Below are 576,716 nucleotides of genomic sequence, written 5' to 3' on the forward strand. Positions count from 1 at the left end.
GAAGAAGAGGACAGCGATTTGTGTGCTGGACAAATTGAGAAAGTAGAAGCCTCTAAAAATGAAGAAATATATGAACATTATAGTGTTCATCCTTTGCATTCCAAGGAAGTCATGGGGAATGCTATTGAGTTGTTTCAAATGAAACAAGCCAAAGGGAGTCCCATTAGTGTTTGGGAGGAAAGTTTGGAAGCTTGGTGTTTCCCACAGCTATTTCCAACAGGTCAAGGAGGAAGATATGATGAGCGACCTGATCAAATTCCTGCTTCTGAATACCGGACTTTACAATTGTATGCAGAAGATCCTAGGTTTCGTCAATGCATTCCCTATTTGTTTCATCTACTGTTTGAAAGCGATCTGTCTGGACTGTCATATGCAGTGAACCACATCTTGAAAAGTGGTGTACAGATGCAAAATATCTCGGCAAGGGACTTTATGGATAAAGTCAATGTGCAAGACAGTATTTTGGATTCTCACCTGATTAATCTCATGGCATGTCAGCGTGGTACTAATGAGTACTGGTACCGTCGTCATGGTGATTTAAAATGTATGCTGAGGAACTTAGGAACTCCCACATGGTTCCTCACTCTCAGCTGTGCCGAGTATGGCTGGGAAGACTTACTTGAATTTCTACGAGAGGCAAATGGAAACATTGAAAATATCGAATTCAAGACACCCGGAGAACTGTGCTCTTTGGATCCAGTGAATGTATGCAGGTACTTCAATCATAGATTTGAAGCTATGATGTCTTTCATCATGAACAAGAAAAATCCACCTCTTGGAGAGGTGTTGGATTTCTTCTGGATAAAGGAGTATCAAGCAAGAGGGGCTCCTCATATACATATGCTGCTATGGATCAAAGATGCACCCAAATTTGGAACAGATCCGGATGACTTAGTGATGAGTTTCATAGAACAGTATTCTACATGTGCTGTTCCAAAGACAAAGGAAGACAAAAGCCTAAGAGAACAAGTTTTACGCTTTCAAAGCCATCGTTGTGGAAAGTACTGTCGTCGTAAATTAAGAAACAAGGACAAGTTCTACACAAAATGTCGTTTCGGCTTTCCACGACCGGTGATTTCTAAAGGAAGAGTGAACAGTTTGATGTCTTCGCTGCGACATAATGTGATGAGGAAATCACCCAAAAATACATACAATTTGAAAAGAAACGAAGAGTCCAAGTACATCAACGACTACAACCCAGTGATTTTGTCCATGTGGAATGCTAACATGGATATACAGTTTGTGGCTGATAACTGTATGGCTGTGGCTCGGTATATGACATCTTACATCACAAAAAAAGAAAAGACAGAATTGAAGGACATGTGGGAGGACATTTCCCATGAAAAGAGCCTCAGTAAGAAGTTGTACAGTTTCAGTCTGAAGATGTTGTTGCATCGAGAAATCGGAGCTTACGAATGTTCTGACCGGTTATCTTCAGCAAGTCTCTATGCCAAATCTAGGAGTATCATTTGGGCGAGTCTTGGTCTTGCTGCAACGCGTAATCGAGTTCTGAAACCTGTACGGGAAATTGAGTATTTGGCGGAAAAGGAGCCAAACAGTACAGATATTTTGAAGACAAACATGTTGGATACATATTATCCAAATAAAAGCAGTCACCTTGAGAATGTTTGTCTGTATGAGGTTCTACAAAATTACATATTCAAGAGGAACATCAAAGAAGATATTGATAAAGGAGTGTATGCTGTAATTGTAAGTGAGGGATGTCTGGTCAAGCAAAGAAAATGCCAATTGGTAAATCATCGAAAATTGAGTGGCGAATCTCCTGAAAGAAAAGAGTTTTTCTATTTAGCTCTTTTGCAACTTTTCAAGCCTTGGCGTGCAGAAGAGGAACTGCTTGGAGATTTCCTCTGTTACAAAGACTCTTTCAATGCAGCCAAGGAGACCATAGAATGTCCTGTTTTTCCAAAATATCTACAAATGTTGAATGCGGAAATCAAGCAGGAAGCAACAATTGCAGCCGAGATTGCTAGAGACAGTTCTCAGGACAGTCAGAGTTCTGTTTCATTGAGTCAGGATCCACTAGGAGGACCAGTTATCGAAAATGAAGCTGCCACTGCCATGATTGAAGTGGAAAGGGCCATGGCACATGCTCAGGAGGATGCGGTTAACTTAGAAGATTTGGAAAGACAACTCAACGTTGAGCAGAGGAAAATATATGACGAAGTTACCAACCAAATTGATCATGGATTAAGTCATGAGAAGAAAGAGTGCTCATGTACGTCGTTGAAGCCTGTCCGACTGTACGTGAGCGGAGAAGCAGGAACTGGAAAAAGTTTCCTCATTAAAGCAACTTCATGTTATTTGCAGAAAAGGACTGAGTCATCGCTGTCTTGTGTTATCACCGCTCCAACTGGACTGGCAGCACATAACATTAAAGGTATTACTTTGCATCGTCTACTGATGCTGCCAGTGGAGCATGATAACAAATTACAATACCACAAGTTATCTGGAGATGCTTGTTGTGAAGTTTCAAGAGTCTTGAGGAAAATGAAACTTCTTATCATTGACGAAGTAAGCATGGTTTCCAATGTCATGCTTGCCTTTGTGCATTTGAGAATGCAAGAAGTTCTTAAAACAGAGTATGATGTGTTATTTGGTGGCAAACACATCATTGTTTTCAGTGATCTTCTGCAGCTGACACCAGTGAAAGGACAACCAGTGTTTAAACTACTTACACATGAAGATACCAGGAAGTGCCTAGGGAGCATTGGCAACGTTAATATATGGTTAAACTTCAATTATGCTGAACTGCGTGAAAATATGCGTCAAGCGAAGGATGAAGATTATAAGAATATTCTACAAGATGTTAGAATCGGAAAAGTGACCGAGCATGGGAAAGAAGCTTTACATGAACGATTACTGTCAAATTTGTATCCAGAAGAAGACGTTCTGCCAGAGAATATTTTTCGGAAAATTACTGAGAAGAAATCTGGAATATGTTTGATGCCAACTCTTGCAGAATGTGCCATCTTCAACAACAAAATGTTGAATTTAGAAAACCAAGAGATTGTGAAACTGGAAGCTATTGACAGGATAGAGCATATGGGAGCAACAATTATTTTGTCTGAGAATTTGAAATCTAAATTGGATTCATTAGAGAAGACTATATCTAAAACTACTGGTTTTGAAAAGACTCTGAATGTGTGCTTAAATTTCCGTATCATTTTGAGAAGGAATTTACATGTTGAAAGAGGTCTGGTAAATGGATCAATGGGTAATGTTGTTGATTTTGAGAAATACAGAAATAGAGATGGAATTGAATTTTTAAAAATTTGATTTGATGGCATTGAGGAAGTACAGCTAATTGGTCGTTGCTCTGCTAGGTTTTTGCTTGTAAAAGACTTATAAGTTCGCCGTAAGCAGTTTCCTGTTTGCTTGGCATATGCGGTGACAATCCATAAATCGCACGGTTTAAGTGTAGACAGTGCATTGGTGAATATTGGCAGTTCTGTGTTCAAGGAGGGTATGGCATATGTGGCATTGTCACGAGTCAGAACTTTATCAGGATTGTACTTGATTGAGTGTGATGTCACAAACATTTGTGCGGATCTAGATTGTGTTAAGGAATACAATAGGTTAAGAAGAGAGTATGCGCCACATTTGCCTCAATATCCTTTGTTTGAGAAACGTGTGGTAGGCCGGAAACAAAGAAATGTGACCAATAGTAGGGAGGTTGTAGCAAAAAGACGAACCCGAAATTATAAGCAGAAAGAACATGGATTCTGTTGAAGATGTTGTTGGTTTTCAATTTGAAAATAGTTCTGGTGTCAACTGCTATGCTAATGTAGTGGTTAATGTTGTCTTTTCTCTAGAAACTTTAAAAGAACAGATTGTGATCAATTCGAATCAAAGTTTTTGCTGTTTACTGAACTCTGTCTTAGAGAAATGTAGCACTGATAGAACAAAAATAGAAAGTGTGTCTGAAATTCGAAATCTGTTAGACAAATGTTCAGGTCAAACGCAATTCTCTCAAAATATTCAGCAAGATTGTCAGGAGTTTTTAATGTATATGCTTGATGTATTGCAAGATGAAGGTGTAGATGTAGATCATCTGTTTGGCCTTTCTTATCAATGGCAGCATGACTGCGAGAACTGTAGGGTATCAAGTACTACTAGTGTAGACTCAGAAAGATTTATATATTTAACTTTGCCAGACAGTAAATCAGTGTCCTTTAATAAGCTAGTAAAAGCAGCCGATCAAAACATGGAGTGTAGCCAATGTAAGTCTGCAATGCTGTCCACATTATTTATACGAACATATGGCCAGTATGTCATTTTAATGTTCCAACGATGTAGGCCTGATGGAACAAAATTGACAACTTTAATTAAAAATGTTGTGGCTTCGCAGTTGTCAATATCAGGAAGGACTTTTGTAACTGCAGCAAATATATATCATGATGGTCCTTCAACAACATCAGGACATTACACAGCTTATTTGAAGTCTGGAAACAGCTGGTCATTCTGCAATGATTCTGTTTTAACTTTCAAAAAAAGATTGCCTTTTGACCTTAAAAATTCTTACCTGGTGTTTTTACAACCAAAATGTTAGGGAAGGAATCACGGGATTTGCTCTGAAGAATTTCAAGAGGTTCTTTTTTTTTTTTTTTTAAAGATTTTTATTGATGTTAACAGGATGACGGAAAAAACAAAAAGAAAAGAGATCGACAGAGATTCATAAATAATTACAGAAAGAAAACCAGCTGAATTAAATATATTATAAACAAATTAGTTATGATATGTAATCACAGTGGTTAGAGTTACTGTTACAGTTTTAATGCATGAGGGTTTAACATTTAAACAATAAAAATAAAGTTCTAATTTTGGTCTATGAAACTACCCCAAATTCTATCGAATTTAATCAATGAACGTGTTCCCCTAAGGTTAGCTAAAGCTAGCTCCATAGCATGTACCTCTGTTACCAATGTCCACCACTTCCAAACCGTCGGGGGATCTGAATCAATCCAAGCCCTAGCTAAAGTTAATTTAGCACATGAGAAAAGTATAGTCATTAGGGGAGATAGTGGAGATGTGGATAGATTAAGATCTATCAAGACCGAGGCGGCCGTGATGGTGGGAAGCGGGATATTTTATATTCTAAGAACCCTCAGTATGTCATCCCAAAAGCTCTTGAGTTTGGGGCAAGAGTACAAGATATGAACTAAATTAGCTGCTACAGTCGAACATTTAGGACATTTGGTACGACTGCTAAAGGTAGGGTTCGGAGACCATCTAGCAATTCTTTCGGGTGTATAATAGAGCATTCATGTCGTTCTATATTGTTGTAGCCTGAGACTAGATGAGCGTACCAGTTTGTTGATATTAATAAAAGAGTTCTCTATCTGCTTAGGCGTAACATTTAGATTTAGTTGGGTGCTCCATTTCATAGCCAATTTATCATTGTCATTTATTTTGAATGTGCTAAATATTCGGTAGGATTCGCTAATGATTGATTTATTCTTGTTTGTATAAAAACATGTCCATATATCACATTCAGAAACATTTTGTATCTTTTTTTTATTAATCAAATAATCATGAATTTGCATATGTTTAAATCTTGAAATTTCTGGTAAATCATATATTTGTTTGAGCGTGTTAAATTCTAAAAACCCCTGCACGCCATATAAATCCGCTAAAGTATTAATCCCAGAAGAAGCCCAGCTATAAATGATGGAATCTGTGAATATAGCCGGGAGACCTGGATTGCCCCACAGTGGTAATTTTGGGTGGAAAAAGGTTGTTTTACAGAATTTTAATATATTTTCCCATATTTTAACAATATCTCTAGCAGTCTTGAATCTTACCCTTTTATAGTAATTCGGGTCGTTGATTCTGAACAGAAAAAATAGTGAGTCTTGTTTTAACATAAAATAGTGGAAAAAAAGAGTTCTACCTCCATGCAGTAAAGAACGTATGTGTGTAATAAACGAGGACCAAAAATATAATTTAAAGTCTGGAGCGTTCAGCCCTCCCTTATTTGTATTGTTTTTCAGCATTTTTAACGACCTTCTGGCTTTTTTATAGCCCCAAATGAAGCTACTAAGGATCCCATCTAAGTGTTGGAAGAATTTATTGTTTAATGCCAATGGGATAGATCGGAATAGGTATACAAATTTTGGAAGAACTTTCATTTTAATAAGGTTTATCCTGCTAACCATATTCAGAGGCAATTTGTTCCATTTTTTCAAAATAAAAATAGTCTTTTTAATCAGATCGTTATAATTTATATTATTGATATCTTGTATTCTAGCTGTTAATTTAACCCCTAAATAAGTGGCCTCTTTACATATCTCGGGAATAGGTACGGTAGGAGAGTGATTGGCTATAACTTGCGTCTTCTGCTGGTTAAGCTTATAGCCTGACACCTTCCCAAATTTCCCAGCCTCAATATATATTCCTTTCAGCGCTTTGGCGACATCTGTGGTGTATACTGCAATGTCGTCAGCATAAGCTGTCATTTTCAGTTCCTGTGAACTGGAGCTAAAAGGAGCAATCAAAATTTGGGAGTGAAGGGCAAGTAAAAAAGGTTCCAGTGAGAGAGCGAATAGAAGGGGAGAAAGAGGGCATCCCTGCCGGGTCCCCCGCTTAATTGGAAATTCTAATGAAGTCAAGCCCCCATAACTAATACAAGCGGTAGGTTTGTCATAAAGCGCTTTTATACCCTTCAAGAAGCTACCCCCAAATCCCATTTTAGACAGCACGCACCAGAGATAGGTCCACCCCACTCGGTCGAAAGCCTTTTCAGCATCTAATAGTATCATGCCGAGTGGGGTGGATTCAATCTCCGCGATATCAAATGCCGTTATCGCCATATTTACATGTATTGTTGTATCTCTCCCTGAAATAAAGCTGTGTTGTTGCGGATTTACAATTCTAGGCATGTATGGGGCAAGTCTAAGTGCAATGAAATGGCGAATATTTTCGCATCAGTGTTTATTAGAGAGATGGGTCGATATGACCCTCTCTCCTCCTTAGGCTTACCTTTTTTTTTAAAAAAGATTATTTTTGTCCTATTCCAGGATTTAGGGGCTGTTCCACTTATTCAGATTGATTGTATTACTTCTAAAAAAAGCTGTTCTAATTCTGATCTACAGATTTTATACAATTCCAAAGGTATCGTATCTTCCCCTGCCGCCTTTCCCGTTGGTAAGGAGTTAATAGCCTGATGTAGTTCAATCAATTGTATGTCGTTAGACAATGCACCCAAGCCTAATATATTCCCTGTGTTTACTGGGTGGTCATTCACATATTCCTTAATTTGGTCTATATTTACAGGGCTGTCCGGGGTATATACGTTTTCGTAATATTCCGCAAATTGATCTAATATGTCTTGTGGTTGGCTATATAGTTTGTTCCCCTGTCCTCGAATGTTAGAAATTAAAGTGTCGGCTCTTTTTTCTGCCACCTTATAGGCTAAAATTCTACCGATCTTATCTCCACCCTCATATTGAGCAAATTTTAATTTGTGAATCCTTGCACTATTTTTCCGAATAAGATTAGATTTTATGTCATTTTTCAATGCGCTAAATTTTATATTAATTTCCATTGCCGATGGGGAATTAAGCTGTAAGGCTTTAGCTAGTAAGTCTTCTTGTTTGGTTATGTTATCTAATAGTGTAATCTTATGTTGCTTCTGTTCTGCATTTTGCCTAAAAACATACGCTTGAGTAAAGCCCCTGATGCTTGCCTTACAAGAGTCCCATACCATGCAGCACCCGGTTGAATTCCTATTGATGTTTATAAATTTGTTTAAGTGAGTTTTAAGTTGCGTCACGTAAATAGTGTCTGAGATTAAGTATCTAGGAAAGGAAAATGGCCTAGGTGGTGTCCTAGTGTTTTGTATATCAAATATCATTATTAGTGCGTTATGGTCGGATGTTATCCGGGGGCAGAGGATCATAGAGCCGGTATGTAATAAATTATCGCTTACTAGAGCCATGTCTAATCTAGTACACATCTTATGGGGAGCAGAATAATACGTATATCCTGGTGAGGTAGGATATAAATGCCTCCAAGCGTCTTTGATGTTATGTATCCGACATAAATCTAATATTGATGATCTGGTCCTATGCATCCTTTGATGGACATGCGGTTTGGTTGTGTCGATTTTATAGTCTAGAATGCAGTTAAAATCCCCCATTACAATTATTTCCCCCGCCCAGTCCAAGAGTTTCACGTTTAATTGATCAAAATACTTGGGTTCGTCTATATTTGAGCCATAGACAACACATAGGACAAATTTAATATTTACATAGCTAATTTGCGCTATAGCCCATCTGCCGTCCTTATCATGAGCGGTTTGGAGTACTTCTGCCCTAAAACGCTTATCCTTAAGGATAGCAACTCCTCTTGTAGGGTTCACAAAAGTAGAACAGACCAAAACATCATACCCCAATTGATTTAGGATTTTCCTGTCTTTCCAAATAATATGGGTTTCTGATAATAAACAAAAATGGGGGTTATGTAATTTCAACTCTTCTGCTACTAAGGATCTTTTGTTTTTGCTATTCAGCCCTGCCACGTTCCAGGCTAAGCATTTTATAAAATGCATTTAAATGTCAATAAAGATGCTATGCCCCTCTTCAGATAGTCAGATAAAAAAGCTAGTTCTCTAAAGCCTCTATAACACAAAATAATACCATCGAAAAACAATAAAGAATTACAAACTTTATCAAATTGCTTCCCCCTGTCATCCTGCAAACAATTTTTACTATACCCCCCCATTTCCTCCCCTTTCCCCCAGCCTGCGGAGAAGGGGTCCCACCCCCCTCCCACCCCCCTAGCTCTCTCCCCAGCCGGGGAAGAACCACCCTCCAGTGACTGCTGCCGTTGGTGAGGCAGCACGTGTGGTAACACCCCCTGAGTCGCTCCCGCCCCCTCCACCTTCCATAAACAAGCTTCATAGTACATACTGTAAAAATGGCATGTGTCTTTTCTTTCCTTTTATCTTCCCCCCTCACCCTCACCCTTTATTTTTTTTTTATGAGTTTATACCCCTCGACCTCCCCCTGGAGTACCTAGTTCATCAGTATTATCTATGCTAATGCAAATTACGTTTAGCTCTGGCTAGAGCTAATACTGGAGAGATAGTTCTCTGCCTCTTTAACATCATTAAAGAAGTACGTATGTCCGTTTCTTATAACCTTGAGGCGAGCGGGCTCTTGAAGAAATACCTGCCCTCCACGAGCCTTAATTGGATCCATCAGTTTCCAGAGCTGCCACCTCCTGTCCATAGTATCCCTACTAAGATCTGAACGTGCAAAGAACGAAAACTCTCCTACAGCAATTGGGGAGTTAGGGCGGGCTCTCTGCCAAACCGCTTGGCGTAGAAGAAAGTTACCAAAATATATAAGGAAAGGGCGAGGGAATTGATTTCCTTTATTCCTCTGAATCAGGGGCAAACGGTGGGCTCTCTGGATTTGCGAATCCCAATCCCAATCTGCTAAGTCCGGGAAGGCCTTCTGAAGTACCCCTACTATATAAGCTCTGGGGTCCGAGCCCTCTGATCTCTCCGGAATACCAAATAGTCGTAGGTTGGATCGCCTTTGTCTGTTCTCCAAGTCTTCGACCTTTAGCTGCAGTACCTTCAACTGGTCATCATGTTTTTCCACTGCTCCTTCGAGTTTGGTATTTGTCTCCTCCACCTGTACCACCCGTTCCTGTAGTTCTATAGTTTCTTGGGAGACCCCCCCAGTTTTGATAGTAAGGTCCTGTAGGGAAGATTGCATCTTGTTGTTATCTTCCCTAAGTTGGAGATAATACTCCTGTGCCTCTGCCCGTTGATTGCTCAGTTGTTTACTCAGAGTGATAAGTATTTCATCCAGAGAGGAGGTACCAGCTCCAGCTCTTTCTCTAGTTGAATCAGTTGTTTGAGAGATTGAAGAAGGGCCCACAAGTATCTCAGTTATAGAGGAAGAGCCGGCTGTTGCATGGTCGTACAATTGAGTAGCTGAGTGAGTAGCTGGATGCGGAGCAATGGCGTCGGTGTTAGAGTTGACTTCATCCGATGAACTTAGCTCCAAGCTATTGTGAGACCCCTTCGCTTGTTCTTGCTCTTGCTCTTGCTCTTGAGGTTGCTGCCCTTCTATCTGATCCGCCAAAGGTAAGTTATCGGGATCAATTGGAAAACTTTTCTCCGGGGAGATCGTTGCTGGCAGAGAATCTGTAGGGCTTCCACCTGACAGCCTCAATGTCATAGTTTTAACCAGACCCTTTGTTACAATCCAACTTCTAAGCGGGCTTTTCTCCAATGTGTGTTTTTTCAGGGGTAAATTGCTACTAGACTTCAATTTTTGCCGTTTAGAGATAGCGCCAGCCCTGTTGCCTTTCTTAGATTTTTGTCTGCCCTTGCCCTTATTCTTTGGGGTCTTGTCCTCTTCGGTTTCAGATTCAGCCTCATAATCCTCATAGGAGTCGTGCTCATTGTCTATAGAAAGCAGAGTGTGTACTGTGTTTTCATCAGATACCTCAAGTTCGCCCCCCTGGGCTTCTGGTATCCCCTCCAAATTATTTGGGAAAGTGCCGCTAGGGGCTATCTTTGGTACTAGCTTAATTGGCGGCTTGGAACAGGTCTTATTTATTTTGCTAGTATTAAACTCCAAAGCCATATCCTGTACACTTAGGAGATCAGTAGAGTCCACTCCCCTGCTTGTCTCAGAGTTTGGATTAGACTCAGCGTCTTGGCAGCTTAGAGACGTTGTTACTTCTCTCCCCTGTTGGATTGTATCAGAAATTGTAGAGGTTTTCTTTAAGGGTTGTTGGGTTGTCTCTCCCACCGCCCCCCCCGTATTTGCTAATGATTTGGGTCCCGTTCTGTCCGCCTTAGTCTGTAGCCCAGCTGGAAAAATAGACGGTCTCAGTACCTGTTCAGCTGCACCAGTAGTTTTCCTTTCCCCCGTTGAAACAGGAGCGGAGGCGGATACAGCAGCCTCATTATTCTCCAGCGGAACATCAATGGTGGGTGCCTCCAAGGTCTGTGAAGAGGTAGCCACTGCCGTCGCTGCCGTCGATGCTGTGGCTTGAGATGCAATAACAGTGGCAGCAGGGGCGGTAGCAGAGGAAGAAGTCACCGGGGGGGGGGGCCGACACCGCCACCGCTGTCATTGCGGCTGCTGCTGTAACCACCGCCTGTTTACTATTTCGGGTTTGTCGTGGCGGCAATGGAGTTGGGTTTTTCGGAGACATCCTCCGCATTGGATGCGGAGGAGAATTTCAAGAGGTTCTAATGGCTCCTACACTATTTGGCCTTGAGGATAAGTGTAGTACAGAGTGAAAAGTTATTTTTGAGTTTTAAGTAGTTCCTGGAAAAAAAGAAGGTTTTCTTACAGAAAGTGGTGGGCACGGATTAGTTAAAGGACAACAGAGTATTTCCCAAAGCAAACGGTGTTCTTACCATAACACTTGACGTCATGGAAAAATAACTGCACTTTGAATGAGTTCAGAAAAACTGTTTCTTTTAATAAGCTAATTCAAGCAGCCAATCAAAATATGGAGTAGAGGTAATGTAAGTCTGCAATGCTGTCCACATTATTTGTACAAACTTTTGGTTATAATGTCATTTTAAAATTCCAACTATATAAACCTGATGAAAGTAATTTTTCAACTTTAATTACAAATGTTGTGGCTACACAGTCGTTGATTTTAGGAAGAACATTTGTAACTGCAGCTATTATATGACATAATGGTCCTTTGACAACATCCGCTTATTACACAGCTTATTTAAAATGTAAAAAAAAGCTGGTGTTTCGGAAATGATTCCCATTTGACTATGAAACAATGTTGCCTTTTGACTTAAAATATTCTTACTTTGTGTTTTCAGAAGAGAGAATTTAGGGTAGGTAACTGGCCTATAATGATTCTAGGAGTTGATATAATTTTATGTACTGTTTTAAATTTCTTTGTGATTAACAGTGATCAAGAGAATTAAATAATTGTAGTAGTCATAGAGGTAGTGTAAATGTGCCTCATAGTAAGCAGTATCAGTGTCATAGGAAATGTGGAACATGAGTGAGCAAGAAGGGTGAGATATTACTAGTACAGGATTGTGAAAGTGATCTTGAACGTTTTCTTTCTGAAAGTTGCGGAAAAAGAAAATGACGGGATTTGCTTAGAAGAATTCCAAGACTTATAAATGGCTCTTACACTATTTGGCCCTGAGGAGAAGTGCGGTAGAGAGCAAGAAGTCATTTATTGTATGTAACATATTTGTCAAAACGATGGAGCTTTTCTTTCAGAAAGTGGCGGGCAGAAAATAATAGCAGCACAACAGAGTATAAGCTGTTCATAGGACATCCTTCGACGTCATGGAAAGTAAGTTACTTTTGAGGAGTTCTGATTTCTGATTGGTTATGTTATATGGGTTTTTCAAACACAATCATTTTGATTGTGTTTTTTTTTCCCCGCTGTTATATGATGAATACCTTCAACTCACTGTTTTTAGTGAAATTTGATACATTCTGAGAACAGCAAAAATAAACCATTTAACATGTATAATTAATTCTGTACTTTGTATAGTGAATTTTAATTTGTACTCGTCTTGTCTCATGCTCACTCATCTTTTACTACCTTCTATCAATCCTCTTTACATACTCACATTGCCTTTTGTTTTATTCTCTTTCACCCTTGCTCTCTAACTCCACTTATCTTTCAACCTTTGTTTCCCTATTCCAACTCTGCTTTTTTCTTTTCTCCCTTGCACCATTTTCCAGCTTTTAGACCTTCTGCTTCGCTTGTCTTTTCCATCTTTCCTCCCTTTGTTTTCTAAATTAAATATTTTTGGGTTCTCCTTTTTTGGTGCAATCAGTTAGTATAACTCACCCTCACTCATTTATCTTTCTTTGTTGCCTCACTCAGTCTGTATCTGACACTCTTTCCTTCACTTCCTCTGTCTCCTCTCTCCCTCACTCTCTTTTCCTTATTCACCCTTTCCTTATATTGTTTACCTTACTCACTTTCTTTTAGTAGCTTACACAACTTCAATTTAGTTTTCTCTTCTATCCTTCTTTTCTGTCACTGAAAGTATCTTCCTTTTTTTTCTTTTAGTAATTTACTCTATTACAATTTCTTTTTGTCTCTGACTGTCTATCACCGTTTCTTTCTCTTTTTTTTGTGCATGTTTATCTCTAACTTTATTTCTTTGTAAAATTGGATGATTTTCAATCTTTTCCCTTGTCTTTTCTAATTTTTAAATACATGTTTTAATATTTTTCAAATTTTTGTTCTTTCTTTCACAGATTGAAAGTATAAACATAACAAGTGACTAAGTTAACGACAATTATAAGGTAAGTGTTTTGTACTCTTTTCGTTACATTTCTATCACATTTAACTTCTATTAGTTCCACTGCTTCATTTCTTTAACCCTCAGTTTCCTGCCTTTGCTACTTCCCTCATTGCTTTTTCTATTACTTACTTACTCTACTCCTTCCATTCCTTTTCTCAGTCTCTCTGTTCTCATAGTTCCTCACTCCTGTTCACTCACTCCGTCTCTATTACTCTCACTGTCTTTGACTCATCACTCTTTCACTACTTGTTCATTATGCTTTCTCCCTGTAGTTCAAGCACACTATGTTATTTACATTTCTTTGCTGTTTCAATCATTCCTTTTCTGTCACTTCTTCTTTTCTGCTTTCTGTTTTTTCTCTCTGTTATTCCACATGTTTTAACCTTTGTCACTGTCATACATCTTGTTTTATTCCTATTTACTTTTGCTCACTGTTTTCTTTACACTGTCCCTCAGGGTTGTTCTTTTAGTCCGGTTCTATCCCTACCTCTCATTCCACATCCTTTACTGTTTTTCTTCTTAATTTGAACATTCACTCACATTCTCTAAGAAACTCTTGTTTATTATTCTTCTACTCTCCTTTTTTTCTTTCACTTCCTTATCTATTTTGTTTTTCTCAATTATACCCTCTTACATCTTTTCTTCGGTAAATAGATCTATTAAACAGTATCTCTGTGTTACTCCCTCTAGCTGTCTTTCTTTTAACATTACTCTCTGTTTCCTTCCCTTACACTCACTCTTCCTTTTTTTTCCAATTTTTTTTTTTGTTTGGCATCCGGTTCGCGTACCGGAGCGCGAACCGGGAAGCGAATCAAAAGAAATAGAGGTTGCCAGAGTGCTAAACATTCTAGCAATTTTTTATAAAGGGGAGGTAGTTCTGAAAAGTACTTTTTTTTATTGTTTTTGTTGTTTTATATTTTTTTATTATTTTTCTGATTTTTTTTTTACTTTTTTTGTATTTTTTGGACGGTTTTATATGTTTTTTTGTTTTTTTTTGGGGGGGGAACGAAAATCACTCATTGTAAAGGGCTCAACAGGAGCAACAAAAAAAAGTTCATTTATTTTCTGGGGCGTTTTGGACATTTGTGATTTTCAATAGCTGTGTTGATCAAATTTATGCTACTCTCCCTATAGCAAATTAATTTGCCGCAAAAAATGCACACTTGCTTCACGTCCCCGAACTTCAACTGGATTTTTGGGACCGTCTCCCTCGCCTCTGGTCCCGTCACTGCCTGTTCAGATGATGTACTGGCCACAGGAGGGGGGTTATCCTGCAGGTCACGTACCTGCGCAGCACTATAATTTATAGGGTGCCACCTGTCCATGTGCCGATGCATGGTGTAATTGCCATAGCTGTACTTCTTATCAGTCCCTCTGGAGAGATCTTTTTTACAGATGAGACAGGTAACGTAGCGGGCATTTACTTTTTTTTGGCCCCGGGGAAATGTGAAAAATTGCCAGATGTAATTTTCTTTCACATGGGACCTCCTTGGCTCTTCAGGCAAAAACTGCCTCCTCTCTTCCTCCTCTTCCTCTTCTTCCTCCTCTTGATGAAGGATAACCTGAGGAGGTGGTCCTCTCTTCCTAGGAGGTGGTGGTGGTGGTGGGGCTGCACCAGCTGCAGCTACTAATGAAGCCATTTCTTATTAATCAAAATAGGTCTTCCTCTCACAAAGTTGAAAGTCAGAGTGAGAAAAAAGGTGGGGGCTTTCATCATTTGGGAAAAAAAATAGTTCTAAACCAATGAAAAGTGTTATTTTTAGGTCACATGACCTAGCCTTACATCATTAGGAAACCAAAAGTGAAATGAACCAATGAAAAGTTTTATTACCAAGTCACATGACCTGTTACGCTTACGTTACTCGCTCCGCGCCGCGCCCCGGATCGCTTCCGGGGAGCTGCGCTTCGCGCCTTGGTTCGCGCTCCGGAGCACTTCCGGGTGCGCTAACGCGGCGCGTCATAAGACGCATTACGCGACAACGCGATACGTCGCGCTTACGCGACGTGTCACGATGTTGTTTTCTAACGCGGCAGTTGCGCAAACGGAACGTTTACCGGTTCGCGGACCGAGTCGCGGCACCAAATTCAGCTAATGGGAAGCTACCCGGTTCGCGGACCGTTAGCGCAACAAAAAAAAATAATAACAAAAAAATACATAAAAAAATTATATTAAAAACATATAAAATATATTTTTCGATTTAATGAAGAATACATTTTAAACCTTTTGATATTTGCTATTAAAAAACCATTGAAATTCACTGAAAAAACCATAGGTTATAGACCTGAAAATTCACTGAAAAAACCATAGGTTAGAGACCATATATAGTTAGCTGGACATTTTATTGACATAAAACCAATGAAATTCCATATATAGTTAGTTGCACTAACTATATATCGCGCACCCGCAATCCACTACTGATCATGTCACATATTACATCATTCATGACATGGTCAGTGACATCACTGATGACATCACTGATGACATCTCAAATGACATCACTGATGACATCACTGATGACATCTCAAATGACATCACTGATGACATCACTGATGACTACATCCAGTGACTGTATGTTTCTGTAAAGTTAAAATATGTCTTACATATTGAAGAATGAGTGGATGTATAAGTGTCTGGATGAAGGAATTAGTAGGTGCATGACTGACTGTATGAGTGAGTGATTAAATGTGTCTCACTGAGTGCATGGGTTAGTGACTAAACTGTTTTAATTTGTGCATCATTATGTCTGTTGTTCTGTAAACTGCTGCATGTGTTGATCATTAGCTATATGATTAACTATATGGGTTATTGATTGGTTGCCCAAGTATTTGTATGGGAGACTGAGTGTGTGTGTGGGTGACTGGGAGGTATATGACTTTGTGCATAGATGTGTGAGCAGTTGATTCACTAGATGTATGGGTTCAAAAGTGCATGTGCAAACAGCTGTATGGGCGGTTGACTGTGTGCATGAGTGTATTGGTGAGTGAATGGATATCTCAGTACTACATGTCAAAGTAAGTACATATGTAAAACACAGTACATGTGAGAGTTGACATATATAAATAAATGTGCATAACAGCCAGTGAATGTGTGAGTGGCTGTATGGATCATTGTGAACTTGTATCCAGGATTGTATAAGAGAGTAAATATGTGTTAGTATATGTTTGAATAAGTAAGGTGTGTATAACTGTATAGTTGAGAAAATGGAGGTGTGATTGATTCTTTGCATGACTGACTAGGTGTGTGTGTAACTTCATGGATGAGTGACAGTCTGTGAGTGTCTGTTTACACTGAGTGTATCTAAGATTATATTAGAGTCTGAAGAGGTTCATCGTATTATCACATGAATGATGTCATCAGTGATGTGATCAGTAATGTCAAATGAGATGTCATCAGTGATGTCATCAGTGATGTCATTTGAGATGTCATCAGTGATGTCATCAGTGATGTCATTTGAGATGTCATCAGTGATGTCATCAGTGATGTCACTGACCATGTCATGAATGATGTAATATGTGACATGATCAGCAGTGGATTGCGGGTGCGCGATATATAGTTAGTGCAACTAACTATATATGGAATTTCAATGGTTTTGTGTGAGTAAAATAAGGTTTTGTAAATGCTAATTCCTAACTATATATGGTCTATAACCCATGGTTTTTTCAGTGAATTTTCAAGGTTTTGTAAATGCTAATTCCTCACTATATATGGTCTATAACCTATGGTTTTTGCAGTGAATTTCAATGGTTTTTTATTAGCAAATATCAAAAGCTTTAAAATGTCAAGTACGTGGTAGGTAAAAACATTTTCGTGTTTATGCACGCTGATGTGCTTTGAACGCTGCCCCCCCCTCTTTTCTTTTAGGAGTATTCTCTCTTTGCAGATAGTGAAGGGTAGGTAACGCAGGCCTTTGCCCCCGTTGTAATCCGTCGTGCCTGCTTCCCTCACCATTTGATTGATTGTTATCCAAGCATTTACTGTTTTGGAATTGCTTCTCTTTGGTTCATTCTCTATTTACAAACAAGCACAGAGTCGCAATACTCTGTTTAGTCTTTGCAGATAGTGAAAAATCGTTAGAAAAAACAAAAGGAATCAAGCAAAATCAGTAGGCCACTAATGGGATCTCTTTTTGACCTCGCTAAAATAGAAACATTAGGAACAACCCCTCATGAGAAATATGAAACTAGTGAGAGGAACCGAGCTCGACGCCATGATGGCTGCAAGACAGCTCGGCTCCGCAGCCCATCCCGCCCAAAATAACGACAAACCCTATGCAAATATTATAAATATATACAACACACCAGCAAAGTAACAGGGTAAAACGTTTTATTAAATAACTAATTACATGGCAGCCTGCTGCAACATCGATCCAAATACATGCCGCCGTTCCCGGGATTGCTCCCCGACTACTCTGCGGCCTACGAGATGGAGAGGCCGGGGCGTTGACTAGACGGGGCCTCCGGCCGCAACCACAGCGCCAACGATCGCTGCTGACGGAGGGGAGCCTTGCCGGTGAGACCACTGATCTGAAGAACCTCTGCCTGCGGTGCCTCCCTGAGCCGCTTGACGGAGGCCCCCGAGGGGCGGTGTGGTGGCGCGGACTCGGAGGGGGCGCTTGGCGCCTGCCCCCTCCCCAAGTCTTGTTGCCCTGGTGTGGCCTGAGATCGCCCCCGAAATAGGCGGCCGGCTCCCGGGGTACGGCAGAACTTTTTGCCTTTTGGTGACTCTTCATTCTGGACCTTGTCCCACAATCCGTTTGACCGGAAGACACATCTTGCGGTGCCCTCGCAATGCGGCCTGGTCCCTGAATGTGTGCAGGGGGACGGTATTGATTGGATCAAGATGGCGGCTTCACACAAAGCTGACTCAAGTGTTGCTGCTGATGCTATGCAGACAAAAACTGGTTTTCAGTTTGTACATTCTTCAGGATTTTTCCATCCAAGGCTGGTTGAGAGTTTGTAGAACGATGGCTTCAGATTTTCAACATACTACTCTTCAACATTCTTCATAAATGTAACAATGTGAGACTCACTAGGAGAACGGCCGTTTATCTTTCCTTTCAAAATGCTGCCAACAATATTTTCTGAATGGAAGACACCATATTGTAGCATAAAGGGCTGCATCAAGGGTGGTATTGCCCAGAATGTCTTGTTTTCTAGTGCTCGTAATGACGAAGCCAGAACTGCCGAAAGGGATTCTGGTCCTGCCGCTACTTATGGGAGACATTGAACTATACTCTGGACCTGCCTGGCCTCGACCAAAATGGCGCCAGTATGGGAGCGACTTGCAACTCCTTATGATGTTCTAGTTACTTAGCCTTGACGTTATGGGGGATGTATGCTGTCTTTGTGCACATGGCGGGCGGGGAAGGGTACTGACTAGGAATACGGACAACCCTATTGATGTCGATTTTTCATTATTGATTATTGTATTAATAAAGCTTTGAAATAATGTTACCCATGATACTCGCCCATGGTGTGCGATTTTCCTGTCTTTCCAAATAATATGGGTTTCTGATAATAAACAAAAATGGGGGTTATGTAATTTCAACTCTTCTGCTACTAAGGATCTTTTGTTTTTGCTATTCAGCCCTGCCACGTTCCAGGCTAAGCATTTTATAAAATGCATTTAAATGTCAATAAAGATGCTATGCCCCTCTTCAGATAGTCAGATAAAAAAGCTAGTTCTCTAAAGCCTCTATAACACAAAATAATACCATCGAAAAACAATAAAGAATTACAAACTTTATCAAATTGCTTCCCCCTGTCATCCTGCAAACAATTTTTACTATACCCCCCCATTTCCTCCCCTTTCCCCCAGCCTGCGGAGAAGGGGTCCAACCCCCCTCCCACCCCCCTAGCTCTCTCCCCAGCCGGGGAAGAACCACCCTCCAGTGACTGCTGCCGTTGGTGAGGCAGCACGTGTGGTAACACCCCCTGAGTCGCTCCCGCCCCCTCCACCTTCCATAAACAAGCTTCATAGTACATACTGTAAAAATGGCATGTGTCTTTTCTTTCCTTTTATCTTCCCCCCTCACCCTCACCCTTTATTTTTTTTTTATGAGTTTATACCCCTCGACCTCCCCCTGGAGTACCTAGTTCATCAGTATTATCTATGCTAATGCAAATTACGTTTAGCTCTGGCTAGAGCTAATACTGGAGAGATAGTTCTCTGCCTCTTTAACATCATTAAAGAAGTACGTATGTCCGTTTCTTATAACCTTGAGGCGAGCGGGCTCTTGAAGAAATACCTGCCCTCCACGAGCCTTAATTGGATCCATCAGTTTCCAGAGCTGCCACCTCCTGTCCATAGTATCCCTACTAAGATCTGAACGTGCAAAGAACGAAAACTCTCCTACAGCAATTGGGGAGTTAGGGCGGGCTCTCTGCCAAACCGCTTGGCGTAGAAGAAAGTTACCAAAATATATATAAGGAAAGGGCGAGGGAATTGATTTCCTTTATTCCTCTGAATCAGGGGCAAACAGTGGGCTCTCTGGATTTGCGAATCCCAATCCCAATCTGCTAAGTCCGGGAAGGCCTTCTGAAGTACCCCTACTATATAAGCTCTGGGGTCCGAGCCCTCTGATCTCTCCGGAATACCAAATAGTCGTAGGTTGGATCGCCTTTGTCTGTTCTCCAAGTCTTCGACCTTTAGCTGCAGTACCTTCAACTGGTCATCATGTTTTTCCACTGCTCCTTCGAGTTTGGTATTTGTCTCCTCCACCTGTACCACCCGTTCCTGTAGTTCTATAGTTTCTTGGGAGACCCCCCCAGTTTTGATAGTAAGGTCCTGTAGGGAAGATTGCATCTTGTTGTTATCTTCCCTAAGTTGGAGATAATACTCCTGTGCCTCTGCCCGTTGATTGCTCAGTTGTTTACTCAGAGTGATAAGTATTTCATCCAGAGAGGAGGTACCAGCTCCAGCTCTTTCTCTAGTTGAATCAGTTGTTTGAGAGATTGAAGAAGGGCCCACAAGTATCTCAGTTATAGAGGAAGAGCCGGCTGTTGCATGGTCGTACAATTGAGTAGCTGAGTGAGTAGCTGGATGCGGAGCAATGGCGTCGGTGTTAGAGTTGACTTCATCCGATGAACTTAGCTCCAAGCTATTGTGAGACCCCTTCGCTTGTTCTTGCTCTTGCTCTTGCTCTTGAGGTTGCTGCCCTTCTATCTGATCCGCCAAAGGTAAATTGGAAAACTTTTCTCCGGGGAGATCGTTGCTGGCAGAGAATCTGTAGGGCTTCCACCTGACAGCCTCAATGTCATAGTTTTAACCAGACCCTTTGTTACAATCCAACTTCTAAGCGGGCTTTTCTCCAATGTGTGTTTTTTCAGGGGTAAATTGCTACTAGACTTCAATTTTTGCCGTTTAGAGATAGCGCCAGCCCTGTTGCCTTTCTTAGATTTTTGTCTGCCCTTGCCCTTATTCTTTGGGGTCTTGTCCTCTTCGGTTTCAGATTCAGCCTCATAATCCTCATAGGAGTCGTGCTCATTGTCTATAGAAAGCAGAGTTTGTACTGTGTTTTCATCAGATACCTCAAGTTCGCCCCCCTGGGCTTCTGGTATCCCCTCCAAATTATTTGGGAAAGTGCCGCTAGGGGCTATCTTTGGTACTAGCTTAATTGGCGGCTTGGAACAGGTCTTATTTATTTTGCTAGTATTAAACTCCAAAGCCATATCCTGTACACTTAGGAGATCAGTAGAGTCCACTCCCCTGCTTGTCTCAGAGTTTGGATTAGACTCAGCGTCTTGGCAGCTTAGAGACGTTGTTACTTCTCTCCCCTGTTGGATTGTATCAGAAATTGTAGAGGTTTTCTTTAAGGGTTGTAGGGTTGTCTCTCCCACCGCCCCCCCGTATTTGCTAATGATTTGGGTCCCGTTCTGTCCGCCTTAGTCTGTAGCCCAGCTGGAAAAATAGACGGTCTCAGTACCTGTTCAGCTGCACCGGTAGTTTTCCTTTCCCCCGTTGAAACAGGAGCGGAGGCGGATACAGCAGCCTCATTATTCTCCAGCGGAACATCAATGGTGGGTGCCTCCAAGGTCTGTGAAGAGGTAGCCACTGCCGTCGCTGCCGTCGATGCTGTGGCTTGAGATGCAATAACAGTGGCAGCAGGGGCGGTAGCAGAGGAAGAAGTCACCGGGGGGGGGGGGCGACACCGCCACCGCTGTCATTGCGGCTGCTGCTGTAACCACCGCCTGTTTACTATTTCGGGTTTGTCGTGGCGGCAATGGAGTTGGGTTTTTCGGAGACATCCTCCGCATTGGATGCGGAGGAGAATTTCAAGAGGTTCTAATGGCTCCTACACTATTTGGCCTTGAGGATAAGTGTAGTACAGAGTGAAAAGTTATTTTTGAGTTTTAAGTAGTTCCTGGAAAAAAAGAAGGTTTTCTTACAGAAAGTGGTGGGCACGGATTAGTTAAAGGACAACAGAGTATTTCCCAAAGCAAACGGTGTTCTTACCATAACACTTGACGTCATGGAAAAATAACTGCACTTTGAATGAGTTCAGAAAAACTGTTTCTTTTAATAAGCTAATTCAAGCAGCCAATCAAAATATGGAGTAGAGGTAATGTAAGTCTGCAATGCTGTCCACATTATTTGTACAAACTTTTGGTTATAATGTCATTTTAAAATTCCAACTATATAAACCTGATGAAAGTAATTTTTCAACTTTAATTACAAATGTTGTGGCTACACAGTCGTTGATTTTAGGAAGAACATTTGTAACTGCAGCTATTATATGACATAATGGTCCTTTGACAACATCCGCTTATTACACAGCTTATTTAAAATGTAAAAAAAAGCTGGTGTTTCGGAAATGATTCCCATTTGACTATGAAACAATGTTGCCTTTTGACTTAAAATATTCTTACTTTGTGTTTTCAGAAGAGAGAATTTAGGGTAGGTAACTGGCCTATAATGATTCTAGGAGTTGATATAATTTTATGTACTGTTTTAAATTTCTTTGTGATTAACAGTGATCAAGAGAATTAAATAATTGTAGTAGTCATAGAGGTAGTGTAAATGTGCCTCATAGTAAGCAGTATCAGTGTCATAGGAAATGTGGAACATGAGTGAGCAAGAAGGGTGAGATATTACTAGTACAGGATTGTGAAAGTGATCTTGAACGTTTTCTTTCTGAAAGTTGCGGAAAAAGAAAATGACGGGATTTGCTTAGAAGAATTCCAAGACTTATAAATGGCTCTTACACTATTTGGCCCTGAGGAGAAGTGCGGTAGAGAGCAAGAAGTCATTTATTGTATGTAACATATTTGTCAAAACGATGGAGCTTTTCTTTCAGAAAGTGGCGGGCAGAAAATAATAGCAGCACAACAGAGTATAAGCTGTTCATAGGACATCCTTCGACGTCATGGAAAGTAAGTTACTTTTGAGGAGTTCTGATTTCTGATTGGTTATGTTATATGGGTTTTTTAAACACAATCATTTTGATTGTGTTTTTTTTTCCCCGCTGTTATATGATGAATACCTTCAACTCACTGTTTTTAGTGAAATTTGATACATTCTGAGAACAGCAAAAAAAAAACATTTAACATGTATAATTAATTCTGTACTTTGTATAGTGAATTTTAATTTGTACTCGTCTTGTCTCATGCTCACTCATCTTTTACTACCTTCTATCAATCCTCTTTACATACTCACATTGCCTTTTGTTTTATTCTCTTTCACCCTTGCTCTCTAACTCCACTTATCTTTCAACCTTTGTTTCCCTATTCCAACTCTGCTTTTTTCTTTTCTCCCTTGCACCATTTTCCAGCTTTTAGACCTTCTGCTTCGCTTGTCTTTTCCATCTTTCCTCCCTTTGTTTTCTAAATTAAATATTTTTGGGTTCTCCTTTTTTGGTGCAATCAGTTAGTATAACTCACCCTCACTCATTTATCTTTCTTTGTTGCCTCACTCAGTCTGTATCTGACACTCTTTCCTTCACTTCCTCTGTCTCCTCTCTCCCTCACTCTCTTTTCCTTATTCACCCTTTCCTTATATTGTTTACCTTACTCACTTTCTTTTAGTAGCTTACACAACTTCAATTTAGTTTTCTCTTCTATCCTTCTTTTCTGTCACTGAAAGTATCTTCCTTTTTTTTCTTTTAGTAATTTACTCTATTACAATTTCTTTTTGTCTCTGACTGTCTATCACCGTTTCTTTCTCTTTTTTTTGTGCATGTTTATCTCTAACTTTATTTCTTTGTAAAATTGGATGATTTTCAATCTTTTCCCTTGTCTTTTCTAATTTTTAAATACATGTTTTAATATTTTTCAAATTTTTGTTCTTTCTTTCACAGATTGAAAGTATAAACATAACAAGTGACTAAGTTAACGACAATTATAAGGTAAGTGTTTTGTACTCTTTTCGTTACATTTCTATCACATTTAACTTCTATTAGTTCCACTGCTTCATTTCTTTAACCCTCAGTTTCCTGCCTTTGCTACTTCCCTCATTGCTTTTTCTATTACTTACTTACTCTACTCCTTCCATTCCTTTTCTCAGTCTCTCTGTTCTCATAGTTCCTCACTCCTGTTCACTCACTCCGTCTCTATTACTCTCACTGTCTTTGACTCATCACTCTTTCACTACTTGTTCATTATGCTTTCTCCCTGTAGTTCAAGCACACTATGTTATTTACATTTCTTTGCTGTTTCAATCATTCCTTTTCTGTCACTTCTTCTTTTCTGCTTTCTGTTTTTTCTCTCTGTTATTCCACATGTTTTAACCTTTGTCACTGTCATACATCTTGTTTTATTCCTATTTACTTTTGCTCACTGTTTTCTTTACACTTTCCCTCAGGGTTGTTCTTTTAGTCCGGTTCTATCCCTACCTCTCATTCCACATCCTTTACTGTTTTTCTTCTTAATTTGAACATTCACTCACATTCTCTAAGAAACTCTTGTTTATTATTCTTCTACTCTCCTTTTTTTCTTTCACTTCCTTATCTATTTTGTTTTTCTCAATTATACCCTCTTACATCTTTTCTTCGGTAAATAGATCTATTAAACAGTATCTCTGTGTTACTCCCTCTAGCTGTCTTTCTTTTAACATTACTCTCTGTTTCCTTCCCTTATACTCACTCTTCCTTTTTTTTCAAATTTTTTTTTTGTTTGGCATCCGGTTCGCGTACCGGAGCGCGAACCGGGAAGCGAATCAAAAGAAATAGAGGTTGCCAGAGTGCTAAACATTCTAGCAATTTTTTATAAAGGGGAGGTACTTCTGAAAAGTACTTTTTTTTATTGTTTTTGTTGTTTTATATTTTTTTATTATTTTTCTGATTTTTTTTTTACTTTTTTTGTATTTTTTGGACGGTTTTATATGTTTTTTTGTTTTTTTTGGGGGGGGGAACGAAAATCACTCATTGTAAAGGGCTCAACAGGAGCAACAAAAAAAAAGTTCATTTATTTTCTGGGGCGTTTTGGACATTTGTGATTTTCAATAGCTGTGTTGATCAAATTTATGCTACTCTCCCTATAGCAAATTAATTTGCCGCAAAAAATGCACACTTGCTTCACGTCCCCGAACTTCAACTGGATTTTTGGGACCGTCTCCCTCGCCTCTGGTCCCGTCACTGCCTGTTCAGATGATGTACTGGCCACAGGAGGGGGGTTATCCTGCAGGTCACGTACCTGCGCAGCACTATAATTTATAGGGTGCCACCTGTCCATGTGCCGATGCATTGTGTAATTGCCATAGCTGTACTTCTTATCAGTCCCTCTGGAGAGATCTTTTTTACAGATGAGACAGGTAACGTAGCGGGCATTTACTTTTTTTTGGCCCCGGGGAAATGTGAAAAATTGCCAGATGTAATTTTCTTTCACATGGGACCTCCTTGGCTCTTCAGGCAAAAACTGCCTCCTCTCTTCCTCCTCTTCCTCTTCTTCCTCCTCTTGATGAAGGATAACCTGAGGAGGTGGTCCTCTCTTCCTAGGAGGTGGTGGTGGTGGTGGGGCTGCACCAGCTGCAGCTACTAATGAAGCCATTTCTTATTAATCAAACTAGGTCTTCCTCTCACAAAGTTGAAAGTCAGAGTGAGAAAAAAGGTGGGGGCTTTCATCATTTGGGAAAAAAAATAGTTCTAAACCAATGAAAAGTGTTATTTTTAGGTCACATGACCTAGCCTTACATCATTAGGAAACCAAAAGTGAAATGAACCAATGAAAAGTTTTATTACCAAGTCACATGACCTGTTACGCTTACGTTACTCGCTCCGCGCCGCGCCCCGGATCGCTTCCGGGGAGCTGCGCTTCGCGCCTTGGTTCGCGCTCCGGAGCACTTCCGGGTGCGCTAACGCGGCGCGTCATAAGACGCATTACGCGACAACGCGATACGTCGCGCTTACGCGACGTGTCACGATGTTGTTTTCTAACGCGGCAGTTGCGCAAACGGAACGTTTACCGGTTCGCGGACCGAGTCGCGGCACCAAATTCAGCTAATGGGAAGCTACCCGGTTCGCGGACCGTTAGCGCAACAAAAAAAAATAATAACAAAAAAATACATTAAAAAATTATATTAAAAACATATAAAATATATTTTTCGATTTAATGAAGAATACATTTTAAACCTTTTGATATTTGCTATTAAAAAACCATTGAAATTCACTGAAAAAACCATAGGTTATAGACCTGAAAATTCACTGAAAAAACCATAGGTTAGAGACCATATATAGTTAGCTGGACATTTTATTGACATAAAACCAATGAAATTCCATATATAGTTAGTTGCACTAACTATATATCGCGCACCCGCAATCCACTACTGATCATGTCACATATTACATCATTCATGACATGGTCAGTGACATCACTGATGACATCACTGATGACATCTCAAATGACATCACTGATGACATCACTGATGACATCTCAAATGACATCACTGATGACATCACTGATGACTACATCCAGTGACTGTATGTTTCTGTAAAGTTAAAATATGTCTTACATATTGAAGAATGAGTGGATGTATAAGTGTCTGGATGAAGGAATTAGTAGGTGCATGACTGACTGTATGAGTGAGTGATTAAATGTGTCTCACTGAGTGCATGGGTTAGTGACTAAACTGTTTTAATTTGTGCATCATTATGTCTGTTGTTCTGTAAACTGCTGCATGTGTTGATCATTAGCTATATGATTAACTATATGGGTTATTGATTGGTTGCCCAAGTATTTGTATGGGAGACTGAGTGTGTGTGTGGGTGACTGGGAGGTATATGACTTTGTGCATAGATGTGTGAGCAGTTGATTCACTAGATGTATGGGTTCAAAAGTGCATGTGCAAACCGCTGTATGGGCGGTTGACTGTGTGCATGAGTGTATTGGTGAGTGAATGGATATCTCAGTACTACATGTCAAAGTAAGTACATATGTAAAACACAGTACATGTGAGAGTTGACATATATAAATAACTGTGCATAACAGCCAGTGAATGTGTGAGTGGCTGTATGGATCATTGTGAACTTGTATCCAGGATTGTATAAGAGAGTAAATATGTGTTAGTATATGTTTGAATAAGTAAGGTGTGTATAACTGTATAGTTGAGAAAATGGAGGTGTGATTGATTCTTTGCATGACTGACTAGGTGTGTGTGTAACTTCATGGATGAGTGACAGTCTGTGAGTGTCTGTTTACACTGAGTGTATCTAAGATTATATTAGAGTCTGAAGAGGTTCATCGTATTATCACATGAATGATGTCATCAGTGATGTGATCAGTAATGTCAAATGAGATGTCATCAGTGATGTCATCAGTGATGTCATTTGAGATGTCATCAGTGATGTCATCAGTGATGTCATTTGAGATGTCATCAGTGATGTCATCAGTGATGTCACTGACCATGTCATGAATGATGTAATATGTGACATGATCAGCAGTGGATTGCGGGTGCGCGATATATAGTTAGTGCAACTAACTATATATGGAATTTCAATGGTTTTGTGTGAGTAAAATAAGGTTTTGTAAATGCTAATTCCTAACTATATATGGTCTATAACCCATGGTTTTTTCAGTGAATTTTCAAGGTTTTGTAAATGCTAATTCCTCACTATATATGGTCTATAACCTATGGTTTTTGCAGTGAATTTCAATGGTTTTTTATTAGCAAATATCAAAAGCTTTAAAATGTCAAGTACGTGGTAGGTAAAAACATTTTCGTGTTTATGCACGCTGATGTGCTTTGAACGCTGCCCCCCCCTCTTTTCTTTTAGGAGTATTCTCTCTTTGCAGATAGTGAAGGGTAGGTAACGCAGGCCTTTGCCCCCGTTGTAATCCGTCGTGCCTGCTTCCCTCACCATTTGATTGATTGTTATTCAAGCATTTACTGTTTTGGAATTGCTTCTCTTTGGTTCATTCTCTATTTACAAACAAGCACAGAGTCGCAATACTCTGTTTAGTCTTTGCAGATAGTGAAAAATCGTTGGAAAAAACAAAAGGAATCAAGCAAAATCAGTAGGCCACTAATGGGATCTCTTTTTGACCTCGCTAAAATAGAAACATTAGGAACAACCCCTCATGAGAAATATGAAACTAGTGAGAGGAACCGAGCTCGACGCCATGATGGCTGCAAGACAGCTCGGCTCCGCAGCCCATCCCGCCCAAAATAACGACAAACCCTATGCAAATATTATAAATATATACAACACACCAGCAAAGTAACAGGGTAAAACGTTTTATTAAATAACTAATTACATGGCAGCCTGCTGCAACATCGATCCAAATACATGCCGCCGTTCCCGGGATTGCTCCCCGACTACTCTGCGGCCTACGAGATGGAGAGGCCGGGGCGTTGACTAGACGGGGCCTCCGGCCGCAACCACAGCGCCAACGATCGCTGCTGACGGAGGGGAGCCTTGCCGGTGAGACCACTGATCTGAAGAACCTCTGCCTGCGGTGCCTCCCTGAGCCGCTTGACGGAGGCCCCCGAGGGGCGGTGTGGTGGCGCGGACTCGGAGGGGGCGCTTGGCGCCTGCCCCCTCCCCAAGTCTTGTTGCCCTGGTGTGGCCTGAGATCGCCCCCGAAATAGGCGGCCGGCTCCCGGGGTACGGCAGAACTTTTTGCCTTTTGGTGACTCTTCATTCTGGACCTTGTCCCACAATCCGTTTGACCAGAAGACACATCTTGCGGTGCCCTCGCAATGCGGCCTGGTCCCTGAATGTGTGCAGGGGGACGGTATTGATTGGATCAAGATGGCGGCTTCACACAAAGCTGACTCAAGTGTTGCTGCTGATGCTATGCAGACAAAAACTGGTTTTCAGTTTGTACATTCTTCAGGATTTTTCCATCCAAGGCTGATTGAGAGTTTGTAGAACGATGGCTTCAGATTTTCAACATACTACTCTTCAACATTCTTCATAAATGTAACAATGTGAGACTCACTAGGAGAACTGCCGTTTATCTTTCCTTTCAAAATGCTGCCAACAATATTTTCTGAATGGAAGACACCATATTGTAGCATAAAGGGCTGCATCAAGGGTGGTATTGCCCAGAATGTCTTGTTTTCTAGTGCTCGTAATGACGAAGCCAGAACTGCCGAAAGGGATTCTGGTCCTGCCGCTACTTATGGGAGACATTGAACTATACTCTGGACCTGCCTGGCCTCGACCAAAATGGCGCCAGTATGGGAGCGACTTGCAACTCCTTATGACGTTCTAGTTACTTAGCCTTGACGTTATGGGGGATGTATGCTGTCTTTGTGCACATGGCGGGCGGGGAAGGGTACTGACTAGGAATACGGACAACCCTATTGATGTCGATTTTTCATTATTGATTATTGTATTAATAAAGCTTTGAAATAATGTTACCCATGATACTCGCCCATGGTGTGCGTATGGACGATTTTATTGTAACTGATCCTATTATACTTTCAATTATAAAATCAACCTTCACTGATCCTGCAACCGTTTGTCACGTTTAGTTTTTTCAATTAAATGGCTCGCTTGTTACATACTCCTATACCCCTGGCTTTTGAGAGACACCATCTTGTAGAATAAAGGGCTGCGTCAAGGGTGGTATTGCCCAGAATGTCTTGTTTTCTAGTGCTCGTAATGACGAAGCCAGAACTGCCGAAAGGGATTCTGGTCCTGCTGCTACTTATTGGAGACATTGAACTATACTCTGGACCTGCCTGGCCTCGACCAAAATGGCGCCAGTATGGGAGCGAATTGCAACTCCTTATGACGTTCTAGTTACTTAGCCTTGATGTTATGGGGGATGTATGCGGTCTTTGTGCACATGGCGGGCGGGGAAGGGTACTGACTGGGAATACGGACAACCCTATTGATGTCGATTTTTAATTATTGATTATTGTATTAATAAAGCTTCGAAGTAATGTTACCCATGATACTCGCCATGGTGTGCGTATGGACGATTTTATTGTAACTGATCCTGTTATACTTTCAATTAAAAAATCAACCTTCACTGATTCTGCAACCGTTTGTCACGTTTAGTTTTTTCAATTAAATGGCTCGCTTGTTACATACTCCTATACCCCTGGCTTTTGAAAGACACCATCTTGTAGAATAAAGGGCTGCGTCAAGGGTGGTATTGCCCAGAATGTCTTGTTTTCTAGTGCTCGTAATGACGAAACCAGAACTGCCGAAAGGGATTCTGCTCCTGCCGCTAGTTATGGGAGACATTGAACTATACTCTGGACCTGCCTGGCCTCGACCAAAATGGCGCCAGTATGGGAGCGACTTGCAACTCCTTATGACGTTCTAGTTACTTAGCCTTGAGGTTATGGGGGATGTATGCGGTCGTTGTGCACAAGGCGGGCGGGGAAGGGTACTGACTACGAATACGGACAACCCTATTGATGTCGATTTTTCATTATTGATTATTGTATTAATAAAGCTTCGAAATAATGTTACCCATGATACTCGCCCATGGTGTGCGTATGGACGATTTTATTGTAACTGATCCTATTATACTTTCAATTATAAAATCAACCTTCACTGATCCTGCAACCGTTTGTCACGTTTAGTTTTTTCAATTAAATGGCTCGCTTGTTACATACTCCTATACCCCTGGCTTTTGAAAGACACCATCTTGTAGAATAAAGGGCTGCGTCAAGGGTGGTATTGCCCAGAATGTCTTGTTTTCTAGTGCTCGTAATGACGAAGCCAGAACTGCCGAAAGGGATTCTGGTCCTGCTGCTACTTATTGGAGACATTGAACTATACTCTGGACCTGCCTGGCCTCGACCAAAATGGCGCCAGTATGGGAGCGAATTGCAACTCCTTATGACGTTCTAGTTACTTAGCCTTGATGTTATGGGGGATGTATGCGGTCTTTGTGCACATGGCGGGCGGGGAAGGGTACTGACTGGGAATACGGACAACCCTATTGATGTCGATTTTTCATTATTGATTATTGTATTAATAAAGCTTCGAAGTAATGTTACCCATGATACTCGCCCATGGTGTGCGTATGGACGATTTTATTGTAACTGATCCTGTTATACTTTCAATTAAAAAATCAACCTTCAGTGATTCTGCAACCGTTTGTCACGTTTAGTTTTTTCAATTAAATGGCTCGCTTGTTACATACTCCTATACCCCTGGCTTTTGAAAGACACCATCTGTAGAATAAAGGGCTGCGTCAAGGGTGGTATTGCCCAGAATGTCTTGTTTTCTAGTGCTCGTAATGACGAAGCCAGAACTGCCGAAAGGGATTCTGCTCCTGCCGCTACTTATGGGAGACATTGAACTATACTCTGGACCTGCCTGGCCTCGACCAAAATGGCGCCAGTATGGGAGCGACTTGCAACTCCTTATGACGTTCTAGTTACTTAGCCTTGAGGTTATGGGGGATGTATGCGGTCTTTGTGCACAAGGCGGGCGGGGAAGGGTACTGACTACGAATACGGACAACCCTATTGATGTCGATTTTTCATTATTGATTATTGTATTAATAAAGCTTTGAAATAATGTTACCCATGATACTCGACCATGGTGTGTGTATGGACGATTTTATTGTAACTGATCCTGTTATACTTTCAATTATAAAATCAACCTTCACTGATCCTGCAACCGTTTGTCACGTTTAGTTTTTTCAATTAAATGGCTCGCTTGTTACATACTCCTATACCCCTCGCTTTTGACCCTTTCCTACGCGCGGTCTGTACCACCGCCCTCGGGCGATCTATGTAATGAACAGACTACCATTGCCGAAACACAAGGGAATGCATCTCAGAGAGATAAGTCAAGTACGTGGTAGATAAAAACATTTTCGTGTTTATGCACGCTGATGTGCTTTGAACGCTGCCCCCCCCCCCCCTCATCATTTAGATTACCACCGCCCATTGCACAAAAGTGTACCGGGCGCTCCCCACGCAAAAAAAAAAGATTCTTTATTTATTTTTTTTATTTTTTTTTGCTCCGCGGGGCCCTTTTAAAGCCTCCACATCAAACCTAGGGGGTCAGGGAGGATCTACTATGCCCCCTTATGGTCATTTCCCCCTTTGTTTTGGCCTCCTCTTGTCTCTCGATCCTACCGAGAGACAAGATGGCGGCCGCTCCGGACTGTTTAGAATGTTGACAGACATCGGAGAGCCAATCAGCTTCCCTTCGCAAAGTTCCGTTACACGTCAAGTACGCAAACCGGAGCGCTACCCGGAGCGCTGTTACAGATATATATATTTTTTTGAACGTTAATTTATCAAAATCCACTGGAGCACATATATTGAGACCTAGCAAAGGCACATCGGGCTACCAGTCCCTACAATTTTGCCAAGTTTCGTGCAAATCCATTCAGCCCTTCGAGCTAAAAGTGAGGCCAACCGCCATATGGAAATTAACATGGGAAACACGCGTTTTGGGACCCCCCTTTTTTCTCGGCCCCCCCTTGACGAAACCCCCCCAAATTTTCGGGGGCTGCTCAGAAACAAAATGTTCCATTTTCCTGAAAATTTCAGCCAATTCCGTCCATAAACGCCAAAGTTATTAGACATAGAATTTTCAAAAATCCCATAGAGAAAAAATCCTAACTATATATACCTACTGGCGTCCGCCAGTAGGTAATATATATATTCACTGAAAAAAACATAGGTTTTAGGGACGTTATAGTTAGTTTGACATTCTTCTTGTACAAAACCATAGAACTTCCCCATTATAGTTAGTTCAGCTAGCTATAACTCGTGCACCCGCAATGCACTGCTGATGACGTCACATATTACATCATGACATGGTCAGTGACATCACTGATGACATCACTAATGACATCACTGATGACATCATCCAGTGACTGTGTTTTTCTTTAAAGTGTAAATATGTATTATATATATATATATATATGCCAAGCTGTATTAAAGAATGAGCGGGTGTATACGTGTCTGGATGGAGGATTTAGTAGGAGTGTGACTGACTGTTTAAGTGAGTGATTACATGTGTCTTACTGATTGCATGGGTTAGTGACTAAACTGTGTGAATGTCTGTATCAGTCTGTCTGTTGTTGTATAAGCTGCTGCATGGGTTGGTCAGTAGCTACATAAGTGTCTATATGGGTTATCAATTGGTTGCCTGAGTGTGTGTGTGGGTGGGTGAGAGGTGTGTGACTCTGTGCATAGATGTTTGAGTGGTTGATTCACTTTGTGTATGGGTTCAAGAGTGCATGTGGAAACAGCTGTATGGGTGGGTGAGTGTGTGTATGGGTGTGGTGGTGAGTGAATGGATGTCTCAATGGTACATATCCAACATGTAAAGATCAGTGTATGTGAGAACTGAAGTATATACATGACTATATGTGAGAATCAGTGATTATGAGAGTGGCTGTATGGATGAGTGAGTACTTGTATCAGTGATTGCATAAAAGAATAAGTATGCGTTTGTTTCTGTTTTAATAACTGATGTGGTGTGTGTATAACTGTATAGGTCAGTAAATGGAAGTGTGATTGATTCTTTGCATGACGGACTACGTGTGTGAGTAACTCTGAATGAGTGGTGGTGTGGTGAGTGCATGTATAGGTGTATGAGTGTTTATAATAGGGTTGTATTGATGAGTGACTGCATGTATGTGTGATTGTATGGGTGAATCAGAGGATGTGTGAGAAGACCTAGGAATCAGTGAGTACGTATGTAGTAACTCGTATTGATGTGTCAATAGTTTTGAAAATGGTAGTCTGTATTTTACATTGGGTGTATCAAAGGTTATATTAGAGTGTGAGGAGGTGCATCAGATTTTCACGTGGATGTCATCAGTGATATAATTTGAGATGTCATCAGTGATGTCATCAGTGATGTCACTAACCAAGTAATGAATTATGTAATATGTAACATAATCAGCAGTGCATTGCGGGTGCGCGAGTTATAGTTAGCTGAACTAACTATAACAGGGGAATTTCTAAGGTTTTGAACGACAAGAATGTCAAACTAACTATACCGTCCCTTAAACCTATGTTTTTTTCAGTGAATTTCTAAGGTTTTGTAAATGCTAATTTGTAACTATAACATGCCTGAAATGTATGGTTTTTCAGTGAATTTCAAAGGTTTTTTTAAATGCAAATTTCTAATTATAATGTTCAATAAACCTATGTTTTTTTCTGTGATTTTAAATTATCATCCTATTCTCAACCTGGTGAAAACTGTCCGCTGTCCCCGGCCTACACTGCTGTCTGCAGGGCTCACAATTTAAGATTAGTACTGATGCAAATTGTGTAAGAGACTGCAATCGGTTAAGAAGACCAAATGCTCCCAGTCTGTGCAGCTCAAGTCAACGCCACATGGCTGTGGACCTTTGTGACCACTGCCTCCCGCCTACACTGTGGTCAGCAGGACTCACAATTCAAATTCATTCTTGATTCATTAATTTCAGAGTACAGTAGGCAACCAACTATAACGTCCCTGAAACCTACATATTTCAACAATGTAGTCCATACATACTTCATCTTTTGTTCCATACGCCTACGCAGCGGTCAGCAGAGCTCACAATTTGAATTTAGTCTTGATTCATTATTTGCAGACAGAATTGTACTCCATGTCCTCTAATTTTTTCAAGAGGAAGTGACAAAAAGCATTCCTTGGTGTCTGTGCTGACTACTGCCTTCGGTCTACATTGCCGACATCAGGGCTCACAATTGAGATCGAGTTGTGATTGCAGAAAACGCAGTCCAGTAGTCAACAGACATTGCTCCCAGTGCAGCCTGCCCGGACCACGCATCATCGCAGGCTGCACACACGCTGATTGCTTCAGGTGCCACTAACTCAGTGCATCACAAGTCAGCGCCACGTAGCCTTATTAAGACAGAATTCATTAGACAATAGACATTACTACCAGTGCGGCCCGCCGGGACCACGCATCATCGCAGGTTGCGCACACGCTGAGTGCTTCAGATGCCGCTAACTCAATACACCACAAGTCATAGCCACGTAGCCTTATTAAGACAGAATTCATTAGACAAAAGATAATGCTACCACTGCGGCCCGCCCAGACTACACATCATCGCAAAAAATACAAGTCCCACAGTGCATTGTGAATTCCCTCGAGTAAAAGATCTGGCAGTCCTCGCTAATATCGCCATAAGTGAAAGTTCTTGTTTGGCAATAGCACTGTTCAAATGTGGAATCTTTATGAGAGAAAACAGTCAGGTGAGTTTTGATTCTCTCGCGTAGTGCTGCTATTCTACAGATGGCTCAGAACAAACCTCATTCACCAGCACGATCAAAGAGGGAAATAATCCATCTTGAATCCTTTCCAGCACGTGCTCATTTTTTTCCACAGTGAATTCCTTAGAAGGCTAGGCGCGTGAGTGGGTCATGCTCCTCAGTTAAAATCCAAACAACAATTTTCCGATTCCGGTGCCCCGAACCTTCAGGGTTCACAATTCAGAGGTGCGATTGCAGATGACGCAGTCCAGTAGGCAACATACATTGCTACCATTGCGGCCCTCCGGGACCATGCTTCATCACTGGCTGTGCACACGCGGAATGCTTCTAATGCCCCTATCTCAGTTCACCACAAGTCATGGACCCTTTAAAATAGAATCATTTCTGTATTATTTCACATCTGGTGCCCCTACCTTAGTGCAGCACAAGTCATTGACCCTTTATGATTGAATCTCTGTGTGTAATCCGATTATTACAGTTGTTCTTGTTGTCAGCACCAACCATTCCCCTGAGGGCTGGCTTACACTCACCCCACACACACCCAGCACAGACGTCACTGGACATGTGACCCTGCTAATAAAAAGGGACTGAGCGCACGTGCCGGTACCCGGTTCCACTATGTATCTAACTGTGTCTGTGTGTTCATTATATATGAATGATGCTGGGGAAAACTTCAGTTATGTAACTTTCTCTCGGTCATTGTATAATTACATAGGTAGAGACTGGCTCATTAGAGTACTGCAAGGAGAGTGTATAGTGAATTTATACGTGCTTGGGGATTGGCGGAGTGATTGGATAAGTACATATACATATGTTGACAGAACCTAACCCCGAGCACAAGCTTGGCTCTAAATGGCTGCCCTCCATGGGCCAAAAATGGCAATTTGGGCTATGCATGGCCCTGTACTGCTACAGCTGCAACACTCCACTGAATGTCCAATAAACATTCATATCCACACTGCTATGTCATGTGCACAATTTTTCTTGTGTGAAAGTATGGATGAATGTAGGGTCAGTGATTCCCCCTACCTTCCATGTTGGCCATGTTGTGGGACTTGGGTCACAGGGTGACACATTGGCGATTGCAGCCGGCGTGGCACCAACACTACAACAGAGACACCCGCATCAGTTGACTCCTCATACAGCCCAGGACGGAACCACGCCCAGAGCTCTGGAGTCTTTGTTCACAGCCTCAGTGGAAGTGGATGGGGTGCAGGAGCCTAGGTGCGCAGGGGCGGGACAGTGATTTAGGCATGTGCAGTTGTATGTACTCTGCCATTACTGATTCTATACTATGTTTCAGATGAGTAAGCTTGAGGGCTACACTATGTCCCGGCATGTGGTTGGAGACACACTAGTGGCATAAAGGTGAGCTGTGAGGGTTTTGTCCACGGTGTCAGCACTCACTCTCCCTCTCCATCTCTTCCTTTCTCTCCCTCACACTTTTTCTCTCTCTCTTCCTCTCTCTCCCACTCTGTATCTCTTCCTCTCTCTCTCGTTTTAACTCTTTCTCTCTTTCTCTCTTCCTCTCTCTCACTGTTTCTCTCTTTTTTTCTCTCTCTCTCACTCTTTCTCTCAGTCTTCCTCTCTTCCTCTTTCTTTCTTTTCTTTCTCTCTCTTCCTCTTCTTCTCTCTCTCTCTCTCTCTCTCTCTCTCTCTCTCTCTCTCCTTTGATGGACGCATGACACACAATCTTATCTTGCTTTTTGTCTAGCAGGCTGTGATTCACAGATTGATGACACCACCCCGACACATACCTCTCGCCACGTGGCGATAACTTCAGTTCCACTGAGTTAGTGCCATTAGAGCTGAGTGGGTGTGCAGCTTGCGATGATGCGTGGCCTTGATACACCATCCTGCCAATCAAGACCCAATTTGAATTGTGAGCTCGGCTCGACTGCGTGTACACAATGGCTGAGGAGGTTGCTTTGGCACAGTGTGGGCCCTCTTAGACACACGCCGGTGGCAGGAGTTGAGCAGAGAGGCATGTTTGGGCAGCGGCGAGCAGTCACCTCTTGGATGTGGTAGTGGATGGTGTGCAGCAGCCTGGGTGCACAGGAGTGGGCAGACACCTCTGGGCAGTGGGAGTGAATAGGGTGCAGCAACCTGGGTGTGCAGGCAGACACCTCTGGACAGTGGGAGTGAATGGGGTGAAGCAGCCTGGGTACGCAGGGACGGGCAGACACCTGTGGGCTGTGGGAGTGGATGGGGCGCAGCAGCCTGGGTGCGCAGGAGTGGGCAGACACTTCTGGGCAGTGGGAGTGGATGAGGTGCAGCAGCCTGGGTGCGCAGGGGCAGGCAGACACCTCTGGGCGGTGGGAGTCGACTGGGTGCAGCAGCCTGGGTGTGCAGGGGTAGGCAGACACCTCTGGGCGGCGGGAGTGGATGGGTTACAGCAGCCTGGGAGCGCAGGGGCTGGACAGTGATTTAGGCGTGTGCAGTTGTATGTACTCTGCCAATACTGATTCTATACTATGTTTCAGATGAGTAAGCTTGAGGGCTGCACTATATCCTGGCACGTGGTTGGAGACACACCGGTGGTGGAAAGGTGAGCTGTGAGGGTTTTGTCCGCAGTGTCAGCACTCACTCTCCCGCTCCATCTCTTCCTTTCTCTCATTCACACTCTTTCTCTCTCTCTTCCCTACTCTCTCTCACTCTCTATCTCTTCCTTTCTCTCTCTCACACTGTTTCTCTCTTTCTCTCTCTCTTCCTTTCTCTCTCATTCTTTCTCTCACTCTTCCACTCTCTCTCACTCTTTTTCTCGTTCTTCCTCTCTCTCACACTCTTTCTCTCTTTCTTTCTCCTCTGTCTCTCACTCTTTCTCTCTTTCTTCCTCTTTCTCTCACTCTTTCTCTCTTACTCTGTCTTCCTCTCTCTCTTTCTTTCTTTCTCTCTCCCTTCCTCTCCCTCACTCTTTCTCTCTCTCTCTCTCTCCTTTGATGGGCGCATGACGCACAATCTTATCTTTCGTTTTGTTTTGCAGGCTGTAATTCACAAATTGTCGAGGGATGACACACCATGGCTGTACTTACTTTTATTTTGTTGTTTTGTTTAAATATATTTTTTTACATGTAAATCCATACATGACTGAGATTCTCATTTGTCCAACCTCACATGCATCTTTTTTATTATAATTGTGCGACATCAGCCGATTTGTTACGTTCCAGATTTTGTAAGGTTGATGTCACATTTATTTGTCAGGGTGGTTCAGGGGGGATGGCGGACAAGGGTCTGGTGGCGGGGGGTGTTTGGGCACTTTTGGGTGTCCGAGCTGCATGGTCGTTGGCTCCGTTGTATCTGTTGTCGTTCATGTGTGGCTGTGCTCCCTTTCATGTTGCAGGTTGTAGTCCTACTTTACACCAGGTCAGAGCAGGTGTAAACTTCCTGGTGCTAACATACATTATCACCTGTTTTGTATTCTCTTTGCAGATCTTGCGGGTGGTTGAGAAAGTTGCGAAGTGGTGTGTTCGCTACATTTTGCATGGGAATGCCTACTCTGCATCTCATTAGCGATATTTGTCGAGGTCGTCCGTGATGATGCTTTTTGAGGCTGCTATCGCTGGTAAACTGGTGATAACGACTGTTTGTTCCAGCTTGTGAATGGTGCTTTAAATTTATCACCAGTTTGGCTGTGATTAACTCAGCGATGTGTCCTTGGGAATATGCCCCTCAGTGTTTTAAAGACCTGAGAAGTACTTGAGTGGGGTGCTGGGAGACGAGCACCCTTCGCATTCACTCTAGGGTCGCAACTCCATACTTTAAAAAAAAAAGCGTTCACTTTAATTTACATTTGCCTCGGGACCCCATCCTCTCAGACATGCCGACATCTACATATTTTATTTTTTTTCAATGGGGAGGGGAGTCGTGTGGCCCCACTCCTAGCCCACTTCTGGCCACGTGGACCACATCCCCTGGGGCATGGCCTCTATGTTGGGAACTAAGGGGGGACGCCCAATGCCCCCAAAGTCCCTCCGACTCCCCGCCTCCTGCGTGAAGTCATTTGAGATGTCATCAGTGATGTCAATAAGTGATGTCACTGACCATGTCATGAATGATGTAATATGTGACATCATCAGCAGTGTATTGCGGCGGAGCAAGATATAGTTAGCTCAATTAACTATAAAGGCCGAATTTCTCTGGTTTTGTACGAGTGAAATGTCCAACTAACTATAACGTCCCTGAAACCTGTGGGTTTTTTCAGTGAATTTCTAGGGTTTTTTAAATGCTAATTTCTAACTATAACATCCCTGAAACCTATGTTTTTTTCAGTGTATTTCAATGGTTTCTTAAATGACACTTTCTAACTATAACATCCATGAAACCTATGGTTTTTTCAGTAAATGGCAAAGGTTTTTTAAATGCTAATTTCTAAATATTCCTACAGAGGTCGGACATGTGCAGAAAGAGGAAGAAACAAGCAGAAAGAAGCAAGAGAAATGCATAAAGATGCAATGGAAGTCCAGAAAGACGAAAAAAGGTGCAGAAAGAAACAAGAGATATGCATAAAGAACCAACAGAGGTGCAGAAAGAGGCCTTGTTGCAAAGTCATCCTGTGCCCACAACATTTTGCTGACTGGTACTAGTGGTAACTGACTCTGACTAATCAGGACCGGAGCAAGTGCTATCCTGAAAGACACTTATGAGACACTTATAATACAGTGAAAACACCTACATACACTAGGGTACACTATGGGTTGGGGTACCCCTGTAAGTGGCATGACCTCCCCTGTAAGGCCGTAGTACATAACAGGGCAGAGAGATTAAAAGAAAGACGCAACAGAGGTGCCGAAAGAGGAAAGAGAGGAAAGACAGGCAAGAAAAGTGCAGAAAGAGTGAAGAGCATTGCTGAAAGAAGCAGCAGAGGTGTAGAAAGAAGCAAGAGAAGTGCAGAAAGAGGCAAGTGAGATGCAAAAACAGGCAAGAAAGGTACAAAAAGAGGCAACATGGGGGCAGAAAAAATCAAGTCAGGTGTAGAAAGAAGCATGAGAAGTACAGAATGAAGTAACAGGGTGCAGAAAGAGGCAATAGAAGTGTGGAAAGAAGGAACAGAGGTGTAAAAGGAGGCAAGAGAACTGCAGAAAGAGGCTAGAGAGTTGCAGAAACAGATACAAGAGGTACAGAAAGATGAAACAAAGGTGCAGACAGAATCAAGAGAGGTGCAACACATGTAAAAGGGGTGCAGAAAGAGGCAAGAGGAGTGTGGAAATGTGCCAGAGAGGTACAGAAAGAAGCAAGAGCAGTACAAAAGAACTAACAGAGATGCAAAAAGAGGCAAGTGATGTGCAGAAGGAGGCAAGAGAATAGCAGAAAGATGCAAGAGAGTTGCAGAAACAGGCTAACGGGGTGCAGAAAGAGGAAACAGGTGGGCAGACTGAGGTGTAGAAAGGGAAGAGGGGTAGGAAAAGGCAAGAGGAATGCAGAAATGTGGAACAGATGAGAAGGAAGAAGCCAGAGCAGTGCAGAAAGAACCCACAGAAATGCAGAAAGTGGCAAGAGGGGTACAGAAAGAGGCATGTGATGTGCAGAAGAATAAGAGGTACAAAAAGAACCAACAGAGTTGGAAAAAGAGGCAAGAGGGTGCAGAAAGGGGTAGGAGAGGTGCTCAAAGAGGATAGAGGGAGTCATAGAGAGGTAGGAGGGTTACAGAGAGGAAGACAATAGCAGAAAGAAGCAACAGAGGTGCTGAAAGAGGCATGAAAGATGCAGAAAGAGACAAGACAGGTGAAGGAAGAAGGAACAGAGGTACTGAAAGAGGCAAGAGTGGTGCAGAAAGAGGGAAGAGAGGTGTAGCAACAGGCAACAGAGTTGCAGGAAGAGACAAGAGAGTTACAGAAAGAGGCAAGTGAAGTGCAGAAAGAGGCAAGTGATGTGCAGAAAAAAGCACGATTAGTGCAGAAAGAAGCAACAGAAGTGCAGAAAGAGGAGAGCGGCGTAGAGAGAGACGCAAGAGGGGTACAGAAAAAAGCAAATTTAGGTACAGAAAGAAAAAAAAAAGAAGTGCAGAAAGAAGGAACAGAGGTGCAGAAAGAGACAAAAAGGTCTAGAAAGACATAAGAGGAGTAGACAAAAAGGCAGTAGAGGTACAGAAACAGGGCAGAAGGGTGCAGAAAGAGGCAAGAGGGTACAGGTGACAAACAGGTCTTGAAAGAGGGAAGAGGGGACAGGAAAAGTCAAGAGGGATGCAGAAATGTGGAACAGATGTGCAGGGAGAAGCCAGAGCAATGCAGAAAGAACCAATAAATATGCAGAAAGTGGAAAAAGGAGTACAGAAAGAGTCAAGACAGGTGAAGGAAGAAGGAACAGAGGTACAGAAAGAGGCAAGAGTGGCGCAGAAAAAGGGAAGAGAGGTATAGAAAGAGGCAAGAGAGTTGCAGAAAGAGGCATGAGAGTTACAGAAAGAGGCAAGTTAAGTGCAGAAGAAGGCAAGACAACTGCAGAAAGAAGCAATAGAGGTGCAAAAAGAGGCAAGTGAGGTGCAGAAAAAAGCAAGATAAGTGCAGAAATAGGCAACCGAAGTGCAGAGAGAGGTGAGAGGGCTAGAGAGAGAGGCAAGAGGGGTACAGACAAAAGCAAGTCAGGTACAGAAAGAAACAAAAGAAGTGTAGAAAGAAGGAACATAGGTGCAGAAAGAGGCAAAAAGGTCCAGAAAGGCATAAGAGGGGTACACAAAATGTCAATAGAGGTGGACAAAGAGGGAAGAAGGGTGCAGAAAGAGGCAAGAGGGTACAGAAACAAACACATGAGGTGCAGAAGGAGGCAACAGACATGCAGAAAGAGGCAAGAGAGATGCAGAACATAGAAGAGATTTGCAGAAAGAGACCGGAGAAGAGCAGAGAAAGAAAGAAATGTGCAGAAAGAAGCAACAGAAATGCAGAAAGAGGCAAGAGACGTGCAGAGAGAGGCACAGAAGGAAGCAAGAGTGGCTTGCATACCATTAGTACCAATTAAACACCCACATTTAGCAATAAGTAACAGGTGACCATTCTAGGTTTGCAAAGGACCTTCCAACACACTGTAACACTTGCCGCTGCATTTTTGGTAACGCTTGAGCCGTTTGAGCAAGAAACAAGGCTTTTTTTTGTTCAAATCTACAGATTAGGGTGCAGATGATGAACTATGTGGCTAATGCGGAAAATGTATATTCGTGCGTAAGCCGGTGGAGCCAAACAGTTAAATAATTCCAGTGGCCCTGTTCATACCTCTGACTAGGTCCAGAAGTGCTCCTCAGTGATTCCTTCTTTTTTTTGTCTCATTGAGTAAATAGTTGAGCTTCTATGGAAATCAAGAAGACTAAACCTAACATTACCAATCCAGAACACAGACTACCATACCACATAATTACTCTCCATCACACATAATCCTACTCTATATAATTCCTATAAAATAAATACCACATATTTTCTATCCACATAATTTCACTGCACAACTTACCACATATTTCCACTACACAAAACTTACATCCACTTCACTTTGAAAAACAATAAAAAAAATTACATTTACATTGCCAATAGCTCTACCTCTCGCAAATGCGAAACCTATAACATTGCAAACACTTCTTTATCTAGTAGTCGCATTTACAGAGTGGTGGGGAAAGGGTGCTGGGCCTCTGACCAGCGCTCAGGAACTCCCCCACAGTACCTCAGGAGTAAATTGGACTTCTTCCCCATCCCGGTTTCTGCTAGGAGGCTCGTTTGCAGACTGGTGGAGAAAGGGGGACATGGCCTCCAAAGATATTTTAGAAATCCCACTGTGTGGGACTTACTGGAGGTAACAAGAAGTAGATTGGCCCCCAAGGACATCCTTGGGGCCAACTACTTCTCCTATTACCTCCAGTAAGTCCCACACAGCAGTATCACTAAGATATCATAGTGGGCCATGCCTCCTTTCCCCACCACTCTGCAAACTCACTTCCTGACGTGCACTTGGATGGGGATGGATGTCCCCTTTGCTGCTGGGGGTCCTTTGGGGCCAACTTGCCTACCTGATACCTCCAGTATGTCCCAGATAGTGAGACTGCTGAAAGCTGGACACAGGCCATGCCCCCTTTCTCCACCACTCTCCAAACACCCCTCCTGGCAGGTTCTAAGTTGGGGGATTAAGTACCCTTGAATACTGAGGGTCCCTAGGGGCCAACTAGCCCACCTGTTACCTCCAGTACGCCCCATAAGCTTGATTGCTGAGTGTGCTCAAAGGCTACACCCCTTATTTACACAACTTTGCATACACGACTTGTGGTACACTGCTGCTCGGGGGATGATCTCCACTTGTGTCCTGAGGTCCTGAGGCCACAAGTGGACCTCATCGCTCCACCATGCGTTTGCAGAGTGTAGTACAAAGGGGCTTGGCCTCGGACCACCTCTCAGCAATCCAGATCGGTTGCCCTTACTGAAGGTACATGGTGGGCTAGTTGGCCCTAGGGACCCTCAGTATTCAAGGGAAATGAATTCCCTAACTTGCAACGTGCTTGGGGCGTGCGTTTGCACAGTGGTGCAGGGAGGGGGTGGGGCCTCCGGCGAGATGCCGGCATTTGTTTTTCTATTTGTTTTAGAAGGAGGGCTGAGTGGCCCTCATCCTCCTGGACCTGTCAGCCACCTTCGACACGGTCTGCCAACACACACTACAAACACGCCTCCACAAAGCCACCTCCTACCTCTCTGGCAGAACACAGAGCATCCGCCTCCCCCCCCCTTCCACTCTGAAGCCACCAAAATCATCTGCGGTGTACCCCAGGGCTCATCCCGCAGCCCAACTCTGTTTAACATCTGCATGTCATGGCTCGCCCACGTTGCCCGTCGGCACGACCTGAACATCATCTCCTACGCCGATGACACCTAGCTGATCCTCTCCCTCACCAAGGACCCTTACACCGCCAGACCCAACCTTCACAAAGGAATGAAGGCCATCACTAAATGGATGAGGAACAGCCGACTAAAGCTGAACTTAGAAAAGACAGATGTCCTCATCCTCTAATCCACCCCTTCGGCTTGGGACGGTTCCTGGTTGGCTGCCTGCACTGGGAACTGCTCCAACACCCACCGACCACGCACGCAACCTAGATGTCATCCTCGACTCCACCCTCTCCATGACTAAACAGGTCAACGCCGTCTACTCCTCCTGCTTCAACACCCTCTGCATGCTCCGCAGAATCTACAATTGGATCCCCACTGAAACAAGAAGAACGATCACCCAGGTCCTCGCCATCAGCGGGTTGGACTACGGAAATGCCCTCTACGCAGGAGCCTCGACCAAAACTCCTGAGATGGCTCCACTTTTTTTCTCAACCCCCTCTTGACAAATCACCCCGCAACCTTTAAGACAGGAGCTGACCGGAGCGCCCCATTAGTTTTTTTAATTTCGCAAAGAGTCTTCAAACTGTGCCAAAGACATTGGCAAATCAAAAAAGGCTTTTCCTATGGAAACTAGGTTGTAACTAACTATAACTATCTACTTGCAACCGCCAGTAGGTAATATATATATTTAGTTTGGGACGGTCTTATTGCCCCGAAAGCAATTTTAATTATGCGAAAACCAGAATGGACATTTATCAGTGCATTAGAAAGTTGAAACTTAGGAAATACCACATGCTTCAGAATAAGGAATCAACTCCATCAGATGCAATACAATAGGGAAGGCAAGAACATTATGCTCCCAATACCACATCAGACAACAATTTGCCACTATTATTGGATCTACAAGAACTACGGTCAAAGGGCCATATACCTGACGCACAAGAAAATATGTCTGAACAATCCACAGTGGGGATCCTAGATATTACCACATTCAGAGAATCAACGATACCAACACCATTTAAATCAAAATCTACATTTAATCCAATAAATGTACGAGACTCTATCGACATCTTTAATGATAAGATTATTACTCAGATCAAACAGTTGAATCACAAAGTCCTAAAAACCAAGAGAAAATACAAACAACATAACATTGCATACCATATGCTAATGAACAGACTTGCAAGTGACACATCTATTGTCATTAGAAATGCTGACAAAGGTGGCAATATTGTAATTTGGGCTAAAGAAGACTACACTAAAGATGCATTGTAAAAACTGAATTACCAATCTTGTTACATCAAAAGTAATGGGTCAGATCTGAAACAAATGTATAAAACATACTATACCAAACTTACAACTTGGAAAACAAAAGAACTGATAACCAGTGATGAGTATACATTTCTGAGAAACGATCATCCAGTAACTCCTTCCATCTACCTTAGCCCAAAAATCCATAAGGACTCCTGTAAACCACGAGGAAAGCCAATTATATCAGCACGTGATGGACTTTTAGAACACACGTCACAATATGTAGACTATTTTTTACAAGGATACATCCAATTTTTACCTTCATATGTTCATAATACCAGTGATTTTTTAAACAAGTTGAAAGACTGTATATGGCAAAGGGACTATTTATTTTTTGTGCTTGATGTTACATCACTATATACAAGTATTAAGCACAGTGATGGCATAAATGCACTAAAACACTATTTGGCTAGAAGATCAGAGCATTTAACACAGCATAGTCAAATGCTTATTTAAATGGTTGCATACTGCCTAGACAACAATGTCTTCATGTTCAATAACATGCTGTTCAAACAAACTAGAGGTGTAGCCATGTGTGCTGGCTTCTCCTCCAGCTATGCTATACATGGGCTGGTTGGAGGAGCTGGTACTCAAAGTATAAGACACAGACTACATGCAAAAAAATATCAAAGTATGGCTTTGGTATATCGACATCCTCTTTGTAGTATGGAAAGGCACACATCAAGAAGTGACAGAGTTCCTAAACTCAATCAGTGAACACACATTGAATCTACACTTCACTGCTACAATCAGCACAGACACAGTTGATTTCCTAGACATGCAGGTGTACATTCAAAACAACAAAATAGAAACCAAGCTTTACCGAAAAAAGACAGCGGGCAATGCAACCCTACATGCCAGCAGCGCTCACCTGGGACACCTGATATATTGCATCCTCTATGGGGAAATGCTAAGACTCAGAAGAGTTAATAGTGATCAAATAACTCTCAAACAGGAACGAGAAGAAAGCTAAATTAGGTTCCGAGAGAGGGGTTACTCCCTTAGGACCATTAATGGGGCCATAGCAACATCCATAATTCACATTAGACTAGAGTTGATTGAAGATAAATATAACAAAGTAACAAATAAGCAAGAACAATGTGATACCTTCAAATTATCCAAACAACAAGAGTTTAGGATAATCATGGTATTTAGCAGACAAGAGAAGGAAGTACACAATATCATAACACGTAATTGGCCCCTGGTGTTAGATGACCCAATAATCCGAACCAATTTTGCCAAGAATGTCTTGATTACCCATAATAGGGCACCTACTATGCCCGACAAACTTGTCAAAACAAGCCCAGAGGTAATTGAAAGCTGCAGCAGGCTAAAAACACATATGAGTTTTTTTTAAATGAAAAATATCTAAAGCCTTCCAACAGGGGATCAACAGAACAACTTACACAACCTCTTTCAGGCCCAAAAATTATAAGATCAACAGACTTCTAACTTGCAAAACCAAATATGTGATTTATGTCCTAGTCTGTCCATGTGGCTTACAATACGTTGGGATTACTAAACTCCAAGCCCACACGCGAGTATTGCAACATATCAGAGCTATCAACAACCAGGACAACACATACCCTGGGGCCAGACATTTTAAGGAACATCACAACTCAAGGAGTCAGGAACTAAAATACTTCCTCATAGACTCTGTGCCTTCAAGCAGAAGAGGTGGCAATAGGGAAGCAAAATTACGCAAGTTAGAAGCTAGATATATCCTGGAAATGGATTCAAAACATCCAGGGGAGCTTAACATTACTGAGAATTTATATACCTGCCTCTAGGAAGATACATGTAACAACTAGCACCAGCAATCACGAATGCAACAGGGTTTTAAGTTTTATATTGGATGTTTTATGATGTTTCTATATTTATCACCAATTGCGCTGACAACCTCGCTCCACTGAAGAACCCCCCATGCGAGTCCCGCAACAGGAAATTCTCATGGTTCACCGACGCCCTCAGAATCTCAAAGAAATCCTGCCGAACCCTTGAAAAAACCTGGCGCCACGATCAGACTACCGAAAACATGACTGCCCTCAAGAATGCCACTCGCGAACACCACCAGCAGATCCGCAACACCAAAAGGGCTTCGTTCAAAGAGCGGCTAGACAGCAACACCCACAACAGCAAGGAACTCTTCAGCATCGTCAAAGAGCTCTCCAACCCCAGCGCCAGCAACAACGACATCACACCATCACAAGACCTCTGCAACTCCCTGGCCACGTTCTTCCACCGCAAAATCACAGACAAACACAACAGTTTCGGACCCCAGGCTCCGCCTCCAGCCACCGTACCACTGACCCCCACCACCATCCTCAGCACCTGGACCCCCATTAGCATTGAAGATCCAACACACGTCATGAACACCATCCACTCTGGCTCCCCCTCTGACCCTTGCCCCATCACATCTTCAACAAAGCCGACATCATCATCGCACCCCACCTCCGGAACATCATAAACAACTACTTCATGTCAGCAACCTTCCCTGAGAGCTGGAAGCACGCAGAAGTCAACGCCCTTCTGAAGAAACCCACAGCGGACCCCAAAGACCTCAAGAACTTCCGCCCCATCTCTCTTCTTCCCTTCCCAGCTAAAGTCATCGAGAAGACCGTCAATAAACAGCTGACTACTTTCCTCGAGGCAAACAACTCACTCGACCTGTCCCAGTCCGGATTTTGAGCCAACCACAGCACCGAGACCGCCCTCATCGCAGCCACTGACGACATCAGGAACCTAATGGATAATGGAGAAACTAACGCTCTCATCCTCCTAGACCTCTCGGCTGCCTTCGACACCGTATGCCACCGCACCCTGATAACCCGCCTCTTCAACACAGGGATCCAAGGAAAGGCCCTGGACTGGATCACCTCGTTCCTCTCCAACAGAACCCAGAGAGTCCGCCTACCCCCTTTCCTCTCAGGGGCCACCGAGATCATCTGCGGCGTACCCCAAGGCTCCTCGCTCAGTCCAACCCTCTTCAATATCTACATGAGCCCCCTCGCCGCCATCGCACGCAAACACAACATCAACATCATCTCTTACGCTGACGACACCCAACTGATACTCTCCCTCACCAAAGACCCAGCCACCGCCAAAACCAATCTCCAGGAAGGAATGAAAGACGTCGCAGAATGAATGAAACTCAGTCGCCTGAAGCTGCACCAAGATCCCACAGACCACGCACGCAACCTGGGATTCATCCTTGGCTCCTCCCTCACTGTGACCAAGCAAGTTAACGCCGTCTCGTCATCTTCCTTCAACACACTGCGCACGCTCCGTAAAATCTTTCGGTGGATCCCCTCCAAAACCAGAAAAACCGTCACCCAGGCCCTCGTCACCAGCTGACTGGACTACGGAAATGCCCTATACGCAGGAACCACAGCCAAACTTCAGAAGCGACTCCAGCGTATACAGAAAGCCTCCGCACGACTCATCCTCGACATCCCCCACCACAGCACATATCCGCCCACCTGAGAAACCTGCACTGGCTCCCCGTCAGCAAGAGGATCACATTCAGGCTCCTCACCCACGCACACAAAGCACTTCACGACAATGGCCCAGAATACCTCAACAACCACCTCTCATTCTACACCCCCACTCGCCAGCTACACTCTGCCAGCCTTGCCCTCACCACCGTCCCATGGATCCACAGAACCACCACCGGAGGAAGATCGTTCTCCTACCTGGCAACCAAAACATGGAACTCCCTCCCCACACACCTACGACTGACCGAGGAACACCTCACCTTCAAGAAACACCTCAAGACCTGGCTTTTCGAGCAGTAGCGACCCCCCCCCCCCAGACATCAACATTATATTTCACTTCTTGTTAACATTACTCAGAATTAAGAGGTTCCATCAAGGCAAATTATGATATCTAAACAATGAGAAATATAGAAAGAGGGATCCTGTGGTATTTAAACCAAAATTTAAGGCAGCTAGAATGGGTAGTTAACCCAGAATGTATTATGATATAAGTCAACAACATATAATGACTTGACAATATGAGCAGCCACAAAAAATATGAATATTGTATTACAAGAGAGATAATATTTCTTCTTTTAGCACTTAGCACTCATATTCACTTGCACTAATAGCACTTTATTTCAAGTAATAAAATAGGGTAGGTAGATTTAATCAATCATTAAAACCACGGTACACAATTATTTTGTACATTGCCTAGTTTTGCACATCAGTAATTCAATGAATGTGTTAAAAAGATTATCATGTTGGGGCCAATAACTAGAAAATGATAAATATATATATATATATATGTTATATGGTAACATGATTTTAACTCAACATCTTTTAGTGATGTTACGGAAAATAGATTATCTATTAATTTATGTATTTCTTTATTTATTTACATATTTATCTGTATTCACTTATTGCAATTGTTGATGTTTATTGACAATAGGCAATGAGTACAAGGTTGACCGATTTTAGCCAAGTAACTATGGGTGTACCATGTAAACTATGAATTAAGTTTTTCTTCCCTTCCTATACCGGATTTCCTTTCTGTTCTGCACACGTAAGCATTATGTCATTTAAAAAAAACGAAACAAAATCACTGTAACAATGTCATGTGATCAAGGCTCCCTGTGAGTTGAAATGCATTATGGCGTCATCCGAATAAATCTTTAAGGAACTTACCCTGTGGTCTGTGTCCGTGGTTTGGAGGAGAATCCGAGCGCCGACGGAGAGCATGATATATATATTTATATAGTTTCCCAAGTGTTAAAGTTATAAGTTGTAAAATACCTGCAGGTACATGCATCATTGTAGTCATTTGCGATTTCTTAATTGCAATTTTTAAAGAATCGCAATTAAGAATTCACAAATGCCTATGCATGTAGAAATCGCAGAAAAATGTGTGATTTCTAAACATTCCTTAATTGCGACTCTCAAATTGCGAGTCGCAATTAAGGAATCCCTCCCCATTCATTCCTATGGGCCTAAAGGCCCATAAGAATGAATGGGAAGACATTTTCATTCTGCGAATCGCAATTAGCGATTCGCAAACGGAGAATGCGAATTCAAGGGTGCAGGGGTGTCCAAAGGACACCCTGTTGCACCCCTGAAATTGATATGTGCACCCATTTTACGCACACACATGTTCCAAAGGCATGTGTGTGCTTAACATTAACCATGGGCGGATTTTGCGAATCTGGCGTTCGTGAATGTGCGTATTTACGGATTCGCAATCCACAGAATCCGCGAACTCTCGCGAATTTGCGGATTTTTCTTTTTTTTTGTGTTCGCAAGGGTTTCCTGCCATTTCGCGAGGTTTGTGTACCAGTTCGCAATTGCGTACTTACTTGCTGGCTCGCAACGGCCGTGACTATGTTGTTTCTACGTCTGGTTCATCATCACAGGTTTGCGAAGTTACCCTAGCGGTCGTACATGGGCGCGGCCATCTTGTTTGCGTGACGTAATTCCGTTTCCGGGCGCTATGTGTAATCTCGCAAAGTGTGCGGCTCGCTAGTACAATTTCGCGTGTGATCGCGAGGAAAATCTCGCGCGAACTTACCCACGCGGTCGTGAACGGGCGCGGCCATCTTGTTTCTCATTCATTGCTATGGTTCTGGGCATGCTTTCTGTATCCTCTCTGAATCTCTGCCATCCTTTGCTTGTTTGAAGTTTTTTTTTAATCTATTTTACTTATTATCTATCCCTCTATTTTTCTAGCTCTATATTTCTGTGTTTTCTGCTACTTTTTGTTAATTTTAAACTACTTTTTTAAACTCTTTTCTTTTCTTCTTCCCTATTCTATTTCTTCTTTATTATTTAGCTTCCTTTCTGCCCAGACCATGGTAAAGGGAGCCGGGAAGTATCCTGAGAAGGGCAAGGGTCCCGCACCCCGTGCCCGGCTCCCGTGCGGGCGTTTGAAGGGGGAGAATGTCGCGCCCCGGGAGATCTTCAGCGCGGAGGAAGTGGCCGCACTAGTTTTTTATGTTCAGCGCCGCCTCCCCAGGACCATCATGGCAGGCGGCAAGATTGCTAGCGGGTACGGGATCCGGGAGCGCCGGAAGCGGTGGGAGAAGTTGTGCCGGGCCATGTACCAACAATCTCAGGTCCGGCGCACCTGCAACCAAGTCACCCACCGTTGGACGGATATCCTGGACCGGGAACGCGATCTGCTGGACCTGCTCGGCCTTGAGATCCCCAGGCTTGGTGAGTAGTAGTAGCTATTTCTTTACTACTCTGTTTTCTCCTGCTCTGTGTGTTATTATCTTGCAAATTTTTGTTTTTTACCAAGAGCAATAATGCTGCTGATTACATTGTAGGTAAATTATATTTCAAAATTTTCTGTGCATTTCAGGTGCACTGCTCTCCTTCTCAGTAGCGCTGCTACTATGCTTATTTGTTTTCGATTTTGTGTTCATTTCATTGGCCTGTGAAATTATGCATGAGTGTAGTTTAAAGAACTGTGTAATGCTAGACACTAAGGGTCAGATATTTAATTACCGGCGCATCCCTGCAAAGAAGCAGGGATGCGCCAGTAATTGTGCGCCACGCCACCACCACCCATGGTGCGCCGTATTTACAATGCGGGGCACCATGTGCCCAAAATGTCACCAAAGCGTTACGCTTCTGTGCCGTAAAGGCGGCGCATTGCTGGAGTTGCGTCGCAACGATGGTGCAGCTCCAGCAATGCTCTGGGGTGCTCTATCTCCCCAATGCTGCGTCAAGCCGTACGTCTGCTTCAAGCAGGCGCAGGGTTTGAGTTACGCATCATTGTCCTCAAAGTGACCGATTAAAATTTTGTAGATGTCCCTCAGCCACTTTTAGGATGTGTTCCTGCGCAGGAACGCCCTCCCTTGCGCCGGAACGCCCCCTGATGGCGCAGGGCTTTACAACGTGATGCATCTCCCATATGCGTCACGTTGTTAATATACGCCGCACCATGGCACCTCTTTTGTTCTGCCGCTGCGTCACAAAAGTCACGCAACAATGGAGCACAAGAGCCGCAAGGGGCTTCTCAATCAGCCCCTACAGACTCAAGTCCAGTCCTTCCTTTGTACACCTGGCGATAAGAAGAAATAGTGGTGGTGGATTGATAGTTTGAGTATTTTAATGACTGGTTAATGTAGTAGGAAACTTTTTAGTGTTGTCGCTGATCTGCAATCACGATGGACTTTGTCTGTCACTTTGCGTGCTGCGGACTGCTGCCTGCCAGTCCTAGGCGAACCTTTTGAGTAGTTTGTTTAGTGAGTTACATAAGAACTTTCCAAGTCGACGGTCCGCAAATCAAGCAATACTAATAACGTAGTAGACCACATGAGATCGGTCAATATATCCCGTGGAATAGTTGTCTATTTGCTATTTCGCCAACATATTTTGTTATTGTTCTTTTGAAATGTTTGATTTGGTTGACAACAATCATCCATGTTTTCGGGTCTTTCTTTCTTTCATGTTGTACATCAGCTCCCACCAGGGGCAAGAGGACAGAGGAGGAGGTGGTTGCTGCTGCTGCTGTAGAAGGCCAGGATCGGCCAGGCGAGGGCTCCTTTGCTGGCCCCAGTAAGTTTTCATTTTAATATAGAGTACCTATTTTTTCCTAGCGTTCCTCATTCGATTTTTTCTAAATCCTCTTTGATCTTCTTGTAGACTGTATCTAAATTCTTATCCTGCCTCGACTATGACTCCCTGTGGTATTACTAGATTATTCTTATTAGTCTGTCTATTTAGCTAACTAAGATTGCACATTTGGCAATTCCATTGGACTCCCATTCTAGTCAGCAATAGCTCTATGCACTGAGCCTTCCCTGGAAAAAGGGATATTTGTACTTTAGATTAGACAGTCACAAATTATTACATTGTTTTCTGTTTTTTTTCACATTTCTTTATTCCTAGACCAAATATTATATAGTAGTGAGTGGTGTATTCTAACATTCTTAAATGTACTTTGTAGGTGGAACATCTGGTGGCGGGGCCAGCGCGGAGGTGGTGGTGTTGGATCAGGAGAACACCTCTCGGGGTAGGAGGCGGTGCAAGTGCCGGACGACACCAATGTGCCTCTGAGGGTTCACACGGTGGTGGCGGGCAGAGGTAAGCTATATATTCCTTACTTATTGAGATTGGAGACTGTAGAGTGTGCTTTCTGCACGGGTGTATTTTAAATCAACCAGGTAGTAGCCTCCTCTAAATGTACTTCGACTTAGCTGTGAAGTTTTTGGCGAGAAGAATCCCAATCAGATCTGAGATGAACTTGATGGATGGGATGAACGAAAAGCAAAAGAAGGGTGTAAGTAAGTGTGGAAGGACGAGAAATGTAATGATGACTGGCAAAGAAGAATGATATGTGTTTGCTTGGTCCCTGAGGTGGCTGGGAAGGAAAGAATATGGTATGGTGCATGGCTGGGTGAATGATGAAGTAAGGATGGGTGGAAGGAGAACAGCCTGGGTGGGTGAAACAGAAACTGTATGTGTGCATATACTTTGAATGAATGGATGCCTGGATCATGGTACTATCTGACTCTTAGATAGCATATGTGTAGCTAGAGAGAGTAGACAGTCACTGGATGAACTAAGAGTTACTTTGATGAGCATGTAACACTGCACCCGCACGTCCGTTCCAGTGTAGGAAAGGCAAGGAAAAGAAGTTGTAATTTTGTCCAAATACTACCATGAATAGTAGCAGTAGTTTGTATTGCAACTGCAAGCACAGCATATATCCGGTTATTACGGTGGACACACCCTACCTCTCTTAATAAGTTTAGTTTAGTAGTAGTACGTCATTCATGTGTGGGTGTATCACTGTTCACTCAATAAAAAGCAAAGCACCTAATGTCATCCCATATGTAATCAAATACATCCCATGTGAAGTGATAGATAATCAGATTATTTAGCTTCTTCATTTTCCTTTTCTAGTACTCATTTGCACTGTAGGGTGAAAGTTAAATTAATTAAGCAGTAGCCCTTTTAACAGAGTATTCTCAGTGCCACCCGTAATAGAAAAGTAAGAGCTTCACCACCTGCATGTACTGGACCGGTACAGTAACGCAGGTCTGTCTCACTCATCATGGTGTGCGTCTGTTTTTCTCGGGTGCAAGTTCACTGCACTGGCATTATGCCGGCTTGCAGAAGATAACGTACCAATTTTCCTAAACAAGAGAGAAGAAGAAGAATAAGACTGGTGTACTGTCATAGTCGACTGTAATGGAAGTCCATAGTGCTCGTATAATTTGTTCCTTAAACTCCCACTAATGTTAGAGCAAGGATGAAGAAGTGGGAGGTTAGATAGATACTGGCCTCAATAGTTATGTACTGTGCTTTCAAGTTGCTAGTTGTACTGTGACACAACTTTCTGCTCAATCATTTTGTGTTAATCTTAAGGAGCATTGGTTACAGACTATGTCTTTCTTTCTTCATATAGTTGCTCCTTCAAAATAAAAAAAAACATCAAGGAAGGAGCAGGCTCGAATGGCCCGGCAACGGAGGCTGGATGCCACTGTCGCAAAATATCGGCGGCTGCTGGCCCTGGAGGAGGAGGACACGCAGTCTACTGGTACATGCACTGCGACAGCTGCATCCTCCTCCGGGCCCACACGGGCTGCCAGCCAGCGCAGTGCTCCAGCGGTACGGAGCCGGGCTTCCAAAGCCAACCGCCACCGCCGAGCAGCAAAGACAGCAGCTGCCCCCCACAGGAGTTGCAAGGCACGCCAGCGCCGCTTATGCCTCAGAGTGTCCTACCTGGAGCAGGAGGTCTTAACATACAAGAACTTGGTGGAGGGCCTCCGCTCCGACCATGCCACCCTCCGCAAGGAGTTGATGCCCTGGCCGCTAAAGTAAACAGCATCCTGCCGTAGTGTCCCTTGGCCCTTTTTTAGAGACTTTTGGGGGGGTGGGAATTGGGAGTTGGGTTTTTTTGGGGACTTTTGAAGGACAATCGTTGGGGTTAGGGAGGGTCTTGCTGGAGATTATTTTGTTAGGGCTACACAAATATACTTTTTGAAACTTTATCTGAGCATACCTGTTTTTTACTGCTTTTGACTCTGGTGGGTGGGGGTTTAACAGTAAGTTTGTTTTCCAGAAACTTAAGTCTGTGTCATTTTCTTCCTTTAAGTGTAAATGGCTAAATGTTTTCAACACTAAGTGCCTCTCACAGAGTAAGTGATCCCCCCTTTCCCACCATGGATTTTCCTCAAATCACTTGCAACCAAAATTACACATTCCCACGAGTGCTCTAAGACCCCAGAACTCAGTTGCAAAAATCAAGAACACCCCGAAACACATGCAATCCTGCTGCTAGGGCTAACCCTAACGAACCCTAAGTTACAAAAAGTGCCAAAAGGCTTTTCTGCATGGATTTTGTCCAAACTAGTTTTATCCGGTATTAGTCCTTCCCAGCAATGGCCCCAGAGCCGTCAACCCAGGCGAAAACAAGTAGAAGACCCCCAAACAGCCAAAAAGCAAAAGTACAAAAATTGGGACTTTGTCACTTTTCTGAAAATTTCCAAAATCACTCAGCGCGCGCTCTGCAGCTAGGCTCTAACTCCCCTCTGCCTCCATGGATTTCCTTCTAACCTCTTGCTATCAAAACTATCCATACCCAGCAGTGCTCCCAGACCCCGAAACTCACCCACAAACACCCGGAAGCCCCCCAAACAGGCCCCCGAAAACGCTACATTGAGTGAAATGTCAGAAAATGCAAAAACTTTTCCCTCATGGATTATGTCCAAACCAGTTTTATCCGGTATTAGACCTTCCCAGCAATGGCCCCAGAGCCGTCAACCCAGGCGAAAACAAGTAGAAGACCCCCAAACAGCCAAAAAGCAAAAGTACAAAAATTGAGACTTTGTCACTTTCCTGAAAATTTCCAAAATCACTCAGCGCGCGCTCTGCAGCTAGACCCTAACTCCCCTCTGCCTCCATGGATTTCCTTCTAACCTCTTGCTATCAAAACTATCCATACCCAGCAGTGATCCCAGACCCCGAAACCCACCCACAAACACCAGGAAGCCCCCCAAACAGGCCCCCGAAAACGCTACATTGAGTGAAATGTCAGAAAATGCAAAAACTTTTCCCTCATGGATTATGTGCAAACCAGTTTTATCCGGTATTACACCTTCCCAGCAATGGCCCCAGAGCCTTCAACCCAGGCGAAAACAAGTAGAAGACCCCCAAACAGCCAAAAAGCAAAAGTACAGGTGATTAAAGTTTTAATTATATTAACTGTGCAAAACAAAGAAAGACAGACACACAGGAATAAAAGTGAATAAGGACGAAAAAGTAAGCCATTTTCAGGGCTCGGTGTCAGGGAAGAATAGTTCGTCCTCATACTCTGCGAATTCAGGCAGGAGTAGGTCAGTGGCACCTAACACAGAAGAAATTCCCTCATCTAAGTTGCTGTCCTCCTCGTCTTCTTCCGTCGTGTAATCTGGTACTTTGTAATCTGGTAGTATGAGGTGCTGATTCATCTTGATCATTGTTAACCTCTCCACATTTTTGGGCGAGAGGCGGGTCCGTTTGCAAGTTACAATGCCACCAGCAGCACTGAAAACACGTTCAGAAGACACACTTGCGAGTGGGCAAGACAAGTAATTTATAGCCAGGTTGGTGATCTCTGGCCACAATTCTTTTTTCCCATGCCAATACGCCAATGGGTCAACATTAACATAGACCTCTGTTCAGTCATTCAGATAGTCCTGCACCATCGACTCAAGGTTCTCCACGTTTCCTCCACTTTGCTTACTTTTTGCTCGGACCTTTGGAGAACCAAACCCAAGCTCAGCTAGCCAATCCTCTTCATCACTCGATATTTCTGTTGTGTCTGGTGCAGATGATCCGGTTGCTGGTGTCTTTAACGGCTGAGAGGTCACTTCTGCCACAGCCACAGTTGCAGAAGTGGAGTCTTTTGACTGGGGATGGCCTGCTGATGCTGATGTACTGCCTTTTCCTTGAATTTGCTGCCGTTCTCTTTCAAACCTCATGGCTGACAAGGCTAGCCAATGTTTGTACTTTGTAACATCTTCATCACCAAAAGGAAATAATGCAATGCCTGCCAGTGCCTTTTTGTAGCGTGGATGCAGAATAGTAGCACAAATGTAATGCTGTTCTGAGTGGATCTTTTGAAGACGTTCATCGCCAAGTAGGCGCTCTAATAATTTCTCCGCCAAAACAAAAGCTTCTTGCTTTTCTTCATCTTTTTGAAACTTAGAACACACCGCCTTAAGTTTGTGCTCCAGCATGCGCAACAATGGGATAGCTTTTCCCAAATTACAGTCCTCCCTGCTGACTGCACGCGTGAAGACCTCAAAAGGACGAAGCATGTCTGTCAGGCTTTTAACTAGCTCCCATTCCGCCGCATCTAGCCTCAGGTCCTTCTGAGCTGTACCCAGTGTTAAGAAATACTGATCGAGTACCGTAAACTGCTCATACAGACGCTCAAGCATGTAGAAGGTTGAGTTCCAACGTGTTGGCACCTCCTGGATGAGTGCTTTCACTGGCATTCGACGTTCATGTAGCAGGCTCCTCAGATGCTTCCGGGCCTTAAAAGAATGGCTGAAATGGTTGCACATTTTTCGGCAGGTGGCCACTAACTCACACGCTGGACTGTCTTTATCCAAGAATTTTTTAACAACCAGGTTTATACAGTGCGCCAAACACGGCACTCTGAAATAGTTACCCAGATCCATGGCCTTAACTACATTGGCGCCATTATCCGTGGAAACATAACCAATCTCGCGTTTTTTTGGGGACAGCCAGTGAAAGACCTTTGTGTTAAACTCATTCAAAATGTTTTCTGCTGTATGACGTTTCTCCAAGCCAAACATGGCTAGTGTTGCATGTTTCCGAGCAGCTTTAAAAACTTGGTCCAGGTCAACACCTGCGTTTAGCTTTGCTTTAACCCCTGAAAAAGAGACCCAGTGTGCAGTGATGCACATGTAATCAGTGCCTGCGCCACCGGTCCACATGTCTGTTGTCAGATGTATAGTGTGAACAGCACTCTTCAGCAAAGCTGCCCCAATCACCTCCAGCACATCTTCATGTAGTGCTGGAACCGCAAGTCGGGCAAAATAGAACCGGCTAGGAACCTGCCATTTAGGGCAGAGCGCTGCCACTAATTCTAAAAAACCAACCCATTCTACAAAAGAAAAAGGGAGAAGATCCAGCGCTAGCATTTTAGCCAGCTTAGTGTTATACAGACGCGCCATTGGGTGGTTGCGTTCATATGGTGCTTCTGAAAACAACATGGTTCTAATGTTGCCCTGGACCATTTTACGTGATGATGATGACTTCTTCGACCCAGTTACGCTCGCTGATGAATTTTTTCGCATTGGTGTCTCACTCTGTCCCACACTCTTAGTGTGGCTCAGAGGGGGTGTGCTGACAGGGGTACTGGGTGTAAGTGAAGTGTGTGACGCTCCTTCCTCCTCGTCATCATCAGATGGAACATCAATGTTTTCTTGACTTGCAATTCGTGCTTCCTTGATCTCCTTTAGGTGCGCAAACCATTTGACAGTGTGCTGTCTCTCAACATGACCTCTCTGGCCTCCAGTCCCATAGTTGGTACCAAGCTTACCACGAGTAACTGCAAGCTTACAAATGCTACAAATGGCTCGGTTTTCCTTTTTTGGGCAAATACTAAAGAAGTCCCAAACTGCCGACTTGAAATGTCTGGGGGGGCCGGAGGAGGCGATACTGGTGGTGGTCATGCTGCTGCTAATGCCAGATGAAGTGGAGGATGCGTATTGCTGAACTTTACTACGTTGTGCACTTTGCCCACCACTAATTGAGGTCGAGGTGGATGGAGGTCCCTTCTGGCGAGTAAGAAATATGGAAGCGGTAGGTGGTGGTGTACTAGTTAACTTCAATGATTGTGGTGTTCCCATTGCCTCCTCGTCGACTTCATCATCAAGCTCAGCAGCTTGTCGGGCTAGGGTCAAAATGTCTGTTTGCTGCAAGCCCGCTGGGGCTTCAGTGACGTTAGTGATGACTGCGTCGTCGTCGTGAGAGTCTTCAGCAGCAGGAGTATACGCCACTTCTTGTTGAGTGTCATCACACTCCATAACTATGAGAGTTTCGACGACCTTCCTTTTACGCTTAGCTACCTTTGTCAGATCATGGTGTGCCTCAGCCTCACTCTCAGACGGCAGTGGTGCTGGTTCCCAAGTAAGATCCATATCATCAGAAGGAGGTGGGCTTGAAGAAGATGTAGACACCACCACCCTTGATCTTTTCCTTGCTCGGGATGTGGAAGACAATGAATGATCATCAGGAGGAGTGGCTTCCTCGAATGATACCTCGGCTTGATTGTCGATTTCCAGATGTGCCCCTACTTCTGGAGGAACAACAATTGTGGGCACTTGTTGTGCCCCTCCATGCACCCCTGCTTGTGCATCTCCTTGCGCTGCCTCTCCTTCAACATGTACTTGGGCTTGTACTTGCACATGTGGTTGTTGTTGCGGCTGTGGTTGTTCAACACTCGTCAGACAACCTGTGTTGATTGAGGGACATTGCTGCTGCTTTCTTGCGATGAGCCAACATTACTGGACGATGGTGATGGAACAAGTAGACTGGCTGCCTCTGCAGCACTCAAGGGCTTGGACTTAAGTTGGCGTGGGGGTGGTGGCACTGAGTCCAATGGAGCGGGGGTGCTGCTCCCAGCTTGCTCCCCAGCAGATCCCGCTGCTGCTGCAGGCGTATTTTTTTTTTATTCCCCAAAAATGTGGCGGGCGGCACACCAGTTTGCTTGGTAACTTGCTTCCTCTGCTCCTTTCTGGCAATTTTCTTGCTAGAGGAGCTACGGGGAACTTTTTTGGGGGCCATCTTCTTCAGTTGTCACTCAGAACAGCAGGCCGCAGTTGCACAAGTTGCAGAGTTGTCTGTGGCCACACGTGACGTTGTACTGCACACCCCGCAGCAGGACTTCTTCCTGGCACTGGTGGTTCTCTTGTGCACCTAAAAGTAATGGAAGACAGAGGAACATCAGTTATACACCCCAAAAAGTCGAAAAAACAACAAAATTCAGCACAATCCCAGGCCACCCATGCCCTCAATGATGTTTAAATTCAAGAAGACACCCCACAGAAATACTAGGCCCATGCATCACTCACTACCCCTGGGCATAATGGATGAAAGCTATGCAAAATGGGTGCACCCCAAGCACATGTTGCCTGTACCAGCACTCAAGATGGCCACCACCACCCACATGGCCAGTCCACATCACCAGTACACCCCAAAAAAACCGAAAAACACAGAAAAATCACCACAATCCAATGCCATCCAGGATGTTTACATTAAAGTGAGAGAGAGCCCACAGGGAGACTCAGTCCATGCACCACTCACTAGTACTACCCCTGGGCAAAAGGCCCCACCAGCAGCCCCAGAAAATCGACAAAAACCACACAATTCTGCACAATCCCAGTCCATCCATGCCCTCAATGATGTTTAAATTCAAGAAGACACCTCACAGAAAGACTAGGCCCATGCACCACTCACTATCCCTGGGCATAATGGATGAAAGCTAGGCAAAATGGGTGCAGGCCTCAGACACTGCCTGTCTTCAAAATGGCCCCTAGCACCCCAAGCACATGTGGAGGGCCTGCCTGTACAAGCACTCAAGATGGCCACCACCACCCACATGGCCAGTCCACATCAACAGTACACCCCAAAAAAACGAAAAACACACAAAAATCACCACAATCCAATGCCATTCAGGATGTTTACATTAAAGAGACCCCACAGGCAGTCTCAGTCCATGCAACACTCACTACCCCTGGGCAAACGGCCACAACAGCAGCCCCAAAAAATCGACAAAAAACACAAAATTCAGCACAATCCCAGCCCATCCATGGCCTCAATAATGTTTAAATTCAACAAAACAGTTGTATCATGCACCCATAACTAACCCTGGTCCTACTGGATACTGTGGCTACCCACAATATATTATATTTAATGTTCTGAAAAAGTTCCAAAATTGAAGTTGCAGCAACTGTAATGCCCCAAACAAACTTACTTGTGAAAGTTGATTTCTAATCTAAAAGTGATCCAAAGAAAGTCAAAAAGGCCTCAAATTCAAATATCCAGCAGCATCCACAAAGAGTAATCCTTCCAGGTCAAGGTCCAAATGAAAGTGACCAGCACATGAAGAAAGCACTGGGAGGAGCCTGCTGGACAGGAACAGGAAGTTGGAGACTGTGGGGCACTTCCTTCCCCCCACCCCCCCAAAATGGACTCCTTGCTAAAATAAAAAAAAGTGCAGGTAAATGTCAACCTGAGGAGTGATTCTGATAAAAATCATCATTTTTAGAAGGTTTATACTGTTTGCTGGTGGATTTCTTGTGCAGATTTGTAAAATCTGTATTTCGCGAGTGCGAGATTGTTGCTGCCCGCCGCACCTACGTATTCGCAATTGCGAACTCTCGCGATGCGTGCTGTGCAAGGTGGCAAGCCGCGATGACGTAACCGCGGTCACCAAACTCCCGCGGGATCCCGCAGCAAGATCCAAATTTCCGCAGCACACGCAAAATATGGAGAAAAACAACTCTGCAAACGCTGAATGGCGGTAAGTGAACGCCGCTCGCCGCAAAATTGTATCACCAAGCAAAAAAAATCCGCTGCGTGCGAATTTACGGATTTTCGGCAAATTCGCGCGAGTTCGCGGATTGCGAATATGCCGAAAATCCGCAAATTCCGCAAGCGGAACGGATTTTGCGCCCATGCTTACTTAACATGGGACTTTAAAAAATGCACTTTGATGCTTTTTTTTAAAAAATTGCAATTTACCATCACCTTACATGTGATGGTAAATTGCGATTCTTAATTGCGAAATCGCAAATCTTTTTACTTTCTTGCATTGCATTTAAGGAATCGTAAATTGCAATTCCTTAAATGCAATCGCAATTTAGGAAATCGCAAATTTTGCGATTTCTTAAATTGCGAGGGGCTACTTGTTTCATGCATTCCAAATGCAATTTTTGCGATCGCAAACGTCCGATTTTTGCGATTCGCACCGGTTGCGATCGCAAAATGCTGTGATGCATGTGCCTGTTAGTCATACATTATGCCACATATACCACAGTAACTTTGCAGTATACCCTGTTACATGAGAACGACAAGGCAGTATATGTTTGGCAATGACTGGTTTTTCAAAGCGTGAAAGGAAGCCATTTAGTTTTCAGCACACTGTGACTGCGTTCTGGGTTAGGGTACATATAGGTAACTAGTAAGGTTTATTGTTGTTCCCTACCTGTTCCTACTTTATTAAAGTGGTAATAAGTGGTGAGATTTATTTATATTATTGTATATATTTAAAGAATAAGCTTACCAAGAACTGCGCTAGTACCTACAAAGTACTGTGGTAGTTGTAGAAAAAAACATTATATATATATATATATATATATATTTTCTTCAAGGTTGCCCAGATTCGAGGTCGCACTCCGCAGATGGTAAGTATCACACTTTATTTTAAAAAGCATCCAACTTGTCATCCCCATACAGCGTCCCAGGCCTGACGCATTTCGAATCCTTTGTGATTCTCTTCAGAGGCCCGTGTCAGCAGCTCGAGTCAAACACCTGCATTCTCCCTCTTGAGTTTTTATTTGATTGGTTGGGCTTTTTTGTTGCCCCTCCTTACTTGGAAAACGTCATTATTGCATTAAGTACTCTGGGAGATGTAGTTCCTTTATGTTTATTTTGATAACCCTCCGTTGGGTGTGTCTGCTGTCACGCACTATGGGACATATTTAAAGCCCTCCATTAGGCTTTGGATGGCACTTTGAATGCCTGCGTTCCGTCTCAATTCTGCGCCCGTTTTTAGGTGAAAGTTTTCACTCCTCGGGTATGTTGGTTTGCAATGGTGCGGTATCTCACGCGGCATGGAACCGCCGCGGTAATATTTTCTTCAAGGTTGCCCAGATTCGAGGTTGCACTCCGCAGATGGTAAGTATCACACTTTATTTTAAAAAGCATCCATCTTGTCATCCCCATACAGCGTCCCTGGCCTGACGCATTTCGAATCCTTTGTGATTCTCTTCAGAGCCCCGTGTCAGCAGCTCGAGTCAAACACCTGAATTCTCCCTCTTGAGTTTTTATTTGATTTGTTGGGCTTTTTTGTTGCCCCTCCTTACTTGTAAAATGTCAATATTTCATTAAGTACTCTGGGAGATGTAGTTCCTTTATGTTTATTTTGATAACCTTCCGTTGGGTGTGTCTGCTGTCACGCACTATTGACTCGAGCTGCTGACACGGGCCTCTGAAGAGAATCACAAAGGATTCGAAACGCGTCAGGCCAGGGACGCTGTATGGGGATGACAAGTTGGATGCTTTTTAAAATAAAGTGTGATACTTACCATCTGCGGAGTGCGACCTCGAATCTGGGCAACCTTGAAGAAAATATTACCGCGGCGGTTCCAGGCCGCGTGAGATACTGCACCATTGCAAACTGTGGTACTGAAAATTTTACACCTGTGTCATAAACATCGTCGTATCATGACGATTTTGATATCAGCAGACCGAGAATGGCTAGTACACTATGCACAAGCATTTTCGTCATATTCAAATGACAGAATCACCCTGAAATCAGAGTTTTCGTCCTGAACCCTCGGGTTCCATTTTGTGTGCCGCAGCCGTTTTGTGGTTGCCCTCACATAGGCCAAAGTCGATTCTGAAGGACACGTACACCTTTGCTGACTTCTCTGTGACCTGGGCAAGCTGACTCCACTGCCTGAAGCCAAACCTGTTCGGCCAGTTCCTTTCCCAGTGGCCGATCGAGATAGTATCAAGGCACAACATGCCATAAACCTTTTCATCGCACACACACCCATGTCTTATCTTACTCACACCTGTCTCTGCTCCCTTCTTTATGGCCTGTTTACGATGGGGATGTGCCGGGTTTTTATTATGGGTTTCTGCAGCTTGTGTAAGAAGGAATGTTGGGTTTTTGCATGTTTGCAAAAGCTAGAACTGCCCCTTTTCTTTTTGTACTGAGTCATGTAACGCTAAAAACATATAAAAGGCCTCTGTCCTCTGTGTTCCTCAGACTACCTCATCCACTTGCTACGGCTTCTGGGTGACGTGGCCTCACTATGTTAAGTTTAATAAAGATGTCTTTTCATATTTTCAGAGTCTGTGCCAAGTCCTTTTTATATTAGTAATTATTCCCTGAGAGCAAAATTTACCAAGTTCTTCAGTTGGCACCCTAACGCGGGATCATCAGAGAAGTGACTTTCTGTGGGAGTGATCATGCCAGGAGACTTAAATAAACTGAGGAGGACAGAGCAAGATTCTACTAAGAAGGTACTCTGTCCACGGGGATTCTAGAGATTCTTTGATTCTGCGGCCCAGTATATTTCCGATCTTCCTGATTTTTGATCCTCCACATGATGTCACTCCTGACTGATAACCTTTTTGCGTGAGTATTCTTAAAAAGACCATTAGGTCATGTAGAACTTGACAGTTAGAATCTGGATAACATTTTGATTAGTAAAAGTAAGAGTTAAGTATAAGTGGGTCGCTCCCAGTCCTTTGTTTTTTGGTTCTTTGATTTTGATTGGTTCTTAGTTTGTTTGGTCCTTAGTTTTATTTGAATATTGCAATTTTCAAAAACCGAGGGTCTTGTATATTTACGAGTATATCGATAGAGATAGCCCCTTGAAGTTTGAAGCTAGATTAGTGAGCTATAAGATGCCTGATCTTAGCGAATTTGGAGATTTGTGTTGGCCAACTTTGTATACGTTGGATTAGCCGGCTTCCCCTAAAGGGGATATCTAAATAGGTTTAGATTTAAAAAAACATATTTCTTCCTTGGTGATTTTGTATCCCCAGGGAATTAAAATATGACATAATACAAAACAAGGATCCTTTGTTCTACGCAGTTTTATGAATGGAGAAATGCATAACAATTTTTGTTGTTCTGCCAGCCAAAGCTAGTGAATTAAGTGTATTGTGGCTTCGTGCACATACATCAGTCTGTTGGGCTGTTTTTTTCAGTCTTTTGGAACCCTATTGAGACGTGTTTCTTGTAAATATGACTTACAGCTAGTATTTACAAATGGCTTTGTTTTCGTCCTGAGTGTCGATTTGTGGGTTCAATGTGTGTTTCAATGTCTATGTGGTTTTTCTCATTAGTGTAACTTCAGTAATAGCTTACAGCGCTGTATTGTGTGTCCTTGAGTGTTTGAATACTTTCTCTTTATGTCTGCAATGAGCTCTCAATATGTGTTTGTAGGTTTCTTGATGTTTTCAGTCTGTTAAGTAAAATGTCAGATTAATTAATATTAAGTAGAAATTAAATAACACTCCAGCAATTTACTATGTCACATGCTAAAATCGCTATTTGTTGCTATTTAATTTACAGACTAAGTAAAAATGCATATGTGCAAACTGTTAAATGCTTAAAATAGATAAGTTAAAATTCACATTCACTAGGAATACAAAGGGCCTCAAAAATAATTGTGTGTTTTGTAGCAAAACAAATTTATAGCATTTTTTTACTTACATGCATTGTAGTACATGAAAACGACAAACACTTCAGCTAAAGTGGATTCTTGCTAGATTTAAATGCATCTTTTTGCACGCGCATTTTTAAAAAAACTTGAAATGTCTGTTTTCAGTAAAACTGAAAGCGTGCTCAGGTTTCAGCACTCTTTCAGGTTTCAGCCTTTCCTGCCTCAAGGCAGCAGATGTTGTTTTTCGAAGGCCATAAATAGCATTGGAATGTTTATTTAGCCCAGGACTTAGCACAGTTGGATATTTTTCATTTCAGAATAGTGTTTTAGAGGGTTACAAAAATAAGGTTCATCACTTTGTATCACTGGAAGACATTCCAAATGGGGTTTTCTTCTCTTTAAGCATTTTTTTTCAAAGTATATTATTTGGTTCTGTCGCTAAATACTGATTGTCCTTTAAAAATGGCGCGAAAAATGTCATGTTTTAAGTTAGGCTTTTTGTGCGTAGGCGCATAAATCAATGCATCTAAAAATGATAGGCAATGGATGCAGCTTACCTTTATATGTGGAGTTGTCATAAAAACAGATAATTGGTTTCATTGAACGAAAAATTATTAATTATGAAAAAATTATTTGAGAAAATAAGAAGTGTTTTTTAAAATCGTTTTTTGATATTTATAAAGCTTAATACTCATAATATGACCTCCTAACATTAAAATTTGATTTAAGTTATGTGTTACTGTATAATCAGGTAATTTGCATGTTGGTTTTCACTTGGCGCAGGCGTAAAAACTCATTTTTCAAGGGAATTAGATGTGATATGCTTAATGTCCAATCTTTGCAGTCTGTAAAGCACATTCTGAGGATGATTATTGAGTAATATAATTGTAGGATTTTTATTTTTAAGTGCCCCAAAGATAAAAGTCGAAATTGAGTTAAATGGATTTTTAGCACAGCATTCTTGTCATTTACCATAGCTTGAAAGTTTCTCTGGCTTCAGTAAATGCATACATTTGTGTATAATACAAATTTGCGGGTTGTCCCCATTTGGGTTTACTTTTAAATGGCCCAGTGAGATCCAATTAAATTTGCTGAAATGAGTACCATTGCAACAAACATTTGTTGTAAAAACTGGTCTGTCTTTGTCAGCCTAAAAAAAATGAGCAGAAACTGTGGGCTAGGAGAACAGGTTGCTCCGGTTGCGCTATGATGCTATCTTTAGTTTTCTGTAAACAATGGATGAGGCTGTTATGTTGACATTTGTGACCTTTTGAATTCCAGCCTTGTCTCTGTGAAATGCAGAATGACTTTGCTAAACAGTGCTCTGAAAGGTGGAATTTCTGGTTTCTCCATAAGAACATCAATAAAATCACAGAACTTAATTCCAAAGGGAAATATAACAAAGGTTTCTTTAAAAGTCCCAACATCATGACATTTGTATTTTTGCTCTAAAAAATAATGTCTGCTAGTCGTTTTTATTTGACAGAAAACGAAGTGTTGCATTACATCTTAGACAAAAAATAGGATGCAGCCTTTTACTAAAATTTTGAAGCCTACATGAATAAGTAAGAACGATTTGCCAATTAAGAGGTTTTTTTTATCATGGAGATTGTGGCACAAGGCTAATTTTAGGTGTCAGGGAAAGGATTTTACCTCTAAAAGTTAAAAAAGGCTTCATGTTGCAAGGTGACTGACCAGATGGTAACAGTTAAGTAATGGAAATTTATTTTTGTATTTGTTAATGTGTATCATGTTTTGTCTTCCGCTTAAAAGTTACAATTGATGTCTGTTTATTATCAAAAATGTCTATCTTTTGTGTGCTATGTATTTTTTTTTTCCTTTTCGCTTCTGCTCACAGATCATTGATGGATTGCTCCGGGGGATTTTAAGACTAACAAGACACGTGAGTTTGGTTGGTTGAAATGAGATGGTTTTTTTTTGCGCAACTGCTTTGAAAAGAAATGTCCATGCGTTTTTCATGTTTGTGTATTTTGTTCTATCATGAATTTTTCCTGGTGGTTCTGTGTGTCCGAAAGTTGTATTTGACAGCAGATACCCACTATTGGTGATCTACTGTCAAACAGGAGGGTATCCTTACACGGTATTATGCGTCACCGCTCATTTATATATGCTATCGTTTTACAGCGAGTATATCTGCTGGCTTGACGTCCGTTTTGTGCGTTTTTGCATGTTTTCTGTTTTCTGTTGCTGCTTAAGAAATTATTACAAATTCACCCGTGTTGTTGTGAGGGGACATGTATGACGATACGTGTCGCTGTCAATAGTTGGGTAACATTTTCGCTGATACTAAAATTCACAGATATGATTTTTCCTTTTTCATATTGTGAACCAGACAGACAATACTTCACCAGTGTATGTCCAATTTGGCTTAAGTATTGAAGAAAAATAAACAGCAGATTGTGTCATTTGTAGTCACGATACTGCCCTTTCCTGTAAGGAACAGGCAGCCCTAAAATTATATATCCTGATTGGACGTAAGGATAAATTATAAATTTGTGACTCTTGTACATGGTGACCTAATTTCTATATCACATTAGTCGGTTTTATTCTGCTTCCTAAGTGGCCTTCCTATGGCTCTGGACCGTAAAAGAAACCAGGTTTAATTTTTTTTCCCCTGAAGAAGGAACTGGAACATTAGCTGAGATTACCGTATATGGTGTAGTGGCCAACGGTAGAGTTAAATTTGTAGACTATTGTGATTTTTTTTTGTGTATCACCCATACTCTTGGGATTGTGTCACATGCCTGACTATCACACAAGCGCATCGCGTCTAGTTATTGGGGATTTTAGCTGTGCCCTAGTCCCATTCCTCTTTTCCGTATTCCTTTCACCAGTCAGCTTTTATTATTATTAGTGTATTGTGCAGGTTCACGCTTTCAGATTGCAGTAATGTACCATGGACCCCCATCTTATGTATAATCCCCTTTTGCATAACTAGACTGGTTCTAAGAATTTTCTTTAGGCCTATTCTGATGTTTTTCCAGTCTGTCTGATAAGGTAGTCATGGACTGATTAACTGACTCAATACTATGATACAATAAGCTTTCCATCTCAATAGGAGACACTTTTACGTTTTTTTAATACGACAAATTCAATGTCCATTCTAAATTGGTTTTTAGTCCCTTTTTTCTGCTGCTTTAATTTTAATGGACCAGATGTATTTTAAATAATGGAAATACCAGGACTCTCTAGTTCTTGTCTTTTGTTCCCACATATTGATCATTAGCTTTTGCATTGCATAGTCCCACCTGATGTACAATTATTATGATAACATGTATGTGATCCCGCTTTTGAGATGTTCTAGATGAGGAATTTAGGAACACCTATGTGTATCATTGAGATAAAATGTGTTTACCCAATTAGACGATGCCACTATGTGTGAGGACATCCATTCAGATAGAATTCCCATGTCGCTATGATGATGAAAGATATGCTCTCACACGGCAACCCAATTGAAGAGCCTAGAGGCACTGTTTTACCTATTGCCTTTGTTTTTGTATTGCCTTTGAGAATGACAGTGTATTTCAACGCAGAATTGTCCCATGGCGTGTGGCCACTCCTTTGAAAATCGCATGCCACCTGTTTGCAGTCCCCTTGTTATACAATGAACTGTTTAAAGCATCGCACTTGCTTCATCAGAAGGCATTCAACATCAGAAAAGAAGAAGTAGCTGGTTTTGCCACACAGTCCCTTGAGATTTCAGTGCAAAAGAGCGCCTGTCATGTGCTGGTTTTATTTATTTATTTATTTATTTAGAGAGTTTCGTATAGCGCGAACGTGACCCTTGGGTATCAGAGCGCTTCACAGAATATATGAACAGGAGGTAGATTAGAAATACAGAATACATATACATATACATGAGGTAGATTAGATAAACCATTCACATAGCGTTGCCCTAAAGGGAATGAGGTAGGAAGTTATAGGTCCATACAATTAGGTGTAACCTACTGCTACAATACAAATAGCATTGCCCTACTGGACTATGGTAGGTTAGATATACTTTGCGTAAATAGGTGTATCATACTGATATGAGGTAGATTCGGTTAGTGCTAACACCAGAATAACATAATGCTGACATTTTCAACCTGCGTCTGTCCCCAGGTTGACATAAAAGTTTATAACTTTTCTCCCATATCCTGTTTAATTCATTGCTAGGTTCCTGAATAGACCATACTGTCTTGGCTTTGATTATGCAACTTCTTCTAGATCTCTCAGTGCTCTAGCCTCCAGGTCGTTACTGCTTACTGGACATTGTTTCTAGTTTCCATTCGGTGCTCCGTGTGTGCCCTTTCCAATGCAGTGACGTTGAGGTCCGTACTTGACTATGTAAGGAACTTGTTAATTAGGAAGCTCTTAGCTTCCTTTTTGAATGTAATAATGTTAGTAATTTTCCTGATCTTCGGAGGGAGTGAGTTCCACACTCTGGGGGCTGCCCCAGAGAACGCTCTGTCATAGGTTTTCTTTTTCCTGAATATGGGTGGCCTCAACAGCAAATCCTTGGCACTTCTGGCCGGTCTGCAACCTCCGGATATCTCAATCTTCTGGGCCAGGTAACTCGGAGTTTTGTAGTGGAGTGCTTTGTGGGTGATACATGCCATTTTAAATTGGATTCTCGCTTCGTATGGAAGCCACTTTAACGCTTTTAGGTGAGGTGAAATATGGTCGAACTTCCTTGATCCGGTGATGAGCCTTGCCGCTGCATTGAGGCATGCTTTTAGAGGTGCCGTGGACATTTTTGGTAGACCTGCTAAGGTTGTACATCCGTATTCAATCCTTGAGATAACTAAGGATTGAATTGCTAGTTTGAGGTCTGCCGATGAGATGAACGGTTTCACTTTCCTTAAGTAGTTCAAGTGAAAGCGCGCACCTTTTGCCATTATTTTGATGTGTGCTTTCATGTCTAGATTCTTATCCAAGGTGACTCCTGACGATTTGGCTGAGTCCACCAGCGTAGGGGTGCAGTTTAGTCCTGTGATCATTTTGGTCCACTCTATCGTCTCTGAATTGATCTTTGGTGGTGAAATTAATAGGAATTCAGTTTTTTGAGCATTCAGCTTCAGGTGATTACTGGTTAACCAATACATTGTCTTTCTTAACGCTTCATTGATTAACTTGATGTCCTCTAGAGATGCTACTTTGATGTAGATCTGCGTGTCGTTCGCGTACATGTGATAGGATATGTTTGCGTCTTGGAGGATTTCTGTCAGAGGTTCAACGTATAGGTTAAAGAGTGAAGGAGATAAGGTAGATCCTTGAGGGACCCCGATCGAGTTTGGACAAGAGGGGGATAAAGATTGGTTGACCAAGAATCTTTGCGATCTGTTCTGAAGGAAGGATTCAAACCATTTCAGTACCAGTCCTGACATTCCCATCCTCTTGTGTAGCCTGTCTAGTAGTTTGTCATGATTTACCGTGTCAAACGCTGATGATAGGTCTAGAAGGACCAGTAGACATGTTCTATTAAGATCTAGGGCCTGAAAGGCGTCATCCGCGATATGTAGGATCGCTGTTTCCGTGCTGTGTCCTGTTCTGAATCCTGATTGGCAGTTGTCCAATAGTCTGAAGTTTGTGATGTGTTGGCTTAGTTGATTTTGTACGCATTTCTCGATTAGCTTGGCCAGTAATGGAATATTGGTGACTGGGCGAAAGTTATTCGGATCTACTGGGTCCGCTGTTGGTTTCTTGATGATCGGTGTAACTTGGCCTGCTTTCAGGCATTCTGGAAGGACCCCTTGCGATAGCGATGCATTTATTATTTTTGTCCATATTGGGATGATGACGTGGTTGATATTTTGTAAACATTTGGTGGGGAGTGGATCATTGAAGTGGTTATTTGGTTTGATGTCCACTAGTGTTTTGGCGATGGTATTCTGATCATACGTTCTGAAGGTGTCCCATTGCGCTTTGTTTTTAGTTTCCTCAAGGTCGTTTGTCTGAATGTTGTTGTGCAGACTGTGTGGTTGGATGAGTAAATTGTCCGCTTCAGCTTTGAGTTCTGTGTCCAATGTGATGGCCTTGTCGGTGACAAAATTAGCGAATACTTCACAGCTCAGAAGGGTTTTAGTGGATTCTTGGGCTGATTTTGCCGATTTGTTGGATTGTTGCTTTAGGACCTCGAATAGTTTCCTTGGTCTGTTTTTGGCGTTATCCAATTCTGATCTAATATATTCCTTTTTAGACTTCAGGATCTTTTTGTTGTATTCATTCCTTATTTTTCTTAATGATTTCAACTCTGGAGTTGCCGGGTTTTGTCTCCATTTCCTTTCGGCCATTCTTAGTTTCCGTCTATCCTCGGTTAACCTCTGACAGTGTGCAGTCCCTTGAGATTTCAGTGCAAAAGAGTGCCTGTCATGTGCTGGTTAACCTCTGACAGTGTGCAGTCCCTTGAGCCCCTTGGCCTGAGTTTTGGCCACGCACCCCCCTTTTTCCTTTGCTTCAACGGAAAGTGCAGTGCACCGGAGGATCCAAGAGTGGCAAAAGGCACTCCATTCTTGTGCCCATGAAAGAGCGGCCTGAGCGTCCTCTGACACTGAATGATGAGTGTTGGAGTCTGAGAAGAAGAGCACAATATCTGTAGTGTCTGCCGCAGAGGAGAGATACGGTGCACTGCCTTGAGACATTGAAACTTTTTGAATGAGCTATGAGTGTTTGCCAGGAGGACACTCCAACAGATACTGAGCATCAGAGCATGGGAGGCCTGAATCCAAAGGCCCATGCAACAACGGGAGCAGACTTGATTGGACAATAGAAGCCTGCCAGAGAGGCTTTTTGAACAGACTCTGGGCATAGTTGGTTTCACAAGAGGTTTCCGTGTGATTGTATAGACTTAAGTGTTAGGAGAATGATTTTATTGTTCTGCTGGCATTATTTTAAAGTAGTATTCTGTTTAGTAAAAGCAGAATAAAGTCAATTTTCTGTGAAAGAGTATCCCCTTTTCACCTCAGAGCATTAATGAGGGTCACCACTGTTTCACTTGAACATATAATGAATTACAGAAATGCATAGGAAGACCTACAATGTTACTAGATAATTTTAGGATTTACCTTTTGCTTAGGGTTGTGAAAAATTATGATTTCATTTGTAATAGCGGTCACTACTTTGTCTATATGTTCTTAATGACGTGTCTTTTATGGGTGGGATTGTTTTTGCTGCCCAATTCACATCTGTACCCACCTCCCAACCTATGTCTCTTCCTACTTCTACTTCTTTGCATTCTTTCCAGATTTTACCTGAACATGGACTAGTTAGGAGGTCAGAGTTTACTGATAGCTCTTTTTGTACAGTTTCTGCATCGACACCAGTTAGGAGTGAACATCACTAATTGTTGGGTGTGTGGTCTTATACCACATACTACAGATAGAGGCATTCCCTATTTGGTCCTGCCATACATGGCCTTAGTGCTACTGCGTGTGTAAGGAGACCTGTCCCGAGAGAGTCGCTAAGTAATAGGATTATGCTTCAGCAACATCTTGATGATTTGATAAATATAGACCTGGACTCAGACTAGAGTGAGTATAGGTTATTGCCTATGTAAGGGCAAAAGGAGCATCTGTGGTACTGAAAATTTTGGACCTGTGTCATAAACATCGTCGTATCATGACGATTTTGATATCAGCAGACCGAGAATGGCTAGTACACTATGCACAAGCATTTTCGTCATATTCAAATGACAGAATCACCCTGAAATCAGAGTTTTCGTCCTGAACCTCGGGTTCCATTTTGTGTGCAGCAGCCATTTTGTGGTTGCCCTCACATAGGCCAAAGTCGATTCTGAAGGACACGTACACCTTTGCTGACTTCTCTGTGACCTGGGCAAGCTGACTCCACTGCCTGAAGCCAAACCTGTTCGGCCAGTTCCTTTCCCAGTGGCCGATCGAGATAGTATCAAGGCACAACATGCCATAAACCTTTTCATCGCACACACACCCATGTCTTATCTTACTCACACCTGTCTCTGCTCCCTTCTTTATGGCCTGTTTACGATGGGGATGTGCCGGGTTTTTATTATGGGTTTCTGCAGCTTGTGTAAGAAGGAATGTTGGGTTTTTGCATGTTTGCAAAAGCTAGAACTGCCCCTTTTCTTTTTGCACTGAGTCATGTAACGCTAAAAACATATAAAAGGCCTCTGTCCTCTGTGTTCCTCAGACTACCTCATCCACTTGCTACGGCTTCTGGGTGACGTGGCCTCACTATGTTAAGTTTAATAAAGATGTCTTTTCATATTTTCAGAGTCTGTGCCAAGTTCTTGGTATATTAGTAAGTATTCCCTGAGAGCGAAATTTACCAAGTTCTTCAAAACCAACATACCTGAGGAGTGAAAACTTTCTCCTAAACACGGGCGCAGAATGGACACGGAATGCAGGCATTCAAAGTGCCATCCAAAGCCTAATGGAGGGCTTTAAATATGTCCCATAGTGCGTGACAGCAGACACACCCAACGGAGGGTTATCAAAATAAACATAAAGGAACTACATCTCCCAGAGTACTTAATGAAATAATGACGTTTTCCAAGTAAGGAGGGGCAACAAAAAAGCCCATCCAATCAAATAAAAACTCAAGAGGGAGAATGCAGTCGTTTGACTCGAGCTGCTGACACGGGCCTCTGAAGAGAATCACAAAGGATTCCAAACGCGTCAGGCCAGGGACGCTGTATGGGGATGACAAGTTGGATGCTTTTTAAAATAAAGTGTGATACTTACCATCTGCGGAGTGCGACCTCGAATCTGGGCAACCTTGAAGAAAATATTAACCGGCGGTTCCAGGCCGCGTGAGATACCGAACCATTGCAAACCAACATACCCGAGGAGTGAAAACTTTCACCTAAACACGGGCGCAGAATGGACACGGAACGCAGGCATTCAAAGTGCCATCCAAAGCCTAATGGAGGGCTTTAAATATGTCCCATAGTGCGTGACAGAAAACACACCCAACGGAGGGTTATCAAAATAAACATAAAGGAACTACATCTCCCAGAGTACTTAATGAAATAATGACGTTTTCCAAGTAAGGAGGGGCAACAAAAAAGCCCATCCAATCAAATAAAAACTCAAGAGGGTGAATGCAGGTGTTTGACTCGAGCTGCTGACACGGGCCTCTGAAGAGAATCACAAAGGATTCGAAACGCGTCAGGCCAGGGACGCTGTATGGGGATGACAAGTTGGATGCTTTTTAAAATAAAGTGTGATACTTACCATCTGCGGAGTGCGACCTCGAATCTGGCAACCTTGAAGAAAAAAAACAATATATATATATATATATATATATATATATATATATATTGCTCAACAAATTGCCCAGCTTTGAAAGGTCACACGACGGTGGTCCGCCGTGGAAAGAAGTACCATTTCACGAGATGAAAGGCTGTGGAGAAAAACATGTTTTCTTTGCGAAGCACAACGCTCCATCTGCAAAAGGATGCCTGCCTTCACCTTGCCTCCCTACTATAGGGTGTAAACAATGCTTATAATTTTGAAAATCGAACATTCAACCTACTAAGGTTCTAATTAATAATATGCACTTCCATGGACAACAATCCCCATAATGCCTTGCAATTAAAGCGTAATCAAGCTAAGCCTAATGATGGCGGCTTTACCAATAAAAACGTACTTTGAGAGGAAGTGCAATTTGAATGTCTCTTTTCTAAAGCCCATGAAGGAGAGGCATTTAGCCTGGAAACGCATCGGCATTTGTGGAGAAGTGTGGCTCAAATGGTTAGAGCGGCAGACCTTGATGCAGAGGTCTGGCCCGAGACCAGGGTTCAATACCCGCCTCGGCCGGTCTTGGGCTCAATTTCTTTGGACCTGCTAATTCTCGCCTCGGTGCCTATTCTAATCATGGGTCCCACTCTGCGACTCTGGGCAATAGCTTGCTTAATCTCCACAACGGCCCCAAAAGCGCTGGGATTCCTGGTTTCACCCTGGGGGTGCTCAGGAGTGGACACTCACAGGGAAAACCAGGAAGGGTTCCTAAGTGGTATACGAACAGCGCCGAGACACTACCTCAGGGAAGTAGCTGTGCGCTCTATAAATACCGGTACATTTACATTTACATTTGAATGAAGACACACTAAGGCGGAGGTGGATTGCGGGCAGCAATGAGGTTGAAAAATGCCGGAGGGCAAGGGGTGCTGTCGTGTGAACTTTCAAAGCTGGGCAATTTGTTCAGCAATATATATATAGATATATATATATATGCACAAACCTCCTTCCCGAAAAAAAGAGACAGATTCCCAGGAGGAACAGGTAGGAGACGCTTATTTATTGGCTTAATTGCGAATGCATTTCGGCAGCTTAACTGCCTTCCTCAGCGCCCAAAGCGTCTTGTGAGTGAAATGACACGCTGCCTGTAGGTCCCTCATTAGTACGCTTGCTGGTGCAAGCTGGCTCCGCCCTTCTGATGAAGTCCTCGCACCTGTGAGCAGTCCCGAGTGTGGCGCAGGACTGCGGATCCCAGAATGCAACTCAGTGGATGTCTGGAACCTCGGTGCAGGGAAATGACTGGATTGAAACAATGTCATTGCGGGCTGGTAGAGGAACAGCGTGAAACCTTTGGGATACTGTGATGTCAGCCCCGCTTTGGTGTGCCAACTGACAAGTGCCTCCTCCGGTCCCCCATTACCATCACAGCCACGTCGACCTAAGAGTCCATGAAGCAGGGGATGGACCACAGTGAGCCCTACCCAGCATGGGATTGATAATCCCAAAACTGCCAGCTTTCCTCCTTGGTTTCGATGGCGGGCTCCCAGCCTATCCAACTACCGCTGGCAACACAGAAGAACTGCAAGAGTCCAAAGTCCCAGTGAGGCTGGTACTCCCAAAGCGCGATGGGGGTCTCTGTAAAGCGTCCCTGGGTGGCGCTGAATTGATGCACAAACCTCCTTCCCGAAAAAAAGAGACAGATTCCCAGGAGGAACAGGTAGGAGACGCTTGTTTATTGGCTTAATTGCGAATGCATTTCGGCAGCTTAACTGCCTTCCTCAGCGCCCAAAGCGTCCCGTGAGTGAAATGACACGCTGCCTGTAGGTCCCTCATTAGTACGCTTGCTGGTGCAAGCTGGCTCCGCCCTTCTGATGAAGTCCTCGCACCTGTGAGCAGTCCTGAGTGTGGCGCAGGACTGCGGATCCTAGAATGCAACTCAGTGGATGTCTGGAACCTCGGTGCAGGGAAATGACTGGATTGAAACAATGTCATTGCGGGCTGGTCGAGGAACAGCGTGAAACCTTTGGAATACTGTGATGTCAGCCCCGCTTTGGTGTGCCAACTGACAAGTGCCTCCTCCGGTCCCCCATTACCATCACAGCCACGTCGACCTAAGAGTCCATGAAGCAGGGGATGGGCCACAGTGAGCCCTACCCAGCATGGGATTGATAATCCCAAAACTGCCAGCTTTCCTCCTTGGTTTCGATGGTGGGCTCCCAGCCTATCCAACTACCGCTGGCAACACAGAAGAACTGCAAGAGTCCAAAGTCCCAGTGAGGCTGGTACTCCCAAAGCGCGATGGGGGTCTCTGTAAAGCGTCCCTGGGTGGCGCTGAATTGATGCACAAACCTCCTTCCCGAAAAAAAGAGACAGATTCCCAGGAGGAACAGGTAGGAGACGCTTGTTTATTGGCTTAATTGCGAATGCATTTCGGCAGCTTAACTGCCTTCCTCAGCGCCCAAAGCGTCCCGTGAGTGAAATGACACGCTGCCTGTAGGTCCCTCATTAGTACGCTTGCTGGTGCAAGCTGGCTCCGCCCTTCTGATGAAGTCCTCGCACCTGTGAGCAGTCCCGAGTGTGGCGCAGGACTGCGGATCCCAGAATGCAACTCAGTGGATGTCTGGAACCTCAGTGCAGGGAAATGACTGGATTGAAACAATGTCATTGCGGGCTGGTCGAGGAACAGCGTGAAACCTTTGGGATACTGTGATGTCAGCCCCGCTTTGGTGTGCCAACTGACAAGTGCCTCCTCCGGTCCCCCATTACCATCACAGCCAGGTCGACCTAAGAGTCCATGAAGCAAGGGATGGGCCACAGTGAGCCCTACCCAGCATGGGATTGATAATCCCAAAACTGCCAGCTTTCCTCCTTGGTTTCGATGGCGGGCTCCCAGCCTATCCAACTACCGCTGGCAACACAGAAGAACTGCAAGAGTCCAAAGTCCCAGTGAGGCTGGTACTCCCAAAGCGCAATGGGGGTCTCTGTAAAGCGTCCCTGGGTGGCGCTGAATTGATGCACAAACCTCCTTCCCGAAAAAAAGAGACAGATTCCCAGGAGGAACAGGTAGGAGACGCTTGTTTATTGGCTTAATTGCGAATGCATTTCGGCAGCTTAACTGCCTTCCTCAGCGCCCAAAGCGTCCCGTGAGTGAAATGACACGCTGCCTGTAGGTCCCTCATTAGTACGCTTGCTGGTGCAAGCTGGCTCCGCCCTTCTGATGAAGTCCTCGCACCTGTGAGCAGTCCCGAGTGTGGCGCAGGACTGCGGATCCCAGAATGCAACTCAGTGGATGTCTGGAACCTCAGTGCAGGGAAATGACTGGATTGAAACAATGTCATTGCGGGCTGGTTGAGGAACAGCGTGAAACCTCTGGGATACTGTGATGTCAGCCCCGCTTTGGTGTGCCAACTGACAAGTGCCTCCTCTGGTCCCCCATTACCATCACAGCCACGACGACCTAAGAGTCCATGAAGCAGGGGATGGGCCACAGTGAGCCCTACCCAGCATGGGATTGATAATCCCAAAACTGCCAGCTTTCCTCCTTGGTTTCGATGGCGGGCTCTCAGCCTATCCAACTACCGCTGGCAACACAGAAGAACTGCAAGAGTCCAAAGTCCCAGTGAGGCTGGTACTCCCAAAGCGCGATGGGGGTCTCTGTAAAGCGTCCCTGGGTGGCGCTGAATTGATGCACAAACCTCCTTATATATATATATCAATGCTCGAAGGTGTCCACCTTTGAGTAGCACGCGAACAGCAGCTTGGTTTATGTATAGGTGAGGACGGGGATCCACTCGTAGACGCCGCTCCGTACGGGATCTGCCCGACGCGTTTCCAAGCTCCATATGCTTCTCTTCAGGGGCTTTAACGGAAGTGGTGTGCGCAACCGCCGACCCACTTCCCCATTTTATATATAACACACCCACCGATGGGAGGCTCAAATGAGACTGTGCATTCTGGGAAGTGTGGTCCAGGAAGCACACAATCCAGTCCTGTATGGACTCCACAAGTGGGCCCGTCCTCGATACCAAGTACGACTGCTGCTTCACTTTAGTGACCCCCTGGGTAGCGGGGTGGTGCATACTCCGCGGCTGGACGGCCGCGTATAAATCAATGCTCGAAGGTGTCCACCTTTGAGTAGCACGCGAACAGCAGCTTGGTTTATGTGTAGGTGAGGACGGGGATCCACTCGTAGACTCTGCTCCGTACGGGATCTGCCCGACGCGTTTCGAAGCTCCATATGCTTCTCTTCAGGGGCTTTAACGGAAGTGGTGTGCGCAACCGCCGACCCGCTTCCCCATTTTATATATAACACACCCACCGATGGGAGGCTCAAATGAGACTGTGCATTCTGGGAAGTGTGGTCCAGGAAGCACACAATCAAGTCCTGTATGGACTCCACAAGTGGGCCCGTCCTCAATTCCAAGTACGACTGCTGCTTCACTTTAGTGACCCCCAGGGTACCGGCGTGGTGCATACTCCGCGGCTGTATGGCCGCGTATAAATCAATGCTCGAAGGTGTCCACCTTTGAGTAGCACGCGAACAGCAGCTTGGTTTATGTATAGGTGAGGACGGGGATCCACTCGTAGACGCCGCTCCGTACGGGATCTGCCCGACGCGTTTCGAAGCTCCATATGCTTCTCTTCAGGGGCTTTAACGGAAGCGGTGTGCGCAACCGCCGACCCACTTCCCCATTTTATATATAACACACCCACCGATGGGAGGCTCAAATGAGACTGTGCATTCTGGGAAGTGTGGTCCGGGAAGCACACAATCAAGTCCTGTATGGACTCCGCAAGTGGGCCCGTCCTCGATTCCAAGTACGACTGCTGCTTCACTTTAGTGACCCCCAGGGTACCGGGGTGGTGCATACTCCGCGGCTGGACGGCCGCGTATAAATCAATGCCCGGAGGTGTCCACCTTTGAGTAGCACGTGAACAGCAGCTTGGTTTATGTATAGGTGAGGACGGGGATCCACTCGTAGACGCTGCTCCGTACGGGATCTGCCCGATGCGTTTCGAAGCTCCATATGCTTCTCTTCAGGGGCTTTAACGGAAGCTCCACTCTATGCCACTCCACTCTAAACTACTTCACTGTTTTCTATTCCAGCCTATGCCACTCCCTTATATGCCACTCCACTCTATACCACACCAAACTACGCTATTCCACTGATCGCCACTACAATGTAGATCACTCCACTCATGCCACTCCACTTTATGCTACTCGACACTACGCCACTTTACTGTATGCTATTTCATTCTACACAGCTCGTTCTATGCCACTCCATTGTACACTAGTTCACTGTGTGCCACTCCATTGTATCACACTCATCGCTATGCCATTCCACTCTGCACAACTCCAATGTATGATATTCCAGTGTACTGTGATCCAGCCTATGCCACTGCTCTCTATGCCACTCCGCTCTATGCTATTTCACTGTATGCAACTCCACTCTACCCCACTCCTCTCTACACTATTTCACTCTATGCCACTCCACTCTATGCCACTCTGCTGCACACTATTCCACTGTGTGCCACTCCACTCTACACAACTCCACTCTTCGTCACTCCTCTACGCAACTCAACACTATACCACTCTAGTCTATGCTATTATACTCTCCGTCAGTACATTCTATGCCACTCCAATCTATACCACTTTATTTTGTGCCACTCCACTCTACGCTATTCCACTATATGCCATTCCACTATACGCAACTCCATGCTATCACAATCCACCATATGTTATTCTAAGCTATGCCATTCCACGGAACTCCACTGTACACCACTACCCTCTTCGTTACCCCACTCTATGCCACTGCACTCTATGCTATTCCACTGTACGCCACTCCACTCTACTCCACTCCAATCTACACCACTCGACTCTAGAACACTTCACTGTATGCTATTCTACTCCGAAATTCGACTCTACGAATACCCCACATCAATCTTCACCACATTTGTCTACTCCTTTGCACTGTAGGCTACTCTAATCCCCACCACCAACTCTATGCTTTTCCACTTTATGTCATTCCACTTTACGCGACTCCACTCTACACCACTCCTCTCCACTCTATGCTATTTCACGGTATTCCATTCCACTATACACCACTCCACTCTTCGCCACTACACTCTACACCACTCCGCTCTATGCCATTCCACTCTACACCACTTCACTGTATGCTACTCCTCTCTTTGCATTACACTGTACGTTACTCCATTCTTTGCCATCCAACTTTTCACGACTCCACTCTACGTCACTCCACTCTATGCTATTCTACTCCACGTCAATCCTCTCTATGCCACTCTACTGTATGCTATTCCATGGAATGTCACTCCACTCTGACACTCCACTATATGCCATGCTACTCTATGATATTCCTCTTCATGCCACTACACTAAACCTCACTCCACTTAACTCAACTCCACTCCACATGATTCCACTTGCCACTCTACTTTACGCTAATCCACTGTATGCCACTCCACTGTATGCCACTGCACTGTATACTATTCCAAACCTCTCTACCACACTCAACCCTACACAAATCCACTCTTCACCACTCCAATATATGTGATTCCACTGAGCACAAGTCTACTGTACTACACTACACACTACGCTACTCCACTTTACACCACTCCACTGTACACTATTCCACTGTACACCATTCCATTGTAAGCCACTCCACTCTTCCTCACTCCAAATTATGCAAGTCCTTGGTACATTATTCCACTCTAACCCACTCCACTCTACCCCACGCCACTGTACACCTCTCCACCCTGTGCTATTGCACTGTAATCCATGCTCCTCTAAACGTAAGTGTTTTTTGTAACACTTCTGGGTCGAGGAGAATGACATTTAGACATTGTACGTGGGACAGAGGGGGCTAATCATGGCTCTTCCTGGCGTTACTAAGCATTAACAATATACGTCAACAAGACGTATATTTATATTCCCACGACTATACTTTTTGATATAGGGATCGGTAAACACTTGGTCCTCTGCACTTGGAAATGTTGGATACCTTTGAAGACACTTATATGGTCGACTTACATTGGCTGCAATGGGATAATATTTTTCACTGACAAAGTTCTTTGAGTATTGACCAGTTGGATAGTTGGTTCTCTGTGGTTTGGAACAGTTGGATATCTTTGACGACATTTGGATGTTATACCTGACTCAGGCTCTGATGTTATAGATACGTTTTCGACTACGCTTTTTGCTCTACAGGATCCTGACTACATTACTGATGTATTAGCCTTGAAGAAGTCACTTGTATGACGAAACACGTGTCGGTTGTGTTTTTCTGAATTCTAATACAAGCTTCATTGAAACATTTTGGACTCCTGATCTCTTATTGTATTCATTGTACAAAATTTTTTAAGGTGGCAACACCATTTATTTATTATATGATCAGTGCTTGGGTACATCAATTTCACAGTGAAAATAGCACTTAGGACTTTTTCTCTCTAAGCCCACATCTAACATTACACTTTTACATGTCCTACTTTTAAATACTTTTCCCCCTTCCTTATGGGCAACAAGGCTTTCTTCGGGTTGACTTACAAATATTTAAAAGGAAGGTTCAGGCCTGTCAAAATGGGTTATTTTCACAGCTCAAATTTGCATTTTAAAGCTGCACAGGCAGTCTAGAGGGGGGCCTGCAATTATATGTACACTCTATCTGTAGTGGATGGCACAATGGGTGCTGCAGTCCAATAGTAAAATTTAATTTACAGTCCGTGTTACACTTTGACCCATGTAGTAGAAACCTAAGGGTGAGGTAAATATGCCAATTAGGAAATTCCTAATTGTATTATGTTGAAAGGAGCAAACAAGCACTTTGACGCTCATTAAAAGGAGTAACGTGCATAGAGTTGTACAGCTAGTAAAAATATAGGGTGCAACAAAGCTGAGCAATATGCGGTGACAATGCAGAAAATGTGGATTTCCTACATTTATTGTCTTTGGTGGTGAAAAGGTAGAGTGCAACTGTTTAACAATCTGTAATAACTAAATGGATAAATTAATGCATAAACAATCAAATATGTAAATACATAAACACATACACACATACATACATACATACATGCTTACGTACATACCTACCCATGCGCATGCATGTAACATATATCAACACAAAATTAAAGATGCATAGTTAATGTCCCCTCCAGAAGCTCTATTATTTATGATGTACTAAGTAAGAAAGTGTATACTTGTGGGATACAACATTTGACATATAGGGCTTAACTGCACTTCAATAGTAGATCATCTGGTTCCAGAGACCTAATTGCAAATGACAGTTTTCACAAAAAAGATCAATGAGATTAGAATGGTACATTGTGTTTTTTGAGTCAGAGCTGATTTTAATAGACTTTTGAAAACTGTGAAGGCGAGGGCATAAGTATATTCCTGGTGCTGTAATTTTCCCAAAAGAGCATAATTAGCATTCTACAGTCATGTGATTCCTCACTTTAGATTTTCTTACACCCTGCTTCTATTGGCCATGTAATTACACTATTTTATTCTCTGTTCTCACATCACCATGTGATAACTTATAACAATATGAAGTTTCTTGTACTTACTCAAGTATTATTGCCAAATGACCCAGAAATTCGTGTCGAAAGTTAACTTTACAATTAAACTAACGTGGAATGCCTTAAGGTACATGTTTTAATCACTATTTCTGTTTGTATGTCCATTTCACAGGATTGTGTAAAGAATAATTAGGAGAGAAAAAGAAAATACAACAGCCCTTTCCAGTTTCAAGTCATTTGCGATATAATGACCGGCTAGATACAAGGTGTGTATCAGTTGCATAGATCTGGCTAGATATCTGTGCAGACTGAAATATGCTAACGATTTAGTCCAGGAAACCATGGTGTGACTTGGAGTGTCACCCCTCTTATTGAAGAATAACTAATAACATAATTTGCTAGATGTCGGACTGCAAAATGAATACTTATTATTCTATTAGAGTGAACTTACTATTGACAGGATATATTTTATTGTTGGGGTTGTCTAATGTTAATCTCCCATTAACTACAAATGCACTTTTATCAAATGGAATTTGACACCAATGCTTCGAAATTAAGGTTTATTGATCATTTTGTACAACGCAGTGCCGAACCCACATAATTATGTCTATTTGTAGCAAGGCTACCTTTACCAATGAAGGGCCTGATTAGGAGCAGGTCCTTTAATTCCAACCCGAGCGTAAACCCCTGTTTAACCACGGGTCGGAATTACGAGTTTTGTTTCATTTGATATATCTGATAACTATAGGATGCCTTAAATAACTCAAAGCTCGTTAAATTTCAACAGGTTAAACCTGACGAAATTTAACAGGTGAAAAGTATACAGGGCCCGATTAACACATTAAAACTTCGCCCTGAAGTCTAAGCTTACCTTTGTAAATTGGACCCTTAGACTTGATGTATAAGTTTGACTTTGTGAATTGGGCTCTTAGACTTCAATTCTAGGTGTAAGTTTACCTTTGTTAATGTGGCCCTTAGTATTCATGTTTCATTTGGAATTTGGGGAGTTAAATACCAAAATCTGCATGGTATTTCCCATCACTTCGTTACAGGTGCTAGTTATAGCACCTGATAGACGCTTTATCCCATGTATCATTATCAATCAGGTGAGCAAACTAGCGCCTACGCTCATAACCACTGTTCCATCTATGTCACCCCGAGCGCGAGTGTAATGTGTGAAGCACACACAGGCAGCACCTTTGATAGGACAGCTTGTGCCAACACTTTTAAAACAAGTGTGGCGTGAAAAACTCTCACTTCCTTTTGCAGTAGGTGGAGGTAGAGACCACCGATGAAGGGTACACAAGCAGAAGGCAAGTTTGTCAGCAGGTGGCTCCTGCTGAAATCTTTTGTTTAAAAGGATGCAGCTGCAGGGCAGATTGTGCGCCTTATTGAAAGTAACCATGTTAATCACAGTGCCGGTCATGCGCTGCAATTAACATGAATACATTTCCAAAGGCACACAATCTGTCCAGCAGCCGCACCCTATTAACAAATGGAAGGCAGCAAGTCTACAAACACAATGTGTGCTTTCAGGTGATTCTGAAAGCACATGTCGTGCTTGTAGACTTTCTGCATTTTATTTGTTATTAGAGCGGGGCAGATTGTGCACTTGGATACGCCCAGGAAAATAGGTTGCAGAATTTTCAGTCCAGTCCTTTCACTGTCCAATTCATTAGCAGCACCTGCAGGCCAAAACAGCACAGGCCACAGCAAAGTGGTAGTTTCTCCTCACAGCTTTTCCAGCTAATATTCCTGACAGGTTCCTTAGTTAATATGAGTTCTAAAATTCTAGGGTCAGGGCTCCAATATTTATATCACTTTTCCCTTTGATGTTTTAGGCAGAAAGTCTCTGACTTCAAAAGAAGCCAGTTCTGTCCTCTCTAGTTCAGTTTCACTATGTGGAGTTGCGGCAACGTTGTGCAGAGCAGACACAGCCTATTCAGGGGTTAGTAAAAAACTCCTCCAACCACTCTAAAAATGCAGAAAAGGTCTATTTAGCCTGGCTATGAGTTACCAAGAAGCCAGTCAGATGACCGCATGTGAGACAGACCGCGTATTTCGGCAGATATACGTTTCTTGGATGTTGTGAAAACACTATTTGAACCTATAATGCTGTTGGAGTACATAGGAGAATTTGGAAACTGACTGGCTTTTTCAATGTGCACAGATTCCTGAATTAGGACTACCACAAAGAAAATAAAGCCTTGAAGAAGTCCAGTAACGGACGAAACACATTGGCTATTCCTTTTTATAAAAGAACTTTGAATAAAGAACAAATTTTAAACTTGAAGTGCCTGATAGACTACTCTTGGGAAAACAAACTAAACATCCTGTTTTTTATTTACAATGAGACCTTGTCTAAAGCTTTGCACAAAAAAGTGTACCTTAAGATGAATACTTGTGCTGATACTATTTGAAGGGTGCGGGGCTACACTGTGTATGGAAACATTACTTTGCAACCTGCGTTATGGCCAGCAAGGCTTACTTAGTGGTGACTTATAAATATTTAAAATGAAGGTTAGGTCTGTTAAAAGGAGTTATTTTCAAAGGCCAGATGAGAAGCTTAAAACTGCACGGGTAAGCTACAGCAGAGTAAGCCTGCAGTCATGTTTACACTCACACTGTAGTGTATGGCACAATGAGTGCTAAACATCAATTGTGGCATTTGGCTTGCAGCCCTTGGTACACTTTGACTCATATAGCAGGGACATATAGGTAAGTTAAATATGCCAATTAGGAGAATCCTAATTTTACTATGTTAAAAAGAGGAGCATAAGCACTTTATCACACATTAGCAGGAGTAAAGTGCATAGTGTTTTACAGCCTGAAAAAATATAGGGTCTAGCAAATATGAGCAATCTGTGATAACCATGCAGAAAATACACATTTTCTACACTTGCACTCTTAGGAGGTGCATAGGTAAAATGCAACTGTTTAACATTCTGTAATAACATAACATAAATATATGTAAAAGAAATCAAATAAATAAATTCATGGGCGCATACATACATACATACATACAAATATACATGCATACATACACACTAGCCCAACATAAAGTCCACAACCTCTAATATTTATGATGTGCTAAGTAAGAAATGGTATGTATGTCTGTGGCATTCAAAATCAGAGGTATTGGGATACAGCTTAACTCTACTTTACTAGTAGATCATCTCGTTCCAGAAACCTAATTACAAATGTGTGTTAACAAACAATCAATAAGATTAAAATGGTACACTGTGTTATCAGAGTCAGAGCTGATTGTACTAGACTTTAGAAAACAGTGAAGGCGAGGGCATAAACACATTTCTGTGCTTCATGTGTCACAGAAGAGCATAATAAGCATTTTAAAGTCATATGATTCCTCATTTTAGATTTTCTGACCCCCTGCTTCTTTTGGTCATATAATTACACTCTTTCATTCTCTCCTTTCACATCACCATGTGATAACTTATAACTGTATGAAATTCCTTGTCCTTACTCAATTGTCTAATGACCTAGAAATTCGTGTTGAAAGTTAACTTTACATTAAAGCTATAGTGGAGAGTCTTAAGGCCAATTTTTTAATTACTATTTCTCATTATAGGTCCATTTCACAGGATTGTGTAAAGAATAATTAGGAGATAAAAAGAAAATATATTCCAAGCAACAGCCTATTCCAATTTCAAGTCATCCATCTATCATTTACTGAATGAGGACCGCCCAGACACATTTTGTGTACCAGTTGCATAGATTTGGCTAGATATTTGCGCAGATTGGAATATGCTAATAAAATGTTGCTCCTCTGGTTGAAGAATGACTAATACATCATTTACCAGATGTCTGACTGAAAAATGAATACGTACTGTGCCTATTAGAGTGAATTTACTTTTGAGAGGATGTTTTATTGTTGGGGTTTTCTAACGTTAATCAACATTTACTACGAAGAGTCTTTTATTGAATGTTATGTGACAACAATGCTTCAAGGTTTATTAATCATGTTGTAAGAAGCAGTGCTGGACACACATATTTAGCAACGTTGGCCAATGCCCTATGTAGTTATTGAGGAGTTTGGCTCTGGTTCACCCCTCGGCCGTCACCTACCCAGCCGGACATCAGACATTGTTTTCCTCTTCAGCAATGCCATTAGACCCGTTTACAGGGAGTGCCTTTCTCTACCAGCTTGACTCCTTTAAATGGTCCCCATAACTATGCCATTGTCCAAAGCACTCCTACTCTCCTTGTTGGGGATGGATCCAGCATCTTTGCTCTGGAGTCTCAGAGACCCCTTTGAGAGAGTCCACGGTGACAAGGGCGACACACATAGTGGAGGACTGGGATTGATCCCCTTACCACTGGGAGCCATCTCCTACCCTGCCGGAAGTCGGACACTGTTTTCCTGCTGGGTTTCCTACCCATTCCCCCACCTCTTTCTTCCTTTATTCTTCAGAGTGTGCCCGTGACCATTGCACTCCTCTCCTCTTGTTGGGGAGAGATCCAGCATCTATGCCCTGGAGTCTCAGCGACCCCGCTGAGAGAGTCCACAGTGACAATAGGAATCACACATAACTGAGGACTGAGAATGATCCCTGTCCCACGGGGAGCTGTCTCCCACCCAGCAGGACGCCAGACACAGTTACTTCCCCGTCTCCACGCTGTGTCCCCTACCCTCCCAACCTCGGCTTCTCTCCTTCATTATTTGGCTGCCTCCCTTTTTCCTTTCCTCTCCCCCCTGAATTCCTCTCCACTTGCCTGCTTTGTCTATCCTTATACCTATAATCCGCTTAATCTTCCCCCGCACCCTCTTACCCCTCTGCACTCCCAAGAACCAACGGATGTAACTGTAACTGTTGTACCTTCTGTAACAATGTGTAATTTGTAACCTATGTAACTCTCCTCATGTAAAGCACTCTGATACCTCCGGGTCTAGCCAGCGCTATATAAAACTCAAGTAAATGACAAAAAATATGCCCATATGTAGCAGTGCTGCCTTTGCCAATTAAGGGCCTGATTACGAGTGGTCACTTAATTTCAACCTCCACATAAACTCTTATTTGCCCATGGAGCAGAATTGCAAGTTTTGCTTCATTTAGTGTATCTAATAACTATTGGATGCCTTAATTACTTCAAGGCTCATTACATTTCGATAGGTCAAATCTGCCAAAATTCAACAGGGTTTCAAAAAGCATACGGGGCCCAAGTCACAAAGGTAAACGTAGACCTGAAGTCTGAGTTTGCCTTTGTAAGTTGGGCTCCTAGACTAGAGATCGACCTCAGGTCTAGGTTTACCTTTGTTAATCGGGCCCTCAGTATTTAACACATCATGTGGTTTTTGGTGCATTAAACACCAATATCTGCACATTGTCCCCTATAAACTCGTAATCGGTGCAATTTATGGCACCTGATGAATAATGTATCCCATGGTATCATCATTAATCAGGTTAGCTAAATGCCACCTACACTCATACTCAGGGCCTAAATGTCTAAGTTCCTCATTACGAGTACAGGGATAAATCCCGATCCCTGTGCAAACGTGTTTACACAGGGATTGCACTTACAAGTTGTATGGTAAATATCACACCCTCGTAGTTTTTTCCTGATAAATTCTGTCTGGTCACACCTGCTGAACTTTATCGGAGGAAAAGGCCTCACGAATGCAAAACATTTAGAATTCAGTGTGTTAAAAAACAATACCACATGTTATGCCTTGTTTTCCTGCATGGAATCCGGAATGGGGTATTTACCACACATGTTAAATACCTCACCCTGGGGTAATGGTATACACCATGGGGCATATTTACGAGCCCCTCTACATCGCTTCTGCACCATCCAATGTGTGGCAAGTGCGACGCAACTTAAAAATGAGATTTATAAAGCTACACAAGGCCACTTTGCGTGGCCCTGGGTGGCTTTATATATCTTGAGTAATGCAACGCAATGCAAATTACTGTGCTGCATTGCTCTGCGCCAGGCGATGTTTTAATGGGTGATGCTTGGGTGTTCTCACACAAAATTCAACATTTGTGACTCATTTCCAGATTTGCCAGAAGTTGTAAACCTGGGAATGTACTAAAAACCTTCGCCTCACCAAGTGAGTCAAACCTCCGAGAAATATCTTTATTTCTCTCCGTGTTTTCCTTTTTATATCTGTGATGCATTCTGCAGCACACATAGAAAGAGGAAAACGCCTCATGGGTTTAATTTTGCGGATGATGGTGCCCCTTCCTGCACATGAACAAGCCTCCTTACAAAGGCACCCTTGCACCATGATGCATGGGTGCCTATGGGGACACAAGGCAATCAAAAGGGAGCCATCACAGAGGAAAAGGCATTAAAGCACTGTATCAACATAAATATTGCAGATTCCTACCCTTTCCCTGTCACACAGTGCAGTGCAGTAAAGTGAGTTGCTGCACTGTAATCATGACTTGGCCATAAATATGGCCACATGTGCGGAAAATACCTCCTTCTATTCCAACAAACCTGTAGGTCATTTTTTTGACATTCACAAACTGAGAGTTTAGTTTTACTAATAGTAATTTGCCAACTGGAGAGACCATGCATACAAAAAGAAAGGCCTGTCCTATCTTTTTATGAGCGAGCCTCTGCAGTCACAAATTACTATTAGTAAAAATAAATGTGCAGTTTATTAATACCATAAAGATAGTAAACGCACACAAAATTGTTAGTTTAACTTTGTGAATAATGCTCGTAATGAGGGCCTAAGCATCACCCTTGTCCTTCAAATTTCCCTTTTGGACCTATTCTGATTTTCTCACCTGCACAGCCCATCTGATTTTGGCCCACCAATGCTGCAAGAGCATAGCACACCCACAGACATATAACAATTAATTATGACTCGAAGGCCAGATTTAGCAGGTGCCTTACTTGTAACCCCGGAAGCTTGTTTCCTTTCCAGTGTAAGAATTGGCTTTTGTAGTTTGGTTTGCCCTGTTCCCATCATGCACTGGGACAGGAACAGACTAATTTGCATACAGCCAGGTTCTGAAACTGGGATGGTGCAATGAGCTAAAAAACGGTGTAGCCCTGTTCTTTTGACTGGGTGAGAGTATTCTGCTTAATTCAGAGACTCTGTCCCTCACCACCCCTTGTTGTAAATATTTTTGTCCACCCTAAGCGTGGAAGGGTATACTCAGACATGAGTCCCTTGCTCATTGCACCATCAGGATTCAAGCAAGCCGGGCCGAAGACGGCTGTAATGCCAGAAACCGGTCCCCGGAAGCTTGTTTCCTTCCCTGTGTAAGAATTGGCTTTTGTAGTTTGGTTTGCCCTGTTCCCATCATGCACTGGGACAGGAACAGACTAATTTGCATACAGCCAGGTTCTGAAACTGGGATGGTGCAATGAGCTAAAAAACGGTGTTGGATCTAGCCCTGATCTTTTGACTGGGTGAGAGTATTCTGCTTAATTCAGAGACTCTGTCCCTCACCACCCCTTGTTGTAAATATTTTTGTCCACCCTAAGCGTGGAAGGGTATACTCAGACATGAGTCCCTTGCTCATTGCACCATCAGGATTCAAGCAAGCCGGGCCGAAGACGGCTGTAATGCCAGAAACCGGTCCCCGGAAGCTTGTTTCCTTCCCAGTGTAAGAATTCGCTTTTGTAGTTTGGTTTGCCCTGTTCCCATCATGCACTGGGACAGGAACAGACTAATTTGCATACAGCCAGGTTCTGAAACTGGGATGGTGCAATGAGCTAAAAAACGGTGTTGGATCTAGCCCTGATCTTTTGACTGGGTGAGAGTATTCTGCTTAATTCAGAGACTCTGTCCCTCACCACCCCTTGTTGTAAATACTCTCAGAAAAGACACAGGATTGCGATTAGGGCATTTCAATAAGTGTTTATTGGTCCAATGACAGTCTTATGTAAAACAAATATGCTGCGACAATCAGCAGACAGAAGCATAAAAAAATTGTTTGCTTGTGCCAATATTGTAAAGAGTAGATACATTTCCACCATAGTGCTAATACGATGAACATTAGTAGTTCAGATAAAAACAGTAGCACTTGCATATTCTTAAAATGCAAGCACTAAGTAACTTGCCTAAATGTACCTATTCTAGATCTGTATGTGTAGCATGTATATGCGTGTAGCATACGTGTATCTCTAGCCAAGAAAACCCTAGAAAGAACCAGCCTCCTCATCTGATGGTTGGGAATGAAGGACCCCGTCTTTGCTTCGAGGTTGACACCCCCAAGGGATGTCAGATCGCTGCGTGTCGAAGATTCAGCATGCAGGAACCCGGATCAGCTTGGAAAAAATTCTCCTCTATTTTGCAGAGTGGAACAAGGGTCTTATATACTACAGTGGTCACCCCAGGGTTTCTAGAATCGAAATGTTTTGAAAACAGTCAGAAATTATTTGAAAACAATCAAAAATGTTTTTCCAAACAAATGTGATCATGCACAGCTGGATGTTGGGAAGGGATGAAAAAGTGGTGACCCTCGTACAGAATAATGTACTAAGAGCCTGGTGTCGAAAAGACATGAGCAAGCTGCCAGGTAAAAGGTCACCTGTTTAGAATCGCTATTGACATGTGGACGGGACAAATGTATGTAATAGGGGTATACGTGACCGGACTAGACTAAAGGACAACACCCCTTTTTACGCTGCACTTTGCTTGATAGGAGAGTGCCATGGGTGTTGATGTGGGAATTCCCACACAACACTCATGTATTCTGCCATATTCCCAGATTTACAACATTAATAAACCTGGAAATGCATCAGAATTGGCATAAGGAAGCACAACAAGGAGAAATACTTTTATTTCTCCTTGTTTTTTCCTCTTTCTATGCACGCTGCATTCTGCAGCACACATAGAAAGAGGAAAAAACCTCACACAATTGTTTTGTGCAGGAAGGTGTTCCATCATGCACACAATCAATCTCCCCTAAAACGTAGAAACCCTTGCACCATGATGCAAGAATGCCTTCATTGGTGCATGGGAGCCAATTGCACGCCAGCGCAGGGAAAAGGGGGAACATCCATTACAACGCAGTGTTTACACCGCACTACCATTACAACGCTGGTTTTACAACGCAAGTCGTTACCACGACTTGCGCTGGAGGGCGCTCTAGGCTAAGAAATAGTGGATTTACTATTCCAACACCTTCCCTACTGTACGTAGGCTGGTGTTGGAATAGTAAACCTTACTATTCCTAAGTCCAGCACCCTACAGCGCAAGTCGTGGTAACGACTTGCGTTGTAAAACCAGCGTTGTAATGGTAGTGCGGTGTAAACACCGCGTTGTATTGACATACAACCAGGGGAAAGCACAGGGATGTGACATATTGTTGTAAATATGCCGCATCCCTGTGCTTTGAAAGTGAGGAAGAGCAGCCAAATGGCTTGCTGTGCTGCGCTGCATCATTGTGTTGTATATAAGGCCCCAAATCTGTATTTTCCATAATTTTCAAGCTGTTTACTCCCAGTTAACCCTTATACTGGTGGGTCTCAAAACCAGATCTTTTGTCAATAAATCAGCATAAAGCTTTTTTTCCACCTGTAGCTCTTTGATTTCTATGTGTCCTTGTGCAACTAAATTCAGGGCTGTGCAGTTGTGCAAACACCACATCAATACCTCAATGCAACATCAAGCTATAGCGAAAACTGTGAAGATATTTTTATGTTTTTAATGAAATTTAAAAAGCATGTAACACTAACCAAGGAAATGCTGTCCTGAATGTCTGAAGCCTGAAAATTCTAAATATGGGATGTATTTGCGCACTGTAGTCTAGACAATCAGATATGTAATATTAGAGTAGATCACAACTTTGTGGCAGAATCACTGTTTAAGGTGCACTATTTAGTTGTTGACTGGTGTAAAACTCATGAATATATGGGATGTAGGCAACTGTATATTTTCTAATGATTTGCAATCTAAAGAATTTACTGGTGCAACCTAGACATACCTTGCAATCAATCAATCAATCAGGGGATTGTAAGCGTGCTACTCACCCGTGAGGGTATCAAGGCGCTGAGGGGGGTCCGCAGATCTGTTTAGCCGAAGTGCCAGGTATTGAGGGTCTTCCTGAAGGTGTTCAAGGCGGGGGGCCGTCTGATGTCTGCCGGTAGCTTGTTCCAGTTCTTGTTTGCAATGTGAGAGAAGGATCTTCTGCTTGCTCTGGCTCTGTGGATTCTCGGGGTTACGGCCAGTGTGAGTTTGGAAGATCAGAGGATTCTTTTGGGTACGTGGAAGTTAATTCTTTCGTTGAGGTATTTGGGTCCGTTGTTATGTAGGCATTTGTAGGCATGAGTGAGGATTTTGAAAGTGACTCTTTTCCCCACGGGGAGCCAGTGGAGACTTCGTAGGTGTTGGCGGAAGTGTTCGTTTTGGGGGATGCCGAGGACTAGTCTGGCAGCAGTGTTCTGTATTGTCTGGAACTTGCGGAGTAGGGACTAGTTGATGCCGGCGTAGAGTGCATTTCCATAGTCCAGTCCGCTGGTGATGAGTGCGTGAGTGACTGTCTTCCTTGACTCAGAGGGATCCATTTGAAGGTCTTTGCGGAGGATGCGGAGGGTGTTGAAGCAGCTGGAGGTGATGGAGTTGACCTGAAGGTTCATGGTAGGTGATGAGTCGAGTATGATGCTGAGGTTCTTGGCATGGTCTGAGGGTGGTCAGCCACCAGGTGTTGTCCCATGGAGAAGGGGTGGTACCGAGGACGAGGACTTCTGTCTTCTCAGCTTTGACCTTCAGGCAGGTATGGTCAACCAGACTGCGATGTCTTGCATTCCTTTCTGGAAGTTGAGTTTGGCAGTGGTGGGGTCTATGGTGAGAGAGAGGATGGGCTGGGTGTCGTCAGCATAGGATACGATGTTGAGGCCGTGTTGTCTGACGATGGCTGCATGGGGGGGCATGCAGATGTTGAAGAGGGTGGGGCTCAGTGATGAACCCTGTGGGACTCCGCAGGTGATTTTTGTAGGGTCGGAGAAGAAGGGTGGAGTCTAATCCTTGGGCTTCTTCCAGGGAAGAATGATCGGATCCAGCCCAGGGCTGTTCCTTGTATGCCTGGTCGTGTTGTCTGGTGACTAGTGTGCTGTGGGAGAAGGTGTCGAAGGCCGCTGATAGGTCTAGTAGGATGAGGGCTGCGGAGTGGCCTTGGTCCAGGAGGGTGCTGATGTCATCTGTGATGGTGAGTAGGGCAGTCTCTGTACTGTGGTTGCTACAGAATCTGGATAGGAACATATCGAAGATGGCGTTCTCTTCAATGAATCATGTCAGTTTCCTGTTGACTGTTTTCTCTGCAACTTTGGCTGCGAAGGGGAGGCGCGAGATGGGCCCATAGTTCTTGAGGTCAGTGGGGTCAGCAGGGGTCTGTCTTCTGCGCACTTCCATTCATATGGGAAGGTGCCTGTTATGAAGGTGGTGTTGAGGGTGCTTTGTAGTTTGGGTGCAATTTCTGCATCTCTGTGGTCGATGTGAGGGGGTCAGGGGTCATGGAAGCCTCCAAGTGGATGCTTTTCATGGTTGAGGCATTGTCTTCGGCCATGATCGGTTTCCCATTGGAGATGGTGGGCTGGCTGGTGTTTCTGGGGGGCGTTGGCCATCTGTGGCGCCTGGTGGATGGTCGATGAAGGTGTCATCGAGGTTTTTGATCTTGAGGTGGAAATAGGTTCCAAGCTTGTCGCAGAGGTCTTGTGATAGGGTGATGTCTGTGGCTTCACTGCATGGGTTGGTGCATTCTTGAATGACACTGAAAAGCTCCTTGAAGTTGGTGGAGTTGGCCAGTATTTTGTTGTGGATGAAGTTCCTCTTGGTGGCCCTGATCTGGTTGTGGTAGTCCGTCATGGCGTCCTTGTAGGTGGTGTGGTTTTTGGTTGTCTTGGTGTTTCTCCAGTTCTTCTCCAGGCGTCTGCAGGTGCGTCTGGCTTCTTGGAGAGCAGTGGTGAACCAGGCCTCTTTCCTGCGGTGGTGTCTGTCGAGGTTGCGCAGTTGGAGATCCAGGTGTGGAATTCTCTGGCTGCCTCGTTTGCATTGGGCCCCCCAAGTGTGGTTGTCTGGGGTGAGGGTGGAGTTAAGTTGCTCGTCAGTAACCTTGCTCCAGTTCCTTCATGGTGGGCGTATGGTTGGTTTTGATGCCTTGTGTTTGTTGATGGCGAAGTGTATGCAGTGCTAGTCGGTCCATGGCTGCTGCGTTGTATGGTTGAATTGGACGCTGTTTCCTGCTGCGAAGATGGGGTTGAGGGTGTGTCTTGCTCTGTGGGTCGGTGTGTTGATGAGTTGTTTAAGTCCGATGCTGGTGAGGTTGTCAAGAAGGATAGTGGAGTTGGGGTCTCTGGGGTTGTCAAGGTCGAAGTTCAGGTCTCCAATGAGTATGTAGTCTGTTGTGGCGATGGCTTGGGGTGCGATGAAGTCGGTGATGGTGGTGGCGAAGGGTGTTCGGGGGCCAGGGGGTCTTTATGTCACGTTGGGGGTGGTCCGGATCTGGAAGTGCAGGTGTTCAGTGGAGGGGAAGGTTTTGCTGGAGGTGGTGAAGCAAAGGGTGCTCTTGTGGGCGATGGCGAGGCCCTCTCCTGGGTTATTGGGGCGGTCTTTCCTCTAGATCTTGCATCTGTCTGGGATGGCGGTGCTGACATTGGGTTGGGGGATGAATTGGTCCAGGTCTCTGTGAACAAGGTGGTGTCGGGCGAGAGAGTATTGAGTATGTTCCAGATTTCCATGGCTTGTTTGTGTACGGAGCGTACGTTGAGGAGGATGCATTTTAGGGTGTCGCCGGTGCTGGCGTCGGCGGTGCTGGAGGGTCTGGCGGCTGTGGAGGCAGGAGAACTGACCATGGGTCGTGTTCGGCGAGGCCTGTCGGCATTCTCTAAGTCTTCCAGGGTTGAGTGCGAGGAGGGTGGTGGTGTCATAACGATGGGTAGTGGGAGGTCCAGGGTTCCTGGTGCTGGCCGCGGTCGGGTCGCAGACGGGTGCTGGTGGGTTTGCTGCGGCGCATCCACTGTGTGACCGCTGCCTGATTTTGGCCCACCAATGCTGCAAGAGCATAGCACACCCACAGACATATAACAATTAATTATGACTCGAAGGCCAGATTTAGCAGGTGCCTTACTTGTAACCCCGGAAGCTTGTTTCCTTTCCAGTGTAAGAATTGGCTTTTGTAGTTTGGTTTGCCCTGTTCCCATCATGCACTGGGACAGGAACAGACTAATTTGCATACAGCCAGGTTCTGAAACTGGGATGGTGCAATGAGCTAAAAAACGGTGTAGCCCTGTTCTTTTGACTGGGTGAGAGTATTCTGCTAAATTCAGAGACTCTGTCCCTCACCACCCCTTGTTGTAAATATTTTTGTCCACCCTAAGCGTGGAAGGGTATACTCAGACATGAGTCCCTTGCTCATTGCACCATCAGGATTCAAGCAAGCCGGGCCGAAGACGGCTGTAATGCCAGAAACCGGTCCCCGGAAGCTTGTTTCCTTCCCAGTGTAAGAATTCGCTTTTGTAGTTTGGTTTGCCCTGTTCCCATCATGCACTGGAACAGGAACAGACTAATTTGCATACAGCCAGGTTCTGAAACTGGGATGGTGCAATGAGCTAAAAAACGGTGTTGGATCTAGCCCTGATCTTTTGACTGGGTGAGAGTATTCTGCTTAATTCAGAGACTCTGTCCCTCACCACCCCTTGTTGTAAATACTCTCAGAAAAGACACAGGATTGCGATTAGGGCATTTCAATAAGTGTTTATTGGTCCAATGACAGTCTTATGTAAAACAAATATGCTGCGACAATCAGCAGACAGAAGCATAAAAAAATTGTTTGCTTGTGCCAATATTGTAAAGAGTAGATACATTTCCACCATAGTGCTAATACGATGAACATTAGTAGTTCAGATAAAAACAGTAGCACTTGCATATTCTTAAAATGCAAGCACTAAGTAACTTGCCTAAATGTACCTATTCTAGATCTGTATGTGTAGCATGTATATGCGTGTAGCATACGTGTATCTCTAGCCAAGAAAACCCTAGAAAGAACCAGCCTCCTCATCTGATGGTTGGGAATGAAGGACCCCGTCTTTGCTTCGAGGTTGACACCCCCAAGGGATGTCAGATCGCTGCGTGTCGAAGATTCAGCATGCAGGAACCCGGATCAGCTTGGAAAAAATTCTCCTCTATTTTGCAGAGTGGAACAAGGGTCTTATATACTACAGTGGTCACCCCAGGGTTTCTAGAATCGAAATGTTTTGAAAACAGTCAGAAATTATTTGAAAACAATCAAAAATGTTTTTCCAAACAAATGTGATCATGCACAGCTGGATGTTGGGAAGGGATGAAAAAGTGGTGACCCTCGTACAGAATAATGTACTAAGAGCCTGGTGTCGAAAAGACATGAGCAAGCTGCCAGGTAAAAGGTCACCTGTTTAGAATCGCTATTGACATGTGGACGGGACAAATGTATGTAATAGGGGTATACGTGACCGGACTAGACTAAAGGACAACACCCCTTTTTACGCTGCACTTTGCTTGATAGGAGAGTGCCATGGGTGTTGATGTGGGAATTCCCACACAACACTCATGTATTCTGCCATATTCCCAGATTTACAACATTAATAAACCTGGAAATGCATCAGAATTGGCATAAGGAGGCACAACAAGGAGAAATACTTTTATTTCTCCTTGTTTTTTCCTCTTTCTATGCACGCTGCATTCTGCAGCACACATAGAAAGAGGAAAAAACCTCACACAATTGTTTTGTGCAGGAAGGTGTTCCATCATGCACACAATCAATCTCCCCTAAAACGTAGAAACCCTTGCACCATGATGCAAGAATGCCTTCATTGGTGCATGGGAGCCAATTGCACGCCAGCGCAGGGAAAAGGGGGAACATCCATTACGACGCAGTGTTTACACCACACTACCATTACAACGCTGGTTTTACAACGCAAGTCGTTACCACGACTTGCGCTGGAGGGCGCTCTAGGCTAAGAAATAGTGGATTTACTATTCCAACACCTTCCCTACTGTACGTAGGCTGGTGTTGGAATAGTAAACCTTACTATTCCTAAGTCCAGCACCCTACAGCGCAAGTCGTGGTAACGACTTGCGTTGTAAAACCAGCGTTGTAATGGTAGTGCGGTGTAAACACCGCGTTGTATTGACATACAACCAGGGGAAAGCACAGGGATGTGACATATTGTTGTAAATATGCCACATCCCTGTGCTTTGAAAGTGAGGAAGAGCAGCCAAATGGCTTGCTGTGCTGCGCTGCATCATTGTGTTGTATATAAGGCCCCAAATCTGTATTTTCCATAATTTTCAAGCTGTTTACTCCCAGTTAACCCTTATACTGGTGGGTCTCAAAACCAGATCTTTTGTCAATAAATCAGCATAAAGCTTTTTTTCCACCTGTAGCTCTTTGATTTCTATGTGTCCTTGTGCAACTAAATTCAGGGCTGTGCAGTTGTGCAAACACCACATCAATACCTCAATGCAACATCAAGCTATAGCGAAAACTGTGAAGATATTTTTATGTTTTTAATGAAATTTAAAAAGCATGTAACACTAACCAAGGACATGCTGTCCTGAATGTCTGAAGCCTGAAAATTCTAAATATGGGATGTATTTGCGCACTGTAGTCTAGACAATCAGATATGTAATATTAGAGTAGATCACAACTTTGTGGCAGAATCACTGTTTAAGGTGCACTATTTAGTTGTTGACTGGTGTAAAACTCATGAATATATGGGATGTAGGCAACTGTATATTTTCTAATGATTTGCAATCTAAAGAATTTACTGGTGCAACCTAGACATACCTTGCAATCAATCAATCAATCAGGGGATTGTAAGCGTGCTACTCACCCGTGAGGGTATCAAGGCGCTGAGGGGGGTCCGCAGATCTGTTTAGCCGAAGTGCCAGGTATTGAGGGTCTTCCTGAAGGTGTTCAAGGAGGGGGGCCGTCTGATGTCTGCCGGTAGCTTGTTCCAGTTCTTGTTTGCAATGTGAGAGAAGGATCTTCTGCTTGCTCTGGCTCTGTGGATTCTCGGGGTTACGGCCAGTGTGAGTTTGGAAGATCAGAGGATTCTTTTGGGTACGTGGAAGTTAATTCTTTCGTTGAGGTATTTGGGTCCGTAGTTATGTAGGCATTTGTAGGCATGAGTGAGGATTTTGAAAGTGACTCTTTTCCCCACGGGGAGCCAGTGGAGACTTCGTAGGTGTTGGCGGAAGTGTTCGTTTTGGGGGATGCCGAGGACTAGTCTGGCAGCAGTGTTCTGTATTGTCTGGAACTTGCGGAGTAGGGACTAGTTGATGCCGGCGTAGAGTGCATTTCCATAGTCCAGTCCGCTGGTGATGAGTGCGTGAGTGACTGTCTTCCTTGACTCAGGGGGATCCATTTGAAGGTCTTTGCGGAGGATGCGGAGGGTGTTGAAGCAGCTGGAGGTGATGGAGTTGACCTGAAGGTTCATGGTAGGTGATGAGTCGAGTATGATGCTGAGGTTCTTGGCATGGTCTGAGGGTGGTCAGCCACCAGGTGTTGTCCCATGGAGAAGGGGTGGTACCGAGGACGAGGACTTCTGTCTTCTCAGCTTTGACCTTCAGGCAGGTGTGGTCAACCAGACTGCGATGTCTTGCATTCCTTTCTGGAAGTTGAGTTTGGCAGTGGTGGGGTCTATGGTGAGAGAGAGGATGGGCTGGGTGTCGTCAGCATAGGATACGATGTTGAGGCCGTGTTGTCTGACGATGGCTGCATGGGGGGGCATGCAGATGTTGAAGAGGGTGGGGCTCAGTGATGAACCCTGTGGGACTCCGCAGGTGATTTTTGTAGGGTCGGAGAAGAAGGGTGGAGTCTAATCCTTGGGCTTCTTCCAGGGAAGAATGATCGGATCCAGCCCAGGGCTGTTCCTTGTATGCCTGGTCGTGTTGTCTGGTGACTAGTGTGCTGTGGGAGAAGGTGTTGAAGGCCGCTGATAGGTCTAGTAGGATGAGGGCTGCGGAGTGGCCTTGGTCCAGGAGGGTGCTGATGTCATCTGTGATGGTGAGTAGGGCAGTCTCTGTACTGTGGTTGCTACAGAATCTGGATAGGAACATATCGAAGACGGCGTTCTCTTCAATGAATCATGTCAGTTTCCTGTTGACTGTTTTCTCTGCAACTTTGGCTGCGAAGGGGAGGCGCGAGATGGGCCCATAGTTCTTGAGGTCAGTGGGGTCAGCAGGGGTCTGTCTTCTGCGCACTTCCATTCATATGGGAAGGTGCCTGTTATGAAGGTGGTGTTGAGGGTGCTTTGTAGTTTGGGTGCAATGGCTGCATCTCTGTGGTCGATGTGAGGGGGTCAGGGGTCATGGAAGCCTCCAAGTGGATGCTTTTCATGGTTGAGGCATTGTCTTCGGCCATGATCGGTGTCCCATTGGAGATGGTGGGCTGGCTGGTGTTTCTGGGGGGCGTTGGCCATCTGTGGCGCCTGGTGGATGGTCGATGAAGGTGTCATCGAGGTTTTTGATCTTGAGGTGGAAATAGGTTCCAAGCTTGTCGCAGAGGTCTTGTGATAGGGTGATGTCTGTGGCTTCACTGCATGGGTTGGTGCATTCTTGAATGACACTGAAAAGCTCCTTGAAGTTGGTGGAGTTGGCCAGTATTTTGTTGTGGATGAAGTTCCTCTTGGTGGCCCTGATCTGGTTGTGGTAGTCCGTCATGGCGTCCTTGTAGGTGGTGTGGTTTTTGGTTGTCTTGGTGTTTCTCCAGTTCTTCTCCAGGCGTCTGCAGGTGCGTCTGGCTTCTTGGAGAGCAGTGGTGAACCAGGCCTCTTTCCTGCGGTGGTGTCTGTCGAGGTTGCGCAGTTGGAGATCCAGGTGTGGAATTCTCTGGCTGCCTCGTTTGCATTGGGCCCCCCAAGTGTGGTTGTCTGGGGTGAGGGTGGAGTTAAGTTGCTCGTCAGTAACCTTGCTCCAGTTCCTTCATGGTGGGCGTATGGTTGGTTTTGATGCCTTGTGTTTGTTGATGGCGAAGTGTATGCAGTGCTAGTCGGTCCATGGCTGCTGCGTTGTATGGTTGAATTGGACGCTGTTTCCTGCTGCGAAGATGGGGTTGAGGGTGTGTCTTGCTCTGTGGGTCGGTGTGTTGATGAGTTGTTTAAGTCCGATGCTGGTGAGGTTGTCAAGAAGGATAGTGGAGTTGGGGTCTCTGGGGTTGTCAAGGTCGAAGTTCAGGTCTCCAATGAGTATGTAGTCTGTTGTGGCGATGGCTTGGGGTGCGATGAAGTCGGTGATGGTGGTGGCGAAGGGTGTTCGGGGGCCAGGGGGTCTTTATGTCACGTTGGGGGTGGTCCGGATCTGGAAGTGCAGGTGTTCAGTGGAGGGGAAGGTTTTGCTGGAGGTGGTGAAGCAAAGGGTGCTCTTGTGGGCGATGGCGAGGCCCTCTCCTGGGTTATTGGGGCGGTCTTTCCTCTAGATCTTGCATCTGTCTGGGATGGCGGTGCTGACATTGGGTTGGGGGATGAATTGGTCCAGGTCTCTGTGAACAAGGTGGTGTCGGGCGAGAGAGTATTGAGTATGTTCCAGATTTCCATGGCTTGTTTGTGTACGGAGCGTACGTTGAGGAGGATGCATTTTAGGGTGTCGCCGGTGCTGGCGTCGGCGGTGCTGGAGGGTCTGGCGGCTGTGGAGGCAGGAGAACTGACCATGGGTCGTGTTCGGCGAGGCCTGTCGGCATTCTCTAAGTCTTCCAGGGTTGAGTGCGAGGAGGGTGGTGGTGTCATAACGATGGGTAGTGGGAGGTCCAGGGTTCCTGGTGCTGGCCGCGGTCGGGTCGCAGACGGGTGCTGGTGGGTTTGCTGCGGCGCATCCACTGTGTGACCGCTGCCTGACCTGGGGAATTCCGGGGGGGAATTCCAGGGTGGAGGGGCCGCAGGGGCAGCAGCGGCAAAAGGAGAAAGGAACAGGCAGGCTTGAGAAAATAAAATAGTGGTGGAATTAGAGCAAGAAACAGATGGGCACAATAACAGTGGCACAACAGGGAAAAATTAAGAAAAATAACCGTCTGAGAAGGGTTACAGTGGTTGCATGCAGTCTGGTCCCAGCTGTAGTGGGCAGCAGGCGCAGGAGCGGGCAGCTGTCTCAAACCTCCCAAGGAGGAGGTCGGGTCTGGAGGCAAGAGACGGCACAGCGGAGCTGCAGGGGGAGAGTGGACCTAGACCGAGGTTCCGAGCATTGGGCGGCTTGCTGCTAGAAGATGCTGAACATTACATTTTTCATTTTTCTTAAGCAATATTTTTCAAAAAATGTAAAATCCCTCTACTCTGCCTCACCCAGGAATATTATCTTGCTGAGGCTTGAAACCCATCTGAGTTCTTCGTTTCCTGAGTATGATGGTATCAGATGTATAGGGGTTTTCTTTGGGTCTGAAATGAAGCTCAAGACTCGTCAGGCCCATCCAGTGCCAGGATGCACAACCGAGAAAATTTGCAGTCAGACATGTTCCTATTTCTTCATCATGTTTCAATCCACTTGTAATACATTAGCACTCCAAATTCATCTGAGTTGTATACATGTGGTCCAACAAAGTTTCGACTGATGGCGATCAGCCATTCCTTACAGTCCACATCAGTTCACGATTCTACATATTGAGGTCCATAAAAAGGAATTCAATGCATTTCGGGCCCTACTATCCTTCCTCAGGGCTGAATGTAATAGAAACATCCGAACATACCCTAAGATGCATCAAGCCCTGATTCTGCGAATTCTAATTTGCAAAAAATACCGAATCACAAATTAGAATTCACAGAATGGGATGCATCAATAAAAGCTAACCAAAAAAGCGATTCGCAGTCGGCCGCAATCGCCGATTGCGAATTCCGCTAAATCCTACAAAAATTGCAGAATCGCCTGTTTCCCATGTTGAAATTGTGATTTCGCAATTACCGAAATCGCAAATTGCGATCTAGCTAACTGCGAGATCGCAAAAACGGGAAGTCGCATTTCGAGCACAATGATGACATCACAACCAAGAAGTAGGCAGTTCCCTGACTCATTCTGAACACAGAGCTTGAGAGTGGAAGAAGCACATCACAGAGCTCCATCAGACACACTCTGCAGCCCCACAACAGGACACACATCCAAAACCAGAATGTCCCAGGAAGCAGCAGGAAGCAGTGTACCTGGCAGAAAAAGAAAAATAAAATTTTCTGCACAGGAGCTGGAGTTCCTCATCGAGGGTGTAAGCAGGGACCATGATAGGCTCTTTGGGAAGCAATCCTGGAAGGTCCCTGAAGCAGACAAGAGGCGCATTTGGCAGCGCATCAGGGCTAAGGTCAACTCTGTAGGAGTGACCCAGCGCTCTATTGATGAGCTGAAGAAGAGGTGGTACGACCTCAGAGGCCGTGCCAAAGAGAGCATTGCAGAGAGGCTGGGGGAGCAACATGCCACAGGAGGAGGCGACCCCACAGTTGCGCCCAACACACCACTTGAAGACCTGGTAGAGGAGACCATCATCCCTGCAGCCTGCATGGGGGTCACCCAGCTGGACACCTCCCGACTCACCCAACAATCCAAAGATAAGAGCCATGCAACTGCGACCCCGTCCCCTAACAATGCCTATGCCCCCAGAGCTAGCCATCTGATAACCCCAGTAATGCAGGCCATGCACATCAGAAACGCCATATTGCATTGTGGGACCTGTAGTGTGATAATAGTTTCCTGATAGCCACACACAGCCAGACCTGTCAAGTGAAACATGTCCCTAAAGCCAGTCAGGAAATGCAAGCCTGCATGCATGTCGCAACATCCCATGTGCAAGATTCATATCATTAATCATGCACCCATTTACATCACAGGTGCTGCTGAACCACAGAGCACAGACAGCGAGGCACTCCAAATTGAGGAGAACACAGAGGGAGAGAGCCATCCTGCCCCACGGCCTGGACCTTCAGACACACCTGCACCAGTACCACCACCTCCCCATGCAAACAGGGCCACCCCTGCAGCCACAGGAGGAGAGCAACCACCCAATGCATCACACATGGCAGTGGAACAGGCCACACCACCACCCAGGAGGCAGACACGGCGCACAGCCACTGTGCTGGTCGCAGTCAAGTGGCCGGATGAGGCAGCAGCACAACGTGGCAACACGGGCTGACCGGGCTCAACAGGATCAAGATCTAGGGCTTGGCATCGAACGCCAGATGCTAGCTGTCCACTAAAAGCAGGCATGGCACATGGCAGCCATGCAGCTGCAGCTTTACAAGACAGCGCGCAACGTGAGCCAGCTCACCGAAAGAGTGCAGGTGTTAACGGCTGCAGTGAGGGAGAACAGCCAGATCATGGTGTCACAGCAGGACATCAGCCGCCGCCGTCACCGCTAGCTGCTGACCCGTCTATCCGCATACACCAGGTCAAACCACCTGATCGGGAATGCTACTTCCCAACTATAACGACGGTCCCTGGCAATGCATTGCCAGATGGTGCAATGCTGCCAGGATGTTGCTAGGGCGTTGGAACAGGTCACAACCGCTGCCCATAACCAGCAGGTATGTGGCCATGCCCATGCAAGGGGGGGTGATGATGCCAATGAGGGCACATCCAGTCTGAGCAGCCTGTCCCTGCCGGTGGTACAAGAATGACGCCGCAGTACCAGGCCCACTTCAGCATCAAGGCCCGATACTGGCGAGGTGGATGTGGAGAGGCGACAGGGCTCGTCCGGCCGGAGGCGCTAGTGATTTACTGACTATTAGCAGCAGTGCCATGCTGAAGTACCAAGCAGGCCTGCTTCCCAATCATGGGGCTGTATGACTTATTACAGTTTTCATGTTTTGTGAACAAAAAAATGTAAGAGAAAGATCCTGTATACATAATAATGAGAATTTATTTCAAATGCAAATCCTACTCATGTCATTATTTCATTTGGCATGCATGAGTACAGTATTGTTTGAGGGGTATGGGAGCACTAAAAATAATTCAGTGTGTTATTGTTGCGGCGCCTGTGTCCTTCAGCAGGATTTTCCCCGCGTGCATGAAGCACATGTGCAGGTGGGCGGTTGTCCCCCTCCAACTCACTGCCAGAGATCTCCACAGGTATCCTCTGCTTGATAGCAATATTGTGGAGTATGGCACACACGGCCACGATGCGGCAGCAGACCTCAGGCTGGTATTTGAGGGCCCCACCAGTCTTATGTAGGACGCGGAATCGGCTCTTTAACATCCCAAATGTACGTTCAATGACATTCCTGGTGCGAATGTGCGCTGCATTGTAACGCCGTTCCTGTGGTGAGGCAGGGTTGAGGTATGGGGTGAGGAGGTACTCACGGAGTTCACAGGCGCTGTCACCTGAAGGAAAGGAGCAGAGGGTCAGTGCCTGTCATGCGCAGCTACATGGGCTTGACGTACTGTATGTGGGCATGTGTACTTACCTAGGAGGTGTCCTTCGCCAAAGTCACCCCTGGCCAAGCAGGTGTGTATGCCGCTGTGCCTGAATATGAAAGAATCATGTGTATTGGGCCACTATGTCGATGATGATTGTCTTTGCATTGCAGACCATCTGGATGTTGAGTGAGTGGTAGGACTTGCGGTTCGGGTACGTGTATTCTGTCTCAGTGGGTGGGCAGATGTGGATGTCCTCTTCAGTCTGGCCCAGGAGTGTGATCTGCAGCCGGAAGATGCGTTCCTGGATACTGCGTCGGTTCCGGGCTGCAGCCTGGAGCCTTCACCGCCTTACCACGATGTAGAGTCCTGGCATTGTGAATGTCCTCTCGCTCCTACTGTGTCTCCTTAAGTGTGTTTGTTTTGCCCCGCACCTGTATCTTGTTAGGAATTTTTTTAACATTTTTTTTTCCATTTTAACTTTATGGTTACCACCTGGTTTGAGTTTTCCTTAAATAGCGCCTCGCTAATAGCGATTTTGTTTTTTTTCGCAAATTGCGACTATTGATGAATTTGCTTTGCGAATATTTTGCGAGTTCGCAAATGATTTTGCAGAATCAGTGGAACATCGCTATTACAGAATCGCAAAGGGGGTTCCACGTTGATTCTGCAAATTTATTTGCGAACTCGCAAAATATTTTTTGCGAATTCGCAATTTGGTTGTTATTTCTATCATGAATTGCGGAACCAGAAATTGCGATCGCAATAGCTGTTTCGCAACTATTGCGATCGCAATTTTGGTTGATGAATCTATGCAAATGTGTTAAGGAACCAGCCTAAACTCTGCTGTAAAACCTTATTTACATCACATGATACTGGGAAACCAATCGCTACTGGTCAACCACCTCCCTGTGCAGCTGAATAAACATGCTTAAAATAGAATTTAAAAAATCAATAATGTGTATTGACTATTATTATGCGTTCCTTCCAAATCAGTGTATATGCTCCACTCACGAAAACTCAGATGAAACGCACTAGGCATGCAAATGCCGATGTGTCCAACCCACACCCTCGTGCCGATTAAACTTAAACAGCGAATAAATGCAGCGGAACCTTATGAACCCAATTGAACACTGACTAAAAATAAAACAACCCCGTGGTGCCTCTGGTTAAAATATGATTTACCTGCTGCAAAGACACTCCCGGGCCTTCCGAGCCTTCCGATACCAACAGAACGCTGCGAATAAATGAGGTCATGTAAAACAGGTGTTTTAAATTAGACCATGAGTGAGGACAGAGCCCTGTGACCAGAAAAACAACCTGCCTGTGAAAAAAGACTAAATACTATAATGCATGTAATTGTCAGAAACTCCGTGTTTAAAAAGACCACATTTAAACTTAATAACAATGCCCACATGAAAATAAATACGGATTTCATCCAATTTAAACGCATGGTGGATAATGAGAAATGTTTGGCAGATGCCCACACTTTTTTCTAAAACAGTGATGAATGGAGACGCATCTCGATAGTCTCAATGTATCAGGCTATGCCGAAAAGTGAGCCTTGGGTGTTATGTATTCAATTAACCTTGGGTTTGCCGTGCCCACTGCTGATAAACCGGGTGCAGTGCATCAGGAAAATTAGCAAAGTAGCGGAAAGCAAAATGGCAGTTTCCGATGCCTACCTTCTTTTCAAAGGTATGACCTGGAAACTGGTATGGGAACACATCACAATAAAACATTTTTTTTACATCTACCTATTAGAATTTTTCCAGCTACTTATTGGATGTCCAGAAGATATTGCTCAACGTGACCCTTGACATATGTTTACTATCTTTTTCTCAAAAGAAATTCTCTCCAGTTTCCCTCACACAAGGACGTGTCCCTGACAAGGCTTGATCCCAGCTTTCTTTATCTGAATCTTCTGAGCGTGACATTACCGGGCATGTATGAGTTTTCTATGGGTTTAGGGTACCCACAGGTGACAAATTGGGTGCATAGAGAAATGTGGAATGTAAATGAAACCTAAATGGCAATTTAGTGTACCTGTGATTTGATTGTAGGTTTCCCTCCTAGGCTGTATAGAAATCAGTCACAACCATATATTTTCAGCTCCTACATAGTCTAAAGTTTCTTTCTCTGGGTACCAGACCCTCCCTCGGCCTGACCCGGCTAACTGGAATAACGCATTGATCATAATTTGTCAGCTTGTCAACAATTATTTTCTGTAACCATGGTAATTCCCTTCAGTCATGCAGGCAAGCCTTGCCCCACATCTGTGTTTCCCCTGGTGGCCCTTCCAGCACCATTGCCACTGGCATCCAAATTGTTTGAATAACCTGTATTTTCAGTGAAGGGTTCAGCCTTTAGAAATAGCATAAGTGATGGGAGTCCACTATGCCAGAATGTCATTTCTCACTGTCCCGAAAGCAACTTCAACCAAGGATGCAGAAACTGCTTTGGAGAATAATGTCTTCCAAATAAGGAGAAATCTTACAATCCCGTGGGCTGGCTCTACCACATCCAAGTTATGTCAGGGGATGTACGACATTACAACGCATGCTTTTACCACGCATGCTTTTACATCGCAGTTTTTACAACGCATACCATTACAATGCATAGCGCTTTTGGGTGTTGGATAGTGAATAGTTTAATTTATTATTCCAACTCCAGTCCCCGTGGATAGTAGGGAAGGTGTTGGATAGTAAATTAAATCTATTCTCTATCCTAGAGCGCCCCCCAGCGCAATGCGTTGTAATGGTTTGCGTTGTAAAAGTTGCGATGTAAAAGCACTGCGTGGTAAAAGTTGCGTTGTAAAGGATGTTTCCAATGTCAGGTGGTGGCTCAACCGTCAATCTTCACATCACCCCACTAAGGGCCTCATTACAATGGCGGTAGGATGGCGGCTGGTAGGTGACGGTCCAACAAGGTGTCTGCGTTTCCGCCCCCTATTACGATACAACCGCTGTGCAGGCAGTTGTAAAATGCCTTCTTTTACTGCCGCTTCTGCTGGGGCCCAGAAAGGGACACAGCGCAAGACGCGGTACAAAAAGGCACTTTAGAAAAATCAATGCACTGTGTGCCTGGCACCATGTGGTGCCTCGCACATGTTTCATGGATATGTGGGCCAAAGGGGGCACTGAGCCTGCTTGGGATCCCAAAATCCCTTTGCAGCTGCCTTTCCATGGTGGTGGGGCTGCCATGAAAAAGTAGTCAGAAAGTGACACCCTAATCCCCACGCTGGTACCTGCACAGGCACCGCCTCCCTTGTAGAGATTAGGTTGTGACCGATGCCCCAACATGCTCCTGGAGCCTGTCAGAGGTGGCAGACTTCCCTCCCACCATCATTGCTCTAACCGCGGCATTTTAGTCAGGCGGCCGGACAGGTAGCTTGGATGTCGGGCAGGCCGCCACAGACGGTCTGTAGTTGGCGGTCTGCCTGACATCAAAATGAGGGCCTAAGTGTTGAGTTTGGTCTTCCTAATAGGACCCATGTAAAATTCTTCCCACCTCATGAGTGCACATAATCCGCTACGGCATGGGGGCTTGTCCTGAACAAAGGTTAAAAGTGCAGAGGATTCGTGTAAATTAAAACGTTTGACGGGGTTAAGTACGTGCAAGGGTTAGGGGTATCACATCACTAACTGACAGGTGCAGGAGATTTGTCCCAGCTCCCGGATAGGTCCCTTTATTTTTTTCAGATGTAACCCTTTTTACTTACCGATTACATATCTTCTTTATCCAAAGCTGTTAGAGAGCGCAAATTAAGAAAAAATGTAGAAGTGCATCATATTTACAAGCATGTTGCATCAGCCTAGTAGAAATTATATAAGAGTGTGAAATATATAGAGTGGCAATATATATGAGTGTTTAATTAGAATAATAATACATATACTAGTGTGAAAAGTTAATATCGAATTGTGTAGTGATGCTGGAATGATGTTGAAATCCCATGTTATGTGGCTGTTGTAAGGGAAAATGTAATTCTGCTAAACGTAGAAATGTGTAGGCCACATGGCAGTTCACAGAGAATACAAGTAGCTGGTGCATTTCCACACAATATGGATCTTAAAGTTATTGTAGTTCAAAGTATTATTGACTATAGAACTGAAGTATATGTTTTGTATATGTGTTATACTTAATCATTGTGTGTCATAAGTTAGAATATTGTTTAAACGGAAGAAATTGAAATGTTTGCAGAGTGCAGAGGCCTGTTTCATGTAATTCTAGTAGGCCTGAATAGATAAAGTCATTTCGTTTGATCTGCATGGGTTCGTTAGAGAGAGGTCAAGCAAAGCACAAGACGCAGAGCCTGCTCGATAGTTTACGACTTAAGAGATATGGTGGAGGCCGGAATTTGGGGCCCACAGAGAAAGTGTCTGTTTGCAGGTGCGAGGGGGTTTAATCAGGAAAGTGATGAATGGGCTTTGTTCAGAGAAGCCTGGCACAGGCCTGGAGGAGGCTTCAGGAATTTCCTGGGGGGTACCGTCCATCAGAAGAAGAGCCTGGGAAGCAAGGTCAACGCTAACGATGGAACCAGAGGAGTACCTGCATGGAAATTGCCGCCAGAACCGACACCACGTGAGGGGCGTCTCTAAGGGCATTTCTATTGGAAATGTGATTTTGTATTAGGGACAGCACCCCAGGGTGGAGTTAGAGCAGATGGTCTGAGGAGCCTAAGAGAGCGGATGGGTAGGCAGATAGGTTAACTGCAAGAGATTGATTTGCAACGAAGACTAAGAGAAGTGTGTGATCTTCTTTGGAAGTCACCACGGCTGACACCTTTTTAGGTAAAGATCTTGTTAAGCAGGGATGTCACTTAGTCTAGTGTAGGGACAGTCTAACCTGAACTTTTCCTTTCTGTAAATGACTTCTAAGCTACAGCTTGTATCGATCCTTGCAACTCTGATGCTATTTGAATTTGTTTTAGTGATATCATTTTGCCGACTAAGAGCATTTAGAGAATTCTTGTTTGTATTGATTCCCGTATATCTTTTGAATCTTATTCTGAGATGTTTCTGTCTCCAGATAACTTTGGTTTTATAATAAACTTTTAAAACTTATTTGTAGTAAGTGGTTATTTAGAGTGGAGTAAGTCCTTATTTGATTGACCTAGTAGTGGATTGCCTTTTACTCAATGACAGGTACCAACGATTTAGTCGACCTGAATTGGGATCTGGAATAATAACTATAGACCAGAAATCCCGCGTTAACAGTTGGTAGCAGAGTGAGGATGGTTACCTTCTTGAGGAGGGTGATCTAGACTAGGTTAGATTATCCCAAGGCCCCTAGAGATCGAGAGATGAGCATCGGAAGAATCGCGTGCCGAAGAAGGTGCTGACGGTGCGAGAGAAGCAGCAGTGTCGGAAGAGAGTGAGTATAACAAGGGTCATGCGTTAACAGATTGCGGTGTTTTGTGTTGTATTTGTATTGTGATGTCATGCGGAGTTGAATGCCTGTAGTGTGATTGAGAGAAGGTTGTGAGCGCGCGCAACCTGGTAAACTGGTAACCTGGTAAACGGGTGAACTGGTGAAAATCTTAAGTTCGAAGTAGAGCTTAAGTGGTTCGGGTGTATCGAACATCCAGAGTAGTTGTCGACCAGAGTAAGGAGGTCATGAGGTACCATTGACCGCCGCAGGACCGAGATAGGGGGAATGCAAGAGTGAGTGTGTGGGTAACGGACGCAGGTCGAAAGTTACCGTGTGTAAGTAACCTATCAGAGAAGGCGATTGTCTGGACGTACACGGAAAGACATTTCGTCGGTTAAGGTGACAATTAAAGTTAGACTGTGGACGTACAGTCGAGGAAAGTGATCGCTTGGACGGAAGTAATAATTTTTCGGAGTATGAATGGGACGCATGCATGACCGCGGAGACGAGCAGAGAAAGGAGGGGAACTGCTGCGAAAGGGGGAAAGTGACGTCTGCTAGAGCCGCGCTGTGATAGGGCGGTTGGTGTGACGTCTGCTAGAGCCATGCTGTGATAGGGCGGTTAGTGTGACGTCAGTGAGAAGCCGCGCTCTGATAGGCCAGTTAGCGAAAACCGCGCTGAGATTGGTGGATTGTCATCAGGAAGTCAGCGAACGCGGAGAAAATAGAAATATTGTAGTTTTGAAAATGAAGTGTTTTAAATGTTTGAGAGCGATCTTTAAGAGAGAACGAAGGGAATCTTATGACGGAGAAGAGGCACCGCCAGAGGGTACACCAGCTCACTATATGGCAACGAATGTTGGGTTGCATACTATACTGTGGATTGATACTTGGAGTAAGATTACAGAAGGGAATGAGGAACTGACGTTTCCAAAATACGGAACGTTTAGACTGGAAGTGTTACATCAGTTCAAAGCAGTTATGTCCTCACTGAGACCTTTGCCCAGACCAACACAGTTTGAGGCCCTTAACGCATGGATTAGGGCGGCGCACGACAGAAATCTGAACAGGCGCCAGGAAAGGGGGAGGCGGTCAGTAAGGGCAGTGCGAGATGCCCAATGGGATGCGGACGCCAAGAGATGGAGGGTACAGGCAATTGAGGTGGATAAGTTGTACACAGTGAGAGAGGTGGCAGGAGAAAAGAGGCTCATGGAAGAGGATGAGGAGAGCGAGTCGGAAGACAACGTAATAAATAGGTTGTTGATGGATAGACCACCTCCGGACAATAGGGAGACGGAAGGCACGGAGCTCCCAAGGGAAGACAGGGTTGGCATAGAAGGGTTTAGGCCACTCCCTTTAGCGGATTGGGTACCTACCAAAGTTGAAGGGTCACCCCAACATAGTACCATACAGAGTGTAGTCGGAAGGGTTGTGGTACAGAAGACGCCAGCAACAGAGAGGGTTGAGTCTTATGAATTGCCTGATGCTCTTCAAGTGCCCATTACCATAGATCCTATACGGTCGATTTATCACCCAGAGAAGGGGAAAGAGGGAGAACAGGTACAGTTAGACAGGGAAAGAGTCGAGATGGAAAGGAGGAATAACACGACAAATGCCTGGAGGCAATTGCCAGGACCGATAACGTGGAGCACCCCATTAGATTCAGCAGGGGATCCCGTAACAGAGCAGGGGGGTCAGAGAGGACCGATGGACCTGAGGGGACCACGGCCGAAATCCTATAAAGAGTTGAGGGTCGACTTGAGAGAATGGGATGGGTCCACAGAAGCACCGAACAACAGGTCAAGAGAGGAAGCAGAATGGGGAAATCGAGGAAAAGAGACATTGTCTCACTGCGGGGCTAGCGCAAGCAGTCAGGAGTGGGATGGTAAAAGTCAGGAGAGTAGAGGAGTTATACGATACAGTGATGGAGGAAATGGGCAGGAGCGAAGCGAGAGAAGTACAGGATGTGGAGAGATGTCTCGTCTCATTCAAAGTGAGGGAGACCGAAGGACACAAGAATACAGGGACAGGTTTAGGTGCACTCACCACGCACCTGATGAAAACGTGCAGCACTGGAATCATGGGAACACAGGGAACAGTGAGGGGTCTTGCCATGAGTTGAGGGATCAGAGGTCCCCACCAAATTGTGAAGGAATGGGGAATAATGAAATGTCTTACCATGCACCTAGGGGAACCAGGCAGGATGGACATTCTGGGACTATGGGAAATATAAAAGTGTTTGACCATACACCCAGAGAGGATGGAACTGCATGGGACCTAGAGAGATGGGAGCAAGGGTGGACTCCCCATAACACGCCTGAGCCCAGACGTAGGACTCAGAGCTGTGATGGGAGAGATGTAAATGGACCCTCTAGAGATGGCGTACTGAAAGCTGTGGTGAAAGCTAAAAGACTCGATGTGTCCAGCTTAAGATCTGATCTGGAAGATATAATAGATGGTACGTTGCAAATAGAAAGGATTGAGACGTACGAGCAGGATGAGCTACTGTTTATAGCAAAGGACATCACTCGAAAGGCAAGAGCAACTCATGAGAAACTGTCTGAACTAGCAGAAAAATATATGGTTGATTTGTCCAGAACCAAGGCATTACAGGGTAACCAAAGGTTACATTATTCAGATCAGGACTTAGAAGAGAGAAGGACAACTGGATTAAAAACACACATAAGGGAACTGATCACAGGAATACGAGCATGGAGAGATCTGGACAAATGGGAAGAGAGATGGTCCAAAAGGGGAACTGTTAGACGGAGCGTGAATGCGATGTCTCCAGAGGGAAGGCTAATGCAGATGGAGGCGTTCCCTTTGCGAGAAATAGCAAATGGGAGTTATGTATTTATTTATTTATTTATTTATTTTTAGCAATTTTTAAAGCGCGCAAATACCCGTACGGGTGTCTCGGCGCTAGTGTTACAGAACTCACTCATGGGATGACAAGAAGGAGAAGGAGGAGACAGAGATTAAGAAGAGAATAGCCATGTTTTAAGGCTCTTTCTGAATTTGAGAAGCGTGGGGGCTGTTTAAATGTGGAATGGTAGAGTATTCCACAATTTGGCAGTGGCGATGGTAAAGCATCTGTCTCCCCAGCTAGCTTTCCTAGTCCGAGGGACATTCAACAAGTAGGCTGAAGATGATCGTAGAGTCCTGCGTTGTTCCACTGGATGAAGAGCTTGTTTCAAGAAGTGTGGTCCTGCATTGTTCAAGGTTTTATAGGCTATACATAGGGCCTTAAATTTGATACGGCTCCTAACAGGGAGCCAATGTAGCTCTCTAATATAAGGGGAAGTAGATGTAAATTTAGAGATGTGTAGTAAAGTTCTGGCAGCAGAGTTTTGCACTGTCTGGAGTTTATTAAGGACCTTTTCCTGGGCGTTTAGGAGAAGGGAATTACAATAATCAGTTTTTGAAAACACTAAGGTGCTAATAAGTGTTTTGCCCGCAGACTGTGGTAAGTATGGGAGTAGTTTTTTTATTTTTTTTAGGGTGTAAAAAGCAGATGATACAACTGTGTTAGCATGGTGAAGAAAGGTCAACTTGTTGTCGAAAGTGACTCCCAAATTGCGGACCTTGGCCATCGGCTGGGGGGGGGACCCAGCCCGGATGTCTACCACTGTGGAGACCATGCCGGCTGCAAGCTCCCGAATGTCATCACCTCCGTTTTGTCGGAGTTTAGTTTGAGACAATTTGATGACATCCAGGAGCTAATCGCCTTCATACCCTCCTGGAAATTGGCTGCAACCGATGTTCCATTATTGTATACCGATAACACCAGTTGGGTGTCGTCGGCGTACGTTGTAAGGGCAATTCCATATGATTTTATCACCCTCGCCAAGTCTGATACATAGATATTAAAAAGCGTCGGACTTAGCGAGGAGCCCTGAGGAACACCGCATGGGAGGGAAAAAGTCTGGGAGGTGAAATTACCCATCTTGACTGTCTGGGGGCGATTAGCTAGGAATGAGGCAATCAGATCTTTAGCCTTGCCTCTAACTCCTAGAGCCGAGACACGGTCGATCAGAATGACATGATCGACCGTGTCAAATGCAGCGGAGAGGTCCAGAAGTATCAGGACCGCCGCACCTTCCCTATCCATTGTGACTCTGATTTCATCTGCAGCTTTTAGCAGTGCTGTCTCCGTCCCATGCCCCTGTCTAAAGCCGAACTGAGTATCATCCAGTAGATTGTTGTCGTTAATAAAATTCGAAAGTTGGATATTCATTGTTTTTTCGAAGATTTTGGCTGGGAATGGGAGACAGGCGATAGGTCTATAACTAGCAGGGACAAGAGGGTCCAGAGTTGGCTTTTTTAGTAGTGGCTTGATAATAGCCTCCTTCCAGACCGATGGATATATGCCAGTAGAAAACATGGCATTGCAGATGGTAGATATTGCAGGAGCAATAGCTTCTGGAATTTGATTCAGAATCGCTGGGGGGCAAGGGTCCAGAGGGGATCCAGATTTGGTACTGATTACCAGACGTTGGATATAGTCATGGTCAGTGATGTTGAAAACTGAGAAAATAGGGGAGTCGTTACTAGGAAGTGCTACAGGAGAGGAGGCCTGGGAGATCGAGAAGGTACGGAAAATGGAACTAACCTTTTCCTCGAAGAAACTAGCCAGATCGTCCGATAAGGACTGAGAGCCTTCTAGGCGCGGGGCAGGAGGGTTAGACAAAGTTGTGACTACCCGGAATAGTTCTCCAGCCGAGTTTTTCGCCTGGTTTATTTGGGAAATATAGTAGCTACTTTTTTCGGAGACTATGAGTCTTTTATAAATTGAGATGGCATTTTTGTAGGTGGTTTTATCTCCAGGACTGTAGTGGCGACGCCACTGCCTTTCAAGGTTCCTGCAGTATTGTTTCTGAATCCGAAGGGACTCAGTGAACCACGGAGCTGATTGAAGTTTCCTGTTCCGATAAGAAGTTTTAGTCGGGGCTAGTTTATTGCAGGCCATGTTTAAGTTCGTCAGATAGTTACAAGACGCTATTGTGGGGTCCTGTTCATTGGGAATATGATTTTCTTGCATGATCACCGATAAGTGAGCTAAATTAATATTTTTCCAGTCTCTGTAGGAGGATTTAAAGGGAGCAGTATGGGTGTGATTAATACTGTTAATTTCAACAGTGAAACAAATCGCTGCATGATCTGTCCAAATAAGAGGAATTATTTGCGTTACAGTTACGAAGGGACTGTTGGTAAATAGACCATCCAGCGTATGGCCTGCTTGATGCGTGGGAGATTTTACCAATTGCAGCAGGCCAACCGCCGCTAAGTCTGAGGTAAGCTGCGTGGTATCCTGATTATTGAAGGCTTCTAAATGAAAATTAAAATCACCTAATATGGTAAAGTGAGAGGAATCTGCAGATACTTCAATTATATTACCTATGTTGGCTAGGAATTTAGATCTTGACCCTGGAGGGCGATAAATTAGCATGCCCTTAAAGGATGATTTGGCCGAGAGGAGTAATGTAAAAGTGAGGGCCTCGTATTCAGGGCAAGAACATTGTTTCATCGTAAGTTTAAACTGCTCTTTGTGAATTATTGCAATGCCACCCCCTTTTTTTATTGGCCTATCTAGTCGGCATACATTATAATTAATAGGGGTGGCAGCTCTAAAGTCTGGCCCAGAGGCTTCATCACCCCATGTCTCTGTAATAAATAAGAGATCCAGTTTGTGTGTCTCTATTAAATCGGCAATTTCTAGTTTGTGCTTGGGAAGGGATCTGGCATTTATTAGCGCAGCTTGAACCAAGGGTGGGTCAGTTGTGGAGGGCTTCGAAGTTGCTTTTATGCAAGTTGGGCAATAAAGTGGGCCTAGAATGGGATTGGAATATCCTAGATTGGGAGGAGCATGCGGTAATCCAGTTGTATGGCTGAGTTGTAAAAGTTCGGCAAAGGTGTATTTAAGTCTCACCGTGTTAGGATGTGGTCGTGAAGCTGGAGCTTGGGCGACAGGGGGGGTGTCCCTTGGCCCGTCCTCGGCGCGGACGAGTGCAGACGAGCTTGCCTTATGCGCGCCTTCGGCGCGCATTCGTCGCGCCCGCTGCGCTCGTCCGCTGCGCTTCCGGTTACAGCACATGATTTATTGTGCCGAAATTGAGGATAATTAGGGGGGTGTGGTCAGCGCGTGTGGGCGTGTCCGCCGGTGGAGGAGGCGGCGTTGCCCTGGCAGCAGTATGCCTCGTCAGGCATGTGCCCTGGAGTAGAGGAGATTTGGCCGCATTTACCAACTCATTTCCAAAGTTAAGGGAGAACCCTGTAGAGTGGTACAAGCAGGTAGAGAGGTTTGTCAAGATTTCAAAGGTATTGTGGATTGATTTGAACACTTTGTTTGACATTGTGGTTCCAGGGGACTTGTGGACAACATGCAAGACCAGTGTCGAATGGCCCACTGCAGAACCAGAGATGGATGCTCTTACTAATGGACCGTCAGAAAGTGTCATGTTAAAATATGAAAGGGTGATGACATGGCTGAAAGAGAAGGTGCCACCACAAGATATAGATTGGGTAAAAATAGACCGAACAAGGCAGGAACCCAAGGAGACAGTTCATGAGTATTATGAGCAATTGTTCAAAGCATTCAAACAATACAGTGGACTAGATGTAATGGATCCCAAGGATATAGGACCGTTTGTATCAAAGTTCGTTTTGGGGTTGAGACCTGATATTTGTTTGATGATTCAGCAACATTTAATTTGTTGGCAAAACAAACCATTGGATGAGATTTTGAGGTACGCAAGGTATTGCAGTGATGAAATAGATTCTAAAGCAAAGAAATTAAAGGAAAAGCTCATGATGGTGCAGATGCAGTCAGCTGGAAAGGGTGGACAGCAGCAGGGAACAGGGACAATGGGACGGAAATCGAGTAATCAGAATAAAGACAGCGAGGAAAGCTCGAGACCTAGAATAGACATTGCTACGTTGAAGAAAACGACAAAGTGCCACCAGTGTCACCAGGTGGGGCATTGGAGACGCGAGTGTCCTTATAACCCTGAAAACGGAGAATTAGAGGTAGAAGAGGAAGTCCAGGAAGTTCCAGTCCAAAGGGTGACAGTGACAAGAAGTAATGTGGCCAAAGGGGGGACTTCGGCTCCACGAGCTCAGTTCCCGCAGCCACCAAAGATTGCGACAGGAGGAAAGGTCTATAGACAAATGCCTCTTTTTATAGACGAAGAAAAATGTTATTACATTGATCCATTGACAGGACAACATGTAAGCAGAGAAGAGGACTGTACCCTCGGGGCAGTCCTAGAGGTGGACCAAAGAGGACCATTTGTTGAGGCTGAAGTGGCAGGGTGTCCCACAACATTCTTGGTGGATACTGGAGCTACTCGATCAACGTTGAGATCGGCAGTGGTTCCAGATCTACCGATGTCGGGGGAAACAATTCAAGTGGTAGGAGTCGCAAATAGGAGAATGACTAGCCCCTTGACGGAACCAGTGTCAGTAAAAATAGGAAACTACACCAATGAACATCAGTTCGTGGTATGTGATTCTAGTCCTGTGTGTCTGTTAGGAAGAGACTTATTGTGCAAGCTGAACTGCACAATATACTGCACACCTCAGGGAGTGGAGGTACAGACTACTGACGATGATGCTACCTTTAAAGTTACAAATTCGAAAACATGCATAGAACTGTATCCTTCCCTGACTGTGGAGGACCTTCCTTGGGACTTACGTGATGCAGTATCTTCAGAGGTATGGGATTTTACTGGTGAAGAGATAGGATTGATTAAAGGAGTAAAACCAGTGAAGATCATGGTGAAACCAAATGTTGATTATCCAAGAACGCCTCAATACAAATTGTCCCAGGAGACGATTGCAGGAATAAGACCTGTGATCGACTCTATGATTCAACAAGGAATACTGAAGGAAATCGTGGGTAGTCCATGTAACTCCCCGATTATGGGTTTGCAGAAGCCTAGTGGGAAATTTAGAATAGTACAGGATCTTCGAAAAATTAATAACATAGTTGTTTCATGTTGTCCAGTGGTACCGAATCCATCAGTGATATTGTTTCAGATACCCTTCCAAGCTGAGTGGTTCACAGTGATAGATCTTTGTCAGGCTTTCTTTTCAATCCCATTAGATGAAGAGAGCCAGTACCTTTTTGCTTTTAAAATGGAAAATCGCGTTTTAACATGGTGTCGTATTCCACAAGGGTTTACAGATAGCCCATCAATCTTCAATCAGATACTGAAGAAAAATCTTTAAAGTCTAGTACTGCCACAGAACTCGGTTCTGGTCCAGTACATAGACGACCTACTTGTTGCATCAGGAACAGAAGAAGCTTGTAAGACAGATACCATTGCCTTGCTGAACCATTTAGCTGAAAATGGACACAAGGTATCTCCAAACAAATTGCAGTACTGTCTGACCGAAGTACAGTACTTGGGTCATCGGATAGAAAAGGGAAAGCACAAGGTGTCACCAGATAGGATAGAGGCGATAATGAAAAAGAACGCGCCTACAACACAGAGAGAAGTCAGGATGTTCCTAGGAATGGTTGGTTATTGCCGACAGTGGATAGCTAACTTTTCACTGAAAGCAAAACCCTTACAGAAACTGACGCACAAGGAGGTGAGTGATCCGGTACCATGGGACAGAGAGTGTTTGATGTCGTTCCTACAGCTGAGAGAGGACCTGTGTCGTGCTCCGGCTTTGGAGATGCCAGACTATGAGAAACCATTTTCACTTTACTGCTGCGAAAGAGAAGGTTGTGCTTTGTCAGTGTTAGTACAAACTCATGGAAATGCCCGTAGACCAGTTGCATATTTCTCGGCTACTTTAGATCCGGTAGCCGCAGCGTTGCCCGGATGTCTCAAATCCGTTGCTGCAACAGGTGTCAGCATTGAACGTTGTGAGAATATAGTGATGGGACACCAATTAGTGGTGTATGTACCGCATTCTGTGGAATTGTTAATGACCAGGACCAAGACACAGCACATGACCAACAGTAGGCTCACGCGTTACGAGCAAGTTATTCTTGCTGCGCAAAAACGTGACCCTAAAGAGGTCCTCTGTTTTGAATCCTGCTACACTGATGCCACTTCCTAATGATATAGAAGGCAAAGACTGTGAAGATCACGATTGCCTTGATGTGACTGAACTATGCACGAAGCCCAGACCAGATATTGTGGATGTGCCATTGATTGACCCCGATGAAATTTTCTTTGTTGATGGCTCATGTTTAAGAGACGATACTGGTCGGTTGAGAGCAGCTTATGCTGTTTGCACCATTACTGGAGTTGTGGAAGCCGCTTGCCTGGAAGGAGTACACTCCGTACAGGTAGCAGAAATCATTGCATTGACCCGTGCCTGCATAGCAGGTAGAAAAATTAGAGTCACCATTTATACTGATAGCCAATATGGTTTCGGTGTAGTTCAAGATTTCGGGCAATTGTGGTCTCAGAGGGGTTACATGACCTCCTCTGGTTCGCCCCTCAGAAATGGGGAATTTGTGCGACTGCTGTTAGAAGCATTACAAGGTCCAGATGCAATAGCAATAGTCAAGTGTATAGCCCACACCAAAAATACAGATTTTGTGTCGCAAGGTAACAGATACGCAGACGAAGTTGCCCGTTACTGCGCTGAACATGGATATTCTGTCACGGAAGTGGAAGTAGGTGGGACTCAGGAAAAGACAGAATTAAACATGATGTTAGAAACAGTGGATACTTGGGAAGATTTGAAGGTAATGCAAGACAATGCACCTGATTTTGAGAAAAAGGCATGGGAAACAGCAGGTTGTGTGAAAAGTGAAATGGACTTTTGGGTTTCAGCAGATGGAAGGGCAGTGTTACCTGAGGAATTAGTGAGTCCAATGGCAAGACAGATACATGGTCCAGTACACTTAGGAAGGGATGCCATGTTGAGGGTGTTTAGGCAAACTTGGTATTGTCCTAAGTTTAGGATTGCAGCAGAAGCAGTCTGTAGGAGATGCGTTACATGTCAGCAACTGAACGTAGGGAAAAGAACACCAGTTACGAGGAGTCACATTGGGAGGTCTGGGGGGCCTTTCAATAGAATGCAATTAGATTTTATCGAGATGCCAAAGGTCAACCGCCTTAGGTATGTTCTGGTGGTTGTATGCATATTTTCCAGATGGGTCGAAGCATACCCTACACGCAGGTGCGATACACTCACAGTGGCAAAGTTGTTACTTAGAGAGTTGATCCCGCGCTACGGGGTGCCAAACTCCCTGGAATCAGATCGAGGAACTCATTTTAACAGTGAAGTTGTGAAGATGCTCTGCTCTGCATTGAATATTGATCAGAAGTTGCACTGTAGCTATCGACCAGAGGCTTCAGGTATCGTGGACCAGATAAATGGGACTTTGAAATGCCGAATTGCCAAAGTATGTTCATCGACTTCCTTAAGTTGGCCTGATGCTTTGCCCTTGGTGCTTATGAGTATGCGTAGCACACCCGACAGGAGGACAGGTCTCTCTCCACACGAGGTGCTAATGGGAAGGGCAATGAGACTTCCGTCTGTCCCAACCACTGCTTTGTTGAACATTACAGATGACTTGATCCTGGATTATTGCAAGGGACTGTCTGACGCCATTCATTCTGTGTCCCTTCAGGTGCAGGCTGCTGAAGTCCCATCTTCCAGAGATCTATGTCACGACTTGTGTCCAGGGGACTGGGTGCTAATAAAGAAGCACGTCCGGAAGAACTGCCTAGACGTGCGCTGGAAGGGGCCATACCAGATCATATTGACGACGAACACTGCAGTGAAATGTGGAGGGCTGCCTAATTGGATCCACGTTTCCCATACTCGAAGAGTTCCAGCACCCCTGGAAGAAACAGCTCCTCTCGCAGATGAAAATCCAGCTGTGGATGACGAACCACTAGAGGGGATCAGTCAAGCTGTGGGGGTGTCAGAAGAAGTTGGGAGTGTTACAGATCCAGAAGAAGAAAGGCAGGACGGCAGTGAAACTGAAGTTGCCACAGAGGGAGAAAGTTGCTGTGAATACGGCTCGGACACAGATCAGTACCAGAGTGATCAAGAACAGAGTGTGAGGATGAGAAATAGGAGAACAAGGTGTGGAGAAGTTAGTTGGCCCGAAAGAAAACAGAGGCCGAACTTAAAGCCAACTCCAGAGAGAACCCTTGCTCCTATATCCGAAGACTCAGATCCAGACGAAAGTGCACAAGGACAGGAACAGGAAGGTCCGAGAAGGTCAAGGAGGGTGCGAGTGCCTTGCAGAAGATACGCTACTCCTGAGTGGACCTACCTCGCTGCAGATGTCCGAAGCACGCAGAACGGGGAGGGTGAGGGAAGTGACCCTGACCAGTACTGACCCCATCATAACAGTGGAAATAAAGTTGCTGATACCAGGAGTGGAGGTCGAAGGGTTGCTGACACTCAATATCGTTTATCCTCCTTACTTGAGCGGAATAAGAGACTTGGTTTTAAATAAAGTAGAATTTCCAGTTTGTTGTACAAGGAGTCCAATACTTGAGGAACTCCTTCTTCGTTTGGAAATATTAGAATGCGTGATGAGAGTTGTTGGAACACGTATAATTCCGGATTGCTAAAGACCTTGAAAAAGACTTTGTAAATAAACTGATCGAGAGATAACCTAGCGCCAAGTGGAAGAAAAAGAAGAAACTAGGGACTTCCATTTTAGCGGATGGAGAAGGGCTAGGGTTGTCTATTGCTACAGAACTCATAGACTGATTTTGCGGAGGGGATTATCAGTTTCCAGGTGTGGTTCGAAAAGGCTGAAGAAGCAAAGGAAAGAGACTTTGTGCTGTGAAAGAAAAAGCAGAGCTACACTGTTTTGAGATCATGGAGGCTGGCAACCCGAACCGCAGAACAAAATGCATAATAGGCACACTTTTAGTGGGAGTGATTTCTCTTATAGTGTTAGTGGTTACTATATCATATGTAGTGGGACATGAAAACGAAGTGAAAGCAACAAAGGAAGTAAAAAGTGTATCAACACAGAAACCTACTACTGCTGGTCAAAGGGAGGACAATACAGAGAAAGAGAAAGCTTTGCTAGCAGCTGAGACTCGTAGGTTACATGTAGATGAATCGCAGGGAAATTTTAAATCGAATGCATATGCTAAATTGCTTTATGAATATGTGGATGCTATGGAGGCTAAAGATTGCTATGTTTGCATGCAATTACCAGCCTCTGTAGACGAAGGCATTAGGTATCATCATCTTCCATTAACTTATGGAATCACATGTAGTTTGTTGTTGAGCATATTTTATGAGCGTGATGGTTTCGAGTACTACTTCTTGAACTTTGACTCCGTGTTGCCAGATGTGCCAAATTACAAGCACCTCAATAAATGGGATTATTACAAGAGTGAAGACAGGTTACAGAAGTGTTTCCTTCCATGGAAAACTTTAGATACTTCACATGCTCGAAGAAATAATTTGACTTGTACAGTGTCAGAAATTGAGGAAAAGTTTGTAGGACAGGTGGATGCTCGATATAGGAGACAGAAGATTTTAAAATCTTCAGGTCAATGGAAAACAGATTGGACCGAGGAAGAAAGGTCACACCAAAGAAAGGGTAGTAATGGTCCAATAGCTTTAGATCGAGAGAAAAGGGGGAAACTGTGTATACATAGGGGTGAAACCTATTACGAAAATGTGTTTGTGGGAGAAGTAAGTTGTGAACATGCTTTTCAGTTAGAGTATTACTCCAAGGATTTCTTGAAGGAAATGCAGGTGATCCCAAATGTATACTTTGTTTGTGGGAGGAATGCATATGTGAAACTACCAGATAATTGGTATGGATCATGCTATTTAGCGATTGTCTTCCCCAAAATATACCATGCTAAGGATTTAGAAACTAAAGAGGGAGGAACTCAAGCTAGAGGAAGAAGGGATGTAAGCACTGAGGAGATAGTTGGAGACGTATTTGGTGCTACACTTCCTCTTTTGGGGGTAATACTAAATGACATCAAGATTAGAAGATTGGCAACAGTCGTAGATAGGTTGTCCGCCAGTACTGCTAGATCACTAATGCTGGTGGAAGGAGAGATGCATTCGATAAGGGCAATGGTTCTTCAAAACCGACTTGCTCTAGATGTTCTGTTAGCCAAAGAGGGAGGAGTCTGTAAGGCTTTGAAGGTTCAGGAATGTTGCACTTACATTCCAGACAATTCAAAACCTCTAGAAAAATACATACGGAATATTACTGAGATACATCATGAGATTGAGGATTTGACAAAGGTAAATGTGTGGGAGAAAGTAGGTCAAGGAATGGGTAAAGTTGGAGGTTGGTTTGCCAACCTAGGAAAGGGTTTCATTTGGTACATACTGAAACCTATCATCATAATAGTGATTTGTGTAATCACTTTGTGGGGATTGGTGCGGCTGTACCAATGGTATAGATCAAACAGGTTGCAGAGATCCATGAGAGATCAGGAGAGGAGATTAACTGCAATGCAGGATACGCAATACAGGAGTTTGAAGGCTCTAGAGATGATGAGACGAGGGGGTACTGCAACGACTTCAGTTTGAAAATTCACATCTTAGGGATGGTGTTGTGATTGTGATGACTACTAAAAGTCATCAAAGGGGGGACTGAGAGAGCGCAAATTAAGAAAAAAAGTAGAAGTGCATCATATTTACAAGCACGTTGCATCAGCCTAGTAGAAATTATATAAGAGTGTGAAATATATAGAGTGGCAATATATATGAGTGTTTAATTAGAATAATAATACATATACTAGTGTGAAAAGTTAATATCGAATTGTGTAGTGATGCTGGAATGATGTTGAAATCCCATGTTATGTGGCTGTTGTAAGGGAAAGTGTAATTCTGCTAAACGTAGAAATGTGTAGGCCACATGGCAGTTCACAGAGAATACAAGTAGCTGGTGCATTTCCACACAATATGGATCTTAAAGTTATTGTAGTTCAAAGTATTATTGACTATAGAACTGAAGTATATGTTTTATATATGTGTTATACTTAATCATTGTGTGTCATAAGTTAGAATATTGTTTAAACGGAAGAAATTGAAATGTTTGCAGAGTGCAGAGGCCTGTTTCATGTAATTCTAGTAGGCCTGAATAGATAAAGTCATTTTGTTTGATCTGCATGGGTTCGTTAGAGAGAGGTCAAGCAAAGCACAAGACGCAGAGCCTGCTCGATAGTTTACGACTTAAGAGATATGGTGGAGGCCGGAATTTGGGGCCCACAGAGAAAGTGTCTGTTTGCAGGTGCAAGGGGGTTTAATCAGGAAAGTGATGAATGGGCTTTGTTCAGAGAAGCCTGGCACAGGCCTGGAGGAGGCTTCAGGAATTTCCTGGGGGGTACCGTCCATCAGAAGAAGAGCCTGGGAAGCAAGGTCAACGCTAACGATGGACCCAGAGAAGTACCAGCATGGAAATTGCCGCCAGAACCGACACCACGTGAGGGGCGTCTCTAAGGGCGTTTCTATTGGAAATGTGATTTTGTATTAGGGACAGCACCCCAGGGTGGAGTTAGAGCAGATGGTCTGAGGAACCTAAGAGAGCGGATGGGTAGGCAGATAGGTTAACTGCAAGAGATCGATTTGCAACGAAGACTAAGAGAAGTGTGTGATCTTCTTTGGAAGTCACCACGGCTGACACCTTTTTAGGTAAAGATCTTGTTAAGCAGGGATGTCACTTAGTCTAGTGTAGGGACAGTCTAATCTGAACTTTTCCTTTCTGTAAATGACTTCTAAGCTACAGCTTGTATCGATCCTTGCAACTCTGATGCTATTTGAATTTGTTTTAGTGATATCATTTTGCCGACTAAGAGCATTTAGAGAATTCTCGTTTGTATTGATTCCCGTATATCTTTTGAATCTTATTCTGAGATGTTTGTATCTCCAGATAACTTTGGCTTTATAATAAACTTTTAAAACTTATTTGTAGTAAGTGGTTATTTAGAGTGGAGTAAGTCCTTATTTGATTGACCTAGTAGTGGATTGCCTTTTACTCAATGACAGGTACCAACGATTTAGTCGACCTGAATTGGGATCTGGAATAATAACTATAGACCAGAAATCCCGCGTTAACACTGTTTATGCACATATTGGGGCTTCACATTAACATAAAATGGTCAAAGAGAAAAAGGTAAGCTTTCCTCGCTGTGGCTTGCAACCCCTTTTGGTACAGGTTAACCTGTCCAATCCTATAAGATTTGGCCTGAGGGCCTCCAACTAGAAAAAACTTCCCACAAAATCAAAAACACCAGAGTTCATTAATTTCTGTTCTTAAAAGAGCTTTCTCTCTCTTTCTGCCTACGTCAATTACTTGATTACTGATGAGTAACAACATTCGAAAATGTACTGTGTTTTAGCCAGCATTCTGTTCTGGTCATTTTATTTTTTTACAAAAAGATTTCTGCTACCTTGGCTAACTGTCACCTTAATGGATACTGATAGGCGGTCTGGGTCTGCATTCTAGGCATAGTTTTCTCAGGAAGGGTCAAGAGAATTACTGCATTAAGATCAATAATAGATGCCAAATTTTCAGTTTTGCATTTCGTAACTTGGCATATTCATTTAAACCGTGACTTCTTTGTCAACTGTGAAGCTGAAGAAGCTTTACAAAGTGAATGAGGCATAACAGCAGATTGTGCTGCAGCGAGAAGTGTTCCAGCACTGCACAGAGTTAGAACACGTGGCTTGCTAGCAACTTAATTATTTTTTAATGGCACCACTGCCCGTCCCTTTACTTCACTGCTGGAATGCCCAAGGCGAAATATCTTGCAAGATGACATGGACCACCCCAAATACTGCTTCCCCAGGTCGAAACTGTTAGTCATTGGAAAAGACTTAGCGCATCCCACTTCTTTGTGTAAAGTCCTAGTCTAAAATTGCTGACATTGTAAGTCACTTTCCTAAAAACTAATTGAGACTGCCCTGTTTATCCATTTGCCTCAGATAGGAAGATATGAGAGGAGTTTATTGGGGAGATGAGTTGTTTTAGGACTAGGGCGGTTAACCTCGAATCTGGGGAACGGGTTCGAGTCCCGTCAATGACACTGACCATCCTGTGATTCTGGGCAAATCACTTGTTGATCTCCCCTTGCCTAACAAAAATGTATGTGTCCTCATGTAATGCAACTGGTGCTAGGTAAAGCGCTCTGATACTCGAGTCGGGTCAAGTTCGCCTATATAAAACTCTGTAAATAAATAAAATATATAATTTGAGTGCCCGACATTAAGTTTATATATTGTCCCAATTAAGACGTATACAACTTAAATAAGATTTCACCTATCTAGGTACCTGTGATGATGGTTTAAAGAGCATATGCCTTTCAAATGCCACGGGTGTAGGTGTTGCCACCAGGAAAATATTTAAAGATTATTTAATTCATCTCAGAAAGTGATTGTAAACTGTAGTTGTCACACAAGGCACAACCACCTTCCTGTGGTGTCCTGCACAATATTTGAATATAGCATAGGGCAGGGAATAGAAGATATGGAAAGGCGTTAACGACGTGAGACTGAAGGAAAAAGGAAACAAGTGTATTTTTGACTGTGGTAAGGAAAACATTGCACTGACAGTTAAAATGTTATCTATTCTAATATAGCATTCATTGCTTGCAATAAGGATAGGTTTAGCTTTTGAACATAAAAGTAAAGAGATAGTTTTGCCCACCTGAGTCTAGGGTAAAGAGTGTATACGTGGATGGAAGCCAGGCTGTTGTTATAGGGTACAGTGCAGGTCAGAGGGGCTGACCTTCTTCCATCCTGAATCAATTGAACGTAGTAAGATAATTGGACATTTCTGAAAGGCCCTGTTTGAAATTTAACAAATCTGTTTCTAAAGGTAGGGTATGTTTTTTCCTATCAAACTATTTCTGCATAGGACCACATAAGACAGAAAAATTGTAAAGTTAAGCAATACTCAAATTGCCTTCATTCTTACTTATCTGACAAGACAAAGGCCTCTTAACTTGCTCATCTGGGGAGAGGTTAATGATTTGCATAATCAATATAATTGACAATGATCCAGAAAATATGCAAATTTCTTTGGTTCCTCAGAGAAAGTCTCAGGAGGATCTGACGGTATAGTTGTAGTCAGTGAGGAACAGGATTGTGTTTAACTCTTGCCGTATATTAAAGGAGGTGATAATGCCTATAACCATGAGCCTTTATCACCTGAAGTGAAAATACATTTAAGACTCTTCTATTCCTCTGTATTCAACAGATACGAATCTCCTCCTTAATAGTTACTAGATCTAAATGTAGTGCCTTATTTTCTGTTTATTGCTCTGATTTTATCACAAGCTTTACTAGAAAAAATCTATCAAGCTAGGCTTCACAATAACCTGTTCTACAATTTTCAGGGATTTTCTATCTCCCCCTGCGCCCTCTAGTGACCACACACACTTGAAATTCACATCCAGTGGAAGTAGGGAAAGGGGGAATGGGATAACAAAGAAAACAGAAACACAGGACTCATCATTTCTGAGGTCAAGGAAGGATGCGGATTGGAGTGGATTCCTGTAAGACAAAGAAGCACCTTAAGTAACTTGTCATTGGAAAATGTAGCATAATTGTAATTGTGAAATAAAACACCTTAGTAATAACTCTCCATGCTTTCACAGGATACTGTGAATACCGGAAAGCTAAACATAAGGGGCCTCATTTATGAGGCCGTGCGTCACTTTTACGCCACCGGTGCGTCACTTTTTGTGACGCACCAGCAGCGTAAAAAATGTGCCTTGTTGCACCATATTTACAAAGTGACGCATCTAGGTAGATGTGTCACTTTGTAAACCCCTGCGCTACATTATACCTACACCAGGTATAATGTATGCAAGGGGGCGTTCTGACGCAAGACAGGGTCATAGAAATGACGCAGTGAAATCTATAAGATTTCACTGCGCCACTTCTAGGACACAAATGCGTCAATTTCTTATGCCTGCCTCACAGCAGGCGTAAGACTGACACAGGCCCTTTCACATGGGGCTTGCCCCATGTGAAAGGACACATTGGTGGAGTTGCGTCACTTTTGTGACACACTCCAGCAATGCGTCACTTTTGCGCCATACAGATACGTCAGAAATACTGACGTATCTGTAACTCCTTGCGCCATGATGCGTCATACTGTAAATATGACGCATCATTGGTCTCGCAAGGAGGGCACAGTGAAAAGTGACGCATCGCTGTTTTCACGCAGCGATTCGTCACTTTTCATAAATGAGGCCCAAGGTAATTTAAGTTCCTTCCTTGTTATATGAACATAAACTTCTCCCTGTTGAGAAAAAGTACCTTAAACTGTGTCACTGTTTGCTCTTTTGTCCTTTGTAGAAGATGAACATATTTTCAACTTACTTCCTGTAATTTTAAAAATAAGAAATGCACCAACATAAGCCGTCAGCGTAGATGATCTCGAGGTACTGCTTCCTCACAATCAAACCCAGTATGCCTGTAAGCAGAATTTCCAGCTGTACATACTGACAGGGAGCATGAGCAGCCTTTTGCCTGAATGTCTGGCGTTGCTCTCTTAGCCTTTTATCTAGCAGATGCCACTTACAGAGAATGCTGTTTGGGCTGCCCCCTTAATTTTCTTCAAGAGAAGCCAAATCAGCTGAAGATAAGTAGACCAAGTTTGTTTACACTTTTCTAATTTTCTGTGGCTGATTGGGCTCCCCTTCACTAAAAGTAAAGGAATGCGTCAATTTAGAAGCATGGGAAATAGCAGCAGCTAGAGAAGAGGCTGAAGGATAGCCACAACTGGATGGACTTGTTGTTTGCACTCAGATATCTCATCCATGCATGCCTTATATTGCCATGCATACAGAGGGGAGTTGGCAGCTGGGCGACCATAAAAGGCCCCATTTAGTGTGGGTCTACCACTTTAAATAGACCCAGAAACTGAGGCGTTTCGACTTGATGACCAGTTTTACTCTGAGTGGTAATATTGAATTAACTCTTTATACCTCTCACTCAATTCGAATCATTTTAATTTCACAAATTATAGAGTACAGGGAAATATTAGTTTCACTAAGATATGTATACGAAGAATTGATTGAGAATGTAATGCACATGTTGACACATATTTTGTATGATCTGTATCCGAATTAGGGGGCCGATTATGATGGCGGACGGACCTGAGTCCGTCCGCCACCATAGAGTAGGAGGGACCGTCCGCAGGGGCAGCGGCAGTCCCTCCGTGCAAATTAGGATGTGACCGCCACCCTGGCGGTCACATCCTGTATTTTTATCATTGCGGCGGGTGCTGCTTGAAGCAGCACCCGCCGCAATCATAAAAATGTAAGTTGTGCATTTGCATGCACAAAGCGGCAGGCACCGCGCGGTGCCTGCCGCTTTGTGCAGGCAAATGCAGGGGGGTACCATAGGTACCCCCCATGTGCACCCCCCACTTCCCTTCACCCCCGGGGGCCCGCAACGGGGGCCCCCAAACAAAAATCCGTATGCCTTTGCACGGCGGAAATGCCGCCGTGTAAAGGCTTGTTCCTCCAGACATCCTAATATGGCTGGCGGTGTCTGATTGACACCGCCAGCCATGTTAGTGCTTTTCCGCCGCGGACGGGAGGCGACCGCGGCGGAAAAGCTGCGGACTGAAAAACGATCCCCCAGCCATCCTAATCTGGCGGGGGGGCTTTTTCAGTCCGCTTCGGTTTTCCCGCATCCTCCGGGCCGGCGGTGGCTTCCGCCGGCCCAGAGGATGCAGGAAAACCGCCATCATAATCGGGCCCTAAGTGAGGCCTACTAAGTTATCAGCGTATGAGACTGTAGGGTTAAGCATTTGCTGTTTGATCAGTTGGGCATGAATGTCCCAGATAATGAACTCAGGGGACCTTCAAAAGAGCTTACACAAACCAGATGCAGACCTGGAGGGCAATTCTTAGTTGAGGGACATTGGTAAGGTAAGGCAAGAGCCGTCAAGAAAAATGTGGATGCCTTAGCCTATTTAGATAATTAAAGAAACAGGGAAATGGCGGGTGAAGTGAGTTATGCGGAAATATGAGTGTTGTTACTGCAGATTCTAGTTAAACCTGAATTCCACAGCAGGGTTATCAATAAGTGGCGAAGAATATTCACACTTCATCTCAAACTTCATTAACTTTATTAGAGCATGGAAAGTCCTGGGGAAAGGGGAAGAAGGTAGAAAGATAGCAACCAGTGGTATGCAATGGTCAATGAAAGATACCTAAATGAGAAGATAAGGCAAACAATATTGCACCGTATATCTTTACTCAACCTATAACCTAGAATGAGACCCACCTATTGGCTACCCTACATTCTTTCTCTGCTGACCATTCCTATAATAGCCTCCAGTATATTCTTCGGGATACCCCATGATCTTAATTTTTCCCATAGGCGGGTTCTGTTCACTCTGTCAAAGGCTGCTCGCAGGTCTATAAAGCAAGCGTACAGTCTCGTCTTCCTTTTTTCAGCTTTTTCCCTTAGGAGAGCCAGGGTTATCAAGTTTGTTAGTGTACCGGTCCTTGGCCGGAAGCCAGTTTGGAACATGGGTATTATATTCCTGTCTTCCATCCAGTCTTGGAGAAGTGATAGTAAGCATGACCCATATAATTTTGCCTCAACATCCATCAGCGAAATCAGCCTATAGTTTCCTGGCTCATTATGGTCACCTTGTTTGAAAATGGGGTGAATTTTACTCCCGTTCCACGATCTTGGCAGTTTATTCTGGCTGTAAATTGAATTAAAGAATGGTGTCAAGTATTCTGCCCAGAATTCAGGGGAATGTTTGAAGATAGAGTTTGGAAGCCAGTTAGGACCCGCTGCACCCTCTTTTTTCAGGCGGTTTATTATAGCTTTCAGCTGATCTTTTGTTACTAGGGTATCAGGCACGGTGATTACTAATTTTTCTGATTTACCAACAAGTATGTTTTCAAGTTTCCCTTTGTTCCCAATTCCACAACCCAGAGTTAGCTTCTGAGTTACTTCTGGTGGATTATGTCCTGTTCCTAAGATAGTTTCCGCATGTTCGGAATTTCTAATGCAGGATTTGCACTCTGATTTACAGGGCCAGTTTTGACCATCCATCCTGTCGAAGAACATGTTTTTTACATGCTGAATCCACTTGCTTTCTCCAATGCCAGCCTCCTGTGTTAGAGTATTCCCCTTTGTCAGTTTATTAATAGTACCCCAAAATGTTCTGGCATTATTGTGTTTCCCGGCAATCAGTAATTTTGTCCACATTTCCTCTTGGTACGATGTTTTTGCGCTACTCAGCATGATCTTATATTTTTTCCGCATGGCTTTCAATTTTGACTTATCTGGTTTTATTCCACTTTTTATCAATAATACCTGCTTGCGGACTTCTCGTGCGATTTTTCTTTTTTCCTCTCTCAAGGTGATGTTATACCAAGGCTGTTTCCCAGTATTGAGTCTTCTCGAATTCTGGTTTATATTTGGGGGATTTCTTGTTACTGCTTCACATAGATGTTCCCATGTTTTTACCAGGTTTTCTTTTTCTTCCGATGTTAGTCTGAGCAGTTCATTTTTGAATTTATCCATTGTTGGTTTTATATCCTTACCTCCCCATTTCAGTTTATGTAGATTGAATTTTTTAGTGTACTCGATGACGGTGTTTTGTTTTTCCGTCTTGCTGACCAACATATTTATTTCGGTAATTAGAGGAAGATGATCGCTTTCCACACGTTGCTCCACCGAAAATGAGCTCACCATCGGTATCAAGCTGTTGCTCATTATTGTGAAGTCTATTGTTGATTTTCGATTACCGCTTACAAAAGTTATAGGTATGCCACTGTCCACACTATCTTTCTTGTTCAGGATAGAAAGGCCCAGTTTTCCGAGAGCTTGAGTTATTTTGTCATCTTTTGTTAGATTGCTATTAAAGTCCCCTGAGATAATCATGGAGTGCGACTCATGAGTACTTTGCAAAGCCCTGATCAAGGTTAGTAGTGTTATCAGTTTTTCATTTTTCTCTTTCTTTTCCGGGTGTACATAAACGTTAAGTACTAAAAGATTGCAAATACCTGAACCAGAGTCCAACTTCTCCGTAAGTTTTATTGCTTGTATCCAGTTTACCACAGTGTCCAATTCTTCCGATTGCCATCTGTATTGTTGGGCTATATACGTTGATAAGCCTCCTCTAGGATGACCAAATTTAGAATGTTTTTCGGCGAGGACGTGAAACTCGATATAACCCGGGATGGAAGCTTGGTGCAGGTTCCATGTTTCTTGTAGCAATATTAAGTTGTGTTGATCCAAGAAGTTTGCGGTTTCATGGTCGTGCCCCATACTATTAAAACCATGAACATTCCAGGAACAGAGGCTGATCATGTGGGGGTTTGCAGCAGGGAATTCCTTTTGGTTACCGACTGTTATCCGTGGATGTAGTATTGTATCTTCTTTTAAATCACTGGACATGTTAGGAACATTTATTGCTCAATACCGATGCCACCCACGACCAATCAGTAATCTGTTCCTGAGCACCTCCTTGCACCATTGCATTTTCGTGTCTCCTTATATTTTGTAATATTTTTTGCGGAGTTACTGAACGAGCTCCCTTTAGGCATGTTTTTTGGGAGTTCCCCTCTTCCATTTTCTTTTTACCCAGGCTTATGTTTTTTAGAAGTGGAAATGGATATTTTTTCCGTTCGTCCCGCCTCAGTGCTATGCCCCAGGCTTCAAAGGACGTACTCATTGCAAATATTCTGTCAACTATGTCCTTGGTTGACTAGGTGGTTAAGGATTCTTCCACCTCTAAAATATTTTTTGTGTGCTTAAATTCTACGGACAGAAGATCTTGGGATGCTATATCGTCCAGTTCTGGGATTTCTCTTAGAAGCCGCATTATATTACCTCTGTTCAAAAAGTCTTGGCGCCCTGTTGTCTGGTATTCAGGTATGAATACCAGATTATTGTTTGTTTCTGCTTGTGTTTCTGAGCTCAATTTTGCATATTTTTCTTCTTCTGGTTTTGTATTTTGTGTTGTTTCACCTTTTACGTTTATTCTTCTCCCTTGACTCAGAGTTTTTATTGTTATTTCTTCATATGAATTGTCTGGTTTTTTTTTGGGTGGGTAATGAGTTCATTAATCCTGTCCGTGTTTTTGTCAATGTTCGTATTTTGGAGTATATGGGTACACATTATTTGTTTATTTGCTCGAAGGATACTGCAGATTCGTCCATCTTCGTTTGAATTAATTTTTATTGGTGTTCTTATGTTTTCCTTTTCATCTGTTCTTTTTATGGATTGCTTTTGGTTAGTTTTGTCTATTATATTTTGTTTAGTATCCACTTTAGTTGGGTCATTTTGGGACCTTATGTCTTGATTTGCTGGTTTGACCTGGGGTATTTGTATTTCGTCTGTCTGGTGAATCATCACAATCTGATTTATACAGGCCTCTTGGTTTAAGACCCTTCCATCAATCTCATCTTGAGTCTTATCTTTATCCTGAGTTTGTGGGATTTTTTTTTGTTTCTTTTTCTGGCTAATCAATTGTATAATCCCTTGTGTGTGGTTTGGTTTTGTGGAGGTTGAGAGGATTGGTGATTCTGTAATCCGGCTATTCCCACTCGCTGCACTTGACTGGGTTGATTGATCTGGGGACATGCCTGTATGCTTTGAAACAGTTACTTCAGAAGCTGGTTTCTCTTTCTTAGTGGTGGTATGGTGAAAGATGGGGTACATATGAATGACTGTTGGAGGTTGGAATTTAAGTTGTGCCCTCCCTTTCCTAGCGCGCTTTCTTTGTCTTTTTGTTAACTTGACTTTAGTATGGATTGTTGCGCGTTGTTCGTCCTCTGTTTGACCTGCTTCATTATCAGATTTTTCTTTACTTAACTTGCTTATCTCTTCCTCTAAGTAGTTGTTTTGGGTAGTGTCTCTTACTATGTGATGGCTCCCAATTTCAACGTCATGTTTTATTGCCCCAGAATTGCTCGTAATTTCGATGTTATGTTTAGTATTCACTGATGATTGAACCGCCCTTAGAATGTCATTTAATATTACTGGTAAGTTTGACATATTATCCACTAATTTGCCACATACACAGCTTGGCTGAATTGTCTCTTTGTGGAATCCCCTATCAACCCTCCCTAAAAGCAGGGTTGCCATGTGGTCCAGCCTGGTATTTATACCTGAAATATGACCTGCAATTAGATTTATTAAGTCAATCTGAACGTCCATTTTATCTGACTGGAAGTTCAGTGCTTTACTTGCCTGGTCTAAGGTGTTTAATAATGTTTTACTCCATGGGGTCTTATCTTCTTCTCTGGACGGTGTTTCCTGCACATCTGATTCTTCATCTGCCCTACTCATAGATGATATCATAATAGGAGATTCCTGGTTTAAATTGTTTTTAGACCATCCTTTAGTTTTATTTTGGCCTTTGTCCCCTTCGTGGGGGTTGACACGTGAATGCAATGGTGTAGATTCCAGCCTTCCATTACCACCTGGTCCGTTTTTCTGGTGTTCTTGAGATCTATAATTGGCTTGCGGACCTTGGATGATCTTTTGGGATGCTTCTAACTGGGATTGGGTGTTTTTTTCCGTTCCTGTTTGTCTGTCCAAGATTATGTCGTCAGGTAAGGAGAAGGAGGTTGGCCAAGAGTCATCCTGTGCGGCATTTTGCCCGGCCGCCAAATTATTCCCCATTGTTGCTTCTTTCACCTTGTCCTTTGTCTTTATTTCCTTATCTGATTCATGAGTTTGAGAGTCATTCTTATTTATTTGGGCTATTACCACAATGGACTTGCCAGTGTTACTATTTTGCTTGGCGAAAGTCCGAGAGATTTGTTGCTGGTCTATTGGGTTGCTCGTTGGACTACTCTCACTATGAAAGTCCTGTGAATCTTTTTTCTTCCCCTTCATGCTATTTGTTTGCAACTGCACATTCTCTTTTACACTTGGCACCGGTGTAATTGGGCTAGGTTGGAGGGCTTCTTCCTTTGTTTGCCCGTAAATTGACGTCATGGGGTCCTTTAGATAGAAGAATTTTTGGATCCCAATATTACTTTGTTTTGAACTTGAAGTTGTTAGCTCAGGTGCCGACACTAGTCTCTCTCTTTGTTGTGCCATCCTCTTCCTTTTTCTGTTTGACTTTTGTGTGCCCTTGTTCCTGTCTTCTTCGTCTTTTTTTGACCTTGCACTTATGTTGTGCCGCACTTTTCCAGATCTCATTCTTTCAGGTTTATTTAATAAGGTCCGTCAGTGATCAGTCTGATTTGCGTATTCTTGCGTATTCTTAGAACTCTGGCTTCAAGATTTTTATTTTTATTTTTTTTATTTTTTTTTCTTCCTGGCTTCCTTCTGATTTGTGATTGTGGCTCGTCGTAAGTTTATATATATATATACCAGGCCTTCCCAAGCCTTCCCCAGCACTAGTCAGGCCGAGGTCCTGGTGTCTGTACCCGTTGTTCCACCTCTACCACCTCTGCTCCAATTTTCCCACTCCCCCTCCCAAGCCTGTCTGTCTCTCTGAATAGGAATAGCTGCCGTCAGGGAGGATAGCGAGGTATGGTTTGCGGAGTGTAGTATATGAGGCGGGGTGGCTACTGACTTTTTGCAATTACTCCAAGTCAAAAATAGAATGTCCTCAGAAGGAGCACTACTTCCTTTCCAGGAATATGACAGTAGCTGGCTTCATTCAGAATCCAATTAAGGGTGGGGTTTTAGCCTGTGACTGCGGAATTTTGGAAGTCAACTGTACCAGGTATATGGGAAAACCTGGTGGAGCCCTTGTGTCAGCTTTTTAACACGCAGTTAGTCTGGTGTTAATCTGCTCTTAGTCTGCCAGTAGTCTGCCGCAGCTGTTAAGTAGATCGTCAGGAGGACATTCCCATTAGTTGCATGTTTGCATGTTTGTCCGAAGGGCGATTTAATAATTCTTGATAAAAATGCTTAAAATGCGTGAAGTAAAATTTCCAAGTAAAATGCTTGTTATACGCGTTTATACGCGTTTAAAATGCTTTTTAGATGCTGTCAATAGTACAGTCAATGATACAGCTAGTGCGAAAATCTCCTGCTGCAGTTGTAGCTGTAATCAGTAGCCTGGTTTGTCAAGGCTTTCGTTTTTACTATGTTTCTCCTTCACTGTTTTTAGTTCTCTGCTGCGCTCTACTGGCCACTGGCAGCAACACTCTTCAAGTTTAGTTCAGAAGGTCGGTATTCAGAATTCAATATTGCATATTCCGTAAATACATTTAATGGAGCGGCCGGCATTCCAAATGCCAAGTGTAATATGGGGTGAGGGTTGATTCGTGCCCCAGTCAGCTTGCAGATATCTTGTAATGCACCACAGACTGTAGTAGCAGCCTGCCGTCCACTCCGACACTCCCTCGCCTCCCTTCCTCATTCACTTGCAGGCGGGGATTTTGTCTGATTACTGGCAAACACAAGAGGCAGGGGGGAGAGCGAAACGCTGACTCAATAGTAACACCTGGGCTCGAGTAAAATTGGGAGACGGTAGCAGCGTAACGGCCGAAATTAGAACACAACAAGGCTTAAAACAAGGCTGTGTACTGGCCCCAAGTTTATTCAACCTTTACATGGCAGACATCGTCGGTCACATGGAGGTCGGGGAATGCCATCCACCCTATTTGTCAGGGATTCCTATCCCCTTCCTGCAGTATGCGGATGACATAGTCGTTCTGAGTCAAACGCCAATAGGCTTGCAAAGGTCGATCAACAACTTGGTAACCTATCTGGAACACGAATGTTTGGAACTGAATAAAGACAAAACCAAAGTGGTCCGCATCGTGGATCAAAAAAAGCCAACATTCAAATGGTACGCAAATAGCACCACCATAAAGGAGGAAACATCTTACAAGTACCTAGGTCTGAAGTTGGGGCGAGGACAAACGAACAAAGAACACAAAATCGATCTAAAAGCTAAAGCACAGTCCCTGATCTACGCATATCGGCAACTACAAAAAAACTAAGTTGTCCAAATTATACACACCTGCTGAAAGTGCTAAAAGCACAAACCCTACCCACCTTCTCATACGCATTGGCCAACTGGTGTGGCAAAGAAGCAGGGCTGTTAAACAGCTTACAAACAAAGGTATACAAGGCAGTCCTAAACCTCCCAAAATCGTCAGCACCGGCGCAGGTTCGCCTAGAATTTGGTCTTCTGAATCAGAAGTTTCGCAGTATGGGAACCTTTGTGAAACTCTGTCACAAAATACGATTGTCAGAAGAAGGCTCATTGGACAACCTGTGCTGGAAAGAAATCGATACCCAGCAGAAACTGCACGTGCCGAACAGTTGGGGAGGTTTCCTGTCCCAATCCCTGAACTGTATAGGAATTGAAGAAATTTGGGACACGAGGCCAGATAGATATACTTTTGACAAAATAGTAAACAAAGCGGTCAAATGGGAATCCTATCTGGTAGACAAAACAAGTACCGCGAAACGACGACACGGGTGGACTGTGATAAACTCATATTCCGGGATAAAGCCACAGACCTATCTGGGAAGCCACTTCAATAGTTCCCTAAAACAAAGATATATAAAACATCGACTAGGCTTACAGTTTTCAAAGGATTTGTTACCATCCTGGAAAAATTGTCACACTGACCCTCATTGTCGTCTATGTGGATATCAGAATGAAACATTAACTCACTTACTATGTGTTTGCCCGGTGCTTAAGGATTTGAGGAGACGGCTTTTAAAGAACATTTTTAACAAATTGAACATTCGAACATGTAGGCAAGCTGTAATTCGATGGCTAGATGGATCATCTCCTATGTTGGCCTGCAGGGGGGTTAAATACATGATGAAAGCCCAATCCCTCTTACAGCAAGCTGAACAGGGAATCATAGTATCAAATTGAAATACATGATATTTATTTTTCATATGGCTAACAGTCCCTAATAGTTAACATTATACATGTGTTTTATGTTCTATGATGATCAAAATGTATTTTGTAATAATTTTTAATAATTTTATACAATAAAAATTTGACTTGACTTGACTCTGGCAATGTGTATATACATATTTCTAACTAGAAAACTAAAAAAATAGAAACATAATGCTGACATTGATATATTTCCTGCCACCCTTATACAAGTAAATATTGGTGTAGTTACCTGGTAATCAGAACATGTATGCTCTAGGTCCAATACATTATTTGCATGTCAAGCACTAACTGCTGTTAACTTCACAGTCTGTTACCGTTTTTCCATCCGACATAAGGGAATTAATGCTTCATTTAAATTCAATAGATTAATTCATGGAGAACTTTGAAACTTTCTCTCACTCAATGGCAATGTTGATTCTCCCTTATGACTCCACCGAATCGACTTGTGTCAGAAACTTTATGAGTTTCAGCATTATAAGCAATGCAGGATAAATACAGGATATTGGCTTCTGTTAATCTGCTGTTAATTATAAGAAAGCAAAGTCTCTTTCTTCCAGCGGATCAGCATAGAGACCATAAAACAGGATGCCAGGAATGGCTGAGATTTGCAGCAATAAAAACAGCGAACCAATAACCTATTTTCCGAGTCTCTTTAAATACGTCACCACACTGTTGCATGTGATTGCAATCTGGACTACTAGCCTATAAATCCATATATGCATACAACATTTCTGCTAAGCACGCGCAGGAGTTGAATTATGCTGAGTATGTTTTCCAAATAGATACTGTAGTGATTGGAAGAACTGAATGCTGAGAAGCTTATGCTAAGCGAACAGCCATATTGGATGCCACCCCTTCGTGCCCTCTCTGTGATTGCAAGTAAGAGTGTATTTCACACATTGATGCTTCTGAGTGTTAGTAATGAGGAACTCTTATGAACTTGTATACAGGGATACTTACAGGCTCGGAGTGTCAAATATGGTTGTAGGGTAGTCATAACGACGTTTTCCATCCTCCTGTGTACCTTATATTCTTTTCATTGCATACCAAAAACCTAGAACATTGTACTTGTCCAGTATCTTTAATTGGACGTAAGCATAATTTATTATGGATAACCTAACAAAGGTGCCTTAGAGTCCATTGAGAAATGGCCATTGAAAAAAGCCCATACAATTTTCAGTAAAGATCTAGCCAGAAACTGGACTTTAAAAAATCCATTTTGACTGTTGTGCATGAAATCGCCGTGGTCAACAACAGACAAACAAGAGTGGAATGTTAAGAATTAAAATGAACTAAATACAGATTTTGAACCTTTTACTGAATTGTATTGCATTCTGATTACCTGTACAAACGTTTTGTATTTTTAATGATTAAATGCCCTCAACCTGTGCCCCTTCCAAGATTCAATATGAACAGCCACACATAGGATATGTTTAAAAGTCCCTAATCAGCCAGTTTGTACTGGAAGCAGGTGTGGTTCTCAATTAAATGAATACATTCAAGATTCCATGTCTAAAGCTTATTATTTTTGTATCAGATAGTTTAAGCATGAATCTCTGCAAACACTATAAATGTACGCATATACCTTTCATTAAATTAGCAGAATTTCCACAGCTGGACTATCCATAATATTGCAGTTAATAGGATCTTTAACTATGACCCAGTAGTAGATGATTAAAAGAATAGATAGCATTATTGTATGAAACATATGCAATGATGTTTCTATATATCAGAATGTCTATAAACATTTCATCTGGCTTAAAGAGTGTGGCCTACATCCAGGTCACAAAATGATCACTATATTAGGTGGTGATGTTCTGTTCAGTTTAATAAATACAAAGTAATGAAGGAGTTTATCATGTATAGCTCCAGGTGCTCTGCAGACAAATTGGGGTACCATATGTTAGCTGTTAAATTGCTAACCACTTCTTCCATCAGAAGAAGATATTGCTCATCCTAAACCACAACTCCATATGGATGTGTTCTCCTTCCTCTGTCAGGGTCAACAAATATTTTCCTCCAGCTGAGTCCTGAGCCAGAGAGTATAGGGGGGCCTCTGTAATGAATGAGAGGAGAGCCAGTGAGACCCATTTGGCATCTCCAAGTCAAAAGAGGTATTGTTAAAGCTATCATTTGTTCTGCCAACCGCCCCTCTGCTCATCCCAGTTTACTAATACCTGTTAAGAGGGCAATTGTTAACAACACCGCTGCCTTCCTGAGCCCAGAGACTAGGCTATTTTCTGCTGGAAGGTAGAGATGTTAACTTCATTCACGAATGTTCTTTCAGTCCCTGAAAGTGAGATGAGTGGCAAAACTGTCTGGTAGTGCTGGATACTGATTACTACACACACTGTGTGAATGAACATGTTAAGAACACTGAAACTTACATTCGACTAGATCATGACACAGTTAAAGAACTTTTTGAAACACTGGGGAATATCTTAGAGGAAGCAGTACACGAGGGCCACAAAGATGAAAATACAAAGAAATTTCTATTGAATCAAAAACTGAAGACTCAACATCTATATATGCTTTCGAAGATGCATAAAGATAATGTTCACCCACCGTTTCGACCCATCCTGGCCGTTGTGGGTCTATCCATGAACCAATAGGATACTTTCTGGTTCATCACTGCCACCCTCTGGTTCATTACTGCCACCCTCTGGTTCGCCACTGCCACCCTCTGGATCATCACTGCCACCCTCTGGTTCATCACTGCCACCCTCTGGTTCACAACTGCCACCCTCTGGTTCATCACTGCCACCCTCTGGTTCATCACTGCCACCCTCTGGTTCATCACAGCACCCTATGGTTCACCACTGCCACCCTCCAGTTCACCACTGCCACCCTCTGGTTCATCACAGCTCCCTCTGGTTCACAACTGCACCTTCTGGTTCATCACAGCACCCTCTGGTTCACCACTGTAGATTATGGGGAGAAAGCACACCTGCCCAGCCTCAACTGGGGGCTGAGTAATGTGTTACTGAATTTGAGCTTCAAGTCCGGCACCTGCTTCCTTATCTGTAAGTGCTTCCTATTGTGGTTTAATTTTTGTGACAGCCTGGAGCAATGTGCAATACTTGTAACTATTCTCTGACCCTGCTTCGAGGGTCAGAGCAGGGTCAGAGAATAGTTGCAAGTAGGCAACAACTCTGGAGGCACCTCTCAGGAAGCACTTACAGGGTTACAGCAGGTGACCAAGTTGAAGTTAATTTCTTTGCAACCATTTTGCAAATGGTTTCAAAGAAATTAGCTTCAACTTGGGCACCTGCTGTAACCCTGTAAGTGCTTCAAGTACTTCAGTTTTTGAAAATCCATCCCGAACGCGATTTCGCGTATTTTTCTGCAATTTCGCGAGATTCGCGGACCCGAAATTGCAGAAAATCCACAAATTCCGCCAACAGAACACCCTGACACCCTCTGGTTCACCACTGCCACCCTCTGGTTCATTATTGCCACCCTCTGGATCACCACTGTCAACCTCTGGTTCATCACTGTCACCCTCTGGTTCATCACTGCCACCCTCTGGTTCATCACAGCACCCTCTGGTTCACCACTGACACCCTCTGGTGCACCACTGCCACCCTCTGGTTCATCACTGCCACCCTCTGGATCACCACTGCCATCCTCTGGTTCATCACTGTCACCCTCTGGTTCATCACTGCCACCCTCTGGTTCATCATTGCCACCCTGTGGTTCATCACAGCACCCTCTAGTTCACCACTGCCACCCTCTAGTTCACCACTGCCACCCTCTGGTTCATCACAGCTCCCTCTGGTTCACAACTGCACCTTCTGGTTCATCACAGCACCCTCTGGTTCACCACTGTAGATTATGGGGAGAAAGCACACCTGCCCAGCCTCAACCGGGGGCTGGTTAATGTGTTACTGAATTTGAGCTTCAAGTCCGGCACCTGCTTCCTTATCTGTAAGTGCTTCCTATTGTAGTTTAATTTTTGTGACAGCCTGGAGCAATGTGCAATACTTGTAACTATTCTCTGACCCTGCTTCGAGGGTCAGAGCAGGGTCAGAGAATAGTTGCAAGTAGGCAACAAGTCTGGAGGCGCCTCTCAGGAAGCACTTACAGGGTTACAGCAGATGCCCAAGTTGAAGTTAATTTCTTTGCAACCATTTTTTAAATGGTTTCAAAGAAATTAGTTTTAACTTGGGCACCTGCTGTAACCCTGTAAGTGCTTCATGTACTTCAGTTTTTGAAAATCCGTCCCGAACGCGATTTCACGTATTTTTCTGCAATTTCGCGAGATTCGCGGACCGCGAAATTGCAGAAAATCCACAAATTCCGCCATCAGAACGGATTTTACGCCCATGCTTAGTCGTAGTTTGAAAAGAAGTCACAAGGCCACTGCTTCTAACTTTAAAAAAGTAAGGTAACCCCGTAGTCAAGGATGCATTAAATATACTCTGAATTAACTCCCCAAAATGCAGGCGCACGTCTGTATTTATTAAATCATGCACTTCTGTGCTGGTGTTTGCAACATGAATGACAAATGTTTCTCTAGCAGATGTAAGAGCGACCTCTTTTTGAGACAATAGCGCTCTTATACGGCTCATTTGCTTGACTCTTCTTTCAAGGTCGGAATCGACGGCCAGATGGAAACATCCAGCTTCCCATGCAGAGGAGTAAACACACGCTCAGTTACCGTAATCATGTAAGCGATGCCTGCTAACATTGTACAACAATCTGAATTATTTCAAATTAAATAACTCACGTTTCAAGTAAACTGAATGTTGGAATGATAGCAGGTGTCCGAGTGCCTTTGAATACTCAGGCCAAATTAGGCGCATCTTGATTACAAGAACCATGCAATTGTATGTGTCTACAAATTAAGGAGTAATCTGGTGCTATTGTGCAATGCAATCCTCGCCATTCAGATAGACTTCTTTTCCCTCCCTCAGGCACCTATATGTAAATGATAATAACTAAGCTTCATGGAGATAAGTGCTGCCTAAAGATCCATATCTGCCTATAGCATAGTATTTCATGCAAACCTCAAACTTGAACAGGCTAAAAAGTAACGTTATGATACCATGGATAAGCCACACAGCTGACTCGGATCTCCAATGAGTGACCACTTCTAACCATTCTCATAGCGCGCCCTGTTCTCTGATTTGACAGTGAGAGAGTGATCGCACCATAGTTTGTACTGCTAATCATTCTCAGCATACGCTACGAATACGCTTTCACGTTACACGTCGCATCAAAGCTTCCGTGTGACCTCAGGTACGGCGCCCCGTACTCAAAGACGCAAATGTTTTTAATTGTTTAAAAACATATATTTATGTATTTAATGAACATACTAACAGAAGACATTATCTAGGATAATTATGAAAAAAAATGTTCAAGTTCCAATAATCCTACATTACTTTTAAAAGCAATTACACAAATCGCGTTGGAACGTCATGCGTACTCGCATCGTAAGAGAAACGTAATCACAGCGTAAGCGTACGCAAAGCCATGTGACTTTAAAAGAAGAGATTTGATTGGTTCATAACACTTCCTATTACAACTGTTGAAACTTCCGTCCCATTTTAATAATTCTACTTTGACTTTCTAAGAAGAAGCATCTCTTCTGAGAATCTTGTCAAATAGAACGAAGTTTACCATAATAACAGCAATGGACTCATCTTCCAGCCATTCTTCAGAGGAATATTTAATTCCTGAAGAACCTCCAAAGAAGAGGAAAGAAGCTCTAATTTGGCAGTTTTTTACTTTTTCAGAAGTCCAAAAAAAGGATAATGCTCCAAAAGTAACCTGTAAAATTTTCCAAACTCTTTCAAGGGGTGATCCATCTAAAAAATACTCCTTTGGCACAGCAAATGTGGAGCGACCTGCGAAGAACTTACACCCCAACAACTTTGCTCGAGCTGCAACACAGAGGTTGAAGGACAACCCACCTGCTGCTGCACCAAGCACATCAACTGCTGCACCAGCATTTTCAGCAAGCAGTCCACACCCACAAATTGATCCTGATTTTGCTAAAGTTAAAATTCTATGCATTTATTGCAATAAACTTATGTGTTATGGGAAACAGTCTATTGACCTGATAAAACGCAGGAAGCAGGAGCATCGCTGTCCTTGACATTAGTTTTTTTCATTCTTTTGTTCCTGTTGGACACTTCCAAGCCCCCAATATATAAAAAAATTGCCCCTGGGATTTGGCCCCCCCGGGAGCTAATTAAGAATAAAACGGACTTCTAGTTTCTTTTTTTTCCTTTTCCACCGCGTACGAGTACCATACGTGTACCCCGAGTTTTTTTTCATTTAAAAAAAAATTGCTCCTATACCTGGTGGGCTAGTTGGACTCCATGGACCCTCAGGATATAAGGGGTCTTAATCCCCCAACTTAAAATGCGCCACTGGGCGTGTTTGCACTGTGGTGAAGGGCATGGGCGGGGCCTGAGGTGACATGTGTGCTAACACACCCTGTGGCACGTTTTTAGTTGGTGAATTAATTCCTCTTCAATCCTTACGGTCCCTGGGAGCCAAGGAGCCCACCAGGTTCCTCCAGTAAGTGCTACTGCGCTGTGTTGAAGAGAGGTGGTTCAGGACACGCCCCTTTTTACACCTCTCTGCAATGCAGCTCTGTGGTGCTTACTGGAGGTACCTTGTGGGATAGTTGGACCCTAGGGACCCTCAGGATTCAAGGAGACTTAATCCCCCAACTAGCCCACCAGGTACCTCCAGTAAGCGCCACAGACCTGCATTGCAGGGATATAGTCCAGGCCACGCCCCTTTTTACAACTTCCTGCAATGCAGCTCTGTACCACTTACTGGAGGTACCTGGTGGGCTAGTTGGACCCCAGGGACCCTCAGGATTCAAGGGGACCTAATCCCCAACTTAAAATGTGCCACGGGCGTGTTTGCACAGTTGTGCAGGTAGGGGGCGGAGCCTTAGGTGACATGTGTGTAAACATGTCCTGTGGCGCATTTTAAGTTGGGGAATTAATTATTTCAATTTATTTGGCGCTGTTCGACAAATCTTTGTGAAATTTTCAAAACTAATGGTTTGCTCAGGTCAGCTCCAGTCTTAAATATTTTGGGGTGATTCGTTAAGTGGGGGCTGAGAAAAAAGGGAGTTCTCAAACCACTTTTTCCCCATGTTAATTTCCAAAGGAACTTTATATAAAGCCTGAACGGCTGAATAGAATTACACCATATTTGGCAAAAAGCTAGGTCTTGGTTCAGAAAGCGCCCTTTTTTAAATAGTGTAAGTCTGTTCACTAGTTGCTGAGAAACTAAGGGGGATATTCATAAGGACTTATCTCTGATTTATCTCCACCTTAACGCATCAAAAGTAGGGATAGATTTAACACCCCTTTCACAAGCTGGTGCAAACTGCTGGCATCGCCAGTATTCTCGCGATAACTGCCCCAAAAATTATCCCCACCGTGGACACCACCAACTAACCCTAATGAGGTGCAGAGTAGGCGTTCCCGTGCAAAAACACACGGGAAAACCACAACACCACTTTCACAACAAAATGCCAGATCCGCGAAGCGCCATAAAACAGGTGATAAGCCGCGGTAGCAGCAGGTATTTAACACCTGACTTTTGCTGGTGCTAAGCAGGACGACTACTCACAGCATAAAAGGGAGCCGAGCCGAGAGCCACACCTGAAGACCAGCAGTTACCATGGAGACAATGATCATGCAATAGCAGGATGTGAGGAGAGGCATGGGGCAGGAAGGGGTGAGAACGGCAAGTGACCAAGAAATATGAACCTACTCAATGCCAGGTGTGGCGTGGAGGTGCCTGACAGACCACAGAGTGCAAACCACATAAATGCCCAAGTGGTGAGCAACTGCTGGTGCATGGAGTCCAGTGGACACTACCATGTACCCACAGGCTGTGGAGCAGAAAGCTGAAATGTCGCACATTGCGTCTCCCCCTGCATGCCTGTGCGTAGTGGGTTGGACCTGCACATGTCAGGCCTGCGTAGGGGTGTGAAAAAAAAGCCCTTGCACTGCTCGATGGTTCTCATTCTGAATGGACAATGCGTCTGCCAGGGCAGCGCCTCTCAGTCCACCATGAGTCCAGCGCTGAGCATGTCAGGGCCTGCATTCCTGTGCGTCTACTGCACTACGGGCTGCTGGGCCCCAGACCCGCCATGCCTGCCCCAGCGCACCAACGAGGCTCCGCTCACATGCCTACAAAGGGCCCACCACATGCCGGTGCAAGCTCCAAGCACCAGGCCCACGACCTCTGCAGCTTCCGCAGATCATCACTGGCACCCCACGACGCTGGCCCACATTACTCCTTTCCCATTTACATACTCCACCGGTGTCCTCATTGGCCCAGTAGGCCCCACATTTAGAACTGTGTCCTGAGTCCTGAATGGCAGTGTGGCAGCGGCCACAGCACCATAGCCCCTTTGATCACTGAGGCATAATTCCATATGGCAAGCCGGCGACACGTGGTGCCACTAACTCTGTTCAATGCAAACCGGCGACAGGTGGTACCACTAACCCTGCTCAATGCAAGCCGGCGACATGTGGTGCCACTAACCCTGTTCAATGCAAGCCAGCGACACATGGTTGAGGGCCCAGGCCCACCCTGCAGACCAGTAGGTCACACATCCAGCACTCTTTTGCAAATCATGAATGGCAGGGTCCACACTAGTAAATGCACGGAGAGGTATAAGAGGAAGATGCAGTTCAGACCGGACGAAAGCTGGATCAGAGTCACGGAGGTGACTGAACACTATCAGCAACTGACCTGGTGCCATCAACCCTGTCCACCCCAAGTCTGCGTCCTGTGGTGCCACTAAACCTGAACTACACAGGCCCGGTGGGGCCATCCAACCTAAGCCAGTGACACTCGGTGAATGGCCCCTGCTGATCGCTGCCTCAGACCCATGTCATGAGTGATGTAATATTTCATCAGCAGTGCACTGTGGCGGTGTGAGTTATAGTTAACTCAACTAACTATAACAGCCAAATTTCTCTAGTTCGGTATGAGTGAAATGTCCAACTAACTATAACGTCCCTGAAATCTGTGGGTTTTTTCAGTGAATATATATTCAAGTTAGACAGTGCTTTAAATGGAAAAAATAAACGCAGGTACTCACCAATTTGAGATGTGGACCAGAGGGCGGGGCTTGGGGTGGAGATAGGGGCAGAGCTATGGGCAGCACAAAGGGATCCAGCCAGGGCCACCATTTAAGCATTCATGCACGCAGGCAGGGCATTCAGTATATGTATTTTAGAAACTCGTACCTTAGTTGTTGCCCTCGTTACTAAACCTTGATCCCAGGTGCTGTGCTACAGCATTACTATCGCCACCTTCCTCCTCAGTCTAGTTGCAAACAAGTCCTGCTGTTGTCTGCCATGGCAGCAGGAAGCTGCCTATTTGATATCCCGAGAGTCAAGAGATACGCTTGTTAACAGGCCCTGCTCTCACGCCTACAGTGCTACGGACTACAAGGAGCCTGAGTCGGCACTGCGTCAGGCATGACAGTGTGAGTCTGGCCCCTCCCAAACTTCCTGACAACTCTGAATGAATGCCTATGGGCCGTGGTTCAATTAGAACATTGAAAGGAGAGTTTAGCCGTCGATCAAAGTGCTTCAGGAAAACGGACCCACTCGTTGTCAGCAGTGTTGCGCTTTTTTTAAAATGGCAATTTCACTGAGCTTGGCTTTAAACAGAGAGAAGTGCCGGTACTCAAGCGCCGAAAATGTAGAAGTGCCAGTACTCAGTACTGGTGAGTACTAGCCCATTGAAAGCACTGAAGTTAGGTAAATGTGGAGTAAAGGATAGTACTAAATGTATACTTACCTACATTTGCTTATCTTCAAGATATTTTTGAAGTTGAGATTCAGGCAAATATTTTTTCGGCAACAATATTTTTCCTTCAATATTCCAGTATTCTAGCTATGATGCTTTGTAGTACCATATTTATGAACTCGATATTCCTACTAGTACCCACTCTTTCAATCCATGTAGTATGTAAAGAAGGCCTACCTCCATTTCACATATGAGGCTTCAGTGCTTGTGAAACTGAATACACTATCTGTAACGAGCAATGGGGGTAAACACTCTAAACAGTGACCCAGGTTTACAATAAATAACACTGCACAGCCAGTGAAGTTGCAGAGCTGCATTACTTGAATGGGAGAGAACAGAAAAGAGCCATATCTACAAAGATGTGGAGCTGTTCTGCTCTTTCCGTGTGCTTGTGCACACCATTTGGATACCATAGTTTTTGTGCAGGAAGGGTTTTCTTCCTTCAAAAAACGATCCATATCTACAAGTTTTTAGAGATGTGGATTTGCATCATAATCCATGGGTGGGTCCAAGTAAACACCCATGTATCACCCATGGAACTCCTCCTTGACTCAAAGTAACAAGTTAAATCTGGATTCGCGTTGAACAGTAAATACCAACCCAACAGTTTGTGTTAGGTCTGCATTAAAAAAGCACTGTGCATCAGGCGCATTTTGCGTAGCCTAGCGCTACATTTCCCTTGTACAGTAAGGGTTGTTTTCTGTTGAGCTATCTGCTGTTAGATGCTCTGTTTTTCAGTGACTATAAGATCTTTAAATAACATATGCTTAAAAGAAACAATGAAACACATATAAACTGAGGAATACATACAAACATACACATGTGCACAGCATACACGCCCCCATTATGCACGATTTCTTTTGTAAACCCATGTCTAACTTTTAATTAGACTAGTATACTGTAATCCGTTAATCATGATGGGAAGGGTAATATGTGGCTTAATTTGTTTTGTGAAAGAATCTCAAACTCAATTATCCCTATTTTTATATTGTGGTTTGTTTGTTTATTTGAATTCATGGCTATGTAATAAAGTAGGAAAGAAAACATAAATTACCCTTCACACTGCCTGCATCTTTCCAGTTTTATAGAGCTACAAGTCCTTAACTGCTATAATTTTCTTCCTTTATGGATGGTACTTCCTGTGCTCCATAAATAGTATTTTTCAAAAGACAATTGAAGGTTATATAATGTCACAGTGAGGAATAGCTTTGGAACTTCTAACTAATATACCCACCAACTTTAAGACTGAGCTACACAGTTTCATTTCTGTGCTAATGTAGCAATAATTCAAGCTAACCAGGAACCGGAGGCAAATTTTAAAACACAAACCCGCATCTAGCGAAATTGCCTTTTGTTGTTTAATGGGGAAATTCCATCATCATGTAAACTTATTTGTGATCTATTGTAATTGTTGCCTTGAAACTGTTCTCCTGCTGTGCCCGTGGCAAAAACAAAGGACTTATTTCTAGTTATGCTCGAAGGATTCATCTTGCCTCAAATTATAGAATAGGTTCTGCTCAAGTCTGGTAATTTCTTTGACATCATCAGCCTCCAGAGACCACTGGTGTAAATCATTCACCCTAATTAGCAGAAGATGGCACGTTTGAGTATTACCTTTCCTTTCATGCCTGACAACCTCACATCTTCGCGGATTTCAGGAATGACTAACTTTTGATCCTTTAACAGAATTGCCCCAGAGTTGAGGTACCTATCGAACCCCTGTAGACCCAACACAGCAAGCTGAGGTGTCTGAGTCCGGTAAATATCTCCTAGTCAGAGTTTTTACAAATATTTGGTATAACATGTAGAATTAAGTGCCTACCACACCAAGGGTGATAACATAGTGGGTCGAGCACCTGTTTTTTGCATGTGAGATGTCTAAAGTTCAAACATAAAACTCGGAGGGGCATATTACCAACAGCTAACTGAGCTTAGCGTTAGTTTTTTTAATGCCGCGCTTCGCCCAATATTATAGCTAAGATAACGTCCTATTACCAACGTTTATCTCAAAAGCGATAATATTGCCGGCGTTAGCGTGAATATCGCTGGAAAACCAGTGGTGTTCACGCATTAGCGTGCAAATGCTGTTAGCCATGTTATCCACCTCCCATTGGATAACATGGCTAAGAACTGGTATTTGCAGGTGTTAGCGTTTGGCGATATTTGCGCTTAGCGCGAATATTATCAGCGCTTCGCCTTTCTTGGTAATAGGCGATAGCGAGGTTAGCGACAGCTTTCAGTCGCTAACTGGTTGGATACGCCCACTTTGCATGTCTTTAGCGATAAATATCGCTGACATGCAAAGTGGGCCCCAAACCGCTCGCTATCCCCTACAAGCTGTCGCTAACTGTGTTAGCGACAGCTTGGTAATAGGGCGATGGAATTATCGTCGCTTAGCGGCCGAAAACGGACGCTAAAGGTGCGATAATTCAATATCGCCACCCTTGGTAATATGCCCCTGAATTTCCCCAATTTAATGCATGAGATTTAAACAGAATAAGTATGAAGGAGTATGCAGAGATTGCCTCTCTGTTTCTGCCTTCTTCTGCATAAAGTTCATGCACTAACTTTAGACTCCTCATACTGCAAAAACCAGGGTCTCTGCCCATCATGATAAAGCTCCAGATTGCACATTTCTCTGTGATTATCTGAAATTTTTACCACGGGTAACATTCAACAGGTTTGACCTGCTGACATTAAAATGGAGAACTTGCAGGAGGGGTTTAGTGCACCTAGTAATTCAGCAGTTTGTGCATGTTTAAATCTCCCCAGGGGTCAAAATTCCCATTCCTGCCCAAACAAATGTTTGAACAGGGATTAGAATTTAATCACAATGTCAGGACTGGGGATTTAGAGCCAGATGTACAAAGAACTTTTCCAGCTGCAAACCACCCGATCCACAGAATCGGGCTACTGGCAACCAGAAAAAAGCTTAAAAAAGGTACAAAATGCAAAGGGCAAATTGGTAACTTTTTTTGTAGGGGCATTTTGGGCGTCCCTTCCAAATATCGAATCAGTACGGTATCTATTACAGTTTTGTGATAGAATTCAGGTAAAAATACACTAATACTTTGCCAACATTTTAAAGGTGATGGTAATCCATTCGCCTTGGGACCCCTTTCCCTTTAAGATGAAAAAACCATTGCTTACACATAAAAAATGAAACTTCAAAGTTCATTTTTTTTCTTTTTAAACGTATTCTGTTTTCCTTTAAGGAAAACCAGCTGCATAAACAAAATAATGAAGACGGCTTTATTAAAAAGAAATCAAAAACATGGTGGTCTGCTGACCTCAGCAAGCTACTAAGCTTGTGATGGCTGTGATTCCCAATGGGTTGAAAATTGTGACTCACCTCGTTAATATTCATGAGGTGGTCCATTTGCCACCTACTAGGAATCATTATTGGGAATCCAAAAATGTATAGATTAGGAATATCGATTTCCTAATTGAGATTCTGAAATAATCACAATTAGGAAATTGGTAGCTCCAATGGTTGTACATTTGGCCTTAGAGTTTAAGATGGGGATTACACGTTGTACATCCCACATTACTAACATATGCTGAGACCTCCAAGAACTCTGTCTTACTGTAAATTGAGGTGAAAAATGCTATGGCTCCCATAGCGTGAAACTTGCAAGCACTGGAGTCTTACTAAAGTTTTGCTGAAGACTGAGTGCAGGGGCATCAGCAGCACCTCACTTTGGCAGCGTACGCGGGTATGGGGTGTTGGGTGTCACTGAACAGATCTGTATAATGTGAAACTTTAAAGATGTTTTTATAACAGTTTTGACTTTGATCAGAGACTCTGGTCTGCAAGTAGCTCATCATAAATAAATCGATTGCAGTGGAAGCAAAGAAGAAAGTGAGGGTGGATTGGATAGAAGAAGAGATCCTGAGAAAGATGGAGAGAGGATGGACGAATGCAAAGACGTACAGAGAGGAGGATGGATGGATGAATAAAGAGAAGGATGGATATTGAGAAATATGGAGAGAGAATGGATGAGAGATGGACGCAGATATGGATGGACAGAAAGGAGGATACAGGGATGGGTGGAAAGAAGGCTGGACGATAGACAGATGGAAAGTAGTATGTATTGGGTGAATGGATGGAGATAAAGGAGTGATGGTTGGAAGAAAAGAGGACAGGTAAGATGGATGGATGGCTGGATGGATGGATAGAGAGAAGAAATGAAGGACAGATGGGTGGAAGAATGGATGGATTGATGGTGAAGGGTAAAGACAATGATGGGGAGGAGATGGATGCATTGAGGCATGAAAGTGAGAGAAAGGATGCACAAAGTAGATAAAATCCTGAAAGAAGGATGGAGAAAAAGAAGTTAGGAAGTTTTAGACTTTTGGAATTCCCTCTCGGAGAAATCTCCCGAACAACTGCAGGGTTTGTTTGCCTCACTCGCTCTCTTAGGACACTTGGGACATGGGTCAAAGTATTTGGCAATAAAAAGGGCTGAAGCTCAGTTGGATTAGTGGCAGAGCACATAATGGATCAGATCACCCTCCCAAAGAGCAGAGGGTATAAACACGAACATTACACTCCAAATCACAACATCTAAGAAAGGGGTCGAAGAGCAGTCCATGAGGATCATCAATGAGTTAGCTTCTCCCCGATGGGTGAGAGGTAATTAAGGAATACCTCTGATGTCCCAGCAACCTCAGGAAACATTGGGTAGATTGAAAGTGCATTGCAAAGCAAATCATTCTTAGAAAGTGGAAAAAGATCACTTGTTAACTATTGAGAAGTAACTAAATGTAGCAACCACTAAGCTGTGCTGGAAAAATATTCTAGCAAACTTCTTGGCAGAGAATATATGTTTCTAAGGTATGGGTGGTTAATGTGTGGGTGTACCACTCTTTTAAATGTTTTTTTCCTGCGTTGCATCCATGTTGTTTCCCCATTTGACTTTAGTTTTACACCTCACCCCCTCTCCATTTCTGCTCTACTCTACCCCTAGCGGAATCTGAGTATTGTATATGCTTCAGTTCATATTTGATATCATTGAGACAGTTTATTTTACTTTAGATATTACTAGCAACTTTTCTCTTATCGCTTCTTGGTTTTGACTACTATATTATAACTTGATTTCTGCAGTATACCATTGCAAAATCCTCTATAATGTATACTAACAATAATATGAGTAGAGAGGAGGAAAGCGGCTACTCATAGCCAACTGAGGACCGTGTGTGCCTTCTTCTAAATCATTTATTTAGAGACATTCATGACCAAAGCTTACTTCTCGATTACATGTCTGAAAAGGAGGCTTGAAAAAAGCTTGCACAACATACTGTAGTGTAGTTCCTATATTCTCAATAGGCTCTGCACATTGGAATATTATATCCTATAGATGTGACATAGGACTGAGGTCAGTATGTCTCTATCGCATATACTAAACTTAATTGTGAGTGCCAGCTAGCTCAGAGGTCACTAGAAACGTTCTCAAATACACAAGAAGGGATTAGTTTCTGACGACCGCATAAACATGACAACTTTGGGGCATATTATCAAGGGGGTTTATCTCCGCTGTTTTGGCTTTAAAAGCCAAGAAAGCGGAGATACAATTATCTCCCTATCCTAGCTGTCGCTAACACCAGTTAGCGACAGCTAGCGGGAGATAGCGACCATCTTGGGCCCCACTTTGCATGTCAGTGATATTTATCACTAATGACATGCAAAGTGGGAGTGCCAAGATCTTAGCGACTGGAAACAGTCGCTAACATCGCTATCTCCTATTACCAACTTTTGGAGACATTCACGCTAAGCGCGAATATCTCCAAAAGCTAACACCTGCCCTGAGCAGTTCTTGGCCATGTTATCCAATGGGAGGTGGATAACATGGCTAAGAGCATTAGCTCGGTAATGCATAAATATCGCTGACTTTTCAGCGATATTCATGCATTGCGGCCGTTTTTTATCGCATTTGCGATAAACCTTGGTAATACCAAGGTTTATCTGCGATAAAAATCGCCGCAGCTCAGCGGTACATTTTTGTCTCTAACCAAGCAATAGCGATAATTATCGCTATTGCTTGGTAATATGCCCCTTTGTTTCCCTAGGACTGGAACAAATATCTTCAGAGTCATGGCAGCAATAGATAACTATTTCACTCAGTCAATCGTGCATGCTTAGTTTCTATAGAGTTGCATGAAAATAGTGAGACGGGCGTTTTCTTTTTTTGTTCTTTCGATTTTTATTCAAGTTTCACAGCACAATTTTATCCCCCACACCCACCTCCTCCACTCCCCCCATGAGGACAGGTTCCCCTTATTGTTACATACATAAGTAATTGGGTACATAACAGAGAATACAAATTCAAGAAGAAGAAAAAAAAACCAAAAACTAAATAAAAATCTAAAAACACATAATCAACAATTTCTACTGTAATACATCTATGATACCACATTATTATGCTCTCAAGAAAGAGATTGGACACTTAGCATTTTAACAACGGTTGCTCCCATCAGTCCACTCAATGCTCCTGAATCCAGTTGGGCGTTTTCAATAAAAGGTGTATTACTATTGAACAGTTTTCTTTCTCATGAATGAGAGGTGAACTGCTACAATCATTACACCGAATGCAAAGTATAATTCGTACAGCGAGAATAGTATTATAAAATAATACTGTAATAGCATTGTCTAGTGCTATGACATAAAAATATATACATAAATAACACAGACTAAAATACTTAAGTGGTGCTTCAAAAATACGCCTACCCCAATGTACCTAATTTAGGTCTAGTACCAGGGAAGAAGTAAGTATGGTCTTTTAGCATAGGTTTAGTTCTGCCAAGAATTGCGAAAGGTTTCTCTTGGTTCTAATCAGCTCCACACCTTAGAATGAAGGAGGTTGGTATCTCTGTCTCGGAACTCGATTTCCCAACATCCCGCAAGGGGAGTAAGAAACACTGGAGCTGGATTTCTCAGCAGAGGAGGACAGCTTCTTGTCAGTGCGTCAGCCGGAGAGTCGGCTCCCTTCGGCACTTGCTGTAGCAAGCTGCGTCGCGCAAATAGGTAGTCGAACTACACCGAACCACACTGTGCTTTGCTATAGCAAGTGAAGGTATATTCATACCTTGAAGGTGTTTAGGAATGCCAGCTTTGACGTATAGTCGGGCATATGACCATCATGGATGAACCCCTAAGGAATAGTTGTTCATGCATAATAATGAGTTTCTTGGAGAAATCAATATTAAGGCTAGGGAAAGTCCCTTCAGCTTAAGAGTCTGGTTTTCCAAGAAATCGTTGTGACGTAGAGGAATGTCTGGAAGTAGCCATGCCTATATTTGGGTAGCATGGACTATGCCTAAATAAGGGCTTGAGTTATGTGCCTATATAAGGGCAACGTGAATTGTACATATATAAGGGCATGAATCGGGAAAATTCATTCGGAATCTAAAACGCCAAGCAACACCGACTCCACTTTCTTATGTACGATATTACTAAGTTCTAAACATGTTAAACATATATAAACATGAAGTGTCAAAACCCACCCAAAACACATAAAAAAGCATTTGAACTGGGTGTACACATAAAAGATGCATTGGTACTGTACGCATTAAAGCAATGTTTCATTCAAGCATATGTGTTGACATTTGGATGCTAAATGAATGAATAATGAAAATATACATTAATGAAATGGCTCGTAAATACAGAAGAAAAAAGGCCGAAACCATTTCATGTCAGATTACATTAAACTTGTTTGTGTAAGTGGAGAAGGTCAAAAATTGTCTTCTGGAAGTTTTTCAAAGAATTCTAGTTCTCTATGAATAGTTCTCCTTTAAGCAGATTACTTTTGCCAAAAAATGAAAAATACAAATTTGGAGAAAAAAAAATAATCATAGGAAAAAGAGTCCCAAAGTTAGAACTTTGTTTTGAAAAATGAAGGTCGAATTCAAAGTCTCTCAGAACACTGTGTGCCAAATCAAAAGTCAGCGTTATTGTTTGGAGAAAACATCAAAGTCTGTAAAAAAGTTGTCTACCATTGTAGGTGAAAGTTGGATTTCCTCTTTAGAAGATTAACCGCACACCCCGGTCCACCACGGTTTGTACTGATTGTGTGGAGGGTGCAGGGGGCTCCATTGCTGCTCTGCCGGCTGACGAGGGGCGGGGACAGGGAGGTTGGCGCTCTAGTTACCCCTGCCTATTTAAACAGTATGTCCCACCTCCCGCGCAGCGAATGCGCGCAGCAGGCGTGCCAAAGTCAAACCTGTCTGCGCCCGTTCGCACCAGGACGGGGCTAGGGGCCGGAACCCCTGTTCAAACTCCCCCCGGTAATTTTTGCTACAACAGGGAGCAGATTTTGAGGATCAGAGGTGAGAGGACAAATATATGTACACATACTATGTCTTTCGAGAAGGAACATAACCACTGTCCTGTCTGTAATTTTACATTTAAGCCTTTAGAGTTCCCCCCTTTAGAAGCTGGGAAAATAAAATCTTTTTCTATGTTACTTCTAAACTGCCGTTCCCTTCCCAAGCATGAGAGTGAAATATGCCTGCATTTTGAAGAGAAGAGTCCTGATGCTTTCTTTCTTACTGAAACTTGGATACTGAAATACGGCCTCGGATGCCGATGTGGTCCGGGCCCTCCCACCGAACTACGCTATTATCAGACAAGATCGAGATAGTAGTCGCGGTGGGGGGATTGCCATTATATACAAAAATACTAGTCGATCAAGTAGGTTTTTTCTATCAGATTGTTAGAGTGTATCCTTTGCGATTGGCTTTTCTCCTACTTGTACTTTCTCAGGAATTCTTTTATATCGCCCACCAGGAGCACATGCCAATTTCTGCAATGATCTGCCTGACATTGCTATAAATTGTGCCAGTCTCACCTCCAATTTTTCTGTTCTGGGTGATTTTAATATTCACCTCGGCGAACCTGACACCTCCCCTTCGCACAATCTCATGGCAGGCCTTGAAGCTTTCCAATTGAAACAAATTGTTACTGGCCCTATTCACAAATTAGGCCATTTGCTTGACCATGTTTTCACCAACCTTGATAACATAATTTTGGCTGAGACCGTTATTGTACCTTGGTCGGACCATTTCTTGTTATCCTTTGTTTGAACCTCCCTATATCGGTCACAACCTGTCATAAGAACTAAAAAAGTGGGTCGCATATGGTCTAAGCTCTCAGCGGAAAAAAGGGCAGCTAACCTTAACAGCTCTACCCCTGCATTCTTCTCTAATCCTATTAGGGCGAATTAATTTTTTAATAGCTGGCTGGAATCCTCTTTGGACCTCACCCTCCTGAAGAAAGAATCCTGCCATCGAGTTGGCGTTAATAAAAAAGCGTGGTACTCCCTCGAATTAAGACTGCTTAAACAATCATGCAAGCAGTTTGAACGGAAATGGATGAAGGATTTTTCTGAGGCCAGTAAGTGCAATTATAGAACTGCACTTAGGCTTTATAAAAGTAAAATAAAAGTTGCACAGGCCAGCTATTATCAGGAGAAGATTGTCTCTGCCTCCAATTCTCCAAGGGAAATTTGTTAAATTTTTAAATCTCTGATCAACCCCCCTGGTCCGTTGACTCAAAAACGCTGTGATGAATTAGCAAATTTTTTCGCCACTAAGGTCGCTAACATCTATTCGCTGTTTCAGCAAACTGAGCCTGAATTACAATTTCCTCTACCCGCTCAACAGGTTGGGCTGGAGGAATTTGCCCCGCTCGACCTATCCAATCTGCAGTGACTCCTGGAGAATCTTAAGTTGGGATCCCCGGCCGACGCCGCGCACCCTCCCAGTCTTAAGCTGGTCTCGGAGACTGTCTCCCCAGTCATTCGGGATGTAATTAATTCCTCCCTAGCAACCGGGCTGGTCCCGTCGCTATGGAAACAGGCAAGAGTTAAGGCTCTACTGAAAAAACCCAACTTAGACCCTGAGGACTGGTCCAATTATCACCCAATCTCTTTACTACCAGGTATTAGGAAACTTGCAGAAAAACATGTTAATTCTATATTAGCAGCGTTTGTGGAGAATAACAAAAGCTTGCACCCCACCCAGACAGGCTTTAGAAGCAAGCAAGGCACGGAGACTGGCCTTCTTGCCGTAGTCGAAGAGGCCAGAAAAATCGTGGATACCGGAGGCTGCGCTGCTATTATTTTGCTAGATCTCAGTGCAGCCTTCGACACAGTAAATCTTTGTATCATGCTTCAAAGATTGAGTGAGGTGGGGTAGCAGGGACTGCCCTTAAGTGGCTGCAATCCTTTCTCTCTGACAGATCCTTCACGGTGTTTGAAGAAGATGTTCTCTCAAAACAGATCCCACTGCAGTATGGTGTGCCCCAGGGATCCTCACTAAGCCATACCATGTTTAACATCTACATGAGGTCCCTGGCGGACGTGGTGCTTCCCTGGGGGGTCCAGTTGGTCACCTATGCTGATAACACTCAGCTGGTGGTGTCCCTCAGCCAACATGATACTTGCAACAAGAACCTTACTTCCTGTCTGAGCAAAGTATCCGAGTGGATGGATTCATCTTTTCTTAAACTTAATGGCTCTAAGACGGAAATTATGATGCTAGGACATATGGACCCCATTAATTTAGACCCCTGGTGGCCTAGCTGCCTTGCCCCCCCCCATTCACCCAAGAAACAAATTAAGAGTCTAGGCGTATGGCTGTACCCTAATCTTAGCTTCTTAATACAATCACGTACGGTTGCTGCTACCTGTTATGCCTGATTAGGTTGATAAGGAAGAGTCTGCCTCTTCTTCCTTTTGAAGCAAGACATCTGTTGGTTCAAGCCCTTATTTTATTGCGGATAGATTATGCTAATGCGGTCTACCTGGGCGCACCGCAGGGAACCATTAAAATCCTACAGATTGTTCAGAACTGCGCCGCCCGACTTCTAATGAATGCTCCAAAGCGGAATTCTGCTAAGTCAGCACTATGTCAGTTGCACTGGCTTCCAGTGCAGCAAAGGATCTGGTTTAAGGCCATGTGCACTGTTCATAAGTCCATTACTGACAACGGACCCGCTTTGATCCAGCCTATGCTGCAATTATATCAGATCTCCCAGACTCTTAGATCTAACCACAAAAAACTTCTTACAGTCCTTAGGATGGGTGGCCGACATTTTCAAATTCATGCCGCAACATTTTGGAACCAGCTTCCCGACTCCATTCGTCTGGAACCTAACTACCTCCGTTTCAGGAAACTGCTGAAAACCTTTCTCTTTCCTTGATTGTTGAAGAATGATTAGGTGTCATCAATGCGCTGGGATGCCCTTGGGTAGCCATGCGCTATATAAATGCGTATTTATTCATTCATAGATATGAAGCATCGCCGTCAGCATTGGTCGCATTAGCAATGTTCGTAATCGATGTTACCAGTGTGCCTGTTTCCTCTTGTACCTCACCGTCAACAACTTGCGTCTGTGAGATCTGAATGAATGCCGCCATCAGAATTGGCAGCCGCTGGGGACAACACAGGGCATGGGCCGTTACTGGTTCAAGCAAAGTACCAAAATCCGTTAGCATGACTGATGGGAGTTTGAGACATAAGTCTAACACACATTCTTCTCTGCATAACATGCAGCGTAGAACAGGTAAGATGCAATCTTGCCAGATTGGTCTGAATGACAGAAACTATATGGTATTTAATTCTCGTAGACGAGGTAGTCCCAAAATTTGCATGATGCCTCACGAAACTTCATCGTCAGTAGAGTTGTCTGCATGGAGAACTGGATTTTGCTGGTGAATTGGCTTGCCATATCGCAGCAGTAGGAGCAAAAATAGTATCCCTGCAGCGAGTCCCAAAATGGCAGGCAGTCCGCCAAACACTGAGTGCATGAAGTTTGGAAATATTCCTAGGACTGCTTCAAAAGGTGCTAACAGCCCAGAAAATACGGTCTTAATACATGTACAATACCACTCGTATAAGACATGTTTAAGATATGACTTACCATTTCTGAGAAATGTACAGGGCAGTTTGTAGCTAATAGGGCATGTATCTCGACAGAAGTCCTTGCAACTTGCAGATCATAGGTTTCTTTGGCCGAGGTCAGCGGCACAGTTTTTTTGCAAAAGAATGGCTTTCATTCTGCTTAAAGTATCAATTTGTATAGAAGAGATGTACAGTGAAGACCATAACAGCGACTTCCCGTCTGACTTGGTCTTTGGAAACAATACTTGCATACAGCAAGTGACCCTTGCTGACACAGATACTAGATAGGGTAAACCTGGCTACATGCCACAGCAGCTGTGATCGTTCAACTTGAGGTAACTTCCATTGGAAAGTTGTCCAAAATTGGATCAATCACTGCAGCTGGTGAACCTTGCAGGTGGCAGGATAAGTTGGTAGAGGAACCATCGCAGGCCCCGTTTAAATTAATACCCTGACAAAGGAGAGAACCGCTTAGTGCTTTTTTACAATTTTTACACTAACACTTCTCTTCCCCACTCCAATATCTGTGTGTGTACGGTAATTCCCAGGATGTTTTGATGTATTCTTTACCCAACCTTTCATATGTGCCTGCTGGTATATGTTTTAGGCAATACTGAAAATGGAAAATTGTAACAGGCAGAGTGATTGTTCCATGTATATTTCATTCAGTGGCTGGCTTTTCAGCGACTGTAAATGGCAAGCCTTCCAGTTTTTCAATGCTCAGCACCGTATAGTCTGCTCCCCTTTGTGCCAATTTGATCTGTTTATCAGTGAGATTGAATTCTGAAATCAGTGACGTAGTATTGATTAAACACCAAGGCACATAGCCTGAACGTATGTTTTGTAATGTCCAGTCTAATAGCATGATAGAACGTAATTGCGACTGACCATGTTGCAACATGACCAAGTCCTGTTCCATGATGTCTATGGCAGAAGACACTATGCTGTCCAATGAATATATCCTGGACGACAGAGTTGTTAACCCATTGTCAACCACAGAGAAAGTTTTCTCTAAATTAATACGATACATTTTTCGTATTCTCTCTGCAGTCTCTGCTTGCGTAATCTTCCATGCTTCATTATAAGCAGCATAGATTCCGGCATATATAAAACGTTTATGACGCCGTGTTCTTAGTCCTAGCAAGAATTCCCGAAGATCAGTGCCATCTTTAAATAAAGATAAGTGTTGCTGTACATCCTTGAGTGAAGATCTATGTAACTATTCAAGGCACAGTTTACCTACACTGTAAGTTGTTACTATTCCTGGATGCTGTCTTTGAACATATCTTGGGTCTGGCCTAGTGAATGTGAAACCCTGTATTTTGTTCAGGAATCTATCTTGACAGTTGTTTGTGTCTGTGGGCCATATTAACCATTTTTTCCAATCTGGATCTGTTCTGTTGTGATGTGAGATAATATTATGTACGTCAACCTTCCCCTCTGAAGTGTTATTCCTATCAGGTGTAAGTATGGACAGATTGCTCAGGTCTTAAATCTTGGCTAACCCAAGACAAGACGTCTGTTGGACAGTGTCATTTAAAAACATAATTTGCTCAGGGATAATACAGGCTCTAAACATAGTTTCTATCCCCTGCACCTGTCAATCTTTTGTGCCCCAGACAGTTTTCGTCTCTATGTTGTCTTTCCAAAAGTCGAAACCTAGTTTAGACATTTGAGCATAAGAGGCTGCAGAATACATTTGTTTGGTATTTGTTAACATACTTTTCATGCCTTTTTTGTTTACATTTCTAAAGTAAAATGATTCAGCATTGGATATATTGAACCCTGAAAAGTACGGAAATTTTCTTACAAATGTTTTTGAGCTACCCTTTGGCGCCGTTGGACAATGTTCCCATTGGTTATACAATAACACATTTCTAGGATTTGCAGATTTGTGCAAGAAATGATGACCATAGTGATTATAACAATACATTTGTTCATAGTCTGATGAACCTCATATTATTCTTGATTAGTGAATACTGTAGAAATTTCTGAGTCTGACATCATATTATTAATAGTCTCGAAGTCCTAATCATCAGAAAAGGTACTAGATGAAACAAAGTCACTTAATGAAATCTTGAATAAATGTGGAAACTTCAACAGCTCTGACGGGCCAAAAATGTCATATTTAATTCTGTCCCAAGCTATACCTCCAGGTATAGGAATGGCTGTGGTGTTTACTGTTGACAAGTTTCTTTGTTCACGATGGGACAATTTGTGTGGCTTGAGGAGTAAGTTGATGTTCTTACTTGCTGTGTCCATTTTGACATATCTTTCATATATCAGCATTCCCAAGGTTATTACCAGAGTCAACCAAAGTAGACGAAAAAGCACACCCAACACAATCCAAAGTTCAATCCATGGTGAAACCAGATAAGTCTTTTCCAGGAGTTGAAAAAGATCTGTTGCTTGTTCTTTGAAAGTTCTTTTTGCTGGCGTCGTTTGAGGCTCGCTGGGATCCTCAGAAAACGTATCAAAGTTAATGAAATAGCCAGAGGCAGTTCTGTCAATTGTCAGGATTGCATCAGGATTCGTTGAAACCACTTGATCACTTGTTACTTCGTTGTAGGCAGGCATTTCTGGACAAACTGTTATTTGGGTTTCAAGAGGTACGAGTTCCATGGCTTTGTTGCATAGTCCTTCATTTCACACTGCAGATTCCTCAAAGGTGATGAGTCTCTCAGTTTGAACCTATTGGATAAGAGCCAGATTAGGGCATCCGCTACTTCGTCGGAGTCCACTTGGCCTACTGCTTAGTATCGGCTACATGATGTGGTTTGACCAGGTCGATTGACACAAACCTGTTCTTTTTACCAGCAAGGTGCGGCAGTAATACTGGTCTTGATCCATGGATTGCTAGGACAGGTACTGGTTGTCTGTAAGAAGGCCCAAATTACTTCTTGTCCGCAAACTTCTCTCCGACTAGATCCGCAAGCTTAGGAATCCAGACAGGCCTTGCTGCAATGGTCGGTTTCTCTTCAGTGGTGGTTGGCTTCAGGAACACGTTACTTTTGTTTAATTCTTATTTCATTTAAGTCTTGTAAAGCCCCCAAATGGTCTTTGATGTCAAATGTTTTTTTGGTCTACCACTGAAGTCTGACAATCGAGTTCCGCTACTAACATTCTGGTCTCAAAAAGGACTTCATATGGAGTGATTCCACCTAGAGGACTTCTTGGCAGATTGTTAAGACTATGTTGGACACTTATTTGTTCGACCCACCCGTCACCCGAGCCTAATACCCTAGCTGTTTTAGATTGCTTTATGTCCCGTTTTTTTCTCTCCACAATCGAATTTCCCTCAGGATGGAATAAACTAGAGTACCGCAATGCAATGCCCAATTTTGCCATGGCCTCCTTGTAAGCTCAAGAGCTAAACGCAGGACCCCAGTCAGAATGTTGCGTGCCGACTGTGTATGTGCCGATAAAGACTCGCAAATCTTTTATTACAGTTTGAGCGTCAGCCGAGCATTGAGGCCACATCCAAATGAACCTTGTACACGAATCCACTGCGACCATGATATATTTATAGTTACCATCGCTCTGTAAGGGACCGCAGTGATCCAGGTAAACGCAAGCTAATGATGTATCTGAAATTAACATGGGCGTCTGCGCAGGACTTTCATCTTTTGGCATATTTCACATTCTGAAACATAGTTTCTGGTTTGTCTCCTCATGGGCGGTCACCAATATCGCTGTTTTAATAATGATACTGTGGCGGAAACACCTGCATGTGCAGAGGCAAGCCCTTCATTCACTACTAAAAATAGTCCTAATCTATGTTCCATGTTTGGAATTACCCTATCCCCCACTCCAGGGATTCGAGCAAATGGAACATTGTTCGCATCAGTTATATACGAGTATTTGAGTGGAAATCCTTTTGGTAATGTTTTACCACTGTCTTTGCTTGATGCATTGACAGCTAGTATTATTTCACTGTCTATTTTTGTTTTTGAATGAGTGATTGCAGCTACGGAAGCCGTTTGCACAGCTGCCTTCGCGGCTTCATCAGCCAATGAATTCCCTCCAACGTGAACGCCATCACGTTGATGACTCAGTGTATGTATCACATGAGTGTTTTGTAGTACGTGTCGTAACTGAACTACTTGTTCCCAAAGCAGTTTATGCTTGATTGTGCCACCTTTTGCAACTTTGTAACTGTTTTTAATCCAGTGTTGCAAGTATTCATTGTAAGATTGAACACAATAATACGAATCGCACACTATGAGTGTGGGGAATTCGCGATCTCTAGAAAGTAGGCTACCAGGCTTTTGCCTTCACTTGATAATTCATATCCTAAGAACAGGACGTTTAAATGTGCAATTCTAGATTTTTTTTATTGAATTTGTACACTTCAGAGGCGAATCCCAATATATTTGTGTTCACCCTATGCAAGTGCCTATCCAAGTCATCATCTGTTAGATAGATGTCTTCGACATATGACAATGCTTCATCATCATAAGTTTGTAGTAACTCTGTTACCCTCACTGAGAATAACCCAGGCCTATTCTTGAATCTCTGTGGGAGACGACAGAAGTGACCCTGTGTCCCCATAGTTGAGAAAGCAGTAAAATACCTACTTTCTGGTGCAATGTTTTGGCAGAAGAAATCGTTAAATATCTAATGTGGTTTTATATTTTTTACGCACAATATTGGGCCATGTGTATGAACACATTTCCCCATAGACACAGAATGGGTAAACCCCTTTGATACATATGGCCCATTATTCATTAATGCTGCACTGTGTGTATTTTGTACTGCAAATGTTTTGCAACAAGAGTTTAAATGTCTGTAATTCAAGACTAGACAATATGTAGTGTCCGGTTTGGAGACAGGAAACAAAGGTTTGTTCGTTGACGAGGTACATGTTTCAATCCCCCCCTGGTATTCAAGTTGATCTAAGATCTCCCTGACCTGTTTTTTAACTTCTTGCTTAACTAGGCACTGCCTTTGTGCAGTTGGTTGATTTTTTAGTTGGATTTTATGGTGAGGAGAGTCCTCATCTCATCCTACATGATTTTTGCATAATGCTGGAGCCTGGGCTACTACCCATTTCCTGGCATAGGTATATTTTAAATGAATTGGAATGTGGTTGGAGAAGGCTGGCATAATGATATCTTCACCATGTTGGGGACTCTCTGACACATGTAGGTGGCCAGTCTTGTTCAGCTAAAAGAATGTCATAACCCTTAGAGAGTCGCTCCCAGAAGAGTGCTCTTATCTTATTTGGTATGTCTCCCTCCATCCGGAGTGATATTTCATATAACTTATGTGGAGAACTAACCCTGGTATCTGCAGTTTCAACTTGAATGAATTCATTCAAGTCCACTGTCTCCAGATGATCCTTCAAGTTCTTGCGAGCTAGGGTCACTTCTGCTGTGCTGTCCAACATTGTCCGAGCCCATTCTCCGTGCTTGAGTTCTGTCCTCAAGATCCTCGGCATGTCTGATTTTTAGACCTGCTACCTTCTTTTTGGTAAATTGAGTTTTCTTGTTTTTCTGAACGTGTTGATCGTCTTTGGACTTCACGCGTTCTTCCTTGTGTTCTGACTGTCCTCTTCTTTCGGATTTCTGTGAATAAGTCTGAAAGGTACGAGAGGAACATGTATCAGTGTCTAGACATCTGTCAGTCTTTCTCAAATTATCCCTATTCCTGAGGTTATACCTTCTTTTAGTGGGCTCCTTTTGAAGAGACCTGCCTCTGGAATGAGAACGCTTCTCTTTAGAAGTTTGTTTACTATTTTTCCACTTCTTTTTAGAAGAGGTAGGAGTTTTTTTTAGCAAAGACCTTTTCAGGACTTTCAGACAGTTGTGGTTTAACTGTATAATTCTACTAATCTTTGTATATTACTAAGTAAGTCATCATTCGACAGTGCTTCAATGTCAGGGTCAGGTGTAGCGCCGGCTAAGGCCGACCATGTTGCTCCTGGTCTACCTAGTGGACAGAGCCTGGTAATGTGATTTAAATGTTTTAGGGCGCCTTTAAACCAGAGCTCATGCTCCTGGTATGTGAGTGGAATTTTTATATCCTCGAAAGGAATATACTCATCCGGAGGTTCATCTTCTTTGTAGAAGTGAAACATCAATGTTACTTGATTTGCTTCGGGGAGATTATCCATCAATAGAATACCTCTGTCTGGTGATATTCATGTGCCTCTATCATAAAAACTATCCTACCACCTTTCGATGTTAGGCCATTTTTTATACGTTTTATAGTGATGGCTTTCCTTAAATTCATAGGAATGCATGTAGCATCCTCGACGGTTTCATTAAAACCTGTTGTGTTAAAAGCTGCTGGATCAGCCGCAGCTCCACCGTTCTCGGTGTTGTTGCCGTTATTCGACATTGTTTAAAGAAAATTTGCAGAGCGAGTTTCAAGGAAACAAAGATAAGGTGCACAATATTTTGGAACACTGTATCCTTCAACTTTGAACAAACCAAAAAAGCTAATACATAGGATTTGTGTCCTACTCAGCTATGGCAGATATTATCCCTTTTACCCACTCCAGACGTCTATTGGAGTATTTATGGGAAGAGGGGTCTCTGTGAAAAGCACGACTGAGTTACTTTAGTATCTAGCATTAAATTAGTGCCTTACCAAACACTGGGCGCCATGTAGTATAGTTCCTATATTCCCAATAGGCTCTTCGCATTGAAATAACATATCCTATAGATGTGACATAGGACTGAGGTCAGTATGTCTCTATTGAATATACTAAACTTAATTGTGAGTGCCAGCTAGCTCAGAGGTCACTAGAAACTTTCTCGAATACACAAGAAGGGATTCGTTTCTGACAACCGCATAAACATGACAACTTTGTTTCCCTAGAACCGGAACAAATATCTTCAGAGTCGTGGAAACAATAGATAACTAGTTCACTCAGTCAATCGTGCATGCTTCCTTTCTACAGATTTGCAGAGAAATAATGAGACAGGCGTTTTCAATAAAAGGTTTATTGAACAGTTTTCTTTCTCTTGCAAGAGAGGTGAACTGCTACAATCGTTAGACAGAATGCAAAGTATAATGCGTACAGTGAGAATAGTATTATAAAATAATACTGTAATAGCATTGTCTAGTGCTATGACGTATAAAAATACATACATAAATAGCACAGACTAAAATACTCAACTGGTGCTACTAAAATACGCCTACCCCAATATACCTAACGTAGGTCTAGTACCAGGGAAGAAGTAAGTATGGTCTTTTAGCATAGGTTTAGTTCTGCCAAGAACTGCCAGAGGTTTCTCTCTGTTCTAATCAGCTCCATACCTTAGAATAAAAGAGGTTGGTATCTCTGTCTCGGAAGGGGAGTCAGAAGCACTGGAGGTGGATTTCTCGGCAGAAGAGGACAGCTTCTTATCAGTGCGTCAGCTTGAGAGTCGGCTTCCTTCGGCACTTGATGTAGAGAGCTGCGTCGGGCAAGTAGGTAGTCGAACTGCACCGAACCACACCGTGCTTTGCTATAGCAATTGAAGGTATATTATACCTTGAAGGTGTTTAGGAATGCCAACTTTGACGTAAAGTCGGGCATATGAACATCATAGATGAACCCCTAAGGAATAGTTGTTCATGCATAATAATGATTTTCTTGGACAAATCAATATCCAGGCTAGGGAAAGTCCCTTCAGCTTAAGAGTCTGGTTTTCCAAGAAATCGTTGTGACGTAAATGAACGGATGGAAGTAGCCATGCCTGTATTTGGGTAGCATGGGCTATGCCTAAATAAGGGCTTGATTTCTATGCCTATATAAGGGCAACGTGGATTGTACCTTTATAAGGGCATGAATCGGGAAACTTAATTCGGAATCTAAAACGCATACAACAATACAATGCAGCAAAACGTATCTCTGCTTCTATGGGGCCTTGTAATTTTGAAGTGAAATTCCAGCCAGTTAGGTCTGGTGCAATGCATTTTTTCTCCCAGAGCTCTCAGACCTTCCACTACGAGAAAGCCGGATACGTGCACATTCCATATGAAACCCTCATAAAGCTGCAGCCAATGATGAGCTGGACTTTGCAGACTCTTTCACCTTGTCCTTTTATGGCGGGCAGGTAGTCTGAAAGAAAAGCAGTACTCAAGTGTGTAACATTAAGCAAAGCATGGCTGAAATTTCTCTTTGCAAATTAGAAATTTTTCTTTGCAAATTAGACCACTGCAGGCAAGCAGAGTTACAAATTGTCACAGTATAAGAAGTGCACGGATTTATGAAAGTTTCTTTTTCACAGGCATCATGATGAAATTATGAAAGATTGGGAATTACTATTCATGTGACGCTTATCTAATTTAGAACAGTGCAAACAATGTGAACTCTAACTCGAACTTGCACAAAGACGGTTTGAGGTATGGATGCAAATGTAAATTTTCTATTGCTGTCCACAAACCTTTAATTTAGAATAGTAAAGGGATTTACTCATATATTATATCACCTTAATATGGTATATTAATATGTATGATTTCCTGGATGCTCTAGCGCAAGGGGGTGCCCTGGAAAGTTGTTGGGTATTTTGTACACACTGTTTTAGCCCCATTCCCACCCAGGAAACAGATGGCTGTTTACTCATGTCCAAACTAGGAGCAAATCTGTTTCCTGGGTAGGAATATGAAGAGCAATGCCCAAACCCGATTGCGTAGTAACAGGAGACTTACTACCCCTGGGGAAAAATATTTTACCTATTTAGAGAATTTTTTTTATCTTTTTTACTTACTGCCCCGGATCAAGCAACATTGAAGTGCAGTACACTTCCTTAAGCTGAGAGACACCCTGATTTGAGTATACAACTATGCCTAAACCCAACTTTCTCAAGTCCTACTCAGCCCGTCCTATGTTTATTAAAACTATAAAACTGTATACCCCAAAGTACCCACAAAGACACAAATCTGCTCATCCGTGATGGTTGGAATGCTTACATTAATCTCTCCCACTGGTAATTACTTGGGCCATATTCCAGTCCAAAATTTGTTTGCCCAGCATGTCACCTCGGACAGGATGCAGCCATAGGCAAACCAGCCTTGCTTCTCCACCAATAGGAACAGCCCCATTCAAAATACCAGGTCAGGTCCCCTCTGAATGGGAATACAACCAACCCAGACCACTTTCAGACTATTTTGGATTCTTCAGTAGGGTGCATCTTCCATACCGTGGCATATTGAACACAGGTTGATATCACAATAATGGGAATGAGGATACTGGCAGCACAGCGCAGGAGGAGAAGGAGTCAGGTAAGTATTTTCAGTGTTAGGGTCATTAATTTTAATCAACGGGAAGAGGACATTTATACGAAGCAACTAGGTAATTCATTTTTTTCAACACCTTTTTATTACGATTTTCTTCTGATTACATACAGCAGAATGTAAGCAGATCATACAGTACAACAATTATGCAACATCATTATAGGGAGCACTGTGTATCAATTATGCATTAGACAACACCTAATCACATACATTAATGTGACCCAGTCCCTGTATCATTGCTCAAACACTGACTGAGTTGTTATGCCAAGGATGTATGTTGTCTCTATGTACAATGGCTACGACAGGATGTATATTGCGATCTTTAGTAAACAAACTACAACTAACTACCTAATCATAAAAAAGGGGGAAAAAAGGAAATATCGCCATATGCAGCCTGCGAAAAGCATGTTGTGGAACAGGTGAGAGGCTGTGTGCATGGACCAATGTGATGTAGCGACTGAAGAGACGACATGAAATACCATACTAATAATGCGGTGTGTGGAGGGGGAGCGTCTCGAAGCGGACTTACTGTTCTTGTCTCAAACCTGCCTAGCTTTAACCAAGAATATCTTGTAAAATTAGAGAGAATAGAGGAGGGGGGGAAGTAGGCTGCGTCGGGGCCTCTGTTATCTCGTTGGGGGTTACGTGTGGTATGCTGCGGTGTCCTTCTGTGTGAGAACTTAAGGCAAGCATTTACAATGCAATGGTTTCGCCTTTTGAAAAGTTTGAGCTATTGGCATTGTAAATGACAAAATTTGTATTTATGTGTTGGTTTTGAAAACAGATAAATAAATGGCATTGTCATTTACAATGCCAGTAGTTTAATCTCTGGCAAATGCCACATAAAAACACACAGACCCACACACACACACAGACCCACACACACCAACAGAGCCCCCCCACACACACACACAGAGAGCCACACACACACACAGAGCCACACACAATACACATGGGCAGCAAGCTGAAGGCACCCACCCCAGGCACAGCACCGGTTGCAGGGACCCCATACACCTCATGCCCAGCACTGCACAATACTCAGGGGCAACAAGCTGCAGGCACCCACCGTAGGCATAGCACTGCACTGTTTGTAGGGAAGGCCACTCACCTCATGCACAGCACTGCATGGTATGCAAAGACAGCAAGGTGCCTCCAACTACCCCATGCACAACACAACAATGTACGCTTTGCAGAGACAAGGTGAAAATAACCACCACATAGATGACACAAGAAGGTGTACGGTCAGCTACCCACCCAGTGCAGTGCAGGATGTGGAGGGACACCCGTGTACACCAACCCACACCATGAACAGCAAGGTTTAGCTACCCACCTCTTCCAAACTCTGCAAACTGTTGTGTGACAAGATTCAGCTGCCCACGCCATACATTACACTGCAGGGTTCCTCCACACTGTTTGGGAACAATTAGCCATAGCCTTTTGCACATACACAGCACTGCACAAGCAGCGCAGACACTATTGTGCAACCACCCAACACATGCACTAAACAGCAAAATACGTATACACAGCCCAGGGGGAACACTGTAGGGTGTGGAAGGAGAGCCAATCGCCCTGGCCCCACACTGCACACTGAGCAGGGACAGAGAAAAATATGAAGCTATGCACACCTAGGACAACAGTGCAGTTACCAACTCCTGGTCTAAGAGTAAGTAGCATATATCCACCTAATATACCACACTTCACTACCCATGTTTACCACCATGCAGATACTCACCACTTGCATAGCACTGCAGGCACCCAACCAGTGTTCAGAGCTTTAAACCGCACAGGACACCGAGCTATCCCCCCACGAATATCATTGCACACACTGTGTGGGGAAGGCAAGGGGCAGTCAGCCCCTTGGATTACAGTTCAACCACCCTCCTCACGCACATCGTACCACACCGTGCACTTATGAAGGGTGCATCCATGCATCCAGGGCAACAACTGTACACTGCCGGAGCGGGTCAAGGCGCAGCACTCCGTACACAGCACTGCAGCAGAGTATTACACAGTCAGTCAGCACCACGTTTGTGTAGGTTCAGCAAGATGCAGTTCTAGGGTACCCTCTGAAAATGTCTTTCTGCCCTTTCTGGTTCAGATACAGTGCCCATGCACGCTGGCTGGTAGAGGGCCCGGGCCTTGTCCCATCGTGTGCTAACACTGACTCATTCTTATCCCATCTTAGAGGCCCTTACTCCATCCAGTATTGGGTGTGTGTCTGAATACAGAATAACACAATCCCGGTAAACTATCCACCAAGGTGTCATCTTTAGAAACACAACTAGTCTTCGGAGTAGAAGGTGCGCCTCACTTCCTCTCAATTTTAATTCAGAATATTCGATTTCATTGTGTTTTTCACATTAGTTGTAAATGCCACTCGGCAAACAATTGGCAGTAGTGGAAAGCAGTGACCTATAACCCCAAAAGCGTTATGCACCTCGTTCAGCTTCTACCCCGCCCCGCAGTGAATGGATTGGAACGGATTTGCACCCCTGAATAGGGAACCAGGCCTTGCCCAGGAGATGCCCTTTTGGCACGGTGGAAAAATCTGCTGCACCCAGTTCTATAACCAGTATGCCAGCCAGCTGCAGGGCGCCCCAGGGAAAACGGGAGTAAAGATAACACAGAAACGGGCGGAGGTAAAGACAACACAGACAACAGGAGCAAGGGAAAGAGTAAAGACAATACTGACAATGGAAGGGAGCGGGAGTAAAGACAAACAAGCATTAAGCACGGGCACACGGACAGCGGGAGGGGGGCGGCAACGGGCAAACGGACAGCGGGAGGGGGGTGGGTTAACGGGCACACGGACAGCGGGAGGGAGGGCGGAAACGGACCCAGGCTTCGTATGGGGAGTTAAGCACAGCCATGAGACGAAGTCAACAAGAACACGTGCCAGTGCTCCCCACTCACAGGAATCGAGGACATCCCGAGCTGAGCGCGGGCGTTCATCAGAACAGGACCCCCGCCGGCTGCCATCTTCGGAGAAATGAGCACAACAAACCCAAAAAAATAAAAAAAATAACCACCGCAGCATGACGTGGGCAAAAGCCTAAAATTCTCGGGAACGCCCACGAATCTGCTCCGGCATTGACGGACAGATCTCTGTTCCAATGGCTAGCCTCCATTTATGGAGCTAGCCAATGGAACAGAGGGGCGGGACAACACACACATACTGTAGACATAAGATTTCGCCTGCGCGAAAAGCTGCGCAATGCGCAGCTTTCGACAGGCGAAACCTAAAAAATGTCCCAAGTCTGCGCAATCGGATATTTGCGCAGTTTCCTTCTTGTGCAGCGTGGCACTCTCAGCCTGTGCCCAGACTGCTAGGGACTTCTTCCAATTAGCTGATGCTGGAGGGGCAGCGTTCTTCCAGCGCTTTGTGACTAGGCGCTTGGCCGTGATCAAACCCAAATCTCTAAACCTGGATTTAGCTTTGTTGTTTACTTGTTGTTTTTTGTCCGTGGATACAGTTCCAATACACAAGTCTCCCAGTGAAACAGCAGCAGGGCCTGAGTGCATTTTACAAGTGTGTCTAGGCGATTGAAACAATAATATGAAATACATAAATAATTCCAATCGTCCAAACCTTGTACCAAGACAACATCTATGTGATAGCTAGGGAGGGTGCACTAGGCACAACTTTAAAAACAAGTGATATGCAGATAACTTGATCAGCTCCCCGACTCTGGACATGCAGTAATGGGTGGGGGTCGCGATACATGACATCTAGACCCCTCGAGTCCTACTGACATCTGTGATGTATGTGCATACTTGTACCGTAGCGCCATGGGAGCCTCTTATCTGCAGAGCAATCATCCCTTGTCTCGTATATAGGTCTTAATTGTGGCGGGACTGCAAGAGGTCACTGCGTGGGGAGATTCAGCGCGGATCTAGACGTACACATTAGCTTATGCGACTGACATACCTGTGTCATGGAAACAGTACCTGGATACTGCAGGATAACCAACATCAGCAGACATTTGCGGAGTAACAACTAGCAGTTCACACGAGCCTTGGGACCCCCGCAAATCATCCGAGAGTTCATTGTCACTGGACTGTCCATGTCTGCTGGAAGTGGAGGCAAGATCGTCTGCCAGGGGGCTGGTAATTTCCACAGCTGCTCGGAGGGCCTCACACCGTTCAATCAGTGTTTGGCTCAGATCTGGCCTGATAGCTTGTGAGGCCAAAAGTTGTTTCCGCTTCTTGTCCACGTGACGTCGGCGGTGGGGTGCAGTGCGTGCCAGTCACTTCGAGCGGGCAGTGACAGTCTCGGGGAAAAACATGAGAGTCCAAGCATTGGTCAGCGTCCATTGGGTTCTGGAAGAAGTGAGTTTTTCCATCGGAGATCACGCGTAATCGGGCTAGAAACAATAGAGCGTATTGGAGATTACCTTCTCGAAGGCGTCTTTTAACTGCCATAAAGTTGAGCCTTTGTTTCTGAACTTGCAATGTATAGTCAGGGAAAAACATGATTTTATTGTTGTCGACCTGAATATCTGGAACTTTTCGCATTTCATGTAATATAGTTTCTCTGTCTCTGTAGTTAAGCAGTCGTATTAGGATCGGTCGCAGATTAGAGCCTGTTGGCAGCGGTCGTGCAGGCACTCTGGGCACACGCTCCACTACAAAGCAAGATGAAAGGGTTCCCTCAGGTAACAGGGAGCGAAGCCAGGTCTCAGTATAAGTAGTAGGGTCTTTCCCCTCCCGTCCCTCCGGCAGGCCTTCTACGCGAACGTTGTTGCGTCGTGATTGCCCTTCAACATCTTCGACCCTGCCCTCCAAGACCTCAACTTGATTAAGTAGGTCTTGAACTTGCTGATCTGTGGCTGCTACTTGCATTGCAATGTCCGCTATATCAGTTTCCACAGCCGTGGTGCGTTCCATCAGTTTGCGGTGATCAGCACATAAATGAGTAAGGTCGATAGCCACTTTGTCTATTTTGTCTTCCAACGTAGTGCATGTCTGATTTAGAGTCTCTTCCAGTTTTTCTATGGCTGCCAGCACTGCATCAAGTTTGCTGGAGGTTGAGTCTGTCTGAGCTAGCGCCGCCATCTTGCCAAATTTGCTCTTGAAGAACAGAGGGGAAGTTAAAACACCTCCTGTGCCCACTCTGGCATGGGTGCCCTGTGACATATGTCCATATATAAAAGCGCGTGACTCCGCTCGAGTCAACCAGGGCCACTGCCAAGTCGCTCGCCCCACCAAGACGGCTGCCACAGAGTGTCACTGCGTGCTAGGAAACAGCGATTAGACCCCAGTGTACTAGGCGATCAGCTTCTCAAATAGGCTACTGGCGTCACAGAACTTTGGCAAGGACTCAATGGGAGGATGTAGCGCTAGGGATCAGAACAGGTCTGTTTTCAAGCACGTGGAGGCCGTGCCATAGTCGAAAGTCAGAGTGAGCAGTAGGTCATCGTTATCGGGGATAGAGGAGTACAGTCCACCAACTCAAATGCCAGAGGCAGCACTACACAACCGTGCAACCTGAGAGACAGCCACCATCACCCAAAGGCACCGCACCGTCCACTACGACTGCCTGGAGGAACAAGAAGAGCGCCAATGTCCCCGTCGCAGGCAGCTTCCCGTGCAGCCACAGAAATGCACAGGTACTCACAGTTCTTCGCTGCAGCAGCATTCAGGTAATCCTTGATATGTAAGACTCAGGATCCTCTACCATGGGCTGCAGCAGCTGAGTGGAGCTGCGAGTAGGAGCTGAGCTGAGACAGCTACAGAGGAGCTCAGCACTAAGTATCAGGAAGGTTCCCTCCTAGACCACTGGAGGTGTAGTGGAGGTTATGAGACAGTGGTGTCAAACAGCCAGGGAAGGGCGCAGTAGAAGTTCCAAGATGGCGGTGTCCAGCAGCCAAAGGGAGGCAGGTGGAACATCAACTCTAGCAGGTAGCTCTCCCCAGGCTCACCAGATTTCACTCCTCGCCGCCCTTCAATTCCCCTGTGTCTCAGGCCCCAAGCTCGAATCCGTGGGGGGAGTCGGCGCAGGCGAGGGGAGCGGTCCAGGCGGGGGAGGGTTGGGAGAAGTAGCGTCCCAAGGGCACACAGGCGTGCAGTGATCAGTAGCGATGTCCGCGTAACACACCGCATCAGCGTCACCTCCTCCGCCCCCGGCCCATACCTTGTAGCCAAGCCGGCCGGGGGTGTTACAGTCCAACAGTGTCGCTCCAAGGCGCGTGTCCAGCAGATAGACAGGGGACCCCAGGCCAATGGTGGAGCACTTCTGACTCCCGGTCTCGCCACCTAATTACCGGCGCACAGGGTGAGCAGCATATATGGCTCAGTGACAACCCGCACACCGGGCTCAGAAATGGAGAGAGGATTTCCAATATCCGCAGCACATCGGCAGTGCAGAACAGGGGCTCAGGTTGCTGCACCCAGCACTTATCGGGGGTGAAGTCTCTGGCAGCAACTTGCTTCAGTGACTCAGAGTGACTGCGCCAAACGATGGGGCCCAGTGGGTGGGGCCCGGCATCGGGCTCGCGTAGCCAGCGGCCTCGATAGCAGCGAGAGCCTGCTCGGCGCAGCACAGGTCCTGGCGGTGTAGTTCAGTGCAGGGCCCCCAGTCTCGGACAGAATACGCCTCGGTTCTGACCCAAGTCCCGGGTAATATCGCCTCCTGTCAGCGGCCGCTGCAGGTCAGCTGAAACGGATAATTGCGGCCATAAGTGGGGAGCCCCCGACGCAGCTCTACCCGAACCTGTCTTCCATGTTTGCTGGCCTAGCCACACCCCCAAGCAACTAGGTCATTCATGACATCCAATCACATTTGGATCTAGTATTGGATATGGATGCACACAGAAGTGAGAAATTCCAACACATTTGTAGGTTCCTGCCTTAGCCTTCTATCAACTTCAGTGGACCGCTGTGTTATACCTGGAAGGACTATTGTGCTGCCTGAAGCCTGCTTTGAACCCTCAGAGGCCTGCCTTGCTCCACTGCTTGTACCCAGGACTACCACAATGACTTCTAGCTGGCTGGCCTACTGATCAGAGTCTTAGGGACGGAAAAGGCTCCAACCATCTTGAACACACACCTGGACCCAGCCTGAGTGAGTTCTATCCCCCCCAGCCCCCAAGTGGTGTTCTTTCAGTCCTGGGCACTTGTTAGTTGTGGGTGTTTAAGGTGTACACATAGCTAAAATCCAAAAGCTGGGACTTACAAAATATTTGGTTAAAATTTTTTCTAATTTCCAAGAGGAGACGAGGACCAACCTGCTTTCCTATCTGCCCAAGGTGCATCCCCGGTTGGCCTGACTTTGCAGCAGCTTCGCTACTTTATTCTCTGCACCAGCCAATCCTGCTCAGCAGTTCTTTGCCAAAGGGGCATCCGGCCTCATGGTACTCTCATCGGCTACAGCCTCCAGCTTAATCCCGCTGGAGATTATCGACTTCTAAAAAAGAGACCAATTCAGAACGTAGACTCATCGTCCATTGACTCACCGAACATAACGCCTCCTGCTCGCACACTGCCTGTAGCCTTACTTGACCGAACTTTAGCTTCTCAGACAATGTTTTGCTGAAATTTCTTCGAAGTCCGAAGGTAAGCACAGACCATACCTTATCCAATTCATGTATCCGACTCACGCTCCATCGCAGTTGGCCATATTTTCCAACTTTTACCCAGTCATGATGTAACTACTCCTTTCTGATCATAAAGCACAGCTTTAAAGTGTTTTAAGGAATTCCCAGTGCTAGCCTATGAAAGGAGTAGGCCTCACAGCAGTGAAAAACGAATTTAGCTGTTTGTCACTACCAGGACATGTAAAACTTGAAAGTACATGTCCTACCTTTTAGTTATACTCCACCCTGCCCATACGGCTACCGAGGGCCTACCATAGGGGTGACCTGTGTGTAATAAAAGGGGAGTTTAAGGCTTGGCAAGTGGTTTTAAATGCATAGTTGAAGTGGCAGTAAACTGCACACACAGGCCTTGCAATGGCAGGCCTGAGACAGGTTTGAAAGGCTACTTGTGTGGATGGCACAACCAGTGCTACAGGCCCACTAGTAGCATTTAGATTACAGGCCCTGGGTATATGGTATACCACTTTACAGGTAACTAAATATGGCAATCATGTATATACCAATTTCACCATGTTTTAGGGTAGAAACAAATGTGGAGGTATCCAGGCAAAAGGTTGGGGTAAGAACACTCAAAGGATGACAGGTCTGACACACTTGACCAGGGTTAACAATCCATTCAACAAACAACCCAATGTTTCACACTCCTGTTAATTAAAACCACTTGGATGCTAGTGCTCGTCGAGGATTTCAATGTAATTTCCATTGAAATCAATGGAAACTCCATGATGAGTTACCCTTGTCATTAGCATCCAAGTGGTTAAAGTACAAAGAAATGGCAGTAGTACAGTATGTAGTGTTATATAAAACAGATAGTTCACTTTTATAGGATCAGGCAAAAATTATCTGTAAACTTTTTCATTAATGCCAAGGTGCAATACTTGTCATTATGAGCAAGGCAGGCATTTGGATTTCTAAAAAATCTATTATACAGCAGTGGTCCCTTCAGTTTGTCTCTGTGAAGGAATAGCCATTTTAGAAGAAATAATATGTTTAGGTGTTTAAATAGGCAATTATGGGAAGTAGAGTGTTAGTTACACATGATTTTCAAAGGGATTGTGTCTGAAAGGGTAAATGGTGTGCGCTATTTTTCGACACAGACCATGATTTTACCAGTTTTGCTGTGTAGCCTAGGTAAATGGTTCTTAAGCATTTGACTTCTGTGGAATCATTACCGGAATCTGAGGATCTCCACTAAATCATTAATCGAATCTGTGGACTCCCACTGAGTCATTATTGGAATACAGGGACCCCGGCCTAAGCAAATTTGACGATTCAGGGCCAGAGGTATGACGTAAAATTGCATGCGCAAACGGGTTTGCAACCCGTTTCCGCATGCAATTTTAGTCTGGGCCATGTACTTACACTATTTTGCATGTCGCAAATAATTTGTGACTTGCTAAATAGGGTATTGCGACTCGCTTTTAGGAAGGGGCGTTCCCTTCCTAATAGGGACCGCAGAGCCATGTACGAATGTTTTGTGACCGCAATTGCGGTCGCAAAACACTCGCAAATTACTGCCCTCTTCAAGAGGGTGGTGATGAAATCGTAAATGGAGAGAGGTCCTTAGGGGGACCCATCCCCTTTGTGAATTGCTCCAAAACTATGGGGCATATTACCAAGAATAAGCGATAATTATCGCTAAGCTTGGTTAGAGGCAATAATTTTATCGCTGTGCTTCGCCTATTTTTATCGCTTAGAAACCTTGCAATTATCAAGGTTTATCTCCTAAGCGATAAAAATCGGCCGAAATGCATGAATATAGCTGTAAAGTCAGCGATATTCATGCATTACCGAGCTAAGCCATGTTATCCACCTACCATTGGATAACATGGCTAAGAACTGCTCTGGGCAGGCGTTAGCTTTTGGAGATAATCGCGCTTAGCGCGATTATTTCCAAAAGTAGGTAATAGGAGATAGCGATGTTAGCGACTGTTTCCAGTCACTAACATCTTGGCACGCCCACTTTGCATGTCATTAGCGATAAATTTCGCTGATATGCAATGTGGGCCCCAAGATGATCGCTATCTCCTACTAGCTGTCGCTAACTGGTGTTAGCGACAGCTAGGTAATAGGGCGATAAAATTATCGCCGCTTTAGCGGGAAAAATTCCTGCTAAAGCTGTGATAAGGCCCTTGGTAATATGCCCTTATGTTTTTAAGGTAGGCAGTGGCCCCGGGGACCACTGCCTGCCCTTAAAAAATGTAACGAAAAAGTTTCATTGTTTTTTTTTTTAATGCATCCTGTTTTCCTTTAAGGAAAACGGGCTGCATAAAAAAAATTGCTGCTTCATTGAAAAGCAATCCCAGACATGGCCCAGCAGGCCACCATCCCTGAGAGGGCCTGTCATTCCCAAAGGACAAGGAAATTGCCAGAGGCTCACTAATATTCATGAGCCTCGCAATTTGCAACCCCATTGGGAATCACAAACAGAATTAAACACACTATTGTACATGCAAAACAGTGCCTTGCAAATTGCCTATCTCAAAAGGACAGCAATTTGCGAGGCGCTATATTAGTGCGTCGTAAATCTGGCCCTTAAGCTGAAAAACAATACACAAAATTACAAATACAAGAATTCACTATACAAATATACAAATGCTGAAATATGTTTTAAATAACAAATAAAAGTTTTTAAAAAATTGCAATTTTAATTTTAATAGGAAGGTTGGAGTTTTTCTAAATTCAATTGAGGCCACTCATAGTCCACACTATATTCTTTTTGATGCACCGGCACTGCTCCCTTGAATCAATCTGAGAATAGCAACTTAATATATGGCTTACAATTTCAAATTACTTCATTTATACAGAACATTTAAAAATATTCTGTTTTACATTGTGATTCTTTATTTATATACTCTAAGCAGATGTGTCACGCTGTAAAGACCTGCACCACATGAAACCTGCTTTAGATTCTATGTGGGCGTTCCGGCGCAGGGTGGGCGTTCCGGCGCAGGAACGCCTTGTAAAAGTGACGCAGTGAAATCTACAAGATTTCACTGAGTCACTTTTACGTCCAAGCTACGTCAAAACCCTGCGCCTGCGTGAAGCAGGAGTAAGGAGTGATGCAGGATGTTAGGCATAGGGCGCCCCTGAGCATTGCTGGAGCTGCGTCGCGCTTGCTACATGACTCCAGCAATGCACCACCCTTATGTCACAGGATGCGACACGCATCGCCCTATTCTTGCGCCACAGTGCGCCGCATTGTAAATGCGATGCATTCGTGGTGGAGCAGGGAGGGATTGCGTGTCGCATCTTTTCTGGCGCATCCCTACTGATTTACAGAGATGCGTCAGAACTCGTAAATCTGCCCTTTGCTTTGTACCCTCTTTGCTGGGCTACACTCTCGGGCTGTGTAACCTCACAGAGGATTACTTACCCATCCAGCTGAGATCGGAGCAGGTCTCATTGGTATGAGCAGGGGCTGGGTATAAGGTGATAAAATATATTTTAAGCAATACCTGCCTGCAGTGCCTGTCCCCAATTGTTTATCTTTACGTTTCTGTTTTAACATTTACGTAGCACATTGATACCCAGCTAGGGTATTCCAGAGCTACATAAATCTGCTTCATATAATCACTAAACAGAGGAAAACAGCACGTTTTAGCTGTTTCTTAAGGATTGTCTCACTGTGTGATGTCAAACATATCCCTGCCACGTTACCAGGGGCCAGAGGGGCTACAGAGGACACAATAAAATAATTGGCGGGCTCGTGGCCTAGATGCAGGTTTTTATAGTTCCTGGCTGCAACAAATGTCGTACAATCAGCAGTAATGGTCTCAGTTCACCGAAATGCTTATATCCCCATCAATAAATCATTTCTAGTACCAACTCCCTAGGTTCAACAGCCAACTGACCCCTTTCAAAGCAGCGTATTTCCATATAAAGAGAAGCACTAACATGTATAATCCTAGTCATTGGTTGCATCACTTTGAAATTCAGACTTCCGATACACTGAGCAGTTCTAAATGGGACTTTTCTGTAGAATTTAAATTGCACTGTTAGGAAATGTTATTATATAGTTGTTATGTTCTCGCATGGATGTTTTCAAACAAGAGAATATTTAAGTGTGTACAAAATTCGTCAGATAATGGGACCCTTTGTGAAGATGTGCTTGATTCTGTAATTCAGTATGTTCTGAGGCAGTCTTGTGTATAATATGCGGCTGCGGTGTTGTGAGGAATGGGATTGGGCACCTTGATGAATTACATCGAAACCTATAGATGTTCTGGGGCTTATTTAGGAGCACTTGCGTCACTTTTGTGCCACCAGTGCGTCACTATTCGTGACGCACCAGCAGGGTACAAAATGCCCCATGTTGCGTCATATTAGAAAGTGACGCTTCTAGGTAGATGTGTCACTTTGTAAACCCCTGCGCCATATTATACCTGCGCCAGGTATAATGTTTGCAGGGTGAGCGTTCTGATGCAAGTAAGCCTCGTAGAAGTGAGACAGTAAAATCTATGAGATTTCACTGCGTCACTTCTAGGATGCAAATGCGTCAAAATCTTGCAACTGCCTCACAGCAGGCACATTTGAAATGGGACTTACCCATGTTAAATGACCTATTGATGGAGTTGGTCACTTTCGTAACAGACTGCAGCAATGCGTCATTTTTGTGCCTACAGATACGTTAGAAATACTGACATATCTGTAACTCCTTGCGACATGATGCCTCATACTGTAAATATGATGCATCCAGCATGTCGCAAGGAGGGCGCAATAAAAAGAGACGCATCGATGTTTTCACGTAACGATACGTCACTTTTCGTAAATGAGGCCCTTCGTTTTTTTTCGAAAGTTTGGGATTAATGATTTATTTATTTGTGTTTTATTTTATATTGTAAAAATAGTATAAATCATTTCTGTACGTTTTTCCTTACGGTCCTGAAGAGGTCCTTGCATGGGCGCTAATGCGCTGGCTGGGCTTATATGTTAATGCTGAATAAGAGGTCAAGTAAATGAAACAGTAAAGTTATACACATTTTTGCAACGGTCTGGAATTTCGAATTATTGGATAAACAGCTTGTAGAATAATATGAGTATACAAAGTCAAAAACTGGTTCAAGAATTTTGAATTTGAAAGGCCTGGCTGAAGCATTCCTTTTCTCTAGGCTTCATCACACACTGAGGGAGATATGTACAAGGAAGTGGCAGAGAGCGGCGTTAGCCTCCTTGGCTTAACGCAGCTCTCCGCCACTTCTGAAACGCAAGGCTGCACCATATTTACATGAATGTGGTGAAGCCTTACATTTCCCCCTGCATTGGCGCTCAGGGGCACATATACAAGCCCCTATAGCCACCACAACGTCCCCTATAGTGACGTTTTGGTGGCGATCGGGGCTGCGCCTTATGTACAAGGCAGCATTAAACCACTTAACGTGGCTTAAGGCTGCTTTGTACATAAGGCCCCTTTTCACACTATTGTTAGCATGAAAGGGGTGCGCAGTGGGTGTTGCAGCGGGTGTTCCACCACAACACCGATTCATTTTGATGCTGCCCCCTATATGCAAGAGTGGCGTACTGGTCTTAAGAAGGAGAAACAAGGAGAAATATATTGTTTCCCCTCATTTTTGCTTTTTCCATGTGTGCTGACTTGTGCAGCACAAATGGGAAAAGCAAAATGCCATTGTTTGTTTATGTACAGGAAGGTGTCCCTTCCTGTACATGAACAAACTTTTAAAAAATGCCATTTTGTCACATGTGTGCTGCATGACGCAGCATGCATGAAAGTGACAGAATGGTATTTCTAGTATTGTTTATGTGCAGGAAGGGACACCTTCCTACACATAAACAATACTCCTCTGCACACAGCAAGAGTGCCAATGTTGCCGCTAAGTTGCTACACTTTCAGGGTTCTGGGTAGGTATGGGTTTTGGGGTGCCAGGTGTAATTAAGGCTTCAGGATAGGTTTGGGTTTTGAGGTGGCAGAGGTAATTTTGGGGTTTAGAGGTGTTTTGGTTTTTGGGGTGCCACGGGTAAGTTTAGAGTTCAGGGCAGGTTTGGGTTTTAGGGTGCCAGAAGTAATTTTGGCTTCAGGGAGGGTATGGGCTTTGGGGTGTCAGGGTTAATTTTGGGGTTCATGTTGGCTATGGGTTTTGTTGTGGCAGGGCTAATTTTGGGGTTCAGGGTGGGTATGGGTTTTGGGGCGCCAGGGGAAATTTTAGGGTTCAGAGTGGGTATGGGTTTTGGGGTGCCAGAGGTATTTTTAGGGTTCATTGTGGGTATGGGTTTTGGGGTGCCTGGGGTAATTTTAGGGTTCAGGGTGGGTTTGGTTGTTGGGGTGCCATGGGTGACTTTAGGGTTCAGTGTGGGTTTGGGTTTTGGGGTGCTAGGGGTAATTTTGGGGTTTTGGGTGGGTATGGGTGTTGGGGTGCCAGGGGTCATTTTGGGGTTCAGGATGGGGATGTATATATATATTTACTTATTGTAAGCACTTTTACAAAGTGTATGCCTTTACCACGCATGCCTTTGCGTTGTAATGCCATTCGTGGTAAAGGCATATGCGTGGTAAAAGTTTGCGATGTAATAGCAATGCATTGTAACACTTGCGTTGTAACAACCATCTTGTAATGGCAAGCAATGTATCGTCATATATTCACCCTCAATACCCATTGCTTTTTGATGTTACCCCTATTTGCAAGGGTGGCGTAAGTATGGGGCAGCACCAAAATATTACCAGCGAAATCATGGTCAATCATCACTTTATTTTGCTAGTACAAAAGAGCGGCATAAAACGTATTCTACATAAAATACACCTAAATTATATGAATCCTAAAAACTTTAAAATACAAACATATCCACAGTTTCTTCAAAATTCCAGTTAAAATGATATAACTCGGTGCAACATGCCTAAAGAGGGAAATAATTTATTTATGGAAAAATCATGTATTATTATCAAACTATTTTAAGTTACAGAAATAGTTTTCTTCTTTTTATGGCACATTATAAAAACGAGGCCAGACAGTAGCATGTGAGTGGATCAGATAACGACTGTAAAAAACATAAAGAGCTGGACAACACTGTCTGCATTTGAGGCTACAGATAGGAGGAGAAATATATATTTTCCTTTCCTCAATATACAAGCTGTAGAAGAATAAAATGCATCACATGGGCAAGGTGAAAGAGCATTTAGAGAATAAGAATTAGAAGGAAAGCCTAACATAAAGGGGGTAAACTTGCAGCAGACATAGGAAGAGCAAATCGCCATTAGTAATTGTTCATGTGCAGGAAGATGTCCTTTCCTGCACATACAAAATCTTTAGAAAATAACGATTAGCCGCTTCTATTTGTGCTTCTAACACACACAGAAGTTACAAATCGCCATTCTGGATTGTTCATGTGCAGGAAGGGACATCTTCTTGCACATGAACAATCATTCCCAGCAACGCAGGCACCCTTGCACTATAGTGCAAGTATGCCTGCATTGGTGCTAGGCAGCTAAATTTAGCGCCAGCGCTAGATGAAATGCAGGGGTGCGCCGTATTACAAATATGGCGCATCCCTGCATTTCCAGAATGTCCGACCGCTGCGTTGTTAACTGTGGTACAACAAATCACATCATATACCCTCCGATGACCCCTCTCCTGCATTCTCTCCATGTCCCAGTTTTCCAGCCTTCCTTTCTTCGCAGGTGTAGAGGACAGTATTCTTTGCTCCTGGTGGAGCTAGGTGGACAATTGATTACTGGGGTCGCCTTGATTCTTTACTGCCTTCTTTTACTAATCCCCTCATGCAGTTCCCTGCGCCTCCACCGTTGTGGGTCTGCACCACACCAGTTCACTTAGACGCTACCCACATCCCTTGCACTGCCCTTTAGAGTCAACACTGCCCATCCCTTTCTTGTGCACCCAGTGTGCTCTGGCTCTTGCCTTTCGTGCTCACCAGCATCGTCTCTCATGTACTACTTTTCCTGTACCCTTGCACTGTATGACATCTCTGCTTGTACCGCAGCCTGCCCAAGTTCCTGTGACAATCTAATACTTATCGATAATTAAACTTGTCAGGACTAAGTCCATCTGAAGTAGTATAGAAAATCGATGTCTTCCCAATTTCAAAAGGTCCTTTTTTATGAGAACCAACAGGGCCCTCTCCCATCACCTATTCGAGACTCTATGTCATATAGAAATCACACATGTATGCTTTATTTCTCCTGAGTTCTTTCTTTTTGTTTTCCTGCTCATAAGACAATAGGAGGGTCGCCAGGTCCATCCGGTCTATCCACACCGACCACATATGGCTCCCATATTTTCCCTTGCCTTTTTCAGTGCTATGTCTTTCCTGGGTCTTAGGGCCATCCATTGTTCCTGTTTCCATCCTTGTCATTACTGACAGCCTCTGTACGGTCCCAAACTTCATCCTTCCTCATCTAAAGACAGGGTTTATGGGCACTACTTCCATCGTTGTATGTTACTTTTACAGGATAGAGGACGGAGAGAAATAAGTAAAGGGAGAAAGGAGAAGATAAACGATGACGAGGTAGTGGGAGAACAGAGGGGCATATTACCAAGCAATAGCGATAATTATCGCTATGCATGGTTAGCGGCTAAAATTATATCGCCGCGCTCCGACGATTTTTACCGCTGAGATACCTTGATATTATCAAGGTTTATCTCAAAAGCGGTAAAAATCCTGCGAAATGCATGAATATCGCTGAACAATCAGCGATATTCATGCATTATTGTGACAATGCTCTTAGCCATGTTATCCACCTTCCATTGGATAACATGGCTAAGAACTGCTCTGGGCAGGCGTTATCTTTTGGAGATATTCGCGCTTAGCGCGAATATTTCCAAAAGTAAGTCATGGTTGATAATTGGAGATAGCGATATTAGCGACTGTTTCCAGTTGCTAACATCTTGGCACGCCCACTTTGCATGTTATTAGCGATCAATATCGCTGACATGCAAAGCGGGCCCCAAGATGATCGCTATCTCCCACTAGCTGTCGCTAAATGGTGTTAGTGACAGCTAGGTAATAGGGCGATAAAATTATCGCCGCTTTAGCGGGAAAAAGTCCCGCTAAGGCGGCGATAATGGCCCTTGGTAATATGCCCCGGAGAGAGTATTAGGAATAAGGAGAAGAGAGTAGGGAAGATAGGACTATAAGCAGGATGAGAAAGAGAATATTACTCTTGCCAGTACAAAAGGGAAGCAAGAGAAGCTAGAAATGGAGATAGGGAGAGAGAAAAGGAGCAAGGAAGAAGATAGACTTACAGACAAGCGTGAGGAAGAAGAGAGCAATGAAAGGAGGCTGCAGAAGATAGGGGGGAGAGAAGAAAATTTGATGTCTAGGGAAAGAAGTAGACATGGGATCAAGAGGAAGGAAGAGTCATCAGAAAAAAGAAGAGTGAGGGAAAAAGAAGATGGGGTGAAAGGCAGTATATGATGAAAAGGTGTTGTAAAATGTGCCTCTTTCCCAATGTTTTCAATGCAAAATTCTTATGGGAGAACCTTCCACACAACTCTAGCACCAGTCATAATCAGTAGATGCAGTTTTGGGGCTGATATGACAACATTTCCCAGGGTTGCTGTTAGTTCCAGGTCCGGTCCAATTGAGCATGAATGCTGAAGAGAATCTTGTATTCCCAAGTTCATTTTAGCCAACAAATCCAGACTCCCTTAAACCTCGCTACTTTCCTGAGTTCGCTCATAATGTCACAGAATACTAGTAGGTCAAATAAAAGGAACCAGGCTTCACTGGTTCATTAACATCTGTTACATATAAAATATTTCTACACAGGTTCAAATATTCTACATCAAATGTGACTAAAGATTTCTGAATCATATCAATCTAATAATAAATATCGTCACATGGAAGACATTATTTAAATCTGTTTTACATGGAGTCAATGTACTCTTTATTAGAGATTCAATTTTGAATTTTACGTCCAACTTGGCTATTTCAAGAGTTTCCAGCCATGAGCATACAAGCTTGTTAATGGCCGTCTGAGTGATTCGGTTTAACTGCTTCTTCTCCTGTCACTTTTTTTCATGAGTTTCCTGATTAAACTGGTTTCACGAGGACATGATTCATCACTCCCACAAGATGCGCAGACATTTACTAGCCCCGGGAGCCCGATCTCCAGCCAGAGCTTCGTTTTGGGATGTGAAGTCTCTCGTTTCTGGGCACCAGTAGATCGAGAGCTCAATGATTACCTCATATTCAAAACCTCGGCAATCATAACGTGTTAAATACCTTTCGAATGAAAGTTAGGACTAATAATACTCCCGTTTAATCGGCTACGCAGTCTTAGAGTGAAGCATGCTGGGTAGCAGAGACCTCACAGGGTCACATTATGTATTAATTCACTGTTAAACGACAGCGGATGTCTGCTAGTTTTTCAACATCTTCATTTACTTCCTAGAGAGGAAAAGCAATAGTTGGACGGTCCAACTATTGCTTGGACCCATAACAATTCGTCTGTTGTTTAAAAATAGTAGGAAAAAAGAACCCTGGGGTACAAGGTCTTAAGAAACATTTCTTTACATGTTTAGTCGTGAATAGCTTTCCTGCAGGCACCAGTCAGCATGTAGGAGAAAGTCACCATTTTGTTTTTCATTCAGGAATTTAGTGTAAGTTCAGACAACTGTTTAAGATCCAAACACATTTAAGAATGAGCAGCCGCCCCCCCTCCCTCCCCCCCCTCCCGCAACTTGAGGAGGGGCGCCCTCCTTAGTCGTGCTAAGGCTGAAGCTCCCTGTCGCTCAGGAATTGGGGACGGAAGGTCACCTGGTGACGCCATCAAGAGGTACAACGAAGCCTCGGGACTATTTAAGCCAGCAGGCCAAGCATAGATTCCTCTTTTTTTTTAAGTATTTTTTATTAGGATTTTATAAATTGCTGAGTCCCTTTTCATCATGCCAGTGCGGGCCAGGATCAGCCGTCGCTCGTCAACTTGCTTGAAGCATAAATGGTTTCAAGAGTGTGCAGCAACTAAGGACCAGGGATCTACGCAAAAAAGAATGAAGGATGAGAGCCTGTTACGGCTCAACTATAAACACAGAAGCAGTTCTCACGAAATAATAATAATAATAATAAGAAAAATAAGAATTGCACCTATATTGAATGCAGAATAATTAATATTATCCTTAGAAAATAGTATTAATTATAAAGATCACAGCAAATGAAAACACAGCAACAACATCAACAAAAACCAACGATAACAACAGCAATAGTATAATAATAATATTAAGTGCATTTATTGATAACATTCCAGTGCTTTCATCTTCAAAGCCATCTATAAAAGCTATTACGATCACACTAGCTCAACTGGATTTTTCTGTCCGATTTCATGTGACATTCTCTTGACTCTTTGAATTCACACCCTATCGTATTTTTTAACAAATATAATAATACAAACATTACTGGAGATCTCAATGATTTAGAAAAACAGCAACGTAGGTTGCTTTGAATGGTGCATCTTTAAGATGTATTGCAGCACCATAGGATACTTGTATGTGTGGGATTTTTATCGTAGCATCGAGTCTGCCTCAGTATCCCTTTACTGGCAAGATTGACGAACAATCAAGGCAGACATCCTTCTCTTCTTGGTGTGTTAAGGAATTTGCATCAAGAAGCCCTCTAGTTGATTAGAACTGCGTTTTAGAACTGAAGTATGCTATGCTTTAATCAGCAGAAAATTACACTTGATTTTAAAGTGCTCTGCCATTCCCAGAGTGCCTCAAAAGCTTAGCCTACCTGCTTTTAAGATGTACAGCGTGTATTTTTCAAATTGGAGAACGCAGTTCGTGTACAGAGTTCAGCAATTCCAGGTGTGCTTTTGAAAAGGTGCTTTACTTCCTTAGCACATATGGTTGTAAATCTATTGCAAGTAGGAAAGGAAGAAAGGAGATATGGCTTGCACGTGAAAATGTTGATTTTGTGATTAGTGGGTGCAGAGGTCACAGGCTGTGATTGGGGTGGAGAACTAATGCGAAGGTGAGTGGTGGTCGGCGGAGAGGTGGCCGCGGGAGTGACGTCACTTCCTCTCAACATTTAATGCTTCCACTCTAGTTCACCATGAGCGTGTGCAGCACCAGGTGTTATATAGGTCTGCACAGAATAAGCTGCACCAGTCGAAGAAAAACATTGCTTTTGTCACCAGTTTGGAGGCCTGGAGGACTCGTGGCCTGTAGCTCTGCTTCTCTTTCCTCCTTCTCACCTGCCTGTATGTGCCTTGGGTGATTGGCTGACAAGGTGCTGCAGAGCATTAGCCACATGACTGGAACTGTCAGTGCCTGCTCAGGACGCTCTCACTTTAGCTATTGGTGCTGAGGGTCTTCTGCTGTCTTGGGCTGTAGATTAGAGTTGGAGATCCAACTATGACTAGTGGAGGTTTTACATCTTATACATTGGTTGACTGCTAGATCAGGTGGGATGAAACATTTAACATTCTCATTTGGGAGTTCCAGGCATAAGGTCTCTGGGATTTTATTTGCCTTGAATTTCCTTATGCTTGTTATTAGGACTGTGGTTTTCAGCCGTCTCTGGTCACCTTTGCCTGTGGGTCACCCTATGCCATGACACTAACGTTAGACACATATTTCCTACCCTTGTTAATTTGAAAAGTAAAATGTTACAGTAACTTTAATTCCTTAACCATACAATCAATACTGATAACAATATTATTTTGTTAATTTGTTCCCATCTTCTTGATTTTCTAACTTTTCTGTACTTTTTAAATAACAAATATTTATTCTACCATTTTGTTAATTACAGTACTTTGCTTGAAAGAGCAATGGTGATTTATAAGATAAATAAATAAAAGAAACAGTGACCTTATCTGTGGTGCTACGTTAGTGTACACTTTACAAACGGCATTGGTATAGTGTCTGTTTTGCTAAGTGGTATATCTGTGACCAGGCTAGGCAGTGTATGTTTTTCTTTTCCCAAGACCTCGTTGTTTGATGTCATTAAATGGCTGATAGGTGTCTGTTAGACCTGGCACAATTGGCATGGGTATCCCTTCCATTTTTTTTGCTGTTCCCTCCTGTATTTTTGCTATATATTTTGCCGGTCTAGATGCTTTGGGCACTCTGCCACTGCTATTCAGTGCCAATGTGCAAGTGCACCTATTGTAAAATATTTTATTGGATTAGAGACTCAATGATTGGATAATTTAATTTACTTGTCAGACCCTAGTACAGTGCACCATGTGTGCCCAGGGCCTGTAAATCAAATGCTGCTGGTGGGCTCGCAGCTTGTAAAGTGTGTCTCAGGCCTGCCATTGCTGAAACCTGTGTGCAGTCCAGAACTGCCATGTTGACTCGGTAAGTGCACCCACTTGTCAGTCCCTAAACCTTCCCTTTTCTACATTTTAGCCACTCCTAAAGTAGGCCCAAGGACATGGGGCATTGTATGTAAAAGGTAGGACATGCCCTCATGTGTGTAGCATGTCCTAATTGTGAATTACAGCCAATTTAGTTTTTCACTATTGCAAGGCTACCTGTTCCCGTAGGCCAGAATGGGCAGGTTGATTATAACATCTTACAATCCTAACTGACTCATGGAACTAGGTTGAAATTCGAGCTAAGTGTGCCTGAACTCAGAATGATAAAATAATTATTTTTATTGAAGTTGGTTTTAACATTCTGTGTTTGAAAATACCACTTTTAGAAAGTAGGTATTTTCTTGCCTAACTATCCAAGCCTGTCTCTGCTAGATAGTGCATTCCTTGACCGTTTTTTGAGTGACAGAAGTGGGGGGGCTCCAGGAGACAGGGTGAGTCAGCACAGGGCTGAATAGACCTATCTGCATGTAGAGTGGTGGGAGGAGTTGCACCTGGATCCGAATAGAGCTGTGCCCGCCTTCCACATTGCTGGCTCCACCTCCTGTGGTGTGTCTGATGACCCTGGCAACACTGTCAAAGGAAAGAAGGAGTCCTGTAAAGAAAGTGCTCCTGGACTGCACAGAACTGGTTTGGACTAGGTACAGACACTCTCTGCCTTCAGAGACAAAGGATTTTGGTGTATAAAAAGGGGGACCGAGACCCCAAAACTTTAGATCACTTCTGGGAATCAAGAAAACTCTTTGCCAAGGTGAAGAACCACGGAAGCTTAAGGAGGAGACTGCCCCAGTGCTGTGCTGTTGGGGTTGGTCTACAGTGGTTACTTTATTTGCCAAGGAAAGGAAAAAAGGAACTTTGTGTGTACTTTTGCAATCTTGAAGAGGAATATCCAAGGGCTTAAACTGAGCTTGCCTCCTGTCTGAAGTCTCAGGGATACAAGACTTCACCACCAGCACCCTTGAATTCCCTTGCTGTGGAATTCTGCCTGCAGAGAGGTGCCTACTGTTGTGTAGGCCCTCTGAAGAGATTGCGAGTCGCTAGGAGCTGGAAGCGCGAGGCAACAAGGAAAAGCGTGTCACCGCCGCAGCAGTTGCCGTCGCATCACCGAAGAAGTGTGCCGCCGCTGCAGCTGTTTGCTGTCGCATCATCAAAGAAGCACGTCGCATCACCGGAGAAGCTTGTCGCCACCAAAGAGGTCGCCAGCGTATCACCTGAGAAGCGTTTTGCAGGGCCAGTCACAGCTCAGAAGTTACAGAGTTCGCCGCACGGCCGTTGGGCGTGCACGCATCGCATCCAATATTGTCGCATCACATCAAGATGCCATTTTTTCGCATCACACCGGATCGTCGCATCGCATCGAGGCGCCATATTGTCGCATCACACCCTATCACAGTAAGAAACCAACGTATAACCTCCTCTCCGGTAAGGAACCGACGCATCACCTCCCCTGCACTGCAATAAGGAACCAACGCATCACCTCCCCGAAACAAAGAACCGACTTATCACCTTCCCTGCGACCCTTTTGTTTGTATTGCATGACACATCCAAGGTACTTTGGGAGTAAAGTGTCACATTTACCATCTACATTGAGGTAAGCTATTTTCTACCATTTTAGAGACTATTTTTCGTTACAGTATTGTGGATTTTTTTGTTTGGTCTTGCGTTCAGACTAGTAATGATTACTTATTTTTCTAAACTGGTGTGGTGTCCATTTATAGTGTTTTCTCTTTATTACTGTATGTGTTCAAAATGCTTTATACACTGCCTCTGAGATAAGCCTGTCTGCTCGTGCCAAGCTACCAAGGGGATGAGCAGGGGTTATTCCAGAAGTGTACTCCCTTACCCTGATTATAAGCAAGGGTCCCTATTTGGTCAAAGGTACCTACTGCTGCCAACTAGAGACCCCCAGTTCTAACAGTGTCGTGTCACATTCAAACAAATACATTTTCACAGTTAGAGTTAATAAAGAGGAATCGACGTTAAAAGGTAAAAAGCTGGATTCGTTTTTCATATATATAATTTTGTACTTGATCTAGATGAGAAACAGTTTACCAAAACGGTGCTACTTCTGACTCAATATACTGTGGCAAGTTATCAACATAAGAGACAGGTCTAGTCTGTTGAAAGCAGAAACAGGTAAAACTGTCAAAATTATATTAGTCAATTGGTAAAACTGTGAACACTACCTTAAAAGTATGTTTACTTATCTACTCCGTCAGTTTACCTTTGTATTCTGACAAACATAATGTTGATCCTTCCACTCAGGCATCCATCCACCCAACATTCATGCATGCATGCATGCTTGAGTGCAGGGCTTTAAGTGGGATGAAAAAACTGTGTGTGGGGCTGTCTCTCAAAGGGGAATGGCCAATGACATTAGGGGCATGGCTTAAAAACACCTAAGATAAAAATATGTGCTTAGCAGAGTGTGCCACCTGACGGTATTTTGCTGTTTCTATCATTTCATCCAGATATCCAGATACTATAAGTAATATCACACATACAACAAGCCAGGACTATTGGCTTTGACAATGGTTGTTAGTTGCATAAAATAAAATTAGCATAAACTATGGCTTTGTTGTATACTGTAGTGAAAATGCTTCCATTCTGAAATGATGAGACAGTGAAAGAACTAAAACGAGTCTTTTTGAAGTTACATCAAAGGCAGTGGAGGGTGGTACTGCTGCAGAATTAATATAATTTTTTTCACCCTGAGGGTGAGGGCAAAAAAAATGAGACCGATAGGGACCCCTCTCGGCACCTACTTTCTAGAACTGCCGGTGCTGGGCACGTCAGAACCCGGCTCACTTAAAACCCTGCTTGAGTGTGTTGTGTTTGGGGCTGTGTGTTGGTATTTTATGGCTACATGTAAGTTATTTGCTTGTGTTTGTGTTCTTGAGTGCTGTTTGGATACTGGAATCAATGCACGCGTGCTTCTTATGTGTTCTTGTATGCCTGTAGGTCAGTGCGCATGTTTGTGTTTTTTGTGTGCATGACTACTTGCATGTGTGTTGCAAGTTTGCACAGGTATCTCTGTAGTCCTACCGCTCTGTCTACCGAGGTGCAGGCATATGTGTGGCCATCGCTGTCTGTGTTACATGCTTCTGTATGCATTCACTATCCAAAATCCAAACTGAAGGCGTTCGTCAATGCTTGGAAGCTGGCCTTGTTGTACCTATACATTGGGTCTGTCACAATGTAGTATTTTCGGGGCTGATGTATCAAGATACCATTTTGCGATTCTCAAATAGCCATTCATAAGGAATCGCTATTTGAGAAGTGCAAAATGGTATGTATGTAGAAAATCACTATTTTTTAGCGATTTCTTAACATTCCTTAATTGTGATTAGCAAATTGCTAATCGCAATTAAGGAATAATTTCCCATTCATTTCTATGGGCCAGGAGGCCCATAGGAATGAATGTGAAATTATTCTCAATTTGCGATTAGCAATTTGCTAATCGCAAATTGAGAATAATTTCAAGGGTGCAAGGGTGTCGTAAGGACACCCTGCTGCACCCCTGAATTTGACATGTGTGCGCATATGGCGCACATATATGCCCTGAGGGCATGTATGAGCGTCATATGGCACCTTTAGAATTTTAAAAAAGTGCATTTTGAAAAGAATTCGCCAATTACCACCAACTACAAGTTGGTGGTAATTTGCGAATTCTTAGTCAAAAATCGCAACACTGAAATGCTTAATACATTTCAAATAGGAAATCGCAATTTGCCATTTCTTAAAAGCCTCGCAATATTAAGGAATCGCAAAATTAGCGATTCCTTAATATTGCGAGGCTTTTTGCATGATACATTCCAAATCCCGTTTTTTTGTCGCAAACGCTGCTATTTTGCGAATCGCAGCATTTGCGACAAAAAAAACGGATGATACATCAGCCCCTTTATTTCTAAGATCAGCATTATTCACCTCACACTTTTAAGACTATTATACAAAGGACCAATAAGTAGGGTGACATTATTAAAGATCTGGAGACAGATGGCGACTGAAAGCTCGTCACTTTTCATGTTTGCACCGAGACAGTTTTATATGCCTTCAGCCAACAAATGTGCCATTACCACTACACAATATTATCGCATGACTAAAATCACAGCACATAGCCACGGAAACATTTAAAGGGGGAATTAAAAGGAGCTAACTACTTACAGGGCCATTAACATGAAATGTCGACAGTGTGATTAGGGCTCATTTAGTAGCTTGCAGACGGAAGTAACACACAACAGAAGCTTGGTTTAAGAGAGAAGTGACTCATTCCGTGGAAAAACACAAAATCAGTTTGCGTGACCAGGATGCAAGCATTGCCGAGGCAGCCTAAGCGCCCACAACTCCCCGGTGTGCTTGGCTTAAGCCACCATATTTGGTGCCTGGGAGAGGGTTGTTTGAATCTCATTTTTCCGGAAAGGTGAGCGTGTACTTTTCAGTGAAGCATGACTACAAAAAGCGTTTGCGGGATGAAAGGTGTGTGCTGTCATATTCGTTCAAAGCTGAAACATTGGAACTATTAGACGCCATTTTGTTAATGAAAAATCAGAAGGAAATTACTGCACACTTCTTAATTTGAATCTAAACTATATAAAAGTGTCATCAGTATTGTTATCAGGGCCTGATTTAAATTTGGAAGGTATGGTATGAAGGTCTTTATGTAGATGAACATATATAGGGCATGCCTAGCTAGGGAGCAACAAAGTGCTGTATGGAGGTCGAAACCGCAGGATATGCTTCAAGAACGCTCACAGTAGGCAAGATGATAGTAGCTTGCTTATGGTCTGCGTTGGCAATACTGATGAGAAGTTTTTTTGTTTTTTTAAATATATTTTTATTGGGTTTTTTAAACAGACACAAAAGACAATCAACATTTAAACAATTCACCCTGCCCATATAGGGTAACATTCCTTCGACTTAGATGTTGGTGGCATGAATTACAAGGATTGAACGTTCCTGATAAACTATCGTAAAACATGTAACATAGAACATATATCCGGTGGAATTTTAAGTTGGGGGTGTTGGTCGGCTGTAGTGGATTATGAGCCAGAACGGACCCCTTTCTCATTGTCTACTCTGGGGGAAAGTAAAAGAGGGGGAGGGAGAGGTAAGATTCTAGGGGGGAGGGGGTGGTGAGGGTGTCTTGCTCCAGGCGGAGGAGAGGGGTTGGGTTTTGCCACTGCTATTCACCAGCTCATTCAAGGTGGGTCATACGGGTCTAGGAACCTATCTAGAGAGGCCCACATTCATCTATTGGGATTTCTCCATGGTGTGTTATGTAGGGTTGTGTGGTCTGCTCCTCTCAAGAATGTCACCCAGTTGAGACACCCCTTGAAGGTGGCTTTGGGGGTGTCCTTCCAGTTGGTAAGGACTATTTTAGCTGCTGCCATTAATAGGAGGTCGAGGAGGATTCTGTCGTGTGGCTTGCATAGGTCAGCTGTTATGAATGCAGTGGTAACTGAGGAAAACTCATCTTTAAGTGTGCACCCTAAGGCTTTGTTAATGAAGTTAAATACTTTGGGCCAACATTTTTTGACCTTTGTGCAGTGGAAGAAGAGGTGTGCTAGGTCTCCCTGTTCTGTGCCACAGTTCCAGCAGCGGTCATGATCCCTTAGGCCCATGGCCGCAAGGCGAGTCGGGGTCCAGTAGATTTTGTGGAGCAGCCAGAATTTTGTCTGGACAAGCCCTGGGGAGACCATATTTTTCTCTGGGGCCGACCAGAGGGTGTGACTTTCTTGTTCGTTCAGGGTGGTGCTTAGCTCAGCCTCCCAGTAATTTGTTGTTTTGTTGTTAAGCTTAGAGGCGTTGGGGCGGAGTAGTTTGTAGATATGGGAGACTTGGTGGTCCACTTTGTTCAGGTGCTCCATATACTGGAAGATTGAGGGTACGTGTTTGGCTATACCTGATTTGGTTAGGGCAGTTCTGATTTTAAGGAAGTTGTAGAGTTCAATGTCTGGTAAGTTGTGCCACAATTGTAGCATGTTGAAGCTGAGGGGGGTATCCCTCTTTTCCAGCTGGGCTGGAAATGAGATCCCTGCTCTTTTCCATGCGTCTATGCTTATGGGTTTCCTTCTATATTATATTTTTGAGCTACCCCACACCGATTCCCAGTGCGAGTTTTTGATACTGTGTTTTAGTTTTTGATCTACTTTCATCAGGGCGAGTCTGGTGTTGTTGAATATGGGGCTCATGTTTTGTGACTGTTTGTTTGTAGTGAGTAATGTTAATGGGTCAAGGTTGTTGAGAATCGCCTTTTCCATCCTAAGCCAGACTGGCATGTAACTCTGGATGGGTCGGATCCAGTTGATCCCCTGTCTCGCTATAAATGCTGTCTGGAATGATCTGAAATCTGCCAGGTTTAGGCCTCCTAATTTTTATCTAGTCGTAGCTTTTTCAGGCCTATTCTTGGTTTTTTGTCTTGTTTAACAATTTGTCCGTTTTACGGAAGAAGTCATCGGTAAGTTTGAGTGGGAGCATTCCCGACAGGTAGTTGATCACGGGAGTGATCATCATCTTAATTGTGTCTATTCTACCCCACCAGGATATAAACTTGGTGGACCAGGCCTACACAAGCTTTTTTGTTTTATCTAAAATTACTTTTTCATTTTGGTCAAGTGTGGATTTGAGGTTATTGCCGAATTGGATCCCTAGGTATTTGATGAAGCTGGGCTGCCATATGAGTCCTGAGTTGTCAAGTACCTCTCTGGTGGTGTGGATATTGAGTGGCATACACTCCGATTTGTCTCTGTTAAGCTTATATCCTGAGTGGGCTGAATATCTACTGATGGATTCCATGAGGGCTGGGATGGAGGATTTGGGGTCTTCTGTGAATATGAGGATGTCGTCTGTGTAAGCGGCTAGTTTGGCTGTGGCCTCGTTGATGGTGACCCCGCCAGTTCTCTATTGGTTAGGATGGTGCACAGTCAAAATATTGACTACAAAATATCGACTGGACACAATATCGAGTTTTAAATATCGAATGGACAAAATATCGACAGGACAGAATATAGACATCAAAAATATCGTTATTAAGGTAAGTAATGTAATATCGATTGTTAAAAATATAGACATTTAAAATATCGAAGTATATAATATAGTTTAAAAAAAATATCTATTTTTTGATAATATTGAATTTTTTATAGTGATATTTATGTTATTATGTGTGTTAAAAGTGTGTATTTATGTTATAAATAATTGTAATTAATGACATTTTTATTTTCTAATTTTTGCGTAATTTAATTCTGTAGCGGATTGTGGGTTTATAGGGGAATAGGGTGGGAAGTAATTTAATTATAATTAATTAAATATGTAAATGTATTTATTGTTATGAATTTGTAATTATTTGTCAATTAATTTATATTTGGTAATTCATTAACTTTTAATTGCAATTAATTTTAATTAATTGAATAATTGCTAATTATGTTAATTTTACTAATTTATTTTCTGTAGCGGGTTGTGGGTTTATAGGGGAATAGGGTGGGAAGTAATTTAATTATAATTAATTAAATATGTAAATGTATTTATTGTTATTCATTTTTAATTATGTGTTAATTAATTTATAATTGGTAATTAATTAACTTTTAATTGGCAATTAATTTTAATTAATTTATTAATTACTAATTATGTTAATTTTACTAATTTATTTTCTGTAGCGGTTTGTGGGTTTATAGGGGAATTGGGTGGAAAGTAATTTATGTATAATTAATTAATAATTAAATATGCTAACATATTTATTGGTATTGTTTTAGAATTCATTGTTAATTAAATTTTTATGGGTAAATAATTAAATTAGAATTGCTAATTAATTTTATTTAATTGATTAATTGCTAAATATGTTAATTTAATAATTGTTTTTCTGTAGTAGGGTGTGGGTTTATAGGGGAATAGGATGGGAAGTAATTTATTTATAATTAATTAAATAAAACAACAGTTTTTAAATTGTTTTTAATTAGAATTTATTGTAAATTAAATTTTAAATGTGAAATTATTAATTGTTAATTTCTAATTAATTTGTATTAATAGTTAAATAATTGTAATAATTAATTTTAATTTTTAATTTTAATTGATTAATTAATATATTATATTTAATTCGTAAGTACTTTAAAGTAAATTTTGATAGATATTAATTTATATTTATTGAAATAATATATGAAGTATTTAATTTCCCTACTGTTGCACCTACTGGAGTGGGAATAGTAATTTTTACCCCTACGCTATCCAACGCTTTCCCTACTGTTGCACCCACTGGAGTGGGAATAGTAATTTTTACCTCTACGCTATCCAACGCTTTCCCTACTGTTGCACTCTTTGGAGTGGGAATAGTAATTGTAAACCCTATGCCATCCAACGCTTTCCCTACTGTTGCACCCACTGGAGTGGGAATAGTAATTTTTACCTCTACGCTATCCAACTCTTTCCCTACTGTTGCACTCTTTGGAGTGGGAATAGTAATTTTTACCCCTACGCTATCCAACGCTTTCCCTACTGTTGCACTCTTTGGAGTGGGAATAGTAATTTTTACCCCTATGCTATCCAATGTTTTCCCTACTGTTGCACCCACCGGAGTGGGAATAGTAATTTTTACCTCTACGCTATCCTACGCTTTCTCTACTGTTGCACTCTTTGGAGTGGGAATAGTAATTTAAACCCCTACGCTATCCAACGCTTTCCCTACTGTTGCACTCTTTGGAGTGGGAATAGTAATTTTTACCCCTACGCTATCCAACGCTTTCCCTACTGTTGCACCCACTGGAGTGGGAATAGTATTTTTTACCCCTACGCTATCCAACACTTTCCCTACTGTTGCACCCACTGGAGTGGGAATAGTAATTTTATCCCCTACGCTATCCAACGCTTTCCCTACTGTTGCACTATTTGGAGTGTGAATAGTAATTTTTACCCCTACGCTATCCAACGTTTTCCCTACTGTTGCACCCACTGGAGTGGGAATATTAATTTTTACCTCTACCCTATCCAACGCTTTCTCTACTGTTGCACTCTTTGGAGTGGGAATAGTAATTTAAACCCCTACGCTATCCAACGCTTTCCCTACTGTTGCACTCTTTGGAGTGGGAATAGTAATTTTTACTCCTACGCTATCCAACGCTTTCCCTACTGTTGTACCCATTGGAGTGGGAATAGTATTTTTTACCCCTACGCTATCCAACACTTTCCTTACTCTTGCACCCACTGGAGTGGGAATAGTAATTTTTACCCCTACGCTATCCAACACTTTCCCTACTGTTGCACTCACTGGAGTGGAAATAGTCATTTTAACCCCTATGCTATCCAACGCTTTCCCTACTGTTGCACCCACTGGAGTGAGAATAGTAATTTTTACCCCTACGCTATCCAACGCTTTCCTCACTGTTGCACCCACTGGAGTGGAAATAGTCATTTTTACCCCTACCCTATCCAACGCTTTCTCTACAGTTGCACTCTGTGGATTGGGAATAGTATTTTTACACTTATGCTATCGTACGGTAATAATATTGGATATCATTTAATTATATTAAGTTAATATATCTATATGTTTGAACAAATATGATTGTAACTTTTTTTATAACTTTCATTAATTATTTAATTATTATAAGTTAATTTAAGTATTTTTAAGTATATTTTAGTAATTAATATTGAATTTTAATTTAATTTAACACTGTTTTTAATAAAGTTGATATTTTTCAAAACTATATTTTTGTAAACGATATTTTGGACTCGATATTTTTGTACTTACCTGTTTGTAGATACAAACTCGATATTTTGTCTGTCGATATTTTTTCCTCGATATTTTTGCTACTCGATATTCTGTCAGTCGATATTATTTCAGAGATCCTGTTAGGATGTCTCTGATCAGAGGTTCTAGAGCCAGTAAGAATAGGGCGGGGGACAGGGGGAATCCCTGTCTTGTCCCGCGATGTAGGGTGAATTGTTCTGAGACACCCCTGTTGATAGCTAGTTGCGCCTTGGGGTTTACGTGAAATGCCATCACTTTCCGCCTGTAGTTATCTCCCAGGTTGTATGTCCCCATACATTGTTCTAGGAAATGCCAGGATACTCTGTCAAAGGCTTTTTCTGCGTCTAGAGTGATTGCTACCGCAGGTTTGTTCGATTTGGTTGACTGTTCGAGGACATGGCAGAGTAGTCTTGTATTGTCATGTAACATGCGTGTTTTTAGGAACCCTACTTGTGAGTTACTTAACAGTTGGGGAAGTAGCGTGTTGAATCTTGTGGCTAGGGTTTTGGTGTAGATTTTGCAGTCTAGGTTGATAAGAGATATGGGGCTGTAGTTCTGGGGGTGTTTTGAATCCTTGCCTTTGTTTATTATGGTTGCTTCCGACATAGTGTTTGACACTCTACCTACCCCCTCACAGTGGTTGAAGACCTTTTTCATGCTTGGGAGTAATTGTGTCCTAAAGCTTTTATAGAAGGAGGCTGTGTAGCCATCCGGGCCCGAAGCCTTGTTGTCTTTAAGCGAGTTAATTGCCGCCTCAATTTTGGTCACACTTATTTCCCTAACAAATGGCAGTGCCTCCTCGTTTGATATCTTAGGGAGGTTTAATCTGTTTAGGTAATCTGTGACCCCGTCCTGGTCAAGTGACTCATCTCTGCTATAGAGTTCCTGGTAGAACTCACAGAACCTGCGCAGGATGTCTTTGTGGTGAGTGTGCGTGTTGTTGTGTGAGTCAGTGATGGATGATAGGGTGTATTTCAGGTATGACGCTAAGAATTTTCCTGCCTAGTTGCCATTGCAGAGGTTGATCTATTTGTATTTGTTAATCCACAGACCTGCTCTTTCGCTTAGGATTTTGTTGTATTCTTATTTTTTTTCCGTTAGGTCCTTTAGTGCAGAGTTCTTCAATCTGTGGGGCGCGCCCCCCAGGGGGGCGCGACACCATCTCAAGGGGGGCGCGCACTCCACACAAAGATCTTCCCTTTCATTCTTTTACTGGCCCGAGGCATCACAAGTTCAAATGGGAATTCTCTGGTAACTGAGGGCTTGAGGGGGAGGGGGAGGGAGGGGAAATAGATAAGGCAGGACGTGTGCTTTTGTTATGTAAGGAGCTAACAGTTAACCTTCCCAGGAGGGTGTTAATTGGTAGAGCTTGGATGCTTCAGCTGCAGTGGGAGGCAAGGTCTCCTCTGCTAAACAAGCAATGCACTGTAGCAAGCAAGTGCTTAAATGCCTTTTGAGTGTAGTATATAAATGCTATATTAAAATACGACGTTTGAAGTGGAAGAGGCTATTGATAATGTGTACATTAAGGGAACTGACATAAAAAAGATGAAGATATGGTTTATTGCCCAAGTTGTGAACTCTGGAACCACACGACTGGGTTTAAATTTTGCCTTCCCCATCTGAACAGAAATTAACAAATCTCTTGGGTAAATAACTTTGTTTCACTGTCCGTCAGATGCCTTTTATGCTACAACCAGGAGTGCTATTAAACAAGGCGAACTCCAGAACAGTGAACAATAATGCATCTATGTTTCTTTGATCATGAGAAAGTCATCCAAAGCAAGGTCAGTGAAATAAGTATGTTTTGACATGTTTGGTGTCAGCGCGCTTTAAAAAACTTAAACCTGGTACCAATGTACCTTGTTTTATTATCTGTGTTATTCACACTCGTATCTCACTGCATTATGTTTTGGAAATCCATTGCAAAGCAGAAAAGTGACATTGAAGTGCATACTACCAGGCGCTGCAGGACATATGTTATGTTGATTTGTATAGCGGTGTGATGCCTTGCAGTGTTAAACAGTGTGCAAAATCAACTCCCGAAAATGCTCAATCGGGAGCACATCACAAGGTAAACAAAGATGAACATGAATGCGCCAGCAGCCAATTGCAAAAACCCTTACAGAGCGAAGCGGAAAATCCGAGCTTGAAAGAAAACAATCTAAAAACAGCTCCCCAAAGGGGAACACAAGTCACTCCTCAAAACTCCAGGTCAATCCATCAAACAACCACACGGCGCCATCTGGTTCAGACAAAACTGAGCTTCTGCGTTGTTAATAACGAAAACACGCAATTAAACCATGAGGCGGCAACAAAGCCAACGTTAGATAGCTCTAAGCTAGAAGACGTCAGTTTCCAAATTATTTTCACCCCGGAGTACCAGACTCAAGGCCGACACGACATTTTAAACAGAAGTAATATCTTAAAATTGATGGCAGAAATTAAGGACCTGAGTGCCATCAAATCGTCCGACTTAGTTCAGGTTCAATTCCTAAGTAGCACTAATGAAACTGGGAACGAACAAACGATGACAACCTGGAAAACTGCCGCATTAGTGCAATCAATACTTGGGAAATCAGCCACATTTCAAAAGTGGGGTATTCAACTATCGCAGCCTGTCTCCCCAAGATATCCGCTTCCTCTAAAGAAAAACACCCGGCCGCAACTCACAAGAAGTTTGGCGGACCTTGCCCCGAAAATAACAGTATATTCTATTTTACATAACGCCAAAGGCAGATGTGAGGCAGCTATTACATGCAAAGTACCTGATACAGAGAGAGCGGGGGATTTGCTAACGCCACCTGATGCCTGGAAATGGCTTCCCAGCATGTTAAATAACCTCCGGAAGAATTGACCGAACGATCCAGAAAGAAATAAAGCAGCCAATAAGAATATACATATAATTTCATGGAATATAGCCGGTGCAAAAAGATTGCTGGAGGACGGTCTCGCGCTGGACGATTGGGACAATGCCGACATAATCGCCCTACAGGAGACATGGCTGCAGGAAGACATTGAACTGGCCGGATTCATTCACTACACGGTACCTGCGAAAAAGTGTAAAACCTATGGTCGCACTATAGGAGGTCTCTCAGTTTATGTGTCTACCGCTCTGAAAATCAATACAGAACAACTCAAATCTCCAGATCCAAGAATCCAGCTAATCAAATTATCAGGACAAAACCCATCCGATAATAAAACGATAATTCTGATTAATTACTATATTCAGCCAAATCTTCAATCAAAAAAAATAAAAACCGCTCTGTTATGCAAGGAAATATTACATCTAAGAAGTACAGAACCAACATGGAACATTATAATAACTGGAGATTTCAACTCCAACCTGATATACACACCAGAGGAAGACGAGATACTAACCACAGAGAATACGCACTGGAATGTCCCTGAGCAGTCACATGGAGTGACAAGGAGTCGAAAGGACATCTTAGCCATACACTTAGTAACGGAGCTTGAGTACCTAGGTATGAGAGTATTGAACGGCAGGACAGAGGAAGACAGACCACCGAAAAAAACTTACTATGGTCCTAACAATCATTCAACATTGGACTTTACCATTGTAAGCCTACCATTGATTCCACTATTACTCACCTTCTACATTGAATATACACCAATGAGTGATCATGGCATGCAACACCTTAAACTGAATTTTCTTGCAGAAACACTGCAACCTGCGTACTCCCTAGAGGGCCAACCAGGCACAACTAACCTAAAACGAATATACTGGAACAGCTCCAATAAAGAGAAGTGGATCTCAATAATAGAGGCCACACTGCAAGAATTGGGCAGTACAACAATGGATAAGACACAAGCCTGGTCTCTTTTTTTAGAGAAACTGAAGACAAAAATGAAACCATTCAAAACAAGGGCTAATAGAAAGCATCCAACAAAGAAATTGCCGCTGGAGTTACAAGATCTAAGAAGGGTTTTACGCAGAAGTCAAAAAATCCTGCATCTAAAATCAAATGACCGGCGTTACTTGGATACCTTCCTTGTTCAAAGAAAGTTATATAAAAAAAGGATTTGGGAACATAAAAAGACGACGAATGATGAATTCTGGATCAACCTGTTGGCGAGCTCTAAGCTCCAGGACTCAAGCAAATTTTGGAAAATAATAAACCAACTAATAAAACCACGAAACGTACTAACATCGTTCATCCAAGAAAATGAATGGGCATCTTTCTTGTTGGCAAAGTTTAAAGACAATCCAAAGTAGGCTCTTGGGCAGCAATTCCCTCCAGCGGTTCCCTAAAAAAACAGCAACGAAGAACAGCATTGTAGCAACCTAACAACATTAGTCCCAAGGAATACTGCATACCTTCAAACCACAGACGGCCGCTACTCGGCTGAAGAGATAATCACCATCATTAGAAAGGGTAAAAGCAACGGAGCGCCGGGCCCGAACGGTATCCCGCAAATGGCATTCAAACACGCACCAGAATTTTGGGGCCCACCTCTCGAAAAACTTTTCGCAGATGTTCGAACCTGTAATCACATCCCCAAAAGCTGGAAAGGCTCTATTATTACGCCTATATATAAAGGAGGAGACAGAGCTAACCCTCTAAATTACCGTCTAATAACACTCCAGGACATAGAAGCTAAATATTTTGCTTCTCTCCTCCTAAAAGACCTGGTAAATTGGGCAGAAGACAAAGCACTCATTCCAATTAACCAAACTGGATTTAGACCTGGTATCGGAACAACGTCGAACATATTGTCAATAACCATGATAGCAGAGAAATGCCGGCGCGTCAAACAGGACTTGAACCTGTGCTTCATTGATCTGCAGGCGGCATTTGACAGTGTGGATCGCAAGATACTATGGGCAAAGCTGAAAGCATGGGCCATACCGGAGAACATACTTAGTGGCCTACTTTTATTCTACTCAGACACCTGGACACAAATCAAGATAGGGGACGGCTCACATCTATCAAGAAAAGTATATACATCGATCGGACTAAAACAGGGTTGCGTTTTAGCGCCATATTTATTTAACCTATTCATTTCTGATCTTTCGGGTAAATTAAATGACTGCAATGCCCATGCACCGAAACTCGGCAACCTCTTACTTACTCACATGGCTTACGCTGATGACATTGTGCTTCTGAGTTTAACTAAAGTTGGCCTATCTAGACTATTAGCAGTAATGACAGAATTTCTGGCGACAAACAATCTTGCTTTAAATCTGTCCAAGACAAAACCAATGCTAATAACCAACCGTCGTTCGGCGCATCTTAAGATCACGCTTGAAGGAAAACAGCTGGAACGAGTATCAAATTATAAATATCTAGGCTACTATATCGACGACAAACTCACCTTAAATGCGCAAAAAAACTACTTGAAGCAAAGAGCTGGAGCCTTAACATTTGCGCTAAGTACAATGGCAAAAAAACTGGAAGGCCCCTCATTTAAACCCCTATTGGCAGTGATGGCCACCAAAGTACTTCCTACTTTATCGTATGCTAGTATTGCAATGCAGGGCAAGGACGCAATTATGTTAAATAACCTCACTACAAAAATCTATAAGAAGGTTTTACAACTCCCGAGCTCATCTTCACCAGCGCAGATGCGACTAGAATTTGGTCTAACGAATGAGTTACTGGGAAGACTCTACACATGCATCAGAGTGTGGTACCGAATTAAAATGAACTCCACAAACAATACTATAAACAGATTCTTATGGCAGGAACTAGAAAGCCAACAAAACTCAGTAGCCAAAAAATATCTGACTGGCGCCCTGGAGCAAACATGTACTGCCAACCTGTGTGAAAAAAACTTGCCATTCACTTCCTTTAAACAGACACTAAATAAGGCGGCCAAATTTCACTCGCTGATTACTGACAAAGCAATTTTTTCAAGCCGTTCCCACTCCTGGTCTGTGATCAACAGTTATAAAAAACTTGCCCCGGCTGCGTATCTTGACACAACATATTCGGTTTTTATTAAAAAAAGGCTGATGGCCCTGAGACTTGGTAAATCGCCAACTTTGGCGGACGAACCGACCTGGATACGTTCAGACTCATACGCTTGTCGGTTATGTGGCTCCTCAAAAGAGAACTTAATCCACATTATATGCCACTGTAAGTTTCTGAACCAGGAGCGCACGTACTTTTTAAAGAACTTTTTTAGGATTAAAAGACTACGTACCTGCAGGTCTGCTATTATTGGTGCTCTGGACCCAACAGCCCCTATAATCAACTGCAAGCTGATAAAGTTCCTGATAGCCTTTGAAAAGCGCTTGAAAGCAATATGAACTTTTAAAATAATAAGGTTTTCTATTATTAATTGTCTTACTAACATGTAGCTTGATAAAAAGCTATATTCATTTTAAATCTTGTGTTTAAAATTGTATTCTGATGAATTTTACTGTTCTCTCTTATTGCAAAAGACAATTTTCACTAGCCCGTTTGTTATGGTTTTAATTAACTAAACAATAAAGTTTTACTACTACTTACTTACCAGTGTGCATGCTGCCTGTGTAGAAGATGAGAGAATGTTACATTATGTCACATCAAACTTTGGCTTTGTGCTGAGACGGGAAGAACGGGTCGGGCAGTGCTATTAAAAATACATCAGACACTTGTGACGTACTGTCCATTAGGAAAGGGCAGGCCAGCTGAATAATGAGAATGCACGAGTCTACTGAACCACTAGACCCAGTTTGCACATGTTCGTGTGTACGCGCACTAAAATAAAGATGGTTTTGTGATTGCACCAGCGTTCATCTTCTCTGATATAGCGCCTGGCAAGTGCAGCGAGCTAAACTTTCAAGAGCCCATGCACTCCTGGCTGTTGCGAGCCAAAGTTATTTCTGCCGTTTGCAGCTGTGTTGGTGACTTCTAAGCATGGGCGGATTTTGCGGATCCACGATTCGCGGATTCAGCGGATTCACGGATCGTGGATCCGCAAAATCCGCGGATTCGGCGGATTTGCGGATTTGGGGGCGGGGCTTCCTCGGGCGTGTGGGCGGGGCCAAACGGACGGGGCTTCCACGCGAGCGCACATGCCTCTTGTGTGTCTAAAAGGTCAGAGACCGATCAGAGCAGCAGATTAAGAGACAGAAGCCCCTGGTCACAGGAACAGCACGGGGGTTGTGCTCGTAAAAGTCAAAGATGCCCAGCCTCCCAACGCTCACGTTTTTTTTTGGGCTGCTGAATGAGTCACTGCATTTGCGCTTCAACTAGTTCCAGCGACCAAGTGTGTGTCACTATGCAATCGCGCCGAAGTGCGCAGGGGTCCCTTGAGTGAAATGTCCATCATAGTGGGTAAATGGCGGGAAGACGGTGCACACCTCGAGTGTGTGGGCGGGGCCAAACGGACGGGGCGTCCATGCGAGCATGCCTCTTGTGTGTATAAAAGGTCAGAGACCGATCAGAGCAGCAGATTAATTATTTAATTGTGCCAGGACCGTCGTGCCCGAATGAACCCTGCCCTTCATATTTATTCAAGACACCACTGTTGAAGTAATTTACGATGGCGCCGGCAAGCTGCCAGCGCCATCCTGCAAAAGTTACTTAATTAGCTTCAACAGGAAGCTCCAACTGCTAAAATAAAGCAGGCGCTCGAGCCCCTGCTGTATCTTATCTGTTAGAGCTTCCTGTTGAAGCTAATTAAGTAACTATTGCAGGATGGGCGCTGGCAGCTTGCCGGCGCCATCGTTAATTAGGCGCGCGCGCTTGAACTTTTGACCGCAAAATCCGCTCCGCTCGCGGATTGCGGATTTTCGGCAAATCCGCGAGAGTTCGCGGATCGCGGATTTGCCGAAAATCCGCAAAATCCGCGATCGGAGCGGATTTTGCGCTCATGCTTAGTGACTTCTCCCCTTACGCCCGAAACCTAAAACATGTCTTTCCCCACAAGGGGCCCAGTATAGTTACCACGGAAGTGCTAAAAAGAGGATACAGTGCTACAGAGCAACAGAGAAACAATAAGAAGCAAAGAAGGGAAAGGGTATTGTTGAGTTGGCACGTTTGGTATCAAGGGTTCAGTCTCAGCACAGAATTTGCATTCGCTTCTGACCTAGGAATTGTTAGTCTATTACGCTTCGCCTTTAGGGAGACTACCCCCAGGGAAGTCACACATTGTGAGTGATTAGCACTTCGGGTGAACATATTCACGAACGACAGCGCTTTCTTTCAGCACAGGTCAGATCTGTTTTTAGCAACATTTAGTTCCTGTAGTCTCTGTCAGCTGACTATTTTTTTCATCCGTGCTGCCCAAGTTACCAGTAAAGCGCTTTGCAACCATGTTGGGCTTGCGTTAAAAATACGGGCTTTATCAATAAAGAAACAGCAATGCAGCGCGCTTCTCTTCCTGCTTTGCACTCATAGCGATCACCATGCACGCACACCATTCACCCGCTCACCTTGCACTCACAGTGATCACCATGCACTCACACCATTCACCCGCTCACCTTGCACTCACAGTGATCACCATGCTCTCACACCATACACCCTCTCACCCTGCACTCACAGTGATCACAATGCACTCACACTGATCACCATGCTCTCACACCATTCACCCGCTCACCTTGCACTCACAGTGATCATCATGCACTCGCAATGATCACTCTGCACTCACACCGATCACCCTGCACTCACAGCGATGACAATGCACTCACACTGATCACCATGCACTAACACCATTCACCCTGCACTCATAGCGATCACAATGCACTCACACTGATCACCATGCACTCACACCATTCACCCGCTCACCTTGCACTCACAGTGATCACCATGCACTCACAATGATCACCATGCTCTCACACCATTCACCCGCTCACCCTGCACTCACAGTAATCACTCTGCACTCACAATGATCACAATCCACTCACAATGATCACGATGCACTCACACCATTCACTGCTCACCCTGCACTCACAGTAATCAGTCTGCACTTACAATGATCACAATGCACTCGTACTGATCACCAGGCACTCACACTGATCACCCGCTCACCCTGAACTCACAGTGATCACGCTGCACTCACAATGCACTTGTGCTGTTCACCCTGCAGTCACACAAGCACACTACACACCCTGCACTCATGAAACACTTCACTCACATGTCTCCCTTTCTGCTCAATGTGCATACTCACTCAAATAAGACCACCACTAACCTTACATTAATTTGTCCCACTCTGCACTTACATCCACACCCAAATTAATATGGTCACCTCACTCACCCTGCATTCACTCCTCTTACCCTTCTCTCACACTTTCGCATAACTCACCGTGCACTCACATGGGCACTCCCACCACCCAAAAAGTGCAGAGGGTTAATGTGCCTGTTATAAAGAATGTGTACCATGCAGATCAAAGAACTGAGTGTGGGTAAACTATGAGTAGCGCTATAATAAGCCTCTGTCATTTCACCACACCCATTCACAAACCTGCAGTTTACTAAACACTCTTATTGTATAAACATTATTTGCCGAATATGGCCCGTGATATGCACATGGCAGTCGATTATGTAGTGTACCAGATTCCAGAAATTTCTGTCAGTGGTGGGGGGGCCCAACATCTAAAAAAATTCAGCTGGGGGGGCTTAACCTACAAAAGTTTGAAGACCTCTGCTTTAGTGCTTTTGCATTCCTTATATCTTTCCTATGGGTCTCCTCTAGGTTTTTGATGTCGGATTTTAATTGGTCTAGGTGTATTCTAGTTTTCTTGTTCTATTTTGCCATAATGTCAATTAGTGTCCCTTTGACTGTCGCTTTTAGTGTGTCCAACACGGTGTTGGGATCCATGCCCTGCGTGTCATTGTGTTCTATGTATTCAATAATGGCCTGCTCTATTTTAGACTTGTCTTCTTGGTTTGCCAGAACTGCATTTTTAAACCTCCACCTCCGTGCGATGTGTTCGTTGTGTCGGCCCGACAATTGTAAGCTGATGCAGGAGTGGTCTGAGATAGTCCTTGCCACTATCTCTGTGTAGTTTATTACATGGATATGAGAGCCTGATATTAGGATGTAATCTATTCTACTGTAAGAGTTGTGTGGGTTGGAGTAAAAAGTGTAGTCTATGATGTCCGGGTGTTGTAGCCACCAAGGATCTTTCAGGTTGAATCTGTTGCATATGTTTAAAAGAGTGTTGTGTGAGGCTGGTGGTAGGGTGTGGGCCTGTGATTGTCTGTCCAGGGTGTAGTCAAGTGCTAAGTTGAAGTCGCCCGCCAACACTGTCATGTCGTTTTGGGGTCCTGCTTCTAGTCTACTAGAGACCTATTTTATTTATTTATTCATATCATTTGTAGAGTACACTGTAACCCTGCGGGCATCTTGGTACTGAGAGATGGGTCGAAAAGAGGCGGTCAGCTGTGAAAAACAAACAGAAGGCATACCAGAAGAAGCTATTACTATTGCGCCTGGGGTGTTATGCCCTCAGAAAAAGCCAGGTCTTGATTTTCCTGTGAAATAACAGCAGTTCATGTGTTTTCCTGATTCCAAAGGCGGTCAGCTGCTACACTGAACGCTCTTCCGCCCTGGGTCACTTTCTTTACCCTGGGTATTTTCACAAGGTTGGTGGAGGAGGAGCGGAGGGTCCGGGTGGACTCATACCACTGGAGCTTGTTCTGAAGTGGCTTGGGACCCTGACCATGCAATGCTCTGAACACAATGCATAAGGACTTAAATAGGATCCTTTGAGGTACTGGGAGCCAGTGTAGGTCTGCCAGTGCGTGTGTAGTTGAGGATCGGCGAGTTCGTGAGAGTGCTAACTTGGCTGCTGCCGCCTGGATACTTTGTAGTCTGGCAATCAAATATACCGGAGATTCCAATAACAGGGCATTGCAGTAGTCCAGGCGGCTAAGAATGGTACTCCTGGCTACTGTTGTTCTTGCCTGTACAGGTAGCAAAGGCAGCAGCCTCCGAAGGCCTCGGTTTAGGGTGAAGCAGCTTCCTATCAGCTTGTTAACATGGGTATCCAGATTTAAATTTCCATTGAAACTGACCCCCAGATTACGCACTGTGTTCACCGATGTCAGTGGGCCATCTGATGCTAACGGACAGAAATCGGCTGGCAGGCTTCGGGGTATCCCCCCACCTTGCACTGTGGGATCTCCGTTTTCCCGCTATTAAACTGGAGCGAGTTTTCTTTTAATATTTAGAAAACAGGGGACCCCTACAAATGCTTAGTTTGCTATACGTAGGGAAATAGTATCATTAGAAAAATTCAGAAATCTAGCAAACCCTCAATTATTAGCTGCCTGCTCTCTCCTCTACAGACAAATAAACCAAAATATTGCGACCATGAATCACATATATGGAATCAAAATTCTTTATATATGAAAAACATTTTTTATTGTTATTTTTTGATTCTGATATCTATCATAAACATTTAATCACTTTTATTTTTTTTCCCCTTAAAAATGATTTTGGTTTATTTGTCTGTAGAGGAGAGAGCAGGCTGCTTATAATTGAGGGTTTGCTAGATTTCTAAATTTTTCTAGTGAGTTTTCTTTTAGCCATTTTGCCATTTCGTGCATACAGGCATGAAAGCTATCTAGTGGATTTGCCTGAGCACCATCCAGGGATATCAGAAGCTCTGTATCATCAGCGTAGTTAATCACGCTGATGTTGTGGGCTTTGATGATTTCCAGCAGGGGTTGCATATAGGCATTGAACAAGATGGGACTGATAGATGATTCCTGCGGACCCCCATGTGAGACTTTGATAAATTCAGATTGGTACGGCGGGAGTGTCACCGCCTGCCATATGTCAGACAGATAGGATCACAGCCAATTAAGCGCCATACCTTTCACCCGAAGGTCTCCAGCTGTGTCAGCAGGATGTCATGGTTCACCGTGTCGAACGCGGCGGACAAGTCCAGCAAGATTAGAATTGCTGACTCGCCCCTGTCCGCTCGCATTCTGAGGCTGTCCAGTACCATCACTAGAGCTGATTCTGTCCCGTGCCCCGGTCTGAACCCAAACTGTTCCTCCTCCAGTAAATTATTTGTCTCCAGGAAGAGGTACACTGATCTACTGACCAGGCGCTCCGCGATCTTAATCGGGTAGGGCAGAAGTGAAATAGGTCGGTAGTTCTTGTAGCAACCGGGGTCAGGGGTGGGTTATTTCAGAAGTGGAGTGACAACAGCCTGCTTCCATTTAGATGGCGCAATGCCTGTGCTAAAGGATTGACCACATAGCAGTCGAAGAATGGGGAAGAGTTCTGACCCAAATTCCTTCATGATCTTGTGGGGCAGAGGATCCAATGGAGAACCAGAGGAGATTCCACAGGCCACTTGAGTGAACTCCTTCTCCGAGGGAATTGGTAAGTTGTCCAGGGATACTTCCTGAGAGGCAGACTCAGCGGTTCCTTCTTCATTTCTGCTATTTGTCCCTTTATTCTGGTGTGGCAGAGTGAGAGGAGGAGGGCCCTCCATACTTTCCACTATTTTATTTATTTTCTCTTGGAAAAATGATGCCAGCCCATCACACAAGTCCTGGGAGGGTTTAATATTACTGTTAGTGCACTCAGGGTGTGTCATTTCTCTTACTATTCTAAAAATGTCCCTTGATTTATTGGCGCTTTTCAGAATAATGGCTGCAAAGTGTTCTGCCTTAGCAGTAGCTATTTCTTTCTTATAATTTAGTATTGAGATCCTCCAATTGGTTCAATCTTTTTCCATGTATTCCCTCCTCCACTGTCTTTCGACCGTTTTGCACGAGTTCTTGAGGATCCTCCAACCCTCCATATACCGTGGTGCAGACGGGCTGCCTCGTTTTCTGATAACTTTCAGTGGGGCAATCTCTTCGAGTTTCTCAGTTAAGTGTTCACAGAGGCGCTGTAATTCTCGGTGATCTGGCTCTCTGAGTTAAAAAGGGTTTTTGTATTAAACAGAGGCTCCCCTACTTTTGCCTTTCTTGACAGTCCTTTCCAGTCTCGGCTAAGAAAGGTCCTGACTTGCCTAGCTACGGGCCTTGTATTGTTCGGGGTGTGAACACTAAAGGTGATTAAATGATGATCCGACCATCCCACCATTAAAAATTCCCCCGTAATGATAGGATCCTCCTCTGCAAAGATCAGATCTAATATGTGGCCTTCCCTGTGTGTTGGTTCGGTCACCCATTGTTTCAGTTTCAAATTCACGCAAGACTGCGTGATGTTGAAGAAGGCTGTATCTAGTCTTCCATTGGTCCACAAATAAAAATCCCCCAGACTGCAAGTCGAGTGGAGCTGGCTTTTCCGCGCAATCACAGGCGCAATACATGAAATGGTTCACGAACACGACATTGAACCAAATAAATACGAACTCTTGAAAGTTACTTGGAACCACTTTGTATCAAATGTTTCACTGTATATTTTTGCACCAGTCACCTTGCGCCGCCCACGCTGTTCACATTGTCACATGCGTTGCTACCTTGGTTTTCACTGATACACCTTGAGCACCACGTGCAATTTGGGTTGTTCTCAATTTCATCAGGTGTATATTGCAGTGCTGTAATAACTGAGAAATGCTCCTTCCTACTTGTTTTTTTCCCCTAAAATGTTTATATAAATGATGCCTTGAGCACATGCTATAATCATATAGTCTCCTTGCTTCCTTATGGATAATGTTGTATGCATATCTGTTCTAACTACCTTCAAATAATACCAGTTGGGATACCATATGTTTCTACTATACTACACCCCAATCCCAACACGGTAGATGGGTTCTTGCTCCTGTTGTTGATACAAGATCTTCCCTATGTGTCAGCCCTATCGAGTTTTCTGGCGGTAAACGATTTAACCGACAAACTGATGGCAGAGATTTACTAAAGAGAGAGGTGACATGTGGCAAAGGGGACAAGCATTTTGGGCAAGGCCTTCCGTCCATTCTGGATTGGATATTTGGTGGCAGGTTGCGTTTCCCTTCAGAGGGTCAAGGCTCATAAGGAAATCTCTGGTGTAGCTTGTCTGGGGCGAACGGACCAGGGGGGCTGGCCCTGGGCCTGGTCCGAGTGCGGACGGGCGCAGACGTGCTTGCCTTTGGCACTTCCGGCATATCATCTGGCTTTAATGTGAAAGCCCCCGGAAGTGACGCTGGTGAAAGGGAAGGAGCTATGTCCCTCCACGTAAACGGCCCACAAAGACCGCGGTGGACCGGGGACCTTCTAAGCCCTGCGATGGAATACAAGTGCCTTCTTTGCAGGTAGCAGCAGGTCCAATTTTAAAAGATAATTTTAATATTAAAAGATAATTCCACAATAGAGATGTGCCCCCAATTTAAAATACAGCAGCTTTCCTTACTCGAGTGCGAGTAGCTCTCTCGTTGCGCCCAGCGCGTAACACTGCTTATAATTAGAAGCCCCCGGAAGTGGCGCTGGTGAAATGGGAGGAGCTATGTCCCTCCATGCAAACGGCCCACAAAGACCGCGGTGGACCGGGGACCTTCTAAGCCCTGACTCCCTCCCAATATGCATTGTCATCTGTGTTTGGGGCATAGACGTTGACTACCTGGAATGTTTTGCCTCCTCTTTTCAATTGTGTTACTAGTAGCCGACCTTCATCGTCGTGCTGATGGCCGTCTATGGTGATTCTCTAGTTCTTGTTTATGATTGTGATCACCCCTCTTTTTTTTCCTGTCTCTGGTGAGCGTGCCGCCTGACCTATCCAGCGTGCCTTGACCCTTGCTGCATCTTCTAGAGACACTTTGGTTTCTTGTAATAGTATGATGTCGCCTTTGGTCTTGGCTAAGTAGTCTAGGATCTTCTTACTCTTGACGGGGTGATTAAGCCCCTTCACATTGTGGGAGACAATCTTCAGGTTGGTTAGCAGGGGGGAGCTACTGTTATGTGTCATAACTTAGGCTGTGAGCATGTCGCGATTAGCCCCCGTTCCCCACTGTCCTTTAGTTTTGTTGGTGAGTCTCGTGTAAGTGTCGGATTCCCTCCATGTATTCTTTTTACTGACTAGGAGCAGTGAAACATAACACCTTATTCCCGCGTGTCTGGTTGTGTGCGGGTATATGGAAAGCAGGAAGTAAAACGATTTGGGTACAGAAGGGGAAGTCTGAGTAGGCAAGAGACCTAGATAGTACGAGTAAGACATTCAGGACGATCTAGACGAACTGGACAGGTCAGATGAACAAGACAGATGAACACTAACCTTCCTCTCCCTGCTCCCTCCCTCCCCGATCTCTCCCTCTCCCCTCCCTCATCAACCTGATCCTTGCACACTGAAGGTGCAACAACAAGATCCTCGGGGAGTCGAGGCAGGGAAACATGGCGGCAGCAAGCTAAGCTGCTGCGGTGCTCTGTCCGATACCTCGCGTTATATCTCTAGTTTCGGATTAGCTTCGGGCTGCGTATACCGCAATGGTATACGCTGGATACCTTGAAGTCTAAGGGGGTCTTCACAGACTTTTGGGGTGGCTCACTGCCATAGCGCAATTGTACCTGTGGAGCCTGCTGGAGAGGGATGGCGTCGGCTTCCGGCCTGACGCAGCGAATTCCACTGATGCGCTGGGAGACGGGTGACCTCCCTCCCGCCCCTTCTCCACATTCCGTTCCGGCTTCCTTCTGCTGCCGGTGGACGGATTGCGGGGGTGTTGTCAAGCTCGGAGGATCAGCTGTTTGTTCTTCCGCCTCGTTGCCGGGATCGGGCTCGGTCATTGGTCTGGGGCTACAGCTTTGGTGTAGGGCCGCCCTGGAGCTAAGGAGAGGGCGGCGGCTTCGGTGCCTTTTGCTCGATTCTTGCGTTGCAAGCGGTGGCTCCAATGGTTTCCCTGTCACTGTTGGGGGGGAAGAACTACTTGAGGACACGGAGCTGAGACAAGAACCAAGCAAGTTTTTTGATGCCCTAACAGAGCCCATTTTCGAGGTTAATAGGGATTGTGGCGTTTTTGCTAAAAACGAAAATAAAACAGCAAGCTCAGTGAAAGCTGTACAGTCTGCTACAAAAAAAAGAGGTAAGCGTGGGGGCAAAAAGGAGGTTTTGGGAGTCAAGGGGGACACGGTACGATCAGGCGAGAGTGAAAGTGAGTCAGCCTCTACATCAATTGCCCCAGTGCCAGTTACAACATATTTTAAGCCTGGCAAGTCTGTTAAATCTGTGACTGCTGCACCTGTTTCTCCAAGCCTAAAGGTTTTGGGTCCAGCTAGAACTAAGAAGCCCTCCTCTTTTTTGAATACAGAAATTGAAGCAAAGCGCGCAAAAGAATCTAAGACACTAAAAGGCTCTAATATACCTATAGGTGCTGGGGCTGGGGCAACAATTACACCTTCACTGCGCTCCTACTTCAAGGCCATTCCACAAGTGCTGCATCTTAAGGAGGGCTTTAGCCCGGAACAGTTTATTTCCTCGGTTGCCAAAACGCTGGATTTAAGCGGAGCTGCAGCCAACAGTATGGATGAGTCCCCTTTTACGGCCCTTGCAGACGGTTTCTGCTCGGGTGAAGTAGCGGACGCCGACATAATTGTAAGCACAAATATTGACTATACTGCAGGGGATGCAGAAACTGTACCACCCTCCCAGGATGTCGAAAAAACCTCAATACCACGAAAAGGGGCAGGGGCGAGCTCAGAGGATATGGCAGCAGAGAAATTATTGGAATCGGTTAGTGCTCAGGTAGAGCCTCTACAGGCTGTTACTGATGCCCCCACGACTCCCACTTTGCAGTCTATGTTTCTAGCTTTGACCAGTGACATTAAAAATGGCTTCTAAAGCTAATCAACTGGAGATAAGGAATTTCTGTGAGTCCCTGGACAACAAGATAGACGGCCTGTATGCAAGAACAAAAGACCGTGGCGGGATTGTCACTACATCTAGATCAGGCCAAAAGTGACATCATTAAACTTAAGAAAGAAGATCTGTTAATTGCTGAGAGGATGGAACGTCTCAAAAACAATTCTAGACGTAGTAATTTACGTATTTTTAATGTCCCTGAGGGAAATGAAGGGTCCGACATCAAGTTGTATGTGGTCTCTCTTTTGAAAGAAGCTTTGAAATTAGTGGAGTCATCTGAAGACCTGGCCAAGGACATCCAACTGATTCATAGAGATCCCTTTAGGAAAAATCCTAATAGAGACAAACCTCGTAGAATTCTCGTAAACTTTCACACGTACACCCTTAAAGAAAATATTCTGACAGCGGCACTGAAGCACAAAATACTGACAGGGAAAGGGTTCAACTTCCAAGTTAGATCTGATCTTTCAAGGGCTACTCTCGAGAAGCAATGGGAACCTAGCAGGAGTCTGGACGCTTTCAGAAGTGCAGGCGCATCAGCTCAGCTTAAGTTCCCTGCTTCACTTAGAATAATGTATAACAATAAAATGTTTAACATTAGGTCAGTCCAAGAAGCAGATGAGCTACTGCTTAATATTGGAGGGTCTAAGGATGGTGCGAAGGGCTCTACAGGTTGAGGGTTTTTCTATCTAGTGCTCCCCTCTAGTACTCTTTAGAGGTTTCTATCCTTTTTTATGTTTAGTTCTCTCTATCTCACTTGGAAAAATAAATTAAACTTAAAGGGGAAAGGTAGGGGAAGTGAAGGAAGAAAGGAAGGAAAAAGAAAATGGAAGGAAAAGAAGGAGAAAAAAAAGGAAAATAAAGTGGGGTGAGCACATAGGTTAGATTCAGGGCTAGCATGTTTGAAATTTGGTCTAGTTTTGTAACCGCTACCCCACACAAATCGTCACTTTGGGAGTTTCCGAAGTTTACATGTATAATTGCACAATGGGAGTATTGGGTCGAGGCACTATCTTCTGGACTAGCTCCGGATAGATAGGGCAAGGGTTTCCCAGGGGGGGGGGGGGGGGGGTGGAGGGTAGTCCAGGGCACGGGGGGGGGAGAGAAGTAAAACAAAAACCTCATTTCCGATAAGTTTTTGGTTTGTTGTTGCTGGTCAAGAATTATTGGTAGTAGTCTGGCAATTTTCTGTCTTTCGACTTGTGGTGGCCGTATGTGTTTGGGGCATGAAATTGCTGCCTCCTTATGAGTAATGTCAAAGTGGTCTCCTGGAATGTGAATGGCCTCCGCACCAGACCTAGGCCAGATAAGATCATGCAGTATTTGCGGGATCTGGATGCGCAGGTCATCATTCTCCAGGAGACCCACTTGACTGAGGCGGAAGTACTCTCATTGGTAAAGAGAAATAGGTGGATTGATGTTTCTATCTCTACCTCTCAATCTTCCAGTACTAGAGGAGTGACAATCATTTTTAAAAAACCTCTTCAAGTTAGATTAATGTCTAAAATAGCAGATCCAGGTGGCAGATGGGTCATCGCTTCAGTGTTGATAGCAGGTGCATGGACCTAATATTGACGATCCATCTGTACTAAAGTCAATTTTTTCTCATTTATTATCTTTTCCCGAACCGACTATCCTGGCTGGAGATTTTAATATAGTGGTGGACCCCCGTTTAGACAAAACCCCAAGCAGGCGACCTTTGACTCTTTCAATAACAAGGGTGTTCTTACTTAGGTCCATGAAACAGTACGGGCTTGTCGATATCTGGAGATGTATGTCTGGAAATAAGCAGGGGGTCTCTTTTCGAAACTTGAAATACCACCATCAGTCTAGGATTGACTTTGTTCTAATTAATCAGCGTTTGGTCGAAAGCGTGAAAAAGATTGTATATCTTCCATCTCACCTACCAGATCATTCGGCCATCCTGATGGAACTTGGTGGGTTTCCTAAGACGTCTAGATCTTGGTCGTTTGATCGTTCGCTCTTATTAGCAGCAGATGATGATTTTTACTTACTGAAACACAGCTGTTTATAGAGACCAATGTAGGATCAGCTGCCCCGGGGATAGTTTGGGATGCTTTTAAGGCCTTTTTAAGAGGCCTTATCACAAACATGGACTCATATTGAAGGAAGTGCTACAAAGAGAAGGTAGCGTCCATAGAGGCAGAAATGATGGTAGTGCAAGAGGAAATAGATCAGGTTCCATCTGGTATCTCTACTAAAGTTCTTGACAGCAAGTTGCCATCTTTGAAAGCGCATTTGGGGTCTGTGTTGAATCTACGCTTGCAGGAGAAATGGGAGGCTAGCAAGATAGCTCACTTCCAATTTGGAGAGGGGGCTGGTAAATTGCTGGCATGGAAGGCCAGAACCCACAGGGTTCGCAATAATATCGAGTCCGTAGTTCAGGATAACACACGGTACTCATCGATTGGGGATATCAGGAGAATCTTTAGAGATTTTTTTTCAAACATCTATCACGAGGATGAAATATTGGAGAATGAAACTATTGACAACTGGTTGGATAAGATATCTCTTTCATCCCTATCCGATAAGCAACAGGCCTCTCTGAATGCTAGCATTACCGAGGGGGAGGTCAGGGTTGCCATCCTTAATAGTGGTAAGGGGAAGGCTGCTGGCCCAGATGGACTACCAGCTGAGATCTATAGGGTCCTTGAGCAATCAGTCGTCCTTTTTCTAACCAGGTTATTTAACCAAATCTTGCAGGAAGGAACATCTCCACCTGCTTCCTGGGATAGTGCTTCGATAACCATAATTTTAAAACCAGGGAAATCATCACTAACCTGCGGGTCATAGAAGCCTATATCCATCTTGAATGGGGATTACAAGATTTTTGCTTCGATTCTCGCGAAGAGGCTTGGTTTAGTAGCTCCAGATGTCTTGCACCAGGATCAGAGGGGGTTTGTGAAGGGCGCCAATTGTACGAGCTAACCTATGATTTGATAGGGGCTATAGATATAGCAACAACGCAGTCACTCCCTCTGCCAGTCTTAACACTGGATGCAACCAAGGCCTTGGACAGGGCGAACTGGGCGTACCTGTCGAGGGTCTTGGATAAGTTTAATATTGGAGAGAACTTTGGTCGCGCAGTAAGACTCTTATATTCTAAGCCTTCTTCCTGTGTGTTGGTGAATGGCGAACTGTCAGATCCCTTTCCTATTACGAGAGGAACCCGTCAGGGTTGCCCTCTTTCCCCTCTATTGTTCGATCTATATATAGAGCCCTTCGCTCAGCGGGTGAGGGAAGAGGAGACTATTAAGCCATTTGTTTTTGGAGGGTGGGAGCGGAAAGTGGCTTTATATGCCGACGACATTTTGTTATTTTCTTCAGATATTAGCTCAGCCCTTCCAGCAGCCATTAATCTTGCTCTAGAATTTGGTGAAATATCAGGCTATGAGGTTAATGCCTCCAAGACTGAGGTAATGATCTGGAATGATACTGATAGTATATTGGAAGTACAGCCTACTGCTAGTCTCCGGTATCTGGGTCTGAATATAATCAAAGACATTAATAAAATCGCAATAGTTAATTTCACCAATGTTGCAAGGGAATGTTGCAATCTCATGCAAACTTGGTCCCATCTTCCGTTAACTTTGTTAGGACGTGTTCATTTAGTTAAAATGACTATCTTGCCAAAGGTGTCATTTCTCTTCAATACTATACCTCTTTTTTTCGACCCAACTGTCATCTCCAAGTTACAGGGAGACATAACATCTTTTATTTGGGATAAACATATCCCTAGAATTGCATGGAAGAAGCTCAGGCGGCGCAGGGAGAAGGGGGGCGTGGCAGCACCAGATCTACAGGTATATGCTTGGGCTTTCCAACTAAGTCATACCCGAAAGTTGTTGAAAATGCCGGTGGATCACGGATTTGTCTTGTTGTTCTCAGCTATGCTCAAAGGGGTAGCGGTTTCACAATCAGGTTTTTTGTTTAAATTTGGAGACCCCAAATTCTTTAAGAAAATTTAGTTGAAAGTTTTGCAGGGGATGGCGAAAACATGGTATAAGGTGAGGACCTTAGTTAAACTTGGTTACTTTTCTAGCAGGGCCCCGCTTTGGGATTCTCCTGGAAGTCCTGAGTGGCTGAAAGACAGTTTGTCTGCTCCCTTGCATGTTGGTAGTCTGGAGGTATGGGGAGAAATATTTGTGGAGGGAAGCGTGTTACCATGGGAAGTTCTAAATATGAAAATAGGATTGAACCTCTCCAAATTTAAATATATCCAGATTACCAGCTGGATGCAGCATTATACCTCGCAAACATCAGCCCGAAGTCGAACTCCAATTGGTGGTGGCAACCAACTTGAGGCTCTACTTTTAGACAAACTATTGGGCAAAAAAGAGGTTTCTGTGTGGTATAACTGGATACTGGAGGAATCTGAAGGAGAATTTCAACATGCAGAGGCATTGTGGGGCTCTGCCCTTGCGTGCCCTAACCTAACTCATTTGTGGACCATATCATTTCAAGTCCTATGGGATATTGTGAAGCCTGCATGGCTGCGTAGAAACCACCTATACATGCTTCATAGAGCATATTATTCTCCACAAAGGATTTCAAAATTTGTCCAAGGTTCCTCGGTGGCCTGCGCTAGATGTGGCTTGTTGGAGGCCACCGACGCACATATGTTTTTTGAATGACCCTGTATTTCAGTTTTTTGGGATTCCATTAACAAGTTGCTTTCTGATTCATTGGGTTTCCAAATTTCTATAGATCTACCCCTTGCCATATTGGGAGTGAGTGATGGAATTCGAAGTACAGCTAAAAATATTATCTTCTACTCATTTTGCAGGCAAGAAGGGAGATCTGTATAAAGTGGAAGGATCAGCAACCTCCGTCACTACCTGATTGGCGAGCTTCAGTCCTTCAAGTATCTAAACCTGACTTGGCAAGAGCTGGGATCCGCAATAAAAGATCCTTTTGGCTCTTGCTGAAATGGAACTAGTTGTTCGGGGTTTTTTTTTTTTTTTTTCCCCGGTCCAATGATTATGCTGCTGAGGTTTACCTTCACCGCTATACTGAGTCCTGCTTTCCCAGTTTTCTTTTTTCTTTTTATGGCAGTAACATTCACAAGCACATGGTTTTCAATTGCAGGTTTAAGGTACTTTTATTATGATGAAGGGTCGCGAGATAGGAACAGTTTATAACCCTTGCCAGTCTTGTACTGAGACAGCATATGGTACACGAACAACCTGTAATATTTGAAACCTGGTGGAATATGAGGAAAGAAAAAAAAAAAGATCCTCGATCCGCCTCCCTGAGATTGTTACTTTTGGTACCCAACCTCTTGCTCGTAGGGTGCCCTTAGTTAGTCTATCTTGTAGTCCCGTATCTGTCGCTGTTGCTCTTGTGTTTCTGGTTAGCAAGGAATGCCTTACTGCTGTTCCCTCTATCCTACATACGGATTCGGTGGCCCCTTGTTAGATAGAACTGCGACAAAAGGATATACATTTACAGGGTTTGTGGACTGCCAGTCCTGAGCTAGCTTCGTTGACTTTGTTTATTGCTGAAGTAGGTGGTTGTCCTGAGGTAGCAGTATGGTAGTCTGTCTCAAAAAGACACTTTCTCGTCCTGTATTTTAGGGTATTGTTCTTGAGGGTACTGTAGCCCTATGCTGGCAAGGTTAACGAACAATCTAGGCAGACATCCTTCTCTTCTTGGCGTGTTAAGGAATTTGCATCAAGAAGCCCTCTAGCTGATTAGAACTGCGTTTTAGAACTAAAGTATGCTATGCTTTAATCAGCAGAAAATTACACTTGATTTTAAAGTGCTCTGCCATTCCCAGAGTGCCTCAAAAGCGTAGCCTACCTGCTTTTAAGATGTACAGCGTGTATTTTTCAAATTGGAGAACACAGTTCGTGTACAGAGTTCACCAATTCCAGGTGTGCTTTTAAAAAGGTGCTTTACTTCCTTAGCACATATGGTTGTAAATCTTTTGCAAGTAGGAAAGGAAGAAAGGAGATATGGCTTGCACATGAAAATGTTGATTTTGTGATTAGTGGGTGCAGAGGTCACAGGCTGTGATTGGGGTGGAGAACTAATTCGAAGGTGAGTGGTGGTCGGCAGAGAGGTGGCCGCAGGAGTGACGTCACTTCCTCCCAACATTTAATGTTTCCACTCTAGTTCACCATGAGCGTGTGCAGCACCAGGTGTTATATAGGTCTGCACAGAATAAGTTGCACCAGTCGAAGAAAAACATTGCTTTTGTCACCAGTTTGGAGGCCTGGAGGACTCGTGGCCTGTAGCTTTGCTTCTCTTTCCTCCTTCTCACCTGCCTGTATGTGTCTTGGGTGATTGGCTGACAAGGTGCTGCAGAGAATTTGCCACATGACTGGAACTGTCAGTGCCTGCTTAGGACGCTCTCACTTTAGCTATTGGTGCTGAGGGTCTTCTGCTGTTTGGGACTGTAGATTAGACCTGGAGATCCAACTATGACTACTGGAGGTTTTACATCTTATACATTCGTTGATTGCTAGATCAGGTGTATTGCGTGACACATCCAAGGCACTTTGAGAGTAAAGTGTCACATTTACCATCTACATTGAGCTAAGCTATTTTCTACCATTTTAGAGACTATTTTTCGTTACAGTATTGTGGATTTTTTTGTTTGGTCTTGCGTTAAGTCTAGTAATAATTACTTATTTTTCTTAACTTGGTGTGGTGTCCATTTATAGTGTTTTCACTTTATTACTGTATGTGTTCAAAATGCTTTACACACTGCCTCTGAGATAAGCCTGTCTGCTCGTGCCAAGCTACCAAGGGGGTGAGCAGGGGTTATTCCAGAAGTGTACTCCCTTAGCCTGATTATAAGCAAGGGTTCCTATTTGGTCAATGGTACCTACTGCTGCAAACTAGAGACCCCCAGTTCTAACATTGGTGGTCAGCGGTGAGAATTTGGACTTGCACTTATGACTCATATACAGTTATTGGTGTACACTACTAGTGAGTGCAGACCATAATGCTCCCACATACTTTTTGGTAGAATTTTCCGTGGAACTTCTTTTTGCTTTTTGAGAACTACCAACTGTTTTTCACCATGAGCAAAGCAGCATCAAACGCATCTATCGATCTACAGTTTGAAAAAGATAGGGTTGATACCTACACTGTGCCACAGCTTAAAACCTTCTGCAAAAGATTTCAAATCCCTTTGAGAGGCGTAGCCAAAAAGTAAGAGTTCCAAAAGGCGCTGAGGGCCTGGTTGGAATTTAGAAATTCTATTGAGCATCTGGAGGAGCCTAGGGATGAGGCAGAGAATGCAGTTGGGCAGCTGGATGAGTTATTGGGCCTGACTGGGGAGAAAGTATCTTCAAGGCCAGGTAGCAGTGTTTCTTCAAAGGACCTGTCCCCAGGAGAGATGGAGGACAGGGAGAGAGATAGGGTGCATAAGATGGAGCTGGCCAAGCTAAAAATAGGTTGGCAGATGGAGTTGGAGAATTAGAAGTTGGCCTTGGAGGAAAAGAGGATGCATTTAGAGCATGAAAAGATGTTCAGGGAGTTGGAACTGAAAGCCAAGAGTTTAGAAATTACTCCCTCTGGAGGCAGCACATCATCTGTGCCTGTAGAAACAAGAGTGTTCATTCCCACGGATGTTATTAAGGAGTTTCATAAGAATGAAGATATTGGGCAATGGTTCAAGGCCTATGAGGTATCTATGTCCTTCCACCGTGTCCCTGAGAAGGATTGGGGAGCGGGGTTGTGGGGGCAGTTCCTTAGTGATTGGCAGGACACTTTGTTGGATTTGCCTTCTGAAGATCAGAATTCTTATGTACATATGAAAGAGGCCTTAATGTCCAGGTATGGGTTGACTCTTGAGTTATTTAGACAAAGGTTTAGGAATTGTAAGAAACTGGAGTCTAGCACTTGGGTAGAATATATTTCTTTCTTTGGCAGATCATTGGATGGTTGGGTGAAGGGTAGCAAAGGGAATGATTTTGAAGTGCTCTATAATTTGATTTGATAGGGGCACTTGTCAAATAATTGTTTTCCAGACCTACGCCAGCACTTTATTGATAGCAAGCTGAATAACCCTAGAGAGTTTGCTTAGGAGGAGGACCCCTGGGAGAGCACCCGGGTCCAGAAGGGTCATGTGGGAGACTCCACCAAAGGTGGACAGGGTCCCCAGCAGAAGAGTGAGGGGGACAAGGGCAAACAGAGGGAGTTCCAGAAAGGACCCCAAGGGTACCAAGGAAAATGTTCCCCCCACTTCCCCCTGAGAAGAAGCCTGGGGCCCGAAGGGTAAACCTGTTCATCGGAGACCCCTGAAGTGCTTGAAGTGTGGTGAAGTGGGCCATAGGTTTTATGATCCCCAGTGCCCACAGAGGGACAAGACAGCACCCCATGGTGCACCACCCCGGCAGATGGCGAGTGTAGCCCTGGAGGAGGAGATGGATGCCCAAGGTGGGTAAGGTCCCACAGAGATATCCCTTGTCTCTTTAGGAGACTGTGAGGTGGACCCCAGGACCCAGCTGCCTGATAACACTAAAAAGTACAGGCAGTGGGTGACCATCAATGGCCATAGAGTGGAGGCTCTTAGAGACACTGAAGCCAGTGTGACAGCTGTCAGGTGTCACCTGGTGTCTGAAGAGAAGGTGGTCCCGAAAGCATTTTATCCAGTTGTTGCCGCTGACAACACAGAGAGCCACTGCAAGGTGTCTCAGGTTCCCTTTGAGTGGGGGGTCTCTGGTACTCTTCAAGTAGCTGTGAGGCCAGCCATGCCTGTTGACTGTCTGTTAGGTAACGATTTGGAGAGCTCCCCTTGGACTAAGGTGGAGCGAAGTGCTCATTTGGAGATGTGGGTCTGCCTTACTCAGCGAGTGTGACCACACGGTTCATAGCAGTCAGTAAGGGTGTTCAAGAGTACCTAGAGCCTGAAAGAGTAGCCCACCCCCATGGTTCCCACGGTCCAGGAGGAGGCAGACCTTGAGGGGGATGCCCTGGAACCTACAGGGAAACAGGTAGCTGAACTGGGGGACCTGCCTGAGCTGACCCATTGGCAGCAGGAATGAGGACACTCGAGGGAGGAGTTCTGAGAGGAGCGGAAGAAGTGCCCTTCTCTTCTGGGTTTGAGGCAACAGGCTGCAAACCAGGCAGCAGGTGATCAGTCTGGATCTCATTGGATCTACTGGGAGAATGGTCTCCTGTTTAGTAAGCCTAAGGTTGCTGAGCCTGGGTCAGCATGTGTGCTGGTGGTACCCAAGCGCTTCAGAGCTTTTCTACTGGGGCTGGCTCATGATGTGCCTTTAGCAGGACATTCGGGGGCAGGACAAGACCTTTGAAAGGCTTGTCTCCCACTTTTATTGGTCCCAAATGTGCCAGAGTTCAAATACTCATTACAGCACCTGTCAGACTTGCCTGGCAAGTGGAAAGAGTGGGAGGAAGCATAAGGCTCATCTCCAGCCATTCCCTGTGGTCAGCTCCTCCTTTGAAAGGGTGGGCATTGACATACTGTAGCCTCTGGATCCCAAGACAGCCATGGGCAACAGGTTCATCCTGGTCTTGGTGGACCATGCCACCTGGTACCCGGAAGCCATCCCTCTCAGGAAAGTGACGGCCCCCGTGGTGGGATGTGCGCTGATGAGGATTTTCTCCCATGTGGGGTTCCCCAGAGAGGTGGTGTCAGACCATGGTACAGACTTCATTTCTAAGTATATGAAGTCCCTGTGGCAGGAGTGTGTGTTAACTTATAAGTTCACTACTCCTTACCACCCACAAGGCAATGGGCTGGTTGAGAGATTTAACTGGATCCTCAAAGGCATGATTATGGGTCTTGAGGAACCCATAAGGCGTAAGTGGGATGTCCTCTTGCCATGCCTTCTCTTTGCTTACAGAGAGGTGCCATAGAAGTCCTTAGGGTTCAGCCCCTTTGAACTGCTCTATGGTCACCCTGTAAGAGGACCTCTGAGTTTGGTTAAGGAAGGCTGGGAGAAAGCTCCCAGGAAACCTCCCCAGGATGTATATACTTACATGCTGACCTTCAGAAACCAAACCCGGCATTTCAGGCAACTCGCTCAGGCGAATCTGGAAGCTAGCCAGGAAGAGATGAAGTGGTGGTACGATAAGAATGCCACTCTGGTTGAGCTTCAGCCTTGTCAGAAAGTTTGGGTCATTGCCCCTGTGGAGCCCTGTGCGCTCCAGCATTAGTGGACCAGAACATTTGAGGTGGTGGAGTGCAAGAGTGATGTCTCCTACTTGGTGGACTTGTGGTCTCCAAGGAACCCTTTGCGGGTCCTGCATGTCAACCGTCTGAATCCCCACTTAGAAAGGTCCGAAGTGGGCCTGCTCCTAGCAACAGATGCTGGAGTTGAGGAGGAGTCTGAGCCTCTTCCTGACTTCCTGTCTGCAACAGAGCAAGATAGGTCAGTGATTGGTGTTAACCTCTCTTCCATTCAGACCCCTGAGCAGCAGAATGACTGTCTCCAGTTGTTGGGCCAGTTTTCTGATTTATTTTCCCTGATTCCCAGTGTCACTGATTGGTGTGTCCATGATGTAGACACCGCAGATAGTTAAGCACAACATTTACAGAGTGACTGACAGGGTGAGAGCTTACATCAAGGAGGAGGTCTCCAAGATGCTTGCATTAGAGGTGATTGAGTCCTATAACAGTCCTTGGAGCAGCCCCGTGGTCTTGATCCCAAAGGCTGCCGCTCTGGGTGCCACGCCAGAACTCCGGTCCTATGTGGACTACCGAGGGCTCAATTCAGTCATCAGGACTGATTCGCACCCCATCCCCAGAGCTGATGAGCTCATTGATGCGTTAGGGGCTGCCCGGTACCTCAGCATGTTTGATCTAACCTCTGGGTAGTGGCAGATCGCCTTTTAACTGAAGGGGCAAGAGAGAGGTCAGCATTCTCCACACCAGATGGGCACTACCAATTCCGGGTTATGCCCTTTGGGATGAAGAATGCCCCTGCCACCTTTCAGAGGTTGGTTAACCAGGTGTTGGCTGAACTGGAGTATTTCAGTGTCACCTACCTGGATGACATTGCAGTGTTCAGCGCCAGTTGGGAAGAACATCTGCGCCACCTCTGGGAAGTGTTAATGACCCTGCAGAGAGAAGGCCTTATGATCAAGGTGAGTAAGTGCCAAATCGGGCAGGGTTCTGTGGTGTACTTGGGACACCAGGTTGGGAGCGACCAGGTGGCGCCCCTACAACCAAAGATTGAGACCGTCCTGGCTTGGGAAGCCCCCAAGACCCAGACAGAGATGAGAGCCTTTTTAGGACTCACTGGGTACTACAGGAGGTTTGTCAAGGGGTATGGCAGCATTGTTGCACCCTTGACAGAGGTGACTTCCAGGAAGCAGCCCATGAAAGTGACGTGCACTGACACCTGTCAGAAAGCTTTTGATGCACTGAAGACTGTCATGTGCACGGCACCCGTGCTCCTGGCACTCAATATCTCAAAAGAGTTCATTGTTCAAACAGATGCTTCAGAGCATGGTGTGGGGGCTGTTCTTTCACAGATGAATGATGAGGGCCTAGATATAACCTGTAGCCTTCATCAGTAGGAGGTTACTTCCACGGGAACAGAGATGGAGTGCAATTGAGCGTGAGACATTTGCAGTGGTCTGGGCACTGAAGAAGTTACGACCATACTTGTTTGGGACTTACTTCTGGCTTCAGACAGACCACAGGCCCCTCAGATGGTTGATGCAGAGGACAGGTGAAAATCCAAAGCTGCTGAGGTGGCCCATTTCCCTACAGGGGATGGAGTTCATGGTGGAACATCGCACTGGTACAGAACACGCCAATGCTGATGGTCTGTCCAGATTTTTCAGCCTTAGTGAATAGAACTCCCAAGGGGTGGGTAGTTCGCCCCACATTTCAGCTGGAGGGGACACATGTTAGACCTGGCACCATTGGCATGGGTATCCCTTCCATTTTTTTTGCTGTTCCCTCCTGTATTTGTGCTATATATTTTGCCAGTCTAGATGATTTGGGCACTCTGCCACTGCTATTCAATGCCAATGTGCCAGTGCACCCTATTGTAAAATATTTTATTGGATTAGAAACTCAATTTGCTTTGGGATCCTGAAAAGATTGAGGAAAGTCCTGGTCTTATTGCCGGTGGAAGCTCGCCAAACCTTGGTACATGCTCTGGTTACCGCTAGGATGGACTATGCGAACCTGCTGTATCTGGGAGCACCGAGTAAAAGTGTTGGGCGTCTCCAAGTGCTGCAGAATGCGGCAGCACGCTTGGTCCTTAGGTTACCCAAAAGAGCACCTTCGAAGCAGGCTTTGCAAAAACTACACTGGCTGCCTGTGAGGAGCAGAGTTGAGTACAAAGCCCTCTGCACCTGCCATCGGATTTTGAATGGCAGGGCACCGCGACCTCTGCAGAGCTTGATTAAAGCGTATGAACCTGCTAGAGCACTGGGATCCGCGGGCGGGGGACTGCTGTCGACCCTCAAGGTGAAGAAGGCTCGCATGGGTGGCAGATCTTTCAGGCACCTAGCACCTTACCATTGGAATAAACTTCCAGTGGCTCTTCGCTTGGAACTAGTAGAATCCAGGTTCAGAGCTAAATTAAAAACCCATCTCTTTGTCTGTTAAGCAGGCCCACGTTGGCAGCCCTAGTTCTCTGTTTAGGCCTCCTCATCGGTAGCGCGGGGACACGCCGGTGTGCGTAACTCAGCGCTTTACAAATGCCCCTATTATTATTATTATTATTAATGATTGGTTAATTTTATTTACTTGTCAGATCCTAGTACAGTGCACCATGTGTGCCCAGGGCCTGTAAATGAAATGCTGCTGGTGGGCTTGCAGCTTCTAAAGTGTGTCTCAGGCCTGCCATTGCTGAAACCTGTGTGCAGTCCAGTACTGCCATGTTGACTCAGTAAGAGCACCCACTTGCCAGTCCCTAAACCTTCCCTTTTCTACATTTTAGCCACTCCTAAATTAGGCCCAAGGACATGGGGCATTGTATGTAAAAGGTAGGACATGCCTCATGTGTGTAGCATGTCCTAATTGTGAATTACAGCCAATTTCGTTTTTCACTATTGCAAGGCTACCTGTTCCCGTAGGCCAGAATGGGCAGGTTGATTATAACATCTTACAATCCTAACTGACTCATGGAACTAGGTTGAAATTCGAGTTTAGTATACCTGAACTCAGAATGATAAAATAATTTGTTTTAGTTAAAATACCACTTTTAGAAAGTAGGCATTTTCTTGCCTAACTATCCAGGCCTGTCTCTGCTAGATAGTGTATTCCTTGACCGGTTTTTGAGTGACAGAAGTGGGGGTCTCCAGGAGACAGGGTGAGTCAGCACAGGGCTGAATAGACCTATCTGCATGAAGAGTGGTGGGAGGAGTTGCACCTGGATCCGAATAGGGCTGTGCCCGCCTTCCACAATGCTGGCTCCCCCTCCTGTGGTGTGCCCGATGACCCTGGCCCGCACTGTCAAAGGAAAGAAGGAGTCCTGTAAACAAAGTGCTCCAGGTCTGCACAGAACTGGTTTGGACTAGGTACAGACACTCTCTGCCTTCAGAGACAAAGGATTTTGGTGTATAAAAAGGGGGACTTCTGGGAATCAAGACGACCCTTTGCCAAGAAAAAGAACCAAGGAAGCTGAATGAGGAGACTGCCCCAGTGCTGTGCTGTTGGGTTGGCCTGCAGCAGTTACCTTATTTGCCAAGGAAAGGAGAAAAGGAACTTTGTGTGTACTATTGCAATCTTGAAAAGGAATCTCCAAGGGCTTGAACTGAGCTTGCCTCCTACCTGAAGTCTCAGGGATACAAGGCTTCACCACCAGCTCCCCTAAATTCCCTTGCGGTGGAATTCTGTCTGCAGAGAGGTGCCTACTGTTGTTTGGGCCCTCTGAAGAGAAGGCGAGTCGCTTGGAGCTGGAAGGGCAATGCAACAAGGAGAAGCGTGTCGCCGCCGCAGCAGTTGCCATTGCATCGCCGAAGCAGCGTGTCGCCGCTACAGCTATTCGCCATTGCATCATCGACAAATGCTTCGCATCATCTGAGAAGCATGTCACCGTTGCAGAGGTCGCCAGCGCATTACCGGAGAAGCGTGTCGCTCAGAAGTTACTGAGTTCGCCGCAGGCCATCAGGCGTGGATGCATCGCATCCAACGTTGCTGCATCACATCGAGACACCATTTTCTCGCAACGCACCTGATAGTAGCATCGCATCGAGGCACCATCTTGTCGCATCGCACCAGATCACAGTAAGAAACCGGCGCATCACCTCCTCTCCGGTAAGGAACCTACACATGACCTCCCCAGCGTTGCAGTAAGGAACCGACGCATCACCTCCCCCGAAGCAAGGAACTGACGCACCACCTTCCCTGCAACCTCTTTTTTTGTATTATTTGACACATCCATGGTACTTTGAGAGTAAAGTTTTGCATTTACCATCTACATTGAACTAAGCTATTTACTACCATTTTAGAGACTATTTTTGATTACAGTATTGTGAAGTTTTGTTGTTTGGTCTTGTGTTAAGTCTAGTAAAGATTACTTACTTTCTAAACTGGTTTAGTGTCCATTTGTAGTGTTTTCACTGCATTACTGTATGTGTTCTCAAATGCTTTACACACTGCCTCTGAGATAAGCCTGTCTGCTCGTGCCAATCTACCAAGGGGGAGAGCAGGGGTTATTTTAGATGTGTACCCCCTAACCCTGACTAGAAGCAAGGGTCCCAATTTTGTCAAAGGTACCTACCTCTGTCAACTAGAGACCCCCAGTTCTAACAGTGTCGTGTCACATTCAAACAAATACGTTTTCATAGTTAGAGTTAATAAAGAAGAATCGACGTTAAAAGGTAAAAAGCTGGTTTCGTTTTTCATATATATAATTTTGTACTTGATCTAGATGAGAAACAGTTTACCAAAACGGTGCTACTTCTGACTCAATATACCGTGTCAAGTTATCAACATAAGAGACAGGTCTAGTCTGTTGAAAGCAGAAATAGGTAAAACTGTCAAAATGATATTAGTCAGTTGGTAAAACTGTGAACACTACCTTAAAAGTATCTTTTCTTATCTACTTCGTCAGTTTACCTTTGTTTTCTGACATACATATTGTTGATCCTTCCACTCAGGCATCCATCCACCCAACATTCATGCATGCATTCATGCTTGAGTGCAGGGCTTTAAGAGGGATGAAAAAACTGTGTGTGGGGCTGTCTCTCAAAGGGATATGACCGATGACATTAAGGGCGTGGCTTAAAAACACCTAAGATGAAAATATGTGCTTAGCAGAGTGTGCCACCTGACGGTATTTGGCTGTTTCTATCATTTCATCCAGATATCCAGATACTATAAGTAATATTACACATACAACAAGCCAGGACTATTGGCTTTGACAATGGTTGTTAGTTGCATAAAATAAAATTAGCATAAACTATGGCTTTGTTGTATACTGTAGTGAAAATGCTTCCATTCTGAAATGATGAGACTGTGAAAGAACTAAAACGAGTCTTTTTGAAGTTATATCAAAGGCAGTGGACGGTGGTACTGCTGCAGAGTTAATATAATTGTTTTCACCCTGAGGGAGGGCAAAAAAAATGAGACCGATAGGGACCCGTCTCGGCATCTACTTTCTAGAACTTACCGGTGCTGGGCACGTCAGAACCCGGCCCACTCAAAACCCTGCTTGAGTGTGTTGTGTAGGGGGCTGTGTGCTTGTATTTTATGGCTACATGGAAGTTATTTGCTTGTGTTTGTGTTCTTGAGTGCTGTTTGGATACTGGAATCAATGCACGTGTGCTTCTTATGTGTTCTTGTATGCCTGTAGGTCAGTGCGCATGTTTTTGTTTTTTGTGTGCATGACTACTTGCATGTGTGTTGCAAGTTTGCACAGGTATCTCTGTAGGCCTACCGCTCTGTCCTACCGAGGTGAAGGCATATGTGTGGCCATCGCTGTCTGTGTTACATGGTCAGCGACTAGCTGCCGCCTCCCCCCCCAATCCGGCACCCAACACCCAGGAACGTGGACACGAGACATCTTTACTTTTTGGAAGGCGGGCGCTAGTCGCCCGGCCGTATTTATTAAAGTATGAAATAAAAAAAAAGGTTTTTTAATTGCATCATCAACAATTTATACAAAAATCAGCAGGACATTTAGATACATAATTCTTCAACAAGTTTGAGAGCCTGACCTTAACAAAAACTCTAATACATGTTGTTTCCTAACCGAGACTAAACATCCTCATCTTGATTTTTGTACATTTCTGGCCATATGGCAGGGTCACTACCGGTGTCAGGTCCTACAAGCTGCGCCTCCCCCTGAGACGTGCGCATGCGCAGTGTTACCATGGGACTTGCCCGATCTACGCCCTGAACTCCATTTACCCACTGAAGGAGGGCCCTTACTCTGCGCCGGTGGCATCATGAGTCCACGCGCGCGGGGTGGCTACCAGCCTAAGGAAAGCGTGAACTACTCCTACCCGCGCTCCTTTGCTTTGCAGCATCCATTACCTTGCCCCTGGAGTTCTGGGAGTGGCCCGCAGGCCCCTCCCCCTGGGCGGGAACCTCCATAGGATGATGCCCGCCCCCTCAGACCCCAAATATGTGCTCACCGATAATGACCTTACCGCCACAGGCCAGCATTGTTAACCGACGATCTGGCCTCCCCCTGCCTAGACCTACCCTAGAAAGTTCTCACTTTAGCAAAACCTTCCAACTAGGCCCTGACATCAACAGACCACAGGCCCCTTCCTACCTCCGTCAAATGGACTCCCCTCACCAGGTAGGACAAATACACCCATGTTGGATCATCTGGAACCGAGGGGGGCTTGAACTAATTTGTCCCACTGTGCGTTGATCCTCTTTATCGAGTGATTCAACGCCCTGACCGGGTCCTTGCCGCCACGGGATAAGTTGAGACCCTACTACTGTGCCACCCGGGCAAGTCCTGAAGACCCACCCACAGTGGAGATGAACCCATCAATGAGTATTCGACTCCCAAGTTTGGCCAATTCAGTCCCCCCTAGGTGAAGTATTACCACTGACAGGGGGTCGGGCTGCTGAGCTAAAAGTCCCTGAAAGAAGTTCCTGAACTGACCATGGCACAGACCCTCAAACCAACTCTTCCTTGTCCTGCGTCCAGCCTGTTGCTTGTGCTGGCACATTGTAGCTCCTCGACTTCTGGTGATGAGTTCCTCCCCTGCGTGGCAGGTTTGAGAAACTGCAAGAACCAGGAAAAGACCAAGAAAACCTGGGTGACAAATTCCCACCTCCACCTTAGGAGATAGGTAGCACTTACACCTGCCCGCAATACTTGGGCCCTTGTTGTCCACTTCCTCGACGTATGCTTCCCTTTTGACGTCCACCCGCTGCTGATGTTGCGGTGTGGAGGGCGTAAGCATCCCTTGGGCTGTCCACCTGTTGCAGCTGTTGTGATGTGGAGCACTCCAGGTATCCACCATTGACCCGCACTCCAGGTCATACATAAATTGGGAAGATAGACACAAACCATTAGTGTTCCGGCAATAATTGCTGTACACGCCTTAAACTTACATTACCATCAGTCGCTAAGATAATCTTAGTGCCAAATCACTACACATTAACATGTCGACAGTAAATGTTACCATGGTAGGCTGTAAATTGGCTTCCTATTTTCACAATCATTGTTACACAAGAAAGTTGTGCTGCAGGCGAGGACATCGCCTCTTAATCCTGGTTATCTACCCACGTCTTCATGCATAGGATCTATGTGTAAAACAAGACAGCCTCCTTAACAGTGCAGCATCACAGTCTTTAACTCAAAGAATTTAGCACAGCCCTACCTCCGCCAGGCCATACGCTGGCCCAAGGACCTTTTCCGCTCGCCACTTTGGCTTCTGGGAAATATCATCCCAGCCAACCGGACATAATCACATGCATCCCTAGAACTATGTGATGGCGCCACTAGGCTCTTGGGCGCCTTTTAGGTGTGACATCAGGGTGTGTATCATTATCAGTACCCCAAGTGGTCTTCCTAAAGGGTCTAGGCCCTGTCTCTATGCTATTCGCGGTTCCCCCACCATATTATTAATATGTGGCTTTTGGTACACCCTTAGAGCTCAACGTATCTGGTGCTAAATTACCGTGTGCTATATAAGTTTTCATACTGCAATTATTCGCCTCAAATCTCATCTTAGGCTCAACGTATATTGTGCCAATTTACTTGTGTGTTAAATAAGTTTACTGACTGAACTAAAGGGGTGTGTTTAGTACAAATACATATATTTGTTGGTATACACCTGTTCTTTTTCATTTACTCATTCATGAGATTAAAGACTGGTAAAACAAGCTGCTCTATATTCCCTCATTACTTAGCTGAAGGCTGAACGCAATACAGCTAACCCTAGGATAGCTTTACTAATAATGTTGACTCTAACCTATCATCCATGAAGGGTCGTTTGGACAGGTGCAATTTCTGGACTGGTGCACAGCACCAAGTATGGTGCTTACCTCCACAATGCAATCAGTCCATTGTGTATACCTCATTCGTGAATGGTTCCATGATTGTTCTAACTATCACCTCAGCAGACACCAATGATAGTCATTCTAGAGCGTCAAATTCTGACTTATGTCAATGGCTGTTCTTTGCATAAGATAACTAAGCAGCCACCATGGCTCGGATAAATTATTGCAAATGCCTGTAGGACATCAATAAAGAGGCCCGGGAATGAACACAACAAGGCATATGTAGCCCGGGCATCACGGCTATTAAGCAATGTATTTAGCGCCCGCACCCGGGTGATCCAAGGAAACTTGTAGTCACCGTGCCAAAGTTTTACAAACATGGTGCACAATGAAACAGCCCATGCCATAATCCAACACGTTTAACCACTGCAGAAAAGTGGTAACACGGAGCAAGCTAAGGCACAGGCCTCGCTCGCTGTTTAGCACTGAAACTCCTGGCCGGTGCGCGCAGCGGCTTGGCCCACAAAGGTAAGACTACCCCTATTACGTGCACTATTCCCAACTCTGGACTGTCACAGTCCGTGTGTGTGTATTTTTAGCGTGTGTACCATATTCACCCCTGTGATAGTGCAGATCCCTACGTTTCTGTTTGTACGTCACTGTAAATAGCTCTGACTGCCCTGGCACTCCTTCTGCACACTCATCCCCCGTAGGTGTACGCTACTGACGCAGATAAGTCAGTAATCCAGCGAATGTGTCTGGATACCTACATATGTACGACGTACGACTAATTCTATCCTATTGTATTCTCTGCGTTTTTATAAAGCGCTGATTTTACCCGAAGGTGTCAGAGCACTGTAACATAGGACCTGTTAGAAGAGTAAACTGTTGCAGGAATAGAGCAACAAAATGTAGCATGAAACCGACTGGCCAAGCAAAAGTCACCCAGTCTGACCAATGCTGATGACTCGCAAATTTCCTCGCGAACAATAGCAGGCCAGATAATCACACAACACATGCGAAAAGACCACCATTTCAAACCTAGTACGCACATGATGTGCTCCCTGCTAAGCAGAATTAAACCCAATGCGACCAATTTACCAAGAACAAAAGCATTTCCAGGCGGGGTCTGAGAAGGGGGGGAATTATGTGAAAATGTCCCTCGTACCAGATCTTTGCAAGCGCGCTCTGCTATGCTATATTAATGCATCATAGAATCCTTCAGCACGTTCAGAAACGGTCCACTGCCAAACCTGTATCCCATACCTACGCATTGGCGAAATCCCTGAAACACATGTACAGCCACCTATAAAGCTGTAACCCTAATACGCCTTGATAACAGTGCACTGCCTCCATACTTATGCAACATGTCCTATGGAGAAGACGGGTAGTTCATGAATCTCGCAAAAGGCAGTGCCAGCTGCGCTGAGTTTAAGTCATCCTTCCCCCCCCATGAAGTCGCTTAATCAAATCATGCGGCTGTGAAACATCCCCTCATCTCATTAATACAATACGACTATGTTGTATCTTTCGTGCCATATAATTCAATTGAAGGACTTCCCACTATTCTTACATCAGACGTGCGGGGCATATTACCCCCCTATTCATTCATGCCAAAGCGTCCCCCCCTAGATCATAGCTGACTCTCACGCGTTAAACATCGGAAGTTCTTACATGGCCACAACCTGCCCCCACACATGAAATCAGTGTCTAAAGCGTCACCCATAGCAAACTGAAACACCTCATAGCTATGGTTTTACATGAATCCTGAATAAGAGCGCCGTACAAAGCGTCAGTCACCTTACATATTTGTGTCATTGAAGCACTCTTTAATGCTTAACAGTGCGACTTGTGCAAATGTTTGGGGGCAGACATATTTACCACGGGCTACCTCGGCATAACGTCAGAAGGTCCGAGACTTATCTCAGTTAAATCGCAACCATTATTGTGCCCCCAACACATCCCCTCCCCAAAAACGTTGGAGAAGTCAACTGAAACCTGTTTTATTGTACCATTGCACGTCTTGGAAGAACGTTTTGGTCACCTTTCTCAAAATATCTACCATCAGTATGGTCGGACTGCATTTGTGATTTAATGCATACTTTAAACACATGACCACATAAAATATATCCACGCATTTCAGAATGCATATTTTATACAGCTCACTTAAACGGGTAATACTACCGCTAGGAGATATTCAAGACTCTACAAACCTCGGGTTAGAAAGTGACCCAGATAAAGTGTTTAAAGTAGCTACCCAAATTAGCCTGCACTTGAGAAAATTACTATTTTGAGATGCAGAAATATTGCACGAAAGTGTGATATACGAAAGCCAGACAGTGGAGAGCAGAAGAGATGACAGACGACAGGGAATGAACGCATTCAGGAAATGAAAAAACTTGATTAGATGATAAAATTATAAGCCATTAAAGGAGAGAAGGTATCTTAGATAAGAAAATGTAAAGGCAAATACATTGTTAAAAGTAAGAGCAAGAAAGTAACACTGCATTCGAAAACATGGTTTAAAACATGTAAAATTAAACCTCTACACCGCATTGCTTAGAAGAGGGAAAATGTAAAGAATACAGTGCACTCAACTGCTCACTCGCCATCCATCTCAGCACTACAACTGTATCTTAATGCGCAGTAACTTGAAGGCACCGGACCATTGCTTATTGATACACACTTGCAGGACCGCAGGCTGTTGTGAAACGAAAGCATGCCCTCGAGACGCTCATGTGAGGGCACGCGTATTTCATTAAAAACCGGCGTGCAGAGCAACTGCGCGGTTGTACTAAACCACTGGGGTTTGTGTACCTCACAGCTCTTCAACATCACTCAACAGGGATTACGATGAACTAATTCTGGTACACTCCCCGCGCTGCCACGAGGCTCGTGTAAATGCGCTGAGCCTCAGCTGACCGCGGCTCTTTCCGTGATTAGAGTTTACCCCTGGCTCTCGTTGGCACAGACTGCAAATCAAGAGGAAGATTAAGGTCTTTGTGTGTGGCAGACCCACGTCTGCGAGAGTCCGACACTCCTATTGGTTTAGAATCTAGCCCTCTCCCCCGGATGACTGCGATTGCCCCGCAAGCGCGCACCGCAGGGTTACTTACTGCACTTAATGTAGAACTCTGGCAGCTCGCGAGCCTGAGCCCATTTACCGCTCTCAGGAGTAAGATCTAGGAGAGTGTTGGGAGCGACAGCGCTCATACAAATGTGGATTTTATAGCAGAAAACCTGTAGGATGGGGTGAAGGAGGTTTGGGGAGACGCAGTCCAGAAATGAGCGGGTCTCTTGTGACTGGGGTGCGTGGTGCGCTTCGGGCTGGTGCTGTAGGTTGCATCGGCTAATGGAGGTGACTGCCTCTGCCTCCTATGCAAGCAATTAGAAGAAAACCCCTCTGGCAACAAACACCCTTTGTAGCCGGGATGTCGTCGATTGAGCCCGTGGCCCTATGTATCCACATCACGCGCCCTACCCCCGAGCTAAAGTACGCTGAGCCATCTTGCCGCCCACCCACAGCAGTATTATCAACATAGGCTCCGAGGCTCACCATTTAGCCCAGTGTCCGCATCACGGGCTCCACCGCCGAGATCTTGTCGGACTTGCCCGTCCAGTCCCATTCCGGCGCCACACTCCTCGCAAAAGCCTCATTCCGATGTGTTGCCTCTTCCCCGGTATCTTCCTCGACCAGCCGGCCTGCCAAGGGAAAGAGCGCCGACCCTGCTCCTCGATCCTTTGAACGACCTCCACTGACGCCCTGGGGTAATCCGGCGGCCTGGAGAGGGGAAAGAACAAAGAAATTACTAAAAACAAAGAAGCCCCGAGCGCGGGGCACACCGTTCAGCGAGGGAGCGTCCAGGGACAAGGGGGTCTCCTGGGCGCTCCCCACCTCTTTATTCCCGAGGGGTCAGGCGGCCCCTCCTTTAGCCCGCCCCCCCTGACCCGGACCTTCTACCTTGGATCCGGGTCAGGGAGGCCGCCGGCGGTGGGTCGCGCCCCCCAGGGCACGCCCCCACCGCCGAGTGACAACAAAGGGGGAAAAGGGGGGGCGACGGTCGCCGCGCCGCCATGCGTGCGGGGGGGCCAAGGGCCCCCCCTTTTCACATGCTTCTGTATGCATTCACTATACACAATCCAAACTGAAGGCGTTCGTCAATGCTTGAAAGATGTCCCTGTTGTACCTATACATTGGGTCTGTCACAATGTAGTATTTTCCTTTCTAAGATCAGCTTATTCACCTCACACTTTACAAAGGACCAATAAGTAGGGTGACATTATTAAAGATCTGGAGACAGATGGCGACTGAAAGCTCGTCACTTTTCATGTTTGCACCGAGACAGTTTTATATGCCTTCAGCCGACAAATGTGCCATTACCACTACATAATATTATCGCATCGCTAAAATCACAGCACATAGCCACGGAAACATTTAAAGGGGGAATTAAAAGGAGCTAACTACTTACAGGGCCATTAGCATGAAATGTCGACAGTGTGATTAGGGCTCATTTAGTAGCTTGCAGACGGAAGTAACACACAACAGAAGCTTGGTTTAAGAGAGAAGTGACTCATTCCGTGGAAAAACACAAAATCAGTTTGCGTGACCAGGATGCAAGCATTGCAGAGGCAGCCTAAGCGCCCACAACTCCCCGGTGTGCTTGGCTTAAGCCACCATATTTGGTGCCTGGGAGAGGGTTGTTTGAATCTCATTTTTCCGGAAAGGTGAGCGTGTACTTTTCAGTGAAGCATGACTACAAAAAGCGTTTACGGGATGAAAGGTGTGTGCTGTCATATTCGTGCAAAGCTGAAACGTTGGAACTATTAGACGCCATTTTGTTAATGAAAAATCAGAAGGAAATTACTGCACACTTCTTAATTTGAATCTAAACTATATAAAAGTGTCATCAGTATTGTTATCAGGGCCTGATTTAAATTTGGAAGGTATGGTATGAAGGTCTTTATGTAGATGAACATATATAGGGCATGCCTAGCTAGGGAGCAACAAAGTGCTGTATGGAGGTCGAAACCGCAGGATATGCTTCAAGAACGCTCACAGTAGGCAAGATGATAGTAGCTTGCTTATGGTCTGCGTTGGCAATACTGATGAGAAGTTTTTTTGTTTTTTTAAATATATTTTTATTGGGTTTTTTAAACAGACACAAAAGACAATCAACATTTAAACAATTCACCCTGCCCATATAGGGTAACATTCCTTCGACTTAGATGTTGGTGGCATGAATTACAAGGATTGAACGTTCCTGATAAACTATCGTAAAACATGTAACATAGAACATATATCCGGTGGAATTTTAAGTTGGGGGTGTTGGTCGACTGTAGTGGATTATGAGCCAGAACGGACCCCTTTCTCATTGTCTACTCTGGGGGAAAGTAAAAGAGGGGGAGAGAGAGGTAAGATTCTAGGGGGTAGGGGGTGGTGAGGGTGTCTTGCTCCAGGCGGAGGAGAGGGGTTGGGTTTTGCCACTGCTATTCACCAGCTCATTCAAGGTGGGTCATACGGGTCTAGGAACCTATCTAGAGAGGCCCACATTCATCTATTGGGATTTCTCCATGGTGTGTTATGTAGGGTTGTGTGGTCTGCTCCTCTCAAGAATGTCACCCAGTTGAGACACCCCTTGAAGGTGGCTTTGGGGGTGTCCTTCCAGTTGGTGAGGACTATTTTAGCTGCTGCCATTAATAGGAGGTCGAGGAGGATTCTGTCGTGTGGCTTGCATAGGTCATCTGTTATGAATGCAGTGGTAACTGAGGAAAACTCATCTTTAAGTGTGCACCCTAAGGCTTTGTTAATGAAGTTAAATACTTTGGGACAACATTTTTTTACCTTTGTGCAGTGGAAGAAGAGGTGTGCTAGGTCTCCCTGTTCTGTGCCACAGTTCCAGCAGCGGTCATGATCCCTTAGGCCCATGGCCGCTAGGCGAGTCGGGGTCCAGTAGATTTTGTGGAGCAGCCAGAATTTTGTCTGGACAAGCCCTGGGGAGACCATATTTTTCTCTGGGGCCGACCAGAGGTTGTGACTTTCTTGTTCGTTCAGGGTGGTGCTTAGCTCAGCCTCCCAGTAATTTGTTGTTTTGTTGTTAAGCTTAGAGGCGTTGGGGCGGAGTAGTTTGTAGATATGGGAGACTTGGTGGTCCACTTTGTTCAGGTGCTCCATATACTGGAAGATTGAGGGTACGTGTTTGGCTATACCTGATTTGGTTAGGGCAGTTCTGATTTTAAGGAAGTTGTAGAGTTCAATGTCTGGTAAGTTGTGCCACAATTGTAGCATGTTGAAGCTGAGGAGGTTATCCCTCTTTTCCAGCTGGGCTGGAAATGAGATCCCTGCTCTTTTCCATGCGTCTATGCTTATGGGTTTCCTTCTATATTATATTTTTGAGCTACCCCACACCGATTCCCAGTGCGAGTTTTTGATACTGTGTTTTAGTTTTTGATCTACTTTCATCAGGGCGAGTCTGGTGTTGTTGAATATGGGGCTCATGTTTTGTGACTGTTTGTTTGTAGTGAGTAATGTTAATGGGTCAAGGTTGTTGAGAATCGCCTTTTCCATCCTAAGCCAGACTGGCATGTAACTCTGGATGGGTCGGATCCAGTTGATCCCCTGTCTCGCTATCAATGCTGTCTGGAATGATCTGAAATCTGCCAGGTTTAGACCTCCTAATTTTTATCTAGTCGTAGCTTTTTCAGGCCTATTCTTGGTTTTTTGTCTTGTTTAACAATTTGTCCGTTTTACGGAGGAAGTCATCGGTAAGTTTGAGTGGGAGCATTCCCGACAGGTAGTTGATCACGGGAGTGATCATCATCTTAATTGTGTCTATTCTACCCCACCAGGATATAAACTTGGTGGACCAGGCCTACACAAGCTTTTTTGTTTTATCTAAAATTACTTTTTCATTTTGGTCAAGTGTGGATTTGAGGTTATTGCCGAATTGGATCCCTAGGTATTTGATGAAGCCGGGCTGCCATATGAGTCCTGAGTTGTCAAGTACCTCTATGGTGGTGTGGATATTGAGTGGCATACACTCCGATTTGTCTCTGTTAAGCTTATATCCTGAGTGGGCTGAATATCTACTGATGGATTCCATGAGGGCTGGGATGGAGGATTTGTGGTCTTCTGTGAATATGAGGATGTCGTCTGTGTAAGCGGCTAGTTTGGCTGTGGCCTCGTTGATGGTGACCCCCGCCAGTTCTCTATTGGTTAGGATGGTGCACAGTCAAAATATTGACTACAAAATATCGACTGGACACAATATCGAGTTTTAAATATCGAATGGACAAAATATCGACAGGACAGAATATAGACATCAAAAATATCGTTATTAAGGTAAGTAATGTAATATCGATTGTTAAAAATATAGACATTTAAAATATCGAAGTATATAATATAGTTTAAAAAAAATATCTATTTTTTGATAATATTGAATTTTTTATAGTGATATTTATGTTATTATGTGTGTTAAAAGTGTGTATTTATGTTATAAATAATTGTAATTAATGACATTTTTATTTTCTAATGTTTGCGTAATTTAATTCTGTAGCGGATTGTGGGTTTATAGGGGAATAGGGTGGGAAGTAATTTAATTATAATTAATTAAATATGTAAATGTATTTATTGTTATGAATTTGTAATTATTTGTCAATTAATTTATATTTGGTAATTAATTAACTTTTAATTGGCAATTAATTTTAATTAATTGAATAATTGCTAATTATGTTAATTTTACTAATTTATTTTCTGTAGCGGGTTGTGGGTTTATAGGGGAATAGGGTGGGAAGTAATTTAATTATAATTAATTAAATATGTAAATGTATTTATTGTTATTCATTTTTAATTATGTGTTAATTAATTTATAATTGGTAATTAATTAACTTTTAATTGGCAATTAATTTTAATTAATTTATTAATTACTAATTATGTTAATTTTACTAATTTATTTTCTGTAGCGGTTTGTGGGTTTATAGGGGAATTGGGTGGAAAGTAATTTATGTATATTTAATTAATAATTAAATATGCTAACATATTTATTGGTATTGTTTTAGAATTCATTGTTAATTAAATTTTTATGGGTAAATAATTAAATTAGAATTGCTAATTAATTTTATTTAATTGATTAATTGCTAAATATGTTAATTTAATAATTTTTTTTCTGTAGTGGGGTGTGGGTTTATAGGGGAATAGGATGGGAAGTAATTTATTTATAATTAATTAAATAAAACAACTGTTTTTAAATTGTTTTTAATTAGAATTTATTGTAAATTAAATTTTAAATGTGAAATTATTAATTGTTAATTTCTAATTAATTTGTATTAATAGTTAAATAATTGTAATAATTAATTTTAATTTTTAATTTTAATTGATTAATTAATATATTATATTTAATTCGTAAGTACTTTAAAGTAAATTTTGATAGATATTAATTTATATTTATTGAAATAATATATGAAGTATTTAATTTCCCTACTGTTGCACCTACTGGAGTGGGAATAGTAATTTTTACCCCTACGCTATCCAACGCTTTCCCTACTGTTGCACCCACTGGAGTGGGAATAGTAATTTTTACCTCTACGCTATCCAACGCTTTCCCTACTGTTGCACTCTTTGGAGTGGGAATAGTAATTGTAAACCCTATGCCATCCAACGCTTTCCCTACTGTTGCACCCACTGGAGTGGGAATAGTAATTTTTACCTCTACGCTATCCAACTCTTTCCCTACTGTTGCACTCTTTGGAGTGGGAATAGTAATTTTTACCCCTACGCTATCCAACGCTTTCCCTACTGTTGCACTCTTTGGAGTGGGAATAGTAATTTTTACCCCTGTGCTATCCAATGTTTTCCCTACTGTTGCACCCACCGGAGTGGGAATAGTAATTTTTACCTCTACGCTATCCTACGCTTTCTCTACTGTTGCACTCTTTGGAGTGGGAATAGTAATTTAAACCCCTACGCTATCCAACGCTTTCCCTACTGTTGCACTCTTTGGAGTGGGAATAGTAATTTTTACCCCTACGCTATCCAACGCTTTCCCTACTGTTGCACCCACTGGAGTGGGAATAGTATTTTTTACCCCTACGCTATCCAACACTTTCCCTACTGTTGCACCCACTGGAGTGGGAATAGTAATTTTATCCCCTACGCTATCCAACGCTTTCCCTACTGTTGCACTATTTGGAGTGTGAATAGTAATTTTTACCCCTACGCTATCCAATGTTTTCCCTACTGTTGCACCCACTGGAGTGGGAATATTAATTTTTACCTCTACCCTATCCAACGCTTTCTCTACTGTTGCACTCTTTGGAGTGGGAATAGTAATTTAAACCCCTACGCTATCCAACGCTTTCCCTACTGTTGCACTCTTTGGAGTGGGAATAGTAATTTTTACCCCTACGCTATCCAACGCTTTCCCTACTGTTGTACCCATTGGAGTGGGAATAGTATTTTTTACCCCTACGCTATCCAACACTTTCCTTACTCTTGCACCCACTGGAGTGGGAATAGTAATTTTTACCCCTACGCTATCCAACACTTTCCCTACTGTTGCACTCACTGGAGTGGAAATAGTAATTTTAACCCCTAAGCTATCCAACGCTTTCCCTACTGTTGCACCCACTGGAGTGAGAATAGTAATTTTTACCCCTACGCTATCCAACGCTTTCCTCACTGTTGCACCCACTGGAGTGGGAATAGTAATTTTTACCCCTACCCTATCCAATGCTTTCTCTACAGTTGCACTCTGTGGATTGGGAATAGTATTTTTACACTTATGCTATCGTACGGTAATATTATTGGATATTATTTAATTATATTAAGTTAATATATCTATATGTTTGAACAAATATGATTGTAACTTTTTTTATAACTTTCATTAATTATTTAATTATTATAAGTTAATTTAAGTATTTTTAAGTATATTTTAGTAATTAATATTGAATTTTAATTTAATTTAACACTGTTTTTAATAAAGTTGATATTTTTCAAAACTATATTTTTGTAAACGATATTTTGGACTCGATATTTTTGTACTTACCTGTTTGTAGATACAAACTCGATATTTTGTCTGTCGATATTTTTTCCTCGATATTTTTGCTACTCGATATTCTGTCAGTCGATATTATTTCAGAGATCCTGTTAGGATGTCTCTGATCAGAGGTTCTAGAGCCAGTAAGAATAGGGCGGGGGACAGGGGGAATCCCTGTCTTGTCCCGCGATGTAGGGTGAATTGTTCTGAGACACCCCTGTTGATAGCTAGTTGCGCCTTGGGGTTTACGTAAAATGCCATCACTTTCCGCCTGTAGTTATCTCCCAGGTTGTATGTCCCCATACATTGTTCTAGGAAATGCCAGGATACTCTGTCGAAGGCTTTTTCTTCGTCTAGAGTGATTGCTACCGCAGGTTTGTTCGATTTGGTTGACTGTTCGAGGACATGGCAGAGTAGTCTTGTATTGTCATGTGACATGCGTGTTTTTAGGAACCCTACTTGTGAGTTACTTAACAGTTGGGGAAGTAGTGTGTTGAATCTTGTGGCTAGGGTTTTGGTGTAGATTTTGCAGTCTAGGTTGATAAGAGATATGGGGCTGTAGTTCTGGGGGTGTTTTGAATCCTTGCCTTCGTTTATTATGGTTGCTTCCGACATAGTGTTTGACACTCTACCTACCCCCTCACAGTGGTTGAAGACCTTTTTCATGCTTGGGAGTAATTGTGTCCTAAAGCTTTTATAGAAGGAGGCTGTGTAGCCATCCGGGCCCGAAGCCTTGTTGTCTTTAAGCGAGTTAATTGCCGCCTCAATTTTGGTCACACTTATTTCCCTAACAAATGGCAGTGCCTCCTCGTTTGATATCTTAGGGAGGTTTAATCTGTTTAGGTAATCTGTGACCCCGTCCTGGTCAAGTGACTCGTCTCTGCTATAGAGTTCCTGGTAGAACTCACAGAACCTGCGCAGGATGTCTTTGTGGTGAGTGTGCGTGTTGTTGTGTGAGTCAGTGATGGATGATAGGGTGTATTTCAGGTATGACGCTAAGAATTTTCCTGCCTAGTTGCCATTGCAGAGGTTGATCTGTTTGTATTTGTTAATCCACTGACCTGCTCTTTCGCTTAGGATTTTGTTGTATTCTTATTTTTTTTCCGTTAGGTCCTTTAGTGCAGAGTTCTTCAATCTGTGGGGCGCGCCCCCCAGGGGGGCGCGACACCATCTCAAGGGGGGCGCGCACTCCACACAAAGATCTTCCCTTTCATTCTTTTACTGGCCCGTGGCATCACAAGTTCAAATGGGAATTCTCTGGTAACTGAGGGCTTGAGGGGGAGGGGGAGGGAGGGGAAATAGATAAAGCAGGACGTGTGCTTTTGTTATGTAAGGAGCTAACAGTTAACCTTCCCAGGAGGGTGTTAATTGGTAGAGCTTGGATGCTTCAGCTGCAGTGGGAGGCAAGGTCTCCTCTGCTAAAAAAGCAATGCACTGTAGCAAGCAAGTGCTTAAATGCCTTTTGAGTGTAGTATATAAATGCTATATTAAAATACGACGTTTGAAGTGGAAGAGGCTATTGATAATGTGTACATTAAGGGAACTGACATAAAAAAGATGAAGATATGGTTTATTGCCCAAGTTGTGAACTCTGGAACCACACGACTGGGTTTAAATTTTGCCTTCCCCATCTGAACAGAAATTAACAAATCTCTTGGGTAAATAACTTTGTTTCACTGTCCGTCAGATGCCTTTTATGCTACAACCAGGAGTGCTATTAAACAAGGCGAACTCCAGAACAGTGAACAATAATGCATCTATGTTTCTTTGATCATGAGAAAGTCATCCAAAGCAAGGTCAGTGAAATAAGTATGTTTTGATATGTTTGGTGTCAGCGCGCTTTAAAAAATTAAACCTGGTACCAATGTACCTTGTTTTATTATCTGTTATTCACACTCTTATCTCACTGCATTATGTTTTGGAAATCCATTGCAAAGCAGAAAAGTGACATTGAAGTGCATACTACCAGGCGCTGCAGGACATATGTTATGTTGATTTGTATAGCGGTGTGATGCCTTGCAGTGTTAAACAGTGTGCAAAATCAACTCCCGAAAATGCTCAATCGGGAGCACATCACAAGGTAAACAAAGATGAACATGAATGCGCCAGCAGCCAATTGCAAAAACCCTTACAGAGCGAAGCGGAAAATCCGAGCTTGAAAGAAAACAATCTAAAAACAGCTCCCCAAAGGGGAACACAAGTCACTCCTCAAAACTCCAGGTCAATCCATCAAACAACCACACGGCGCCATCTGGTTCAGACAAAACTGAGCTTCTGCGTTGTTAATAACGAAAACACGCAATTAAACCATGAGGCGGCAACAAAGCCAACGTTAGATAGCTCTAAGCTAGAAGACGTCAGTTTCCAAATTATTTTCACCCCGGATTACCAGACTCAAGGCCGACACGACATTTTAAACAGAAGTAATATCTTAAAATTGATGGCAGAAATTAAGGACCTGAGTGCCATCAAATCGTCCGACTTAGTTCAGGTTCAATTCCTAAGTAGCACTAATGAAACTGGGAACGAACAAACGATGACAACCTGGAAAACTGCCGCATTAGTGCAATCAATACTTGGGAAATCAGCCACATTTCAAAAGTGGGGTATTCAACTATCACAGCCTATCTCCCCAAGATATCCGCTTCCTCTAAAGAAAAACACCCGGCCGCAACTCACAAGAAGTTTGGCGGACCTTGCCCCGAAAAAAACAGTATATTCTATTTTACATAACGCCAAAGGCAGATGTGAGGCAGCTATTATATGCAAAGTACCTGATACAGAGAGAGCGGGGGATTTGCTAACGCCACCTGATGCCTGGAAATGGCTTCCCAGCATGTTAAATAACCACCGGAAGAATTGACCGAACGATCCAGAAAGAAATAAAGCAGCCAATAAGAATATACATATAATTTCATGGAATATAGCCGGTGCAAAAAGATTGCTGGAGGACGGTCTCGCGCTGGACGATTGGGACAATGCCGACATAATCGCCCTACAGGAGACATGGCTGCAGGAAGACATTGAACTGGCCGGATTCATTCACTACACGGTACCTGCGAAAAAGTGTAAAACCTATGGTCGCGCTATAGGAGGTCTCTCAGTTTATGTGTCTACCGCTCTGAAAATCAATACAGAACAACTCAAATCTCCAGATCCAAGAATCCAGCTAATCAAATTATCAGGACAAAACCCATCCGATAATAAAACGATAATTCTGATTAATTACTATATTCAGCCAAATCTTCAAGCAAAAAAAATAAAAAACGCTCTGTTATGCAAGGAAATATTACATCTAAGAAGTACAGAACCAACATGGAACATTATATTAACTGGAGATTTCAACTCCAACCTGATATACACACCAGAGGAAGACGAGATACTAACCCCAGAGAATACGCACTGGAATGTCCCTGAGCAGTCACATGGAGTGACAAGGAGTCGAAAGGACATCTTAGCCATACACTTAGTAACGGAGCTTGAGTACCTAGGTATGAGAGTATTGAACGGCAGGACAGAGGAAGACAGACCACCGAAAAAAACTTACTATGGTCCTTACAATCATTCAACATTGGACTTTACCATTGTAAGCCTACCATTGATTCCACTATTACTCACCTTCTACATTGAATATACACCAATGAGTGATCATGGCATGCAACACCTTAAACTGAATTTTCTTGCAGAAACACTGCAACCTGCGTACTCCCTAGAGGGCCAACCAGGCACAACTAACCTAAAACGAATATACTGGAACTGCTCCAATAAAGAGAAGTGGATCTCAATAATAGAGGCCACACTGCAAGAATTGGGCAGTACAACAATGGATAAGACACAAGCCTGGTCTCTTTTTTTAGAGAAACTGAAGACAAAAATGAAACCATTCAAAACAAGGGCTAATAGAAAGCATCCAACAAAGAAATTGCCGCTGGAGTTACAAGATCTAAGAAGGGTTTTACGCAGAAGTAAAAAAATCCTGCATCTAAAATCAAATGACCGGCGCTACTTGGATACCTTCCTTGTTCAAAGAAAGTTATATAAAAAAAGGATTTGGGAACATAAAAAGACGACGAATGATGAATTCTGGATCAACCTGTTGGCGAGCTCTAAGCCCCAGGACTCAAGCAAATTTTGGAAAATAATAAACCAACTAATAAAACCACGAAACGTACTAACATCGTTCATCCAAGAAAATGAATGGGCATCTTTCTTGTTGGCAAAGTTTAAAGACAATCCAAAGTAGGCTCTTGGGCAGCAATTCCCTCCAGCGGTTCCCCAAAAAAACAGCAACGAAGAACAGCATTGTAGCAACCTAACAACATTAGTCCCAAGGAATACTGCATACCTTCAAACCACAGACGGCCGCTACTCGGCTGAAGAGATAATCACCATCATTAGAAAGGGTAAAAGCAACGGAGCGCCGGGCCCGAACGGTATCCCGCAAATGGCATTCAAACACGCACCAGAATTTTGGGGCCCACCTCTCGAAAAACTTTTCGCAGATGTTCGAACCTGTAATCACATCCCCAAAAGCTGGAAAGGCTCTATTATTACGCCTATATATAAAGGAGGAGACAGAGCTAACCCTCTAAATTACCGTCTAATAACACTCCAGGACATAGAAGCTAAATATTTTGCTTCTCTCCTCCTAAAAGACCTGGTAAATTGGGCAGAAGACAAAGCACTCATTCCAATTAACCAAACTGGATTTAGACCTGGTATCGGAACAACGTCGAACATATTGTCAATAACCATGATAGCAGAGAAATGCCGGCGCGTCAAACAGGACTTGAACCTGTGCTTCATTGATCTGCAGGCGGCATTTGACAGTGTGGATCGCAAGATACTATGGGCAAAGCTGAAAGCATGGGCCATACCGGAGAACATACTTAGTGGCCTACTTTTATTCTACTCAGACACCTGGACACAAATCAAGATAGGGGACGGCTCACATCTATCAAGAAAAGTATATACATCGATCGGACTAAAACAGGGTTGCGTTTTAGCGCCATATTTATTTAACCTATTCATTTCTGATCTTTCGGGTAAATTAAACGACTGCAATGCCCATGCACCGAAACTCGGCAACCTCTTACTTACTCACATGGCTTACGCTGATGACATTGTGCTTCTGAGTTTAACTAAAGTTGGCCTATCTAGACTATTAGCAGTAATGACAGAATTTCTGGCGACAAACAATCTTGCTTTAAATCTGTCCAAGACAAAACCAATGCTAATAACCAACCGTCGTTCGGCGCATCTTAAGATCACGCTTGAAGGAAAACAGCTGGAACGAGTATCAAATTATAAATATCTAGGCTACTATATCGACGAAAAACTCACCTTAAATGCGCAAAAAAACTACTTGAAGCAAAGAGCTGGAGCCTTAACATTTGCGCTAAGTACACTGGCAAAAAAACTGGAAGGCCCCTCATTTAAACCCCTATTGGCAGTGATGGCCACCAAAGTACTTCCTACTTTATCGTATGCTAGTATTGCAATGCAGGGCAAGGACGCAATTATGTTAAATAACCTCACTACAAAAATCTATAAGAAGGTTTTACAACTCCCAAGCTCATCTTCACCAGCGCAGATGCGACTAGAATTTGGTCTAACGAATGAGTTACTGGGAAGACTCTACACATGCATCAGAGTGTGGTACCGAATTAAAATGAACTCCACAAACAATACTATAAACAGATTCTTATGGCAGGAACTAGAAAGCCAACAAAACTCAGTAGCCAAAAAATATCTGACTGGCGCCCTGGAGCAAACATGTACTGCCAACCTGTGGGAAAAAAACTTGCCATTCACTTCCTTTAAACAGACACTAAATAAGGCGGCCAAATTTCACTCGCTGATTACTGACAAAGCAATTTTTTCAAGCCGTTCCCACTCCTGGTCTGTGATCAACAGTTATAAAAAACTTGCACCGGCTGCGTATCTTGACACAACATATTCGGTTTTTATTAAAAAAAGGCTGATGGCCCTGAGACTTGGTAAATCGCCAACTTTGGCAGACGAACTGACCTGGATACGTTCAGACTCATACGCTTGTCGGTTATGTGGCTCCTCAAAAGAGAACTTAATCCACATTATATGCCACTGTAAGTTTCTGAACCAGGAGCGCACGTACTTTTTAAAGAACTTTTTTAGGATTAAAAGACTACGTACCTGCAGGTCTGCTATTATTGGTGCTCTGGACCCAACAGCCCCTATAATCAACTGCAAGCTGATAAAGTGCCTGATAGCCTTTGAAAAGCGCTTGAAAGCAATATGAACTTTTAAAATAATAAGGTTTTCTATTATTAATTGTCTTACTAACATGTAGCTTGATAAAAAGCTATATTCATTTTAAATCTTGTGTTCAAAATTGTATTCTGATGAATTTTACTGTTCTCTCTTAGTGCAAAAGACAATTTTCACTAGCCCGTTTGTTATGGTTTTAATTAACTAAACAATAAAGTTTTACTACTACTTACTTACCAGTGTGCATGCTGCCTGTGTAGAAGATGAGAGAATGTTACATTATGTCACATCAAACTTTGGCTTTGTGCTGAGACGGGAAGAACGGGTCGGGCAGTGCTATTAAAAATACATCAGACACTTGTGACGTACTGTCCATTAGGAAAGGGCAGGCCAGCTGAACAATGAGAATGCACGAGTCTACTGAACCACTAGACCCAGTTTGCACATGTTCGTGTGTACGCGCACTAAAATAAAGATGGTTTTGTGATTGCACCAGCGTTCATCTTCTCTGATATAGCGCCTGGCAAGTGCAGCGAGCTAAACTTTCAAGAGCCCATGCACTCCTGGCTGTTGCGAGCCAAAGTTATTTCTGCCGTTTGCAGCTGTGTTGGTGACTTCTCCCCTTACGCCCGAAACCTAAAACATGTCTTTCCCCACAAGGGGCCCAGTATAGTTACCACGGAAGTGCTAAAAAGAGGATACAGTGCTACAGAGCGACAGAGAAACAATAAGAAGCAAAGAAGGGAAAGGGTATTGTTGAGTTGGCACGTTTGGTATCAAGGGTTCAGTCTCAGCACAGAATTTGCATTCGCTTCTGACCTAGGAATTGTTAGTCTATTACGCTTCGCCTTTAGGGAGACTACCCCCAGGGAAGTCACACATTGTGAGTGATTAGCACTTCGGGTGAACATATTCACGAACGACAGCGCTTTCTTTCAGCACAGGTCAGATCTGTTTTTAGCAACATTTAGTTCCTGTAGTCTCTGTCAGCTGACTATTTTTTTCATCCGTGCTGCCCAAGTTACCAGTAAAGCGCTTTGCAATCATGTTGGGCTTGCGTTAAAAATACGGGCTTTATCAATAAAGAAACAGCAATGCAGCGCGCTTCTCTTCCTGCTTTGCACTCATAGCGATCACCATGCACGCACACCATTCACCCGCTCACCTTGCACTCACAGTGATCACCATGCACTCACACCATTCACCCGCTCACCTTGCACTTACAGTGATCACCATGCTCTCACACCATACACCCTCTCACCCTGCACTCACAGTGATCACAATGCACTCACACTGATCACCATGCTCTCACACCATTCACCCGCTCACCTTGCACTCACAGTGATCATCATACACTCGCAATGATCACTCTGCACTCACACCGATCACCCTGCACTCACAGCGATGACAATGCACTCACACTGATCACCATGCACTAACACCATTCACCCTGCACTCATAGTGATCACAATGCACTCACACTGATCACCATGCACTCACACCATTCACCCGCTCACCTTGCACTCACAGTGATCACCATGCACTCACAATGATCACCATGCTCTTACACCATTCACCCGCTCACCCTGCACTCACAGTAATCACTCTGCACTCACAATGATCACAATCCACTCACAATGATCACGATGCACTCACACCATTCACTGCTCACCCTGCACTCACAGTAATCAGACTGCACTTACAATGATCACAATGCACTCGTACTGATCACCAGGCACTCACACTGATCACCCGCTCACCCTGAACTCACAGTGATCACGCTGCACTCACAATGCACTTGTGCTGTTCACCCTGCAGTCACACAAGCACACTACACACCCTGCACTCATGAAACACTTCACTCACATGTCTCCCTTTCTGCTCAATGTGCATACTCACTCAAATAAGACCACCACTAACCTTACATTCATTTGTCCCACTCTGCACTTACATCCACACCCAAATTAATATGGTCACCTCACTCACCCTGCATTCACTCCTCGTACCCTTCTCTCACACTTTCGCATAACTCACCGTGCACTCACATGGGCACTCCCACCACCCAAAAAGTGCAGAGGGTTAATGTGCCTGTTATAAAGAATGTGTACCATGCAGATCAAAGAACTGAGTGTGGGTAAACTATGAGTAGCGCTATAATAAGCCTCTGTCATTTCACCACACCCATTCACAAACCTGCAGTTTACTAAACACTCTTATTGTATAAACATTATTTGCCGAATATGGCCTGTGATATGCACATGGCAGTCAATTATGTAGTGTACCAGATTCCAGAAATTTCTGTCAGTGGTGGGGGGGCCCAACATCTAAAAAAATTCAGCTGGGGGGGCTTAACCTACAAAAGTTTGAAGACCTCTGCTTTAGTGCTTTTGCATTCCTTATATCTTTCCTATGGGTCTCCTCTAGGTTTTTGATGTCGGATTTTAATTGGTCTAGGTGTATTCTAGTTTTCTTGTTCTATTTTGCCATAATGTCAATTAGTGTCCCTTTGACTGTCGCTTTTAGTGTGTCCAACACGGTGTTGGGATCCATGCCCTGCGTGTCATTGTGTTCTATGTATTCAATAATGGCCTGCTCTATTTTAGACTTGTCTTCTTGGTTTGCCAGAACTGCATTTTTAAACCTCCACCTCCTTGCGATGTGTTCGTTGTGTCGGCCCGACAATTGTAAGCTGATGCAGGAGTGGTCTGAGATAGTCCTTGCCACTATCTCTGTGTAGTTTATTACATGGATATGAGAGCCTGATATTAGGATGTAATCTATTCTACTGTAAGAGTTGTGTGGGTTGGAGTAAAAAGTGTAGTCTATGATGTCCGGGTGTTGTAGCCACCAAGGATCTTTCAGGTTGAATCTGTTGCATATGTTTAAAAGAGTGTTGTGTGAGGCTGGTGGTAGGGTGTGGGCCTGTGATTGTCTGTCCAGGGTGTAGTCAAGTGCTAAGTTGAAGTCGCCCGCCAACACTGTCATGTCGTTTTGGGGTCCTGCTTCTAGTCTACTAGAGACCTATTTTATTTATTTATTCATATCATTTGTAGAGTACACTGTAACCCTGCGGGCATCTTGGCACTGAGAGATGGGTCGAAAAGAGGCGGTCAGCTGTGAAAAACAAACAGAAGGCATACCAGAAGAAGCTATTACTATTGCGCCTGGGGTGTTATGCCCTCAGAAAAAGCCAGGTCTTGATTTTCCTGTGAAATAACAGCAGTTCATGTGTTTTCCTGATTCCAAAGGCGGGCAGCTGCTACACTGAACGCTCTTCCGCCCTGGGTCACTTTCTTTACCCTGGGTATTTTCACAAGGTTGGTGGAGGAGGAGCGGAGGGTCCGGGTGGACTCATACCACTGGAGCTTGTTCTGAAGTGGCTTGGGACCCTGACCATGCAATGCTCTGAACACAATGCATAAGGACTTAAATAGGATCCTTTGAGGTACTGGGAGCCAGTGTAGGTCTGCCAGTGCGTGTGTAGTTGAGGATCGGCGAGTTCGTGAGAGTGCTAACTTGGCTGCTGCCGCCTGGATACTTTGTAGTCTGGCAATCAAATATACCGGAGATTCCAATAACAGGGCATTGCAGTAGTCCAGGCGGCTAAGAATGGTACTCCTGGCTACTGTTGTTCTTGCCTGTACAGGTAGCAAAGGCAGCAGCCTCCGAAGGCCTCGGTTTAGGGTGAAGCAGCTTCCTATCAGCTTGTTAACATGGGTATCCAGATTTAAATTTCCATTGAAACTGACCCCCAGATTACGCACTGTGTTCACCGATGTCAGTGGGCCATCTGATGCTAACGGACAGAAATCGGCTGGCAGGCTTCGGGGTATCCCCCCACCTTGCACTGTGGGATCTCCGTTTTCCCGCTATTAAACTGGAGCGAGTTTTCTTTTAATATTTAGAAAACAGGGGACCCCTACAAATGCTTAGTTTGCTATACGTAGGGAAATAGTATCATTAGAAAAATTCAGAAATCTAGCAAACCCTCAATTATTAGCTGCCTGCTCTCTCCTCTACAGACAAATAAACCAAAATATTGCGACCATGAATCACATATATGGAATCAAAATTCTTTATATATGAAAAACATTTTTTATTGTTATTTTTTGATTCTGATATCTATCATAAACATTTAATCACTTTTATTTTTTTTTCCCCTTAAAAATGATTTTGGTTTATTTGTCTGTAGAGGAGAGAGCAGGCTGCTTATAATTGAGGGTTTGCTAGATTTCTAAATTTTTCTAGTGAGTTTTCTTTTAGCCATTTTGCCATTTCGTGCATACAGGCATGAAAGCTATCTAGTGGATTTGCCTGAGCACCATCCAGGGATATCAGAAGCTCTGTATCATCAGCGTAGTTAATCACGCTGATGTTGTGGGCTTTGATGATTTCCAGCAGGGGTTGCATATAGGCATTGAACAAGATGGGACTGATAGATGATTCCTGCGGACCCCCGTGTGAGACTTTGATAAATTCAGATTGGTACGGCGGGAGTGTCACCGCCTGCCATATGTCAGACAGATAGGATCACAGCCAATTAAGCGCCATACCTTTCACCCGAAGGTCTCCAGCTGTGTCAGCAGGATGTCATGGTTCACCGTGTCGAACGTGGCGGACAAGTCCAGCAAGATTAGAATTGCTGACTCGCCCCTGTTCGCTCGCATTCTGAGGCTGTCCAGTACCATCACTAGAGCTGATTCTGTCCCGTGCCCCGGTCTGAACCCAAACTGTTCCTCCTCCAGTAAATTATTTGTCTCCAGGAAGAGGTACACTGATCTACTGACCAGGCGCTCCGCGATCTTAATCGGGTAGGGCAGAAGTGAAATAGGTCGGTAGTTCTTGTAGCAACCGGGGTCAGGGGTGGGTTATTTCAGAAGTGGAGTGACAACAGCCTGCTTCCATTTAGACGGCGCAATGCCTGTGCTAAAGGATTGACCACATAGCAGTCGAAGAATGGGGAAGAGTTCTGACCCAAATTCCTTCATGATCTTGTGGGGCAGAGGATCCAATGGAGAACCAGAGGAGATTCCACAGGCCACTTGAGTGAACTCCTTCTCCGAGGGAATTGGTAAGTTGTCCAGGGATACTTCCTGAGAGGCAGACTCAGCGGTTCCTTCTTCATTTCTGCTATTTGTCCCTTTATTCTGGTGTGGCAGAGTGAGAGGAGGAGGGCCCTCCATACTTTCCACTATTTTATTTATTTTCTCTTGGAAAAATGATGCCAGCCCATCACACAAGTCCTGGGAGGGTTTAATATTACTGTTAGTGCACTCAGGGTGTGTCATTTCTCTTACTATTCTAAAAATGTCCCTTGATTTATTGGCGCTTTTCAGAATAATGGCTGCAAAGTGTTCTGCCTTAGCAGTAGCTATTTCTTTCTTATAATTTAGTATTGAGATCCTCCAATTGGTTCAATCTTTTTCCATGTATTCCCTCCTCCACTGTCTTTCGACCGTTTTGCACGAGATCTTGAGGATCCTCAAACCCTCCATATACCATGGTGCAGACGGGCTGCCTCGTTTTCTGATAACTTTCAGTGGGGCAATCTCTTCGAGTTTCTCAGTTAAGTGTTCACAGAGGTGCTGTAATTCTCGGTGATCTGGCTCTCTGAGTTAAAAAGGGTTTTTGTATTAAACAGAGGCTCCCCTACTTTTGCCTTTCTTGACAGTCCTTTCCAGTCTCGGCTAAGAAAGGTCCTGACTTGCCTAGCTACGGGCCTTGTATTGTTCGGGGTGTGAACACTAAAGGTGATTAAATGATGATCCGACCATCCCACCATTAAAAATTCCCCCGTAATGATAGGATCCTCCTCTGCAAAGATCAGATCTAATATGTGGCCTTCCCTGTGTGTTGGTTCGGTCACCCATTGTTTCAGTTTCAAATTCACGCAAGACTGCGTGATGTTGAAGAAGGCTGTATCTAGTCTTCCATTGGTCCACAAATTAAAATCCCCCAGACTGCAAGTCGAGTGGAGCTGGCTTTTCCGCGCAATCACAGGCGCAATACATGAAATGGTTCACGAACACGACATTGAACCAAATAAATACGAACTCTTGAAAGTTACTTGGAACCACTTTGTATCAAATGTTTCACTGTATATTTTTGCACCAGTCACCTTGCGCCGCCCACGCTGTTCACATTGTCACATGCGTCGCTACCTTGGTTTTCACTGATACACCTTGAGCACCACGTGCAATTTGGGTTGTTCTCAATTTCATCAGGTGTATATTGCAGTGCTGTAATAACTGAGAAATGCTCCTTCCTACTTGTTTTTTTCCCCTTAAATGTTTATATAAATGATGCCTTGAGCACATGCTATAATCATATAGTCTCCTTGCTTCCTTATGGATAATGTTGTATGCATATCTGTTCTAACTACCTTCAAATAATACCAGTTGGGATACCATATGTTTCTACTATACTACACCCCAATCCCAACACGGTAGATGGGTTCTTGCTCCTGTTGTTGATACAAGATCTTCCCTATGTGTCAGCCCTATCGAGTTTTCTGGCGGTAAACGATTTAACCGACAAACTGATGGCAGAGATTTACTAAAGAGAGAGGTGACATGTGGCAAAGGGGACAAGCATTTTGGGCAAGGCCTTCCGTCCATTCTGGATTGGATATTTGGTGGCAGGTTGCGTTTCCCTTCAGAGGGTCAAGGCTCAAAAGGAAATCTCTGGTGTAGCTTGTCTGGGGCGAATGGACCAGGGGGGCTGGCCCTGGGCCTGGTCCGAGTGCGGACGGGCGCAGACGTGCTTGCCTTTGGCACTTCCGGCATATCATCTGGCTTTAATGTGAAAGCCCCCGGAAGTGACGTTGGTGAAAGGGAAGGAGCTATGTCCCTCCACGTAAACGGCCCACAAAGACCGCGGTGGACCGGGGACCTTCTAAGCCCTGCGATGGAATACAAGTGCCTTCTTTGCAGGTAGCAGCAGGTCCAATTTTAAAAGATAATTTTAATATTAAAAGATAATTCCACAATAGAGATGTGCCCCAATTTAAAATACAGCAGCTTTCCTTACTCGAGTGCGAGTAGCTCTCTCGTTGCGCCCAGCGCGTAACACTGCTTATAATTAGAAGCCCCCGGAAGTGGCGCTGGTGAAATGGGAGGAGCTATGTCCCTCCACGCAAACGGCCCACAAAGACCGCGGTGGACCGGGGACCTTCTAAGCCCTGACTCCCTCCCAATATGCATTGTCATCTGTGTTTGGGGCATAGACGTTGACTACCTGGAATGTTTTGCCTCCTCTTTTCAATTGTGTTACTAGTAGCCGACCTTCATCGTCGTGCTGATGGCCGTCTATGGTGATTCTCTAGTTCTTGTTTATGATTGTGATCACCCCTCTTTTTTTTCCTGTCTCTGGTGAGCGTGCCGCCTGACCTATCCAGCGTGCCTTGACCCTTGCTGCATCTTCTAGAGACACTTTGGTTTCTTGTAATAGTATGATGTCGCCTTTGGTCTTGGCTAAGTAGTCTAGGATCTTCTTACTCTTGACGGGGTGATTAAGCCCCTTCACATTGTGGGAGACAATCTTCAGGTTGGTTAGCAGGGGGGAGCTACTGTTATGTGTCATAACTTAGGCTGTGAGCATGTCGCGATTAGCCCCCGTTCCCCACTGTCCTTTAGTTTTGTTGGTGAGTCTCGTGTAAGTGTCGGATGCCCTCCATGTATTCTTTTTACTGACTAGGAGCAGTGAAACATAACACCTTATTCCCGCGTGTCTGGTTGTGTGCGGGTATATGGAAAGCAGGAAGTAAAATGATTTGGGTACAGAAGGGGAAGTCTGAGTAGGCAAGAGACCTAGATAGTACGAGTAAGACATTCAGGACGATCTAGACGAACTGGATAGGTCAGATGAACAAGACAGATGAACACTAACCTTCCTCTCCCTGCTCCCTCCCTCCCCCGATCTCTCCCTCTCCCCTCCCTCGCCAACCTGATCCTTGCACACTGAAGGTGCAACAACAAGATCCTCGGGGAGTCGAGGCAGGGAAACATGGCGGCAGCAAGCTAAGCTGCTGCGGTGCTCTGTCCGATACCTCGCGTTATATCTCTAGTTTCGGATTAGCTTCGGCCTGCGTATACCGCAATGGTATACGCTGGATACCTTGAAGTCTAAGGGGGTCTTCACAGACTTTTGGGGTGGCTCACTGCCATAGCGCAATTGTACCTGTGGAGCCTGCTGGAGAGGGATGGCGTCGGCTTCCGGCCTGACGCAGGGAATTCCACTGATGCGCTGGGAGACGGGTGACCTCCCTCCCGCCCCTTCTCCACATTCCGTTCCGGCTTCCTTCTGCTGCCGGTGGACGGATTGCGGGGGTGTTGTCAAGCTCGGAGGATCAGCTGTTTGTTCTTCCACCTCGTTGCCGGGATCGGGCTCGTCATTGGTCTGGGGCTACAGCTTTGGTGTAGGGCCGCCCTGGAGCTAAGGAGAGGGCGGCGGCTTCGGTGCCTTTTGCTCGATTCTTGCGTTGCAAGCGGTGGCTCCAGTGGTTTCCCTGTCACTGTTGGGGGGGAAGAACTACTTGAGGACACGGAGCTGAGACAAGAACCAAGCAAGTTTTTTGATGCCCTAACAGAGCCCATTTTCGAGGTTAATAGGGATTGTGGCGTTTTTGCTAAAAACGAAAATAAAACAGCAAGCTCAGTGAAAGCTGTACAGTCTGCTACAAAAAAAAGAGGTAAGCGTGGGGGCAAAAAGGAGGTTTTGGGAGTCAAGGGGGACACGGTACGATCAGGCGAGAGGGAAAGTGAGTCAGCCTCTACATCAATTGCCCCAGTGCCAGTTACAACATATTTTAAGCCTGGCAAGTCTGTTAAATCTGTGACTGCTGCACCTGTTTCTCCAAGCCTAAAGGTTTTGGGTCCAGCTAGAACTAAGAAGCCCTCCTCTTTTTTGAATACAGAAATTGAAGCAAAGCGCGCAAAAGAATCTAAGACACTAAAAGGCTCTAATATACCTATAGGTGCTGGGGCTGGGGCAACAATTACACCTTCACTGCGCTCCTACTTCAAGGCCATTCCACAAGTGCTGCATCTTAAGGAGGGCTTTAGCCCGGAACAGTTTATTTCCTCGGTTGCCAAAACGCTGGATTTAAGCGGAGCTGCAGCCAACAGTATGGATGAGTCCCCTTTTACGGCCCTTGCAGACGGTTTCTGCTCGGGTGAAGTCGCGGACGCCGACATAATTGTAAGCACAAATATTGACTATACTGCAGGGGATGCAGAAACTGTACCGCCCTCCCAGGATGTCGAAAAAACCTCAATACCACGAAAAGGGGCAGGGGCGAGCTCAGAGGATATGGCAGCAGAGAAATTATTGGAATCGGTTAGTGCTCAGGTAGAGCCTCTACAGGCTGTTACTGATGCCCCCACGACTCCCACTTTGCAGTCTATGTTTCTAGCTTTGACCAGTGACATTAAAAATGGCTTCTAAAGCTAATCAACTGGAGATAAGGAATTTCTGTGAGTCCCTGGACAACAAGATAGACGTCCTGTATGCAAGAACATCAGCCCTGGAAAAGACCGTGGCGGGACTGTCACTACATCTAGATCAGGCCAAAAGTGACATCATTAAACTTAAGAAAGAAGATCTGTTAATTGCTGAGAGGATGGAACGTCTCAAAAACAATTCTAGACGTAGTAATTTACGTATTTTGAATGTCCCTGAGGGAAATGAAGGGTCCGACATCAAGTTGTATGTGGTCTCTCTTTTGAAAGAAGCTTTGAAATTAGTCGAGTCATCTGAAGACCTGGCCAAGGACATCCAACTGATTCATAAAGATCCCTTTAGGAAAAATCCTAATAGAGACAAACCTCGTAGAATTCTCGTAAACTTTCACACGTACACCCTTAAAGAAAATATTCTGGCAGCGGCACTGAAGCACAAAATACTGACAGGGAAAGGGTTCAACTTCCAAGTTAGATCTGATCTTTCAAGGGCTACTCTCGAGAAGCAATGGGAACCTGGCAGGAGTCTGGACGCTTTCAGATGTGCAGGCGCATCAGCTCAGCTTAAGTTCCCTGCTTCACTTAGAATAATGTATAACAATAAAATGTTTAACATTAGGTCAGTCCAAGAAGCAGATGAGCTACTGCTTAATATTGGAGGGTCTAAGGATGGTGCGAAGGGCTCTACAGGTTGAGGGTTTTTCTATCTAGTGCTCCCCTCTAGTACTCTTTAGAGGTTTCTATCCTTTTTATGTTTAGTTCTCTCTATCTCACTTGGAAAAATAAATTAAACTTAAAGGGGAAAGGTAGGGGAAGTGAAGGAAGAAAGGAAGGAAAAAGAAAATGGAAGGAAAAGAAGGAGAAAAAAAAAGGAAAATAAAGTGGGGTGAGCACATAGGTTAGATTCAGGGCTAGCATGTTTGAAATTTGGTCTAGTTTTGTAACCGCTACCCACACAAATCGTCACTTTGGGAGTTTCCGAAGTTTACATGTATAATTGCACAATGGGAGTATTGGGTCGAGGCACTATCTTCTGGACTAGCTCCGGATAGATAGGGCAAGGGTTTCCCAGGGGGGGGGGGGTGGAGGGTAGTCCAGGGCACGGGGGGGGAGAGAAGTAAAACAAAAACCTCATTTCCGATAAGTTTTTGGTTTGTTGTTGCTGGTCAAGAATTATTGGTAGTAGTCTGGCAATTTTCTGTCTTTCGACTTGTGGTGGCCGTATGTGTTTGGGGCATGAAATTGCTGCCTCCTTATGAGTAATGTCAAAGTGGTCTCCTGGAATGTGAATGGCCTCCGCACCAGACCTAGGCCAGATAAGATCATGCAGTATTTGCGGGATCTGGATGCGCAGGTCATCATTCTCCAGGAGACCCACTTGACTGAGGCGGAAGTACTCTCATTGGTAAAGAGAAATAGGTGGATTGATGTTTCTATCTCTACCTCTCAATCTTCCAGTACTAGAGGAGTGACAATCATTTTTAAAAAACCTCTTCAAGTTAGATTAATGTCTAAAATAGCAGATCCAGGTGGCAGATGGGTCATCGCTTCAGTGTTGATAGCAGGTGCATGGACCTAATATTGACGATCCATCTGTACTAAAGTCAATTTTTTCTCATTTATTATCTTTTCCCGAACCGACTATCCTGGCTGGAGATTTTAATATAGTGGTGGACCCCCGTTTAGACAAAACCCCAAGCAGGCGACCTTTGACTCTTTCAATAACAAGGGTGTTCTTACTTAGGTCCATGAAACAGTACGGGCTTGTCGATATCTGGAGATGTATGTCTGGAAATAAGCAGGGGGTCTCTTTTCGAAACTTGAAATACCACCATCAGTCTAGGATTGACTTTGTTCTAATTAATCAGCGTTTGGTCGAAAGCGTGAAAAAGATTGTATATCTTCCATCTCACCTATCAGATCATTCGGCCATCCTGATGGAACTTGGTGGGTTTCCTAAGACGTCTAGATCTTGGTCGTTTGATCGTTCGCTCTTATTAGCAGCAGATGATGATTTTTACTTACTGAAACACAGCTGTTTATAGATACCAATGTAGGATCAGCTGCCCCGGGGATAGTTTGGGATGCTTTTAAGGCCTTTTTAAGAGGCCTTATCACAAACATGGACTCATATTGAAGGAAGTGCTACAAAGAGAAGGTAGCGTCCATAGAGGCAGAAATGCTGGTAGTGCAAGAGGAAATAGATCAGGTTCCATCTGGCATCTCTACTAAAGTTCTTGACAGCAAGTTGCCATCTTTGAAAGCGCATTTGGGGTCTGTGTTGAATCTACGCTTGCAGGAGAAATGGGAGGCTAGCAAGATAGCTCACTTCCAATTTGGAGAGGGGGCTGGTAAATTGCTGGCATGGAAGGCCAGAACCCACAGGGTTCGCAATAATATCGAGTCCGTAGTTCAGGATAACCCACGGTACTCATCGATTGGGGATATCAGGAGAATCTTTAGAGATTTTTTTTCAAACATCTATCACGAGGATAAAATATTGGAGAATGAAACTATTGACAACTGGTTGGATAAGATATCTCTTTCATCCCTATCCGATAAGCAACAGGCCTCTCTGAATGCTAGCATTACCGAGCGGGAGGTCAGGGTTGCCATCCTTAATAGTGGTAAGGGGAAGGCTGCTGGCCCAGATGGACTACCAGCTGAGATCTATAGGGTCCTTGAGCAATCAGTCGTCCCTTTTCTAACCAGGTTATTTAACCAAATCTTGCAGGAAGGAACATCTCCACCTGCTTCCTGGGATAGTGCTTCGATAACCATAATTTTAAAACCAGGGAAATCAGCACTAACCTGCGGGTCATAGAAGCCTATATCCATCTTGAATGGGGATTACAAGATTTTTGCTTCGATTCTCGCGAAGAGGCTTGGTTTAGTAGCTCCAGATGTCTTGCACCAGGATCAGAGGGGGTTTGTGAAGGGCGCCAATTGTACGAGCTAACCTATGATTTGATAGGGGCTATAGATATAGCAACAACGCAGTCACTCCCTCTGCCAGACTTAACACTGGATGCAACCAAGGCCTTGGACAGGGCGAACTGGGCGTACCTGTCGAGGGTCTTGGATAAGTTTAATATTGGAGAGAACTTTGGTCGCGCAGTAAGACTCTTATATTCTAAGCCTTCTGCCTGTTATGTTATGTTATGTTATTTGGTATTTTTATAGCGCACAGCTGCCCCAGCAAAGGGGCGTCCTGGCGCTCTGACAGATGCTGTAACATAACACATAATAAAAGAAGAGGAATTAACTAGATGCCGGGAACAGGAAGGTTTTAATCGCCTGCCTGAAGGTGAGCAAATCTTCAAGGGCTCGAATGTGAACAGGGAGCGAATTCCATAAACTTGCCGCTAGCACCCTAAAGGATCGTTGTTGGACCTGTGTGTTGGTGAATGGCGAACTGTCAGATCCCTTTCCTATTACGAGAGGAACCCGTCAGGGTTGCCCTCTTTCCCCTCTATTGTTCGATCTATATATAGAGCCCTTCGCTCAGCGGGTGAGGGAAGAGGAGACTATTAAGCCATTTGTTTTTGGAGGGTGGGAGCGGAAAGTGGCTTTATATGCCGACGACATTTTGTTATTTTCTTCAGATATTAGCTCAGCCCTTCCAGCAGCCATTAATCTTGCTCTAGAATTTGGTGAAATATCAGGCTATGAGGTTAATGCCTCCAAGACTGAGGTAATGATCTGGAATGATACTGATAGTATATTGGAAGTACAGCCTACTGCTAGTCTCCGGTATCTGGGTCTGAATATAATCAAAGACATTAATAAAATCGCAATAGTTAATTTCACCAATGTTGCAAGGGAATGTTGCAATCTCATGCAAACTTGGTCCCATCTTCCGTTAACTTTGTTAGGACGTGTTCATTTAGTTAAAATGACTATCTTGCCAAAGGTGTCATTTCTCTTCAATACTATACCTCTTTTTTTCAACCCAACTGTCATCTCCAAGTTACAGGGAGACATAACATCTTTTATTTGGGATAAACATATCCCTAGAATTGCATGGAAGAAGCTCAGGCGGCGCAGGGAGAAGGGGGGCGTGGCAGCACCAGATCTACAGGTATATGCTTGGGCTTTCCAACTAAGTCATACCCGAAAGTTGTTGAAAATGCCGGTGGATCACGGAATTGGCTTGTTGTTCTCAGCTATGCTCAAAGGGGTAGCGGTTTCACAATCAGGTTTTTTGTTTAAATTTGGAGACCCCAAATTCTTTAAGAAAATTTAGTTGAAAGTTTTGCAGGGGATGGCGAAAACATGGTATAAGGTGAGGACCTTAGTTAAACTTGGTTACTTTTCTAGCAGGGCCCCGCTTTGGGATTCTCCTGGAAGTCCTGAGTGGCTGAAAGACAGTTTGTCTGCTCCCTTGCATGTTGGTAGTCTGGAGGTATGGGGAGAAATATTTGTGGAGGGAAGCGTGTTACCATGGGAAGTTCTAAATATGAAAATAGGATTGAACCTCTCCAAATTTAAATATATCCAGATTACCAGCGGGATGCAGCATTATACCTCGCAAACATCAGCCCGAAGTCGAACTCCAATTGGTGGTGGCAACCAACTTGAGGCTCTACTTTTAGACAAACTATTGGGCAAAAAAGAGGTTTCTGTGTGGTATAACTGGATACTGGAGGAGTCTGAAGGAGAATTTCAACATGCAGAGGCATTGTGGGGCTCTGCCCTTGCGTGCCCTAACCTAACTCATTTGTGGACCATATCATTTCAAGTCCTATGGGATATTGTGAAGCCTGCATGGCTGCGTAGAAACCACCTATACATGCTTCATAGAGCATATTATTCTCCACAAAGGATTTCAAAATTTGTCCAAGGTTCCTCGGTGGCCTGCGCTAGATGTGGCTTGTTGGAGGCCACCGACGCACATATGTTTTTTGAATGCCCCTGTATTTCAGTTTTTTGGGATTCCATTAACAAGTTGCTTTCTGATTCATTGGGTTTCCAAATTTCTATAGATCTACCCCTTGCCATATTGGGAGTGAGTGATGGAATTCGAAGTACAGCTAAAAATCTTATCTTCTACTCATTTTGCAGGCAAGAAGGGAGATCTGTATAAAGTGGAAGGATCAGCAACCTCCGTCACTACCTGATTGGCGAGCTTCAGTCCTTCAAGTATCTAAACCTGACTTGGCAAGAGCTGGGATCCGCAATAAAAGATCCTTTTGGCTCTTGCTGAAATGGAACTAGTTGTTCGGGGTTTTTTTTTTTTTTTCCCCGGTCCAATGATTATGCTGCTGAGGTTTACCTTCACCGCTATTCTGGGTCCTACTTTCCCAGTTTTCTTTTTTCTTTTTATGGCAGTAACATTCACAAGCACATGGTTTTCAATTGCAGGTTTAAGGTACTTTTATTATGATGAAGGGTCGCGAGATAGGAACAGTTTATAACCCTTGCCAGTCTTGTACTGAGACAGCATATGGTACACGAACAACCTGTAATATTTGAAACCTGGTGGAATATGAGGAAAGAAAAAAAAAAAAAGATCCTCGATCCGCCTCCCTGAGATTGTTACTTTTGGTACCCAACCTCTTGCTCGTAGGGTGCCCTTAGTTAGTCTATCTTGTAGTCCCGTATCTGTCGCTGTTGCTCTTGTGTTTCTGGTTAGCAAGGAATGCCTTACTGCTGTTCCCTCTATCCTACATACGGATTCGGTGGCCCCTTGTTAGATAGAACTGCGACAAAAGGATATACATTTACAGGGTTTGTGGACTGCCAGTCCTGAGCTAGCTTCGTTGACTTTGTTTATTGCTGAAGTAGGTGGTTGTCCTGAGGTAGCAGTATGGTAGTCTGTCTCAAAAAGACACTTTCTCGTCCTGTATTTTAGGGTATTGTTCTTGAGGGTACTGTAGCCCTATGCTGGCAAGGTTAACGAACAATCTAGGCAGACATCCTTCTCTTCTTGGCGTGTTAAGGAATTTGCATCAAGAAGCCCTCTAGCTGATTAGAACTGCGTTTTAGAACTAAAGTATGCTATGCTTTAATCAGCAGAAAATTACACTTGATTTTAAAGTGCTCTGCCATTCCCAGAGTGCCTCAAAAGCTTAGCCTACCTGCTTTTAAGATGTACAGCGCGTATTTTTCAAATTGGAGAACACAGTTCGTGTACAGAGTTCACCAATTCCAGGTGTGCTTTTAAAAAGGTGCTTTACTTCCTTAGCACATATGGTTGTAAATCTTTTGCAAGTAGGAAAGGAAGAAAGGAGATATGGCTTGCACATGAAAATGTTGATTTTGTGATTAGTGGGTGCAGAGGTCACAGGCTGTGATTGGGGTGGAGAACTAATTCGAAGGTGAGTGGTGGTCGGCGGAGAGGTGGCCGCGGGAGTGACGTCACTTCCTCCCAACATTTAATGTTTCCACTCTAGTTCACCATGAGCGTGTGCAGCACCAGGTGTTATATAGGTCTGCACAGAATAAGTTGCACCAGTCGAAGAAAAACATTGCTTTTGTCACCAGTTTGGAGGCCTGGAGGACTCGTGGCCTGTAGCTTTGCTTCTCTTTCCTCCTTCTCACCTGCCTGTATGTGTCTTGGGTGATTGGCTGACAAGGTGCTGCAGAGAATTTGCCACATGACTGGAACTGTCAGTGCCTGCTTAGGACGCTCTCACTTTAGCTATTGGTGCTGAGGGTCTTCTGCTGTTTGGGACTGTAGATTAGACCTGGAGATCCAACTATGACTACTGGAGGTTTTACATCTTATACATTCGTTGATTGCTAGATCAGGTGTATTGCGTGACACATCCAAGGCACTTTGAGAGTAAAGTGTCACATTTACCATCTACATTGAGCTAAGCTATTTTCTACCATTTTAGAGACTATTTTTCGTTACAGTATTGTGGATTTTTTTGTTTGGTCTTGCGTTAGGTCTAGTAATAATTACTTATTTTTCTTAACTTGGTGTGGTGTCCATTTATAGTGTTTTCACTTTATTACTGTATGTGTTCAAAATGCTTTACACACTGCCTCTGAGATAAGCCTGTCTGCTCGTGCCAAGCTACCAAGGGGGTGAGCAGGGGTTATTCCAGAAGTGTACTCCCTTAGCCTGATTATAAGCAAGGGTTCCTATTTGGTCAATGGTACCTACTGCTGCAAACTAGAGACCCCCAGTTCTAACATTGGTGGTCAGCGGTGAGAATTTGGACTTGCATTTATGACTAATATACAGTTATTGGTGTACACTACTAGTGAGTGCAGACCATAATGCTCCCACATACTTTTTGGTAGAATTTTCCGTGGAACTTCTTTTTGCTTTTTGAGAACTACCAACTGTTTTTCACCATGAGCAAAGCAGCATCAAACGCATCTATCGATCTACAGTTTGAAAAAGATAGGGTTGATACCTACACTGTGCCACAGCTTAAAACCTTCTGCAAAAGATTTCAAATCCCTTTGAGAGGCGTAGCCAAAAAGTAAGAGTTCCAAAAGGCGCTGAGGGCCTGGTTGGAATTTAGAAATTCTATTGAGCATCTGGAGGAGCCTAGGGATGAGGCAGAGAATGCAGTTGGGCAGCTGGATGAGTTATTGGGCCTGACTGGGGAGAAAGTATCTTCAAGGCCAGGTAGCAGTGTTTCTTCAAAGGACCTGTCCCCAGGAGAGATGGAGGACAGGGAGAGAGATAGGGTGCATAAGATGGAGCTGGCCAAGCTAAAAATAGGTTGGCAGATGGAGTTGGAGAATTAGAAGTTGGCCTTGGAGGAAAAGAGGATGCATTTAGAGCATGAAAAGATGTTCAGGGAGTTGGAACTGAAAGCCAAGAGTTTAGAAATTACTCCCTCTGGAGGCAGCACATCATCTGTGCCTGTAGAAACAAGAGTGTTCATTCCCACGGATGTTATTAAGGAGTTTCATAAGAATGAAGATATTGGGCAATGGTTCAAGGCCTATGAGGTATCTATGTCCTTCCACCGTGTCCCTGAGAAGGATTGGGGAGCGGGGTTGTGGGGGCAGTTCCTTAGTGATTGGCAGGACACTTTGTTGGATTTGCCTTCTGAAGATCAGAATTCTTATGTACATATGAAAGAGGCCTTAATGTCCAGGTATGGGTTGACTCTTGAGTTATTTAGACAATTGTAAGAAACTGGAGTCTAGCACTTGGGTAGAATATATTTCTTTCTTTGGCAGATCATTGGATGGTTGGGTGAAGGGTAGCAAAGGGAATGATTTTGAAGTGCTCTATAATTTGATTTGATAGGGGCACTTGTCAAATAATTGTTTTCCAGACCTACGCCAGCACTTTATTGATAGCAAGCTGAATAACCCTAGAAAGTTTGCTTAGGAGGAGGACCCCTGGGAGAGCACCCGGGTCCAGAAGGGTCATGTGGGAGACTCCACCAAAGGTGGACAGGGTCCCCAGCAGAAGAGTGAGGGGGACAAGGGCAAACAGAGGGAGTTCCAGAAAGGACCCCAAGGGAACCAAGGGAAATGTTCCCCCCACTTCCCCCTGAGAAGAAGCCTGGGGCCCGAAGGGTAAACCTGTTCATCGGAGACCCCTGAAGTGCTTGAAGTGTGGTGAAGTGGGCCATAGGTTTTATGATCCCCAGTGCCCACAGAGGGACAAGACAGCACCCCATGGTGCACCACCCCGGCAGATGGCGAGTGTAGCCCTGGAGGAGGAGATGGATGCCCAGGGTGGGTAAGGTCCCACAGAGATATCCCTTGTCTCTTTAGGAGACTGTGAGGTGGACCCCAGGACCCAGCTGCCTGATAACACTAAAAAGTACAGGCAGTGGGTGACCATCAATGGCCATAGAGTGGAGGCTCTTAGAGACACTGAAGCCAGTGTGACAGCTGTCAGGTGTCACCTGGTGTCTGAAGAGAAGGTGGTCCCGAAAGCATTTTATCCAGTTGTTGCCGCTGACAACACAGAGAGCCACTGCAAGGTGTCTCAGGTTCCCTTTGAGTGGGGGTTCTCTGGTACTCTTCAAGTAGCTGTGAGGCCAGCCATGCCTGTTGACTGTCTGTTAGGTAACGATTTGGAGAGCTCCCCTTGGACTAAGGTGGAGCGAAGTGCTCATTTGGAGATGTGGGTCTGCCTTACTCAGCGAGTGTGACCACACGGTTCATAGCAGTCAGTAAGGGTGTTCAAGAGTACCTAGAGCCTGAAAGAGTAGCCCACCCCCATGGTTCCCACGGTCCAGGAGGAGGCAGACCTTGAGGGGGATGCCCTGGAACCTACAGGGAAACAGGTAGCTGAACTGGGGGACCTGCCTGAGCAAACCCATTGGCAGCAGGAATGAGGACACTCGAGGGAGGAGTTCTGAGAGGAGTGGAAGAAGTGCCCTTCTCTTCTGGGTTTGAGACAACAGGCTGCAAACCAGGCAGCAGGTGATCAGTCTGGATCTCATTGGATCTACTGGGAGAATGGTCTCCTGTTTAGTAAGCCTAAGGTTGCTGAGCCTGGGTCAGCATGTGTGCTGGTGGTACCCAAGCGCTTCAGAGCTTTTCTACTGGGCTGGCTCATGATGTGCCTTTAGCAGGACATTCGGGGGCAGGACAAGACCTTTGAAAGGCTTGTCTCCCACTTTTATTGGTCCCAAATGTGCCAGAGTTCAAATACTCATTACAGCACCTGTCAGACTTGCCTGGCAAGTGGAAAGAGTGGGAGGAAGCATAAGGCTCATCTCCAGCCATTCCCTGTGGTCAGCTCCCCCTTTGAAAGGGTGGGCATTGACATACTGTAGCCTCTGGATCCCAAGACAGCCATGGGCAACAGGTTCATCCTGGTCTTGGTGGACCATGCCACCTGGTACCCGGAAGCCATCCCTCTCAGGAAAGTGACGGCCCCCGTGGTGGGATGTGCGCTGATGAGGATTTTCTCCCATGTGGGGTTCCCCAGAGAGGTGGTGTCAGACCATGGTACAGACTTCATTTCTAAGTATATGAAGTCCCTGTGGCAGGAGTGTGTGTTAACTTATAAGTTCACTACTCCATACCACCCACAAGGCAATGGGCTGGTTGAGAGATTTAACTGGATCCTCAAAGGCATGATTATGGGTCTTGAGGAACCCATAAGGCGTAAGTGGGATGTCCTCTTGCCATGCCTTCTCTTTGCTTACAGAGAGGTGCCATAGAAGTCCTTAGGGTTCAGCCCCTTTGAACTGCTCTATGGTCACCCTGTAAGAGGACCTCTGAGTTTGGTTAAGGAAGGCTGGGAGAAAGCTCCCAGGAAACCTCCCCAGGATGTATATACTTACATGCTGACCTTCAGAAACCAAACCCGGCATTTCAGGCAACTCGCTCAGGCGAATCTGGAAGCTAGCCAGGAAGAGATGAAGTGGTGGTACGATAAGAATGCCACTCTGGTTGAGCTTCAGCCTTGTCAGAAAGTTTGGGTCATTGCCCCTGTGGAGCCCTGTGCGCTCCAGCATTAGTGGACCAGAACATTTGAGGTGGTGGAGTGCAAGAGTGATGTCTCCTACTTGGTGGACTTGTGGTCTCCAAGGAACCCTTTGCGGGTCCTGCATGTCAACCGTCTGAATCCCCACTTAGAAAGGTCCGAAGTGGTCATGCTCCTAGCAACAGATGCTGGAGTTGAGGAGGAGTCTGAGCCTCTTCCTGACTTCCTGTCTGCAACAGAGCAAGATAGGTCAGTGATTGGTGTTAACCTCTCTTCCATTCAGACCCCTGAGCAGCAGAATGACTGTCTCCAGTTGTTGGGCCAGTTTTCTGATTTATTTTCCCTGATTCCCAGTGTCACTGATTGGTGTGTCCATGATGTAGACACCGCAGATAGTTAAGCACAACATTTACAGAGTGACTGACAGGGTGAGAGCTTACATCAAGGAGGAGGTCTCCAAGATGCTTGCATTAGAGGTGATTGAGTCCTATAAGAGTCCTTGGAGCAGCCCCGTGGTCTTGATCCCAAAGGCTGCCGCTCTGGGTGCCACGCCAGAACTCCGATCCTATGTGGACTACCGAGGGCTCAATTCAGTCATCAGGACTGATTCGCACCCCATCCCCAGAGCTGATGAGCTCATTGATGCGTTAGGGGCTGCCCGGTACCTCAGCATGTTTGATCTAACCTCTGGGTAGTGGCAGATCGCCTTTTAACTGAAGGGGCAAGAGAGAGGTCAGCATTCTCCACACCAGATGGGCACTACCAATTCCGGGTTATGCCCTTTGGGATGAAGAATGCCCCTGCCACCTTTCAGAGGTTGGTTAACCAGGTGTTGGCTGAACTGGAGTATTTCAGTGTCACCTACCTGGATGACATTGCAGTGTTCAGCGCCAGTTGGGAAGAACATCTGCGCCACCTCTGGGAAGTGTTAATGACCCTGCAGAGAGAAGGCCTTATGATCAAGGTGAGTAAGTGCCAAATCGGGCAGGGTTCTGTGGTGTACTTGGGACACCAGGTTGGGAGCGACCAGGTGGCGCCCCTACAACCAAAGATTGAGACCGTCCTGGCTTGGCAAGCCCCCAAGACCCAGACAGAGATGAGAGCCTTTTTAGGACTCACTGGGTACTACAGGAGGTTTGTCAAGGGGTATGGCAGCATTGTTGCACCCTTGACAGAGGTGACTTCCAGGAAGCAGCTCATGAAAGTGACGTGCACTGACACCTGTCAGAAAGCTTTTGATGCACTGAAGACTGTCATGTGCACGGCACCCGTGCTCCTGGCACTCAATATCTCAAAAGAGTTTATTGTTCAAACAGATGCTTCAGAGCATGGTGTGGGGGCTGTTCTTTCACAGATGAATGATGAGGGCCTAGATATAACCTGTAGCCTTCATCAGTAGGAGGTTACTTCCACGGGAACAGAGATGGAGTGCAATTGAGCGTGAGACATTTGCTGTGGTCTGGGCACTGAAGAAGTTAAGACCATACTTGTTTGGGACTTACTTCTGGCTTCAGACAGACCACAGGCCCCTCAGATGGTTGATGCAGAGGACAGGTGAAAATCCAAAGCTGCTGAGGTGGCCCATTTCCCTACAGGGGATGGAGTTCATGGTGGAACATCGCACTGGTACAGAACACGCCAATGCTGATGGTCTGTCCATATTTTTCAGCCTTAGTGAATAGAACTCCCAAGGGGTGGGTAGTGCGCCCCACATTTCAGCTGGAGGGGACACATGTTAGACCTGGCACCATTGGCATGGGTATCCCTTCCATTTTTTTTGCTGTTCCCTCCTGTATTTTTGCTATATATTTTGCCAGTCTAGATGATTTGGGCACTCTGCCACTGCTATTCAATGCCAATGTGCCAGTGCACCCTATTGTAAAATATTTTATTGGATTAGAAACTCAATTTGCTTTGGGATCCTGAAAAGATTGAGGAAAGTCCTGGACTTATTGCCGGTGGAAGCTCGCCAAACCTTGGTACATGCTCTGGTTACCGCTAGGATGGACTATGCGAACCTGCTGTATCTGGGAGCACCGAGTAAAAGTGTTGGGCGTCTCCAAGTGCTGCAGAATGCGGCAGCACGCTTGGTCCTTAGGTTACCCAAAAGAGCACCTTCGAAGCAGGCTTTGCAAAAACTACACTGGCTGCCTGTGAGGAGCAGAGTTGAGTACAAAGCCCTCTGCACCTGCCATCGGATTTTGAATGGCAGGGCACCGCGACCTCTGCAGAGCTTGATTAAAGCGTATGAACCTGCTAGAGCACTGAGATCCGCGGGCGGGGGACTGCTGTCGACCCTCAAGGTGAAGAAGGCTCGCATGGGTGGCAGATCTTTCAGGCACCTAGCACCTTACCATTGGAATAAACTTCCAGTGGCTCTTCGCTTGGAACCAGTAGAATCCAGGTTCAGAGCTAAATTAAAAACCCATCTCTTTGTCTGTTAAGCAGGCCCACGTTGGCAGCCCTAGTTCTCTGTTTAGGCCTCCTCATCGGTAGCGCGGGGACACGCCGGTGTGCGTAACTCAGCGCTTTACAAATGCCCCTATTATTATTATTATTATTAATGATTGGTTAATTTTATTTACTTGTCAGATCCTAGTACAGTGCACCATGTGTGCCCAGGGCCTGTAAATCAAATGCTGCTGGTGGGCTTGCAGCTTCTAAAGTGTTCTCAGGCCTGCCATTGCTGAAACCTGTGTGCAGTCCAGTACTGCCATGTTGACTCAGTAAGAGCATCCACTTGCCAGTCCCTAAACCTTCCCTTTTCTACATTTTAGCCACTCCTAAATTAGGCCCAAGGACATGGGGCATTGTATGTAAAAGGTAGGACATGCCTCATGTGTGTAGCATGTCCTAATTGTGAATTACAGCCAATTTCGTTTTTCACTATTGCAAGGCTACCTGTTCCCGTAGGCCAGAATGGGCAGGTTGATTATAACATCTTACAATCCTAACTGACTCATGGAACTAGGTTGAAATTCGAGTTTAGTATACCTGAACTCAGAATGATAAAATAATTTTTTTTAGTTAAAATACCACTTTTAGAAAGTAGGCATTTTCTTGCCTAACTATCCAGGCCTGTCTCTGCTAGATAGTGTATTCCTTGACCGGTTTTTGAGTGACAGAAGTGGGGGGCTCCAGGAGACAGGGTGAGTCAGCACAGGGCTGAATAGACCTATCTGCATGAAGAGTGGTGGGAGGAGTTGCACCTGGATCCGAATAGGGCTGTGCCCGCCTTCCACAATGCTGGCTCCCCCTCCTGTGGTGTGCCCGATGACCCTGGCCCGCACTGTCAAAGGAAAGAAGGAGTCCTGTAAACAAAGTGCTCCAGGTCTGCACAGAACTGGTTTGGACTAGGTACAGACACTCTCTGCCTTCAGAGACAAAGGATTTTGGTGTATAAAAAGGGGGACTTCTGGGAATCAAGACGACCCTTTGCCAAGAAAAAGAACCAAGGAAGCTGAATGAGGAGACTGCCCCAGTGCTGTGCTGTTGGGTTGGCCTGCAGCGGTTACCTTATTTGCCAAGGAAAGGAGAAAAGGAACTTTGTGTGTACTATTGCAATCTTGAAGAGGAATCTCCAAGGGCTTGAACTGAGCTTGCCTCCTACCTGAAGTCTCAGGGATACAAGGCTTCACCACCAGCTCCCCTAAATTCCCTTGCGGTGGAATTCTGTCTGCAGAGAGGTGCCTACTCTTGTTTGGGCCCTCTGAAGAGAAGGCGAGTCGCTTGGAGCTGGAAGGGCAATGCAACAAGGAGAAGCGTGTCGCCGCCGCAGCAGTTGCCATTGCATCGCCGAAGAAGCGTGTCGCCGCTACAGCTATTCGCCATTGCATCATCGACAAATGCTTCGCATCATCTGAGAAGCATGTCACCGTTGCAGAGGTCGCCAGCGCATTACCGGAGAAGCGTGTCGCTCAGAAGTTACTGAGTTCGCAGCAGGCCATCAGGCGTGGATGCATCGCATCCAACGTTGCTGCATCACATCGAGACACCATTTTCTCGCAACGCACCTGATAGTAGCATCGCATCGAGGCACCATCTTGTCGCATCGCACCAGATCACAGTAAGAAACCGGCGCATCACCTCCTCTCCGGTAAGGAACCTACACATCACCTCCCCAGCGCTGCAGTAAGGAACCGACGCATCACCTCCCCCGAAGCAAGGAACTGACGCACCACCTTCCCTGCAACTTCTTTTTTTGTATTATTTGACACATCCATGGTACTTTGAGAGTAAAGTTTTGCATTTACCATCTACATTGAACTAAGCTATTTTCTACCATTTTAGAGACTATTTTTGATTACAGTATTGTGAAGTTTTGTTGTTTGGTCTTGTGTTAAGTCTAGTAAAGATTACTTATTTTCTAAACTGGTTTGGTGTCCATTTGTAGTGTTTTCACTGCATTACTGTATGTGTTCTCAAATGCTTTACACACTGCCTCTGAGATAAGCCTGTCTGCTCGTGCCAATCTACCAAGGGGGAGAGCAGGGGTTATTTTAGATGTGTACCCCCTAACCCTGACTAGAAGCAAGGGTCCCAATTTTGTCAAAGGTACCTACCTCTGTCAACTAGAGACCCCCAGTTCTAACAGTGTTGTGTCACATTCAAACAAATACGTTTTCATAGTTAGAGTTAATAAAGAAGAATCGACGTTAAAAGGTAAAAAGCTGGTTTCGTTTTTCATATATATAATTTTGTACTTGATCTAGATGAGAAACAGTTTACCAAAACGGTGCTACTTCTGACTCAATATACCGTGTCAAGTTATCAACATAAGAGACAGGTCTAGTCTGTTGAAAGCAGAAATAGGTAAAACTGTCAAAATGATATTAGTCAGTTGGTAAAACTGTGAACACTACCTTAAAAGTATCTTTTCTTATCTACTTCGTCAGTTTACCTTTGTTTTCTGACATACATATTGTTGATCCTTCCACTCAGGCATCCATCCACCCAACATTCATGCATGCATTCATGCTTGAGTGCAGGGCTTTAAGAGGGATGAAAAAACTGTGTGTGGGGCTGTCTCTCAAAGGGATATGACCGATGACATTAAGGGCGTGGCTTAAAAACACCTAGGATGAAAATATGTGCTTAGCAGAGTGTGCCACCTGACGGTATTTGGCTGTTTCTATCATTTCATCCAGATATCCAGATACTATAAGTAATATTACACATACAACAAGCCAGGACTATTGGCTTTGACAATGGTTGTTAGTTGCATAAAATAAAATTAGCATAAACTATGGCTTTGTTGTATACTGTAGTGAAAATGCTTCCATTCTGAAATGATGAGACTGTGAAAGAACTAAAACGAGTCTTTTTGAAGTTATATCAAAGGCAGTGGACGGTGGTACTGCTGCAGAGTTAATATAATTTTTTTCACCCTGAGGGAGGGCAAAAAAAATGAGACCGATAGGGACCCGTCTCGGCATCTACTTTCTAGAACTTACCGGTGCTGGGCACGTCAGAACCCGGCCCACTTAAAACCCTGCTTGAGTGTGTTGTGTAGGGGGCTGTGTGCTTGTATTTTATGGCTACATGTAAGTTATTTGCTTGTGTTTGTGTTCTTGAGTGCTGTTTGGATACTGGAATCAATGCACGTGTGCTTCTTATGTGTTCTTGTATGCCTGTAGGTCAGTGCGCATGTTTTTGTTTTTTGTGTGCATGACTACTTGCATGTGTGTTGCAAGTTTGCACAGGTATCTCTGTAGGCCTACCGCTCTGTCCTACCGGGGTGAAGGCATATGTGTGGCCATCGCTGTCTGTGTTACATGGTCAGCGACTAGCTGCCGCCTCCCCCCCCAATCCGGCACCCAACACCCAGGAACGTGGACACGAGACATCTTTACTTTTTGGAAGGCGGGCGCTAGTCGCCCGGCCGTATTTATTAAAGTATGAAATAAAAAAAAAGGTTTTTTAATTGCATCATCAACAATTTATACAAAAATCAGCAGGACATTTAGATACATAATTCTTCAACAAGTTTGAGAGCCTGACCTTAACAAAAACTCTAATACATGTTGTTTCCTAACCGAGACTAAACATCCTCATCTTGATTTTTGTACATTTCTGGCCATATGGCAGGGTCACTACCGGTGTCAGGTCCTACAAGCTGCGCCTCCCCCTGAGACGTGCGCATGCGCAGTGTTACCATGGGACTGAGGGTGAGGGCAAAAAAAATGAGACCGATAGGGACCCCTCTCGGCACCTACTTTCTAGAACTGCCGGTGCTGGGCACGTCAGAACCCGGCTCATTTAAAACCCTGCTTGAGTGTGTTGTGTTTGGGGCTGTGTGTTGGTATTTTATGGCTACATGTAAGTTATTTGCTTGTGTTTGTGTTCTTGAGTGCTGTTTGGATACTGGAATCAATGCACGCGTGCTTCTTATGTGTTCTTGTATGCCTGTAGGTCAGTGCGCATGTTTTTGTTTTTTGTGTGCATGACTACTTGCATGTGTGTTGCAAGTTTGCACAGGTATCTCTGTAGGCCTACCGCTCTGTCCTACCGAGATGAAGGCATATGTGTGGCCATCGCTGTCTGTGTTACATGCTTCTGTATGCATTCACTATACACAATCCAAACTGAAGGCGTTCGTCAATGCTTGAAAGATGTCCCTGTTGTACCTATACATTGGGTCTGTCACAATGTAGTATTTTCCTTTCTAAGATCAGCATTATTCACCTCACACTTTACAAAGGACCAATAAGTAGGGTGACATAATTAAAGATATGGAGACAGATGGCGACTGAAAGCTCGTCACTTTTCATGTTTGCACCGAGACAGTTTTATATGCCTACAGCCGACAAATGTGCCATTATCACTACATAATATTATCGCATGACTAAAATCACAGCACATAGCCACGGAAACATTTAAAGGGGGAATTAAAAGGAGCTAACTACTTACAGGGCCATTAGCATGAAATGTCGACAGTGTGATTAGGGCTCATTTAGTAGCTTGCAGACGGAAGTAACACACAACAGAAGCTTGGTTTAAGAGAGAAGTGACTCATTCCGTGGAAAAACACAAAATCAGTTTGCGTGACCAGGATGCAAGCATTGCCGAGGCAGCCTAAGCGCCCACAACTCCCCGGTGTGCTTGGCTTAAGTCACCATATTTGGTGCCTGGGAGAGGGTTGTTTGAATCTCATTTTTCCGGAAAGGTGAGCGTGTACTTTTCAGTGAAGCATGACTACAAAAAGCGTTTGCGGGATGAAAGGTGTGTGCTGTCATATTCGTTCAAAGCTGAAACATTGGAACTATTAGACGCCATTTTGTTAATGAAAAAGCAGAAGGAAATTACTGCACACTTCTTAATTTGAATCTAAACTATATAAAAGTGTCATCTGTATTGTAATCAGGGCCTGATTTAAATTTGGAAGGTATGGTATGAAGGTCTTTATGTAGATGAACATATATAGGGCATGCCTAGCTAGGGAGCAACAAAGTGCTGTATGGAGGTCGAAACCGCAGGATATGCTTCAAGAACGCTCACAGTAGGCAAGATGATAGTAGCTTGCTTATGGTCTGCGTTGGCAATACTGATGAGAAGTTTTTTTGTTTTTTTAAATATATTTTTATTGGGTTTTTTAAACAGACACAAAAGACAATCAACATTTAAACAATTCACCCTGCCCATATAGGGTAACATTCCTTCGACTTAGATGTTGGTGGCATGAATTACAAGGATTGAACGTTCCTGATAAACTATCGTAAAACATGTAACATAGAACATATATCCGGTGGAATTTTAAGTTGGGGGTGTTGGTCGGCTGTAGTGGATTATGAGCCAGAACGGACCCCTTTCTCATTGTCTACTCTGGGGGAAAGTAAAAGAGGGGGAGAGAGAGGTAAGATTCTAGGGGGGAGGGGGTGGTGAGGGTGTCTTGCTCCAGGCGGAGGAGAGGGGTTGGGTTTTGCCACTGCTATTCACCAGCTCATTCAAGGTGGGTCATACGGGTCTAGGAACCTATCTAGAGAGGCCCACATTCATCTATTGGGATTTCTCCATGGTGTGTTATGTAGGGTTGTGTGGTCTGCTCCTCTCAAGAATGTCACCCAGTTGAGACACCCCTTGAAGGTGGCTTTGGGGGTGTCCTTCCAGTTGGTAAGGACTATTTTAGCTGCTGCCATTAATAGGAGGTCGAGGAGGATTCTGTCGTGTGGCTTGCATAGGTCAGCTGTTATGAATGCAGTGGTAACTGAGGAAAACTCATCTTTAAGTGTGCACCCTAAGGCTTTGTTAATGAAGTTAAATACTTTGGGCCAACATTTTTTGACCTTTGTGCAGTGGAAGAAGAGGTGTGCTAGGTCTCCCTGTTCTGTGCCACAGTTCCAGCAGCGGTCATGATCCCTTAGGCCCATGGCCGCAAGGCGAGTCGGGGTCCAGTAGATTTTGTGGAGCAGCCAGAATTTTGTCTGGACAAGCCCTGGGGAGACCATATTTTTCTCTGGGGCCGACCAGAGGGTGTGACTTTCTTGTTCGTTCAGGGTGGTGCTTAGCTCAGCCTCCCAGTAATTTGTTGTTTTGTTGTTAAGCTTAGAGGCGTTGGGGCGGAGTAGTTTGTAGATATGGGAGACTTGGTGGTCCACTTTGTTCAGGTGCTCCATATACTGGAAGATTGAGGGTACGTGTTTGGCTATACCTGATTTGGTTAGGGCAGTTCTGATTTTAAGGAAGTTGTAGAGTTCAATGTCTGGTAAGTTGTGCCACAATTGTAGCATGTTGAAGCTGAGGGGGGTATCCCTCTTTTCCAGCTGAGCTGGAAATGAGATCCCTGCTCTTTTCCATGCGTCTATGCTTATGGGTTTCCTTCTATATTATATTTTTGAGCTACCCCACACCGATTCCCAGTGCGAGTTTTTGATACTGTGTTTTAGTTTTTGATCTACTTTCATCAGGGCGAGTCTGGTGTTGTTGAATATGGGGCTCATGTTTTGTGACTGTTTGTTTGTAGTGAGTAATGTTAATGGGTCAAGGTTGTTGAGAATCGCCTTTTCCATCCTAAGCCAGACTGGCATGTAACTCTGGATGGGTCGGATCCAGTTGATCCCCTGTCTCGCTATAAATGCTGTCTGGAATGATCTGAAATCTGCCAGGTTTAGGCCTCCTAATTTTTATCTAGTCGTAGCTTTTTCAGGCCTATTCTTGGTTTTTTGTCTTGTTTAACAATTTGTCCGTTTTACGGAAGAAGTCATCGGTAAGTTTGAGTGGGAGCATTCCCGACAGGTAGTTGATCACGGGAGTGATCATCATCTTAATTGTGTCTATTCTACCCCACCAGGATATAAACTTGGTGGACCAGGCCTACACAAGCTTTTTTGTTTTATCTAAAATTACTTTTTCATTTTGGTCAAGTGTGGATTTGAGGTTATTGCCGAATTGGATCCCTAGGTATTTGATGAAGCTGGGCTGCCATATGAGTCCTGAGTTGTCAAGTACCTCTCTGGTGGTGTGGATATTGAGTGGCATACACTCCGATTTGTCTCTGTTAAGCTTATATCCTGAGTGGGCTGAATATCTACTGATGGATTCCATGAGGGCTGGGATGGAGGATTTGGGGTCTTCTGTGAATATGAGGATGTCGTCTGTGTAAGCGGCTAGTTTGGCTGTGGCCTCGTTGATGGTGACCCCGCCAGTTCTCTATTGGTTAGGATGGTGCACAGTCAAAATATTGACTACAAAATATCGACTGGACACAATATCGAGTTTTAAATATCGAATGGACAAAATATCGACAGGACAGAATATAGACATCAAAAATATCGTTATTAAGGTAAGTAATGTAATATCGATTGTTAAAAATATAGACATTTAAAATATCGAAGTATATAATATAGTTTAAAAAAAATATCTATTTTTTGATAATATTGAATTTTTTATAGTGATATTTATGTTATTATGTGTGTTAAAAGTGTGTATTTATGTTATAAATAATTGTAATTAATGAAATTTTTATTTTCTAATTTTTGCGTAATTTAATTCTGTAGCGGATTGTGGGTTTATAGGGGAATAGGGTGGGAAGTAATTTAATTATAATTAATTAAATATGTAAATGTATTTATTGTTATGAATTTGTAATTATTTGTCAATTAATTTATATTTGGTAATTCATTAACTTTTAATTGCAATTAATTTTAATTAATTGAATAATTGCTAATTATGTTAATTTTACTAATTTATTTTCTGTAGCGGGTTGTGGGTTTATAGGGGAATAGGGTGGGAAGTAATTTAATTATAATTAATTAAATATGTAAATGTATTTATTGTTATTCATTTTTAATTATGTGTTAATTAATTTATAATTGGTAATTAATTAACTTTTAATTGGCAATTAATTTTAATTAATTTATTAATTACTAATTATGTTAATTTTACTAATTTATTTTCTGTAGCGGTTTGTGGGTTTATAGGGGAATTGGGTGGAAAGTAATTTATGTATAATTAATTAATAATTAAATATGCTAACATATTTATTGGTATTGTTTTAGAATTCATTGTTAATTAAATTTTTATGGGTAAATAATTAAATTCGAATTGCTAATTAATTTTATTTAATTGATTAATTGCTAAATATGTTAATTTAATAATTGTTTTTCTGTAGTAGGGTGTGGGTTTATAGGGGAATAGGATGGGAAGCAATTTATTTATAATTAATTAAATAAAACAACAGTTTTTAAATTGTTTTTAATTAGAATTTATTGTAAATTAAATTTTAAATGTGAAATTATTAATTGTTAATTTCTAATTAATTTGTATTAATAGTTAAATAATTGTAATAATTAATTTTAATTTTTAATTTTAATTGATTAATTAATATATTATATTTAATTCGTAAGTACTTTAAAGTAAATTTTGATAGATATTAATTTATATTTATTGAAATAATATATGAAGTATTTAATTTCCCTACTGTTGCACCTACTGGAGTGGGAATAGTAATTTTTACCCCTACGCTATCCAACGCTTTCCCTACTGTTGCACCCACTGGAGTGGGAATAGTAATTTTTACCTCTACGCTATCCAACGCTTTCCCTACTGTTGCACTCTTTGGAGTGGGAATAGTAATTGTAAACCCTATGCCATCCAACGCTTTCCCTACTGTTGCACCCACTGGAGTGGGAATAGTAATTTTTACCTCTACGCTATCCAACTCTTTCCCTACTGTTGCACTCTTTGGAGTGGGAATAGTAATTTTTACCCCTACGCTATCCAACGCTTTCCCTACTGTTGCACTCTTTGGAGTGGGAATAGTAATTTTTACCCCTATGCTATCCAATGTTTTCCCTACTGTTGCACCCACCGGAGTGGGAATAGTAATTTTTACCTCTATGCTATCCTACGCTTTCTCTACTGTTGCACTCTTTGGAGTGGGAATAGTAATTTAAACCCCTACGCTATCCAACGCTTTCCCTACTGTTGCACTCTTTGGAGTGGGAATAGTAATTTTTACCCCTACGCTATCCAACGCTTTCCCTACTGTTGCACCCACTGGAGTGGGAATAGTATTTTTTACCCCTACGCTATCCAACACTTTCCCTACTGTTGCACCCACTGGAGTGGGAATAGTAATTTTATCCCCTACGCTATCCAACGCTTTCCCTACTGTTGCACTATTTGGAGTGTGAATAGTAATTTTTACCCCTACGCTATCCAACGTTTTCCCTACTGTTGCACCCACTGGAGTGGGAATATTAATTTTTACCTCTACCCTATCCAACGCTTTCTCTACTGTTGCACTCTTTGGAGTGGGAATAGTAATTTAAACCCCTACGCTATCCAACGCTTTCCCTACTGTTGCACTCTTTGGAGTGGGAATAGTAATTTTTACTCCTACGCTATCCAACGCTTTCCCTACTGTTGTACCCATTGGAGTGGGAATAGTATTTTTTACCCCTACGCTATCCAACACTTTCCTTACTCTTGCACCCACTGTAGTTTGTAGATATGGGAGACTTGGTGGTCCACTTTGTTCAGGTGCTCCATATACTGGAAGATTGAGGGTACGTGTTTGGCTATACCTGATTTGGTTAGGGCAGTTCTGAATTTAAAGAAGTTGTAGAGTTCAATGTCTGGTAAGTTGTGCCGCAATTGTAGCATGTTGAAGCTGAGGGGGGAATCCACCTCTTCCAGCTGGGCTGGGAATGAGATCCCTGCTCTTTTCCATGCGTCTATGCTTAAGGGTTTCCCTCTATATTATATTTTTGAGTTACCCCACAGCGATTCCCAGTGCGAGTTTTTGATACTGTGTTTTAGTTTTTGATCTACTTTGATCAGGGCGAGTCTGGTGTTGTTGAATATAGGGCTCATGTTTTGTGACTGTTTGTTTGTAGTGAGTAATGTTAATGGGTCAAGGTTGTTGAGAATGGCCTTTTTCATCCTAAGCCAGACTGGCATGTAACTCTGGATGGGTTGGATCCAGTTGATCCCCTGTCTCGCTATAAATGCCGTCTGGGATGATCTGGAATCTGCCAGGTTTAGGCCTACTACTTTTTTATCTAGTCGTAGCTTCTTCAGGCCTATTCTTGATTTTTTGTCTTGCCAAAGGAACTTGTTTAACAATTTGTCCGTTTTACGGAGAAAGTCATCGGTAAGTGTGAGTGGGAGCATTCCCGACAGGTAGTTGAACACGGGAGTGATCATCATATTAATTGTGTCTATTCTACCCCACCAGAATTTAAACTTGGGTGACCAGGTTTTCAAGAGCTTTTTTATTTTATCTAAAATTACTTTTTCATTTTGGTCAAGTGTGGATTTGAGGTTTTTGCCGAATTGGATCCCTAGGTATTTGATGAAGCCGGGCTGCCAGACGAGTCCTGAGTTGTCAAGTACCTCTCTGGTGGTGTGGATATTGAGTGGCATACATCCCGATTTGTCTCTGTTAAGCTTATATCCTGAGTGGGCTGAATATCTACTGATGGATTCCATGAGACCGTCCTGACTTCGTCAGAAGCGGTCGCTCCCTACTGCCCTTGCTCGCTCCTGTCTACTCTGCCTGGTATCGTTAGCGCTACGCTGCTGATCTTAATTAGCACTTGACCGTGCCTGCAGTATTATTTCATTATTTCATTATTTCTTTATTTTCACGTGCCTGTTTGTTTGCTCGACAGTGCCTGCATTGTTTCATTAATTCTGAGTGCCTGTGTTGCTTAGCTCGCATTGCCGCATCGTTTGTGTATTTATTGCTGTGCTGCCCACCGCGTAAATAATTTATTCACTTTCCCCCAATCCCGGTCTGCACTTCCGTTTTAGCCACCATTAGCCTTGTTGTTATTGTGCCCGGAGCCCGCCCCCTCCACCACGCACCCGCCTCCCAGCTGCTCCTCCCTCGCCCCTCCCCTTCCACTATCCATATATGTCAGATGCATTGTTGTGCAGCGTTTACGCGCAGCGATCGCGCCCCATGCGCGCTGAAGGTGCGCCAAAGGTAAGCCCGTCTACGCCGTCCGCGCCTGGACCGCGCCCAGCGCCCGTCCCCCTGGCTCCCGCCGCTCCCAACCCTCTAGAGTCACATATGACGCCGCAACTCTCCTCGCCCTCAACCCCGGACGAACACCACAATGCTGCAAAGCCGCCCCAGGTCGTTCCCACGGACCTTTCGCCTGCTTCTCCTGCAAATTCAACTGCACCAGGACCCTCACCAAATCCAACCCCTCCACACACAGCTCCGACTCTAACCGCCTGAAGTGCATCCTGCTCAACACCCGCTCGGTCCACAGACACGCAACGGAACTCTGGGACCTACTCGACACTGCATCACCGGACATCGCCTTCCTCACAGAAACATGGATGAACACATCATCAGCACCCGACATCGCCATAGCCATACCGGACGCTTACAAGATCACCCGTAAAGACCGCACCAATCAAACAGGAGGAGGCATCGACATCATCCACAAGAACACCATCAAAATCATGACCAGCTCCGAGGATAACCTTGCAACCGCCGAATATCTCCACTTTCAGATCCACACCGACCCTAGGACCACTCTTAGAGGCACCCTCATCTACAGGCCTCCAGGTACCCGCAGTCAATTCAGCGATGACATCACTGACTTCATCTGCCCACATGCCCTCGCCTCCGAGAACTACATTCTTCTAGGAGACTTCAACTATCACCTTGAAAACAAACACGACAGCAACACCTCCACCCTTCTGGACAACCTGGCCAATCTCGGACTCAAACAACTTGTTGACACCCCCACCCATGTTGCCGGACACACGCTCGACCCTATCTTCTCCTCCAGCAAGCATATCTCCTTCGATCGCACCACAGCTCTCCATTGGACGGACCACAGCTGTGTTCACTTCAGCTACAAAACCACACTGACCCACAACCGTCCACAACCTATTCCTCGGAGAAACTGTAACAAAATCACCTCCGACCAACTCCTCACATCACTCAACCAAAACCCTCCCACCCTCTCGTTAGATCCAAACCAAGCGGCCACCAATCTCAAGCAATGGATCACCCACAGTGCTGACGAATTAGCACCCCTGAAAAACCCCCAGATCAAATCAGACTGCAAAAAGGCTCCCTGGTTCAATGATGACCTTAAAAAATCTAAGAAACTATGCCGCTCCCTGGAGAAAACATGGAGAAATAACCCAACCTCCGACAACATGTCCATCCTCAAGGCTGCCACCCGCAAACACCACCAACTGATTCGATCCGCTAAGAAATCAGCATTCAAGGATCGTCTTGACAACAGCAATCACAACAGCAAGGAACTTTTCAACATCGTCAAAGAATTCACCAACCCCACCGCAGCATCTAACGACATCACTCCCTCCCAAGACCTCTGCAATGCGCTATCCTCCTTCTTCTACAACAAAATTGCCGACATCCACAACAGCTTCGAGAATACTCCCAGCTTCCAACCCCCCCCACCACCCTCAGATCCTACTCCGCCAACTAACAACCTCACCGCCTGGAACCCAATCACCACTGAAGACACCATCCGCCTAATGAACTCCATCCACTCTGGCTCGCCAACCGACCCCTGCCCCCACCACATCTTCAACAAAGCGAACTCCATCATCGCACCCCATCTCCATGATGTCATCAACTGCTCTTTCAACTCTGCCACCTTTCCAGAAAGCTGGAAACACGCCGAACTCAGCGCCCTTCTGAAGAAACCCACAGCAGACCCCTCTGAACTTAAAAACTACCGACCCATATCCCTCCTCCCTTTCCTGGCCAAAGTCATTAAGAAAGCAGTCAACAGCCAGCTCGCCACCTTCCTTGAATCCAACAACTCCCTCGATCCATCTCAATCTGGATTCCGAGCAAAACACAGCACCGAAACCGCCCTCATTGCAGCAACAGACGACATCCGAACACTACTGGAGAACGGTGAAACTGTGGCCCTCATTCTACTCGACCTCTCCGCCGCTTTCGACACAGTCTGCCACAGCACCTTTATACAGCGCCTCAGCAACATCGGAATACAAGGAAAAGCCTTGAACTGGATCACCTCATTCCTCGCTGGGAGAACTCAAAAAGTCCGACTTCCCCCATTCAACTCTGAGGCCACTGAAGTCATCTGTGGAGTACCACAAGGATCTTCACTCAGTCCCACCCTCTTCAACGTGTACATGAGTCCACGCGCATCTACACAACCTTAACATCATCTCTTACGCCGACGACACCCAGTTAATCCTTTCCCTCACCAAAGACCCTAACACCGCCAAAACCAACCTTCACGATGGCATGAAAGAAGTAGCCGAAGGATGAAACAGAGCCGCCTTAAACTCAATTCAGACAAAACGGAGGTGCTCATCCTAGGATCTTCCCCCTCTTCCTGGGACGACTCTTGGTGGCCTTCCGCTCTGGGCACAGCACCCACACCCACAGACCATGCACATAACCTTGGCTTCATCCTAGACTCCTCTCTCTCGATGTCCAGACAAGTCAACGCAGTCTCATCATCCTGCTTCAACGTACTTCGCATTCTCAAAAAGATCTTCCGTTGGATCCCCCTCGAGACAAGAAAGACTGTCACCCACGCACTGGTCACGAGTCGACTGGACTATGGCAACACACTATACGCCGGAATCACAGCAAAATTACAGAAAAAACTCCAACGAATCCAAAACGTATCAGCGAGACTCATTCTAGACATCCCTCGCCAAGATCACATCACCGGACACCTAAAAGACCTCCACTGGCTTCCCGTCAACAAAAGAATTACATTCCGCCTTCTCACCCACGCACACAAAGCCCTTTACAATCTAGGACCCGAATGCCTCAACACTCGACTGTCCTTCTACAAACCCTCCCGCCAACTAAGATCGTCCAACCAAGCCCTCGCCGCCGTCCCGCGCATCCGAAAATCCACCATGGGTGGCAGATCCTTCTCCTTCCTTGCCGCCAAGACCTGGAACTCACTCCCCACTCACCTCCGCCTTACTCAGAACCACATCTCCTTCAGAAAATAACTTAAAACCTGGCTATTCGACAAATAATGAACCCCTACCCAAGCGCCTTGAGACCCTCTGGGTGAGCAGTGCGCTATACAAATACCCGAACTTGAACTTGAACCATGAGGGCTGGGATGGAGGATTTGGGGTCTTCTGTGAATATGAGGATGTCGTCAACGTAAGCGGCTAGTTTGGCTGTGGCCTTGTTAATGTTGACCCCCGCCAGTTCTCTATTGGTTAGGATGTCTCTGATCAGAGGTTCTAGAGCCAGTAAGAATAGGGCGGGGGACAGGGGGCATCCCTGTCTTGTCCTGTGATGTAGGGTGAATTGTTCTGTGACACCCCCATTGATAACTAGTTGCGTCTTGGGGTTTACGTAAAGTGCCATCACTTTCCGCCTGTAGTTATCTCCCAGGTTGTATGTCTCCATACATTGTTCTAGGAAATGTCAGGATAATCGGTTGAAGGCTTTCTCTGCACCTAGAGTGATTGCTACCGCAGGTTTGTTCAATTTGGTTGACTGTTCGAGGAAATGGCAGAGTAGTCTTTTATTGTCATGTGACATGCGTGTTTTTAGGAACCCTACTTGTGAGTTACTTATCAGTTTGGGAAGTAGCGTGTTGAGTCTTGTGGCTAGGGTTTTGGCATAGATTTTGCAGTCTAGGTTGATAAGAGATATGGGGCTGTAGTTCTGGGGGCGTTGTAAATCCTTGCCTTCCTTTATTATGGTTGCTTCCGACATAGTGTTCGACACTCTACCCACCCCCTCACAGTGGTTGAAGACCTTTTTCATGCTTGGGAGTAATTGTGTCGTAAAACTTTTGTAGAAGGAGGCTGTGTAGCCATCCGGGCCCGGAGTCTTGTTGTCTTTAAGCAAGTTAATTGCCGCCTCAATTTTGGTCACACTTATTTCCCTACCAAGTGCCAGTGCCTCCTCGTTTGATATCTTAGGGAGGTTTAATCTGTTTAGGTAATCTGTGACCCCGTCCTGGTCAAGTGACTCGTTTCTGCTATAGCGTTCCTGGTAGAACTCACAGAACTTGCGCAGGATGTCTTTGTGTTGAGTGTGCGTGTTGTTGTGTGAGTCAGTGATGGATGATAGGGTGTGTTGTCTCTGTTGGTATTTCAGGTATGACGCTAAGAATTTCCCTGCCTTGTTGCCCTCGCAGAGGTTGATCTGTTTGTATTTGTTAATCCACAGACCCGCTCTTTTGCTTAGGATTTTGTTGTATTCGTATTTTTTTTCCGTTAGGTCCTTTAGTGCTTTTGCATTCCTTATATCTTTCCTGTGGCTCTCCTCTAGGTTTTTGATGTCGGATTTTAATTGGTCTAGGTGTAGTCTAGTTTTCTTGTTCTATTTTGCCATAATGTCAATTAGTGTCCCTTTGAGTGTCGCTTTTAGTGTGTCCAACATGGTGTTGGGATCCATGCCCTGCGTGTCATAGTGTTCTATGTATTCAATAATGGCCTGCTCTATTTTAGACTTGTCTACTTGGTTTGCCAGAACTGCATTTTTAAACCTCCACCTCCGTGCGATGTGTTCGTTGTGTCGGCCCGACAATTGTAAGCTGATGCAGGAGTGGTCTGAGATAGTCCTTGCCGTTATCTCTGTGTAGTTTATTAGATGGGTGTGAGAGCCCGATATTAGGATGTAATCTATTCTACTGTAAGAGTTGTGTGGTTTGGAGTAAAAAGTGTAGTCTATGAAGTCCGGGTGTTGTAGCCACCAAGGATCTTTCAGGTTGAATCTGTTGCATATGTTTATTAGAGTGTTGTGTGAGGCTGGTGGTAGGGTGTGGGCCTGTGATTGTCTGTCCAGGGTGTAGTCAAGCGCTAAGTTGAAGTAGCCCGCCAACACTGTCATGTCGGTTTGGGGTCCTGCTTCTAGTCTACTAGAGGCTTATTTTATTCATTTATTCATATCATTTGTAGAGCGCACTGTAACCCTGCGGGCATCCTGGCGCTGAGAGATAGGTCGAAAAGAGGCGGCCAGCTGTGAAAAACAAACAGAAGGCATACCAGCAGAAGCTATTACTATTGCACCTGGGGTGTTATGCCCTCGGAAAAAGCCAGGTCTTGATTTTCCTGCGAAATAACAGCAGTTCATGTGTTTTCCTGATTTCAAGAGGGAGACTATTCCAGAGGCGGGCAGCTGCTACACTGAACGCTCTTCCGCCCTGGGTCAATTTCTTTACCCTGGGTATTTTCACAAGGTTGGTGGAGGAGGAGCGGAGGGTCCGGGTGGGCTCATACCACTGGAACTTGTTCTGAAGTGGCTTGGGACCCTGACCATGCAATGCTCTGAACACAATGCATAAGGACTTAAATAGGATCCTTTGAGGTACTGAGAGCCAGTGTAGGTCTGCCAGTGCTTGTTTAGTTGAAGATAGGCGAGTTTGTGAGAGTGCTAACTTGGCTGTTGCCGCCTGAATACTCTGTATTCTGGCAATTAAATATCCCAGGAGATTCCAATAACAGGGCATTAAAATAGTCCAGGCGGCTAAGAATGGTACTCCTGACTACTGTTGTTCTTGCCTGTACAGGTAGCAAAGGCAGCAGCCTCCGAAGGCCTCGTATTAGGGTGTAGCAGCTTCCTACTAGTTTGTTAACATGGGTCTCCAGATTTAAATTTCCATTGAAACTGACCCCCAGATTACCCACTGTGTTCACTGATGTCAGTGGGCCATCTGATGCTAACGGCCAGAAATCGGATGGCAGGCTTCGGGGTATCCCCTCCACCTTGCACTGTAGGATCTCTGTTTTCCCGCTACTAAACTGGAGCGAGTTTTCTGTTAGCCATTTTGCCATTTTGTGCATACAGGCATGAAAGCTATCTAGTGGATCTGCCTCGGCACCATCCAGGGATATCAGAAGCTCTGTATCATCAGCGTAGTTAATCACGCTGATGTTGTAGGGTTTGATGATTCCCAGCAGGGGTTGCATATAGGCATTGAACAAGATGGGACTGATAGATGATCCCTGCGGAACCCCGTGTGAGACTTTGATAAATTCAGTTTGGTACGGCGGGAGTGCCACCGCCTGCCATCTGTCAGACAGATAGGATCACAGCCAATTAAGACCCATACCTTTCACCCCGAAGGTCTCCAGCCGTGTCAGCAGGATGTCATGGTTCACCGTGTCGAACGCAACGGACAGGTCCTGCAAGATTAGAATTGCTGACTCGCCCCTGTCCGCTCGCATTCTGAGGCTGTCCAGTACCATCACTAGAGCTGATTCTGTCCCGTGCCCCGGTCTGAACCCAAACTGTTCCTCCTCCAGTATATTATTTGTCTCCAGGAAGAGGGACAGGGATCTACTGACCAGGCGCTCCACGATCTTAATCGGGTAGGGCAGAATTGAAATAGGTCGGCAGTGCTTGTAGCAACCGGGGTCAAGGGTGGGTTTTTTCAGAAGTGGAGTGACAACAGCCTGCTTCCATTTAGACGGCACAATGCCTGTGCTAAATGATTGACCACTTAGCAGTCGAAGAATGGGGAAGAGTTCTGACCCAAATTCCTTCATGATCTTGTTGGGCAGAGGATCCAATGGAGAACCAGAGGAGATTCCACAGGCCACTTGAGTGAACTCCTTCTCCGAGGGAATTGGGAAGTTGTCCAGGGATACTTCCTGAGAGGCAGACTCAGTGGTTCCTTCTTTATTTCTGCTATTTGTCCCTTTATTCTGGTGTGGCCGAGTGAGAGGAGGAGGGCCCTCCATAATTTCCACTATTTTATTTATTTTCTCTTGGAAAAATGATGCCAGCCCATCACACAGGTCCTGGGAGGGTTTAATATTACTGTTAGTGCACTCAGGGTTTGTCATTTCTCTTACTATTCTAAAAATATCCCTTGATTTATTGGCGCTTTTCAGTATAAAGGCTGCAAAGTGTTCTGCCTTTGCAGTAGCTATTTCTTTCTTATAATTTAGTATTGAGATCCTCCAATTGGTTCAATCTTTTTCCATGTATTCCCACCTCCACTGTCTTTCGTCCGTTTTGCACGAGATCTTGAGGATCCTCAAACCCTCCGTATACCATGGTGCAGACAGGCTGCCTAGTTTTCTGATAACTTTCAGTGGGGCAATCTCTTCGAGTTTCTCAGTTAAGTGTTCACAGAAGGCGCAGTAATTCTCTGTGATCTGGCTCTCTGAGTTAAAAAGGGTTTTTGTATTAAACAGAGGCTCCCCTACTTTTGCATTTCTTGACAGTCCTTTCCAGTCTCGGCTAAGAAAGGTCCTGACTTGCCTAGCTACGGGCCTTGTATTGTTCATGGTTTGAACACTAAAGGTGATTAAATGATGATCCGACCATCCCACTGGTAAATTTTCCCCCATAATGATAAGATCCTCCTCTGCAAAGATCAGATCTAATATGTGGCCTTCCCTGTGTGTTGGTTCAGTCACCCATTGTTTCACTTTCAAATTCACACAAGACTGCGTGATGTTGAAGAAGGCTGTATCTAGTCTTCCGTTGGTACACAAATTAAAATCCCCCACACTGCGAGTCAAGTGGACCTGGCGCTTCCGCGCAATCACAGGCGCAGTACATGAAGTGGTTCACGAACACGACATTGAAACAAATAAATACGAACTCTTGAAAGTTACTTGGAACCGCTTTGTATCAAATGTTTCACTGTATATTTTTGCACCAGTCACCTTGCGCCGCCCACGCTGTTAACATTGTCACATGCGTTGCTACCTTGGTTTTCACTGACACACCTTGAGCACCACGTGCAATTTGGGTTGTTCTCAATTTCATCAGTTGTATATTGCAGTGCTGTAATAACTGAGAAATGCACCTTCCTACTTGCTTTTTTCTAAGCATGGGCGCAAAATCCGTTCCGCTCGCGGATTTTTCGGATTTTCGGTAAATCCGCAATCCGCAAACTCTCGCGGATGTGGCGAAAATACGCAAATCTGCGCGCGTCGGATTTTTTGCTTGTGTTCGCACTGCTCGCGGGCCGCGGCGCGGGCTGCAACAATCTCGCACTCGCGAAATTACAAAAATTACAATTGGGGAGAGGTGAAGGAAGTGACCCAGTCTCCAACTTCCTCTTCCTGTCCAGCAAGCTCCTCCCATTGCTTAGTCCATTTCCTGGACACTTTGAATTCGATCTTGACTGGGAAGGATTACTTTTTGTGGATGCTGCTGGAGATTTGGCTTTGAGGCCTTTTGGATTACTTTTTGATTAGAAATTTGATTTACAAGTAAATTGATAAGTTGATGTTGTTTGTTTGTGGTGATTTTTGTGTGTGTTTTTCGACTTTTTGGGGTGGGTTTGGGGGCTGGCTATGTGTGGGAGGCCATTTTGAGGCATGGTCCTGCAGGTCCTGGCCATGTGGATGGGGTCAAGCGGCCATTTTGAAGTCAGGCAGTGTGCTTTGTGCCCTATGCCCACCCAGTCTGCTCTGATTGCTTTCATTATGCCCAGGGGGCCTCGAACTCCCTCGGATTACCGGAAAATCGGATTTTATAAAAAAAAAATTGCCTGTGTTCGCACTGCTCGCGTCCCGCGCAGCAACAATCTCGCACTCGCGAAATTGTAAAAATTACAATTCTGCACATGAATTGAAAACTACCAGGCTTAGTTATGGGTGCATGCATGATACAACTGTTTTTTTTAATTTTAACATTATTCTGGCCAGGGCATGGATGGCATTGGATTGTTGTGATTTTTGTGTGTTTTACGACTTTTTGGGGTGGTGTTGGGGGCTTGCTATGTGGGTGGGGGCCATTTTATTGCCTGGTCCTGTGTGGGTGGGGGTCTAGGGGCCATTTTTAAGCCAGTTTGTGTGCTTTGTGCCATAGGCCTGCACCCAGTGTGCTGTGATTTTATCATGCCCAGGGGGCCCAGAATCCGTCTGTTCGCGGATTTTGCTGGTTTTTCGCCACGTTCGCGTCGTGAAGCAACAATCTCGCACTCGCGAAATTGCAAACATTGCAATTCTGCACCAGAAAACCACCAGCAGGCAGCCTAAACCTTCTGAAACTTGATGGATGGCATTGGATTGTGGTGATTTGATTGGTGTTGTGTTTTTTGACTTTTTGGAGTAGCGGTTGGGGGCTGGCTATGTTGGTGGGGGCCATTTTGAGGCATGGTCCTGGCCATGTGGATGGGGGTCAAGTGGCCATTTTGAAGGCAGGCAGTGAGCTTTGTGCCATAGGCCTGCACCCATTTTGCCTTGCTTTCACCCATTTAGCCCAGGGGGAGTCAGTGGTACATGAAACTATAACCCTCTCTGTGTGTGCTCTCTTGGATCAATGTTAAATTCCTGTTTCCCAAAAATTTAGCAAATCCTAATTTTGAAATTTCCATATTGTGTGGTGTGCATGTGTGTATTCATAAATGCCTACTTGCAAACTATTTATTGAAGCGCTACATATGCAACATATATTTACTGATGTTCCTCTGTCTTCGTTTGCTTTTAGGTGCACAAAGTCAATAACTCCGCATCATCGTTGAGCATCAGTGCCAGGAAGAAGTCCTGCTGCGGCCTGTTGTTCCGACATCTGAAGAAGATGGCTCCAAAAAGAGGTGCCCGTAGCTCCTCTTGCAAGAAAAATGTCTCTACTAAGGAGAAGAAGAAGCAAGTGGCACCACTTACCAAGGAGACTGGTGGCTCGACCACTACATTTTTGTGGAACAAACAAAGGCCCACCATGAGTTCTGCACAGGTAGCCTGTTTAGTGGTTCAATCACCAAGGACCAGTGATGTTGGCTCATCGCAAGAAAGTAGCAGCACACCATCAACACAGGTTGTAACTCATCTCACAAGTACTATTCAACAACCAAAGCCGCAACAACAAGTGCATGGGCTACTAGTACAAGCACAAGTACATGCGCAAGGAGCTGTCCGAGAAGGAGCTGTCCGAGAAGGAGCTGTCCGAGAAGGAGCTGTCCGAGAAGGAGCTGTCCGAGAAGGACCTGGCCGAGAAGGAGCTGGCCGAGAAGGAGAAGGCCGAGAAGGAGAAGGCCGAGAAGGAGAAGGCCGAGAAGGAGAAGGCCGAGAAGGAGAGGTCCATGGAGAGTTGCAAGTAGAGGTCAGTGAAGAGGCCCATGTAGCGGCGCATGGAGCGGTGCAAGTGCCCACAATGGTTGTTCTTCCAGAAGTAGGGGCACAGGAGGAAATTGACTTTGGAGCCGGGGTATCATGTCAGGAAGACGAAGGCATTCCTCCTGATGATTCATTTTCTCCCAGCTCCCCACCAAGGAAAAGATCAAGGAGTGTGTGTAGAAGTTCCTCTTCAAGCCCCGCTCCATCAGATGATGATCTGGATCTAGATTGGCAACCATCTCCGACGTCTGAGAGGGAGGCACACCATGAGCTGCGAAAGGTATCAAATGTTAAAAGGAAGGGCCCCGGAAAGCTCATACTTATGGATCTGAACGTCGGACTTGATGAAGTGGTGCATTCTGATGTTGTTGAACAGGATGACAGCAATGACCTAGTCATCACACACGTCATTCCAGCCACACCGGCCATGCAGCAGACAGACATTTATACCCTATCCCGACGTCATGCTGAGCGTGACCCTGGCGACGTGGCACTGGTAGCACCACCAACGCAGTCAAGTAGTACAACAAGTTCAACAAAACCTACAGCTCCCATATTTTCTCCCCAGAGGGGGACTCCATCCAGCTCGACTCCCTCAAGTAGGGTTGCTGCAATAATTGCACAACCCAGTAGATGTCTGCAAGGCTCATCCACCACTGCTTCATCTGGCATTGGCAGTATCATCTCGTGCGGCAAAACCAGAAGTTTCCAGTCCCCAGTTTGGAACTTTTTTAGTGTCCATGCAAAGTATGATAACATAGCCATTTGTTGCATTTGTAAGACTAGAGTTAGCCGTGGTAAGACTGGTACCAACTATGGAACCGGAGGCCAGATAGGTCATCTTCAAAGAAGGCACGCTGTCGAATGGTTTGCGCACCTAGCAAACATCAAGGGAAAGCAATCCCAAAGGGCAAGTGGCCAAAATATACCCATACTAGGTGTTTCATCTGAAGATGACGGGGAGGTAGAAGAAGCGTCAGACATTTGTCCGGTTGCACCCAGTACCCCTGGCAGCACCACACCCTCCGGAACACATAGGAGGCACACTGAGAGTCTGGGAGACACACCAATGCGGAAAATGTCAACACTGAGCAGAAGTGGGTCGAAGAAGGCATCAGCATCATCCAGTAAATTTGTCCAGCGCACCATTTCAGCCATGTTCTCCTCATATGCGCAATTTCAACGCAACCACCCAACTGTATGCCTGTGTAACACTAAGCTGGCTAAAATGCTAGCGGTGGACCTTCTCCCTTTTTCGTTTGTCGAAAATGTGGGTTTTCTTGAACTCGTGGCAACACTGGCCCCTAAATGGAAGGTTCCTAGCCGGTTCTATTTTGCCAGGGTTGCTGTTCCAGCACTACATAAAGAGGTGCTTGAGTTGGTTGGGGCAGCTTTGCAGAAGAGTGCTGTTCACACTATACACCTGACAACAGACATGTGTACCAGTTGCCAAGCCCTTGATTACATGTGCATCACTGCACACTGGGTCTCTTTTTCAGGGGTTGCACAACAGATAAATGCAGGTGGTGACTTGGTCGAGATTTTTAAGGGTGCTCGTAAACATGCAACATTAGCCATGTTTGGCATGGAGAAAAGTCATACTGCAGTCAACATTTTGGATGACTTTAACAAAAAGGTCTCGCAATGGCTGCCCCCAAGAAATTGCAAGGTTGGTTATGTTTCTACTGATAATGGCAGCAATGTAGTTCAGGCCATGGAGAATGGTTACTATTTCAGAGTGGCGTGTTTGGCGCACTGTATGAACCTTGTCGTGCAAAAGTTCTTGAAAAAAGAACTTGCAGTTGACCAAATACTGACCATCTGCAGAAGAATATGCACACATTTCAACCATTCTTTTAAGGCCCGGAAGGAGCTGAGGCGCCAGCAAAATGTACGTAGAATGCCAGTGAAAGCACTTATCCAGGAGGTGGCAACACGTTGGAACTCAACCTTCTACATGCTTGAGCGTCTGCATGAGCTGTTTCCAGTAGTCAATGAGTATTTCTACAACCTGGGTGGTGATACGACAGAAATTATGCTAGCGGTGGAGCAATGGCAGCTAGTTAAAAGCCTGACAGACATGCTTCATCCTTTTGAGGTCTTCACGCGTGACGTCAGCAGGGAGGACTGTTCTTTGAGCAAAGCTATCCCATTGTTGCTGAAGCTCGAGCACCAAGTCAAGGTGGTGTCTTCAGAATTAAAAGATGCTGGAAAGAATGAAGCATATGAGTTGGCGCAGAGATTATTACATCGCCTAGTTAGCAATAAACGGCTTGTAAATATCAAGAAACAACAGCACTACATTTGTGCTACTATTCTGGATCCACGTTACAAAAAGCCATTGTTTGGCAAAGTAATAATTCCTTTTGAAACATCAGATGTTACAGAGTACAAAGGTTGGCTAGCTCAGTCAGCCATTCGTTTTGAAAGAGAGCGGAAGGAAACTGTAGGAGAAGACAGTACTACTAGTGAATCAGCAGGCCATCAGGCGTCCCAAAAAAACACTTCTGCATCTGTGCCTGTGGCAGAAGTGAGTGACTTTTCCTCTGAGCCGTTAACCACACCAGCAACCGTATCATCTGCACCAGGCCCAGGCGATATGTCTGAAGCGGATTGGCTAAGTGAGCTACGGTTTCCTTGTCCCAGAAAGGACACAGAAGTGCAAAGTACAGGAATCCGGGAGGACATACTTTCAATGGTGCAGGCCTATCTGGATGACTCAACAGCGGTCAATATTACTGAGGACCCATTGGCGTATTGGCATGGGAAAAGAAACATATGGCGAGAGCTCACCAACCTGGCTATCAATTACTTGTCTTGCCCACTCGCAAGCGTGTCTTCAGAACGTGTTTTTAGTTCTGCTGGTGGCATTGTGGCTTGCAAAAGGTCCCGCCTCTTGCCCGCAAATGTGGAGCGGCTCACCATGTTTATGTTTATTAAAACTTTTATAACGCGCTCAATTACCACAAGGTATCCTGGCGCGGTGAGTGACTTGGCAACAGGAGTGATGGATCAGAACCAGAACGATCTGTTAGGGTGGAGCATTAAACAGATGAGTCTTAAGTTCCTTTTTAAAAATAGTGATGGTCGGCACGGCTCTAAGGAACAAGGGAAGGGCATTCCATGCGGATGCTACCTTAACTGAGATTGATTGGCCACCCATACGTGCGTATTTATATTTGGGAGTGGCCAATAGGCATTGATTGGCCGATCGTAGAGCACGGTTTGGAGTATAGAATGAAAACCGTTTCTGTAAGTACGTCGGTCCCAGGCCATGAGCTGCTCTGAATGCCAGCACAAGAATTTTAAATAGGATTCGGTGTTGTACAGGAAGCCAATGCAAACTTCGTAAGTGGCTCCGCACGCTCGACCTCCTAGGGAGAGAGAAAAGCAGACGCACAGCAGCGTTTTGTAACACCTGCAGGCGATGAACCATGTACGCAGGTAGGCCACTAAATAAAGCATTGGCGTAATCGAGCCGAGATAAAATCAGGGCTCGAAGAACAGTCTCCTTGGCTGCCCTGGGCAGAAGAGGAAAAAATCTTCTCAAGGATCGCAGGGTACCAAAATAAATGCCGGTCAATTTTTTTATATGATCCGAAAACTTCAGATCCTGACCAAACCAGACCCCCAAGTTCTTAGCTGGGCCTCCAGTCGCACTAGGGCAGGGCAGGTCCGGTGGCCAAATCTGATCCTTGAAGTTGTCAGGAAAAGAACCGAAGAACAGGACTTCGGACTTGTCTTCGTTGCACTTAAGTTGGACTTGTGCAAGCCACCGAAATACTTCCGACAAACAATGCTGGACTGCTGATGGATCAAGCACACCCTTAGGCCAGGTGAATAACAGCTGTGTGTCATCAGCGTAAGCCATTATCTTGGCTCCCAGCTGTTCCGCCAGATATAGTAGAGGGGTCATATAAACGTTAAACAATAGAGGGCTTAACGTAGAACCCTGCGGAACTCCAGTTGCCAGTCTCTTCGGAGCCGAAGAATAAGGGGGCATCCAGACCTGCTGAGTTCTGTCGCTCAAAAACGAAGACAACCAGTCAAGAACCAACCCTGAAATGCCGACGGCTCGCAGTCTTGCAATAAGCAAGGCATGGGGCACCGTATCGAAGGCGGCAGAGAGGTCCAATAGAATCAGGACCGCTCTGCCGCCCCCGTCCAAGCACTCTCGGACTGCCTCCGAGACCTCGACTAGTGCTGTCTCGGTACTATAAGCCGCTCTGAACCCTGACTGAGCAGGATGTAGGGCGTGGGAGGACTCAATGAAGCTATCCAGCTGTTTAAAAGCCACCTTCTCACACACCTTCGCCAGAGCTGGCAACAGCGAGATGGGCCGATAGCTCGATGGCATTGCTGGATCTAAACCAGCCTTTTTTAACAGAGGAAGCAGTTTTGCTTCCTTCCAACTTCTCGGAATCAGGGCCATGGAAAGGGAGAGGTTAGTGATTTGAGTCACCTCTTGATTAATAATATCCGCTATCCCTCCCAAAACCCTGGCTGGGCAGGGGTCTGAAGGAGATCCGGACTTCAACGCTGCCAGTAAATGCCGTATGTCTCATTCCGAGGCCGGCCGGAAAGCAACAAACTGATCCTCTAAACATCGGCTATCCGATAATAAAAGGGCGGGTGGGGTCATGGAGGACTTTTGAGCCACTTCTAAGTTCAATTGAATTTTTGCAATTTTGTCCGTAAAGTAACAAGACAATTCTTCACACCATTGAGCGGAAGAAGGGAGCCGAGGTTGAGCAGCACATGGAGATAGAAAGTTTTGGACAATTGAGAAGATCTCTTTACTGTTGTTATCTGCCTTCTCGATTCTGTCCGAATAATACCTGCTTTTAGCTGTCTTAATCGCAGCGTAATAGTCCTTTTGGGCTGCACGTAAGGACTTCTTTTCGGCTGGCAGGTAGGCTTGTCTCCAAACTCGCTCTAATTTCTTACAGACCAACTTCTGTTCCCGCAGAGCATGCGTGAACCATGGTTGTGAGGGTCTCGATCGCATCCGCCGGATACCCCCCACATTAGTGGAGGCAGCGACACCTTTCGCTATCCAAAGATTGAATGCGTCAACAGTCGCTTCAAGCTCCATCGTAGGGACCGGACGGGTGTCGGAAAGGGACTCGGATAGGGACGTCAAATTAATCCGTGGGCGATGTGCCAAAGAAGGAATTTTCCTCAGATCTTCATCTAACTGCCAAGCGAACTTAATCAGGCAGTGGTCGGACCACAGCATAGGCATCGGGGGGGACAGACTAATGTCAAAGTTGGTGCATACCAAGTCAAGAACATGACCATCCGCATGAGTGGGGGCATCAACCCATTGAGAGAGGTGAGCCATGCTAAAAGTCTCACTGAGACGAGTAGCTTCAGTGGTATTCTCAGAATCCACATGAATGTTGAAATCGCCCAACAGTAAATACCGGGAAAACCGTAGAGCTCGAGGGACGATTACCTCCTCCAGGGCTCCAATAAAGTTACCAACATAGCCTGGGGGACGGTACACTAACGTGCTGCCTAAGGTAAAATGCGGACTAAGCTCCAAACAAAAATGGAGAAGTTCTGCCTCTTTCAATTCATCCAGATGTTCGCAGGTGAGAGTCCAGTGATCCCGATAGATCACGGCAATCCCTCCACCTCGTCCCACATCTGCTCTATGATCTACTCTGCAGATCCTAAAACCCCGGGGATAGCTAACTCAACTACCGGTGAACAGGAGTCGGTCATCCAGGTCTCGGTGACAAAGAGTAGATCAAAGTCATTTTCTGCTAATAGGTCAAAGACCTCAGCAGTGTGGCACACCAGAGATCTAGCGTTAATCAGGCCCGCCTGAATGATCTTAATTTCATTACAGGGTTGGGTAGGCGGGGGAACAGGACTATTAAGCTGATGATTACAGAAGGGGCAAGATCTAAACCGACTATCAGTGACCACCCAGGAATGCGCAGCCTCACAAGGGGGAACATTTAGAGTCCTAAGATCTGCCGATGTGTACCGAGGTGCTACAGCAGGGACAGAATTGGAGGAAAAACGACCAGGAGACGTGGCCCTGTGCCCGGCCAGAGCACGGACGGGCACAGACGGGCCCTCCTTTGGCGCTCCTTCGGCGCGCCATCGTCGCGCCCGCTGCGCCCGCCCGCTGCGCGGACGGGAAATGAGACACATATATACGGGAAGAGGGTGGGAGGGTCCAAGCGACTAGACCGCGATCCCTACAACTCTCAAAGATGGCGGCTCACCCCCGGCTCTACCCGCAAACAGCGTTAAAATCGGCTGTGGGGTCTCAGGAGTCGGTGCGAGGGAAGGAGTGTGCAAATAAGCAAGTAGGTAAGGCCAGTAACATAAAAACAATTCACAAAGTTTAAAAAGCAGAAACACCTAACTTCCCCGGCTTTCCGCCTCAGGGAAGTAAAATTGCTCAAGTCAATCAAGGAGTATGAGGGCTGGCGAAGCTTAAATACCCGAGAGGGCGGGAGGGTCCAAGCGACTAGACCGCGATCCCTGCACCTTTCAAAGATGGCGGCTCACCCCCGGCTCTACCCGCAAACAGCGTTAAAATCGGCTGTGGGGTCTCAGGAGTCGGTGCGAGGGAAGGAGTGTGCAAATAAGCAAGTAGGTAAGGCCAGTAACATAAAAACAATTCACAAAGTTTAAAAAGTAGAAACACCTAACTTCCCCGGCTTTCCGCCTCAGGGAAGTAAAATTGCTCAAGTCAATCAAGGAGTATGAGGGCTGGCGAAGCTTAAATACCCGAGAGGGCGGGAGGGTCCAAGCGACTAGACCGCGATCCCTGCACCTCTCAAAGATGGCGGCTCACCCCCGGCTCTACCCGCAAACAGCGTTAAAATCGGCTATGGGGTCTCAGGAGTCGGTGCGAGGGAAGGAGTGTGCAAATAAGCAAGTAGGTAAGGCCAGTAACATAAAAACAATTCACAAAGTTTAAAAAATAGAAACACCTAACTTCCCCGGCTTTCCGCCTCAGGGAAGTAAAATTGCTCAAGTCAATCAAGGAGTATGAGGGCTGGCGAAGCTTAAATACCCGAGAGGGCGGGAGGGTCCAAGCGACTAGACCGCGATCCCTGCACCTTTCAAAGATGGCGGCTCACCCCCGGCTCTACCCGCAAACAGCGTTAAAATCGTCTGTGGGGTCTCAGGAGTCGGTGCAAGGGAAGGAGTGTGCAAATAAGCAAGTAGGTAAGGCCAGTAACATAAAAACAATTCACAAAGTTTAAAAAGCAGAAACACCTAACTTCCCCTGCCTTCCGCCTCAGGGAAGTAAAATTGCTCAAGTCAATCAAGGAGTATGAGGGCTGGCGAAGCTTAAATACCCGAGAGGGCGGGAGGGTCCAAGCGACTAGACCGCGATCCCTGCACCTCTCAAAGATGGCGGCTCACACCCGGCTCTACCCGCAAACAGCGTTAAAATCGGCTGTGGGGTCTCAGGAGTCGGTGCGAGGGAAGGAGTGTGCAAATAAGCAAGTAGGTAAGGCCAGTAACATAAAAACAATTCACAAAGTTTAAAAAGTAGAAACACCTAACTTCCCCGGCTTTCCGCCTCAGGGAAGTAAAATTGCTCAAGTCAATCAAGGAGTATGAGGGCTGGCGAAGCTTAAATACCCGAGAGGGCGGGAGGGTCCAAGCGACTAGACCGCGATCCCTGCACCTCTCAACGATGGCGGCTCACCCCCGGCTCTACCCGCAAACAGTGTTAAAATCGGCTGTGGGGTCTCAGGAGTCGGTGCGAGGGAAGGAGTGTGCAAATAAGCAAGTAGGTAAGGCCAGTAACATAAAAACAATTCACAAAGTTTAAAAAGTAGAAACACCTAACTTCCCCGGCTTTCCGCCTCAGGGAAGTAAAATTGCTCAAGTCAATGATAAAGATGAACCAGCACTTCATACCACCAGATTACAAAGTACGAGAATGCACGCAGGAAGAAGAGGACACCGACCTACCTGAGGAAAGTTCTCCTCAGTTACCAGAAGTACTACCGACTCAATTTGCAGAGTTTGAGGACGAGCTCTGCTTCCCTGACAGCGAGTTCTGAAAATGAGTCAATGATTCATTAACTTTAACATTAGTCCTTATTCACTTTTATTCCTGTGTGTCTCTCTTTCTTTTTTTAGCAAGTGCTTCATCACATTCACAACAAAACTGTAATCAACCAATCAAACAACAAGCCCATCAGCAGAACTGTCTTGATTTTGATGCCGCAGCATTCCTCAGGTTCACAACAGTTAGTTGACAAGAACTCAGTCCTGGTCGTCTATCCTCCTCCTCCAGACTCACCCTATCCATTTCCCGTAATGCTGATGCCTGGAATCTGCACAATGAAGAAACTTACGTTGACGAGTCCCCTAAAGAGGGACTGTCTGGAAGTAGTGAGTCCTCATTTGAATACATTTTGCTAAGTGTGACTTTTTTGCGTTTGGGTTTACGGGTCTTGGCTGGGCCATTGCTGGCAAGGTCTATTAAGGGATGAAATTGGTTAGGCATTTACTTTGGAAAACATTTGGCCTATTACACGTGAACGTTTAGGCGTTATTATTGCTTGCTTGCCTGTCTTAGGGGTGCTGTCTGTGGGGCTTCTAGGATTTTGGGGTCTGTGAGCACCGCTGCCATATTTCTAATGTTGATTGCTTTTGTTTTGCAGAAAATCCACGCCGGGAAACTCCAGTTGGGGCCCTGCTGCAGAACGCTTTAGGACACTGTGAATTCCAAGTGGAGCCAGCCCTCAAACACAAATTACAGGTAAGATAAGCGTTTGGATGGGAGGTAGTATAATGGAGTATTAGGAGAGGCGAGAGAGTGACAGTGGTACTAGTAGTAAAGTCCTAGGACTCTTCAATTAACAAACTCTGTGACAGGCATTTACTTTGGAAAACATTTGGCCAATTACACGTGAACGTTTAGGCGTTATTATTGCTCGCTTGCCTGTCTTAGGGGTGCTGTCTGTGGGGCTTCTAGGATTTTGGGGTCTGTGAGCACCGCTGCCATATTTCTAATGTTGATTGCTTTTGTTTTGCAGAAAATCCACGCCGGGAAACTCCAGTTGGGGCCCTGCGGCAGAACGCTTTAGGACACTGTGAATTCCAAGGGGAGCCAGCCCTCAAACACAAATTACAGGTAAGATAAGCGTTTGGATGGGAGGTAGTATAATGGAGTATTAGGAGAGGCGAGAGAGTGACAGTGGTACTAGTAGTAAAGTCCTAGGACTCTTCAATTAACAAACTCTGTGACAGGCATTTACTATGGAAAACATTTGGCCAATTACACGTGAACCAACACGATGACAGTGTTCAGTAAAACGAACTTACTGCAAAACCACCACCCACCAGGCTCAAAAGTAGTAAAAAAAAAGATATGCTCAGATAAAGTTTGAAAAAGTATATTTTTATATCCCTAACAAAATAATCTCCCACAAGACCCTCCCTAACTCCAACAAATAAATAGTCCATCAAAAGTCCCCAAAAAACCCAACTCCCAATTCCCACCCCCCAAAAGTCACTAAAAAAAGGGCAAGGGACACTCTAGGGATGCATGGTGCTGTTAACTTTGGCCTCCAGGGCATCATGCCTTAGGGCCAGGGCATCGTATTGCTCCCGGAGGGTGGCGTGATCTAAACGGAGGCCCTCCACCAAATTTTGGTACTCTTTCCATTTCCGGACCTCCGCCTCCAGGTCCGACACTCTGCGGATTGCTCGGCGCAAGCGAGCCTTTACAGTACTGTGAGGTGCAGCCTTTGCTGCTCGGCGGTGGCGTCTGCCAGCACGGCTCCGTTTGGCTGGAGCACTGCGCTGACCGGCAGAACGTGGGGTCACTGAGGAGGATGCAGATGTTATATTAGAAGTACTGGACTGCGTGTCGTCCCCCTCCAGTTCCACCAGCCGCCGATATTGGGCAACAGTTGCATCCAGCCTCCGTTGCCGGGCCAGTACAGCCAGCATACTCCTTGTTGGTTTTGTTTTAGTATGACCAACTATATGAAGAAAGAAAGACATAATCTGTAAGCAATGCTCTTTAAGAATATGATTAACACAAAATGATTCAGCAGGAAGTTGTGTCACAGTACAACTAGCAACTAGCCAGCGCAGTACAAAATAAACTATTCAGGCCAATATCATGGGCGTCCGCAGGGATGGGCAAGAGAGGGCGCGATTGCCCCCCCCTGGATCGCAGGTCCATCCAGTGCTGGCCCAGTGACAAATTACAATATGGTAATTACAGCAGGCTGGGACCGACAGACAGATAGAGGCAGAGACAGAGAGAGAGGAAGACAGAAGGAGAGAGAGAGAGAGGGAGGGAGCCAGAGGGTGACAGAGGAAGGATGAGGGAGGGAGACAGAGAGAGAGGGAGGGGGAGAGAGAAAGAAAGATGTGTGTAATGTGTATGCCAGGTCTGGTGGCTTAGTGGACGAAGGCATCCGCTGCAGGGGCATGATTTCAATTTCATGGTCATATTTGTTTTTGTTGCTCTAGATACACCCCCCTCCCCCACCGACCCTGCCCCCTTCGGTGCGGCCCTTGGCCACAAACCACACTATCAATCATGTCAGGAGTAGGACTCAGGAGATGGTGATGATGTTGCACCCCCCCCTGGAAACATTTCATAGTATGTTCGTAGTTCATCCAGTGACCGTCTACTCTCTGTAGATACACATCATATGCTATCTAAGAGTCAGATAGTACCATGATCCAGCTTACCTGTACCCGCCACCACCACTGTCTCCTTCCTCACAGTCTGTACTTCTTGGTCCTCTTGCGCCGCCTCCTCCCCAGAGTGGTCCTCGGACTCGGAGTCGATCACTATTACCACATCCGAGCTGGCCCCGCCACCAGATGTTCCACCTACAAAGTAGATTTAAGAATGTTAGATTACACCACTCACTAGTATTTGGTCTAAGTATGAATGAAGAATGTGAAAACAACAGAAAAAGTAATTGACTGTCTACTCTAGTCTAAAGTAAAAATGTCCCTCCTTCCAGGGAAGGCTGGTGTCTTGCTGCATTTTTTTGACATAATTGATGAATGCTTGCTTAATTTTAACACACACCATTTTTCTCTGAACAGACAGAAACTGGACTTCTAAGGACAAGAGCAACATCAACTTCAAACCAGGTGAAAGCTCGGCTCGACCGCAAGAAATGTGTTCCATTACTCATCAACTCAGCACCAAGCACTTTTCCATTTCCAACTAACTTTATTTAAATATATGTGTTTACTTAAACTTTTAATAAAGCTTTTAAACTTGAATAGACTCTGTGGTTTTTGGTCCTCCAGACTAGAGTGACTGAGCGAAAGGTTTTGCAATTTTTGCAAGGAGGAGTCCGTGCCGCTGACACTACCAGGTTTATACAGTGTGCCAAACACGCCACTCTGAAATATTATTACTCTGGTCTTTGGTGTCCATAGTTCGGTTTGTGGAGAATTGTCCCTGCAACAGTAGTATTATTGATTTTGCTCCTATCTAAACACTATTTCGAAAAAATTAAATTAGGAACGCTTGGACAACAATAGGTCCTCTATATTTAAATGAAAACTTACTGGGGCCAGCAAAGGAGCACTCGCCGCCCTGGCCTACATCCTCCTCCTTTGGAGCCACTGCATCCGCTTTTTCTGTCCGCTTGCCCCTGGGCGGTCCTGACGTACATCATGAAAGAATGAACAGAAAACATTGATGATTGCTGCTTGTCGATGTCCTTGTCAACCAAATCAAACATTTAGAAAGAACAAGAACCAACTATTTCAGCCAAAAAGAGGGCTACAAAGGAAGGACTGCACCTGAGCCTCTACTCTAGGGGCAGATTTACAAGCCCCTTGCAGCTCTTTTGCTCCGTTCTTGCGTCACTTTTGTGACGCAGCGCCACAACAAGAGAGGCGCCATGGTGTGGCGTATATTAACAACGTGACGCATATGGGAGATGCATCCCATTCTAAAGCCCTGCGCCATAAGGGAGCGTTCCAGCGCAAGGGAGGGCGTTCCTGCGCAGGAACGCATGCTAAAAGTGGCTATGGGGAATATATAAAATTTCAATCAGTCATTTAGGACAATGATGCGTCACTGAAACCCTGCGCCTGCATGAAGCAGACTTACGGCTTGACGCAGCATTGCTGGAGCTGCGCCATCGTTGCAACGCAACTCCATCAATGAGCCGCCTTTACGGCACCGATGCGTAACGCTTCGGTGACGTTTTGGGACCATGGTGTGCCGCATTGTAAATACGGCGCACCATGGGTGGTGCTGGCGTGCCACACACTTTGCAGGGATGCGCAGGTAATTGCTAATCTGACACTTAGGGGCATACTTACGAGTTCTGAGCTGGACACCTCCAGATGTGCACCAGAACAAATGCGTAACGCAAAACTAACCTTGCGTCACGGCAGATGCGCCGCAATTACAATGCGGCAAACCCTGGCGCAAGGGTAGGCAGATGCGTGACGCATCTCGTGACGAAAGAGGGGCGCATCTCTAGAGTCGCGTCGCAGGCGCGATGCAACTATAGCAATGCTCAGGGCTGCCCAATACTCAACATACCGCATCAGTCCTTACGCCTGCTTCAAGCAAGCAGGCATAAAGAATTGACGTAGCAGCGTCGCGGAAGTGCCTGCGTTAAATCTTGTAGATTTCACGCAGGCACTTTTGCGAGGCGCACAGCTGCCTGACCGCCACCCCCACCCCCCCACCCCCCCCCCTTGCATGGGAACGCACCCATTGTGGTGCAGGCCCAGGCCTTAACGTGGCGCATCTCCTTAGATGCATCTCGTTGTACATGACTCGCAGGGATGCGCCACGTTTACGTCGCTGTGCGTCAGGTAAGGCAGCGTAAACGTGGCGCAGGGGCTTGTAAATCTGCCCCTTTGTGTCTAGCATTATGCAGTTCTGTAAAGTACACTCATACATTACTCAGCCCAATTAAATGAACACAAAATAGAAAACAAATAAGCAGTGGCACCGCCACAGAGAAGGAGAACAGTGCACCTGAAATGCACAGAAGATTTTGAAATATTAATTTACCTCTCCTATCAATGTAATCAGCAGCATTATTGCTCTTTGTAAAAAAGTTAAAGCAAACATTTGCAATATCACACAGTCACACAGAGCAGGAGAAAAAACAGAGTAGTGAGTGATGAAAAAATTGCTACTACTACTCACCAAGCCCGGGGACCTCCACTCCCAGCAGGTCTAGCAGGTCGCGCTCCCGGTCCAGGATATCGGTCCAGCGGTGGGTCACTTGATTGTAGGTGCGCTGGACCCCCGTGATGTCAAAAAGGGCCCGGCACACCTGCCCCCACCGCTTCCGTCGCTCCTGGCTGTTGGTATAACCAGCAGCGATCCTGCCGCCTGCCGCGATGGTCCTGGGGAGACGGCGCTGCACATAAAAAACGAGTGAGCCCACCTCCTCAGGGCTGAAGATCTCCCTGGGCACCACCATTTCCGCCCTCAAACGGCCACACGGGAGCCGGGCACGGGCTGCGGTGCCCGTCTTGGGCAGCTTGACAGCTGTCTTGACCATGTTCTGGGCAGGTGTTACAGTAAGGAGACAAAATGAAAAAGAATAAGAGTATGGAAGAAGGAAATAAAAGTTTAAAAAAGTAGTTGAAAAGTTAACAAAAGTAGCCTAAAACACAAAAATATAGACCTAGAAAACTAGAGGGATAGAAAAAAGTTAAATAGATCAAAAAAATATTAAAACAAGCAAAGGATGGCAGAGATATACAGAGGATAGAAACACCATGCCCAGACACATAGGAATGAATGAAAAACAAGATGGCGGCCCGAACACGTGCGTGTAAGTAAGTTCGCACGCGATTTCTCTCGCGAACTCGTGCGAACTTGCATTCGCAAGGCGCTCATTGCGCGAGATTACACATAGCGGGCGGAAACGGCAATACGTCATGCAAACAAAATGGCGGCGCCCATACTCAACCTTGGGGTAACTCGCACGAGTTCGCGGCTTCCACGGTCGATTTCGCACGACACTGCACCTCGCGAATAGGGCGAAATTACCGAAAAACGAGTTTTGCAAAAGCAAAACCAACGAGCAGGTGCAAAAGTTCGAGCTCATCATTTGTAACCATTTCCCTGTAGTGCTTCCTGAAGGGGCCCTCCAGAATCCGGTTGCCTACTTGCAACTATTGTGTGACCCTGCTCTGACAGTCACAGAATAGTTACAAGTATGCCATTGCATCCTGTTATTGCAACAAAAAGGAAAGGGAGCAGACAAGCAGGTGCCAGCCTTCATTAATGTCAGTTGGGGCAGGGCAGGTGTTGTTGTTTGCAAAACTTAAAGCACTTAGCAGGTGTGCTTGGCTTTGCCACAATAATGTACACTCACTGGTCAATCAGAGGGTGCTGTGATGACACCGAGGGTGGCATGGGTGTGCCAGCCAGAGGGTGGCATGGGTGAACCAGAGTGCCAGTGTTGACAGAGGATGGCAGTGCTTTGCTTTGCCCCAATAATGTACACTGGTGAACCAGAGGGTGCTGTGATGACACAGAGGGTGACATGGGTGAGCCAGAGGGTGGCATGGGTGACCAAAGAGAGTGCCAGTGGTGACAGAGGGTGGCAGTAATGAAGAAAGCCTTGCAAACAGGCTGGGCACGTAGAAACAACAAGTTTGCAAAACTGGCGACCCGACAAGTAAGTTCGCAATTTGCGAAATTGTACAAAACCCTCACGAACTTGCAGAAACCCGTGCGAACACACACCCCAAAAAAATACGCAAATCCGCGAGAATTCGCGGATTTTGCGTATTGTCGCAATCCGCAAGTACGCAAATCCGCAAATTCGCGGATTGCGAATCCGCAAAATCCGCCCATGCTTACTTTTTTCCCTAAAATGTTTATATCAATGATGCCTTGAGCACATGCTATAATCATATAGAGTCTCCTTGCTTCCCTATAGATAATGTTGTATGCATATGTGTTCTAACTACCTTCAAATAATACCAGTTGAGATACCATATGTTTCTACTATACTACACCCCAATTCCAACACGGTTGACGGGTTCTTGCTCCTGTTGTTGATACAAGATCTTCCCTATGTGTCAGCCACATCAAGTTTTCTGGCGGTAAATGATTTAACCAACCAACTGATTGCAGAGATTTACTAAAGAAAGAGGTGACATGTGGCAGAGGGGACAAGCATTTTGGGCAAGGCCTTACGTCCATTCTGGATTGGATATTTGGTGGCATTCGTGGGCAGGTTGCGTTTCCTTTCAGAGGGTCAAAGCTCATAAGGAAATCTCTGGTGTAGCTTATGACCGGCTTGTCTGGGGCGAAAGGACCAGGGGGGGTGGCCCTGGGCCCGGTCCGAGCGCGGATGGGCGCAGATGGGCTTGCCTTTGGCGCTTCCGGCATATCATCTGGCTTTAATGTGAGAGCCCCCGGAAGTGACGCTGATGAAAGGGGAGGAGCTATATCCCTCCACGCAAACGGCCCACAAAGACCGCGGTGGACCAGGGACCTTCTAAGCCCTGCGATGGAATACAGTGCATGCGTGCAGGTAGCAGCAGGTACAATTTTAAGAGATAATTTTAATTTTAAAAGATAATTCCACAATAGATATGTGTCCCCAATTTAAAATACAGCAGCTTTCCTTACTCGAGTGCGAGCAGCTCTCTCTTTGCGCCCAGCCCTGTTTACATTTAGAAGCCCCCGGAAGTGACGCTGGTGAAAGGGGAGGAGCTATGTCCCTCCACCCAAATGGCCCACAAAGACCGCGGTGGACCGGGGACCTTCTAAGCCCTGACTCCCTCCCAGTATGCATTGTCATCTGTGTTTGGGGCATAGACGTTGACTACCTGGAATGTTTCGCCTCCTCTTTTCAATTGTGTTACTAGTAGCCGACCTTCATCGTCGTGCTGATGGTCGTCTATGGTGATTCTTGAGTTCTTGTTTATAATTGTGATCACCCCTCTTTTTTTTCCTGTCGCTGGTGAGCATGCCACCTGACCTATCCAGCGTGCCTTGACCCTTGCTGCATCTTCTAGAGACAATTTGGTTTCTTGTGATAGTATGATGTCGCCTTTGGTCTTGGCTAAGTAGTCTAGGATCTTCTTCCTCTTGGCGGGGTGATTAAGCCCCTTCACATTGAGGGAGACTATCTTCAGGTTGGTTAGCAGGGGGGAGCTACTGTTATGTGTCATAACTTAGGCTGTGAGCATGTCGCGATTAGCCCCCGCTCCCCACTGTGGGGTGCGTGCCTGTCCTTTAGTTTTGTTGGTGAGTCTCGTCTAAGTGTCGGATTCTCTCCATGTATTCTTTTTACTGACTAGGAGCTGTGAAACATAACACCTTATTCCCCGCGTGTCTGGTTGTGTGCGGGTATATGGAAAGCAGGAAGTAAAACGATTTGGGTACAGAAGGGGAAGTCCGAGTAGACAAGAGACCTAGATAGTACGAGTAAGACATTCTGGATGAACTAGACGAACTGGACAGGACAGATGAACAAGACAGTTGAACACTAACCTTCCTCTCCCTGATCACTCCCTCCCCCAATCTCTCCCTCTCCCCTCACTCCCCAACCCCGAACCTTGCACGCTGAACGTGCGATGACAAGATCCTCGATCCGCCTCCCTGAGATTGTTACTTTTGGTACCCAACCTGTTGCTCGTAGGGTGCCCTTAGTTAGTCTACCTTGTAGTCCCATATTTGTCGCCGTTGCTCTTGTGTTTCTGGTAAGCAAGGAATGCCTCACTGCTGTTCCCTCTATCCTACATGCGGATTCAGTGGCCCCTTGTTAGATAAAACTGTGACAAAAGGATATATAGTTACAGGGTTTGTGGACTGCCAGTCCTGAGGTAGCTTCGTTGACTTTGTTTATTGCTGAAGTAGGTGGTTGTCCTGAGGCAGCAGTATGGTAGTCTGTCTCAAAAAGACACTTTCTCGGCCTGTATTTTAGGGTATTGTTCTTGAGGGCACTGTAGGTGGTGTGTCTGTTTTTGAAGACAATGCAGAACTGGAGAGGGAGACAATGTAGTTCCTTCAATTTTGCGATGATCTATCCAAACTCCTTCAAACCTTGGATGTGACAAACCAAAGCAAGTGTAGTGCTTTTAGAAGAATTCAAGGTAGGGTTGGGAATACCGTTGAGCAAAGCATTGTCATGGTCCAGGTTGGAGAGGGTCTGCGCTTGTACTGCTGTCTTGAAGTCAAATGCAGGTTGTGTGCCCCTGCATATCGAGTTAGGAACCTCGATGGCACTCTACATCCTAGACACAATTACGAAGGACAAAATACAGAAAGATGAGTAAGTATAGCTATTCCGTACATAATTCCCAGGTGAATCCCATGATAATGTATACACATATTTCAAGGTGCACAGATGTGTAGTTAAGTATATTACATACATTACACTTTCTCTATATTCACTTCCCTTTCAATTATGTTACCCTAGATATTCTGGCCACAATATTAGTGTATTTAGATTTTCATAGCCTTGGTATTCAATAGTAAAATAGATTCAGGTAGAGAAATATTTCTTGATAGTAAGATTTTATTTATTTATTTATTTATTTTTTTTGGTTAAAAACTTTTATTGAGCAATAAAATAAGAGTTACAGAAATGGGCCTACAACCACACGGGCTGGCCGCTAATAGCAACGCACAACATAAGTAGCGAACGATCATTCCCGTGGCCGGGCACAAAGAATGTACCAATTATTGCTCGAAGCATAGGACAGGACATAACAATTTTTATATTAATCATAAAAACAACAAACTCTAAACAAGGCGAATGCACAGTAATCAAGTCAGCCCAGAAGGCGGAGGGGAAAGCAACTAATCAGGAAGACAAAAGCAAAGCAATGAAACTCGGCATGGCCGGGGGGGGGGGGCCAGCCTAGGAGGGCAGGAAAATCCTAAAACCATATGAAAAATTTTCGGGAACGTCAGCCTAGGGAGATAGGGTAACATCGGGCGTGTCAACCAAGGGAGGGGCACAAATATCTCCACGATATGCATTCCACTGACCCCAAATCTTCGTCCACGCCCTGGGTCTGCCCCTAGCCACATAGACGGTCTTCTCTCGGAACAAGGACCAGTCCATGTTATCCTCCCACACCGAAACTTCGGGAGGTCTGGATGCGCCCCAAAGTTGCGCAATGTCCCGCTTCGCGACCATGTATCCCAAGGTCGCCCATCTGGTCTGGGCCACAGAATAGTCGGTGGGTTCCCACACGTTCAACAGGCATCGTCGGGCCTCAGGCCGCAGGGTAATACCAGTCACAACAGTCATCACCGCAAGCACATCAATCCAGTAGGCTGCTACCACCGGGCACTCCCAAAGAATATGCAGAAATGTAGCACTCATCCCACAACCACGCTTGCATAAACCATCCGGGGAAAAACCCATCACAACCAGACGCGGACCAGTTACATACACCCGGTGGAGGATCTTAAGTTGAACCAAACGGAGACGGGCGGGGATGGCGACCTCTTTCGGAGAAGAGAGTGCCGACTGCCTATCCTCGTCATCCAAGTCTAATCCGTCACCGACCCAAACCTCCCTAAGTCGGACCAATAAGTCAGCGCGATTATTAATCAGTTTCTTGTAGATAATGGAGATAGTGCTATCGGGCAGGTGTCCATCCAGTATACGATCCTCAAGGGGAGAGGACTCGGGCAGGGTCACATCAGGAGTCAGAACTGAGGCCAGGGCATGCCGGACCTGCAAATACCGAAAAAACTCTCTATCACTCAAGTCATATTCTGCCTTAAGGGCCTGGAAAGACTTCACTCTACCCTTCACACAGACGTCACCCACTTTACATATCCCAATCATATCCCAGCGGTCAAAGCCCTTAGTAGACCAGAGACACCCCAAATGTTCAGAAGCATAAAGCGGGGTCGCCATTGTCAGTCGATTCTCCCATCCCAAACTCACATTCGCGGCGCGCCACACATTGACTGCGATCCTGGACGGGCCCACAAGATGGCGCCCGGCCGATCTGGAATAAAGCGCTCTATTAAAATCCCCTCCCGGCAGCTGGAGTCTATCCATCTCAAAGGCCGGATCTCGACCCGGGGAATACATTGCGTGGTTAATGGCAGACAGCTGGGCAGCCCAATAATATCTCTTGATATCGGGGAGCGCCATGCCCCCGTCATACCAAGGGATAGTAAGTTTCGCAAGGGCGATACGTGGACGCCCGTCCCAGATCAGTTGCCTTTGAAGATTCTCGATCTCCCGGAAATAGGTAGCGGGAATGTCGTCATAAGAATTTTGAAGCGCGTATAGGAATCGCGGTAAAGACATCATTTTAAAAAGGGCAGCCCTGCCCAGAGGAGACAGGGGTAGCTTACGCCAACGGGCCACATCCAGTCGCAGTCTAAGAAGCGGGGGGAGGAGGTTACGCTCGAACCGGAGTGAGGAGTCCAGCGTAATAAAAATCCCCAAATACTTGAAGCCAGATTGGACAACCTGGATAGGAAACCTGTCCGGTAATGGGGGCAAAACACCCGAGAGAACATATACACAGGACTTAGCCCAATTAATAACCAGACCCGAGTTAGCACCAAACGAAGTAAGAACGTCGAATAGGACATTTAAAGATTTACGCGGGGAAGTAAGATACAGAAGAATGTCATCCGCGTAAAGCGAGACGCGGTCTTCAAAATCCGGTGACCAACGGATCCCTTTGAGTGAAGGTTCCCATCGAAGCCACGCAGCCAACGGTTCCAGAGCAAGCGCGAAAAGCAACGGAGACAGGGGGCACCCCTGATGGGTCCCCCTACCAAGACAGAAGGGGACAGAAACTCGACCGTTTACCACTACCTGTGCCAAGGGTTCGGCGTATAACAACTTCACCCAACCAATAAACTCAGGTCCAAAACCGAATTTCTCAAGAGCTGCCCAAAGATAGGGCCACTCTAGCGAGTCAAAGGCCATCGAGGCGTCTAGCGAAGCCAAAATGGCCGGCTCCGTCAGAAGCCCCGCCCTCGCAACAGCTCCATGGAGACGGCGTAGGTTAAGAGCCGTGTTGCGATGCGGGATAAATCCGGATTGATCCGGATGAACCAAGCCACTAATGACCGTCAAGAGGCGGGTTGCCAGGAGCTTAGCCAGGTCCTTGGGTTCAACATTCAACAGGGAAATGGGCCTGTAAGACGAACAAAGGTCCCGAGGTTTACCTTCTTTGGGAATAACAACTATCGTAGCCAAACGCTGATCATATGGGAGAATACCCCGTTCGCGGGATTCCAAAAACATGGTACGAAGATAGGGCGCCACCCTGTCAGGACGTAGCTTGTACAATTCAATTGGCAATCCATTCGGGCCCAAAGCTTTGCCCGAACGGAGTGAGCGAATGGCCGTCGCTATCTCGTCCGTAGTAAAAGGGGACTCCAAAGAGACTCGGTCTAAATTGGAAACACTGGGCAGAGCTATATCACGCAACAAAAGGCGAGAGTCATCAACATCCCATTCAGACACAGGGGTATAAACCGCACGAAAATAATCTGCAAAACACTCAACTATTCCAACCGGGTCTGTCACTCCCACGCCTCTCGAAGTCTGAATCACAGGCACCACACGATTCGCCCTCTCCGTCTTATCCAACCATGCCAGTAATTTACCCGCTTTGTCCCCCACATCATACAAACGACCCTGTTGCTCCCGAAACATCAGTTTAGCCGCATCTGTGACCAAAGACTTATAAGCAAATTGTTTCAGACCCAGGGCGTGGAGTTTATCAGATGTAACGTTCGATTCTAGGTCAGCCTCTATCTCAGCAATCTCCCTCTCAAGGTCTACCACCTCCCGATTCCTCGCCTTTTTGGATTCGGCAATAAGGGAAAGGGCCTGCCCGCGAATCACTGTCTTAAAGGCCTCCCACAGGGATACAGCAGAGGAGACGGAACCCTCATTGTCTAAAAAATAATTGTCCAAAGACTTAATCAAGAGATTGCGGGTCTCGGGGGAGGTGAGGTACCATGGGTTGATAGGAGCCACCCGGCCCGCCACCTCCACCCCCACCTCAAAACAAAGCCAGAGCGGGGAATGATCAGAGATGCCCCGGGGGAGGTGCCTAATCTCACGAACCGCTGGCGACTGCGCCGCAGGCATCAGGAAATAATCCAGTCTAGACAGACTCCCATGGGCCCCAGAGTGGAAAGTGTATTGAAGCTGAGTAGGATGCATAAGTCTCCAGCAATCCACCAAGCCGAACGTATCCAGAAACCCACCCAGCCACTGTTGGGCCAAAGGGGTGTCCCTAGGGGGGTGACGATCATGTAGACCGGAGAGCACAGAATTAAAGTCACCTGCTATGAAGAGAGTACTATCAGGGAGGTTCAACAACACACGGCCCAAATCGGAAAAGGTAGAGGTCTGTAGACCGGGGGGCACATAAACGGCAAACAAGGAAAGGGTTCGACCCTCACAGCGACCCACGAGGATGGCGTAACACCCCCGATCATCAAGGATCACATCATCAATAGCTAGGGGGAGGACAGCCCGAACAAGGATACCCACCCCCCTGGAACCCGTGGTAAACCCCGAATGTGCGGCGAGGCGATAGCCCCACCTATTCATTGCACGACATGTATTGCCTACCAAATGAGTCTCCTGTAGAAAAACAATATCTGGAGACAAACGTCGTATACATCGCAACACCACACCCCGCTTAATACGATCCCCCAGACCATTAACATTCCACGAAATAAACCTCAACCCGCTACCCCCCATCCCATACAGCAACGCCGCAACCCCCCTCCAATGAGCATGACATCAAAAACATCATTAGCAAGATAGAATCGCCTTGAGAACACAACACACAAACATCAAACTTCCCATCCACCCACCCCCCAACAATCGAGGAAACACCCCCCACCCTGCACCCCTGCAAGAAGCTAAAAAGCCACCCCAACATGCAGTGTGCCTGTCGCCCAAGAACCCCCATTCTACAAAAAGACCCCGGAGGAGGAAAGGCTCTGACCCACCCGCCACCCCAACAAGAAAAATAACAAAGAAAACACTCAGACAGCAGAGGCACTTAGGCATAGAATCCCAGAAGAAGTTACTTTACACGAGGACCCGGGCATAAACAAACAGTTCAGCTCTCTACACCACCCTCAGCACCACCCGGGTGGGCGGCGGACTCAGCCGCAGGAGGTCGGTCCGGCAGGGAGTCCAGCCAGTCATTCACAGAGTCAGGCCGATCAAAGAAAAAGGTTCGTTCATTGTACTCAACTCGCAGCCTGGTCGGAAAAAGCATAGCGTAGCGCAGTCCCATGTCCCGGAGACGCTTCTTGACTCCACGGAAGCCCATACGCTGTTTCTGCACCTGTTGAGAAAAGTCCGGATAAAAGTTCACCGTGGCATTCTCAAAGGCCACCGGGCCCTTCACACGTGATGCCTGCAGGATAGCGTCCCGATCCCTATAGTGGAAGAGTTTCGCGACAATAGGCCTCGGCGGGGCGCCAGGCTTACCCTGGCCTCCCGGAACATGATGGGCACGCTCCACTGCGAAGAACTTACTCAGCCCAGACGGAGAGAGGTAGTTCTGGATCAGGTCCTCAACCAGGAGATCAACAGAGTGCGGTTCTGGATTCTCCGGAATGCCAACCACACGCACATTACAGCGACGTGCCCTGTTCTCAAAGTCCTCCAAGCGCCGGGTCATGAAATCGTTCACCCTACGGAGATTGCCAATCTCTGTCTGTATCTCCGAGAGGTCTGCCGTGAGGCTGGATGACTTGAGATCCAATGACTTCACCTTCTCATTGGTTTCAGATAGGTCGGCCCGAATCAAGTTCACATCAATGGCCACGGTGTCGATTTTGTGGGCCAAAGCTTCATATTGTTGACCTATCGTTTCCTTCATGCCAGAAATGGCGCCCATGATGTCCTGCAAGGACGGTTCCGTTGATGCGTCCACAATGTGGTCAACCGCACTTGGGCCAGGCAGGGCGGCTCCGGGGGACCCCTTCGCATGGGTGTAACGGTCCATAACGTTAGACTGGACCGGGCCCCCACGCAGGGGCGTCTTGGTCTTTCGTGTCTCTCGGTCCCCTCTGCCCGCCATGTCGGAAACCGCGCCACCAGGAGACTCACTCGACCCGATGGAAATGGCCACAGGAAAGTAGGGCGTCGGGACCAAAAGGCCGCTGCAAGGGTACCACTAGGAGAGGACCAGCCTGAAAGGAGAATAAGCCAGCCAAAGGCCCGACAGCCGTACCGTGTGCCGGACCCAGCCCAGGCCAGACTCCCCTGCCAGATGTCTCAGTCTGAGGCAGAATCGAAACCGAAACTTAAGAGGGGGACCCACAAGTCCAATCCCCCTGCCGTTGTTGTTCAACTCCGAGACGGCCAGAGAGCCTCACCCAGTTCCGGGCGCACCCCAAGGGCGGACCCCGAAAGTTCGAATCGCCGTATCTTCGGCGCCCCGGGTCCAAATCAAATTCCAAAAATCACAGGAAGATCAGCCCAGCGTCCTCTACATAAATCCTCGTGAAGAATCAGGATATGTTCAGGATATCATGCCGGGAGTGGCGGGGGTCCGGAGAGCGCTGTGCTCACGCGGCCATCACGGATGCCCGCCAAGCTCCTCCTCCGATAGTAAGATTTTTGAATAGCAGGTCAGTGTCAAGGGTGTACTCAGATGATGTGGTATTGGCAGTCAGCTGTACAGAAGAAGGGGTCCCAAGGGTCCAGCTGTCTCTCGAGGTAATGGTAGTTACGGTAGGGATTTTGCACTGTCCCTGACAGTCTCTTGTTAGCTTTCCTCTAAAAGCCCCAACTTGTGCGAACACAAAAGCCAACATTAGGGAGAACTACCAGAATCATCAGAGAAGAGATACATAACTCAGGAGGACCACAGAACCATTTGAAGCCAACCTGCTTCCATCACGTTATATCTGCAGAAACTACCACAATGAAGCAGACACCAAAGCTGACAATTCGAATCTACATTGACTTTTGCAGCAGTTGTTGCACTGTTTTTAGTGTGGAGCCATATTTTAAGGAGAGATGAGTCAAAATATTGGACCCACAAAGTAAGTCAACCCCAGAGAAGGGACCTTAAAAGACGCTGCTATCCAACATTTCTAACTCACTCACAACTGGGAGTTGATAAAATGGGAATGGGGCCCTACCAATAGTAGTAGCATAAAAAAGAGAGGGGCTTATTCACAAGGATTTATCGCCGAGTTAACAGCAATTTATTGCAGCCAAAGTCGCCCCTTTTGCAAGCTGGTGCTAACAGCCCATATCACCCGTTTACCTGCGATAGCAGCTGCAAAAAATATCGCCACAAATGACCCTGGCAACTATCGCTAATGAGATGCAGAGTAGGTGTTACTGTGCAAAACGTTGCAATAACACCACCCCGCAACATTGTCAACGACCACCAGATCAGCGATAAGAACCCAAAACAGGAAATAATGCGCATTGGCAGCAGGAAATCAACACCTGCTCTGACCTGGTGTAAAGTCGGACGACAGCCTGCACCAGAAAAGGGAGCCCAGCCCAGAGCTACACCTGAAGGGCATCAGATGCCATGGAGCCACTGATCATGCAGCTGGGAGCCCCAACAGGGCCACAACACCCACCACCACCACCCCCAGCAACCCCTTCCCCAGGCACCCCCCCGGACAAAGACATGTCACATCAACTTCACGAAATCATGTACTGAAAAATTTGCCTGACGTCTCACAATAACAACAGGTAACATGCATGTCTTGTCACAAAAATGAGCATCACACATTCACCTTCGAATTACCAAACGTAACATTTTATTCAAAAAAACTCAAAACAACATTTATGAAGCCTCATGGCGGGTCTCCTCAGGACAATCTGTAGGTCACAGCCTGCAAGACAAAAATCCAGATAAGAAGGTGTGTCGTTCTCATCAAAGGACAGAGAGAGAACAAAAGAGAGAGAGATACAAAGAGAGCGAAAGAGAGAGAGAGAAAGACAGAAAGATAGGGGCAAAGACGGAAAGAGAGGGCGAGAGAGAGAAAGACGGAAAGAGAGGGAGAGAGAGAGAAAGACGGAAAGAGAGGGAGAGAGAGAATGAGGTAGAAAGATGGAAAGATGGAAAGAGAGGGAGAGAGAGAGAAAGATGGAAAGAGAGGGATAGAGAGACACAGAAAAGAAGAGAGGGACAGGGAGAGAGAGAGTGCCAACATTGTGCATCCAGGCCTCCCTGGTCACCTGCTGCCACCTGGTGTGTCTCCAACCACGTGCCGGTATGTACTGCAGTTCACTGGGTACCTCATCTGAAAGAGATCCCTCATCTGAAACAGAGTCTAGAGACATGAATAGCAGAGCACATATAATTGCACACGCCATCATCGCCTGTCCGCCCCTGCGCACCCAGGCAGCTGCACCCCAGCCTCTCGCACAGCCCAGCAGTGCATGTCCACCCCTGCGCAGCAAGGCCTCACTGCTCACCTTCCAACACCGGCATGTCCTCAAGAGGGCCCGCCACGTGCCAGTGCAAGCTCCAAGCCCGCGTACATGGCACCCTCCACTTCATGCAGCCCGCTCCATGGGCAACCAGGTCTCACACTTTATTCTGGGTCTTGCTTTTGCAATGGTAGAAGACATATCAGTGTACACGGCATCATCACAGGCTGCACATCCACTCAGCCCTTTAGGTGCCACTAACTTTGTGACCCGTGAGGCAATGCTATGTGCCGGTAGGTGACCACTGCCCACTGGCTCGGACCTACACTGCGGTCCAGCAGGGCTCACAACGATCATCACCAGTCCAGACCGCCAGGACAGGGAAACCTCGCAGGCTGCACACCTCCTCAGTATTTAAGGTGCCCCTACCTCAATGCACCGAAAGTCTTCATCCCGTGACAGAGTGCCTGTGCCGGCCGCAGTGTATCCGGTGGCAACAAGTCTGTGCCCCGCAAGTCATGGGCTCTCTATGATAGAGTATCGTAGTGCGGGCGCCATCATGTCACCTCTCGCCCTGGGGAATGTGATGTTGCAGGGCCCTAGGCCCTCATGCACACTAATAACCACACGGATACACCCAGAGAGACAGTGGAAATGGCGTCGAGCACGTGTGCTCAGCACTTTTTATTGGCAGGGTCACATGTCCTCTGACGCTTGTGCTGGATGGGTGTGTTGTGGGTGTATACCAATGAATCAATTGTGGAGGGAGAAGGAAGGTGTGATCCATTCAGCTCAAATACAAACCAATGGTTGGGACCTAAGGGGGATTTAAAGACCTAGCTCCAATATGTTCCCTGAATACTTATAACAACAAATTATACTGGAGGGTCTAGCAGGAAAAAATACGCAAAATGCAAGAACACTGAAGGCTAACTATCAATCTGTGTGTCTCTAAATAAGGTCATCCCCACAATAATCCAGAGAGGATGCCCATCAGTCACCACACGGAACCGCCCTTCATCATTTGGGTTCCCCACGAGACCATAAACAGGATAGCCCTTAAACTTTCACGGACGGGGGTCCAGATGGTAAAAGGAAACCCTCCGTTACTTGGGTACTTATCATGTTCAATTTAGTGTAAGTACACATGATTGTAGTGATCTTCACTATTGATACACTGTTTGGGTATCTATTACTTAACTATAATTATGGTCATAATAATGGATGTGTTATTCAGAATGTTAGACACTGTGGGTGCAACCCTTACATGTTTTCTGTTTCTCGCCCTCTTTTCCAGTAAATACTTGAGGGGAGGTAGGGAGAACGGAGAACGATATGAACACCTAGTTGATCAGGTGATCTCTGTATCTTTTGTCTGATTTTGATTTTGATTCTGATTTTCACTTTAATATGCAGTAGCTATCAGTTTATATTGGTCCTGAAGAAAGCATTGACAAGTTAGTCTTTGATTGCTGAAACATGTCGACCACCTAAAACATTCAGGCAGCCCATAATATAGTGGCTGTTACTGACTACTTTTTAATCTGGGACAAGTGGGTAACACCAGAATAAAGTTATTAGTACCCCCTTATCCTATTTTAGAATCACGTTTTTGTTTACACCTTTTTGAGCACTGCAACATTAGTCACCACCTTTTTTCAAAATATGCTCCTCACAATCTGAGTGGCGAGACCTCATTGTGACCCAACTGATCGGCGGTGGGTTTCATTTTACCATCTGGACCCCCATCCGTGAAAGTTTAAGGGCTATCCTGTTTATGGTCTCGTGGGGAACCCAAATGATGAAGGGCGGTTCCGTGTGGTGACTGATGGGCATCCTCTCTGGATTATTGTGGGGATGACCTTATTTAGAGACACACAGATTGATAGTTAGCCTTCAGTGTTCTTGCATTTTGCGTATTTTTTCCTGCTAGACCCTCCAGTATAATTTGTTGTTATAAGTGATCCATTCAGCTTCCTTAGTTTCAAATCCAATAGATCAGGTAGGGAAGGATCACTTGTCCTGCATAACCCGGGTATACAGGTCGCGTATTGATGTGTCCCAAATAAAAACCCTCATTCACGTGTTTAAAAATCGGAAAGAGGTATATCTTGCTTCTCCGCTGTTTTATCACGTGATTGCATAATCATAGGGTTAGTAGTTATGCATCCTCCATCGAAAGATGTCCAATCACTACATAGAGGCTGGCCACACGATTGACGAAATGAAATGGATTGTGTTAGAAACACTTAATAACAAAGACCACAATGCGGAGAAAATCCTTTTCGAAAAGGAACAATGGTGGGTGCACAGATTGAAAACGGATTCACATGGACTGAATGATAACATCCCCTGGTTGACCTTCAACAACTAGATACTCACCATGTATAAATAAGCCCAAAAAAGGATGTACTGTAGATACTTTTCATATTTACCATACTTCACCTAATTCTGTAGAAAGATCAACATCTCTAATGTGCCAACTGATGGTCCGCCCCAGTGTGGAAATTTGTTAATATAAATGCCCAGCCACTAGACGACCTAAGTGTGCAAATGTTCAAAATACACCATATTTTAATCTAATTTCAAATACTTCTCGCACCTTGTGATTTTAATCATAACTCTATGTTAAATACCTTTCACGCATTTTTTATTACGACCGAAAAAAGACTCCCGTTCCAACCCGCGAGTCTTTCTTCGTTACAAAGCAATTTGAGATAAAATAACACGCGGAAGAGCCTTACTCCATCCGGGTCCAGAGTGGTGGAGTCAGCACAAGTCATGCAAGGATCAAGCCGCAGGTAGCAGAGAGAGACGCTAACAAAGCTACAAAACCATAACATATTATCTGTACCTTTCCTAAATCTACACATGTCATTCTTAGTAGCCCTCCTTGACTCCCTGGCAACCCGTTGAGGCGTGAAAATTAACTGCGAAAGGTATGTGTAATATTGCTTTTTTTATAAGGTAACCACGCATGCTCCCAATATTTCGTAGCACGCATGAGTCTACATTTCGAACTAAGGCACCCGTTCCCATCAAACGCAAACGCACTAAAGGGGGCCCTATTTTTTAAATGTGCGGAGGCATTAATAATGACTGAAATACATGGGTGTGATCACATTAAAGATATAATGATTGGTATGAAAAAAGTCAACGGCCATTGAACACGCAACCTTATGCCACTCTTTCCGCCTGTCAAAAAGAGTTCATTTTACCACGTATAAGTATTTCACAATGAGCACTTGAAAGGTATTTATAGAATGAGCAGGGAAACTTTGCCATAAATTGAATGCAACATATGAGGCACCACATGGTGAGCCAGACCAGAAATGAGAGAGTGTTTTTTGCCATGATTGTGTATGGTCTTGAAGTATTGCCATTTTCCAGTTGCTGTAATGATAATTCCTAACGAAACATACATTTCTGTAATGTTTGTCCTTTAAAACCCCCCCATGTCTTGTTTTTACAGGTACCTTGAGACCTATCCTGAATAGGGATTAATATATCCCTCTTCTCACCTCTCTAAATACATTGAAAATTCTTTTATAGGAGAATACACTCACTCAGGCGCCCACAGTCTCTACACACCCTTCACTATTGGTCCTGAAGAAAGCCCATTCGACCTCACAAGGCAACCAAGGGCTGAAACATGTCGACCTTTTTTAAAAATCACTAATTTAAGTGCTTGAGAACCCTAACAATTCTCAAACGCATGCCACAAAGTTTCTAAAACTTCCTACTCGAATCCAGACCCAATAAAGACGAAATTCTGGCTGTACGAGTATTTTAACAGGAATACCCCACACATCACTAATCACTACAGTTTTTAACCAGGGGTAAACCTCCGGGTGCAGGATGCATAACTACTAACCCTATAATTATGCAATCACGTGATAAAACAGCGGAGAACCAAGATATACTGCTTTCCGATCTTTAAACACGTGAATGAGGGGTTTTATTTGGGACACATCGGTACGCGACCTGTATACCCTGGTTATGCAGGACAAGTGATCCTTCCCTACCTGATCTATTGGATTTGAAATTAAGGAAGCTGAATGGATCACACCTTCCTTCTCCCTCCACAATTGATTAATTGATTATTAGCAGCGTGCAGCTGTGGGAGTATTTTTCTGAATAATTCTCCACTGGAAACTCCAAGAAAATTACAATGGCAGAGAACCTTGGCCTAAGTTACTCAACCAAGGAGATTGACGCAATACTCGCTGGACCGCCACATTTACTGGACAGAGACCTCACTCAAACTCTGGCAAATACTAACGAATGGGATGAACTGACGGAAATAAAAAGAGAACAAGTCAGGACAGCAGTCCATGGGATCACCATGACTGAATACTTAAGAGGTAATGCGGCACCCAAAGGACTTTGGGTGACCAATGCGCCATGAATTTTCTTGAAAGATCTCGCCTTTAGAAAAGACTGATCAGCCATTTCATGGAAGTGTACAAAAGACTACTTAGTGCTCATAATTAAGACAGCGACCAGACTAACGGAAGAATTAACGATAAAGATTGAAATCATTGAAACCAAATTAAACAACATGGTTCACGTGACAGTATATAAGAAAAGACTAGAAGAAATAAATAAAGAAATTAGTGAAACACTGGGGAAAGAGCTAAAAAAATTCTCTCTGGAACGAATCCATCCTTACAGTCACAAAGACTACACTACAAATGACAATGCCTCAAATTATAGATTCAACAGTGGATCATCAACAGACGGATCAGACTGGAGCAGTGACAAATTCCCCACACATGGAAGAGGTAGGAACCAAAACAAAAGAGGGAATCGCCGAGGTCGCAATATGTGGCATATACCACACTACCAAATGAACACACAAGGGATACCGTTCCAACCGTTTAACCCACATTTCCAAGGGTGGGTAAACCCATATTTTCAAGGACCACCCCCAATGAACCCCCAAATGCAACATCAACAAGGACAAAACTACCAACAAAGGCTTCCTTTTTTAGGGGGAGGCCCAGTGACCCAGAGATCGAGACGGAGAGGGGTGACATGGTCAGACCAGACACGACAGGTCCACACCAGGAGCATGACCAGAGCGAAGTCCGGAACAAGCACCATGCCCTCATCGTAAACCTCACAGATAATATTCTGACGAAAGACCAAGAAAGAATTCTAAATAAAGGCCTTGGATATGTTCCCACACCGAATCTAGACATCTTCAAAATTAAATGCGAGATTGCGGAATTCTGCCGTAAATTGAAATTGAAAGCTTTCTTTAACAATCAAGAAACCCCCACCCCAGATGGAGATACCTCCCTACGGAGAAAGTCAAAATTCCGTCCCTTGAACTCACAAGTGCCAATTGAAATTCTAACCTTCGAACAAGCCATCATGAAAGACATTGATGAACTTAGTAACACGACCAAAAAACCCTTTCAGAACATGTCAAAAGACAAACAAAATGCTCTTAATGAGCTGGGGAATGATGGAGAAATCATAATAAAGCAGGCAGACAAAGGTGGAGGAATAGTCCTTCTGAGTAAAGAAGGCTATAACCGACAGTGAATAGACCTTCTCTCGGATCAGAAATTCTACAAAGTAATCACCGTAGATGCCACACCAAGACTACAAAGGACCATTGCTTTGATGGTAGAGGAAGCAGAAACAAATGGCTGGATCTCTAAAAAGGAGGCTGAGTACTTAGAGACAAGAACCCCAAAAATACCATATTTTTATTCACTACCCAAGACCCATAAGGCACGCATCCCACCACCTGGAAGACCCATAGTCTCAGGTTTTCGTTCTGCACTCGAGCCACTTTCGCAATTTGCGGACCAGTATCTGAAACCATTAACACAGAAAACACCCACCTACCTGAGAGATACTAGAGACCATCTGAATCTCTTACGAGATATTGACTACTCACGGGACAGCATGATTTTGGTGGGGCTAGATGTAGAAAGTCTCTACACTAGCCTCCCCCAACAAAAGTCCCTGGACACTCTGGAAACATTAATTTTTAACATTGATTGGCATCACAAAACTCCAAGACACTTCGTACTTGAGTGCTGCAGGCTTGCACTTACAGAATTTATTTTCCAATACAATGACACTCTATACCAATAGTGCCACCGAACTTCGATGGGGTGTACACTCGCCCCTAGTGTGCCGGATTGTATGTCAGCAAATTTGAGGAAACATATGTCAATAGCGCAAACAACCCCTATCAACACATTGTATTGTTCTGCTTGCGTTACATAGATGACATCATCCTCATCTGGGAAGGAGACATGGAGAGCCTTAAGAATTTTCATGCATGGATCATACCAGGGATGAATGGCTCAAATTCATGTACACAGCTGATAAACAGAAACTTGATTTTCTGGACATCACCATTTACGCTGAGGACAACACTTTACAAACAAAAACCTTTTTTAAACCAACTGCAAAAAACTGTTTACTATCCTTCCAGAGCTTTCACCCTCGTCCACACAGGGAAAATCTCCCTTACAGTCAATTTTTAAAACTGCGAAGGAATTGTAGTAAAACAAAGGAATATAAAACTCAAGCAAATGATCTGTGCAAAAAACTCAAGGATCGTGACTATCCCCCAAGGGTGATCAACAAATGTAAAAAAAATAGCAAGGAACCAAAATAGAGACAGCCTTTTAGAAACAACAGAAAAGGCCCCCGAAGAAGACCTAATGACATTTGTAACGACCTATAGCACTGCGTCAAATAATATAAAAAAGATAATAAACAAGAATTGGAGAATCTTGACTTCTGCAACAATAACGTGGCCAAAACCAAGGTTTACCATCAAGAGAACACGAAACCTCAAAGACATGCTGGTCCATACCAGACCACCGCCAAAAAAACACAAAGCAGAGACCGCCAGTCTATGGGACCATCCCCCGGTGACGGGACACTTTCCCTGTGGTTCATGTTCAGTTTGTACATTGACAGGAAAGTAAAAGAGATACAATTACTACCTAACCTAAAATGGACAATGAGAAACCACACTAACTGCAACACCAGTCATGTCATATACATGATCACCTGCCCATGCGATATGCGCTACATAGGTATGACGTGCAGAAAGGTGAAACAGCGAATCTGCGAACACCGTAGTAATGTGAAATGTCATAAGAGTACAACAAAGATGTCCAACCACTACATAGAGGCAGGCCACACAATTGACGAACTGAAATGGATTGTGTTAGAAACACTTAATAACAAAGACCACAATGCAGAGAAAATCCTTTTAAAAAAGGAACGAAGGTGGGTGCACAGATTGAAAACTGATTCACATGGACTGAACGATAACATCCCCTGGTTGATCCTCAACAACTAGATACTCACCATTTATAAATAAGCCCAAAAAAGGTTGTAATGTAGATACTTTTCATATTTACCATACTTCACCTAATTCTGAAGAAAGATCAACATCTGTAATGTGCCAACCGATGGTCTGCCCCCAGTGTGGAAATTTGTTAATATAAATGCCCAGCCACTAGACGACCTAACTGTGCAAATGTTCAAAATACACCATATTTTAATCTAATTTCCTAAATACTTCTCGCACCTTGTGATTTTAATCATAACTCTATGTTAAATACCTTTCACGCATTTTTTATTACCACCGAAAAAAGACTCCCGTTCCAATCCGCGAGTCTTTCTTTGTTACAAAGCAATTTGAGATAAAATAACACCCGGAAGAGCCATACTCCATCCGGGTCCAGAGTGGTGGAGTCAGCACAAGTCGTGCAAGGATCAAGCCGCAGGTAGCAGAGAGAGACGCTAACGCAGCTACAAAACCGTAACGTATTATCTGTACCTTTCCTAAATCTGCACATGTCATTCTTACTATGCCTCCTTGACTCCCTGGCAACCCGTTGAGGCTTGAAAATTTACCGCGAAAGGTATGTGTAATATCGCTTTTTTTAAAGGTAACCACGCATGCTCCCAATATTTCGTAGCATGCATGAGTCTACATTTCGAACTAAGGCACCCGTTCCCATCAAACGCAAACGCACGAAAGGGGGCCCTATTGTTTAAATGCGCGGAGGCATTAATAATGACTGAAATACATGAATGTGATCGCATTAAAGATATAATGATTGGTATGAAAAAGACAACGGCCATTTAACACATAACCTTATGCCACTCTTTCCGCCTGTCAAAAAGAGTTCATTTTACCACATATAAGTACTTCACAACGAGCACTTGAAAGGTATTTATAGAATGAGCAGGGAAACTTTGCCATAAATTGAATGCAACATACGAGGCACCATATGGTGAGCCAGACCAGAAATGAGAGAGTGTTTTTTGCCATGATTGTGTATGGTCTTGAAGTATTGCCATTTTCCAGTTGCTGTAATGATAATTCCCAACAAAACAGAAATTTCTGTAATGTTTGTCCGTTAAACCCCCCCCCCCCATTGTCTTGTTTTTACAGGTACCTTGAGACCAATTCTGAATAGGGATTAATATATCCCTCTTCTCACCTCTCTAAATAAAATGAAAATTCTTTTATAAGAGAATACACTCACTGAGACGCCAACAGTCTCTACACACCCTTCACTATTGGTCCTGAAGAAAGCCCATTCGACCTCACAAGGCAACCAAGGGCTGAAACATGTTGACCTTTTTTAAAAATCACTAATTTAAGTGCGTGAGAATCCTAACAATTCTCAAATGCACGCCACAAAGTTTCTAAAACTTCCTACTCGAATCCAGATCCAATTCTGGCTGTACGAGTATTTTAACAGGAATACCCCACACATCACTGATCACTACTGTTTTTAACCAGAGGTAAACCTCCGGGTGGAGGATGCATAACTACTAACCCTATGATTATGCAATCACGTGATAAAACAGTGGAGAACCAAGATATACCGCTTTCCGATCTTTAAACACGTGAATGAGGGTTTTTATTTGAGACACATCGGTACGCGACCTGTATACCTGGGTTATGCAGGACAAGTGATCCTTCCCTACCTGATCTAGTGGGTGTATACCAGCCATGAGGGAGTGGCCGTGGCATGCTGACAACTAAACCTTTGATCAGCAAATCACCACAGGGAAGACCTGGGACATATAGCGTTGTCTTCCCCCCTGTGAGCGTAACCAGAGTAGGATGGCCTGGCGTATGCCAGTCCAGCGTAAGGATGTGAACAATGACCCCGGGGCTCTGGGCATGTTTTCATCCCGGACTTGACAAGGAAGTAACTAATGCGCGTGTCTCTGTTGTAGTGTCGGCGCCACGGGCCGCAACCGGCAATGTGTCACCCGGTGACCCACGTCTGACGGCATGAGCAACATGGATATAATGGGGAATCAATGACCCTACATTCATCCATACTTCCACACTTGAAAGATCACAGACATGACATATCTGTGTGATTATGAATGTTTAATGCACATTCAGTGAAGTGTTGTAGGAAGTGAAGGGGTAATCGGTCCCAAACCCTTACTAGCCATATTAATTGAGCAAGTAATGGCGATAGTGCTTGTACTTGACAGGGGGAGATCCCTAACCCCCTAATCTAGAAAGTAGTTCCAAGTGAATGTCTGGACAAGCTTGACAGGTTTTCTTTTTTCATAGAGAAAATTCAATTTTTAATAAAGGAGTGACAGCCAACACTTGTTTCGCCCCCTCTACACAGCCATCTGGCCTGGAGCTTCCTCAGGACGTGGAGAGCATTTGTGCAGGACTTGGGTGGTCCTGTGGTATCAGCTTAAGATATATTCCTCAAAGTAATCTCTGGCATAGTGCCTTCACATCGGAAGTTTCAGTCGGCATCTGCTGATTCTGACAAATTTATTTATTTATTTATTTATTTACGCAACTTTTATAGCGCGACAAATACCCGAAGGTGTCTCGGCGCTGTGGAGCAAACTGGAGTCTATCATCAAGCCATCCTCTTACTGATTAAACAGCCATGTTTTCAGGAGCCTGCGAAAGCTCATCAGATTCGGGGCGGTTTTGATGGCTAGTGGCAAGAGGTTCCACAGTTTTGGAGTGGCCACAAGAAAGCGCCTGTCTCCCCAGGTGACCGATCTTGTGCGTGGCACAGGGAGGAGACTGATATTGGCCGATCTTAATTGCCTGCTGGGAGTATACAGTTGAAAGGCTTCAACCAAGAACCTAGGTCCCGTGCCATGTACAGCCTTATAAGCAATACAGAGGGCCTTAAACTTAACGCGGCTCTCGACTCTCAGCCAATGAAGCTGACGAATACCGAAAGTGGTGGATTTGCGACGAGGGATGTTAAGAAGAATCCTAGCAGCCGCATTCTGAATAGATTGCAGCTTCGTTGTGACACGCTTCTGGGTATGAAGGAAGAGTGCATTCCCATAGTCTATCCTAGAGAAGACTAGGGTAGAAACCAGAGTCTTCCCAGCTGACGGCGGGAGGTAAGGCAGCAACTTCTTTATTTTTTTCAGAATGAAAAAAGATGATGACACAACCTTGTTGGTATGAATGTCAAAAACCAACTTAGTGTCAAAGATCACTCCCAAATTTCGGGTTTTTTCCACTGGAACAGGTGGGGGGCCAAGCTTTTCTGGCCACCAACCATGAGACCATTCAGGGGAGAGTCTTACGAAGGTCATAATCTCGGTCTTATCCGAGTTGAGGCGAAGGCAGTTCAGGGCCATCCAGCTACTGACCTCAAGCATAGCTTTCTGGAAGTTGGCTGCTACAGTGTGACCATCCTTGTGGATACCCAGCACCAGCTGGGTATCATCTGCATACGATGTAAGCTGTATCCCATAGGCCTTTATTATCCTCGCCAAGTCCGCTACATAGATATTGAAAAGCATAGGGCTTAGCGAGGAGCCTTGTGGGACTCCACAAGGGAGTGCAGAGATAGGGGAATAGAAATCTCCCAACTTTACTGTCTGGGTACGGTTTGCCAGGAAAGATGAAATGAGATCCTTGGCACGACCGTTAATCCCCAAAGCAGTGACACGGTCGACTAAGGTGGCATGGTCGACCGTGTCAAAAGCTGCTGACAGATCCAGAAGGATAAGGACAGCCGCCCCTCCCTGGTCCATGATCACCCTGATCTCGTCAGAGGCCTTTATCAAGGCAGTCTCTGTTCCATGCCCTTTCCTAAAACCAAACTGCGTGTCGTCGAGAAGATGGTGAGTCTCGACGAACTCTGAGAGCTGTCTGTTCATCAGGTATTCGCATACTTTGGCGGGAAAGGGCAGGCACGTGATCGGTCTGTAGCTTGCAACAGCAGTGGGATCTAAGGAAGGTTTTTTCAGAAGGGGTTTTATGACAGCGTTCTTCCATATACTTGGAAATTGACCTGTCGAAAATGCAATATTACAGATCTCCATGAGAGGGCGAGAAATCACTTCTGTGAGTTTTGACATCACAGATGGGGGACAAGGCTCCAGTGGCGAGCCCGATTTGATAGTAGAGATGATTTTGATCACATCCTCATGTGGGGCGGGTAGAAAACAGGAGAAGTGGTCATGGTTGTGGAGAGATATTGGCCGATCTTAATTGCCTCTAATCCATGAAAATGAGTCACAAACACTTAAAAAAAATTTACTTTGCAAATCTTGAACTTGAATTTTCTCCTTGAAAAAAGAAAACCTGTCAAGCTTGTCCAGACACTCACTTGGAACTACATTCTGTGGAGTATTGCAGCCGGAGCAGTACAGAGCCATGCAAACCCCACTTTCCAATTTTGGCCTGTGGAGGGCCAGCCAGAGTCCTTCAGAAAATGACAAGTCCAAAGGAAGAGAAAGAGCTCAGTCTGCAGTCTGATTGCTGTGTCATTGGCGTTCAAACAGAATATGGCAGTCTGTTTCGAGGTCCAAGGTGAGTGTCGTAGAGTATATCGGGTTACAGTGGAAGGTGATGATGCAGAGGGCAGAACCAAGCAGAAACCAGTCATATGGCAGAGATTAATGCTACAGTTTTTTTCTTACCAGTAAGGCAGATTCATCCGCATCTTCATCCTCTGCTGTTTCATGTGCCTCACGTGTAAGTGGCGGTGTTCTGTCTCCAGCACTGTGTGGCAGTGATACCTCAGGGACTGGAGATGCAATGTCTGCTGCACTGTGTGGCACTGACACTTCAGGGGCCATAGATGCATTGGTAGCAGCAGCATGCATCAGTGCCAGGCCTTGTGGCAACAATGCCATGAGGATGGTCCTGAGGTCAATGAGGAACCCAGCTACCTCTGGCTGGAGTGCAGCTGTGGCAGCCGCTCGTTCCGCCTGCGTCTGCTCCATGGTCTCCTTTAACCTCCACATGTGTCCCAATTCCCGGGTGACATCGCTAGAGCAACTCTGACTGGACAGTTGTTCTAGTCTCCGAGTCTGGGCTCCAGCAATGTCAGCCATGGTCCGTTGGAGAGCATGGAGCAGACTGTGGGTATCTATTAGGGACTGTGAGAGGTCCCTGATGGGACTTAGACACCCATGTATGGCATCTAGTTTAGCTGTAATGCTGACGAACCCCACCTGCATCTGTTCAACCAGCTGCTCCTGGCACCCCAACACACGGCATTGGGAGGCAATGTGGTATTTGTGGGGGTCCTCGGAGGCAGCTGTGGTGGTGGGTGCTGCCTGCTTTGTGGTCTGTGCAGCGGTTGAGGTCTCTTTATAGCAGCTGGGCTGCACTGCTCCTGGATGTGGGCTGCAGAGGCTCTCCATGAGCTGTTGGAGGGTATCAGAGTCGAAGGTGTGATGGTCCTCTTTGTAATCAGAGAAGAGAGGTTCGGGATGCTCTGCAGGAAGTGTTGGACTTCCCTCTGCAATTTAAGTAAGTAAGTAAGTAAATCTTTCTTGCTCAGTTAATTAAAACCATTGCAATCAGTAACATGTAATACATATAATACATTAAATACCAATTAATCTGATGCCACCATTTTTGTAAATAAGATTGTTATTTTTTTTTTATAAACAACATTAAAACAAGTTTCATGAGACTAAAAAGTGCTTTGTGAAAAGATTAAGCTTCAATCACGCTGTACATAGATTAAAGTTAGAAAAAATCATTATATGGCCTAAAGTGTCTTTGATAAAATACTTGCGCCTCCATGGTTTTAGGGCAGGTTTAAGCAGCACTATCGGGTTGGAATGACCCTTGGAGGCTAGGATTTCGAGGGAGTCTTATGGCTCGTTGCAGGCGGCTTCCGCTGTTTTGTTTCATGCACACTTGCGTCGGGGTGATTGTTCCTTGGCCATGCTGAACAAGTCATTAGATTTTATTTGCTGTTTGGATTTGCTTCGTCTCGTCCCTCCCTTCTGTCATTCTGTTTTTTTCAGAATTTTTCAGCAATTTGACAAAATGGCTTGCTAACTGGATGTTTCTGCCATCAAAGCATGCCTTGACCGCCTGCCAGCATGATCTTATTCCTAGCTTCTTTAGGAATGGTTTTAGATGATGTCTACGCTCTTTTTCCAGTCCTTTGCATATGCATATTAAATAAAGGATGTCCTCTTTTGGGTCCCCACATAAGCGGCAGTTCATTATCATTTGGGGCCTTTTCCATGGGGGAGGGTGGTTTTGTGACGGAAGTATGCCCAGCCGTAGGAGTATCAACCTCTCCTTTGTGCACCTATTGAACCCGACTCCTAGATAGCTTTGACAGGAGCTGCTGGTATAGTTTCTGCAATGTGAAAGGGAGATGCAGTTTTACATTGTTTTCACATGTATGTTGTTGCATTGTACATGTTTACATACAGACTGCATGACTGTGTACATTGTGGCTGTTTGTGAGGAGCTGCCTATTGATGCGGGACAGTGCACATTTCGACAACATCACAGATGTGTTTTTGTATTTGTACATTATCAACTCACATTTCCCTGCAATGCCAAATGTGATATGGCCAGTTTCTACACACAGTTGTGTCCTGTGTTCTGTTGTGGACATAATGCGGTTGGTGAGCCTTTGACTTCTGTGCTTGTACAGTGCTGTGATTTAGCATTCTTGGGTACATTGATCTCTTGGTGGGAGTTGGGGTCTGGGGCATGGTTTGTCTGCAGATATGCTCTACTTAATTGTGCATGTGTGCCATTGTGCCCATCTCCTCTTCCCCCAGTCCCTTGTCATTACTCACCCTGGTGCTGTAGTGTCCGGTCATGTTGAGCAGTGTCTTGTCCCCCAACTCCTGCCACCGTCTCCCCACTGATGACTGTGGACACATGTCCACCATATCGTACAGCTCCTCCTGTGGCGCTGGACTCCCACCTCCAGTCTGCATTGCTGCCTTCCGGTTGTTGGCGAGTTTCTGCTTGGTGTTGCGCTTGACATCATTCCAGCGCCTCTTGACCTATTCCATTGTCCTCTTCATCACTCCGACTGCATTCACCTTATTCCATTTTTTGTTGCCAATGACTCAGTGGAGGTGACAAACAGTAGTTGATGGTGTTCTACCACCTCCGTTATCAGGATCCTGTTTTCCTGCGGACTGAACTGCTTCTTCCTTGCCCTTTCCTGACCCCGAGGTCCCAGGCTGGTCCTCCGGGGGGCTTGTGGGGTTCTGGGTGGCTCTGTACAATACAATACAATAGTACAATAGTACATTTGTAAAGCGCGCTACATACCCGTGAAGGGTCTCAAGGCGCTGGGGGGGCTGCTACTGATCGAAGAGCCAGGTCTTGAGAAGTCTTCTAAAGGTCAGCAGGTCCTGGGTCTGTTGTAGGTTGGTGGGGAGAGAGTTCCAGGTCTTGGCGGCGAGGTAGGAGAATGATCTGCTGCCGGAGGTGGTTTTCCGGATGCGAGGAGCTGTGGCGAGGGCGTGGCTGGTCGAGCGGAGGCTGCGGGTTGGGGTGTAGAAGCTGAGTCGGTCATTGAGGTATGTAGGTCCGGTGTTGTGGAGGGCCTTGTGTGCATGGATGAACAGCTTGAAGCTGATCCTCTTGTAGACGGGGAGCCAGTGCAGGTCTCTCAGGTGGGGTGTGATGTGGCTGCGTCGTGGGACGTCGAGGATCAGTCGGGCCGCGGCGTTCTGTATGCATTGGAGCCATCTCAGGAGCTTGGTTGTTGTTCTTGCGTAGAGGGTGTTCCCGTAGTCCAGTCTGCTGGTGACGAGGGCGTGGGTGACGTTCTTTCTCGTGTCGGAGGTGATCCATTAGGAGATTCTGCGGAGCTTTCGGAGGGTTTTGAAGCAGGACGCGGAGACGGCGTTGATTTGCTTGGTCATGGAGAGGGTGGAGTCGCGGATGATCCCCAGGTTGTGTGCGTGTTCAGTGGGTTCTGGCGGTGTTCCTAGTGAAGTGGGCCACCAGGAGTCGTCCCAGGCTGGGGGGGTGGAGCCGAGGATGAGGACCTCCGTCTTGTCTGAGTTCAGTTTCAGTTTGTTATCCTTCATCCATTTGGCGACGGCCTTTATTCCTCTGTGGAGATTGTCTTTGGCGGTGTGGGGGTCTTCGGAGAGGGATATGATCAGCTGGGTGTCGTCGGCGTAAGAGATGATGTTGAGGTTGTGTTGTCGTGCGACCTGGGCGAGCGGTGCTATGTAGATATTGAACAGCGTTGGACTGAGGGAGGATCCCTGTGGGACGCTGCAGATTATCTCGGTGGTCTTAGAGCGGAAGGGTGGGAGGCGGACGCTCTGGGTTCTGCCGGAGAGGAAGGATGTGGTCCATGCCAGGGCCTTCTCTTGGATTCCGGCGTCGTGGAGGCGTGCTGTCAGGATGAAGTGGCAGACCGTGTCGAAGGCTGCTGATAAGTCCAGAATGATGAGGGCGGCTGTTTCTCTTTTGTCCATCAGGATCCTGATGTCGTCGGTGGCGGTGATGAGGGCGGTCTCGGTACTGTGGTTGCTGCAGAAGCCGGACTGGGATGGGTCTAGGATGTTGTTGTCTTCGAGGTAGCGGGTCAGCTGTCTGTTGACGATCTTCTCTGCGACTATCGCCAGGAAGAGGAGCAGGAAGATGGGCCTGAAGTTCTTGAGATCCTTAGGGTCTGTCCTGAGTTTCTTCAGTAGGGCGTTGATCTCGGCGTGTTTCCAGCTCTCCGGGAAGGTAGCTGTCTCCAAGGAGGTGTTGATGGTTCTCCAGAGATGGGGTGCGATGACTGTGCCGGCTTTGTTGAAGACGTGATGTGGGCATGGGTTTGATGGGGATCCTGAGAGGATGGAGTTCATGGTCTTGATGGTGTCTCCCTCGCTGATGTTGGACCAGGTGGTCAGGCAACTGGTGCGGATGGAGGTCGCGGGGCGGTGTCGGCGGTGGATGTGGGTGTGTCGGAGTTGAAGTTGTCGTGGATGTCGGCGATCTTGCGGTGAAAGAAAGTGGCCAGTGAATCGCACAGGACTTGTGAAGGTGGGATGTCGTTGGTGTTGGAGCTGGGGTTGGAGAGTTCTTTCACGATGCTGAAGAGCTCTTTGGAGTTGTGTGTGTTGTTGTCCAGTCGGTACTTGAAGTCGGTCCTCTTGGCGGTACTTGCTCTGGCAACATCTATTGTGCTTCGCTGTTGTTTGTCTTTTGTTTGTATGGGTTTTTACTACTTTTATGGTGATTTTTCCCACCTGACGTGCGTGAATTGCAGGCCTGACGCTGCTTTTCCCTGATTTTTGTATCGCGACAAGCCTCATCTCAGCTTTTTTTACATTAGTGTTTCGCATTTATGCTTCATCGCGTTGACTTTATTGCAGACATTTGAATCGTTATCGTGGGCCTATCGCATAGTACCGCCATGTGAATACAATGTTAACACAGCAATATTTTCCCGTGATATACTGCGATAAGAAAAGTTGCATTAAGCTACTTTTGCGATAATTATCACACGTTCTTGAGAATATCCCCCAGAGAGTTTTCAGCGAGCCAAAGGTAGCGGGATGTTTCCTTTCTTTTATCTTCCTATCTGCAATCATTTGCATAGTGAGAAGAGGGATACAAGGGGAAACAGAAACTGGTGATGGGATGAACCAATGAAGTGGGAGGTTGTACGGTAATGGCTACTTTTGTTCTAGTGCATACAAGAGAAACAGTGCATATTCTAAAAGGCTCCTTTGGGAAGAGAAAAGACTACAACACTTCAAATTGTCAGACCGTTAAAAAAAAGGAAATGACTGAGATGAAGAAGACCAAAAGAGCGTATTGTCCTGATTGACCTTGTGTAAAGATCAATATTCAGAGCTCCACTTCTTGCTATGTTCATATAGAAGCAATATTTAAACATAGCCTAGCCAACCCCACACATCACTTAATCTAAAGGAGGACAAGGTTGCTTGGCATTTAGTTCTGTGGTAGCTTGTAGCTGGTCTTGAGTCAATGACATTCAAGAGTGGAGGAAATTTTCAGGTAGAGTTCAGTGTTCGTCAGCGCACTGATGGATCTTGATATTAAGAACAGAATCAAGAGATTCCATGTAGAAAATGAAGATGATGGGGGGAAATTAATCCCTGGGGTACTTTTAAGGATCTGGGAGATTCTGGGATATTAAGGTTCTTATCAGGCTGAGCAGGTTGTGGTGGAGGTGGTAAAAATGGAACCCTTGCTGAACTGTGAGAGAGAAACCAATGCAGGTTTCCAGAGTTTGATGCAGTGCTTGGTGGGTGACCGTGTTGACCCTGCAAAAGCTTAGAGCAGTATCAGGAGTCAGGGTTCATAATTGTTGTTGATGAGGTGGGCATCTTCCACCATTTGAAAGACATCTGTTTCTGTGCTACAGTGTGTTCTGAAGCCACAGTGGTAGACTTGAAAAATGTTTATTTGAATATCAATTAATGAAGGGGGGAAGTAACCACAGTGGTCTCAATGCCAGAGTCCCAAGGATAATGTCTTTTGAGACCCTCAACAACACGATCATGGTCTGCAATGTATGTAACCTCCACTTAGGGTGGTTTGGTGGATAGCAGCATCATTGATTTTGTCATTTGAATGTTTCATTCTCAAAGTGACTGATAACCTCCCCCAGGAGGGAGACTGTCTGGATATCAACAGTGTTGAGTGAGTTAGAATTATCTCCTAACTTGTACGTAAATATTTTTTTAGGGAAAAATGAGGAAATATAGGGAGAAGACTAAAATCAGGGGTGGTGCTGAGTTGACAAGTCACTGTTCCATGACGCCTGGTGATCCAGTTATATACACCACTGACTCTGATCGTGTGGTTGAGTGTCTCCATAGAAATAAGCGTTGAGATTCTGGAATTGATACCACTGTGGTTCATTTCCCCCTTCATTGATTGATAACCAGTATCATTTGAAAGCTGACTGAAGCTCTGCTTCTTCCTCCCACTATTGATTGGAAATGTTTATTTGATCCAGCAGTTGGGTGACAACTATTTTTTCAATGGTTTTCTAAATAAAATGTAGGGGTGATATGGCTGTAGTTTGTGAGGTTGTTATGTTCTTGGGTAGGTTTCCTCAGTAAAGGATGATCTGTCTACTTTTGGGTCATTAAGGAAGGTTGAACTGAGTAGGTGTGCTAGGGCTTCACTAGGAACAGATTTGACTTGATGTGGGTAAGATGTTGTTTACTTAGAAGTTGATCTTGAGAGAATTGAGGGTGTCTGTGGGTACAGAAGGAGAGACAAGATTCAAGAAAGTCCTCTTTGGGACAAAGCAACTGGGGAATGGAGGCAGGGTGGAGGTCTGCTTAGTGATGTTATGATGTCAATAGCTGATTTTTTTTATCTTCTCAGAGAAGAAGTGATTGATAGTGTTGCATCTATCAAAAAAGTAGGGATTACGGTGTGTGGTAGAGGTTTTATGCAGTGCCTGACCACCTCTGAGAGTGCTTGGCTTCTGTTCATTGAATTATTTTGTTAGCTGCCATGCATAAGATGACTTTCATTGTGTTAATGATGGCTGTGCCTGCCGAAGGAAGGAGCCCTAGATGCACTGAGTTCCAAATGTTTTTTTACCATGTGTTATATTCATGATAAGGAATTTGTTGATGTGTTGACTTAGGTTAGTGAGTACATGTTTATGGATACTGAGGGGGAGGCCTTACAAGGAGGGGTAACTTTTTTGTTGCCTTTTTAATGGTTTTAATGTACAGATGCTGACAGGTAGAATGGGTTGGTGAAATGGCCTGTCGGGCCATGAAGTAAATTGCAGATAATGTCATCATGATGAAATGAAGGGTGTGGCCTTTGGAATTTAGCGTTTTGATTTCAAGTGTGTTGAGCAATAAGAAAAGTGATCTTTACATCTTCTTTTGTGTATGAGTAACTGGGGAGGTTGCAGTAGTAGCAGACAAATGAGGATAGCATCTAATGAATGGAGGCTGAGGTGATGAGGTCTGTGACTTCTCTTATATTCTTGCTAAGTCCAGAGGGTCTCTGTTAGAAATGGGTTTCTGGTTGGCTAGGGTATATACCTAAGCCAGGCAGAACCCACCACTCTAGTCAGGGTAAGCAACATACACACCCAAGATAACCCCTGCTTACTACCTTGGTAGCTTGGCAGAGCAGTCAGGCTTATCCCAAAGGCAATTGTTAAAGTATTTGTGCAATACACTCACACACCAGCGACACTCAAGGCACACCACAAAAAGAAACTCAACACAAGGTTATATAAAAAAATTCCTTCGTATTGTACATAAAAAATAATAGACCACAATCCCATAAATCACTGTGCCACTAGGCACTTGCCTTAAAAATGCAAATAAAACACATAGGTCATCAATCACTTGGCCAACCAGGCAATTGTCATAATATCATAGGTACGGCAATAACGTATTGACATGTGTACTTCCCATTTCATCAAAAAGTATTATGCTTAACATCACAGTTAGGGCAGTAAGTAAATACTCCTCACCTCATCAAACATTATGATAACACCACTTTACACCCTGCCTGCACATATTATGCAGTTTCTGAAAATTGCACTTTCTATCCTGTCACAAGGCGTAAGATGACATCCCTCTATATATCAGGGCATGAAAAATGAGGCAGTCTGAAAGGGAAACACAGATCACCAGGCATCACCATAATTGACTGTAGGACGTAAAACACAAGGGGCCATATGTAGGTGGACAAATACCGGTAAAGCCGAAAATCGGTAGATTTCGGCTTTACCGACCGGTATTTAGGCATGTGAGATGTACGTATTACCGAATGGCATCGGTAATAACGAATCGGTAAATAATTACCGATTCCTTATTTACTGATCGGAGAACACCGAAACAATGAATACCGAATCGGAAATAACGATTTGGTAAAAACCCCAAAATGCGATGTAGCAAAAATCGGTATTACCGAATTTGACCAAATTCGGTAATAACGAATCAGTATTTACCACTTATCCTGAGCAGGTGGTAATCAGGTGCAGTGTATAAAAACAGCCCCAAAATGCAACTGTGTGAACACAATGGCGGGCCTCTACCTCATAGCAAGGCGGCTACGCTTGAGAGCAGCTGGAGTGAGGATCTGGATACGGGAAGAGCGGGTGTACAGACTGCGCATCGCATTGTTTCAATTGACTAAACCTGAAATCCATGAAAGGTACAGACTACACCCACACACCATTCTTGACCTAATACGGGACCTAAAACCCTATCTTGAGCATCAGACACCAAGGGCGCACGCAATCCCCACCCATGTCCAGGTACTCTGTTGCCTGCACCTCCTAGCATCAGGAAGTTTCCAGGGTGTGATAGCCGCAGTGGGTGGTGTGTCAGAGAGCTGTCTATCCCGTTTTTTCACCACCTTCCTGGATGCCTTGATGGACAGGATGGAATATTACATTACCTTCCCCAGCACACAGGCGGAGCTGCAGAGGACAAAGCTGGAGTACTACCAACTTGGGCATTTCCCACACGTCATTGGCTGCGTCGATTGGACCCATATACCAATCTGCCCACCTGCAGCAACTGAATACATTTACAGAAACCGCAAATCCACCCACTCCATCAATGTGCAGGTGATATGTCATGCCAAGTACATCATAACTGACATTGTGGCCAAATTCCCCGGGAGTACTCACAACTCGTACATATTCTGGAACAGTGGTATCCATTCACGTCTGGCTGCTGGTGAATTTGGAGAAGGATACCTACTAGGCAAGTCAATGTAACACACCCTGATGAACTGGTAATAACAAAGGTCCACCTCAGGAAAGGTCAGTGTATACCTTGTTGTTGTTGGAATACACACAATGTGTTAAAATACCCCTCACGCACCAAAAGGGCCCTTGGTGTCATGCTTCATCATCGGGGTCTTCCCGCCCGGTTGCCGGACGGTGCAGTGCTGCGACAAGCGACTACGCTGGAGCACCTTTTAAATGTGAGTGCTATGTGAGATAATTGGAGTGAGTGTCAGTAGGGTCAGGGGTGATATAGAGAAGTGATGTTAAAAAATACCTGGCCTAGTGATAGAAAAAACTTTTTAATAAACAATGGCTGGTATTGTTAAAAAATGTGGTTTCGGAAAGGGTAAGCGGGTTAATGGGCTTACTTTCCTGTGCGGGTCAACATGTTTTGGGGCATCATGCCCCTTCGTCAGGACCGGGGTCAGATCCCCCTGTCACTCACTAATGTCTTTCCACAATAAAAAAGTGTATGTACAAAGTGGTGTGATGGTACTATTATTTATCAATGTGTATGGATATATATTTTATATCTATACAAATCCCTTGCTAATGCTGAAATACTGATGTAGTGTGCCTGAAAGACAAGATCACGGTGTTATTAATGCGCGGATCCCACCGCGCTTCCCTAAATTACCTGTGAAAAAAGGAAAAAAACACACATACAGCAGGAATGTGGTGCTAAGGATCCTGAAAGAGATTCACTTATTCTGGAAATCATGAAGTGATTAACAAGACACAGTTTCACCCACATACAGTAAAGCACACACACAATCTGGACATAGTACAGTAGGTTAGCTAGAGAGAGTATGTACTCATTATTAAATACATATTTAGGAAGGCAGGGTACAATGCCCCATGAGCCAACTCTGGACAGAAGGGTATTTGAGGGTCCAACTGCAGGTGGGAAAGAAAATGGGGAAAAATTGGAAAAAAGGGAAGAAAGTTTCTTGTCCAAGTATTTTAGATGGCAGGTTACTGAAAGCAAAGCCTGGTTGTGAACCAAGTGTGCCACTGTTTTTAAGTCTGTCCCTTACGGCTATGCCGTACTTACTCAACCCCTAGCCTCGTGGTGCTTCCTCCTCCGTCCGTGGCTTCCGTGATTCTGAGGATGGAAGTTCGGGCGGGTGTTTATATAGTAGCGTTGATTGCTCGCTTAATTAGTTAATGGCTTTCGATTCGGGACAGGTGTGCCCGGAAGGTAGAGTCCCAAAGTTAAGTTACTGTGGTGGCCATTGTTAGCTAGTCAAGGGTCCTTATGATGGTAACGAAAGGACTGGTTGAAGGTGCCCATGCTCCCCGTAGCTGGCCGCTATGTCTATGGTTTGTTAAAGAACCGTATTGAGGAACGGGAGCTGAGGAAACTATTGTATTGGTGCAGCCGCTATGCGGTGTGAACTGCGCATGCGCTAAGGAGTGTCTGGTGATCGCGCATGCGCGATAAAGCGTTAAATCACCGCACAAGCACAGAAGATAGAAGAGCTGAACGGCACCCTGCGCGAGTACAATGAGAGCCTAATAGAAGTGTTAAGCGGCTCGGAAATACTGATGATAACGAAGTACTAATGAATACACCTGGCATATCATAGTGCTGTGTCTGGGGGTTGTACTGGGGACAGGGTCAGGCTAATATTAGTCAGTCTGAAGAGATAAGGGGAGCATGCAAATGATATAGGTGGATGGAAGGGATGGCTACAGCTGTATTTGCACGTGTGGCACGATTGGCTCGTCTGTGTAGTAAGGGTGATGGTACTTTTCTCGAGAAATATAGAGAGGCATATGCGATGGGAACATTTTTGGGCTACTTTTATACTGTTTAAAGTACCAAGAATGGGCACTGGGACTGGTTAGGGGTTGAGTTGGGACCAGGGTATATCATCATTAAGGCCAGTTTGATGTATACCCAACCGGTACACCCAGCGTTGTTCCTTCGATAGAAGGTCCTTGTCACTCTTGAAAACCTCAATGAGTGTCCATTTCAGATCATGAATGCTGTGTCCCTTTGTCACATAGTGTGTCACCATTTTGGTGGTGGGTTTTTTGCACCGTACATTGATGCGGTGTTCACCCATGCGGATTTTCACCGGCCTGCTGGTCATACCTATATATTCTTTTTTACAGGGGCAGGTGATTAAGTAAACCACGTTGCGGCTATTGCAGTTGGTAAACGAGCGTTTTTCCCATGTAGTCTGATTGGAGAATGTGACAGTGCGGCTTTTTTGCGTATATTGGCAGGATGCGCATGAGCCACATGGGTGGTGGCCTCCAACTGTTGCAAGTCTCGAAGGAGCGTTGGACCCTATGTTCCTTGGTCTTGTGTGAACCAACATATCCTTGAGGTTTTTGCCTCTCCTATGTGAAAACATGGGGAAACAACCTTTACAACGCAACTTTTACAACGCACTACCATTACAACGAAATTTTTACAACGCAAAAACCATTACAACGCATGTATTTACAACGCATTTTTTTACAACGCAGGTACCTTTACAACGCATACCATTACAACGTAAGTATTGGTAAGTATATAATTATATTTTAAATTTTATATGTTTTTTTTTTTTTAAGGGGTATTATTAGGGTTCAGGGTCAGTTTTCAGTTTTTGGGTAAAAGGGTATTTTTAGGGTTCAGGGTCAGTTTTCAGTTTTTGGGTAAAGGGGTAATTTTTAGGGTTCAGGGTCAGTTTTCAGTTTTTGGGTAAAGGGGTATTTTTAGGGGTCAGGGTCAGTTTTCAGTTTTTGGGTAAAGGGGTATTTTTAGGGTTCAGGGTCAGTTTTCAGTTTTTGGATAAAAGGGTATTTTTAGGGTTCAAGGTCAGTTTTCAGTTTTTGGGTAAAGGGGTATTTTTAGGGTTCAGGGTCAGTTTTGGGTTTTTGGTATTTTTAGGGTTCAGGGTCAGTTTTCAGTTTTTGGGAAAAGGGGTATTTTTAGGGTTCAGGGTCAGTTTTCAGTTTTTGGGTAAAGGGGTATTTTTAGGGTTCAGGGTCAGTTTTGGGTTTTTGGTATTTTTAGGGTTCAGGGTCAGTTTTCATGTTTTGGGAAAAGGGGTATTTTTAGGGTTCAGGGTCAGTTTTCAGTTTTTGGGTAAAAGGGTATTTTTATGGTTCTGGGTCAGTTTTCAGTTTTTGGGTAAAGGGGTATTTTTAGGGTTCAGGGTAAGTTTTGGGTTTTTGGGTTAAGGGGTATTTTTAGGGTTCAGGGTCAGTTTTGGGTTTTTGGGTAAAGGGGTATTTTTAGGGTTCAGGGTCAGTTTTGGATTTTTGGGTAAAGGGGTATTTTTAGGGTTCAGGGTTAGTTTTGGGTTTTTGGGGTACAGGGGTATTTTTAGGGTTCAGGGTCAGTTTTGGGTTTTTGGGGTACAGGGGTACAGGGTAAAAATAAAATAAAATTAAATTTAAATTAAATCAATTAAATGAAATTAAATTAAATTAAATAACATTACATTAAATTAAATTAAAATAGATTATTTTTAATTATTTTAAATTAAAAAAATTAATATATACTTACCAATACTTACGTTGTAATGGTATGCGTTGTAAAGGTACCTGCGTTGTAAATACATGCGTTGTAAATATATGCGTTGTAAAAATGTTGTTGTAATGGTATGCGTTGTAAAAGTATGAGTTGTAACGTCATACATCCGAAAACATGGGTTTAGGGAAGTCAAGTTTTCCACAGTTAAGTATTCTCCAATGCTTGTTCACAATTTTAGTGATGCGGTTGGAGTTGGTGTTATATGTTGTTACACAGATGGGTCTTGGGTCAGGCTCTTTGTTACATGTTTCTTCTAGTAAGGCTTCTCTGTTGTTATTGCGGGCTCTTTTTTGGCCTTTCTTAACAATGGTTTTTGGATAGTTTCTATTCAGTAATTTACATTCCAAATCAGCTGCCTGGGTTTTGAAAACCTTGACGTTGCTGCAGTTGCGCCGCAGTCGAAGGAATTGCCCATAGGGTAGGTTCTCGCGTAGGTGTCGCGGGTGAAAGCTGTCGTAAAGTAACAGGCTGTTCTTAGCCGTAGGTTTGAAATGGGTGCATGTTTCTTATTTTCCATCAATAGGATAGATATTCAGATCCAGAAACACAAGGTTCTCTTTGGAAACAGTGTGGGTACATTTGAGGAACCGATCTTGTTGGTTTAACCATGTCATGAACAGGTTGACTGAGTCTTGGTCGCCCCTCCATATCACAAGCACATCGTCAATATACCTTTTCCACGTTACCACTTGGTTTCTGTAGGGATTTTGGTCACTGAGGATCTTGATCGTCTCTAGGTGGTGCACGTACAGACCGGCCAGACTAGGGGCGCAAGTGCTCCCCATGCTCGTGCGGTGCTTTTGTAGATAGTAAGTGTCTTCGTACTGAAAGTAGTTTTTCTTCAGTGATAGGGAAATACACTCAAGTACCACCTGTCTTGGTGTATGATATTTCCAGGGTGTAGAGAAAAGGACTTCCTCTATTATCTCTAAAGTTTCTTGGTGGGGGAGGCTCGTGTAGAGACTCTCCACATCCAGACCTATGAGGAGGGCTTGTTCTGGATCGAAAAGTATCTCTTTGACCAACTGTAGGACAGCTTTAGTGTCTCTCAAATAAGTGTTGGTCGCTTGCACTATGGGTCTGAGGAATGCGTTCGCGAATTTTGACAGAGGTTCCAGGATTGATTCGATACCAGAAACTATAGGGCGTCCAGGTGGATAGGGGGCATCTTTATGAATCTTTGGTATCGTGTAAAAATAGGGAGTTTTGGGGATGTCCTGAATCAGAAATTCACTCTCTTTTTTGGAGAGCCAATCATGTGCTATGGCTTCCTCGATCATTATCAGAATACAGATCCTGACCTCTTCTGTTGGGTCTTCCCTGAGTATTTGGTAATTGCGCCTATCTTCCAACAACTTTCTACATTCCCTATCGTAGTTTGCATAGGTCTGTATGACTGTAGCCCCGCCTTTATCGGCCGGCTTAATCACGATGTCTTGGTTGTTGGCAGGCTCTTGTAGAGCAACTCTCTCCAATCTGGAGATGTTCTGGAAAGTAGTGCTTGCATCAGTGGGCAATTTGTCTAGATCTTCCATGACCCCTTTCTCAAACGCCAGAAGTTCTACCGGTATTGTAGAGTCTAGTGGGGTAAAGGTGGATTTTTTCTTTAGCCCTGTGTCTGATTGGTCATTGGTCTCATTGTCAGAGTTCTGAAAGAAGGCTCTTAGCTTCAATTTCCGCATAAACTCTTTCATTTCATGACAGATTTTGAACTTATCCATCTTATTGGTTGGGACAAAGCCCAGCCCCTTTGACAGAACATTCTCTTGGGCTTCTGTTAATTGCAATTCAGATAGGTTCACCACTAGGTTCCCCGACTGGTTGATGCTGTTTGGCTCTGGGTTGACACCCCTGGGGTACCCCTGGTTGTTGGTTCCAGTGTACCTGTGTGCCCTTTCGATTTCTTCCCCTTCGGGGGCCTTGGCGCTGGTCTGAAAAAGGCGGTTGGCCATAGTAGTCGTATGAGGGTGCCTGTTGGTTCCAAGGTTGGAACTGATTGCCCATATAGGGTGGCACTGGTGGATATTGCATGTAACCAGGTGGCCCTTGGTAGGGTGCCCAACCTCTCCCGCCTTGTGGGTATGGTCTTCTGTGGGATGGTGCCCCACCTCTAGCCCCCTGATTGCTGTTCCTACTTGAACCCGAGCTGTTGGAGCTTGTGTCTGAGTAGTCCGTGTCGTGATCATTGTTGTGATTCTTGGACACATAGTCTTTTTTAATATAGGGATATATGCGTTCTTGTGTAAACCCCTCTGTATCTTTTTTGTGCTTTTTGTGTTTACTTTTCTTTAGGGTTAGTTCGAAATCTGTCATCTCCTGGTTGAGTTCCTCTAGTCTCTTTTTCAGGGCGGCTGGGGATAGGTAACTCTTAATTTTCACTTCAATTTTTGTTATCTCTATTTTGAGTTCTTGTGTAAGTTTGGTGACAGTTTTTCCAATTAGGACTATCCAGTCCCTGGTGCACCTCCAACTTATTAGAGACCTGTCTCTTTTGAATTCCAAATCATGGGTGAAAATGAAAGGTTCGTTGTTTACTATTAGGCCGGGAGGGGCTGTTTTTGTTTTGAGGTACTCTGACATGAGTAGGCCATGCAAAGCTGTCTTTATCTGTGTTCTTCTTAGAACTGCTAGTTCGTCCCAATCGCCATCGTTTGTGCCAGGTTCAGAATTGCTCAGCCCTTCAAAAGGGCGGAGGGTAGCTAGGATTCTGTCAACTTCTTCGTCATCGAAAGTGAGGCCACCTGCATCCTCCATGATGAAAAGCTAACTTACTATGTGTGAAGTGACTATGTGTGTGAAGTAACTGTGATGTATGTGAAAAACAATGTTTGTGGATACTAATGAGACACAGAAACAGACAAATTGGTAGTCCTGTGTCGGTCCAGAAATACTGGTTTTCTCAATTGAACATTGAGAAAGAAACTCCCACAGCTGTGCTCTGTCTGAAGAATAGGGAAATCAAAAAGAGGGAAGGAAGAGGTGGTGCTGGGTGGCACCGAGCTGGGCACGTCCTCCTCTTGCAAAGGTACTGGTAATCAAAAAGGTCCACCTCAGAAAAGGTCAGTGTATACCTTGTTGTTGTTGGAATACACACAATGTGTTAAAATACCCCTCACACACCAAAAGGGCCCTTGGTGTCATGCTTCATCATCGGGGTCTTCCCGCCCGGCATGCTGGACGGGGCAGTGCTGTGACAAGCGACTACGCTGGAGCACCTTTTAAATGTGAGTGCTATGTGAGTGAATTGGAGTGAGTGTCAGTAGGGTCAGGGGTGATATAGAGAAGTGATGTTAAAAAATACCTGGCCTAGTGATAGAAAAAACTATTTAATAAACACTGGCTGGTATTGTTAAAAAATGTGGTTTCGGAAAGGGTAAGCGGGTTAATGGGCTTACTTTCCTGTGCGGGTCAACATGTTTCGGGGCATCATGCCCCTTCGTCAGGACCGGGGTCAGATCCCCCTGTCACTCACTAATGTCTTTCCACAATAAAAAGTGTATGTACAAAGTGGTGTGATGGTACTATTATTTATCAATGTGTATGGATATGTATTTTATATCTATACAAATCCCTTGCTAATGCTGAAATAGTGATGTAGTATGCCTGAAAGACAAGAGCACGGTGTTATTAATGCGCGGATCCCAAAGCGCTTCACTAAATTACCTGTGAAAAAAGGAAAATAACACACATACCGCAGGAATGTGGTGCTAAGGATCCTGAAAGAGATTCACTTTTTTTGGAAATCATGAAGTGATTAACAAGACACAGTTTCACCCACATACAGTAAAGCACACACACAATCTGGACATAGTACAGTAGGTTAGCTAGAGAGAGTATGTACTCATTATTAAATACATACTTAGGAAGGTAGGGTACAATGCCCCATGAGCCAACTCTGGACAGACGGGTATTTGAGGGTCCAACTGCAGGTGGGAAAGAAAATGGGAAAAATTGGAAAAAAGATAAGAAAGTTTCTTGTCCCAGTATTTTAGATAGCAGGTTACTGAAAGCAAAGCCTGGTTGTGAACCAAGTGTGCCACTGTTTTTAAGTCTGTCCCTTGCGGCTATGCCGTACTTACTCAACCCCCAGCCTCGTGGTGCTTCCTCCTCCGTCCGTGGCTTCCGTGATTGTGAGGATGGAAGTTCGGGCGGGTGTTTATATAGTAGCGTTGATTGCTCGCTTAATTAGTTAATGGCTTTCGATTCGGAACAGGTGTGCCTGGAAGGCAGAGTCCCAAAGTTAATTTACTGTGGTGGCCATTGTTAGCTAGTCAAGGGTCCTTATGATGGTAACGAAAGGACTGGTTGTAGGTGCCCATGCTCCCCGTAGCTGGCCGCTATGTCTATGGTTTGTTAAAGAACCGTATTGAGGATCGGGAGCTGAGGAAACTATTGTATCGGTGCAGCCGCTATGCGGTGTGAACTGCGCATGCGCTAAGGAGTGTCTGGTGATCGCGCATGCGCGATAAAGCGTTAAATCACCGCGCAAGCGCGGAAGATAGAAGAGCTGATCGTTGCCCTGCGCGAGTACAATGAGAGCCTAATAGAAGTGTTAAGTGGCTCGTAAATACTAATGATAACGAAGTAATAATGAATACACCTGGCATATCATAGTGCTGTGTCTGGGGGTTGTACTGGGGACAGGGTCAGGCTAATATTAGTCAGTCTGAAGAGATAAGGAGAGCATGCAAATGATATAGGTGGATGGAAGGGATGGCTACAGCTGTATTTGCACGTGTGGCACGATTGACTCGTCTGTGTAGTAAGGGTGATGGTACTTTTCTCGAGAAATATAGAGAGGCATATGCGATGGGAACATTTTTGGGCTACTTTTATACTGTTTAAAGTACCGAAAATGGGCACTGGGACTGTTTAGGGGTTGAGTTGGGACCAGGGTATATCATCATTAAGGCCAGTTTGATGTGTACCCAACCGGTACACCCAGCGTTGTTCCTTCGATAGAAGGTCCTTGTCACTCTTGAAAACCTCAATGACTGTCCATTTCAGATCATGAATGCTGTGTCCCTTTGTCACATAGTGTGTCGCCATTTTGGTGGTGGTTTTTTTGCACCGTACATTGCTGCGGTGTTCACCCATGCGGATTTTCACCGGCCTGCTGGTCATACCTATACATTCTTTTTTACAGGGGCAGATGATTAAGTAAACCACGTTGCGGCTATTGCAGTTGGTAAACGAGCGATGTTCCCATGTAGTCTGATTGGAGAATGTGATACTGCGTCTTTTTTGCGTATATTGGCAGGATGCGCATGAGCCACATGGGTGGTGGCCTCCAACTGTTGTAAGTCTCGAAGGAGCGTTGGACCCTATGTTCCTCGGTTTTGTGTGAACCAACATATCCTTGAGGTTTTTGCCTCTCCTATGTGAAAACATGGGTTTAGGGAATTTAAATTTTCCACAGTTAAGCATTCTCCAATGCTTGTTCACAATTTTAGTGATGCGGCTGGAGTTGGTGTTATATGTTGTTACACAGATGGGTCTTGGGTCAGGCTCTTTGTTACATGTTTCTTCTAGTAAGGCCTCTCTGTTGTTATTGCGGGCTCTTTTTTGGCCTTTCTTAACAATGGTTTTTGGATAGTTTCTATTCAGTAATTTACATTCCAAATCAGCTGCCTGGGTTTTGAAATCCTTGATGTTGCTGCAGTTGCGCCGCAGTCGAAGGAATTGCCAATAGGGTAGGTTCTCGCGTAGGTGTCGCGGGTGAAAGGTGTCGTAAAGTAACAGGCTGTTCTTAGCCGTAGGTTTGAAATGGGTGCATGTTTCTCAATAGGATAGATATTCAGATCCAGAAACACAAGGTTCTCTTTGGAAACAGTGTGGGTAAATTTGAGGAACCGATCTTGTTGGTTTAACCATGTCATGAACAGGTTGACTGAGTCTTGATCGCCCCTCCATATCACAAGCACATCGTCAATGTACCTTTTCCACGTTACCACGTGGTTTCCGTAGGGATTTTGGTCACTGAGGATCTTGGTCGTCTCTAGGTGGTGCACGTACAGACCGGCCAGACTAGGGGCGCAAGTGCTCCCCATGCTCGTGCCGTGCTTTTGTAGATAGTAAGTGTCTTCGTACTGAAAGTAGTTTTTCTTCAGTGATAGGGAAATACACTCAAGTACCACCTGTCTTGGTGTATGATATTTCCAGGGTGTAGAGAAAAGGACTTCCTCTATTATCTCTAAAGTTTCTTGGTGGGGGAGGCTCGTGTAGAGACTCTCCACATCCACACCTATGAGGAGGTCTTATTCTGGATCGAAAAGTATCTCTTTGACCAACTGTAGGACAGCTTTAGTGTCTCTCAAATAAGTGTTGGTCGCTTGCACTATGGGTCTGAGGAATGCGTTCGCGAATTTTGACAGAGGTTCCAGGATTGATTCGATACCTGAAACTATAGGGCGTCCAAGTGTATAGGGGGCATCTTTATGAATCTTTGGTATCGTGTAAAATTAGGGTGTTTTGGGGTTGTCCTGAATCAGAAATTCACTCTCTTTTTTGGAGAGCCAATCATGTGCTATGGCTTCCTCGATCATTATCAGAATACAGATCCTGACCTCTTCTGTTGGGTCTTCCCTGAGTATTTGGTAATTGCGCCTATCTTCCAACAACTTTCTACATTCCCTATCGTAGTTTGCATAGGTCTGTATGACTGTAGCCCCGCCTTTATCGGCCGGCTTAATCACGATGTCTTGGTTGTTGGCAAGCTCTTGTAGAGCAACTCTCTCCAATCTGGAGATGTTCTGGAAAGTACTACTTGCATCAGTGGGCAATTTCTCTAGATCTTCCATGACCGCTTTCTCAAACGCCAGAAGTTCTACCGGTATTGTAGAGTCTAGTGGGGTAAAGGTGGATTTTTTCTTTAGCCCTGTGGCTGATTGGTCATTGGTCTCATTGTCAGAGTTCTGAAAGAAGGCTCTTAGCTTCAATTTCCGCATAAACTCTTTCATTTCTTGACAGATTTTGAACTTATCCACCTTATTGGTTGGGACAAAGCCCAGCCCCTTTGACAGAACATTCTCTTGGGCTTCTTTTAATTGCAATTCAGATAGGTTCACCACTAGGTTCCCAGACTGGTTGATGCTGTTTGGCTCCGGGTTGATACCCCTGGGGGTACCCCTGGTTGTTGGTTCCAGTGTACCTGTATTCCCTTTCGATTTCTTCCCCTTCGGGGGCCTTGGCGCTGGTCTAAAAAAGGCGGTTGGCCATAGTAGTCTTATGAGGGTGCCTGTTGGTTCCAAGGTTGGAACTGATTGCCCATATAGGGTGGCACTGGTGGATATTGCATGTAACCAGGTGGCCCTTGGTAGGGTGCCCAACCTCTCCCGCCTTGTGGGCATGGTCTTCTGTGGGATGGTGCCCCACCTCTAGCCCCCTGAATGCTGTTCCTACTTGAACCCGAGCTGTTGGAGCTTGTGTCTGAGTAGTCCATGTCGTGATCATTGTTGTGATTCTTGGACACATAGTCTTTTTTAATATAGGGATATATGCGTTCTTGTGTAAACCCCTCTGTATCTTTTTTGTGTTTTTTGTATTTACTTTTCTTTAGGGTTAGTTCGAAATCTGTCATCTCCTGGTTGAGTTCCTCTAGTCTCTTTTTCAGGGCGGCTGGGGATAGGTAACTCTTAATTTTCACTTCAAGTTTTGTCATCTCTATTTTGAGTTCTTGTGTAAGTTTGGTGGCAGTTTTTACAATTAGGACTAGCCAGTCCCTGGTGCACCTCCAACTTATTAGAGACCAGTCTCTTTTAAATTCCAAATCATGGGTGGAAATGAAAGGTTCGTTCTTTAGTATTAGGCCGGGAGGGGCTGTTTTTGTTTTGAGGTACTCTGACATGAGTAGGCCATGCAAAGCTATCTTTATCTTTGTTTTTCTTAGAACTGCTAGTTCGTCCCAATCGCCATCGTTTGTGCCTGGTTCAGAATTGCTCAGCCCTTCAAAAGGCCTAATAGTAAAGAACGAACCTTTCATTTTCACCCATGATTTGGAATTCAAAAGAGACAGGTCTCTAATAAGTTGGAGGTGCACCAGGGACTGGATAGTCCTAATTGTAAAAACTGCCACCAAACTTACACAAGAACTCAAAATAGAGATAACAAAACTTGACGTGAAAATTAAGAGTTACCTATCTCCAGCCGCCCTGAAAAAGAGACTAGAGGAACTCAACCAGGAGATGACAGATTTCGAACTAACCCTAAAGAAAAGTAAATACAAAAAACACATAAAAGATACAGAGGAGTTTACACAAGAACGCATATATCCCTATATTAAAAAAGACTATGTGTCCAAGAATCACAACAATGATCACGAAACGGACTACTCAGACACAAGCTCCAACAGCTCGGGTTCAAGTAGGAACAGCAATCAGGGGGCTAGAGGTGGGGCACCATCCCACAGAAGACCATACCCACAAGGCGGGAGAGGTTGGGCACCCTACAAAGGGCCACCTGGTTACATGCAATATCCACCAGTGCCACCCTATATGGGCAATCAGTTCCAACATTGGAACCAACAGGCACCCTCATACGACTACTATGGCCAACCACCTTTTTTAGGCCAGCGCCAAGGCCCCCGAAGGGGAAGAAATCGAAAGGGTACACAGGTACACTGGAACCAACAACCAGGGGTACCCCCAGGGGTGTCAACCTGGAGCCAAACAGCATCAACCAGTCGGGGAACCTAGTGGTGAACCTATCTGAATTGCAATTAACAGAAGCCCAAGAGAATGTTCTGTCAAAGGGGCTGGGCTTTGTCCCAACCAATAAGATGGATAAGTTCAAAATCTGTCATGAAATGAAAGAGTTTATGCGGAAATTGAAGCTAAGAGCCTTCTTTCAGAACTCTGACAATGAGACCAATGACCAATCAGACACAGGGCTAAAGAAAAAATCCACCTTTACCCCACTAGACTCTGCAATACCGGTAGAACTTCTGGCGTTTGAGAAAGCGGTCATGGAAGATCTAGAGAAATTGCCCACTGATGCAAGCACTACTTTCCACAACATCTCCAGATTGGAGAGAGTTGCTCTACAAGAGCTTGCCAACAACCAAGACATCGTGATTAAGCCGGCCGATAAAGGCGGGGCTACAGTCATACAGACCTATGCAAACTACGATAGGGAATATAGAAAGTTGTTGAAAGATAGGCGCAATTACCAAATACTCAGGGAAGACCCAACAGAAGAGGTCAGGATCTGTATTCTGATAATGATCGAGGAAGCCATAGCACATGATTGGCTCTCCAAAAAAGAGAGTGAATTTCTGATTCAGGACATCCCCAAAACACCCTATTTTTACACGATACCAAAGATTCATAAAGATGCCCCCTATCCACCTGGACGCCCTATAGTTTCTGGTATCGAATCAATCCTGGAACCTTTGTCAAAATTCGCGAACGCATTCCTCAGACCCATAGTGCAAGCGACCAACACTTATTTGAGAGACACTAAAGCTGTCCTACAGTTGGTCAAAGAGATACTTTTCGATCCAGAACAAGACCTCCTCATAGGTCTGGATGTGGAGAGTCTCTACACGAGCCTCCCCACCAAGAAACGTTAGAGATAATAGAGGAAGTCCTTTTCTCTACACCCTGGAAATATCATACACCAAGACAGGTGGTACTTGAGTGTATATCCCTATCACTGAAGAAAAACTACTTTCAGTACGAAGACACTTACTATCTACAAAACCACGGCACGAGCATGAGGAGCACTTGCGCCCCTAGTCTGGCCGGTCTGTACGTGCACCACCTAGAGACGACCAAGATCCTCAGTGACCAAAATCCCTACAGAAACCACGTGGTAACGTGGAAAAGGTACATTGACGATGTGCCTGTGATATGGAGGGGCGATCAAGACTCAGTCAACCTGTTCATGACATGGTTAAACCAACAAGATCGTTTCCTCAAATTTACCCACACTGTTTCCAAAGAGAACCTTGTGTTTCTGGATCTGAATATCTATCCTATTGATGGAAAATTAGAAACATGCACCCATTTCAAACCTACGGCTAAGAACAGCCTGTTACTTTACGACAGCTTTCACCCGCGACACCTACGTGAGAACCTACCCTATGGGCAATTCCTTCGACTGCGGCGCAACTGCAGCAACATCAAGGATTTCAAATCCCAGGCAGCTGATTTGGAATGTAAATTACTGAATAGAAACTATCCAAAAACCATTGTTAAGAAAGGCCAAAAAAGAGCCCGCAATAACAACAGAGAGGCCTTACTAGAAGAAACATGTAACAAAGAGCCTGACCCAAGACCCATCTGTGTAACAACATATAACACCAACTCCAACCGCATCACTAAAATTGTGAACAAGCATTGGAGAATGCTTAACTGTGGAAAACTTGACTTCCCTAAACCCATGTTTTCACATAGGAGAGGCAAAAACCTCAAGGATATGTTGGTTCACACAAGACTGAGGAACATAGGGTCCAACGCTCCTTTGAGACTTGCAACAGTTGGAGGCCACCACCCATGTGGCTCATGCGCATCCTGCCAATATATGCAAAAAAGCCGCACTATCACATTCTCCAATCAGACTACATGGGAACAACGCTCGTTTACCAACTGCAATAGCCGCAACGTGGTTTACTTAATTTAATCACTGCCCCTGTAAAAAAGAATATATAGGTATGACCAGCAGGCCGGTGAAAATCCGCATGGGTGAACACCGCAGCAATGTACGGTGCAAAAAACCCACCACCAAAATGGCGACAACTATGTGACAAAGGGACACAGCATTCATGATCTGAAATGGACAGTTATTGAGGTTTTCAAGAGTGACAAGGACCTTCTATCGAAGGAACAACGCTGGGTGTACCGGTTGGGTACACATCAAACTGGCCTTAATGATGATATACCCTGGTCCCAACTCAACCCCTAACCAGTCCCAGTGCCCATTCTTGGTACTTTAAACAGTATAAAAGTAGCCCAAATATGTTCCCATCGCATATGCCTCTCTATATTTCTCGAGAAAAGTATCATCACCCTTACTACATAGACGAGCCAATCGTGCCACACGTGCAAATACAGCTGTAGCCATCCCTTCCATCCACCTATATCATTTGCATGCTCCCCTTATCTCTTCAGTCTGACTAATATTAGCCTGACCCTGTCCCCAGTACAACCCCCAGACACAGCACTATGATATGCCAGGTGTATTCATTATTACTTCGTTATCATCAGTATTTCCGAGCCGCTTAACACTTCTATTAGGCTCTCATTGTACTCGCGCAGGGCGCCGTTCAGCTCTTCTATCTTCCGCGCTTGCACAGTGATTTAACGCTTTTTCGCGCATGCGCGATCACCAGACACTCCTTAGCGCATGCGCATTTCACACCGCATAGCGGCGGCACCGATACAATAGTGTCCTCAGCTCCCGTTCCTCAATACGGTTCTTTAACAAACCATAGACATAGCGGCCAGCTACGGGGAGCATGGGCACCTACAACCAGTCCTTTCGTTACCATCATAAGGACCCTTGACTAGCTAACAATGGCCACCACAGTAACTTAACTTTGGGACTCTGCCTTCCGGGCACACCTGTCCCGAATCGAAAGCCATTAACTAATTAAGCGAGCAATCAACGCCACTATATAAACACCCGCCCAAACTTCCATCCTCACAATCACGGAAGCCACGGACGGAGGAGGAAGCACCACGAGGCTGGGGGTTGAGTAAGTACGGCATAGCCGCAAGGGACAGACTTAAAAACAGTGGCACACTTGGTTCACAACCAGGCTTTGCTTTCAGTAACCTGCCATCTAAAATACTGGGACAAGAAACTTTCTTCTCTTTTTTCCAATTTTTCCCATTTTCTTTCCCACCTGCAGTTGGACCCTCAAATACCCTTCTGTCCAGAGTTGGCTCATGGGGCATTGTACCCTACCTTCCTAAGTATGTATTTAATAATGAGTACATACTCTCTCTAGCTAACCTACTGTACTATGTCCAGATTGTGTGTGTGCTTTACTGTATGTGGGTGAAACTGTGTCTTGTTAATCACTTCATGATTTCCAGAATAAGTGAATCTCTTTCAGGATCCTTACCACCACATTCCTGGTGTATGTGTGTTTTTTTCCTTTTTTCACAGGTAATTTAGGGAAGCGCTTTGAGATCCGCGCATTAATAACACCCTGCTCTTGTCTTTCAGGCATACTACATCAGTATTTCAGCATTAGCAAGGGATTTGTATAGATATAAAATATATATCCATACACATTGATAAATAATAGTACCATCACACCACTTTGTACATACACTTTTTATTGTGGAAAGACATTAGTGAGTGACAGGGGGATCTGACCCCGGTCCTGACGAAGGGGCATGATGCCCTGAAACATGTTCACCCGCACAGGAAAGTAAGCCCATTAACCCGCTTACCCTTTCCGAAACCACATTTTTTAACAATACCAGCCAGGGTTTATTAAATAGTTTTTTCTATCACTAGGCCAGGTATTTTTTAACATCACTTCTCTATATCACCCCTGACCCTACTGACACTCACTCCAATTCACTCACATAGCACCCACATTTAAAAGGTGCTCCAGCGTAGTCGCTTGTCGCAGCACTGCCCCGTCCGGCAGCCGGGCGGGAAGACCCCGATGATGAAGCATGACACCAAGGGCCCTTTTGGTGTGTGAGGGGTATTTTAACACATTGTGTGTATTCCAACAACAACAAGGTATACACTGACCTTTTCTGAGGTGGACCTTTCTGATTACCAGTACCTTTGCAAGAGGAGGACGTGCTCACCTCGGTGCCACCCAGCACCACCTCTTCCTTCCCTCTTTTTGATTTCCCTAACACCCTAATGAACACCTTGGCTCAAGCTATTGGTCACACAAATTAATGGCACTTTCTTCTGTACATAGGTGACAGCGCATATGCCCTCCGGCCTTATCTACTCACACCATATCTCAACCCAACCACCCCAAGGGAGAGGAGATACAATGTGGCACATAAGAGCACACGCAATGTGGTGGAGCGCACATTTGGACTGCTTAAAAGCAGATTCCGTTGTCTCCACAAACGTGGAGGTGCAGGTCTGTACAGCCCCATCAAATGTTGCAAGATTATTGCTACATGTCCAATGCTACACAATCTGGCCACAAAAAAAGGAACAGCAGTGGAACTAACTGACTCTGAGGACGAGGACGAGGACAACCCTCAGCCAGAGCCCTGCGCAGCTGGTGTTGCAGTTGAACATGATGGGAGACAGAGACGGGCAGAGATAACGTCAAACTATTTCTGAGTGAGTAACGAGACAGAGCCAGTAACAGTTTTATGTTATGGTGTTTAATAAGCACACCACTAGTATTGTAAGCAGTGTCCATTTGGACATGGGTTACATCACCCATCTAATGTTTGGCAATAGGCAGTGGTCCCTACTTCCTGCGTCCACGCGCTGCATGTGCACGTTCCCTGGCTACACTGTCTGTAGTGTCAGACTGTTCCTGCGCGGCGCCTTGGCCTTCGCTGGGCCTCCTGCCCTCGGTGGGAGAGGGAGTAATGCTACCACAGCTGGTAGCCTCCTCACTGTCCCCCCCTTCCATTGTGGCCACCTTCGCATTCTGCAGGAGCTCTAATGCAGAGGTCATAGAAACCATGCCCCTGGCCACATCCCTGCTGCTATGCGCCATCTCCTCCTGCATGGCGATGGACCTGCGACACATCAGTGAGGTTGCAGTGGCCAGCCGGTTCACGGCCTTGGTATAGGCCTGGAGCCTCTGCCTCTCCCTGCGCCTGACAAGACGGTCCTGCTCCAGCTGGCTGCAGAGGTTGTCCACAGAGGTTGCTACTCTTTGCATTCCCTCACACATGTTGTCTCCCATTGCACTGATGCCCTTTTCCATCCTGTGCATGTGCTTGTTAATGTGTGCCACCTCCCTGTGCAGTGATCTCATCTACCTCCATTGCAGGTGCTGGACCTTCAGCATATTGCCTTCCAGTCCAGCAAACACACTTTCACCCTGTTCGGATGCTTCAGGACTATCCGGCCTTGCCCTGCGGCGTCTGGATGAACTGTGGGCACCCTCAGATGGAGTAACAGCCCTCTCCCTGTTGCCTCCCTCATGGATTGGAGTCTGTTGGCCCCCTGTGCCCTCCTCCTCCGACTCCTCCATCTGCTGGAGGGTGGCCACGGCATGCCTCCTGCCTGACTGTGGTGGTGGTGGTGGTGTTGGTGATCGTTGCAGTGGGGACTGGGTATGAGGGGATGGCGGCGTTCCCTGGTGCTGTGGTGATGCCTGTGATGGAGGATTTGGTGGTTGTGGTTGCGCAGAGCTAGTGGTCCCTGCAAGCATGCTTTCTTCCTCATGTTGCCTCCTCTCTGTCCTGGCTGTCTTTGCTCTGCTCCCCTCTGCAGCACTGCGAGATGTCTAGCCTGTAATGACACAAATGTAGATATACTCACTGCTCTGTCTGCATTTGAATTACATTAAACATCATGCCTACAGATCACAGTGATTGTCCTGACATTGCCAAATACTTTAAAATGCTATTGTGTTTGCTAGCCTGACTGTCCTATACATCAGTTCCCTCTAACTACATCTCCCAAAATGCATAGCAGGTAATGGGTAAGACATGGAGTGGAGTGGGAGCCCCTATGCCACTATGGGGATTGGGGTTGGGGAGGGGGTAGCACAGCATGCTGGGCATGCGTCTTACCTTGTTTCCTTGCTGCGCTGGCAGAGCTGTCTGCGCTCCCACGCCACTCACACTCTCCGGCTGGAGAGTGGACTCCACCATCAGTTCCAGTGGTGTTGGTGCTGGTGCTCTGTTCTTTCCTCCACCTGTTGTGCCAGCCTGCCTCTGCCTCTCTGCAATCCTTGCTTTCGCTGTCTTCCAGAGGTTGTACCACCTCTACCTGATGTCCTCAATGGTACGCTGGGTCACACCAATAGCATTTATTTTGTCCTGAATGCCAATCCAGATCTGCCTCTTTTGAGACTCGGGCACATGGAAGGACTGCCTACCAAAAAGCCTGTGATAGTCCTGACTGACATCCTGGATCAGTACCTCCAGCTCCTTGTCACTGAACTTCAGCTTTCGTTTCCTCTCACTTCCCTCCTTCTCCCTGTCCTGACTTGCCATTTCAATGCTGTTTTCTTTTCTTTTTTTATTGTTTGTAGCTGTGAGGCTCTGTTGCTGCTGGCTCCTCAGCCCACCTGCCTGGCTCACGGTGAGCTCCAGGTCCTGTGCAGCTGCCTGGGTGTGGCCACTTCCTGCTTGGGAGGTGATTGGGTGACACAGGATTGGCTGATTCATCGAATTACAAATTTTTTAATTACCGAATCGGTATTTACCGATTCGGGAATGAATTCTGTAATTCCGAATCGGTATTGGTTTTTCGGTATTTTTTTTTAACCGAATCTGTATTTTTTACCGATTTTTAACGAATCAGTAATGTTTACCGATTTTTTATCTACATCGCATTTACCGAATCCTTAATACCGAATCAGTAAAATTCGGTATTAAGAATTCGGTATTTGTCAATTACCTACATATGGCCCAAGGTCATTAAAACATCCTATGCCACAGTGTTGTTGCAAGTCTCTTATATGTAACGTGGTACGTAAGGTGGTTTCCCTGCAAATAACCTGGCAGCCGGGTCATCCGTAGAGGATGCACTCCGACTTGTTAAAACCTGCCTACCTGCCCCCAGGGGTGTGTGTACCATGGACGGGGGAGAGCACACGCCCTTCCCCTGTGGGGTGGTCTTTCGGCATCCCCTGCATGTAAAACAATGCTGCTCACGAACACACAGAGCCGCTGCAGCTCATCGCTGCTTCCCAATTATTGTGGATGCCTCTGGATGTCCGGAACCCTCCCGGGCCTCTCAGACCACTACTCAGAGAGCATACCTAATGACCCTCTGATATTTTTCCTGGTGCAGGGCCTCCATCGAGACTCACTTGCTTTGCTTTACCAATTTAAATGCCACTGGTGCCTGCAGCCAGAAGAATCCGAAGGCAGCATTTGGTCAGTGCTGGCTCTACCTGGGCCACACTTGATCCTGCGAGGTGGGGCACCTCTGCGGGGTTCCTGACGTGCCATACTGCCAGGACTTCAGCTCTCCAGGTCAGCTGATGGTGCCCCCCTCAATGGGGGTTTTGCTGGGAGGCCGGCGCTTCCCTTTCAGCTGCTTCAGTTGGAGGATTGGGGTGAGTTACCTGGCAACGTCTGGAGCTTCTAGTCAAGCTTGCTCAGCTGCGAGGGGCTGGGCAATGAAGGCCTCCTCTCCCCCAGGGCCTAACAATATGGCACGATGGCGCTTTGTACAGTTTTAAATACAACGCGCTCAAGGAAGCTTCCTCACATGCTTCCTGATGGTTTCTTTTACTTTGCCCAGAAATCGGAGAACGACAGCGCCCCAAATGCATTGAAAGGCACCAAGCCCCCAAAGGAGACCGGAACAGCACTCACCGGGTGCTAGTTACTTTCTCACAAAGAATAGACACACTCTCCATGCGCTAAAGAATTCTTCAACCACCTCCTTAGTGGGGAATAAAAAGTCCAGTGCAACACCGCTCTCAGAGAAAAGCATCCATAAAGGTCTCATACTGCACTTTCTCCTACTACGGTGAAGAACAGTCAAATTCTTCGTCTACTCTAGCAAGGAGCAGCAACTGCAGGCCAACCCACCCCTCACACAGCAGGGGTAGCACTTCTCTTAGGCAGGTTTCTTTCACATCCAACAAGGGTCTATCCTGAAGTCTTTTGCATCCCTGAGACTTTCAACAAGAGGCCAGCACATACAAGCCCTTGGAGATTCTTTACAAGTAGGATACCACATCAGGGCATATAGAGTTAGTCATTTTCCTCCACCACAGACAGAAGCAGCAACTGCAGGTCAGCCCACCCCTTACTCAGAAGAGGCAGTGCTCCTCACACAGTCTTTCCGCTCTTCTCTTTGGCAAATCTTCTTGTTTCTTGATGTAATCTAAAGTCCCAGGGTTTTAGGTATAATAGTTATACCCCAAAATGGCATTGTTGTCTTTGTGGCAAAGGATTCTGAACCCGGTCCAAACCAGTCCTGTCCTCCCTGGTGCAGCCTGACCACAAGGGGCGAAGACAGCATTGTGAAAAAGGAGACAAAGCCTATTCGGATGGAAGCAAAACTCCTCCTACCACCATGAATGCAGACCAGGTCTAATCAGCCCAGCTAAGAGTCACTCAAGCAAGGCAGGTTACACCACAACCCGCCCAGTGAATGCCTAGAGTGAATGCACATCCCAGCTCCTGTCACTCAATCAGCAGATGCTGCATACAGAAACAGCCAGAGGCACAAAGAATGGTAAAGTAAGAACATGCCCACTTTCTAAAAGTGGCATTTTCAAACATAGGATTTAAAAACCACCTTTACCAACAGGTGCATTAATAAACTCTCAGTTCAGAGAACCAAAAATTCATTTTTCTATCTTGTCCCTATTGTGAGTTGCACATGTAAAAATGCTACAGTGCAACCCCAAAGATAAGCCTATGAGACAGAGACCCTTTCGATAGTGAAAAACGAAATACACAATATTTCACCATCAGGACATGTCACACACACTTGTACATGTCCTACCTTTCACACACACTGCACCCTGCCCATGGGGGTACATTGGGCCTACCTTAGGGGGTGCCTTACATGTAAGGAAAGGGAAGGTTTGGGCCGTGCAAATTGGTGCACTTTCTAGGGCAACATTACAGTTACGAGCTCCGCGCACAGACAATAAAGTGGGTGGCACAACCAGTGCTACAAACCCACTAGTAGCATTTGATTTACAGGCCCTGGCACACACCTTACACTTTACTAGGGACTTACCAGTAAATCAAACATGCCAATCATGGATAACCAATAATTTCATAACTTATACAGAGAGCATATGCACTTTAGCTCTGGTTAGCAGTGGTAAAGGGCCCAAAATGCTATAGACAACAACAACACTGTCAGAAAAATAGGAGGCAAAAGGCAAAACAGTTTTGGGATAAACTTGTCAAAAGGGCCAGTCTAAAAGTCTCTATATCAGATTGAACAAGATTGTTGAGACAATATTTGTGAGTAATGGTAGGTGAGGATCTCAAACCTACTAGGTATTGCATGGCCACTTAGCTTGTATTGCCAGTTGGACTTTTGAATGACTGAGAGTCCATGTATTGTTTTGTCAGTGCTATCTGTAGCTTGGCTGCTGTAGACTGTGTGAATGAGGATGAATGAGGATGTCAACAATATTTCAAGAGGTGGATGACAGCTATATTTCTGTTATGAAGAGTGTAGCAAGGCTGTGTTGAGTGATGATGTCAGCAATGCGATAATTGTACATGCTTGCAGAGTGGGTGCTAATGAGCATGAGTAGGAGGAGTTGTACTACTGGGGATGTGTGTGTGCTGATGAGTGAGATGTGATGAGGTTATCAGTGTTCTCCATGCTGTCATGGTACAGATGAATTTGTAATCTCAGTGTCAATGTGAACATGCGCTGCAGTGCTCTGAATGTGCAAACCCAGCTCTAGTGACTTACCCTCACGGTTGAGGAGGGGATCTGTCCTCAGGCTTTACCTGGTCCAAACCTGACCAAACACAGGATGTCATTGACTATGTCTTCCATTAGCTGGGTATACCCTGAATGGGCTTCTTAAGTGAAGGTGTGTTGCGGTATTGGAAAATGAACAGATTCCACAATTGAGTGCTAACATCAGGAGATAATCCACCAGAGAAAAATCCCTTCACACCATTAAAGGATTCCACCAGGGAAGTCTCCCCTAGAAATACCACTTAGGCCAGAAATGTGAGGATTTGATGTTGCCATGGCACTTGAATAATGCCCTATTAAATTAAATGTTAATGATGTCTTTTTTGCCATTATATTTTAGCAGCTTCATAAGTTTTTTAAAATACTTTTTTTTACAAGTTAGGTTTTGTTACAAATCTTTGCATATTCAACATTAGTATTCCAATCTAGGATTTATGATATAGACACCCTTATCACACAGTTCTTCAATTTCCATTGATGATTAGTCCATTTGAGAAAACATAAATCCTCTTTGTATCTTGTTTATGCATTCCTGTGCAATACACTGTCAATATTCATACAAGTAACCAAGAAACAAATCAATATTTTATGATAGAACAAGGATGCATTTTTATTGTCATGGGGAGCCGTCTGTATCTCTGAATAAGCTTGCTGAGTTTCATAGTTCAAGAAGGCTTGGAAGCTAAAATGCTCAGGATTGCAAATTTTCTTGAGGCACGTCTCACTTTCAAACCTGGCAAGTAGAAGTGGGATTTCAGTAGACAATAGCCAAATAATGTATGCATGACTAAAATCTTCTCACCACAGATGTTCAATGATTTCTTATGGAGAGGAACCTGCAAACTGCTCATTAGATATGTTTTTTCTAAGAGTAACAAGTTTCTGTCATGCCACTCTGCTCTGTGTACTGCGAATAAGCATATATAGACTGATCTAAAATATTAAGGGGGCAGATTTACAAGCCCCTTGCAACACTTTTGCGCCGCCGTTGTGTCACTTTTTGTGATGTAGCTGTGGAGTGAACAATGTGCCATGTTGCGGCCAATTTCCAACGTGGTAAAGCCCTGCACAACATTATACCTGCATCACGTATAATGTATGCAGAGTGGACGTTTCCACGGTGGAAAGCCTTGTCGAAGTGACGCAGTGAAATCTACAAGATTTCACTGTTCCACTTCTAGGACGCCACTGCGTCAAAACCCCACACCTGCTTGGAGCAGGCATAAGGAGTGACACAGTGTATTAGGAATAGGCTGCCCCATGTATTGTTGGAATTGTGTTGTGCTTGCGACAAGACTCCAGCAATGGCTGACTTTTGCGCCAACAGATGTCTCAAAATATCAGACGCATCTGTCAATCCTTGCTCCATGGTGCGCCGTATTGTATATATAGCACATCCATGGTGGCACAAGGTTTTCGCACCCAGGCACAGGGAACCTGACACGTCTACAGGTGTGTTAGCTTCTTGTAAATAAGCTCCTAAGTATTTTAGTGCTATGCTCCCAAATACAATTTTTCTGGTGAGAACGGATGAGGTGAAATGACTGTTGTCTTTGATTCTTTTGCTTTGCTACTTGCTTATTTTGAATTGAATGCTTGATGGGGTTTAGGCCTCCCGACATGTTGCATTTTGTGAGAAAGTGGATAATTAAATGGGGTGGTTTTGAGGTCTCACCAAGTTATAATTTCTCTATCTGTATGAGTCCAGAAAGGTGTCTTTAAATATTAGTTCAGTTCTAGGTTGCTTTGGCACATAACAATCAGATTTAACTCAAATGAAAACTAATCTGTACCAAAACAGTCACTAAGTAAGAAACAACACAACGAAAAAATCCCATATACATTTATCTTATATATTTTTATCTTTAAATCGACAGCAAAACGATCTGAAATCTGAAGAAGGAAAACAGATTTATTATTTTTGTACATTTTCATAAACTACTGCATTTCAATCTAAAAGGTTTTTAAGTTTCATAAATACTTGCTTTTCACTCTTAGCTGTAGTTTATGGGCCTCAAACATGAGGTTCCAGGACAAAAACAAAGTTTCAGGCTGACAGCAGTTGAGCCTTGGATGATTTCAGGGACTGGGTTTTCCCTGGTCAGGATTTTACTTTTGCACTTAAAAACGTTTCTGTTTTATTTTTTTCATCGACGGTCAGGTTGGTGGGGTTCTCACAGCTTGAATCCGGCATTCCCTGTCATTTTGACATTGACAGCCAGGTAAAGTTAAGAGTTCCATTGAAGAGCCTACAGTCTTGACAGTGTTCTTGGCTACCTACGTACCAAAGTAGTAGTAGCCTAAGAGCCTTGGACTGGGGGGAACCTCTTGGGGGCCAGAACCTGATTTCTCAGCTACACCAGGGGCTGTCTGGGGAAAGTTCAGGTTGAACTAGTCAGCTGGCACTTTGCAGGTGCAAGGCTTCCTTAGCTTTAGTGTCCTGGAAGCGTATTCCGAGGCCAGCATTGTTCTGGGGTTGGAAGCCATGGGTGCCACTTTAATGGCAATGTAGTTTATGGGTCGGGAGGACTCACTTGCTAATGGGGATACAATCTCCATGGGGCAACCATATCACCTTTTTTCATATTTTCCTGTGGGATTGGCACCAAATAATCCCACAGTGCATCTCTCTGCCAAACTCCAAGATGTCAGACCGTTCTTCCCTCAGACAGAGCCACGAGTAGCACACCTTGCATCCAGGCTCTTTGGGACTTACTGGAGGTATCAGGAGGGCTTATTGGCTCAGAAGGACCTTCAATATACAAGGTTACTTCACCCCCCCAGCCAGCAATGTGCCAGGAAGCTAATTTGCAGAGTGGTGGAGAAAGGGGCTTGACCTCTGAAGACCTCTCAGCAATTCTGCTGTGTGGGACGAACTAGAAGTGCACAAGTGAAACCTGAGCCTAAGTATAACATCCCTGTAATCTTTGTTTTTTTCAATGAAGATATATATATATATATATATATATACATATATATTCTAAAATTAGGGCATATGTAAGTAAGGTTAAGTCACAGTAGGGTCTTTTCATTGTTTTTGGGACTTTTCACTTTAAATGTCTGTTCCGCTATAAAGGCATTCACCATGATTTTTTTGTTACACCATGATATTTTTCTAACAGAGATGGAGATAGAGTCTCTGTAGTTATGGTTGTGTTTTTTTTATTGGAAACACATATTTGTTTTTCTTACTAACTTTAGCACTATTCAACAAATCTGCATAACGTTTGCGGGTGACCAGACTCTGCAGTCACCCAGGCTGTGCACAGTGGTGACTGGCTCCAACAGAGGTTGCAGTGAATTCCCGCATTTGGAATATGTACTACAACAGAGGTTGCAGTACAAAACTATAACTCACTAACAAAACTATTTTTGAAGTCAACTTACAGTTATTTGTGTTATAACACCTTAACATACGTTTAAATGTTTAAACAAACCTTGGAAATTAATCTAAAAAAAACCAAGGTAAAATGTAGTTCTAGCAAGGAGAAATACTGAAATTCACAAGTGATGGTTAGGCTCAGATTCAATATCTCACTTAACAGCCATGAAAACAATAAGTGGCACACTTGAGATTTTTTTTTGTGTGGCAGAGGACATTTTGTTCCTTCTAATATATGGGGACATGACACCATTCCCGCTACCTACATAAATCCTTGGGGCCTCATTTATGAAGTTTTGCCATCGGGAAGCGCAGCAGGCCTTCCTGCTGAGCTTCCCTACGGCAAAAGAAAAAGGCAGGAATGCGCCATATCTATAAGATACGGCGCATTCCTGTCCTTTTCCCCTGCGCCGGCGCATAATGAGCTGCTGTGCGCCAACGCAGGTACCTTTGCACAATGGTTCAAGGGTGTCTGCATTGCGGGGATGATTATTTTTGTACAAGAAGGGAAACCTTTCTGGACAAAAATAACCACAAGAGGCTTTTCCTCTTTCTACGTGTGCTTCAGAATGCAGCACACATAGAGAAAGGAAAAACGAGGAGAAATAAAGATATTTCTACACTTATTAAACACACATGGACTGACGACCAGGGGCGGTTTGCGGCGATCAGTTGCCAATGGGAGGGCCGGCCCTACAATATACTAACGGTATACATCCCCCCGGCATTGCATCAAGGGGCCTTCCAAGACCTGGGTAAATTACTGCTTGAATTCCCGGAAGGGGAATTAATTATTGGAGGCGACTTCAATGCAGTACTAGACGCAGCCATGGATCGACAGCCTCCTCGAGAAGCTACCAGATCCAACCACCTGTTCCGAGAATTCATGGATGCATTAGGGCTGGTAGATATGTGGAGACTAAAACATCCACAGGATCGCCACTACACATTTCATTTGGGAGTCCATCATAGTCTCTCCCGGATAGACTACTTACTGACACTAGCCGTTCCCCCAGAAAAGATTACATCCTTAGAACACCTACCGCGGGGAATATCAGACCACTCCCCAGTGCAACTCACCTACACAGTACACCCCACCAGATGGCAAAGGATTTATCCGGTCTATCCTGGATATCTAAAGAATCATGCCATTGCTACAGCGCTAAAAACCGCTACCACGCATTACTTCGAGGAAAATTTGGGATCGGTCGACTCACCGTCGGTCCTTTGGGAGGCCTACAAAACAGTGATCAGGGGACAAGCCATCTCCACTATTACTAGGCATAAAAAAGCACGTAGGGCAACCATAGAGTCGCTCGAAACAGCGGTCCAGACCGCGGAGTTGGCACACGCCTCTGACCCCACGGAGGACACAGCACATACACTTACGTTGGCATCTCAAGAATTCAGGGCATACGCAGAAGGCATGACAAAGACGAGGTTAACTGATACGTTGCACAGGGTCTATGAATTAGGAGACAAGACTGGGAAAATGCTTGCATAGATTGAAAGAAAGGAAAGGGCGAGTAGATGGATAGCCACATTAACACTCTCAGACGGTACACGCACAACCTCTCCCCCTCAAATAGTAGAGGAAATGGCTTCTTACTATGAATCTGTGTATACAGTACATGATGGAGTGACAGAAGATGATTGCGCACAATTCCTACATGACATACCTCTCACCACACTCTCGCAGGAGGATGCACAGACACTAGAGGACGACTTAACGGGGGAGAAATTGGGAATGGCTCTAGCAGCCCTAAACACTGGCAAGGCAATGGGACCCAACGGCCTACCAGTCGAACTATATAAGACGATGTCTCAACAACTTACCCAACATATGCTTCTCATGTATAATGACTGCTTGGAACGGGGCTCTCTCTCACCGGATCAACGGTTAGCCACTATTGTCACTATACACAAGCCAGGTAAACCGCCTGACCAGACGTCCTCATACCGGCCAATCTCACTAATGAATGCAGATGCTAAAGTGTTAGCGAAACTCCTGGCTCTGCGTTTACAGCCCCACCTCACAACACTGGTACACCCGGACCAATCAGGCTTTATGCCGGGGCGAAACACCTCCCTTAATTTGAGGTGACTTAACGGAATACTACACCGCATTCCCTCACTCCGGGAGGATGCCGCCATTCTCTCATTAGACGCGACAATGGCGTTCGAACTTGTGGAGTGGTCGTTCCTCTTCGCGGTACTCAGGAAAATGGGCTTTGGCCCCAAGTTCTGTGGCTGGGTTAGACTCCTCTATACAGCACCCCTGGCACAGATCATTGCGAATGGGCACACGTCACGTACGATCACATTAGGTCGAGGCACCCGGCAGGGATGCCCCCTGTCCCCACTACTATTCGCCCTTATACTTGAGCCACTGGCGGTGAAAATCCGTATGGATCCACAGATCCGAGGCATCTTGTGGGGGGCGGGTTGGGAGGACCGCATCTCCCTTTACGCTGATGACGTGCTGCTGTATTTAATGTCTCCTACCCCATCCCTAACAACACTAATGGCCATACTTAAGACCTATGGAGAAGTATCGGGGTATACAATTAACTGGACCAAATCGCTCCTATATGTCTTACGCGGTTCAACGCCCATGCTACCCCATGACTGCACCCTACAAACTGTGACCGGAGGGTTTAAATATCTAGGAATATACGTCACCCCACAAGACACGATCTTTATGGAAGAAACCCTACTGAAACCTCTACAGAGGCTGTAGTCAGATGTGAAGCACTGGCGTTCCCTTCCTTTGACTCTACTGGGCAGAGCGGCGCTCTTTACAATGCTCTCACTTCCTAGATTCCTTTATGCATTGCAAAACACCCCATTCCCGGTCCCTCTCACATACCTAAAGTCGATTGATGCGGAGATCGCTGCACTCTTATGGGACGTAAACCAGCCCGTATAGCGCATTCTAAATTGACCGGTAGCTGGTACGATGGGGGATTGCCTTGCCAAACGTCAAACTATACTACTGGGCCGCACAACTTATGGTGGTGAATCAATGGATACATGCCCCACAACAAGATCCAGCCTACACCCTTGACAGGACCGTCCTCCCCCCAGACAAACTTATGAAGGCGCTCTACTCTGACAAACGTCGGCACACTCTCACAGGCCCTACGGCTCACACAATTAGGATCTGGCACACTGCACAGAGAGCTCTAGGGTGGGAGGGAGTCCTTACGCTAGCCACACCGCTCTGGGATACACGCAAACTCGGCACGCTGGCGAATTCGAAAGGTTTCAGGCAATGGGACCTAATTGGCATCTCTACAATTGGGGACCTGTGGATAAGGGGGGAGATTATTTCATTCCCAGCCCTACAGGAGAAGTATGGCATGGGAGAAAATGAACGTTATCGCTATGCACAAATCAAACATGCCTTGCAGGGGGCCATCCCATCAGGTACAACTCTTGCCGAATCCTCCCCCCTGGAGGATAGACTCCTCACTGACCACTTAGATAAGAAAGCGATCTCCCTCACATATCAGAAACTCATCAACAATCTCCCTGACCCCACTGTAGTTTTACGCAGTCGATCGGAGGTGGATCTGGGAGATATAGCGGATGAGGACTGGTTACATGCACTGGCATCGCCAAGAGAGACCTCCATACCTTCACGACTGAAACTTGTACAATTAAAAATACTACATAGAATATACTATCCACGTACTCTACTGCACAAGCTAGGGCGCACCCCGGAACCTACTTGCCTGAGAGGTTGTGGGTCCCCGGGGACTTTCTTTCCTATACTGTGGGATTGTCCCAAAATACAATCATATTGGGAGGAGGTTTTGTTTGAAATTTCGGAAGCAACGGGGGTTGAATTGCAGAATGAACCTAAGTGTTGTATATTGAATATTTGGTCGCCTACCGATATGAACAGGGGATTGCAGACCTGGGCGACGCTGGGTCTGGCCATTGCAAAGCATAACATTGCTAGGAGATGGGGCTCTGGACTGAAACCCTCATGTACACGATGGTGTAATGATATGGACTCAGCTATGGTAGCAGAAAGGGCAGTATATGTGCATAGAGGGTGTCCCAAGAAATGGTCGAGAATTTGGAGTAAGTGGAACGAATACCGAGGAAACTTATGTGAGCCCCCGGAGGAACTGCCGGAACCTGAAGATGGCCCATAGTGAGGGTGTGACAGTAACTTTGCTTTGATACGGCCCTTTTCTATATTTTGGAACACAGAGGGGAATGTATTTGGAATATGTATGCTAATGGGTAGTAAAGGGAAATGAGATATATCATACATGACATGGAATGCACCCAGGGGGGGTTAGAAATTACAGAAAATAGGTATTTCATGCTAGTTGATGGGACACGCAACTTATGCCAAACAAGACTCGTTGTATAGCATGTGATGGGAAATGTTTAAATAGTAATACAGTTGTACTTACGACCCGTATCAAGAATGCTTGTAATATGCAACCCTACGTAATATCTCTAACGACTGGTTTAGTCATAATTTTGATAGAGACAAGTTATGTTTATAAAATATAAAAGTAAGACGAACTGCGACCGTGGATAATACTGTACGACAGTAATAAGCCAATGTGTAAACGATTTAAGGCTGGCTGAAGATGGTCGTTAACATTGCGTTAATAATGGGATGTGTACATATGGTAAATGGCGGCCAGCCTCAGGGTTGTGGGCATGACGCTGTGTATGGCTGAAAGAAATTAATAAACGTCTTACAAAAAAAAAAAAAGAAGATATTTCTACCAGTTGCGCCTCCCTTACACCTCCCCTGGGGAGGCGTAACCTTTTGGCACTGCCTCAGATTTACGATTTCTTGTAAATCTGGGGCAGTGTCAAAAGGCCATTGGTGTTGCTGGGAACGCCGCCAGCAACACCCATTGCACACCCCTTTAATGCAGAACACTGCCTTAAAGGGACTGATATTTATAAGGCAGCATTAAGCAACAAAAAAAGTGGCTTAGTGCTGCCTGATAAATATCATGCAGGCTTCTGAGCCAGAGAACGTCACAAAAAATGACGCTCCAATGGCGCAAGGGGCCTCATAAATGAGCTCTTTTATGCTCATCGCAGACTATAATTATAAAAAAAGAATCTCGACAGGAGCTAAAAGACACCAAAAAACAGGAACAAATTTTTGGAAAAGCATATTAGAATCATTTTATCATGTCAGGTTAAAGAGATTCTAACTTTCCTGCAATTACCTGTAACATGTTAAAATATAAACAGATTGCCTCAAATAGCTGCTTTCTGCTGTTCACTATTTCTTTACAGAAAAATATATCAGAAGAAGAAAAAAGCAGTTAATGTTATCCTTGTTTACATTGCAAGTGTAATTATGCTCCATGCCTGCCTTTCACTCTGGCTCCTGACTTCGCAGCCAATATTGTGCACCAAACCTCAATTGTAGTAGCTTATTTAACTTGACAAGCGCCATAGTTTCTTCATTCCAGGCGACTAGATACATCATAACTTGAATGAAATAAGTAAATCAGAGACAAGTCTTTATACTGGGATTGCAGGTTCTCATGCATTTTATACATACAGACACACACAAACAAAATCAAACATATTTATTCACATAAAAAGAACACTTAAAGATTATTCTGCTATGTTTTGCTTTTTTATAGCTCGTCCTTTTAATTTATTGGCTATTCGGTGAACTGAACATGGTTGGCCCTTGAATCAAGGTATGCTTTGTGCATTTAATGCCATAACTGGAGAATTTTAGGGCTTTTTCGGTTTTCAGTTCACTGAACAACTACACTTCTCATTGCATTTGATGGAGTTTTTTTATGATGTACTGCCTAGCTTAAAATGAACATGTAGTAACAGCCTGCTGCACTGCACCTTCATGAAAGAATCTTCAGGGACTCGTGTCTGTCTGAGGAGGGGCATGTGAAAAATTATGCAAGACTTATGAATGGCTCACTTGGCTGTAATGACTTGTGGCATTACATATTTGCCAAATAATCGTTCTTTTTTTTTCCTAACTCATTCTGAGTAGGTGTTTTGGCTAACATTTTAATCAGTGCCTCAGGCATAATGCATTCTTAGCAAAGAAAAAGGCAACTCACAATCTATGCTGTAAATGTCCAACAGTTTAACAGCATTAAATAAAAGGCTGCTCATATAGAGAAGGAAAGCATTTAGTAACCAACAATGACGAGTAATTACTATAAATATCAGTGTGCCTGCTTCTTATGGAAAATACCATGATAGCTCATATTAGAAATGGGATTTCTGGTTGGCTAAGGCTTGCGCCAAAGCCAGGCAGAAACCACCACTCTAGTCAGGGCAAGGGAGTTACACACTGAAGATAACCCCTGCTCGCCCACTTGGTAGCTTGGCACGAGCAGTCAGGTTTATCCCAGAAGCACTGTGTAAAGCATTTGAGTAACACACACACAGCAGCAACACACTAGGCACACTACAAAACAAACACCACACAAAGTTATATAAAAAAATAGCCTTTGTATTCTTATAAACACATTAGAAACATAATCACACATTTACACTGTGCCAACTGACACAGGCAACATCTACATGAGATTATATACACCTGACAGAGCCACTGGGACCACTGTCACAACCATCACAAAGTGAACTTAGCAAATGCAGGACATATAATAAACGTAGAATACAACCTGTAACTACTAGTACCATAATGACCTAAGCATTATCATATTAGCATAAATCCACAATAGGCCCAAACCTCATCAGCATAAACACATTACGCTATGGGCCTTACCAGCGTAAACACATAATGCAATAACCTAATAAGCATAACCACATTACGCTGATAGGTATCACCCGAAAACTTCATAGCCAGACATTAGGCATTAGCATAAACACATTATGCAACACTCATGGTGAAGGAATCACATTTGGCAATAATCAGGCATAAACCCATTAAGCCATCCTTGTAGCACCTTGTGCCCTACCCATCACCAAAACAGACCCCGGCCAACTGGCCTCTCATAGGGGGGCCCCAATGCCCTCTGTCCACAATGTCAGGGTCCGACTGCCGCTGCAGCAACAGTAACAGTGTGCAATGGAGCAGGTCTAAAAGCTGCAATTGCCCATTAATTGCTGGGCAGCTGTGAAACTCTCTGTAGGCATGGGCACTTCGGGTGCCCTCTAAACAAGTATGTCCACTGGTTGAAGCCACCTGCGCTCTCGCAGTGCAGCTGGGAACAAACAAAGTAAAAGGGGTCCCTGGCACATCTGTGCCTCCTCAGTCCTACTGAGCCTTCCTAAATAAAATTGGCCCCCCAATGTTGGAGCCACACGGGCTCTGGAAAAATAACATGCCCCACGTTGGAGCGGCCCGCAACTGCGGGTCCGCTTGGGAAATAGTCCTTGACACTGGGCCTTGAGCAGGCACCAACAACTCTGTGGCCACGGAGGGCGGGCATCAACAATATACCCCGACACGCCCCCAATGTTGGAGCGGCCCGCCATGGTGGGACCGCTCATGCGATTGGCACCAACACTGTGCCTCACTCAGTACAACCCCCTTGGAGCCCTCACTCACCGGCTCTTGTCTGGCGCGGCTCTCTCCTCACTTGTGCTTCCCTTGGCCCAGTCCCCCTCCTGGGACCGGGACTTCTACGTGGAGGCTCTGTTTTCTCGCGGCTGGTCCCGCACTCTGATCCCTTAAAGGGCTACCGCTGGGCTCTTCCATTCTCACGGGAGTCCCGTGTCACCAGGACCTCTCTTCCTACCCAGTCAGGATTCTCATAGCTTCTGAGCTCATCTGTGGGTGCATGGCCTGGCTTCCCTTGTCGATGCGAAAGTCTTGCCCCGCATCAGGCACCACGTTGCCTGACATCCGGATCTGATCAGCCACAGCGGTGATTCTCGGTCACATGGGGTAGGCTCTCGTTTTTAGATGCAGACAATGGCGGGGGGGGCACCCACCACAACCAGCACACAAGCGGGATGGGCACCCAACCAAATTATAATCATAAAACGGGGTAGGCTCCCGCTCGTAGTCAGCATCAATGCAGGGTGGGCACCCGCTCTTAAAGCTGCATCACAGGGGAATCCTTCACGCTGGGATTCCCTCTCCAAAAGGGCTGCAGCGCCGCTCTGCGCAGCCCCCGCTCTCCTCTTCTCTGGGCAGATAAAGAAATACAGCACAGCGCTCACAAGGTGCTAAGTTTCAAAAGTCTCCCAATGTCCTGGAAAAGGAAAGAAAAAAAGCGCTCCTAGGGCACAAGGACCCTCCAGGGACCAGGGGGCATAACTGGGCCCAGGGAGGCCACCACACAGGGCCCTCCAGCAGGGAGGCAAGCCCCCATGGTGGGTCCTCCTGGGCCGCCGGCAGCAGCACGCCCTCCCCTATTGTTAGGTGGAGGCTCATCATCAGACACAACATTCACTTGGGCAGGCACCATCCTATTCATGGACAAGGGACTTCTCCTCCCACTACTCAAAATATAGATGTCCCATTCAACCTGGCGCTGACTCACCCTGCCCCTCCTGAAGCCACACACACCTCGCAGCCCCTGTCACTCAAAACCCAGACATGCAATTCACATCAGGCAGGCAGACACAGACCACCCAGAAATGCCAACTTCTAAAAGTGGCATTTCTAAAATAGTTATGATAATTCTGCGCACAAAATTGCATAGCATTTATTATCACTATTCCAAACATACCAAACTTGACCCCCCTGTGCCTCTCATATCAGGGATTACCACACAAACACTTATCAGGGAATCTCCGATGCATTCCTATGGGAGGGCAGCCCCACAGTAGTGAGAAATTGCGATTCTCCTATTTACATGACCAGAGAATCTGGATTTCATTAAAGACACGGAGGCTAACATTATGCATACAACTTTTAATGCAGTCCAAGCATAGCCGCATATGTCACAAAGCAAAAGTTCCAACTTAGAATACATATGAATCAACAATAGCATGAATCACTAGGCAATCAGCCTCTTTTAAATGTGGTGACAATGAAAAAGGAAAAGTCCAAACAAATCCAATGAAACATCAAACTTGAAGAAGGATGACGGAAGAAAACACCATCCACGATTGATCCACAGGTGTGAAATCAAGAAGACAAGTTATCTGCAAGGCAAAGAAAGGTTGTTAATAAATCCCAATAAAAGTATTAAGGACAAGAATAATAAACTATCATCTAAATAACAATTCCTGACAAAGGAAAGGATGTAAGTAATCCTGCAAAGGAAAATAATGTTTGTTTGTAAGTAAAAAATTCAAATAAGCATATCATAACATATATTATATATATATTATATCATTTAATCAACCACCCAGGGAAGGGTGGGAGGGATAATGTTAGCCTCCGTGTCTTTAATGAAATCCAGATTCTCTGGTCATGTAAATAGGAGAATCGCAATTTCATTACAAGACCGGAGGCTACCATTATGCATGTTGGTAGCCATGTAAATCAACATCAGACATGTGAGAAACAGGTTTGCAATAATGATGAGCAAAGGTTCTAGAATTAGACCAATCAGCAGCCTTTAGAATATCATCTAACTTACCACTTGAGCAGAATGACTTACTGGCCATTGCGCCTCTAATAGAATGTGTTTTAAAAATATTCAGATTGATTCCAGGAAGTTTCATGACTGTTTTAACCCATCCAGCAATAGAGCTAGAAGAAATTCCTTTATGGGGTTTAACAAAAGAGAGGAGTAACTGAGATACATTCAAAGGACGAAGAGAGTTCATTCTCACGTCATATTCTTTCATACATTGAACAACACAGAGTTTAGTGCAAGTATCAAAGCGAGGATAGAAAATAGAATCTGACATGGTTTTAGTTCTTCTATGTATTTCAAATTTGACTCCAAACATATCGTAAGATCTAAAAGAAATATCTAGAGCTTTAACATCAGAGACTCTAATGCATGAAATTAAGCAAAGAAGAGTAGCTAATTTGATAGAAAGATTCTTCCTGCTGAGAAGAGAATTAACTGGCCAAGAACAAAAAAGGTCAAGAATTAAATTAACATCCCGAAGAGATTGATAGCTAGGTTGAGGAGGTCTTCCAAGTCTGATACTTTTAAGTATTCTACAAATATTAGGATTTTTACCTACCGTTTTATTGTTAATTAGAGAATGTCCTGCAGAAATAGCAGATCTAAAACAATTGAGAGATCTGTAACTTGAACCTCTATCGAATTGTTCTCCAAGAAAATTAACTATATCAACAATAGGTGCCTCCACGGGATCCAAGTCCCTTTCCAAGCACCAACGTGACCAGACTTTCCAAATGTTGTTGTACCCGTAATGTGTTCCAGGGGCCCATGACTCTTCAAGGAGAGTTGAAGCTGTTGACGAAAGTCTAGCGAGATCGTTAGACTTGGGATGGCCAAAAAGGAGTTACTAGGACAATTGAGGATCGTTCTTGTCTCACTTTCTGAAGGAGTCTCTGGATCATTGCAAATGGAGGGAAGGCATAAGCGTTGATCCCTACCCAAGGTTGGAGAAAGGCATTCACTGCTAGAGCACCAGGATCGGGCATCCAGCTGAAATAAGATATCAATTGGGTAGTCAATCTGCTCGCAAATAAATCTATTTGGGATGGGCCCCAGAAATGATTGAGGGAGTTGAAAACAGAAGTGTTGAGCTTCCAGTCGCTGTAATCCAAGATGAATCTTGAATTCCAATCTGCGCAAAGATTGGATTTCCCTTGAAGGTATTCTGCTCTCAGAGAGATTTTGTGTTCTAGGCAGAAAAACCAAAGCTTCTTTGCTAGAATGGAGAGGTCTTCTGACTTGGTCCCTCCTAGACGGTTTATGTAAGCAACGGCAGACATATTGTCCATTTTCAATATGACTGATCTTCCTTGAAGAAAGCATTTGAAGCTCATTAGAGCATAAAGTCCTGCAGTTAATTCTAGATAATTGATGTGGTGCAGGGACTCTTGTTGGGACCAAATTCCTCCAGTGTTCTGGTTCTGTAGACAAGCAACCCAGCCATGAAGGCTGGCATCCGATTCTAGAATAAAATCTGGTGCTGAACCAAAGATCGCTCTCCCATTCCATGCATCTAGATTGTCTAAACACCATGTTAAGTTCTAAGATTGCATCTGGGTTTAAGGAAATTCAATCTCCGTACCAAAGACCTGACCTGAGAGCTCTTGCTTTTATTCTCTGAAGGGCTCGATAATTCAGTGGTCCCGGAAAAATGGCCTGAATGAAGGAAGATAGAAGGCCTAGAAGTCTTGCTAGTTCTCTTAGGGAGAGATTTTCTTGTTTCAATACATGTCTTATCTCCTTTATTATTTTGGCAATCTTCTTGGGAGGGAGAAGGAGAAGACATTCTGTTGTGTCTACTGTGAAGCCCAGGAACTCCATCTTCTTTGAGGGGACTAGAATGGATTTTTCCCAGTTTATGATAAAACCCAGACTTTCTAAGAGGTCTATAACTGTCTTCAGATCTTTGATGATTTGAGCATAGTCTTGATAAAGAATCAGGATGTCGTCTAAGTAAATGATGAGACAAATCCCTTTTTCTCTCAGACATGAGGCAACTGCTCTCATTACCTTGGTGAAACACCATGGGGCAGAAGAGAGGCCGAAGGGGAGAGCCTGAAATTGAAAGAGATGGTTTTTCCAAATGAACTGAAGAAAGGGTTGGTGTTCCTTTGTCATGGGAATTGTAAAGTAGGCGTCCGTCAGATCTAATTTGACTAGCCAGTCTCCTTCTAGTAAGAGGTCTCTGAGAAGATGGATGCCCTCCATCTTGAAATGACGGTAGACAAGGAATTTGTTGAGTTCCATGAGATTTATAACCGGTCTCCAACCCTTGTCTTTCTTTTCCACAAGGAAGAGAGTACTTATGAATGTCATAAATTCCATGGGTACCTCTAGAATTGCTCCTTTTTTTAGCATTGAGGAAATTTCTTCTTCTATGATTTTTTCTTGATCTAGTGTAAGGGGTGTCGGTCTTGGAAGAGAGTACTGTATTGGAGTCTTGGTGAAATCTATACAAAAACCTTGAACGGTGTTCAGAACCCAGGGATCTTGTGTGATAATTTTCCAATTGTGGTAAAAGAATCTTAGTCTGCCACCTACTTTTGGATTCAAAGAAAGGGATGGGGAAGGAGTACTCACTTGAGGGGTGGAGTCAGCAGGTGCTCCTCGTGCTCGGAATTCTCTGGAGCGGAAACCTCTTCCTCTGGGTGGATAAAACTGTGGTTAGTTGGGTGGTTGGTACCCTCTACCAAAATTGCCTCTGTTTCTTGGGAAGGGGTGTCGATTAAAGCGGCCGGAAGATTGCCCCCTTCTTCCAGCCCTTCCAAAAAGGTTGCTGTTGTAGTTAAAAACTTTTTTCATGTTTTGATGCGCTCTATCTAAAGCGGCAAAGGTTGATACATATTAAAACTTCTCCAAAAAGTAAACCTTTCGGATTAATGGAGGTTTCTTTTTCAGCCATATCGATTAATTTTGGACTAATTTTATTGAAGACTACTCTTCTTCTTTCACAATTAAGTCCTGCGTTGGCATTTCCTAAGAGGACAAGTGCTCTTTGGCTCCATCCTCGAATGGAGTGTGTGTCAAGAGGGGAACCATTAAGGTAACTCTCCTCAGCTGCGTCGATTATTTTAGTAAGTGGACCTAGGATGTCGAGAACTTTATCTTGGCAGAGCTTAAGCGACCTTTCCAAGCCTTTGCGTGGGTCTCTTCTTAATTTAAAAAGATAAGTAATTAGTTCCGGATCAAGGTTAGGAGTTTGACAGACTTTACCTTCAATTGAAGGTCTGGTGCATTCTGCCCTCAAAAGATTGCAAGTTTCCCTTTCTAAAGGGTTCCTAATCCATTTAGATATGAATTTAGAAACGTGCTCATGTGGAGTCCACTCTGAGCTTCTAGGATGTTTAATGTTAAAAGGGGAGAACATTTCTTCCCCTAAACGGTCCAAGATACTATCTTTAGAAGATGAAGGACCATTGTCGTCATTCAAGAGAAAGGAATCAATATCTTGATCGTCCTCATCTAGGTCAAGAATATATTCGTCAGGAAATTCTGAGCCATCAATATCACTTGGATCATTATCTAGAGCACTTTGGTGAATTGTGCCGCGAGGGACACCCATCAAATTTGTGCCGCTAAGGACACCTTTCAGATTTGTGCCGCTAAGGACACCTTTCAGATTTGTGCCGCTAAGGACACCTTTCAGATTTGTGCCGCGAGGGACACCTGAGGCAAATGAGGTGCGAGGACCTCCTGTAAAATTTGAGGTGCTACGACCTCCCGTGCTCTCTGGGGTATAATCAATATTATTACTTTTTTTATGCCTCTTACCCCTTTTTTCGGTGAGATCATTAATCTCAGCTATGTCCAAGTCAGATAGGTCATCATTATCATGGATCAAGGGTCTCTTAGATGACATAACTTGGGAGAGAGTAGAAAACATACATGATCTCATCTCCTTGTGGATAAGTTTTTTGATGGCATCATTATTAAAATCAGATTCAACAGTAATACTGTGAATTGAATCAGAATCTGACTCAGACATATTTTGAATTGAAAAAATAAATATATAAGAATGTCTGAAGCTTATATAGAATTCTTAACCTTTCTCTATAAACTTTCTATATATGTACAGCCTTTTTTTGTATATGTTTATAGTAATCTTTTCAATATATATATATATATCCTCTCCCTTTTTAAAATTTTTTTTTCTTCATTTTTTAATATTACCTTCAAATTACTTTGTAAATATCAATCCTAATAGACTGATTATGGGAGGGAGGCGAGGGTAACACGGATAAATAATTAGATAAATTCACAAAGCGTCGTACCTCACAAGGTTTTGACAAAGTCTTAGGTATTGGGCACAATTATGAACGTCTGGGAGATTGTTCTGAAAATAAAAGCGGGTCACTGTGTTTTTTGAATAATTCGCGCGCGAGAGGAAAGAATTATAACTTTAAAATAAAGACAACTACAGGAAAGGAAAGCGGAAGCCAACCTCCGTAAATTGGAGGTTGGGGGTCTGGGTATAAGGAGTAAAAAAGTGTTACTCTACCTTATAAGATGGTATATAAAACAGGTACATTGTATATATATATAAATATTACTCCTGTAGGGATTAAGGGGTTAATCAGTATATAGTAACAAATATAGATTAATAATAAAATACAAGTCTTAAACATGAAATTACAATATTATAAAGAGCTAAGTAAGGAGGTGACTTATCTTGCTTGGAGCCGCATTTAAAAGAGGCTGCTTGCCTAGTGATTCATGCTATTGTTGATTCATATGTATTCTAAGTTGGAACTTTTGCTTTGTGACATATGCGGCTATGCTTGGACTGCATTAAAAGTTGTATGCATAATGGTAGCCTCCGGTCTTGTAATGAAATCAAAATGGCTGTTGTCACTACCAGGACATGTCACACACTTAAGGTACATGTCCTATCTTTTACCTACAGTGCACCATGCCCATAGGGCTAGCTAGGGCCTACCTTAGGGGCGACTGACAAGTAGTAAAAGGGGGGTCACGGACATGGCACACACTTTAGGTGCCACGTCACAGCTGCAGTGACACTGAGCGCACAGGCCCTGCAATGGCAGAGGCCTGAGATAGGTTTGAAAGGCTACTTTGGTGGGTGGCGCATTCAATGCTGCAAGCCAACCAGTAGCATTTAATTTACCAGTCCTGGGTATATGAGATACCACTTTACAAGGGACTGACTGGTAAATTAAATAAGCCAAACTGGTGTAGACCAATCTTACCACATTTAACACAGAGAGCACACACACTTTACACTGGACAGCAGTGCTAAAGTGCCCAGAGGCCTAAAACCATCAACACCATGCCAGAAAAAAGGCTAGGAGATCGGCAAAAAGTTTAGGGATGAACCTGCAAAAAGGGCCAAGTCCAACAGCCCAGCATTGCATAGTTATTTATTCTCCATAGACGGGGAGCAACATCATTATACTAGTAAAAGTGAATAAGCAAAAATATATTTTGAAGCTGGCACCTCTCTTTAACCTCCCACAATGTAAAGAACAGTTGTTTTTATTCTTACATACCACACTCAACAACAGAAATGTTCAAGGGGTTTACTCTGTGTCTAATTCTACGGTACCTGAAATTAAGGGGGCAGTAAGCAGTAGTCTTTAAGTGGCGATGACTATGGTACCTCTAGCAACAACCTAAGCTTCTGCAGCCTGGTACAGTAAGAACCTGTGCCTGACTAAAGAGGAATGTCCATTAACAGCTTGCAGTACTGCACCTTTGTGAACGATTCAGTTTTGTCTGGCCTTAGCAATCGGTTGCAGTACTGGGGTAAATGCTTTCCCTGCTCCAATCTTAATTTCTCACCCATCTACAAAAAGAAGGCCCTGATAAGATTACTCATGAACTGAAAAAAGTACACACCACGCTTTAGATATAACCTGTAAAAAACGTTTCCTTTAATATCACAGAACAGGTTTTCTGAGAGTTTTAGGTCGAGCCTGGGCAGAGTAAGCGTTGCTCTGTGAGGCATGCTGTATTGAGGTAGGGACTTGAAGCTCCGTCCTCTCTCCGCGCACATTTTTAATTGGCTTGTTTCATTGTCCACTGCAAACTGTGGCTGTTCATAGGTCAAAGGGCTTAGTAGGGCCTCCTTAGTACTGCTTTGTCTTATTTTGTAACCTCCCATAGAGACACCCCCTGTTATGTACATTGTTGCTTGGTAGGCTTCAATTGCAGCCTCCGAGCACTATTTTCTCAAATAGCTTTGTCCTGCCTGCTGTGGGACATGCTGTCTCCTACTGCTTTTTTTTTATTTTATAGCAACGATTTGCAATGCAATAGGTATTGCATTTGCTAACGTTTAAGCCATTGCCTGTGTAAATGATGAACCTTTTATTTATCTGTTTTAAAAACAACACATAAATAAAAGGAATTATCATTTACAATGCCAATAGCTCAAACTCTCATAAATGCAAGACCTATTGCATTGGAAAAGCTTGTTAGATCATGTTGGACTCCGACCCACCTTGAAAATAGGTCTTTGGGTTATCAGAGGATGGCATGTCCTATTAAGTATGTGTTGACAACAAGCTTCCTGGTTTAAGGTGCTAATTAATTGCAGTGTATAGGCTATGCTGAACTGTTTGTGTTTTAAGAATAGGTGTACTAATGCACTAATACAGGCAGGCAACCAGCTTTCATGTATGCCTGCATTTGCAAGCATAAACTCATTCAAACCAGACCTATTGGCTTTTGCAGTGTGTTTATTTTTTTTAAGTGTACCTTGTGACAATCAATCTAACATACTATTAATATTATTATGATGGTCTTGAAGCTCATAGTGATGTCTTTTTTTAGATTTAAAAATAGCTGTCAAATATGCCTTCGCTCCCAAGCAAGTTATCTAACAGTCATATTTCTGCATTTAAACTCCCATCCAGAAATTGCTGAATTATAGCTTCAAATGTTTTGTACTTTATAAGATTTGAGCAACCTGGGGATCCAAGTATCTGTTAAATCCCCTCTGAACAGATGTATGCCTCTGATATTCCTTCTAATATTGCTGCACGCATGTTCCATAATCCCAGAAGATCTATAGGATATGTTGAGGATTCTCGCTGAATAATGAGCCTGGTTCTGGCTTCAGCAGAAGCCTTAGAATACTCAGTGCACTGAGCCGTACGAGAAAATCCCTGCATGAATATTAATATAGCTGTCCGCATTTAGGCACGAGAAAATCGTCGAGAAGCGGAATTTTTAATATTGTTTGATTTTGAGTGAATATATTTTGATAAAGAATATTAATTCGTAAATCGCGTCATATAATTTGGACGACATTTAATGAAATACATGCCATAAATCAAACGATAATCTGCCATTTCGCTTACAGAATAGTTGTTCACTTTGTTGAGTTTTGCTGTGGTATGGGTGGGTTTGCTGTAAGAGGGAAAAAACAACCGCATTTTCCTAAACATTCTGAAGAGGGAGGACATTATCAGCCAGATTCATGAAGCTAAATTGCGATCGCAATAGCTGCGAATAAGCAATTGCGATCGCAATTCTAAAAAAAGGTATTCAAGAAAATAATTAGCGAATTCGTTAAGACATAATAGCGAATTCGCAATAGAATTCGCAGAATCCCGGTAGTAGCCCAATAGCGAATCAGGAAAAGCGAGAAACCACGGAATCTGCGAATAAGTATGCAAAATCGCAATACAATCGCTATCGCTAATCAAGAACAATCGCAAATAGCGAAAAACCCAAAAATCGCTGTTTGCGAGGCGCTATTTAAGGACAACCCAAAGCAGGTGGTAACCATCAAAGTAAAAAAAAAAAAGTTTGAAAAACCGGTACCCAATCAGCAACAGGTGCTGGCCTGACCAAACACACTTAAGGAGATGCAGCTGCAGCATTAGGACTCTCACAATGCTGTCCTGACTGTACATGGTGGTCAGGCGGCGAAGGCTACAGCGAGCTGCACGGAACAGGTGCAGGATCCAGGAGAGGATATTCCGCCAGCGGGTCACCCTGCTGGGCCAAACCAGAGAGCAAATATAAGCTAAGTACCGCCTGAATGGGCCAATGATCATCCATCTAATCCAGGATCTGGACCCCCTGATGCAGCACCCAACAGGCGGACCAATGCCGTGCCCACACATGTCCAGGTATTGTGCAGCCTGCACCTTCTGGCCTCCGGAAGCTTCAAGGGAATAGTTGCCGCTGCTGGGGGGATATCCCAGCCCACCATGTCCCGCTGCCTAAGGAGTTTCCTAGATGCAATGCTGACCCAGCTACACCAGCACATAAAATTCCCCACCAGCCATCAGGACTTGGATGAGACCAAGCATCAATTCTACAATGTAGCGTAATTTCCACATGTGATAGGATGCATTGACTGTACCCACATCCACATCTGCCCACCAGCACAAACGGAATACATGTCCCGCAACCGCAAGTCCTACCACTCCCTCAACATCCAGATGGTGTGCAATGCCAAGACATACATCACGGACATAGTGGCACAGTACGCGGGGAGCACACATGACTCCTTCATATTCCGGCACTGCGGCTTCCACACACGACTGGCCAGGGGAGACTTCGGTGAAGGACACCTACTTGGTAAGTACACTTGCCCCACAATGTTACACTGTGATGAACTAGCTGCGCTGCACAGGCACTCACCCTCTGCTCCTCTCATTCAGGTGACAGTGGCTACGCTCTCCGTGAATACCTCCTCACCCCATACCTCAACCCTGCTACACCACAGCAACGGCGTTACAATGTAGCACACATACACACAAGGAATTGCATTGAGAGGACATTTGGGCTACTGAAAAGCAGATTCCGCATACTTCACGAGACTGGTGGGGCCATGTACTACAGTCCTGATGTCTGCTGCCGCATTGTGGCTGTGTGTGCAATACTACACAACATTGCTACCAAGCGCCGGATTCCTGTAGAGATATCTGGCAGTGAGTCTGAAGGGGACGACCGGCCACCTGCACATGCGCGTCATGCACGTGGGGAACATCCAGCTGAAGGACACAGACGGCGCAACCACATCACAATGAACTGTTTCTAGTGCACCCACTCCCCTCACCCAACACTTCACAAATGCATGACAATGAAAATAATGACAGGAGTCCGATGTTCAATGCTTGAATAAATATTATTGTTGATAGCACAATAATATGGAATAATTGTGATTTACATGTGAGGAGTATTGCGCCATACTGCTCAATGGTTTAGACACGACATGCTTATGTCAGCAGCATGTCCCTGCCCATGGATTGAAATGTCATGTGCCTCTCAGGCTCCTCCTCCAGCAGGGCACCTGATCCTGCACTGGGCCCTCTTCTGCGGCGTAGGACACCGACCTGTGTTGCAGACAGGCTGCTGACACTCGATGTCCCCTCGCTTGTGTCATCCCCACCAGCATTGGCTGGGCCAGTTGGTTGTAGAGCCAGGACAGCACTGGTCACATGCTCAAGTACATGTGCCACGTCCTCGCTGCATTGTACCATCTGCAGCTGCATTGCCAGACACCCACGGGACAGCTGGGAGGTGGCATTTCCTATCACGCAGTTGGAACGCGTGTAGGCCGAGAGGCGCGTGAGTAGCTGCCGGTGGCGGCGGCGGGCGATTTTGCGCTGGCTGATTATGGCCGCAGTGTTTGCCTCCATGGCAGTTGTCATCCGGTCAATTCGATCAGACACATTGGCAACATTTCTGCCTATGTTGTGGAGCTGCAGTTGTATGGCACCTTGGCGTCGTGCCTGCAATTGGTGCACGCGCAGCATGCGGCGCTCAATACTGAGCCCCGGCACACACACAGCCATCGCCCTCCTGCCGGTGCGTGCTGTACTCTGCTGCGGCTCCCCGACATGCCTGCTGTGCTGGCTGCCCACAGTGGGTGTGCGCTGTGTCGCAGGTCTAGCAGTACCTGATGTTGATGGTGCCACTGGGATGGGTCTTGCAGCTGGCACTGGTGCTGTGCCTGATGGAGCTGGCGTTGCTGGTGGTGGTCTGCATGGTGCCACTGGTGCTGTGCCTGATGGAGCTGACGTTGCTGGTGGTGGTCTGCATGGTGGCACTGGTGCTGTGCCTGATGGAGCTGGCGTTGCTGGTGGTGGTCTGCATGGTGGCACTGGTGCTGTGCCTGATGGAGCTGGCGTTGCTGGTGGTGGTCTGCATGGTGGCACTGGTGCTTGGCCAGATGGAGCTGGTTGTGTGGATGTTTGCTCCTCCTCCCCCTCAGGCTCCTCTGGTGCCTCATCTATCTGCAGCCTCTCGCTGTCACTGCTGGTGTTATCTGCGCCACCTGTGATGGAAAGTGGACGTAGATTAATTGCATGTCTCTTTGACATGTGCAGTTGGTACATGCATGCTGGCTACCATTCCCTGACTGGCTGTTGCATTGCGGACATTGGGACATGTCTGGCTGCATTGGAGTTTTTGTAAGTTGTGGGAAGACTACATGTCCCACAATGCAATAGGGCATGTTCTGATGTGCATGGGCTGCATGACTGGGGTTGATCATGGGAGGCTATAGGGTCATGGCCATTGTTAGGGGACAGGGTCGCAGTCGCATGCCACTTACCTTGTCTGTCTTGGGTGAGTCGGGATGAGTCCAGAGGGATAACCCCAACACATGCCTCAATCTGCAGTGTGTCCTCCACACGATCCTCCAAGGGGGTGTTGGGAGGGACTGTTGGATCTCCCCCTCCAGTGACAAGGCTCTCACCCAGCCTCTCAGCCACCCTCTCCTTGGCACGACCTCGGAGGTCGTACCACCTCTTTTTGAGGTCGTCTATGGACCTCTGTGTTACTCCCACTGCGTTGACTCTGGCGCGGATGCGCAGCCACAGTCGCCGTTTCTCGGCCTCAGGCACTCTCCTGGAGTCCTTGCCAAATAGTTTGTTGTGGTCATGGCAGACTCCATCGATTAGAGGCTCCAGCTCCTGCTCAGAAAATTTTATCTTGCGCTTGCGCCCACTGTCACTGGGCCCTGCTGCTGCATCCTGTGGCATAGCTGCAGTCTGCAATTTCCAAAATATCCAAGTCTGGAGGTGTTTTGAGAGGAGCTCTGTGTGGTGCTGCTTCAATCTCTGCCTCAGTGTTCTCAATGGGGGAGGGAACTGCCTGCTTCCTGGTTGTGATGTCATCACTGTGCTCGAAATGCGACTTCCCGTTTTTGCGATCTCGCTATTAGCGAGATCGCAATTTCCGATCTCGCTAATTGCGAGATCGCTATTCCTACACGGAAATGGACGGATTTAGCTAACTTTCTGCGAATTTGAAGATTCGCTATCGCCTTTTGCGGACGGTTGCAAATCGCTTTATTTTCTCGCTGTTTTTGATGAATCCCATTGTGCGATTTCCAAATAGCAATTCGGTATTAATCGCTATTTAGGAATCGCAGATTTCGGTTTTCATGAATCAGGCTGTATATCCTTAACGCAATGTAGTTATTGTACTGTTACAACCTGCTTTATGCTCAATTCTCCTGAGCTGCAAGACCATACCTGGCCATACCCACTGTGGGCCGAATTGACAAAGAAGTTTGACTATCTACCCTCATAAGCTTGTGTTTGGTTCCAGATTTTAGAATGCATGAAAGCCCCGAAGTTTTCCAGGAGTTGGTCTGGAATCTGTGACAGTTTCAAGAACCCTGAAGTACTCTTAGAAAACTTTAGAACTTTATTTTTTATGCTAATATGAAGACATTTTAGAATCATAGTTATACATAGGGTACAGTTATGAATTTACAAATGTCTTGCATGAATACAAACACTTTGGAACAGGTAGTTCACAAACCTTTTGCACTGGGTTTGTGTCACAAAAGTGATGCAAACCTGTGCAATTTGTTTGTTGGAAATTTGCCTGAAAGTAACACAAAGCCGTTGGTTTGCCTTACTCTGTGTCAACGGGGCGTTCCATGGGTGGTATATGGGCATTCCCAGGAAATCACCTATGGGCTTTGGTGCAAAACCATTTCTACTAACAATAGTGGTCCGGGTTCTGTACCTGAAATTAATGCCACTTTGAAGCAGGCAATGGAAAGGAGAAATACAATTATGTCTCCTATTTTTCCCACTTTGGATGTGTGCTGCTCTGTATATCACACATCCAAAGTGGGAAAAGCTTAAAAGTTAGTCTGAGCAAAGTAGGCAGACAAGGACGCAAATTTGGCGAGGATACCTTATGTGGACAAAACGTTACAGGGGCCATGCACAAACTACCTCAAATAGCTAAAAAAGAAATTCTTAGCACGGTGGTAGGGGGTGGAGGGGGAGGCCAGCAGCGAAGGGGTTAAACAAAGAACCTTTGTGTAGCAAGAGTTTTTTTTGGAAGCCTCCAGATAACAATTTTACATTGAAAATTTCATTAAGAGTTCACTAAGAGTTTCTGTGAGGGTCAGGGAAAGAACTGGCACATAATATTTTGATCAGTGGTTCACAGTGGCAAGCAAAAAAAAAACATACAGAAAGGAGACACATTATTTGGAGTCAAGCGTGCAGCTTCTAATCTAACTATAACTCTGTTTATTGATAAATATTGATTAGTACATAGGTTATCTAGTGCCAGGAAGGTACTATATAGTTGTATAAGGTGGAAGCATGTGCAACCATTGCAGCCAACTTTGCTTCAAATCACTATCCTGAAAATACAATCATACTTCTGTGGAGATGGACGCACAAATGTCCAATGTAAAAACAAAACTATGAATAAAGACTTCAGACCTGCATTATTCGGACTTCACATCCAGATCGACATTTACTTGAGTCCCAAGGAGTTAATATAAGGACAGTCAATAGCTGGCTGACACAATAACATCAACAGGATATATCTGTACATGATCAGAGATAACTGCAGTCGTTTTCTTCTCTCCATGTTCCAGTAAGACTGGCAATAAGGAAGTGATCTACCTGAGGTTTGGCATGCCCCACATTCAGAATGCACGAATTCTAATTCCTCCTGCAGACATAAGATATAGGATTTGGAATTGTGCTAATATTTCACAAGTGCCACGTTCTCACTGCTTGTTTTACACTGAGACTGGCTCACTAACCGTGTTGGTAGTACTTAATTTTTCCATCCCCATCTTTGGCTAGTAAAGTGAGTATGATCTCTTTCCTCTATCTCATTAATTGCCAGAGAGACATATAGGGAATCTTGACATCTTGTTTACAGTGACACTGAAGTGCCACCATCCTTGCGGTAGCCTCATCCAGTGCCGTAGCCCGTGTGACGTTAGCCAAAGTGTAAGGAAGGAAATGGGGCCCCTGTGTGCTGCTGTTTGAATGTTGAAATGGAACAATAATCAGGGTTCAGTGAGTCCCACAGACCTCTCACCTCGGCGCTCTTGCACCTGCTGCACCAGCGTACGCTATTCCCCTGGTCTCACCTGGGATCTTTGTTCTCATGGTACTGCAAGACCTCCCTCAACTCCCTTTAGAGCCTGTTATGCACTTATTTCTGTTTACAAATGTTGCCATGTTGTCTCCGGACGTGTTCTCGGTGTGAATGTTCATTATGGTTGGATTATTGTTGACAGCTCGAGACACTCCTCTTGTGGTGCTGATCACTTGTCACTCCATACGTAGCCAGTATTACAATAAATCTTAATTTTCATTTGGTCCTGTGTAGTAAATTAACGATGGCAATGTTAGCCGACAGAATTCTCGAACCAATGTGCACTCAGTGAAGCTATAGTCATCCATATTCCCTCAGAGTACTTAATTGAAGGACCTGTGCCCTGTCGACTGCTGTTCAGTGCAGGAGTCACCAGTGCAGGGGGCTATGAGTGACACCAGGGGCCCGCATCAGGGGCGCAACTAGACTCGACTTTCAGTGGCAGGAGTAAGGAGCTTATTTACAAGCACTTTGCACCGCTGCTGCATCACTTTAAATATGGGAAAAGGGACGTACCGGCGGTGGAAGGGGCTTGAAAATAAGCTCCTAACTCTTCAGTCAGTGGAGTGGGACAAGTATTTCAGGCAATGTAGGAGGAGATATCTTTATAGCCCATACGAAGGAAAGAAGTGCCAAACTGCAGTTTAAATGTATTAGATACACGCAATCTTATTATGAATGAGACTGGAGTCCATAGTGATCCCTAGATTCCTCACTTAGGCTCAGTTTTGGTGGTGGACCTACTTGCTGATGCCATATTGTTGATGGGTGGTGTTTGATCTATTGACTGCATATTGAAATATCGATTTGTGACATGTGAAGAGGCCAGGGTATGCCCAGACGTGGGTCCCTTGCTCACTTTGCCCCTGGATTCAGGCTAGCCGGGCGGATGAGTGGTGTAACCCCGCACCAGGTCCCAGGATGCTTGGTTCCTATCCAAGGAGGACCTGGCCTGGCAGTTTGGGCTGGACTTTTCCCATGAGAAATAGGGTCAAGATTGTTCTGCATATGGCTGGGTCCAAACTGGGGAAGCTTAGTGAGCAGAAGAACAATGATGGATTAAACCCATATCTGTGACTGGGGGTGTGCGTCTGAAAATTTTCAACACTCCGTCCATAATTTTATTGTGTTTGCTATGGGTTTAGCATGTACAGCTGTGGTGGCAGCATACCATGTTTAGCGAATCCACAGTCATGATCACACCTTCTATCTGTGTAGCCGCCCCCACTTGTGTAAAGGTCTGCATCAACGTGTAACCTATTTTATTTATTTTATTTTATTAATATATAGAGCGCTAACAATCATCCCGAAGGATATCACTGCACTAGGTATCTAGAATTCGTCATACAGCTGCCAGCGGGAATAATAGATCTATCAGATATTAGGTCTTGGGGAACAGATAGGTTTTGAATTTTTTTCCTGAAAACTAACTAGTCTACCGTAAGGCGTAGGTGTTGAGGTAGTTCGTTCCACTTCTTTGCTGCCAAATATGAGAATGAACGTCCTCCTGCCCTCACTTTCCTTATACGCTTTGTCCTGACCTGCGCTTGATGGAGTGACTGTAGGCACCTCGTTGAAACGTAGAATTCAATTTCATTCTGTAGAATTCTTGGTCCGCTACAGTGCAGTGCCTTATGTGTATGACTGAGCAGTTTAAACACTGCTCTTTGTCGCATGGGTAGCCAGTGGAGGTGTTTCGTGCACATGGATGCTGAACTACATCTGTTTTTTTTACACACCAGTTTGGCTGCAGCATTTTGTAGCACCTGTAGGAATGCAAAGAGGTAGTCTGCCATGCCTACGAACAGAGAATTGCCATAGTCCAGCTTGCTGATGAGCAGGGCCTGTGTGACTGTTCTTCTACATTCCAGTGGGATCCAGGGAAAGAGTCTTCGTAACAAATCCAGAGTTGCAAAACGCCTTCCACACAGGGATCTCACATGGTCCTTCATGGAAAGGGTATTATCAAAGAGGATGCCTACATTTTTAGCACATTGCTTGGGTGCTGGAGCATCTCCAAGGGTTTGTGGCTTCCCAAATCAGATTGGCTCCTCCGAAGATCAGGATTTCTGATTTTCCTGCGTTTAATTTCAGGCAATGTTCTGACATCAATTGTGCCATCTCTCCAAGGCAGTTTTTCAAATTTGCTTTGGTGTAATAATGCTTTTCCTCAAGCACTACCACCAGCTGAGTATCCTCCGCATAGGAGCAGATGCTGATGCCCCATTATTTACTAATTTTGCTAAGGATGACATGCATGCATTAAAAAGTGTAGGGCTCAGAGATGCTCCCTGCAACACGCCACAGCTGATGGCCCTAGGTTTAGAATAGAAATGGCCCAATTGTACTGTTAGTGTTCTGTTACTCAGAAACGAGCTGAGCCACTGTAGGGCTTTGGCATGGATTCCTTTTTCATGCAGGATATCCAGTAGTCGATTGTGCGAGACCCTGTTGAACGTTGCTGACAGTTCCAATAATATCAGGGCTACAGCTCCCCCCTGAGCGGTCAGAGATCTGATGTTATCTAGGACCACCATAAGCGTTGCCTCCATGCTATTGGTAGCCCTGAAGCCGGTTTGTGAGCTGTCTATTAGGTAATTGGACTCTAAATAGCTGGATAGTTGTCTATTCACCAACCTCTCCAAAACTTTGGCGAGGTATGGGAGCTGAGTGATCGGCCGATAGTTATCAGGGTTGTACACATCTGTTCTTGCTTTCATCAACAGGGGGGTCACTATCGCCGGCTTCCAGGCCTCAGGAGAGGCAGCAGATTTAAGAGAGTGGTAGAGTAGCTGAGCTGAGTGACATAAGGACATAATACTGCTGTGATCTGAGCAAAAATGAAGTGAGGGCAGGGGTCTAAGGGAGATCCCGATATCACTTCCCCCATCGCTTTTAGGACCTCGTCCTCTGTGGGAGGGGAGAAGTTACCCATGCTGTGGTGTTAGGGCTGAAGTAAGAATATATTCTGCTGATTTTATCAGAGAAAAATCTACTGATTTTTTCGCAGGCTTCCTTTGAAGGGGACAGTGATTGGGACATACTTGCAAGTTTACTAGGTTCCCTTACTCTTTTATACAGCTCTTTTTCTGAGTTACAGTTCTCATTAATTTGTTGCACATAGTAGGTCTTCTTAGCCTTTCTGATGGTGTTGTTATAGGTCCTAAGTTCAGACTTGTACCTTAACCTGTCAGATTCCTGCTTGGACTGTCTCTATTGGTGTTCTATCATTTTACACTTTCTTTTAAGTGCCTTCAGGTCGGAAATGGTAGTAGTTCATGCTTTCACAGTTGTTCCACATGGACATGCAGGCAGGTAAAATATTCTTTGAACACAATGGCTATCCCTCCTCCCTTCCGTACATATTTGTCTTGTTTTAGTATCATGTAATTTGCCGGTATGGCATTAGAGATATCAGTGGAGTTGTGTACGTCCAACCAGGTTTCAGTTATGAAGGCCAGGTCGAGGTTCCTCTCATTGAGAGTGTTCCAAATTTCAAGGAAGTGTTTTGGTACTGACCTGGCATTAAAGTAAATGCATGTCAGTTTTCATAAATTCACTTCTTGATAGGACCAGCCTGATGGTGTTACCAATGACAATGTAAGACAATCAAGTATGTTTGAGGGAGTGAATTAAAAGATAGCGTGCACAGTGTAAAAATAAAATGCAGTACCAAACGCAATAAAACAATTAAACAGCCACACCAATTAAAACTATCATTTTTTTAAAGGTGCCGGTAGGATTAGTTATGGGTTTGGAGAGTTTCAGGGGTAAAATCGCGCCCAATTTTAAAACTGTCTGCTAGACACCGCCATCCCTATTAGTATAGGGGCGAAAGCATGCCTTTCCATGGGGGAGTTCCTGCCACGGAAAGGCATGCGGAATCTGCTTTTGGGGGCCTGTTGCGGGCCCCAAGGGTATTGGGGGGTGTACATGGGGGGTACCTATGGTACACCCCTGTATTTGCATGTACAACGTGGCAGGCACCGCACGGTGCCTGTCACGTTGTACATTCAAATGCCCAACTTGCATTTTTGGCTTTCAGCACCACCCGCCGCAATGTTAACAATGCGATGATGAGCCCACCAGTGTCGTGGGCGCATCCTAATTGGGTGTGCGGGACCGCCGCTTGCATTGCGGGTGGTCCCATTTCCGCCCGCCATGTTAATCAGCCCCTCAGTTAAAAAACGGCTGAAAAAAATACTGTGCACAATAATAAAGTTCTATTAAATATCGATTTTCAAATATATAAAATGCAAATATTCAAAAAATATATATAATAAATACTAACATTAATTCAATAAAAATAAAATATATTTGATATATATTTTAACAAATATACCAAATAAACTTACTTTCAAAAAGTTAAACACTCATACATATATACATACTTATTAACATGTATCTATTTAAAAAAATACAATTCAACTAATATTTTTTAATTATATTATAATTTTTAAAAATGTAAATAATGCAACAAACATATATATGGGTCCAGTTGAAGGCACATCGCCGAAATGTGTAGACTGTCCATGTTTTCTGTAAAAATGGTGGTTAAATAAAAACTTAAAAAGGAAGAAATCACCTGTCCAGACTCTTCTTTTCTTGGTGCTGTGAAGTTCTTGCTGACACGGAGGGTTGGAAATCGTGGAAATATATATATATATACATATATATGTGGCCTCATCTTTTATTCATTGGGGAGGAATTGCTTATGTACTTTCACACGCCGGCCAGTGGCGTGTAAGAGGCCCCGCTCTGTCAAGTGGCAGGAGGATTGCTGGCATCAGCTGTTTCAGCTTGGTTTCCTGTTCCCGAGGTATCGGATTCTCTCCTGCCCACCTCTGCTCCTGACAACGCTATGGACGCTGCCTGAATTGGCTCGTGACTGCACGAGGAGCCAAGTGCACTGTCACTTTGACTCACAGCCCAGCGGAGTCTCGTTTCGGAGGTAGGAGCTTCACGGGGACCCAAGGGTGCCTGAGGACATTATACTCACCCGAATTGCCCTTCCCAACACATTGCGCCTTTTTTCCCTGCAGCCTTCCCCAGGCAACACACTACCAGAAACACTGCTTCCTGGGACTTGTAGTTGACTATGTGACAGCAGTGGCAGTGCGGCCACGTGACTTGGGGGCGGAACTCTCCCTCCTAAGAGGGCATAGCAGGACACTTAAAAGGCGGGTACTGGCCGGATTTCAGGTAACAGCGGCGTCTGAAGAAGGCTACAACGCCGAAATGCATCATGCCTATGCTGTTTTCCAATAAAGGTTCCCGTTGTTTCCCCTATGTGGCCTCTTATCTTTTCTTCATTGGAGAGGATTTGCTTATATATATATATATATATATATATATATATATTACCTACTGGCGGTCGCCAGTAGGTATATATAGTTAGGATTTTTTCTCTATGGGATTTTTGAAAATTCTATGTCTAATAACTTTGCCGTTTGTGGACGGAATTGGCTGCAATTTTCAGGAAAATGGCACATTTTGTTTCTGAGCAGCCTTTGAAAATTTGGGGGGGGTTCGTCAAGGGGGGGCCGAGAAAAAAGGGGGGTCCCAAAACGCGTTTTTCCATTGTTAATTTCCATAGGGCGGTTGGCCTCACTTTTAGCCCGAACGGCTGAATGGATTTGCACGAAACTTGGCAAAATTGTAGGGACTGGTAGCCCGATGTGCCTTTTGTAGGTCTCAATATATGTGCTCCAGTGGATTTTGAGAAATTAACGTTTAAAAAAAGATATATATCTGTAAGCGCGGACCGGGCAGCGGCCTAGGACGCGTACTTTTCGCGCAACGGAGCTTTGTGAAGCGAAGCTGATTGGTTCTCCGGCGTCTGTCAACATTCCAAACAGTCCGTAGTGGCCGCAAACAGTCCGTAGTGGCCGCCATCTTGTCTCTCGGTAGGATCGAGAGACAAGAGGAGGCCAAAGCGAAGGGGAAAATGACCATAAGGGGGAATAGTAGATCCTCGCTGACCCCCTAGGTTTGATGTGGAGGTTTTAAAAGGGCCCCGCGGGGCAAAAAAAAAAAATAATAATAACAATCTTACGGCTGAATGGATTTGCACGAAACTTGGCAAAATTGTAGGGACTGGTAGCCCGATGTGCCTTTGCTAGGTCTCAATATATGTGCTTCAGTGGATTTTGAGAAATTAACGTTCAAAAAAAGATATATATCTGTAACAGCGCACCGCTTCGCGTACTTTTCGCGTTACGGAGCTTTGCGAAGCGAAGCTGATTGGCTCTCCGGTGTCTGTAAACATTCCAAACAGTCCGTAGCGGCCGCCATCTTGTCTCTCGGTAGGATCGAGAGACAAGAGGAGGCCAAAGCGAAGGGGCAAATGACCATAAGGGGGCATAGTAGATCCTCGCTGATCCCCTAGGTTTGATGTGGAGGTTTTAAAAGGGCCCCGCGGGGCAAAAAAAATAAATAATAATAATAATCGAACGGCTGAATGGATTTGCACGAAACTTGGTAAAATATTAGGGACTGGTAGCCCGATGTGCCTTTGCTAGGTCTCAATATATGTGCTTCAGTGCATTTTGAGAAATTAACGTTCAAAAACAAGATATATATCTGTAACAGCGCTCCGCTTCGCGGAGATAAAATTATATCTGTATTACCTAGCTGTTGCTAACACCAGTTAGCGACGGCTAGTAGGAGATAGCGACCATCTTGGGCCCCACTTTGCATGTGAGTGATATTTATCACTAATGACATGCAAAGTGGGCATGCCAAGATGTTAGCGACTGGAAACAGTCGCTAACATCGCTATCTCCTATTATCAACTTTTGGAAATATTCGAGATAAGCGCGAATATCTCCAAAAAGTAACAGCTGCCCTGAGCAGTTCTTAGCCATGTTATCCTATGGGAGGTGGATAACATGGCTAAGAGGATTAGCTCGGTAATGCATGAATATCGCTGAGTTTTCAGCGATATTAATGCATTGCGGTCGGTTTTTATCGTATTTGCGATAAACTTTGATAATAGCAAGGTTTATCTGCGATAATTTCTGACGGTAAAAAAATCTTTGCAATGCATCGTTAGGGATAAATATCGCTTAACTTTGGTAATATGCCCCAACGTCTGTTAACGTTCGATTCGAAGGAAATCAGGAAGTGTTGAAAAACATTGTCTGCACCATCTTGTCTTTTTTCAAATGCCACACTTTTGTCGTGCACGGCAGCCATTTTAGATGCCTTGACCAGACCCACTCTGTGCACGCTGTCGATCCTTAGCATGGCTCCCCACCCTCGCAAGCATCTCCCCCAGGCAGTGGTCACCCCCGCTCTCTGTCTTATGCATGGGTAATAAACCTCCCCCCATCTGCGCTGCTCTTTCCTGAGAATCACACCCTGTGCCCGCCCGACACCTCCCTTTCGCCCTATTCACTACTGCACCCTCTGACACTCCTTTTCCTCTGTGTCCGATTGTCCAGGCTGGTCCTAGGGTATCAGCTAGCCCTGCAGATGTAGTTTATGGCCACAGCTGTAAAGATTCACCCCTCTTCAAAGGAGTTATAGTAGATCAAGGCCCACACTCGATGAGATCCGTCACAGCAGAAGCGTTGCTATTATCTGAAAACCATCCTGTATTGTGATTGGGGAGGGGACCGAGCGTGAAGCGGAAGATTCCAGGGATGACTCTTTGTACATCAAAGTTTTTACAATTATGTGTCACATTAAAAATATATAGCACTCCGACAAAGTAGTAAGATTATAAAACTTTAATAATTTATAAATATATACAAGAAAACAAAAATAGTAATAACATATAAACATTTTTAGGGAAAAACAACGAAGTAGCGGTCGGCTGTGCGAATAGTCCCAACGCAGCACAACGTCCAGATTTCCGGCGTGGGGCGGGTCATCAGTAGCAAACTGTTGTGCGAATAGTTCCAAGGCAGCAGAACGCGCTGAAATCTAGATGACACGAAAGTGATGTCTAGTAAGTTGCCACCCAGCAAATAACGGCGTGGGGCGTCGCGGGGGGTGGGTCTTCAGTAGCAAACTGTTGTGCGAATAGTTCCAAGGCAGCAGAACGATGGCACCAAGGTGATGTCCAGTAAGTTGCCGCACTGGTTTTGGTATCCTACAATGCTGCTCCGAATAACGGCGTGGGGCGCCCCGGGGGAGGCGGCGTGAACGGGCCTCTCCAGGTGGAGTGTCATCTGTTGTAGTGGGGCGCCCCTTTACCGTTTCAGTTGCCATTCCGTCCGTTTTTGGTCCACTGTGTCAAAAGCCGCAATTCAGCTGAGTTGCGCCCACTCTTGCGGTGCAGCGATAGGCGGCTGTCACAGGACTCTCAAAATGGCGGCAGGCTCTTTCCTTTTTGGGCCTGGTCCACTGAAATGGCCCTGGGACACCTTGGAAATCGGACGCTTGTCTGCTAGGTCTTGGACCCCATTCTCGAAAGCGTCCCCTCCGCCTTGAGAATTCATCAAAAGTTTTGGGGGCCCCGACTCCTGCAGGCTTCTGGTGGGGAGCGGCTGCCATGATTGCTCGCGGAATGACTACGACGGAGCTACGAGATGGTGGTGCTCTCATGCTGACGCCAGCTTCAGTCTGAAACATCCAGAAACAAGGTGGGGCTTTCATCGTTTGGAAAAAAAAAAGTTTTCATCCAATGAAAAGTGTTGTTTTTAGGTCATATGATCAAGCCTTCCATCATTAGGAAACCAAAAGTAAAATGAACCAATGAAAAGTTTTATAAACAAGTCACATGACCTGTTATGCGGCATAGGGTATAAAATGCGGAGAAAATACGTTGGCACGTGAGGCGGCGTCAGTAGCGGACCGATGTGCGAATAGGCCGAAGGCAACACAGCGCGCCAAGATCCGGATGGCACCGAGGTGGTGTCCAGCAAGTTGCAGCACTGGTGTGGCCATCCTACAATGTTGAAAGTCGGCGTGGGGCGCCCCGTTGGCCTGTGAGTTTGCGTCAGTAGCGGACCGATGTGCGAATAGGCCGAAGGCAGCACAACGCGCCAAGATCCGGATGGCACCGAGGTGGTGTCTAGTAAGTTGCCGCACTGGTGTGGCCATCCTACAATGCTGAAAGTCGGCGTGGGGCGCCCTGTTGGCCTGTGAGATGGTGTCAGTAGCGGACTGATGTGCGAATGGGGCCAAAGGCAGCGCAACAATATTTTCTGACTGACACCACAAGGCGCTGAGATGCCAAGATCCGGATGGCACCGAGGTGATGTCTAAGTTGCGGACTGATGTGCGAATGGGGCCAAAGGTAGCGTAACAATATTTTCTGTATGGAAGATACCACTAGGCGTTGAGATGCCAAGATTCGGATGGCACCGAGGTGATGTCTAGCAAGTTGCTGCACTGGTGTGGTCATCCTACAATGCTGAAACTCGGCGTGGGTCGCCCCATTAGCCTGTGAGATGGCGTCAGTAGCGGACCGATGTGCGAATAGGCCGAAGGCAGCACAACGCGCCAAGATCCGGATGTCACAGTGGTGGTTTCATAGTTGAGAGGCACTTCATCTGCAGTGGGGCGCCGAGATCCGGATGGCACCGAGGTGATGTCTAGCAAGTTGCTGTACTGGTGTGGTCATCCTACAATGCTGAAAGTCGGCGTGGGGCGCCCCATTAGCCTGTGAGATGGCGTCAGTAGCGGACTGATGTGCGAATGGGGCCAAAGGCAGCACAACGCACCAAGATCCGGATGGCACCGAGGTGGTGTCCAGCAACTTGCCGCACTGGTGTGGCCATCCTACAATGCTGCGCCGAAAGTCGGCGTGGGGCGCCCCGTTGGCCTGTGAGTTCGCGTCAGTCAGTGGGGGCTGTTTGAGGATCTGACTGCATTGGAAAGCAATGTGATGCTGTGCGTCGCCCCCAAGATGGAGGTTCCTCGGCTGCAGTGGGGCGCCCCTTGGTGTTTCACTCGCTATGCAGCTGAGTTGCGTGCGCACTTGTGGCGAATAGGCCGAAGGCAGCACAACGCGCCGAGATCTGGATGGCACCGAGGTGGTGTCCAGCAATTTGCCGCACTGGTGTGGCCATCCTACAATGCTGCGCCGAAAGTCGGCATGGGGTGCCCCGTTGGCCTGTGAGGTGGCGTCAGTAGCGGACCGATGTGTGAATAGGCCGGAACCAGCACAAGGCGCCAAGATCCGGATGGCACCGAGGTGGTGTCATAGTTGAGAGTTCTGAGCAGCGCTTGTAACACTGTCTGAAGCTTATTTGCACCTGCTGCAGCTTCACTATTGCCCTGGTGTGGCCTAAGATCGCCCATGACATAGGCGGCCACCTCCCGGGGTCCGGCGGAACTTTTTTCCTTTTCCTTTGTGCATCTTGTCCCACAATCCGTTTGACCTGAAGACACGACCAGGTCCCTGAATGTGTGCAGGGGGACGCTATTGATTGAATCAAAATGGCGGCTTCACACAAAGCTGACTCAAGCGTTGCTGCTGATGCTATACAGAGAAAAACTGGTTTTCAGTTTGTACATTCTTCAGGATTTTTCCATCCAAGGCTGGTTGAGAGTTTGTATAACAATGGCTTCAGATTTTCAACATACTACTCTTCAACATTCTTCCTAAATGTAACAATGTGAGACTCACTAGGAGAACGGTGTAGTGAGGGCCACAAACGGCTGTTTGTCTTTCCTTTCAAAATGCTGCCAACAATATTTTCGGAATGGAAGACAACACAAGGCGCTGAGATTCGGTTGGCACCGAGGTGGTGTCCAGCAAGTTGCCGCACTGGTGTGGCCATCCTACAATGCTGCGCCGAAAGTCGGCGTGGGGTGCCCGAAGGGGGGGGGGGAGGCGGCGCAAACGAGCCTCTCCCGCTTCTCCATGTGGAGGCAGTTCATCTGCAGTGGGGCGCCGAGATCCGGATGGCACCGAGGTGGTGTCTAGCAAGTTGCCGCACTGGTGTGGCCATCCTACAATGCTGCGCCGAAAGACGGCGTGGGGTGCCCGAAGGAAGTGTCCTTATCCAGGGCATTATCGCTGTATCATGTCCTCCACTAAAATGGCCCTGGGACACCTTAGAACTCGGACGCTCGATTTTTTTTTCCTTTCCTGTACATGCAAAAAAAGGTAAATGCCCGGTACGTTACACGCTTCATCTGCCACGATGAACTCTCCAGAGGAACCGAAAAAAAATATAGTTGTGGTAACTATACCATGCATCGTCATATGGAGAGGTGGCACCAATTAATTATAGTGCTGCATAAAAGAGAGATTTGGAGGAGAACCCCTGACCTGCTAGTACATTCATCAAAGAAGTGGCACTGAGAGCTTCAGAGGCAAGGGAAACGGTCCCAAATATTTAGAAGAACTTTGGAAAGATTAAAATGACATGTTTAGATTGTGGCAAATTAATTTCATGTGGACAGATGAGTGTTACTCTAATAAATACAGCATATGAACATCATCATAGTCGATGGTTGGTAGAGACATTTTGACTATATCCTGGACCTGCCCGTCCTCGCCCAAAATGGCGCCGGAATAAATGGGACTCGTAACTCCTTGTTGTGTACTGGTTGCAGAACCTTGAAATCACGAGATACGTATGCAGTTTTGAAGCACATGGCGGGCGGGGACGAGAATTGATTGAATATTTCGACATCCCTATTGATATTAAGTTCTGATGTGTTATTGATTACTGTACTGTTGAAAGTTCGAATTAACGTCACCCATGGTACTTGCCCGCAAATGTATATCTAGATAATTTTATTGTAACTGGCCCTGTCGTATTTTAATTATAAAATGTACGTCCACCGATTCCGTAACTGTTAGACACCTTAGTTCTTGCAACCTAATGGCCCGCCCGTTACGTTCCTCTACAGTGTAAATGTCTACTCATCACATACGATTACAGTTTGCTCCGTGGCCGGCCCACGTGGTTATAGGCTCGTATTTGTATAATGAAATTTTCACAATAAAGGTTTTTAAAAGAAAACATGGTAGTAGTATATACATTGGTAAAGTTTGTAATAATAGTCACTGTTTTAGAATCATTAAAAGGCAAGTGAAATAAAGCAGACCAATTACATGAAGGGTAAAAGGTATAATACGAAGGAACGCAGTAAAGATAAATGGTCAAGGGCTGTTGTGTTTTCTATTCCTGCAACATAAAGTGATCGATAAGAATCTCATATTCAGGCGTATCGGCGACTAAGACAGCAGGTCGACCCTCTTTTGCTCAACGGCTCCATCATGGGACGAAGAAACGCTCTTTTTCTCGAAAAAAGAATATATTTTACTTGCAGGACAGTTGTAAAATTTCCGGGAAAGTACATTAGCCTGGAACATTATAACATATATTTAAGAAAAAATAATGTTCGGAAGTAATGAAAAGCGTAATTTTTAGGTCATATGACCAAGCCTTTCATCATTACAATAAGAAAAGTAAAATGAACCAATGAAAAGTTTTATTAACAAGTCACATGACTTGTTATGCTTACGTTACGCGCTGCGCGCCCCGGATGACTTCCGGATGCGCTAACGCGGCGCGTCATATGACGCATTACGCGACAACGCAGGTCCAGAATATAGTCAAAATGTCTCCACCAACCAGCGGTCGGAACACAACCCCTTTCAGCAGGCTAAATAGTTCTGTTAAATGAGAACAGAAGGGACAGGCAACAAGAACCATCAGTGAAAGAGGGGAGGGCTAGTTCTTCTCTACCGGGTTACATTGGGGCGCTACCGGAACTGATCGAATTGGTAGTCTACAGTGTTTCTGGATGTTTCAGACTAAAGCTGGGGTTAGCATGAGAGCAGCATCATTTCGTAGCTCCGTCGTGGCCATTCCGCAACCAATCATGGCAGCCGCTCTTTATCGTTATTTTGGGCGGGGTGGGTGGCGGAGCCGAGCTGTTTTGCAGCCATCATTGTGTGGAGTTCAGTTCATCTCACTAGTTTTGTATTTGTCATGAGGGGTTGTTCCTAATGTTTCTATTTTAGCGAGGTCAAAAAGAGATCCCATTAGTGGCCTACTGATTTTGCTCGATTCCTTTTCTTTTTTTTACACGATTTTTCGTTATCTGCAAAGACTAAACAGAGTATTGCGACTCTGTGTTTGTTTGTAAATAGAGAATGAACCAAAGAGAACTAATTCTAAAACAGTAAATACTTGGATAACAATCAATCAAATGGAGAGAGAAGCAGGCACGACGGATTACAACGGGGGCAAAGGCCTGCGTTAACTACCTTTCACTATCTGCAAAGAGAGAGTACTCCTAATAGAAATGAGGGGGGGGGCACCATTCAAAGCAGATCAGTGTGCATAAACACGAAAATGTTTTCACTTACCACGTACTTGACATTCGACAGCTTATGATATTTGCTATTAAAAAACCATTGAAATTCACTGAAAAAACCATAGGTTATAGACCATATATAGTTAGGAATTAGCATTTACAAAACCTTGAAAATTCACTGAAAAAACCATAGGTTATAGACCATATATAGTTAGGAATTAGCATTTAAAAAACCTTATTTTACTCACACAAAACCATTGAAATTCCATATATAGTTAGTTGCACTAACTATATATTGCGCACCCGCAATCCACTGCTGATCATGTCACATATTACATCATTCATGACATGGTCAGTGACATCACTGATGACATCTCAAATGACATCACTGATGACATCTCACTTGACATCAATGATCACATCACTGATGATATCATTCATGTGATAATACAATGCATCTCCTCACACTCTAATATAACCTCCGTTACACCCAGTGTTAAATACAGAGTATAATTTTTGAAACCATTGACACACCAATACTAGTTACTACATACGCACTCACTGATTCCTATGTCTACACACACATTCACTCATACAATCATTCATACATACAATCACTCATCTTGACAACACTATCATATGCACTCATACACCTATACAGACACTCACACTCTGCCACTCATCCATGGAGTTACTCACACACCTAGTCAGTCCTGAAAAGAATCAATCACACTTCCATTTTCTCATCTATACAGTTAAACACAGAACACCTTACATTTTTTAAACATATACTAACACATACTTACTCTCTTATAGAATCACTGATACAAGTACACATTGATCTGCACAGAGTCACACACCTCCCAGCCAGCCATACACACACTCAGTCTCCCATACAAATACTTGTGCAACCAATCAATAACCCATATAGCTACTTATATAGCTACTGATCAACACATGAAGCAGCTTGCACAACAACAGACATACTGATGCACACTTTCAGACAGTTTAGTCACTAACCCGTGCATTCAGTAAGACGCATTTAATCACTCACTCATACAGTCAATCACGCACCTACTAAAACCTTCATTCAGACACTTATACATCCACTCATTCTTCAATATGTAAAACATATTTAAACTTTACAGAAACACATAATCACTGGATGTTGTCATCAGTGATGTCATCAGTGATGTCACTGACCATGTCATGAATAATGTAATATGTGACATGATCAGCAGTGGATTGCGGGTGCGCAATATATAGTTTGTGCAACTAACTATATATGGAATTTCAATGGTTTTGTGTGAGTAAAATAAGGTTTTTTAAATGCTAATTCCTAACTATATATGGTCTATAACCTATGGTTTTTTCAGTGAATATATATATATATATATATATTTATATATATATATATATATATATTACCTACTGGCGGTCGCCAGTAGGTATATATAGTTAGGATTTTTTCTCTATGGGTTTTTTGAAAATTCTATGTCTAATAACTTTGGCGTTTGTGGACGGAATCGGCTGAAATTTTCAGGAAAATGGCACATTTTGTTTCTGAGCAGCCCTTGAAAATTTGGGGGGGGGTTCGTCCAGTGGGGGCCGAGAAAAAAGGGGGGTCCCAAAACGTGTTTTTAACATTGAGTTTTCCATAGGGCGGTTGGCCTCACTTTTAGCCCGAACGGCTGAATGGATTTGCACGAAACTTGGCAAAATTGTAGGGACTGGTAGCCCGATGTGCCTTTTGTAGGTCTCAATATATGTGCTCCAGTGGATTTTGAGAAATTAACGTTTAAAAAAAGATATATATCTGTAACAGCGGACCGGTTAGCGCTCTGGTTCGCGGACTTTTCGCGCAACGGAGCTTTGTGAAGCGAAGCTGATTGGTTCTCCGGCGTCTGTCAACATTCCAAACAGTCCGTAGCGGCCGCCATCTTGTCTCTCGGTAGGATCGAGAGACAAGAGGAGGTCAAAACAAAGGGGGAAATAACTATAAGGGGGCATAGTAGATCCTCGCTGACCCCCTAGGTTTGATGTGGAGGTTTTAAAAGGGCCCCGCGGGGCAAAAAAAAATAATAAAAATAATAATCGAACGGCTGAATGGATTTGCACGAAACTTGGCAAAATATTAGGGACTGGTAGCCCGATGTGCCTTTGCTAGGTCTCATTATATGTGCTCCAGTGGATTTTGAGAAATTAACGTTCAAAAAAAGATATATATCTGTAACAGCGCTCCGCTTCGCGTAACGGAGGTTTGCGAAGCTGATTGGTCATTCTGTCACTGGGCTATAGTTGGGCTACATCTGGCTGATATTTGGGCTACATTTGTTTTTTTGTGTGTCTGGCGGCCATCTTTGGGCTACATTGGGCTACATTGGGCTTCATTGGGCTACATTCGGCTAATTAGCAAATAGCTCATCGCAAACTAGGAATGGTAAAGAATCGCTATTTATTCCTTAAAGTTCGCTATTTAGGAAATGCAAATAACTTTGATGATACATATGGCGGTTCATCTCTAACAAGATAAGAAGCATAGGGATAGATTTATGATGACTGGCGCATCACCAGGGATGTGTTAGTCATTCTGTGCCGCTGTTCCGTCACCTATGGTGTGCTGCATTTACAATGCGGCGCATCACGGGGCAAAAACAGCACAGATGCGTGATGTATCTGTGCCGTAAAGGTGGCGCATTGCTGGAGTTGTATCGCAAGTGTGATGAAGCTCCAGCAAGGGTCGGGGGTGCCCCTGTCGCAGGGTTTCTGTTCTCACACAGAACTGTGGACAGAGGATTGGAACCTCGGCGAATTAGGGTGTCCCAAAACTCACGTTAGTAATCAAAAACTATTTAGCAAGCTAGGTACAGTGTCACATTGGATATAACAAACTCTCAATGTTTAGACAATCCAGAATATGAACTTATAGTACCTCAGGATACGTGGAACTCATGAACAGTCGGTCGTTATATATTTCTTAGAAACCAGAACATGGAGTTAAGAAGAACACATGTGTATTTGAAATGTTTATTTACTAATGCCGTCTTCTCAGGCGTAGTACCTTAGATAATAAAAGTACACATATTATCAGTAGCAAAATTACCAGCATAGTTACTAGTACATAAAAAGTGAATGGTGATAGTATGTTAACATGCTGTAAATGAATAAGAGTTAGCAACACTTATAAGCAGCCGCGGGCCGTGCAGGGAGTTACGGTGAGGCAGGGAGGCGGGGAGGGGGAGAAGCAGGGTGGAGAATACAAGTACACATATTATCAGTAGCAAAATTACCAGCATAGTTACTAGTACATAAAAAGCGAATGGTGACAGTATGTTAACATGCTGTAAATGAATAAGAGTTAGCAACACTTATAAGCAGCCGCGGGCCGTGGAGGGAGTTACGGTGGGGCAGGGAGGCGGGGAGGGGGAGGGGCAAGGTAGAGAGGGCTCCACCCTGCTTCTCCCCCTCCCCGCCTCCCTGCCTCACCGTAACTCCCTCCACGGCCCGCGGCTGCTTATATCTCACCCTCCCTAATACACATATTATATTATTTGCTAAGAAGGTCTCTTTGTGTTGGTTTAGGGCGTGCCCATACTTTAGTGTCTTAGATTTGAAGGAATCACATCAGCATACACCAGCTCTCTCTTCATGTGAACCGCATCAACTGTTGTGTATGTGTGTTCGGCAAAGCAATATAAAACCCGCCTCATGCCCAGAATTGGCAGAAGTTGCACTTATGTTATGAGTATGAAGTCGTGGAGATCAGACCTCATAACAATTCTGTATCGTGTTGTTCTTGAAACTTTAGCACTCGCTGTACAGATATAGTTTAACAAGTAAAGCAGATAGTAGACCAATAACATATTATTCTCATGTAAACCACGATGAACTACTAGGTGGAAAGCTAAAGCAACAACTAAATGTCGTGTGCAGAAGTTGCAAAAAAGGAAAAATGGCGTTTAAACCCGTAATGAGCCCATGCTAACTTAACACGGTGTAAAGATATCCAGGACCTAGATGACACCTCCCCATGATCCGGAAACGAACTGAATAAGATAATAGAAGTGCCATCTCATGAGAGCAGATTGCAAGTTTATATGTGGACGGTCCGCAAGGTAAAGCATTAAAAACTAGGAAAATTCAATGCTAAAGAAAAATAAAACAGCCAAGTACTTTATCGAGTCTTAAGCCAATAGGCAAGGTAAATAATAAAAACTTGACAATTAAGTCAATGAATTGTCAATGAAATGCTAGTACTCAGCATATGAAACATGAAAAAGGTCTATGACATAAGTGTGTATGCAAAATAAGCTGCAACAGCCTCCAACAGGAAGTCACCGTCTTCATCCGAAAACAGTTCAGCCATCCAATTTAAAAGCGGAAAAGAACATACGTGCTCTCCCAGCACCGGATCCTCTATCACCATCAGAGGACAGCTCGGTGGGTTTTCAAGAAAGCTGTGTTCCAAGAAAGACTGTGCTGCCGCCAGTAAATTCCAGGGACCAAGTAGTCCATGCATCAATGCCACAGCCATAATCCTTTCGCCAGGACAAACCAACTCGTGAGTAATGATAGGAGTCATCAGCTGATTAAAGTCGACGTCAGGAGAAACCGGTCCGCAGAGACACAAATCAATGGCCCAATCGAAATCACAGGTCAGGCAGTGAAATACAGGCTGGACACAGGTGAAGTAGGAGAACCGAAAAGATAATCCATATGCCGTGCTTAATATCGCCAACGGCATTGTGCCATAATATTCTAGCATGCGATTGCGGAACAGTGTCAGCAGCTGCAGGGTCGGAGGTTGCATAGGAGGGACATCCATATTTAAAAATGTAAAAAAGCACAAGAGCGTCCGCTGGTAATGCAAGTAAAAATGCAATCCACGAACCAGAGTGGAGAAAATGGAATGTAAATAATTTTGTCCACCCTAAGCGTGGAAGGGTATACTCAGATGTGAGTCCCTTGCTCATTGCACCATCAGGATTCAAGCAAGCCGGGCCGAAGACGCCTGAAATGGCAGAAACCGGTTCCCGGAAGCTTGTTTCCTTCCCAGTGTAAGAATTGGCTTTTGTAGTCTGGTCTGCCCTGTTCCCATGATGCACTGGGCCAGGGACAGACTAATTTGCATACAGCCAGGTTCTGAAACTGGGATGGTGCAATGAGCTAAAAAACGGTGTTGGATCTAGCCCTGATCTCTTGACTGGGTTAGAGTACTCTGCTTAATTCAGAGACTCTGTCCATCACCACCCCTTGTTGTAAATAATTTTGTCCACCCTAAGCGTGGAAGGGTATACTCAGATGTGAGTCCCTTGCTCATTGCACCATCAGGATTCAAGCAAGCCGGGCCGAAGACGCCTGAAATGGCAGAAACCGGTTCCCGGAAGCTTGTTTCCTTCCCAGTGTAAGAATTGGCTTTTGTAGTCTGGTCTGCCCTGTTCCCATGATGCACTGGGCCAGGGACAGACTAATTTGCATACAGCCAGGTTCTGAAACTGGGATGGTGCAATGAGCTAAAAAACGGTGTTGGATCTAGCCCTGATCTCTTGACTGGGTTAGAGTACTCTGCTTAATTCAGAGACTCTGTCCATCACCACCCCTTGTTGTAAATAATTTTGTCCACCCTAAGCGTGGAAGGGTATACTCAGATGTGAGTCCCTTGCTCATTGCACCATCAGGATTCAAGCAAGCCGGGCCGAAGACGCCTGAAATGGCAGAAACCGGTTCCCGGAAGCTTGTTTCCTTCCCAGTGTAAGAATTGGCTTTTGTAGTCTGGTCTGCCCTGTTCCCATGATGCACTGGGCCAGGGACAGACTAATTTGCATACAGCCAGGTTCTGAAACTGGGATGGTGCAATGAGCTAAAAAACGGTGTTGGATCTAGCCCTGATCTCTTGACTGGGTTAGAGTACTCTGCTTAATTCAGAGACTCTGTCCATCACCACCCCTTGTTGTAAATAATTTTGTCCACCCTAAGCGTGGAAGGGTATACTCAGATGTGAGTCCCTTGCTCATTGCACCATCAGGATTCAAGCAAGCCGGGCCGAAGACGCCTGAAATGGCAGAAACCGGTTCCCGGAAGCTTGTTTCCTTCCCAGTGTAAGAATTGGCTTTTGTAGTCTGGTCTGCCCTGTTCCCATGATGCACTGGGCCAGGGACAGACTAATTTGCATACAGCCAGGTTCTGAAACTGGGATGGTGCAATGAGCTAAAAAACGGTGTTGGATCTAGCCCTGATCTCTTGACTGGGTTAGAGTACTCTGCTTAATTCAGAGACTCTGTCCATCACCACCCCTTGTTGTAAATAATTTTGTCCACCCTAAGCGTGGAAGGGTATACTCAGATGTGAGTCCCTTGCTCATTGCACCATCAGGATTCAAGCAAGCCGGGCCGAAGACGCCTGAAATGGCAGAAACCGGTTCCCGGAAGCTTGTTTCCTTCCCAGTGTAAGAATTGGCTTTTGTAGTCTGGTCTGCCCTGTTCCCATGATGCACTGGGCCAGGGACAGACTAATTTGCATACAGCCAGGTTCTGAAACTGGGATGGTGCAATGAGCTAAAAAACGGTGTTGGATCTAGCCCTGATCTCTTGACTGGGTTAGAGTACTCTGCTTAATTCAGAGACTCTGTCCATCACCACCCCTTGTTGTAAATAATTTTGTCCACCCTAAGCGTGGAAGGGTATACTCAGATGTGAGTCCCTTGCTCATTGCACCATCAGGATTCAAGCAAGCCGGGCCGAAGACGCCTGAAATGGCAGAAACCGGTTCCCGGAAGCTTGTTTCCTTCCCAGTGTAAGAATTGGCTTTTGTAGTCTGGTCTGCCCTGTTCCCATGATGCACTGGGCCAGGGACAGACTAATTTGCATACAGCCAGGTTCTGAAACTGGGATGGTGCAATGAGCTAAAAAACGGTGTTGGATCTAGCCCTGATCTCTTGACTGGGTTAGAGTACTCTGCTTAATTCAGAGACTCTGTCCATCACCACCCCTTGTTGTAAATAATTTTGTCCACCCTAAGCGTGGAAGGGTATACTCAGATGTGAGTCCCTTGCTCATTGCACCATCAGGATTCAAGCAAGCCGGGCCGAAGACGCCTGAAATGGCAGAAACCGGTTCCCGGAAGCTTGTTTCCTTCCCAGTGTAAGAATTGGCTTTTGTAGTCTGGTCTGCCCTGTTCCCATGATGCACTGGGCCAGGGACAGACTAATTTGCATACAGCCAGGTTCTGAAACTGGGATGGTGCAATGAGCTAAAAAACGGTGTTGGATCTAGCCCTGATCTCTTGACTGGGTTAGAGTACTCTGCTTAATTCAGAGACTCTGTCCATCACCACCCCTTGTTGTAAATAATAGGCAGTGAAATACAGGCTGGACACAGGTGAAGTAGGAGAACCGAAAAGATAATCCATATGCCGTGCTTAATATCGCCAACGGCATTGTGCCATAATATTCTAGCATGCGATTGCGGAACAGTGTCAGCAGCTGCAGGGTCGGAGGTTGCATAGGAGGGACATCCATATTTAAAAATGTAAAAAAGCACAAGAGCGTCCGCTGGTAATGCAAGTAAAAATGCAATCCACGAACCAGAGTGGAGAAAATGGAATGAAAGGGAGCAGGGATGACTCCAAAGATTTTCTCAAATGAAGTCACGAGACCACTGGTAACAACTTTAAAAAAGTGTGCCAGGGATTTTGTGGAGGATGCGTTAAAGATAGTCGGAAACATGTTGCTGAAATTGAAAGGCAAAGCTGTGTACGGGTGTTCGCTATGTGAAGTACGAAAGTTTCACGGGCCGAACTCAAGGCCACCTCTCTCTGAGACAAAAGAGCTCTTATTCTTGTCATGCCGTTGAAACGTGTCCCAAGGTTGGTATTTGTGGCCAGATTGAAAACTCCCTATGTTCATGTGTGGGAGGAAATAGAACATTTCTGCAGCAAATAACCCGTTCACTTACTGTTACGATAAAAGGAATACTTTTAATTAACTCAGAACAATCTTCATTATTGAGCATCAAATAACTACCATTTTCCAACAACTTGAACGTGGGGATGATAGCAGGAACTGGCGTGCCTTGCAACACGCAAGCCATATTTGGTCGGTGTTTGTTGCATGAATCGTGTAACTGTATGTGCCTACACATTAGTGAATGATCTGGCGTCTCAGTGCATTCCTCTCCATTCAGATAAACTTCTTGATCATCTTTGAAACATCTGTATGTGTATGGAAGCGACCAGACCTCATGAACAAAAGCACTACCTAAAGGTTCATAAAGACCTATTGGTATATATTTCATACAATTTGAAAACTTATATAAAGCAAAAGGCAGCGTTATTAAACCGTGGATAAGGCATGTTGCCAAAAAACCCGCAATCCTCTGCTGATGATGTCACTGAGCATGTCATGAATGATGTAATATGTGACATCATCAGTAGTGGATTATGGGTAATAGTATCTCTAGTTTACTCCCCTATAGCTGTCTTTCTTTTAACATAAGTGTGTGTTTCCTTCCCTTATACTTACTGTTTTTGGTTCGCTTCCAGTTCGCGTACCAGCGAGCGAACTAGGAAGCGAACTAAGAGAAATAGAGGTTGGCACAGTTCCAAATATTGTACCAATTTTTTAATAACGGGGAGGTAGTTCTGAAAAGAACATTTTTTTTTATTTTTCTGAACATTTTTTTAATGTTTTTGAATTTTTCGGAACAGTTTTATATTTTTTTGGGTTTTTCTTGGAGGGGGCAATGAAAACGATTCATTGTAAAGGGCTCAACAGGAGCAACAAAACAAAAAAAAGAAGTATTTATTATTTTGGGCGTTTCGGACAAACTTGCATATGATAGTCAATAGCTCTGTTGATCAGAGTGATGCTTCTTTCTCCGTAGGAAATGAATCCATCGCAAAATACGCAGGTGTGTTTTACTTCACCAAATCTCATTTGTATATTTGGCACCATCTCCCTGCCCTCTGGTCCCGTTACTTCCGGTACAACAGATCTTCTGGCCATAATAGGGAGATTATCTAGGTCGTTCCGAAACTGTGCAGCACTGTAGTTGTTAGGATGCCACCTAGTCATATGGCGATGCATTGTGTAGTTTCCGAAACTGTATTTTTTGTCGGTCCCTCTGGACAGTCTATCTTGACATATAAGGCAAGTTACGTATCTTGCATTTACTTTTTTCTGACCTTTGGGAATTTTAAAAAATTGCCAAATGAAGTTTTCTTTCCGGTGAGACGTCTTGGGCTGCTCAGGCAAAAACTGCCTCTCTTCGTGCTCGTCCTCCTGTTCCTCTTCTTCTTCTTCTTGTTGAATTACAACTTGAGCAGGTGGTCCTCTCTTCCTTGGAGGTGGTGGAGGTGGTGGGGAAGCACCAGCTGAAGCTACTAAAGAAGCCATTGCTCAGTGATCACAAAGGGTCTTTCTCTCACAATGATGAAAGTCAGAGTGAGGAAAGAAGGAGGGATTTTCATCATTTGGGAAAAACAAGAGTTCTCAACCAATCAAAAGTGTTCATTTTAGATTATATGACCTAGTCTTACATCATTAGGAAACCAAAAGTGAAATGAACCAATGAAAAGTGTTATTACCAAGTCACATGACTTGCTGTGTTTACGTTAAGCGCTTTGCAGGGCCTCCCGGTTTGCTTCCAGAAACCTGCGCTTTGGCACTCGCTTCGCGTACCAGTTCGCTAACGTAGCACGTCATATGACGTATCACGCGACAACGTGGAACGTCATGCGGACGGGAGGCGTCACGATGTTGTTTTCTAACGCGGCACTTGCGGTAAAGAAACGTTTACCGGCTCGCGGTCTATTTCGCGGCATCAAGGTCAGCTAACGGGAAGCTTCCCGATTCGCGAAGCGGGAACGAAGAAAAAAAAATATTTAAAAAAAAAATTATTCATAAACATATAAAATATATTTTTGGATTTAAAGAAGAATACATTTTACAGCTACAGATATTAGCTGTTAAAAAACCAATGAAATTCACAGAAAAAACCATAGGTTATAGACCATATATAGTTAGGAATTAGCATTTACAAAACCTTGAAAATTCACTGAAAAAACCATAGGTTATAGACCATATATAGTTAGGAATTAGCATTTAGAAAACCTTATTTTACTCACACAAAACCATTGAAATTCCATATATAGTTAGTTGCACTAACTATATATCGCGCACCCGCAATCCACTGCTGATGATGTCACATATTACATCATTCATGACATGGTCAGTGACATCACTGATGACATCACTGATGACATCTCAAATGACATCACTGATGACAACATCCAGTGACTGTATGTTTCTGTAAAGTTAAAATATGTCTTAGATATTGAAGAATGAGTGGATGTATAAGTGTCTGGATGAAGGATTTAGTAGGTGCGTGACTGACTGTATGAGTGAGTGATTAAATGTGTCTCACTGAATGCATGGGTTAGTGACTAAACTGTCTTAATTTGTGCATCATTATGTCTGTTGTGATGTAAACTGCTGCATGTGTTGATCATTAGCTATACGAGAGGCTATATGTGTTATTAATTGGTTGCCCAAGTATTTCTATGGGAGATTGAGTTTGTGTGGGGGTGGCTGGGAGGTGTGTGACTCTGTGCATAGATGTGTGAGCAGTTGATTCACTAGGTGTATGAGTTCAAGAGTGCATGTGGAAAAAGCTACATGGGCGGTTGACTGTGTGCATGAGTGTATTGATGAGTGAATGGATATCTCAATGCTACATGTCATAGTAAGTACATATGTAAAACACAGTACATGTGAGAGTTGGCATATATAAATAACTGTGCATGAGAGCCACTGAATGTGTGAGTGGCTGTATGGATCATTGTGAACTTGTATCAGGGATTGTATAAGAGAGTAAATATGTGTTAGTATATGTTTGAATAAGTAAGGTGTGTATAACTGTATAGTTGAGGAAATGGAGGTGAGATTGTTTCTTTGCATGACTGACTAGGTGTGTGAGTAACTCCATGGATGAGTGACAGTGTGTGAGTGTCTGTATACACTGAGTGTATCTAAGGTTATATTAGAGTCTGAAGAGGTTTATCGTATTAGCACAAGAATGATGTCAAATGAGATGTCATCAGTGATGTCATCAGTGATGTCATTTGAGATGTCATCAGTGATGTCATCAGTGATGTCACTGACCATGTCATGAATGATGTAATATGTGACATCATCAGCAGTGGATTGCGGGTGCGCGATATATAGTTAGTGCAACTAACTATATATGGAATTTCAATGGTTTTGTGTGAGTAAAATAAGGTTTTCTAAATGCTAATTCCTAACTATATATGGTCTATAACCTATGGTTTTTTCAGTGAATTTTCAAGGTTTTGTAAATGCTAATTCCTAACTATATATGGTCTATAACCTATGGTTTTTTCTGTGAATATATATATATATATATATATATATATATATATATATATATATATATATATATATATATATATATATATATATATATATATATATATATATATATATATATATATATATATATATGACATATTGGCGATCGCCAGTAGGTAGTTAAAGTTAGGACCTACTTTCCATAGGAAATCCACAACATTCTATTTAGAATAACTTTGGCATCGGTAGACGAATCTTCGTGAATTTCTCCAAGAAAATGGCCTGCTTGGTTCCGCTCCTTCCATGAAAGTTTGGGGGTGATTCATCAAGTGGGGGCCGAGAAAAACGGGGGTCCCAAAATATGTTTTCCCCATGCAACTTTCCATAGGACCTTTAGCCAGGGCTACAGCCCGAACGGCTGAACGGAATTATAGTAAATTTGGCAGAGAGGTAGAGTTCAATTAGCAGATTGTGCTTTTTGTTAAATGGTGTAAATCCGTTCAGTAGTTTCTGAGAAAATTACAAGTAAAATCATAGCGATATCTATAGACGGAGTCCAACACGCGTACCGAAATTCGTACAATTACGAGCACGAGCTGCATGCTGATTGGATGTCAACTGTCTGTGAACACTGCAAACCAGGAAGTGTTGGCAGCCATTTTTTTGTCATCGCTAGAAGCGAGTCACAAGAAAACAGTAAAACAAAGTTGAGAAATAAGGACAGGGGGCAGGGTAGAAATATCCTGACTCTCTAGTCTTGCTCAGGGGGTCGTACATGGATTTTTAGGGTCATTTTTTTTAAATAAAAAATTGCGGCGTACGCGTATGGTACTCGCACGCGGTGGAAAAGGGAAAAAAACTAGAAGTCCGTTTTATTCATTAGGTCTCGGGGGGCAAATTCCGGGGGCAATTTTTAGAGCTATATTTCTATGACAGTATGTAAAACTTTTCGTTTTTTTTTCCTGCATCAGTTGTACTCTCTACGCATGCACAGCCTTGTTTGCAAGTGCACTTTTTTTTCTTTTTTATCAAGTTCGCCAAGCAAACCTCTCCTGATTTTAGGTATTAAATTTGCTGCTTTCTTTTCCCGGGTCGTGTGTGTCATCCGGTGCTATACTTTTGTAATATAATAATAAACATATTGTATGTATATTTATTTGAAATGTAGGGTCAAGGGGCCAAACGTTGATTACATACTCCGTCCAACCGCCATTTTAGTAGTTTTCCTCTGTTATTTTTATTATACCTGTTACTTTCATTTTACCCTGCGCATATTTTCTCTGTGATCGATGAGATTTCCTGCCACAGACACCACGGTGTTTGTCCTTGGCCTCCGATCTTATCAGACTTATCAGACTTAGAAACTAATTTGAAGGACATAATCCACAGCCATTACAACACGTGTTCGTCAACAAAAAAACATTAATAAGATTATGCGTTTATCATGCGTGGTAAATGCATACTAGTTGTAAAAGCATGTGTGGTAAAGCGATATGCGTGCTAATGGTTTTGTGGTGACGATCACGCGTGCTTATGAACCGGGTCTGGGTGTGGTGGAGTCTAGGGCACCAGGCGGAGCAACGCAGCTCCACTCATACAATATAGAAGTAATATAGGATTTTTAAAAGTAAAAAAAAAAATGATTTCATAATTATCCTAGATTAAGTCTTCTGTTAGTATGTTCATTAAATACATGAATATATGTTTTTAAACAATTAAAAAGATTTGCGTCTTTTGCGTACGGGGCGCCGTACATGACGTCACACGGAAGCTTTGATGCGACGCGTAACGTCAACGCGTATTTGGAACGTATGCTGAGAATGATTAGCAGTACAAACTATGGTGCAATCACTCTCTCACTGTCAAATCAGAGCACAGCGCGCGCTATGAGAATGGTTAGAAGTGGCCACTTATTGGAGATCTAATTCAGGTGTGTGGCTTATCCACAGTATCATAACGTTATTTTTTCACCTGTTTAAGTTTGAGGTTTGCATGAAATACTATGCTATAGGCAGATATGGATGTTTAGGCAGCGCTTATCTCCATGAAGCTTGGTTATTACCATTTACATATAGATGCCTGAGGGAGGGAAAAGAAGTCTATGTGAATGGTGAGGATTGCACAATAGCACCAGATCACTCCTTAATTTGTAGACACATACAATTGCATGGCTCTTGTAAACAAGATGCACCTAATTTGGACTGAGTTTTGAAAGGTAGTCCGACACCTGCTATCATAACAAAGTTCAGTTTACTGGAAACGGGAGTTATTTACTTTGAAATAATGGAGATTGTTGTGCAATGTTAGCAGGCATCGCTTACATGATTACGGTAACTGAGCGTGTGGTTTGATTAAATAAAAGTTGTGTTAACTCCTCTGCATGGGAAGCTGGATGTTTCCATCTGGCTGTCGATTTCGACCTTGAAAGCAGAGTCAACCAAATGAGTCATATAAGAGCGCTATTGTCTCAAAAAGAGGTCGCTCTTATATGTCATATCTGCTACAGAAACATTTGTCCTTCATGTAGCAAACACCCGCACAGAAGTGCATGCTTTATTAAATACAGATGTGCTCTTGAATTTTGGGGAGTTAATTTAGAGTATCTTTAATGTGTCCTTGACTACGGGGTTACCTTACTTTTTTAAAGTTAGAAGCAGTGGCCTTGTGACTTCTGTAGAAAGTATATTTGGTGTCTTTTGGGGATTTTTGCATTCGATTTTTTCCAGCATCTTTGGTGGATTGTGCTTAATACTTGCATTAGTTGCCGGTGTTCTTTTATTAATTTGTTCACATAAATATGGATGCACATCCTTCAGCAACGACAATATTTCCCAGCTGTTGATGGTTCGCAACCGAATGATTAGTTATTACGGAGCGCTGCCTCTGGCTACATTCAGTGCAGCTTATGGATTATTGTTTCGATTTTCCTTTTTCACATGCGTTCAACCTGCGTTCGATTGCCTGAGCTGCGATTTCGACTGGGCCCTGGATTTGTGTCTCTGCAGTACGGTGTCTCCCAACGCGGATTATCACCAACTGATGAGCCCCTTAGTGGTTCAGGACGTGCTCTGTTCTGGTGGCGGGATTATGGCCTTAGCAGCAATATTTGTGTGTTTTTGTAGCGGCGCTTGAGTTCTTGGCACGCAGATACATTGAAGATGACCCGAGTTTCCTCCGATGGTGTTAGAGGCTCCGGTCGTTGAGGAACATGTATGTTCATTCCCACTATTGAATTGGATGGCTGAAATGTTTTCAGATGAGAACAATGACTTCCTGTTGGAGGCTGTCGCTACATACTGTGCTTACACGCTATTGGATTAAGACTCTTTGATTTTTCTACGTATTCTTTATTATTTAGCTACTGCTTTCTATCAAAGAGCGAATAACTTTTTTTGGGAAATGTGAACTTGACTCTGCTTTTTAGGCTTGGACTCTGCGTTCCTAATTCGCCCTCGTTTATATCACGTGCTTCGATCAAGGAAGGGTGCCATGGGGCTAAGCCTTGCACTCACTCCCTGTTAAGTTAACATGGGTTTATTAGAAGCTTACATGCTATTTTTGCTTTCCTGCTCTGCTTTGCACACGACACGTACTTGTGATATTGTTTAGAGAACGCTGAGTATTTTGCTTTATATGAGAATAATTTGGTATGCTAGATTTGTAAACTGCCTCGCTAGTTTTGTGTGTATAGTGAGAACAAGGTTATCTTGAATACTGTGTCTGTTATTCAGAACGATCCTTGCACGTTCGAGCCATAACACATATGCAGCTGTGGCCACCTCTGATACTTGCGCTTTTTATAATGCATTGTGGAGGCAAAGTTACACACAGTTGGAGAACATTCGTATCTTGACAGTTTGTGGAGCACTGAATGTGATCCACTACTGCTGAGTACCAGAGGTATGGGTCTGCCCATGTAATCCTATGAGACTTTCTGTAGTTATAAACTAATCCGCTAGGTAGGGAGGGTGAAATGTAGGTATATTTTAAATTTGTTTACCTTTAACATTATAGGATACATTTCCGTTTGTATTTCATAGAATAGTAACAATGCTGACAACCTTGTTTCTGATAATATGTTTGGTTGTATTATCTAAGGTACTGTGCATGAGATTATGGCGCTAGAAATAAACATTTCAAAGTTGCACGTTTCTTTATTTACATATTGTTTTGGACTGGTGTAAGACTATAATGAAAGAGTGCTCTTGTTATCCACTTTACTTCATGTAATCTAAGTCGCATGTTCTGGGTTGACTAGTCATTGGTGTTTTTGCTCTAGGGCGAAGAACCAATGACTCACTGATTGCTAGTCAGGTAGGGGGCTTGTGTAGTAAGGTGGGTTTTGGTACACCGTAATTCACTGAGGTCCTAAGTCTTTATGCACAGTTCTGTGTATGAGCAGAATTCCAGGAACAGTTGTTACAACAAAAATGCTCGATAAATGGCTTGCACTTTGAATATGAATATAAAATATAAGAATAGTTGATAATCACAGCTAGGGAATGCGGCAATTAGATGTGTGTATGTGTGGATGATATGTAGATTGAGTGGATGATGAAAAACGTGAAAAATAAGAAAGGCTGGAGAGACGCAAACTACCCACTGCATTGTCAATGAAGTGGATCTTTGAATTTCCAGGTCATTACACAGATAGGGTGTTGGATTCCGCAGTGGGAGCAAAAGAAACTAGTACCACATCTAAGGAAGAAAGCTAGTGCATAAAGTACACACAGTTGGGCAGATTTACAAGCTTGTGGGAAAAATTATACAAAAGTGGCGCAAGGGGCTTGTAAACCTGCCCCAGTGTGTGGTAGAAAAGACGCAAGAAAGGACGAAAGTGTGCAAATTACCCACTGCTATTCACGGGTAGTAGTTACCAAGAAGGCTGAATAAAGGGCCTGCACTTTGAATTTGAATTAAAGAAGAATAATTGATAAGCTCAGCCAAGAATCGTTCCAAGTAGGTGTGTGTATTTGTGGTTGTTGTGTTGATTGAGCGGAAGATGACTAAAGTAAAAAATTAGAGAGGTTGCAGAGATGCAAACTTTCCATTTCTTTGTAAAGGAAGTGGGTGTTTCGTTTTCCAGTGCATATATATATTCACTGGAAAAAAATAGGTTTCAGCCACGTTATAGTTAGGAATTAGCATTTATAAACCCTTGCAAATTCACTGAAAAAACATAGGTTTCACACACGTTATAGTTAGGAATTAGCATTTAAAAAACCTTGGAAATTCACTGAAAAAACCATAGGTTTCACACATGTTATAGTTATCACTCATGACATCACTGATGACATCTCAAATGATATCACTGATGACATCACTGATGACACCATCCTTGTAAAAGAGTGGTAGACCTCCTCTCACCATAATATAACCTTTGATACATACATTCAAAAATAGAAACTACAATTTTGAAAAGAATGGAATTACCAATACCAGTTACAACAACCTGTTCAGTAATTCCACCATCTACATACACATCCACTCATTCACCAACAGTTCTATATAGTCACTCATACATGTACTCACTCATTATATGTAGTCACACACCTATACATCCTGTTACACACTGATACTCATCCATAAAGTTACTCACACACATACTCACACATGCAAATCAACTATCAAACATCCATTTTACTTGCATATACAGCTATACACACACCACTACACTTACTTTTACAGAAACGTACACATACTTACTCTCTTAAACAATCACTTATAGAAACACATACTTATTTATACAGGAGCTCTTCCATTCTGTCACACTCTCACATATTATCACTTATATACATCAATACTCACATAGAGTAGATTAAAACATATGTAGTTACTCATAAAGATACTATTGAGACAGTCACACTCACTAACATACCCATGCACTCACTCATCCACCCATACAGTCCTGCACACATGCTGTCTTCAAAACACATACAAACAATGAGTCACTCATTCATGCATCTGTGCGCTAAGTAATACTCCCCACCGAACCATACAGACACTCATACTGATACTCAAAAAGCCAACTAATAACTCTTACAGACACTCATGTAGCTACTCACCAACCCATCCAGCCACTTATAGACAAAGTGAGACACTTATACAGATATTTACATATTTAAACGTTAGTCACTAATACATGTATTCACTAAGATACACTTAATAAGTCAGTTATGCAATCATTTTTACAAAAAAACATTCATTTAGACATTTATTTACCCATTTATTTTTCCAACAACCTTTAGATATACATATATAAAAAATATTTATTTTTCATTAAGACACACATTCACTGGATGATGTCATCAGTGATGTCATCAGTGATATCATTTGAGATGTCATCAGTGATGTCATGAGTGATGTCACTGACCATGTCATGAGTGATGTAATATGTGAAGTAATCAGCAGTGCATTGTGGGCACGCGAGTTATAGTTAGCTGAACTAATTATAACGGGGGAATTTCAATGATTTTGTATGAGTAAAATGTCCAGCTAACTATAACATGTGTGAAACCTATGTTTTTTTCAGTGAATACATATATATGCATATATATATATATATATATATATATATATATATATATATATATATATATATATATATATATATATATATATATATATATATATATATATATATATATATATATATATTACCTACTGGCGGTCGCCAGTAGGTATATATAGTTAGGATTTTTTCCCTATGGGATTTTTGAAAATTCTATGTCTAATAACTTTGGCGTTTGTGGACGGAATTGGCTGAAATTTTCAGGAAAATGGCACATTTTGTTTCTGAGCAGCCCCTGAAAATTTTGGGGGGGTTCGTCAAGGGGGGGCCGAGAAAAAAGGGGGGTCCCAAAACGCGTTTTTCCCATGTTAATTTCCATAGGGCGGTTGGCCTCACTTTTAGCCCGAACGGCTGAATGGATTTGCACGAAACTTGGCAAAATTGTAGGGACTGGTAGCCCGATGTGCCTTTTGTAGGTCTCAATATATGTGCTCCAGTGGATTTTGAGAAATTAACGTTTAAAAAAAGATATATATCTGTAACAGCGGACCGGGCAGCGCCCCATGACGCGTACTTTTTGCGCAACGGAGCTTTGTGAAGCGAAGCTGATTGGTTCTCCGGCGTCTGTCAACATTCCAAACAGTCCGTAGCGGCCGCCATCTTGTCTCTCGGTAGGATCGAGAGACAAGAGGAGGCCAACGCGAAGGGGCAAATGACCATAAGGGGGCATAGTACATTGTCGCTCACCCCCTAGGTTTGATGTGGAGGTTTTAAAAGGGCCCCGGCAAAAAAAAAAAAAATAATAATAATCGAACAGCTGAATGGATTTGCACGAAACTTGGCAAAATTGTAGGGACTGGTAGCCCGATGTGCCTTTGCTAGATCTCAATATATGTGCTCCAGTGGATTTTGAGAAATTAACGTTCAAAAAAAGATATATATCTGTAACAGCGCACCGCTTCGCGTACTTTTCGCGTTACGGAGCTTTGCGAAGTGAAGCTGATTGGCTCTCCGGTGTCTGTAAACATTCCAAACAGTCCGTAGCGGCCGCCATCTTGTCTCTCGGTAGGATCGAACAGCTGAATGGATTTGCACGAAACTTGGCAAAATTGTAGGGACTGGTAGCCCGATGTGCCTTTGCTAGGTCTCAATATATGTGCTTCAGTGCATTTTGAGAAATTAACGTTCAGAAACAAGATATATATCTGTAACAGCGCTCCGCTTCGCGGAGATAAAATTATATGTGTATTACCTAGCTGTTGCTAACACCAGTTAGCGACGGCTAGTAGAAGATAGCGACCATCTTGGGCCCCACTTTGCATGTGAGTGATATTTATCACTAATGACATGCAAAGTGGGCATGCCAAGATGTTAGCGACTGGAAACAGTCGCTAACATTGCTATCTCCTATTATCAACTTTTGGAAATATTCGAGATAAGCGCGAATATCTCCAAAAGCTACCACCTGCCCTGAGCAGTTCTTAGCCATGTTATCCAATGGGAGGTGGATAACATGGCTAAGAGCATTAGCTCGGTAATGCATGAATATCGCTGAGTTTTCAGCGATATTAATGCATTGCGGTCGTTTTTTATCGTATTTCCGATAAACCTTGATAATAGCAAGGTTTATCTGTGATAATTTCTGACGGTAAAAAAATCGTTGCTAAGCATCGTTAGGGATAAATATCGCTTAACTTTGGTAATATGCCCCAACGTCTGTTAACGTTCGATTCGAAGGAAATCAGGAAGTGTTGAAAAACATTGTCTGCGCCATCTTGTCTTTTTTCAAATGCCACACTTTTGTCGTGCACGGCAGCCATTTTAGATGCCTTGACCAGACCCACTCTGTGCACGCTGTCGATCCTTAGCATGGCTCCCCACCCTCGCAAGCATCTCCCCCAGGCAGTGGTCACCCCCGCTCTCTGTCTTATGCATGGGTAATAAACCTCCCCCCATCTGCGCTGCTCTTCCCTGAGAATCACACCCTGTGCCCGCCCGACACCTCCCTTTCGCCCTATTCACTACCGCACCCTCTGACACTCCTTTTCCTCTGTGTCCGATTGTCCAGGCTGGTCCTAGGGTATCAGCTAGCCCTGCAGATGTAGTTTATGGCCACAGCTGTAAAGAATCACCCCTCTTCAAAGGAGTTATAGTAGATCAAGGCCCACACTCGATGAGATCCGTCACAGCAGAAGCGTTGCTATTATCTGAAAACCATCCTGTATTGTGATTGGGGAGGGGACCGAGCCTGAAGCGGAAGATTCCAGGGATGACTCTTTGTACATCAAAGTTTTTACAATTATGTGTCACATTAAAAATATATAGCACTCCGACAAAGTAGTAAGATTATAAAACTTTAATAATTTATAAATATATACAAGAAAACAAAAATAGTAATAACATATAAACATTTTTAGGGAAAAACAATGAAGTAGCGGTCGGCTGTGCGAATAGTCCCAACGCAGCACAACGTCCAGATTTCCGGCGTGGGGCGTCGCGGGGGGTGGGTCATCAGTAGCAAACTGTTGTGCGAATAGTTCCAAGGCAGCAGAACGCGCTGAAATCTAGATGACACGAAAGTGATGTCTAGTAAGTTGCCACCCAGCAAATAACGGCATGGGGCGTCGCGGGGGGTGGGTCATCAGTAGCAAACTGTTGCGCGAATAGTTCCAAGGCAGCAGAACGATGGCACCAAGGTGATGTCCAGTAAGTTGCCGCACTGGTTTTGGTATCCTACAATGCTGCTCCGAATAACGGCGTGGGGCGCCCCGGGGGAGGCGGCGTGAACGGGCCTCTCCAGGTGGAGTGTCATCTGTTGTAGTGGGGCGCCCCTTTACCGTTTCAGTTGCCATTCCGTCCATTTTTGGTCCACTGTGTCAAAAGCCGCAATTCAGCTGAGTTGCGCCCACTCTTGCGGTGCAGCGATAGGCGGCTGTCACAGGACTCTCAAAATGGCGGCAGGCTGTTTCCTTTTTGGGCCTGGTCCACTGAAATGGCTCTGGGACACCTTGGAAATCGGACGCTTGTCTGCTAGGTCTTGGACCCCATTCTCGAAAGCGTCCCCTCCGCCTTGAGAATTCATCAAAAGTTTTGGGGGCTCCGACTCCTGCAGGCTTCTGGTGGGGAGCGGCTGCCATGATTGCTCACGGAATGACCACGACTGAGCTACGAGATGGTGGTGCTCTCATGCTGACGCCAGCTTCAGTCTGAAACATCCAGAAACAAGGTGGGGCTTTCATCGTTTGGGAAAAAAAAAAGTTTTCATCCAATGAAAAGTGTTGTTTTTAGGTCACATGATCAAGCCTTCCATCATTAGGAAACCAAAAGTAAAATGAACCAATGAAAAGTTTTATAAACAAGTCACATGACCTGTTATGCGGCATAGGGTGTAAAATGCGGAGAAAATACGTTGGCACGTGAGGCGGCGTCAGTAGCGGACCGATGTGCGAATAGGCCGAAGGCAACACAACGCGCCAAGATCCGGATGGCACCGAGGTGGTGTCCAGCAAGTTGCAGCACTGGTGTGGCCATCCTACAATGCTGAAAGTCGGCGTGGGGCGCCCCGTTGGCCTGTGAGTTTGCGTCAGTAGCGGACCGATGTGCGAATAGGCCGAAGGCAGCACAATGCACCAAGATCCGGATGGCACCGAGGTGGTGTCTAGTAAGTTGCCGCACTGGTGTGGCCATCCAACAATGCTGAAAGTCGGCGTGGGGCGCCCCGTTGGCCTGTGAGTTTGCGTCAGTAGCGGACCGATGTGCGAATAGGCCGAAGGCAGCACAACGCGCCAAGATCCGGATGGCACCGAGGTGGTGTCTAGTAAGTTGCCGCACTGGTGTGGCCATCCTACAATGCTGAAAGTCGGCGTGGGGCGCCCCGTTGGACTGTGAGATGGCGTCAGTAGCGGACCGATGTGTGAATGGGGCCGAAGGCAGCGCAACAATATTTTCGGAATAGAAGACACCACTAGGCGCTGAGATGCCAAGATCCGGATGGCACCGAGGTGGTGTGTAGCAAGTTGCCGCACTGGTGTGGCCATCCTACAATGCTGAAAGTCGGCGTGGGGCGCCCCGTTGGCCTGTGAGTTTGCGTCAGTAGCGGACCGATGTGCGAATGGGGCCAAAGGCAGCGCAACAATATTTTCTGATTTGAAGACACCACAAGGCGCTGAGATGCCAAGATCCGGATGGCACCGAGGTGGTGTCTAGCAAGTTGTGGCACTGGTGTGGCCATCGTACAATGGTAAAAGTCGGCGTGGGGCGCCCTGTTGGCCTGTGAGATGGTGTCAGTAGCGGACTGATGTGTGAATGGGGCCAAAGGCAGCGCAACAATATTTTCTACAATATTTTCGGAGTAGAAGACACCACAAGGCGCTGAGATGCCAAGATCCGGATGGCACCGAGGTGATGTCTAAGTTGCGGACCGATGTGCGAATGGGGCCAAAGGCAGCTCAACAATATTTTCTGAAGAGAATACACCACAAGGCGCTGAGATGCCAAGATCCGGATGGCACCGAGGTGATGTCTAAGTTGCGGACCGATGTGCGAATGGGGCCAAAGGTAGCGTAACAAGATTTTCTGTATGGAAGATACCACTAGGCGTTGAGATGCCAAGATTCGGATGGCACCGAGGTGATGTCTAGCAAGTTGTGCCACTGGTGTGGCCATCGTACAATGGTAAAAGTCGGCGTGGGGCGCCCTATTGGCCTGTGAGATGGTGTCAGTAGCGGACTGATGTGCGAATGGGGCCAAAGGCAGCGCAACAATATTTTCTGACTGACACCACAAGGCGCTGAGATGCCAAGATCCGGATGGCACCGAGGTGATGTCTAAGTTGCGGACTGATGTGCGAATGGGGCCAAAGGCAGCGTAACAATATTTTCTGTATGGAAGATACCACTAGGCGTTGAGATGCCAAGATTCGGATGGCACCGAGGTGATGTCTAGCAAGTTGGTGTGGTCATCCTACAATGCTGAAACTCGGCGTGGGTCACCCCATTAGCCTGTGAGATGGCGTCAGTAGCGGACCGATGTGCGAATAGGCCGAAGGCAGCACAACGCGCCAAGATCCGGATGTCACCGTGGTGGTTTCATAGTTGAGAGGCACTTCATCTGCAGTGGGGCGCCGAGATCCGGATGGCACCGAGGTGATGTCTAGCAAGTTGCTGTACTGGTGTGGTCATCCTACAATGCTGAAATGTAGTGGGGCGCCCATTTACCGTTTCAGTTGCCATTCAGCTGAGTTTCGGCTGCTCTTGATGCTACAGCGACAGGCGGCTGCAAGAGGACTCTCAAAATGGCGGCCTGTTCTTTGGATTTGGGCCTGGTCCACTAAAATGGCCCTGGGACACCTTAGAACTCGGACGCTCGATTTTTTTTTCCTTTCCTGTACATGCAAAAAAAGGTAAATGCCCGGTACGTTACACGCTTCATCTGCCACGATGAACTCTCCAGAGGAACCGAAAAAAAATATAGTTGTGGTAACTATACCATGCATCGTCATATGGAGAGGTGGCACCAATTAATTATAGTGCTGCATAAAAGAGAGATTTGGAGGAGAACCCCTGACCTGCTAGTACATTCATCAAAGAAGTGGCACTGAGAGCTTCAGAGGCAAGGGAAACGGTCCCAAATATTTAGAAGAACTTTGGAAAGATTAAAATGACATGTTTAGATTGTGGTAAATTAATTTCATGTGGACAGATGAGTGTTACTCTAATAAATACAGCATATGAACATCATCATAGTCGATGGTTGGTAGAGACATTTTGACTATATCCTGGACCTGCCCGTCCTCGCCCAAAATGGCGCCGGAATAAATGGGACTCGTAACTCCTTGTTGTGTACTGGTTGCAGAACCTTGAAATCACGAGATACGTATGCAGTTTTGAAGCACATGGCGGGCGGGGACGAGAATTGATTGAATATTTCGACATCCCTATTGATATTAAGTTCTGATGTGTTATTGATTACTGTACTGTTGAAAATTCGAATTAATGTCACCCATGGTACTTGCCCGCAAATGTATATCTAGATAATTTTATTGTAACTGGCCCTGTCGTATTTTAATTATAAAATGTACGTCCACCGATTCCGTAACTGTTAGACACCTTAGTTCTTGCAACCTAATGGCCCGCCCGTTACGTTCCTCTACAGTGTAAATGTCTATTCATCATATACGATTACAGTTTGCTCCGTGGCAGGCCCACGTGGTTATAGGCTCGTATTTGTATAATGAAATTTTCACAATAAAGGTTTTTAAAAGAAAACATGGTAGTAGTATATACATTGGTAAAGTTTTTAATAATAGTCACTGTTTTAGAATCATTAAAAGGCAAGTGAAATAAAGCAGACCAATTACATGAAGGGTAAAAGGTATAATACGAAGGAACGCAGTAAAGATAAATGGTCAAGGGCTGTTGTGTTTTCTATTCCTGCAACATAAAGTGATCGATAAGAATCTCATATTCAGGCGTATCGGCGACTAAGACAGCAGGTCGACCCTCTTTTGCTCAACGGCTCCGTCATGGGACGAAGAAACGCTCTTTTTCTCGAAAAAAGAATATATTTTACTTGCAGGACAGTTGTAAAATTTCCGGGAAAGTACATTAGCCTGGAACATTATAACATATATTTAAGAAAAAATAATGTTCGGAAGTAATTAAAAGCGTAATTTTTAGGTGATATGACCAAGGCTTTCATCATTAGAATAAGAAAAGTAAAATGAACCAATGAAAAGTTTTATTAACAAGTCACATGACTTGTTATGCTTACGTTACGCGCTGCGCGCCCCGGATGACTTCCGGATGCGCTAACGCGGCGCGTCATATGACGCATTACGCGACAACGCAGGTCCAGAATATAGTCAAAATGTCTCCACCAACCAGCGGTCGAAACACAACCCCTTTCAGCAGGCTAAATAGTTCTGTTAAATGACAACAGAAGGGACAGGCAACAAGAACCATCAGTCAAAGGGGGAGGGCTAGTTCTTCTCTACCGGGTTACATTGGGGCGCTACCGGAACTGATCGAATTGGTAGTCTACAGTGTTTCTGGATGTTTCAGACTGAAGCTGGGGTTAGCATGAGAGCACCACCATTTCGTAGCTCCGTTGTGGCCATTCCGCAACCAATCATGGCAGCCGCTCTTTATCGTTATTTTGGGCGGGGTGGGTGGCGGAGCCGAGCTGTTTTGCAGCCATCATTGTGTGGAGTTCAGTTCATCTCACTAGTTTTGTATTTGTCATGAGGGGTTGTTCCTAATGTTTCTATTTTAGCGAGGTCAAAAAGAGATCCCATTAGTGGCCTACTGATTTTGCTCGATTCCTTTTCTTTTTTTTTTACACGATTTTTCGTTATCTGCAAAGACTAAACAGAGTATTGCGACTCTGTGTTTGTTTGTAAATAGAGAATGAACCAAAGAGAACTAATTCTAAAACAGTAAATACTTGGATAACAATCAATCAAATGGAGAGAGAAGCAGGCACGACGGATTACAACGGGGGCAAAGGCCTGCGTTAACTACCTTTCACTATCTGCAAAGAGAGAGTACTCCTAATAGAAATGAGGGGGGGGCACCATTCAAAGCAGATCAGTGTGCATAAACACGAAAATGTTTTCACTTACCACGTACTTGACATTCGACAGCTTATGATATTTGCTATTAAAAAACCATTGAAATTCACTGAAAAAACCATAGGTTATAGACCATATATAGTTAGGAATTAGCATTTACAAAACCTTGAAAATTCACTGAAAAAACCATAGGTTATAGACCATATATAGTTAGGAATTAGCATTTAAAAAACCTTATTTTACTCACACAAAACCATTGAAATTCCATATATAGTTAGTTGCACTAACTATATATCGCGCACCCGCAATCCACTGCTGATCATGTCACATATTACATCATTCATGACATGGTCAGTGACATCACTGATGACATCACTGATGACATCTCAAATGACATCACTGATGAGATCACTGATGACATCTCATTTGACATCATTCTTGTGCTAATACGATAAACCTCTTCAGACTCTAATATAACCTTAGATACACTCAGTGTATACAGACACTCACACACTGCCACTCATCCATGGAGTTACTCACACACCCAGTCAGTCATGCAAAGAAACAATCTCACCTCCATTTCTTCAACTATACAGTTAAACACACCTTACTTATTGAAACATATACTAACACATATTTACTCTCTTATACAATCCCTGATACAAGTTCACAATGATCGATACAACCACTCACTCATTCAGTGGCTCTCATGCACAAATATTTATATATGCCAACTCTCACATGTACTGTGTTTTACATATGTACTTACTATGACATGTAGCATTGAGATATCCATTCACTCATCAATACACTCATGCACACAGTCAACTGCCCATGTAGCTGTTTCCACATGCACTCTTGAACTCATACACCTAGTGAATAAACTGCTCACACATCTATGCATAGAGTCACACACCTTCCAGCCACCCCCACACAAACTCAATCTGCCATAGAAATACTTGGGCAACCAATTAATAACACATATAGCCTCTCGTATAGCTAATGATCAACACATGCAGCAGTTTACAGAACAACAGACATAATGATGCACAAATTAAGACAGTTTAGTCACTAACCCATGCACTCAGTGAGACACATTTAATCACTCACTCATACATTCAGTCATGCACCTACTAAATCCTTCGTCCAGACACTTATACATCTACTCATTCTTCAATATGTAAAACATATTTAAACTTTACAGAAACACACAGTCACTGGATGACGTCATCAGTGATCTCATCAGTGATGTCATTTGAGATGTCATCAGTGATGTCATCAGTGATGTCACTGACCATGTCATGAATGATGTAATATGTGACATGATCAGCAGTGGATTGCGGGTGCGCGATATATAGTTAGTGCAACTAACTATATATGGAATTTCAATGGTTTTGTGTGAGTAAAATAAGGTTTTTTAAATGCTAATTCCTAACTATATATGGTCTATAACCTATGGTTTTTTCAGTGAATATATATATATATATATAATTGCTCCTCTGCACTTGGTTCCAGCGCACTCTCGAACGGGTGCTTTGACGCGAAAATGCAAGCCGCGTTTCAAATGTACGCTCCCTCCTCCAGACCGTCTGGGTGAAAGAAGCACTCGCAGGGGTGTTTGATTTTCATCCAAGTATTTAATTCATCTCACCAGCAATAACATGACGTGTTTCGGCTACTGCCTTAGTCTTATGTTACACTGTTTCGAGCCAAAGCGACATTTTTGAAGGAATCAACAAAAAGTCACATGATGCGCCTAAGTCAGAAATCAAAAAGGGACTCTTACACATTCTCATGGGCGCCATCTTGGAACATGTCTGGTACAATTCAATTTGTTACTTCTTCAAATGCTTAAACTAAACCGCATTTTCACTACATACCTTCTCATATTAAGCAAAAAGGATCATGCATCTGAAAATATCAGAAATGTCATAGAACTGACTCAATAACTTGGTTATAAAACCGTATATCGGCTTTAGCAGACATTTCATATCTAAAAAGCAGTTCCTTCATGTAAAGATCTAGCCGTATATCTTGCATGGCATGTTAAGAAAATTACATAAAAAATATAATAAATTCATTCGCTATACTGATATTTTATATATAGATTAGTCCCCCCGATGTATTGACAGTTCCTCTACTATATTCAGCCCTTTAGGGGCCTTTGTCTCTAAATCAATTATATACCTTGATTCTAGTCTGCGAAGCTTCCTGATAATGAGGCACTACACTGAGAGACATGGCAGTGACAGGGAACTTCTAGGATATTATGGGATCGATACAATTCCACCCAGTATAAGGGGTGGTGACAGGATCAGGAAGCTTCGCAGACTAGACTCGAGGTATATAATTCATTTAGAGACGTTTTTGATATTATCAGATACATGATTCTTTTTGCTCGATATGAGAAGGGATGTTGTGAAAATGCGGTTTAGTTTAAGCATTTGAACAAGTAACGAACTGAATTGTACTAGACATGTTCCAAGATGGCGCCCATGAGAATGTTTGAGTCCCTATTTGATTTCTGACTTTGGCGCATCATGTGACGTTTTGTTGATTCCTTCAAAAATGTCGCTTTGGCGCATAACAGTGTAACATAAGACTAAGGCATTAGCCGAAACGCGGCATGTTATTGCTGGTGAGATGAATTAAATACTTAGATGAAAATCAAACACCCCTGCAAGTGCTTCTTTCACCTAGATGAGCTGGAGGAGGGAGCGTACATAAATATATATATATACACATATATATATATATATATATATATATATATATATATATATATATATATATATATATATATATATATATATATATATATATATATTACCTACTGGCGGTCGCCAGTAGGTATATATAGTTAGGATTTTTTCTCTATGGGTTTTTTGAAAATTCTATGTCTAATAACTTTGGCGTTTGTGGACGGAATCGGCTGAAATTTTCAGGAAAATGGCACATTTTGTTTCTGAGCAGCCCTTGAAAATTTGGGGGGGGTTCGTCCAGTGGGGGCCGAGAAAAAAGGGGGGTCCCAAAACGTGTTTTTAACATTGAGTTTTCCATAGGGCGGTTGGCCTCACTTTTAGCCCGAACGGCTGAATGGATTTGCACGAAACTTGGCAAAATTGTAGGGACTGGTAGCCCGATGTGCCTTTTGTAGGTCTCAATATATGTGCTCCAGTGGATTTTGAGAAATTAACGTTTAAAAAAAGATATATATCTGTAACAGCGGACCGGTTAGCGCTCTGGTTCGCGGACTTTTCGCGCAACGGAGCTTTGTGAAGCGAAGCTGATTGGTTCTCCGGCGTCTGTCAACATTCCAAACAGTCCGTAGCGGCCGCCATCTTGTCTCTCGGTAGGATCGAGAGACAAGAGGAGGTCAAAACAAAGGGGGAAATAACTATAAGGGGGCATAGTAGATCCTCGCTGACCCCCTAGGTTTGATGTGGAGGTTTTAAAAGGGCCCCGCGGGGCAAAAAAAAAACAAAATAATAATAATCGAACGGCTGAATGGATTTGCACGAAACTTGGCAAAATATTAGGGACTGGTAGCCCGATGTGCCTTTGCTAGGTCTCAATATATGTGCTCCAGTGGATTTTGAGAAATTAACGTTGAAAAAAAGATATATATCTGTAACAGCGCTCCGCTTCGCGTACTTTTCGCGTTACGGAGCTTTGCGAAGCTGATTGGTTCTCCGGCGTCTGTCAACATTCCAAACAGTCCGTAGCGGCCGCCATCTTGTCCCTCGGTAGGATTGAGAGACAAGAGGAGGCCAAAGCGAAGGGGGAAATGACCATAAGGGGGCATAGTAGATCATTCCTGACCTCTTAGGTTTGATGTACCATTTTGCCAAGTTTGGTGTAATTCCGTTCAGCCATTCAGGCTGTAGACGTATGTAAATGTCCTATGGAAAATTGCATGGGGAAAACACATTTGAAAGTGTTGAAATTTAGAACCAATTAAAATGTTACTTTGGTTTTGTATTTGTGTGTGATGAAAGTTAATTGGTTATGTATATATGTCAAATGAGAGGAAACCACAGCCATTTTGTGATACTACTGTCTGAGGTACATTTGTGAGGAATTTTTGGTGGTGAATTTCTGGTGTTTGATTTACACAGTACTAACACTTCTGCTACTTTTAAAAAGGTGAGTTGTTAATTTGTAAGGGGAACTATGTTGTACACTTGAAGATAATTTGAAAAATGTTTTCTGTTATTTATTTGCAGTCCTTCTGTTATACTAAATACTTGATGAAGTTAGTTTTATATTATGTATTACTAAAAACGATAAATGAAAGTGATTATTTTTTTCTGCAATTTACAGCAAGCAATTTCAAAATAAAATGGCTCACAATGAAGAGACCGTGGCAATTTCTTTTGAATTGTCCACTACATTGATTGAAATTGAGAGCACCAATAATGAAATATTGTCACAAGGAGGACATGACTTGTATGATTCCATTAGATTGATTGAAATGGACAGCACCAAGAATGAAATATTGTCACAAGGAGATGACTTGAATGATTCCACTACATTGATTGAAATTGAGAGCACCAATAATGAAATATTGTCACAAGGAGGAGATGGCTTGTATGATTCCATTAGATTGATTGAAATGGACAGCACCAATAATGAAATATTGTCACAAGGAGGAGATGACTTGAATGATTCCACTACATTGATTGAAATTGAGAGCACCAATAATGAAATATTGTCACGAGGAGATGACTTGAATGATTCCACTACATTGATTGAAATGGACAGCACCAATAATGAAATATTGTCAGAAGGAGGAGATGACTTGAATGATTTTTTTGATCAATCTCTTGATGGCGAATTTATCGAGTGTTTGGAGACCATAGAGTTACAAGAATCATCATTGCAGACTTTTAATGAGGAGATTCCAGATGAGATGATTGAAGAGGAAATTACTGATGAGGACATGTTACTAGTTGTTTCAAATTTAGAAAATTCTGAAGAATAAATTTATATTTAGAAATCAAAAATTGTTTGAGACATTATTTATTTTTATTTTTAATTTATGAGGTTGTAGCGAAGTGATTGTAGTATAAAATGAGACTTATAGTATAGAGTGCAACATTTTTATGTTACATGGTAAGTTTACTCATATTTACTTCCCTTCTGCCACTATATTATCTCCAATGTGTATTTGACATGTCTTCTTCATCTCCGGCCTCCTTTCTCTCACTGTGTGTCTCCGATGCATCTTATCGCTGGTATTTTGTGTAATTACAGAAGAGAGTAAAATAAAATAGTTCGGAACGTGAAAAGGGGGCAAAGTAGAGTACTCCTCACCCCCTAGGCCTTTTTAGGCGGTCCCAAAAGGATCAGTTTCTGCTTTCCTGAGAGATTATGGTATGAGTTCCATATACCACAATAACTTGCATTACAACATGCAAGATATCTATCTCCTATTACCAACTTTTGGAGATATTCGCGCTAAGCGCGAATATCTCCAAAAAGTAACACCTGCCCTGAGCAGTTCTTAGCCATGTTATCCAATGGGAGGTGGATAACATGGCTAAGAGTATTAGCTCGGTAATGCATGAATATCGCTGACTTTTTAGCGATATTCATGCATTGCGGCCGTTTATTATCGCATTTGCGATAAACCTTGATAATAGTAAGGTTTATCTTCGATAATTTCTGACGATGCTTAGTGGTAAAAAATTGGTTGGTAAGCATCGTTAGCGATAAATATCGCTTAACTTTGGTAATATGCCCCAACGTCTGTTAACGTTCGATTCGAAGGAAATGAGGAAGTGTTGAAAAACATTGTCTGCGCCATCTTGCCTTTTTTGAAATGCCACACTTTTGTCGTGCACGGCAGCCATTTTAGATGTCTTGACCAGACCCACTCTCTGCACGCTGTCGATTCGTAGCATGGCTCCTCACCCTCGTAAGCATCTCCCCCAGGCACTGGTCACCACCGCTCTCTGTCTTATGCATGGGCAATAAACCTTCCCCCATCTGCGCTGCTCTTCCCTGAGAATCACACTCTGTGCCCGCCCGACACCTCCCTTTCGCCCTATTCACTACCGCACCCTCTGACACTCCTCTTCCTCTGTGTCCGAATGTCCAGGCCGGTCCTAGGCTATCAGCTAGCCCTGCAGATGTAGTTTATGGCCCCAGCTGTAAAGAATCACCCCTCTTCAAAGGAGTTATAGTAGATCAAGGCCCACACCCGATGTGATCCGTCACAGCACACGCGTTCCTACTATCTGAAAACCATCCTGTATTGTGATTGGGGAGGGGACCGAGCCTGAAGCGGAAGATTCCAGGAATGACTCTTTGTACATCAAAGTTTTTACAATTATGTGTCACATTAAAAATATATAGCACTCCAACAAAGTAGTAGGAATATAAAACTTTAATAACATATAAATATATACAACAAAACAAAAACAGTAAAAACATTTAAACAACGAAGAGACCGTGGCAATTTCTTTTTAATTATCCAATAGATTTATTGAAATTGACAGCACCAATAATGAAATATTCTTGTCAGTAGCGGTCTGTTGTGCGAATAGTTCCAAGGCAGCAGAACGCGCTGAAATCTAGATGGCACGAAAGTGATGTCTAGTAAGTTGCCGCCCAGCAAAAAACGGCGTGGGGCGCCGCGGGGGTGAGTGAGTCCAGTAGGCACCACAGCTATTCTTACCGGCATTGCAGAATTACTGCTGGGGACAATGCCTGTGCTGTAGCAGGGTCACAGCAGAAACAAAAAGGATTCTGTTGAAGATGTTGTTGGTTTTCAATTTGAAAACAGTTCTGGTGTCAACTGCTATGCTAATGTAGTGGTTAATGTTTTGTTTTCTCTAGAAAATGTAAAAGAGGGGGAGGCAGTCCAAAGTTCCGTTAAAAGGGCAAAGGAAAGGATCGGTGGTTTGAACTATCAGTCAAAAAGGGGAGGGGGTGCAATAATTTTTCCTACCGGGTCACACTGTGCTTTCACCGGAAGTAAGGTCTGCAGGATTGTAGTAATTCAAAGTGAGGCTGGCGCCAGCATGGGAGCGCCGACGTCCCGCGGATACAGTTTCGTCACTCCACGGGCGATCATGGCAGTCATTCCCCATCGGGGGTCGGAGACTCCCGCGGCTCCTCTAGAATCTTCAAGGTCGTGGAGGACTACGGTGGTGGAGTCAACCAGTGACCGGGCCATTTCTTTATGTTGGGCCCGCTCTTGCCAGGTCGACCGCCATTTTGAGAGTTCGGCAGCTACCGGCGATCGCGGGGTCACATGAGCGGACGGGCTCCACCCTGCCGGGCGAGACGTTGCAGCATGGCCACAGTGGAAGAACCGTTATCTAGGTCGTTCCGAAACTGTGCAGCACTGTAGTTGTTAGGATGCCACCGCCTGGAGCGCTGAGGGTGCAGCTGGGAAGCCTCCACCTGGGGAGGCGGGAGAGGCCTGTTCGCACCGTCTCTCCCTCCCAGTGCACCCCACGGCGTCTCGCTTGAGATTTGTTATGGCCGGACCAGGCGATGAGGACGAGGGGGGGGTCGGAGGCATGTGCAAGACATCCCCCTCCAGTGTTGTCGCAGCCATTATAAAAGAAAGAAGTGTCCCGTCCGTCTTCGGGCCGGGCTTCCGGTGGATGTCGGCCGGACGCCCCTGGCTCTGGCCCCATGAACGGGTTTCTTGGTTTATCGGCTGCAGCCGGATCCCGTCGGCCTCGGCCCCCCGACCGTTGGTGGTCGGACCGGAAGAGCATGTGGCGGGACTACCTGCAACTCTCAAGGGCCACCGCGGCCGGACTGGGAGAGAGAGGGGAGGGTCGAGGAGACATTCCCCCCCCCTGCAACTGTTCAGCATTGTAAAGGCAATCCCCTGGCCGGGTCCCGCTGGTCTCGGCCTCTCCTCCGGCTACACCCTACGTTAGGATCTCCTGGCCGAGGCGTGGCAGCAGGACCTGCCTTATATGGGCTGCTCCCGGCTGGGCGTAGCCGGAACCCTGCCCCACCTTGGAAGTTTCCAGAGTGGGGGTGGATGTTCTACTGACTTGCATTTTCCCTAGTCTATCGATTTTTTTGGCATGGCAGGCGGTGGGACAGCGAGGGGTGATTTGGTTTCTCTTACTGTTTTTCTGGTCTCTCACCACTGGCATATTTTAACGTTTTCTTGTTTCTAGGACATTAATAGGTTTTATCATTACGTTATGTTATCGTTTCTTTGTTCGTTGTTTAATAAAAGTTCATGTTCATCAGTGGCCTACTGATTTTCGTTTTCCTATTTTTTTCTTTCCAGGTTGTTTCATGGTAAAGTTTCTGTTAACAGGATACAGTGATCACTTCGTTATTATTGCATATGTCCTTTTCACTAGGGGTGCTCTCTGGTCGGGCCAGATGACGTATCTCTAGTAAATGGTCCGGGTGAAAAAGGTGCATCAATCAGTGGGGAGTAGATAGGCATGACAGATTACAACGGGGGAGAACGGTCCGCATTACGTACCCTTTCACTACTTGCAAAGATTTTCCTACGTTTATTTGCAAACAGGGAATACCTCCAAAAAGAACTAATTCCCAAACAGTCAATGTTCGGACAATCAATCAATCAATGAGGAATGAAATAGGTACGACGTGTTAAAGGCTTGCGTTACCTACCCTTCACTATCTGCAAAGGGAGATAGAATATTCCTATTCTTCCTCGTTTGCAGGTAGAGAAGATCGTTAAGAGAATTAACTTCGAACAATTCAATGCTCGATTGAAACAATCAACAAGGGGTACTGTGAACACAAATGAACGCCGCTTATATACATACGCATTGCTATTTTCAACAGGTTGTTCCTAATGTTTCTATTTTAGCGAGGTCAAAAGAGATCCCATTAGTGGCCTACTGATTTTGCTCGATTCCTTTTGTTTTTTTACACGATTTTTCGCTATCTGCAAAGACTAAACAGAGTATTGCGACTCTGTGCTTGTTTGTAAATAGAGAATGAACCAAAGAGAACAATCAATCAAATGGAGAGAGAAGCAGGCACGACGGATTACAAAGGGGGAAAGGGCTGCGTTAACTACCCTTCACTATCTGCAAAGAGAGAGTACTCCTAATAGAAATGAGGGGTGGGGGGCAGCAATCAAAGCAGATCAGTGTGCATAAACACGAAAAAAAAAATTCTTACCACGTACTTGACATTCGACAGCTTATGATATTTGCTATTAAAAAACCATTGAAATTCACTGAAAAAACCATAGGTTATAGACCATATATAGTTAGGAATTAGCATTTACAAAACCTTGAAAATTCACTGAAAAAACCATAGGTTATAGACCATATATAGTTAGGAATTAGCATTTAAAAAACCTTATTTTACTCACACAAAACCATTGAAATTCCATATATAGTTAGTTGCACTAACTATATATTGCGCACCCGCAATCCACTGCTGATGATGTCACATATTACATCATTCATGACATGGTCAGTGACATCACTGATGACATCACTGATGACATCTCAAATGACATCACTGATGACATCACTGATGACAACATCCAGTGACTATGTTTCTGTAAAGTTAAAATATGTCTTACATATTGAAGAATGAGTGGATGTATAAGTGTCTGGACGAAGGATTTAGTAGGTGCATGACTGAATGTATGAGTGAGTGATTAAATGTGTCTCACTGAGTGCATGGGTTAGTGACTAAACTGTCTTAATTTGTGCATCATTATGTCTGTTGTTCTGTAAACTGCTGCATGTGTTGATCAGTAGCTATATGAGTAACTATATGGGTTATTGATTGATTGCCCAAGTATTTGCATGGGAGACTGAGTGTGTGTGTGGCTGGATGGGAGGTGTGTGACTCTGTACAGATCAATGTGTACTTGTATCAATGATTGTATAAGAGAGTAAGTATGTGTTAGTATATGGTTGAAAACGTAAGGTGCTCTATGTTTAACTGTATAGAGTAGAAAATGGAAGTGTGATTGATTCTTTACAGGACTGACTAGGTGTGTGAGTAACTCCATGGATGAGTGGCAGAGTGTGAGTGTCTGTATAGGTGTATGAGTGCATATGATTGTGTTGTAAACATGAGTGATTGTATGTATGAATGATTGTATGGGTGAATGAGTGAATGTGTGTGTAGACGTAGGAATCAGTGAGTACGTATGTAGTAACTAGTATTGGTGTGTCAATGGTTTCAAAAATTATACTCTGTTTTTAACACTGGGTGAAACAGAGGTTATATTAAAATGTGAGGAGATGCATTGTATTGTCACATGAATGATATCATCAGTGATGTGATCATTGATGTCAAGTGAGATGTCATCAGTGATGTCATTTGAGATGTCATCAGTGATGTCATCAGTGATGTCACTGACCATGTCATGAATGATGTAATATGTGACATCATCAGCAGTGGATTGCGGGTGCGCAATATATAGTTAGTGCAACTAACTATATATGGAATTTCAATGGTTTTGTGTGAGTAAAATAAGGTTTTTTAAATGCTAATTCCTAACTATATATGGTCTATAACCTATGGTTTTTTCAGTGAATATATATATATATATATTCACTGAAAAAAACATAGGTTTAAGGCCTTATATAGTTAGGAATTAGCATTTAAAAAAACCTTTGAAATTCACTGAAAAAACCATAGGTTTCAGGAGTTATATAGTTAGGAATTAGTTTTTAAAAAACCTTTGAGATTCACTCAAAAAACTATAAGTTTTAGTGGTGTTATAGTTAGCTGGACATTTTACTCATACAAAACCAATGAAATTGCTTCTATATAGTTAGTTGTACTAACTATATCACGCGCACCCGCAATCCACTGCTGATGATGTCACATATTAGATCATTCATGACATGGTCAGTGACATCGCTGATGACATCTCAAATGACATCACTGATGACATCACTGATGACATCATCCAGTGAATGTGGTTTGCTTCGTTATTTAAATAAGCATTATATATATAGCAATTTACATTGAAGAATGAGTGGATATATATAAGTAAATATTTGGATGGAGGATTTAGTAGCAGTGTAATTGACTGTTTACTTGACCAATTTATAATGTCTCACTAAATATAGTGGATAGTGACTAAACTGTGTGAATATCTGTATCACTTTGTCAGTTGTTGTGTAAACTGATTCTACAGTTGGTTACTAGCTATGTGAAAGTCTATATTAGTTATTGATTAGTAAACTGAGTATTTGTATGGGAGTGTGAAAGTGTGTGTGGTTCGGTGGGGGGTGTGTGACTGTCCAAAGATGTGTGAATAGTTGATTCAGTAGATATATGAAGTTAAAACTACATGTTCTAACAGTTTGGGTGAGGGAATCTCTTTATGGGTGTGGTGATGAGCAAATATATTTCTTAAAGGTACAGGTCCAACAAACTAGAAAAATAAAAGGCAGTGTATGTGTCAGTTGTTGTATATAAATAAGTATACATAAGACACAATGATTGTGTGAGTGACTGTATGGATAACTGTATACTTGTAATAATGATTTTATAATTCACTAAGTATGACTTACTATCTAAATGAATAGAAGAAGTGGTGTTTGTATAAGTGTTTTGCTAAGTAAATATGTAAGTATGATCCATTGTTTGCATAAGTGAGTAGGATGACTTCATATGTGAATAAGATGCGTGCTGTTGTTTAATGTCGATATAGATGTATAAGTATTTTTTATAGTGTTCTATTGTTCATTGACAGCATGTATGAGTGAATCCATAGGTAAGTGATTAGATGAGTGTATACATCTATGAATCACTGAGTGGATTTTTTAGATACTTGTATTGCTGTGACAATGGATTTAAATATGATACTCTGTATTTTACAAACAGTGATGAAAAATTGTAATAGTGTATGAAAAGGTGTATGTGATTGTCACGTGGATGATGTCGTCAGTGATGTCATCAGTGATGTCATTTGAGATGCCATCAGTGATGTCACTGACCATGTCATGAATGATCTAATATGTGACATCATCAGCAGTGGATTGGGGGTGCGCGAAATATAGTTAGTACAACTAACTATATAGGAGCAATTTCATTCGTTTTGTATGAGTAAAATGTCCAGCTAACTATAACACCACTAAAACCTATAGTTTTTTGAGTGAATTTCAAAGGTTTTTTAAAAACTAATTCCTAACTATATAACTCCTGAAACCTATGTTTTTTTCATTGAATTTCAAAGGTTTTTTTAAATGCTAATTCCTAACTATATAAGGCCTGAAACCTATGTTTTTTTCAGTGAATTTCAAAGGTTTTTTAAATGCTGATTCCTAACTATATAAGGCCTGAAACCTATGGTTTTTTCAGTGAATTTCAAAGGTTTGTTAAATGCTAATTCCTAACTATATAAGGCCTGAAACCTATGGTTTTTTCAGTGAATTTCAAAGGTTTTTTAAATGCTAATTCCTAACTATATAAGGCCTGAAACCTATGGTTTTTTCAGTGTTTTAAAAATAAAATTGATTGGTTAACTGGCTTATTAAGTGTATCTTAGTGAATACATATATTAGCGAGTAATGTTAAAATATTTAAATATATGCATGAGTGATGTAATATGTGACGTCATCAGCAGTGCATTGCAGACGTGCAAGTTATAGTGAGTTCAACTAACTATAACGTGGGAATTTCAATGGTTTTATGCGAGTAAAATTTCCAGCTAACTATAACTGGTGTGAAACCTATGGTTTTTTCAGTGAATTTCAAAGGTTTTTTAAATGCTAATTCCTAACTATAACTGGTGTGTAACCTATGGTTTTTTTCAGTTAATATATATATATATATAATTTCTATGGCAAAATGAAACCCCTCATTTTGTTCCTTTTCAAATTAAATGTATTAAGTGTTACCACTTTATTCCAATCAAGATGACTTCAGGTGTGCCATACTTTTGTCATAAGTAAGACTGTTAGCGTTCTAGTTGTTCTTTAGAACACTCTGCGACATTCTGTCATTGGGCTATAGTTGGGCTACATCTGGCTGATATTGGGCTACATTTGGGCTCTTTTGTCTCTGGTGGCCATCTTGGGAGACTGCATATCAGAATTTTTTTAATGAAATATAAGAGGATTTGAGAAGTCACTCAAAATGTGCCCTAATTTTTCTTTCTTCAGCACTAATCATAATTTCTACGGCAAAATGAACCCCCTCATTTTGTTCCTTTGCAAATTAAATGTTTTAAGTGTTAACACTTTATTACAATCAAGAGGACTTCAGGTGTGCCATACTTTTGTCATAAGTAAGACTGTTAGCGCTCTAGTTGTTCTTTAGAACACTCTGGGACATTCTGTCATTGGGCTGTAGTTGGGCTACATCTGGCTGATATTTGGGCTACATTTGTTTTTTTGTGTCTCTGGTGGCCATCTTTGGGCTACATTTGGGCTACATTGGGCTACATTGGGCTACATTTGGGCTCTAACATATATATAGCCCAATGTAGCCCAATATATATTTTTTCAAAGTAAAGTTTCGTAAAAACCACTGGAGCACATATCTTGAGACATAGCAAAGGCACATCGGGCTACCAGTCCCTACAATTTTGCCAAGTTTGGTGGAAAACCATTCAGCCGTTCGGGCTAAAAGTGAGTCCAACCGCCCTATGGAAATTAACATGGGGGAAAACACGTTTTGGGACCCCCCTTTTATCTCGGCCCCCGCTTGACGAATCCCCCCCAAACTTTCAGGGAAGGAGTGGAGCGCCGCGAGGCAAAGTTAAGGAACATTTCAGGAAGATTCCTCAACCGGCGCCAAAGTTATTCCCAATAGAATGTTGCGATTTCCCTACGGAAAACAATCCTAACTATATATACCTACTGGCTATCGCCAGTAGGTAATAATATATATAATATATATATATCGGCCGGGGGACTGGCGAACTCTGTTGCAAATATATATATATATATTAAGCAAAGACAGATTGAGAATTTATTAACTAAATCGTCACATGCTATTTTAGCTGTAATGATTTTATGGTTTTAATTCTCATATTTTATGAATGATTTTTTATATATATCATTTATAAATTGATTATCGAGTGTTTTTATGTCATACAGTATTTTACTGTATATTTTCTTTTAGAACCTTGAACTAGCACTGTTTTAACATAGTATTGCTTCTATGTTCATGATGACGCCATCGTTGGTAATATGCACTTGCACTTTAAATTTGTAAACAGCACACCAAAGCGCGTCATGTGATCAAGGGCCAGGGAGGCCCGAAACGCGTCATGGCTAGGTGCGGGGGTTTTGAGCACTAAATAAACAAATTTGCACCTTGACTTTGGGTCCGCAGTCGTCTTTTGAAAACGCTTGTGAAGTTCGACTTTCCTGCCATATATATATATATATATATATATATATATATATTCCAGCTCCAGGTGTCCCTTTCTTGGAAACGCACTCGCAAAGGTTGGTGTCACAATCCTTTATTAGGAACAAACATCTCCCAACGCTGTAGGGATTACAGCATGTCGAAAAGCCTTACGCGTTTCAAAGCAGATTGCTTCTTCCTCAGAGGCTCGACTGATGCAAAAGGACACACCCACAGTTTTAACACATCCCACGCCCATCTCGGGGCAAAGCATTCTGGGTCCTGTAGTGTGTCCTGAAAAATAACACCCACAATTAGGTACATCAATGTTCACTTGCTGCCCTTTACAGTCTTTATAAGAGCCCGCAGATTGGCCCCAGCGTGGCGATGCCCATGCGATACCAACCAAGTCCCACATGTTAGGACATATCAAGTCAGCCCGTGGCCCACGGTTTTAGTGGTGGTGCGTTCCCCGCAGCAAGGACTGCCGCGTATTAAATTCCAGCTCCAGGTGTCCCTTTCTTGGAAACGCACTCGCAAAGGTTGGTGTCACAATCCTTTATTAGGAACAAACATCTCCCAACGCTGTAGGGATTACAGCATGTCGAAAAGCCTTACGCGTTTCAAAGCAGATTGCTTCTTCCTCAGAGGCTCGACTGATGCAAAAGGACACACCCACAGTTTTAACACATCCCACGCCCATCTCGGGGCAAAGCATTCTGGGTCCTGTAGTGTGTCCTGAAAAATAACACCCACAATTAGGTACATCAATGTTCACTTGCTGCCCTTTACAGTCTTTATAAGAGCCCGCAGATGGGCCCCAGCGTGGCGATGCCCATGCGATACCAACCAAGTCCCACATGTTAGGACATATCAAGTCAGCCCGTGGCCCACGGTTTTAGTGGTGGTGCGTTCCCCGCAGCAAGGACTGCCGCGTATTAAATTCCAGCTCCAGGTGTCCCTTTCTTGGAAACGCACTCGCAAAGGTTGGTGTCACAATCCTTTATTAGGAACAAACATCTCCCAACGCTGTAGGGATTACAGCATGTCGAAAAGCCTTACGCGTTTCAAAGCAGATTGCTTCTTCCTCAGAGGCTCGACTGATGCAAAAGGACACACCCACAGTTTTAACACATCCCACGCCCATCTCGGGGCAAAGCATTCTGGGTCCTGTAGTGTGTCCTGAAAAATAACATCCACAATTAGGTACATCAATGTTCACTTGCTGCCCTTTACAGTCTTTATAAGAGCCCGCAGATGGGCCCCAGCGTGGCGATGCCCATGCGATACCAACCAAGTCCCACATGTTAGGACATATCAAGTCAGCCCGTGGCCCACGGTTTTAGTGGTGGTGCGTTCCCCGCAGCAAGGACTGCCGCGTATTAAATTCCAGCTCCAGGTGTCCCTTTCTTGGAAACGCACTCGCAAAGGTTGGTGTCACAATCCTTTATTAGGAACAAACATCTCCCAACGCTGTAGGGATTACAGCATCTCGAAAAGCCTTACGCGTTTCAAAGCAGATTGCTTCTTCCTCAGAGGCTCGACTGATGCAAAAGGACACACCCACAGTTTTAACACATCCCACGCCCATCTCGGGGCAAAGCATTCTGGGTCCTGTAGTGTGTCCTGAAAAATAACACCCACAATTAGGTACATCAAGGTTCACTTGCTGCCCTTTACAGTCTTTATAAGAGCCCGCAGATGGGCCCCAGCGTGGCGATGCCCATGCGATACCAACCAAGTCCCACATGTTAGGACATATCAAGTCAGCCCGTGGCCCACGGTTTTAGTGGTGGTGCGTTCCCCGCAGCAAGGACTGCCGCGTATTAAATTCCAGCTCCAGGTGTCCCTTTCTTGGAAACGCACTCGCAAAGGTTGGTGTCACAATCCTTTATTAGGAACAAACATCTCCCAACGCTGTAGGGATTACAGCATGTCGAAAAGCCTTACGCGTTTCAAAGCAGATTGCTTCTTCCTCAGAGGCTCGACTGATGCAAAAGGACACACCCACAGTTTTAACACATCCCACGCCCATCTCGGGGCAAAGCATTCTGGGTCCTGTAGTGTGTCCTGAAAAATAACACCCACAATTAGGTACATCAATGTTCACTTGCTGCCCTTTACAGTCTTTATAAGAGCCCGCAGATGGGCCCCAGCGTGGCGATGCCCATGCGATACCAACCAAGTCCCACATGTTAGGACATATCAAGTCAGCCGTGGCCCACGGTTTTAGTGGTGGTGCGTTCCCCGCAGCAAGGACTGCCGCGTATTAAATTCCAGCTCCAGGTGTCCCTTTCTTGGAAACGCACTCGCAAAGGTTGGTGTCACAATCCTTTATTAGGAACAAACATCTCCCAACGCTGTAGGGATTATAGCATGTCGAAAAGCCTTACGCGTTTCAAAGCAGATTGCTTCTTCCTCAGAGGCTCGACTGATGCAAAAGGACACACCCACAGTTTTAACACATCCCACGCCCATCTCGGGGCAAAGCATTCTGGGTCCTGTAGTGTGTCCTGAAAAATAACACCCACAATTAGGTACATCAATGTTCACTTGCTGCCCTTTACAGTCAATCTGCTTTGAAACGCGCAAGGCTTTTCGACATGCTGTAATCCCTACAGCGTTGGGAGATATTTGTTCCTAATAAAGGATTGTGACACCAACCTTTGCGAGTGCGTTTCCAAGAAAGGGACACCTGGAGCTGGAATTTAATACGCGGCAGTCCTTGCTGCGGGGAACGCACCACCACTAAAACCGTGGGCCACGGGCTGACTTGATATGTCCTAACATGTGGGACTTGGTTGGTATCGCATGGGCATCGCCACGCTGGGGCCCATCTGCGGGCTCTTATAAAGACTGTAAAGGGCAGCAAGTGAACATTGATGTACCTAATTGTGGGTGTTATTTTTCAGGACACACTACAGGACCCAGAATGCTTTGCCCCGAGATGGGCGTGGGATGTGTTAAAACTGTGGGTGTGTCCTTTTGCATCAGTCGAGCCTCTGAGGAAGAAGCAATCTGCTTTGAAACGCGTAAGGCTTTTCGACATGCTGTAATCCCTACAGCGTTGGGAGATGTTTGTTCCTAATAAAGGATTGTGACACCATCCTTTGCGAGTGCGTTTCCAAGAAAGGGACACCTGGAGCTGGAATTTAATACGCGGCAGTCCTTGCTGCGGGGAACGCACCACCACTAAAACCGTGGGCCACGGGCTGACTTGATATGTCCTAACATGTGGGACTTGGTTAGTATCGCATGGGCATCGCCACGCTGGGGCCCATCTGCGGGCTCTTATAAAGACTGTAAAGGGCAGCAAGTGAACATTGATGTACCTAATTGTGGGTGTTATTTTTCAGGACACACTACAGGACCCAGAATGCTTTGCCCCGAGATGGGCGTGGGATGTGTTAAAACTGTGGGTGTGTCCTTTTGCATCAGTCGAGCCTCTGAGGAAGAAGCAATCTGCTTTGAAACGCGTAAGGCTTTTCGACATGCTGTAATCCCTACAGCGTTGGGAGATGTTTGTTCCTAATAAAGGATTGTGACACCAACCTTTGCGAGTGCGTTTCCAAGAAAGGGACACCTGGAGCTGGAATTTAATACGCGGCAGTCCTTGCTGCGGGGAACGCACCACCACTAAAACCGTGGGCCACGGGCTGACTTGATATGTCCTAACATGTGGGACTTGGTTGGTATCGCATGGGCATCGCCACGCTGGGGCCCATCTGCGGGCTCTTATAAAGACTGTAAAGGGCAGCAAGTGAACATTGATGTACCTAATTGTGGGTGTTATTTTTCAGGACACACTACAGGACCCAGAATGCTTTGCCCCGAGATGGGCGTGGGATGTGTTAAAACTGTGGGTGTGTCCTTTTGCATCAGTCGAGCATCTGAGGAAGAAGCAATCTGCTTTGAAACGCGTAAGGCTTTTCGACATGCTGTAATCCCTACAGCGTTGGGAGATGTTTGTTCCTCATAAAGGATTGTGACACCAACCTTTGCGAGTGCGTTTCCAAGAAAGGAACACCTGGAGCTGGAATTTAATACGCGGCAGTCCTTGCTGCGGGGAACGCACCACCACTAAAACCGTGGGCCACGGGCTGACTTGATATGTCCTAACATGTGGGACTTGGTTGGTATCGCATGGGCATCGCCACGCTGGGGCCCATCTGCGGGCTCTTATAAAGACTGTAAAGGGCAGCAAGTGAACCTTGATGTACCTAATTGTGGGTGTTATTTTTCAGGACACACTACAGGACCCAGAATGCTTTGCCCCGAGATGGGCGTGGGATGTGTTAAAACTGTGGGTGTGTCCTTTTGCATCAGTCGAGCCTCTGAGGAAGAAGCAATCTGCTTTGAAACGCGTAAGGCTTTTCGACATGCTGTAATCCCTACAGCGTTGGGAGATGTTTGTTCCTAATAAAGGATTGTGACACCAACCTTTGCGAGTGCGTTTCCAAGAAAGGGACACCTGGAGCTGGAATTTAATACGCGGCAGTCCTTGCTGCGGGGAACGCACCACCAATAAAACCGTGGGCCACGGGCTGACTTGATATGTCCTAACATGTGGGACTTGGTTGGTATCGCATGGGCATCGCCACGCTGGGGCCCATCTGCGGGCTCTTATAAAGACTGTAAAGGGCAGCAAGTGAACATTGATGTACCTAATTGTGGGTGTTATTTTTCAGGACACACTACAGGACCCAGAATGCTTTGCCCCGAGATGGGCGTGGGATGTGTTAAAACTGTGGGTGTGTCCTTTTGCATCAGTCGAGCCTCTGAGGAAGAAGCAATCTGCTTTGAAACGCGTAAGGCTTTTCGACATGCTGTAATCCCTACAGCGTTGGGAGATGTTTGTTCCTAATAAAGGATTGTGACACCAACCTTTGCGAGTGCGTTTCCAAGAAAGGGACACCTGGAGCTGGAATTTAATACGCGGCAGTCCTTGCTGCGGGGAACGCACCACCACTAAAACCGTGGGCCACGGGCTGACTTGATATGTCCTAACATGTGGGACTTGGTTGGTATCGAATGGGCAGCGCCACGCTGGGGCCCATCTGCGGGCTCTTATAAAGACTGTAAAGGGCAGCAAGTGAACATTGATGTACCTAATTGTGGGTGTTATTTTTCAGGACACACTACAGGACCCAGAATGCTTTGCCCCGAGATGGGCGTGGGATGTGTTAAAACTGTGGGTGTGTCCTTTTGCATCAGTCGAGCCTCTGAGGAAGAAGCAATCTGCTTTGAAACGCGTAAGGCTTTTCGACATGCTGTAATCCCTACAGCGTTGGGAGATGTTTGTTCCTAATAAAGGATTGTGACACCAACCTTTGCGAGTGCGTTTCCAAGAAAGGGACACCTGGAGCTGGAATTTAATACGCGGCAGTCCTTGCCGCGGGGAACGCACCACCACTAAAACCGTGGGCCACGGGCTGACTTGATATGTCCTAACATGTGGGACTTGGTTGGTATCGCATGGGCATCGCCACCGCCACGCTGGGGCCCATCTGCGGGCTCTTATAAAGACTGTAAAGGGCAGCAAGTGAACATTGATGTACCTAATTGTGGGTGTTATTTTTCAGGACACACTACAGGACCCAGAATGCTTTGCCCCGAGATGGGCGTGGGATGTGTTAAAACTGTGGGTGTGTCCTTTTGCATCAGTCGAGCCTCTGAGGAAGAAGCAATCTGCTTTGAAACGCGTAAGGCTTTTCGACATGCTGTAATCCCTACAGCGTTGGGAGATGTTTGTTCCTAATAAAGGATTGTGACACCAACCTTTGCGAGTGCGTTTCCAAGAAAGGGACACCTGGAGCTGGAATTTAATACGCGGCAGTCCTTGCTGCGGGGAACGCACCACCACTAAAACCGTGGGCCACGGGCTGACTTGATATGTCCTAACATGTGGGACTTGGTTGGTATCGCATGGGCATCGCCACGCTGGGGCCCATCTGCGGGCTCTTATAAAGACTGTAAAGGGCAGCAAGTGAACATTGATGTACCTAATTGTGGGTGTTATTTTTCAGGACACACTACAGGACCCAGAATGCTTTGCCCCGATATGGGCGTGGGATGTGTTAAAACTGTGGGTGTGTCCTTTTGCATCAGTCGAGCCTCTGAGGAAGAAGCAATCTGCTTTGAAACGCGTAAGGCTTTTCGACATGCTATAATCCCTACAGCGTTGGGAGATGTTTGTTCCTAATAAAGGATTGTGACACCAACCTTTGCGAGTGCGTTTCCAAGAAAGGGACACCTGGAGCTGGAATTTAATACGCGGCAGTCCTTGCTGCGGGGAACGCACCACCACTAAAACCGTGGGCCACGGGCTGACTTGATATGTCCTAACATGTGGGACTTGGTTGGTATCGCATGGGCATCGCCACGCTGGGGCCCATCTGCGGGCTCTTATAAAGACTGTAAAGGGCAGCAAGTGAACATTGATGTACCTAATTGTGGGTGTTATTTTTCAGGACACACTACAGGACCCAGAATGCTTTGCCCCGAGATGGGCGTGGGATGTGTTAAAACTGTGGGTGTGTCCTTTTGCATCAGTCGAGCCTCTGAGGAAGAAGCAATCTGCTTTGAAACGCGTAAGGCTTTTCGACATGCTGTAATCCCTACAGCGTTGGGAGATGTTTGTTCCTAATAAAGGATTGTGACACCAACCTTTGCGAGTGCGTTTCCAAGAAAGGGACACCTGGAGCTGGAATTTAATACGCGGCAGTCCTTGCTGCGGGGAACGCACCACCACTAAAACCGTGGGCCACGGCTGACTTGATATGTCCTAACATGTGGGACTTGGTTGGTATCGCATGGGCATCGCCACGCTGGGGCCCATCTGCGGGCTCTTATAAAGACTGTAAAGGGCAGCAAGTGAACATTGATGTACCTAATTGTGGGTGTTATTTTTCAGGACACACTACAGGACCCAGAATGCTTTGCCCCGAGATGGGCGTGGGATGTGTTAAAACTGTGGGTGTGTCCTTTTGCATCAGTCGAGCCTCTGAGGAAGAAGCAATCTGCTTTGAAACGCGTAAGGCTTTTCGACATGCTGTAATCCCTACAGCGTTGGGAGATGTTTGTTCCTAATAAAGGATTGTGACACCAACCTTTGCGAGTGCGTTTCCAAGAAAGGGACACCTGGAGCTGGAATTTAATACGCGGCAGTCCTTGCTGCGGGGAACGCACCACCACTAAAACCGTGGGCCACGGGCTGACTTGATATGTCCTAACATGTGGGACTTGGTTGGTATCGCATGGGCATCGCCACGCTGGGGCCCATCTGCGGGCTCTTATAAAGACTGTAAAGGGCAGCAAGTGAACATTGATGTACCTAATTGCGGGTGTTATTTTTCAGGACACACTACAGGACCCAGAATGCTTTGCCCCGAGATGGGCGTGGGATGTGTTAAAACTGTGGGTGTGTCCTTTTGCATCAGTCGAGCCTCTGAGGAAGAAGCAATCTGCTTTGAAACGCGTAAGGCTTTTCGACATGCTGTAATCCCTACAGCGTTGGGAGATGTTTGTTCCTAATAAAGGATTGTGACACCAACCTTTGCGAGTGCGTTTCCAAGAAAGGGACTCCTGGAGCTGGAATTTAATACGCGGCAGTCCTTGCTGCGGGGAACGCACCACCACTAAAACCGTGGGCCACGGGCTGACTTGATATGTCCTAACATGTGGGACTTGGTTGGTATCGCATGGGCATCGCCACGCTGGGGCCCATCTGCGGGCTCCTATAAAGTCTGTAAAGGGCAGCAAGTGAACATTGATGTACCTAATTGTGGGTGTTATTTTTCAGGACACACTACAGGACCCAGAATGCTTTGCCCCGAGATGGGCGTGGGATGTGTTAAAACTGTGGGTGTGTCCTTTTGCATCAGTCGAGCCTCTGAGGAAGAAGCAATCTGCTTTGAAACGCGTAACGCTTTTCGACATGCTGTAATCCCTACAGCGTTGGGAGATGTTTGTTCCTAATAAAGGATTGTGACACCAACCTTTGCGAGTGCGTTTCCAAGAAAGGGACACCTGGAGCTGGAATTTAATACGCGGCAGTCCTTGCTGCGGGGAACGCACCACCACTAAAACCGTGGGCCACGGGCTGACTTGATATGTCCTAACATGTGGGACTTGGTTGGTATCGCATGGGCATCGCCACGCTGGGGCCCATCTGCGGGCTCTTATAAAGACTGTAAAGGGCAGCAAGTGAACCTTGATGTACCTAATTGTGGGTGTTATTTTTAGGACACACTACAGGACCCAGAATGCTTTGCCCCGAGATGGGCGTGGGATGTGTTAAAACTGTGGGTGTGTCCTTTTGCATCAGTCGAGCCTCTGAGGAAGAAGCAATCTGCTTTGAAACGCGTAAGGCTTTTCGACATGCTGTAATCCCTACAGCGTTGGGAGATGTTTGTTCCTAATAAAGGATTATGACACCAACCTTTGCGAGTGCGTTTCCAAGAAAGGGACACCTGGAGCTGGAATTTAATACGCGGCAGTCCTTGCTGCGGGGAACGCACCACCACTAAAACCGTGGGCCACGGGCTGACTTGATATGTCCTAACATGTGGGACTTGGTTGGTATCGCATGGGCATCGCCACGCTGGGGCCCATCTGCGGGCTCTTATAAAGACTGTAAAGGGCAGCAAGTGAACATTGATGTACCTAATTGTGGGTGTTATTTTTCAGGACACACTACAGGACCCAGAATGCTTTGCCCCGAGATGGGCGTGGGATGTGTTAAAACTGTGGGTGTGTCCTTTTGCATCAGTCGAGCCTCTGAGGAAGAAGCAATCTGCTTTGAAACGCGTAAGGCTTTTCGACATGCTGTAATCCCTACAGCGTTGGGAGATGTTTGTTCTTAATAAAGGATTGTGACACCAACCTTTGCGAGTGCGTTTCCAAGAAAGGGACACCTGGAGCTGGAATTTAATACGCGGCAGTCCTTGCTGCGGGGAACGCACCACCACTAAAACCGTGGGCCACGGGCTGACTTGATATGTCCTAACATGTGGGACTTGGTTGGTATCGCATGGGCATCGCCACGCTGGGGCCCATCTGCGGGCTCTTATAAAGACTGTAAAGGGCAGCAAGTGAACATTGATGTACCTAATTGTGGGTGTTATTTTTCAGGACACACTACAGGACCCAGAATGCTTTGCCCCGAGATGGGCGTGGGATGTGTTAAAACTGTGGGTGTGTCCTTTTGCATCAGTCGAGCCTCTGAGGAAGAAGCAATCTGCTTTGAAACGCGTAAGGCTTTTCGACATGCTGCAATCCCTACAGCGTTGGGAGATGTTTGTTCCTAATAAAGGATTGTGACACCAACCTTTGCGAGTGCGTTTCCAAGAAAGGGACACCTGGAGCTGGAATTTAATACGCGGCAGTCCTTGCTGCGGGGAACGCACCACCACTAAAACCGTGGGCCAAGGGCTGACTTGATATGTCCTAACATGTGGGACTTGGTTGGTATCGCATGGGCATCGCCACGCTGGGGCCCATCTGCGGGCTCTTATAAAGACTGTAAAGGGCAGCAAGTGAACATTGATGTACCTAATTGTGGGTGTTATTTTTCAGGACACACTACAGGACCCAGAATGCTTTGCCCCGAGATGGGCGTGGGATGTGTTAAAACTGTGGGTGTGTCCTTTTGCATCAGTCGAGCCTCTGAGGAAGAAGCAATCTGCTTTGAAACGCATAAGGCTTTTCGACATGCTGTAATCCCTACAGCGTTGGGAGATGTTTGTTCCTAATAAAGGATTGTGACACCAACCTTTGCGAGTGCGTTTCCAAGAAAGGGACACCTGGAGCTGGAATTAATACGCGGCAGTCCTTGCTGCGGGGAACGCACCACCACTAAAACCGTGGGCCACGGGCTGACTTGATATGTCCTAACATGTGGGACTTGGTTGGTATCGCATGGGCATCGCCACGCTGGGGCCCATCTGCGGGCTCTTATAAAGACTGTAAAGGGCAGCAAGTGAACATTGATGTACCTAATTGTGGGTGTTATTTTTCAGGACACACTACAGGACCCAGAATGCTTTGCCCCGAGATGGGCGTGGGATGTGTTAAAACTGTGGGTGTGTCCTTTTGCATCAGTCGAGCCTCTGAGGAAGAAGCAATCTGCTTTGAAACGCGTAAGGCTTTTCGACATGCTGTAATCCCTACAGCGTTGGGAGATGTTTGTTCCTAATAAAGGATTGTGACACCAACCTTTGCGAGTGCGTTTCCAAGAAAGGGACACCTGGAGCTGGAATTTAATACGCGGCAGTCCTTGCTGCGGGGAACGCACCACCACTAAAACCGTGGGCCACGGGCTGACTTGATATGTCCTAACATGTGGGACTTGGTTGGTATCGCATGGGCATCGCCACGCTGGGGCCCATCTGCGGGCTCTTATAAAGACTGTAAAGGGCAGCAAGTGAACATTGATGTACCTAATTGTGGGTGTTATTTTTCAGGACACACTACAGGACCCAGAATGCTTTGCCCCGAGATGGGCGTGGGATGTGTTAAAACTGTGGGTGTGTCCTTTTGCATCAGTCGAGCCTCTGAGGAAGAAGCAATCTGCTTTGAAACGCGTAAGGCTTTTCGACATGCTGTAATCCCTACAGCGTTGGGAGATGTTTGTTCCTAATAAAGGATTGTGACACCAACCTTTGCGAGTGCGTTTCCAAGAAAGGGACACCTGGAGCTGGAATTTAATACGCGGCAGTCCTTGCTGCGGGGAACGCACCACCACTAAAACCGTGGGCCACGGGCTGACTTGATATGTCCTAACATGTGGGACTTGGTTGGTATCGCATGGGCATCGCCACGCTAGGGCCCATCTGCGGGCTCTTATAAAGACTGTAAAGGGCAGCAAGTGAACATTGATGTACCTAATTGTGGGTGTTATTTTTCAGGACACACTACAGGACCCAGAATGCTTTGCCCCGAGATGGGCGTGGGATGTGTTAAAACTGTGGGTGTGTCCTTTTGCATCAGTCGAGCCTCTGAGGAAGAAGCAATCTGCTTTGAAACGCGTAAGGCTTTTCGACATGCTGTAATCCCTACAGCGTTGGGAGATGTTTGTTCCTAATAAAGGATTGTGACACCAACCTTTGCGAGTGCGTTTCCAAGAAAGGGACACATGGAGCTGGAATATTTATATATATATATATTTATATACCAAAAACTTAAAGGGCTTGAATATGATGTCGGTCAGAAAGCCTCCAACCACTGGTAAGAACCTTTCCAAATGACATGGCAGGTTTAAAGTCCTACCGCTGTATTATGATGATGGCTGTCGGAGTTTAAACCTGCCGAGAATCCGACCTCGTTCCCACCGGGCTCCAGGAGCCATCGGTCAGTTGGAGAGCCCTCATAATCACTTAAATACCACATTTCTGCCATCAGGATTATTATGTTGGTTTCCGACAGCCAATCCATGTCAGCCTTTCCAGCATGAATTGGCTGTCAGAAACTGACTTTGGGAGCTCCTAGGAAGGACCCCTTCCCCCTGGCCCTCACATTTGGCTCTGGGGCACCTATGGTGCCCCCCAAAAATCCCTGGACCATGTGGCTGGGACTGTAAGATGCCTGCCAGACGGTACAGGGATGTTTAAAATCTTCCATTTTTCAAAGGGAGCTTGTGCTGCGAGCAGTTTCAGCGTGCCGCACAAACTCCCATTGAGTGATGGGAGTTTGCGACTGCACCATGTGTGGTCGTATCCTAATTGCACGGTCGGACCCGCTAACCTAAGGTCGGCGATTCCTTCCATGAAGCAGTGTCGGTCAGAGGCAACTCTCACCAACATTGTAACTAGGCCCCAAATATGTAAAAAAAACTGACAAAAATAAAGTAAACATCATACAATTAAAATAAAATATTTATTAACAAAAAAAAATAAAAAAATAATAAATATTATTGTTCTGAATAAACAAAAACATAATATAAATTTAAACAACATAAAATAAATTATTAAAAATTCAAATGAATACATATACATTTCCCACCACAATTGAAACAAAAATAAACAAATTCTTATATTAAAAATACATAAAATGTACTACTCTCACCTCACACAACACAAAAGTAATAAAATTGTTACATCATACAAAAGTAAAATGTACTATTCTCACTACAATACATACTAAGGGCCAGATGTAGGTAATCCCAATTTACCTATTCTTAAATACCGAATTTTACCGATTCGGTATTTAAGAATAGGTACATGGGATGTAGATACATTTTCGGTAAAAATTACCGAATCTGTAATCAGTATTTACTGATTCAGTCATTTCCATTCATTCCTATGGGCCTGGAGGCCCATAGGAATGAATGGCAATTCCAGAATCGGTAAATACCGATTCGGTAAAATGGGGGAAACATTCAAGGGTGCCAGGGTGTCACTTTGACATCCTGTTGCACCCCTGAATCGTGCTTGTGTGTAGATGTGGCAGACATACATGCCCTAAGGGCATGTATGTCTGCCACATGGCACAGTTGAAAATGCACAGATTTGCATTTTCAAAGGTATTCGTTATTTACCACCAACTTATAGTTGGTGGTAAATAACAAATCCTTACAGGTGAAAAGCACCCGCATGAGTGCTTCCTACATTTCCGATTCGGTAATTTACCGAATCGGTATTTAAGAATTCTGTAATTTATCGAATTCTTAAATACCGATTCGGTAAATTACAGAATCTGAAATGTAGCCACCTACATCCCAAATGCTTAATACCGGTCGGTAATGGCCGAAATTCGGTAATTTCGGCCTTTACCGACCGGTATTAGGGTTCCTACATCTGGCCCAAAATTAGATAAAATATTATATTGCAATGTACTAAAATTTACTATTTCCACTACAATTAATACACCACTAGTAAAACCTTTGGATTTCAGAGAAATAAAGTGTAATATCCCCACTCCAAACTCTGCAAAAGTAGGGAAAGTGTTGGAGTGTGGAGGGGTAAAAATTATTATTCCCACTATACTGAGTGTAATAGTAGGAAAAGTGTTGGATTGCGGAGGGATAAAATGTAATATTCCCAATCAAGTCAGTGGAACAGTAGGGACAATGTTGGATTGCGGGGGAGTGAAATATACTATTTCCACTCCGGTCAGTGCAACAGTAGGGAAAATGTTGGATTGTGGGGGGTAAAATGTAATATTCACACCACAGTCAGTGAAACAGTAGGGAAAGTGTTGGATTGTGGAGCAGTCACATTTAATATTACCACTCCAGCCAGTGCAACAGTAGGGAAAGTGTTGGATAGCAGAGGGGTAACATTTAATATTACCACTCCCATGAGTGCAACAGTAGGGCAAGTTTTGGATTGTGGAGGGGTAACATTTACAATTCTCACCCAAATGAGTGCAACAGTAGGGAAATTGTTGAATAGCAGAGGGGTAGCATTTTATATTTCCATTCCAGACAGTGCAACAGCATTAGAAGCAATCAAATTCTCCACAAAGCAATTAAATAATTTAAGAAACAAAATAACAAATTGAAATATAAATATTTAAAAAAACAATTATATTTCATATAAACATTTTTCAAATAATTAAATGTTTTATTTATAAATGGATATCATTATTAATTACAAATATTATTAAAATCTAAATATGATTGTACTAGCAAAAAATATTGTTATTAAAAAATTGTTTAACAAAAATAATTTATAACATACATTTAATTTTTGTTACCTCCCACCATATACTCCTACAAATGTACAGCCAACACCAAAACTTACATTAAGAAACCTAATTATTTACACTCAACATAAATATGTATCTAAAAACGAACTATCAATAATTAGAAATTAATTATCATGTAAATGAATTTATTTTACCTTGCACAATATACCCCCACAATGAACATAATTTAATATAAATTAGATAATCTATAATAAAAAAATATACACATATTAATAATTAAAATTTACTACCCAGCCTGTCCTCTTATAAACCTCACAACCTACACCTAAAAGAAAAAAATAGTTACACAATTGACATAATTAGTATCAATTAAATAATTATTCTTTTTTAACAATTAATTATTAATTATCTAACATTAAATTACTTCCCAACATGTACCCCATAAACCCCACAACCCACATATAAAATGTAAATTAAAAAAAAATATTTACACTAATAACATAACTAATTAGCACTGAAATAAGTAATATTAATTAACAATGATTTATTACTTAATTACAATTAAATTACTTCCTACCCTGAACCCCTATTAGCCCCACAACTCACACATTAAATTATTACACTATTAACATATTTATTTATTAATTAAATAAATCCTATTAATTGTAATAAAAACATCAATTTAATATAATAAAATTACTTCCCACCCTGTACTCACAACTCGCAGTACTAAAAATAAAAACAATTACATTAAATTTAATACCTACTAAAAATGTTTCAAGTACATTAAAAAACATAAACAATAGTTTTACAGAAAAATGCCATCATATACATTTAAAATATATACCAAAATACATAACAATAATATCCATGTCACAATATGTTTGACTCGATATTTGTGCAAGTCGTTAATTACAACTTGATATTTTGTCTCATCACCCATCCTGATCCCTGTTCAGTGTGGCTGGTGAAACGCATGTTGTAGAAATGTCATGCTTATTTGTGCCTCTGTTTTGAGTACTCCAGACGCGAGACTACCCTGCTGTGAAGAGCATTACTCACACAAAGTCTCTATCAAGAGAATAGTCTGGAGAGGACACTCGACAAAAGAACCGCCTCAAACCTGTTTTGAAAATGCAGACAGAGAATCCACATTCCTTATCTGATTTGACTGCATAAATGTGGGAGCTACTTACATCTATGTTGATCTAGTTCTAAGTCCTTTCACCAAGGAAGGAAGTATTCCACAGCTAGTCTTTTTAGAGCAAAGGCCCCTCCCACCTGCCTCCATGCCTGCCAGTAACAAGACCAGACACAACAAAAGATAGGGGGAGGGAGGGACATGACTGGGACGAGGAGGACCTTAATCGGGGTAATGAATATTACCTGTAAGTAATGGGACATTACTCCCTTACAGGTCCTCCTCGTCCCAGTCATTTTACAATGAGGACATAGGAAGCCCAAAACATTAAAGGAAGCTTGACATAACAGGAAATCCCACTGCAAGAACAAGCACACGACAGGGGTGAAGACCCAAAAACCCACAGCAAAAGCAGCCATGACAGCATACAACGCCCCCAGCCGAAAAAGCTGAATAAACAGCAAGCCACCCAACAGAACCACAGGAGAATAAATGCCTGCAGCACCAGCCAGGAAGGGAAAACAGAGCACAAAGAGCACCATCGAACCCAGACAGGAGAAGCTAGACTCAAAGAACCCCAAAGATTCACAAAACACTATTCACACCCTCTCAACAAGAGAAAAAGGGGCTACTGGGCTACACGAATGTCCAACATCCCCACCAAGAAAACCAGGAAGACGCTCCCATCGAAAAAACACTTCTAAACAACAGGAGGAACCAAGGCCGGACCCAAGAAATGAGCCAACCAACCAGGTAAAAGCAGGAAAGAGGGACAGTACACAAGGAAAGGCCTGAACTCCCCCAAACCCAGAGCCGAATTTAGGGCAAATTAAAAAGCCAGCGTGAAGACAGACACAACAGGCTCAATACAAGAGAAAAGGAGAAAAGCAACACTCTGAAGAACAGGAGGTAAGCCCCTGGTTGAAACAACTACTGGAGCAAAGAACGAGAAAGGCAAGACCCCAGAACAAACACCCAAAGAGGCAAACATCCAGAAGAGCGGCAACGCCTCGATAAGCAGAAAAAAATATCCCACAGAGGAGCCAAGAAGGAAAAGCTGAAACAACAAGAACAGCCCCCAAAAACGCGAGAGGCATAACCAGAGCCCCCGCAACTGATTCACCTTATGTAACTCACCCCACTGCACAAAAGGAACCCCTGTTGCAGCAGAAGATGCAACAGCAGAAACCCAATTACACTACAGAAGCCAACAGAGCCAACAGAGAAGAGCTCCCAATATTCCAATGTGACTCTCCCAAGAGCCAAGCCGCCAAATGCAATGGATGGAGAAGGGGGATAAATCGCACAGAACCAAAGTGGGACGAGTACCTCAGGAACAAGACATTAGTACCGATGGACAAACAGGAGCCAGAGAGAAAACTAAAAAACAAGGAAAACAAAAAAGGGACCAACAAAAACACAGACGTCAGAGTTGCCCCACCTAACAGGTGTACCCGAGGAAAAGGGGAAATAAATTAAACCAACACGGAGGACACAAAACCCTCTTGAAAAACAATCCAGGAAACAGGGCAAAAAATAGGAGCGGTAAAGAGCCCCAGCCACAGAACCCCCAAAACAGGAGAAAGAAAGACCCCACAAGGGCCAAGCCAGAGCAGCCAATAGAGAGCAGGGCAGACAGCGGAACAACCAACTTGGCATGAGAAAACAGGCAAACCCAAAATGAAACAGCCCCCATGCCAGAAGAGGTATCAAATCCAAGGAACAAAATAGGAACTGCATAGGAGGAGGAGGAGCGCAAGCGCACCCCCAAACATCCAAAGAGCACCACCAAAGAGCCAGGACAGAACAGCAGGATCGCTCACGGACCGAAGCCGGAAATAACAAAACTGCCCCCCAAATACCAGTCCCCTCCCAAAAAAAGAGTGGAAAATCCTGAGCACAGGGACCAGAGGCCCACTGCCACTTAAACATCCTGAGGGGCAACCCATGACCCCACAGACTGGCAACAGTGAAAACCAACAATGAAGGACGGAGGAGGAATGGAGCCCTCCACACCAAGGTGGGAACGAACAACCACCAACCCAAATCTTGCAACAGCGCAGGAGTAGGGCAAAAGGGGAGTAAAACCCCCAAGGGCAAGAGCCCAATGGGACAAAAGAAGAAGGAAAAAAGAGGGCAAAAGGAAATAGCCCCAGGAACCTTCACAGAAGTGGAAGACAATAATCCCCGGACAGCCAACGAACCCAAGTAGGAGCCAATGGTGGGGACAAGAGAACACCCCAAAGACAAAACAGGGAGGCCAAAGACATCCCCCACAAAGGTAACAACCCTCCAAGAAACCAAAAACGGCCCAGGAAAATTGGAGCAAGGGACAGAACAAAACCCAACTGCCCAAGCAAAACGGGGTCTCCACCACCAAGCATTGACTGCCCTGGAGAGCAGAAGCACAAACTAAACTGGTCAGGCCCGGCAACTCAGTAAGAGATAGAGAGAAAGAGGGAGAGAGTGAGAGATCATTAAACGATAGGCCGGCCACAGGGGAAAAGACATCAAAAGCAAGAACAGTGGAACAACCAACTGCAAAAGTAATCAACTGAAGATGCACAGGTTTGTTGCAATCCAGAATGAATCCCCCAAAGCATGAAAGGGCCCGGAAGAAAAGTGGACCAATAAGACAACGGAGGAGTACCCCAGAACCCCAATGCCAGAGGCAAAACGGCGACAGCCAAGCAGGGGAGCAGTACCGCCACCACTGAGACAAAGCCACCTGGCAGCGGATGCCCAAGGAAATGTGGATGCCCCAAACCGCCCGAAGGTAGAAAGAAGGGAGTCAACAAGACACCTTAATCTGAGGAACGACACCAGGAGATGGAACAAACAGGACCATTGACCCTGGAAACATGAAGACCGGCCAATGCCGAGCCAGTCACAACAGGCAGACACTCAGGAACCTCAGAAGCAGGAGGCAAAAGAGAATGGTAGACACAGAACCCCGACCAGGAGTCCCGAACAGACAGAAGAGGACCAAGAGTCACATGTCAACAAACCAAGGAGCCCAAAGGCAACCAAAGGGAAAACAGAAAACAGCTCTCCCATATTTTGACAAAGGGAAAACCACAGGCAAAAAAACAGAGAATCCCCGAGCCAACACCACAAACAAGCCAGGCTCAATCAGAACGCTTTCAGGCCACAGCACCAGGTATGCCCCGGTGGTCCCCCATCCAGGCATGAACCTGGCCCGACCCTGCATAACCTCTGAGATCAGACAAGAGCAGGTGCTTTCAAAGTGGTATGGCTGTAGAGCAGCAGCTGGCAGGCAGGGATGGCATATGGCCACAAAAACCCCAAAGAACACCATCGACTGATGAGCACAAGCCACACTGCCCCGCATACAAACAGTAGAGGCAGCGGGAGAGAGGACAGTCAGAAGAAGACCAAGGAACAAAAGGCGAGAATACAGAGGGCAAGGACAACAGAGGAGATGGCCATATACCCAGCAACAACCCACAACCGTCTGATCCGGTGTGAAGTGCACCAACAGCAACCAGGACTGGTCTTGAAGAAGAACCTGGAAGCAAAATGCCCGTAAGCCTACAGCACCTAGCATTCCATGGGGTCTCCAATCTATAGTTCCAACCCAGCGCAACTACGAAAATCAGACGAGATCATGGTGAAGCAGGGTGGTATGGCCATAGGCCCAAATGGCACGCATACACCAGACACCAGAACCAGGTGTAAGCACAGAATTGCCAACAGGAACCATAGGAACCACACGGGCAGCCTGCAAGCCACCAGGAAGTGAGACGTACTAAGAGCACAACTGCCACAGGATACCCGTAACTTTTTTGAGGCGACAAAGGCACAAGCAACAAGACCTGGAAAACTTAAAGACAGGCTGCCACCTCCCCTGCAGCCGCACACAAAGAGGACATGGCCACGGGGTCCGAGTGCTGCTAGAAACCACTCAGCACTCGATCGGCCTGCTCGGGACCGCTGTAAATGCTCCCCATCCCAACCCAGCACATGCAAGGGAAGCACGGCCGCGGGCAGTGTTGAAGAGCTCAGCCATCACATACCACCAATGGCAGGTGAAATGTCAAGCACACAAAGCATAAGAAGAAAAACACAAAACACAGCAAAAAACAGTGCATACTCTTAACTGTTGGCAGACAGAAAAACAAGCATGAATCGAGGTTGGTGTGGTGAAAGGGGCCTTTATTCTATTGAAATAAAAAAAAATACTAGGGTGTTTGAGTGTCTGTTGGGATGCGGGACCGCCTCATTATGTAATGACTGGGACAAGGAGGACCTATGAGGGGAAATTAGTTTTTGTGGAGCAGGAGAACTGCTCATAGTGTAAGGAATGTGAAAGGAAGAATTGCACTCACAGTAATGATGACCAGTAAGTAACCAGCCATTTTCTCCTTAAAAAGGTTCTTGTCAGTGATGCATACATCATTTTTTTAACACCTCACCAGTGCTTTATTTGCAAAGGAATGAATGCAGGGGCTCAAAGTCTTTTTTAGAACCCTGCAGCTTCGGTGCAGAATATTGGGGATGCCAAATACCAATGCTGTCTCATCTTTCTTCCACCTCTTGTCCCTTTCTTTAACCACCAGACCTCTCTGCACCTTTACTTCACTATTGCAGGTTCTTTTTAATCCCTGCTTTCTCGCTTTGTCACTGTTTTTCCGACTGTTTCTTCCTCCTTCTTTTCCCATTTTGGTAATTTTCTCTCTCTTGCTCTGGTTCAAAGTCTGATGGAAACTAAGGGGCTTATTTACAAGCCCCTTGCGCCACCCGTACGCCACTTTTCCCATGTTAAAAGTGACACAAAAATGGCACAAGTAGTTTGTAGGTAAGCCCCAAATTGACGATCCCTAAAAATCTGTGCCAGAGGGCCCCACCTGCAGCCAGCGGTTCAAATTAAGCACTGCACATCGCAATCTGTAAAGTCGGTGATGCACATGTAAACATTCCTATTACTTAAAGGGGAAATTATATAATTTCACAGCAACATGCGTAACTGTTTGGCTGAGCATTTTAATTTGCAGTCCGGCGTAGCTTCCACTGGTGCAGCGAGGGTACTGCCATTCAGAGACATTCTAGGTGTGCAATCCGTTAATCCTCCCCCTTCATATTTGAATTCTTCTGGAGAGCCTCTCATTGATTGGAAGGACTGAAACAGGCTTTAGTACCCACACCTTCATCCGCTCCCCCCAAACATTTTGCATTTGCCCATATAATGATTACACCAGACACATTGTTTATGGGAAAATAACTGCTGCAGGTTTATTTACATACAACAAAAGTATGCAGTTTTGTGGGTTATCTTACATGCGATCCAGGGCAGGCAGCCCCTCGCTGCCCCACCCGCCTAATGAGCCAGCTGGCACGGTGGCTCGACGCCCGGACAGTGCAGCACCTTTGTAGATCCCCTTCCGGATCACGTGATACTCCCGCCCTTTTCAAGCGATGCGTGGTATGGCACACCCCCGGTTGGTCAGGCCCCCAACTGCCCGAAGGACTAACGGGGCGCCATTGCGGTCTTCCCGGAACCTCCCTGCGGCTCCAGGTCATTGGCTCTGGCACCCCTACTGTGCCAGGCAGAGGTACCCTTACTGTACCAGTCTGCCGCAGAGGTACCCTTACTGTACCCGTCTGCCTCCAGATCGCCCTGTAACTCCGCCTCAGCTCTGGAGGAGGCTGCCGTCGATGACAGAGCCCCCCACCTCCGAGTTCACTACTTACATCCAGCAGCTTCCAGTGCCTCTTGTACGTCAAGGAGAAACATATCCATCCCGACTTTGGACTGGTGCACACCGTCTTTTTCATAATAACCTTCCTCTCTTGCCTGTATCAGTTCATGCCTGATTAACCCCAAGCCTCTCCGTTACGTGAACTTCTGCAAGGCCACGTTGACCCTTTTGCATGAATGCTCTACTATGTAAATTGATACTTGTATAGCGCACTGCTCACCCGCAAGGGTCTCAAGGCGCTTGTACGAATACCGCTGTGGAACCCATCCTGGCTTTCCCTGTGAGGTGTCCACTCCTGGGCACCCCCAAGGTGGAGGCCAGGCATTCTGCAGCTATGGACCTGGCCCCCCGCCATTCCCTACGTGGAACAATCTCTGACCACCATAGCTCGCATGGCCCTAATCTATTGCTGATTGTCCCGATATCTGTTTGCATGGCCTGTATAAGTGCCCTCCTCCCCATGGTTACTAAGTCATTGCCACCTAAATGGATAATCAGGACATTTGGAGGGGGTCCCCCTAATGAGAGCTGTTGTTCTAGCCTGCTCCTCACGCTCCTCCATCTCATCCCGGGGAAGCCCTACCATACAAACTGCATCTGTGCGAAACCCTGGGTCCAATCCCTGTGCGTTGCCCATTGTGCCAACCTGGCAACGTATGAGTGTCCCAGCAGCCACAACTGACAACCTGGTGAGTAGAAGGGGCGCCATCTTGTCACAACTTGTTTAATTGTTTGAAAACTCTGCACATATTACAATTATCGCCATCATGACTAATACTCAACGATACACTTATGTACCTTTCATAAGTTCTGTACATTTAGGGCCGAATGTAATGCTGAAAAAATTTGATTGCCAGTGCCCCACACTCCTAACGCCTTCCAGCCCCATGCCTGCCGTGAATACAGCCGTGGCCATGCCTATCCTAAACGAGTGACTTGAAAACTCCCTACCCGAACCAGCAAGGCCCGCCCGAGATAAGGCGGCCGCCATGATGCGGTCCAGCTGAAACCTAGTTAGGGGCGCCCGGTCTGCATATATGAGGAAGTGCTCGGGGGTCGCCGGCCTTATTATAAAGTACTCCCTTACCGTGGTGACAGAGCAGTATCTGGGGTCCCCCAAAGCTTGTAGTACTACTGTCATACCCCACCCTGCCTGGTCTGTTTTTGACCTACGAATACGCAGTACTAGTCTGTCCATCACACGAACATCATGGATGGACAGGGCCACCCCCGATGTATAGTGTGACACAAGTACAGACCTTCGAATACATTCTGGAGAAGACCCCTGGGTACCCTTGTGGTTACCCCTCCTGTCACCTATGAGCTGATGCCAGCAGCTGCCTAAAGTACTTGGGCACACTTGGCGCAAATGTCATGGTAATTTGCGCAACCGCTACGCTTAACACTGCTTCTACTCTCCCCTACAAGCAGTCAGAACCTGGTTGTCACCTTGCCCCCTAGAGCCCTTAACCAGGAACAGCATTGAGGCTCCGCGCCGGAGCACGCCTTGGCTATTCCTGCTTACGTTACCACCGGTCCTTCTCAGATTGGTGCCTGTGTAGTTGATCTGCTGTTCCTGCAATTTAGAAAAAGGTTAAACTCCAATCCTGGACGTTTTTATTTATTTATTTTTGACATTTGTAGAGCGCAGCAAATACCCGTAGGCGTCTCGGCGCTAAAAATCATCTGTCTCCTATGTATAGTCACCGCCTCACAGATTGAAGAGCCATGTCTTTAATAGTTTTCGAAATTGTTGGAGTGACGGACTCGTCCTGATGTGCTGAGGAAGGGCATTCCAGAGTTTGGGTGCAGCCACTGAAAAGCGGCGGTCACCCCAGGACACTGTTTTTGTTCGAGGAATTACTAATTGGTGTAAGGTGGAAGAGCGTAACTGTCTGCAGGGTATGTAGGGTGTTAATTGGTTTTTGAGGGCATGCGGTCCTTGGTTGTTAAGTGATTTATAAACTATGCACAAGGACTTGAACTTTATTCTTTTGTGGATCGGTAGCCAGTGGTACTGCCTGACGTTCTGACTCAGCCCCCACACACCGGCCCCAGTGTGTCCTTTCAGTGTACCAGCTCCCAGCCCTGGCATGCCAGCCAGCTAGGTGTGGTTTGCCCATTCTAGAGAGAAACCCGTGCGTTTCTGGAAGAAAGAACAAATCCATGAAAACATCCCCCAGGTACGCCTATTGCTCACTCGATCGCCAAGATCAGAGCCCCTTATTTGCGCACCAGTTGCTGTACCACACAACACATTCCATAATGCACATGAGATGCATAATATGCCCAGATCCGCTAGTTGTTTAAAAGAAAACGCATTTCAAATTATTATGAGGGAATGCATGATTCACCCTTGCTCTGCCACTGCTTCCAGAGAGAACACCCCTATTATTGCATAGTAAAACAACCAATTGTCCAGACTCAACAGTTGTTCTTTCAAGAGAGAACATCACAATATTGCCCAGAGGCTACCTAATATGTCCCGACTCACCAGTTAACTACCAATGTATTACTTTCATGAGTGTAACCTGCGCACCCCACACCAGGGACAGTAATGACAACTGGGGAGAACATTGGTCTCCCCGACCCTAGCACATTGCCCCCAGTATGCTATGACCCTTATACCTATTGATAGTTCAGGTGGCCCCCATGTGAGTAGGGCGGTTCTCCAGCGTGGTTCCTGCATTAGAGACAGAAAACATTCATTAGAAGCCCTGCCCCCCCCCCCCCCCCTCATCTACCAATCCGGATTCTCTGCAATGAGACAGGGGCCAACAATGCCCCACACGCTACCCAGGCCAAGCCTGTTTGGAGTTACGATAACTAGTTTGTCCACATTACCTTCACACTTACAAATTTAACACGAGTCCTCTCTATTATCTTGAAGGAAGACGTTTCAAATAGAATTTCTATTCTCCTTGACTCTGGAAGTGTCTTTCCAGTGTGTTCCAGTGGTTTGAGAGTCTGCCCATCGTTGCAGTGATATCCCTCACCCTGAGGTTGGTACTCAATTGTGACATGCACCCGTCACGTTTCTCTGGAAACACACTGTTTGCTACCTCTTACATTGTGTTTGTTTCGTTACTTGCACGAGTGGCACCATTGCCTACATAACGTTTGTTCTTATGTTTGACTGTCTGCTATGTATCGCAGTATTATTCCTCACTTGTACCTCTTGTGGTTAGTGTCCGCCATTTATTGCAGTATTATCCTTCTCCCTGTGTTTGGCGCTCTTTTGTAACATGCACACGTCACCTTTCTCTTGTAACACACTGTTTGCTACCTCTCACATAGTCTTTGCTTCCGGTACTTGCACAAGTGCCACCATTGCCTACGTAAGGTATGTTTGTGTGTTTGACTGTCTGCCATGTATTGCAGTATTGTACCTCTACTTGTACTTTGTACCCTTTTGTAACTTGCACACCTCTCACTTTATCCTCCTGTAATGCACCGTTTGCTACCTCTTGTATTGTTTGCACACGTTTGTCATTTTGCTTCAAGTAACTTAGCGTTTGCTTTTGTCAAGTGTTCACTTATCGTGCTCCCATGTATCAGTTATGTTCCTATCGTGAAGCGCTCCGACACCTTCGAGTAAAGTCCGTGCTATATAGGCATAAATAGGAGTGAGACATGATTGTGAACTTCAGCGGAGCGTCAATACAAGACTCGAACCTGGTTTCCCCGCATCCACAGCAAAACTGCGCACATCCGGGAACTACAAGCGGGTCACTACTGCTCTGGCGCCTAAAATGCCGGAGCGACCGGCTTGGCGTCACTCGACCGCCCCCCCACAGCATCCCATGAGTGCTGGAATGCCTCCGCCGCTGCTAGCTGCGAGATGCTGTCCCAGTGAAGTGTCATTTGCAACTAGCAACTAACAAAGAGCCAATAACCTGACTTGCTGTGGGTATGCCATTACTTGTTGTATCATGTCTCTAAGTGCAATCACCGAAATAGCTCAACCAAAACAGGCGGTTCACTATGGCAGGCACCAATTTTTTGTTTGTGTTTTGTCCACGCCCTTAATTATCTGGGCCACGCCCCCTCGAGGGACCCGCAGTTGTATTTTCAACCCACCCAAGCATGGGGTCATGCTGCCTGCATCTTATTAACCCCGGGAGCGTCAGGGAAGTGTGCATTCCCTCTCTAAATGAATACCACATAAATGTAACATCAAGGGGTACAGCTTGCCCATTTAAATGGCAACTCAAGGATGTAATCTAGCTTCCCTTGCGACTTCCAACGGTAGCCAACTAATACACCAATCTACCACCTGTGTCTACCCAGGGTTGGGTGGCGGAAGACCACCGTGACCGAAACCCCACTCGACAGGAGAAGCGTTGAGCAAAGACCGCAAAGCTGCCGCTAAAAACGCACATTGCCGGTAAACCTTCCTGTAAGGTCGAGGCCTGTTCAAAAGAGCAGAAACCGCAAGTAAACGAATAAAAGAGGTAGATGTATAAGACCATGCCAGCATGCCCTGCTGCCATCTTGCATGCGGGAAAGACGCGCACATTAGACGCTGCTTACACCTTCCGGGGGGCCAGTGGCCCACGCTGAAAATAGATCAGCAGACACAAGACACGGAGAAACAGCGTCATGCTTCACCCGTGCCCCCCACTTGCGTTCAACCCTCTGTGCGCCATTCAAATCATTTCTCTAGTTTGCCCAAAACTCCCTTTTGCCAGGTTTTGGTTTTGTACCATCTGGCAGATAGCCAGAAGATGGCGACATTAAGCTATTATAGGTGTTCACAACGAAGCCTTCTAGAGCATGTATTGCTTTATTAATGGAAACAAGTTCAAGGGTTGTTTTCAAAATCAATTTTTACTCGCTTTACAATTATAACTGACTAAGCCTTCCTCAACGAGTCCATCTATCTCTGCCGTTTGTGGGCTTCCAGTCACTTTAATGTTACCCATCGTTACACCGTTCAAGCACTTCTACAACCTGGGACTAAGTGATACGACAGGTTCTCGTCCCATACATATAACAGCTCCGCTGAACTAAAGGGGTGGTAAAAACTTTGCTCGTTTCTTGATTAATAACCTAACTGCTTAAGCCCAAATATTAAACTCAGGACGAAACACTACAACTACCAAAGCCCCTTCATACGACAAATCATTTTTTTAGCATCTCACCAGTGCTCTATTTGCAAAAGAGTAAATGCAGGGGCTCAAAGTCTTTTTTAGTAGCCTGCAGCTTCGGTGCAGAATATTGGGGGTCCCAAATACCAATGCTGTCTCATCTTTCTTCCACCTCTTGTCCCTTTCTTCCTCACCTTTACTTCACTATTGCAGATTCTTTTTAATCCCTGCTTTCTCGCTTTGTCACTGTTTTTCCGTCTTTCTCTTCCTCCTTCTTTTCCCCTTTTGGTAATTTACTCTCTCTTGCTCTGGGTCAAAGTCTGATGGAAACTAAGGGGCTTATTTACAAGCCCCTTGCGGCACCCGTACGCCACTTTTCCCATGTTAAAAGTGACACAAAAATGACACAAGTAGTTTGTAAGTAAGCCCCAAAGTGACGATCCCCAAAAATCTGTGTCAGAGGACCCCACTTGCAGCCGGTTCAAATTAAGCACTGCACATAGCAATCTGTAATGTCGGTGATGCGTGTGTAAACATTCCTATTACTTAAAAGGGAAATTATATAATTTCACAGCAACATGCGTAACTGTTTGGCTGAGCATTTTAATCTGCAGTCCGGCCTAGCTTCCACTGGTGCAGCGACGGTACTGCCATTCAGAGACATATTAGGCGTGCAATCCGTTAATCCTCCCCCTTTATATTTGGATTCTTCTGGAGAGCCTCTCATTGATTGGAAGGACTGAAACAGGCTTTTTAACATTTATCAGGGTGCAGTCGATGCTCAGCGCCACAAGGCTGAAAGAAATACATTGATTGTTGAAAACTATCTTGGCAGAGAAGGTCAGTGTATTTTTGAACATCTTTCTGTTTGTTTTGTATACATTTGGAGAGTCAATAATTTGACGAATATCAGGAAGCAATTCGGTGCATAGAACAAAGTTTTGGGTCACATAAAAGCATACTTATTAGTCGCTTTAAGGTTTCCTACAGGGAGCATCGAGCAGATGATTTTGTAGATACAAGCACTCTAATAGTTCTGAGCTCGCTGTCTGAATTTAAAATCTTTCATGAATAGGCAATCATAGGCCAGCTGGTTGTGTTGAGCCAGGGAAGGGATATTCAGAAAAATAATTCTCTGCTACAATTATATTGGCTGAAGCCGTAAATACTAACACGTTAGAGTCTTCTCAAGACGAAATGAGAATTATTTGCAGAAGAATAAACAATCCTAGAGTTGAGAGGAAGAGGAGTTGGCCTAAAGGCTAGGGCTGTCCACCTCGAACTTGGGAAACTGGGTTCGAGTCTCGCAATGTCTCTGAACATCCTGTGATTCTGGGCAAATCACGTAATCTCCCCGTGCCTAACAAAAATGAATGTACCCTCATGTTACGTAACTGGTGCTATGTAAAGCGCTCTGATACCCGATTCGGGTCAAGTTAGCGCTGTATAAACCTTTGTCGAAAAAAAAACATATTTTCGCTATCAAGCATAGTGGTGTATTTGATATGATATCTTGGATTTCCCTTTGATTTTCAGGTTCCAGCATACCCATTAACATTCAAGTATATTTTGTATTCAAGAGCGTTCTAGTTGTGTTACACCTGCTTTTGTTACTCCTTCGTTTGCTGGATACTGACCTACTCCAGGGAGAAATAATCCACTTATGTAATTTAGTGAACTGGTGAAAAAGAAGGCATCTCAGAAGCAGAGTGTGTGAAATCTGATTGTGTGGAGGTACTGTGTGCTGGTCTAAGTAATTGGGGTCCCTTTCAAAGCGCCAAGGATATTTTGACTATTTGTGAAAAACATAAGGATGTTTTAAAAAAGTTTGAGTTCCCTATATTTTGGAGCTCGAATTAAACTCAAAGAAGGTGCTATTCCTGTAAAAGATAAGATAGGAAATGTCCCACTGAACACTAATCAAGAGTGCTCACAAATACTCAGCAGTTTGAACTATGAAGGTATCATTGAACCAGTAGATATATACATATGGTTGTCTCTAGGGTTGTGCTAAATTTACGTAATTTGCTTTCGCATAATTATGCAAAATTATGGCGAAATTACATTAATATATGCATATTTACACAAAATGCAAATCCCACATTTTGTACTATATTTTAGTACAAAAGGCATCCTCACATCAATTTTTGGCATCAGGGTGCATTTAATTTAAGCAAGAGCACAGCGAACAACAACCACTAACATTTTGTTATTCCTGGGTGGTCGTAGAAAATGCATACAGTGACTTGCGGCAAATTGCACCATTCACTGTACATATTTACAGTAAATAGCACATAATCATGCAAAAATCATACACAGTGGCCAAGTGATGTAATAGGGAATTTAACATAACAAGAGTAATGCAGCATTCCTGAAATTCTGCGAATTATTTCAAAGTAATTTAAATCCTGACCAGGCCTAGGTGTCTCCTATAGTAATGATGAGGAAAAAAAATGAGCTGAGGGTATTTGTTGACTGGAGAGTTCTTAAGCAGAACAAGCTTCTGAGGAAAGTCAGAGGTTCTGATTGTTTTTCTGGGACTGGTTGTCTGTTTGGTGTACTACCAAATCACCCATGCTCCCTGCTAGTGTCATTGTATGGCCTTTGCCAGTCCGGATGGTGCTTTCCTGTACAGGAGTAATCCTTTTCAATTGGCACCAGCAGCTTTTGTTATCCAGCTAGTAATGGAGAGGCTTTTGTGTGGTGCGAAAGGGTAATTGCCATTCCAGGACAATATCCTGGTGACAAAAAGGACATGGAGGAACACAATCACAGGGCTGGTGGTCCGCTGAATAGTCTGTTAGATATTGGTTTTACAACTGATATTGTTCAAATGTGTTTTTGGAGAAAACACAGTTAGAGTATTTGGCACACATCATCAGTGCAGAAGAGGTTAGACCAAGACCAGAGTTAGAGAGGGCTATTCAGGCTATGGCACCAAAGGGCCGGGTGAATAAGTCATTACTTTTGTTGGGTTGGGTGATTGTTTTTTACATGTCTGCAGAAATGTCACCACCATTTCCGAACCGACCAGGGATTGCTCAAGAAGAGAGCTGGTTTTGTGTAGAGTAATGAGCGGGAGTGTGTTTTACACTGTCTCAAGGCCGATCAGTTGAATGTTCCCCTCTTGTAGCCCTTTGTTCCTGGGCTTTCAGTTTATGTGGCAGTTGATGCTATGGATAACGTATTGTGTGCATTATACAAAAAATAATAAAGGAGAACGCACAGTAGCCCTTGCCTCTTGTGTGTTGTGGGTTTGCAGATAAATCTTACTTGAAAGAAATGCTCGCTTGTACATGGGAAGTGCGTAAGTTCCATTCTCAGGCAATTTTGAATATTAATACTAAACCATTTATTCATTGATTACACGCCCTTTTTAATATCTGATCCTCATCCAAGGGCTCAGTCTCTCATCCTAGACATTTAGAGAGACATTCAAACACAACACGCCATAACAAGGTCTGCTTGGGGCAGATCACAAACATACGGATCACCTCTGTGGTAGAGGACTGCCACTGGTAAAAGGTAAAAATCAAATACTTTTTTTTATAATGCTGGACTCTATGTTTGGTATAAGGAGTTACTGCAGGACAGATTTCCTTGACAGAAATGTATTTGATATCGCTGTCGATAACTTGTCATTTCATTTGCTAACTTACTTTTTCTTAATCTGAGTGAGAGAATGTAGCAACTACTTATATATAGTAAATAGTGTATTTCTGATTAAGCAGAAAAGAAGTGTACTGGGATGCCCCTTCATCTGATTCACACTTGAAATAATGCCAACTTTCGGGAAAAATAGAGAATGACTTTAAAGTATTTAATACTGTTCTTGCAGATCGGAAAAGGTCCTACATGGCCTGTTCATAAATAATTGAAATATTCTTAGCAATAGAGTGTTTCTTCACTCTTTACATTATTCGGAAGCATACATAAGAAGGAATGTACCATTTACCAGAGAGCACCCATCTACCTTGTATGGCCTGCCGCTTTTAGATGAACGTCTTAATTATTTCATATGATGAATTCTAGTAACGTTGTTTGCGAGGAGCTGGATGGTAGAAACGGAAGTGATGAAGCGCGAGTTCGAGCAGAGTGTGGAGCGGAGCAGACCAGCAGCTCTCCGAGTGCTCCTTCCAGGGGCCGCAGCACCGTAGCATCTAAGGAGTATTAAGGAACTGAGGGGCACATGCATCAATATTGCTTTTTGCGATTCCTTAATTGCGAAAAATAAGGAATCGCAATTAAGAAATTGCAAACTGCAATGCATCAAGAAATCGCTAAAAAATAGCGATTTCTTAAAATTCCTTAATTGCGATTCTCTAATTGAGAATCGCAATTAAGGAATACCTCCGCATTCATTACTATGGGCCTAGAGGCCCAGAGGAATGAATGGGAGGACATTCTCTATTTGCAATTCTCCATTACAGAATCGCAAATTGAGAGTGCAATTTCAAGTGTCATGGGGTGTCCAAAGGACACCCTGTTGCACCCCTGAAATCTGCCTATAAGTACATCTTGCACACACACATGCCCCAAGGGTATGTGTGTGTGTAAAATGGAACTTTGAAAAATGCACTTCAGTGCATTTTTCAAAGTTTTCGCAAATTACCATGAAGGTCAAATTCATGGCAATTTGCTCCCCTTATTAGCGAAATCGCAATTTTTTTTAGTTTGATGCATTGCATTTAAGGAATCTCAATTTGAGATTCCTTAAATGCATTTGCAATTTAAGAAATTGCAATTTCTGCGATTTCTTAAATTGCGAAAAGTACAAAAATGATAATGCATCCCAAAAGTTGAAATTGCATTCGCAAACAGCCGAATTTTGGGATTCGCACCATTTGCGAATGCAATTTACAATGATGCATGTGCCCCTGAAGGTGGAAAGGGGGAGAAAACAGGAAGCATTATGCAGCCATGGCCCGTGGAGGGAGTTTCGGTGGGGCAGAGAGGCGGGGCGGGGGAGGGGCAGGGTGGGGGTGCTAAAAACCGGAGTATGGGCAATTGAAGGTAAGTAAACAATTTAATAAATAAAACAAATTTCGTAGCGCACCCTGCATCACATTTTGCGATGCAGGGCGCGCTACGAAATTCGTTTTATTAATTAAATTGTTTACCTACCTTCAATTATCCATACTCCGGTTTTTAGCACCCCCCACCCTGCCCCTCCCCACCCCGCCTCTCTGCCCCACCGAAACACCCTCCACGGGCCGCGGCTGGCATTATGACTTGGAGTGGTAAGATGCGGATGGCAGAGTTAGTGGCTTGTGCAGCGCCCGGTCTCGCGGAGGCAGCCGGCGTTTAGGCTGGTGCGGCTTGTGAGCCGGCGTGGGCTGCCCCAATTCTCCAATCCGTTCCGCTGTCCCGCTGTTCTCTGGCGCTGACTGACTGACTGAAAGTATTTGTGGAGCACACTACTGCCAAGGCATCTTAGCACTGAGAATAGTAATTAAACACATCGCTGACAAGTGTAAAGCTGAGAAAAAAGCCAGGTTTTGATTTCCTTCCTAAACAGCAATCAGTTTGGAATCATTCTCGGACGGGAATTGAATTCCATAGCTTAGCTTCCAGGAAAGAAAAGCGTTCTTTTTCCCATCTTGCTCTTTTTATCTTAGGAAGTTTGACCAAACCAAGAGTGGCTGACCTCTAAGAACGCGTTGGCAAATAGAGGGAAAACAGGAATTGTACATCCTCAGCCCCGCCACCGAACAAGGCTTTGTGAACCAGACAGAGTAATTTAAACTCGCTGTGACGCCGTACAGGGAGCCAATGAAGTTGTTTAATCGCGTTTGATGTAGGATGACGTTTAGTTTAAGTAACACTCTGGCTGCCGCATTCTGAATTGATTGCTGTTTTGCCAATTGGGCAACACCCGCTCCTAGATAGAGAGCATTGCCATATCAATTCTAGAGAGAATTGTGGCGATTAGGACTGTTTTCCTCAGGGAGAGAGGAATGAACGGGTGGATCTTTCTCAGGCCTTTCAACTTAAAAAAACAAGCAGATGACACTTGATTAATATGAGCAGCCCAGGCCAGATCTTTATTGAACATAAAGCCAAGATTCCTAGCTTTATTCACTGGTCCGGGGCAGACACCGGCTGTAGTTGGCCACCAGAGCTGATTCCAGATCGAATCTTTTTGACCAAACTCTAAAACATCAGTTTTGTCAGTATTCAGTTTTGAAAAATTGGAATTCATCAAAGTCATCAGGGCAAAGGTACACTTGGAGAATTCAGCTGCCATGACATCCACCGAATAAGTTACAGACACTATCAGCTGAGTGTCATCAGCATATGACACCAGCGTAAAAGCCATAGCTTTTTATTAGTTTTGCCAAAGGGGCAACATAAATGTTAAAAAGAGTGGGGGATAAGACGGAGCCTTGAGGAACTCTCCCAGGAAGTTAAAATTCTGCCGACTGATAACCATCCCCAAAAATAACTTGTTCCCTAGACGATAGGAAAGAGGTGAGGAGGGCAAGAGCTGTACCGGTGATACCCATGTCCTGTAAGCTTTGTATTAACACCGCATGGCTCACGGTATTAAAGGCTGCTGTTAAGTCAAGCAGGACTAGTATAGCCCTTCCTCCCTCATCCATAACCTTGGTATTTCCTCTGCTGCCATAATCAGTGCTGTCTCCGTGGAATGTTTCGCACGGAAGCCATGTTGTGTGTTATCAAGAATGTTGTTGATCTCTAGATAAGATGTTAATTCAGCATTCATGGCCATCTCCAGCACTTTGGCAGGCAGAGGTAAACAAGAAATGGGGCAATAGTTTTTTTCGTCTAATGGGTCCAGCTTGTTTTTTTTTAAAAGGCGACAAATACAGGCCTTTTCCACAGTTTTGGATAAACTCTTGAGGTCAGAACTTGATTTAACACAGGAGATAGTGCGGTACTTATCTCTTCTGGGGCCAGATGTAATACATGTGGCAGGCAAGGATCCATGGGAGAACATGATTTCATTTGTAGCAGTACATTTGCCATTTTCTCCTCTGCCAAAGATGGAAATTGCGATAGGCCGTAGTCCATATCCCTGAGAACAGACTGCACAGAAACATTTCCCCCTTTATCCTTTGCTGCTTTTGAAAGGTCATTATACACAGACTGAACCTTACTTTGAAAAAAGCTGGATAACTTGTCTGTGAACTTTTGATCTGGAGTAAAAGTTGCATCCCGTGGGCACTTCAATAATGCAGCGACTGTTTGAAAAAGTTCTTTTGGAGAGGTCACTGCCTCTTGGATTTTAGTAGTGAAATAGGCAGTTTAAGCCTGAATAATTGCTTTCTTATATTCTTCAAGACCCGCACAATAGACTTTCTTTTGTGCAGCGTCATATTGTGACTTCCAAGCACGCTCTTTTTGACTGCATTTAATTTTGGCTAGTTTAAGGTCTGCAGAGTACCATGGAGACTAAGTCTTTTTCAGTCATAATTTTAAAGGTATTTCTGATGCTACTTTATTAGCGGCTCTGTTTAGCCAGTTATAAAGGTATTTCTGATGCTACCTTATTAGCGGCTCTGTTTAGCCAATTACAAAGTTCCATAGCAGCTTGGTTTGCATCGGTGGAAATCACAGGCTTGACGTTAAGTGCAGACACAAAGTCATGTTTTTTACTGCCTTCCACGCATGGTATTTCCTAGTCAGAGGTCTGATTCTCCGTTCGTTGGCTACAGTTTTTAAGGCAACAGTAAAATGCACCACAGAGTGGTCAGACCAGGGGAGAGGGGTGACTTTTCTAACCTCTATCCTAGGGTTATTGGTACAAATGCCATCAGGTGTATGTTCTGCTATATGGGTAGGCTCACAGACAATTTCTTTCTAAATCAAAACTAGTGAGTATATCTAAAAAAACGGGTAGTATCGGAATTATTATTTTCTTCCAGATGAAAATTAAAATCTCCTAAAATGGTGAAATAGTCAGAGTCTAAAGAGGACTCCAAATATGTGTGAAGGGTAACTGAGAACGGGGGTCTTGGGCCAGGGGGTCTATAAATTAGCAGACCAGAAAAGGTTTCTATGTTGTTGGACTTTAGTAGAAAAGACATTGCTTCAGTGCCAGCTAAGGACTCAGAGGAAATCGTGACTGTATAGAAAGAGCGATAAATTATCGCAATTCCTCCACCCTTACCCACTGTTCTATCAATATTGGCAACTACATATCCATTGGGTACGGCTAGATGCCAGTCAGGGTCACTGTTTTCAGTTGCCCACGTTTCAGTAAGAAAAACGATATCTGGATCCTCTACATGAATAAGACATTCTAAATAAAATGTATGTTTCACCATAGATCTAGTATTGAGTAGGATACACCTGATAGATTTCGAGTTGTCAGATGTGTTTAACGCAGTTTGCACCGCTTGACCCCTTGACTTAACATTATTCTCATGCCAGTTGTTGTTGATAGTAAAGTTGTTAGATATTTGTCCGTCATTAATAATGGTCGTCGAGCCCTCCGCCACCTAACCACATAGATTGCAGCAGAAGGTTGCAAGAGAGGTAGAGCCCAAAGGTACTTCATGAGGTGCAAAGTTACCAGAGTTAAGCTGTAAGAGTTGGTCTGGTGTAAAAAGGGCAGGGGTTCTGGCTTTGGGTGCATTTTGGGCACTGACAGGCGCAGACGGGCTTGTTGGGCGCTGACTGTGATTGCGTTTACCCTCCTACCTGGCAGTAGCAGTAGTGTCACTTCCCCGAGTACTCCCTCGGGCCTCCTACCTCTCGAGATCGAACACAGAGTAAGGCAACGTAAAAAGTGTGGTGAAGATTGGCGAAGATTGTGGGAGGATGAGGGGGAAACGTCTCTCTGACACCCCGCCACACCTGGACTAGAGGCTAGAGTTTGTCTTCCGCCAGTTTACTCTTTGCTCTTCTCACTCTTCAGCACTCTTTCCCGAGGTCTAAGCACCAACCTCGCTGTACGAGCATAGCCGCCGTAGCCTCCGCAAATCAGAGAACACAGAAAGCAAGAGCCTAGTGTTACTGCGGAGGTGGCCACCTAGGAGTGGTGCAACCTGCAGAGTCACTAGATGTCCTGGTTTGTTGCTTGTGGGCCGGGGTTGGATTTGTTTTTATTGTTATGTTTTATCTGCTGTACAATGCATAAGTGTCTACAGGGAAATGGTCCAGTATATCTGATTAATAAATTCTCCTGGTATACACCGACACGCTCTTTGAGATCTAGTGAGCAGGCATTGTTACAGATTCCAAAATTTAGCAAAGTGAGACAAGGGGGAAGATCTCTTACGGTTGCTGGTCCAACTTTGTGGAACAGCCTCCCACTGTCTTTGAGACAGTGCAAGGACCACCTTCCTTTTAGGAAGCAATTAAAGACATTCCTTTTTCAAAATTGACTTATGCTTATGGTTAGGGTCCGCTAGTTGCTTTTTTGGCTGCCAAAGGCGCGGATATACTCCTTCGGGAGGTGATCCTAGCGCGGTACAAACACGCAAATAAAAATAAAATAAATATTGCATTTGGACAAGCCACGTATGTAGTTGATTTCATCGTATCACACATTTTCACAACCACCATGTGTCTGAGCGGACTGAGTCAGGTTATTTGGTTTATTCGTCAGCATATCCTCTCAGCCTGTTTTGCCAGACAGTCAAACAGCTGGACAGCCAGATCCGGCAGAGGCATTTTTGGTCTTAAAATTCGCAAAACTAAATTACTCTGTTATTCTGTGGGGATGCCATTCAGGTGCCTGCGTTCAGGGTGCACATATGTAAATGTACCCGTAGGCTCACCCACGGGATCGTCAGGGCTTCCAGTAGAACAGTTAGCTGCTCCTCTGCCACCTTATATACTTGAAATCCTATTCCTTGGTGATGTCAATGCTCTGGAAGGGTGTGAGGAGCTCCCAACGGGGTAACGCTTCAAAAGATGAGGACCAGGAGGCATGCAATTGTGTAACACATGAGGATAAGGTGGGCGTTTGCTCCGTTCTCCCTGAGCTTACAGCGCCTTGTTCCCCAAAACCTGTCCATCAGAACATTGGTGAAACACCCCCACTGTCTCCTTCAATACAGAATTCTAATGGAAAAGCTTTACTGGTAGTAGCAGTAGATCTTGTGATTGAGATGGACATACCCGCGGATAGCGCTGATGTCTATCCAGCTGTGAATCTTGACGTAAAGGAACAGTCACCCTTGGCAGACCTGGTATCTCTGTTTGGCAAATCCAGCCCCAGAGAATCACTGAGTATAGTTTGAATCTCTTTCCCCCAAACGGTTTGAGCAGTTGACACAGGTTATGGACCTTAGCCCTGAATTGGTGAAATTGGAGGACTATACCTTGCCGGACATTGCTATACCACTGGTAAAAACAAAGATCTGGAGGCCCATTTGAGAACGCCAATCACCGGGGACCCGGAATTGAGACTGTCTTGGGTTTTATCTGCTGGTTGCCCTCACATGCCTGCTTGTGTGTCTCACGTCCACTCATTAAACCTGTCTGATCTGGGGGTGTCAGCTGCACCTCAAGATAAGGGGGTACATGACATTTTGAACATAGCAGAGATTGTATGGGGGTATCTTAGAGATATTCTATGCCTTAGAAAGAATTCTCTCATCAATTTTATCTTTGTTGGAGAAAACCACAGTGAATTCTGATCATATACTGGACGTTCTTTCTCCAATTTTGATGGGGATCCACTAGCTCAATTTGGTGAATCAAGTAACAAATAAGGCAATAAAGGGCCTTGAAATAGAATGCCGTTCATGTCAGACATGCAAGGGGTTGTCTACATTGGGGATTAAGGCAGAGGCGCAGAAAGATAAGGGGGTCTCCTCAGCTTCCCAGCTTAAAGGTAGTCCCTTGGTAAGCTCAACCCCTGTTAAACAATGTGCTGAGGGTATTCAGTCTATCAGTCCTGGGGCAATTTAGCTTCAACACCAGCTATGTCCCCATTGCAGGTATACCCTATTTAAAAAAAAATGCAACACAAATACTTTTGGCACCGTAGGATCCCTGATCAATCCCCACTTTATTAAAAAGTCTACTGTTAGTTTAGTATCTGCACCCCTTAGGGAGGTTCCCCCTTCAAGAAAGAGCAATGGCCCACAAGGTCGGAGGGGGAAGAAGAAGAATAGGGTGCGACGTATTCCTAACTGGAAACAAAAAAATCTGCAGTTCCCCATTGTACTTGAGGAGCCAGCCGGATAGTTCAAACCCGGCACCAAGTAGAAATGTTCCTGGGCCTCCAGTATTGTCTGATGGCCAAAGCTCAGGGCCTGTTAACAGACATCCGATAACCCTTTCCCCAACAGTAGTTGACCCCTTGCGGAACAAGTTAGGGAAGCAAGAAGGCCAAGGAGACAGAGGGGCTCCTAAAATCACCATGGGTGATGCATACAATTCCGGAAACTACTCTAACATTGGTGCAGCATATGAAGTTTGATACAGATTCGGCCCTACTCAATAGAAGGGCTCTCTTGCAGCTATTATTAGAAATAGAGGATTTACGTCTGTTAACAAGCAAATACATTGAGTTGATTTATATTTTCACCTACAGAGTGGCACCCCATACACCAGAGTTACTTTCACTTCAGGGGTAGTCTCAATACTAGTACTGACTAATGCAGTCTCTTTTAGAAAAAGAGGGATAGATGTGTTTCCATATGAGGTTTCCCTGGTGGTCCCATTTGAATCCCCTGGGATTATCCACCAAGCGCCAGGTAGTGGGTTCTCTATCCTTATGGGCATCATGAATCCAAAAGACATTAAAATATCAGTAAGGAGCAGCAGCCCAGGAAAAAGAGAGATTAACATTATAGGTCCCCAGGCTCGAAGACCCAGCATTTGCGTAGTGGAGGATGAGCAGGGCCAGTGGAGTTGGGTAGCCAGCTCTCTGAATGGCTCAAAAGCAACCACATATTTGCCCTTGCTGCGGAGGTAGACAATCGGGAAGACTCATATCCTGGAACCTAGCAGGGATAGGAAAAAACAACTGTAAATTACACACCCTGTTAGTATACGATCCTAAAATAATTTGTCTTCAGGAAACATGGAGCCGTGAGGATTTTGACTTTGAGAATTTCTTTTTTTATTGTTGCACAGCAAAACCCTGTACTTAAGGACATGCTAGCTGTGGTTAAGCCATTTTACTTATCAGCACCATAAAATGGAATCCTGTGGTTTATATCCACTCCTCTAGGTGTTGTATGGGAGTGAAGTTGAGGATAGGTATAGATAAACGAGGGCAGCCTGTTTCCATTTTGCTGGTAAATGTGTATATTTCCCCAGAGAGAGCATCCGACTCACTGGAAGAATCCATTTGTTTCTACGTGCACAGGATAAGCATCTCTGAAGAGTGCTCATTGACTATGATGGTGGGTGATTTTAATGCTAAAATTGCGAATTGTTCTGTCATGTCTTTCTCAAACCCTGAGTTGGACGGTGTAAGGTCCATTCCTGATTGCTTACTGCCCGGCCATATAAGATCAGATAGACGAGGCCTGTCACTTTTGCATAATTTTAGAATGTTTGATCTTGTGATGTTGAATGGTAGATTCCCAGAGGACTCCCCTGCCTATTATACCTATCGGGTCCATATGGACGCTCACTGATCGACTAAATGGCAGTATCCCACCAGTTCTTTGGTGCGTGTATGAAATTTAAGATACTGCCCACAAACATGAGTGATCATGGTGGACGTTTACATGGAACTCGAGCTGCCCGGACCTTGGAATCAAAGGGATAAAAGCATTTTATATAATTGCAGTAATGGGCAAACTTTTTGATTGAATAATATGCTACTATGTTTCAAGAGAGTTTTTGAAACTGCGGCTTCTGATCGCATTCAGGAATCCCCCATTTCTAGTTTTGAGAGGACTTTGATCTCAATTAGAACATGGGGAAATAAAAAGCAAGTTAACAGTCCTGATTCTCTAGGGGCTAAATCATGAGAGATTAAAAAAAGTAAATCAGGAGATTGACGCATCGATCAGCTAAAAATTTAGGCAATCTTCAATACCTATGCAAAACAGGTAAGGAAAAGAAAAGTGGTATCTCAACTTAGAAGGGTGGAAGACGCAAATTGGCTCAAACTAAGTGAGTTTGCACAGTCCGGTGAAACCAGCAAATATTGGGCGTTAAGAACCCAATTTTGTGATGGTAGAGATAAGGCAAAGCCCATTCTGGTATTAGATTAAGAATAGACGATATATATTTCCCAGCTGTATGCTCTAAATTCCTCAGTCATATGGAATTTCGACTTTGTCTCTGACTCCTCCATTGGGAGTGATTATGGAGCTCCCTTTTGCAATGAAATAGAGGGTTATATCAAAGGGGCAAGGTATGCAGGTGTGATGGGCCCTGATGATGTACCAATAGCCATAATTAAACAGGACAGATAATCATGGGCCTTATATTAAAAGGGTCTAAATAATTCCCCGCTTGCTCTTGACAGATCGCACTTTTGGATGTGACTGGTCAACTGTTTGCCAAGAGCATTCTTATCCTTCTCCAACATTGGGCTTTTGGAAATGGTTTGTTCATGTAGAGCAAATGGAGTTTCACAAAAATAGTGGTTCCCTTGATAACATCACTGCCCTGCAAACTCTAATTGAAAAATACCCAATGTGCTGGGGAATGCAGTTATACACAGCCTTAATGGACTTCTCTACGGCCTTTGACTGATTTGTTCGGGGGACCTTGTGGAGAAAACTAATCAATATGAGGATACCTGTGAATTTATTATGGCTGAATATTGCAGTGTTCTCCTCCACCTCGACGCTTGTCCTGTTGGGGGGAACACAGGGTCTGTCAAGCAAAATAGAGACCCATAATGTGCTAAAGCAGGGGTGCCTTTTGGCCTCTCTTTTATTTTCTCTTTATGTCAATGATTTGCCAAGCAGAGTGGGGCTCAGCAAGGGAGATTCCCCAAAATTAGGATATTTATAGGTGAGCTGCCTGCTATATGTTGACGACGTCATTTTACTTGGCCTAACCCCAATTGGACTCCAAAGAGGATTTTCTGAGTTAGCTAGGTATTCAGAAGAATACTACTTAAAAATAGATATTATAGTAGAGTAAAGTTATGTTTTTTAGTTATATATCGGGATGCAGAGTCAGAAAGAACATGCATTGGTTCTAGGGGAACGAGAAACTTGACGTAGTAAAGTTATATCCATATTTAGGAAGAATTTGTACAAGCAGGTGTTCCAGTAGCAACCAAACGGATCAGTGCAGAGGCTAGGCAATTTTACAAGCATCCGCAATCAGTCGATTCTATACACACTTGCACATATTTTATCAGTCTATAAAATTAAGATCCCACCAGCATTGAGCTATGCCTGTGGAACAGTAGATGCACAGGAATGGGATACATTTGAGAAAGTAGAGGGTTGGATTTGGCGCCAAATTTGTAATCTGAATCACACCGCTCCCATAGGGCCGATTCGGCTCTAATTCAGGTTACTTTCCATCTATGTGCTCTTTATGGCTGTATTTTAAGATGGAGCAATGCACTATGGAATAACGCTGAGTACCCTATACGGGTAGCATTGTGTGAAGAAATTTTTGAAAAGTCGAAGGAAAAATTATTTTTAGGAATTATCAAAAAGCCACAAATCTCTTCGGCTTTGAGATGGATAGTATGACGGCTCTTCCTAAACAAGTCTTGAAAACCAGAATAAAAAAACAATCTACGGTGTATCTAAAAAAAGAGACATTTCATTGTGCGCAGGGAATCATAATAACAATTGCCTAGCAGGGAGTAGTATCTATAAAAAGCCACAACCTTATGTTTTATGGAACCTACAACAGGGAGTACGTAAAACTATTTTGCTGCTCAGGCTGAACTTACTCCCCCTAAAAATTGTAACAAGAGCTTGGGAGGGCCTTGCTAGACATGAAAGACTCTGCCACTTGTGTGATTTTGTGTACAAGATTTAAATCATGTTCTATTCGTTTGTCCTATACCACAACCCTTAGGCCGTAGATCTTAAAAAAAATTCTTTCCCACAGTACAACATTGTCACAACAGAAGAAGCCCGTAATTGCCTGCTGGCCCCACCCTCTGAACTAGTCTGTTTTTTTCAACAATTCTTAAATATATTCTAGAACAGTATTGGTTTATTGAGTACATATAAATTGCATAGTATTAGTGCCATTTTGATGTGTTTATATTTAAAATTTCTTGTCTGATGTTACGAATATCTTTAGGCATAATTGCACATCAAGTTTCTTATAACTCTGCGTTTTGAGCACTTGCACTTTTTTGGTACTTACTATGCTGCTAGATATCATGTACTGTACCTTCAATTGTAAAAACCCCAGTTTGATCATGAGATTTAAGCCCCAAGCATCTTCCTGCTACTCATTATGCTGCTAGCTATTGTGTACTGTACCTTGAATCGTAAAACCCTGCTTTCACTAACAGTTTTAAATTCCCAAGTACTAATTCTATTATTGTGTGTGTGTGTTTGTGTGTGTGTGTATGTATATATATATTACCTACTGGCGGTCGCCAGTAGGTATATATAGTTAGGATTTTTTCTCTATGGGATTTTTGAAAATTCTATGTCTAATAACTTTGGCGTTTGTGGACGGAATTGGCTGAAATTTTCAGGAAAATGGCACATTTTGTTTCTGAGCAGCCCTTGAAAATTTGGGGGGGGTTCGTCAAGGGGGGGCCGAGAAAAAAGGGGGGTCCCAAAACGTGTTTTTAACATTGAGTTTTCCATAGGGCGGTTGGCCTCACTTTTAGCCCGAACGGCTGAATGGATTTGCACGAAACTTGGCAAAATTGTAGGGACTGGTAGCCCGATGTGCCTTTTGTAGGTCTCAATATATGTGCTCCAGTGGATTTTGAGAAATTAACGTTTAAAAAAAGATATATATCTGTAACAGCGGACCTGGCAGCGTCCCAGGACGCGTACTTTGCGCGCAACGGAGCTTTGTGAAGCGAAGCTGATTGGTTCTCCGGCGTCTGTCAACATTCCAAAAAGTCCGTAGCGGCCGCCATCTTGTCTCTCGGTAGGATCGAGAGACAAGAGGAGGTCAAAACAAAGGGGGAAATAACTATAAGGGGGCATAGTAGATCCTCGCTGACCCCCTAGGTTTGATGTGGAGGTTTTAAAAGGGCCCCGCGGGGCAAAAAAAAAAAAAAATAATAATAATCGAACGGCTGAATGGATTTGCACGAAACTTGGCAAAATATTAGGGACTGGTAGCCCGATGTGCCTTTGCTAGGTCTCAATATATGTGCTCCAGTGGATTTTGAGAAATTAACGTTCAAAAAAAGATATATATCTGTAACAGCGCACCGCTTCGCGTACTTTTCGCGTTACGGAGCTTTGCGAAGCGAAGCTGATTGGCTCTCCGGTGTCTGTAAACATTCCAAACAGTCCGTAGCGGCCGCCATCTTGTCTCTCGGTAGGATCGAACAGCTGAATGGATTTGCACGAAAATTGGCAAAATTGTAGGGACTGGTAGCCCGATGTGCCTTTGCTAGGTCTCAATATATGTGCTTCAGTGCATTTTGAGAAATTAACGTTCAGAAACAAGATATATATCTGTAACAGCGCTCCGCTTCGCGGAGATAAAATTATATGTGTATTACCTAGCTGTTGCTAACACCAGTTAGCGACGGCTAGTAGAAGATAGCGACCATCTTGGGCCCCACTTTGCATGTGAGTGATATTTATCACTAATGACATGCAAAGTGGGCATGCCAAGATGTTAGCGACTGGAAACAGTCGCTAACATCGCTATCTCCTATTATCAACTTTTGGAAATATTCGAGATAAGCGCGAATATCTCCAAAAGCTACCACCTGCCCTGAGCAGTTCTTAGCCATGTTATCCAATGGGAGGTGGATAACATGGCTAAGAGCATTAGCTCGGTAATGCATGAATATCGCTGAGTTTTCAGCGATATTAATGCATTGCGGTCGTTTTTTATCGTATTTCCGATAAACCTTGATAATAGCAAGGTTTATCTGCGATAATTTCTGACGGTAAAAAAATCGTTGCTAAGCATCGTTAGGGATAAATATCGCTTAACTTTGGTAATATGCCCCAACGTCTGTTAACGTTCGATTCGAAGGAAATCAGGAAGTGTTGAAAAACATTGTCTGCGCCATCTTGTCTTTTTTCAAATGCCACACTTTTGTCGTGCACGGCAGCCATTTTAGATGCCTTGACCAGACCCACTCTGTGCACGCTGTCGATCCTTAGCATGGCTCCCCACCCTCGCAAGCATCTCCCCCAGGCAGTGGTCACCCCCGCTCTCTGTCTTATGCATGGGTAATAAACCTCCCCCCATCTGCGCTGCTCTTCCCTGAGAATCACACCCTGTGCCCGCCCGACACCTCCCTTTCGCCCTATTCACTACCGCACCCTCTGACACTCCTTTTCCTCTGTGTCCGATTGTCCAGGCTGGTCCTAGGGTATCAGCTAGCCCTGCAGATGTAGTTTATGGCCACAGCTGTAAAGAATCACCCCTCTTCAAAGGAGTTATAGTAGAAAAAGGCCCACACTCGATGAGATCCGTCACAGCAGAAGCGTTGCTATTATCTGAAAACCATCCTGTATTGTGATTGGGGAGGGGACCGAGACTGAAGCGGAAGATTCCAGGGATGACTCTTTGTACATCAAAGTTTTTACAATTATGTGTCACATTAAAAATATATAGCACTCCGACAAAGTAGTAAGATTATAAAACTTTAATAATTTATAAATATATACAAGAAAACAAAAATAGTAATAACATATAAACATTTTTAGGGAAAAACAACGAAGTAGCGGTCGGCTGTGCGAATAGTCCCAACGCAGCACAACGTCCAGATTTCCGGCGTGGGGCGTCGCGGGGGGTGGGTCATCAGTAGCAAACTGTTGTGCGAATAGTTCCAAGGCAGCAGAACGCGCTGAAATCTAGATGACACGAAAGTGATGTCTAGTAAGTTGCCACCCAGCAAATAACGGCATGGGGCGTCGCGGGGGGTGGGTCATCAGTAGCAAACTGTTGCGCGAATAGTTCCAAGGCAGCAGAACGATGGCACCAAGGTGATGTCCAGTAAGTTGCTGCACTGGTTTTGGTATCCTACAATGCTGCTCCGAATAACGGCGTGGGGCGCCCCGGCGTGAACGGGCCTCTCCAGGTGGAGTGTCATCTGTTGTAGTGGGGCGCCCCTTTACCGTTTCAGTTGCCATTCCGTCCGTTTTTGGTCCACTGTGTCAAAAGCCGCAATTCAGCTGAGTTGCGCCCACTCTTGCGGTGCAGCGATAGGCGGCTGTCACAGGACTCTCAAAATGGCGGCAGGCTGTTTCCTTTTTGGGCCTGGTCCACTGAAATGGCCCTGGGACACCTTGGAAATCGGACGCTTGTCTGCTAGGTCTTGGACCCCATTCTCGAAAGCGTCCCCTCCGCCTTGAGAATTCATCAAAAGTTTTGGGGGCTCCGACTCCTGCAGGCTTCTGGTGGGGAGCGGCTGCCATGATTGCTCGCGGAATGACCACGACTGAGCTACGAGATGTTGGTGCTCTTGTCGTGTATTTCTATAGGTTCTGAATCGATCCCCCTATTCCTGACCCTATTCTGGTTAAACTACCTAGCTAGTTAACTAACAATCAGCCCATGAGGCAAGAAATTCCCCATGATGCAGATACCGTTATCTGACGCAGTCACACTACGGCACAGGAACGTGTTATCTGATTAGGTCATAACGCTTGAGATCTAATTAGACAAGCGATATTCCTCCAGCCCCTGATAAGGCATACGACGTTCTCATAACAAATCAAACCTATGACAACCTGGATAATCCGTGCGGCCATTGTTTTGATTTCACAGAGAACTTTAGTAAAGAATGTGCTAACGAGCAAGTCGTATGACATCTTTATTGACGTACCTATGTCCATCCTTACGTCAATCCCGGCACCTTTAAGGTATAAATATTGCCGATCTTGCCCTATGCAAAACACACGCGTGGTGACAAGACGGAGCAGCCATACTTGCCGAAGCCGAGAGCAGAAGCAGACCCCGCAGGCAGCAGCCCCGCCTTCCTGATGCGCTGAGAGACGCGCTGCTATCTCAAGCCGAGAGACCCAGCACCGGCGTTTCCGGGTAGCCCTCGCAGGCAGCCTGGAATATCGAGAGCAGAGAAAGAGATACCATTCCTCATTCATCCTAAATTCCAGGTACAGAACTGAATAACCCCTCCTAGAGAATTCTTTAGTTATTCACTTGGCAAAAACAAACTTAACTTAAACTGTAACTTTCTATTCCCGCCCACGCATTAGACTTAGGTCAGGTACACGGGGTAGGCGTATTTAGAAACACCAGTTGAGCACGTTTAGTCAAATGTATATGTGTATGTAAATATATTTTAATCATTTTAAACATCATATGGCTCAGAAACCATATCAATGTTTTTACAGTATTATTTTATACTATTGCTTCTAATGTATGCACTTTACTTAACTATAAGTATTGCAATAATATCGATCCATTTCTCTTGTACGAGAAAAGAGACTGATCAATAAATAACACCTTTTTATTGAACACGCCCGTCTCTTCCTTTTCTCTACATTCTGATGAGACTAAGAATGCACGTACTGACTGAGTAAAATAATTGCCTTGTGCTCACACGACTCTTGAGATTGACTCTTGATTAGGGGAGAGCAAAGTTGTCATGTTCTATGGTTGTCAGAAACTAAATCCCTTCTTGTCTAATCAGGGGAGTTAATCCTTCCTTGAACATTCGAGAAAGTTTCTAGCGAACTCTGAGCTTAGCTGGCAAACCCAAAAATTAAGTCTAGTATCGACAGTAGTAGACCTAGTTAACGTCTGGCCTAGGCCTTTACTGCTGTAGGTACTATTCCAATGCGCAGAGCCTATTGGGAAAATAGGAACTACACTACATGGCGCCCAACGCGTTTGGAAAGGGCGATAAAACTAACGTAAGACATTTAGAGTAACTCAGTCGTGCTTTCTCACTCAGACCCCTTTTCCCAAATACTCCAAAGACGTCTGGAGTGGGTGAAAGGTTATAATATCCTCCAAAACCTCGCAGGAGGGAACTCCTATGTATGGTTCTTGGTATAGTCAACGTTGAAGGATAAAACAGTTCCAAAATATTGTGCATCTAATCTCTGTTTCCATAAAGAAACCTGATCTGCAAATAAAAATAATACCATCCTGTCAGTAAAATGGGAGACAGTGATGGAGAAAGAGAGGCAATTAGATTAGCCACTGAAATAGCAGATGCTGATGCTACCATGCAAGCAGCAGACGCGGATATAATACTCATTCCGGTCACCAAAAGAAGATCTATAACCTTAAAACTTATAGAAAATGGACTGACACCTAGAGGTGGCACAGTCATATTCGTAATCGAGGCACACGAATATCGGCAGACAGAGGTATACTATACATGGATACATTTTCCAGCAGCAAATGCTGTAACAAAGTACTTCCACTATTACAAAGTAGAGGAACCTCCTAATGAGTACACTCCTTTCGAGGAGGTGGAAGTACCACTCAAATTCCAAGAGCATTTGCTCTTATTTGATGGCGCCCTAAAACATAATAATCACATTACAAGGCTCGGTCCTTTAGGAAGACCAGGAGCAACGTGGCCGGTCTTAACCGGATACACACCACATCCAGACATCGAAAGAATGCCTGCAGCAGAGCTGTTAATACAGCTAAAACAACTACTAAAAATTCACAGACAATTAGTTCAGTATGTAATGCGGACTTCTACAATTCAGCCAGCGATTAAACTTCCACAGCTGACCCCTCACCAGGGGAACACAAATAAAATTACACCACAGAACATCCAATCCTGCCTAGGTAAAGTTCCAGCTAAACGGGAACAGATACCATTCTGGTTGGCACAGAAAATTACCCAAATAGAGGCGGTGTTTCCTGACACCACCCCGCTGGAAAAACACAGGATTCTGACTATATGTCTCCCAATGGGAATCGCACCACACATTGAGGACTGTGACACTTGGGGTACAGTCTTTGCTTCCATCTATACAAAAACACACGGTGTTCCATCCATTTCGGTAATACCAGATGTGCTTAAACAAATTCAAGATGAATACGGTCCAGAACCTGCTTTAACTCTTGGTATGAAATTACTGAAAGACTTCAAGCAGGTCTCGGCTATATTACTAGCCAACATAAAAGGTGAAGCAGCAAACGTGGCGATCCGCCAGAGGTTAAAAGAGACAGATATAGCAGACCAACCAGCTGAAATTGCCAGAATCATAGAAAAATCCTATGAAGAACTAGGCAGAGATAGTCTAGGTGGAATACCAGTAAAACCGCAACTAACTACAAGTCCAGAAAAAATATTTTTTAATAATAATAATTCACCAAAAAAGAACTGGGATGGAAACAAACAATCCAATCCAAAAGAAAAGAAATTCCAGTCCAGAGGAAGGTCTCCTAGGCGAAGAGAGAAATCTCCAAACCCGAGACAAAGGTCACCTCAGAGTGAACCCTCTGGGAATAGATATAACCTTAGAAATAGGGATAATATTAAAAAACCTGATAGATATCAAGACATTGATACACGTCCCTCTCAATCTTTTCAGAATTCCTCGCAGAAATCGGAAAGAAGAGGACGATCAGAAGAGCACGCCAAGTCCAAAGACAAGGAACCTGCTCAACTGAAAAAGAAATCACAATTTCCAAAAAAGAAGGTAGCCAGTATCAAGGTAGTTAACAATGCCGAGAATACTGAGGACACAATTGAAAAACGGAGAGTGGGCTCAGACAATGCTAGACAGCGCAGCAGAGGTGAGCATAGCTCGCAAAGTCCTTATGAATCATCTGGAGACAGTGGACACGAATGAATACCTTCAAGTGGAAACTGCAGATACCAGAGTTAGCAAGCCCCACAAAATATACGAGATAACATTACGTATAGAGGGAGATAAGACTAGGAAAATAAGGGGACTATTTTGGGATAACCTATCCAAAGGCTATGACATCCTTCTAGCTGAAAAAGACTGGCCACCGGAGTTTGTCAGGGAGTGCCCTCATGGCGAAGAAGTAATTATGCCTGCCTTCTCGAATCAAATACCGATTCATAAAAAATACACACTTGCTAGAAAGTGGGCAGTGGCCTTAGCACCTGCTTTATATAAAAATCATGTAGGATGGGATGAGGATTCTCCTCCTCACAAAGTCCAGTTAAAATCACAACCAACTGCACAAAGGCAGTTCCCAATTAAGCAAGAAGCTAAAAAACAAGTAAATGAAATACTAGATCAGCTAGAATACCAAGGGGTGATTGAAACTTGCACCTCACAAATGAACAATCCTTTGTTTCCGGTCTCCAAACCAGACAATTCGTATCGTCTAGTTTTGGATTATCGACACCTTAACACATGTTGCAAAACTTTTGCAGTGCAAAACTCACACAGTGCTGCACTAATGAATAACATAGTGCGCAAAAAATACAAAACAACCTTGGACATCTCCAACGGATTCTTTTGTCAAAACATAGCACCAGAGAGCAGATATTTAACTGCATTCTCAGTAAATGGCACTCAAAAACAATTCTGTCGGTTAGCCCAGGGGTACAAGAATAGCCCGGGGGTATTCTCAGCGAGAGTAACAGAATTACTACAACTATATGATGATGAAGCATTATCCTATGTCGATGACATTTACTTAACAGATGATGACTTGGAAACTCACTTGAAAAGAGTGAACACCATAATACTTGGTTTCGCTGCAGAGGGTTACAAATTCAACTTAAAAAAATCCAGAATTGCCCATCTGAAAATTCAGTACGGAGGATATGAATTATCAAGTATTGCCTGGTTGACAGTCTTTTAAGAACTAGAAGAATTAAAAAATCTAAAATATGAAAAAACGTATCCTCTGCCAATCGACATTCTGCCTCTAAGACATTACGCCTGTGTAATCTATACAGACGGACATGCTCAACCCTCCGTTTGGGGAGAACATGCATACAATCCCACATGTGAGATTACAAAAGAAGTGTGGCACGGAGGTAAACTAAGACCTCTATTAACAAAATCACACTCAGTAGAAACTAATTCAGAACTACAAACTGAAATATTAGCTTTGAAAATGGCGCTAGATAATGCGGATCGCGAATTCCCGACACTTATAGTGTCAGATTCATATTTCTGCGTCAAAGCATATAACAAGGATTTGCAGACATGGATTCAGAACGGTTACAAAGATGACACAGGTGCACCAATAAAGCAGAGACTTCTCTGGGAACAAGTAGCTCTTTTGAAGAAAGAACTACCAAAGACTCACGTGACTCACTCACTGAGTCATCAACGTGATGGCGTTCACGTTGTGGGGAATTCATTGGCTGAGACAGCCGCAGCGGCAGCCAGCAAACCGGCTCCCGTAGATCGGAAAAAGCGTACATTAAAATACATTGACGGCGAAACATTGCTGGCAGTAAAAACGTCATCAAAAGGCGACTGCTCGGCGTTACCGATCAACTATCCACTCAATTACACATACATCATAGATGCAAACTCCATTCCTTTTGCTCGAATCCCTGGAGTGGGGGATAGAGTGATTCCAAACATGGACAGGAGAAACTTGTTAATCGCAGACGCACACATGGGCGAGGGTCACAGACACCTTAAATTAAAAGATTCTCTGGAAGAATTACAATCACGGTACTGGTGGCCAGGCATGAGCCTGCACTACACCATGTTTGTAAAAAACTGCCCAAACTGTAACAGAGATCGCAGTGGGGAGAGAAGCAGTTTAATACCTCGTCGTATCAAGGCAGATAATATTACCAGCAAAAAGAATGGCTTGCGATTAACATACACAGGCTAGTTCCACTTATAATGTAGATCCACAGCACTCGGCTGACGTCCGGACTGTTATACAAGATTTGCGAGTCTAAATGGCATATACGCTAAGAGCATGCTACGTTCGACCAATTTTTCTTTTTTCTCAGGCAATCCAGCCTGGGGGGGGAAGGAATGGCCAAATGAGCACAGCCCAGCGGGAATCTTCTCACTTCCTTCCTGAGGGTATGGGATGGTGTAAAGAAAAAACCAAGACAGAAAGCAATCTATAATAGAAAGGATATTAGGTTCGGGAGCTGGGTGGGTCAAACATCTAATAAGTGTCCAACGTAGTCTAAATAACTTGCCAAGAAATTCTCTGAAGGGATTCAGTCCGTACGAATTATTATTCGGAACTAGGATGTTGATCTCTGACCTTGATAGTCAGACTTCAGTGGTAACAGAAAAAACCTTTGATGTCAAAGACCGTTTGGCTATTTTGCAGGACTTTAACAAAATAAGAAAAGACCTGAGCAACATACAGTTGAAACAACAGCCAACAACCACTGAAGATTCACCACCTGTCCCAGCAAGACCTGTCTGGATTCCAAAAGTCGGGGATCTAGTCAGGGAAAAGATCGCGGTAAAGAAGGAATTTGGGCCTTCTTACAGAAAAGCAGTTCCTGTCTTGTCTGTCAACGGGACAAGATCAGTTGTACTACCGCCACTTGCTGGAAAAAAGGAGAACCGAGTTGTATCCATCGACCTGGTAAAACCACAACATGTGGCCGATAACAAACAGTAGGCCAAGTGGACTCCCAATAAGTAGCAGAACACCAAGGTTTGCTACCAATACAGAGGTCCTAACAAAGAGGCTCATCACATTCGAAACGCCTACAGAAGAACAACAAGGACTATGCAACAATGCAATAGAACTTAGACCTCTGAAAACCCAAATAAAGACATTTAGCAGAGACACACCAATCTATACTGAAGTACCAAGTGAAAATGCAAGAAACAAAAATCCTGAACCAATTGGAACAATTGACAGAACTGCATCCGGTTACTTCATCAACTTCGATGATTCCTCTGACGGTTTCAGCGAACAAAAGACACAGCCATCATCAAAATCCTTTATAGACAAAGCGAAGGAACTTTTGAAACAACTAAAAGAAACATATCTGATTTCTCCATGGATTGAATTTTGGGTGGGTTTTGGTGCATTTATCCTCATACTTTGGCTCATCATGGTATTTACCTTGGGACGCTTCATTGAGGGAAAATATGCTAAAATGGACACAGCAAGTCAGAACATCAACTTGGTCCTCAAACCACACACATCTTCACACGTCGAGAAACGAGAACTTTCTTCAGAACTTTCTTCAGCCAACTTCACAGCAATTCCAATACCTGGTGGGGTAGCCTGGGACAACACTGACTATGAAATTTATGGTCCGGTCGAGATCCTGAAATATCCACACCAAATTAAGATCTCTTTGAGTGACTTTGCAAAACCAAACTCATTTGCTGATGATTGGGACTTTGAAAGTATTAACAATATGATGTCTGACTTAGTAATGTCTGCTAAATTTACAAAACATGATTATTTGCAGGGTTCTACAAATTATGATAGTATGTATTGCTATAACCACTATGGTAACCATTTCTTGCATAAATCTGCACAACCTAGAAATGTTTTAAGTTATAATCAATGGGAACATTGTGCTACACCTCCAAAAGGGAGCTCTAGAACCGTATATGACAAATATTCATATTTTTCAGGTTTTAACATAACTAATGCTGAAACATTTTATTACAAATTGTCAAACAAGACAGGGAGGAAAACCATGATAACCAACACAAAATTGATATATTCAGATTCTTTCTTTGAAAAAATGAATACTTTTGGATTTGATTATTGGGACAAACATGTTGATTTGAAAAGTGTTTGGGGTACAAAAGAATGGCAAGTACAGGGTTTAGAAGCTTTGTTTAGAGCCTGCATGATCCCAGAACAAATGATATTTTTAAATGACACCGTCCAACAAACCACCTGTCTTGGCCTAGCAAAAATCAAAGATTTAAATAACCTGTCTATTCCAAAGCCAACAATGTTTAGCAATAACTCTGATACAGATGAAGAAATAGACATAAACCATATACTTAACCAAAACAGAACACATCCTGATTGGAAACAATGGTTGATCTGGCCCACAGATACAAATAACTGTCAAGATAGATTCCTGAATAAAACACAGGGTTTCAAAATGAACAGGCCAGACCCTAGATATCCCCAAAGACATCACCCAGGGATAATAACAACCTACAGTGTGGGCAAATTATGCCTCCAATGGCTACAGTCTTCCACACTGCCTGAAATTAAGCAACACCTAACTTTACTTACTGATGGTGCTGACTTGCGTGATTTCATACTGGGACCACGCAAACAGCGTCATAAGCGTTTCATAGCAGCCTCTGTATATGCAGCATACAATGAGGCCTGGAAGGTTACTCAAATTGAGACAGCAGAAAGAATACGGGAAATTGACCGTATTAATTTGGAAAAATCACTTTCTGTAGTGGACAATGGGTTAATGACTCTGTCCTCCAGAATTTTTTCATTGGACAGCATTGTGTCTTCAGCAATCGATATATTATCGCAAGACTTACTGTTATTACAACATGGTCAGTCACAATTGCGTTCTATTGTACAGCTTGGTTGGACGTTACAAAATCTGCGTTCAGGCTACGTGCCTTGGCGTTTAATCAACACAACGTCACTATTCCAAATCTTTAACCTTACTGATAGACAAATCGGTATGGCGCAGAAGGGTGCTGATTATACAATCTTGAGCATTGAAAAACTAGAAAGATTACCAATGACAATGTCAGAACGACCTGTCAGTGAATGGATAATACACGGAATCATAAATATTCCAATCTCAACCTTCAGGTTTCAATACTGCCAAAAATATATACAGGCTGGCATGTACGAGAAATTGGGAAAAGGGTACCTTAAAACAACTTGGAACCTGCCCTATTCACATGCATGTGCCAGTAACAAAGGACAGAAAGTGTTTCTTAGTGGCAACAATTGTGCTATGTCACTGAGCGGCACGCTTCTGTGTAACGGTATTAGTTTGCACGGAGCCTGTGAAGGGAATTCATACAACCTTTCATGTCACCAGCAAGGCGCACCTGCAACTGAAATAGAACCATTCTTTCAAAGACTCTATAATGGGAGTTACATTCTCATTGTAGACCGCAGATGCTGTAGTCTTATGCCCGGGACTCCTTATCTCGTCACTACGACGGCGAAGGTCAAGTGCTGTGGACGTTCTTTGTTCCCCAGCTCCTTTCCAGACAGGGAGGCAAGGGCATGGCCCGGTCTGAAAATTACTTCTATTCGAATAGACACTTTAAGCAGAATGAAAACAGTGCTTCTTCAGACGCCTACAAGGCTCACGTCATCTAAAGAAACGTATGATCTACAAGTCGCAAGGACGACTGCAGAGATACATACATTATTATCAACCAATTCCCCCGTACATTTCGCGGAAATCCTGAGCGAAATCTTAAATATTTCTGATACCACAGGGGTCTCAAAGGTATTTAAGACAGTATTTTCGATGGCATTAACACCATTCAAAGCCATACTGGGTATTTTTCCAGACTTCGTCCATTCGATTTTTGGCGGACTTCCCCTGATCCTAGGACTAATTGCAGGAATCCTATTCCTGGTCCTTATTTTTCGTTATGGCAACCCATGTCACAGAACAAAATCTCACGACAATGGAAGATACGATCCTAGCCATTGGATACCGGGACCGGATATCAAAAATCCTGGGACTCTCCCGGCTTAGAGACCTAAACATGACTTGGTTTCTATCATTTCGACCAATGTGGCAAAGGTGTGTTTTACCTGTACTAAGGTGTCTGCTATGCGGAGAAGAATGCGTGTTAGACACCTGTCTGACGCTACAATCGGATGCGCCAGTGGATGCAGATACACTGTTGGTTCCTACCAAGGTTCACGCACTGTGCTGCCCTCAAAGGCTGCCAATTCTGATGACGGCATTCCTGGAATCTTCACCACTGCGATTGAAGAGTAGTGAAGTTCAAGATGAAAGCAGCATCGAACAGGTACGACCTTCTGTCAGCAATGCAAATCAGAATGTCAATGGAGACAATCATGCGCACGAATGCATGGTTACCCCTATTTCCGACTTAGTGGAACTTTCCCATGAAGCTGTTGACAGTTTTTTCGAAAGCCTGAATGATATGATGTTCTCTCCGGAACAGAAATAGAGACTTTTGAGTAAACTCGCACGCGGCGTTCCCTGAATTCGGCCTTCAACTTTAAAAATAAAGTCACATGAACAATTACAATCCAGTTCACGGACAGCAACTTTTTTCAGCAAGCCCCTAAAATATTTTTCTATATATTTTTTCCCGGGACACTGATCTTCTGCTTAAAGTAAGAAACTATTCCTAGAGAACTAAGATTTCTATTTTTTTTAGATTCTTTATAGACTTTATATAGACTTTAGCTGCCCACTGGTATGTTCACAATATATTTTATGTGATGAAATGGTTTCGACTTTTTTTCTGTATAGCCATATTAAGAGCCATTTCATGTGTATTTCTCATATACCAACAAACAATAATGCATAACAATGCGTGTTTACTTTTGCATTTAATTCACAGCTTAAGTGCATACAATATATATGACTGCAATTTTTCAGTATATTTGAAAATTTCAAAATGCATTTATGTATTTTGGGGTGGTAAGGTATACACTATACTCTATAGTATGTTGTACTATGTTATACTATGCATAGATTAGTAGATATGACCATAGTTAGCGTGGAGTGGGTGTCGTGTATTTCTATAGGTTCTGAATCGATCCCCCTATTCCTGACCCTATTCTGGTTAAACTACCTAGCTAGTTAACTAACAATCAGCCCATGAGGCAAGAAATTCCCCATGATGCAGATACCGTTATCTGACGCAGTCACACTATGGCACAGGAACGTGTTATCTGATTAGGTCATAACGCTTGAGATCTAATTAGACAAGCGATATTCCTCCAGCCCCTGATAAGGCATACGACGTTCTCATAACAAATCAAACCTATGACAACCTGGATAATCCGTGCGGCCATTGTTTTGATTTCACAGAGAACTTTAGTAAAGAATGTGCTAACGAGCAAGTCGTATGACATCTTTATTGACGTACCTATGTCCATCCTTACGTCAATCCCGGCACCTTTAAGGTATAAATATTGCCGATCTTGCCCTATGCAAAACACACGCGTGGTGACAAGACGGAGCAGCCATACTTGCCGAAGCCGAGAGCAGAAGCAGACCCCGCAGGCAGCAGCCCCGCCTTCCTGACGTGCTGAGAGACGCGCTGCTATCTCAAGCCGAGAGACCCAGCACCGGCGTTTCCGGGTAGCCCTCGCAGGCAGCCTGGAATATCGAGAGCAGAGAAAGAGATACCATTCCTCATTCATCCTAAATTCCAGGTACAGAACTGAATAACCCCTCCTAGAGAATTCTTTAGTTATTGACTTGGCAAAAACAAACTTAACTTAAACTGTAACTTTCTATTCCCGACCACGCATTAGACTTAGGTCAGGTACACGGGGTAGGCGTATTTAGAAACACCAGTTGAGCACGTTTAGTCAAATGTATATGTGTATGTAAATATATTTTAATCATTTTAAACATCATATGGCTCAGAAACCATATCAATGTTTTTACAGTATTATTTTATACTATTGCTTCTAATGTATGCACTTTACTTAACTATAAGTATTGCAATAATATCGATCCATTTCTCTTGTACGAGAAAAGAGACTGATCAATAAATAACACCTTTTTATTGAACACACCCGTCTCTTCCTTTTCTCTACATTCTGATGAGACTAAGAATGCACGTACTGACTGAGTAAAATAATTGCCTTGTGCTCACACGACTCTTGAGATTGACTCTTGATTAGGGGAGAGCAAAGTTGTCATGTTCTATGGTTGTCAGAAACTAAATCCCTTCTTGTCTAATCAGGGGAGTTAATCCTTCCTTGAACATTCGAGAAAGTTTCTAGCGAACTCTGAGCTTAGCTGGCAAACCCAAAAATTAAGTCTAGTATCGACAGTAGTAGACCTAGTTAACGTCTGGCCTAGGCCTTTACTGCTGTAGGTACTATTCCAATGCGCAGAGCCTATTGGGAAAATAGGAACTACACTACACTCTCATGCTGACGCCAGCTTCAGTCTGAAACATCCAGAAACAAGGTGGGGCTTTCATCGTTTGGAAAAAAAGAAAAGTTTTCATCCAATGAAAAGTGTTGTTTTTAGGTCACATGATCAAGCCTTCCATCATTAGGAAACCAAAAGTAAAATGAACCAATGAAAAGTTTTATAAACAAGTCACATGACCTGTTATGCGGCATAGGGTGTAAAATGCGGAGAAAATACGTTGGCACGTGAGGCGGCGTCAGTAGCGGACCGATGTGCGAATAGGCCGAAGGCAACACAACGCGCCAAGATCCGGATGGCACCGAGGTGGTGTCCAGCAAGTTGCAGCACTGGTGTGGCCATCCTACAATGCTGAAAGTCGGCGTGGGGCGCCCCGTTGGCCTGTGAGTTTGCGTCAGTAGCGGACCGATGTGCGAATAGGCCGAAGGCAGCACAACGCGCCAAGATCCGGATGGCACCGAGGTGGTGTCTAGTAAGTTGCCGCACTGGTGTGGCCATCCAACAATGCTGAAAGTCGGCGTGGGGCGCCCCGTTGGCCTGTGAGTTTGCATCAGTAGCGGACCGATGTGCGAATAGGCCGAAGGCAGTACAACGCGCCAAGATCCGGATGGCACCGAGGTGGTGTCTAGTAAGTTGCCGCACTGGTGTGGCCATCCTACAATGCTGAAAGTCGGCGTGGGGCGCCCCGTTGGACTGTGAGATGGCGTCAGTAGCGGACCGATGTGTGAATGGGGCCGAAGGCAGCGCAACAATATTTTCGGAATAGAAGACACCACTAGGCGCTGAGATGCCAAGATCCGGATGGCACCGAGGTGGTGTGTAGCAAGTTGCCGCACTGGTGTGGCCATCCTACAATGCTGAAAGTCGGCGTGGGGCGCCCCGTTGGCCTGTGAGTTTGCGTCAGTAGCGGACCGATGTGCGAATAGGCCGAAGGCAGCACAACGCGCCAAGATCCGGATGGCACCGAGGTGGTGTCTAGTAAGTTGTCGCACTTCTGTGGCCATCCTACAATGTTGAAAGTCGGCGTGGGGCGCCCCGTTGGCCTGTGAGATGGCGTCAGTAGCGGACCGATGTGCGAATGGGGCCAAAGGCAGCGCAACAATATTTTCTGATTTGAAGACACCACAAGGCGCTGAGATGCCAAGATCCGGATGGCACCGAGGTGGTGTCTAGCAAGTTGTGGCACTGGTGTGGCCATCGTACAATGGTAAAAGTCGGCGTGGGGCGCCCTGTTGGCCTGTGAGATGGTGTCAGTAGCGGACTGATGTGTGAATGGGGCCAAAGGCAGCGCAACAATATTTTCTACAATATTTTCGGAGTAGAAGACACCACAAGGCGCTGAGATGCCAAGATCCGGATGGCACCGAGGTGATGTCTAAGTTGCGGACCGATGTGCGAATGGGGCCAAAGGCAGCTCAACAATATTTTCTGAAGAGAATACACCACAAGGCGCTGAGATGCCAAGATCCGGATGGCACCGAGGTGATGTCTAAGTTGCGGACCGATGTGCGAATGGGGCCAAAGGTAGCGTAACAAGATTTTCTGTATGGAAGATACCACTAGGCGTTGAGATGCCAAGATTCGGATGGCACCGAGGTGATGTCTAGCAAGTTGTGCCACTGGTGTGGCCATCGTATAATGGTAAAAGTCGGCGTGGGGCGCCCTATTGGCCTGTGAGATGGTGTCAGTAGCGGACTGATGTGCGAATGGGGCCAAAGGCAGCGCAACAATATTTTCTGACTGACACCACAAGGCGCTGAGATGCCAAGATCCGGATGGCACCGAGGTGATGTCTAAGTTGCGGACTGATGTGCGAATGGGGCCAAAGGCAGCGTAACAATATTTTCTGTATGGAAGATACCACTAGGCGTTGAGATGCCAAGATTCGGATGGCACCGAGGTGATGTCTAGCAAGTTGGTGTGGTCATCCTACAATGCTGAAACTCGGCGTGGGTCACCCCATTAGCCTGTGAGATGGCGTCAGTAGCGGACCGATGTGCGAATAGGCCGAAGGCAGCACAACGCGCCAAGATCCGGATGTCACCGTGGTGGTTTCATAGTTGAGAGGCACTTCATCTGCAGTGGGGCGCCGAGATCTGGATGGCACCGAGGTGATGTCTAGCAAGTTGCTGTACTGGTGTGGTCATCCTACAATGCTGAAATGTAGTGGGGCGCCCATTTACCGTTTCAGTTGCCATTCAGCTGAGTTTCGGCTGCTCTTGATGCTACAGCGACAGGCGGCTGCAAGAGGACTCTCAAAATGGCGGCCTGTTCTTTGTATTTGGGCCTGGTCCACTAAAATGGCCCTGGGACACCTTAGAACTCGGACGCTCGATTTTTTTTTCCTTTCCTGTACATGCAAAAAAAGGTAAATGCCCGGTACGTTACACGCTTCATCTGCCATGATGAACTCTCCAGAGGAACCGAAAAAAAATATAGTTGTGGTAACTATACCATGCATCGTCATATGGAGAGGTGGCACCAATTAATTATAGTGCTGCATAAAAGAGAGATTTGGAGGAGAACCCCTGACCTGCTAGTACATTCATCAAAGAAGTGGCACTGAGAGCTTCAGAGGCAAGGGAAACGGTCCCAAATATTTAGAAGAACTTTGGAAAGATTAAAATGACATGTTTAGATTGTGGTAAATTAATTTCATGTGGACAGATGAGTGTTACTCTAATAAATACAGCATATGAACATCATCATAGTCGATGGTTGGTAGAGACATTTTGACTATATCCTGGACCTGCCCGTCCTCGCCCAAAATGGCGCCGGAATAAATGGGACTCGTAACTCCTTGTTGTGTACTGGTTGCAGAACCTTGAAATCACGAGATACGTATGCAGTTTTGAAGCACATGGCGGGCGGGGACGAGAATTGATTGAATATTTCGACATCCCTATTGATATTAAGTTCTGATGTGTTATTGATTACTGTACTGTTGAAAATTCGAATTAACGTCACCCATGGTACTTGCCCGCAAATGTATATCTAGATATTTTATTGTAACTGGCCCTGCCGTATTTTAATTATAAAATGTACGTCCACCGATTCCGTAACTGTTAGACACCTTAGTTCTTGCAACCTAATGGCCCGCCCGTTACGTTCCTCTACAGTGTAAATGTCTATTCATCATATACGAATACAGTTTGCTCCGTGGCAGGCCCACGTGGTTATAGGCTCGTATTTGTATAATGAAATTTTCACAATAAAGGTTTTTAAAAGAAAACATGGTAGTAGTATATACATTGGTAAAGTTTTTAATAATAGTCACTGTTTTAGAATCATTAAAAGGCAAGTGAAATAAAGCAGACCAATTACATGAAGGGTAAAAGGTATAATACGAAGGAACGCAGTAAAGATAAATGGTCAAGGGCTGTTGTGTTTTCTATTCCTGCAACATAAAGTGATCGATAAGAATCTCATATTCAGGCGTATCGGCGACTAAGACAGCAGGTCGACCCTCTTTTGCTCAACGGCTCCGTCATGGGACGAAGAAACGCTCTTTTTCTCGAAAAAAGAATATATTTTACTTGCAGGACAGTTGTAAAATTTCCGGGAAAGTACATTAGCCTGGAACATTATAACATATATTTAAGAAAAAATAATGTTCGGAAGTAATTAAAAGCGTAATTTTTAGGTGATATGACCAAGGGTTTCATCATTAGAATAAGAAAAGTAAAATGAACCAATGAAAAGTTTTATTAACAAGTCACATGACTTGTTATGCATACGTTACGCGCTGCGCGCCCCGGATGACTTCCGGATGCGCTAACGCGGCGCGTCATATGACGCATTACGCGACAACGCAGGTCCAGAATATAGTCAAAATGTCTCCACCAACCAGCGGTCGAAACACAACCCCTTTCAGCAGGCTAAATAGTTCTGTTAAATGACAACAGAAGGGACAGGCAACAAGAACCATCAGTCAAAGAGGGGAGGGCTAGTTCTTCTCTACCGGGTTACATTGGGGCGCTACCGGAACTGATCGAATTGGTAGTCTACAGTGTTTCTGGATGTTTCAGACTGAAGCTGGGGTTAGCATGAGAGCACCACCATTTCGTAGCTCCGTTGTGGCCATTCCGCAACCAATCATGGCAGCCGCTCTTTATCGTTATTTTGGGCGGGGTGGGTGGCGGAGCCGAGCTGTTTTGCAGCCATCATTGTGTGGAGTTCAGTTCATCTCACTAGTTTTGTATTTGTCATGAGGGGTTGTTCCTAATGTTTCTATTTTAGCGAGGTCAAAAAGAGATCCCATTAGTGGCCTACTGATTTTGCTCGATTCCTTTTCTTTTTTTTTACACGATTTTTCGTTATCTGCAAAGACTAAACAGAGTATTGCGACTCTGTGTTTGTTTGTAAATAGAGAATGAACCAAAGAGAACTAATTCTAAAACAGTAAATACTTGGATAACAATCAATCAAATGGAGAGAGAAGCAGGCACGACGGATTACAACGGGGGCAAAGGCCTGCGTTAACTACCTTTCACTATCTGCAAAGAGAGAGTACTCCTAATAGAAATGAGGGGGGGGGGCACCATTCAAAGCAGATCAGTCAAAGCAGATCAGTGTGCATAAACACGAAAATGTTTTCACTTACCACGTACTTGACATTCGACAGCTTATGATATTTGCTATTAAAAAACCATTGAAATTCACTGAAAAAACCATAGGTTATAGACCATATATAGTTAGGAATTAGCATTTACAAAACCTTGAAAATTCACTGAAAAAACCATAGGTTATAGACCATATATAGTTAGGAATTAGCATTTAAAAAACCTTATTTTACTCACACAAAACCATTGAAATTCCATATATAGTTAGTTGCACTAACTATATATCGCGCACCCGCAATCCACTGCTGATCATGTCACATATTACATCATTCATGACATGGTCAGTGACATCACTGATGACATCACTGATGACATCTCAAATGACATCACTGATGACATCACTGATGACATCTCATTTGACATCATTCTTGTGCTAATACGATAAACCTCTTCAGACTCTAATATAACCTTAGATACACTTAGTGTATACAGACACTCACACACTGCCACTCATCCATGGAGTTACTCACACACCCAGTCAGTCATGCAAAGAAACAATCTCACCTCCATTTCTTCAACTATACAGTTAAACACACCTTACCTATTGAAACATATACTAACACATATTTACTCTCTTATACAATCCCTGATACAAGTTCACAATGATCGATACAACCACTCACTCATTCAGTGGCTCTCATGCACAGTTATTTATATATGCCAACTCTCACATGTACTGTGTTTTACATATGTACTTACTATGACATGTAGCATTGAGATATCCATTCACTCATCAATACACTCATGCACACAGTCAACTGCCCATGTAGCTGTTTCCACATGCATTCTTGAACTCATACACCTAGTGAATAAACTGCTCACACATCTATGCATAGAGTCACACACCTTCCAGCCACCCCCACACAAACTCAATGTGCCATAGAAATACTTGGGCAACCAATTAATAACACATATAGCCTCTCGTATAGCTAATGATCAACACATGCAGCAGTTTACAGAACAACAGACATAATGATGCACAAATTAAGACAGTTTAGTCACTAACCCATGCACTCAGTGAGACACATTTAATCACTCACTCATACATTCAGTCATGCACCTACTAAATCCTTCATCCAGACACTTATACATCCACTCATTCTTCAATATGTAAGACATATTTTAACTTTACAGAAACATACAGTCACTGGATGTTGTCATCAGTGATGTCATTTGAGATGTCATCAGTGATGTCATCAGTGATGTCACTGACCATGTCATGAATGATGTAATATGTGACATGATCAGCAGTGGATTGCGGGTGCGCGATATATAGTTAGTGCAACTAACTATATATGGAATTTCAATGGTTTTGTGTGAGTAAAATAAGGTTTTTTAAATGCTAATTCCTAACTATATATGGTCTATAACCTATGGTTTTTTCAGTGAATATATATATATATATATATTACCTACTGGCGGTCGCCAGTAGGTAGTTATAGTTAGGATTGATTTCCATAGGGAAATCGCAACATTCTATTGGGAATAACTTTGGCGCCGGTTGAGGAATCTGCCTGAATTTTTCAGCAACTTTGCCTCGCGGTGCTCCGCCCGTTCCCTAAAAGTTTGGGGGGGATTCGTCAAGCGGGGGCCAAGATAAAAGGGGCTCCCAAAATGTGTTTTCCCCATGTTAATTTCCATAGGGCGGTCTGTCGCACTTTTAGCTCGAACGGCTGAATGGATTTTAACCAAACTTGGCAAAATTGTAGGGACTGGTAGCCCGATGTGCCTTTGCTATGTCTCAAGATATGTGCTCCAGAGGATTTTGAGTAATTTAGGTTAAAAAAAATTATATATCTATAAGATCGCCCCGGTGCGCGTACCGGGGAGCGCTCCGGGCGCGCCACGCGACTTGCGCACGGAAAGCTGATTGGCTCTCGGGTGTCTGTAAACATTCGAAACAGTCCGCAGCGGCCGCCATCTTGTGTCTCGGTAGGATCGAGACACAAGAGGTGGCAAAAACAAAGGGGGAAATAACCACAAGGGGGCAGGGTAGACCCCCCCTGACCCCCTAGGTTTGATGTGGGGGCCATAAAAGGGTCCAGCGGGTCCCAAAAATGTTTTACTTTTTTTCGATTTTCGCGGGGGGAGCGCATGGTACGCGTACCGGGGAGCGTACCAGGGAGCGTACTTTGGTGAAAAATAGTGAAAATAGTAGTGAAAAATAATCATTTTGAGTGATTAGAGGTAGGGTAGCTCTGAAAAGAGCTTTTGGGTTCTGTGGCTGTTTTAGGTACCTACAAGTACGTCCCACACACACCCACACGCACACAACCCCACACCCCCACAGTCACACACTCCCCACACATACCTCACACACGCACACCTCCACCCACACCCAAACACCCCACACCCCCACACCGACACCTTACACATCCACACCCACACCCACACACCCACACACACACCTCACCCCCCCAACACACACACACACACGCACACACAGATACCTCACAGACACACCCCACACATCCCACACACACACACCTCCCTCCCCTCCACAGACACACACACACCTCACAGACACACCCACACATCCCACACATACACACACATCCTGCACACATACCCCCCCCACACACACACACCCCACACACACCGCACACACTCACACCTCCACCTACACCCAAACACCCCACACACCCACATCCACACACACAGCTTACACAGCCACACCCCCACCCACACCCACATACCCCACACACTTACACACACCTATACACCTCACCCCCCAGACACACACACACACCTCACAGATACACCCCACACATCCCCCACACACACCTCCCCCCTCCACACATGGGGAAAACTCAGTGAAACAGTAAAATAATAATTTAAAGTGCTTAGAGGTAGGGTAGCTCTGAATAGAGTTGTTGTGTTGTGTGGCGTATTTAAGTACCAACATGTAGGTACCAATGCAGAGTTTTAAATTCAATGTAGACCGTCTCCTTTGTAAATAATTTGTATGTTGTTACAGAAGTTATTGTGGTATATGGAATCCATAGCATAGTCTGTCAGGAAAGTAGAAACAGATCCTTTAAGCACACCCTGAGAAGGTCTAGGGGATCAGAGGTAGTCTATCCTGCTCCCTAATGATGTTTTCCAGTATTACATTTAATCTCTTCTAAATGTATAAAAAATTGGCGGTGATATCGTGCATTAGAGACAGACTGTGAGAGAAAGGAGACAGGAGATGAAAAACAGATGTCAAATACACTTTGGAGATAATATAGTGGGAGAAAGGAAGTAACTATGAGCAAACTTACTATGTATCACAAAAAAAATTGCACAGTATACTATAAGTCTCACATTATATTATATTCATTTTGGTACTATTTCATTGATTACATATAAAAAAGAATAATGTCTGGAACAATTTTTAATTATTAAATATAAATTTATTGCTCTGATTTTTCAAAATTTAATAAGACTTCCAACATTATGTTGTCGGGAATGTCCTCATTTGGATTACATGATTCCATTTCTTCCACATATTTGAGAAACTCTTCATCAAGAGACTGATCCAAAAAATCTGAATCGTTATTCTCTTCCTCTGGGTTGTCCTGAAGATCAAGTTCGAATGAAATTTTACATTTATTTTGATCTCCTTCCATTATGTTGCTGTAAATTGCATACAAAATAAATATATCAGTAAAGATAGGGCACTGTTGGGTTTAAGTTCAGAGAGGTACTTTTGAGTTTTTAACAGTCAAGTTATCTTTGGGCAGTGTATGGTGTCAGTCAGGAAGTAGAAATATAAAAAAGTGCATGTGAAGAAGCCTAAGTAAATTCATAAATATACTAGAGAAGCCTAAATCAATCCATAACTATAACAGCGAAGCCTATTTGAATCTATAACTATAACAGAGGGACAGTAAAAAACTATCAGAAAACGTTTTTCCAATTTAACTTAAAGTGCAGAACATAGTCCCCCTAAAATTACCTTTCAGAAAGGAGTTGATGTTTTCAGAGGAAATCCATTATAAATGTACCTAAGGTAGTAGTACTCAAAATGGCCGTGTTTCCCTCTCATTTTTCATATATATTCATGTTCATAACCAATGAAATGTCAGCACATAAAAATACAAAATGAAAGTAACATTTTCATTAGTTGCAAATTCTAACACTTTCATATGTGTTTTAGTCATGTAATTTACCTCAGGATATTTAGACAGTGCTACAGCTCAAATGGCTCAATGGAATTCCACCAAATTTGGGAAAATGGTAGGGACTGGTATGTAGTATGGCCTATTCTATATTTGGTGAAAGTGTCTTCAGTGGTTTTTATGTAAATTAACTTTTAACATTTTTGGGAGCGCTTCCCGGTGCGCGCCCCGGTGCGCGTACTGGCAGCGCTACGGGAGTCCTCCATTTTGTGTTTCGGTACATTTGAGTCAGAAAATGGAGGACAAACAACGTTGGAAAAGAGTATAAGGGGGCACGGTAGGCACTCCCTGACCCCCTAGGTTTTCTGAGGGGGTGTTAGGAGGCCCATATAGACCAAAAAAAACCCATCTTTTTAAATTTTCGCTGGGGGAGCGCCCGGTACGCGCACCGGGAAGCGTACCGGGGAGCGTACTTTGGTGAAAAATAGTGAAAAAAGTTAGAAAAAGATAATCATTTTGAGTGATCAGAGGTAGGGTAGCTCTGAAAAGAGCTTTTGGGTCCTGTGGCTGATTTAGGTACCTACAAGTAGGTACCAATGCACAGTCTTAAATTCAGGAGGAATATTCTATTCCCCTCATCTGAGAAGTGCACACCATCTCCTCTGTAGATATCTTGCATGTTGTAACGCAAGTTGTTGTTGTATATTGAACCCATTCCATAGTCTCTCATGTAAGCAGAAACAGATTTATTCACATGTTTCCTTGTTTTCTCAAATTGTGGACAAAATTGGTTGGACCACTTCCATTTCTGTCTTTGGCAAATATTGGAAAATACCAAGGCAGTTTGAGGAAAAAGTGCCATCAATTGCCCAAAGGTGTCCTTTAAAAGCATTTCCAGACCTACCCCAGTCAAAGTGCATAAGTCATTTCCACCACAGTGCAGAATTATGAGGTTAGGGTGTGGCAAATGCAAAAAGGTTTTCACCAATGGAATCAATTGGTGACATCTTAATCCTCTCTGGCCAATCCATTTAATGTTCACATTTTGTAAATCAAGGTTGTGAAAATTTCTGGTAGCTGCATACCTTTGAGCCCAGTGGATATAGCTATGTCCAATAATCCAGACAGAATACATGGTGAGAGGAGATTCTGGTGCAGTCAGATGAAGTGTGGGAAAGAAATGGCAGTTGGAACAATAGGAGTTTGCAAAAAAAAACTGTAGACTTTCAGTGCTCTTGAATCACAAGCAATGATTGGTAGATTGAGATAGTTGAAAACTGAAAGTTAGGGTGCATGGTTGTGTTCTGTGTAAGAAGTAATTTCAATGGTTAAAAAATAGTCATTTAAAGAAACATTGCACCAGATAAGCTGGTGTATTCGCAGGTCAAACATCCTTGCGGAGGTGATTTGCAACATTGTAGAATAAACTTTTAAACCTGAGAGCTCAGTGAGGAGGGAGTTGCTATGGTAACAGGTAGAAAGGGCTGAGGGGGGGAAGGGTGTTGGTTTTAAAATACAGAGGGAAGAGTTTTGATTGGTTACCATGAGGAATATGTGTGTAGAATTAGAGGTTCTCTGTGCCATTAAGGTTTGCAGTGCCTGGAGAACATACCTTTTGCTCTGTTAAAGAAATTTTGGTGTGTGTATCTGACACTGTTGTGAGTCTCCTAAAGCATTTGTAAAGGTGAGTTATGATTCATTTAATATACATAGAGACTTGTATACTCTATGGAGAAGATTTGGAAGCAAATTGTGTTTTTTTAATGTTGCTTTGTGTCATGCTTTTTGATAATGCTAGGTAAAAAGTTTTTACTGCATAGAGGAATTGTATTTTGTAAAATTGTGAAGTTTTAGTAGTGACATGGAATGCTTGTACATAGGACCTGTGCTGTGTTTTTTAAATGTGATGTCAAAAACGACTTTGGGAAAAATGAATGGCTTTTACATTTTTTTAAAAGAATAAAGAATGTGTGCATGTTTAAAGAAATAAATTTGACTCTTTACAATGATGTTACCTGTGTTAACTCAGTGTAGGAAGGATATTGAGTTTGTTTGCATAGAGGAATTGTATTTTGTAAAATAGTAAGGTTTCAATAATGACATGGAATACTTGTACATAGGAAATGTGCTGTATTTCCTAAATGTGATATCAAAAAGGTTTTTGGGCAAAATGAATGGCTTTTACATTTTTGAGTATAATGTGGCGCAGAGCTTTAAAAAGTGACACATCTACCTACATGCGTCACTTTTTAAATATGGCGCAAAAAGGTACATGTTTGGGCTTTCCTGGGGAGCGTAGGTGGTGAGGCTTGTGTCTAAGAGTGCAGTGGACTAGGCTTCATGAAGCCTATCCCCGACTGCACTCTTAGACACAGGTGTCAATTTGACTCTTTACAATGATGTTACCTGTGTTAACTCAGTGTAGGAAGTATATTGAGTTTGTTTGCATAGAGGAATTGTATTTTGTAAAATAGTGAGGTTTCAGTAATGATATGGAATGCTTGTACATAGGATCTGTGCTGTGTTTCCTAAATGTGATGTCAAAAACGATTTTGGCGAAAATGAATGGCTTTTACATTTCTGAGTATAATGTGGCGCAGAGGTTTAAAAAGTGACGCATCTACCTACATGCGTCACTTTTTAAATATGGCGCAAAAAGTTACATGTTTTATGCCGTTGATGCATCACAAAAAGTGACGCATCAGCAGTGCAAACTGACGCAGGGCCTCATAAATGAGGTTCTTTTTTTTTTTTGCACAGTACTCCAGTTTAGTCCTGTCCACTGCACTCTTGGACACAAACTTCACCTTTTGTGATCCCCTGGACAGTCTTCATCTCATCTGCACTTCTGCTTAGGTGTCAGAATCCTATCACATGGGGAAAGCTCCATGTGAAAGCGTTTGCCTCAGTCTTATCCCTGCTGTGAGGCAGATGCTTGTACATAGGACCTGTGCTATGTTTCCTAAATGTGATGTCAAAAACAATTTTGGGGAAAATTAATGGTTTTACATTTTTGAGTGTAATGTGGCGCAGAGGTTTAAAAAGTGACGCATCTACCTACATGCGTCACTTTTTAAATATGGCGCAAAAAGGTACATGTTTGGGCTTTCCTGGGGAGCATAGGTGGTGAGGCGTGTGTGTAAGAGTGCAGTGGACTAGGCTTCATGAAGCCTATCCCTGACTGCACTCTTAGACACAGGCGTAAATTTGACTCTTTACTATGATGTTACCTGTGTTAACTCAGTGTAGGAAGCATATTGAGTTTGTTTGCATAGAGGAATTGTACTTTGAAAAATAGTGAGGTTTCAGTAATGACATGGAATGCTTGTACACAGGACCTGTGCTGTGTTTCCTAAATGTGATGTCAAAAACAATTTTGGGGAAAATTAATGGTTTTTGCATTTTTGAGTATAATGTGGCGCAGAGGTTTAAAAAGTGACGCATCTACCTACATGCGTCACTTTTTAAATATGGCGCAAAGAGGTACATGTTTTATGCCGCCGATGCGTCACAAAAAGTGACGCATTAGCAGTGCAAAACTGACGCAGGGCCTCATAAATGAGGTTCATCTTTTTTTGCACACTACTCCAGTTTAGTCCTGTCCACTGCACTCTTGGACACAAGCCTCACCTTTTGTGCTCCCCTAGACAGGCTTCATCTCATCTGCACTCCTGCTTAGGTGTGAGAATCGTATCACATGGGGAAAGCTCCATGTGAAAGCGTTTGCCTCAGTCTTATCCCTGCTGTGAGGCAGGTGCATGATTTTGATGTAACAGTGTCATAAAAGTGATGCAGTGAAATCTCATAGATTTTATTGCGTCATTATTACGAGACTTTTTGCGGAGAAATGACTCCTCTATGTACATTACACTTGATAGAGGTATAATGTGGTGCAGTGGTTTAAAAAATGACGCATCTAACTACATGCGTCACTTTTTAAATATGGTGCAACAAGGCACATGTTTTATGCTGCCAATGCGTCACAAAAAGTGACGCATCAGTAGCGCAAAACTGACGCATGGCTTTATAAATGAGGCTCATCTTTTTCTTGCACACTACTCCAGTTTAGTCCTGTCCACTGCACTCTTGGACACAAGCCTCACGTTTTGTGCTCCCCTGGAGAGTCTTGATCTCATCTGCACTCCTGCTTAGGTGTGAGAATCGTATCACATGGGGAAAGCCCCATGTGAAAGCGTTTGCCTCAGTCTTATCCCTACTGTGAGGCAGGTGCAAGATTTTGACATAACAGTTTCCTAAAAGTGACGCAGTGAAATTTTATAGATTTCACTGTGTCATTATTACGAGGCTTTTTGCAGAGAAATGATCCCTCTCTGTACATTACACTTGACAGAGGTATAATGTGGTGAAAAATGTTTTAAAAATGACGCATCTACCTACATGCGTCACTTTTTAAATATGGTGCAACAGGGCACATGTTTTATGATGCCAATGCGTCACAAAAAGTGACGCTTCAGTAGCGCAAAACGGATGCATGGCTTTATGAATGAGGATCAATTATGTCATCTGTGTTACCTGAGATTAGGAAGTAGATTGTGCAGATGAGGTGAGACATGTCCAGAGGGACAGAGGAGGTGAGGTTTATGATCAAGACTGTAGTGGGAGAGAGGGCTTTCCCGGGAAGCATAGGTGGTGAAGCCTGTGTATAAGAGTGCAGTGGACTTAGACATAGGTCTCATCTTCTTTGTACCTGTGGACAGAGCTGTCTTCCACTATACTCTTCAATACAGGCCTCACCTTTTGTGTACCCCTGGAGAATCCTCACCTGATCTGTAACCCTGAATAGATCGTTTGTTTTTTGTCATTGCTTTGTTGTTTGGTAATAGTGGTCTCTAATGTGCTATTTTTTTCTTTAAAACAGATTGAAATCAAGATTTTAAGAGTAAGCAAAGATGCCCACAAGGGAAAGGACAAGAAAACAATGTAACCGAGAAAAATCAAAAACAGCAACGGAATTACAGTACTTTTCCACAACAAATACTTCAAAAAACAGGAACCAAGCTCCTGGTAAGACAACTAAGTCTTTTATTCGGAACATATGTACTTTAAAAAAAAATGATGGACAGCATGTAGAAAAAGAAAATGAGAGAGTAAATTTGAAAAGGAAGGAGAGAACCTCAAAGAATCCTACAACTGGAGCAGGAGAGAATAATATGTATAGGAATAGAAGGCAGAATCAGTTTAGAGACATTCGTAGACGAATGTTTCGCAATAGAGTGGTTTTAAATTTTTTAAAAAACATTAGGAAAGGTAAACAGAGAGCTGCTTTTTATAAGAAAAAAAAGTGTAGAGAAGATTGTTGATCAGGCTTTTGAAGTTAAGAAAAAGTTATTTATTTTAATAATCAATAGAATTAGGACACTTAACAAGACAATTGATGTTTTCAAATCAAACAGTAGATGGAAAAGAGTAATTAATCGGACTAATTTTTGTAAAGTTTTTTCAGGAGAATGGATGCACAGTTCAAGTTGTGAGCCATTTTTTAATGAGGAGAGTTACTTCCAGGAGAATGATTTAGTGCATGCAGTTGACACCAGTGGTCGAGCGTATGAAGTGAAAGACGGTTGTCCGATTGAAAAAGAGAAACTTGTGCCTAGAGAACCAGAAGAGGTGTTAACTGATGAAGTTTTAGGGAGACGTACTAAGGGTCCAGTGTACACTTGGAAGTGTAGTCGTATTTGTAGTGTGCGACAGGAATCAATTGATTTGTTTTGTAATTTCTTACGTACATATAGTAAGAAAAGTCTAAAGCAGAAAGTGAAGTTGTTGCAAGACTTAGATCCTTGCAGAGTGAGAGAAAAGACAGGTTTGCAAGGCCATTCACTGGCTTGTCTTTCTAGAAAAGTCTGTCAGAGTGTTTTTCATCATTTTAGGATGTTAGCAGTGCATCATACCAAAATGAGGAAATTAGTGAGAATGTTGTATTATGCAAAAAGTCCAGCACTTAAGCTTAAACAATTAAACAGTGCTCTTTTGCATGGAACTGAATTAGATGTGAAGAAGATTTGTGAAGAAATTGAGATTTGTTATTTTGATAAAAAAGAGGATAGTGTAGAAATTGATACAGCAATTCAAGGTAATGTGGAAGACAATGTACAGATTTCAAGTACAGAAAAGTTTGAGTAGGAAATTACCAGGTTTAAGGTGAAATCAAGTGAAAGGCCAAATGTTACTTGTGTGTGTTGTCGACGAAGTCATTATAAGCATCAAACTAGATTAGTTGATTTATACGTAAAAAGTGAAAAGATGAATAATTATGAGTGGAAGGATTTTGCAACTTATTTGTGGGTGGAGAATTGTTTTGATTTGAGTTCTGATCAGCGTATTTGTAAATATTGTTATGATAAATTAAATCAAAACAGAATGCCTGCTAGAGCTGTTCATAATAATCTGGAGTTGGTAGACATTCCCCCTGAATTGATGGATTTAAATACATATGAGTCTATTTTGATTCAATGTGTCCACCCTTTTCAGGCAATTGTTCGCATGGAGCCTAAGATAGGGAAATTGCCTCCTACAGATTTGCAGAGAGGATTGAAGGGAAGAGTTGTTTATTTGCCTCTAGATTTAAAAAAAAATATTGATACAATTGGTATAGAAAAAGTAGAAGAGGAACTTTTAGTTATTCTAGTTAATGGGGTTCCGACAAAGAGTAAAAAAATCTGGCAAGATTTAGTGGATGTTAGGAAAGTCAAAAAGGCAACGTTGTATTTAGTCAAAAACAATGAGTATTATAAACATGTATGTGTTGCAGCAGAGGAAAAAGCTGCAGATGAAGACAGTGATTGTTCAGTCGGCCAAATTGAAAAAGTTGATGTCTCTAGAAGTGAAGAAATATATGAACATTATACTGTTCATCCTTTGCATTCCAAAGAAGTAATGGGGAATGCAATTGAATTGTTTCAAATGAAAGCAGCAAAAGGAAGTCCTGTTAGTGTATAGGAAGAAAGTTTGGAAGCTCGTTGTTTTCCACAGCTATTTCCAACAGGTCGAGGTGGACGATATGACTATCGACCACTTCAAATTCCTGCATCTGAATATCGAACTGTAAGATTATATGCTGAAGATCCAAGGTTTCGTCAATGCATTCCCTATTTGTTTCATCTACTGTATGAAAGTGACTTGTCTGGGCTTTCTTATGCAGTAAACCATATACTGAAAAGTGGAGCACATCTACAAAATGTTTCAGCGAGGGACTTTATGGAGAAAGTGAATCTGCAAGATAATATTTTGGAATCTCATCTAATCAATCTCATGGCATGTCAGCGTGGTACAAACGAGTATTGGTACCGTCGTCATGGGAATTGAAATGTATGCTAAGAAACTTAGGAACTCCTACATGGTTCCTCACTCTAGCTCTGCCGAGTATGCATGGGATGACTTACTTCAATTTCTACGAGAGGCAAATGCAAATATACAAAATATAGAATTCAAAACACCTGGAGAACTGTGTTCTTTGGATCCAGTAAATGTATGCAGATATTTCAATCATAGATTTGAAGCTATGATGTCTTTTATTACCAACAAAAAAAATCCTCCCCTTGGAGAGGTTTTGGATTTCTTTTGGAGAAAGGAGTATCAAGCGAGAGGTGCTCCTCACATACATATGTTGTTGTGGATTAAAGATGCACCCAAATTTGGAACAGATTCGGATGAGACAGTGATGAGCTTTATTGAAGAGTATTCAACAAGTGCTGTTCCGAAAACTACTGAAGAAAACAGTTTAAGGCAACAAGTTTTACGCTTTCAATCCCATCGTTGTGGAAAGTACTGTCGTCGAAAATTCAGAAACAAGGACAAGTTCTACACAAAATGTCGTTTCGCCTTTTCACGACCAGTGATTTCTAAAGGAAGAGTAAATCATTTGATGTCTTCTCTGCGACATACTGTGACGAGGAAATCACCAAAAAATACATACAATTAAAAAAGAAATGAAGAGTCCAAGTACATCAACGACTACAACCCAGTGATTTTGTCCATGTGGAATGCTAACATGGATATTCAATTAGTTGCTGACAACTCTATTGCTGTGGCTCAATATGTGACGTCTTACATCACAAAAAAAGAAAAGACAGAACTGAAGGAAATGTGGGAGGACATTTCACATGAAAAGAGTCTAAGCAAGAAATTATACAGTTACAGTCTGAAGATGTTGTCGCATCGAGAAATTGGAGCATATGAATGTTCTGATCGATTGTCATCAGCAAGTCTATATGCCAAATCTAGAACCATCATTTGGGTGAGTCTAGGTCTTGCTGCAACACGAAATCGAGTTTTGAAATCTGTACAAGAAATAGAGTATTTGGCGGAGAAAGAACCAGAAAGTACAGATATTTTGAAGACCAACATGTTGGATACATACTATCCAAATAGAAGTAGTCATCTTGAGAACGTTTGTTTGTATGAAGTTCTGCAAAACTATATTTATAAGAGAACCATCAGAGAAGATATTAACAATGGAATATATGCTATCATTGGGTGTGAAGGATGTCTAGTGAGACAGAAAAAAGGCCATTTGATTAATCATCGAAAATTGAGTTGCGAAAATCCAGAGAAAAGGGAATTTTACTATTTAGCTCTTTTGCAACTCTTTAAGCCATGGCGTACAGAAGAGGAACTACTTGGAGATTTTCTCTGTTACGAAGATTCTTTTAATGCAACCAAGGATACCATAGAATGTCCTGTTTTTCCAAATTATCTGCAAATGTTGAACAAAGAAATAGAGCAAGAAGCCACAATTGCTGCAGAGATTGCTAGAGACAGTTCTCAAGACAGTCAGAGTTCTGCTTCATTGAGTCAGGATCCACTTGGAGGACCAATTATCCAAAATGAAGCTGCCACTGCCATGGATGAGGTGGAAAGAGCTATGGAACAAGCTCAAGATGATGAAGTTAACTTAGAAGATTTGGTGAAACAACTAAACCTTGAGCAGAAACCGATATATGACGAAGTCACAGAACAGATTGAACATGGATTCAGTCATGAGAAAAAAGAGTGCTCATGTACATCATTTAAGGCTGTCCAACTGTACGTGAGTGGAGAATCGGGAACTGGAAAAAGTTTTCTGATTAAAGCAATTGCAACTTATCTGCAGAAAAGGACTGCATCATCGCTGTCTTGTGTTGTTACCGCTCCAACTGGGCTGGCAGCACATAACATTAAAGGGATTACTTTACATCGTTTACTGATGCTGCCAGTGGAGCATGATAACAAATTGGAGTATCACAAGCTATCTGGAGATGCGTGTTCCGAAGTTTCGAGAGTCCTGAAGAAAATGAAACTTCTTATCATTGATGAAGTAAGCATGGTGTCAAATATAATGCTTGCTTTTGTGCATTTGAGAATGCAAGAAATTCTTAGAACAGACTATGATGTCTTATTTGGAGGAAAACATATTATTGTTTTTGGAGATCTTCTGCAGTTGACTCTAGTGAAAGGACAACCTGTGTTGAGAATGCTCACGCATGAAGATACCAGGAAGTGCTTAGGGAGCATTGGAAACGTTAATATATGGTTAAACTTCAAATATGCAGAACTGCTTCAAAATATGCGGCAGGCAAAGGATGAAGATTATAAAAATATTTTACAAGATGTAAGAATCGGAAAACTAAGTGAGCAAGGGAAAGAAGCTTTACATGGATGATTAATTTCAAATTTGTACCCAAATGAAAACATTCTTCCAGAGAATATTTTTAAGAAAATTTACGAGAAGAAATCCGGCATATGTTTGATGCCAACTCTGAAAGAATGTTCCATGTTCAATAACAAAATGTTACAGTTAGAAAATGAAGACATAGTGAAACTGGAAGCTACAGATAAAATAGAGCATATGGGAGCAACAATTATTTTGTCTAAAAATTTGAAATCAAAATTGGATTCATTAGAGAAGACTATATCTAAAACTGCTGGTTTTGAAAAGACTCTGAATGTGTGTTTAAATTATCGTATCATTTTGAGAAGGAATTTAAATGTTGAAAGAGGTCTGGTAAATGGAGCAATGGGTCATGTTGTTGGTTTTGTGAATTACAAAAATAGAGATTGAATTGAAATTTTAAAAATTAAATTTGATGGCATTGATGAAATAGAACAAATTTGTCGTTGTTCAGCTAGATTTTTGCTCGTCAAAGACTTATATGTTTACCGAAAACAGTTTCCTATTTGTTTGGCATATGCGGTGACAATTCATAAGTATCAAGGTTTAAGTGTAGATAGCGCTTTGGTGAACATTGGAAGTTCTGTGTTTAAAGAGGGTATGGCATATGTGGCATTATCACGAGTCAGAACTTTATCAGGATTGTACTTGATTGAGTGTGATGAAACAAAGATTTGTGCAGATCTAGATTGTGTTAAAGAATACAATAGGTTAAGAAGAGAGTATGCTCCACATTTGCCTCAATATCCTCTGATTGAAAAACGTGTGGTAGGCCGAAAAAGAAGAAATGAGAGTAATTGCAGTGAGGTATCAGAAAAAAGGCATAAAGTAGACAAAAGTGTAATTGTAAAGAGAAAGAAAAAGGATTCTGTTGATGATGTTGTTTGATTTCGGTTTGAAAACAGTTCTGGTGTCAACTGCTATGCTAATGTAGTAGTTAATGTTGTTTTTTTTCTTCAAAATTTACAAAAACAGATTGTCGAAAATCGGGAACAAACATTGTGCTGTTTATTGAATTCTGTGTTAGAGAAATGTAGTAGTGATAGAGCAAAAATAGAAAGAGTTTCAGAAATTAGAAATCTTCTAGACATATGTTCAGGTCAAAATCAATTTTCACAGAATATTCAGCAGGATTGTCAGGAATTTTTAATGTATATGTTTGATGTATTGCAAGATGAAGGAGTAGATATAAAACATCTTTTTAACCTTTCTTATCAATGGCAACATGACTGTGATAACTGTGCTTCATCAAGTACTACTTGAATAGACTCTGAAAGATTTATATATTTGACTTTACCAGACTGCAAATCAGTGCCTTTTAATAATCTAGTTAAAGCAGCGGATCACAATATGGTGTGTACCCAATGTAAGTCTGCAATGCTGTCCACATTATTTCTACAAAATTATGGTCACTATGTCATTTTAATGTTCCAACGATGTAGACCTGATGGAACTAAATTGACAACTTCTAATAAAAATTTCGTGGCTTCTCAGTTATCGATATCAGGAAGAACCTTTACAACTTTAGCTATTATTTTTCATGACGGTCCTTCTACAACATCAGGGCATTACACATGCTATTTAAAAACTTCTAAAGGTTGGACCCAATGTAACAACACTCATTTGACTTTCAAACAACGTTTGCCTTTTGGCTTTATAAATTCATACCTAGTGTTTTTACAGCCAAAATGTAGGTAAAGGTAATTGGCCTATGAAGACGGGAGGAGTACTCATATATACTCATACATCTGACACTATTTGGCCAAATGGAAAGGTGCAGGAATGAGTAAAGAGTCATGACTGAAAAAAAGGAGTATATGAAAATAATGAAAATATTTCAAATGTTCTTGGAGCTATTCTTATAGAAAGTAGATGAAATGGATTTTTAAGTGAACAGCAAAGTAGTTTGCAACGAGAAAAGGACCTCCATGATATACTATTTGGCCTCAAGGAAAAGTAAGTCAATCCAAGATTAGTGTACATTTGTCATTTGTCAGTATCTAAGTTTTTTTTTAAAACACAATCTTTTAGATTGTGGTTTTTTTTTCCCGCTGTCATATGATGAGTAATTTGAACTCACTGTTTTAAGTGAAATTCAATATATTCTGAGAACAGCAAAAATAAACTATGTAACATGTTGTACAAGTTATTGTATACTTTGGATTGTGTAAATTAAATTGTATTCCCATTGTCTGACACTCACTTTTCTTTTTCCGTCCTCTTTCAGCTCTTTTTACTCACTTATAATGTCTTTCTCTCACTGTCTGTAACCCCCGTTCCTTTACTCCACTTCTTTGACAACCCCTCATTCTCATTTCAACTGTGTGCATCCCCTCTCTCCCTTGCATTACTTTTCAGCTTTCAGTCTCTTTGCTTTACTTCCCTTTTCCGTATTTTACACCTTTGCTCTTTTAGTAATTCCTCTTTAGTCACTCAGCAGTATTGTCGCACTCTATCACCATAAATCACCCACTCTTCCTCGCTTATCTTTGTTTAATCCTTACTTTTGACCACTTCTCTCTATTTTTCGTTCACTACTTCTATGTCCTCATTGCCTCAGTGTCCTTGTCTTATGTTCATTTGTGTTTATCTACCTTCTATCATTTCTTTTAGATCAACTTCACTGCTCTTCTCTCATCGTTCTTCATCCCATTTCTTTTACTCTGATTCTATTACTATCCCTGATTTTCTTTCTTTCAATGTCCTTCTCTTTACTTTCATCACCAAATTATTTTCTCTCAGTACCACTGTTTTAGTCGTCTTCTCCTCTCTTTCCTTTTTTTGCTCCCTTACTCATTTCCTTTTCTCACTCATTGTACTCCACCTCACTCAGTTTTTCTCTTAGTGTGCCTTCTAATTTCCTCAGTCCATTTCCCTCAATCGTTGTATATTATCCTCTCTCCCTTCATCCTTTCACTCTATGACTATTCTTCACTTACTCTCAGTTATCTTCTATTCCTCATTCTTCTAAATGCATCCTTAATTAGACTGTTTTCTGTCTCAGTCATTATCTTTTTACTTACTACTGTTTCCTGATTTAGTTTTGCTAACTCACATTGTTTTAGTATCTTTCTTCCCTTCAGTTCATTTCTCTGTTCTTCTCTTCCTCTGTGTCAGTGAATCTATATGCCTTACTCTTAGTAATTTACTCTCATTCTATTTCTTTTTCTCTCTTTTTGTCCTTCTACCTTAGTTTATTTCCCTTTCTGTGTCCTTAACTCTAACTTTATTTGTAAATAGAGTGTTATGATTTTTAACCTCTTCATTTGTATCTTTTAATTTAAAATACATATTTTACTAATTATAACTTATTTTATCTTCTCTCTTTCACAGATACAAACTGTAGTAAAAAAAATTAATTAAACTGACATTTATTATATGGTAAGTATGACTAAAAAAATGTAGTTTGTCATCACCCTTTTCTTTAAGGTCATGTACCTCACTCCTGTGTCTTTACTCTGCTTCTCTCACGTATTCTTATTCTACATGTTTACTCCCCTTTCCCTATTTACACTCTCATATTCAACTTCATTCGATCCCTATTCTTTACTTCACTTACCCTCTGTTCCCTTCCTTTGCTTCTTCACTCATTCTCTTTTTCTTAATTATTTACCTTACTCCTACACATACACCTCATCCCCCTCCCAACACATACACACACCTCTAACATACACCCCACACACACACCACACACACACCTCATACACACAAAAAACCTCCCACACACACTCCTCAAAAACACACACACATTCCATACACACAAATACATCGAACACATATACACCCCACACTCATACACTTCTCACACATATTTCACACACCCTCACCTCCACCCACACCAAAACACTGCACACAACCACACCCACAGACACACCTTTCACACCCACACTCCGACCTACACCCACTGACTCCCTATAAGTCACACACACTGCATTACTTATCTTTTTTTTACTGTTTTACTCAAGTCCATTCAGGTACTGTTTCCTTTACTCTCTTTGTCCTCTCTCTTTGTCACTCCCCATGTGTTATCCTAATTCAATTTTTCTCCCTCTTTCATCCCTCTTTACTTATACTACCTGGTCTTTTCTCACTTTCCCACATCGTTCTTCATTTATCGTGGTTCCGCCACTACCCTTCATTGTCCATTTTTTGCTGTCCTTTTTTTTTTCTTTTAACAGCCAATCACAGTCTCACACTATCTCTACTTTAGTGTTCTTCCTCTCTCTTCCTTTCTTTCGCTCCTTTACTCATTTTACTTTTCTCACTTTCATCCAATTACACCTTCTCTATTTTTTACTATGTAATAAATAATCCCTCGGTGGTCATCTTGTAGCTCTTTTTCTCTTAACATAACTCTCTTTGTGTCCTTCCCTCATGCTAACTGCTTCATTAAATTTTGATTTTCTATTTTTTTGCGGGGCGCGCCCTGGTACGCGTACCCTGAGGACAACAAATTGTCAGAGATCCTTTAAAAATATAGGTTTATTTTTCGTTCACTACTTCTATGTCCTCATTGCCTCAGTGTCCTTGTCTTATGTTCATTTGTGTTTATCTACCTTCTATCATTTCTTTTAGATCAACTTCACTGCTCTTCTCTCATCGTTCTTCATCCCATTTCTTTTACTCTGATTCTATTACTATCCCTGATTTTCTTTCTTTCAATGTCCTTCTCTTTACTTTCATCACCAAATTATTTTCTCTCAGTACCACTGTTTTAGTCGTCTTCTCCTCTCTTTCCTTTTTTTGCTCCCTTACTCATTTCCTTTTCTCACTCATTGTACTCCACCTCACTCAGTTTTTCTCTTAGTGTGCCTTCTAACTTCCTCAGTCCATTTCCCTCAATCGTTGTATATTATCCTCTCTCCCTTCATCCTTTCACTCTATGACTATTCTTCACTTACTCTCAGTTATCTTCTATTCCTCATTCTTCTAAATGCATCCTTAATTAGACTGTTTTCTGTCTCAGTCATTATCTTTTTACTTACTACTGTTTCCTGATTTAGTTTTGCTAACTCACATTGTTTTAGTATCTTTCTTCCCTTCAGTTCATTTCTCTGTTCTTCTCTTCCTCTGTGTCAGTGAATCTATATGCCTTACTCTTAGTAATTTACTCTCATTCTATTTCTTTTTCTCTCTTTTTGTCCTTCTACCTTAGTTTATTTCCCTTTCTGTGTCCTTAACTCTAACTTTATTTGTAAATAGAGTGTTATGATTTTTAACCTCTTCATTTGTATCTTTTAATTTAAAATACATATTTTACTAATTATAACTTATTTTATCTTCTCTCTTTCACAGATACAAACTGTAGTAAAAAAAATTAATTAAACTGACATTTATTATATGGTAAGTATGACTAAAAAAATGTAGTTTGTCATCACCCTTTTCTTTAAGGTCATGTACCTCACTCCTGTGTCTTTACTCTGCTTCTCTCACGTATTCTTATTCTACATGTTTACTCCCCTTTCCCTATTTACACTCTCATATTCAACTTCATTCGATCCCTATTCTTTACTTCACTTACCCTCTGTTCCCTTCCTTTGCTTCTTCACTCATTCTCTTTTTCTTAATTATTTACCTTACTCCTACACATACACCTCATCCCCCTCCCAACACATACACACACCTCTAACATACACCCCACACACACACCACACACACACCTCATACACACAAAAAACCTCCCACACACACTCCTCAAAAACACACACACATTCCATACACACAAATACATCGAACACATATACACCCCACACTCATACACTTCTCACACATATTTCACACACCCTCACCTCCACCCACACCAAAACACTGCACACAACCACACCCACAGACACACCTTTCACACCCACACTCCGACCTACACCCACTGACTCCCTATAAGTCACACACACTGCATTACTTATCTTTTTTTACTGTTTTACTCAAGTCCATTCAGGTACTGTTTCCTTTACTCTCTTTGTCCTCTCTCTTTGTCACTCCCCATGTGTTATCCTGATTCAATTTTTCTCCCTCTTTCATCCCTCTTTACTTATACTACCTGGTCTTTTCTCACTTTCCCACATCGTTCTTCATTTATCGTGGTTCCGCCACTACCCTTCATTGTCCATTTTTTGCTGTCCTTTTTTTTTTCTTTTAACAGCCAATCACAGTCTCACACTATCTCTACTTTAGTGTTCTTCCTCTCTCTTCCTTTCTTTCGCTCCTTTACTCATTTTACTTTTCTCACTTTCATCCAATTACACCTTCTCTATTTTTTACTATGTAATAAATAATCCCTCGGTGGTCATCTTGTAGCTCTTTTTCTCTTAACATAACTCTCTTTGTGTCCTTCCCTCATGCTAACTGCTTCATTAAATTTTGATTTTCTATTTTTTTGCGGGGCGCGCCCTGGTACGCGTACCCTGAGGACAACAAATTGTCAGAGATCCTTTAAAAATATAGGTTTAATTTTATAAATGAAAGGTAGTTCTGAAAATAACTTTTTTTTAATTCTTTTTGTTGTTTTATATTTTTTTTAATGTTTTTTGAACATTTTGTACTTTTTTTGGCTTTTCAAAACAGTTTTTTTTTTTTTTTTTTATGGGAAGAAACAAAGAGAAAGGGAATTGAAAATGGCTCAACTGGAGCAAAAAACAAAAAACGAAAAAAATTACTTCTTTTGTTTGGGGCAAATGTGATTCTGACCAGCAAGGACAATCAGCTTTACGCTCTTTTCACCATTGGCAATGAGCTTGCCACATTCAGTACAAGTGATTCTAAAAGTACCAAATTGTTGCTGAATGCAAGGCATCGTCTCAGTTGTTTCTGGGTCCGATTGACTGGGTTGCTTTCTTTTTGAGCTGGTCCTTGAACACTGGGGGAGGTGACTGGCCAGTTCCCTGATCTCTGCACGAGAATAGTTAGCAGGATGCTTCCGGGTCATATGCCGAATCATGGTATGATTCCCAAATGAATATTTTTTATTTGGATTGCCCCTTGAGAGTTCTGCACCACAGATTCGGCACGTTACCTTGGCCGCATTAACTTTTTTCTTGCCCTCTGGAAGAGAAAAAAACTCCCATACAATGTGTTCTTTTGGCTTGTATGGGGTAATTTCTTCCGGCAGCCATCTGCTCCCCTCATCCTCTTCCTCCTCCTCCTCTTCTCCACCAGCAATGTATTGTTGTGGTGGTCCTCTTGGTGGTTGTGGTGGTGGTGGTGGTGCAGATGCTCCAGCTGCTGCTACAGTAGCCATTTCAAAGTACAAAAGAATTGTCTCTGTAGATGAAACAGGTCTTCCTCAGTCAAAAGACAAAGTCAGAGTGAGGAAGAAAGGTGGGGTTTTTTATCATTTGGAAAAAAAACTGTGCTGAACCAATCAGAAGTGTTATTTTCAGGTCACAAGACCCAGGCTTTACTCATTTGGAAACCAAAACTGTTCTGCACCAATAGAAAGTGTTATTTTCAGGTCACAAGACCCAGGCTGGTCACAAGACCCAGGCTATACTCATTTGGAAACCAAAACTGTTCTGCACCAATAAAAAGTGTTATTTTCAGGTCGCATGACCCGACGCGCTTACGCTACGCGCACCGGGGCGCGCCCGTAGTCGCGCTCCGGGGCACGCCCACGGGTGCGTAGCGTAAGCGCGTCAGGACGTTTCGCGATCGTATGCGATCGCGTGCTTTCGGTTGCGATTACGCTGTGCGTCATATGACGCATCACGCGGTTACGCGAAACGTCATGATGTTGTTTTCGTTCGCGAGAATAGTGAGAATTTTTTTTTACATGTTTATACAATATAAAATTCGTTTTAAAATGTTTCACTTTCTATACCTATTAAAGTTTGCTATTAAAAAACCATTGAAATTCACTGAAAAAACCATAGGTTTCACACCAGTTATAGTTAGGAATTAGCATTTAAAAAACCTATTAAATTCACTGAAAAAACCATAGGTTTTACACCAGTTATAGTTAGCTGGAAATTTTACTCGCATAAAACCATTGAAATTCCAACGTTATAGTTAGTTGGACTCACTATAACTTGCGCGTGCAATGCACTGCTGATGACGTCACATATTACATCACTCATGACATGGTCAGTGACATCACTCATGACATCACTGATGACACCATCCTTGTGACAGAGTGAGAGACCTCCTTTCACTGTAATGTAACCCTTGAAACACATATTCAAAAATAGAAACTAAAATTTTCAAAAAAATGCAGATACCCATACCACTTACAACAACCAATTCAATAATTTCACCATCTATATACACATCCACTCATTCACCAACAGTTCTATATAGTCACTCATACATATACTCACTCATCATATGTAGTGATACACCTATACAACCTGTTACACACTGACAGGCATCCAAAAGTTACTCACACACATACTCACACATGCAAATAAACTATTGAACATCCATTTATTTGCATATACAGCTATACACACACTACCACTTTACTTCTAAGGAAACGTACACATACTTACTCTCTTAAAAAATCACTTATAGAAACACATACTAATTTAAACAGGAACTCTTACAATCCCTCACTCTCACATATACTCACGTATATACATCAATATTCACATATACTAGATTAAAACATATGTAGTTACTGATAAAGACACTAGTGAGACAGTCATTCACTCACTAACACACACATATACACAGTCATCCACCCATACAGTCCTGCACATATGCTGTCTTCAAAACACATACAAACAGAGAGTCAGTCATTCATGCATCTATGTGCTAAGTAATACCCCCACCAAACCATACAGACACTCATACTGATACTAAGAAAAACATCTAATAACCTATATACATACACATGTAGCTACTCACCAACCCATGCAGCCACTTATACACAAAGTGAAACACTAATACATATATTTAAATATTTAAACATTACTCACTAATATTTATTTTTCAGAAAGATACACATTCACCGGATGGTGTCATCACTGATGTCATGAGTGATGTCACTGACCATGTCATGAGTGATGTAATATGTGACGTCATCAGCAGTGCATTGCACGCGCAAGTTATAGTGAGTCCAACTAACTAAAACGTGGGAATTTCAATGGTTTTATGCGAGTAAAATTTCCAGCTAACTATAACTGGTGTAAAACCTATGGTTTTTTCAGTGAATTTAATAGGTTTTTTAAATGCTAATTCCTAACTATAACTGGTGTGAAACCTATGTTTTTTTCAGTGAATATATATATATATATATATATATATATATATATATATATGTATAAATTATCACAAACGTTTAACTGAAGTTCTCTAAGGATTTAAGTATGGTAATCTGACTTGTTATGGCCCTGTTAGGGATCACCAGAATCAAAAGAACAAGATGGGGAGGTAGATCTTTTTCGCATCTAGGTCCTAAGCTATGGAACTCCCTATCTTGCGAACTAAGATTCCTCGAAGTGGAATAAACTTTTTAAAAAAACTGAAGACATTGATCTTTCACCAGTACCACTAAACCATTCCAATCATCCCACTTTTCTAGGCACCTCATCTAGCTTTCAGCACTGGGAAGCCTCCAGGTAGCTATGCGCTTTAAAAAAAACCTATAACATAACATCTCCATGAGAGGTTATCTTCCACAGTCATATTTGGTCCAAGCGGGGAATTATCGGATGAGATCTACCTACAGCAGGGAGTACTCCAGAGGTGAGTTCCCACCTCCTTCTCTTTATTCTGTATGTAATAATCTTGACCCATATTCAGCTAATTCATGTTTAAACCTATCATTGAACAACATCAGCTCTGATTCCCACACTTTTGCACGCAAGTAATGTGGTCCTTTTGGCTCATATTCTAAAGCCTTTGCACTACTTGGTCAGTGCCTTTTCACCGTTCATGGCTCATTTAGACTTAGTAACTAACTTTACTAAATCACATACTGCGGCTTGTGACCCTAAATATCTACTAGTGCTAAACTATCCTAGCAACAACAACAGGTTGGAATCTGTCGCGTTCTTTCCCTATTTAGGGGTTTTCTTTGATTTCTCTGAGTCCTGGGCTTCTGGTATCACTAGCCACTATTTCAAGTTCACTAGAGCTGTGGGCACTATTTTAAATCTACTCTGTTCCCTAGGGGGAAAACTGGTTGTTCCTATTCTGGAAGTGTATAAATGACAGTGTAAAACGCACAACTTTTCAAGCGGGGGAGAAACACTTTTGTAGACTAATTTTTGTTCCCCCCTCTAAATCCCATTGCATCTGCCATGAGGAGTTGGATCTCTCCTATCTAGTAGATTTTGTAAAGCTGCATCCATTTTCCTGTGTCTATCCAGTTGTCTTTACCCACATGCTATCCTAAACCAGTAGATCATTAGCGGCTGTTTGTACTTCGACAGAAGGATAAAAAACCCTGGTTAGCCTACCAGAAACAGACTGTTATGGTTCTGGGATAGCCTTCATTTTTCGTTAACCCGTCCAATATATGCCCCAGGCACAAACTCCAGATTAAACTCTTCTTTCAGGAGAGATGTTTGATCAGTGAGGCAGAACAAGTCGTTAAACAAATGGTGAGACTGTACACCACCTTAAATACTTGCAACTCCATGGAGGTCAATCTTGCCATTGTAATAGGACACTGAGAGAGAGCTTTGTTGCTTTGAATTTGATCAGGTTCTCAGCCAGACCGGTGCAGGTAAGGGGGTGGGATGGGGCAGCGGAGTGGGGAAATCAACAGACGACAACAAGGTAAAATAAAATTAAAAAAAATAAAAACACTTACTTTGCTCTCGCTACATCGCTGAGTTGGTGATGCAGGGAGCGCAAGGATAGTGTTTTTAAAAATATATATATTTTGCCTCGTTGTCTGTCGACTCCCCCCACCACGTCCCCCTGTTTTTACCTGCACCAGCCACGGCTACAGGTACTGTTATCCTCCTTGTATTACCCTGGGATAGCACAGCAGCAAGACGTGTTTGTGTTTTTCCCTGTGATAAAGTTTCGGACCAACATCTATTTGATTTAATCTAATTTTTGCAAACTTTATGTAACTTTTACCAAGTAATTTTTATTACCTTTTTGATGAAAATTTGAATTTGTTAAGTGTAGAGTGGCACTCCACTTCTTAAAATTGTTGACGAGCGAGTAGTGAGTATGCATGCATTGGGGGGGGGAGTGCCATTCTTAAATATGCGATACCACAGGGGATGATGGACGGAGTGCTTGAGCAAATCAAACACTCACCCCCAGTCAACTGATCTGGGTTTAATCCATCATCATTCTTTAGCTCACTCCACCACCCCAGTTCAGACATGGCCATATGCAAATCAGTCTGACCCTGTGCCTCATGGTAACAGTCCAGCCTGAACTGCCAAGCCATCCTTAAATCTGTGGCACATATTAGAAATTCAATACTTTAAAGGTTTTTTTACTGATGTTTTTTAGTAATTATCTTATATTTTAATATATCATATACATTTGTGTTTTTGCAACCTGAACAACGATTGATTTGATGATTTGAATGTTTGTGCTTGAGCTATGTTCCCAAACCTAGCAGTGTTTGTGAAGCAAGAATTGCAAGTTCTACGCGTGCAATACAGAACTAATTGTCATTGGAAAATGCATGTATATTGCATTCACTCGCAGCTGCTGAAATACATATATACTATGAGCCTAAGTAATTAACCCAATTAATGCTGTGCTAAATCAGACCCATTGATGAGGGCAGATGTCAAAAGTTTCTGGTATTGAAACTTGTAGAACAACTAGTCTTTAAGCAACTACAACACCTTTTGGAACAAAATGACACATTGCACCCATCCTCAGTCTGGCAATTAGAAAATTGGTTGTGGTTTCAATTTTGGATTATCTTCAAAGGCAAATGGATGCTGCAGGTTCTGGGGACATTGACTCTTGTACACCTCCTTGTACATTGACACATTTACCACAGTATCATCTTTGCAGGAATCACAAAAAAATGGGGTGGGGAACCTCTTTTACCTTGCTACAAGTTTTCCTATTTGAATTTCAACTACTAGTGACCTACCCTGTTTTCCTTTCAATCCAAAAAGACTTCTTTAAGGAAAAACACTTTTGCCCCTGATTGTTATTATATACAAATATCCACTGGTCCACCTATATATAGCATTGGACTGAGGTGAAAACTATTTTGTGCATGGAGAAGACACCCAACTCATTTTGTAATGGGGCGAGCCTTACATTCACACAATGTTAAGTTAGCATGGGTTTATTAGAAGTTTAAACGCCATTTTTTGCTTTCCTGCTCTGCTTTGCACATGACACGCACTTGCAATATTGTTTAAAGAAGGCTGAGTATTTTGCTTCACATGAGAATAGCTTGTTATGCTACATTTCTAAACTGCCTCGCTAGTTTAGTCTGCACATAGAGAGCCAAGACTGTCAAGGTTATCTTGGACACTGTGTCTGTTATTCGGAATGATCCTCGCATGTTCTAGACATAACACATATGCAGCTGTGGCCACCTCTGATACTGGTGCATTTAATAATGCACCATGCAGGCATGATTAGACACACTTGGAGAACTTTTGTATCCTGACCGCTTGTGCAGAACTCGATGTGATCCACTACTGCTGAGTATCAGAGGTATGGGGCCACCCAAGTAATCCTATGAGACCTTCATTAGTTATAAAGTAACTCACTAACTAGGGAGGGTGAAATATAAGTATATTTTAAACCTGTTTCCCGTTAGCAATATAAGATGCTTTCTCCCTTTGTATTTTATGGAATAGTAACAATGCTGACAACCTTGTTTCTTATAATATGTTTGCTTGTATTATCTAAGGTACTGCGCATGAGATCACGGCGTTAGAAATAAACATTTCATACTTGCACGTTTCTCTATTTACTCCTTGTTTTGGACTTACCTGAGGTATCCTAAGTCGTATGTTCTGGGTTGACTAATCATTGGTGTTTTTGCTATAGGACGGAGAACCAATGAGTCACTGATTGCTAGTCTGGTACGGGGTTTGGGTACTAAGGTGGGTTTTGGTACACCCTAATTCACTGAGGTCTTAAGTCTCTATGCACAGTTCTGTGTAGGAGCAGAATCCCTGCAACATGGTGCCCAACGTGGTTTGGTCGTATTTACAAGGCGCTTGAGTCGTGCTTATATCAGTCCTTAACCCCCTCACTATCGTTTCCGGAAAACGGTACTGTCGGATAAACCTCCATATAATTATATAGGTCTTTTCAAGCTTGAATCTATCAAAACGGTTTCCTTTTGAATTATTACCCAGTTGTGCTACATAGATTTTTCATTGTACTATTTTCTTACGTGTCGTTATGGGTGACGTTGACATACCGCAGCATAGTCGCATTGCGGTTCGCAATCATTTGCAGACTTATAACGTCACCCTGCTGGGCATGGCAGTTATCATGGTTGTGAGTGCGGAAGTAGCTTACCCTTTTGAGATTTTTTTACTCGTAGGTGACCTTCCCTGCTTTGAACGCAGATACTGGTGTGTTCCATACGTATACTCACAAAGCCGTACCTGTGGAATATGTTCTGTATAGGACACAGGAAAATCCAATTTCTGCTTGGCAGCACCGAGTTTGGTTTAATGGCGCCCTTCCCTACTCTTTGACGGCGAGTAGACTAGGTCCTTTGTCCATACCAGGCGCTACTTGGCCTGTTTTGGCTGGATTTACCCCCATCCTCGGGCGGGGGTAGTTGCGGTTGCTGATTTACTACGGCCCCTACATAGCACTGCAATTGCAGTTATTAGGTCCTTAGTACAATACATTACCCGCAATCTCCCGGGCGGGGCCCCAGGTGTTGCCGCGCTTCGTGCCGGACCGAGCGGAATGAAGCTTAGTCCTGTAATGGTTAATGCAGTAATGGGCAAGCGTCCCCAAGATAAGAATGATATGCCTTTCAGGCTTGCCGAGAAATTTGACCAGCTGGAAGCGGTATTTCCTAACATGACTCCTGTTGAAAAACACAGGATTCTTACAATTACTTTGCCTAAAGACTTGATACCGGAGGCTGGTGACTGTGAGTCATGGGGTAAGATTTTTGCGGCGGTGTATACGAGGTGCTTCGGCACTCCGTCAATGACTGTCCTTCCCTCGGTCATTAAGCGTGTTCAAGATGAGCAGGGATAAGAGGCAGCGGTTGAATTGGGAATGAGGCTATGCGGCACTTTTGACGTAGTTTCCGATCTCGATCTTCGCGAATGTAAAGGGAGATGCGGTAAGCTTTCAGGTGTCTAATGCTTTGCAGGCTGTTCCCGATGCCGATAAACCCTGACAGTTACCGAGAATTATTAGGGCGGCTTATAAGACCGTGGGCCGTAATAGTTTGGGTGTTAAGCCATTCTCTACTAAGAAGAAAAAGCAACCCCAAGAACAAAAGTCTGAAAAAGATGAACAGCCCAAATCTAAAAAAGCAAAATTGGTCTAAGAACAAAAAACAGGTAATCAACAACAGAAGCAGGAGTCACGTCCTGCATCTCCTGTGCCTGCGTCTACAGAATGTGTTTATGACTGGCGCGACGATAAAATCACCTGATCGTTTTCAGGTTTCTGAACAACACTCTCCTCGTTCTTTTCAGGACTCATCGGTCTCATCGACCGGTGGTGGAGGAGGCGGCAGAGGTCGGGGTGGCCAGCAGAGTTGCGACCAGCCCCACCTGAAAGACAGAAAAGGCAAGCAGGACGATTCTACACTGAAAATACCCCAGTTTCAGAAAAAGAAAGACACTGCGTTAACAGCGAGATATGCCACAGATAGTGAGAACGCAGCTTCGGAATCAGACATGGGCGCTGATGCTGTTGGACAGCACGACGGAGATTACCATAGTTCACGAGGCGCTCCGTCCACTACTGAGGGTGACAGCGACTGATACTTATGTTGTTGTAGAGACAGCTGACACTAGAGTAGCTCCCCCTAATAGGCTTTTTGAGATCCAACTTTTAATTGAAGGTGACATACAATGTACCATAAAAGTGGTATTTCGGGAAAATCTAACTACAACGTATGACATTTTGTTAGCGGAGGCTTTCTGGCCCCCACCTTTTGTTCTCGCTGCTCCAAGAGGGGAGGAGGTAATACTCCCTAGTTTCGCGCACACAGTTTCGAAAGAGCATGCGCTGAATTTTGCAGAAGAGTGGGCTAAGGCCCTTGCGCCGCCTTCGTACCGTACTCACTGTGGTTGGGATAAATTTTCCCCCCGACACGAGATTCCCCGGCGGTCAATGCCACAGCTTCAACCTCAATATCCCATGCGACGTGAAGCTAAGGCTTCCGTGGCAGAAATCCTTGAGCAATTGGAGTATCAGTGAGTAATTGAAACTTGTGTGTCTCCGATGAATAACCCACTTTTTACTGTGACCAAGCCTGACGGTTCGTACCGTTTTGGTATTGGATTACTGGCATTTGAACTCGCATTGCCGTACCTGTGCAGTACAAAATACCCACGGCTCTGCTTTAGTGGATGGTCTCGTGCGGAAAAGGTTTAAAACCACACTTGACATATCCAATGGTTCTTTTGCCCACAACTTGTCCGGCTTCAGTAGTCCATGGACCAGTTTAACAAGTGGTGGCAAACAATGTCAATACAAACGTTTACCTATGGGCTATAAGAATTGTCCTGGCATGTTTGCTGCCCGTATTGTCTCTCTTTTAGAGGGAGTCGACCCAGAAGTGTGTGCGTATGTGGATGACATCTATCTCACGGACGATGAAATTTGGGCGCATCTGTGTCACGTTGACCGCATAATTTGTTGTTTTGCGGATTTCGGTTACAAATTCAACTTTGCAAAGTCACACATTGCAGAGTACACCGTGTTTATTCTGGGCTATGAGCTCAACAATGAAGGTTGAGGCTTAGCTCCCCACTTCTTGGAGGAATGCGCACAATTGCGCCCTCCAACGACTCTGAAGAAATTACAATCTTTGCTGGGATTTTTAAATTTCGGGCGTACTTACATTCCCGATTATGCCCCGCGTATCAAGCCATTATATGCCTTGATACAACCAACTTATACCAAATCGTGCTGGCAGCTTGAGCATACAGCCATCTTGCGATCTTTGCAGGGTGATCTACTTGAATCTAAATTCTTTCTGACTCGTGATAACCGCACCAACCTGGTGATAAGAATCGTACCTGGGGCGGTGGGTTTCACGTACCTTACTTTCAATGAAGGACACACAGTACCTATCGCTTACAAGTCACACTTGTACACTTCGGCTGAAATGCGGTTTTCCACTGTGGAAAAAGTGTTGACAGCAGTGCAGATGGCGATTCTAAAGGAACGCGCACTGGCACTGGGAAAATGCATGTTGGTTGTTACCCTGAATCCTGCTTTGGAAGCAGTGACGAAAGCCAGTGTATCAAATTCAAAAGCCTTACACCCACAGTGGATACAATGGGCTACATCTTTGACGTCTCCTGATGTCACGTTTGTCTTTGACGCCTCCTTACAGATGCAGGAGTTCTTGCAGTATGAGTTTGTTCATCCTGCTTCTCTGACCATGCGTCCTTTGGAGGAGTTCCATTGTGTAATTTACACTGACGGTTCTGCGCAGGTTGCGCATGGGTCTAAGCACGCATATGTCTCAGCCTGTGCAATTGTGGTTGGTACTATAGTGAATGGTGAATTCAAGTCAGATGTAGTACATACTCAGAAATTAGGGGACTGTACCGCCGAATTGGCAGAGCTCCGTGCTCTGATGCTTGCATTGAAGCACGCTGATTCTGGTGTGACTACTCTTATTGTGAGTGATTCTTTCTACTGTGTCCAGTCTTACAATGACAATCTAGTTTTTTGGACTCAAAATAGTTATCGTGATTCGAAGGGTAGCACAATAAAACATAAAATGATCTGGGTTTGAGTGGCAGAACTCAAAGAGCAATTGCCACTTGTGTATGTAATTCATACTCTTGGTCATCAGCGTTTTGGAATTCACGCTGTTGGCAATTCTTTGGCCGATGAGGCCGCGAGGTCAGCGGTAGCTACATACTTGGTTGCAGCAGTTACACTTTCCAAAAGTAAAATAGATGACTTCTTGGCAGCAATTGCCGCAACTGAGAAGGGTGAGAAATATCCTACTGGATTCCCTTCGAAGTACTCTTATCACTTAAGTCCTGATAAAGTACTTTATGTGAAGATACCCGATGTTGGTGACAAATTGATTCCCAACGCGCACCGCAGACCTACACTGATTACAGCTGCCCATGAAGGTGTTGCATCCGCTCACGCGGGCATTTCGGCTACTGTATCTCAGCTTCAACTGCGTTACTGGTGGTGGGGACTGTACAAACAGACGAAAGATTATGTCCTTCAATGTGGCATATGTCAGCAAATCAAACCTTCTTCTGCTGCGCGTCCGCCTCAGACACAGTTGTTAATTTCTAATAAACCACTTGGTTGTGTTTATTTAGATCACTGCGGTCCTTTTTTTCTGATACTGCGAATAAGTACATCTTAGTTGCAGTTGACTCTTGCACCCACTTTGTTTGGTTATGGCCACACCGAAGTGCTGATTCACGAACTGTCATAAAAGACTTGCGTATCATTGTTGGAATTTTTGCCTGTGGCACCTTCCATTCTGACCAGGGTCCAGCGTTCGCCTCTAAGGCGTACAAGGATGCCTTGGGGTCTTTGGGGGTCCAAGTCAAATTTTCGTCTCCATACAGGCCTGAGGGCAATAACGTTGTGGAACGAATGAACCGTGATTTAAAGCAGTCTTTGACAGCTCGAGTTATAGGTACTGAAAGGAACTGGCTATTCCATCTCAATGGTGTACTGAGGAAAATGATATTTTGCCTGACCAAATATGTCCACTACATATACCCTATGTTACATGTCATGTGCATGTCACCCATGCATATTTCCCGTAGTGGCCTGAATCACTAGGCCTCTGCAAACATGTCCTGCAAGTCAAGTCATCAAGTCTCCCAAACGTTAAGCTAAAATGAAGGCCCATGTATTTGCATTTTGCATTGTGCTCTTTCAAATAAATATCGTACTGGTTGAGCCTGAAACCACTTTCTGAATTAATGTTTACATGACTCTTGGCATACTGAGCTGCAGTCACGTCAGCAAGAAGTCTGCCAAGACAGTATTATGAATAACAGTTATCCGTCTGCTGTACAGAGTGGCATCCCTGCCCGGTGAGGAAAAGTAAACAGACCCGTCCGATAGCCATTCTGTCTCCATTTAAGTGAATTACAGTGCTTGCACCCATAGAAAGCTCATGCAATGAACGAATAAATATGCCCTCTCTGTCTTTTAGTGACGAACAACCTTTTCTTCAGATAATACATCCCCTGACTCTAGATATCAGTTGTACTAGATGTGCTGGTCGCCTTGACATAAGAGATCTCTCTACTAGGTTGAAAGTCAGCTCTCCTCCCAGTTACACGTAAATTGCACGTCATGCTCAAATTGCACAATTAGGGCACAGTTCGAGCTGGTCATGCCAACTCCTCCTCTAAGTACCCACCCACCTATGACACCTACCTATCACACACCTATGACTCATCAAGTGTACACCCACATGTTCTTATCTCATTTTCTGTCTTGCTCTGCCTCGAGCTCCCTATGTACAAGGAGTAAAAAGTATATATATATGATGTTTTGTTATTAAATGATTAGAAGACTCTTCCTGAACCTCAGAGGTGATGGAACATATTCTCCCTTTGACTCGAGTTATTGGAATAAAGCCCATTTTAACTCAGATACCACGGACTCTGCCTCTCACTCGATGCATGCTAATTGTTAATGACTAGAAATTATGCCAGGGTAATTTTTATTTACCACATAATTTGGCGCCCGAACAGGCACATATCCCTTTCCCCACTCGCCGGAGTTGTCGGTCTAGTCTTTGCCCCCTTCTACAGCCGTGACAGACTTCAAAGCGCACCAGCAGGACTTCCTGCCACTCCCTCAGGCCCACGGAGGAGGACGGACTGCGACCAGGCATCCATGTGAGGCGGTGAGAATCGCGGATCGTCTCAACCAGAGGCCCAGCCCGTGAGAGAGCAAGGTCCGAGGTCTCCAGAGGTCCACCTGTTCCAAGGCGCAAGCGTAGTCAAGTCAAGTTTCCGAGGCCTTCAAGTTTCAAATTCTGCTTTCCCGGTGAGTACCACTATGGGGAATGTATCTAGTTTCAAGACGGGCTCATTTTAGATGAGAACGGTCAAGACGTGTCCACAGTAAAACGTGGGCCCGGTAAAGACGTGTCTCAATTTTTGGGACCGGTATGGTTGTACTGTATTTTCAGTGCACAAAAATGTTTTTCAAGTACATGTTTAACTCTCTGTAATTGTATCTGTTTTAGTGTTTCAATGTTATGTTGTTTTAGTGTGAATGATTGTTGATTGTTACAGTCTATTTTTGTGTATTGTGTTTCCATTGTATTGGTTTCTGTTTTCAAAATTACGTCAGATAGGGACCAGAAGAGGTTTACTAGAATAGACAGTTAAAATCCGGCCAAGAGACACACCTGGTCATTTTATGTATAATAAGCATGGGCTAAACGCCATTTGGAGAAAGAAGTCAAGACCCTCTCAGAAAGATGCCATTGAGTTATGGCGCAAAGAGTGACATAGGAGAACAGAGAAAGAATTCAATAAAGCAGAGAGAACTAAAACAAGCAGAGAAAAAATAAAGCCAAAGAAAAAGAACTACGGGATAAGGGGGAACAGGTCAAGACAGAACAGACTGTTAGAGAAAGAAATTCCGTCATTACTGGTATTTATCCCACCCTGTCAGAAGAACTAGTTCAAGTGACCACCTCAGAAAGACCCAGTAGGTAGAGAACGCCACCACCTGTACCCTTTAGAGTATGTAAAATAAGTCGACAGCATCTAAAGAGTTCATTTCCTTGTATCTAGACAAGTCCCTTCTGGACTGCGCAAGTGCCTTGTGAGTAACTAGTTGGTTTATTTGTGAATTGCGCTTTGTGCTTAAGACTTGTGAATACGTTTGTTACATCCATGTGTGTAACGCTTTGTGAGTGGCTTGTAGTTCCTTGTACATAGCGCCTTGTCATTAAGACTTGTGAGTAGTTTGTTGAATTTTCCTAAGTATAGCTCCTTGTAAATATGGCTTGTGAATAGCGCCATGTAGTTATGGCTTGTGCAGAGCATGTTATCATCAGGTCCCTAGCCATTACGTTAGTCAGGAGAGAGCTGGATCTCTTTCAAGTGCTTAGAGAAAATGTTTTGAAGATGTGCGTATGTGTTATGTGATAACGTGGAGAGATGAGTTCATGACTTTCCCATGTACTGCAGTCATTGGGGAATGATTGTGCTTCAGCTGCCAAAGAGTTAATTTCTTGTATTAAGAAGGTCAGTATTTGTTTTAACATGCTGATCAACAAGGTGTGGAGGGATTTTGGCGTTTTTTGGTGTTTGCGGGGGGGGGGGGGTTTTGAGCGGAAATTCGTACCCGTTCCAGTGGAGGGATTTAGTTGCTTTTTGGTGAGGATTTAGGAAATAGCTTGGACTACTGTGATGCAAAATTTGAAAAGGATCTGAGCTGTGGAAGTGGTGGAAAAAGCATGTTTTGTGTGGAGGTGCGATTTGCCATGTTATCCAATGGGCGTATTTCTGAAATGTGAGATAAGGGTTTGCACCACGAAGAGTGCTTTAATGTTTTCACGGTAGAGAAGAAATTATAGAACAGACCGATCTTAGAGAATGTGCTTTAAATTAGTGTAATGCAACAGTGTTTTTTGTTTTAATAGGAATGTTTCTACAAAATATTTTTCCCAATGCAAGCTGCCCTTTAGGATAGCGTGTGACAGTTATCCCACTCACTTAGGAAAGTGGCTATTTGTAAATTAATGAACGTGGCCCTTTTTGATAGCTACAATACACTACCATGTTAGTGCATTGCTAAGAGTCCCCTACATTAGTTTAGTTTGCATTCATTTAGTTTCAAGGCTCACCTATGTACTTTGACAGGCTGCTGATAGAATGGTGATATATTGCACGGTAAAAGCAGTGTTCATTAAACAAGACTTGGAAAATAGGATTTATTATGTCTGATTCAGGGCTACAATACTTACACAGATGGTTTCAGATCAACATTAAGTGGAGAAGGCTCCATTGATATATGCAGAGAACAGTCCCAACGCAACAGTCCATGATAATTCGTTTTTTTTTTCTCTCAACTGCAAAGTGCTTAGCGTTGTGTGCAGAAGCAAACTGTCCCTTTTTGTGTGGTAATTTGCATGCTAAACAAATGCCCATGTTTCAAATGTCTTGCCTTCTAGCTGAATAAGTTAGACAAAAGTGTTTTTTAGAAACTGGAGCTTTTTAGTAGCAGTACAGAATTATTTAAAATGCTAGCATGTCACTCAGTTACAGAAAAATACATGTCTTTATTAATTTACTTTTTAACACGTTTTAAAGTTCGCTTCAGTTAGTTAGAGAATAATGGTTCTGGCCTGGGAAGAGATATGTTATGACGTACAAGGAATGTGTTTTTTAACCTTGAGACAGTCCGTCCGAGACCGAGATGGCCTGGCTCCCAGTAAATGTTTATGTAAAGGGGGGCTACTCCCTCTTGGAGCGAGCAGTGCCTGTCTTGTTGGCCATAACCCAATTCTTTCCGCGAACCCTTTGTTTATGTGAAGGGAGGGCCACTGCTCATCAGACTTACACTAGCTTCCTTCGCATGTGGAGGGAGGAGGCTTGCAGCTCACTCTTTAAGAAACTTGGCAGACGCCTGGCTCTTTCAATGAGCTCAGCGTTGGCAGCGACCCAATTTTAGAGAAGCAGAGACGAGTGGGAGGCTTGTCTCCTCTTAGTGATGTTTGACACTGAGCCATCACCTGGCTCTGAGGGGAGGGGTAGGTTAGCAAGGAGTGAGTTCGTAGCGAAGTTACCTCCCCAGCCCCTCTGACTTGTGTACAAATAGTTGCTCTTCCTTACAGATAAGTCACGCTTGCAAATGAATAGTTTGTCCCTCAGTAGTGTAAACAGAATAATTGGCAGGAGTCTTGCTCTTGCAATGAGTTCAGCATCTGGCAGTCATTCAATTTTAGATCACAGTGTAGCCCGGCTTGGAATTGATTCAAAGCTCCGAGCGCGAACATATTTCTAGAGGGAGGGGCTGTTTCTCAAGGGAGTGAGGAGTATCGAGGCTTCTAGGCCTTCTGTTTATGACAAGAATAATGTGGATTTTATTCAGATACATTTAGAGAACATATTGTAGGTAGTATGGTCATACTATTGCCAGGATTTAGAGTAGGATTTATTGTAAAACTGCAGAGCTTTTGAATTGAAAATTCATTTTTCTTTATTTATTTATTTCTATGTCATTTATTTTTGCTAGATTGATGACAGTGAGCCCTAGCATTTACAGTCAGACACTAAAGGAACGGCTGGACAGTGTTTACATGCCTTCCAACACAGCAATGATACAGTACATAAACGACATTCTAATTACAGCAAGATCAGAACCAGACTGTGACATTGCATCTCTGACAGTCTTGCACTTTCTGTGTAAAGCAAGTGGTGTACAACACTTGCTTTCCAAGGAGGGTACACCAGGTATACAGCTAACATAACCATTTATTGGCCTTACTTCTTACTGTAGGCAATGGATTCCCCAGTATGCATATCTAGCCAAACCACTCATACAGTTAACTACACAGGAGGCAGCCATTTTGACTGTTCTCCCTAGGACACAAGAACACACCTTGGCATTTGAGGAATTAAAAAGAGCATTATGTCAAGCGCCAGTTTTAAGCGACTCCATGTTACAGTAAACATTTTATGTTTTTTTATTTTTATTTATTTTTACGTTTGACTGTAGCGAGACTGACAGGATATGAACTGACATTATTTCAACCACACATAGAGATCAGACGTTTAACATTCTGAATCCTGCAACACTTTTGCCCTCAAGTACAGTAAATACACCACCACATGACTGTGTGGACGTTATGAATATAGTGACCAAAACAAGACCTGACAGATATTGTACTCCCAGACCCTGACCTGACGCTCTATGTAGATGGATCATGCATGAGAACAAGTACAGGAGACTTAGTAGCAGCGTATGCCGTGACCACAGAAGTCATAGAGACACAGAAAATAGACACACTGTCTGCTCAAGCAGCAGAGCTCATTGCTCTGACACAAGCCTGCATAAGAGTTAAGCAAACATTTATACAGACTCACAATATGCCTTTGGCGTAGTCTTGACCTCCCATGGGACCATGATTCAGCATGGCTAGCTTATTCAGGCCCTGTTAGAGGCCATACATTTACCTACAGCCATTTCTATCCTGAAATGCAAAGCTCATACCAAAGTTACAGACACCAACAGACACGACAAGGACAGAGGTACCATTACTGACATAAAGTATGACAGTCAGGGACCCTACACAAGATGTACTCGACATACAGACACATGCCACCACAGATGAGATAAAGAAATGGACTGAACAAGGAGGGGTCCAGACTGACCAAGGTTGGATGACTAAGGGAAAAAGCACATGGTTTCTTTCAGATTCTATGATACAAATAATCATAAACACAACACATAGTCCCGCACACTTAGGAGAGAAGGCAATGATAGAGAGCTTAGAGAACATTTGGTTTAACAAGCAGCGAACATGTATGATCTATTACCAGTTCAATCCAGGTAAAGGCATTCCGGTGGAACAAGGCGGATTTCATCCTCCTGACCACCCTTTTGAAGTTCTCCAGATGGATTATATCCAAATGGACAGATGTAGAGGTTTAACAAGTATGTCCTAGTAGTTGTGTGTGCACTGTCTAGATGGACAGAAGCATATCCAGTTCCAGATTATACTGCTGTTACAACAGCCAGACAATTAGTGCGCGAGTTCTTCCCCAGATATTGCCCCGTGTCATCTATTCTGATAACGGTCAGCCATTCTCCTCTGAATTAATGAAACAAGTGTCTCTTCTGTTAGGATATACTTGGAAATTCCATTGTGTGCGACACCCAGAAGCCGCAGGCCTTGTAGAAAGACAAAATCAGACAATTAAAACAAAGTTGCTGAGATCTGTACAGACAAAGGCGTGGATTGGATGGTGGCCTTGCCGGTTGCCCTCTTTTACATGCGTATGGTAGCTCATTCCAGAACAGGCCTATCTCCTTATGAACTATATTTTATTTACCACATAATTATGTGGTGATATATGTGAGGTACGCCTATGCCAAAGAAAATTACTGATGTTGACAGTAACATGCTGACAGATTACCTGGCTTCCTTGATTTCTGCACTACTCTCTTTTCATTCACAGGTTGCTACCGCCTTCCCTGACAACACCCAGGTCAAGGAACATGCCATAGCACCAGAGGATTCTATACTTGTGTCCGGATTTTTGATTGTTCAAGTCCCCTTGAGCCACGTTGGAAGACGCCGAAGTTGGTGGAAGGACGTAAAGGCCGAACTCACCTTCATCACTACAAAAGACACTTTGGAACTTTGGAACTTTGGAACTTTGGAAGTTTGGAACTTTGGAACTTTTAATAAAGAACACTGACCTTTGCTAGAAAATACCCCTCAGCAAGAGTATAGGTCTAGATTAAGAACTAGTAAGTCAGACGTAGTTTAATTGTTTAAGCCCACCCGGTGGTGAATCGGTTAGACTCGATTCTGACATGCATAAGATCACATATGAGAATAGCAAGAAGAGAGATAAGAAGGAAAAGTACTGCAAGGTATTACGCAGTAGATGTATAGTTACTTTGATCATCCTTTTTATTCTGTGCATTGTTGTAATTGGTGTCAGTTTATTGCTACATGTTTTCTTTCCCATTTCCTCACATATACACTCTTCCAGTAACAGTACCATAGAGCATACATTTAGTGACCTGCCTCCCCATGAATTGTCATATCGACTTGCACTACGTAACAATACATTTATTCGAATGTTACACCATTCTCATCAGACCAGCAATGCAACTGACTGCTGGGTATGTGGCCAACTGCCTCCTTATCAAGAAACGAAGGAAGTTCTGCCCTTCTACCCTTTACCGTTCTCACACAATGGTTCGTGTGGAGCATGGTTTGCTCTAATGACATCAATAGATAGAAGGTACATAGCTTATCCAGGTGGCTGGATATATGGAAACCTGAATAAAGTAATGAATGAAGCATGCTTTCCAGACAAAGACGGATTCCCCCAAAGAAAGGGAACCGATTTAGAGAATGAAGAGTACGAACAGGGAAATGCATCTGTTAATTTTATAATGTTAAACGTTCAGCCCAAGCAAAATACAGGTCCACCGTTTATATCAGTCCTGCCAGCAAAAGGTGATTTATGTGTTAGTAAGAAAGGCTCAGTACATATGGGACACAGCAAGTGTAACACTGTAGTAGAGTTTGATGATAACGGACTTTCTTCTTTCAAAACATCACGCCATACCTATTTCATTTGTGGTCAGACAGCCTATGTACATCTGCCCTTAGACTGGGGTGGGACTTGTTATATAGCATTCTTATTGCCACCCGTTTTTCTAGCCCCATCAAATTATCATAGAGATTCACGACTAGAACATGTTAGACAAAAGAGAGAGACAGATTCCGCAGGGATCGATCAGACTGAAACAGCTTTGGAGCAATATACAGATTTCAACAAAGGATTCTTTTTCTTCATAGGTCCCGTCCAAAACAGTAAACTGATACGCAGGTTAACAAGGACTCTTGAAACAGTTGTAAATATAACTGCATCTGCCCTGGCGAACTTGACCCAGGAACAGTCTGCTATTAGACTTGTCGTTCTTCAAAACCGCCTCGTTCTAGACGTCATCTTGGCGGATAGGGGCGGAGCTTGTAGAGTCATCCGATCTAGTTGTTGCATTTTCATCCCAGATAATGCACCATCTGTGTACGAAGCAATAACAAGACTCCACAAAATTGCTAATGCCATACATCAAGATCCAGGCACATGGACTTGGTCCAGTTGGTTCTGGGGTGTAATATCTGCATGGGGATGGAAAGTTATGTCCTTCCTAGGAATGGCCCTACTTATGGTATTTGGTTGCTGTCTCTGTCTGCAGTGTGGTCCGGCCATTTGCTGCTTGTGTGCTACTGCCTGTATTCCACATCCACGTAAACAAAGGATAAAAGATGAAGAAATGATGCTGTATGATCAACTATACGGTCTCATGAATATAGATGTATCCTGAAGGGTTATGTAGGTGACAAGGAGGGAATGAGGAAAATGATATTTTGCCTGACCAAATATGTCCACTACATATACCCTATGTCACATGTCATGTGCATGTCACCCATGCATATTTCCCGTAGTGGCCTGAATCACTAGGCCTCTGCAAACATGTCCTGCAAGTCAAGTCATCAAGTCTCTCAAACGTTGAGCTAAAATGAAGGCCCATGTATTTGCATTTTGCATTGTGCTCTTTTAAATAAATATCGTACTGGTTGAGCCTGAAACCACTTTCTGAATTAATGTTTACATGACTCTTGGCATACTGAGCTGCAGTCACGTCAGCAAGAAGTCTGCCAAGACAGTATTATGAATAACAGTTATCCGTCTGCTGTACAGAGTGGCATCCCTGCCCGGTGAGGAAAAGTAAACAGACCCGTCCGATAGCCATTCTGTCTCCATTTAAGTGAATTACAGTGCTTGCACCCATAGAAAGCTCATGCAATGAACGAATAAATATGCCCTCTCTGTCTTTTAGTGACGAACAACCTTTTCTTCAGATAATACATCCCCTGACTCTAGATATCAGTTGTACTAGATGTGCTGGTCGCCTTGACATAAGAGATCTCTCTACTAGGTTGAAAGTCAGCTCTCCTCCCAGTTACACGTCAATTGCACGTCATGCTCAAATTGCACAATTAGGGCACAGTTCGAGCTGGTCATGCCAACTCCTCCTCTAAGTACCCACCCACCTATGACACCTACCTATCACACACCTATGACTCATCAAGTGTACACCCACATGTTCTTATCTCATTTTCTGTCTTGCTCTGCCTCGAGCTCCCTATGTACAAGGAGTAAAAAGTATATGTATGATGTTTTGTTATTAAATGATTAGAAGACTCTTCCTGAACCTCAGAGGTGATGGAACATATTCTCCCTTTGACTCGAGTTATTGGAATAAAGCCCATTTTAACTCAGATACCACGGACTCTGCCTCTCACTTGATGCATGCTAATTGTTAATGACTAGAAATTATGCCAGGGTAATTTTTATTTACCACAGTACAGCTTGCTATTAATCATCTCCCTAGAAGGTCTCTGGGAGGACGGACCCCATACGAAATGCTCTTTGGCATCAAAATGTATGTCCCGGACCTTGACGGTCTAGACTCTGCGGCGTCTGCTGCACCCTTTGACGTAGATGAACATTGTAATGTTTTGCAGACTCTACAAAAGACGAGAGACAGTCTTGCAAAGGAACACTTGTCCTGCACATCTGATGCTGCGTTGCAGATCCCGGTAGTTGGCTGGCTACCCAGAGTTGGAGAACTGGTCCATGAGAAGATCGAGAACAAGAAAGAATTTGGCCCCTGGTATCGAGCACCAGTTCCTGTACTTGGAGTGTAGGGCACAAGAACAGTCATTTTACCACCACTTCCTGGTCGTAAAGAAAAGAGGTACATCTCCATAGACAATGTCAAATTACACAGAGTGGCAGATTCGTCTTAGTATGACACCTGCGGTCTCCTGCTTAGAAATTCTGTTTTGGTACCGGTTCATGGACACAGACCTGCGGACATTGTCTTAGAGATGCCTGCCATATCAAGTCCTATATTGAATATTCCATCTCAAGATCCTCTTAATGAGACTGAGTATACATACCCCACTGACTTGTCGATGCCTGATTTAGAGACTAGGTTGGCAAATGAGTCCAGATTTTCCTTTGACACAAACTCTTCCACATCAAAGTCCCCTTCAAAGGTTTCAGTTTTTGCAACATGGTTCAGAAAACATTTTTTAATTCCTCCTTGGACTTATATTTGGTTGGTACCTTTTGAAATTATTTTGTTTATGTCAATTGGATTTTTAATTTTTTTCTTTCGTTTGGTGAATGGCCACTACGTTGAGAAACGATTAGGTATTCGACCAATTAATGGAACATTTTCACCCACCTTCTCGTCCCACCACATCAAGAGAGACTTGGAGCACGTTAACATCGCTTCTAGGCCAGTTTTGGATGGAACTGTTTGGGATGCAGTGAAGTTCCAGATTCATGGTCCGACTGAAGTCGTTAATGACCCAAATGTACTGAGGGTTTCCATGGGGGATGTAATTAAGCAAAATATACATGCTGATGAGTGGGATGTTCAGGCCTATGAGGCTTTGTTTTCAGATTTAAAATATTATGCTGCTTTTGATGCCGAAGATTTATATTTGAATTCTGCTAACAATGGTGATTTATATTGTTACCAACTTTTTGGAAGTCACTACCTGCACAAGGCAAACACAATAAGGAATATAGTGAATTATACCCAATGGGAACACGGCCCTGCTCCTGTAGAAGGGAGCTCCAAATCTCTTTTGAAGAGATTCACATATTTTATGGATTTTAATCAAACAAATCCTGATGCGTTTTATTTTAATATAAACAAAAAGTCCTCTTCCAAAGTTAGTCTGACCCACACCAAATTATTATATTCCAAGTCCTATCTTGACCAATTGGCTCTAGGTGGCTATGAGCTGTGGAAAGATAATATTGATCTTAAATCTGTTTGAGGTTCTAAAAGTTGGCAAGTGCAAGGCACAGAGGCTTTGCATCGTGCATGTCTCATGCCGAACCATATGTTGTTTCTGAATTCGACTATTTCACAAACCACTTGCTTTGGATTGGCTACTCCTAAAAAATTTAAATACTCCATCTTTTCCTGAATTGGAAGAGTATCCCGGCTGGGGTAATTACTCCGACATCTCCATTAGAGAATTTCAAGCGTTAAAGCTTAATTCTTCATTTAACATCTCTAGTTTGGATCCTGAAGGTTGGTTGTTGTGGCACAAAAGTGCTGATTCCTGCCAGCATCGGTTTTTGGGTTTGGCCCATGGCTAGACACAGTATAGGGTGGATCCCCGTTTTGTGAGTGACCATTCTGTCACTACCTATTCTGTAGGCAAGCTATGTCAGAATTGGCTCAAACACTCCACTTTAGCATCAGTTAAACTACATCTGTCTAAACTGACTGACGATGTTGACCTGAATGATTTTATTAAAAGCCCCGCAACTGGCAGATCCAAAAGATGGGTATATGCTTTTTACAACGAGGTTTGGAAACTTTCCCAGATTGAGGCTGCTTCGAGGTTGAGGGCCATAGATCAAGCTAATTTAGAAAAAGTGCTTGCTGTTGTAGATAATAGCAGTAATACGCTTTCTTCCTGCATTTACACTTTAGATAATATTATGTTTTCTGTTGCGGATATAGTGCAAGAAGATGTTTCTGTTTTGTTCGAATGTCTAGATTCGAGTACCTGCAGCTCCAGAGTTGGTCCCAGTGTCTTAAAAAAACAATAGGCATAGGGAATACCTTGGAAGAACAACTAGTTTCTAGGCCACCAGGAAAGAAGGAAGTTTCCTTTTTCTATTGGACTATAGAAAATACTATTCATGGAGATTTTAAATTGTCTAAAGAACAATAGGGACCCCATATGCCAAATGAACAACTGGTAGATCTGTGGCAAACCTCCTTCAATACTTTGTACATGACTCTGAAACCAACCTGGCGAAAAAGAAATCACTATTTTACTATTCATAGGGCTTATCTATCCCCGGCACGACTATCTAAAATACTTTGTACATGACTCTGAAACCAACCTGGCTAAAAAGAAATTACTATTTTACTATTCATAGGGCTTATCTATCCCCGGCACGACTATCTAAAATAGCCAAGGGTCCGGCGACTTGTTGTAAGAAATGTGGACTGGTGAATGCTTCAGATATCCATATGTTTAAAGACTGCCCAGTAATAATTGAATATTGGGAGAAAGTGGGTGCAACAATAACAGGCATTCTAGGATTCTTTTTCCGTATATCCCTCCCCTGGTTATTTTTGGCATAGATAGTGAAATAACAGGGCCTGCTAGGGGGTTTCTTTTCTATGCAATATTGCTGGAAAGGAGGGAGATCTGTGAGAAATGGGTAGAAGTAACACCTCCCACGCATGCAGAATGGCTGTCCTCTTTATATAAAACCTCAAAGATAGATATGGCCAGATCACAAAACAGCAAAAAAAGAGCAATATGGGAACGTTTGGTAAAGTGGTCTCAGACACAGTGAACATTCGTGTTTTTTAAACTTTTATTTATTTTTAAATAAATCCTATGATTAAGCATCATGGATGCTCTTTGACTGTGTTGTGTCTCCTACTTGGCCAACAAAAACAGTCTCTGGTCAGAGGTTTTCAGAAAAGAGCGAGACTATTCTCCCCTTCTTCCAGAAGGAGATTCAGTGACCACGGGTGGGATTGTCGTTAGACAGTAGGCGGGTGCTTCCTCCCCCTTTTCGATTTAAATTGCCTACATCTCCTTGAAGTCGAGAAACGGCTCAAGACATCCTACTTTTGTGTCAACTAAAGTTGAGGCAAATGAGGGAAAAAATAAAAAAAGAATGATTGATCACTTTGATCGCAAAGAAATGTCCAGCACACCTTATACAAGCTTGATCTTTTGTCATTTTTCTTTTTCAAAGACATCAGTCAAAAGCAAGTAGTGAGGTACAAAACACACTTTATTAAATAGAAGATTTCTAAAATCATAGTGGAAAGGGTTGAATGTATGCACATTTAAATACTGAATCAAGTCAGCCTTGTCTGAAAATCCTAATCCTTCCTAGCTTAAATGTGATGGGGCTAAACCCCCTCCTTGGTTAGAATTATTGTGTTTAGAACGGTGTGGTCTTATCTGGTTGTTGCTCAGCGCTGCATTAAAAATGAACTAGGCTCCTGCTCTGTTAGTACCTATTCATACACACATTCCTCCATACAGACATGCTTGATCTAGCTGTTGCCTGCTCATAACAACATATACAAATCACAAGAGCTAAGTAAGCTCAATTAAACACTGCTCCACTTATGTGGTGATTAGTGATTTGTGGTGGGGTGAAACATTCAACACCCCCTCCATTAATTGCCAGTCAGTCTTAGGCATTTTCAGCATGTGTCCCCAAAGACAGGAGGTTTTATCATGAGTGTTGGAACTGGTCATTTCTGTGGGGTCATCCCGAAACATATTTCCTTCCTCCACCTACTTTTTGCTGAATTTGTTTTTGTTGGCCTTGTGAGGCTATTTGCTTTACCATTGATAACCAGTGTTAAAGTGCTTGTGCTCTCTCCTTAAAAAGTGGTAACATTGGCTTATAACCAATTGAAATATTTAATTTACTCATAGGTCCTAAGTAGAGTGATACTACATGCGCCCAAGGTCTGTAAATTAAATGCTGCGAGTGGGAATGAAGCAGTGATTGTGCCTCCCACTTAAGTAGCACTTTAAACATGTCTCAGGCAGGCCATTGCAGAGCCTGTATGGGCAGATTTCTAACTGCTATGTTGAACTGGCAAAATAAATCCTTTGCCAGGCAGAAACCTTGCTTTTTAACACATATAAGTCACCCTTAGTGTAGGGCCTGGACAGCCCAGAGGGTAGGAGGCAATGTATTCAAAACATAGGACATGACCTCGTTTGGTTTTATATCTCCTGGCAATGAAAAACTCTTTTTACTACTGTAAGGCCTATCTCCCACTTAGGATAACATTGCAATCACCTTATTACATTTTCTAAGTGTCATTTTCAAATGGTAAGAGACTATCAGATCATTTTTGCTGTTGCTAGAATCATAATTTAATAACCTGACTTATGGTGAAGTAGGATTTTAAATTGCAATTCTGAAAATGCCACGTTGCGAAAGTTGAAAGAAAAGATGTTGCACGGAATGCTGAACAAATCAAACATTCACCACCAGTCACAGATCTGTGTTTAATCCATTCTTTTTTTGCTCACCACCCCAGTGAGGAACCAGCCATTTGCAAATCAGTCTTGACCCAGCTCCCCTTGGCAGCAGTCCAGACCAAAATGCCAGGCCATATCCTCCCTGGACCGGAAACAAGCGTCCTGGGACCAGTTTTGGGGTATCAGCCCTCATCTGCCAGGCCAGCTTGAATCCAGTGGCACAGTAAGTATGTGACTCATGTCTGGGCATACCCTTCCCACTTAGGGCGACAAAAGAAAAAAGAACAGATGATGTGGAATACTGAACAAATCAAACATTCACTCTCAGTCACAGATCTCGGTTTAATCCATCATTTCTTTGCTCGTCATGCCAATCCAGTTTGTACCCAGGCGTAAGGCCTATCTCCCCCTTAGGATAACATTGTAATTAACTTATTAATTTATTAAGCGTACTTTCCAAATAGGAAGAGATGACAGATAATGTTTGGCGAATCTGGAGTCACAATTTAAAATTCTAATTTGTGGTGAAGTAGGATTTTAAATTGCAATTATGAAACTGACACTTTAAGAAAGTTGAAATAACAGATGATGGATGGCATGCTGAAACACGCATTCTGGGACCAGTTTGCGGTATCCCCCTCATCAGCCTAGCTAGCTAGCATCCAGTACAGAACCAACATCTGAGGGTGACAGTGAATGGCTCGCGTCAGTTCTCAAAGTGTATAATTTAGATAAAAAAAAGAGGCTGGCATCTAAGAAATATAAATTTGGGGATTTATGGGAAGAGTTTCATGGGGGCTGATTGAATGCATGGGTGTTTCTCTATTGCGGTAGCTGTTTATTTGGTCTATAGTCCATCAATTGTCCAATGATTACGCTATCGCAACATTAATGGAGGAAGGCGTGCAGGAGTAGCCATAATGGCTAGCTCACCCCAGATCGAATTTAGGATCCTTCTCCTTACAAGTATACGGAAGTAAGGGGTTCCCTTTCTCTGAAATGCTGAAAAGGGCTAACTTCTGGAGAATACAAGGAAAGCGTGGAGCAAGAGAAAGGACCCTGATAATCTCCTAACTTTAACTTGTTGCGTAATGAGGACACCCAAAATTTTTTTTTTTAAAAACATCTGAGGGTGACAAACGCAAAAAGCACAGATGATAGGTGGAATGTTAAACAATTCAAAACATTTACCCCCAGTCACAGATTTGGGCTTAAGCCATAGTTTTTGTTGCCAGCTGTACCGTTCAGCTTTGAACCCAAAATATGAAAATCAGTTTGGACCCCGCGCCGCATTGCAACTTTTTTTTACACTTTTAGAAAGTTGGCATTTTCTCTCCTTAGCCATTTGGTGCCTGCAGCCTCCCTGATCCACATAACTGGGTTCATCTGACAGTTGGGCTTTGTGTATTCTTCCTAGACAACCACACACAAAGGGAGCTCAGGTGTGACTGGGTGGGCTCACTGGCAGGATGGGAAGGAGGAGCTGAGCACAGCCCCACTTCCAATGAAATATGCTACATCCTGTCGACACAGAACTGAATAACCCCTGTAGTTAGTCTAGAGCCAGGGCTGGGAAACCCTGGCATGTGTGCACTTAAAAGGCATGCCTCTAGAAGGTTATCCCCACTTCAAAGGCACAACTGTGTATAAAAAAGGAGAGCAGACATCAACTCTACAGTATGCTTCTGAACCTGTGAATACTCTGCTACATGCACTGCCACTCTTCTGGACTGCTATTCTATTTTTTTTTTTTTTTTTTTTTATTCAGGCATAATAAGTAGGACATCATTACAGCAATACATCAGTTCAAAATTAACTCAAATAATACAATGTTATAAACAAAGGAATCGCAGGGTTTGAGATACAAAAACAAAAAAAAAAAACCAAGAATCAGCATAGATAGCTTTTTAGACAATTATAGATTACACAACAGTATAAACACATTCTGAGTCAATTATAAATTTGATCAAAAAATCACCCAATACCGCCAGGGAGGATGCGATTTTTCCATTCAGTTATTGGGCACCAAAGCGCATCTCCTCGCAGTTTAGATCGTATCCCTCTCGTTTTAAATATTGCAGATTCATATCTATAAGCTGCCAAAAGGCGTGCTAACCACATGTGAAAACTTGGCGGCTCTGCGTCTTTCCATCTCGCAGATAGGAGTATCCTGAAAACAGCCATACCAATAAAAACTAATCTTTCTTCAGCTTTTTCCAAATTTAAGGTAAGGTCATGACCAAAAAGAAATAGGGTTTCCGATTCTGGTATAATGTGTCCAAAAATTTCCTCCCAAAAGGAATTTATCATGGTTTTTACTAGTGTCAAACTAGGACAAGTATACAACATATGAATAAGAGTTGCCGGCCCTTGAGTACATCTTGGGCATAAATCATTCTCTCGTTTACCCCATGTAAATAGTTTAGCAGGAGTAAAGTAAAGGTCAAAAATAGTTTTGTACAATTGTGCCTTAAGATTACTAGCCATCAATAACTTTTGACTCATATCTAACACCTGGTCTAAATCCATATTTGGGTTATTCAGTTTTAAGCTCCACTTTTTTTCCGTTTTATCAAGATCATCTTTCTTCATGCTTAAAAGAGTATTATATAAAATTCCAATTCCAGTATTTGTTCTAAAAATTACATCCATAATTTCATACTTATATAGGCAAATTAGCGATTCCTTAGCTTTTAGTGTGGCAAATATCTGTGCAAACTTCAAAAAATCCCCATTTGGTAAATTATATTTAATTTTTAAATCTGAAAAAGTTGTGTCGTAATCTTTTATTAGAAAATCACCAATTGTCTTAATTCCTATCTTAGCCCAAAGTTTTAAAAAGGCGTCTGAGTCCTGTCCTTGAATAACATTAGAGTAGAGAAGTGGTGTATAGCGATTAATTTTCTCAATTTTACTGTATTTAGCAATTTTACTCCAAATTTTCCAAACATCGATCATGATTTCACCTTTAAAAGCTTTATAGTTTCTTGTCTCAGTTTTTCGCAGTAACAAGCCTTTTGCCTCCCGCCCGACTATAAGTTCATATATTGTCGGTATTTCAGCACGACCCTCTAAATTCCATTCGCTATAGCCTCTAAGCAACGGCATAAACTGTTTTAATTGTGCTGCCCAATAATATAGTTCCATATTAGGTATAGTAAGACCACCTTTCTGAATAGGCAGAGACAATAATTCAATAGATCTCCTAATTTTTCCATTCTGCCACACAAACTTAGATATAAGTGAATTAATCGCTGTTAAAGCCTCCTTTTTAATGGCTAGCGGTATTGCTCTAAATAAGTAGAGACATCTGGGTAGCGTATTCATTTTAACATAGTTAACTCTCCCTATAATAGACAGATGAAGGCTATTGACCCTTTTAAAGTCGTTCTCAATTTTTTTCAGTAACGGATCAAAATTAATTTGTGAGATTGTTTTAATGTTTGCACAGAGTTCAATGCCCAGATAAGTAGCTTTTTCAATTCTTCGTGGATCAATACAAACTGTATCGGGTGTGCTTATTATAATCGTCTTTCCTTTATTAAGGGAGTACCCAGAGTAAGTCCCAAATTCCGACGTAATTGCCTCTATTTCATGAATAGCTTCTGTGGGATCCGGTGTGACTACCGCAATATCGTCAGCATACGCCAGTACTTTCGTTTCAATCTGATAACTAACAATCGGTTTAATAACAGAGCTCTCTAATAATTTCAAAATAAGAGGATTGATATATAAAGCAAATAGCAAGGGTGAACATGGACACCCTTGTCTAGTACCTCTTGTTATATTAATAGATTCAGAGAATAATCCGGCCGCAAGGACTTTCGCTTTAGGGCGGTGATACATTGATTTTATTGAGTTAATAAATTTGGGGCCAAAATTATTACGTGCCATAACTTCCCATAAAAATTTCCAGGTAACACGATCGAAAGCTTTCTCAGCATCTAGTAGAATCATAGACATTCGCTCCCCCTTAGCTGTCATGACGTCAAATAAGGCAATTGCCCTACGGATGTGTTCAGTAGTTCCCTTTCCAGGGATGAAACCATGTTGCCAGGGGGAGGCGAGCTGTTCTATGACCCCACTGATCCTGAGTGCTAGGACTTTTGCATATAGTTTGGAGTCCGAATTAATAAGGGATATAGGGCGATATGATGTAAGAAGCTCTGGGGATTTTCCCTTTTTTGGAAAGACGATTATATTAGCTTCCTCCCAAGAAGTTGGAGGTACACCATTATATTGTATTCCAAGAAATAAATCATGTAGAATCGGTAGTAGCTGATGGCTAAGTATCTTAAATAACTCAATCGGTATCTTGTCTGGACCTGCTGCTTTGCCAGAAGCTAATAATGATAATGCAGTCCTGACTTCTGCAATTGTTATTCCTTTTTCAAGATCCTCTCTTGTATCAGCGTCCAATGTTTCCATAGCCTCGAAGTTACTAAGAAAGTTATTTATAAAAGCTTTTATTTCTTTCTCTGATCTGTTAGTATCCTCTGTATATAATTTCTGGTAGTACCCTTGAAACTGGGAGTTAATTCCAGCTGCATGAGTAAATGTCTGCCCATTTTCTATTATAGTAGCTATGTCCCTTTTTGTAATTTTCTGACGCGTACTAAGGGCCAGCTGTCTGCCCACTTTCTCTCCGCTTTCATACACTTGTTTCCTATGTGACTGATATGTCTCAGCAGCTTTCTGACTTAGTTTAGAGTTTAGTTCTGACTTTAGTATGGCTATCTGCATCATCACCTGGCTTGTGTCTTGTATTTGCCTAATTTTACTGATGTGCTCTTCTTCGGCTCTAGCTAGAGCAGTTATTTTCACTCCAAATTCCTGTTTTTCCCGATTTCTAATTATAGTTTGATACTTAATAGTTTCCCCTCTTAGAGCGGCTTTATAAGTATCCCAAACGATATTCCTAGAAGCACTAAATCGGTTCATACTAAAAAATTCTTCAGTCCAGGTTTTAATAAAATCAATATATTCTTGGTTACATAGTAATTTCCTATCGAAAGACCATGTAGTTTTTTGGCTATAATTAGTTTGATAATCAATTAATAATACTAAGGGATTATGATCTGATAGTGTTTTTGGAAGTTTCTTTATTTGTGAAGAGGAAGTTAAATCTTTAGATGTAAAAATATAGTCTATCCGTACATATTTTTGATGGGGGTGTGAGTAATACGTGTAGCCAGAGTCTGCAGGGTTATTTTGCATCCAAATATCAGTTAGCCCTAGGCTACAAATTAAATTACTAATAGCCTGATAAACCTTTGGTTTCCGACCAGTATATTTCAATCCAATTGCCTGCGATGACAAGGGTGGTATTAAAGAAATGTTGAAATCGCCGCAAAAAATTAAAGGACCTTGCCAAATAGCTAATTCTGTTTCCAATTTGTCAAAAATTATAGGATCATCCTGATTGGATCCATAAACAGTGCATATCGTAATTCCGTTAGCTAATGTGGCAATTGCCCATCTTCCATATGGATCTGATGCACAGCGTATTCCTTGTCCATAGCCACTCTTGGCCAGTATTGCAACCCCCCTTATATTTGTGGTTTGAGTTGAGGCTACTATCAGATGATATCCCCTTAGTCTTAATAATGCTCTTTTACTCCATGGAATATGGGTTTCCTGTAGACATAAAATGTCTACGGGGTATAGTTTTAATAATTCTTCAAGTCGTACTCTTTTATCTCTAGTCAATAATCCTCCTATATTCCAGGTTTGTATGTTAAGCTTACCCATTATTAATATGGTAGTTTTGTCGACTAATGTTACTCAAATCATATTCCAAATACCTACCCTGCCTTATGTTTTCCAAACTTATCTCTATTCCTGCTATTATGCCTGATTTTTTTCCCCCTTTTTCCCCCATTTTCCCCTTCCCTTCCCCCCTCCCTCTGCATCGTCCCACCCTCAGGCCCACCCCTTCTCCGCTTCCTCCCTTCTTGCTGAGGCTTCCAGACTCACCCAGAGTCTGTGTGATGAAGTTGCTGCACTTCTACTGAGCTACCTATATAACATAAAAGAGCAGAAAAAAAAAATAAAAGAGGAAGAAAGAAAACAAAACAAAAAAAAAAAAAGAGGCAAAGGATTCTTACAAGGATTCTACATCTCATTCAAGTGTAACGTATTATTTCTCAAAAAAAACCTTATATACAGCCTATATCATACATCCTTAGGTTAAACCTTTCCTACTTTTATATACTATCTCCACAAAGGAGAACATCTTTAATTCACCCGTCAGAACATGACGTCAAAACACAAAGAAGGAGGCATTTCTCCCTGTGGATTATTAAAGTATTATAACCCAAGTGAGTTAAATTCTATGAGATTTCGTCTAAGTATGCTTTTGCCTTTATCTCTGACTGAAAAAACTTAGTCTGACCATGGTAAACAATCTTGAGAGTCGCCGGGTTGTTCAAGTAGGCCTGAGCACCTTTCTCTTGAAACGATTTAATAAGCATTCGCAACCTCCAACGTCTTTCCACAGTTGCGTGACAAAAATCAGGTCTCACAAAGAAAGAAAAACCATTACAAGCTATCTTCCGGTCTGGTCTCGCTTTATCTGCTATCGCCTGCCTTAGTAAAAAATTACCAAAGTACACTAGAACAGCTCTTGGGTATGGTCCTGGTTTCAATGGCGGATTAAAAGGGAAGCGATGTACCCTTTGGATTTCAACTTCCCAATTCCAACTCTGTAGTTCAGGCATTGCTTCACTGAAAAGTTTAATAATGAAAGCTCGTATGTTCTCTCCCTCAGCTTTCTCTGGAATTCCCAGGATACGGAGATTATTGCGTCGTTGCCTATTTTCGAACTCCTCGAGCTTCCATTTGATGTCCACCAGTTCTGTTTCCTGTAATTTAATTTTCTCACAATTTCCGGCAGAATCTTTCTCTGCTGCCATTACCCTTTGTTCCATTTCAGTTACCCGCTCTCCAATCCTTATGCAAGTCTTGGATAATTTCTTTACGACCCCTTGCATTTTACGCAAGGCTATGCAAGATCTTTTACTATCCTGGGCCGTCTCTTCTCTATGAGCTGCTATAGCCTGGAGGATGGTCTCTAGTGCAGAGGGGGTTACCTCTGAATCCCCTGGGATATCTGAGGAAGAAGCCTGATTATATGCAAGTTGGCCTGCTGTTACTTTCTTTGACATAGGCTTTGTATTACCTTTGGACTTAGTTTTCACAGTATTGGATATCTGTCTCCCCTCATCATGACTGTCTTCTGAGGAATATATATTTGTTTCTGATTCATCTGACGATTCAAAGCTCTCAGACCATTCCCCTAAATTGTCAGCTCCAGCTTCTTCAGTGTCATCGGAAAAAGAATAAAACTCCGTAAGGTCTTTTTCCCCCTCTTGCAGCTGTCCTGGTTGTGTAAGCAATTGTAAAGTGATATTTGACATCGATAGATTGGTCTCTTTATTTGCTATAGTTTGATTAGAGATTGCACGTTGGGGTGATTTAGGTGCGTTAGATATCTCCTCCGCAGTAGTAGTTGTTTTACCTAGCGCTGGAGTTGTCACTACTACGTTAGGTATGATCTGGTTATTATTTATGGAGGGAGACTCTTCCGGCACAGAGTTAATCTGTTCATTTTGCATTCCTAGAATATTGCCCCCAGGCCCCGAAAATGACATTGCCCGGTCAGCCCCAACCTGCTTTTCTTCATCCAGCATTATTACTTTGGGTTGATCAGATGAGTTGATTTTTAAGACCCCATCAATTAGGATGTTAGTTGTATCGGGAATTTGCACATTCAGGACGTCGATAATTGCTATGTTCTCGGGGGTTTCGGGATTAATAAGGGTGTTGGATGTTCCCTCCTCTGGGTCAGAAGTGGCATTCTGTCGTCCGTCAGCTGCAGGACTCTGATCCCCATTCAGTATTGGAATAGATTCAGTCTCGGCTTCAAGATCAGCCTCCAATTGTGAATTATTCTGATTTGGGGTCTTTCTAAACATTAACTCGTGCACAGTTCTCCCTCCTACACTGTTTATTCTTCTACGGGTCGCTAAAATTTCCTGTCTTGAAGACCCCGAGGGAGAGCCAGTTGCAGTTACTTGTTTTTAGATTTTGTCTTCTTTACCTGTAGCTGGTCTTCATCTTCCATCAGCCCTTCTCGCTGCTGTCTCTCCGCCTCTTTTCGTAGCACCCTCGCCGCTTTTGCAATCCTGGCTCTGGTGGCTGCAGCTGAGACATTTTTTGGGGGCATTGCTGTGTCTTTCTCCCCTAGCGTCTTACTCTGTGAAGCCTTCCCCAAACGCCAAACAGAGCCGTCCAGAGAGGAGCTGGCGTTTTGCCACGTTAGTCTTTGAAGCTGACTCGGCTTCCGTAGAGCTGCTGCCGTCTGTACACACACTGTTTCCTTGGAAACGCCACCGCGTAGAGGAGCCGGGTTCCACCAGAGGGTGAGTCTATCGAGTATTTCGCAGCGTTTAAGGGTTTTTAAAACATTACAGCAGTATCTCATATTACTATGTTATGTTGCCAAAGGAGCCAAAGGAGCCTGCAACTGTATCTCACTTCCAATCTTAATGCGTAACTTGTCCGTCAGTAATCGGCGCTTTCCTTTCACGGCACCCGGAGCTTTCCCGCTGGAACTTGCAACTGTATCCCGCTTTCCAGTTCAAATGTGTCAGTTACACTTCAGCAAGCGGTTCTCTCTTTTCGCGGTGCCCAGAACTTTTCCCGCAGGATCCTGCAGCTGTATCTCGCTCACAGCCCAGGCATTCAAAACGTGTCAATTTACAATTCGGCGGCGCTTTCTTTCACGGCCCCCAGGCTTATTCCGCTGTCATCAGCGAGGGTATCGGCGTCCTTCCCCTTCTCCACTTATCGTGTATTTTACCTCTTCTTCTTCAAGCCTTCAAGCCTTCTCTCTAAAGTAGTGTAGGCATCTCTTTACACTCGTGTTAAATCTATTGCATAGCGGTTCAGCTGATCTTCCTCGTCAACATCGGAGCTCAGTAGAGTGCTGCAATCAGCCTAGCATCTAGGCCGCCATCTTGCCTCCTGTCCCTTCCTCTGGACTGCTATTCTAAAGGAATTGCTGCCCTGCTGTGCTGACCTGCTGCCAGCTGCCCTCTTGCATGGGGAAGAAGAACTGGACCTGCAACTTTATCTTGAACCCAGGACCCCCAGAGTGACTCAAAGGGCTAGTCTGTTGGTCTCCTGGGTTGAGCCTCAGGGACATAAAGGTTCCCCAACAGCTTCGGGACCTGTCCTTAGAGAGTTTCTGAAACCCAAGTGGTGCCTCCCAGGTCCTGGACCCTTGGTGTGGCTCTCAAGTTCTTGAAATCAAACTTTTGGGCACTTCATGACCACAAATGTGCCCATTCACACCAAAATGGAAACATTTGTACCGGAAATCAGCATAAGCCATCGCCATTCAGTCTTTTTGAACAGCAGCATTGACAACCCACAGGGGATAACCATTGTGAAGCTCTAGCCCTCTCGGTGACATCTAGCCGGCTTATTGCACCACACTGACTGCCACCTGTGAGACTTTCTTCACTCCTTGCGATCCTCTCCGAAGTGAATGGGAGTCTTGGCACAAAAGTTGAGAAGTTAAATATTCAGCAGGACTAATCTGGGACTGTATTTTACCCACACTTCTTCGTGGTCAGCCTGAACGTGTGACTTTGACGTCATCCAGCGCTATCATATAGCTATGGTTGGCGCTTTATGCTTTTAGGCACTATATTGAAGTTTATTCTTTAAAAATTCATACCTCTGCTCCTACTGACTAAAATTGTGTTGTTTTGGCCCCTGTTTTGTTTATTAAATACTGCTCTATTTTCTAACCTGGTGTGGGATACTTTTTGTGAGGTGTTTTCATTATTGTTCTATTTGAAGTGTTGTACAAATACTTTCCACATTGCCTCTAAGTTAAGCTCCAGTGTTCTGTGCCAAGCTACCACAGAGTGGAAATAGGTTCATTTGGGGCCTGGTTGTGCCTTACCCTGACTAGGATTGTGGTTGCTGCTTGACCAGGGCTCACACCCTAATCAACCTTTAACCCAATTCCTAACATTGGTGATCAGCGGTGAGAATATGACTTGTATTTATGCAGCGCCATGCACTGATTTGGTTTACACTATCATCCTATGTCTATGGCCAGTTGAAGTTTTAAATTCTCCCTGACCCTTTTTAAGTTCATTCCTTCTCGACCTGACAGATTGTGTCTATGACCTCAGACGGAAAAAATGGACTTTGAACTTGTCAACCTGGAGAGCTACACTGTGGCTCAGCTCAAGGATTTCTGTTAGGAGAGTGGGTTGCCAGCTAAAAGGAGCATCAAAAATGTGAAGCTGCAAAAGGCCATGTGAGCATGGGCAGAGGATCCCTAGTTTCCAGTCACAACAGGTGACCAAGAGGAAGTGGAGGATGATGAAGGATCAGAGCAAGAACATCAGGAGGGTCTTGAAATGCAGCCTGTTGAGGAGGGGGTAACCTACTTCCAGGGTTGAGAACCCCCTCCTATGCAAGGATCAGTATGTCCTCTTGCGACCTGTCTCAAGAGGAGTTTGGCGGAAAGAAAGGCAGAGAGGGAGTACAGGATGGAGATGGCTAAGTTCAAGATGGAGGAAAATAGAATAGCCATGGAAGAAGAACAGCAGAAATTGGCCACAGAGGAGAGGAAATTGATGTTGGATCATTAACTGAGTCTTAAGGAGCTGGACACCAAAGCTAGGCAGGCAGAGTTTAGCAGTGATGGCGGCAGCATTTCTTCAGTGGCCTCTGGAGACAAGAGGGTCCATGTTCCTAATGGTCTGGTGCCAGACTTTTTTGTGGGCGAATAGATTGACAAGTAGGTTGAGGCTTATGAGATGACCTTATAGATAGACAAGATCCCTGAGGGGCATTGGGGGGAGCTAATCTGTTCAGGCATATTCCTAGCAAGAGAAGTGACACCCTTATGGCTCTAGAGAAGGGAGGGAGGATGAGGTATCCCCCATGGTAGAAGCCCTTGTCAGGGAGTATGGTTTGACACCACAGAAGTACAGAAAGAAGTTTAGGGACAGTCAGAAACTGTCCCAACAGACCTGGGTAGATTCCTTTTTCAAGGCACTGGATGGTTGAGTGAAGAGCAGTGATGTCATGGATTATCAGAAGTGTAAAATTTGATTGCAAGGGAGCATATGGTCAGTCTTTGTTTTCCAGATTTGTACCAACACCAGATTGATAGTAAGGTCACTGACCCTTAGGAGCTTGCTAAGGAGGCAGACTGCTGGATCAGCACCAGAGTCCAAAAGAAGGTACTTGCCAGTGACCCCAAGAAAAGTGGTTCTGGTTCCCCCAAGCAGAGTGAGGTGGAAGTCCAGGGAGACACAGACAGGTCCAATATTAAGGGGTGAGGAAAGGTTCCCATGCCCCTTCTGAGAAACAGGAAGGAGGTTGTGGTGGGCTGTGTCCCAGGGTGCCCCATTTCCAAACCCACCTCTTTGATTGTTCCGAGCTAGGATACAAGCGTGGAACTCTGTCTGTCCTAAGAAACCACCCACTAGGGAACCTCTACAGGGGTGGGCAGTGTGGTATTAGGGGTACGTAGTCTCCAGGGCAAGTCATAGACCATGCTATGATCTCCTTTAGTTGGGCGGTGGACTCAGAGGGGAGGGTGGGAGTCATCTTTCAGCAGGCAAAAGTTGATGGGGTCCCAGTCACTGCTCTAAGGGACAGCTGAGCTACTCAGACCATGTTAGGGAAAGGCTAGTTTCCCCAGAGCAGTATGCCAGCCAGGTGTGTAGGGTGACTCAGGCCCTTAGGCAGGACTTTTTCCACCCTATTGCCCTGGTATCCCTGGAGCGGGGTGTGTGGAGGTGACCAAGATGAGCGTCATAGTTAGTCCCCAGCTTCTCATAGACTGCATTCTGGGCAATAGGTTGCCCCTGGTGACAGTAGAACTAAGAGTGGTGGCCACCTTGGGTGTCATGACAGTTCAGTTTTCTGGGGTTTTGGGGGTACCACTTCCCAGGTGAGGGTACGGGAGCGCAGATGGAGGGGCAGGGTGAGAGAGGACTCATGTCTGACCCCTGTTGAGCCTCAAGGTGCAGAACCTGGGCTGAGTGACCAGTCGAAGGGTACCACCCCTGAGCTGGTGGGAGGTAGATTGGAAGAAAAGTGCAAGACACCCGGGGTGACTGCCCCCTACTCTGAGAAACCTCAGAGGTCTGACACCCCTGGATGGCCTGGGTATTGCGTTTGACACTGATCGCTGTCAGTGTCCTCTGTTGGTTGCTGTCCTTGTGGAAAGAGTTTTCCTTGGGTTTGGGACAAACGTCCAAGTGGTGGAGTGGGCCACATCACTTTGTTGGTAATGATGGTTCTGTCTGCCTACAGGGATGAATCTTTGTGGAGGTTAAGATTAGGTGCTGCACAAATGGGGTCCACGGATTTGGCGAAGGGTTCCCCAGGGGTCAGTTCAGTGGCTCAGGAGAGTATAGACAGAGGGTTCAAACTGCATTCAGGGGGGCATAGAACTCACAAGTGCCCCTGAACTAGAGGGCCATTTTTAATGTTCTATCACCTAATCAGGGAAGTCAATCATTGTATTGATTAGTCTCTCCTGGCCTTAGGGTGGAGGGGAGTTGTGTTGAACCTGGATCTTTCTGCAGGGTCATCCGTAGACACTTTGCCTTCCTCCTCCTACTTTATGCTGAATTCATTGTTGTTGGCCTTAGGACTCTGTCCACTTTATCACTGCTTACCAGTGATAAAGTGCTTGTATGCATCTCACGTAAGTACCCCTTTAAACACGTCCTACTCTCAACTAGTTCATATTTGGTGTCTCTGAAATCACATTTAAAATTCTAACTTATGGTGAAGTAGGATTTTAAATTGTAATTCTGAAAATGACACTTTTAGAAAGTTGACATTTTATTTCTCTAGTCATTTGGAGTCTGTGGCCTTCCTGGGGCACATAACTAGGTATAGCTAACACTTGAGCTTTGAGTATTCCTTCTTGACAGCCACACACTATTGGAGCCTATGTGTGAATGGACAGCTCATCACTGGCAGGATGGGAGGGAGGAGCTGGGCACAGCCCCACTTGCAGTTGAATATTCTGTATCTGGGCATCTGTGCACTTCACATGCATGCCTCTAGAAGCTTCTCCCACTTCAAAGGCACAACTTTATAAAAGAAGGAAAACAGAAACCGAATCTTAATTGCACTTCTGTACCTGTGGATAATCTGCCTGTAAGAAGGGCTGTTGTGCTGCTGCTCTAAAGGACCTGCTGCTCTGCTGTGCTGACCTGCTGCCTGCTGTCCTCTTGCCTGGGGAACAAGAACTGGACCTGCAATTTCAGCTTGAACACAGGACCCCAGAGTGACTAAAAGGGCTAGTTTGGTGGCCTCCTGATCTAAGCCTCAGGGACATTAAAGGCTCCCCAACAGTTCCTGGACTCATCTTCAGCAAAGTCCTGACCCCCAAGTTGGTGCTTCTCAGATCCCACACATTCGGTGTGGCTCTCAAGTGCTTGAAATGAAGCTTTTGGGCTCTGCACAATTTCAAATGAGCCCATTGGCACCAGAACTGTGCAGCTCAAACCAAAAACAAGCATTAGCCGCCACCATGAGCATCAATAGCACATGAGGGAACATCAATGCAAAGCTTAAATAGGCCCATCAGCTTCACCCGGCCTGGCCTTCGCACCACCCTGACTGCCGCCTGTAACACTCTCCTTGCTCCTCTTGATCCTATCCAATACAAATAGGAATCATGGCACAAAAGCTGAGAAGGTAAAACCTCAGCAGGACTAATTTGAGACTGTACCCGACCCGTGCTCCATCGTAGATGGCCTGAACTTTTGAGTTTGTCTTGATCCAGCGCGACCAGATGGTCGTGATTGAAGTGTTATGCTTTTAGGTGCTATAATACCATTGATTCTTTAAATATTCAAAACTCTGGTTCTACTGATTGGATTTTTGTTGTTTTGCTCTTGTTTCATTTATTAAGTTCTGCTCTATTTTTCCAACTTGGTGGTGGATACTTTTTGTGCGGTGTTTTCACTGTTTTACTGTTTGAAGTGTTGCACAAATGTTTACACATTGCCCCTAAGTTAAGCCTCACCGTTCTGTGCCAAGCTACCATGGGGTGAGCACAGGTTAATTTGGGGTTTGTTTGTGCCTTACTCTGACTAGGATTGTGATTGCTGCTTGACCAGGGTTCACACTCTAGTCAACCAGTAACCAATTTTCTGACAATGAGCTAAATGTAATAGATGCACTTTGCACCCCACGGTTGTGTTCTGACTGTGATCACTACCTGCATGTAAACTGTGATCGTTGGAGCAGTGCTGGATTACGTTTATCCCACTTTTTTCCATACAAAACAACTAAACAAGTATTAACCTCCTAAAATAAATTAAATGCTGAAAGTGTTTGAAAATACAGACATATTTTGTGACTGCTGAGAGACAGAAGTTTTTCATTGTAGTTTGAAGAGGAATCAACACACATACTAAAAAAAAGTCCTTCCACGAGATTGACAGACATCCTGGATATTTACCTCTACTAAATTCCGATGGCTAGCCAGTCAAATGCAGTTAGAAGTAAACAAACATTCTACTCCCTTGACAGGCAGGCCGGTCTGTAAAAGAAATACAAGCTTCAAGTATGCTAAAACTAAATTTCAGTTTGACCTGTGCCTGGTTATCAGAGTGACCTAGTATAAGATCCATTAATTGGTATAGACAGGGAAAGTAATACCGCCTTATTTCCATCATCCTCTCCGATAATTAGTGTCACTCAGAGGGAGAGTAAAATCAGGTCACCAGACTATTGTGTGTGTTTGTTACAGGAATGTATACGTAAAGGTTTCCACTTTGGCCCCTTTCAAGTCAAGGCAGATAATGAAATGTGGAGCTCGACATCTTGCTTTATGGTAGCTGTTCTCGCGCGCTGCAGTAATATGATCCGAATGTACTCTGGCATTATTTAGAAAGCTCAGCTTCAATACATTTCTCATACATCTAACATGACTGTTGGATGCTTTTAGATAAATCAATACATTTTCACTTACAATTTTGTCCCAATGGCGACAGCAAATCCTCGTTCTCCTCTTTTGTTCGCGGACATGGCAGACAGTAAACATATTTGGGGATACGGCTGTGTTTGTGGTAGGAATACCAATGGGAGGATTTATTGTTTAATGGAAATTCTAGCACGGATCAATATTCCTTCAGCTAGCTTTCCAATTTCTTTTAGCAGCGAAACCGTGGTTGGAATCAACAAAAGGCACCTTTCCAAAACATTGCAGCAGTCAAGGGAATCTGGCTTCTAACTACTTCCTAGGCCTCGGCTGTTAAAGCGCCCGTACACCAGCGGAACTGAATTCCTCATTTACATCCTATGTCCATCAGCAGATATTTAGGGCGCATTAGATGCATTATAATTGTTTATATTGACTTCTACTATCTTAAGTAAAAAAAAAATGTAAATTACTTCATTTTTGCATGGAAAAATGAAATGGGAAAACATTGTCACTACCAATATTTCATTTAATATAATTAGGGAATTGTATGAGAAGAAGTTGACAATCTATGCACACATGCCATGATATAGAGTAGGAAAGTGGGAGATTTTAAAAACAAAATCGAGGTACTGTATTTCCCCCATTGACTTCTATTGAAGCAGAGGCAATTTCAGCCAGGAGACATCTAAAAAGAATAGTTTGTGGCTTAAGAATCGGGATTCTCCCGCATACATCAGATCTGTTGGCCTGTGTGCCCTATGGTGTCTGCAGCATTATATATGATTTTATGACAAACTTTTCCCCAAATGTTACAGTTGCAGAAGGACACTTTGGTGATATCAAATACGAGATTGCTGGTGTTGCCCACTAACCAGGACACTAGTTTCTCAGTCTGCAGCAGAGAGTTTGCCTCCCAAATCTACGTTAGTCTCCAGGTAACTTAGTCCAAGGTGAATGGGTAACTCAAAGAATGTCCTATATTCAGGGACATCTTAAGGATTTTGGAGGCCCTGTTTGGGACAGCTTTGAATTTATGATCCAGTTTCAGCTCGTTCATGCCATCCTTAGCCAGGTCACTGACAGTGTGGTGTCCACCCTAGCTTGGGAAACAGCCTTTACGCAGATGTTTTAACTTAATATTACATTTTTCACACATTATTTTCATCATGAAGCTGTTGGCACCCAAGTCTTTACAACGCAAGACAAAACCCCTCATTTGAGGGTAAGTAAAAAAGGGGGGTGGGGGGGTCTCCTCCCAAAATTATAAATTGTTTAAATAGTACCAAACCTGTAAATGACAAAGGCAATTAATTAAATGTATTTAGATTTAGTGTATCATTTTTGAACAGTAAGTTGCAGTGTTAGACTGTGACCAGATTTTTCAGAAACAGTAAGCGCGGTAAAAGTATGCGTGGCAGTGGAATGCGTGGTGAAGGTGTTTCTAATGTGAGTGAATGTAAATATGCGGTAGTGTATACATTGTAAAATCAGTGATGTAAAGATGTGTATGGTGAAGTAAGGCGTGGTAATGTCATACAACCCCCAAGTCTGGGTACCCACCAATGTATGCCACACACAGAGCTTAATATTACACTTCTTTATTTTGCTGCATCTAACTATGAATTCAACATTCTAAACCAAAATTTCATTTCATTTCACTATTACACCTATGCCGCAGCTCGACAGAGTCTGGTAGGAACCAAAATTCCTTCATAAAACTCGTAAGACACTACAGACTCTTTTATGCTGTCCTTGGCAGGTCACTGACAGTGCAAAGGCACACACCTCCAAATTCAAAATGTGTTTACATCTAATATTCAGGGATAGTGACGTATTTTCAATATTTTACCACAGCTGCAACTCACTGATATTACTGCAAATAATCTCCATGACACCCTCCCATTTCGCATATCTTAAGTCCTATTTTGATCTAAAAGAATTTTTTTTATGGATGTTACATGAATCATAAGCAAAGGCTGGGCCCTGAGCCCACTCTGCCCATGTCTTAAAGCCGGGGCCGCCTGAGTGCAGACATAAGATAGAATTTGTAAATCCGCTTTGTAAATTCCAACAGTTGTAAACTTAGACGTTTGGTCTAAGTTTAGAGACCAAACGTCCAAGTTTACCTTTGTAATTGGGCTCATAGAGCTTTGTGCCGCTTCGCGATACTTCACTTCAAGGGAGTGTCCCATGAGTGACACATGTGCATTCCCATTCTGCCACCCCTGGTTTTTGATGCATAGCCCTATCTACTACAACTATTGGATAGTTATTTGTGCCAAAAATAATGCCTCCATAAGGCAGGTTCTAAGTAAGTATGTTGCCTGTCTGCCTGCACTCTTCAGTCACATGCTATATGGACAACTGTAGTGTGCCTCTGTTTCCAGCAGGTGCCACAAGAGATTTCCTTCAAGAAACCTCAGCACAAGACTAATCAGTAGGTATTCAAAACACATCAGAGTCACCAGCTAACCTCTTTATGCAGGGGTTCATCAGCGAGCTGGTTCACTCACTGGTAGAAGGGCACAGTGAGACACTCCCATGTGTGAAGCATTGTGGGATTTTTAAAGATAGCAGAATCAAGTAATGATGTGCCCTACTGCCTGGATATTAGCTCAACTATGATGCAGGAAGACAGATACATTTCCCGGAAGACTTCACCGGAAACCCCTGTTGTGATAGGCGCAAGAGTTCTGTCAGATCCCTATTTGTCTCTTTTAGAAGGGCATTTCAGAGCTTACCAATGAGCATCCGCTAAACATCCTATGAAGATTTTGACCCTACTGTCTTCTTCTACAATGAGAAAACCAATCTCTCAGAATGGATCCATTGTCCGTGGGACATTTTGAACTGTGAGCTGGCCAGCAGAGTTATTACCTTGGCCCAGAAGACATTTTCAATGCTTACCTTATTCTTAATAGGGTTGGCTCGGGGAAATATCCTGAAGGCGAAAGTCCATCGAGCATATTTTAGATGCCCTTGGGCTTTTTAAAGATAGAAAATGTCCCGTCAATCACTCCTTTATGTTGAGCCAATCTAATCTTATATTATGTGCAGTTTTCATTCGAGGTATAAAGACAGTTAAGCACAGTTAAGCACCACAGACGCACACTTTAGTCAGAAACATAGGGGTACTTCTTACTGACAACCTACATCATAAGGCATGCAATTTATTATAGACCCCATCTGCTGCAGGCTTCCTGTCTGCAGATGCCAGGCTAAGTCAGACAACAGTCTTCTGTGGAAGCTGCGGATGAGGGAGGATGCGAGGACTGCTCGTAAACTAATGGAAATTCCATGTACCCCTTTTCCAGACTGGCTCATGGGGCACTGACTACTTATTATTCCAAGCCACGACTCAGAAATACTGACAGGGCTATAACTGTTCAAAATTGAATGCCATATTGCAGTTGTATTATAATCTATATTCTATTCACTTGTATATACACATAGAACACTGTTGTAGTAAAAAGTAGGCTAGTACCAAGAATATATATAGCAGATAAAGGAGTTTATTAGGAGTTACAGAGAGTAGTTGGTGCTCCCATCTAGACTAGCAGGTACCTGCCCATAAGAAGCACAGTATAGAACATCTGCAGACTAACAATCTAAATGGAACTATTAACTTAAAGGGGAAATGAGCAAGTATCACAAAATGAGAATACAACATATCCTCTACCCTTCATACATCAAAGTGAGATTAACAAAAAGAAATAAAAGAAAACACAATAAGTTTAAAAGTTAAGCATCTTCCCATAAGTAATCTTTTAAGTAACTAGGTGGTCGTCTGTACCTCTGTAAAGAGACACGGGAGCCACCCACATTACCTTTAAGGTCAACGTGAGTATTATCATGAACACAAGTTTCATCATCCTCATCTCGTGTACTCTTTTTGTACAATGCAACCCTCCTCATATTCCAGTGTTCTCCATTGTACAATGTAACACAATGATTATTCACAGATTTTACCTTGAATGGGCCCCTGAATTTACTCAAACCACTGCTAGTGCGACCAGGTTTCACCTTCACAAGGTCATTTACCTTAATCTTATTCATAACAATCCCTTTTTCTTTCTCATTTTCTTTTCCATAATTTTCCATCTTATCTATATTCACACCATCCTTCATCCAGGCAGGTAGGAGCTTGGTTCCAGCAGTCCTTCCTCTCATTAATTTGAAAGGAATTTTTCCAGAAACGCTGTTTTCTGTGGTACGATATGCCCATACTAAATCATTCACCATACTTCTTACATCACCACCTGAAGAAATAGCCATCTGCATCACACCTTTCACCATCCTGTTCGCCCTCTCTACGATACCATTCCCTTGTGGGTTATAAAGAGATGTTCTTGAATGTAAGATGCCAAATTGTTTCAAAAAGGAAACCATCTCACCAGAAGTTAATTGTGTCCCATTGTCAGTAATGATTTTCATCGGGTACCCTTCCTCTCTAAAAATTGCGGACATCATGTTAATGGTAGACCTTGTTGTGATTTTTCCACAAAACTTCACAACCAACCATCTGGAGTAAACATCAACCACAACAAGAGCAAATTTCATGCTCACACTCAAACCACAAAATGGTCCAATGAAGTCCATACAGACAGTGTGCCAAGGTAACCCTGGATCCTCTATTTCACCATGATTACTCTGACTGCCCACTTTCAAACGCTTCTCACACTCTAAGCAATCCACGCACTTTTCGACCCATTCAGATATCTGTTGATCCATTCCCGGCCACCAAAAATGCTCTCTAACCCTTTTCTTAGTAAGAGATTGTCCAAGGTGTCCTTCATGTGCCAACTTAAATAGGGGAAATCTCAAGTCACACGGTGGAATATACTTATCGTCCTTCATCACTAAATTGTCTTCTTTATCAAAGATTGACGACTGGTCCAAAACCTTCAAATACGGTCTGACACCAATCTCAAGGGTACTTTCTCGTCTGGCACCTTTTACAATTAACTCCTTCACACTACGCAAAACCTCATCTTTTTCCATACTTTCATTCCATTGTGTCTTCCCTATCGCACCATAACACAATCTAACCACTTCATCTATTGCTGCCACTGTGCCTTCATATTGTGTCAATTCTACGCCAGACCTGTCCACATCTTGCCACGGTAAAGGAAGCCTCGATAAACCACCCGCCTGACAATTCTTCCAACCAGGTATATAAACAACTTGATATAGAAAGTCTTGCATGCGTGCCGCCAATCTCGTCAACCTTGCAGAACCCTTACCTGCACCACCTGGTGACAAGATTCTTAACAAAGGTTTATGGTCCATGAGTAATTTGAATCTAAATCCCCACAAGTACATCCTAAAATACTCACAGCCCCATGCAGCCGCTAGCGCTTCTCTCTCTATGATCGAATAGTTTCTCTCTGTACTGGTAAGGGATCTTGATGCGAATGCAACCGTCTTGAGACCAACAGGATGTTCCTGTGCCAAAACTCCACCTATCCCAACTCCACTTGCGTCAACAGTTAAGACAGATTGCAACATGGTGTCAAAAGGTGTGAGAATTTTAGCCTCACAAATCTCCCTCTTTATGTTGTTAAACACACCCTCCAATTCCTTATCCCAAACAAATTTACAACCTTTTCTCAACAGTGCTCTAATCTTTTCCGTCTTATCTGCAAAATTTTCCACAAATTTCGCGTAGTACTCTATCAAACCCAAGAAACTCCTCAACTGATCTTTATCTTCCGGTGCAGGAGCTTTCCTTATGGATTCTAACAAATCTCTTTTTGGTCTAACTCCATCAGCTGACAATGTATACCCTAAATATTCTACTTCTTCCACTGCAAATCTGCACTTCTCTTTCTTTAATGTTAGACCTGCTTTCTCCATTTTGTTCAAAACTTCACTCAAAATTACATTATGCTGTTCCAAACGTTCACCAAACAACAAAACATCGTCCTGGAAGTACACTACGTTCTTTATACCACCCAGAACTGATCCCATCATACGCTGAAACACGCCAGCAGCGGACGCCAACCCAAAAGGCATGCGCGTAAATTGATAAATGCCCTCTGGAGTGATAAACGCGGTCAAACTTTTTGATTCTTCATGCAGTCTTATCTGATGGTACGCGCTACGTTGATCTAGTTTTGTAAAATATTTTCCTCCTTTCAACAACAAAATCAATTCATTTATATTAGGTAATGGGTAATTATCCGCAACAATATTCTGGTTCAGGGTGCGCAAATCCACACAGAATCTGTACTTTCCATCCGACTTGGTCGAAATAACAACTGGCGAAATCCAACTGGATGTTTCTATTTGTTCTATAATTCCCTGCTCTAACATCTCAGTCAGTATCTTCTTCACTTCTTCCCTTGCAATAATGGGCACTTTCCTCACCTTGTGCTGCATGGGAACTGCGTTCTCCTTAAGTATGATTCTATGTACGTATCCCTTCAATGCCCCTATTTCTTCTTTGAACAGACTTGACATACCATCTACAATTGACTCTGTTGTCACTTCATCCACCACCATCACTTTGTTTTTTGCTCTTGGGTTTATGATGATATTGAGATCGTACTGGTGGCTCCACCATAGTATTGGTAGTCCAGATCGTGCAACACACACTTTTCCTACCACACTCCTTCCTTGAAAGACAATATCAGTCAACATGTATCCAATAATATCTATCCTCTCGACCTGATACCCTCCAGGGTTGATATCTTTCGGTATAAGAACTACATCTGGCCAGTTTGTTAGAAATAAACACGCTGGGATAATTGTCCAGAAAGAACCTGAATCAACCATCAATTCAGTGTCCTTACCTCTTATGACAAACAAAGCCTTGGGTCTTTCCTTTCTACCTTTCTCATCCTCCATCCAGGGCCGGACTGGGACCCGAAATCGGCCCTGGCAAAGTGCTCAGCCAGCCCCCCCTCTACCCTGGGGGTGTGACCGCACTCTTTGCCAGGGCCAGTTTTCGGCCGATTTTGTTACAGGGCCGTTTTTGCAGCTATGCTGCAAAAAACGGACCTGTAACAAAAACGGCCCCCTGGGGCCCAAAACCGGCCCCCACTCATGCGGCCGACCGGGGGATTGCCCGGTGCCTGCATCGGCCAGTCCGGGCCTGCCTCCATCTCCTCGTCACTCACACATAGTATTTTATTTGCAGCCTTCACTTTACAACCATCTACCAAACACACCCCTTCATTTTGTACAAAAGCAACATTTGTTTTATTTGTCGTTTTGCACATCTTATAAAAATGGCCTCTTCTCCCACACTTCTTGCACACTTTATCCAATGCAAAGCATCTTTTATAATCAGCCGTATGATAAACGCTGCCACATCTTGTGCATAGTTTCTCTTGTCCCCTGTTTTGTTCCACTCCATATTGTGCATTACCATTAAATTTTTTTTATTCCTCTCTCACTACTTCTCCTAGAAACTACCGCCACATCATCCTCTTTTTCCTCTTGAGACACACCAATCGTGCTCATGTTATCCTTTGCGCTTTCTTTCTTCTCCATTTCTTTCATGCACGCACTTGATTCCTCCACAACCTTTGCAATCTCTATTGCATTTTGCAGGGATGGGTTTTTTGCCGCCCATAATTTTTCTTGTATTTTCTTGTTCTTACACTGGACGATAAGTTGGTCCTTTATCATCTCCTCCCTTATTGTGCCAAAATTGCACTTAATCGATAATTCTCTCAACCTAGTGACAAACTGATCTATATTTTCATCAATCCTCTGTGGTTGTGTATAAAATTTGTGTCTAGCCATGACAATGTTCACCTCTTTGGAATATTGTTTCTTGAGTCTAGCTTTCGCCTCAAGATAAACATTAGTTATCACTCTCCCATCCGCATTTGTTCATGCAGGTAAAAACTTAAAGGTATGCTGTGCTTCTTTACCCAATGTGCTCAGCAACAGCGCCTTCTTCCTAGCTGCACTAAAATCTTTCCCGTCTAATGCCTCTATATAATTCTCAAAAATTTCGATCCATTCCACCCATTCTATTGGAGGATCACCACTCTGCTGCAGGAACAAAGGTGGCATCACAACATTATGCCCTTCCATATTTGTAAGAGAATGGAGTAACTTTACACCCTAAAACCCACACGAACAGAATATTTAGAAAAATTAAACACTTTCTTTTCCCTTTTTCAGTTATTTTTCCAAAATTATATTTCACTATTTCTTTCTTCTTTGCATTACTATTCTTTGGTTCTTCTTTTCTTTGCTTCACCTTCCTATTTTAAAAGTCACTCCGGTGTCAAAATAGTCTAGTTCCTTCTCTTTTTCTTTACTTGTGCTTTTCAAATAAATGTACTTGCAACAGTTCGTTTTCGTTGGTTCCGCTGTTCGCTGTTCGCCCTTCTCCGTCTTTCTTGGTTCGCTTCACGAGGATATGTGGGGGGGTTGCTAGGATACACTTTGCTTTCCTAGTCAAAATGGCCGCTACGTGTCACGTCACAGCGCACAACGCACGTTGCTCAGTGCACAGCGCACGTCGCTCCACGTCATTCCCATTGTGTCATGTTCTTGCCTGAGACGCTTGAAGAATCGACAACGGTAACTCGCGCTGGTCCACGAGCAAAAGGTAGGGTTTTTTAAATGTCGCACATTGCTCGTTCTTTACTCGTGAACAGTTGTAACGCTTTCAATAGATGCACTCTGTTCGTAACACTTGAATTAAGGAATAGCTTTTCCCTCTTTTTAGGCCAATTCTTTCACTTCGACATTCACAACAAAGTCTATTACTCACGCTTCGTTGTTTGTCTTGAATTATTTGCTTTTCTTCAAATTTTACTTATCGTCTTCCACGATGCTCTTCTTTCGCTTTTCTTTCTATTTTCTTTCTTTTCATTTGTGGTATTAGCTTTCCTTTTTCTTAAGGTTCTTGTCGCTAATATATTATATATTCTTCTTGCCGTCTTTGATTCGTTTTTTTCTCGCACACGAAGTTCTTTTCACCAACAGAGGTAGTACTTTCTCACTCTGTCTCCATCATTACTCTGCTAGTCCTCATCGTCGCCATTTGTTGTAGGGAAAAGTAGGCTAGTACTAAGAATATATATAGCAGATAAAGGAGTTTATTAGGAGTTACAGAGAGTAATTGGTGCTCCCATCTAGACTAGCAGGTAACTGTCCATAAGAAGCACAGTATAGAACATCTGCAGACTAACAATCTAAATGGAACTATTAACTTAAAGTGGAAATGAGTAAGTATCACAAAATAAGAATACAACACACACGTTGTTGCCAACCTTAGTGAGTGACAGAGGGATCTGACCCCGTCCTGACGAAGAGGCAGTCAGCCTCGAAACATGCTGACAACACCAGGAGAACTAGCCCATTGTTAAGCTAGATTGTCTCCGCCACACTATTTTTTAACTATACCACCCTATGACTAATAAAGAATTTTTGCTTTCATAAGGCCAGGCATTCTTTTAAATCTCACTTTTCCATATCACTCCTGACCCTACTCACACTCACTCAATACACTTCACATAGCACTTACAATATCTAAGTGCTCCGGCGTAGTCACTAGTCGTAGCACGCCCCGTCCCGCAGCGGGGCGGGAAGACCCCGATGATGAAGCATGACACCAAGGGCCCTTTTGGTGTGTGAGGGGTATTTTAACAAATACTGTGTATGCCTGATATACTCTGGCTCACAGGAAACCTTCTAGAGGTGGACCTTGTTGTTTATTTATACCATTAACTGGAGGAGGGTGCACCCACCTGAGTGCTTTCTAGCACTACCTCTTCATTCCCCCCTTTTGATTCTTTGTTTACTAAGTAAGACAACAGTCTTCCTTGCTTAATCAACACATCTGTACACATGGGTAAACACATGTTCGCATGTAACCAGCACAGTGCGTATTATGTCAGCTGTGCAGTAGGTGGTCATATTTAATAATCCAGACATTGGAGGATGCAACTTTAAACTATTTTAACAGAACCTTACAATGAGTGAGATTACTTTAGGGCACCACACTCAGGGTAGAGGAACAAAAAAAAATCAGGGGGTACAAAATAAAAATTCTGGGAGAGGGGGTTAAGTAGATCAGAACCCACTTTTTCACTACAGTCTTGTGATGAAAAGAACCACAAAAATCCAGATATTCCCTCTCTTGTGGCACACAAAAAAATTGTAGATGTCATAAGAAATGCACATACAGCAAGCAAAAAAAGACACTGGATAATTATGACTGTATGACATACTCACACTGGCATTGGACACATTTGAAGTCTTTGAAGGAGTACTATATCAAATACACTATACCAAAAAATAGAGAGTGACCCCCTCACCAAAGGGACAGGCAACTATAATGACACCAAGTTAAAGAAAATTCCCTTGGGACTCCTCAATAGCTTACTAGGATACTCAAATCTCACTCACCCTCCACACATTCCACTCATATATAAAAAGATGTGTCAATGAAATGCATTAAACAACAAGTAATATACAATCATACAGTAAAATACAGTCTAATATTTTTTAGAAAAATTTCCTTGCTGTGATGCACATCAAACAAATAAATGTCCCGCAGTTCAACAATTTTATCAACATTAGTCTTCAAATCACAATTAAAAAGCATATTATATGCATAAAACCATTTAAAATAACAACACAAGAAAAATGACAATTTGATACAAAACGACCAAAGGCAATGGGTTTTGGTGGCAGTAACCTCTTCCAAACCACCTTCTTCAGGCTTTCATTAAAAACGTGTCCAGGAATCCTAACATCGGTATATCCACATGTGGATTTGGTAACAGAGGGGATTCAATCACTATCTCCTCCTGTTTTTTCAACCGATTATTGGGTCGCAGTTTAACAATTCAATATGAACACCTCACACATTAAAAATTCGGATTTGATGCATACTGTGGTCACAACAGGATCCTGGTAAGGTGCCCTTTCAAGTCAGTGTTCAAGTTTAAAACAAGACATGGGGCGAAATGCTTCCATGAATGTGCTCTTTATTTTTCTTTATTTGGAGCAGACACATAATTCTGTTGTTTTAGATGCAGCTGGCATTTCTTCCTTCCAATCATTAAAATGATATCCTTATTCTGAGAATCGATATCGGGATATTAAAATCTCCGAAATACCGGACAGCACCTTCCACCTCTACCGCAACACGTGAATTTTCTTTGAATTGGTACTATGTCAAATGCCAATCCCAATTCTTTGTTGCTTAGACATTTTTATTCCAGTGAAAAAGTAAAACAATATTGTATCTATCAAAGTGCCATGCTGGCATTTTTAAAACTTAGACAAGATGGACATTTCGTCTGGTAGCATATAATCTGTTTCGAGGTGCTCCTTCACTCCTGATACTTGTCTTGTCTCTTGATGCTTGTAGCTACACCTTTGCCTTTTGAAACGTACAACTACAACAAAATTGAAGCTTTGGTTACTTATGTCCACTTGATGGCAACATGAGTTATCTTTTTATAGAAGGACCTTCTTCTGCACTTTGAGCATCCTAGATGGAGGCGAGTTATCAGCCGTGTGCAGGCTCCCCTCCCCTTCAGGGCGGTTAAAGGAATAAGGGATAGAAATATCTGTTCAACACAGAGATGGGACGTGGAAGCAGTGTCACGCTTGCATGCGAATTAAACATATGAAGTTTGGAACTTTATACCGTACTGTGCACAGCGACTGCAGCTCCATTAGATCATAGGAGCGCCACCCCCCTGCCACCACCAGCAAATAAAACGATGATAAAATGGCTTTTAAACAGTTTTTTTAAATTTTATTTGAATCCCCTAGACCCAATCCCAGGACTCTGTTGAGTCTTGGGGGTGGGTCCAGGGAGTGAAAGTGCTGGTCGGGGAGTGATGGGCACTACCTTCACTGCGCATTAGGGTTTTGCCAGCCATCTTGTGCCAGCCAAACCCTCAAGCGCAGTTAAGCTCTCTCCAGCCCCAGCTGCATTGCTGGTTCTGGAGATAGCAGACAGAGGCTCCCACTCTACCTGGGAGCACAAATTGCTGGTGCTCAGGCCAATCCTGATGCTGCTTTCATGCAGCATCAGGATTGGCCGCAGTGCAGTCTGGGAGCCTGTGCCCAGGTGCAGAAAGAGAGTGATGCTGTGGGAGACGCGGCGTTAAGGTACGATTCATTTAAATATTTTTTTTTCTGTCCCTCAAACCCACCCCACCTTCCTCCTCCCTTCTCCGGCCTGGCCCACCCCCCACTTTGACAGGAGACAGATCCCTACTGACTGTGTGACTGTAGAACCCAACTTGTGTACTGACTTGTGTACTGATGTCTGTTACCCACGGAGGCAATTTTGGACGAACGCAGCAAGAGCTGACCTGGGCAGAATGGCAGACGGCTCGTGAGCAACCACCAAGGAAGCCCAGTAGCAGAAAGGGGCCATGGAACTTGCGGGCAGTGCGACTTCGGGCAGTTAATATGTCGGTGAAACACACCCTACGGAATTCTACTTCATGGAGTCATATGGGGGGCAGAAAGGCAGTGAAGTCAGACGGAGACAGGCCATAAATTGAGGATCCCGACCACTGGGGCAAGCAGGAGTAGTGGGCTGAAGCTGTCGGAGATAAAGGAGGCAGTTGGCGTCTGATAGCGGGAATATTTGTAACACCCAGCATGCCCAAAAGACGTATGGCAGGTACAGAAACCCAATCTAGCTGCTCTATTGATTTGCCTTAATTTCTCACTTCAACAGTTGAATCTAGCTTGAAAGTTGGTAGAGGCTTTATTACAGACTCTCAGCCTAAAGAACTGGATATCAGCGAGGCCGCAGGTGTCTTAGAAACGCTGATCTCTGGTGGAGCCACTTCCAGCATATTTAGCATATCAGCCGCAAAAGGTGAACAGAACCAGCTAGGTTAGGAGAAATGTATGAATGCCAGTCCTCAGGTCAGAGCTAACATTAGGGAGGGATCAGACATGATGTACCTGCATTAAAAGGGCCCTGATATATGTCAGCTACTGGACTAGCTTAAGATCTATAGATTGTACAGCCAGTATCTGCTAAGGAAGGAGCATTTGGGCCTGTATCCATTATTTCCTCATAGAGGCTGGTAGTATAGGGACTCTGGGTGTATACATGCATTGGACTTGACGCAGACAATTGGTTCTTAGGTGTGTTTATTGTTTGAGGTGAGTGGAATGTTTGGAAAGGTTTATTACTTGAATGGGTACTTTGGACATGGATTTGAGCGAGAGTTTGCTGTTGATGAGGAGCCGTTGGGGCTTCTTTTGAGACGGCTGAGTCTTGACCAGGAGGTTTTGCCTGTGATTCCGGTTTCCGGTTTTGTGTTGTGGGAGGGCTCAGCACATCCCGTGGGCTCATTGGGAATGTTTGCAACAGACGAACTCCTTTGATGTCCACAGCAGTGGGGGATAGTTGCTGGTTGGATTCCTG

The sequence above is a fragment of the Lissotriton helveticus genome, chromosome 4_1 (assembly GCF_964261635.1).
Source record: "Lissotriton helveticus chromosome 4_1, aLisHel1.1, whole genome shotgun sequence".
Lineage (NCBI taxonomy): Eukaryota > Metazoa > Chordata > Amphibia > Caudata > Salamandridae > Lissotriton > Lissotriton helveticus.